The 438,436-nt window shown below is 42.2% G+C and overlaps 6 protein-coding genes, 1 long non-coding RNA gene and 1 other non-coding gene across 17 annotated transcripts in view; 3 read left to right on the top strand and 5 right to left on the bottom strand.

Annotated features, from left to right (window-relative positions):
- Window positions 1-17,135: 17,135 nt before the first annotated feature.
- Window positions 17,136-75,489, bottom strand: tubgcp4 (tubulin gamma complex component 4). 2 transcript variants are annotated; one of them, XM_059946674.1, is made up of 18 exons: window positions 75,274-75,489; window positions 67,018-67,143; window positions 63,701-63,823; window positions 62,383-62,436; window positions 59,605-59,661; window positions 58,007-58,086; window positions 55,960-56,164; window positions 49,939-50,104; window positions 48,933-49,057; window positions 45,569-45,619; window positions 41,906-42,011; window positions 40,225-40,332; window positions 37,902-38,031; window positions 36,603-36,780; window positions 27,082-27,216; window positions 24,593-24,709; window positions 19,870-20,009; window positions 17,136-18,749 (listed from the first exon to the last, which is right to left on the bottom strand). In XM_059946674.1, exons 1-18 carry the CDS (start codon window positions 75,349-75,351, stop codon window positions 18,737-18,739), a joined length of 1,992 nt encoding a protein of 663 aa, XP_059802657.1. In that variant the 5' UTR covers window positions 75,352-75,489; the 3' UTR covers window positions 17,136-18,736. The 2 variants fall into 2 exon arrangements, with proteins under 2 accessions (XP_059802657.1, XP_059802658.1); XM_059946675.1 differs by having other exon boundaries at window positions 75,131-75,393.
- A 360-nt stretch (window positions 75,490-75,849) lies between these two features.
- ttc23 (tetratricopeptide repeat domain 23) lies at window positions 75,850-266,806 on the top strand. 6 transcript variants are annotated; one of them, XM_059946676.1, is made up of 13 exons: window positions 75,850-76,017; window positions 86,558-86,638; window positions 210,884-211,061; window positions 212,864-212,987; window positions 216,471-216,627; window positions 219,711-219,836; window positions 236,638-236,815; window positions 241,477-241,582; window positions 245,287-245,414; window positions 252,125-252,274; window positions 259,920-260,002; window positions 264,724-264,824; window positions 266,260-266,806. In XM_059946676.1, the coding sequence occupies exons 1-13, from the start codon at window positions 75,998-76,000 to the stop codon at window positions 266,370-266,372; spliced, it is 1,545 nt and encodes a 514-aa protein (XP_059802659.1). In that variant the 5' UTR covers window positions 75,850-75,997; the 3' UTR covers window positions 266,373-266,806. The 6 variants fall into 6 exon arrangements, with proteins under 6 accessions (XP_059802659.1, XP_059802662.1, XP_059802663.1 ...); XM_059946679.1 differs by lacking the exon at window positions 264,724-264,824; XM_059946680.1 differs by lacking the exons at window positions 75,850-76,017; window positions 86,558-86,638 and adding an exon at window positions 199,788-199,806.
- LOC132379207 (calicin-like) lies at window positions 76,728-78,545 on the bottom strand. The gene has a single exon (XM_059946881.1). The coding sequence runs from the start codon at window positions 78,492-78,494 to the stop codon at window positions 76,728-76,730; it is 1,767 nt and encodes a 588-aa protein (XP_059802864.1). The 5' UTR covers window positions 78,495-78,545.
- Window positions 84,699-98,486, bottom strand: LOC132379108 (cocaine- and amphetamine-regulated transcript protein-like). Its single transcript, XM_059946683.1, has 3 exons — window positions 98,343-98,486; window positions 97,620-97,703; window positions 84,699-84,851 (listed from the first exon to the last, which is right to left on the bottom strand). The coding sequence occupies exons 1-3, from the start codon at window positions 98,484-98,486 to the stop codon at window positions 84,747-84,749; spliced, it is 333 nt and encodes a 110-aa protein (XP_059802666.1). The 3' UTR covers window positions 84,699-84,746.
- A 144-nt stretch (window positions 266,807-266,950) lies between the features above and the next one.
- Window positions 266,951-307,501, bottom strand: synm (synemin, intermediate filament protein). Of its 3 annotated transcripts, XM_059946671.1 has the most exons (7): window positions 304,918-305,116; window positions 303,429-303,594; window positions 298,978-299,119; window positions 284,822-285,789; window positions 277,808-277,932; window positions 273,480-273,547; window positions 266,951-271,788 (listed from the first exon to the last, which is right to left on the bottom strand). In XM_059946671.1, exons 4-7 carry the CDS (start codon window positions 285,605-285,607, stop codon window positions 269,150-269,152), a joined length of 3,618 nt encoding a protein of 1,205 aa, XP_059802654.1. In that variant the 5' UTR covers window positions 285,608-285,789; window positions 298,978-299,119; window positions 303,429-303,594; window positions 304,918-305,116; the 3' UTR covers window positions 266,951-269,149. The 3 variants fall into 3 exon arrangements, with proteins under 3 accessions (XP_059802654.1, XP_059802655.1, XP_059802656.1); XM_059946672.1 differs by lacking the exon at window positions 298,978-299,119; XM_059946673.1 differs by lacking the exons at window positions 298,978-299,119; window positions 303,429-303,594; window positions 304,918-305,116 and adding an exon at window positions 307,163-307,501.
- Window positions 307,189-307,261, bottom strand: trnav-cac (transfer RNA valine (anticodon CAC)). Its single transcript has one exon. It is a non-coding gene; the product is annotated as a tRNA-Val (tRNA).
- A 29,832-nt stretch (window positions 307,502-337,333) lies between the features above and the next one.
- Window positions 337,334-402,028, top strand: LOC132379262 (uncharacterized). 2 transcript variants are annotated; one of them, XR_009507346.1, is made up of 4 exons: window positions 337,334-337,451; window positions 338,303-338,500; window positions 378,074-378,542; window positions 401,909-402,028. It is a non-coding gene; the product is annotated as an uncharacterized LOC132379262 (long non-coding RNA). The 2 variants fall into 2 exon arrangements; XR_009507345.1 differs by lacking the exon at window positions 401,909-402,028 and adding an exon at window positions 350,809-350,874 and having other exon boundaries at window positions 378,074-378,370.
- A 33,207-nt stretch (window positions 402,029-435,235) lies between these two features.
- The window catches only part of igf1ra (insulin-like growth factor 1a receptor), a 333,731-nt gene continuing 330,530 nt past the window's right edge, over window positions 435,236-438,436 (top strand). The window contains exon 1 of the mRNA XM_059946664.1: window positions 435,236-436,687. Coding sequence (XP_059802647.1) covers window positions 436,588-436,687 — 100 coding nt within the window. The 5' untranslated portion in view covers window positions 435,236-436,587. The remainder of the gene's footprint in view (window positions 436,688-438,436) is intronic.

Below are 438,436 nucleotides of genomic sequence, written 5' to 3'. Positions count from 1 at the left end.
TATATATGTGTTAATACATGGTAACATAGCAGTTAGATTAACACTTTACATTGCCAGTGATCAGAAGATCAAGGTTCAATTGTTCCTTTCCAAAGATGTACAGGTTAGTATGCTGACCAAGATCAGCATCTCCCTGCATTCTTAGCACAGTGTCATGTTATCTTTATTGTTTCTAGTGAAGGTTGTGTACTGTACCCGCTGAACATGTGCAACGCAATAGCACTAAACTGTAGATTCTGTGGATGCTGGAAATCTAGAGCAACACACAGGAAATGCTGGAGGGACTTAGCAGTTAACATTAACAGTTAATGTTTCAGGCCAAGACCCTTCATCAGGACTCCTTTCTAGTTAGCTAGCAGCATCCCATTTTTGTCATAATTTTATTCTATATTCCTAGTCTGTTTTAAACCAATCTGCATTATACATTTCTCCAGCATCTAGAGTAACCTGACCACTCCATTTCTAGTTCTGGGTATAATTATTTCATATTTATTTAATCAAAATGTGCAACTGACCATGTGCATTATTTTTGTTTAACAAGACGCTACCGTCCTCTTTGTCCATCCTTCAAGGTTTTCAAGCTTTTAATTAATGAAAGATTCATCAATTTGATCGTAGTGTGCTGGTTAACTATGGAACGATGGAGTATATCCATCTACTGCATATTAATATACTTAAGCACAACTATCAACATTTAACACATTGTCTGTAACTAAGAAATGCCATGTAAATTACTTCCCCGATACTCTAAAATGAACTAGATTATTTGGTTACTGATTTCCACAGGGAACAACTTTAATGGTGCAAGAATTTCAACTGAAATGAAAACATGAACAGGACTCCCAGAGGGAGGAAATTGAAAGGACAATTGTATCTTGCCCCTTGGAGAAGCCAGAAAGCCCTTAAAACATCAAGTGTCTTTAGCACGTGTCACAGTTTTGGATACGGTTTGGCGTCTGTACTGACCTGGTCTCTGCTAGTACTGCTTTAGCTATTTCAAGTTTCATGCAGTTAAGTGCAAGTGCTGTGCTCTATCACTGTCAAAGGGATTCTATACCCTACTCCTCAAAAGTCCCGACATCTTTTATTGAACTCTCATTCATGCCACATCCTAATCAGACACCTGGATTTCTGTTTGAAGGACTGTGTGACAGCACAGGAACTGGAGCTGCAGCTCGATGGCCTTCGGCTTGTTAGGGAAAGTTAGGCAGTGATAGACAGAAGCTAGAGAGAGGTAGTCACCCCAAGGCTACAGGAGACAGATAACAGGGTAACTGTCAGGAGAAGGAAGGGGGGAAACATCAGATAGTAGAGAGCACCTCTGTGCCTGTCCTCCTCAACAATAAGTACTCCATTTTGAGTACTGTTGGTGGTGGGGTGGGGGATGACCCACCTGGTGAAGCAAAAGCGGCTGTCTCTCTGACACTGAGTCTGGCCGTGTAACTCATAGGGTAGGGAACTGAAGAACATAGCAGCAGTTATAAGGGACTCTATATTCAGGGGGCCAGATAGGTGATTCTGTGCACGCAAAAAGGAAACACGGATGCTCATTTGCATACCAGGTTCCAGGGTCCGAGATATTTCTGGACGCGTCCGCAATATCCTGATAAGGGAGGGTGAGTAGCCAGAAGTCGTGCTATATGTCGGTATCAATGACAAAGGAAGAAAAAGGGACAAGGTCCTGAGAAAAAAAAGACAGGGAGTTAGGAAGGAAGCTGAGAAGCAGGACCTCAAGGGTGGTAATCTCAGGATTACTGCCTGAGCACGTGACAGTGAGGACAGGAATAGAGTGAGGTGGCAGATAAATGCGTGGCTGAAGAATTAGAGTGAGGGTGGGGGGCAGGGATTCAGATTTCTAGATAATTGGGACATTTTCTGGGGCAGTTGGGATCTGTACAAAAGTGACGGGTTGCACTTGAATCCGAGCAGGACCAATATTCAGAGAATTTTGAATCTTTGTAGGCGGAGTTAAGAAATTGCAAGGGTGAAAAAAATTATGGGAATTATATATAGGTTTCCAAATAGTAGCCAAAATGTGGTGTTGAGATTGCAAGGGGAGCTGGAAAAGTCATGTAATAAGGGTAATGACACAATTGCAATGGGGGACTTCAATATGCCAGGGGATTGGGAACATCAGGTTGGTGTTGGATTGCAAGAGAAGGAATTTGTTGAATGCCTTTGAGATGGTTCTTTAGAGCAGCTTGTGCTTGAACCTGCTCAGGGAGAGGCCATCTGAGATTGTTTATTTTTAATAACTCAGATCTTATTAGGGATCATAACGTAAAGGAACCCTTAGCAGGCAGTGATCATAATATGATTGAATTCATAGTGCAATTTAAGAGGGAGAAGCCTAATTTACATGTATCAGTATCCTACTGGGATAAAGGGAATTACAGTGGCATGAGGGAGGAGCTTCCCAGGTGGATTGGAGAAGGATACTGACAGGGATGACAGCAGAGCAGAGATGGTTTAAGTTTGTGGCTGCATTGACTAGTGATGTTCCTCAGGGGTCAGTATTGGGACTACTGCTTTTCATATTGTTTGTCAATGATTTAGAAAATGGAATTGATGGCTTTGTGGCGAAGTCTGTGGATGATACAAAGATAGGTGGAGGGGTAGGTAGTGTTGAGGAAGCAATGCAATTGCAGCAGGACTTAAACAAATTGGAAGAATGGGCAAAAAAGTGGCAGATGGAATACAATGTTGGAAAATGTACGATAATGCATTTTGGTAAAATGAACAATAGCATGGACTATTTTCTAACTGGGGAGAAGGTTCAAATATCAGAGGTGCAGAGGGACTTAGGAATCCTGGTGTAAGACTCCCAGAAGGTTAATTTACAGGTAGAGTCTGTAATAAAGAAGGCAAATGCAATGTTGCCATTTGTTTCAAGTGGAATAGAATATAAGTGCAAAGAAATAATACCAAGCCTTTATAAGACACTAGTCAGACCGCACAGAGTATTGTCAACTGTTTTGGGCCCCATATCTCAAAAAGGATGTATTGTCATTGGAGAAAGTCCAGAGGAGGTTCACGATGATGATTATTGAAACGTATAAAATCTAAAGGGATTGGACAGGCTAGATGCAGGAAGATTGTTCCCGATGTTGGGTAAGTCCAGAATGAGGGGCCACAGTTTAAGGATAAAGGGGAAGCTTTTTAGGACTGAAATGAGGAAAAACTTCTTCACACAGAGAGTGGTGAATCTGTGGAATTCTCTGCCACAGGAAACAGTTGAGGCCGGTTCATTGGCTATATTTAAGAGGAAGTTAGATATGGCCCTTGTGGCTAAAGGGATCAGGGGGTATGGAGAGAAAGCAGGTACAGGGTTCTGAGTTGGATGATCAGCAATGATCATACTGAATGGCGGTGCAGGCTCGAAGGGCAGAATGGCCTACTCCTGCACCTATTTTCTATGTTTCTGGGAATGAAGGGGTTAATATATGAGAAGCTTTTGGCCTGTACTCACTGGAATTTAGAAGAATATGGCGGGCAGGGGGATCTTATTGACACCTACTGAATGTTGAAAGGACTAGATAGTGTGGATGTGGAGAGGATGTTTCCCATGGTGGGTGTATCCAGAACTAGAGGGCACAGCTTCTAAATTGAGGGGTGACCCTATAGAACAGAGGTAAGGAGGAATCTTATTTAACCAAAGCGTAGTGAATCTGTGGAATGCTCTGACACAGACTGCAGTGAAGGCCAAGTCAGTGGGTATATTTAAGGTGGAAGTTGATCGTTTCCTGATCGGTCAGGGCATCAAAGGATATGGCATATGTCTGAGGTTGATGAGATCTGGGATCAGCCATAATGGACTCAATGGGCTGAATGGCCTAATTCTGCTCCTATGTCTTATGGACTACGCTGCATGCCATTTATGGTATTTCACACCTTAAAACTCTGAAAATAATTCAAACATTTAAATGCACTTTTCAACACACTCATTTTCCTATTAACACTTGTATGCCAACTCCACCCCTGGTAACCTTTCATGTTCACCTTCAAATTACTCAAAGATCCTATTTCCACCGTCCGTTGATGAAAAGGGTCCCACATACTAACTGTATTTATATACCACCTTTTATACGTTAAGATCCAGGTTCAAAGTGATTTACATAGATTGTAAAGATAAATCAATATAGTCATATGAGACAAAATTAAAAGTCGTAAAGACAAACATTATATAGAATAAAATGTAATTAATATAGCAAATTATACAATTACAGCATAATCAATATCAGCAAGCATCAAGTAATCTTAGAAGTAGGCCAAATTAAAAAGTAGATTTTTAGAAGTGTTTTGAAATGTTCCACAGTACTAGCCTGGCATATCTCAGTCCGTAGAGTATTCAAGATTTTTGGTGCATAAAAGCAAAAGGTCATGTTACAGGTTCTTATATTCTTTGCTCTAGGAAAACTGAACAAACCAGTATGAAAAGAGTGCATTATAATAGACTAATCAGCTATAACATCCATTTTTCTGCATCCTGGGATGTTAAAAGAAAATCAAACTCTAGCAATGTTCCTTAAAAGAGCTCAGAGTTAATAAAAATGCAATAATGCCTATATTCCTCACGCCAGGTTTAATTTGTAAGGCCAGATGATCAAGTTTATTTTGAAGATTGCTACCAATAACCAAAGTTTCTGTTTTTTCCTTACTTAGTTCAAGGAACTTTGAACTCATCCATTCTGTAATGCTAATAAGACATTGGACCAGAGGGTTCAGAGCCTCAGGGTCCTCTGATGTAATAGATATCTGCATAGCTGTGATAATTCACCTTGTGGTTTGAAATTGGTTGATCTAATAGGAGCACGTACAGTGAGAACAACAATGGGCCAAGAATTGACCCTTGCAACACACCTAACACAATATCATGGATTTTGGACACACAATTACCAAGCTAACAAAGAATTTTCATCCATGTATACAAGATCGAAACCAGCTTAAGGCAGTACCAGACAGACAAAGGTGGTTTATAAGAATGCTGTGATCTATGATATCAAATGCTGCACTCAGATCTAAGAGAATGAGAACTGATATGTTATCTGCATTGGCATTATGCCCTAAGTCATTAACTACTTTAAATAATAGTTTCTGCATCATGATTGAATCTAAAACCTGTCTGACAGATATTAAGAATAGAGTTCTTATTCAAGTAATCACTTAATTGTCAAAAAATTACTTCTTCTAAAATTTTACTTAGAAGAGGAAGGTTGCTTCTTACAGAAACATCTGCATGATGCTAAGCTAGGGCACATCATCAGTAATGTTACCTGGGGTCGTCAGGTGTTTCAAGTCTTTCAACATCATACACCCTTGCCCAGGCGACCCAACCGGGGTTGATCAGACCCCAGCCTGTGCCTAGCAGCAACCCACGGATCTGCCCTCTTTATCCAGAACCATTTAGACACTTCCTCTGCTGCATCTGTGGTGGTAGAAAAGGCTCTCCTTCTTCTCCCTCCCATGATTCCAAGTGCAGTGTATACTTTGCAGAGCAACTAGCCTGCAAAGCCACGACACCCGACCTCCACAGGCCAACACTGTTCTTCAGATCCTCATACTTGGCTCTTTTCCGCTCGTAGGCCTCCTCCATGCGTTCTTCCCATGGCACGGTAAGCTCAAGCATAAGAACATGCTTTGATGAGTCGGACCACAATGCAATGTCGGGACGCAATGTAGTCTCTGTGATGTGGGGAGGGTACTGCAGCTGTTTTCCCAGGTCTGCTTTTAGCTTCCAGTCCTGCACAGTGAAGAGCAACCTGGTTGCTTTCTGGTGTTCTGCTGGTCTTTCCCCTCTTTGACTGGCTGATGTTCTTGGAGTTTTCTTCCTTTGGAATCCAAACTCCGTTTGCATACTTCCATTGCTGGGGAACTTTGCCTCTCTTCTAGATGTTACACCTGCAGCCCCCTCCTTTGTGAGAATCGCAAGATCACTATTGATTTGGGTCAGGAGACCCAGGAAATGAGAGAGAGACGTGCGAAATGTCTCGTTCCCTGGTGATATAAAGCTACGGGACACGGCCATTGTCTCTTGAAGCCAAACTTGTGTATTGCCATACTGTGCTATGTGGAAGCCCTCAGGCAAAGTGGGCTGGTTGAGGGAGGGATTGCATCAACCCCAACCTGATTGACATCTGAGACCCTGTGAGTCAGGATAAAAGAGGGTCTGTGGCAACAGCCCCTCAGATGCACCAGAAGAAACACTAGCGATCCTGTAATAGCGGAAGCCGGTGGGGAGGCCACGTGCGTTTGGTTCCATTTGCCCCCGGAACCGGTGGCTTTTACCATGGAAGAATGGCTTTTAGCTGACAACGGGGAAACCAACTCCCAACAACTCTCGAAGGAGTGACATCATAAAAGGACTGGGGCAAGTTTTAACCCGTCTTTCTCTCAAACCAAAGCGCTGCAGCTTGAACGGACCAACAGTGTGTATCTTTATCAATAAATACTGTTAAAAATAGTACCATCAGATTTCAACGGACCTCTCTATCTTTGCTGGTAAGTGACCCAGTTACGGGGTTTGTAACAACTTGGTGTTTCTCGTCTCCGGATTTGACACCAAATTGGGGGGGGGGGCCAGTGAATCGGGCATGTAAGTCCAAACTTGGATCTGGTTACGCGGGTAGCCAGACGGGAAACCAGCAAAGATGGATGTGGGTGAATTTATAGAAAACCCGACTCAGGAGGCGCTAGAGGCGGCCACAAAATCAGACTTGATAAATTTGGTGAAGGGGTTAAACCTCGCAGAGGTGAGGTTGTCGATGAAAAAGCGGGAGGTGTGAAGGGCAATAACTCAGTATTATATTGGGAAGAATGTGTTTGCAGCTGAGGTATTGGAAAATATTCCTGAAAAGGTACCAGCTAGTGGGACGGCTCAGTTAGAGTTGGAGAAATTAAGGTTGGAACATGCAATTAAGGTAAAGCAGCTGGAAGCAGCTGAGAAGGAGAATGAAAGAGCCGAGAGAGAGAGGGAGCATGTGCTCCAGCTAAAGGAGTTAGAGGTGAAACGGGAGCAGGAAAGAGCTGAGAAACAAAGAGAGCATGAAATTCAGTTAAAACAGCTGGAAGCAGCTGAGAAAGAGAGAGAGAGAGAGAGCCGAGAAGGAAAGAGAGTATGGGGAGGCAAAGAAACAAAGGAAACATGACTTGGAGATGGAGAAGTTAAGGCAAGGGTGAAGAGATCAAGGGTCAGACCGAGAGGAGCGGTTTAATGTTAGTCGAGAGTTGAGGTTAGTACCTCCGTTCAAGGAGACAGATGTTGATAGTTATTTCTTGCTTTTTGAAAAGGTGGCAGTGAATCAGAAGTGGCCCAGAGATCAGTGGGTGGCGCTATTACAAAGTATGTTAAAAGGTAAGACACAGTGAGCATATACGGCGTTAGCCATGGAGGAGGAAGAGCAGGAGAGTTATGACAAAGTAAAGGCGGCCATTCTCCGGAGTTATGAGCTAGTACCTGAAGCGTAGAGACAAAAGCTCAGAACTTTAAAGAAAGGGTGGAATCAGACATATACCAAGTTTGCCTATGAGAAGGGTGTGCTCTTGGACTGTTGGTGCACAGCAGAGATAGTGGAGGAGGATTATTGGCATCTCAGGGAGTTAATTCTGATTGAGGAATTTAAGGGTTGTGTTTCGGAGGATATCCGGATGTATTTGAATGAGAAGCCAAATAAGTCCATCTCAGAATTTGCTAGGTTCGCAGATGAATATGCCCTAACCCACAAGTCAAAGTTTTCCTCGAATAAAAGTTCCCAGAGAGACTGTGGGAACGATCGAGAAAGCCCGCCGGCTGAGGCAGAGGTCCCACCAGGAGCAAGTGGTAAGGTTGAGGGGGAAAGGCCAGACGGCCAGAGATTTCCAGGCTTGGCCTGTTTTAATTGTGGAGGGGGGGGGGGCATATTGCATCTAGGTGCTTTGCTCCGAGGAAAGAGACAGGAATAGGGAAAGCAGCAGTCCCTATGGTAATCAGTTTGAGATTATGGTAATTGTTTCCCATGGTAATCAGTAAATCGACAAGAGAGCCCCGGGTAGACAAAGTACGAGAAGGGTCTGAGACTTGTATGTCGAATGGAACCATGTCTGTGAGGGAGGGAGACACACCAGTTCCAGTACGGATCTGGAGAGACACGGGGACTGAGCTGTCGTTGATCAGCAGTAAGGTACTAGATTTTGGTCGCAAGACGGGAATGGTAGCTGTGAAAGGAATAAGCAAAGGGACAGAAATGGTGCCCTTACATAGGGTCATTATGGATTGTGAGCTGGTGTCTGGACCAGTTGAAATAGGGGTGCGATCAGAATTCCCAAGAACTGACGCGGACATCCTTCTCGGTAACAATTTAGCATGTGGTAAGGTTTGGGCAGCAATGATGATGACAAGCCGGCCGGTGAGTGTTGCGGCCCCGCCCCTAAATTCCAAGATCTATCCCGCATGCGCGATCACTCGCAGCCTGTCGAGAGAGGCAGCTGAGAAAGGGAGCAGTTTAAATCCGGCCAGTTCCGATTTGGCCGAGACGTTTTTACCGACCCCGTACCTTGAGGGTTTAGAGGGTGGTAAAACGAAGAGTAGTAAAGTGAAAGAGGGTAAGGGAGAGGAGGTAGACCTGCCCTTAGCGAGGAGAAAAGTTCGAGAGGCAGAAAATAAAGATGAGGAACCGATAGAGTGGTTAAGAGGTCCAGAGTTGGGCAGGGATGATCTGTCTGGTTTGGCAGAACTGTTTGAAGAAGTTGAAAATTCTAAAGGTGTTCCCGATAATGAAATGAGGGCAGTCCTAGATGAAAAGGGTGCCCTTACCTTGAAGAAGTCTGCCGGGTTGGCAGATGAGGTTGTTTCAGCCCGCGGGGTTGAGTTTACTCCGGAAGGGAGTTGCCCAGAGAGTAGCTGGGAGAATCGGGAATTTAGAATTTGGACCGGGTACGGGTATTGAAAGCCTGAAAGAGGCAAATGTCCCGTTTGAGTGTGTCCAAGATGTGGATGCACATGATACTGAACCTAGTAATGGAGCTCAGAAAAAGTCTGAGGTATTTGATTCAGCTGAAAAGGAAGACCGTCCTTGTGGGTCAGATAGACTTGGTTCAGTGAAGAAAGGGTTAACCTTGGTAATAGTGGGAAGTGAGAGTTCCCAGGTGTTTGTGCTCGAAGGTGTGTTAAAAGTTAATGTGGATATCAAAAGTGGGGAGATAAATATTATTGTTGAAGGAAACTGTAAATATGTAGTTCCCAAATCGAATGAAAAAAATTTAAAGCCTGTGGATCGCTTACAGGTTGAGTTGGAAGATGACGGGGGGGGGGGGGGCATGCTATTGTTATTCCAGAGTGTGGTGTGAAAAGGCAGAATTTGAAATGCTGCTTGAACAAAGAGTTTGATCTGAAAACTAAGAGCCTGAAGGGTCCTGAAGAGAGAGCTAGCAACCTGGGTAAAATTAAAGAATTGGGTGGAAATTCAGAAGATGGTCTAAGTTTGGGACACGGTGTTGATAAAATAACTCCTATGAAAGAAGCAGGCGCGAGCCTATTTCACCAGAGTACCCAAGCTCCCCATGTGGGAACTAACCGGAAAAGAGGCGATGGTTAATGGGGTCACCATTTTTAAATAGCAAAAGCCGGTTTTACGGGATTTCGACAAAGCATGTGAATAATAAAGACAACCCCATGGAAGCCTGCCTGTTAAGTTTGAAAGCAACAGAAAGACTAGTCTTTGCATGAACTTTTGTAGTATACACATAAGCTAAGATCACAACTCTTTAGTTTTTGTTTGCTGAAGGAAAGAAATAAAAATAGGTGGTTATTAAATTGAAGTCTGATGCTACAAGACTTTAGCAAAGTACAAGATGTTCAGATATTAAAGGAAGTGACACTGTAATCGTTAATTGTTTTGATGCTGAATTGAATATATAACTGTATTACTCTGTAATGAAAAGGAAGAGCTTTTGTATTGGGTTAGATTCTAAAATCCTGTAAGACTCTGTACTACTTCGTTTTAACCGCTGGTGAAAACGCGTTGAAGAAAGGGGGTGTTACGCCTGCAGCCCCCTCCTTTGTGAGAATCACAAGATCACTATTGATTTGGGTCAGGAGACCCAGGAAATGAGAGAGAGAGAGACGTGCTAAATGTCTTGTTCCCCTCCCCCCCCCCCCCCCCCCGGCGATATAAAGCTACTGGAAACGGCCATTGTCTCTTGGAGACAAACTTGTGTATTGCAATTCTGTGCTATGTGGAAGCCTTCAGGCAAAGTGGGCTGGTTGAGGGAGGGATTGCATCAACCTGATTGACATCTGAGACCCTGTGAGTCAGGATAAAAGAGGGTCTGTGGCAACAGCCCCTCAGACGCACCAGAAGAAACACTAGTGATCCTGTAATAGCGGAAGCCGGTGGGGAGGCCACGTGTGTTTGGTTCCATTTGCCCCCGGAACCGGTGGCTTTTACCACGGAAGAACGGCTTTTAGCTAACAACGGGGAAACCAACTCCCAACAACTCTCGAAGGAGTGACATCATAAAAGGACTGGGGCAAGTTTTAACCCGTCTTTCTCTCAAATCAAAACGCTGCAGCTTGAATGGACCAACAGTGACATTTATATTTTCATCGGACAATACATTATCCCCTAGACAACGATAGAGCTATTTCTTATTGATTATTATTATACCCGCGCTTTTAGATTTAGTATTGATGACGTATATTATCTGTATGTTTGCATTGATCTTATTTTTGTGTATCTTTATCAATAAATACTGTTAAAAATAGTACCATCAGACTTCAACGGACCTCTCTATCTTTGCTGGTAAGTGACCCAGTTACGGGGTTCGTAACACAGACGACCTTGAGGATTCTCCACAGCCGCCGGAGAATCTGAGGGCAGCGTTTGTAGGTGGTGCCACTCGGACCAGGCGCTGAGCCAGCTCTGGCTTTCTTGACTACTTGCCAAAAACCTCCTTGAAGAGAGGCTCTCGAAGGTCGAAAGCCTCTGTTGGTTCCACGGGGGTGATGAGGGCATCACAGTCTCCCATTTCAACTTCTCTGTCTGGGTTACTGAAGGTGCTTCGAAGATGGTGGTCCATCTGTTCCTTTGTGTAGGACAGCTTTCTGCTTCTCTTCTGACACAGCAGCTGTTTGGTGAACTGAAATGGGTTAATGATAAATGCAGATCCTTTCTGTGCTCTTTCTCTCCTCTGCCTCTGATGTTACTCCCCTCTTCTCAGAGTTATGAGCCTTTTCTTCAGCATCACACGCAGTTCTTCCAGTGGTGCCCTTTCCCCATGGTTTGCCAATTTATGTTGCTGCTTGAGCTCCTTGAGTTCTTTCCGGATGTTGTGGATTTTGTTGGCTCTGTGGTTTCTAACATATGGCTGTTTGGCCCGCTTCTCTTCCTCGGTACCAAAACTTTCTGCTGCCAGAGTTATGATCACTGTTGCCATTATCTGTAATCTCCTCTCCACACCACCTTTGGCCACTGTACCCAACACAAGATCTACGTCCTCATCAAATCTTTGCCACTGCTATCTGGCAGGCTTTGGGCTGTCTGATCCACACAGTCTGAGATGTGATGTTGGGTCTACAATTGTCCAAGACAGAAGTAGGTTATTTTTCTGAAGCAGGTGTTTGCAAATAAAGCTAAGCTTTATCTTCATAAATGTATCCAATGTCAGTGAGCTGTCCTGTTTTGTTTTGATTTGATTTCAGGACAGCGAGGAGCTGGTACCCAAAATTCAGCAGCAGTAGAATAATATCTTACTGCCCCAGGCTACTGGCCCCCTGACCATGGGAGACGTGGCCAACATCATCTCCTTCTTGAAAGTCTCCAGTTTGTTGTGCATCTCTAGCGGAGTGAGCAGCAGCATTATGTTGGTGCACAGCAGCGGTGTGAGGCTCAGGATGCTTGCAGCACATGAGCAGGAACAGCACATGGGCAAAATTTCAAGTGCCGACCCCCAGGAATTTGTCGTGCGTGTGGGCAGAGGCTCGCAGAAACTGAGATGGGAGCCAGTTTTTCTCAGCATGAGAATCCATGTGTCAATGGTGGGCTCTGGGCATCCCCCATCATTCATCCCCTTCCTTCCACTCTCAGAGCTACCACACCAAACTTCTGCACATGTGCTTCATCAATACCTGATCAATATCCAAGCAAGGCTGCAGGCCCGGATGGTGTCAGCCCCAGCCTGTGCCCCCCGGCTATGTGGAGTACTTCACCATGTCTTCAACCTGAACCTGAGTCTTCAGAGGGTTCCTATGCTGTGGAAGATGTCCTGCCTCGTCCCTGTACCGAAGACGCCACGCCCCAGTGGCTTCAATGACTACAGACCGGTGGCATTGACCTCCCGCACAATGAAGACCCTGGAAAGACTTGTTCTAGAGCAGGTCCGGCCTATGGTTAGGCCACACTTAGACCCCCTCCAGTTCGCCTACCAGCCCGGACTAGGAGTTGAGGATGTCATTGTCTACCTGCTGAACCGTGTCTACGTCCACCTGGACAAGCCAGCGAGCACTGTGAGGGTCATGTTTTTTTACTTCTCCAGTGCATTCAACACCTGCTCTGCTGGGTGAGAAGCTGACAGTGATGCAGGTGGATGCTTCCCTGGTGTCATGGATTATTGATCACCTGACTGGCAGACCACAGCACGTACACTCGCAACACTGTGTGTCAGACAGAGTGGTCAGCAGCACTGGGGCTCCACAGGGGACTGTCCTGTCTCCCTTTCTCTTCACCATCTACACCTCAGACTTCAACTACTGCACAGAGTCCTGCCATCTTCAGAAGCTTTCTGATGACTCTGCCATAGTTGGACGTATCAGCAGGGGAGATGAGGCTGAGTACAGGGCTATGGTGGGAAACTTTGTCACATGGTGTGAGCAGAATCATCTGCAGCTTAATGTGAAAAAGACTAAGGAGCTGGTGGTGGACCTGAGCAGGGCTAAGGCACCGGTGACCCGTTTCCATCCAAGGGGTCAGTGTGGACATGGTGGAGGATTACAAGTACCTGGGGATACGAATTGACAATAAACTGGACTGGTCAAAGAACACTGAGGCTGTCTACAAGAAGTATCAGAGCCATCTCTATTTCCTGAGGAGACTGGGGTCCTTTAACATCTGCCGGACGTTGCTGAGGATGTTCTACAAGGCTGTGGTGGCCAGTGCTATCATGTTTGCTGTTGTGTGCTGGGGCAGCAGACTGAGGGTAGCGGACACCAACAGAATCAACAACCTTATTCGTAAGGCCACTGATGTTGTGGGGGTGGAACTGGACTCTCTGACGGTGGTGTCTGAAAAGAGGATGCTGTCCAAGTTGCATGCCATCTTGGACAATGTCTCCCATCCACTCCATAACGTACTGGTTAGGCACAGGAGTACATTCAGCCAGACTCATTCCACTGAGATGCAACACTGAGCATCATAGGAAGTCATTCCTGCCTGTGGCCATCAAACTTTACAACTCCTCCCTCGGAGTGTCAGACACCCTGAGCCAATAGGCTGGTCCTGGACTAATTTCCACTTGGCATTATTTACTTATTATTATTTAATTATTTATGGTTTTATATTGCTATATTTCTACACTATTCTTGGTTGGTGTGACTGTAACGAAACCCAATTTCCCTCGGGATCAATAAAGTATGTCTGTCTGTCTGATACTTGGACAGCTTGGGTCAGGCACAGAGTAAAGCTCCCTCCACACCATTCCATCATATGCTCCCAGGGTCAGACAGAGTGAAACTCCTTCTACACTGTCCCATCACAGTCATTGAGTGAAACTCCCTCCACACCATTACAGCCCTGGCAGAGACTGACAGCTTGTCTCTTAAACACTTCCAGTCTTGTTTGTTCTCAGGTCCCAGCAGATCCAGTGGGAAATAAGTGTATTTTGAATTCAATTATATCAGAATTTACTGTAGACATTTTGATATTGTTTGGAAAGGCAAATCTTTGTGTGTTTACTGTTAATCCCCCTCCATAGATACCATCTGAGCTGCAGATGTCCACCAGCAGTTTGTGTGTGTTGCCCTAGATTTGAAGGACAGGATGGGGATATTGGATACCCCAGCACCAGCAGATGGAGAGCAAGTGGGCAGACCAGGGCCAGGGACAGGCATCACTGGGTCTCACCATCATGCACGTGGGCACACAAACTGCAACTGGCATCGACAGCCTGTAACTTCATTCACTGGGGCTGTTACTGCAGTTAAGATTCTGGTGGAAACAGACAGCTCATCTCCTAAACTCTCCCTGTCTTGGTTGCCCTCAGGTCCCAGAAGGTCCAGTGGGAAATAAGCGTGTTTTGGCTGTTGGAGTCAACCGTCTCCAAGATCTTCACCTTCCTGGATACAAGACATTGACACAGGAGAGTCCCTCAGAGTAAACCAGGGAGATGATGCACTCTGTACGCCATCAGTGGAAGGAGGATGTCTCCAGCGACATATCCCCAGAGCAGGAGCAGTACACCTACATTGCCATCCAGCTGACAAGGCGGTGGCACTGTCACCACCATGCTTGGGCCCCACTGAGGTCAACCCCCTGCAGAACCCATCCACTCCTGACCCAAGCTGCCTCACTCCCAGGGCAGCAGCCTTGCAGTTTCTCATGGTGGCCAAGTCATTGTCCAATATCAACTCTTACTTGGGCACCATTACCCGTGAGCTGGAGGACAGCTGGTACGAGAGAATCTTTGATGCCAGCTACAAGTGTGAGGTGACTCGCAAGAACATCCTGCCGTGTGATGCCATTCCTGAAGTGAAAGTCCTGTCCAACACACATTGTGAACACCAGGTAGGAGGCACCTGGGAAGCTTAGATGTGTTCGAGAAGCATGTTCTACCATATGAAGCAGGGAGCAAATGAATGGGACCCCAATGTCAGTGGGCTGTCTTGTTTTGTTTTTTTTTCTGGAAAGTCAGGAGTACAAGAACAAGATCTCCCTGTCCAGGTTACTGGCTCTCTGACCTCAGAAACCTGGCCAACATCAGTTCTTTCTTCTTGAAAGCCTTTATCAGAGTGGCTGTGGGTGCAGGATGGTCGCAGCACGGGGGTGGGGGCAAAATGGGAGTGTTCAACTCCTGGTAATTCTTCATGCCTATGGGTAGCAAGCTTATGTGGGGGCCACTTTACTGAGTGACAGGGTTCACGGGTTGGTGGTAGGCTGTGGGCTGTCCCTGTCATTCATCCTACCTCCCTCCCTCGGTCTCAGATCTACTGTTCTGAACTACCTCAGCTGTGTTTCATCAACACCTGGTGTTTGGACAGCTCAAGCCAGACATATAGTGAATCTCCCTCCATACGGTTCCATCACATGCTGCTGGAGTCAGACACAGAGTGAAGTTCCCTCTACACTGTCCCATCACACTCCTGGGGTCAGATGTTGAGTGAATCTGCTTCCTCACCATTACAGTCCTGGAGGAGACTGACAGCTTGTCTCGTAAACTCTTCTTTTCTTGTTTTCTCTCAGGTCCCAGCACGACTGGTGGGAAATGAATGTATTTTGACTGTTGGAGTTGACTACCTGCAGGTTCTTCACCTACCTGGATATCAGACAACTGCACAGGAGAGTCTCTAAGAGTTAATGAGGTGGTAAACCAGAGAGACGATCCTCATTGTACACCATCAGTAAGGTGACAACATCTCCAGCAGTGCACCCACATCGCCATGTGGGCCCTGCCAACAAGGCGGCAGTCCCTTGACTACCCTGCTCGAGCTCCACCGAGATCAATCCCTGCAGAACTTGTGCTTTGTTGATTCCCTACCCAGGGCAGCAGCTTCACAGTTCTACTCAGGTGGCCAAGTGGCCATAGAATGTCTAACACTACTTAGGAACCATCACCCGCGACTTGGGCCAGGACAATCTGATCTTTGATGACAGCTGTGAGTGTCAGGTACATGCTGCTGTGTGACCCCTCACCTCTATGGAGACAGAGGTGATTTTCCTTTCCGACACACACTGTGTCCCCCTCCCCATCACATCTGGCTGGAGGCTCCCAAGAAGCCCCAGAAGAATGCCCTATCACATGAAGCAGGGAGAAGACGAACTACACACCAGATCGCTTCAGTCAGGTACCAAGGCTGTCTTACAGAGTAACGTAAGGGGTGGAAGCATGGGTAATTCACAACTGCTGATATTGAGTTGGGGTTCACTTTAAGATGCTGTGCTGTCATGATGACGTAATGACATGAAGTTTGTCACCATGTTTTAGGTTCTGTGTTTGGTTCACAATAAAGTGAGTTGTTACAGTTTCCCTTAAACTTAAAACACTTCTGCCATCCTATTTACAAAAACCTACATTTGTCACCCCGATGCTCTAGGATGATTCCAATGTTATTGAATTTATCAGCTAATGCAGTCACTGTGAAACTGAGTTTTTGAAGCAAAATGCCATCACTTGGTTTGTAGAAGCCAAAGCTTAATTCATGCTGCAAGAAATCTCTGTGGACGACACCAGATACTACTACATAGTAGCGTTGCTCAGTAGTGGGGTGGGACGAATGGACAAGAAAATAATGGAGGAATAATCCCTGCAGAAAGTATAGAGTGAGGGAGGTAAGAATAGATTTGGTGGTTGGATCCGTTTGTAGATGGTGAAAGTTGAGTAGAATAATGTATTGGATGCAGAAGCTCATGTTTAAGGTCAAGAGGAACTCAACACTCTTAAGGTGGCTAGAAGATGGGATGAGTGTGAATGCTCAGGAAATGGAGGGGATGAAGATGAGGGCAGCATCAATCGTGCAGGAAGGGAAATCCCATTCATTGATGTCATGTCCAATCAAGAACTTAACAATCTCTGCCTTACAGCTGGCCTCCACAGCTGCACGTGGCAACAAATTCCTGGAATCATCCTTGTGAACCTCCTCTGGACCCTCTCCAATGCCAGCACATCTTTTCTAAGATGAGGGGTCCAAAACTGTTCACAATACTCAAGGTGAGGCCTCACCAGGGCCTTATAAAACCTCAGTTATCACATCCTTGCTCTTGTATTCTAGACCTCTTGAAATGAATGTTAACATGGCATTTACCTTGCTCACCATTGACTCAACCTGCAAGTTAACCTTCAGGGTGTTCTGCAGCAGGAACTCAGCACGGCAGTGCCTCTACTTCCTTAGAAGTCTGTGGAGATTCAGCATAACAGCTAAAACTTAAGACAAAGTTCTATAGATGTGTAATGGAGAGCATAATGCCTTTGAATGGATAAACTTTACAAAAGGTGATGGAATTGGCTTAGTACAACCTTCCCAAACATTGAACACATTTACATGAAATACTGTCGTAAGGTAGAATCCATCATCAGAGATCTCCATCACCCAGTTCATGTTCTCTTCTTGCCACTGCCAGCAGGTAGAAGGCACAAGAGCCTCAGGACTCACACCACCAGGTTCAAGAACAGTTACTGCCCCTCAAACATTAGGCTTTTGAATGAAAGGGGATAACTACACTCACTTGCCCTATCATTGAAATGTTCCTACAACCAAAGATCTCACTTTAAGGACTTTTTATCTCATGTTCTTGTTATTTATTGCTATTTATTTATCTTTGCATTTGCACAGATTGTTGTCTTCTGCAGTCCGGCTGATCTTTAATTGATCCGGTAACTATAACCGTAACTATTCTATAGATTTCCTGAACGTGCCCACAAGCAAATGAATTCTAGGGTTTGGATATGATGACAAATATGCATTTTGATAATAAAATTAAATTTACTTTGAAGTTTGTTGATTCATAAGATGAGCTTCCAGAAAATACAACAAAACAGGATTTCTGCCTGTAACTCTTTCTTCTGTGGAAGTGTTCAGAGCTTGGCAGAGGAAATGAGGGAGGGGAAAGAGAGAGACAGATGGAGAAGGGAGATGGAGGTCCTGAACTATACAAGGCTCTTCCCTTACAGTAATTGAAATGAGATTAGTCTGTACCAGTGATAAAAACAGACTGTTTGTGTACTGACCTGTTTAACAAAGACATACACAGAGCAGCATGGGTTTCATTTTATTGAGTTCCACTAATAATATTGGGATGAGGGGTAAAAGAATGAAAAACAGTTTCATTCTTTTAGTACGCACAGAGGATTTAATACTGATTGGAATCTAGAGGATCAATGTTTCATTTAGCTATAAACATGTGCACTGTTGAAAGAGAATTGAACTTAAACTTGAGACTACTTGAAGCACCACAAGGTACTGACATTGCTAAACCTAGACCTAAGGCAGGGAAGGACATCCCCAGTTAATTGTGGCTTTTGGACTAGTTTTGGGAAAAGCACCTGAACTTTAAAAAGCAATTTTTTCTTGGAACCTCTGCCTATAGCAGGTCTTAAAGGAGTCCATCACTCTGGTATGAATTGATCTTTGTCATTGTTCTAATCACCCTGAACCTTTCATATCCCACCAGTCAGTGCCCCTCCTTTGAGGTTTGGCGGTCAGATGATAGTAGGAGCCAGGGCAGGGAACAGAGAGTGTTCAGACTGTGCCGGGAGTTTGTAGAACTTCAGGGAACCATAACTCTTACCCTGAATTAATTTAATGTGTCAAGGAGGGTGGAATCAGGTGACAGGTCAACAAATCATTCATGAAACTCTTCCCTGGTAGACTGAAAATAAGCCCAGACTGCAGTGCGATCCCAAGCTCTCTGCGAAGGCTTCATACAGTTGCTTTCCCAAGGATGGATGCAGGAGGTACGGATATAGCTGGCGGGATCACACATGCAACCTTGAACTGCAGATGGGTCAACAACACCAGAGTCCAGTGAAGGTGAGCAACCAGTGGACCCAAGACAGGTCAGATGCTAAAACTGAAAAAGAAATAAAAGCTTTGTTAAAAGGTTAAATACAAGAGATTCTGCAGATGTTAGAAATCTTTAAATGTTGGAGGAACTCAGCAGATCAACATCTATGGAGGGGAATAAATTGACAACATTTTGGCAGAGACCTTTATTCAGGACTGGAAAGGAAAATAGTAGAAACCAGAATAAGAAGGGGAAACTGCTGTAAATTCCTGCTTCTGGTTACTTTGACAGTGACTCACAGGACCCATTTCATAAATTGATAGTAGTTACATGAGCACAGTGAGACATGTTGCACAAGGTAATACTTACATTTTTATAGACACAAGAGATTCTACAGATGCTGAAAATTTTGAGCAATACACACTAAGTGCCGGCTGAACTCGACAGGTCATGCTGCATCTACAGATGGGAAGTCGGCATTTCGGGACAAGACCCTTCATCAGGACTAGAAAGGAAGGGGGAAGAATGGGAAGGAGTACAAACGGACAGGTAATAGGTGTGATCAAGTGAGGAGGAAGGTGGGTTTTATCAGGATTCAGTGTTTAGTTCTAAGTCTATCCAAAAGTCCATATTTCATTCTAAGGATATCTTAGAATAATGCTCTACTAATATCAATTATCTAGCAAGGATCAATATGTAACAGGCAGTGTTATTTTATCTGCTCACTCTTGATAAAAGCTCAAGTGTGTATGCACATCCATGCAGTTCCTACATCAGGCATTTAGACTATTTTTCCTTGCAGGGTCTAAGCTTGCTCCCTTCCTCCCCTGGCGGGCTGTGTGGAATCAGCTGACTCTGCGTTTCACCAGGGACTGCAGATGCTGGAACTTGCAGCAAAAACAACAACGGACTGATGAAAGAACTCAACAGGTTGACCAGCAACTGTGGAGGTTAAGTGATTGTTGACATATCAGCTGAGGCCCTACATCAGGCCATTTTTTCATACATATAGTTCCAGAGCAGGCTCCACTAGATGGCGCAGTTATCAGCATGTCTCATGAGTAAAGGCTGAGCAATCTAGGGCTTTTCTCTTTGGAGCAGGGGGTGATGAGATGTGACTTGATAGAGGTGTACAATGTGATAAGAAGCATAGTTAGACTTAACACTTGCCACTGCCCATTCTTACCTTCCTAACGTGCCTCCAGAATGTGTGTAGTACTTGTTGTAGTCCAGTCGTAGGAGCAGCTGGGCCAGGTCAGAGTTGATCTGATGATTGCGAACGCTTGACAGGATCTTGAAGAGGAGGGACGACTGCCGACTGAAACCCTAAAAAGCATCCAAAACAATGAGAAAATCAGCCTTGGTCAACAGATGGATCATTGTGCCCGGGAATAGAAGGCCTGTCTGTTAGTGAAAGCTAACAATGAGTTGCAGAGGTGACAGACGGTGGCTCAGTTCACGAGCTGCTGCCTCCCAATAGCAGTGACCCCACTTCAATGCTGACTTTGGAGTTTGTATGTCCTCCCTGTCACTGCATGGGCCTCCCCCAGGTACTCTAGATCCCTCCCACATTGCATAGATGTATAGGTTTATAAACTCAGCGGTGATTTTATTAGGTGTCCCTGTACACCTGCTTGGTAATGCACGTATCTAATCAGTCAATCATGTGGCAGCAACTCAATACATAAAAGCACGCGGACATGGTCAAGAGGTTCAGTTGTTGTTCTGTCCAAGCATCAGTAAGGGGAAGAAATGACATCTAAGTGACATTGACAATGGAATGGTTGTTGGTGCCAGACAGGGTGGTTTGAGTACCTCAGAAACTGCTGATCTCCTGGGATTTTTCTCACACACACACACACACACACACACACACGTCTCTATAGTTTAAAGAGAATGCTTCATAAACTAACAGGAGAATCTTAAAATCAATTCTGAGCCATACTGGCAGCCAGTAGAGGCAGGCCAGGATAGAAGTAATATGGTACCTCTTCTGGGCACCTGTCAGGAGCCTGGCTGCGGCATTCTGGACCAGTTGCAGACGGGACAGGGATGACTGACTAATCCCAGTATACAGGGAGTTGGAGTAGTCCAAGCGGGAGGATATAAGAGTGTGGATGACTTTCTCGAGGTAACTGGCTTTTACTACTGTATATACTTGCTTGTCAATGGGGTTTGACAAGGATGACAGGTTACCAAGACTGTTGGTAATCACTTTGATGGAGTCCGGGGGGGCCAAATAGGACAACTTCAGATAATATATATAGAGAGAGAGAGAGAGAGGGAGGGAGAGAGAGAGAGAGAGAGAAAGAAAGAAAGAAAGAAAGAAAGAAAGAAAGAAAGAAAGAAAGAAAGAAAGAAAGAAAGAAAGAAAGAAAGAAAGAAAGAAAGAAAGAAAAAGAAAGAAAGAAAGAAAGAAAGAAAGAAAGAAGGAAAGAAAGAAAGAAAGAAAGAAAGAAAGAAAGAAAGAAAGAAAGAAAAAGAATGGGACCTAGGATGGAACCCCGCAGGAGAGACTAGCTGGGGAAGAGGAAAATTTGCCTAAGTTGACAGAGAAGCTTCTATTTTTGAGGTAGGATATATACCAGTTCAAGGCAGTGCCATCAACACCAACCCCGTATTGGAGACAGTCTATTAAAATGGTGTGATCCACAGTATCGAACACTGCGCTGAGGTCAAGAAGAATTAGAATGGCAGAGTCACCGGAATCGATAGCGAGGAGCAGGTCATTGTACACTCTCAGCAGGGCAGACTCTGTGCTATGATAAGCCTTAAAATCTGATTTATCATAGGAAGAGTTATGAAGAATTAATAATGAAAAATGAGATTGATAGAGGAATAATGTAAATAGGTGGATTCAACAGGTCAAAGGGCCATTTCTATGCTATATACCTTAATGACTCTAGATCTTAAAGTGTTATTCAATAATCTAGCTGTAATTCTGTTAACCTCCTTGAGAGACTGATGGAAAGCGAGCATGCAAAGCAGAATGAAAAATGAATGAAAGTAAAGATTGTTTTTACTTTAACTAAAGGGTCATAGAATCAAATAATACTGGAGGATCTTTGGATCACATCTCTTCAAAGGCTGGGATGAAGCTAAGCAAACCTTTAAGAGGCAACCATAGTTCTTCATTTTATAGAAACAAAGTAATGAATGTAAAAATTCATAAGCAATACCAAAAATGTAGTTACTTGGTCAGTCCACCCTGGAGATAGTTTTACATTGTTGGCATCTAATTACACTGGACAGTAAAGGTTTTGCTTTCTGAATATATTTGGGTGTATCTTAAGGATTTTGGGCAGCTGATTATGAAAATCACCATGAAATTTCCTTATCACACACCATTTTTCAAAAAAATTGCCTCAATTTGTTATTTCAATTCATAGTTCAAGTCCGAATAACTGATGCCAAGATTAAGGAGGCATCTCTGTTGGTCCACAAATCAAACAGGTCATCAATGACAGGCAATTCAAAGAACTTCCAGACGGGACCAGAGAAAATTGCACAGAAGCCATTCAATATGTTGTTGAAAGTTTTCTTGGCAACTACAGAGCACCAAACTCCTTGCAGTTGGTTGACAACATGCTTCAAGCACACAAAATCATGAAGTGCAACATGTCACTAAAAATTAATTTTCTGCATTCCCATTTAGACCTCTTCCCTGCAAATCTTGGTGCTGTCAGTAACAAGCACGGTGAAAAGTTTCACCAGGGCAATGCGGTTCTGAAGCAAAGGTATCAGGGCAAATGGAATCCATTAATGAAGAAGAAGAAGAAGAAGAAGAAGAAAGCCCTTAAGTCCGAGTGGAGTCATCAGAATGCCGTCGTGACAGCGTTTTTTTAGCAGGCCTTCTTGTTTTACAAGGCTAAGTGCTAGCTCGATGCTCACGGATGGAAAGCATGCAAGGGAGCCAGCTGGATTTGAACTCGGGAGCCTTCACTTCGAAGTCCGGCGCTGATGCCACTACACCACCAGCCAGCCGAGAATCCAGTAATGCTAGCTTTTTATTGTTCTAAATTTAATTGAAAAGCCTCAGACACTGAGTACAAACAAAAATCATTAAGCAGCAGCACAATTATGCAATTAAACACACTATATTCAATTAAAGTTAATTTCTTGTTTCACTAAACTCCTACATGATATAAGTAGTCTTAAATTATTTTTCTGTTCAACTTCAAGTGGTCTATCAAAAACAAAACAAAATTCTGAGGAAGCAATACTTTTGAAAAATCTGTTGTCCAGTGATACTGAAAGCATTAAAGCAGTGAAGAAATGCTGCATAACTTCTTTGTATGTCACCAGGGAATAAAGAGTAATCGAAAACTAGAGAGTTGAGATGAACTTCATGCTGTCAAATAACTACCTAGATTCTAACTTGCTGGTGCCAGGAGATTTTTAAAAAAGTAAGTTTTACAGTACTGTGTAAAGGTCTCAGGTACCCTGGATCTTTTATATGGTTTCAGATGGTATGACTTCCATCTCAGAGTCCTGATCTCAATATCATTAAGGCCATCTGGGATTACCTGGAGAAACAGAAGCAAGCAAGACAGCCAAAGTCTGCAGAAGAACTGTGGAAAGTTCTCCAAGATGCTTCGAACAACTGACTAGTGAAATTTCTTATAAAACTGCATGACGGTGTACACAAGGCAATTGATGCATTTCAAAGGCAAAGGATGGTCACACTAAATATTGATTTAATTTGATTTTTACTGTTTAGTGCTCTTTATAGTAAATATTTTGATATTTAGAAACTTTTCATTTCATTATATTTGAAGGCATTTTCGCTTTACAGAATTATTTTACATATATCTAAGACCCTTGCACGGTTCTGCTGTTCTTTTTTTGTAATGACACTTATGTGCTGGACCCACGACAGATCCTCTGAAATAAACACCAAGGAATTTACAGTTCCTGACCCTCACCATCTCTGATCCCCCAATGAGGACTCCATTTTCCTCCTCCTGAAGCCCTTGGTCTTGCTGACATTGAGTGAAAAGTTATTGTTGTGGCACCACTCAGCCAGATTTTCAGTCTCCCTCCTATATGCTGATTCATCACCACCTTTGATTCAGCCAAAGACAAAGGTGTTGTCAGGAATTTTGAACGTATCATTGGAGCTGTGCTTAGCCACACAGTCATAAATATATAGCAAGTAGAGCAGGGAGCTAAGCACACAGACTCGTGGTGCACCTGTGCTGATGGAGATGGTCGAGGAGATATTGTTGCCAATCCAAACTGACTGGGGTCTGCAAGTGAGGAAATTGAGGATCCAGTTTCACAAAGAGGTATGAGGCCATGTCTTGAAGCTTATTGATTAGTTTTGAGAGCCTTTTCAGATTCATCTTCATTTATCACATGTACATTGAGAACGTACAGTGAAATGTCTTGTTTGCAATTAGAACCAACACAATTTAAGGATATGCTGGGGGAAAACCGCCAAGTGTCACCACCCACTCTGATGTCAAAATAGCATGGTCACCACCTTCTACAGAACAACAAAACAGCAATAGCCAAACAAGCCCCTTTCTCACCCTCCCACTCACAGATAGGATTGTCTTTTGCCCCAAGATGTCCATGCTGACCAAGCCACCCATCCAAGTTAGTCACATTTGATCCACGTTTGGCCCAATCTCATGCACTATGCAGCTGGTAATTACTTTTAAGATGGTCAGTGTAATTATTTATGTGCGTCTACTTTTGCAATTTAGAGAATGTTTGCCCCTGTTAAAATGAAGTCAAAGGAATCATACTATCCACACTACTAAGAAAGAGGAGGTACTTTAACCTCTGTCTCATATGGTACCAAAACTTTAGCCTAGATCCCTTATACAGCTTCTGGAGTTGGGCTCAAATTCCCATCAGTTTCCAGTCTCAGGGGTGGAGAGGGCAGGATTGTCAGAACTTACCGTTACCAAGAGGTCTAGTTGTGGCGCACCCCTGTCATCCAGCGGTCCTGGATTCTGACTAACCAGAGAGCAGAAGTTATGGCACAATTCCAGGATCTCATTCAGACAATGGAACACCTACAGAGAGTGGGAATGAACTCATCAAATGTTGCTGCCCCATTGAAAAGCTACGTTTGTGAAATATTAATATTGACCCATCAGTTCCTTGCTGACTCTTCGGAGCACACCCATTGCTCCCATTCCCCCTCCCTTTCCTTCCAGTACTTCTCTCACATATGACCACCGACCCCCAAGGATAGATTAACTTTATTTGTCACATGCACATCAAAACAAATAGTGAAATCCTCCTGTAACGTTCTCCTTCGCGTATCACGAACGCCGAATTTAACGTCGAGATAAACCAGTTAATAAGAACCAGATTGCAGTAAGATTAACCATTTACTGTTCACTCTTCACATTAACATATGGTGAAAACTGTTGATAAAACAATACAAGATTGATACAGTATTTGTTCCTTCCTTAATATCACATTTCAAGTGTAAATACTTGCAAAGGTGACTATAACTACATTACACTAAGGTGCAGTATACAGGGAGAGTTTACCTGCTCCATTGACTACTTTAAATACACTTCCATGCAAACTATCCGCGACTCTTTAACTAACGAAAGCATAAACATTATCTACCGTCGTTACTTCTAACAGGATCGGCATTAACATCTTAGTTCAATATATCGATTATCTATTAACTTACAGCGTTGCTCTCACTGTGATTTCTCATGCCTGCAAAACAACTTCTGCTCAGGTGAGCCTCGTGGTAAGCCCCCACCCTCGCGCTAATTTCAAACCGGTACTTTCCCACAAGACGCGGCGAAACCGGATGTGACGTCATCGCATGCCGATATATTTTACACGCAATGAATATACTTTAAACACTTCTAATTCTAACTAGAAAATACTATTGAATGAATTACTAAGCGAAAATATTATAAACTAAATAACTGTCGTAAAGACAGCACACCTCCCATCCCATGATCCTTTCTCTTCTCCAGCTCTGTATCACTTTCACCAATCACCTTTCCAGCTCTTAGTTTCATCCCACCCCCTCTGGTCTTCTCCTATCATTTCTCATTTCCCTCTCCCCCCACTACTTTAAAATCTCTTACTATCTTTCCTTTCAGTTACTGACGAAGGGTCTCGGCTCGAAATGTCAACGATGCTTCTCCTTATAGATGCTGCCTGGCCTGCTGTGTTCCACCAGCATTTTGTGTGTGTTGAGTGAAATACTTTGTTTGTGTCAATACCCAACACAGTCAGAGGATGTGGGGATAGTTCACAAGCGTCACTACATTTCTGGCACCAACATAGCATGCCCATAACTTACTAATCCTTACTAACAGATACTTCTATGGAGTATCTGAGGAAAATGGAGCACTTGGAGAAACCCACATGATCACAGGGTAAAAGTACAGAGTTAAACCCTGATTGCCAGAGCTTTAAAGCTTTACCCTACCATGGTACCTATTTTGATTACTTTCCCCTTTGACTAGTTTTGCCATTATCCTCCACTTAGCTTACTTGGCTGCTGCAAATTATCCTCTTGTGTTTAGAGTCAGAGTCTACAGCTTGAAAAAAGGCCCTTTGACCCAACTTCTCCATGCAGACTATGTTGCCCAGAGCACGACTCTGGGTTCAAGCAACATCCTTGTAAATCTTTTCCTCAGTCTTCCTAGTTCAATAACATCCTTCCTTTATACAATACTCCCAAGTGCGGTTACATCAATGTCTTATATAACTGCAACGCAACTTCCCAACTGTTATATCAGTGTCCTGACTGACAAAGGCCAGACAAACAACTCCACACAGACAGCACCAGAGGTCAGGATCAAACATGGGTCTGTGGAGCTTGGAGCAGAAACAGCACATCCTCACGCCATTGCAGTTTTCAACACACCATGATCCAGTACATACCGCTATTTCATCTAAATCAGATTTTGGGTTGTTATCACTGACATACATTGTGAAATTTGATTGTTTGGTGGTAGCAGTACAGTGCAATACATAAATTTAACTATAAATTACAACGATATATAAAATAAGAAAGTAAGTAGTGCAAAAAGACAGTAAACTAGTGAGGTAGTGTTCATGGACTATCCAAAAACCTGATGGTAGAGGGGAAGATGCTGTTCTTAAAACACTGAGAGTGTATGTTCAGGCTCCTGTACCTCCTCCCTGATGGTAGTAATGAGAGGAGGGCATGTCCTGGATGATGAGGGGCATACCCTCCTCATGATAGATGCAGCCTTCTTGAAAGGTTGCCCTTCAGAGCTGCACACAAAGAGTCACACTCTTTGGCACCATCTTGTCACATCTGGCCAAAATTCCTTGATGCTATCCAAGTTCCTGGCATCCAGTTCAAAACTGAACAGCTGAGACTTCACCTGCACCATGTAATCATGACTTTCTTGCCATTAAAGGGAAATATACTCACTGGTTTGAGCAGGATGAACGACTGGGCCAGTAGGTTACTCAGGAAGTGATCATGAGCCAGTCGGATGCTTTCAAAATCTCGTATAGAATTTATTTGCTGCAGGAGTTGTGAAAACTGAGACTCGAGGACATCCACCTGCAAAGGGACAAAGTAGCATTAAGCATCTTTCTTTCTTTTTCAATCTTTTTATTAATATCAACATGATAAGATTAATACATAGTTATTGGAATTACAAAATTACAAAATTAAAATGAACATAAAAGGATACACAAGCAATAAGTACAAGATAGTTAAGTCTTCCCAAATCATGAACGATACAACTATCATATAAACGAAACAACAACAAAAAACTAGGTATATCATGTTGAGAGAAAAAAGAAAAAAGAAAAAGAGAAAAAAGAATTATTGCCCTAAGAAAAACTAATCTAACCACTAACTAATAAAGAGAAAAAAAAGGAAGAAAGGGAATAAGTAAATAAATAAATAGATAGATAGATAGATGGGCTGTTTATAGTATCTATAAAAAGACAAAGAATCATCAGTGTCCCCAACTCCGATCCTCTCAACAAACATATAATCAAAACCAGAAAAACAAATAAGATTGGAATAGGGTTGAATTACATCATGAGAAAATATTGAATAAATGGCCTCCAAGTCTTTTCAAATTTAATAGAAGGGTCATATATGACACTTCTAATTTTTTCCAAATTTAGACATAACATAGTTTGAGAAAACCAATGAAATATGGCAAGAGGATTAATTTCTTTCCAATTCAACCAAATAGATCTTCTAGCCATTAATGTAAGGAATGCAATCATCCGACAAGCAGAAGAAGATAAATGAGTTGACCCTATCATTGGTAAACCAAAGATTACAGTAATAGGATGAGGCTGTAAATCAATGTTCAATACCGTGGAAATAATATTGAAAATGTCTTTCCAATATTTTTTCAAAAGCGGACATGACCAAAACATACGAGTTAAAAAAGCTATCTCAGAATGACATCTGTCACATATAGGATTTATATGGGAATAAAAACGAGCCAATTTATCCTTGGACATATGAGCCCTGTGCACTACTTTAACCTGTATCAATGAATGTTTAGCACATATAGAGGATAAATTAATTAATTGAAGAATTTTATCCCAATTCTCAATAGGGATAGTAAGGTTAAGTTCTCTTTCCCAATCATTTTTAATCTTATAAAAGACCTCTGAACGTATTTTCATAATTATATTGTAAACATTTGATATTACACCTTTCTGAAAAGGATTTAGTTCTAACGATTTCTCCAAAATACCCGAAGAAACAAGATTTGGAAAGGTAGGAAGTACAGTGTTTAAAAAATTCCTAATCTGTAAATATCTAAAAAAAATGAGATCTAGGCAAATTATATTTATTAGATAATTATATTATATAAATATAAATTATATAATATAAATTATATTTATTAGATAAAAAGACATAAAATAATTATCCAAAAATAAATCAGAAAATCGTAATATACCTTCAGTCTTCCAAGCTGAATAAGCTTGGTCCATAATAGAGGGATGAAAAAAGAAATTGGATACAATAGGAATTGTTAAAACAAACTGATTCAACCCAAAAAATTTCCGAAATTGAAACCATATACGTAAGGTGTACTTAACTATTGGATTGTCAATTCGTTTATGCAATTTAGAAAGAGCAAAGGGAAGAGAAGTCCCTAAAATAGAACCCAATGAAAATCCTTGTACAGATTTAGTTTCCAGATTTACCCAATGAGGGCTAGGAGATAAATCCAAATCCCTTAACCAACATTTCAAATATCGAATATTAATTGCCCAATAATAAAATCTAAAATTAGGCAATGCCAATCCACCTTCCTTCCTTGCCTTCTGTAAATATTTTTTTACCTAATCTAGGATTTTTATTCTGCCATATATATGAGGAAATTTTTGAATCAACATTGTCAAAAAAGGATTTTGGAATAAAAACTGGTACCGCTTGAAATATATGTAAGAACTTGGGTAAAATAACCATCTTAATAGCATGAATCCGACCTATCAGAGATAAAGACAATGGTGATCATTTAGTAAACAAACATTTAATCTGATCAATTAAGGGTAAAAAATTAACCTTGAATAACTCCTTATGATTTCTTGTAATTTTAATCCCTAAGTATATAAAAAAGTCATTAACTAATTTAAAAGGTAAATTTCCATAAATTGGAACCTGTCTATTTAAGGGAAACAATTCACTCTTATTAAGATTCAATTTATACCCCGAAAAATTACTAAACCGAGCCAATAATAATATAACTGCAAGAATGGATTTCTCAGGATCAGAAATGTATAATAACAGATCATCTGCATATAATGATAACTTATGTATATCTATCCCTCAAGTAATGCCAAAAATGTTAGGTGATTCTCTAATAGCAATTGCCAAAGGTTCCAGAGCAATATCAAATAATAATGGACTAAGAGGACAGCCTTGCCTGGTACCCCGAAATAAACAAAAAAAGGGAGATCTTGGATTATTAGTAAAAACCGAGGCTACTGGAGTATGAAATATCAATTTAATCCAGGATATAAATGTTGGACTAAAATTAAACTTCTCAAGCACAGTAAATAAGTATGGCCATTCAACTCTATCAAATGCTTTCTCCGCATCTAATGAAATGACACATTCTGAGGTACTGCGTGAAGGAATATAAACAGTATTCAATAATCTCCTAATATTGAAAAAAGAATAACGATTTTTAATAAAACCAGTTTGATCCTCCGAGATAATTTGAGGTAATACCTTCTCCAGCCTGGTCGCCAATAACTTGGAAAAGATCTTGGAATCTACATTCAATAGAGATATTGGTCTATAGGATGCACAGTCAGTAGGGTCTTTATCTTTTTTCAATATTAAAGAAATGGAAGCTCTATAAAAAGATTGTGGTCGTTTACCAAGTCTAATTGCTTCTTCAAAAACCCTGCATAACCAAGGAGAAAGAGTAGAGGAAAAAAACTTTAAAAATTCCACTGTATACCCATCTAGACCTGGTGCTTTCCCAGAATTCGTAGAGGAAATAACTCCTTTAATTTCTGCATCCGTAATAGGAGTTTCTAATATTAAAAGTTCTTCTGATGAAAATTTTGGAAAATTCAATTACCCTAAAAAATCATGCACAGTATTATGATCATGAGGAAATTCAGAATGATACAGGGAGGTATAAAAATCTTGAAAAGATTTATTTATCTCATCATGATTAACTGTCAGTTCACCATTCTGTTGGCGAATCTTAATAATTTGACATTTAACCGAAGCATTCTTCAATTGGTTAGCTAACAGTTTACCCAATTTATCACTATGTATATAAAAATCACTTCTGGTTTTCATTAATTGATTTTCAATCGAAGATGTAAGTAATAAACTGTGTTCCATTTGAAGCTCAACCCTTTGTTTGTAAAGCTCCTTATTAGGAGCAATCGAATATTTCTTGTCAATTTCTTTAATCTTATCAACCAATAAGAGAGTTTTCTTCTTAATACATTTTCTCAAATCAACAGAATAGGAGATAATCTGTCCACGTATATATGCCTTAAAAGTGACCCAAAGTGTTCCACAGGAGATTTCATCTTTGGAATTAGTTGAAAAGAAGAAATCAATCTGTTCCTTTATAAATTTAATGAAATCCGGATCTTGTAGTAAGGTAGAATCAAATCGCCATTGCTTAGTACTAGGAGCTGTGTCCATTAATTTAACAGAAAGTTTCAATGGAGCATGCTCAGAGATGGCTATAATGTCATAATTACAACCAATTACAGATGGAATAAAACGAGAGTCAATGAAAAAGTAGTCAATTCTCAAGTAAGAATGATAGACATATGAGAAAAATGAAAACTCTTTGTCTTCAGGATGTAGAAATCTCCAAATATCGAAAATTCCAGTATCAGTCAAAAAAGAATTGATATAAGTGGCCGACTTATTTGGTAAAGTCTGAATAGATATAGATCTATCCAGCAAAGGATTTAAACAACAATTGAAGTCACCACCCATTATTCACATATATTCATTTAGATTAGGTAGAGACGTAAATAAAGACTTAAAGAAATCAGGATAATCCACGTTTGGAGCGTAAACATTAACCATAGCAAACTTCTTATTAAAAAGTAACCCAGTAATTAACAAAAATCTACCATTTGGATCCGAAATAATATCGTGTTGAACAAATGTAATAGAGGACTCAATAAAAATTGAAACTCCTTTTACTTTGGCATTCAAATTCGAATGGTACTGTTGACCCTCCCAAAACCTAAAAAAACATTGATTGCCCTCTTTCCTCACGAGTTTCTTGTGCAAAAATAATATGCGCTTTCAGTCTTTAGAACACTTTAAAAATCTTTTTCCGTTTAATCGGATGGTTTAAGCCATTAGTATTCCAAGAGACAAAATTAATGGTCTGAGCCATACTTCTAAAATCAACCCTTTGGTATATAAAGAGTTAACCAAAGTATAAACTCATGCACCCGGAAGAGACACAAAAATAAGTGGAAGAACCGGAAATGACGACACATCGGACATTTTAGTAGTTTGAAATCAGCCCAAATGAAAAAACTAGAAAAACTAATAAAAAGACCAATAGAATTAGAAAGAAACCCCCCACCCACCAGCCACGAAAAAGAGATCCTCCTGAGCCTAAAGGAGGCCAGGAAAAAAAGCGTGACACTAAATCTACCCCCATGTCTCCAGAAGGCAACTCCAAATATATAAAGGAGAAAAAAAAAATCCACCCAAAATCCTAAAAAGTAATTAACACTATGCTAAAACAGACTTCTTAATATAATTGCTAGTAAAAAGAAAACAAAAAGAATATGAACACTGGTAACTTATAAATCTGGTTAAAACCCGAACAAGTTAAAGTTAGCATGTGATAAGAAAGGCATTATGGGAAGAAGACGACCAAAAAAAATGACGAAATCAAAAAAAAGCAAGTATTTTAAAAAAGAAACCATCTTAGTTACACAAAAATTGAAAAATATATATATCAAAACGTAAAAAAAATTCACCTTCAGAGAATCAATAATAATGACCAAAAAATAAAATACAATGGTTAAAGTAAGTAAATTAAAAAGATTAGTACGTGGATAAAGAAAAGCTTTAATAGGAATATAAAATGTAAAATAAACCTACACCAATAACCAGAAACAAAATCTGGGTTTGGAAACAAAAATTATCTTGTAACGATCAAAACATTTATTAGAGACGAGAAACCGAAGCAGTAGGATAATTCTCATCCAGAAAGCTTCGAGCACCCGATGTGGAGAGAAAAACACATTGTGCTGCATTCGAAGGCGAGATTCTAAGTTTCGCAGGGTATAAAAGCGCCGGTTTTAGGTTTTTCTCGTAACATTCAGACATCGAAGGTTTAAAAGTGAGCCGCGCTTTCATCACTTCTGGGCTAAAATACTCCACAAGCCGGAATTGGAATTCTCGCAATTTAACCATCCCTAAACAACGAGCCAAATGAATAAGGTGCTCTTTAACATGCACATAGTGAAATCGAACAATTACAACAGGCGGTTTAGATGAAGAACTTGGTGATCGGTGCATAATTCTATGGGCACGATCAAGTAACAGAGGACTATCTGGGAAAACAGAAGGGAACACATCCTTAAAAAGTTGAGCGAGATACTTCGAGGGGTCTCCTTGTTCAATACCTTCCGGGAGACCAAGTATGCGTAAGTTCTGTCTTCTAGATCGATTTTCAAAATCAACACTCTTGGCTTTAAGTATTTCCAACTGTTTAATCGTCAAAGATAATTTCTGCTCCAGATTCTCGATTTTCAAGTCTCGCTTCCGAGCGTCCTCTTGCAGAGTTGCGATTAAAGTTTGATGCTGTTTAACTTCATGACCAATCTTATCCAGAGAATCCTGGAAAGCCTTTAAATCTTCTTTGAAAGTTTGTCGTTGTTCTTCAAATTTTTTATTTAAGAGCCCCAATAACATATCATAAGTCAATTCAGTACGTTTAGGATCAGTCTTTTTTTTCTTTCCATTGCCGTTAGAATCTTTGCCAGGGTCTCGCCCTTTAGATCTTAAAGCCATTTCAGTACTCATTTCTTCAAAATTCACAGTACACTCTTAAAGATAAGTCCAAGAAAGTAACAAGAATCTTCTGGTGTAGGTAAAGATAAGTTAAATAAGGGTGATCATAGGTTAAAAAAGTAAAGGTTATGGAGCGAATCTAAAATAGTGCTCACTCCATGAGCGTCTCCTGGTGACCTCCAGCATTAAGCATCAAAGGGGAAAGACACTGCAACACAATGCATGGAGGGATTTGGATTCCGCCAGCTTTGTGTCAATGTTTCTGTTCTGTCGGTGGAGACAGCTTTGCAAGGTTGTCATCTGAGCAAACACAAAGCCAGCGCAGAGATACAGCTTGGTTCAGCATCCTCAGACCACAATTACAAGACATGTTTTGCTGGAACAGGTACTTTATCCTGCACCTAGTATTTTGAGCTGTAAATTGCTGAAAACTGAAGCCAGATATAGCACAGTGGGAGTCAATGAATCAAAATCAGAATCAGGTTTATTGTTAACTGACATATGTCACGAAATTGTTTTGCAGCAGAGTACAGTGCAATACATTAAAAAATACTGTCAATTACATTACAAAATATAGTGGATTCCGATTAAATGGGACACATTGGGACCAGCACATTTTCACCCAGTTAAGCACCTGCCCCAATTAGCCAAAGTTTAAATATGGAAATTGTTAAAAAGGTATAAAAAAGACAAACTACAGTTTAACTGAGTAACAAATTATGTAATTAAATGAAATACAGAATTAGAACACTACTAATACTACAACAGTAGTATAAAACTGTGTATTATGTCCTAATAGTTATCGACGGAGGAATTCATCCAGTGTACAATGCCATGTTCTATTAATTGTAAATAAACAAAACCAGAGCAGATAATATGGACTACTTTCATACAATGTTTTCAATGACTGCATCCTCCAACCCCTCATTTTCATTGTAACAATCAAGATGACTGTTGATACCTTTAAATTCTTTGTAGTTCCTAACTTGCTGTAGTGAAAACACTTCACTTACTCTCCCAGGCTTTCTGGCATCTCCAGCCTAATGCTTGAAACCGCAGTGAGCAAAACAGTTCTGAATCATCTTACTTCTTATTTCTTGCCAACTATCAGTGACAAAAAAAATCACTGCTTTTGAATATAAATACACATAACTGATATGATTCAGTATCATTTCACTCTAAGCACAGTATACTGTCTAATGGCCGCACAAGTCCACTTGAGTGATGCGAGTTAGAAACTGCTTGGCAATAGCCTTCTGTCCCAATTAAGTGGCATAGTGTCCCAAATAAACAAAGGGAATCCAGCTGTTTTCTTGATTGTACTTAACAGTGGTCCCAATAAGCAGCTATCACGATTAACCAATGGCCCAATTAATGTATAATTTTTAAATCCATGTATAATTTTTAACATTTTGAAAAGTAGTGCAAAAAGGGAGCAAAAATAGTGAGGTAATGTTCATGGGTTTATTATACATTCAGAAAACTGTTGGCAGAGGGGAAGAAGCTGTTCCTAATACATTGAGTGAGATGGGCAGTATAGCTGTGGGACAAGAATGAACGGTGAATTTCACCTAACCAGTGAGGTTTAAGAGTTGAGGAAGAAACAGAAGAAAGATGAGGGTGCTGGATGAAAGGGTCAGATCTATAAAGCTGAACAAAGAGGGAGAGAACAATATGATTGGGCAACATCGAAAGGAAGAAAAAGGTGAAACATCAGGTTTCTGTGAATGGGGTCTGGAACCCGGGGACCAAAGTGGTGAAAGGGAGTAAACAATCATCCATTAGGGATAACACAAGGAAATCTGCAGATGCTGGAAATTCAAACAACAACACACACAAGATGCTGGTGGAACGCAGAAGGCCAGGCAGCATCTATAGGAGAAGTACTGTCGACGTTTCGGGCCGAGACCCTTCGTCAGGACTAACCGAAAGGGAAGATAGTAAGATCCATTAGGGATACGTCAGTCTTGATGTAAGGTTTTGACACAAAGTTGACTATTCCTATATCCTGCACCTTCCCCCGCCCCCCCCCCCCCCCACCACCACCACCACCAGGTGCTGATCGACCTACTGAGTTTTTCCCACATTTTGAACAAACAATCTGTTGAATGATACAATGCTTCTCTCAAGTGATGTTATGCCTTAGTTTGGATAAAATCAGAGGTCAAACTTTCGATCCTCGATTTGATTTTGAGAAAAGGTGGGGTTCATTCGTCCGCTACTATCATTTGATTTGAGTTAATTAATATGGTTTCTTTCCAATTTTTTTTAAGTGGACTTGAGTTGACGGATTGATATTTCTCTTCTATGGTAGCTTGTATGATGTATAGCTCCGGGGTTGTGCTCCCAATGGGTTTTTTTGTTTGTTTTTTTTAGTTTGTAGGGGTTCTTTTTTTCCCCTTCTTTTTCTTTCAAAAAAATATTCTTAACACTTTATTTTCTCTTATTATTATTGATATATTGCTTAGCTTTGTTAATCAGTTATTTGCTAATTTGATTCTTTATTGTATATAATGACATATTGACTTAATGTATCTTTTTTGTTCATCTTCAATAATAATTAATAAAAAGATTTTTAAAATGAAAGATTAGCTTTTCTTGTCACAGGAACATCGAAACATACAGTAATTACATTGTCTGTGTCAACAAACAAAACAGTGCAAGGAGGTGCTGGGGCAGCATGCAAAATTGATTACAAAGGATCACTGGGGACCCGAGTCACCCCAACCACAATCTATTCCAGCTGCTAACATCCAGGAAACAGTATGACAGCACAGGAGCCAGGACCAACAGGTTCTGGAACAGCTTCTTCCACCAGGTCAGGTCCACCTGATTAACTCACCCTGACTTGAGTGTATTTCTATGTTACATTGCCTGTTCTATTTACTATAAATTACTTTGATTCAACATTTAGATGGAGATGTAACGTAAATTTTTTTACTCCTTACGTATGTGAAGGACATAAGAAATAAAGTCAATTCAAATAGTAACCAATATGGAAGCCAAGGACTAGATAGAGTAATATACAGAGGGTGTTTCCAGCAGTGGGAGGGCTTAGGACCGGAGGACAGAGACTCCAAAGAGAACAACATCCCTTTAAAACAGAGATGAGGAGGAATTTCTTTAGCCAGAGGGTGGTGAACCTGTGGAATTCATTGCCACAATCAGTGTGGAGGCCAAGTCATTGGTAGAGGTTGATAGGTTCTTAATTAGTAAAGATATCATAGGTAATGGGGAAAAGGTAGGAAGGAGAATGAGGTTGAGCGTAAATCAGCCATGATGGAACGCCGGAGCAGACTCAAAGAGCTGATTGGCCTAATTCTGCTCTTGTGTCTTATGGTCTCTTCGTATTTCTCCACCAGTCCTTTGCTTTGACATTCCAGAGTTACAAACCCAGTAGCTGGTCCTTATAATCTAGCCCCTGCTTTGGTCTTGATTACCTGTAGGTAGTATTGTAGGTTGTCCACAAGGAAAGCCATGTGGTTCCTCAGTCTCCACTTGACTGCATCCGTCTTGTTGGACTTGAGGTGCTTCCGCTGCATTTGCACTGCCCAGCAGTGTTGCAGTTCTGCCTGCACTCTCCGTACACTCAGCAAGTACTTGAATACAATGTTATACCTGAGGAAGAGAATACCAGATGGGGCAAGGAGCACGTAACTTGGAACGTAGCCTGAGCTACAAATCTGCCCCGCGTCATACACTCAGTGGCCACTTTATTGGGTACACCTGCTTGTCAATGCCAACATCTAATCAACCAATCATGTGGCAGAAACTCAATTCGTAAAAGCATACAGACATGGTCAAGAAATGTTGTTCAGACCAAACATCAGAAAGGGGAAGAAATGTGATCTACGTCACTTTGACCATGGAATGATTGTTTGTGTTAGACAGGGTGGTTTGAGTATCTCAGAAACTGCCTAATTTCCTAGGATTTTCACACACACCTGTCTCTAGGGTTTACAGAGAATGGTGCAAAAAAAAATCCAGTGAGCGGCAGTTCTGAAGGTGAAAAGATCTCATTAATGAGAGTGGTTAGAGGAGAATGGTCAGACTTGTTCAAACTGACAGGAAGGTGAAAGTAGCTGAAATAATCACACGTTAAAATAGTGGTGTGCAAAACAGCATTTCTGAACGCACAACACGTCAACCCTTGAAGTGGATGGGCTGCAGCAGCAGAAGATCACAAACATTTGCTCAATGATCATGCTATTAGGTACTGGCGGTAGGTACTGAGTGTAAGAATTACCTTTCAGATGAGGTATCAAATCAAAAAAAAAATTCAGAATCTGTAAGTAAAAACAGATAGATACATAGCCCCCAAATCGAATTCTGCAGCTTTCGGTAACTCATTTTGTTTTGTATCAGCACTTAAGCTAGGAACAGTGCAGACGAGATTTATGAGCATGCTGTTGGGACTTGACAGACTGAGTTACAGAGGGTTTGAGCAGGTTAGGACTGTGTTCACTGGACTGTATCAGAATGGGGGATGATCTTATCAAGTTGAATGAAATCATGAGGGGCATAGATAAGGTCAACATGCACACAGTCTTTTTCCCCAGGGTTGGGGAATCAAGAACCAGGGACCCAAGTTTAAGGTGAGAGGGGAGAAATTTAATAGGAACCCAAAGGACAACTTTTTTCTCCCAGAGGGTGGTTAGTATATGGATTGACAGGCCAGGCAAAATGATTGTGAAGAAAGGAGCAAAAATAAGGAAGACCAATTCACAAATTAAACTTACTTTTCCAGCACAGCGGGGGTAAACAGGATGTGCAGAGGCCATTGCACTTTATACGACAGTCCCAGGGCAGACCAGCCAGAAGTAGGGGCTTCACGAGGGGAAGATGATGCATCACGGCTCTGTGTTATATCTATGTGTGCACAGGGAGATAGGGAAACATACAGAAACATAAGGCAAAGCTGATAATGGAGAACAATACTTAGCAACAATTAACACTTGGGAATGAAAGCACAATAGTTAAATGTTTGAAGCATTAGCTGAGGCTACATCCACACTAGACCGGATAATTTTGAGAACGCCGGTTTCACGTAAAAACGATAGGCATCCACACTATGCGTCTTTGAAAATATTTATCCACACTGAAATGGATATTTCAGCGAATCTCCTCCTGCTGCGCATGCGCAGGACACATCTACCGAAAACAAGCGACCTGTTTGGTGTCGAATCTCGGTGTGAAAGTGCGCATTTGTGTAGTTACAGATTAGAAAAACTTAAAATGACGGACTGCTGTTGGCTCTTGCGCAGGAGAACTTAAAACTAAAGAAAAAATACTGGAGCGTACGGCAGCAACCGACAGGGAGTTCATGGACAGACTGACCCGGCTGACGACAAACATTGAAAAACTGACTAACTCTGTTGCATTAATAAAGCTCCTTGTTAAATGTATAAAACATGTCTGCATCAGTGTTATCTTGTATTTCCATACAATGCTACATTAGGCTGTTACACATCTATTGTCAGAGAAGTACTTGCATAAATAGTTAAACCACTTTCATACGAGCAAGGACAGAAAACAGGGCAAAGTGAGTATACTTATTTATTCAGTAAGTTATGGGTCAAAGCATTTGATGAGTCATTTCTAACTCTTCTGGCTTCAGTCTCGCTGCCGTCTGTTCTGAAATTGTTAGGTTGCATTCAAGAAAACAATGAAATAGCGCGCTGCCACTTGATAGCGTTTTCAGATTTCTCTGGTTACCCCGTCCACACTGATCTGCCCAAGCAGCGTTTTCAAAAATATCCATCTTGGAAAGCGTTTTTGTAAAGCTCCGGTTTCAGGAGACGAAAACGCCGTTTTAGTGTGGACGGAGGGTAAAAACAAAGAGAAAAAGCTTCAGTTGTGGATTTTTCCGGCGTAGTGTGGATGTAGCCTGAGGCAAGCACTAATCAATCAGTTGCTGTGAAAGTCTTTCGGGATCACTGAAGTACTGACTACAGCTGCCCTGCTTTATATGTACAATCACAGACCTTATAAAACCATATAGATCAGCAAAGTTCAAAGTAAGTTTATTAACAAATTTCAGCACATGCACGTCATCATGTACTACACTGAGATCCAGTTTCTTGCTGACATTCACAGTAGATCAAAAAATATGATCAAATCAATGAAAAATCACACACACAGACTGACAAGCAACCAATGTGCAAAAGACAAACTATGCACATACAGAAATACATATTTTTTTTATATCAGGGATCAGCATCTCGGGGGTATATTGCGACATATACATACTTTGATAATAAATTTACGTTGAAATCTGCTGATCTATAACACCTACGATCGCACATGTACGGCAGAACATTTATAGTCAGCACTTACCTAAAGGACAATAATCACCTAGAAGAGTTTTCACAGCAATCTGTTAATTTGTGTTGATTCAGCAGATATATATTGTCTCATAAAGCCCAGAACAGAACAGCAAATCAACACAGGCAGTTATGAACAGATATTAACATCTAGATTGCAACATGTCCATGTCTCATGAGATAACATTAATATTCCTAAACAATCTCAAATAATCATTGAATTTAGTTGGAAATGGCTTCTGGGCCGAGGCAAGAAACAAATATTGAAAGCAGTGCCCTGATACTTGAGGGCAATACTCACAGACTGCCCCACTGAATAATTATCAACAGCTACAGAAATGCATACCCACCTCTGGGATGTATAAATCTCAGACTACATCGGTAAGATGCCACTGGGCCAAAAAGACAAGAATGCAAAGGCACAAAAGATTGTGCAGATCCTGGAAATGTTGAGCAACACACACAAAATGTCGGAGGAACTCAGCAGGCCAGGCAGCATCTATTCAAGGAATACTTCCATCTTCCCTGCTCTGATGCAGCTTAATTAACTTTCTCTGGGACAGGCAGACTTCATTTCTGGCACTCAAACGGTCTGTGCTGGTGCTCTGGATGGTGCTTAGGGCATTACAGGGGACAAAGTTGGCAATAACTGGGAATCACTACCAGTGACACTGCCCCTTAGTTCTCTACTATTCTTTAAATAATAGAAAGATTGGAAAGGACGTGTGCATTCACCTACCTTTGGGGTCTTTCCCATGATATTCCACAGTCAGGTGCAGGAGTGGGAGAAGATTGTCATCATCCAATAATACCCTGTGTGCTGATTTCTGGAACGTTACATTGACATCTGTAACACAAGAGATAACGAAGGTGCTGGAAATCAGAGTAACACACACAAAATGCTGGTGGAACTCAGCAGGTCAGGCAGCTTTTAGGGGGAAGGAATAAACAGACAAAGTTTCAGACTGAGACCTGTCCTGATGAAGTTCCCAAGAAGGGACTCAGCCCAAAAAGTCAGCTGTTTATTCCTCTTCATCGATCCATTGTCATCTGTAGACATTCATAGATCAGCAAGTGGGAAAGATCAGAAAGAGGAAACAAGTTAAATGAGTTTTTTTACAACTAGTTTTCTGCTATAATTATTTAAACACAATTAGATTATGTATTTTAAGAATATAAAAAACACATTAACATTAGAATCAGAAATTAGGAGCAAACTATAGTGTCTCTTGAACCTGCATCACCATTTTGCTGCTCCTGTACTCCCCCCCCCCACCCCCACTCCCACCAATTCCCAATCTCCACACTACGCTTCCTTAATGCTTGGTGCTGGAATATGGGTATTTCTTAATGCTTGGTGCTGGAATATGGGTATTTCTATCTAGGAGTTTATTTAAAGACTGTAACCAAGGCATAAGAGCTAATCCACAAATTACAGATGGGATAAAAAGTACCAATTTGGATTAAAAAACCCGCAGTCTTTCCAAAATTCTAGATTTGGGTTTAAAAACTCTTAATAACAATAGAAAGCAGCCAACTTCACCAGATAAAGAGATATGTGTGGTAAATGGCAGGTACCTGCTGGTAAAGAATTTTCAGGAGGTTGTAGTGCTTATAATCATTTATATTCAGCAATCCATTCCATCACGGGTTCAACTCTCCTCACTATCAAGGATATCTTCAGAATGGTGGCATCCACCATAAAGGATCCTCACCATCCAGGACATGCCCTCTTCTCATTAATACCATCGGTGAAGGAGCCTAAAGACCCACACTCAGTGATTTGGAACAACTTCGTCTCCTCTGCTACTAGATTTTTGAATGGTCCATGAACCCATGAACACAACTTCTTTATTCCCTTTCTTTGCACTATTTATTTTTGTAATGTGTAGAATTTTATGCCTTTGCACTGTATTGCTGCTGCAATACTACAAATATATCAGACATCATTGATACTAAATCTGACTCTGATAATTCGTGGCCCTCATGCCCACAGAGGTCAAAGTTTTGCAAACTGAAATCCTTGATTGACTTAAATAAAATTTAAACCATGAACATATTAACAGAGTGGCTAATAATGACAAATAAGACAAATCTATCTTTAAACTTGTCAAGTCATTCTGCAGTTTACCAAAAATGAGCATATAGCCTACTGCTGATAAAGCCTTCATGGCAGCATAATTTAGACCACTTACCACATGAACACTGACAAAGATTTTTTGATGAGGACTCTCATTTTAAAGTGCACCATTCTTCAAAACAAGTTCAGGAAGATTTACTCTGGTCAGAATTTCTATTGATATTACCATACCACAGCCACAGGAATCAGAGCATTATTGCTATTCAGAAATTTAATTAACACCCTCCCTACTCTATTCCTAAAAAAGCAGCTCCCCCCTCTGGTCATTCGCCTTATTTACCGTGCTCAGTGACTGCCGTTGGTGGAGTCTTTAATAAATGCTGTGCACTGTCAATGAAAGCCTGAAACAGTTCGCCTCGACCCAGTAGGTAGAAATCTTTGATTATCTGTAAAACAGCCCAAGATAAATCTGACAACACTTAATGCTAAACCACAATTTCCGACAGCGTGTCTTTTACTAACATTTTCAAAAAAAATAGGTATGGTTGAAAGGTACAGGTTGATTAGGTATAGTTAAACAAGACATTCTGAGATGCTGGGAAACTTGAGCAACATGCGCGTGCATACACACACACACACACACACACACACACACACACACACACACACACACACAAAATACTGGAGAAACTCAGCAGATCAGCAGCATCTATAGAAGGGAATCCAGTCTAGATGAAGGTTCCCAGTCTGAAATGTCGATTATTTATAGATACTACCTGACCTGCTGAGTTCCTCCAGCATTTTGTGTGCATTGTTATAGTTAAACAAAATACTTTGATTTGAGTTTAGCCCTGCTAAAACAGCAAGTCATACACTTCTTTGCAAGAAACTCAAATGAAGAGCTGAAACCCAGAGTAAATAACAGCACTAATATTGAAGAGGAGAGTAGCGTAACTGTTGATCAGGATGAGGTAGTCACTTCACACCACACTGGAGTACTAAATTAAGATAGACTCCAGATAGTCATAAAATATTGAAAATCCATGGAAGTCACTGAAGCTCCCCTCTCACATGAAAAACAAAAAGAAACGCAAACCCCAAACCTCTCCCTCACACAGAAACTAACAGATCGCCCACCCGGACACAACAGCTAAAACATCAAACCCCCTAAACCCCCAAACCTCTCCCTCACACAGAAACTAGCAGACTGCCCACCCGGACACAGCAGCTAAAACATCAAACCCCTAATCCCCCATCTACTCCCACGCAAAAAAAATGACAATAACATCAAACACCCAACCCCTCCCTCATCTAAAAAAGTAACATATTGCCCAACCATTAATTGGCAACACAGAAAAACTGAAAGAGACTAATAAAAACTACAGTCCACACTGATAATCACATGCGTCTTGGAATTTCAAAAGCACCCTCAGTCAGCATCAAGAATAAGAAATGTAGAGGACTTAAACCATCTTTTGTTTCTATCATCACAGAAGACAATAAAACCCACAGAAATACTGAAATATTGAAGAACCAATTGTCTAATTCAAATGAATAAACTAAATATTATAAAATAACTATTGTTAATAAGCCTGAGAAGTGAAATATCTCAAGGATTTGATAATCTGCTCCTCAAAAGTTTGAAAAAGACAGCTACATAGATAATGGACACTCTGGTTACCTAAACTAAAACAAAATACTTGTAGTAAAGTGAATGTAGTAAACATTAACCAGACTAATTCTTGAAAAGGTCAGTCTGTCATGGGGAGAGTTTGAATAAATTAGGCCTCTACTCTCTGCACTTTGATAAATGAATAAAAATGACTCAACAGGATAGATGTAGGAAGGACATTTCCCAAGGATGAGAAGTCTTGTGGTCAGTCTCAAAATAGTGAGCAGGCCATTAGGACCTAAATGAAGGAAAATTTTCTCAACCCAGGGTGTGGTGGACTCTTGAAATTCTTCAGCCCAGATGAATGTGGAGGCCTAGTCAATGTGTTCAAAAGAGAAATCGATAGTTTTCCGGATATTAAAGGGATAGGGGAATAATACAGGAAAATTAAGTTTAGGGTTAGATCATCCACAATCCTGTTGTACAGAAAAAGGGTCAAATGGTCCAGCCCTGCTCCTTTCTCTTATGTAAATTATAACTACTACATTAACAATTGATAGTTCTGAAGGGAAAACACTTTCTCACATGACTTTTAGCTGAAGTTTTAACTCATGTTTAGAATATAATTATATCTGCTTGGTTGTTGTGATCTAAGCAGCAATCTGGAACTCCAGGAGAAACAGAAATGATCTGGAGCTTTACCTAGGTTCTGATCACTGATACACATCTGCCTAACCCTGGAATCACTATGTTCTGACACAAGGCTTTGACTTGAAACATTTCAATTCTTCCCCACCACTGCCACCAGCAACTCCCCCCCCCCCCACCGCTGACCCCTGCCACCACTGTTTGACCTGCCATTTTCCTCCTGTTGGCCTAATAGCTGCTTCACCACTGATAAGTATCACTTTAATTCTAATATATTCTAAAGCATATTAACATTGTGGGCAAAAAAATTGTAACAATATTCATTAAGTTGAATCACTGACTCCATTTTGACTCCCACATGAGATCAAATCTTACAGTGAGTAATTGACTACTTTTTAAAATCAAAAAAGAACAGATTTTACTGTAGGCGTTGAGTGTGCAAGCTCTTTTTGTAAGGTACCTGAATAAATCAGGAATCAGCAGTGAGTCACATTTATATAACCCTTAAGGTTTGGCAACAAGAGAGTGTTGAATAAATATCATACAGGTTACAACAGATGCCTGCAGCCCCGCAGCAGCTGGCAAATACATCCGCCTATGTCTCCCAAGCTCTTGATCGTATGCACATTAGTAAGCTTTGGAGGACCTACATTCAGTGTAGGGACAGTGAAAGCTTTTCATGCTTTCATGCTTATAGTAATAAACATGTACCATTACTGAAAGCAGCTCTTATACCATGTGCAACTTATTTGATCAATTAATGGAAAAAGCTAAATCTCCACACTTGGAATACTGTGTTCAGTTCTGGTCACCTCATTATGGGAAGGCTGTAGAAGGTTTAGAGGGGGTGCACAGGAGATTTGCCAGGATGCTGCCTGCACTGCAGGACATGTCTTATGAAGATGGGCTGAGCGAGCTATGGCTTTTCTCTGGAGCAAAGTAGGATGATAGAGGTGTACAAGGTGATAAGAGTATAACTAAGAATGGACAGCTGGAGATTTTTTTCTCCAAGGAGAAATAGCTAATAGAAGGAGGCAGAATTTTAAGGTGACTGGAGGAAAATATATGGGGTGGGGGGGGATGTCGGAGGAAATTTATTTATACAGAGAGTGGAATGCCCTGTGAAGGGCAGTGGTAGAGGCAGATATGTTATGGGCACTTAAGAAATTCTTGGATATCCACAGAGATGATAGAAAAATGGAGCATTATGTGGAAGGGAGTAGTTAACTTATCTTAGAATAGGTTAAAAGGTTGGCACAACGTCATGGGACCTCACTGTGCTGTAATGTTCTATGTTCTACTTTTATAAATAAAAGTTTTTTTTAAAAATTGTCTTTTCTCCCAATTCTAACGCTTTAGGTATCCTTTTAAGTTTACTTAAATTTGGTTCATCAGATAACAAAACTTAGTGCTGGAAACTGAAGCTGTAGATTCACAACTCGAAACATCCAATGACTCAACATCAAGAACTCCAGGATCAATTCTAGTGGACAATTAGTCCAGGATAAAGCCCCATTTTCTCTGCACTATCAAATACCTCAGCTTTTACTTCAGATTTACTGTAACTGTATGTCTCCATTCCTCCTCCAGCCAACTTTTATTATCTTCATGGGGATGCCAATTCAGTACTCACAGAAGAGCCACACCAACTTGAAATAATGTATATCACCATGCCTTCAGTGTCCCTAGTTCAAAGATAGAATACTCCACAAAATCCAATATCTAAACACTATTCAGTCTCACCTTAAGTTGTCCCAGAAGTCCTGCCTCTTCCACCACCAACTTCCATAGATGCTGGTTAAAAATTAAGAGAAAAACAGACTTATTCAAAGACCTCATCAAAATTTGAACATAGGGACACTTGAACATAGGTACCTCAGTAACACAGACACAGCTCATGGGTGTGCTATGAATGACGCTTCACCTGAACTATTTGCCTAAACATTCTTACCATCACATTTCAAATGGCTCTGGTCCCTCTTGCACCAGCACCCTTAAGTGCTATCAAAAAAAATACTCAACATGAGAGATTCTGCAGATGCTGGAAATCCACAGTAACGCACACAAAATGCTGGAAGAACTCAGCAGTCAGGCAGCATCTATGGTGGAGAATAAAAATTTGATGTTTCGGGCTGAGACCTTCCCTCAGAAAATCCACCATCAGTTACAAGCAATCATTCTTCAAAATTGATCTGACATGGAAGCCATGCTACAGAGCACAATTCCTCTCCCATTTAGACCGCATGAAAAAATACCTTGTGGTGCATAGTTCTTTAGATTGGAATGAGAAGAACATAATTTTATACTGCTCTGGCCAAGCCAGAATTCAGCTAGGGCCAATTGATTGCACTGTTGTGAACGGTGAGGAGGTGAAAGACCAGTTAATCAAACAGCTCAGCAAAGTAACAACAGAAAAATACCAAATCCTCAGCAACTAAACTTACAGAGCTAAAAGTGCAAAACAAACAGGTGAGAGAGAGACGAGTTTATTGTCACATGCTCAAGAACAGTGAAGTACAGGTACAATGAAAAGCTTGCTTGCAAAGTCATCACGTCACATAGATTCAGAAAGCAACACACAGAATACAAGTTATACAGAAGTTACACATAAATTATCCACGCATTTTTTTTATATATAGGGAGGATGAAGAGAAGATTTAGCAGGATGCTGCCTAGATTAGAGAATGCGTCTTATAAAGATAGGTTAAATTGGCCAGGACTTTTCCCTTCGGAGTGAAGGAGGGTGAGAGGCAACTTGACAGAGGTATACAAGATGATAAGAGATATAAATCGAGTGGATAGCCAGAGACATTTTCCCAAGGCAGAAATGGCTAATGCCAGATAGTACTATTTTATGGTGATTTGAGGAAAGTATAGGGGGATGTCAGAAGTGAGTTTTCTTTACACAGAGAATGCTTAGTGCATGGAACAACCTACCAATGGTGGTGGTAGAGGCAGATACATTAGAGACATTTTATGAAATTCTTAATTGGCAAGTGCTTGATAGAAAAAGGGAAGGTTAAGATTGATTTTATAGGATAAAAAGTGGGCCAAAGGGCCTGTACTGTAGTGTTCTATGTTCTAAAATTTACAAGACAGCAAACAAGCTAAAACTGGAGTAATAAAAATAGAGACAAGCTTTATCATGAGTATCATCTAAACTTCACTTTTAAGTAACTATTTTATAACTATAATAAATTATTCTTTATTTATCATTAAATACTATGGTTATTATGTCATTTATTCAATTAATAAAAAACCTGTTTCTCCGTCTATGCCAGGGGTTCCCAACCTGGGGTCCACAGACTCCTTGCTTAATGATATCGATCAATGGCATAAAAATGGTTAGGAACCCCTGCTCACAGAATCATAGGAACATGACAGAAATGAAAATCTGGTGAGTAACTATTGTTCCGCCATTCAAGAAGGGAATTGAGGATAATCCTGGAAACTATAGATGGGTGAATCTCACATTTGTGGTTGGGAAGTTACTAGAGAGAATTTTTTGGGACAAGATTTGGAAAAACCATAGATAATAGAAAGCCATCATGGTTTTGTGCAGGGCAAATTGTGTCTTACTAACTTGACTGAGTTTTTTGATGAGGTGATGAGAATTTTTGATGAAGGTAGAGCTGTGGATATTATCTACATAATATACATAAAGTGTTTGACAAGATCCATCATGGGAGGCTCATCCAGAAGATTAAGATGCATGGGATCCATGATGAATTGGCTGTTAGGTTTCAGAACAGGCTTGCTCATAGAAGACAGATGGTGGTGGCTGAAGAGACTTATCCTAATTGGAGGTCTTTGATTAGTGGTGTTCCGCAGGGATCTGTACTAGGACCTCTGCTGTTTGTGATATATATAAATGACCTGGATGAAAACATAAGTGGGTGGGTTGGTAAGTTTGTGGATAATACAAAGATGGGTGGTGTCGTAGGTAGCATAGAAGATTGATGGAGAAGACAACAGGATAAAAATCCATTGCAGATATGAGCGGAGAAATGGCAAATATTTAACTAGTGAAGCGTCACACTTTCTGGAAGATCAAATGTAAGGAGACAGTACACTTGTTAAGGGCAAGAACCTTAATAGTGATAGGGTGGTTAAGAAGGCATATGGCATGCTTGCCTTTATTTGTTGAGGCACTGAGTTCGAAGATCAGGAAGTTATTTTACAACTTTATAAAACCCTAGTTAGACTGTATCTAGAATATTGCATACAGTTCTGGTTGTGCCATTATAGGGAGAATGTTGAGGTTTTCAATAGGATGCGGAAAAGGTTTACCAGGATGTTGCTTGGATTAGAGGGCATGTACTATACTGAGGCTGGACAAACCTGGGTTGTTTTCTCTGGAGTGGCGAAAACTGAGGGGAAATCAAAGGTTCATTATATTATGAGAGGCATAGATAAAGTAGACAGACAGTATCTTTTTCCCAGGCTTGAAATGTCTAATACCAGAGGGCGAGAGAGGCAATTTCAAAGGATGTGCAGGGGCAAGTTTGTTTTTCCCCACACAGAGAGTGCGTGCCTGGAATGCACTACCGAGGGAACATTAGGGACTTTTAAGAGACGTTTAGATAGACCCATGAATGTGAGGAAAATGGAAGGACATGAACATTGCGTAAGCAGAAAAGATTAGTTCAGTTAGCCATTTAAATAGTTCTGCACAACATTTTGGGCCAAAGGGCCTGCTCCTGAGCTGTACTATGTTCTATGTTCTAAAATGTCCCCTTGAGTCTGCTCCACCATTCAACAAGATCTTTTACTTCAAACACTACTTTTCTGCCCTGTTTCCAATGAAAAAAATTTGCAATACCTTGAGGGCAGAGCTAAAATTTACTCGGTCCACACACTCCCCTCCTGTCTTCGTCCCCCCCACTCATCCACTTCACCTCCACCCCCTGTCCTGTGTCCTCCAGCTGAATACTTCCAGCAGGTGCTTCTCTATATTAGATCAAGGCTATGTTCCATCATTAAGGCATCAAGGCATGTTGAGTTCAGCAGTCTCAATGTTCGTTAGTAAAAGTCACAGAAAAAAAGCTGTAATAGCAATCACAAATAAACTATTTTCATATACCCTGGTGATTATACTCTTTCTTACCTCAGCCACTGTACTTCTGATCCTATCAATTAGGTTTTCAAAATCCACAAGATTGAAAAGGGGCTGTTGTTTGAGCATGTGCAGTTCTGCAGCAAAGGCATCTTCCTGGTTCTTTAAAATGGACCCTGCAGCAACACATAGAAAGTACACCACTGAGTGGCTTGGCACACAAGAACAAACACAAGCAGTGGTTCTAATAGCAGTTTAGCTAAAATAGTTCAAGCTCCTTTTGGAAAACACTTCTAAATTGTGGTTTTCATGGCAAAAAAAAGGCTCACGATGAAAAGTCACAGCATATTTTCAGCATTTTTTAAAAAAAATTTTAAAGTAAGGCATGTTGCATTAGACAGCATGCCTTATTAGGAAAGGCTGAGCAAGCCAGGGCTTTTCTCTTTGGAGAAAAGGAGGTTGAGAGAAGGCTTGATAGAGGAATATAAGATAGAAACACAGGTACAGAGGACGACAAGACTTTTCCCTGGGCAGAAATGGGTAAAACAAGGGGGTGTCATTTTAAAGTGAAAGTATGGGGGGGGGGGGGGGGGATGTCAGAGGTAAGTTGTTTGCTTTTGTTTACGTTTACACAATAAATGGTAAGTGCATGGAACGCACTACAAGGGATGGAGGTAGAGTCAGATACATTTGGAATATTTCAGACTTTTGGAGTGGGATGGAAGGATTGCATTGAGCTTGGAGTATCAAAAGCTTAGAATAAAACTGAGAGCTGAACAGCCTATATTGTGCTGTGCTGTATATTCTAATAGGGAACTGCTGCCAAATTCCTTCCACTACTTTTCCCAAAACTACCCTTTTACGTAAAGGTTCTTGGTAGTTACGGCCAAAAACACTTATCAGATGCTCTGAAAAGGTGATGTTAGGAGAACTTATTTCTACAATGCCTCTCATTAAGATCAAGGATCAAAACAGTGCCTGATGCAGTTTTAGAAACACCCTGGTCTCTGAGATGAACCACAGAGGGATCAGACAAACTCCAAATGCTGAGGCCCACCTGCACGAGTGTGATTCACATTTTGATTCTCGAACATCTGCACAGATTCACCCACAAACAGAATCTTCTCTGCCACTCTCACTGGAATGTATGAGGGCAGCAACTCAGCTCGTAATGAAAACTGCTTCACAGACATGGCCAACATGTTCTCCTCTTCAATTAATCGCTATCAGAAAGAAACAAAATTCATCAGCATCAAGGTATCAATGCATTACCCAAGTATTTTTAGTATATACAATTCATAATCAGGTTTATTATTGACATAATTTGTTTTGTGGCAACAGTATAATACAATAAACAAAAATTAATGTAAGCTACATAAAAGAAACATTTAATAAATAAACAAAGCAAAATAGTGAGGTAGTGTTCATAGATCCATGATCCATTCAGAAATCTGATAGTGCAAGGGAAGAAGCTGGTCCTAAAATGCTGAGTTCATGCCTTCAGACTCCTGTATCTCCTCTCTGTTAGTAGTAATGACAAGAGGGCATGCCCTGGATAGTGAGGATCTTTAATAATGGATGCCGCCTTCTTGAGGCATCACCCCTTGAAGATGTCCTCAATGGTGGGGAGGCTAGTACCCATGACAGAGCTGACTGAGTTTAACATCCTATAAGACCATAAGACATAGGAGCAGAATTAGACCATTCAGCTCATCAAGTCTGCTCCGCCATTCCATCTTGACTGATCCCAGATCCCACTCAACCCCGTACACCTGCCTCTCACCATATCCTTTGATGCCCTGACTGATCAGGAAACAATTAACTTCCGCCTTATATATATGCACGTACTTGGCCTCCACTGCAGTCTGGGGCAGTGCATCTCACAGATTTACTAAACACAAAGTACACTGCAGATGCTGGGGTCAAAGCAACACGTACAACAAGCTGGAAGAACTCAGCAGGTTGGGAAGCATCTGTGGAAATGAGCAGTCAACTTTTCAGCCCGAGACCCTTCGTCAGGCAAGATTTCCCTTTACAGAAACCATGCTGACTTTTGATTTGTTTTATAAATAGTCTCCAAGTACCCCAAAACCTCATCCTTAATAATATACTCCAACTCTTTACCAACACTGAGGTTAGGCTAACTGGCCTATAATTTCCTTTATTATGTCTTCCTCCCTTCTTAAAGAATGGACTGACACTTACGATTGTAAAGGGGGTTTCTTTTTTCTCTTTGTTACTGTTGGGAAAGGGTTTCCTTTTGTTAACTAGCAGGAATGCTAATTTACTGATAACGAGAATGGTATTCCTTTGTAAACCAAATGGGGATTAATGTTCTTTCTTCTGAGTCTGTAAGCTTTTGTTGACGGGCTTTTGGGCAGATCGGCGCGAGGGGGTCGAGAGAGAGGATGCAATGCTCTAAGCTGGGCGAGCATCGGACCCCAGAGGGGGGTCCGAGGCCGGGAGATTCTCCGAGGAGGGGGGGGGGATGAAGCTAGATGTGCTTGGTTGACCACTCGGAGGGTCCTGAGCTGTTTGGAGAGTCGAGGAGTTCGGAGGGTCCTGAGCTGCGAGTCGAGGAGTTCGGAGGGGATCGAATGGTGGCCAGAAGACTTCAGTAATTGAGCTCCAACGGCTGTGCACGAAGTGGTTTGGACTTTGATAAGTTTGGCGCCTTTTCTTTAATTTTCTCTTCATATATACTGTATTGTTATTAATCACTTGGTTATAGTAACCTTTATAAATTGTACTCATTTAATCGCATATGGTGTACTGTCTGGCTTTGGGCGAGGCGGGGACATCACACAGCATCCACACCAGCTGATTACCCAGTTTGGCAGGGCCGAAGGCTGCTCCCCCTAGACGAAACGAGCTGAGCCAGCCTGAGGCGACCCAGGGGGTTACACGATCTCCAGGACAATGCCAGAATCAAGTGATTCTTTTAAGATCACAAACAATGCATCCGTTATCTCTTCAGCAGCCTCTCTCAGGACTCTGGGATGTAGTCCATCTGGTCCAAGTGACTTAAGAACTTTAACTTTGCTCGAAGGCGCTCACTCCTGCTCTCTGACATTCACCGACCTCTGGCACACTGCTAGTTTCTTGCACAGCGGGGACAGGTGCAAAGTACCCATTAAGTTAATCTGCCATTTCTTTGTCCCCCCATTACTACCTCACCAGCATAATTTTCAAGTGGTCCAATATCAACTCTCACCTCCCTTTTACTCTTTATATAACTGAAAAATCTTTTGGTATCCTGCTCTATATTATTCACTAGTCTGCCCTCATATTTCATCTTTTCCCTTCTTATAGCTTTTTAGGTGCCCTCTGTTGGATTTTAAAAGCTTCCCATCATCCAACTTCCCACTCACTTTTGCTACCTTATATGCCCTTTCCTTGGCTCATGCAATCTTTAACTTCCTTTGTCAGTTTGCTATTTGAGAACTTCTTCCTCTGTGGGACATATCTATCCTGCGCCTGTGAACCATTCCCAGAAACTTCAGCCATCTCTGCTCTGCCATCATTCCCACCAATATCATCCTCCAATCCACCTGGGCAAGCTCCTCTCTCATGCCTCTGTAACTCTCTTTATTCCATTGAGATACTGATACATGTGAGTTATGTTTCTTCCTCTCAAATTGCAGTATGAATTCAATCATATTTTGATCACTGCCTCATAAGGGTTCCTTTACATTAAGCCCCCTAATAAGATCTGGGTTATTACACAACACCCTATCTAAATGGCCTTTCCCTGAGTAGGCTCAAACACAAGCTGCTCTAAAAAACCATCTCATAGGCACTCAATAAATTTCCTCTGACACCAACCCGATATTCCCAATCACCTTGCATATTGAAGACCCCATTACAATTGTGTCATTACCCTTAATATATGCCTTTTCCAACTCCCTTTGCAATCTCAACCCCACATCTTGGCTACTATTTGGAGGCCTATATATGATTCCCATAATGGTTTTTTCGCCCTTGCAATTTAACTCCACCCACAAAGATTCATCATTCTCTTACCCTACGTCACCTCTTTCTAAAGATTCCATCTCCTACCAACAGAGCCACACCACTGCCTATGTCTTCCTGCCTGTTCTTTCAATACAAAGTATATCCTTTGACGTTAAGCTCCCAACTATGGTCTTCTTTCAGCCATGACTCAGTGATGCCCACAATGTCATACCGACTAATCTCTAATTGTGCCACGAGTTCATCCACCTTAATCCAAATGCTACATGCATTTAAATACAGCACCTTAGTCCTGCATTCTTCACCCTTTTGAATTTTGCCTCTGTGGTACAATTTAACTCTTTGCTCTGTCTGCATTTGTACCCAATCATTTGCTTGTCCTTCCTTACATTCATGTTACACTCAACATCTACTTGTAAACCTGCTGGCACAACATCAGCTCTGCATGACTGGTTCCCATCCCCCCATCATATTAGTTTAAACCATTCCCAACAGCTCTAGTAAATCTGACCGCAAGAAGATTGGTCCACCTCAGATTCAAGTACAACCTTTCGCTTTTGTACAAGTCCCACCTGCCCCAGAAGTGGTGCCAATTGTCCAGAAATCTGAATCCCTGCCCCGCTCCAATTCTTCAGCCACACATTTATCTCCCACCTCATTCTATTCCTATCCTAACTGTTGCGTGGCACAGGCAGCAATCCCGAGATTACTGCCTTTGAGGTCCCGCTTCTCAGCTTCCTTCCTAACTCCCTGTAGTCTGTTTTTTAGGCTTCCTCCCTTTTCAAGATACCGTGGATGTGTCCAGAAACGTCTTGGACCCTGGCACCTGGGAGGCAAACACCATCCGTTTCCTTTTTGTGTCCTCAGAATTGCTTATCTGCCCCACTGACTATAGAGGCCCTTATTACTGCTGCCATCCTCTTCAGTTCCCTACCCTTCTGAGCCACAGGGCGAGACTCAGTGGCAGTGCCGCCGCCACTGTGCTTCCACCAGTAGGTTATTCCACCTCTCTCAACAGTACTCAAAATGGAGTACTTATTGTTGAGAGGGACGGCCACAGGGGTGCTCTCCATTAACTGGTATCCCCCCTTCCCTCTCCTGCCAATCACCCATTTATCTGTCTCCTGTAGCCTTGGGGTGACTATCTCCTTTTAGTTCCTGTCTATCACTGTTTCACTTTCCCTATCAAGCCGAAGGTCATCGAGCTGCAGCTCCAGCTCCTTTAGACAGTCTCTGAGCTGCACTTCGTTGCACTAGCGCAAATGTGGCCATCAGGGAGGCTAGAAGTCTTCATAAAATCCCATGTCTGACACCCAGAACAGAACACCGGCTCAAGAGTCATACCCCCTATTCTCTCTAGAGTTGAATAAGAAATAAGAAGTGAACTTACCTAGCTTACATGTTCTTGCTGAAGCCTTACTACTCTGATTCAAGACTACTCCGACGACAACTACTCCCACGATGACCACTCCTCAAGGTGGCACCTTTCTTTTATGAAGTCTAGGTTTTTAAAAAGCTCTTTATCCAACCTGCACAGAAACACTCCTATTGCATCTGTGCAGAACTCTAATCAAGAAGAATGAGGGGTAGTGGTATATCAGTGAAACTTACCTAATATTGAAAGGCCAAGATAGAATGGATGTGGAGAGGATGTTTCACCAACAGTGAGAGTGTGTTGGACCAGAGGGCACAGTTCCTTCGGAACAGAGATGAAGAAGAATTTCTTTAGCCATAGAATGGTGAATCTATGGAATTCGTTGCCACAGATAGCCTTGGAGGCCAAGTTGGGTATACTTGAATTGGAGGTTGATAGGTTCTTGATTAGTAAGGGTGTTAAAGATTATGGGAGAGGCAGTAGGATGGGGTTGAGAGGGAAAATAAATCAGCCATAACTGAATGGCAGATCAGTCAACGGGCCAAATGGTCTAATTCTGTTCCTATGAATTATAGTCTAATATCATTAAAAGTAGATAATCTAATTTTTGTGCATTAACTGGTTTACAGAGCTAATCCATTATAAACATAAGCCGTGGGTGGGGAGCTTGGTGGCAGTGGGAGTCAGGTAGGCTACATGAAAGGCACACCAAGTTCAAGTGAGATACAGATACAATCAAAAATTGTAGCAACATCACAGGCCATAGGTACTGACATCTTAAGACACTGCCAATTAAGAAACCCTTTTAATCAAAGACAAAGTGAGATTTCACAACTCTCAAGGTCACTTGAAACTCACTTCATGGTGCCACCTTCAAAACCTACAGAAGGGACTGACTTTCCATCCCAATGAGTCTGTGCTGCATTCTACCATAGCTCCAAGAACTGATAGAATGCTGATGCAAGGGCAACTGGCTCAAAGGAGTCCAGCTAACTGAACATCAAACGTGACACAGCTATTAACCCAGAGCAATTCATCCAAATCAATTAATTCAGTTCTTTCATACTGTCAGGTCGAATAACTCTACCAGATCAGTGTTCCTGACAAACTCAGTTTACAAATCACAGACATTCCACCAGGAAGGCAGGATGAAGGAAGAAAGTTGAAATGAATAAGTGAATAGTTTTAAACTATTTTGATTGTGACAACAGTTGTGTGTGAATTCAACCACTTTGTCCAGTCACATACAGACACAATAATATACACAGGAAGAACAGTAATTAAAATTAAAAAAGACTATGGATATTGGCCTTATTCTCCTACTTCAATGCTTTGCAAGACACCATGTGAAAAAGAGGTTTTAACAACAATAGTATGCTGAATGCAACTAATAATGACAGTCCTTTAACATACAATTCTGATTTGGAATTATCACTTGCTAGATTGCATGTTTACGTGTTACAAGCAGCTATGTTTCTACTTTACAAATTGGTTCTTTTCTTTTAAACACAAGAGATTCTGCAGATGTTGGAAATCCAAAGCAACACACACAAAATGCTGGAGGGACAGGCAGCATCTATGGAAGGGAATAAACATTTTGGGCTGAACCATGATGAAGGGTCTCAGGCTGAAGTGTCGATTGTCTATTCCTCTCCATAGATGCTGCCTGACCTGCTGAGTTCCTCCAGCATTTTGTGTGTGCTGTTCATCTCTTCTTTTCTTTGCTCTTACCAGATCCTGAAGTTCCTTGAGCTGCTTCCCAGTCAATCCTCGGATTCCCAGATCCTCTTCTTCTTCCTCCTCAGGCTGAGTGCCCACATTGCCAGAGGAAGGCCCTTGCTTAATAAAGAACTCCTCATACTTGTCTAGTAACAGCCCATGTAGCATCCACGCAGACAGCTGCTTGTACATCACACCGTGACATACTGCCAGGATCCTGAAATAACATAGCAAAATAATCAAAATTTGCTGACCAACAACTCTTACATTTATGTTTTATTGACATTAATATAGAATTTTTTCCTTCCAGTTTACCTGTCTTAACCCTCTCAGGCACCTAGTATTAGAATTTGTGTGCCCTTCCACACCTGCCTTTAATTGCATTGTTCATCAGGACCAACTTACACTTATTCTTACCAACAGCTGTGGCTGAACATCAGTGGAACTTCATTGGATACAGATATATTTTGGGACAGCTTGATGCAGAATAAATGCATTTACATTACTTATTTATTTAGAGATACAGCACGGTAACAGGCTTTTTCAGCCCAATGAGCCTGCGCTGCCCAATTACACCCATGTGACCAATTGACCTACTAACTCATAAGCTTTGGAATGCAGGAGGAAACCGACTGGGTCACCGGGAGAATGTGCAAACTCCTTACAGATAGTGGTAAAACTTGAACTCGGTTCACTGGTACTATAATAGTGTTGTGCTACCGTGCTGCCCCCACTTTCAAATTCACCTAATGCCCATTGGACTGACATTTTTCAAAAGACTTGTAGTTCAAGCTCAACTATGCCTTATTACTTTTCTTCTGTTCATACTTTATCCTTCCTATAGTCCTGCAAAGGTAGTTGCAGTATTTTGTCCTTCACCCATACCTACACAGAAGGAAGTTCCAGAAACGTTCACAGCAGTACATAAAACACAGAGAAATTGTCTCCTGGGTCCTCCATTATGGTAACATCAACTGGTACAAAGATCAGCACAACACTGGGCTGAATGGCCTTTCCATTGCTGTACTGTTCTACGTTCTAATAATAACCTGGATAAATAGGTGCTGTATTAGAAACCTAGATGACAGTAATTTCCCTGTCAGTTTATCTGGGGATTTGGGGATAGCAGAATTTAAGCAGGCTCTATGTACACTTCCTTGCTGACAGTCATAAACTGAAGTCCAAGGGAGATCCTGGCACAATTCTATGGAAATACTTAGTAAGCCAAGAAAGTTCTTCAACTTATGAAAATAGATACTTTCATAATGAAATCGTCAGTGGAACATATACAACCAGTTGAGACTAACCACTCAAGCTGAATCCACATGATTGCATGAAGTAGCAGCAGCATCACAGGTTGTAAGTACAGACATTATTAGCATCGCCAATTAAGAAACTTCTTTTTCCAAAGTGAAATTTCACAACTCACAAGGTCACTCAAAACTCATTTCATGGTGACTCCTTCACAAACTGCAGAAGGGACTGATGTTCCATCCTAATGAGTCTGTGCTGCATCCTACCAGAGCTCCCAGAAATGAAAGGATGCTAACCCAAGGATAAATGGTTGAAAGGATTACATGCAGTAGAATGGAGGGCTGTACTGCTAGCATTAAAGGGGATAGATCAGTGCTCAAGTGCAAAATAAATACTGACAGGATCTGCTTTCTGGGATGCATATTCTGTGTAATTTTATGCAAGACATGAGTGAGGGGGGGACTTGAATTCCTAGAAAATAGGCAAATATCCAATTTTCCAAAAGTGATGCTTTATCACTTGTATTTGTGTCAACAAACTCAAAAAATTTATATAAATTGTATTGATTTACTTCATCTCACCACCCCCTATAAGTTTAAGAAAAATAAACTTTACTCAACATCACAAATGTTGGATCATCATTTGTGCGTTTGATAAGGATAGATTTCTCTAACCTGAATGGGCATGATGCAGGGGTCGTTGGCACTGCTTTCTTGCTATTTCTAGATTATGCTCAGAACCAAAGGTTGCAGACAGTAACAGGAAATCTGTGGTACATAGCATGCATAAATTGCTTGTCCCTTACTTCTCCAGTGCACTGCGAACTGGTGGAAGTCCTCCACAGCTGTGTTTATGGACAGTCTCCAGGAGTTGGCAACCATGGATCTAACAGGACGAAAGAAAGTAAGCAAAATGAGAGCCAACCGACCTGTTAAACCTGTCTTATTGCTCAAAATTCAATATTACAATTAAAATATTCACTGTCATTTGAAGAGGCCTAATTTTGATGTATCTCTTCATGAAAATTACTGTGGTATGGTTTCACAGACGTTAGAAAAATAGAAAACCTGCAGCACCATTCAGGCCCTTCAGCTCACAATGCTGTGCTGAACATGTACTTACTTTAGAAATTACCCAGGTTTATCCATAGCCCTCTATTTTTCTAAGCTCCATGTATCTATGCTCTTAAAAGACTCTATCGTATCTGCCTTCACCACCGTCGACAGCAGCTCATCCCAAGCATTCACCACTCTCTGCGTATAAAAACTTCTCCCTGACATCTCCTCTGTACCTACTTCCAAGCACCTTAAAACTGTGCCCCTCTCATGTTAGCCATTTCAGCCCTGGGAAAAAGCCTCTGACTATCCACACGATCAATGCCTCTCATCATCCTGTACACCTCTATCAGGTCACCTTTTATCCTCCTTCACTCCAAGAAGAAAAGGCTGAGTTCACTCAACCTATTCTTATAAGGCATGCTCCCCAATCCAGGCAACATTCTTGTAAATCTCCTCTGCACCCTTTCTATAGTTTCCACATCCTTCCTGTCGCGAGGTGACCAGAACTGAGCACAGTACTCCAAGTGGGGTCTGACCAGGGTCCTATGTAGCTGTCTCATTACCCTCTCGGCACTTAAACTCAATCCCACGGTTGATGAAGGCCAATGGACCGTATGCCTTCTTAACCACACAGTCAGCCTGCACAGCAGCTTTTGAATGTCCTATGGACTCGGACCCCAAGATCCCTCTGATGCTCCACTCTGCCAAGAGTCTTACCATTAATACTATATTCGGTCATCATATTTGACCCAACAAAATGAACCACCTCACACTTATCTGGGTTGAACTCCATCTGCAACATGGAATAGGCCCCCCTGGCCCTTCAAGCCTTGCCGCCACCAACCCGATTTAACCCTGGACTAATCATGGGACAATTTACAATGACCAAACAACCTGCTAACCAGTATGTCTTTACACTGTGGGAGGAAACTGGAGCACCTGGAGGAAACCCACACATTCCACAGGGGATTGTGTACAACCCCCTTATGTTGGGACCCAACGCCGAATTTCAACATCTGGAGCTATAACAGCGTCACGCTAAACACTATGCTACTGTGGCACCCAATGCGCTTTGAAATGTCCTGAAGGAGTTAAATATAAAGGGGCATAAGAAACGTAATTCATTTCTTTCTGGAAAATAGAGAACTTTAGGCTTACCTTTGAGAAATATTTCAGATCATTATATGGAGTGATAGGTTAGTCTTATTAGGTTAAACCTCTACTTGCAGGGACTATAAATATATATCAGCCACCAATAAATTATTCTCAAGCTATAAGATAGAGTGCTTGGACCCACATAAGTGCCACTCTATAAAGGAAGGCAGTCAACGTTGAATCAACTTACCTTTTGAGACTTGATTTGTTCAACCACCACCATAACAGACGGGAACAGCAGCTGAAACTGAGAACAATGGTAATATGAAGGGAAGTTAGTACCAGAGGTAGGCTACCTGAATTGAGCACAAAGGGACGTATTAGGTTTACGATGGGTCAGGTGCATATGTTGCATTACATATTCAGGACTGAATTGGGGTGACCAGCTCAATAGCTTATATAAGTATATGCACTTTTAATACATTTGGAAGGATTGAATTTAAGAGCAGGGAGGTTATGCTGTAACTCTATAGGGTACTGGTGAGGCCACACCTAGAATACTGCAGGCAGTTCTGGTCTCCTTACTTAAGGAAGGATAGACTGGCTTTGGAGGCAGTGCAGAGGAGGTTCACCAGGTTGATTCCAGAGATGACAATGTTATGCAATGAGGAGAGATTGAGTTGCCTAGCATTGTACTTGCTGGAACTCAGAAGAACGAGAGATCTTATAGAAACATTCAAAATTCTGAAAGGAATAGATAAGATAGAGGCAGGAAAGTTGTTTCCACTAGTATGTGAGTCTAGAGTTAGGGCACAAAGCCTCAAGATTCAGGGGAGTAGATTTAGAATGCAGATAAGGAGGAACTGCTTTTCTCAGACAGTGGTGAATCTGTGGAATTCTATGCCCAATGAAGGAGTGGAAGCTACCTCAGTAAATATATTTAAGATAAGGTTGGATAGATTTTTGCATAGTAAGGGAATTAAGGGTTATGGGGAAAAGGCAGGTTGGTGGAGATGAGTCCATGGCCAGATCAGCCGTGATCTTATTGAACAGCGGAGCAGGCTTGACAGGCCAGATAGCCTACTCTTGCTCCTATTTCTTATGTTATGTTCCTTTTTAGAATGTCTCCTTTTTTCTCGAGTTTGCAAAATATTTCCAACTTCATTAGAATTGGAATTGGTTTATTATCACATGTACAGAGGTACAGTGAAAAGCTTGACTTGCATACAAATCAAGACAGTGCATTGTGGTAGTATGAGGTAAAGCAATATGCAGAATAAAGTGCAAGCCACAGAGAAAGGCAGACAATAAGGCACAAGACCATAACGGGGTTGACTACGAGGCCATTCAATAGTCCCGGGTTTGGGGGGGAGGGGTGTGAAAAGAGGGTATAAGCTGTCCTTGAGCCTGGTGGCACTTGCTTTCAAGCTTTTGTATCTTCTGCCTGATGGAAGAAGGAAGAAGAGAGAATTTGTGGAATGGGTGAAGTCTTTGATTATGCTGACTGATTCAGTGACACAGTAAAACTGACTGAACTTCCTGGTTTAGACAACTGAGAGTTGAAGACATTGGAACACAGGATCTGAGGGGAATTGAAAGGGTAGATGCTGAGGGTCTGTTTCTGCCTTGTACAAGGGGCCATTGAGAAACTATGGATATAAATCTTTACAGTTGTCATCACCACTGTGTTGTAGGTGCTGTCTAGCACAAGATTGATAATGTGTTGGATAGTAAAGAGATTGGGTATGATGGTGCCACAAAGTGGATGTCCGGTGTATGGTCTTATTGAACAGTAGAGCAGACCTCAGGCGCTCAGTTATCTACTTCTGCTTCTGTTCTTTTATTCTTACAAAATCAAATTTTGTCCAAAAACAACTCCTGAATTCCTTCCTGCAGCTTCACATACAGTACAAATGACTAAATATTTTTACAAAGATTAGATGAGAGGTATTGATCATGTGGATAGTCAGAGGCTTTTTACCAGGGCTGAAATGGCAAACACGAGAGGGCACTGTTTTAAGGTGCTTGGAAGCAGGTACAGAGGAGATGTCAGGGGTAAGTTTTTTTATGCAGAGAATGGTGAGGGTGTGGAATGGGCTGCTGGCAATGGTGGTGGAGGTGGTTACAATAGGGTCTTTAAAGAGACTCCTGGATAGGTACATGGAGCTTAGAAAATGGAAGGCCATGGTTAACCCTAGGTAATTTCTAAAGTAAGTACATGTTTGGCACAACATTGTGGGCCGAAGGGCCTGTATTGTGGTGTAGGTTTAGACAACTGAGTTGAAGTAAGAAGTATTAACAGAATCCATGGAAGGAAAGCTGGTGTCTATGTGCTGAGCTCTGTCCACTCTCTGCAGATTGTTGTGGTCATTAGCAGAGCAGTTGCCATACCAAGTATTACTCCAAGAGAGGAAAGTGATGCTATGATCAGGTTCTAGAGAGAAAAAGGAGACTTGGAACTCAAGATAGGGACAGTTCAGGTAAGGTTTTAATTTTATGTCCAAGCTGGGAGCCAGCCATAATTGTATCAGAACCTAATTGTTCAGCAAGTCAGCTCAGAATGGTAGAGTCAAGTAAACTTTTCGGCATGTGAAAGTGTCCTAAAAGCAATGGAGCAGAATGTTCCCAATCCAGTCTCTTGTCAAATGCTTACAATGAAAAACTTTACATTTGGAGTATTTTGAAAAATAGGAGAGGGAATAAGTAAAAACAAAAGAATTGTGATAAATTGTTCTATGTTAGCATGTTTAAACTTACTAAGAGATTATAGAAAACTAATTTTTTGAGATGATCCTAGTAAGGTGCCAAATGGTGGCTCTAGACCAAGTTCAATCCACTGATGATGCACCCAAAACTCCTCGACTACATGCTTCACTGACTGGTGGGCAGACGTGCCAAGATATTTAGTTTTGACATTGAACGCCAGAAGTGATTCAGCAAATTTGAAAGTCACTTTTCAAAGATGGGCACTCATCCAATCAGCTAATGAATCTGGAATAGCTTCAATGTACTTGTGACATATGCTCACCTGATCCAAGGAGTAGTTGACGTGAGAGACAGAGAGGTGCGGGTCTGCCAAGAACTGGAAGAAAACATACAGGCAATATATCATTTCGTTGGAGCCAGAAGAGTGTATTAAGATCCATTAGAAAAATGCATGCATTTGACAATTTTTAATCCCTTAACCAACATCACTGTAATAGAAAATGCAGTAATTTATCTCAATGCTTCTCTGCAGAACAAGCTGCATGCAAATTAGCTGTAAAAGTGATGAAACTTCAAAAACAGTTAACTGGCTATAAGGTAGATTGGAATGTCTGAAGACAGTACACTTATGCAAGACATTACATATATATAAATCCTTTCTTTATTAGGTTCAAGAACAGCTACTTCCCTTCAACCATTCAGTTCTTGAGCTAACCTGCACAGTCTTATCAGTAGAGTTTAGCAACACTATGACCATTTTGCTCTAAAATGGATTTTGCTTTTCTTTGATCCTGTGTTCTCTCTTGTAAAAAGTGTTCTTGTGATTTTCTAGTGTACACTGTCTATATGATGCCATGTGCCTATGATGCTGTTACAAGTAATGCTTGTTATTGCACCTGTGCAAACACATATGACAAGAAATTCAATTTTAACTTTGAACTCCTACGATACATGTATTGTAGGTGCAAAAAGAAGTAATGTTACACAGTGACTTGAGAACTTGGATAATATTTGAAGAGAGAAAATAAACTCATATTTTGTAGACAAAAGAAATTCAGCAGAAGTTGGAAATCTTGAGTAATGCACAAAATGCTAGAGGAAATCAGCAGGTAAGACTGCATTAATGGAGGGACATAAACAGTCAATGTTTCAGGCTGAGACCCTTCATTAGGACTCACACTTGTGTCCTCTGAATTCACCAGAAGCTTTTTGGCTCCCTCACATGATTACAAAGTAACTGGTAGTTGAAATTCCTCAAACACACAACAACTGAATATGACAGATAAGTTAAACTAGCTGGCCTTTCTCACACTTGCATTTATACATGTAAAGGTAATTTACATGATTTAATGAGAGAAGCGCTATTGCATAGACAGAAGTAGGAATGTTGTCCAAGGTACCTGAAGACCTCCCTGCTTTTTGAGATGGTATCACAGGATCTTTAACAATCACCTGAAGCTTTCGAAAGTGCAGACCAAACTTCAGATTAAGGACAGGTGGAACTGTATAGCTGACACTTTGCTCAGAGAACAATGCCTGATTACTGAAAATATATCAATAGCAACTCATTCAAATGATAATAGAACAGTTTTTGCAGCTCCATCTTCCTGCAATGTTATAGTAAAGGTGAAGACAATTACCTCCTGCTCCAGGTCAAGGAGTGCCTGCCTGTAGGGCTGCAGCACCGAGTCTAGTCCTGTACAAAAGGCACGAAGGTAAATCCCGTGTAGTCCTGTCTGGCCCTGCTGGGAAGGGTGGCACTCCTGTAACACAAGACTAACTGTTACTGGTTCATTTAAGAAAGATCAGATGAATGGAAAAAGAAAATAAGGAGGATAGATATTAACAGAACCACGATCTTTATGGTGACCATCATTTACTGTTTGGGCAAAAGGCCTGCTTTGGAGCTTCTTTGTATTTTGTATGAAAACAGGGTCAGGAGTTCCATTGTATTCATCATTCTAACCAGAATATTCCCACCATATATAGAAGCATTTTGAAAAATTCAGTCATAACAATATTCTGACAGAAGAACCAGGTTAACAATATAGCAATGAGGAACATAACAATGAGGAAAACAGCAAGACAGACAAATGGGCACAGAACTTAAAAGTCATGAGCTAACACCGTTTCCACCAAAATACGAGCATCAGCGGGTACTGATGAGGACTATACAGTTATTGCCTTAAAGGAAATTTCAAAGACAACAATGAAGAATGACATGAAGTTGAGAAACTTGATGGCAGTATAAACATTAACATAATCTGCCTAGGCCAAGTGCTAAGGTTCCATGTGCTTCTCTGTTACGGCCTTTAAAGTTATTGGGAATTTCTTCACAGGAAAAGAAAATATTAAAACCAGATCTGAAAGAAATTTTCAGAATTGACTTTTGAGGATAAATAAACAGGAATTGTTCATTTGTTCATAATATATATTATTGCCACTAGGATAACAAAGGGAGAAGTTAAATTGAGTGTTCGTTCAATGATCAATGAGGTTATTCAATGATCAAAGTAAATTTGTTATCAAAATACAATATACTGTATGTCACCATATACAACCTTGTGGGCATACTCAAAAAATCTATAGAATAATAACCATAAATGAATCACTGAAAGACTACACGAACCTGAAATTCAACTGGTATTCAAAAGAAAACAAACTGTGCAATTAAAAAACAATTAATAATAATAATAAATAAGCAATAAATATCAAGAACATAAGATGAAGAGTCCTTGAAACTGAGTCCACAGCTTGTGGGAACATTTCAATGATGGGCAAGTGAAGCTGATTGAGGTTATCCCCTTTGGTTCAGAAACCTGATAGCTGAGAGGTAATAACTGTTCCTGAAGCTGGTGATATGTGTTCGGAGGCTCCTGTACCTTCTTCCTGATGGCAGCAGTGAGAAGAGAGCATGTCTTGGGTGGTATGGGTCCTTGATGACGGATGCTGTTTTCCTGTGAAAATGTTTTGTGCAGATATTCTCAATGGCTATTCAAGTACACATGACAATATACAGGTTGACTTTCACTAATCCAACTACCTGTAATCCAGTTCCTTCGATAATCCGGCACTGATTTCAAATTTTTCGCGCAACTATAATTTCAAATTTCCCAGGTCACCGTACCAATCTGCTGTGCATTGTTTTGGTTGTGCTAGATCCGTTCACATGTTGGAGCGATCCTTGCTTGTTTTCCTGCATTTATTAATATCATTTGTGTGAGGCGTGGCCACCCGGCACCCACCAGTGGGGGGGGGGGGGGGAAGCTGGCGCACACTGGGAGGGTCCGCCTTCTTGCCCGCCTGCCGGCAGTCACGCACTGCCCTCCTTGTTAATGAGAGAGGTTGGTTCAAGCTGACAGGAAGGCGACAGTTACTCAAGTAACCACGTGTTACAACAGTGTTGTGCAGAAGAAAACACTTTGAATGCTCAACAAGTGGAACCTTGAAATGGATGGGCTACTGAATGTAAGTGCATGCTAACATCAGAACAGTACTGCAAAATGCTTGTATTTGTTGATATTTACCAGTCCAGGGGCAAAATCCACTGACTGGATCGCAACCATCTGCAAATCAGCAATCACACTGTTCACTGGAGTTCAAGCCGTAAGTCCCATCTGGACATGGCTGAATGCCTAGAAAGTTTCCTGACACCTCTACTTTCTGAGGAGGCTGAAGAGAGCTAAAACATCACGTCCTGCTACATAGGTGAAGTAGAGAGCAGACTAACAAGTTGCATCACTGCATGGTGTGGAATCTGCACTACGGCGGACAGGAAGGCTTTACAACAGGTAGTCAAAACTGACCAACACATCACCAGCACCAGATTACCCACCATCAACAATATACATACAGAGAGGTTCTGGAAAAAGGCCAGTAACATCATGAGGTATTCTGTTTGTGGACTGTTTGTCTCACTTCCATCAGAGAGGAGGCTAAGTAGCATCCATGCAGGGCCACCAGACTCAAAAGGAGTTACTTTTCCCCAACAGTAAGACTGATCAATACCTCCACCCACTAATTCACCCTACAGCCACTTTATCATTTCCTGTTAGAGTCATCTGATATAGATACTTCTGTGCTAGTGTCACTTTATGGACATAAAATCACACTACGTATCGTGTTCTTTATCTTATTGTTTGTTTTGTAGTGCATCAGATCCAGAGTAATAATTATTTCATTCTCTTTTACACTTGTATACTGGAAATGACATTAAAACAATCTTGAATCTTAAGAGGAGAAATGGAGCAGAGTTTGTTGCCTTCTACTGTTGTATAGCATAGACCATCACAGCACAGCACAGTACAGGCTTTTTGGCCCACGATGTTGTGCCAACCTTTTAGCCTACCCCAAGATCAATACTTTACGATCCTACTCTAAGATCATGCTCTGATCAACAGACCACAGCAAAACCCTAATACATGTAAATGTATATGACAAATAAGGTTGATCCTTAATCAATCTAAACCTTCCCTCCTTTATAGCCCTCTATTTTTCTAAAATACACGTGCCTAACCAAGTCTATTAAATGTCCCTAATATAACTGTCTCTGTCACCACCCCTGGCTGTGCGTTCCATGCACCCACCACTTTCCATATCAAAAACCTACCTTTATCATCCCCCTCTCCTATCACTTTAAAATTATTAGCCAATTTCCCCCGGGAAAAAGTCTCTGGCTGTACATTTGATCTTATCACCTCTATGAAATCGCCTCGCATCGACCTTCACTCCAAACAGTAAAGTCCTAGCTCATTCAATCGATCCTCATAAGACATATTCTCTAATCCAGGCACGATAGCCTGGTGACTATTTTGAGTGATCTATGAAAACTCACATTTGTGGAGGTTATCTGAAAAGCATCACTTCAAAAGTGCTTTAAAAGTCAGAAGCATTGAGCCGGAAGCAATACAGAGGTGTATACAAAACCTCAGCATAGATCAGTGGCCACAGAACCTACCTGCTGCACATGTCCGGTATACTGCTCCACAAACTCAGTAAAGCGAATGTAGTCAGTGCCTAACTTGCACAATCGATTTAAGACACTGGTCTCACTTGGATGAAGAAAAGGCAGATCCTGAGATACCTAGGTGCAATTATATATAACTGTTATCTTGGGGCATGGGGTAGCATGCAGTAATATATGTACTTTGCATTTGATTAGTGGCTGCAGTGTCAAATGTTCTAAGCACTTAAGTCATTCATCTGTCAAATACACCAATATACATCTTATACACAACAGATTCTGCAGATGCCAGAAATCCAGAGTACACACAAAATGCTGGAGGAACTCAGCAAATCAAGGACCATCTATGGATGCAATGCTCCTCCATTGCATCATGGCTGATTTATTACAGTATACATCTTAACCTCAACCTCCTGCCTTCTTCCCATATCCTTTGACACCCTTATTAATCAAGAACCTACTAACCTCCGCTTTAAGTACACTCAATGACGGCCTCCACAGCTGTCCATGGCAATGAATTCCATAAAGTCACCATCTTCTAGCTAAAGAAGTTCCTCCTCATCTCTGTTCTTCAGGGACATTCTTGTACTTTGAGGCCGTGCCGTCTGGTCTAAAGACTCTACCACAAGAGGAAATATCTTCTCACATTTTGTGTGTTGCTCTGAATTAGAACTGCGCGTAGATATTACTGACATCCTAAACTATCCCTTGGTTTGTTCAGCACCATCAGCTTTGGAATGCCTAGAAAATACAGAGTTTTGCACTAATACGTTTATAACAATGACGACGGAAGGATTTGGTCCGTCCAATTTAATGAGCCATGCAAATATTGTCTCCCATTGCAGTACAATCCCCTACTAAATGATTCTGGAGCATTACCTTAATTTATATAGGAGCATGAAAAATCGAATCAGGCTGTACAACACCATAGTGAGGAGGCAACCTTCTTTAACTTCATCATTTTCTGCCCTATCTCTGACAAAAGGTAGTGGATTCGACCCACTACATCAGGGGGGAAGCCCTTCCAACCATTGAGCGTATCTACATAAAATGCCTTCATAGGAAAGCAGCATCCATCATCACATACCCCACGCTCTTTTCTCACTGCTGCTCTCAGGTAGAAAGTACAGGAACCTCAGGGCTCGCACCACCAGGTTCAAGAACAGTTACTACCCCACGACCATCAACCTCTTGAACGAAAGTGGATAACGACACTCACTTACCTATCTATTGGGATGTTCCCACCACCAATTATCTCACCTTAAGGACTCTATCTAATTATCTCACATTCTCTTTATTTATTGCTATTTATTTATATTTGCATTTATAGTTTGTTGTCTTCTGCACTCTGGTTGATTATTTCATTGATCCTGTTAAAGTTACTATTCTATAGATTTGCTGATTATGCCCACAGGAAAATGAATCTTAGGGGTGTATATGGTGACAAGTAAAATTTATTATCAGAGTACATACATGTCACCATGTACAACCCTGAGATTCTTTTTCCTGCAGGCATACTCAGCATATCTATAGTATAGTAACTGTAAGCAGGATCAATGAAAGAGCAAGAGCATTGAAGACAACAAACTGTTGAAATGCAACTACAAATAAATAGCAATAAATAACAAGAGCATGAAATAATAAGATCAGGAGTCCTTAAAGTGAGATCATTGCTTGTGGGAACAGAGGAGTGTAATTATCCTGTTCTTGAACCTGGTGCGAATCCTGAGGCACTTGCATGGTCTGTCTGACGACAGCAGTGAGAAAAGAGCAAGGCCGGGGGGGGGGGGGGGGTGAGAATCTTTGATGACAAATGTTGCTTTTCTAAAACAGCGTTTCATGTAGATGTGCTCAATTTTCAATCTCCCTCCTGTATGCTGATTTATCACCACTTTTGATAAGGCCCACAACAGTAGTGCATCAACAAACTTAAATATGGTGTTGGAGCTGTACTGAGCAATAGAGTCATAGGTATACTTTAACAATAAATTTACTTTGAACTTTGAATATACTTAACTTAAAAAACCTCAAGCTCATTGATTTTACTTGGTATGAATTCATCTTGAATTTTCCCTTTCCAGGTGTCCCCTAGATTTCACTTAGTCTGTTCATTCTAGGCCAGTTTTATAAAAATTTACTTTGATCAGATCACGTGACATTTACAGACAGCCTATCGTTTGATGTTAAGAGTCCATGTATCAGGTCCACAGGGCAAAATGGGGATGTATACAAGTGCTCTGACAGTGGTGAGAGGCAGACCATGAAACATTTTTAGATCAGTCAAACCCAGCTTGCAAACTTTGACAGTGCCATCAATGGAAGGATCTATGACTTGATGAGCACAAGTTATCAACAATTGTAAGGGTCATAAAAGCAGCTATATTAATCAGTTTTTCTTTCAAATGTCAAATATTGCAGATGAACATCTGGTTCAGATCAGGATACACCTTGAGAACAGTGTATAATCCTGGTTGCTAGGAAAGAATTTGGACGTCTAAATTCTAGGCACAATTCATGTCACTGCATTAATTCTTGTGATATCTTGTGTAACAGCTATTCCTCTAACAACGATGATGTATTACCAAACACCTTATTGACCCTATTTTGTGTTAGTGTTTTATGTGAGATTTTAGATGCACATAATCTATAGATCTACGGATGCACAGTGGAGAGTAGCCTGACTGGCTGTATCATAGGCTGTATGGAAACACCAATGCCCAAGAACAGAAAGACCTGTAAAGAGTAGCGGATACAGCCCCTTCCATCACAGAAAAAGCTCTCCACACCATCTGCAAGAGGTACTGAACAAAAAAGCAGCATCTACCAACAAAGACCTCCACCAATCCAGGCCAAGCACTATTCTCAGTTCTGTCATCAGGAAGGTGGAGCTTTAGGTCCCACACCACCAGGTTCAGGAACAGTTATTACCCTTCAACCATCAAGCTCCTGAAGCAGCATGGATTACATCACTCACAATAACACTGAACTTATTCCACAATCTACAGATTCACCTTCAAGGACCCTACAACTCATGTTTTTAGTATTATTTATTTAATATTATTATTGTTTTGTATTTGCCCAGTTTATGCTCTTTTGCACATTGGTTGTTTTTCAGTTTTTGTGTGTTGTTCCTATTGTATTTGTTTGATCTATTGTAAGTGTCTGCAAGAAAATCAATCTCAATGTAGTTCCACAAACCTGCCTGTCCAGGTAGACCCATTATGTCAGCTTGCTCCTGCTCCACCCAACTCATTTCTGCATACCTTAACACTGTTTTATCCCCCCTTGTTCAATCCCTTCCCACCTATGTTCATGACACTGCTCACGCTTTGAATTTTTTCAATGATTTTAAGTTCCCTGGCCCCCAATGCCTATTTTCACCATGGACGTCCAGTCCCTATATACCCCCATCCCCCACCAGGAAGGTCTCAAAGCTCTCCACTTCTTTTTGGATTCCAGACCTAACCAGTTCCGTTTTATCACCACTCTCCACCATCTCGTGGAATTAGTCTTTACTCTCGATAATTTCTCCTTTGGCTCCCGCATGGGTCCCAGTCATGCCTGCCTTTTTGTTGGCTTTGTGGAACAGTCCATGTTCGAAGCCTATACGGGTATCCGTCCCCCTCTTTTCCTTCGCTACATCGACCACTGCATTGGCGCTGCCTCCTGCACGCATGCTGAGCTCGTTGACTTCATTAACTTTGCCTCCAACTTTCACCCTGCCCTCAAATTTACCTGGTCTATTTCTGACACCTCCCTCCCCTTTCTTGATCTTTCTGTCTCCATCTCTGGAGACAGCCTATCTACTGATATCTACTATAAGCCTACAGACTCTCACAGCTACCTGGACTATTCCTCTTCTCACCCTGTCTCTTGCAAAAATGCTATTCCCTTCTCACAATTCCTCCATCTCTGCCACATCTGCTCTCAGGATGAGGCTTTTCATTCTAGGACGAAGGAGATGTCTTCCTTTTTTAAACAAAGGGGCTTCCCTTCTTCCACCATCAACTCTGCTCTCAAACACATCTCCCCCATTTCACACACATCTACTCTCACCCCATCTGCCCGCCACCCCACTCGGGATAGGGTTCCCCTTGTTCTCACCTACCACCACACCAGCCTCCGGATCCAACATATAATTCTCTATAACTTCCGCCACCTCCAATGGGATCCCAATTTTTTCTAGTCCTGACGAAGGGTCTCGGCCCGAAACATCAACTGTACTTTTTCCTATAGATGCTGCCTGGCCTGCTGTGTTCCATCAACAGTTTGTGTGTGTTGGTTCAATGTAGTATATGGTGACTTTATCAAACTATTACCATTTGTTGCTATTTATTTATTATCTGAATTTGCACAATTTACAGTTCTTGATGTTTACAGTTTACAGATCCTGTTTACAGTTACTCTTCTACAGATCTGTTAAATATGCTCACAGAAAAAGAATCTCAGGATTGTAAGCGATGACATGTATGTACTCTAGATAATAAATTTTACTTTAAACTTTATTTCAATTAAAAAAACACCTTCTTGCTAAAGTTCTCCCACAACAATCTATACCACATATATCTTTCTCATTTGTTTGGTTGTAGGTTACAAGAATATAATTAAATCTAGTTTCCTTTTGCATATTAAATTGTGGTGCTTGTTTGGTTCCACAGGCTTCTGAGAATCCACTGCCTAAGTGCAATTTTTGATTACTTATCAACACTAGAGAGGTTTTGTCCCTCATCGGAATTCTGATACAGTAGATTAGTTATTTTAATAAGTTTTATTTATACAGCGCTTTTCATAGCCTCGGTATACATCAAAATGTGTTGCATTCAATTACTACTTCTGAAGGATGTGTTACCTCAGAAATCTCATTAATGGTGATTGATTGCATATGGGCTTTAGTAAGCAAGAAAACAACCCACTCTCTTGTTAGCAAGATGGTGCACACAAAAAACAGAAATAAGCCTTTCAGCTCTGTGACTGTTCCAGCCTCCAACAAGGCTATGCTGACTTTTATTTTGTCCACTTATCCCCATTATTCCTTTAATATCGCAAAAAAATCTGTCAATCTCAGTCCTAAAAACAGTGACTAAGCCTCTGCAGCTCTCTTGGGTTGTGAATTTAAAAACTTTACCACCATCCAGATAAAGAAAGTTCTTCCCATCTGTCCTGCATTGTTGACCCCTTGAGACTGACCTCAAATTCTAGATACCTCAGAATCTCCATGTTAAGCTCTGCAATGATTTCTGTATGTAAGAGACACCATTGAGGAAATGACATAGGCAAATCGAAAGTATTTATAAATTCATAACAAGTGGGAGTTATTTACAATCCATCCTCAGTTGACTTTGGCGGTGTGCCTTCTGAAACTGCTCATATAAGAAATGGAATTCCTTCAAATCTGAAAGGTTGAAATAGAGGGGACATAGCACTCTGATTAACACTAAGCATCAATCAAGAAATATATTACCATCTGCAACTGCACCTTAAGCAGCCTCCCCTACTATACACTGCTTTTTCTTCCCTTAAAATGATTAGTTTAAAGTGGAAGTTGATACGCTCTTTATTAGTAGGGGCATCAAAGGTTATGGAGAAAAGGTAGGAGTTCAGAGGGAAAAATAAATCAGCCATGGTCAAATGGTGGAGCAGACTTGATGGGCCAAGTTGTCTAATTCTGCTCCTAAGTCTTATCGTCCTAATGACCAAGGGATTGGACATTGATGTGGATATTTTCTTCAGTATTTTGCGTTCTAATTTTCAATAATGTCATCAGCCTATCATATCCATACCAGACTATCAGTTCCTATCCATATCAGTCCTGTTATCATCCACTCATCAAAATACCATGTAAATGTTGCTTAAAGCTCTTGGGCTATGCATACTCCAGATTTCAACCATCCATTGTGTGAAAAAAGTTCTTCAATTAATCTGACCTTTACCTTAAACGTGACCTCTGCTTATAGGCAACTCATTTAAGAGAAAATATTTTTATCTTTGCCTTACAAAGTTTTTAAAATTTTATTTACAGCACAGTAGCAAACTAATGAGCCAATCTGCCCAATGAGCCCACGCTGCACAATTACACTCAATTGACCAATTAAACAACTAACTCATACTTTGTTTGGAATAAGGGAAGAAACCAGAGCACCTGGAGGAAACCCATGTGGTAACGGGGAGAACATTCAAACTCCTTACAGGTAGCAGTGGAATTGAATCTGGGTCGCTGGTGCTGTAATAGTGTTACACTAACAACTACACCTTCATGCAAACCTTAGTCAGATACCTCAACCTGCCCCAGTCGAAAGAAAACCTTCTTTTTCATTCTCTTGTAGCTAAAATGCTCCATCCCATGCAACATCCCTCGCGATAGACTGACGTCCTATCCGGGGGATGGGGCGGTAGTGTCGTACTCTCAGTTGCTTCATGCCACAGGAACCAGCATAAGCACCGGTCTGATGAGCCTATAAGGCTCGGGACAGACTTTAACTTTAACCATGCAACATCACAGTGAATCTCCTTTACACCCTTTGCAGTTCAAACACATCTTTTCTGCAGTGCAATGAACAAAATTGTACAGAATAATCCAGATTCTTTATATGAACTCCCTGTTCTACTATTCAATGCTCCAGCAAAGAAAGGCTATTATCTCAATTGCTTCTTTATCCACTGGAGATATTTATCAGAGTGCTGCATATGTAGGGCCTTCAGCTTTGTCAAAGATCTCTCCCATCTGTACAACAAACTCTTTGACCCCCTACCATCAGGCAGGAGGTACAGTAGCATTAGGACAAGAACTGTCCGGGTGGAAACAGCATCTCTTTCCTGGCTGTTAAGACTACTGCCACCACCCAGATCTCATCACGTATGAAGTGCCGGTAGCATTATACTGTTTACTTTTTAAAACTTGCATCAGAAATGCACCTTACTGATTAACTAGTGGTAATACTACTTGTGTGTTATGTGTATGATTAATATGCACTGTGTTGTGCAGCTTGGACTGGTGGAACATTGTTTTGATTACGGTTGCATGACAATAAGCTGAACTTGAACTGCCTCATCTACTTGTCCTCTGCCAAGATCTCTCTGTTCCTCAGTACTCTGGGAGTTCCTACCATACACTGTGTTTGGTCAAAAATGCATCAAGATTAAATTCCATTTGCCATAGCTCTGTCCATCAAAACATTCTACAACCAAAGACTATTCACAGTCAATATCATCACAATTTTCCATAATATCTGCAAATATACTAATCATAACTTTCCCATTCACATCCAGATCATTCAAGTATCTAACAAACAGTAAGGGCCTCAACAGTGTTCAACAACAACACTTGCTGTTGGCTCTCCATTACAAAATCCTTTCACCATCACTCTCTGCTTCAACACACTAAACCATAATTGCATTCTCCATCTCCACACTCCCCATCACGGAGACACACACCCATGCTTGTAACTCTCGGCTTTGGCAAAACCCCATGAGCGTCCTTCCCCTCAGACTTGCAAAATCAACTCCTGCAATGCCACCCCACCCTTGCAATCCAGACCTGTGACACCCCCCCCCCACCTCTGCCATCAAACACCTCACACGTACCAAAAGAGAACAATCCATCATCCTGTGTCATATTAGTTACTTCCTGTGATCCCACATCCCCTTCTGAAATTCTGTCCCACCCTTCCCACTCCAATTCCTCACGCCTTGACTATACATAAGCTCTTCAACCGAACCTGGCACGACATCCTTGCCTTCCTCTCTTGTCACCCTCCTCCTTCTCGCATCCCCTATTGCTTGCACTGTCTCTCTCTCTCTCTCTCTTGCTTTCCCCCACTTTCCTCCCCCTCCTCTGTCTCTTGCCTACGTCCTTCCCCTAAATTGCATAAACAAGTGAAAATCTCCAGATGTTAGAAATAAAGCAACACACACAAAATGCTGAAGGAACTCAGCAGGTCAGGCAGCATCTATGGAAAAGAGTACAGTCGGGCCGAGACCCTGTACTCTTTTCCATTGATGCTGCCTGGCCTGCTGAGTTCCTCCAGCATTTTGTGTCCCTATCTTGCATACTCTCTTTTGCCTCCCTTCCCGCCTCCGGTTGCCATGGTGCTCGGAGATCCGCCTTCACCTGCAGGCCGCTGCGTTTATTCCAGCTGAAGATGCTGCCTGGCCTGCTGAGTTCCTCCAGCATTTTGTGTCCCTATCTTGCATACTCTCTTTTGCCTCCCTTCCCGCCTCCGGTTGCCATGGTGCTCGGAGATCCGCCTTCACCTGCAGGCCGCTGCGTTTATTCCAGCTGAAGATGCTGCCTGGGTATCCACTAAGGGCCAGAAGCAGTTCGTGGATCATGGCACCGGCCTGGTCACCAACACCCAGTCGTCGCCGTCCCCCAGGAACAGAAACAAAATCGATGTGCCCGGTTTAACACAGAAAACAACTACCGCCAGATCTGCGCGCCGACATCTTTGTGACTGGCAAGAAATCAACCAAAATGGCGTTGCGCGCGATTGCCATGATTCATCCTGGCGACTGGAAGCTCTAAGACTGGACGTCCGCATTATTTAGTACTGGCAGTTTCCAAGTCACAATACGGATTGTTGGCATCTTTACTGTTGGGGAGTGGGGAGAGACCAGCAGACAGCGCTGGAGATTGAGAAGGACTCCCTTCCATTCCTTTTCTGTGGGTTTTGAGGTAGTTCATGAAGCCAATGTGGGGTCTATAGAGTTTTCCACAAAAGGGAAAAAGTGACCCTCAGGGTGAGTGAGTGGATAGTTTGTGAGATGCTGCACTCTTTCTGCCACGTACATTGGGCTCTGGGCGTTCATCATTCCTAGATTTGAGGTTCTTAATGCACCTTCCCCTTGTGAAGGGGTATGGTCTAGAGCTCCCAAAGGGTGTTGAGCACATACTTGAATCTCTTTCCCTGTCCACTAATCTCTTTACATGATAAAGCTCACTTGAGTCAGGAATGTGAACTATATTGGACTGCCCGGTATGGCCAAGTTGGATATCAGGTAAGGATAATAACCTCTTCCAATGAATTTGGAGGATTTTCAATATTCTGGGTAGATTTAGATTGTGAATAGCAGGGGTCCAAACATAATCCTCGTGACGTCCAACTAGTTACAGACTGCCAACTTGTGAAAGACCCTTTTATAATCACAGGAGATTCTACAAAAGCTGAAAATCCAGGGAAACGCTTTTTACCAGAGTGTAATTGGCTAATATGAAGGGGCATGATTTTAAGGAAGAAGGTACAGTATAGGAGGTACAAAAAAGCTGGATGAACTCAGCAGGTCGGGCAGCATCCATTGTATAGGAGGGATGTCAGAGATATGTTTTTTTACACAGAGAGTGGTAGGTGCATGGAATATGTTGCCAGAGTGATGGTAGAGGCAGACACGCTAGGGACATTTATGAAATGATAGGCACTTGGATTATAGAAACATGGAGTGTTATGTTGGAGAGAATGGTTAGATTGATCTTGGATTAAAAGATCAACAAATCATGAGCTGAGGGGTCTATCAATATTATTGTACTGTAATATTCTGTGTTAGTGGTGTATTTGATGACTAGCACATGGATCAAGTGGCGTCCATCTGCTTCATATGTATAATTAATTTTCCCACAACAGGCTTGATTTTGACACTTTTATTTTCACAATAGGAAATAAAATATTAATTTTGGATATTTATCTAATATCTTCTACTGTCCTAGCTAATTTTTAGGGCAATTTTTCAGGCTTTTGGATAAATTTGCATTGCAGTTTAGCTTTGCAACAGGCAGAACTTTCCAATGCTTCAGAAGGTCTCGCCACTTCTTCCCATACTCCCAGTTTGGTCTCTAGTAGGAAAGCACTTTTGTTCACAGCATACTCCTTGGTGTTGCCTTCTTCAATGGCAGAGGTACCTCCGCATACAAAAACCAAGTTCCGAATGGCGGCCATGGCATGACACACCTCCAGTTTAGTGCCATTGGGGAGCAAGGGGATACGGTTGACCACCTTGTTGGCTTTGAACTTCTGCAAGTTTACTTCGATGGTGTGCTTGTGACTTTGCACGGAGAGAGCTGTGTCATCTTGGAAGGCAACTACTGGCCTGTGTTTGAACTCAATGGGGAAAGTCAGGCTTTGCTTAACTTCGCCTGTTATTGTGTCAAAACAGTCCACAACTCCCACCCTGGAGATCCTGTCATTGATCATACATCTGCCAGTTGCTATGTAGATGTATCTGTCCCCTTGGGTCACAACCTCGGCACAGTCCATGGGGACAGTCATCCTTCCAACAGTGGTCCACTTCTCCTTTTTCTCATCATACCGGTAAATAGTGGGGATGTACTTCCTGGGGGCTATGCTGCCCCCAACGGTGTATACTAACCCGTTGCACGCTATCATTGAATGGAAGACCAACCCAAGTGGGAGGTCTGGCAACTTGTTCCAAATGCTTTTGTCCAGATTGTACCTCCATGCTGACTTTAGGCTGGCATTTTGCTCATTGGTTCCTCCTGTCACATATAGGTAATTCCTCGTGCAAACAGCCCCCAAAGCAGCAGCTCGATAAGGCATGTGCGCAACCTTAATCCACTTGTTCTCATCAACAATATATGCATAGATGGCATTCCGAAAACCACCATCACTGCTTTGCCCCCCCAACACTAGAACCACATCCACCAGGGCTCCTTTCCTCTGGAACTGTAAGATACTGTCGGTGTTCTCCTGTTTGCGGTGACTAAGCACATCCACTATGGCACACACGCAGGTCGTGTTGTTCTTGACCAACGCCTCTTCATTGCTGACTTTTGAGAGCAGCTGGTCAGTGACTCCATTCAGATAAATACTGGAAAACAACTTCTGAAAATTATCCATCCTGTTCTCCAAGCTGTGGTTCGTCCATCTTAGTACGGTTGAGAGGACTTGGTCTTCATTAGTGGTGTGGAGGTTTTCATCCTTGACTAGCCTCAGTAATATATGGTATGGGCACTCCACAAATTCCTTTGTCTCACTCAAGTGGAAGAATTCATCTTTCATGTAGGAGTACACAGTGGCTACCAGTTCAGGTAAGTCATAGGTCTCAGCCAACATAAGCGTATACATGTAATTTTGTTTGTCAAGGACGAGCTCTAGGTATTCCACGCAATGGAACTTGAGTCGGTTTATCATGAAATACTTGGCTCCTTTGAGCAGATCCTCCACATTTTTGTCAGCAATGATGATCTTACCTGTGTAGAAATAGTCCAGCAGTTGTTCCACCGAAACTGGGCTCATGTAATCGATGTCAATGGTGACGGACAGCTCATCAGATGGTTGGATATTGCAACTGCAGATTAAGTCCTTGACGTAGGGACTGACCGCAGTGAGAATGTTCTGGTGGGCTGAAAATGAATGGGAACCCACATTGATGACAACATCACAGCATTCCTTGTTCTGTCTTTGAGTATTGAGAGCTTGCAAAATGAAGGTACTGTGCTTATGGTCATCAAATTCCAGCTTCATCTTGCAATGGGCAAGACAGTTCTGAAGTTTGCAGCAGAGCCTCTTAAGATAGAAGTCTATCGTAACCAGGAAGTGATGCAATAAGCCTTGATCTCACAATACTTCTAATCCATCACTTGAATGTTTGTGACTATACATCAGGAAAATGTATAAAACAGGAGCTTGGATTGGCCAGTCCCTATTTGTCAGCCCCTTGGAAGATTGACCAATTGTCCTGTTTCACAAGGGTCAGCTGTGCTTGTTTAGCAGGTTCCCAGCAGTTGAAATTTTTGAAGAGCTCACATGGAAGGTCAATAAGAAAAGGGCATTAGATGCATACAAAGACCTTAACAAGTCCCTTGACAAGGTCCCACATGGCAAATGATCCAGAAGTAGGACAGCTCATGGGATCGAAGGAATAGTGGCTGAATAGATCCAAAAGAGATATGGCTGATGTCTGTTCTTGTGTCTATAAAGCTGCTACCAATGAGGTGCACAGAACTCGGTATTCAGTTCCTAGCATTTTGATTTAGGCCTAAATAAAGGGTGCATCTTTAAAGAGTTTACAGATGTGACTGGCAGTGAAGAGGAAAGAAATACACTGTTCTGTTGTGTAGATGGTCTAGTCAGATGGAAAAAAATTAAAATTCACCGTGAAGAAGTTGATGTTTTTGAGAAGTGGATCAGAGCAAGGAATTTAAAAGTGAGAAGGTACCAAAAGGTGTGTGGGAACAGAGGGACAATGGAGTCTATGCCCATATGTCTATAAAGGTATCACAACATGTCAGTAATGTGGCATAAAAGGTATATTATTTATTATGCAAAGCATAGAATATAAGAGCAAGTGGTTTTGCTGGAAATGTATATAACCACAGCTTGAGCACCGTGTACACTTGTTGTCACTGCATTACAGGAAAGATGTGATTGCACTGGACAGGACAGGGAGAGTTGATAAAACTGTTGTTGGAACTGCAAGATCTGGAACTAAAGCATGGAAATTTTTATTTATTTATTTAGAGATATGGCACAGTAACAGGCCTTTCTAGCCCAGCCAGCCTGTGCCATCCAGTTATACCATCTGTTTTCAAAATGTGGGAGGAAACCAGAGCACCCAGAGGTAACCCATGTGATTAAGGGAAGAACTCTCAAAGTTCTTACAGATAGTGTCAGGAAATGTAAAGCAATACACTAATGTGCCACCCTTATTGAATAAGCTCAGGTAGTTTTCTTTGAAAATTAGGATTGTATAATATTACGAGGGGCCAAAAGGAAGGAAGTAGAAGCTAAATCCCTTAACAGAGCGATGAGAAATCAGAAGGAATGATATAAAGTAATTAGTGCAAGGATTAGAGTGAAGTGATAAAGGGCAACACACACAAATACTGGAGGAACTCAGCAGGTCAGGCAGCATCTATGGAGAGGAAAACATAGTCGATGTTTTAGGCTGAGACCCTTTGTCAGGACAGAAAGGAAGAGGGAAGATACTAGAATAAAAAGGTAGAGAAGGAGGCAGGAGGACAAGCTAGAAGGTGATAGGTGAAGCCAGGTGGGTGGGGGAGGAAGGGATAAAGTAAGAAGCTGGGAAGTAATAGGAGGAAACGACAAAGGGCTCCACTACATGTAACAACAATAAACCAATTCCAATTCCAAAAATTCTGAATGGGTAACGGTTACGAGATGTCTTGCTACAACTCAGCAGTAGTTAAATGGATGCTTAACAAACTGACCTGTGAACTTGTTGCTGGAAGTGAAGTGTGAGCTGTATAGACACAATGGGCTGAATGGCCTCCTACAATGTTGTAGTTTTCAGTGATTCTATGATGGTAGAATAGACACCCAGGTTCAACTGGCTTCCCATTGCTTGTTTCTTATACTTCATAATGGAGCACCAAGAGGCAGGAAGATGGAGGGTGGGAATTCCAGAGCCTAAGACCCAGGGAACTACAGACATGACAGGCAGCAGGAGTGATTAAAATCTAGGATGAGCAAGTGATCAGCAGTTACTGAAAGTGGAGAAATTGGAGGACCTAGCTGAACAAAAACAACCCATGCAGCTTTCCTGTGGGTGGATTTGTGGATCTGATAAAGAAATGTCACAAACTCAGTTGATCCCAATTGCTCACCTGTTCAAAGATTTGTCATTGTAATGAGTAACCACCATTGAGAAAAATCATCTTGTCTCGGTTGCCCTTAACACCGGAAAAAAAGACATGAAGGTGTCTCATAGCAATTATAGCCTACCTCTGCCTTTTTTTATTTATTTAGAGATCTAGCACAGTATAGGACTTTCCAGCCCTTCAAGCCACACTGCCAGCAACACACCAGTTTAACCCTAGCTTGATCACAGGACAATTTACAGTGTCCAATTACCTACTAACCAGTACTTTGGACAGTGGGAGGGAACTGCAGCACCTGGAAGAAGCCCACACATTCATGGGCAGGACGTACAAACTCCTTATAGATGATGCCAGAACTGAACTCTGACCTCCAACCTCCAGAGCTGTAGTAGCTTTGCATTAGCCGTTATGCTTCTGTGGAGTCTTCTAGGGCCATCTGCATGATTTGGAACATATATAGCAGCTCAATAATTAAAAGACTATGAAAGAATAAAGTAAAATAAAGAGAGAGAAAGAGATCACCCTTGACTCCTAGAACTTGCTGGGAATAACCTGCCTGAATTAGTAAATCCTGGACACTTAGTCCGTTATCAATGTTATTTTCTTTTTCATCAAACATCCGTACTTCCTATCCTTTCTTGAGGGAGTAGATGCTGGCAGACCTTTACTATAGTTGCATTTGTTAGTTGCTGGTTTAAGTAACCATTGTCTTCAAGCCAGCATCAAGTCTGCTTTGCCATTTGATCAAGGCTGATTTATTTTCCCTCTCAATTCCACAGCCATCTGTGGCACAGAAATTCCATCTCATCTCTTTTCTAAAGGGACATCACACAGTGAGTGTCAGCATGTCACTCGATCATTGCAGGCTACAGTTCCTCTGTGGCTTGCCTGCTAATGGTACATGTATACATGCTCCTGGATAGGGATCAAGAGCAAACTTAGGTTTAGTCAGGTACAAAATCATTGGTGGTGTTCATGCAGAATTGGCACAAAGATAGTATTTATTCATTGAGGGATAAGGGCCTTTCAGACAAGATTACGATTATTCAGATTACGATTATTGAGAAATTAATATCACATTACCAATGTTACTGTTAATTCTGATCAACAATGCCATTGTTAATATTATTGTACTTCCTGTAGCTAATTAAATGGCCACTGAGTGTATGTTTGTGGTCGTCTGCTTCTGAAGCCCATCCTCTTCTAAGTTCAAATTGCTGTGTGTTCAGAAATGTTCTTCTGCACACCACTGTTGTTAAGTGTGGTTATTCGAGTTACAGTCTCTTCTTGTCATTTTGAATTACAGGCCATTCTCCTCTTACCTCTCTCATTAAGAAAGCATTTTCACCCACAGAACTGCTGCTCACTGCATGTTATTTTTTGTTTTTCACACCATTCTCTATAAACACTAGAGACTGTTGTGTGTGAAAATCCCAGGAGATGAGCAGATTCAGAGATATTCAATCCACCCCTTTAGGCATCCACAATCACTCCATGGTAAAGTCACTTAGATCATATTTCTTTCCCATTCTAATGTTTAGTCAGAACAGCAAATGAACCTCTTGACCATGTCTGCATGCTTTTATGCATAAGTTGCTGCTAATTGATTTATTAAATGTATGAATTAATGAGCAGATGTACAGATGTATCCAATAATGTGGCCATTGATTTTAAATTATCTCTACTATTGTCTATTATTTGCTCCAAAACAGCAAAAAAATCATATAACACCAATTTTATTGGTAATCAACCAAGTTCTAATACAGAATAGATTTCCGATATAGAAAATAAATCAACCTCATAATGAATGAAACTCAGCTTCCACCTACTCTGTATATTAAGTTGATGACAATGAGGGAAACTGTTCCCAGAACCAGTAGGACTGAAGATAAAATTGCTGGAAAAGAAGGGGAGTCCAACAAGCAAAAAAAAACAAAAGTTAGAGGAACTCAACAGGTCAGGCAGCATCTGTAAAGGCAGGGGCATAGTCAGCATTTCACATTGAGACTCTGCATCTGGACAACAGATCAAGATTGTCATTTCCTGTACACAATTGTAAGGAGAACTGAATAATTGCTTCTCCAGATCTGATGCAGCACACCAAAAAAACACAAAAGATAAAAGAACACAGGAATATGAATTAAAAAAAACATACAATAAATATAAATACATAAGATAGTTATCAAATGTATGTTCATAAAGTGATGTCAGGCTGTACATAAGTTGACTTACGGGAAATAACAAAGTAGTGATGGAGTTAGGTGCAAGTGGTGATCAGCCTTATTTTTGGGGAAAGTAATTGTTTTTGAGTCTGATGGTTTTGGCATGGATGCTACATAGCCTCTTCCCTGATGAGAGTGGGACAAATGGTCCATAAACAGGTGGGTGGGATCCTTCATGTTGTTACTGGCCCTTTGCCAGCACCTTCCTGTATATTAGCACAAGCATCTAAAATCAGCAAATGGCTGAGGAAAGGACAAATGTATTGATCTCATTTCACAGAACATTGCTGGTTTATGCTGAGCTTAATTGTCAATTTTAGAAAAGTCAGGTCACCTCTCTCCTTTTGTCATAGATAAATTACTAGAGTAGGTATACCTTATGGTCCAATATCCTAAATATCTATTTGAAACTCACCTCCAACATTACTTGAACAACCTACTTAATTATAGGGGTAAGCACCACTGAAATGATTCTTTCAACCACCAGGCCAATGGTGACTGTCCAATATTCATTTACACTAAACCTGTTTTATTTTTCCCATATTTAGATCAATTCCACCCCAGATGTTGGGACTCACTTACACCATAAGACCATAAAATATAGAAGCAGAATTAGGCCAATCATGGCTGATTCATTTTTCCTCTCAACCCCATTCTCCTGCCTTCTCCACATAACTTTTGAGGTCCTTACCAATTAAGAACATAAATCCCACTTTAAATATACAGAATGACTTGGCCTCTACAGATGTCCATGGCAATGAATTGCACAAATTCACCACCCCCTGGCTAAAGAAATTCCTCTTCATTTCTTTTCTGAGAATGTAGACAACATGGTGTCCAATTAACCTACTGATCAAAACTGCTCGGGATGTAGGAAGAGACTATAACACCCAGGGGAAACGTAGCACACTCACATGGACAACATACATATTCCACTCAAACCACACTGGATGTCAGGATTGAACTTGAGTCTGTGGTGTTGTGAGACACTATATCTGTTGGATCTGACTGTTTAACTTTTATTTTATATAATTATATAGAAGTAACTGTTTACTATGCTTCCTAGTGGCCACAGTATGTTCAGTGTGTTTCCCTAGCGGTTACTTCTGGAAGCTTCTCTTAGTTCTACATTATTTGGATAAGAGCTTTCTCATTAGTTGACTCTTACCTACAAATTTGAATGGAATTTTCTTATCTAGGATATAAAAACATCTTAATCTCTTTGTTTTTGTCTCTCTTTTCACTTAGTAGACCTCTAGACCTGTTCATTTCAATTTCTTTGCCCTTTTTATGCTGAATAAAACTATCATGAAGGAAGAAATTTTTGTGCCTCTTTCCTGACTTCTGAAAGCACTTTGGACTGATACATCAGAATCCAAGACCTCCTCACCATAAAATGAGGTTGAAACCAAAGCTTGGCCATGACTGTCTTTTGGGTGAATTAACAAACCTCTGAGTTGCAATAAGTTATTTAAGGAAGGCCACCTCATTTCAGTCTCATTGTGTTTGCCATATCTTGTAAATAATTTATTCCTAAATTAATCCCTCACTTTGTAAATGAATTGTGATGCCTAAAGATTTAAACAACATTGCAGATATACTCATGTAAAAACATTTCCTACGTTTGGTCAAAACAAAAATTGTATTGAAACCTGTAACACTCTGGCCTGTACCAAGATGCCTAGTTCAATACCAAAACATTGAAATCTTGACACACTACACAAAGTGCTTTAGAAGAAATAGGATAGCAGATTTAATAATAGCTTGTATCTTTTCAAATGACACTGAAACATACATACAGAACAGAGCAAATTGTACAGGAACAGTTTTATGTAGTGGGATAGTAACATTTTTATTTATAATATGTCCAACATATCTCTTAATTTTCTTCACTTAGCCATTGAAAATAGAAATGATTTTATTTTTTCAGATCTCTACACACATTTGAAGAGGAAGTAGTTACATTTAGAGTTCTGGCAGTTACAGGTTCTCCAAATCCTGGGTCCTTTTCTCACTGCGCACACATCCCCAATATAACACTGGAAACAGACAAAACACAGGAAGAGTCAGTTTGATATTTGTCCTGTATGCAGAATCTTTTACATTTTCACTTCTCAGGACATGAAGTTGCCAAGGCCAGCTTTGGTTGCTCAAACCTAAGAGAAAAGATCTCTTATTATAAATAGAATATTTGGCCAGGCAAGAATAAATAATCATCATCATCGTCATTTTGTGCCATGCTGTATGACATGGGTAATCATGGTCTTCCATCTGTATGACTATGATTGTTCTTGTAAATTTTTTCTACAGAAGTGGTTGCCATTGCCTTCTTCCAGGCAATGTCTTTACAAGCCATTATCAATACTCTTCAGAGATTTCTGCCAGCATTAATGGTCGCAAAACCAGGATTTATGATATGTATCAACTGGTTGTATAATCATCTACCACCTGCTCCCATGATCCCAGGGCTAAGCAGGTGCTACACCTTGCTCAAGGGTGACCTGCAGGCAGCAAATGGAGGGAGTGTCTTACAACCTCTTTTGGTACAGTCATATCTCCAACCCGCTTCCCCAGAAATATAATGTAAATATAATATAAAGGTCGATCCATAGTGTACAGACATCAACATTTAAGAGGCATTTAGATGCACACATGGACAGGCAAACAACAGAGGGGGAAAGACCAGATGCAGTCTAAACATTCAGAATCAGGTTTGGTATCATTGATGGAGATGGCCTGTATTAAGGTTGAAGGATTTTCTGTATATGTCAGTGGGTGGGAGGGAGGAATGAGGCTTGTTTTTATGCTATTGATGTAGTTGTGTTGTTCTGCTAAACATTGTGGGGATGTAACATTGGCGTGGAATGTGTGGTCACACTTTCAAGCCGCCCACAGCACATCCTTGGGTTGTATTGGTTGTTAAGGCAAACAACACATTTCACTGTGTGTTTCGATGTACATGTGTAAGTAAATGAATCTGAATTTGAATCTGACATATGCATTTTATTTATTGTTTTGTAGCAGCAGTATAGCAAATATATAAAAACTCTTGGTTACAATAAGAAATATAAACATAAGTAATACAAAAAGTTCAAGTTTATTGTCATCCGACTGTACATGTATGCAACCAAATGAAATAACATTCCTCTGGACCATGGTGCATCCACAAAACATATATCACACACAGGATATTAACCAAAATATTACCTTAAATAAGTTAATAAAATATAATTCAAAATGCACGTAGTGGGCAGCACAGACAAACACTAAACAGTTTGCTGTCCCAGTGGCGCGACCTTGGTGTTGGCAGAGTATTCATTAGTCTCACAGCCTGAGGGAAGAAGCTGTTAATCCAGTCTGGAAATCCTCATTCTGATTCTCCTTTACCTCCTTCCTGACAGTAGAAGGTCGAGGGGATTGTGGGATGGGTGGTAGGGATCATTAACAATGCCTCAAGCCCTTTGTCTGCAGTGCTCCTGGTAAACATCACAAATAGAAGGGAGCGAGACCCCAGTGATCTTCTCAGTGGTTTTTGCTATCCTCTGTTCTTGCAGCTTCTATACCACACAATGACGCAGCCAGACTGAACACTGTGGAAAGTTGTAAGAATGAGGGTAGGGAACCTTGCATGCCTCAATCTGCTCAGAAGGGATAGATTAGTGAGGAGGTGCTAGTGGATCCAGGTTAGATCATTTGTTATATGCACACCAAGGAACTTACTTAATCTTCACTCTCTCCTCCACAGAGCCTTTGATGTGCAATGGAGAATGGGTGATCTGTGCCTTCCTGAAGTCCACAATCATCTCTTGTCCGCGTTGAGAGTCAGGTTGGTGTTCTCACATCTTCTGACAAGCCTCTCAAACTCTGTTTGAGACTCATCGCAGTTGCTGATGGGGTCAGTCACTGTAGTATCTTTAGCGAACTTGATGTGGTTTGAGCTGGATATGGCAGTGCAGTTGTGAGTCAGCAACATGAAGAGTAGCAGGCTGAGCACACAGCTCTGGGGAGCACTAGTGCTCTGTGTATTGGAACTTGAGATCTTGCTGCCAATTCAGAGTGACTGGGGTCTTTCCATGAAGAAGTCCAAGATCCAGTTATAGAGAGGGGTATTGAGTACCAATGTGGACATTTCCCCACCAGCCTCTGTGTTAAACACTGAACAACATCCTGGTGTATGAGGCCCCATTTTCTAAGTGGGACAGGTCAGGCTGGAGGGCCAAGGTTATAGTGTAATCAGTGAACCGGTTTCAGTGGTCAATAAACTGGAAAGGGGCAATGTAACTGGAAGTTGGGATTTTATACAATCCATTACAAGCTGCTCAAAGCACTTCATGATGGTTGAAGTCAGTGTCCTGGACAGTAATTATTTAGGCCAGTTACTGTCACTGTCTTGGTCACCACTGGAATGATGGTAGCTACTTTGAAACCTGCAGGGGCAGTGTCGCCATAGAGCTCATGCAGTGCTTCCCCACCACTGGCACAGGGGAGGGAGGGAATGTAAACAGCAATAATCACAATGGCAGTGAACTCTCTTGGTAAGTAGAAGTGCCTGCACTTCATTAAAAAGCTTATCTGTGGTGAGCCAGAGGTCTTATTGATGTAGACACAAAGACCTTCTTGGATGGTCTTAAGTGCATTCACAGCATTTCAGTGCATCCAAAAGGAGATTAGGCCTTGATTGAAGATTGAGGGGGGATCTTATTGAAACGTATAAAATTCTAAAGGGACTGGCAGGCTAGATGCAGGAAGATTGTTTCCGATGTTGGGGAAGTCCAGAATGAGGGGTCACAGTTTAAGGATAAAGGGGAAGCCTTTTAGGACCGAGATGAGGAAAAACTTCTTCACACAGAGAGTGGTGAATCTGTGGAATTCTCTGCCAAAGGAAACAGTTGAGGCCAGTTCATTGGCTATATTTAAGAGGAAGTTAGATATGGCCCTTGTGGCTAAAGGGATCGGGGGAATGGAGAGAAAGCAGGTACAGGGTTTTGAGTTGGATGATCAGCCATGATCATACTGAATGGCGTTGCAGGCTCGAAGGGCCAATGGCCTACTCCTGTACCTATTTTCTATGTTTCTATGTTCAGTCCATGGCCTCCTCTACTGCCATAATGAGGCCACTGTCAGGTAGGAGAAGCTGTACCTCATATTCTATCTGGGTAGCCTCCAACCTGATGGTGTGAACATAACTTCCTCTAACTTCCAGTAATTTCTCTCCCCCTTGCCTTTCTCTATTTTTTGAAACTCCATTCTGGCTCCTCTCTTACCCTTTCTCTTCTACCCACCTGTCCATCACTTCTCTCTGGTGCCCCTCCTGCTACCCTTTCTCCCAAGGTCTACTTTCTCCACACTTATCAGATTTCTTTACCTCTTCCACCTATTAGCTCCCAGCTTCTCTGTTTATCCCATCTTCCCCTCTCCCTGGTTTCACTTATCACCTGCCATCTTGTAATTCCACCCCACCCCCAAATTTCTTAATCTGGCTTCTTCCCTTCTTTTCCAGTACTGATGGAAAATAGTCTTGGTCCGACTGTTTATTCAATTCTTAAGTAAAGAGAAGAAGAGAAAGATTTGCCAAGTAGGAAGTAAAATTAGGAACTGGAATATTCTGCATCCTTTAAATCTCCAACAACAATCACAACATGTGAGTGTGATAGGACAGTACGGTACAGCCCAGTACAGACCCTTCACCCCACAATATTGTGGTGACCTTTTAACCTCTTCCTAGATCAATCTAAACTTTTCCCTCCATTTTTCTTTCATCCATATGCCTATCTCTTAAATGGCTCTAATGCATTGGCCTCTACACCACCCTGGCAGTGTGTTCCATGCACTTACCACTATGTTAAAAAAATCTACCTTTGACATTCTCCTGTACTTTCCTCCTATCATATTAAAATTATGCACTCTCGTATTAGACATTGCTGCCCTGGGAAAAATGGTGGTGGTTTTCCACTCTACAAGTGGTTCGTTTCATCAAATGCACCTCTGTTATCTCATCTTTCATCCTCCTATGCTCCAAAGAGAAAAACCTTAGTTTGCTAAAAGTTTTTTTCATAAGAGATGCCCTCTAATCTAGACAGCATGCTAGTAAATCTCTTGCACCCTTTGATTCCACACTTGCGATTGTCCACTTTCTGCAGAGTTGAATTGCAGTCACTATATCATTTCATCAAAATCTGTACCTGTACCATTAATTATATGATGTAGGGAATATAATGTCCTAATAAGGTAAATATATACAAAACTATGAAGGTCCCAAGAGGTTGCATTTGAGATGCCCTTTTCAGAAGGGTAGGAGTAGAGCGGTGTAAACTGTCCAGCGATATGATGTGCAGGGTATTTCTCTGCCACAAGTAATTGACTGATGTGTACGCTTTTCCTGTTAAAAGAACTTGTGTTTGATGCCTGCACAAATTGCCTGCACATTGCAGAAAGCAGGTTGTCTGTTTAAATAGTCATACATTCTGTGGCCACTTCAGTGGGTACAATTGCTTATTAATGCAAATATCTGATCAGGTGGTGGCAACTGCAAGCATAAAAGCATTCAGACATGGTCAAGAGATTGAGTTATCCAGACCAAACATCAGAATGGGGAAAAAATATAATCTAAGTGACCTTAACTGTGGGGTGGTTATTAGTGCTAGACAGGGTAATTTGGGTATTTCACAAACTGTTGATCTCCTGGGATTTTCACTCACAACAGTCTTTACAGTTTACAGAGAAAGGTGTGAAAAATAAAAACAATCCAGTTAGTGAGAGCCCTGTGGGCAAAATTGCCTTGTTAATGAGAGAAGTCAGAGGAGAATGGCCAGGCTGGTTCAAGGTGACAGTAAATCAAATAACAATGCATTACAACAGTGGTGTGCAGAAGGGCATTTCCAAATCAACAACACATCAAACCTTGAAATGGGTGGGCTACAGGAGCAGAAGGTCACATACACCCAGTGGGCACTTTATTAGCTACAGGAGGTGTCTAATAAAGTGGCCACTGAGTGTAGAACAGAGCAGAATTATAATGAAAATTGAGAAATTAGCCATGATACTGGATATTATAAAAGGTAGATTAATGTCAATTTAATTGACAAATCTGCTGTCTGAGGGAGTGACAGGTAATTCCTTATCCATACTTATTTCCACTTGTTCACAGGTACAGTACATCACTGGCAAGACCAATACACCGTATTGAGTAACCTGCTGACTACTTCAGAGGGCAGTTATGGCACAGTCACAGTGGTAGAGTCACACATGGTCCAGATCAAGTAAACAAGACAATTTTCTTTCCCTACAGAATATTAATGAATTAAATGGATTTATTATGCCAGTCTGGTAACTCCATTGTTCCTATTACTGGCACTATAATTTTTTATTTTTAAACTTGATTACCTAATTACTTGAATTTAAGTTCCCTTGTTGCTGTGTTGGAATTTGAGCTGATGTCTCCAGATCAATAACTCAGTCCCTGGTTAGTTATTATGGTGAGAATCAATAACATGCCTCAATTCTACTTTACATAATCTCTTTGTGAAAAATGAGTGTTTAGGCTTGAGTTCAGCTGTGATCAATAATTCTACAGTTAAATCATCTTTTTTCCCCTCAATCTAATGAGAACCAGGAAGAATGTACCATTTTCACTTTATTTTGTTATGCAACATAAGATTACAAATTTTAAAGCCACAATAAGATCATAAGACATAGGAGCTGAATTGGGCCATTTGGCCCAGTAATTCTGCTCCACCACTCCAGCATGACTGATTTATTATCCCTCGCAACCCCATTCTCCTCCAAGAGGAACTCAACCTTGTCATTAGGTTTGGAGGCTTGCATGCCTCAATGACCCGGAGAGCTATTTGGCTCGAGTCAAGGTTTCTATGATTTGGCTTAGTAGAGTCACACATTCCAAAGAGATCAAAGGGTAGAATCCAGACCAGGAGTGGTCCGGTCCTGCAGGTTTGGGGGTTCACCTTATGGCTAACCACCCTGACTGGTAAAACAAAATTTGTTATAGAAACAGCAATGAGGAATCCTTCTACATCTGAGTGTGATGGTATTCCTGAGTCTCTACTTGGGACCTGCGTGACTGATGATAGTGAAAACCAAGCTATTGAAGTGATGAAGGAAGCCCTGACTGCCACCAGAGAAGGAAGACCTTCATTGCTGCCCTAAATGCCAGTGGTGTAACGGACTTCAATCAATCAATCAACCCCATTCACCTGCCTTGATCTGAATCTCTTGCCAGCTTGCAGAATGTTGACACAAATAGTATGGAGTTCTTCCGTCTGCAAAACGATGTTAACCTGTTCAAGTTAGTCAGGTCAGTTGACAGTTTCTCCAGATCTTTTAACAAGCATGTGAATCAATACCTAGGAATAAATTAAACCTCCAGTATATAAAATAAAATTCTCGTCCTAACCAAGATAAAGCATCATGCAATTCTTCTCACAATAGATCCCCGGTCACCTTGTGTACTTGTGACTTACGTCAGTAAATTCCTAGAACTTCTGTTATGTCTGGGAAAGTGAGCTTACAAATTAGATTTCAGTAGCAGAGAATAAGGGCAGTGGTGGGCATAACAAAGGGAATATCAAAGGGTGAGACCAAATAACTTAGAGCAGCAGTTAGAAGCTATTATGTTAATTTGTCTGTGTTATACTCAGCGACCATTTTATTAGGTACACCAGCTTATTAGTGCAAATATCTAATCAGCCAATCATGTGGCAGCAACTCAATGCATAAAAACATGTAGACATGGTCAAGATATTTAGACCAAACATCATAAGAGAGAAGATCAAAGGGACTTTCGCCATGGAATGATTGTTGAAGCTAGAGGGGGTGGTTTGAGTATTTCAGAAACTACTGAATTCCTGGATTTTCACACAAGAAGGTGACAGTAACTCAAATAATCATGTGTCACACAGCGATGTAAAGAAGAGCATCTGAATTACAAATACCTGGGGATGCAAATTGACAATAAACCGGACTGGTCAAAGAACACTGAGGCCGTCTACAAGAAGGGTCAGAGCCGTCTCTATTTCCTGAGGAGACTGAGGTCCTTTAACATCTGCCGGACGATGCTGAGGATGTTCTACGAGGCTGTGGTGGCCAATGCTATCATGTTTGCTGTTGTGTGCTGGGGCAGCAGGCTGAGAGTAGAAGACACCAACAGAATCAACAAACTCATTTGTAAGGCCACTGATGTTGTGGGGATGGAACAGGACTCTCTGACGGTGGTGTCTGAAAAGAGGATGCTGTCCAAGTTGCATGCCATCTTGGACAATGACTCCCATCCACTCCATAATGTACTGGTTAGGCACAGGAGTACATTCAGCCAGAGACTCATTCCACCGAGATGTAACACGGAGCGTCGTAGGAAGTCATTCCTACCTGTGGCCATCAAACTTTACAACTCCTCCCTTGGAGTGTCAGACACCCTGAGCCAATAGGCTGGTCCTGGACTTATTTCCACTTGGCATGATTAACTTATTATTATTTAATTATTTATGATTTTATATTGCTATATTTCTTCACTATTCTTGGTTGGTGCGGCTGTAATGAAACCCAGTTTCCCTCGGGATCAATAAAATATGTCTGTCTGTCTGTCTGAATGCACAACATTTCAAAACTTGAAGTTGAAGGGCTACAGCAGCAAAAGACCACAGCGGTGTTCTACCTCCTGTACCTAATAAAGTGGCCACTGAGTGTGATGCTAATAGCATGGCTGTGGTATATGATTAGACTAACAGAAAAAGACTATATAAAAATAGATTGGTCACAATTAAATATCATATTTTACCACATCAGAGAGCAGATTTGTTACCTCTTTGATTTGTTTATGATATACATAAATGATTTGGATGAAAATGTAGATGGATTGATTAGTAAATTTGCACACAACACAAATATTGCCAAGAGTATGGATCCTAACTGTTGGAAATCCAAAACATCACACACAAGTGCTGGAGGAACTCAGCAGCTCAGACAGCACCTGTGGATAGGATTAAACAATCAACGTTTCAGGCTGAAACTCTTCATCAGGACAGTTGTTGATAGTGAGGAGAGGTCTCAAAGGATTCAATAGGACAAGGGCCTACTGGAGATATGAGCAGAGAAATGGCAGATGGTGTTTAATCTGGATGATTGCGAGGTGCAGCACTATGGGAAGTCAAATACAAAGCAGTATGTAGTAAATGACAGGACTCTCAGGATCATTGATATGTATAGAAATCTCAGGATTCAAGTCCATAGTCATAGTTCTCTAAGAATGGCTATACAAATACATAGGGTGATAAAGCAGGCGTGCAGCAAACTTGCCACTATCAGTCAGGGCATTGAATATAAAAGTCATGAAGTCATGTTGCAGCTGAGTAGAATGTTCTTCTTAAGCCCATCACCGCTACTGGGGCATAGGCTGTCAATGGCAGCATGCCAGAGCCAGTCTTTTAGGAAAATCCTTCTGCTCCCAGGGGCTTCTATGGCGCTGTGTTTTTACGGATGGTGTTACTAGCCCCAAGCCCAATGCTCCTTAATTCACAGCCAGGCTTAGGACAACCCATGGCAGAGTTGAATAGAACCTTATTTGGCCATATTTGGAGTAGTATGTGCATTTCTGGTTGCTGCATTACATGAAGGATGTGGAGGATGGAACAGAGTTTCACTGGGATGTTGCCTAGATTAGAGAGTAACAGCAATAAGGAGGTGTTGGACAAACTTGGGTTGTTTTCTCTGGAACATGAGAGGACTAGGGAGACCTAACAGAAGAATATAAAATTATGAGAGGCATTGATAGGGTATGTAGTCCCAGAGCATAACATGGTAGCATAGTGGTTAGTACAATGCTTTATAGTACCAGCAGCCAAGGTTCAATTCCTGCTGCTGCCTGTTCTTCTGTGACTGTGTGGGTTTCCTCCAGGTGCTGTGGTTTCCTTCCACAGTCCATTGTGTATCGGTTGTTAGGCTAATTGGCCATTGTAAATTGTCCTGTGATTAAGCTAGGATTAAATAGGGGGATTGCGCAGCTCAAAGGACCAGAAAGGCCTATTCCACACTATCTCAATAGGTGAATAGATAGATAGATAAATAAATAAAACTTTAAGGTGATAGGTGGAAAGTTTAAAAGTTTTTACACAGAGAGTGGTAGGTGCTTGGAAAGCACTATCAGAACTGGTGAAAGCAGATATGTTTATGAATGATGTTTATGAATGTTTATGATGTTTATGAATCATTTAGAAGGACACATGAACAGGCATAGAGTGGAGGGAGATGTGATCATGAGCAGACAGATAGGATTAGTTTAATATGACATCATGGTCAGCACAGATGTAGGACTGAAGGGCATGAACCCCTGCTGTACCTTGGGTGCTGTCTGTGTGGAGTTTCTATTCTGTGCAAAAATGACAGAATCAACAGTGGAATGGCTAAACCTGTGGGAATATGTACTTGGAGCAGTGAAGCAAAATTAACCTGAAAAGCTCTTTTCATCACCTGTATGTTCTTGGTGGACTGAGCAACCTCCCTCTATACCATAATTTGCTTTGATTCCCTGTAAATATCAGAGTTTGATTCTACCAAAAAGATAACCATGCAAAGAATCTCATTCATGGAAACAAGTTTTTAGATGGGAGACAAGTTCATTAATACAGCATAGTTAATCTCCTGTTATTTATTGATTTGTTCTTCACTGTTGAGGGCAGGGTTTGCATTCCTTTCTCTCATTGACTTTCCTTAAATCCTCATCAAGATCTGAGAATTAAGGAACCAGATCAGGTTCAATGGGAAAACTCTTTTTTGCAGAAAATCTTAGTTCTGTACAAGAAGCACTTTATAAGACAATATAGACTTGGATTTTTTTTTCTTTGTAGGACCTTCTATATTAATATAAAGTGATAAAATGCACTGTGTTGAAATCCCCAGTATTTAATCACAAATGTATTTTGAGTGACATTTGTCATTCAGCACAGAAACAGGCCCTTTGGCCCAACTGGTCCAAGCTAACCAAAATTCCCATCTAAGCTTCTCCCATTTGAGATCCAGGTTCAATTTCCACCAGGGTCTGTTAGGAGTTTGTTCTCCCTGTAATTGTGTGGGTTTCCTCCAAATGATCTCGTTTCCTCCCACAGTCCAAAGACTTACAGGTTAGTAGGTTAATTGGCCACATACATGTAATTAGGCAGCGTGGGCTCATTGGGCCAGTAGGATCTGTTACTGTGCTGTACTTCTAAATAAAAAGAACAGGGCATTGCAAACATCCTGACAGGGCTTTCTGCTAAGTGTGTATAAATTTGTCCTAAATCTACACTATCACCTAAACTGGGGATAGATTGATGAGGAATTAAGGATATAGAACAATAATATTTTGCAGTCCTGGGATGCAGGGGCTAATTGCAATACTCCAACCAGGAGTTGTTTTTCAAGAGAAAGAGCGGTGTTGTTGTAAATTTACAAGGAAGAGTAGAATCTACCTCTTTTAGCAGCTAGGTTTGCATCTAATGTTAAGGATTAAAGATTAGCTTTGTTTGTCACATGTATCTCGAAGCATCGAAATATGCAGTGTTTTCAATGTTATTTAGGGTTGTTTGTGTGAACAACCAACAGAATCTGAGGATGTGCTGGGGACAGCTTGCATGTGTTGCCATGCTTCCAGCATGCCCACAGCTTACTAACACTCACTTTTGGGAGGAAACCAAAAGTTCAAAGTAAATTTATTATCAAAGTACATTTATGTCACCATATACAACCCTGAGGTTCATTTCCTTACAGGCATTCTCAATAAGTCCACAATTGAATAATCACTGTAATAGAACCAATGAAAGACCACACCAACTTGGGCATTCAACCAGTGTGCAAAAGACAAAAAAAAACTCTACAAATGCAAAAATAAAGAAATAAGAATAATAAATAAATGTTAAAAACATGAGATGAAGAATCCTTGAAAGTGAGGCCATAGGAGTGGGAACAGTTCAGTGATGGGGCAGGTGAGTGGAGTTCAAGAACCCTTTGGTTCAAGAGCCTAATGTCTGAGGAATAGTAACTTTTCCTGAACCTAGTGGTGTGAGTCCTGAGGCTCCTGTACCATCTTCCTGATGGCAGCAGCGAGAAAGAGAGCACTGGGTGGTGGTGGTCCCTGATCATGGATGCTGCTTTCGTGCGACGTTTTGTGTAAATGTGTTCAATGCTTCAATCGAAGCATCCAGAAGAAACGCATGGGGTCACGGGGAGACATTCAAATTCCTTACAGACAGCGGCGGGAATTGAATCCCAATCTTACAGTGCTGCATTAATGGCTGCGCTACTGTGCAATATTGAAACTGTTCCATTTTGCAATATGATATATTTTGTGGGCATAGTTTTAAGATAATAGGCTGCAAAAATAGACAGGGAGTTGAGAGGGGAGTGGGAGGGGATCAGGAAAATATTGCCGGGGGTCTGCAATTCGCTTTCAACGAGTAGGAACCAGAAAGTGCGGGGAGGTCTGAGGCAGAGGACAGAACGTGGGGAGACCCATGCGCTATAAATCATCACGACATTCTGAAACCACCATGCCACACAGTTGCGTTGTATCCTTGATACTCAGAAAAGGGGAGAATTAATCGATTTTAACGCGGAACTTTAAACACATCTCATTTTAACCCAGCAGTTGGGTAAATCAGTAGTAACGCAGTGGACAACACTAACTCAAAAGGTACAGTACTAGTAATCCGTCCATGGAACCAGTTTCCAGTACGGTGAAAGCGATCTCAGACTGGACGACCTTTTACCCTTTAATGTCAGAGAGATGGGCAAATGTTATCCGGAATACTTGGTCCTCTCTCAGTGCCTCCCCTCCAGACGTGTGCAATGAGGAGATGGGATGCAGACTGCAAACTCATTTCCTGGGGAATGGATGCTATTTAACCCCCCTCCCACCTTTCTCTCACTCAATTCAGCGAGCATTTTGGATCGACGTTCTCGATCTGATGTTGAGCCAGAACTCAAGTGGATTCGTCAGTTGCTCCATTCGTTGACAAGGCTTAGAGTTAACTTTGTATCAGACTCGAAGCTGTTTCACCTTCCCAACACCATAAGGCTATAAACCGTAAGACAAAGGAGCAGAATTGGGCCATTCGGCCCGTTGAATCTACTCCGCCATTTCAACGTAGCTGATCCCATTCTCTTCCCTTCTCCCCGTCGCCCTGACTAATCAAGACCACCGCCCCGGCTATCTCTGTAAGCCAAACCTCACTTCTCCATGCAAACAAATGGGTATTACTTGAGATCTCGGATTATTAACACTTCTCCCGCTCAACCCTTGGTAATAACGGTAACGGAAATCGAGTACCCAAAAACTAAAAGACACAAGAAGCATGAATCAAAGTTCTGGTCGCAGAGGCAGACTGCTGAAAGAGAAATTAATTCATATTGCATGGCGGAGGAAAGTGGCCAGTCCAAAACATTGACGGTACTTCACGTACAGCCAGATGAAAAAATGGAGAAAACACAGACCTTTCCCGGGTCATGATTGCCAGTCTATGGACACTTTCTACATATAAACGAGCTCTCATGGTATTACTCAATTCAAAAGTCGACGTACATACTGTACATACGAACGGCAGAACTGGTTCTCTTTATTTTCAGTATTTTTTCTTTATTATCAGTCTTTTACGCTTTGATACTCTTCATTATTGTACCGAGAAGGTCTGGTTTCCATATCAAGTATTTTTTGTGGATTTTCACACAAACGGACAGAACTGACTTTTTGATATCTGTAAAAACGGAACCCGTTGGTAACTCGGGAGGGGGTGGGGTTTCTGAACAACAAAATAAGTCGACTCTACCTGTGGCCCTTGTCCATATTTCTTCTCCCAGGTTGGAAGCCGTTTGGTCTGTAGTTTCTTCAGCACCTCGTGCAGGGCTCCGAGCTGTCGTCCAGGAGAGGGGGTGCGGTGGATGGTTTAGAATTAAAGAGGTTTGGTGAAATTCTTCGTACTATATAGTCCTCCAAACAAATATTATAAATGATTATAATTAAGTCACTACTTTCCCTGAAGGTTTGTACTTGGGGCATCTGTAATAAGCTACAACATTTCCGTTATCTTAAATACCACTGCACGGCAAGAAAATATTGGGTTTAAAGGAAATGTCCTTAAAAAGTCAAAAGAGGAGATTTAGTTTAATTCAGCATCGCGGGCCGAGGGCCTGTTCCTGTCCTGTACTATTATATGTTAAATACGATGTCATAACTTCAACACACACAAAATGCTGGTGCCACCAGCATTTTGTGTGTGTTGTTTGAATTTCCAGCATCTGCAGATTTCCTCGTGTTTGCGTTATAACTTCAACCTCAGTTTTATTTCCACACACCCGTGCACCTGGTACTGTTCGTTTAAACTAATTTAAATGTTTTAACTTTTAATACTTTACCAAAATCGCAAAAATCAAATTCACACTCCAGTAACTTCAAACTGTGTTGAGAGAACGCACATTTAACTAATCAAGAACATCAAGCTGTCCCCTACAAGGCTACCCCATTGCCAGTAATAAAACAACGACAAACCAACCAGTTCCTTTTCGCTGGAAGGATAAGAATTTTTGGAGTAGAAATCTCGCAGGGCTCTTGTCTCCACATCCGAGTTCTCGGTGCCAATAGCCGTGGTGAGTAAGGTGGAAAAGTAGACGGCAAGCAGAAGCCGGTCGCTGATCATGGTGCTGAATGAATTTCCGCCCCGGCTGACGTACGGAAACGGGTCTGGGAGCTTGTAGTGTTTAACTCTTTGTCCCAGCGCCTGACTTTTATACAGTGGGACTATCGGTCTGAAAACACGCAGTGACTCCTCCCAGGTTAGGGGTGGGCTCAAAGGCTTTGCCGATTGCTGCCAAGTCTTTATCAGGAGAAGCTGTCGAAATTGTCCGCTCCCATATAATTACCAACCTGCCAGTTCCAGTCTCAAAGAGCGATCTGGGATTTAAAATCTTTTGCTATATTAGTAGGTTTGATATCTCATGATAGGGATTTCAATCCTATCGTTATTTGACACCCCCACCTTTCTCCACACAAAGTGGAAACATTTGCTTTAAAAATAATCTATCAGTCTGGATGCAGGGTCTTGGCTCCAACCGTCCACTGTCCACTTCCCTCCACAGATGCTGCCTGACCTACTGAGTTCCTCCAGAATCTTGTGCGCTGCTCCAGATTTCAGCATCAGCAAGTTCTTGCTTCTCAGACCGATTAATTAACTTGAATTCAGCATCAGTCGGGCGGGGGGGGGGGGTGTGAGAGAGAGAAAGGCAGATAGAAGGGAAGAGGCAGGGGAAGCAGGGAAGAGAGACATAGAAAGGGAAAAGAGAGAAATATAGTTTGGGGAATCAAGATAGAGAGAGAAGGAAAGAGACAGAGTGAGGGAAAAGATTCAGAGAAAGAGAAAGATTGGGGAAGAGATTGGAGAGAGAGGGATGGGGAGAGTGGGGATGAAACAGAGAGAATAAAGCTTACTGGCATTGCTTTAAGACAAAGGATAGGACCAGTGGGCCAAATAGCTCCCTATTCTGCTATTCAAATGAGCAATCCTGTAATCACTGAAAAAGATCAATGAAATGAAACAATAACTGAAATTCTTTATTTTTCCACTGTATTCTGTAACATAACTGCAGAAAATACATTAGCAATTTATTTAAAATATAACATTGAATCCCGACAAAGAGCCGGTGACCATGTGAGCCCAACAACATTAGATTGTTTCAGGCAGTGTTAATAGTATTCTTGTCAATAGTGCAGCGGTTACTGTTTGTCATCTAATTGTGTTTCTGCACAATTTGCGTTATCACCCAGAGAACATAGTTTAATGAATATAAGCCATCACTTAGATTTTCATTTAAGAAAAAAGAGTAACGCACACAAAATGTTGGATGAACTCAGCAGGTCAGATAGCAGCTATGGAGAGGAATAAAACAGTTGATGTTTTCAGACAAGATGTGGAAAGAACTCTGCCCCCTTCCTTTCTAGTCTTGAAGAAGAGTCTCAACCCAAAACATCAACTGTTTGTTCATTTCAATGGATACTGTCTGACCTGCTGATTTCCTCCAGCATTTTGTGTATTTTCTTAGAAGGTCACATGGATGAAAGAAAAATGCTGGTCTATGAGGGAGGAAAGGCTTAGATTGATCTTGGAGTCGGTTATAAGGTCAGAACAATATTGTGGATTGAGGTTTCTGTACTGTGCTGTACATCCTACCTAGGTATATTCCATTTAATAAGTGTGCTTGTTCGTGAATGGGACTTGTTCTGCTGTTGTTGTTTTGTTATGTTGTTGCTTGTATGGTTCTGCTGAACATTGTAGGCACATGTGGTGGCAATTGTGAGCTGCCCCCTGCACATCCTTAGGTTGTTAATGCGAATGATGCATTTTTCTGTATGTTTCAATTTGCATGTGGTATACTGTATATAAACTAACCTAAATCTGCTTGCATAAGTGATGGTTCATTTTGCTTCAATCTTTATAGACTGGTCAGCTGTTTAGGGATTGGGTTCACAGTCTCAGGATAAGGGGTCTGGCATTTAAGACTAGGATAAGGGTTGCAGATCTTTGAAATTCACTCCCGCAGTGAGCTGTGGCTGATCAGCCACTAGGTATTAAACACAAAGTGCACTGCAGATGCTGTGGTCAAATCAAGACATACAAAAAAGCTGGATGAACTCAGCAGGTTGGGCAGCATCCATTGAAAGAAGCAGTCAACGGATGCTGCCCGACCTGCTGAGTTCATCCAGCTTTTTTATACGTCTTGACAGCCACTGGGTATATCTGTGAAGCAGCTCAGTATATTTTTGACATTAGGGAAATCAATGGAAATGGGTCTGTTGATGAAAGTGGATAAGATTGAAGTCAACCCTTTACTTAAATGGACAATCAACAGGCTTGAGAAATTTCTTGACATACTCTTGCTTTTGTTTGTAATGTCAATGAACAAGAGGACCATTGCAACCAAATGTAATTCTATCTTCTCCCTACATATCAGATTCAGAATCATTTATTATCACTGACATATGTCATGAAATTTGATGTTTTGCAGTACAGTGCAACGCCTGAAATATTGTTATAGAGTATTTTACAATAAGAAATATATTTTAAAAAGTGCAAAAAGAGAGCAAAGTAGTGAGGTAGTGTTCAATCAATTCCTTGGTCTTACTGACATTGGGTGCAAGCTTGTTGTTGTGACACCATTCTACCAGCTGATCTATCCCACTGCTGTTCACTTCCTCATCACCATCCAAGATTTTACAAACAACAGCGTACAGTATGCGCGCGCGCGCGCGCACACACACACACACACACACACACACACACACACACACACACACACACACAGAGTAGAGAGCACCTGTGATCTTGTGCAGGAATCCCAGCTAATTTAATCTCATGAAGACCAGACGCCACTTGAAAAATATCTTCAGAAGAAGGTCTAGAGGAGATTAAGGAGAATAATCCCAGGAATAAAAGGGTTAACATGTGAGGAGTTTTGATGGGTCTGGGTATGTACTCACTGGAGTTTAAAAAAATGGTGGGGCATTGCATTGAAACCCACAGAATATATGTGTGTGTGTGTGTGTGTATGTATGTATATATATATACACACACACAGAGACACAATAGTGGGAGAGTGTAGGACCAGAAGGCACAGCTCAGAATAGAAGGATGTCCCTTTAGACAGAGATGTGGAAGAATTTCTTCAGGTGTAGGGTGGAGAACCTATGGATTTTATTGCCACAGGTGGCTGTGGAGACCAAGTCATTAGGTACTGTAATTTAAGGTGGGGGTTGATAGGTCATTGCTTAGTAAAGGTGTTAAATGTTATGAGGATAAGGCAGGAGAATTGGGTTACAAGGGAAAAAAACTCAGCCATGACTGAATATCAGAGCAGGCTCGATGGGCTTAATGGCCTAATGTGCTATCTCTTATGGTTTTTAGTGCATAGAATGACATCCCAACCTTAATTGTTTATGACCATGCTAATGTTGATGCTGCACCATAGCTGTCTTCTGCATGATAAGAAGTTCAATGAAACTGAAGGCTAAAATGGCTTCTGACTTTGGAGACCTTAGGATCTATTTGCTGTCTTGGTCCTTGACTGTCAGAGCAATGGTTAATGGGGAAATTGCAGACATTTTCAGTAATTTCCATCCATTCATTCAGAAAGTTGTCTCAACCTCCTCCGCAGTCAACTGAATGAACTATTGCATTCAAAGATCTTGACAAACACATCACATTTCTTTATATTATTAAATCATGAGTCAGATCATTTAATTAGAATGCTCCCTATGCAACCTACTGGATATTAATTTCAAAGGCTGCTCTCCTATATAAGGTGATATGTATCCGGTGTTAATCCTAGTATTTGCTATGTCAATATCACTTGCTTATTTGAATGAATTTACATATGAAAACAAATATTATTTACTTAACATTTTGCTCTAGTTTCAAATCTTTCTTTATTTCCATATTTTAATATAGTACAGAATTTTAATTTAAAGAGCACAATAAAACATTCCACAAATTTCCTTATGAAGCTATTAGAAAGTGCTATCTAATCACTGTTTTCACTTGAGGAAAATGTGGTTGCCTTCTAGAAAATATGAGCAAATAACACACAGAATATTAATCATCAAACTGCAGAATCTCAGAAATAGCCTAGAAATGTTCAGTTTAGTTCAGTTCAGTTCAATTTAGTGCTGCATCGTTCATTGACTGCAGGCTGCAGAGCCAATCCATTTTGAAATGCCAGATCTTTCAACCATGCTGCATTCCCTCAGAGACAGCAAAAGCGCCAGATTGCTTAGTCGGCCCAAAAGCACATTATCAAGATATAAATTATAGGCTTCAATTGTTGTAGTAGAAGAATACTTAAAAAAAAGGAGAAGAATGTGTTCCTTGAACTGTCTGCAGGACATCACTGTTGGTCGCTGGTGCCATCTTGCCAAATTCAAACAACCACAATTAGTATTTATCTTAGTTGCATCCAATTAATTGGGTGAAATAATCCCTGACTATCATCCCTGAATCTTGTACCAACTCCTGTGAGTGTCTTCAGATTGGGAATTGACTCTATTGGCTCAATAAAAGGGAACGTCAGAAATAAAAGGTAATGTCAGAGACAGGGAAGATTAGTTCAAGGGGAACAAAATTCCAATCAGAAACACAGATTTATTTTTTTTTAAATCAATATGGCTTAAATCCAAAACACATAGAATTGCTAAGCCTTTCATTTAGAGGAAAATGTATATTTTCCTGGTGCTTTTTGCAACACCAGCTCCCACATCAAAGGCACTCCCACAGCCCACGTTGAAGGATCGGTGTCAGGAATATAATATCTACTTACGGTGCTCACAGCAGGCTCTGCCAGCAGTAATATTATTATACCACTAATTCTGAAGAGGTGTATTTTGTTATTTTCAAATGCACCTGATAAACAAAGTTACCGTGGTATTCTGAGCCTGCCAGGCCTAATAACAGTCATTAAAGGTTATTCTTTCCTGTGCGTTAAACCAGAGGGGGAAGATGTACCTCTCACCTGCTGGGCTGTAACAAACTAAGGTCCAGGTGCAAGTTTAAGTGCTTAAGCTACAATACTGTTACAGGCACACCTCAGCAAAGAGTGGCTTATTTCTCTATAGATTCTAGAAGAAATAAGAAACATAGAAACATAGAAAATAGGTGCAGGAGTAGGCCATTCGGCCCTTCGAGCCTGCACCGCCATTCAGTATGATCATGGCTGATCATCCAACTCAGAACCCTGTATCTGCTTTCTCTCCATACCCCTGATCCCTTTAGTCACAAGGGCTATATCTAACTTCCTCTTAAATATAGCCAATGAACCGGCCTCAACTGTTTCCTATGGCAGAGAGTTCCATAGGAATTCTAGGAATTCACCACTCTCTGTGTGAAGAAGTTTTTCCTCATTTCGGTCCTAAAAAGCTTCCCCTTTATCCTTAAACTGTGACCCCTCGTTCTGGACTTCCCCAACATCGGAAACAATCGTCCTGCATCTAGCCTGTCCAATCCCTTTAGAATTTTATACGTTTCAATAAGATCCCCCCTCAATCTTCTAAATTCCAGTGAGTATAAGCCTAGTCGATCCAGTCTTTCTTCATATGAAAGTCCTGCCATCCCAGGAATCAATCTGGTGAACCTTCTCTGTACTCCCTCTATGGCAAGAATGTCTTACCTCAGATTAGGGGACCAAAACTGCACACAATATTCTAGATGCGGTCTCATCAAGGCCTTGTACAACTGCAGTAGAACCTCCCTGCTCCTGTACTCAAATCCTTTTGCTATGAATGCCAACATACCATTTGCCTTTTTCACCGCCTGCTGTACCTGCATGTCCACCTTCAATGACTGGTGTACAATGACACCCAGGTCTCGTTGCATCTCCCCTTTTCCTAATCAGCCACCATTCAGATAATAATCTGTTTTCCTGTTCTTGCAACCAAAGTGGATAACTTCACATTTATCCACATTAAATTGCATCTGCCATGAATTTGCCCACTCACCTAACCTATCCAAGTCACCCTGCATCCTCTTATCATCCTCCTCACAGTTAACACCGCCACCCAGCTTCGTGTCATCCGCAAACTTGGAGATGCTGCATTTAATTCCCTCATCTAAATCATTAATATATATTGTAAACAACTGGGGTCCCAGCACTGAGCCTTGCGGTACCCCACTAGTCACTGCCTGCCGTTCTGAAAAGGTCCCGTTTACTCCCACTCTTTGCTTCCTGCCTGCCAACCAATTCTCTATCCACATCAATACCATACCCCCAATACCGTGTGCTTTAAGTTTGTACACTAATCTCCTGTGTGGGACCTTGTCAAAAGCCTTTAGAAAATCTAAATATACCACATCCACTGGCTCTCCCCTATCCACTCTACTAGTTACATCTTCAAAAAATTCTATAAGATTCGTCAGACATGATTTTCCTTTCACAAATCCATACTGACTTTGTCCAATGATTTCACCTCTTTCCAAATGTGCTGTTATCACATCTTTGATAACCGACTCTAGCATTTTCCCCACCACCGATGTCAGACTAACCGGTCTATAATTCCCCGGTTTCTCTCTCCCTCCTTTTTTAAAAAGTCGGGTTACATTAACCACTCTCCAATCCTCAGGAACTAATCCAGGATCTAAGGAGTTTTGAAAAATTATCACTAATACATCCACTATTTCTTGGGCTACTTCCTTAAGCACTCTGGGATGCAGACCATCTGCCCTGGGGATTTATCTGCCTTTAATCCCTTCAATTTACCTAACACCATTTCCCTACTAACATGTATTTCCCTTAGTTCCTCCATCTCACTAGACCCTCGGTCCCTTACTATTTCCAGAAGATTATTTATGTCCTCCTTAGTGAAGACAGAACCAAAGTAGTTATTCAATTGGTCTGCCATGTCTTTGTTCCCTATGATCAATTCACCTGTTTCTGACTGTAAAGGACCTACACTTGTCTTGACCAATCTTTTTCTTTTCACGTATCTATAAAAGCTTTTACAGTCAGTTTTTATGTTCCCTGCCAGCTTTCTCTCATAATCTTATTTCCCTTTCCTAATTAAGCCCTTTGTCCTCCCCTGCTGGTCTCTGAATTTCTCCCAGTCCTCAGGTGTACTGCTTTTTTTTGCTAATTTATATGTTTCTTCTTTGGACTTGATACTGTCCCTAATTTCCCTTGTCAGCCATGGGTGCACTACCTTCCCAAGTTTATTCTTTTGCCAAACTGGGATGAACAATTGTTGTAGTTCATCCATGTGATCTTTAAATGCTTGCCATTGCATATCCACTGTCAACCCTTTAAGTATCATTTGCCAGTCTATCTTAGCTAATTCACATCTCATACCTTCAAAATTACCCTTCTTTAAGTTCAGAACCTTTGTTTCTGAATTAACTATGTCACTCTCCATCTTAATGAAGGATTCCACCATATTATGGTCACTCTTACCCAAGGGGCCTCACACGACAAGATTGCTAACTAACCCTTCGTCATTGCTCAATACCCAATCTAGAATGGCCTGCTCTCTAGTTGGTTCCTCGACATTTTGGTTCAGAAAACCATCCCGCATACATTCCAAGAAATCCTCTTCGTCAGCACCCTTACCAATTTGGTTCACCCAATCTATATGTAGATTGAAGTCACCCATTATAACTGCTGTTCCTTTATTGCATGCATTTCTAATTTCCTGTTTAATGCCATCCCCAACCTCACTACTATTGTTAGGTGGTCTGTACACAACTCCCACCAGCGTTTTCTGCCCCTTAGTATTATGCAGCTCTACCCATATCGATTCCACATCCTCCAAGCTAATGTCCTTCCTTTCTATTGCGTTAATCTCCTCTCTAACCAGCAATGCTACCCCACCTCCTTTTCTTTCGTGTCTATCCCTCGAAGAATGGAGGGATATTCTATTTCCTGTCTATCTAAGAATAGTGATTAAGAAAGTATAAAGATTAATTTATTATCCAAAACCTAGAAAATGTAAGAATTTGGCCTGGGCTCAAGTGTCATGTCGTGTTCTGGTTGCCACAGCACAGGTAAGGTGTGAAGTGAAGGTGTGTTGGTAACAGAGAAGGTATAGAGGATATCTACAAAGATGTTACCAAAGCTGGAGGATTGTAAGAGAGATTGACAAGGCTGCATTTTGTTTCCTTGGGGAAATTTAATCAAGATGAATAAAATTGTAAGATTAACAAGAATGAGAAGGTTGGAACTGTTCTTTTAGCAGTGAGATCAATAGCCTTCCTGCTTCTATTGGACAGAAGTTACCTAACCATAATGCTATACTAGCACCAGTGACCCAATTTCAATTCTGTTGCACCCTATAAGGAGTTTGACCGCTCTCCCCGTGAATAGATGGGTTTCATCTGGGTGCTCCGGTTTCCTCCCACAGTCCAAAGACGTACAGGTTAGTAGGTAAATTGGTCACAAAGTCTTAGACCACTATAGTGCAGAAACAGGCCCTTTCGCCCATCTAATCCTTGTCAAACTATTACTCTGTCTAGTCCCATTGACATGCACCTGGACCATAGCTCTCCAAACCTCACCCATCCATGCACTTATCCCAACTTCTCTTAAATGTTAAAATCAAACCCGCATCCACCACTTCCACTGGCAGCTTGTTCCACACTCTCACCATCCACTGGATGAAGAAATTATCCCTTCATGTTCCCCTTAAACATTTCCCCTTTCACCTTTAACCCATGATCTCCAGTTGTAGTCTCACACAACCTAAGTGGATAAAGCCAGCTCTCATTTACCCTGTCTATACCACTCATAATTTCATATTCCTCTATCAGATCACCTCTCACTCTCCTGTGCTCCAGGGAATCATGACTTGTGGAGTTGGTTGATGGAATCTAGCCATCAGGGCAGTTCAAAGCTCTTATCATTGCTGCAGGATGCTCAGCATCCATCTGAACCATTAGAACAGGCACATTGTCTTTGTTAAAATTACTTCCCAGATTTTTTCTATCCTTTCCTGCCTCTTTCCTTCAGACTGCCTACATCAGTGTGACAGGCTGTATGTGCCCTTTGTCACTTTGGTGACTCTCATTGGACTGGAAAGGCCTGTTACCACACAGTATCTTTAATTATATTAATAGCTTGAGGACATGAACCACCAGGCTCATCACACTGATGAGCTTCTATCCCACTGATATAAGTCTCCTGAACCCATCTCTTATGCAATAAAGATGAACTCATGATCTCTCATGTCTACCTTGTCACGATCCTTACACATTACTTGTCTACATGTACTGTACCTTCTCAGTAACTATAACAATAACATCTACATTCTGTTTATTTTGCCTTTGAATTACTATAATGTACTTACAGTATGCATCAATGATCTGATTGGATGGCACACAAAAAAAATGCTTTTCACTGTATCTCAGTACAGATGACAACAATGAACCAATGAACAACTCCCAACCCGGGGGCAGAGATTTACTGCAGACGACTTGGGAAGAAGAATATTTGGGATTAGAGGTAGTCATCTTTTTTTTTCATCCAGCCGATGATGGGGTTCTGGATTGCTGATGGAGGCAGAAAGCCCATCATAATTCAAGTATACCTGGGTGACTATGTTCCACGAGGCAATCGAACAAGAGCTGGCAAATGGAATCAGTAAATTTTTGTCTCTGAGGAGAAGAGTTTGTTATGTGCCATGTCTTTCCATGACCATGATTGTTCTTGTTAAATTTTTTGACAGAAGTGGATGTCATTGCCTTCTTCTAGGTACATCTTTACAAAACAGGTGACCCCAGCCATTATCAATACTCTTCACAGATTGTCTGCCTGACATCAATAGTTGCATAACCAGGACTTGCCAATCTATATAAACCTGTCCAATGGTCAATCTAACCCTTCCCTTCTACATACCACATAACCTTCTATTTTTCTTTCATCCATGTCCCTAATGTATCTGCTTCTATCACCACTCCTGCCAGTGTGTCCCAGACAGCCATCACTCTCCTCAGGAAGCAGAGACGCTGTTGTATTTTCTTGACCAAAGAGATGGTGTTGAGGGACCAGGTGAGATTGTCTGTTATGTGCACTCCCAGAAACTTGGTGCTCCAAACTCTGTCCGTGCAGGAGCTCTGTATGTGCAGTGAGGAGTGGTCAGCTTGCACCTTTCTAAAGTCCACAGTCAACTCTTTGTCTTGTCCATGTTGAGACCCAAGTTGTTGTGCTTACACCATTCTGCCAACCACTCTACTTCCTCTCTATACAGTGCCTCAGTGTTGTAGATGAGGCCAGCCACTGTTGTGAAATCAGCAAACTTGATTATTTGATTTGAACTAGATGTAGCAGTGCAGTCATGCATCAGCAGCGTAAACGTCAACGCTGAGCACACTTCCCTCAGGGAGCATCGGTGCTCAGTATGATGGAGCTAGAGGTGCTTCTGTCTACATGGACTGACTGTGGCCTTTCTGTCAGGAAGTCCAGGATCCAATTACCAATACTCCAGTTACAACTACTGTCCCCTCCTATCAAATTCCAACTTCTTCAACACTTTACCTCTTCCAACTCTCCTCTCTCAGCCTTTTACTTCATCTCCTCCCTTCCCCACAAAACCACCTTCCTCCTCACCCATCACCTGCCAGCTTGTACTCCTTCCCCTCCCCTCTCCTTTTCATTCTGGCTTTGCCCCCTTCCTTTCCAATCTTGCTTAAGGGTCTTGACCTGAAATGCAATCTGTTTATTCTCCATAGATGCCGTCTGTCTTGATGAGTTCCTCCAACATTTTGTATGTGTTGCTATACAGAAATATCCTTTTCTTCTGAAGGATGGTTGACTTGAGATTGCTTCCACAAACCTTCTTGCTGAAGACAGCAGATGAAACTTCGCAATTGAATTTAGCACAAAGATTGTAGCAGGCAAAACAGGGCAAAGTATTTCAAATTCAGACAACTTGTGAGCAAATAAAAGCAACACCTTAAGGCTGAAATTGGAAGTGATCATGACAATCCCAGTATTGTGTATAGAGAGTAATTGAAAAGATTTCTTTTGCTTTTTTGGAATTGCTGATCTCAGCCAGAAAGAAAGCACATGCATCAATGATGATGTGATTTGTGATGGAAAAATAATGAGGTTTGTTCAGTAAAAACCTGACTTTATTGTGAAATCTTCTCAATGGAAGTAAACGCTATTACGCACTGTACCGTACATATACCAATTATAGAAAATGAAATAACTTTATTTTTGGTACAAAATCAACATCAGTGGAAAACTCAGGTGTCTAGGGGAGAGGAGGAGGCTAATGGTTTACAAAGATGCTGGGATGGGGCAGAAGAATCAGAATCAGGTTTATTATCAATGGCATACTGATTATCACGATTTTTTTGTTTCATGACAAAATTAAAATGCAATACACAAGTTACAATAAGAAATATGTACAAAATCTGAAGTAGGTAGTGCAAAAAGAGAGCAAAAAATTGTGAGGTGGTGTTCATGGATTCAATCTTCATTCAGAAATCTGATAGCAGAGTGGAAGAGGCTGGAATGGCACAATAAGAATGGTAAATTTAATGCAGTTGTTCCCAAACTTTTTTTTATGCCATGGACCAATACCATTAAGCAATGGATCCACGGACCCCAGGTTGGGAACCCCTGACTTAAAGGAAGGGTATAGAAAAAAATTAAGAATTCATCAACAGGGTGTCTTGGAGGGACAGAACAGGTTCAATATGTAGGGTGCAGGTAGCAGAAGAAGGGAGAGGCAGTACATGGGTCCTAAGTGAGAGGGGAGAGATGAGAGAGAAGAGAGGAACAGTAGGGGCTCTGGGTTAGGTCCTTCCAGTCACCTCTTAGAGAAGCCTCTTCCACTCTACCGTCAAATTTCTGAATGAACATTGATCCCATGAATATTACTTCCCAATGTTTTGCTCTGTTTTGCATTATTTACTTAATTTATATATATATATATATCTTATTGTAAAATGGCTATATTTGTGTATGGGAAGAAAGGTGAATATACAAAATCTGAGTGAAGGCAAGAAGAGAAAGTGAATATATGAGGGTGTTGGGGGTGAACGCAGGAAAGAGGAGATGGATAGAGTGAAGGAGGGAGTGCTGGTAATGCAGGGAGCAGGATGACCATGTGTTTATTATTCAGCCATACAGTTGCGTCATCATCCCTGAAAACTGCCAACTTAGCTGGTCACAAAATAAGCAATGTACTGGGAATCTGAGTTTTGGTTCATTTTATGGGATGTGGGCATTTCTAACAAGGCCAGTATCTTATTGTCCATCCACATTTGCTCTTAAGAAGGTGAGATTGAGCCATGGTCCTTTCAATGAAGGAGTTCCTACAGTGTTGTTGGAGAGGGAGTTCCAGGGTCTAGAGCAAGCAAACATAAAGAGATGGCAGTGTACTTACAAGTCAGAATGGAGTACAAAAAGGAGGGAAATCCGAAAGTGGTGGCGTTTCCATGCAGCTGCCTCCTTTGTTCTTCCTCGTGGTAGAGATGTTGGGTTTGGGAGGTTCTGTCAATGCAGTCTGAGTTAATAAGTACAGTGCATTTGTAGAATGGTACGTGCAGCAGTCATTGTGCACTGCTGAGCATATTCTGTTAGATATGTAATCCTGGTGACATATCTTATCTCCTTCCATCCAGAAGTTATAAGGACCTCTTATACATTAAACGTGAACTCTTAACCTCATAATCTACCTTGTCATAACCTTTGCACCTTGCTGTCCACCTGCATTGAACTTCCTCTGTAACTGCATCCTGCATCCTTTTATTATTTCTCCTTTCTAATACCTCAATGTACTATATCTTGAAATGACCTGTATGGATGGTTTGTCAATCAGAGTTTTTTTTTACCATATTCCCATACATGTGACAATAATAACCCATCTACTATTACAACTCTATTAAATCAATGGACCTCAGTTTTGAAGTATAAACCTGAATGACAAAAATATGAGATAAATACAAAGATAAGTTGAGCGATCTAGGGCTTTTCTCTTTTGTATGAAGGGGGATGAGAGGTGGCTTGATAGAGGTGTTTAAGATGATAAGCAGCTTTGATAGAGTGGACAGCCAGCAGGGCAGAAATGGCTAATACAAGGTGACACAATTTAAAGTGATTGGAGGAAAGTACAGGAGGGATTTTGCAGGGAGAGTGGTGAGTGTGTGGAGCACACTGCCAGGAGTAGTGGAAGAGGCTGATACATTAGGGGCATTTAAGAAACTCTGAGATGGATGAATGGAGGGAAAATGGGGGGAGGCACTTTGGAGGGAAAGACTAGATTGCATGTGCAGTAGGTCAGAAGGTTGGCGCAACATCGCGTGTCGAAGAATCTGTACTGTGCAGTAATGTTATACACTCTAAAAGCTAGGATACTGTATTTATACTCATAGTCAAAATGTCTGAAACCCAAAGGTCAGGAGTAACCCACAGGTAAGGGATCATTTTAGAAGTATCTGAGGAATGTCTTTTTTTCCACCAAGAAAGTAGAACCTGAGGGTATGATGCAGGAAGAGGCTCGCACAACATTTAAGAATTCAAACTTCAAAGTACATTTATTATCAAAATATTTATACTATATATAATTTTGAGATTCATCTTCTTGGCAGGCAGTCACAAAAAAAGCACAATATAATTCATGAAAAGCTCCACACCACAAAGACAGTCAAACATTCAACATGTGAAAAAAGAGGAATAAATCATGCAAACAATAAAAAAACAAACAATTCACAGACCATGAAGCACAGAGTAGCTGAAAGTAGGACATCAGCTATGGAGCCAGTTCAACACTGCTGATGGTCCAGAAGCCCGATGACTGCAGGCTACAGCCACGGAGCCAGATCAGCAATGAGGGTGATGCGAATTATGTGGACAAGCATTTGAACTGCCGAAGTGTAGAAAGCTGCAGAGTAATAGCTGGTAGATGGGATTTAGTGTACAGTAGTTATATACTTGGTGCTCATGGTATGCCAGTCTCTGTACTGTATGACTCCATGACTCATCCGTTCTGACCAGCTACACCTTTGTTTCCCACACCCAGAGTATGATCTGTGCACCTCCGAATCTTCCTGCTTCTTGCAAGTGTTGTTCAGAGAGAAAGACACACAAATTCATCACCTGAGGTACTACAACCCATGGCAATCAAGAGAAAGTTTCTTTGCTCATGTTTGACCCAATGTTGTGCATCTTTATGGAATGCCATAAGTTGTAGAGAGCATTCATTAAATTGTAACATTAACACTCTGATTCAGACACATAAAAAAGCAATATGAAGGCAAAATAAGGTTGCTAAAGTGTTTTTAATGAGGCTGCTATAGTGAAGCTTCTTTCTAATAACCACTTCTAGCGGATTTAACTAGACACATTCCATCTTTCAAATATGTAACCTATTAAAATGCCACTTGCTTCCATTCAGCTACTTACATAATGTGTAAAGACACACTCTTAATAATCTTCTGAAAAAGTATATAATTTCTAACCTTGTAAATCCTTCCTGAATTTCTGTATGATGTACTTTTTTTCTCATTTCATTTGACTTTGCTGTCTCTTATGAGCCCACTGTTCCAGAAACACAAACAGTCATATCACACTCTTTCTCGACCTTCAACATCTTGGCAGAGAATGTGTCAATGAAATTCATCCCAGTTAAGTCCAATCTCCCACCGCAAAGTTTACATGATGGAGTCACTGGGTGGAGAGGACAATGAAACCCTGGTTGATTTCTTCTCAGTGTATGCTCATGGCCTTCTGCTGCTGTAGCCCATTCACTTCAAGGTTTGTGCGTTCGCAGATGCTTTTCTGTACACCACTGTTACAATATATGGTTATTTGAATCATTGTTGCTTTCCTGTCAGCTTGAATCAGTCTGGCCATTCTCCACTGACTTCTCTCATTAAAAAGACATTTTTGTCCACAGAACTGTCACTCACCGGATTTTTTTTTTGTTTATTTGTATCATTCTCTGTAAACACTAAAGACTGTTGTACATGAAAATCCCAGGAGGTTATATGTCTGAGGTACTCAAGCCACCCCATCTGGCACCAAAGTTCATTCAAAGTCACTTAGATCACATATCTTCCCCATTCTGATATTTGGTCTATACAACAACTGAACCTCTTGAGCACGTCTGCATGTTTTTAGCATTGAGTTTCTGCCACATGATTGGCTGATTTGCATTTACAAGCAGGGTACAGGTGCACTAAAATGGCCGCTGAATGTATGTGAGGTGAACTGTCTTGTCAATGCTCACTATAGCAGCAGACATCCAGACCCCACCTATTTAGACAAGGTAAAAGTTTAATTACAACTATTGACTTTATTTGTCACATGTACATCAAAACGTGCAGTGAAATGCATTATTTGTGTCAATGACCAAGACACTCTGAGAATGTGCTGGGAGCAGCCTGCAAGTATTATGATGTTTCAGGTGCCAACATAGCATGCCCACACTTACTAACCGTGACCTGTATGTCTTTGGACTATGGGAGGAACTGGAGCACACAGAGGCAACCCCACAGTCATAGGGAGAACGTACAAACTGCTTACAGACAGCAGTGGGAATTGAACCGTGATCTTACAGCTTGTATCGTAAAGCATTACACTAACCCCTACATTACCATCTCTTAACCTGGAGAGAGGAGGCTGAGAGATGTGGTGGGGGGGATGTAGGTGGTGAAGAGGTGGCACTTGACAGCAAAAGAGCAAAGAAAAGATAAAGATACAAAGAAAAAGATTCTAACAACTTCAATATCACTCTGATCATAATAGTAAGTGCTCCCTCATGTGGGCGTCTATTAAATCAAATAACATTTACTGTTTGAACTTTATTCATTTTAATAATGCGGGAAAGATTTAATTCCTTTTATTGAAAGTTAAACCAAGCACTGGTTCAAGCAAATATTGGCAAGCTCCAGGGTGAAATTCACATTATTTATTAACCCACTAGGTGAATTGGTAACTTAGTAGGTGAGTCCAGAGAGCTATTTGCATGTGACCATGTGATAATGCACTGGAAGTTCAACTAATGTGAGCTATAGACTGTAACATAGGAACCGTGCTTCTCTGAGGATTGAGTCATCACCACGTAAGTACTATCTTCTTCCATCTTTGAAGATGCCCCAGGTCCTCTACTGTCCAGCTCACACCTGCAATACTTAACCACAGTTGGATACTACTGTTTAATTCTTAGATTAGATTGTTTAATTGATATTTTCTTTGAGTTTAACAATTAATTTTCTGCTTGTATTTTAAGCAGTTCTTACAGTGCCTATAAAAAGTATTCACTCCTCCTTGGAAGTTTTCATGGTTTATTGTTTTACAACATTCAATCACAGTCGATTTAATTTGGATTTTTTGACATTAATCAACAGAAGAAGACACTATAGTGTCAAAGTGAAAACAGATCTCTACAAAGTGACCTGAATTAATTGTAAATAGAAAACACAAAATAATTGATTGCATAAGTAGTCACCCCTTTTAATATGACACACCAAATCATCATTGGTGCAACTAATTGTTTTCAAAAGTAACGTAATTAGTTAAATGGAGATCCGTTTTTGGAGACCTATGTGCAGTCAAGGTGTTTCAATTGATTGTAGAAAAAGTACACCTGTATCTGGAAAGTCCAACTGCTGGTGAGTCAGTATCCTGGCAAAAACTACACCGTGAACACAAAAGAACACTCCAAGCAACTCTGCGAAAAGGTTATTGAAAAGCACGAGCCAGGAGATGGATACAAGAAAATTTCCAAGTCACTGAATATCTCTTGGAGTACAGTTAATTCAAACATCAAGAAATGGAAAGAATATGATACAACCGTAAATCTGCCTAAAGCAGACCATCCTCAACACCTGAGTGACCATGCAAGAAGGGGACTGGTGAGGGAGGCCACCAAGAGACCTATGACAGCTCTGGAGGAGTTACAAGTTACAGTGGCTGAGATGGGAGAGACTGCACATACAGCTGTTGCCCGGGTGCTGAACCAGCCATAGCTTTATGGGAGAGTGGCAAGGAGAAAGCCACCATTGAAAAAACACACATGAAATCTCAGCTGGAGTGGCTGCATCATGATGCGGGGATACTTCACTTGACCGGAAGGCTTGTGAAGGTAGAGTGTAAAATGAATGCAGCAAAATACAGGGAAATGCTAGAGGAAACCCCAATGCAGTTTGCAAGAGAACTGCAATTTGGGAGAAGATTTGTTTTCCAACAAGACAATGACTTCGAGCATAAAGCCAAAGCTACACAGGAATGGCTTAAAAACAACAAAATTAATGTCCTGGAGTGGCCAAGTCAGTCCAGGCCTCAATCCAATTGAGAATTTGTGGCTGGGTTTGAAAAGGGCTGTTCACTCACAATCCCCATGCAATCTGACAGAGCTTGAGCAGTTTTATAAAGAAGAATGGAGAAAAATTGCAGTGTCCAGATGTGCAAAGCTGATAGAGACCAATCCACACAGACTCGAGGCTGTAATCGCTGCCAAAGGTGCATCTACTAAATACTGACTTGAAGCGGGGTGACTACTTAAGCAATCAATTATTTTGTCTTTTATGTTTGTAGTTCATTTAGATCACTTTGTAGAGATCTGTTTTCTCTTTGGCATGAAAGAGTCTTTTGCTGTTGATCACTGTGAAAAAAAGCCAAATTAAATCCACTGTGATTCAATGATGTAAAATGATAAAACATGAAAGTTAGATATGTTAAAATGATAAAACATAAGTTAGATATGGCCCTTGTGGCTAAAGGGATCGGGGGTATGGAGAGAAAGCAGGTACAGGATTCTGAGTTGGATGATCAGCCATGATCATACTGAATGGCGGTGCAGGCTCAAAGGGCCGAATGGCCTACTCCTGCACCTATTTTCTATGTTGTATGTTTCTATGAACATTTCCAAGGGGGTGGGGAAGGTGAATACTTTTTATAGGCTCTGTATATGCATGTAACAGTTTATTATGCTTCCTAGTGGCCATAATGTATATATACAAGATCAGCATGTTCTCGTGGTTATATTGGTATGATGCTGGAAGCTTCTCTTGGCTGCATTATTTGAATGAGCTATCTCAATGGCTACTTTTATCTTCAAATCTGAATGGAATTTTCCTGACATAAGGGTATTTCAGAACTGACCACAAGGTCAGTGCCATCTTAGATTTTTTAGATCTCTCTTTTCACTTAGTAGACCTCTATCACTGTTCGTTTCAATTTCTCTTTGTTCCATTGACACTTAATAAAACAGTCATGAAGCAAGAAGTTTTGTGCCTCTTTCCTGACTTCCGAAAGAAACTTGGATTAAAACATCAGAATCCAACACCACTTCTCTGTTACATCCGGAGGCCATGTCAATCTATTCCCTATTCCAAAGCAACCTCTCTTTCCAGTCATATCCAAAAACTCTGCCTCAGATTCCTGCCTCACACTGGATTCTGTTCATTTTGCTCACGGATCTGGGTTTCCTCAGGCAATGCAACAATTCAGTTTTAAAACCCTTGCCACATTTTCAAGCTCCCTCCATTTCTCATTCCTCAGCTCTCTCTCTTAAACTAAAACTTCCTGCAGTGATCAGTGATTTCTGTGCTACCCAAATTTGCAGGTGCATTGACTCCACCATCAGTTGCCAGTTCCTTCAGCTACTGTCACACTAAGCTCTGCAATTCCTTCCTAAATTACTTCTTTTCTTCTCCCTCCCCGCTTATGATATGTACCTTTACCCCCAGACCCCTTGCCATCTACTTCTCAAGTGGTCTGCTGCCAATCATTTGATCAATACCCTGAATTTGGTTTTAATATGCAAATCTAATTCAAGGTTCAATATTCAAGTTTATTTATCATATGTACACCAAAACATGCAGTGAAATGTCTCATTTGCATTCGCAACCAACACACCCGAGGATGTGCTGGGGGCAGCCTGTAAGCATTATCACACATTCTGGTGCCAATATAGCATGCCCACAAAGCTCATCAGAACAACGCAGAACACAACAAGCAACAAAACAACAACAGCACAAGCCCCCATTCCTTCAAAGCAACACAGACAAAATGCTTGAAGAACTCAGCAGGTCAGGCAGCAGCTAGGGAAATGAATAGATAGTCAACATTTTGGACCGAGACCCTTCCTCAGGACTGAGAAGGAGGGGGGAAGGTGCCAGAATAAAAAGGTGGGGAGAGGAGTAGGAGGTTAGCTGGAAGCTGATAGGTGAAGTCAGGTGTGTTGGAGAGATCAAGGGCTGAAGAAGAAGGAATCTGATAGGAGAGGAAAGTGGATCAGAGGAGAAAGGGAAAGAGGAAGGGACATGGTGGAAATAATAGGCAGGTGAGAAGAGGAAAATGGTCAGAATATGGTATAGAGGAAGGGGAGGGGGATGGAATATGTCTACCTGAAGGTAAATTGATATTCATGCCACCAGGTTGGAGGCTACCAGACAGAATATAAGCTGCTGTTCTTCCACCTTGAGGGTGGTCTCATCTTGGCACAAGAGGAGGCAATGAACTGACATGTTGGAAATGGGAATGGGAATCAGAATTAAAGTGACTGGCCACCAGGAAGTCCTGCTTGTGGTGGATGGTGCAGGGGGTGCTCAATGAAGCTGTCCCCCATTTACGATGGGTCTCACCACATTGGAAGCACCAGACACAATGGATGACCCCAGTAGATTCACAGGTGAGGTGTTGCATTAGCTGGAAGGACTACCTGAGACCCTGAATGGAGGTGGGGTAGGAGGTGTAGGGCAGGTGCTCCTCCATCCCACTTATGCACATACACAGTCCTCTAACTCCAAGGCAGTCCATACTCCAGTGGATCCAGATTCAGACTTGAATTTAGTCATGGTCACACAGATATTGGGCCTTTGACTACCCAAGCAGACTCCCAGAGATTCACACACCTGGGGCACCCACCAATGGGCCTGGATTCCCAAGGCTCCGGCCTTGATTCTCTGCCTTTGTTACTCTTCCATTTCTCTGACTCCCCCTGCTCGTTGATGCCCTGTGCCCCATACACATGTCTGCTGTTAGATGAGCAAAACATTGTTGATGAATCTCTGTCCTTGAACTCACTAAATTGGGAGCAGTCTTTAATAACTTCCCCATTGTGAACGTATTTTTAGCAAGAAAATAATAAAACATTTCATTGAAATTACTTCTCATTCTTGATGCCAACTCAGAATATTAAATCTGGAGCTGTTAATCCACCTTATGAGAACAAATAACCATCTGAAGCTGATGTTTGGCTAACTTCAAAACATAGCAATTATACATCCAGGGAAAATAAAATTGTGCTTCAATCAAAGTGCTGTGCCAATAAAATAACTTTGAAGGCTAGATGTTCGGTTCTGGTCACCTCATTATAGGAAGGATGTGGAAGCTTCAGAGAGGGGAGAGGACCTTTACCGGGATGCTGCTTGAACCAGTCAGCATGTCTTATGAAGATAGATTGAGTGAGCTAGGGTTTTTCTCTGAGGAGCAAAGGAGGATGAGAGGTGACCTGATAGAGATGTACACAATCTTTAGAGGCATAGATTGAATGATAGCCTACAGATTTTTCCCCCAGGAAGTGGCTAACACAAGGGGGACATAATTTTAAGGTGATTGGAAGAAAGTATAGTGGAATGTCAGAGCTAAGGTCTTTACACATTGACTGGTGGATGCATGGAACACCCTGCCGGGGATGGTGATAAAGGTAGCTACAATAGAGGCATTTAAGAGACTCTTAGACAGACACGTTTATTTATTTATTTATTTGGAGGTACAAATCAGTAACAGGCCCTTCCGGTCCAATGAACCTCAACCATTTTTACACCCTCATGACAAATTCACCTACAAACCTGAACATCTTTGGAATGTGGGAGGAAACCAGAGCACCAGAGCAATACCTCATATTCTGTCTGGGTAGTCTCCAACCTAATGGCACCATCATCAATTTCTCTTCCCTATAAAAATTTCCCTCCTCCCTTCCTTCATCTCTTCCCCACTTTGGCCTCTTCTCCTCACCTGCCTATCACCTATCCCTGCTACTCCTCCTTCTTTCCTTTCTCACATGGTCCACTCTTGTCTCATATCAGATTCCTTCTTCTCCAGCCTTTACCTGGCTTCACCTACTATCTTCTAGCTTGGCCCCCTTCCCCTCCCCCAACATTTTTATTCTGGCAGCTTCCCCCTTACTTTCCAGACCTGAAGAAGGGTCTCGGCCCAAAACATCGAGTGTGTATTCATTTCCATAGATGGTCTGACCATCTGATTTCTTCCAACATTGTGTGTGTGTGTGTGTGTGTGTGTGCTTTGAATCTCTAACATCGGGATAACCTCTTGTGTTTATAACCACCCTCTGACTATCACCACTAACCTATTTGACTTGGCAGATCAGGATCAGAATCAGACTGGTTAACATTGACTTACGTGATGTGAAATTTGTCATTTTGCAGCACCCGTACAGTGCAAAGACATAACATTGCTATAAATTACAAAATAAATCAATAGTGCAAAAAAAGTGACAGGGAGAATGTACTAGCATCGTACAAATAGCGGCAGAAATTGAACCCGCGTCGCTGGTGCTGTGAAGTGTTACATTAACTACCACATGCATGACAGAAAAATGGAGGACTATATAGGAGGGAAGGGTTAAACTGATTTTAGCGCAGGTTAGCACAACATTGTAAGCTGAAGGCCCAGAATAGTGCTGTAAAACTCTATGCTCTACGTGCTACTTAAGATGCTGGTGGAATTCAGTGGGTCAGGCAGCGCCTGTAGAGGGAAATTGTCAAATGTCATTAGACCATAAGACATAGAACCAGAATTAGGCCATTTAGTTCATTGAGTCTGCTCTGCCATTCCATCATGGCTGATCCCAGATCCCACTCAACCCCATACACCGCCTTCTGGCCATCAGGAAACTATCAAATTCCGCTTTAAAAATACGCACGGACATGGCCTCCACCACAGTCTGTGGCAGAGCATTCCACAGATTCACTACTCTCTGGCTAAAAAAATCAGTCCTTACCTCTGTTCTAAAGGGTTGCCCCTTAATTTTGAGGCTGTGCCCTCTAGTTCAAGATACCCCCATCATTGGAAGCATCCTTCCACATCCACCTTATCTAGTCCTTTCAACATTCGGTAGGTTTCAATGAGATTCCCACACATTCTTCTAAGTTCAAGTGAGTACAGGCCCAAAGCTGCCAAATGCTCCTCATATGTTAACCCCTTCATTCCTGGAATCATCCTTGTGAACTTCCTCTGGACTCTCTAGAATGACAATGCATCCTTTCTGAGATATGGAGACTAAAACTGTTGACAATACTCCAAGTGAAGCCTGACTAGTGTCTTATAAAACCTCAGCAATATCTCCTTGCTTTTACATTCTATTACCCTTGAAATAAATACCAACATTGTATTTTCCTTCTTTACCACATGCTCAACCTGTAAATTAATCTACTGGGAGTCTTGCATGAGGACTTCTGCACCTCTGATGTTTGAAGTCCTTCTGCACCTCTGATGTTTGAATTTTCTCCCCATTTAGCTAATAGTCTGCACTATTATTACTTTCATCAAAATGCATTAATATATATTTCCCAGCACTGTATTCCATGTCACTTTGTCCTTTATTCCAATTTGTCTATGTTCTGCTGCAATCATATGACATCCTCAGCACCACCTACCCCACCACCTTTCTTCATATCATTCACAAACTATGCAACAAAGCCATCAACTCCATTATCCAAATCGTTGACAAACAATGTGAAAAGTAGCGATCCCAATACTCACCCCACTAGTCACTGGCAGCCAACCAGAAAGGGCTCCCTTTATTCCCACTCGCTGCCTACTGCCTGTCAACCATTCCTCTATCCATGCCAGGATCTTCCCTGTAGCACTGTAGAATTTTAACATGTTATGCAGCCTTATGTGTGGTGCCTTATCAAAAGCCTTCTGAAAATTCAAGTAAATGACATCCATTGACTCTCCTTTGTCCACCCTGCTTGTTATTGCACTTTTTCCTTTGTAATACCAATGGCATTCACCCTTGCTCCCTGAAACTCATGGATCTCTGCACACTGCTAGTGTCTTCCACAGTGAAGACTGATGCGAAGTACCTAGTAAGTTCATCTGCCTTTTCTTTGTCCCCCATTACTACCACACCAGCAGCATTTTCCAGTGGTTTAGTATCAACTCTCACCTTCCTTTTATTCTTTTTATAACTGAAAAAAACATTAGTATCCTGTTTTATATTACGGGCTAGTTTGGCCTCATCTTCCACCTTTTCCCTTCTTATAACTTTTTTAGTTGCCTTTTGTTGAATTTTAAAAGCTTCCCAATCATCCAACTTTCCAGTCACTTTTGCTACTCTATGTGCCCTTTCTTTGGCTTTTATGCAGATCTTAACTTCCCTTGTCAACCATGGTTGCCGACCCCAAACATTTGACAACATCTTCTGTGGGACTCATGACTGTATCGCCACCCACAGCTCCAATCTGCTAATTAAATTTGCTGACAATACTACATTGATTGGCCTAATCTCAAATAATAGTGAGGCAGCCTACAGAGAAGAAGTCATCACCCTGACACAGTGGTGTCAAGGAAACAACCTCTCCCTCAATGTTGCAAAAACAAAGTAGCTGGTTGTGGACTACAGGAGGAATGGAGACAGGCTTCAATTGACTTCAATGGATCTGGGGTTGAGAAGGTGAACAACTTTAAGTTCCTTGGCCTACACATCACTGAGGATCTCACGTGGTCTGTGCATACTGGATGTGTAGTGAAAATAGCACAACAGTGCCTCTTTCACCTCTGACGGTTCCAGAAGGATTGGTAAGGGCCCCCAAATTCTAAGAAACTTCCACAGGGACACAATTGGGAGCATCCTGACTGGCTGCATCACTGTCTGGTATGGCAGGACTCTGCAGAGAGTGGTGCAGACAGATGTGAACTTCCCACTGTTCAGGACATTTACAAAGACAGGTGTGTGAAAAGGGTCCGAAGGACTATTGGAGACCTAAATCAACCCAACCACAAACTGTTCCAGCTGCTACCATCTGGGAAACAGTATTGCAGCATAAAAGCCAGGATCACCAGGCTTCAGGACATCTTCTTCCACCAGGCCATCAAACTGATTAATTCATGCTGATACAATTGTATTTCTATGTTATATTGGCTGTCCTGTTGTACATACTGTTTATTATAAATTACTATAAATTGCGCATTCCACATTTAGATGGAGATGTAACACAAATATTTTTACTCCTCATGTATATAAAGGATGTAAGTAATAAAGTCAATTCAGTTCTATTCTGTGCTTGTGAACTATTCCCAGAAACTTCAGCTCTGCCATCATCCCCACTCTAATCCACCTGGGCAAGCTCCTCTCTCATGCCTCTGTAATTCCCTTGTGATACTGATACACGTGAGTTATGCTTCTTCCTGCAGTATGGATGTAATCAGTAATATTATGATCACTGCCTCCTAAGGGTTCCTTTACATTAAGCTCCCTAATAAGATCTGGGTTATTACACAACATCCAATCTGAAATGGCCTTTCCTCGAGTAGGCTCAAGCACAATCTGCTCTAAAAAGCCATCTCATAGGCATTCAACAAATTCCCTCTCTTGTGATCCAACGCCAACCTGATATTCCCAGTCCCCTTGCATATTGAAGTCCTCTATTACAATTGTGCCTTTTCCACCTGCCTTTGCAATCTCAACCCCATATATTGGCTACTATTTGGAGGCCTATATATGATTACCATAATGGTTTTTTTACCCTTGCAATTTCTTTACTCCACCCACAAAGATACAACATTCTCTGATCCTGTGTCTCCTCTTTCTAAAGCTGTAATTCCATCTCTTACCAACAGAGCCACACCACTGCCTATGCCTTCCTGCCTGTCCTTTTGATACAAAGTATATCCTTTGATGTTAAGCTCTCAACTATGGCCTTCTTTCAGCCTCAACTCAGTGACGCCCACATCGTCATACCTGATTCTGACTTCACATTGATTGTCAATCTTTGTTTATGCATAATTTTTCATCAATTCCATTATATTTCTTTATTTTCATGTAAGTTGATGAGATTTGTGATGGCATGGGAAACAGTGACCTGATGACTGTCAGTGGGGTCAAAATTCCATTTGTCCATTTACCCCCATAGGCGCTGCCTGACCCACTGAGTTCCTCCAACATCTTGTTTAGTACATAGAACATAACAGTACATTTCAGGCCCTTTGGCCCACAATGTTGTGCTGACCTTTTAACCTACTGTAAAGTCAATCTAATTCTTCCTTCTCCATGTTTCTATCCTCAATATGGTGGTTAGCATAATGCTTTACAGTTCCAGTGACCTGGGTTCAATTCCTGCCACTGTCTGTGAGGTGTTTGTACGTTCTCCCCATGACCATGTGGGTTTCCTCAAGTAAACTTTGCAAAGTTGTCCACACGTTCTTTATTCTGAGGAAAATGATTGAATTGCTGGGCTGTTAAGACTACTTTATTTCTTTCTCTAAACTGGACATTTATGCAGACTGAATGCTTTCCTGGAGCACACATAAAAATAACACACACATAATAACAACAAATGTCAACAGCCGTAGGATTGTGCCACGGAGCAGTGGGCTTTCTGTAGCCCAGTGGTGCGAACCAAGAAGCAATGAGTTCTGACAGACCTAGTTATTCACTGCCTACCCAGGGGCCACTGCGAGCACCTAACAGGTAGTAGGAGCTTATCCCCACTGCCACCCTCCTACATCAGCTATAACAACCTTCAGGAACTGAATAGACTCTTAACAACCTAGTCCAATTCCTGGCCTTCACGTATGGTTTAGATACTAATCCCAGCAGAACCATTTCTACTTACAGGTTAATGGCACCGATGCCTCAGACTGATGGGGCTCATCAGCCGTGGTTGGCAGCTCATCTGGGAAAAATCAAGTTGGAGTCCCTAAGTCAAGTTCAACACTAACTGGCAACTCCACTGATGCCTCTGGTACCAAACAGTATCAGTCTCTGTCGTTGCTTTGGATTCATCAGCTGTGGGGTGAGGAGGGACAGTACAATATAGGTTGTTCTCCATATTGTACTGCCCTGGTTTGCAAACAGGCTTGAGTACGACAGCTAGGGCATAACACCTTGTTTGCCCTCGAACAATGAAGGGCCCTAATCCTGGGGCAAATCTGAAACAACCCTGTGGGAGAATTGAATTGACTTTATTTCTTGCATCCTTCACATACGTGAGGAGTAAAAAATCTTTATGTTACGTCTCCATCTAAATGTGCAATGTGCAATCTTAGTAATTTATAATAAATAGAACAGTCAATGTAATACAGAGTACACTCAAGTCAGCGTGAGTTCATCAAACTGATGGCCGGATGGTAGCAGCTGGAATAGACTGTGGTTGGGGGTGACTTCCGTCCTCAATGATCCTACGGGCCCTTTTTACACACCTGTCCTTTTAAACATCCTGAATCATGGGTGGTTCACAACTACAGATGCGCTGGCCGTCTGCACCACTCTCTGCAGAGTCCTGCAATTAAGGGAGGTACAGTTCCCATACCAGGCAGTGATGCAGCCAGTCAGGATGCTCTCAATTGTGCCCCTGCAGAAAGTTCTTAGGATTTGGAGGTCTGTACCAAACTTTCTCAACCATCTGAGGTGAAAGAGGCACTGTTGTGCCTTTTTCACCACACAACTGGTGTGTACAGACCACTTGAGGTCCTCGGTGATGTGGATGCTGAGGAACTTAAAGCTGTTTACCCTCTCAGTCCCAGATCCATTGATGTCAATAGAGGTTAGCCTGTCTCCATTCCTCCTGTAGTCCACAACCAGTTCCTTTGTTTTTTTGACATTGAGGGACAGGTTGTTTTCTTGACACCGCTGTGTCTTCCCTGTAGACCACCTCGTTCTTGTTTGAGAGTAGGTGAGGTGTGCATCAGAATGAACTCCTCTGATTGACCTGACCTGCAAAGGGGAAAGCGTCAGTTTACCTTGGGAAGATTTTTATGGAAACTAAAAGTGATTTAATAATTCCTAAGTCCCTTTGAATGACAAACATAATTGGTACATGGTAAAGCAGGTATTGTAACCTACAAAATGCAAGTGCTTATTCCCAGCAGTTCTCATTCCCTCAGTTCCTCATCTCCTCACCCTACCAACTCCCCATGGAATGCAAGGGTTTCCTCCGGGCGTTCCAGTTTCATCCCACAGTACAAAGACATACCAGTTAGTAGGTTATTTGGTAATTGTAAGTTGTACTGTAATTCGGCTAGGATTAAATCAGGAGTGGGGTTGCTGGCAACACAGCTCAAAGGGATGGAAGGACCTATTCCACGCTGTATCTCAATAAATAAATAAAACTCTTTCATTTATATAGCACCACTACCACTCAGAAACAAGCCGAGATGCTTCCTTAAACAAAATTGGGGTGGCTGAGACCACACAGTTTCTTCCTGACAACTGGGTGAGAAGGTTAAAATTAGGGGTTTCTTGCTGCCATTTGTTTGTAAGTTCTCCCAGAGACAGCATGTGTTTCCTCCAGGTACTCCGGTGAGACCAAAGTTCAAAGTACATTTATTATCGAAGTATGCATACATTACACAACTTGATAATCATCTCCTTACAGGCAGCCATGAAACAAAGAAACCCAACATAACCCATAAAAATGAAGACCATCTAACACCCGAGAGAGTAAAAAACTCGTGCAAACAATAAAAGTAAGCAAGTAGTATAAAAGTGAGTCCACAGATATGAACAAACACGAGGAAACCTGCAGATGTTGGAAATTCAAACGACACACACAAGATGCTGGTGGAACACAGCAGGCCAGGCAGCATCTATAGGGAGAAGCACTAACGAAGGGTCTTGGCCCGAAACATCAACAGTGCTTCTCCTTATAGATGCTGCTTGGCCTGTTGTGTTCCACCAGCATTTTGTGTGTGTTGCCACAGATATGAAGCCTGGTGCAGCCAGAGCAAGCCACATGCTCAGCCTTATTTTGGCACAAAGCCGAGTAAACATCACAGAGCAGCCAGCAGAATTGACCCACCCCTCACCTCTTGTCTTGACACCTGCCGTTTCAATCCATCTGGTCCAGTCCTTAAATTGTCCAACCAACAGGTCATTCATCATGTGATAACTTGGGTATGATAATGACTGAGTAGTTTAAAATTAGGGGATGCCCATCACTGGTGGAAGGCATTTGTGCCCTCTCCCTGTGACCGCAGGTGTTTCCTTCGGGTGCTCCACTTTCCTCCCAATTTCCAAAAACATACAGTTAGGTACAATACATTAAGTTGCAGACATCCTTTGTTGGCTCTATAAGCATGCCAACTCTTGCGGGCAGCCCAGCTCATCCTCATTCTGTGACACAAAACAATGCTTTTCACTGTATGTTTCAATATTTTGATGTACATGTTCCAAATAAAACTAATCTTTAATCTTTGCCCAACCTGGAACCAGTATCAAGGTGGTGGGTGCTAGAACAGCAAGAACAAGGATAAAGACAAGAGATTACTCAGACGCTGGAGATCCAGAACAATGCTGGAGGAACTCAGCAGGTCAGGCAGCATCTATGGAAAATACAAAACGACTGACCTTTCGAGCTGAGATCCCTTACCGGAACTGGAAAGGAAGAGGGAAGATGCCAGAATAAGAAACTGGTGGCGGGGGGTGGGAGGTAGGAGGACAAGTTAGAAGGTGATAGTTCAGGGGAAGGGTGGGTGGCCGTGGGTGGAAAAGGAAAAGTGCTGGAGAAGAAGAAATCTGATTGGAAAAGAGAGTGGACCATGGGAGAAGGGGAAGGAGCAGGGACACCTGGGGAAGGTGATAGGCTGATAAAGAGAAGAGGAAGAGACCAGAGTTGGGAATTGAAGAAAAGGAAAGGAAAAGGGGAAAAAATACCAGAAGTTGGAGAAATCAATGTTAAAGTATATAGGACACCTGCAGCAGGCTTGTGGTGTCTACAAATTTAAGAAGTGAAGGATGAGAGAAGCTGCCTTCCCCTTGTTATTTTTTTCTCATTTTCCTCCTCTCTCCTGCTTGATTGTCATTCGCCTCTCTACATTAACCTCCTCCTGACATAAACCTACACAACTTTGACCAGACTTTTGTCCGAATCTCCTGAAGCTAAATTTTAGATTTTGCTTGAGAATATATTATGACGTGAACATAAATTCAATTTGTTATTGTTTGTAAGTCAGTAACAAGTGTTCTAAATTAATTATGTTGCCATAGTGATCTCTAATCATTGTGTGGTTTTAAATGTCATATTGTATAAATTCAAGTATTATTAGTTCTCATAAATTGAAATTAGCAAACTGCTTTTATCTTTCATCCATGATTGGAAAATAAATAGAACAATAGTCAATAATTGTCAGTTTTTGAATTGACCGAAAAATGGTACCCCTCCTTCTGGTATTCTGCGGAAGGGAGGGAGTTGTCAGGTTAACAACAACAAGTCAAATTTACTTCGTATCTTCAAAGTAGCAAAACAGTGCAGGTTTTTGGAAATTGACAGCGAGGCACATCAGGACAGATAACAGAGGATTGCTCCTACCCTGATGTGAGCGAAGAACAGCCTTTGCAAATCAACAGGTTGCACTCAAAGGGTCCATAAACTTCTCTTGGCTTTTTATTATCAGAGAGGTTTAACTCATGCACCACAGGATGGCAACTGGGTTAGTATTGATGTTGGTATAGATATTGGGTATAGGTTTATTGCGATACAGGTACCAAGCTTGTCTTGCCTATTGTTTATACATAGAGTCATAGAAAAGTACAGCACAGAATCATACTCTTCAGCTCATCTACTCCATGCCAAGCCACTTGAACTGCCTGCTCCCATCAACCTGCAATAGAACTGTAGCCCTCCAAATCCCTACCACCCATGTACCTACCCAAACTCTTCTTAACCATTGAAATCGAGCTCGCATGCACCACTTGTGCTGGCAGCACATTCCACACTCTCATAACCATCTGAGTTTCCCCTCATGTTCCCCTAAAACTTTTCACCTTTCACCCTTAATCCATGAACTCTGGTTGTATCCGACACAACTTCAGTGGGAAAAGCCTGCTTGCATTTACCCTATCTGTATCCCTTTTGTATACCTCTATCAAATCTCCTCACAATCTTCATTCTAAATATCAAATTGTTATATAGTGTATTGAGGTAGGAAAACCAAAACAGCAATGCAGAATAAAGTGTACCAGCTGCAGAGGAAGTGCAATGCAGGTAGACAATAAGGTGCAAAATCAAAACAAGGTAGGTTTTGAGGCCAGGAGTCCATTTTATCATGTGAGAGGTCCTTATCAGAGTCTGATAACAATGGGATGGAAGTTATCCTTGAGTCTGGTGGTCGTGCTTTCAGGATTTTGTATCTTTTGCCCAATGGGAGAGGAGAGAAGAGAGGTTATCTGGTTGGGGTTCCTAGAAGGTGATGTGAGGATAGAGTAAAAGGTTTTAGCTTTAAGACCCGACAAATATATTAGCACAAAGAGCAGCCCATTCTGAGGCGGCAATGGAGGGGAAGCCATTGGCATATTCACCACGATGCTCCAAAAATTTAAGGTGCATGCCTATTGTCTCATACTGAGGGCACTCCTGGGGCTTGGAGTTCAGAGTCATGGTCATCAGCTAGTCAGGGGTTTAGTACTGAAGATCAAACTCCAAAGGGCAGTCAGAAGTCTGGAAGTTGACATCCGGGAGGCCTGTCCTGGGATTGGAGAACTGTCCGTGTGCTGGGGGGACGACAACTTGTTTTTCTGTTGCTTGTTCCTCAATTCCTCAAGTTAACCACCTTCTGGCTAAAGAAATTTCTCCACATCTCTGTTTTAAATAGATGCCCCTCTATCCTGAGGTTGTGCACTCTTGTCCTAGACTCCCCGACACCATGGAAAACATCCCTTCCACATCTACTCTGTCTAGACCATTCAGCATTCGAAAGGTTTCACTGAGATTCCCCTCATCCTTCTAAATTCCAGAGAGTACAGACCCAGAGCCATCAAACGTTCCTCATATGATAAACCTTTCATTCCAGGAATGAAAGGGTTATCATACGCCTCTGGACTGCCTTTGGACCTCTCCAATGCCAGCGCATCTTTTCTTAGATGAGGAGCAGAAAACTGTTCTCAGTACTCAAGGTGAGCCCTCACCAGTGCCTTAAAAATCCTCAGCATCACATCCCTGCTCTTGTATTCAAGAACTCTTGAAATGAAAGCTAACATTCATCACCACCGACTCAACCTGCAAGTTAACCTTTAGGGTGTCCTGCACAAGGACTCCCAAGTCCCTTTGCATCTCAGATTTTTGAATTTTCTCCCAGTTTAGAAAATAGTCTGCACATTTATTTCTACTACCAAAGTGAATGACCATGAATTTTCCAACATTGTATTTTATTTGCCACTTTCTTGCCCATTTTCTACAACCAATGCTACCTCTGGAGCCCATTACTATCAAAAAATATGAAACATAGCAGCAAACTCCTATATATCATAACCTTGCACTCAACGTCAGAAAGACCAAGGAATTGATTATGGAGTTCAGGAAGGGGAAGTTGAGGGAACACACACTAGTCCTCATTGAGAGATCAGCAGTTTCAAGTTCCTATCTGTCAACATCTCTAAAGTTCTACCCTGGGCCCAACATATTGATGTAATTACAAAGAAGGTGTTGGGAGAGGGCAGGAACGGAGTACTGATTGTGTATGATCAGCCACGATCGCAGTGAGTGGCAGTGCTGGCTAGAAGGGCCGAATGGCCTACTCCTGCCCCTACTGTCTATTGTCTATTATTGTCTATAACAGCGACTATATTTCATCAGAAGTTTGAGGAGAACTCGTATGTTGGAAGAATGTCTCATATTTCTACAGAAGAGAATTGTACTGTGAAGAGAATTCCAGTTGGTTGTATTACCATCTAGTATGGAGGGGATCAGAAAGAACTGCAGAAAACTGCTTGTAAATTCAGCCAGCTCCATCCTGGGTACTAGCCTCCCCAGCATCCAGGACATCTTTAAAAGGTGATGCCTCCATCATTAAGGACCCCTATCGCCCAGGACCTGGTCATTTCTCATTGCTACAATCAAGAAGGAAGTACAGGAGCCAGAAGACACACACTCAACATTTCAGGGATAGCTTCTTCCTCTCCACCATCAGACTTCTGAATGGATAATGAACCCATGACCACGACCTCACTATATTTTCTCCTTTTGTACTGCTTACTTAATTTAATTTATATTTCTATATTTCTTATTGTAATTTATAGTTTGTTTTTGCAATGTTCTGCTGCTACGAATTTCACAACATATGCCAGTGATATTAAACCTGATCCTGATTCTGGAAATAACACATACTTAGATGTTTTCTTTAGTTGAAGAAGAAATATTGGTCCCAGCACATTAAAGGCAACTCACCTGATGCGCTTAAAAATTATTTCATAGGATTTTTTAAAAATGTATCTGTTTGAAATATCAGCAAGAGTTTTACCAAAGCTGCCTCCTCTTACAGGTCACCTGCTGAGATTCTCAACTCAAGTCCCACAGCCGGAGATGGGATTGTTAAACCCCTTCAGGTCATCATCATGGAGCTCTGTGACAGTGATCTCCCTGTACAGACACTCTGGGAGGCAGGGGAGTTTGGCTCTGTGTGTCAGATGAAGCTCATATCCCTTTCATCTGCTGACTCAGATGCACCACCGCATAGAGCTTTGGAACTCATGGGATTGCTTCACCTACAAGAACAGGCATCCTCATGAAAAGGAGTTCTGAAAGTTGAGAGCAAGATGGAAATCTAGGATGATAAACATAGAGATTCTGCAGGTACTTTAAATCCTGGGCAACACACAGAAAATTCTGGAGGAACACAGCACGTCAGGTATCATCCATAAAGAGGAATAAACAGTTGATGTTTTGGGCTGGGACTTTTTAATCAGGATTTGGCTGGAAACATCGAAGATGAGACCATGAGACATGAGAATTAGACCTTTCAACTCATTGAATCTGCTCCGCCATTCTTTCGTGGCTGATTTATTATCCCTCTCAACCCCATTCTCCTGCCTTCTCCCCCATAACCTTTGATGCCCTGATTAATTAAGAACCTAACAACCTCCACTTTAAATGTACCCAATAATTTGGCCTCCTTTGCCATCTGTAGCAACAAACTCCATAGGTTCACCACTCTCTGGTTCAACATATTTTGCATCATCACTGTTCTAAACCCACATCCTTTTATTCTAAGACTGTGCCCCTGATCCCACTATAAGAAACCCCTCTCAACATACACTCCAACTAGGACTTTCATTGGTTTTAGTGAGATCCCCCCTCATTCTTCTCAACTGTTTATTCCTCTCCATTCCTGTCTGACCTGCTGAGTTCCTCCACCAATTTGTGTGGGTTACCAGGATGGTAAAACTTCCACTTGTTGCTTCTTAAGCCCGTTATCCCTACTGGGGCATAGGCCATCGACAGCAGCTTGCCAGAGTTCCCTATCTTGGTCCAGTCTTTCAAGTTGTCCTCAGGTGTAGCCCATTTTGAAGATCCTTTCTCGCCCAGGGATAAGGTCTTTGGGGTTTTGGTTAGCGTTTCAGTAGCTCTGGGATTTTACAAGATGGGATTGCTAACCCAATTCCTTTCACAGCCAGGCTAAGACCATCCATGTTGGAGTTATGGTAAAGTTGGCATAAACATAATGAACTTAACAGGAAGAGCAGACGGTCCATCAGATCATTCTCTGATGTGATGGTAAAATCATAACCATGCATCTGTTCCCATCTTCGCTCCAACACAGCTTACTAATAAACTGGAATCCAGTATGCTATAATTACCTTTGTTTCAAAAATTGACACACAGGGATCATCAGGGCTAAGAAATAATGAGATAAACTTAAGCTGGCCTGTAGCCTCGTCAGTCACAGAACCTCCCTCTGATCCACAGCACCACTCTGAGATGCTTCTTAATAAGCTGAATGGAGCCAGATACACAAGGCTTGACTCAGACTTCAGTCTGTTGCCATGGTTACCCTCAGACCAGGCTTTCAGTGTGGAATTATGAAATATTTCTCAAATATCAGTTTGAGCAAATTATTATCACTTCTAAACACAAGAGGTTGTGCAGGTGCAGGAAATCCAGAGGAACAAACACAAAATGCTGGAAGGACTCAGCAGGTCGGAGAACGAAATGAACAGTCGACTTTTCTGGCCCTCCATCAGGACTGGAAAGGAAAGAAGAAGAAGTCAGAGTAAAGGGAAGGGGAGGAGAAGGAGTACAAGCTGGCATGTGATAGGGGAGACCAGTTGAGAGAGAAGATACATTGGAGGTGATAGGTGGGAAAGGTAAAGGGCTGGAGAAGAAGAAATCTGATAGAAGAACAGAGTGGACCATGGGAGAATGGGAAGAAAGAGGGGCAGCAGAGGGAAGTGATGGGCAGATGAGGAGAGGAAGTAAGGAGGGAACCAGAAGGGGGGGGGTGGGGAACAAATTACTGGAAGACAAATCATTATTCATAAGATCATAAGATATAGGAGCAGAATTGGGCCATTTGGCCCATCAAACCTGCTCTGCCATTTCATGATGGCTGATCCATTTTTTCTCTCAGCTCCAATCTCCTGCCTTCTCCTGTGTCCCTTCATGCCCTGACCTATGAAGAATCTATTGACCTCTGCCTTAAATATACCCAATGACTTGGCCTCCACAGCTGCCTGTGGCAACAGATTCCACCAATTTACCACTCTCTGGCTAGAGTCATCTAATCTGAGGCTACGTCCTCTGGTCTTAGACTCTCCCATCCTCTCCACATCCACTCTATCAAGGCCTTTCACCATTCTTTAGGTTTCAATTAGGTCACCTCTCATTTTTATGAATTCTAGTGAATACATGCTCTGGACCTTCAAACACTCTTCATTTGACATGCTGTTCAATCCTGGAATTGTTTTCGTAAACCCTCTTCACTGTCAACACATCCTCTTTAAGATTCGTCATCAGTAGGCCACATCTGGGATTTCCAGTTGGCAGACGATTTCCCTCCAGCGCATTGGGAAATCATGTACATGGCAAGTTACAACAGTGGGTTACCTTTGCCTTCTGCTGGGTGAGTTTTTTTAAAGAAATCACCAGCTCTTAATCCAGCATGGAGGGAGAGCATGCAGGGGAGCTGGCTGGATTCAAACTTAGGAGCTCTCACCCCAAAGTCCAGCGCTGATGCCACTACGCCACCAGCCGGGTTTAAGATTAGGGGCCCAAAACTGCACATGATATTCCAAATGAGGCCTTGCCACTGCTTTATAAAGTCTCAACATTACAGCCTTGATTTTATATTCTAGTCATCTTGAAATGAATGCTATCATTGCATTTGCCTTCTTCACCACAGACTCAACCTCCAAACTAACCTTTACAGAATCCTGCACAAGGACTCCCAAGTCCCTGCACACTCATATTTTCAATTTTCTTTCCATTTAGAAAATAGTCAACCCTTTTACTTCTTCTATCAAAGTGTACAACCATACACTTCCCAACACTATATTCCATCTACCACTTCTTTGCCCATTCTCCTAATTTGTCTAAGTCCTTCTGTGGCTTCTCCACTTCCTCAAAACTATCTGCCCCTCCACCTATCTTCATATCATCAACAAACCTTGCAACAAAGCCATCAATTCCATCATCCAAGTCATTGACATACTGTGTAACATAAAAAGAAGCAGTTCTGTCACAGAGCCCTGTGGAACACCACTAGTCACTAGCAGCCAGCCTGAAAAAGGCTCCTTTTATTCCCACTCTTTGCCTCTTTTCAATCAGCCACTGCTTTATCCATGCTGGTATCTATCCTGTAATACCATGGGCTCTTAATTTGTTAAGCAGCCTCAGGTGTGGCTCCTTGTCAAAGGCCTTCTGAAAATTGAAGTACACAACAGCAACCAATTCTCCTTTGTCTATCCTGTTTTTTATTCCTTCAAAGAGTTCCAACAGATTCGTCAGGCAAGATTTTCCCTTGAGGAAACTGCAGCCTATTTTATCATGTGCCTCCAAGTACTCTGAAGTACTCCTTAATCATTGACTCCAATATCTTCTGAACCACTGAGGTCAGATTAACTGGCCTATAATTTCCTTCTTAAAGAGTGGAGTAACATTGCAATTTGAATTTTATTCAAAAATAATTACTAATGCCTCCACAACCTGTTCAGCCACCTCTTTCAGAACTCTGGGTGTACACCATCTGGTCCAGGTGAAGGCTGTGAAGTACCTTCTCCCTAGTAACAGTAACTTTTCACACATCTGACCCTTGACACTCTGGAACTTCCACCATACTGCTAGTGTATTCTCCAGTAAAGACTGATGCAAGATGGCAGATGGAATTTAATGCAGACAAGTTTGAGGTGTTGCATCGAGGTAGGACATACACAGTAAATGGTAGGGCACTGAGGAGTGCGGAGGAACAAAGGGATCTGGGAGTTCAGATACATAATTCCCTGAAAGTGGCATCACAGGTAGACAGTGTTGTAAAGAAGGCTTTTGGCATCCTGGCATTCATAAATCAAAGTAGTGAGTACAGGAGTTGGGATGTTATGGTGAGGTTGTATAAAACAAAGGTGAGGACAAATCTGGAGTATTGTGTGCAGTAATGGTCACCTAACTATAGGAAGGATATCAGTAAGATTGAAAGAGTGCAGTGAAGATGTTGCCAGGTCTTCAGGAGTTGAGTTACAGGGAAAGTTTGAACAGGTTAGGACTTTATTCCTTGGAGAGTAGAAGAATGAAAGCGGACTTGATAGAGGTTTACAAAACTTTGAGGGGTATAGACAGCGTAAGTGCGAGTCGGCTCTTTCTACTTATATTAGGAGAGATAAATACGAGAGGACATGGCTTTAGGGTGAAAGAGGAAAGGGTTAGAGGGAACATTAGGGGGAACTTCTTCACTCAGAGAGTGGTGGGAGTGTGGGACGAGCTGCCATCTGACATGGTAAATGTGGGCTTTTAAGAATAAATTGGATAGCTACATGGATGGGAGAGGGCTGGAGGGTTATGGACTGGGTGCAGGTCAATGGGACTAGTGGAATAAAGTCTCAGCACAGACTAGAAGGGCAGAATGGCCTGTTTTCTGTGCAGTAGTGTTCTATGATTCTATGGTTCTAATTTACTGAATCAGTTCATTGGCCATTTCCTTGTCCCCCATTACTACCTCACCAGCATTGTTTTCCAGTGGTCTGATATCCACTCTCCCCTCTCATATAAGGAACCTTTTGTTTCTCCTTTAATATTATTAGCTAGCTGTATTCCATCTTTTCCTTCTTAATGACTTTTTTAGCTCTGTTCTGTTGGTTTTTTAAAAGCTTTGCAATCCTCTAATTTCCCCCTAATTTTTGCTGTCAGGTTGGAGGTTGGAGGAAGTTATAATAACTTCTGCTTTATGAAGCTTGGATTAACTGCTGGTAATTGTTAAAGAAGACTTCTGCAAGTGGCTTTTTGTAATTTAAAATAACTAGAGAGCACAGGTTTAAGGTGAGTGGGGAGAGATTTAATGTTATCCTGAGGAATAATCTTTTCACCCTGAGAGTGGTCAGTATATGGAATGTATATGGAGTAAGTGTTTGAGGTAAGTACGTTAACAGTTAACAATAAACAGTTCATGTTTCAGACCAAGCCAGTTTATTGGGATCGGAAGAGAAAAGGGCAGAAGCCAGAATAAAAAGGTGGTGGTGGGGGGGAGGAGTAAAAGCTGGCTGGTGACAGGTGAAACCAGCTGAGGGGGAAGGTGGGTGTGTGGGGGAGAGGTGAACTAAGATTCAGCATGGGGATAGCTCCTGATGAAGGATCTCAGACAGAAACATTGACTGATCATGCGTATCCCTAAATACTGCCTGACTTGCTGAGTTCCTCCAACAGCTTTAGTGCGTCACTCTTTGTCCTGTCAGGTTAACCAACTCAGAACCCACGAAACCAAATTGGAAGTAAGTCACCCTCGATCCCAAGGAACTATTTAAGAAAGAGAATTTTTAACAACTTATGCCAGATTTTTTGCATACTCCAGTTTTAACAGTAGCATTTGAATTCTTGCTTTTAAATCAATAGCCCGGGACTCTGGATTTTTAGTCTAGAACTGTAACCACAAACTATGCTTCCTAACATGGCTGAGTGGCAATTGTAGTCTGGTAGAATTCATTTATTTTGCCTCATTGAAGGTGCTATGTAAATGCAAGTTCTTGTGCTGCTGCTATGAAAGTCATCTCATAACATAACAGAAATCATCTTCAGAATGAGCACACTACATCTGTGGGAGACAGCCTGCAGTATAGATGTGACACAACATGTCTCGAAAATGCTTTAATGAAAAAAAAATTATGCATCAAAGTTTTATAAAATAGTCAGAGGGTGCATGCTTATTTGCCGAGATCCCTCCCGGCACTTTCTTCCTGCTGTGTCTCCCATTTAGCTGTGCTGTGAACAGTTCTCTGCCTCTGCTGATGATGTCAGTACTATCTGCCTGTAGCTGTCTCATAGGATTCCAGATGAACTAAATGTTCCTCATTTCCACAGAATGTGAAATAGCAAGGGGGAGGGGACAATCAAAAACATCATTGTATTCTGTAGATTACTATCACTGGAGTCATAAAATTATATTGGCATGGAACTGTTCGGCCCATTGACTCCATGCTAGCAAACCTGTCTGTCATTTAACTTGCTCCATTTCATTAGGAATAAATAGCTGTACTTCATTAGGAGTTTGAGGAGATTTGGTATGTCACCAAAGACTTTCTACAGATATACAGTGCAGAGCATTCCAACTTATTGCACCACCATCTGTGTGGAGAGGCCACTGCACAGGATCAAAAATAGCCACAAAGGGTTGCAGACTCTGTCAGCTAAATTCATTGTTGAGGACATGTTCAAAAAGTGATGTCCATTAAGGACCCTCACCACCCAGAACATGCCCTCTTCTCATTGCTACCATCAGGGAGGAGTACAGGAGCCTGAAGACACACACTCAGTGTTTTAGGAACAGCTTTTTCCCCTCCACCAACAGATTTCTGAATGGACAATGAACTCATGAATGCTACCTCACTTTTTGCTCTCTTTATTTTTCTTATTGTAAGTTATAGTAATTTTTTTGTATACTATACTGCACTCCTGCTGCAAAACGACAAATTTCACAATGATGTCTGTGATAATAAACCTGATTCAGATTTTTCCCATTACCCCTGCAAACAGCAATTTCCATCCACTTCTGGTTTGTCTCTGGCTGTCTCTATCTTCATCATCCTTAAGAGCAGTGAAATATGGATCATCACTGCTCTGTGTATAAAAGAAATTCTTCCTATCCCGTTTGAATCTTATATTCAACATGTAAAATCCAGTCTTTGGACAGCCCTGCATTTACCCTGTCTAAATCCACAAGGACCTCAAAACTTCTATCAATCTTAACTTCTACTCAGTGGCCATTTTATTAATTACCTCCTGTTCCTAATAAAGTGGTCACTAAGTGTATGTTCATGGTCTTGTACTGCTGTAGCCCATCCATTTCATGATACAATGCGTTGTGCGTTCAGAGATGCTCTTCTGCACGCCACTGTTGTAAACGTATGGTTATTTAAGTTACTGTCAGCTTGAATCAATCTGGTCATTCCCTATGACATTTATCATTAACAAGACATTTTCACCCACAAAACTGCCTCTCATTGTATATTTTTGTTTGCTTGTTGTTGCACCATTCTCTGTAAACTTTAGAGACTGTTGTGCGTAAAAATCCCAGAAGGTTAGCAGTTTTTGAGATACTCAAATCACCCCATCTCACACCAACTATCAAAATCACTTAGATCACATTTCCTGCCCATTACGATGCTTGATCTAAACAAGGAATAAGCCTCTTGACTGCATGCTATTATGCATCAACTAGTTTTCACAGGATTGGCTGATTAGATACATGCCGAGGAGGTGTACCTCCTAAAGAGGCAATTGAGTATATATTTAAAATGGGAAAGACCTGCATCTCTGTAGCACTGTGGGCATTTTAATCGAACTTGAGATGTCTACCTATCCCTTGCAGAGCAGCAAGATATACAAGTTTTTAAAAAGTGCTGCAAGACATTTGAGGTTTAAAAAAGCACAGCAAGAAATGGTTGGGTTAAAAAAAAGCACAGCATATGTTTCTTTAAAAAAGGAGATGTTTGAGCTAAAAAAAAAAGGCAGAAAATGCACAGATTCACAGGTTCATAAACAAATGGAATGGTCAATGAGAAACAAGTACCAGTTTTGCTGAGTGCATTGGGTGGAAAAGTCAATTGCTGCAGTCAAAGCAGACGGAATGAGCTTTGCTGATATGCAGGAACATGTGGAACCAAAGCTATTGTTGATTTCATAAGAAGAATCTAAAGGAAGGGGAGTCCATTTCAGCATATGTAGCTGAATGAAGAGACTGGGCATTGTAAGTTCATTGATGGGCTTAATAATAGACTGAGAGATCATTTAGCTTGTGAAATCGTGCAAGAAAGCATTCAAAAACTACCCCTAACTGAAGCACAACTCTAATTGAAAAAATGCGGTTGAAGCAGCTGTATCAATGGAAACAGCAGGCAGAGACACAATTGATTTCAGTCAGGAATGGAGGTGAGCGTGAACAAAATTGCAATATCTAAACAGAAATCAGCCTGGCCAAATGAATTGTGTACACCAGACCTATACAGATTTAAAGGCAACATTTGCAGAAGATGCAACAAAGTAGGATACATATTAAGAGCACACCAGGCAAAATAAAATAAATGAACTGCACAGGAAAGAGAAAAAGAGAAAGAGTCAAGATGCATTTTCAAAAAGAACACTGATCTGAATACTGTTGATGAAAACTCTGATAATGATGAGAGTGATGCAGGACTGTGTAGCTTTGAGATTTACGATGTGAAACTAATAATATACAAGCAATATAACTTATGCCAGAAGTGAACAGAAAATTAATTAAAATGGAATTGGTCACTGGCTCAGCTGTTTCAGTCATTCCACAGAATGAGTTTGAACAGCATTACAAAGATACTGAAGTAAAGCCTGCAGATATTCAACTAAGAACTTACAGTATACTGGAGAAAAGATAACTCCTGTGGGAATGATATTTGTAGTAGAGAAATACAACAATCAACTGACCACATTGGGCTTGTATGTGGTAACAACAGTAGGGCCCACATTGTAGGGCCCTGATTGGTTGAGACAACTACAACATGATTGGAGATCTGGCCATCATTTGCATGCCACATCCCCTGCAATGGAGTCAGGGGGTGAGCATGGAAGTCAGATGCGGGTGAGGGCAGACTCAATGGACATCTTTGGTGTCCTGGAAAGGAAAGCCTCATCCTGGGAGCAGATGCAGCAGAGACAAAGGAGCAGAGAAAAGGTACAGGAGCCACAGGAACCATACCACTAAGTTCAGGAGGTGGATAACTTCACTGAGCTTTGCTCATCCCAACAATGAACTGTTCCCACAACCTATGGACTCACTTTCAAGGGCTCTTCATCTCATGCTCTGGACATTTATTATTTATTTATTATTATTACTTTGAGGTTTTTTATATATTTCCACATTTTGTAGCCTTTTGCACATTGTCTGTGTTGTGGTCTGTGTGTTTTCATTGATTCTATGGGGTTTCTTTGTGTTTACTATGAATGCCTGCAAGAAAACAAATCTCAGATTTGTTCGTGGTGTCATATATGTACTTTAATGATAAGTTTACTTGAACTTTGAGTTGCTGCCATATTATTGAATGATTAGATTTTTGCATTAAAGAGCAGGTGTACTTAGCAAAGTGGCCACTGGGGGTAACAGCCCACAGGGAAAGCTGAAGAGCAGATAAACCTCTATGATTACCAACTCCAGGAAAAAAAATGATTTTTCTGGGGGAATTAATGGGGTGACCATGCTTCTTAGTGTTGTGTATCTCTAATAGCAGAAATGGTATGGGCGAGAGAGAGAGAGAGAGAGAGAGAGAGAGAGAGCGAGAGAGAGAGAGGGGGGGGAGGGAGGGAGGGAGGGAGAGAGAGAGAGAGAGAGAGAACGAACGAACATTTGGCCACTTTTATACAGATAGAAAAACCATGTTACACAGAGTTGGAGGAGTTGATATTGAGTCCTGAACAGACAGGCAGACATACTTTATTGATCCCGAGGGAAATTGGGTTTCGTTACGGCCACGCCAACTAAGAATAGTGTAGAAATATAGCAATATAAAACTATAAATAAATAATAATAAGTTAATCATGCCAAGTGGAAATAAGTCCAGGACCAGCCTATTGGCTCAGGGTGTCTGACACCCTGTGATTATTTTTTAGAAACACAATAGATTGTTCACATTGTGGAACGAGATTCCAGTAGAAGTGGTAGAGGCAGGTTCGGTATTGTAATTTAAAGTAAAATTGGATACGTATATGGACAGGAAAGGAATGGAGGGTTATGGGCTGAGAATAGGCCATTGGGACTAGGTGAGAGTAAGCATTCAGTGCGAACTAGAAGGGCCAAGATGGCCTGTTTCCATGCTGTACTTGTTATATGGTTATATGGTTCACGTGCTGCAAATCTGAAACAAATCACACAAAAAGCAAGTCAACTGAACTCAACAGGTCACGCAGCATCTATGGAGGGAAATGAATAGTCAAAAATTCAGATTGAGACCCTTCAGAATGGGTTTGAGACCGTTCTTTGAAACATGCTTCTGTCAGGGCATATTCTGGAGTTATGGTATATAGCAAATATTAATTTCAACAGCAGCCAGTCTTCAGACCTGAACATGGATTATCGATTGGATTTAAAATGTTCTTGGAGCTGCAGACTGGGGTCAATTGCAAACAAAGAAACATTCCACTTGACCTCAGCTGCCTGTATTTGCATGAATGCAGCCCAGAGCCAGTGGGGATTAACACTAATTTTGGATATCTGGAGTGTTAGTGTGAAAATGGAAATGTTTGAAAATTATATGTAATTCAAAGGAAGCATTGTAACTTCGAAGAGTCCTGCTGTTGCCTTTGATCTTTAGCATATAAAGATGTCATGTAATACCAGGCCAGGCAGGCCCCTTCTTCCAAGAGTGTCTCCAGTAAGATTCCTGTTTCCCTCTCACCTGGTCCCTCAACACCAGCTCCATAGAAAAGAAAGCCCAGCAGCATCTCTACTTTCTGCGAAGGCTGAGGAAAGTCCATCTCCCACCCCCCATCCTCATCACATTCTACAGGGGTTGTATTGAGAGCATCCTGAGCAGCTGCATCACTGCCTGGTTTGGAAATTCCACCATCTCGGATCACAAGACCCTGCAGTGGATAGTGAGGTCAGGGTCTCATCAGGGTCTCTCTCCCCGCCATTATGGACGTTTACACTACACGCTGCATCCGTAAAGCAAACAGCATTATGAAGGACCCCACACACCCCTCATACAAACTCTTCTCCCTCCTGCCATCTGGAAAAAGTCACCGAAGCATTTGGGCTCTCACGACCAGACTGTGTAATAGTTTCTTCCCCCTAGCCATCAGACTCCTCAATACCCAGAGCCTGGACTGACACCAATTTACTGCCCTCTACTGTGCCTATTGTCTTGTTTATTATTTATTGTAATGCTTACACTGTTTTTGTGCACTTTATGCGGTCCTGGGTAGGTCTGTAGTGTAGTTTTTGTCTGTGTTGTTTTTACGTAGTTCAGTGTAGTTTTTGTACTGTTTCATGTAGCACCATTGTCCTGAAAAACGTTGTCTCATTTTTACTGTGTACTGTACCAGCAGTTATGGTTGAAATGACAATAAAAAGGGACTTGACTATTTGGCTGAATAAAGACTTCAATATCTATCAGTTTCGGCATCTCTCTGGTGACTTTGTTCATTGTCACACTTCATTGGCGGTGAAGTACTTTGTGACATTCTGAAAGGGATGTAAAATTTTGCTATAGAAATATGTTTTTATTATTGAGATATGGCATGGAATAGGCTCTTTGAGTCATGCTGCCCAGCAAGCCCCCTAATTTACATAAAATAGTACAGCACAGAAATAAGCCTTTTGGATCACCACGTCTCTGCCAACCACAATGCTATTCCAACTACTCCCATCTGCCTGCACATAGCTTGTATCACTCTACACCCTGACTGTTCATGATTCACACTTTATTTCCATGAACATTTCCAAGGAGGTTTCGCTTTCCACTTTTTAAAATGACTTATATCATTAGCATAGCTTTGGAGCATGTGGAAAAAGTTGACTGAGGCTCGTGCAACAGCGTGCTCTGTACACTGCTTCCACTGAGGCATTTCCTTTAAATCTAAAGCCTGGGATTAAAGAATAATAAATTCAAGAGATCCTGCAGATGCTGGAAATTCTAAGCAACACACACAAAATATTGGAGGAACTCAGCAGATCAGGCAGCATCTATGGAAAGGAATAAGAAGTCAAATGTTTTGGGCTGAGACATCCTTTCCATAGATGCTGCCTGACCTGCTGATTAAAGAGTAATTTCTGTTAGGGATCATTCTAAAACTATGACATTATAGATAACATAACTCCAGATAAACTAAAATAAGAACCGGTCTTCTGAAAATACAGCCTGCCTTTGTGGCTAGTGAAAGCAATCATTGGGCATGGGACGTCTGATTCTGTCCCATTGAAACTACAGTACAAGGAGAGAACAATAAGTGAATAAGATCATAAGATAGACTGCAGGAAGAGAATTAAACCATTCAGCCATTGAGTCTGCTCTGCCTTTCCATTGTGGCTGATTTATTATCTTTCCCATCCTCATTCTCCTGCCTTCTCCCCATAACCATTGATGCCCTTACTAATTAAGCACCTATCAACTTACACTTTAAATACACCCAATAACTTGGCGTCCACAGCCGTTTGCAGCAATGAATTCCACAGTTTTACATATTCAGAATATTTCTGCTATTAGCACATTGTTAAAGATGTATCCCTACCTCTTAAGGGACAAGCTCTGTTTTGTCACCTATCCTTTGATAGTTACATATCCTTCTATCCAGTCTTGTTCTCAATGGTACTTTTGATGATGATTCCATAACGTTCAGTTAAATTCGTAACTCCTTAGAAGTCCAAGTTTAATTGTCATTCAACCATTCACATGTATACAGCTAAGTGAAACAGTGTTCTTCTGGGGCAAAGGTGAAAATCACAGCACATACAGCGCACAGCATAGATTGTCACAATAGCACATACAGTCACAAAATAATATTAGCACAAGTCCCTGAGTGGCATAACTTGCAGATTTATGGTGCATAGGATGTTGTCTTGGAGCCAAGTTTCTGTAAGAACAAGCATGCAGCAGTTTCTCATATCGTGCTGGGTCAGCCACAGGCGAAGGCATTCCAGCTTGACTCCCTGGGAATGAACACTGGAGAGAAGCACCGACAGGAAATCTGGCCCACAGGGTCCAGCCCCCAACCCAGCAAGGATTCCAGTACACCCGCCATGCCTCTGTTCTATCCCACACTGCCTTCAACATTTCCTTCCCTGAGTGGATACAAGCTGTAGTATGAGAGGCTAGTCCACAGAACAACCAAGGTGATGCAGCTCAGTCTCACCAATGAACTAATGGACCCGATTTGCAGTATTTTATGTTACCAATATTCAACTATGTCTTGTGATCACAAGAACAACGTTTAAGGCAAACATTTACACCAGTTGTTGGACCTGGAGAGGTTTCTGCAAACAGACACATAACCATTCTATGGGAAGGTGAAAGGATCCATATTTGCACATGATGATATATAGACATATCCTGGTAGGTGGCATTGCCAAAAGCTTACCTGCACACTCATCATATCCTTCCCCTTGTTTTCCAGTCCTGATGAAGGGTCTCGGCTGAAATGTCAAATGTTTATTCCCCTCCATAGATTCTACCTGACGTGCTGAGTTCCTCCTGCATTTTGTGTGTGTTGCTCAAGATTTCAAGCAGTGTCTCTTGTCTTCTGTACATTACAGCCTCTTTCATTATTTCAAGATCTATACCTTCCAGCCTCAAGTCTTCGCATTACAGAAGGTGCGTACAACTTCTCAGTTCTGATGTCATCATATTAAAGTTCAAGATTCAAAATAAATTTATTATCAAAGTGTGGTTGTGTTACTGTATACTACCCTGAGATTCATGTCCTTGCAGCCATTCACAGTGAGGCCCTCCACTGGTTGGGGGTGGACCTTGGATGTTGAGTCCTAGCTGTCTATGTGATATGCACATCAGGGCAGTACGATATGGAGAGCATGCTGCTGCCCCAAATCCAAAGGAACAGCAGAAACTGATAAAGTTTGGCACCAGCAGCATCACAGGGGTTTCCAGTCAGTGTTGAACTCGACGTAGGACTGCCTTAGGGACTCTAGCTCTAGATTTTTCCTTGGGGTTTAGTCCTGAAGCCTTCCCCAAGAGTTGGTATGTCCGCAAGGCAGCAGAGGTGTGAGATCGGAGTTTTCCTTTTCCTAGGAGAGCTGCCAACCATGGCTGTCAAGCCCCGTCTGCCTGAAATAACCATTTAAGGTGCCAGTAATCCGTGTTTGCCCCCTCTGTCAGTAGAAAAAGTTCAGCTGGGCTTAGTAGTTATGCAACACATGAAGGCCAGGAGCTGGACTTGTTTGACAAAGACTATTTGAGATGCACACCATTAGGATCATTTAATAGGTAGTGAGAACTAATCCCCACTACCTCCCCCAACTATGACAACATAGAGGAACTAGGGCATTCACAGTAAAACAAAGTAGTACCATAGAATCAATGAAAAATTACATATAACTGCTGACAAGCAATCAATGTGCAGAAGAGACAATCTGTGCAATTATGAATTAAATAACTAACTAGAGAAAGAGAAATAAATAAATGATACTGAGATCATGAATTGTAGAGTCCTTGAAAGTGAGTCCATAGGTTGTGGAATCAGTTCAGAGTTGAGGTGAGTGAAGTTATCCACACTGGTTCAGGAGCCTGATGGGTGAAGGTAATAACTGTTCTGAAGCTGGTGGTGTGAGTCCTAAGGCTCCTGCGCCTCCTTCATAATGGCAGCAGCGAGAAGACAGCATGGCCAGGATGGTGGTGGTCCTTGATGATGGATGCTGCTTTCTTGAGGCAGTGCTCCTTGTAGATGTGCTCAGTGGTGGGGAGAGCTTTATCTGTGATGGGCTGGGCTGTATCAACCACTTTTTGTAGGTTTTTATATTCTTGTGCTTTGTTATTTCCATACAAGAGCACAATACAGCCAGCCAGGATACTCTCCACAGTGCATTTATAGAAGTTTGTTGTGGTTTAGATGGCATGTCGAATACACACAAGATTCTTAGCTTTGTTATTCCTTGTTCAGTGTCCTTTCAAATACATGGCAAAAACAGAACCTCTCCCAGTTATCCAAGTGCAGTCTTACCCAAATTTGGTTGATTAGTTGATTTGGATTTGAAGTTTTCACATTTGAAGCACCTGGAGGGAAGCAGTTTTTAATGTATGGCCCTGGGTACTATCTCAAGTCTGTGGTAATTTTGGAATTACTAGCCAGGGAAAAGTTCAGCAATGCCAAACCACCTGTCCATACTAATTGGGTTGCCTTGTATAAATAAAGAAATTATTCAACAGGCTGAATTTCAGTTTCAATTTCAGAATTGGCTTCAGAACAAAGTTGAGGCATGATTAATCATAGTACATCCAACAATTCCTGGCATTTGAAATAATGAATGATGAAAGATTGTTTTCCGGTTGCTGTGAAATCAATGGTCAATACATCTGCTTAATTAGAAAACGATGTACTTCTGTGACAGTATCTACTGCATTATTGGAAGCTATTTTAGCAGGAGTATAAATAGAACTGAAAAACCATAGCAAAGATCTCAAATCAGTTTTGGGAAACTTGTCAACATCCCATCAGATTTCATCTCCTCGCCTAAATCATTATTTAGGATTGCAGGACAGAAGATAGCAGAGATGCTCCGTGGGGCCTGTAGAAAACAGAGCCAGTGTTCCCAGCCAGCTAGGCTTCATTAGAACTGGAGAACATCAGAGGCATGAAGATGTGGAGGAAGTGAGGAAGGGGCGAAGGGAACAGAAGGGATGGTGGGTGATAGGGCGGTAGGTGGGAAGTCTGGACATGTTGAAGAAGTAACACACTGATGAAGGAAAAAGAATTTAGAGCTTTTCCTGATGATCACTATTAGAATCTGCACCTTGGCATAGCCCTCCATCTCTGTTACAAGCATACAGAACCCCCATCAGTAGGTCCTGGGATAGATAGAGTATTTCTTTGGCAGTTTTCCTAATTATTCAGTCAAGGTCTTTTAGAATATTTTGTGAGACTTCATTTAAAATTAAGCAGTAGTAAATTCTTGGACTGTCAAAGACCATTCTTCAGGGAATGGTGCAGGGGGAAAGAAAGAAGGGCAGACAGAGGAAGAAATGGATAGACAGCATTGCAGAGTAGCTCTGCCACAACCCAGGCACTCACCCACAACCGTGAGAGATGAAGGCAATTGGTACGGTATTTACCTGTACAGTGCCCCTATGACCAAGAGGGGTTGTGAGATCCATTATCGTAACCATAAATTCCTGAGACTATGTATGTCCTCAGGAGCTCGATGTAGGGTCTCGGCCCAAATCATCAGCTCTTTGTTCCTCTCCATAGATGCTGCCTGACCTGCTGAGTTCCTCCAGCATTTTGAATGTATTTCTGCAGAATTTCTTACGAAGATGCTGAAAGACACATGTTTGGAGAAGGCTGCAGCTGAGCTGCCAGATATGATGTGAGGGTGACTTCGCCACCACATCATTTGACTGCATTTGGCCTCAATGAGCCCGGGTAAAATTAAAGGCGGTGAGCTTCAGAGAATAAGCATTGTAGTGGTTGGAGTCCTACCTCACACAAAAGTGGTTTTGATTGTGTGAGGTCTTCTCAGCCTCAGGACATCACCGAAGGAGTGCCTTTCAGTCATCTTCATGTCCTTCATAATCACATTCCTTCTCCATTCTGTCCCAAGTTTACCCTTGGCTGTGCGTTGTTTAATGCTATTCACAACTCCTCAGCAAGTGAAGCATGCCTGCATTGCAGAAAGATCATAGACACAATTCAGGTATGAGTTTATAACAGCCATTAACATTCCTACTAATAAACAGGCAATGACCATTTCCAACATGAGAAAAGGTAACCACCTAACCTGGAAGTCCAATGGAATTTCCATTGCCCAGTCTTCCTTATTCAACACCTTGTAGATGACCATCTCCAACATGAGAAAGAGTAACCACCTAACCTGGAGGTTCAATGGAATCTCCATTGCCAAGTCTCCCACCTTCAACATCTTGTGGATAACCATCACCAACATGAGATAGTGTAATCATCAAACCATGAGGTTCAATTGCACTTTCATTGCCAAGTCTCCCACCATCAACCAACAGCTCAGGTTAATCAGCATATAGGCTCTGTGGCTACAATAATGGTCAGAAGTTGGGTGTCCTGTGCGAGTGATTGATCCATTGACATGGGTGTTACCCTTGATTCAGATTTGAGTTTTAAATCCCTTATAAAGAAAGTGACGAGCCGCATTTATACACTTAAGAAATATTGCAAAAGTATGTCTGTTTCTGTCACTTAATGATGCTGAAAGACTAATTCACACCTTTATATCGAATAGACGAGATGACTGCATTTGCTTTTTACTGGCCTTCCAAAGCAATCTGTTGGCAAACTCCAACTCATTCAGAACACCACTGCTCGACTTCTAACTGAAATCAGAATGAGAGTGTGTCATTCTTGTCACAGCTGTTCTGCATTGGTTTCCTTTTACAGATGATTTTAAAGTCATCTTACTTGCTTTTAAAGCTCGAGCTCAGATCAAACATCAATTAGAAGAAGAAATGTCATCTAATCTTTTTTTGATGTATAATATTATTATTTGGCATTGGGTAGGTCAAGGTCCTGTTTCTAGTGAAGTTGATTGAGAATTCATTTCCTGAATGACTAAAGGTTTCAATATGAGATGGGTACATTGACAATAACTTAAAGATTAAACAAAATAAATCCTACTTCTACATGAGACTAAATAAGTAAGTTATTACTTTCTTTACTTCCTCATTTGTCTCACATTTTCATTTTTTACATGGCTCTACTTTGCTGGTTGGCTCAGCTTATCAACTTTGTGTTGGCTGGCCTTACTCTGGGTCACTGGGGGAAAAAATAACGAGTAGTTCCTGGAAGTTCCCGCTGGATAGGAACTACAGAGATAAATTTCAAATCATTCGGCTGTAAGCTCCACTCCAGTGAGTGACTCATGGATGAATATGGTTTAGCATCATCCACTTGGCTCTTGCCAACTTTACGATCCTTGTGGGGCAACTTAGAGCCCTGGTGTCATAGAGCACTACAGCACAGAAACAGGCCCTTTGGCCCATCTGCTCCATGCTGAGCTATGATATTGCCTAGACCCATTGACCCGCACCTGGACCATAACCAGAACGAGGGGTCACAGTTAAAGGATATCCAGAACGAGGGGTCACAAGTTAAGGATATCCAGAATGAGGGGTCACAGTTTAAGGATAAAGGGGAAGCCTTTTAGGACCAAGATGAGGAAAAACTTCTTCACACAGAGTGGTGAATCTGTGGAATTCTCTGCCACAGGAAACAGTTGAGGCCGGTTCATTGGCTATATTTAAGAGGAAGTTAGATATGGCCCTTGTGGCTAAAGGGATCGGGGGTCTAGAGAGAAAGCAGGTACAGGGTTCTGAGTTGGATGATCATCCATGATCATACTGAATGGTGGTGCAAGCTCGAAGGGCTGAATGGCCTGCTCCTGCACCTATTTTCTATGTTTCAAATGTTTCTAACCCTCCTTACTCCTGCCATAAATGGGTTTATCAAAATTTCTCTTAAATGCTGAAATTGAACCTGAATCTACCATTTCCACTGGCAGCTGGTTCCCCCCTCAGATTCAAATTAAATACACCCACGAACTCTAGTTGTAGTCTCACCCAACCTCAGTGGAAGAAGTCTGATTGCAGTTATCTTATCTATACCCTTCATGGTTTTGACATCTCTATCAAATCTCCAGTGCCCCCGGGAATAAAGTCCCTTTTCAACCCTTCCCTATAACTCAGGTTCTCAAGTCCTAGCAACGTCCTTGTAAATTTTCTCTGCACTCTTTCAATCTTGCTGATATCTTTCCAGTAGGGAGGTGACCTGAACTCAGAATCAGATTCAGCTTTATTATCACCAGCATATACCTTTATGGCTGCATACAATGCAATACATAATAATGGAGGAAAAATTGTGAATTACATGTATTGAATGGTTAAATTAAACAAGTGGTGCAAAAATAAAAGTAGTAATGTAGTGTTCATGGGTTCAATGTCCATTTAGGAATCAGATGGCAGAGGGGAAGAAACAGCACATAATCTCCCTGTTTGAGAAAATTCAAAAGGAAGTTTCCCATATGGATCTCATATCAGGGATTCAGCTTCCCAATTGCATGCAGAGTGCCCTATCCAATTGCCTTCACTATGTTTATCAATGTATAAATTTTCTATGACTAAATATTTACACCCATTCAGCTGAACTGACAGAAACCACTATCTCCCCCATCCATGTGGTCATTTGTTCCTTGTCCTCCTGCCTATACGTCCAGCTTTTAATAAAACAAATCTCAATAATTTTCCCAGTGGGAGAGTAGTCCACATTCTCACCATTCTTTGGAAAAGAAGAGTGTCCTTAATTCCCTTTTGGACTTATTAGTGACTTTGCAGATGAATGGCTGCTTTTTCTAGTCTTGGCTGAAACATTGCTTCCATCACGATCCTGTTTTCAAGAGTTCTATCACGTTGTCCTGTTTTCTACAAAAGAGACCTTTCCTAACAGACTGAAGGTGGCCAGTCAAGTAAATTTTTCCTGCACTTTCTCCTCTGCCACACTTGTACACGTCAAGATTCAAGACTCAAGATTGTTTATTGTCATTCTCCAGAACACGAATGTAAAGGAGAACAAAATGATTCTTACTCTGGATCCAATGCAATGTATAAAAACACAGTAAGCATAAAAACACAATAAATATAAAAGCAATCCTACAAAACACAATCTACAAGTAACTGTTTGAGTGTGGCTGTATATACTTAAGATTAGCTTGTATGTACATAACATACAGGTACAGGAGTATCCATATCTAAGGTGATTCTGATAGGAAATGGTGAAGAGCCAAAGTGACTCTTGGCAAGAGGAAGTCTTCTAGGTAGCAGCAGGACATATGAAAACACAGCGGGACAGTGACTGTAGGTATGAGATGAAGTGTGTGGGGGAATGAAGGGTACTGAGGGACTGTGGAGAGGAATGGCTGATGTGAATGTCATGGTGGGCTTTTAGTTATTCTGGGATATTGTTGTTGTAAGACTTTAAGATATAGGACCAGAATTAGGTCTTTAGGCCCAGCAAGTCTGCTCCGCCATTCTATTATGGCTAATTTATTATCCCGCTCAAACCCATTCTTCTGCCTTCCCCCCTTAACCTTTGATGTCCTGATGAATTAAAAATCTATCAACCTCCACTTTAAATGACATGGCCTCCACTGCCGTCTATAACAATGAATTCCGCAGGCTCATCACTCTCTGGAACAAGAAGTTCCTCTTCATCTCTGCCCTAAAGGGACATTCTTCTATTTTGAGACTGTACCCTCTAGTCCTAGACTCCCCCACTGTAAGAAACATCTACAGCACCAATCATGACTCCAGCATGTACCACAGCAAGTGAAATTATCAATCACAGTCACTATTGCAACGTATCAAACACTCCAGTCAATGGACACAAAGCAGGACTGCAGAACATCAGGTAATCTTCATGGTTACCTGGAGTAAAGTACAATTTTACACTGCACATCTGCATTAACTTTCTTAACTTTTTTGAAGGCTGCTTTCTGGTGTTCCTGCACTAACTTGATCCTTCCAAAGAGACAACACATCTTCTCCACCCTCGGCCCTGAAATCCCCAAAGGTAGTGAGTTTGTCAGGGAGGGATTCCTGAAGCAATGTTGAAGTGCCAACATTCATCGTTTATTTGAGTTGCTGTAAGAAGTTGATGAGAAGTCTTTGAACTACGCAGCAGCCTCTCAGGTGAGTCATGCAATTTGTTGAGCTTCAAAAGCAAGGGAAAATCTGCAGTTGCTGGAAATCAAAGTAATATACACAAAATGCTGGAGAAACTCAGCAGGCCAGGCAGCATCGTGGAAAAGAGTACAGTCGAAGTTTCAAGCTGAGACCCTTCACCAGGACTGGAAAAAAAGGATGAGAAGTCAGAATAAAAAGGTGGGGAAGGGGCAAGGAAGAAGTACCAGGTTGTAGGTGATAGGTGAAACCGGGAGAGAAGGAGGGGTAAAGTCAAGAGCTGGAAAGTTGATTCCTGAAGGAGATAAAGGCCTGGAGAAGGGGGAATCTGATAGGAGAGAACAGGAGGCCATGGAAGAAAAGGAACTGGGGAATTTAGAAGCATAGAAACAAAGAAAATCTGCAGCACAATACAGGCCCTTCAGCTCACAATGCTGTGCCGAACATGTACTTACTTTAGAAATTACCTAGGTTTACCCATACCCATCTATTTGTCTAAGCTCCATGTACCTAACCAAGAGTCTCTTAAAAGACCCTATTGTATTCACCTGTCACTGGCAGCCCATTCCACGCATTCAACACTCTTTGCATAAAAAACTTACCTTTGACATCTCCTCTGTATAGCTCCCAATGGAGTCTGACCGGGGTCCTATATAGCTGTAACATTACCTCTTGGCTCTCAAACTCAATCCCATGGTTGATGAAGCCAATACACAGTATGGATTCTTAACCACAGAGTCAACCTGTGCAGCAGCTTTGACTGTCCTTTGGACTCGGACCCCAAGATCCCTCTGATCCTCCACACTGCCAAGAATCTTACCATTCATACTATATTTTGCCATCATGTTTGACCTACCAAAATGAACCACTTCACACTTATCTGGGTTGAACTCCATCTGCCACTCTCAGGCCAGTTTTGCATCCTATCAATGTCCCGCTGTAACTTCTGACAGCCCTCCACACTATCCACAAACCCCCAAATTTGTGTCATCAACAAATTTACTAACCCATCCCTCCTCATCCAGGTCATTTATAAAAATCATGAAGAGAAGGGGTCTCAGAACAGATCCCTGGGGCACACCACTGGTCACCAAACTCCATGAACTATCTACAACCACTCTATGTTTTCTGTGGGCAAGCCAGGGCTGGATCCACAAAGCAAGATCCCCTTGGATCCCATGCCTCCTTAATTTCTCAATAAGCCTTGCATGGGGTACCTTATCAAATGCCTTGCTGAAATCCATATACACTACATCTACTGCCCTACCTTCATTAATGTGTTTAGTCACATCCTCAAAAATTCAATCAGGCTCATAAGGCAAGACCTGCCTTTGACAAAGCCATGCTGACTACTCCTAATCATATTCTGCCTCTCCAAATGTTCATAAATCCTGCCTCTCAGGATCTTCTCCATCAACTTACCAACCACTGAAGTAAGACTCACTGGACTATAATTTCCTGGGCTATCTCTACTCCCTTTCTTGAATAAGGGAACAACATCTGCAACCCTCCAGTCCTCCAAAACCTCTTCTGTCCCCATTGATGATGCAAGGATCATTGCCAGAGGCTCAGCAATCTCCTCCCTCACCTCCCACAATAGCCTGGGGTATATATCATCCGGTCCCAGTGACTTATCCAATTTGGTGCTTTCCAAAAGCACCAGCACATCCTCTTCCTTAATTTCTATCTGCTCAAGCTTTTCAGTCCGCTGTTAATCATCCCTACAATTGCCAATGTCCTTTTCCGTAGTGAATACTGAAGCAAAGTATTCATTAATTACCTCTGATACTTCCTCCGGTTCCATATACACTTTTCCACTGTCACACTTGATTGGTCCCATTCTCTCATGTCTTGTCCTCTTGCCCTTCACATACTTGTAGAATGCCGTAGGGTTTTCCTTAATCCTGCTCACCAAGACCTTCTTATGGCCACTTCTACCTCTCCTTATTTCAGTCTTAAGCTCCTTCCTGCTAGCCTTATGATTTTTCAGATCCCTATGGTCACCTAGTTTTTTGAACTTTTCGTGAGCTTTCCTTAAGTCTGCTGAACAGATCCCGACCCGGATCAGGGCCGTACTTTCCAAATATCTGGACCTGACTTGCACTACCTTACTTTCCCTTTTCTATTTTCTAATTATGATTTATAATTTAAATTTTTATCATATTTACTTCAACTTGTACTTCAGGGAGCGCGAAGCGCAGAAACAAATATCACTGTGGTAATTGTACTTTCTAGTATCAATTGTTTGGTGACAATAAAGTAATAATTGTAATTGTAATTTTCTTCTTGACTAGCCTTTGTGCACCATGGTTCCTGTACCCTAACATCCTTTCCCTGTCTCATTGGAACATACCTATGCAGAACTCCAAGCAAATATCCCTTGAACATTTGCCACATTTCCCTGAGAACATCTGCTCCCAATTTATGCTTCCAAGTTCCTGCCTGATAGCTTCATATTTCCCCTTACTCCAATTAAATATTTTCCTGACTTGTCTGTTCCTATCCCTCTCCAATGTTATGGTAAAGGAGATAGAGTTGTGATCACCATTTCCAAAATGCTCTCCCACTGAGAGACCTGACCCTGACCAGGTTTATTTCCCAATACCAGATCAAGTACAAACTCTGCTCTTGCAGGCTTATCTACATATTGTGTGAGAAAACCTTCCTGAACACACCTAACAAACTCCACCCCATCTAAACCCCTTGTTCTAGGGAGATGCCAATCAGTATTGGGGAAATTAAAATCTCCCATCATGACAACCCTATTATTATTGCACCGTTCCAGAATCTGTCTCCCTATCTGCTCTTCAATGTCCCTGTTACTTTTAGGTGGTCTATAAAAAACACCCAGTAGAGTTATTGACCTCCTCCTGTTTCTAACTTCCACCCACAGAGACTCAGTAGACTTCCTTCTTTTCTGCAGCCTTGACACTATCTCTGATCAGCAGTGCTATGCCCCCACCTCTTTTACTTCCCTCCCTCTCCTTTCTGAATCATCTAAAACCTGCCATTCTAAGTAGCCATTCCTGCCCCTGAGCCATCCAAGTCTTTGTATGGCCATAACATCATAGCTGCAAGTACTGATCCACGCTCTTAAGCTCATCTGCTTTGTGCATGACACTCCTTTCATTAAAATAGACACATCTCAAACCATCAGTCTGAGCTCATCCTTTCTCTAACACCCGCCTATCCTCCTACTCACACCATCTACAAGCTTTCTCCATTTGTGAGCCAACCACCCCTTCTTCTGTCTCTTCAGTTGAGTTCTCATCCCCCAGCAATTCTAGTTTAAATTCTCCCCAGTAGCCTTAGCAAACCTCTCTGCCAGGATATTGGTCCCCCTCAGATTCAAGTGCAACCCATTGTACAGGTCATGCGATGCCCCAAAAGAGGTCCCAATGATCCAGAAGTCTGAATCCCTGCCCCCTGCTCCAAATGCTCAGCTACGCATTTATCCTCCACCTCACTCTATTCCTCTACTCACTGTTGCATAGCACAGGCAGTAATTCCAAGATTATAACCCTTTTGGTCCTGCTTCTCAGGACATCTTCCCTTTTCCTGCCTGTGTCATTGGTACCAATACATACCACGACCTCTGGCTGTTCACCTTTCCACTTCAGGATATCTTGGACGCGATTAGAAGCATCCCGGACTCTATCACCAGGGAGGCAAACTACCATCCATGTTTCTTCCCTGCATCCACAGCATCGCCTGTCTGATCCCCTAACTATAGAATCCCTTATCACTGCTGCCATCCTCTTCATTTCCCTGCCCTTCTGAGCCACAGGGCCAGACTCTGTGCCAGAGGCACGGCCACTGTTGCTTCCTCCAGGTAGGTCATCCCCCCCCCAAATGTACTCAAACAGTACTTATTGTTAAGGGGGGTCAGCCACAAGGGTAATAGACAATAGGTGCAGAAGTAGACCATTTGGCCCTTCGAGCCTGCACCACCATTTTGAGATCATGGCTGATCATTCACTATCAATACCCAGTCCCTGCCTTGTCCCCATATCCCTTGATTCCCCTATCCATAAGATACCTATCTAGCTCCTTCTTGAAAGCATCCAGATTTATTTTTGGACAATTGTTTTATGTCTTTTGAGCAATTATCCGACAAATATAACTTGACTAGATTTCATTTTTTTTAGATATTTACAGATTAGACATTTTTTTAAGTTCTGTACTCCCTACATTTCCAAATTTTGTGCCTTCAGATATTTTGGAGAGTTTATTTGAATTAGACCCTTTTCAAAAAGGGCTTATTTCAAAACTTTATAATATAATTATGAAGATACGTTCAGACCCCCTTTATAAAACCAAAAAGGATTGGGAAAGAGAGCTTAACCTTATTATTTCTAGTGAGAATTGGGATAGAATTCTTCAATTAGTTAATACATCATCGATATGTGCCAAACATTCATTAATACAATTTAAGGTCGTACATAGGATATGTCCAAGGATAAATTAGCTCTTTTTTACTCTCATTAGTCCTATTTGTGATAGATGTCAATCTGAAATTGCATCTTTAACTCATATGTTTTGGTCTTGTTCATTTTTGGAAAAATATTGGAAAGATATTTTTGATATTATTTCTGTGGTTTTGAATATTGATCTACAACCTCATCCTATTACCGCAATTTTTGGTTTACCAATGTTAGACTCACTGCATTTATCTTCTTCTGCCCGTAGAATGATTGCATTTCTAACTGATGGCTAGAAGATCTATATTGTTGAATTGGAAGGAAATTAATCCTCCCACTGTATTATTTAATTGGTTCTCTCAAACTATGTTATGTTTAAATTTAGAAAAAATTAGAAGTGGTGTTTTTGAGACTTCTATTAAATTTGAAAAGTTATGGAGACCATTTATTCAACATTTTCATATGATGTAATATGACCCTGTTCCAAGTTCATTTGATTTCCCAGCTTTTAGCTTATGTATGTTGAGAGGATCGGAAGTGACGGCATTGATGAATATTTATTCTTGTGAGATATTATAAACAGCCCCCTTTTTTGTCTCTCTTTTTTTTGCTTCTTTTTCCTTCTATATTAGTTATTAGATTAGTAGATTAGCTAGTTTTGCATTATATATATATATATATTTGTTTTTTTTTCTTTCTTTTTTCTGTTTTTTTTATATCATATATTATGAAATATTTAGACTTACCATGTTCATACATATATTGTATGGCTTATGTTTTGGTAAACTCATTTATATTGTAACTATTGTTTATGTTTTTTTTTCATATGTAATGGAATTTGTATGTTTGTAATTTCTTTATCAATATATCATTTGTATTCTGTCCATATTACTAATAATAATATTTAGAATAATAATAAGATTTAGAAAGAAAAGAAAGAAAGAAAGCATCCAGAGAATTGGCCTCCACTACCTTCCAAGGCAGTGCATTCCAGACCCCCACAACTCTCTGGGAGAAGAAGTTCTTCCTTTAATCTGTCCTAAATGACCTACCCCTTATTCTCAAACCATGCCCTCTGGTACTGGACTCTCCCAGCATCTGGAATATATTTCCTGCCTCTATCTTGTCCAAACCCTTAATAATCTTATATGTTTCAATCAGATCCCCTCTCAATCTCCTTAATTCCAGCGTGTACAAGCCCAGTCTCTCTAACCTCTCTGCGTAAGACAGTCCAGACATCCCAGGAATTAACCTCGTGAATCTACGCTGCACTTCCTCTATAGCCAGGATGTCCTTCCTTAACCCTGGAGACCAAAACTGTACACAATACTCCAGGTGTGGTCTCACCAGGGCTCTGTACAAATGCAAGAGGATTTCCTTGCTCTTGTACTCAATTCCCTTTGTAATAAAGGCCAACATTCCATTAGCCTTCTTCACTGCCTGCTGCACTTGCTCATTCACCTTCAGTGATTGATGAACAAGGACTCCTAGATCTCTTTGTATTTCTCCCTTACCTAACTCTACACTGTTCAGATAATAATCAGCCTTCCTGTTCTTACTCCCAAAGTGGATAACCTCACACTTATTCACATTAAATGCCATCTGCCAAGTATCTACCCACTCACCCAGCCTATCCAAGTCACCCTGAATTCTCCTAACATCTTCATCACATGTCACCCTGCCACCCAGCTTAGTATCATCAGCAAATTTGCTGATGTTATTTTCAATGCCTTCATCCAAATCGTTGACGTAATTTGTAAACAGCTGTGGTCCCAATACTGAGCCCTGTGGCACCCCACTAGTCACCACCTGCCATTCCAAGAAACACCCATTCACCGCTACCCTTTGCTTTCTATCTGCCATCCAGTTTTCTATCCAAGTCAATGTCTTCCCCCCGATGCCCTGAGCTTTGATTTTACCCATCAATCTCCTATGTGGGACCTTATCAAATGCTTTCTGAAAATCGAGGTACACTACATCCACTGGATCTCCCCCATCTAACTTCCTGGTTACATCCTCGAAAAACTCCAACAGATTAGTCAAGCATGATTTACCCTTGGTAAATCCATGCAGGCTCGGCCCAATCCTATCACTGCTATCTAGATATGCCACTATTTCATCCTTAATAATGGACTCTAGCATCTTCCCCACCACCGATGTCAGGCTGACAGGTCGGTAGTTCTCTGTTTTCTCCCTCCCTCCTTTCTTGAAAAGTGGGATAACATTAGCCATTCTCCAATCCTCAGGAACTGATCCTGAATCTAAGGAACATTGGAAAATGATTACCAATGCATCCGCGATTTCCAGAGCCACCTCCTTTAGTACCCTAGGATGCAGACCATCCTGACCCGGGGATTTGTCAGCCTTCAGTCCCATCAGTTTTCTCATCACCGTTTCCTTCCTAATGCCAATCTGTTTCATTTCCTCTGTTACCCTATGTCCTTGGCCCATCCGTACACCTGGGAGATTGCTTGTGTCTTCCTTAGTGAAAACAGTTCTAAAGTACTCATTAAATTCTTCTGCCATTTCTCTGTTTCCCATAACAATTTCACCCAATTCATTCTTCAAGGGCCCAACATTGTTCTTAACTATCTTCTTTCTCTTCTCATACTTAAAAAAGCTTTTGCTATCTTCCTTTATATTCCTGGCTAGCTTGCATTCGTACCTCATTTTTTCTCCCCATATTGCCTTTTTAGTTAAGTTCTGTTGTTCCTTAAAAACTTCCCAATCATCTGTCCTCCCACTCACCTTAGCTCTGTCATACTTCCTTTTTTTTAATGCTATGCAATCTCTGACTTCCTTTGTCAACCACTGTGGCCCCTTTCCCCCCTTTGAATCCTTCCTTCTCTGGGGGATGAACTGATTTTGCACCTTGTGCATTATTCCCAAGAATACCTGCCAGTGCTGTTCCACTGTCTTTTCTGCTAGGCTATCCGTCCAGTCAACTTTGGCCGGCTCCTCCCTCATGGCTCCATAGTTTCCCCTGTTCAACTGCAACACTGACACCTCCAAGCTGCCCTTATCCTTCTCAAATTGCAGATAAAAACTTCTCATATTGTGAGCACTACCTCCTAATGGCTCCTTTACTGCGAAATCGCTTATCAGATCCTGTTCATTACATAACACTAAATCCAGAATAGTCTTGACCCTGGTCAGCTCTCATACAAGCTGTTCCAAGAATGCATCCCGTAGGCATTCTACAAACACCCTATCCTGTGGTCCAGCACCAACCTGATTCTCCCAGTTCACCTGCATGTTGAAATCCCCCATAACTACTGCGACATTACCTTTGCCACATGCCAGTGTTAACTCCCTATTCAACTTGCACCCAATATCCATGCTACTGTTTGGTGGCCAGTAGACAACACCCATTTGGGTCCTTTTGCCCTTACTGTTCCTCAGTTCTATCCACACAGACTCTACTTCTCCTGACCCTATGTCCCCCCCTTGCAAAGAACTGAATCTCATTCCTCACCAACAGGGCCACCCCACCCCCAATGCCCACATTTCTGTCCCTACGACAGCACGTATACCCTTGTACATTCATTTCCCAGGTCTGATCTCCATGCAGCCATGTCTCCGTTATCCCAACAACATCATAGTTACCCATTCACACCTGGGCTTCAAGCTCATCCGCCTTATTTCTGACACTTTGTGCATTCAGATATAGAATTTTTAGCCCATTTCTCCTCTCTCTGTTTGAATCGCTGCCTATTCTGCTTAACCCAGCTCCCTGAACTCCCATCGGGCTATATGCCCCTAGAATTTTGCTGTCCTTCTTAAATTTACTTATTCTTTCTGCACATTTAACTCCATGTTCCGTCAGACCATCCCTCTGTACATGTGTCCTCCTTATCACTTGTTCCGCCTCACCTTTCTCTACTACACACTTAATATTCCGGAACCGTGTAGTCCCCACCTGTCCTTTATTCTTCCTCTCGCTATCCTCTCTCACATTCTGGATCCCCGCCCCCTGCAAATTTAGTTTAAACCCCCCTCCCCCCAAGAAGCACTAGCAAACTTCCCTGCAAGAATGTTAGAACCGCTCCAGTTAAGGTGTAAACCGTCCTTTCGGAATAGATCCCACCTTCCCTGGAACAAAGCCCAATTATCTACAAACCTGAAGCCCTCCCTCCTGCACCATCCTTTCAGCCACGTATTAATCTGTATAATATTTCTGTTCCTTGCCTCACTCGCACGTGGCACAGGTAGCAATCCTGAGATTGTTACCCTGGAGGTCCTGCTCTTCAGCTTCGCACCTAACTCCCTGAACTCCCTACACAGGACCCCCTCACTCATCCTACCCACGTCATTGGTCCCTACGTGGACCACAACATCTGGATTCTTCCCCTCCCTCTTGAGAATAACCTGCACCCGATCTGAGATGTCTCGGACCCCGGCACCAGGGAAGCAACATACCATCCGAGACTCCCGATCTTCCCCACAAAATCTCCTATCCGCCCCCCTGACTATAGAATCCCCTATCAATACCGCTCTCTTCTCTTCCCTCCTCCCCTTCCTAGTCGAGGGTCCAACCTCAGTGCCAGAGTCAGGACCACTGCAGCTTGTTCCTGATAGGTCATCCCCACCAACAGTATCCAAAACTCTCTAATATCTGACTCTTACCCTTCCCTCTCCTGACTGTTACCTACTTAATTGTTGAGCTTCTTCAAAGAGCAATGAAAAGAAGTGTAGTTAAACCTCTGGAAGGCAGAAAGTTGGTCTTTGACATTTGAGGAGATGGCAAAGCTAACCCTGATCTGTTACTGGTTTCGGTTACACATTACAGTGATGTTTGGTTGGCACTTGTTAGCTGCAAGTTATTTCAGATTTGAGCCTGGAAATGGCATTTTACTGTCATGCCTGAAAGCAGCTTAAAAGGTCATGTTTTTCCCCACATTGCACAAATCAAATACGATTACTTGGAAGAAAACTTGAATATTTTCAGCTACAACAAAGACTCATCGAAATGCAGAAAGCTAAAATCAGTTCTATGCAGGTCAGTTTGGTTTAGTTTTTAGATCTGTACATAATTGGTTTCAAATTCAGAAACTCATGCAGTGATAGCACATTTGTACTATCACAGATTAGGAATTTCACACCAATTTATTACTGGCTCATTATTAACGTCACATGAAAATTTCAATCCAACTTTTAAATCAAAGTTGGATTCTGCCTTGAGAAAGCAAAGAATAATAAGATTTCAATTGTTTTATGACCTCAAAGTGCTTTACAGACGCTGATGTTCAATGGTTCAATTTAATATCAGAAAATATATACAGTTTACAATCTAAAATTCTTATTCTTCACAAACATCCAGAAAACAGAAAGAAAAAAACCCGAAGAATAAATGACAGAAAATGTTAGAACCCCAAAGCCCCCTCTCCACCTCCCCCTTCCCACACACAAGCAGCAACAAATGCATCAGTCCACCCTCTTCCCCCCATTTGCTCCTGCAAAAGCACCTACCACCCCCTCCCCCATCACTCACCATGCAATCAATAGCAAAACCTCCAAAGAGTCCTTCAATATACTACTGTCCATCCCAACACTTTGAGATCTCATACAGGCTCTCTCACACTAGAGAGGGAGACAGAGGTATCACTCCTGCTACAAGAAGAAGGGAGACCAGCAGCTCGCTGTTTCGATGTCACAATCTGCCATGTCACTTTTCAGAGTCCCCCTGACTCGAGGACCAATGGACTCTCACTCACCATCGTGAGAGAGAGATCACTCAAGCGCAGGGGCCTTCCGACAGTGGAGCACATTACCTGCTGTCTCAGTGTTTCAGACTCCCATGTTGTTTCAGTGAGCGACATCGGTGAGGAATGGGTCATCCATCGGTTGCACCCCAAAGGTACATATCTTCCAGGCTACATTTGGAGATATCAAATTGCTAGGCCACATGGTGGATCCAAGAGTGAGAACCTACCGCCTGTGGAGAACCAGACACCTAAAATGGAAGTTGTGTATTTAACATTTCAGTAATATTTTAAATAAATTGTTGAATTAAACATTCTTTGTTATTTTATATAATTCATTACAGGTTATATGTAAAAGTACATGAATGGCATACGTCATTACACCAACGCATCATAAGTGTGCACCTCACTGAAGTAGAAATGAAACTAAGAATACACACGTTTATCCCTGGGCTCCCTGGCTTTTTCTTTCAATTCGTTTTGGAGTTAAAGAACATAACAGAATCATGACTAGAATGTCAGCCATGAGCATTCAAATTGTGCTCAGCAAGCCCCCAAAGGCATCAGCTCAATCATGACCAGATAATGTTTGCAGTAATCTTAGCTGAGGAGTGAACATCGGGCAGGACAAATGAGGCAGCCCTTGTGTTATTTCTTGAGAGAGTGTATGAAGTGCTTCATGTTCATCTGAAGGGTGAAAGAGGGAAGATGATGCATCCAACAATGCAGCAATCTCCTCCGTACCACATCAGTAATATCATCACCGAGCAGAAAGCAAACTGCTGGACAGGCAGCATCTATGGAGGTTAGTGAGGAGCAGATGTTTCAGTGTGACACTCTGCATGTAGCACCTTGATCCAAAATATCGACTGTTCCTTTGCCTCCACAGATGTTGCTTGACCCACTGAGATCCTCCAATAGTTTGCTCTTTTGCTCCAGATTCCAACCTCTGTGTCTCAATGTTGACCCCAATTATGGACTTCAGCAATTGTTAGTAATCATTCGAGAAAGATGGGCGACTTTAACAAAACACTAAGCTGGTCCAATTTTAAGCAGATTCCATTATACTCAACCGAATGTAATCCCGGTCTGGCCAATGACTGGATCTTGAGCTCCAGATTCAAACCCTAGTTGTACCAACTGAACAGCCTCATGTTTCCCACTCATATGGACTCCTGGTCGCTGGACTTCAAACACAGAAAGTGGAGCAAAAGCCTGACCTCTAACTCCTCCGCATCTCACTCCCTGTATCCTAGCCTGATCTCTCACTCCCTTCTCTGTCCCCAAAGCAATGCTTTTGAACTTTAAAAACGACAGTCAGAGCCACAATCTTGATGGAGACTGCAGCTTGCTGCCATCTTGAATTGCTGATTGAGATTATTGCATTGCTTGACCTTCCATCCTTGCACTGTCTGCAGTGCCAGCTGGATGTAGAAGACTATTGCATCGTCCAAGGATGAGCAAGGGAGTTATTCCTGATAGTCAATCTTCTATACCTCAACCAACATCACCAACAGTAGGCTTGGACTGTCAGGCTGAATTGATTTCAATAATTTTCCTAAATAAGTAGGCCTGAACAATTGGCCTGTTCTGCCTCACTAAGGAAGATTCCTCCAATCCTGAGAGTACCCACTGGGAGCATCACTCCAAAGTAAGTTTCAGCTAATTCCAAGGATTATCCTTTCACTATTTGTAGGACCGTTCTGGGCACAAAAGCCTGTTTTGTTTCCTTCAAAAAGTATCCCATTTACTTCAAAGCACTTTGGAGCACCCTGAAAGGGATATTCAGGGTGCTTTAGAGATGCAACTTTGCCTGCACCCAGTAACAGTGCCTTCTAAATGGGAGAAGTGGGAGACTGGAAAATCTTCCATCTTGCTTAGCTTGTACATCTCCCCTCTGAATATGATAATGTACAAATCAATTAGACACAAATCCCAAGCAAGCAGAAAAATTTTGAGTTTAATTTTGTCTGTGCAAGTTCTGCCACATTTTATTTCTGTTTTGGCACCAATCCTCTGAAAGGTGAACTTAATTAGATAGAATTTTTCAAAGATGCCTGTCCATTCTATGAATATAATTCAGTGCCACACTCCCAAGTGGCGTGAAGTAAAACGCAAGTCATCTTATCACTCTGGTAAATAGGTCACGAGTTGCCCCTGGAGAACGAATAAGACTGTACGACATCGAAGCAGAATTAGTCTATTTGGCCCATCAAGTCTACTCTGTCGTTCCATCTTGGCTGATTTATTATCCCTCTCAACCTCATCCTGCTGCCTTCTCCCTGTAACTTTTGACACCCTTACAGTTCTGGAGCAGATCTCTTACAATTCTGAGGCAGACTGCCAGAACTATAACAGGAACACTTAAGATTAGAGTTGACTCAAAACTAACCAACTTTTTTGCTGAAATTCAGATTTTTCAAGGTGATAATTTTACCTTCTTGTGTGGAAAAGTGTGAGTATTTAATACTGAAACAATACTTCATTGAAATGATTTTCAAGGAGGAGAGGAAAGATTTTCAACTAGTAGGAGGTGTGATCTGGAAAGGAATGCCTGAAGTCATTTTCTGAGACTTTTCCAAAGGAAATCACTCTTCTTCCTAGCAGGGAAGTACTTTGGGGTTATGGAGTACAGCAGGAGAGGGAGAGGGAGGATGAAGGAATAAATTAGTAAACTATTTGGTTTGTTATTGTCACATCTCCCAAGATACAGTGGAAAACTTTGTTCTGGCACAAAACTCATCATTCACCAGGCCTTCTCCAGATCTCTGGACATGGGGCCCCTCAGCCCATCGAGTCTCTGCCAGCAGCTTGTGAAACTTTGCAGCTCAAGTTTATTGTCATATGCACAGGTATGGTGAATTACAGGTGTAATGAAAGACCTGCATGCAGCATTACAGCCATGGAGGTACGGACAACACACAGAACTTACATTATACATAAACTATGGGAGACAGTGAAGTAAGAACAGCAAGACACAATCAGGGACAAGTCCCTGAGAGTGCAAGAGGTGGTCTGTAGTGATCCATTGTTGAGGTAGGATTAGTGTTGTGCAGGTCAGTTCAAGAACCTGGTGGTTGTTCCTGAACCTGGTGGTGTGGGAGTTCTGGTTTCTGAAACTCATTTGATGGTGACAGTGAGAAGATGTCCCAGATGGTGGTAACCCTTAATGATAGATTTCTCCTTCGTTAGGCAGTGCTTTCTGTTGATGCTTTCAATGGATTTCCCATCACTGGGTCCCGCTCTTCCCCCATTTCCCTATGTCCCAGTTATATATTCTATCTCCAGAACACATCTAATTTGCAAAGAACTGTCTACCTGATCATAAAAATTCCAGATCATGTCTTCTATCTGTGAAAACATCTTTTTACTTATATCCCCTCATACAATGTGGCCAGCACTTTAAACCTATACTCCCTGGTCTTTAAGGCTTTCAGTGATGGAGAGGATTTCCCTCTGTTGATGTAGATGACACAGTCCCCTGTGATGGAATGACACAAGATCTTCTCAATGCCCTGGATAATATTTATTCCCCAGCCATCGTCAGTGATGAGTTTCTCATTTCAGTTTGGGGGAGGGAGCTTGCTGCGCCCAAATTGGCTGTTGTGTTTACTATATTGCGAGAGCAGTCACACTTCAATGCACATTTAGTGCAAGCACAACGTTTCCCCGCTGCCTACTGTGTCGAGCTAAACTAATATTCAGGTCCCCAGATTTATATTTGTGAAAACAATCTTTATTAACTCAGTCATGGCTGAGTTCCAGTCACGAGCAATGGTTACCCTGCTTCCCTTGCTGCTGGCTGTTTTCTAAAGGACAGGCAGAGAGTGTCCCCTGAAATCTTCCCCAGCTAAAGTTCAGTGATCACAGTAAATTTATTGTCATACGAGTACATATATGTCACCATATACTACCTTGAGATTCTTTTTGCAGGCACTTAACAGGAAAAATAAATAAATACAATAGAATTGATGAAAAACTATACAGCCAATGTGCAAAGGAAGAAAAATTGTCCAAATAGATAATACTGAAATGTTATTATTTTTAGTGAGATACAGCATGGATAAGGACCTTCTGGCCCTCTGAGCCGAGCTGCCCAGCAATCCCCCAGTTTGATCCTTGCCTAATCACAAGACAATTTACAATGACCAATTGACCTATGAACTGTAATGTCTTTAGACTGTGGGAGGAAACAGGGAGAACATACAAACTCCTTACAAGCAACAGCTGGAATTGAACCCTGGTCGTTGGTACTGCAAAGCATTGTGCTAACCACTATGCTACCGTGCTGCCCAGCCAATGTTGCAGAGTTCTTGAAAGTGAGTCCAGAGTTTGTTTGAAGTGAGTGAAGTTATCCACACTGATTTAGGAGCCTGATGGTTGTAGGATAATAGTTACAATCTTTCTGAGGGTAGAAAAAAAATATTAATCCATAGTGTTTAAACCTCTGCAATATTTTATTTGTTGACAGGAAGATTATAACTGCTTCTATGGTCACATTATTGATTAAGGTTTGGAATAAATGATAGGATTAACTTAACTTGTCTTTACACAACTGTAGTGGGGATGAGTGTGCAATTGCTCCAGTCTGGCCATTCTCCTCTGACCTCTCTGATTAACAAATCATTTTTGCCCATAGAACTGTCACTCACTGGCTGCTTTTTGATTTTTTTGCACCATTTTCTAACCTTAGAGATGGTTGATGGTTGTGCGTCAAAATCCCAGGAGATTGACAGTTTCTAAGATGTTCAGACCACCCCAACTGGCACCAACAAAGTTGCAATTTTCATTCTGACCTTGCATAATTTTACTTCTAAATGAGAAATGGCTTGATAGAGTGGACAACCAGTACTTTTAACCAGGGCAGAAATAGCTAATACATGATGTCATAATTTTAAGGTGAAAGGAGGAAAGAATAGGAAGGGATGTCAGAGGCACAATTCTTACACAGAGTGTTGGGTCTGTGGTACACCCTGGTGGTGGATGTGTGTGAACCAGGGAGAATTAAGACATTCTTAGATAGTTCTTAGATAGGCACATGGACTGAAAGAAAAATGGAGGGCTGTGTTGGAAGGAAGGATTATATTGATCTTGCTGTAGGTTAAAAGGTCAGTCCAACATCGTGGGCCGAAGGGCCTGTTATGCTGCACTGTTCTATATTGTACAGTCAGTGGCCACTTTATTAGCTACGCCTGTATACCTGCTCATTAATTCTAATCAGCAAATCATTTGACAACAACTCAATGCATAAAAGCATGCAGACATGATCAAGAGGTTCAGTTGTTGTTCAGACCAAACATAAGAATGGGGTCGAAATGTGATCTGAGTGACTTTGACGGTGGAATGATTATTGGTGCCTGATGGGGTGGTTCGAGTATCACAAAAACTGATGATCTCCTGGGATTTTCACACGTAACAGTCTCTAGAGTTTACAGAGAATGGTGCAAAAGACCTAAGAGCATCCAGGGAGTGACAGTTCTGTGGGTAAAAATGGCATGTAATGAGGTGCCTTAAATACATCTAATGACCAGGCCTCCGCAGATTCACCACTTTCTGGCTAAAGTAATTCCCACTCACGTCCATTCTAAATGGATGTCCCTCTATTCTGAGGTTGTGCCCTCTAGCCCTAGAGTCCCGCATTATAGGAAACATCTTCTCTGCATCCACTCTATCTAGGTTTTTCGACGTTCAATAGGTTTCAATCAGATTCCCTCTCATTCTTCTAAATTCAGTGAGTAGACCCAGAGCCATCAAACGCTCCTCATATGATAATCTTTTCATTCCCAGAATCATTTTTGATAACCTCCTTTGAACCCTCTCCAAAGTCAACACATCCTTTCTTAGATAAGGGGCCCCAAAATGCTCATGATGCACAGGCCTTATAAAGCCTTAGCTTTTTATATTCTGATCTTCTCAAAATGAATGCAAGCATTGTATTCGCCTTCCTCAACAAAGATTCAATCTGCATGAGGCCTCCCAAGTCCCTTTGCACCTTGAATGTAAAATTTTATCCGTTTCATAAATAGTCTACACTTTTATTCCTTCTGCCAAAGTATGTGATCATACACTTTCCAACTCTGTATTTCATCTACCTCTTCTTTGCCTATTCTCCTCATCTGTCCAAGTCCTTCTGCAGCCTTCCTGCTTCCTCATCACTATCTGTCCCTCCACCCATCTTCATATCGTCCACAAAATTGGCCACAAAGTCATCAATTCCATCATCCAAATCATTGGCATAAAATATAAAAAGAAGCAGTCCCAGCACCAACCTCTGCAGAACCTCTTGCAGTTTCTTAACTCTACCCAGAAATACTGTACATCTTCCAATCCTTTGTCACCTCTTTCTAAGGATTTTATTTCACTTTTTACCAACAGAGACACATCAACCATCTGACTACCTGCCTCTCCTTTCAATACAATGTGCGTCCTTGGATGTTAAGCTCCTAACTATAATCTTCTTTCAGCCATGACTTGGCGAAGCCCCAAACAATCTAGTGGCAAAGAAATCATAAGAAAACAATCCTACCATCAATTAACCTAACTTTTGTCACCATGTGTTCTAAACTTTATTCATTAGAAAACAGTGATAGGACATTGTCTTCACTCACTGTACCAAGCATATAATTACACTGGTAAATGATGTATTATTGTCACATGTACCAAGATACAGTGAAAAGCTTTTGCTTGCGTACCATCCTAGCAGATTATTCCATAGGTAAGTACTTCAAGTTACTTCAAAAGGAAAAAGCAATAACAGAATGTGGAATATAGTGTCACAGTTGTATGTGGGTAGACAAATGAAGTTCAAGGGCTACAACAAGGTAGACTGGGAGATCAAGAAATCATCTTTGGCAAGTGAGAATTCTGTTCAAGTATCTGCCGACAGTGGGACAGAAGCTATCCTCGAGTCTGGCAGGATGCAGTCTCAAACTTTGGTATCTTCTGTGCCACAGGAGAGGGAAAAGAGTGAATCACTGGGTTGGGGTTTGTCCTTAATTATGTTAGCTGTCTTCCCAATGCAGCACTATTTTAGATGGAGTCATCAAAGGAGGGTTAGTTTCCATGAATAATTGGACTGTATTCACATATTTGCAATTTCTTGGGGTCTTGGGCAGAGCAATATTTACATGGTCAAAACAGGTCTTAGCTCCTCACTATGCATTGACTGAAGGACCCTATGCTATGGCCTTTCCCCATAGCATAGGGCAAGGGTTCCTTGCTTAATGTTATTGGTCAATGGCATAAAAAAGGGTTGAGAATCGCAGCTCTAGAATTTAGGGAGTGCTGCAAAACAAAACAAAAAGAAACATCCAGTGAGGAGAATGGTTCAAGCTGACAGGAAGGCGACAGTGACTGAAATAACTGTGTGTATTACAACGGTGGTGTGTGGAAGAGCATCTCTGAATGCACAACACATCAAATCTTGAAGGGAGTGGGCAGCACCAGCAGAAGACCATGAACGTACACTCAGTGGCCACTTTATTAGGTATAGGGGGTACATACTCAGTGGAACTCCAGGTTTAGAGATTGCACTAAGCTTTAACATGTCCCTCTGCACATGGTCCTGTGCCCTGGAAAGTTCCAGTCCTTGCAGTGGAAGATTAACATGTTTCAAAAACATAACAAAAATACATTACAAGTGATTATTTTTAATTTTAAAATATAGTTTATTCATAAAATACACCATAAATCCAATCCAGGACAGGTTTTTCCCAAGGAACACAAGAGACTTGAGCTGCTGGATTGTGGATCAACAAACTGCTGGAAGACTCAGCAGGGCAGGCAGCACTTTTGGTAGTTCTCAACCCAAAACATTGACTGTCCGTTTTCAAACAACAAAGGCGAAGGAGAAGATGGCGGCGTGATGCAGCACGCGCAGCCTCTCTGGAGAATGGATATCCGTTACGTGTTAAGTAGGGATCCGTGCACAATCCTGATTTGATGGAGGCAGACGTGAGAGCGTGGAGGAACGAAACTTCTGAAATGCCCACTTCGCTGCCGCTGCTACTGAGAGGTCCGGAATCTCCGGAGGAGAAGGCCGCCAAGACCTCGGCTTTGCTTGTTTCGGCGGCCGGGACGAGGTCAAAGGCACTCGGGAGGCTGTATCGGAGGGGCTGGTCGGAGGCTCGAAGTTTTCGGACGGACTCAGAGTATGCTGTCGTCAGGTGCTTCCGAGGCATTGTCAGTGCCTGGAAGTTTATGGCAGGGAGAGTTCTCCTGCTTGCTGCCTGATAGCGGGACAATTGGAGTCGATCGGGACTTGAGACTTTTTAAACTGCGTCCATGGTCTGCGTTCATCGAATTACAGTATTGTTTTGCACTGCTGTAACTATATGCTATAATTATGTGGTTTTGTCAGTGAGTCTTGGTTTGTCCTTTTTTTTTATTTTGTGATATCACTCCGGAGGAACATTGTATCATTTCTTAATGCATGCATGCATTTCTAAATGACAATAAACAAGGACTGAGTGTCCTCATATTCTAAAACCTAAAAAGTCAAAATCAAGGTAAATTTATTATTGAAGTATGTTTATGCTACCATATATCATTGTGAATCATTTTCTTGCAGACATTTAAAGAAAAATAAAGAAAACAATAGAATTTGTGATAAACTATACATAATCAAAGACTAATAACGTCAGGGCACTGGAGCAGGGATCCAATCACAGACCCGGTACTGTGCACACAGTGATATTAATTGAGTAACAAATCCCAAGGTGCAAACAAAGTCAGCATCAAAGTTCAGGCAGAGATCAGAACATCCAGAGAAATCCAAAACCCAGAATTAGGAAAGTCAATATTCAGACAGACAGAGTGCAGATACAAATGCTGGAAAGGCTCAGGAAAATTCATTGGCACAATCTGGCAACAAACAGGTGAAAACACAGGACTGAAATACACTGAGCAATAAACAGAGAGGCAGATGACAGGTGGAGCACAATGAGACACAGGTGGCAGCAATACAGGTAATAATGAGAAACAGATGAGAGACGGAGTACTCGGCGATACAGGGGCCGGAGTAGAGTAGGAGCGGGGACAGGAGCACGTGGTAATACAAAACCACAGACTGACAGCTAGAGGGAAACAAAAAGACAAGAGTTCAACTGGAGTTACTGACAAACAAGTAACCAGGATCAGCAACTTTAAATTCCTCGGTGTTATCAGTATAAAGGATCTGTCCTGGGCCCAGCACATAAGCGCAATTACAAAGAAAGCACGGCACTCCTTTACTTCCTTAAAAGTTTCAGAATATTTGGCATGACATCTAAAACTTTGACAAATTTCTATAGATGTGTGGTGGAGAGTATATTGACTGGTTGCATCACAGCCTGATATGGAAACACCAATGCTCCTGAATGGATAGCCTACGAAAGGGAGCGCAAAGTGCAGAAACAAATATCACTGTGTTGATTGTACACTCTAGTATCAATTGTTTGGTGACAATAAAGTAAAGATAGTGGATCCAGCCCAGTCCATCATAGGTAAAGCCCTCCCCACCACTGAGCACATTTGCACAGATCGCAGTCACAGGAAAGCAGAATCCACCATCGAGGTCTGCCACCATTCAGGCCATGGTGTCTTGTCACTGCTGTCATCAGAAAGAAGGTACAGGAGCCTCAATACCCACATCACTACGTTCAAGAATAATTACTACCCGTCAACCATCAGGCTCTTGAACCAGAGGGGATAATTTCACTTAACTTCACCTGCCCCATCACTGAACTGTTCCCACAACCTATGGACTCACTTTCAAGGACTCTTCAGTTTATGTTCTCAATATTTACTGTTTGCTTATTTATTACATTTATTTATTTTCTCTTTCATTTGTATTTACACAGTTTGTTGTCTTCTGCACTGTGGGGTGTGGTCTTTCATCGATTGTATCGTGTTTGTTATATTTACTGTGAATGCCCACAAGAAAATGAATCTCGGTGTTGTATATGGCGAATATATGTACTTTGATAATAAATTTACTCTGAACTTTGATAGTGCGCAAATTTAAAAAAATACATAATACTGAGAAATGAGTTGTAGAGTCATTGAAAGTGAGTCTAAAGGTTGTGGAATTAATTCGGAGTTTGGTGAGTTAAGTTATCCACGGGGGTTCAGGAGCCTGATGGTTTAAGGATAATATTTGCTCCTGAACTGGTTGGTGTGGGACCTAAGTCTCATGTACCTTGTACCTGATGGTAGAAGTGAGAAGAGAGTATGGACTGGATACTGAATCCGTGATGGATTCTGATCTTTTGTGGCAGCCTTCTCATAATGAGCTCAATGGTGAGGAGGACTTTGTGGTGGACTGGGCTGCAGCTACTACTTTTTGTGTATTTTCTGTTCTTGGGCATTGGTGCCTCCATTCATCCTGTTTGCATCCAGGCCGTGGTGCATATGGATTTTCCTCCACGGATCTGCCTGACCTACTGAGTTCCTCCAGCAGTTTGGATTCACTCCTATCTTTCTCTACATCACAGTGGCATTGATGCAAAACAATCTGCTGGCATCCCTTGAGTCTCCTCAAATAATACATGCACTATTTGAGATGCTGTTGCAGAGGCAAATGGCAGAGGGCTTCATCCACTTGTCACCTTGATCTTGTTCCCAAGCAGGTGTACTGAGCAGGGAGGCAAGTACCAACCAGAACTTAAGACTGTCCCAATTGTATGCTTTATGGCCACAATAACGTAACAGTTAGCACAAGGCTATTACAACTCAGGGTGTCGGAGTTCAGAGTTCAATCCTGGCAACCTCTAGAAGGAGTTCGTATGCCTTCCCTATGGAATGTGGGATCCCAGTTCCCAATTCAGCACATTGTGGCCACAGTAGCAGAGTGGTTAGCGCAATCCTATTACAGCTCAAGGCTTCAGAATTTCAAATTCAATCGCAGTGTCTTCTGTAAGGAGTTTGTATGTCTTCCTCATGGAATGTATGTGGGTTTCCTCTGGGTTCTCCAGTTTCCTCTCACAGCCCAAAGATGTATTGGTAAGGAGGGTAATTGGTTATTATAAATTGTCCCATGATTAGGTTAGGGTTAAGTCAGGGACAGTCTCCAACTATGATACTGTGTTTTGATTAGAAGGTTACAGTGCACTGTATTTGTATTTTACTTACTTTCAGATTTTATGTAAGGTATAAAAGCAATCAGCATTGTAGAATTGCTCTGGTATTAGATTTTCATCAGCGATGCTTTAAAAATTTAATGCAATTATGTAAGGTATAAAAAAAATCAGCATCATAAACTTGTTTGAGTGCTAGATTTTCATAATCAGTAGACGCTTTCAAAATTTAATGCCGTGCCTTTTCTTAAATTTCTGCAACCAGCCTGCTGAATATCCACAATTCCCTTCAATTTTCAGTTCATCATGATAGATCTTTGCTTGTTTCATGATCAGCATACCATTTAGTGGCATATGTTCACTCTGATGCTGACAATACACGATCAAGATCTTCATTTTTCGCTTTATGCATTGTTCTACTTTTCATTAATCTCTGTTCATTTCATATGTGAGGTCACTTCTCAGAACTGTGTGCGGTGTGCAAAGACCTGTACATCACCTGGAAACCTTCCCAACATCTTGTGGAATAGTCCATTTGTTATGTCATGTAAGTGCTCAAAAAAGTTCGGATTTCGGAGATTTTCGGATCTTGGAATTTACAATAAGGGGTTTTGGGTTTTGGTTTTGAAATTTTGGATAACCTGCACCAAGCCAGATCACCCTGGCCTGAAACAGCCAGTGAACCAGGCATAGTCAAATTCTTTGTCTTCCCAAAACTAGTTGGTCTGCAGAACATCAAGATGTCCATGGAGGAATGCTGAACACTAGTACATTCCAGGCTGCAGAAGTAGGTGCCGTGGGATGCATTGAAGCTCGGTGCAGCCACTGCAAGGGCTTGAAAGGAAAAGACTACAGTGTCGGATCTTTCTGCTACTGGACAGGGAGGGGCTGGGTTGGAAGAAGATGCCCTTCAATCATTGTAGTAGCATACCACGCCAGGGGGCCACGTGAGCGCCAACAGCCCTATTGGTTTTAAAGGACTGTAATAGAACACTACTGAAAGCTCTTGGCAATTTACTTGTAAACGTTTTGTCATCCTACGAGGAGACGTCATAGTTCCTCCACCATTTTGTTTCTTGCTCTAGATTTCAGCAGCTTCAAAATCTCTTGTGCCTCTGCCTAAACCAGTTTACTAGACAGCAGAAGGGAGACAACCAGCTAAGATCTTTAAATGTGAAATATTCTAACTGTGTGGGTGTGAAGGAACAGTTTAATCTTCCCTCAGGCCAGTGTCTGATTAGAAATTTGGGCATCTCTCTTTCTGCAGCGTGATGATCATCCATTTCACTCAAGGCCCAATTAGTACTTAGACAACAGAGATTACACATCCATCTCCCTTGACATCACTGTCCAGCCAAGATTCTTCAAGTCAGCTGTTCTTACTTCCAGTCTTGTTTACTTGATTTTATTTAGAGATATAGAATGGAACAGACCCTTCTGGCCCAACGGACCGCAACACCCAGTAACCCACCTATTTAATGCCAGCCTAATCACAGGACAATTTACATCTAACCTAGTATCCAATGGGAGGAAACCAAAACACCCAGAGGAAACCCATGTGTGCATGGGGAGGACGTACAAACTCCTTACAGATGACACTGGAATTAGACTCTGAATTCCGATACCCTGAGCTGTAATAGCATTGCACTACATTTCTGCAGCATCCTAAATTGAAACACATTAAAAAGATGTCCTGATGACAAGACTTGGCCCAAAATGCTGACTGTTCATTCATTTCCGTAGATTGTGTCTGACCTGTTGAATTTTTCCAGCATTTTGCATGTGTTTCTCTGGATTTTGAGCAGCCGCATAATGTCTTGTGTTTACACACTTATTAGAACCAGAATTATAGAAAGCTTAGACTTTCAAGTTGTCCTCTTTTTACAAAAAAATTAGTCTTGTTCAATGCAATGCACACAAAATGCTGGAGAAACTCAACAGGTCAGGCTGCATCTATGGAAAGGAACAAGGAGTCAACATTTCGAGCTGAGACCCTTTATTGGGACTGGAAAGAGAGGGGGTTAAATCCAGAATAGGAAGGTAGGAGGAGGGGAAGGAGTACAAATTAGAAGGTGATAGGCGAATTGAGAAGCTGAGGGGTGATCGCTGGAAAAGGTAAAGGTAAAAGCAAAGGAGGAAGAGGAATCTGAATGGAGAAGAGAGTGGACCATGGGGGAAAGGGAAGGAGGAGGGTCACCAGAGGGAGGTGATAGGCAGATGAGGTAAAAGGGGAGTCATAATGGGAAATGGAAAAAGAGAGAAGAGAGAGAGGGGGATAAACTAAATGAAGCTAGAGATAATGATGTTCATACCGTTAGGTTGGAGACTTCCCAGACAGAATATGAGGTATTGCTCCTCCATCGTGGAAGTGGCCTCATCATGACAGTGTAGAGGAGGCTATGGACTGACGTGTCAGAATGGGAAAAGGAATGGGGAGTGGAATTGAAATAGCTGACCACTGGAAAATCCTGCTTGCTGAGGTCAGAGCGAAGATGTTCCACAAAGCCGTCACCCAATCTACGTCAGGTCTTACTGGTGTTGAGGAGCCTGCACCTGGAGCACCAGATATAGTAGATTATCCCGACAGACTCACAAGTGACGTGTTACCTCAGCGGGAAGGACTGTTTGTGGCCCTGAATGGAGCAGAGGGAGGAGGTGAATGGGCAGGTGTAGCACCTCTGTTTGCAGGGATTAGAGCCAGGAGGGAGATCAGCGGGGAGGGACAAATGGACAGAGGAGGCTTGGAGGGAGTGATCACAGCAGAACGTGGAGAGTCAGGGTGAAGTCTTGTTCAATTCTGGCCTAATTATGATTCTCAAGGTGAACGGCTTCTCCATTGCTGGTTGGGTTTTCAGCTGCTTGGATACACAAGACTGAAACCCTCCTTTGGTGCTCACAATCAAACAATAGTGTAGTGGTTAGCATTATGCTTTACAGTGCCAGCGATCAGGGTTGAATTCCTGACACTGTCCGAGGAGTTTGTACATTCTCCTTGTAACCATGTGGGTTTCCTCTGGGTGCTCCAGTTTCCTCCCACAGGACACCGAGAGCAATGAAAAGGCAGGAAGTGAATCTACATTCTGAACCCCCAGTGGGGCTGATTAAAAGAGAAAAAAAATACAGGAAGAATTTGGCAGCTATGGAAACCAAGTCAGCCCCCCTTCAGAGGTTAACAACCCCTCTAACAACTCCCCTTCAGAACAGAAGGAAAGGCATCAGAAAGTATTCCTAGTTCGAAGTCTCACAGATGCTCCGTGAATTGTGATTTTTATTAATGACTTGGATGTGGAAGTGGAAGGGTGGGTTGGTAAGTTTGCAGTTGACACAAAGGAGTTGGTGGAGTTGGGGATAGTGTAGAAGATTGTCGTGGGTTACAACAGGTCACTGATAGGATGCAGGGCTGGGTTGAGAAGTGGCCGACAGAGTTCAATCTGGAAAAGTGTGAAGGGATTCACTTTGGAAGGTCGAATTTGAAGGCAGAGTACTGGATCAATGGCAGGATTCTTAGCAGTGTGGAGGAACAGGGAGATCTTGGGGGTCCATGTCCATTGATCCCTCAGAGTTGAAAGGTTGTTTAAGAAAGCGTAAGGTGTGTTGGGCTTCATTAGTCAGGGGTTTCAGTTCAAGAACTGTGAGACAATGTTGCAGCTCTATAAAACTCTGGTTAGACCATACTTAGAGTATTGTGTTCTGTTCTGGTCACCTCAAATGTGGAAACTTCAGAGAGAGTGCTAAGGAGGTATACCAGGACCCTTCCTGGATTAGAGAGCATGTCTTATGAGGACAAGCTAAGCAAGCTAGGGCTTTTCTCTTTGGAGTGAAGGAAGATGAAGGTGACTTGACAGAGGTGTATATGATAATAAGGGGGCATAGATGGAGTAGACCACCTGAGACATTTTCCTGAGGCAGAAATGACTAATACAAAAGGCCATAACCTTAAGTGTAGAGGAATGCCAGAGGTTGGTTTTTACACTGGAAGTGACGGGTGCATGGAATGCACAGCTAGGGGTGGTGGTAGAGGTAGGTGCCTTAGGGACATTTAAGAGACTCTTAGATAGGGCGCACAGAAAAATAGAGGGCTATGTGGGAAGGAAGGGTTAGATTGATCTTATAGGTTAAAGGGTCAGCACAATATCGCGGGCTGAAAGGTCTGCACTGTGCTGTACCATTCTACGTTCTCAGAGTTCTAACCATGATTCAGTTTCTGTTTCAGGTTCCTGCATCTGTTGCTTTGGTGAATGAGTTTGATTAAAGTATCACCCCACCCCCCCCCCCACCCCCGATCACCACATCCCCAGGGAACAGAACCACAGTAAAAACCCATGAGGGTTCTGGAGTTAGCGTTGCCTGCTCAGTCAGATGTTGAATAGTCTATTTTAGGGAAATCAAACTCTGTCCTTTGTGATTTAATTTGATGTTGTTAGACATGCACAAAAACCAAAGTTTGCCTTGAAGAAAATGCCTTTGAAGAGGATTTTCTATCTGCAGTTCAACTGCTTGGGGATTGGTTTGCTCATAAATAATTTAATCATCTCTTGAAGGTAGAAAGAGAGAGGCAGTGACTTAGCAATGATTGGATGTGACTGGGGTCCTGTCAACGAACAGAGAGAGATTTTCTGATGTTCAGCCCCTAAAGCAGGACTTCTCTCAAAAGCAGAAAGAATTGAAAGTGCGACACTTGAAACAGGATCATTCATGCCAAGGTGCTGTACAGCCAGAGAGGCATCATTGGAGTGCAATCGATGGGGTCACCTGACAGATGCACAGGAAGATCCCACGAAGAAAAGTATAATGAGACATGAGAGGGAAGGAGCTGGGGCAAGAGAAGTAGACTTAGGATGAGAGGGAAGAGATTTAATAGGAACTTGAGAATCAATTTTTTTATACAAAGTTTGGTATCTACATGTGTAAAGTTGTTGTGACAGACACAATGAACTGTGGAGAGCACTCTAACTGGCTGCATCACCGTCTGGTATGGGGTGGGGGGCTACTACACAGGATCAATGTAAGCTGCAGAGTGTTGTAATCAACTCCATCATGGGCACTAGCCTCCATAGAATCCAGGATGTCTTCAAGGGTTGATGCCTCTAAAAGGCAGCGTCCATCATTAAGGATGTCCATCGCTCAGAATGTGCCCTCTTCTCATTGTTACCACCAGGAAGGAGAAACAGAAGCCTAAAGTCACACTCAGCGATTCAGGAACAGCTTCTTCCCCTCTGCCATCTGATTTCTGAATGGACATTGAACCCATGAACACTACCTCACTAGTTTTTTTTTTATTTGTTGCACTACTTATTTACTTTAACTATTTAATAGTATTATATATTCATACTGTAATTCACAGTTTTTTCTCTATTATTATGTATTGCATTGTACTGCTGCCACAAAGTTAACAAATTTCACAACATGCCAGTCATACTAAACCAGATTCTGAATAACAGCTTATAAAAGACGGTTGGGAAAGTGAGTGGATTGGAAAGGTTTGGAAGGTTATGGGCCAAACACTGAGAAAAGGAACTAATTTGGATAGGGTATCTTGGTCATCGTAGACCAGTTGGACCGAAAGGTTTGTTTCCATGATGTATATCTGTATGATCCTCTGAATCTTAAGAGCTGGCAGGTGATAGTTGGATCCAAATGTAGAACGACAATAGGCAAATGGGGGTTGAAAGGTGGAAGTAGCAACAGAGGCTGACAGGTGATAGGTGGAGGCAAGAAAAGTCTGAAGATGCCAGAATCTGATAGGAAAACAAGGTGGAACATGGAACTAAATAAGGGAGATTGGTAGGGTAAAGTGGAACAGTGGTGAGGAGGTCCCAGTGAGGGGTGTGTGTGGGTGATGGTCAGAAAGAAAGGGTGAAGGAGAGAAAAGAAACATTGTGGTGGGGGCACTCAGGGAGGGGAAGCTGGATTGGGTGTAGGAGGAATTGGGTAGATCAGGAGGAGTGTAAAAAAGTTACATTAAATTGGAGAATTCAGTGTTCGTGTTCTCAGGATAGAGACTGCCCAGGCAGAATATGAGGTAGTAATCCTCGGGTTTGTGTTTAGCCTCAGTCTGGCAGTAGAGAGGGCCAAGAACAGGTGGGTTGGTGTGGAATGTGGTGGGCAATAAAATAGCTTGCAACCAGGCCAGACATTCTCAGTCCCAATATCACCCTCTAAGTATGTCAGAATGACCTCAAGCTGTTTTTGTTCATAGACATGAGAGGTTCTGCAGGTGCTAGAAATCTCGCGCAACACACACAAAATGCTGGGGTAACTCGGCAGGTCAGGATTTATGAAGAGGAATAAACAGTTGATGTTTTGGGCAGACCCTTCATGGAATGGAAGGAGGTAGACAAAAGAGGCAGAAATCCGGCTGGAGAAGCAGTCAGTGGTATTAGTAGGTACCTGGCCCAAACTGAGATGTCTGGAAACAGACCTGAAAGCCACATATCACAAGGTGGCATATTTCTGCCACCCTTTCCCACTTACTTTCCAGTCCTGATGAGAGATCTTGCCCCAAATCATCACATGCTTACTTCTCTCCAAAGATGCAGCCTGATCTGCTGAATTCCTCCAGCATTTTGCTGTTCTTGAGTTCCTCTGAAGGAGATGGCGTTGGTCTTGTCCATACAGAGCTTCTTGACAATTGGAGTTTGCTTGGAACTGAGCAATCTGACTTCACATGGGAACCTTAAAACCAGCGGAAGGGAGAGAGGCAATAGTCATCCTAACAATCTGGTCCGGGTCCAAAATGAATATCCAGAAATACTTCCCACAAATGGTACATGAACAGTAGGGGTACGGAGGGCTGTGGCCCAGGTGCAGGTCAATGGGAGTAGGCAGTTTAAATGGTTTGACATGGACCCTATGCGATGCCAGCAAGCGTATTTTGATAAAATCTGTTCTTGGGATAATACACTCAGTGACCACTTTATTAGGTACACCTGTGCACCTGCTCGTTCATGCAAATATTTGATCAGCCAATCATGTGGCAGCAACTTTATGCATAAAAACATGCAGACATGGTCAAAAGCTTCAGTTGTTGTTCAGAACAAACATCAGAATGGGGAAAAATATGATCAAAGTGACTTTGACCATGAGATGATTGTTCGTGCCAGGTGGGGTGTTTGGGTATCTCAGACACTGTTGACTTCTTCTTTACAACATCTCTAGGGTTTACAGAGAATTGTGTGATAAATGAAAACACCCAGTGAGTGGCAGTTCTGTGGGCAAAAATGTTAATGTGAGAGGTCAGAGGAGAATAGCAGACTGGTCAAGGAAGGTGATAGCAACTCAATAACCATGCGGTACAACGGCAATGAGCACCTCTGAACACACAACACATTGAAGTGGATGGGCTACAGCAGCAAAAACACCACCACGATACATTCAGAGGCCACTTTAATACAGGAGTTACCTAATAAAGTTGCCACTGACTGTATAGCAGTCCATGACTGGCAGAATAAAAAAGTAGGCAACAGTCAGATGTGGGGAGAGCTCTTCCTGCCTCCTTTCCAGTCCCGATGAAGGGTCTCATCCCGAAACATCGGCTCTTTGTTCCACTCCATAGATACTGTCTGACCTGCTGAATTCCTCCAGCAGTTTGTGTGTGCTACTATGAATTTCCCCTCCAAGAGGACCACAATCTTGCCGTAGGGTTTGGAGACCTGTGTGCCTCAATGACCCAGAGAGCTATGTTGGCTGGAGTCAGAGCTTTATGCTTTGTCTCTTGGTAGGGTCTTCCATGCCAAACAGGTCAAAGGGTCGAGGCCAGACTAAGAGTGATCCAGCAGTCCTCCAGGTTTGGAGGTTCAGCTCAGGGCTAACAGCAATGACTGATGAATCAAAATTGTTACGGAAACAGCAATGAAGAAACCTTCTACATCTGAGTGCGACGGTATTCCGGAGTCTCCGCCTGGGACCTGCATGACTGACAGTAGTGAAAACCGAAAGGAAGCTACGGACACGATGAAGGAAGCCCTGAACACTGCCAGAGATGGAAGACCTTCACTGTTCAAAGTTCAATTGTGTTCAATTCTGGTCACCTCACTATAGGAAGGATGTGGAAGCTATGGAGAGGGTGCAGAGGAGATTTACCAGGATGTTGTCTGGTTTGGAGAACAAGTCACATGAAGCAGGGTTAGCAGACCTGGGACTTTTCTCTTTGGAGCATAGAAGAATAAGAGAGGACTTGATAGAGGTCTACTAGATTATGAGAGGCATAGACAGGGTGGATAGTCAGTACCTGTTTCCCAGGGCACCAATAGCAAACACCAGAGGGCATATGTACTAAATTAAGGGAGGCAAGTTTAGGGGAGACATCAGGGGTAAGTTTTTTTTTACACAATGGGTTGCGAGCACCTGGAATGACTTGCCAGGGATGGTGGTGGAGGCTAAAACATTAGGGGTATTTAAGATCCTCTTGGATAGGCACATGGATGAAAGAAAAATGGAGGGTTATGGGCTAGTGTGGGTTTAGTACTTTTTTTAAGGATTATATGGGTCGGCACAACATGGAGGGCTGAAGGGTCTGTACTGTGCTGTAGTGTTCTATGGTCTATGATTCAATGTTCAAAGTAAGGTTTATTATCAGAGTACATGTATGTCACCACATACAACCCTGAGATTCATTTTCCTGTCGGCAAACTCAGCAAATCTATAAAATAGTATCTATAATAAGATCAAAGAAAAATCATTCAGAACACAGAAGACAACAAACTGCAAATGCAAAAATAAATAAATACCAATATATAAAGAGAACATGAAATAACAAGGTAAAAGTTCTTAAAGTGAGATCATTGGCTTTGGAAAATCTCAATGGATGGGCAAGTGAGTGTAGGAATTCTCTTTTGTTCGAGAGCCTGATGGTTAAGGGGTAGTAACTGTTCTTGAATCTGGTGGTGTGAGTTCTGAGGCTCTTGTGTCTTCTATCTGATGGCAGCAAAGAGAAAAGAGCATGGCCTTCGAGGTGAGAATCTCTGATGATGGATGACAGTGTTTAATGCAGATGGTTGGGAACGCTATACCCGTGATGTACTGGGCTGAACCCAGTATCTATTGTAGGATTTTCCATTCAAAGACATTGGTGTTTCCATGCCAGTACGCTCCCCACTGCACATCTATAGACGCTTGTCAATGGTTTTGATCTTATGCTGAATCTCCGTAGACTCCTAAGAAAGTGGAGGCACTGCTGTGTTTTCTTCGCAATTGCAGTTACATGCTGGCTTCAGGACAGGTCCTCTGAAGTACCCAGCAGCATAACAGGAAGTAGAGAGTAGAAGGTCTATGGATTTCCAGCATCTACTGAATCTCTTGTGTTTATTCAGTGACAAGTAACATTTGCAGTTAGTTTTTAATATCTTAAGGATTCACTTCTGGTGCCAGTTACCTCCAAGAAAACACAAGTAGATTATACTTCCAACATTTGTAGAGTTGCTTTTACCAGTGTTCAGTAGCCCTATGGACCCACTGAATTATCACATGGCATGCCAAAGTAAACATTAATATTACCAAAGGAACAGGATGAAGATGTCAGCAGTAACCTTATCTCAAGTCAAATGCACATTTAAACACACATTAAAAATTGACCTTAACATGAAGAAAAGCGTATTGAAGAAGATGAGAAGACAAAGTTGTGGGTGGCTTGAGTGGATCTGACATTTCGCTCCGTCCTATTTAGTTGAACTGGTGACACGCCGATAATTACGGCTGTTTCCCAGACACAACTGCTATTGCATCATAGAGAAGTTGAGAAGGTAGCCGTGAAGAACCTGTTATTCAGGAGCAAGAACACACAGGAACGAACCCAGTCTTCATTCCCTCTACAGCTCTGGATGCATTAAGTTGATAAGTTAAATGTCAAAGAAATGTATACAATATGAATCCTGAAATGAAAAACATCCTGGATGTTTTTTCCACAAACATCCACGAAAACAGAGAAGTGCCCCAAAGAATGAATGACAGTTAAACGTTAGAACCCCAGTTCCTCTCCCTCCCGCGTGTGAACCCAGTGAGCAACAAATCCCCTCATCCCACCGGCAAAAAAAAGCATCGGCACCACTACTGAACACTCAAGCATGAGCAAAGACACAGACTTGCAGTCACCTCGCGTTTCATCCGGCATTCAACGTTCCACAGGTTTTCTCTCTCTCCCTAATAATGGAGAAGGAGGTGCCACCATTTTCCCAGCGAGCAGGGAGACATAAAGAGCAACTGGCTAGTTTACGATGTTAAAAGTCCATTATGTTGGTTTTTTTCAAGCTCTGTGCCTGATCAGCAGTAGATTTTCTAACTCTCCTGATAGCACACGGGTCTCCTGCTGTGACACCGACCCTCAATCCATCCGTCTCCAGAGCCCCGAGATCTTAAGTTTCCAAGTCCAAGCCAGACTCTCAGGCCAAACCCTCAGCATGCCGCACAACGGCCAGTCCCGAAACCCTGAGAACAGGTCCCATTCCCACAAAGAACCAAAGTCAGCATGAAACTCCAGGTTGGGGTCTTCAAAAGAACCCTAAAAAGGAAAAATAAAGATATAAAAGATGAATATAGAGCAGTTCTCGAAGATACAAGCAAAGGAGTCGCCATTTAGTGTCATATTAACTTTGTTCAATAAACATTCATTGTTCATTCATTATTATTATTGTTGTTGTTCTTTCAGCTCAAGCTGGTAAATCCTGAAATGCAGATATTGATTATTAAGGGCATGAATAGTCAGAGGGAGAAGGCAGAGAGTGAGGTTGAGAGGGAAAATAAATCAGCCTTGATGGAATGGAGGAATGAACTCAATGGGCCAAATGACCTAATTCTGCTCCTATGTCTTATGATCTCATATTAAAATCATCATCATTCAGGGAATCTCTTTTCTTTACCTTCTTCACCCTGGCAACCCCTTGCAATTGGTGACAACCTCTCTCAACCCCTTCCATCCCAACAGTCCTCCAGTTCCCTCATGTCCCAAAGACATGCAGGTTTGCAAGCTAATTGGCGGCTGTAATGTGGCCCTGGTGTGCAGGTGAGCTGTGTATCTCTGGGGACCAGTCAATGGCAGTGCTGAGAGAATAAAAATCAGGATTAAGTAGGATTAGGTGGGTGGTGTAGTGGCATCGGCACTAGCCTTCAAGGCGGATGGCCCTGAGTTCGAATCCCGCCAGGTCCCAACCTGGGGAGCACTAGTATCTATGCGGAAGATCTGTCTGTACCTATCTGTATCCTGCCATGAAAACTATGGACAGCTACACTATCCATTCTGCTGTCCATATGTCCATGAGTCAATGGCACTCAACAACAACAGGATTAATTATAATAAGTGAATGATGGTCTTCAAACCCCTCACCCCTCAGTGTCTTTGGAGTCATCCACTCATTGAGTGGACCTCTTTCACATCCGGCAGGAATGGAAATTGTGTACATTTAAAGTGGAAGTTGATAGGTTCTTGATTAGTAAGGGCATCAAATGTTACAGGGAGAAAGCAGGGGAATGGGGTTGCGAGGGATAATAAATCAACCATGATAGATAGATAGATACTTTATTGATCCCAAAGGAAAATACAGTGTCACGGTAGCATTTCGAGTGCACAGATATAGTATTAGAGGAGCAGTAGAAAGAATAAAAGTAAGTTACCACAAACAGTCTAAAAGGAGAGGGTCATCACTGCCCTGGCTATAAATTGATTCATTATAGAGCCTAATGGCCAAGGATAAGAATGACTTCATATAGCAGTCTTTGGAGCAGCGTAGCTGTCTTAATAGAAGATATCTGATGGAAAGGTGGAGCAGATGCAATGGGCTGAATGGCCTAATTCTCCTCTTATGTTTTATGGTCTTATAATAATAATAAAAGTATAATTTAATATTATATAGTAATTAAATGTACTATCATTGCATAATAATAATAACAATAAACCAATAATTACCCCCTCAGATCTTCTCCACTATGTTGTATCCACCCTCCACACTGTACGTTGCTGTGTGAGATCACAAGACAGAAGCACTAAATATTTCCTGTGTCCTCAACACTAAAAAAAGAAGCCGATCTTAGCATACAGTTCATGCTCTGTCTTTGATCTTTTGCCTTTGATTTTGGAATAATTTTTAATCGGATATTTATGTCACCTTTTTCAAACAGATTTTTAATTTCTCTGAAACCAGAACGAAATAAAATTAGTCTGACAGGAATATTAAAACCAGATTGCTACCTCAGGAGAAACAGTTGAATTTTTTATCTGCATACAAACTTATAACCTTCTTTGCCTCTGGATACTTGACATTTCCCACAGTTTCCAATCATTTCTTGCATTACTTTAACACTTATCTTTTTCATTCATTGCTTCTACCATCAGCCCCAAGAGCTTGTGGTGTGTACCGTTGACAAAACATCACGCTTTATGTACCAGCGACCGGGGTTCAATTCGCACCGCTGCCTGTAAGGAGTTTGTATGTTCTCCCATGACTCTGTAGGGTTCCTCCAGATGCTCTGGATTCCTTTCACAGTCCAAAGACCTATTGGCTGGCAGGTTTATTGGTCATTGTAAATTGTCCTGTGATTAAGCTAGGATCATATCAGGGGATTGATTGCTGGGTGCGCAGCTAAAGGGCATATCCCATGCCATGTCTCAATAAATAATCAATAAGCTGTGATTCTCGAACATCATCAACATCCCTGATCAAGGGGCAAGGGGGACACCACCACTTGCACTTTCTCTGTAAGCTACACACCATACATCAGGATCAGATTTATTATCACTGACTTACATGATATGAAAGTTGTTGATTCTGGCAACAGTAGTAGCAGTACGATCGCTTGAGTTGTGTGCGATGTTCACTGAAGGGATCATTCCCTTAACAGAGAACACCCGTGCGCGACTTTGTTTAACGTGGGGAGGCTGATGCACTGTCATCCATCACACAGTCCTTGACAGGTCAGGCTCAGGGTCCAGTGGCATGGAAGGTAAGATGACTGCTGCAGCTTTCCTCCCCGTTCAGCGCCATTGTGATCTTCCGCCAACTCCTGCAATGAGGTCTTGGTTAGATCACTCTTTATCTGGAGCTTCCCTCTTGACATTACTGCCATGAGTGACCCTACCAGGAGCTACACATCAAATGGTTAAACTTCAGGCAGCATCCTTCTCAGGAACTCATGAGCCTCTCCGCCATGAGAAGGTTATGATCCGTGACAGCAACATAGACCAAAGGCTTAAAAATTACTATATACATATCACAAAAAAGTGCAAAATTAAAAGAGTAACAAGGAAGTGTTCATGGGTTCATGGACTGTTCAGAAATCCGCTGGTGGAGGCGAACTAATTATCTGAACCAAATGGACTACACCCCAGAGTTCTGACAGAGGTGGTTGAAGAGATTATGGAGGCATTAGTAATGATCTTTCAAAAATCATTACATTCCGGAATAACTCTGGAGGACTGAAAAATTGCAAATGTCACTCCACTCTTCGAGAAGGGAGGGAAGCTGAAGAAAAGAAATTATAAGCCATTTAGCCTGACTTCAGTGGTTGGGAAGATGTTAGAGTCAACCGTTAGGGATGTGGTTTTGTGGTTAATTGCTGCACATGGTAAAATAGGCCAAAATTAGCATGGCTTCATTAAAGGAAATCTCGTCTGACAAATCTGTTGGAATTTTTTGACAGACAAAGCAAAATCTGTGAATGTTGTGTACTTGGATTTTCTGAAGACTTTGACAAGGTGCCATACATGAGGCTGCTTAACAAGACGAGAGTTTATGATATCACAGAAAGGTTATTAGCATGGATAGAAGATTGGCTGACTGGCAGGAGGCAAAGAGTGAGAACAAAGGGGATCTTTTTCTGGTCAGAATCAGAATCAGGTTTATTATCACCAGCATGTGACGTGAAATTTGTTAACTTAGTAGCAGCAGTTCAATGCAATAAATAATATAGAAGAGAAAAAATAATAATAAATAAGCAGATCTTATTCAGTATATGTATATTGAATAGATTAAAAATCATCCAAAAAACAGAAATACTGTATAGTTAAAAAAGGTGAGATATTGTCCAAGGGTTCAATGTCCATTTAGGAATCAGATGGCAGAGGGGAAGAAGCTGTTCCTGAATCGCTGACTGTGTGCCTTCAGGCTTCTATATCTCCTACCTGATGGTAACAGTGAGAAAAGGGCAAGCCTTGGGCACTGGAGGTCCTTAATAATGGACACTGCCTTTCTGAGACACCACTCCTTGAAGATGTCCTGGGTACTTTGTAGGCTAGTACCCAAGATGGAGCTGAATAAATTTACAGCCCTCTGCAGCTTCTTTCAGTCCTGTGCAGTAGCCCTGTCTCCCCCAACCCCGTATCAGATAGTGATACAGTCTGCCAGAAGGCTCTCCACGGTACATTTATAGAAGTCTTTGTGTATATTTGATGACATACCAAATCTCTTCAAACTCCTAATAAAGTATAGCCTCTCTCTTGTCTTCTTTATGACTACATCGATATGTTGGGACCAGGTTAGATCCTCAGAGACTTTGACACCCAGGAACTTGAAGCTGCTCACTCTCTCCACTTCTGTTCCCTCTCTGAGGATTGGTATGTGTTCCTTCATCTTACCCTTCTTGAAGTCCACAACCAGCTCTTTCATTTTAATGACATTGAGTGCCAGGTTGTTACTATGACAACACTCGACTAGTTGGCATATCTCACTAGTTGGCACCCTCTCATCACCACCTGAGATTCTACCAACAATAGTTGTATCGCCAGCAAATTTATAGATGGTATTTGAGCTATGCCTAGCCACACAGTTATGGGTTGGCTACCAGTTAATAGTTGTGTTCTGCAGGGGTCAGTTTTGGGACTGCTTCTTTTCATGTGCTATTTCTATCGCTTGCATGACAAAATGGATGGCCTTGTGGCCAAATTTGCAGATGGTACAAAGGTAGGTAGAGGAGCAGGTAGCATTGAGGAAGCAGATAATCTGCAGAAGAATTTAGACAGATTGGGAGAATGGGCGATGAAGTGGCAGATGGAATATGGAGTAGGGATGTGTTTGGTCATGCACTTTGGTAGAAGGCATAGACTATTTTCTAAACAGGAAGAAAATTCAAAAATCAGAGGTGCAAAAGGAGTTGGGAGTCTTTGTGCAGGATTCCCTAAAGGTTAACTTGCAGGTTGATTCAGTGGTAAGGAAGGCAAGTGCAATGTTCGCATTCATTTCAGGAGGACTAGAATGTAGAGCAAGAATTCAATGCTGAGGTTTTATAAGGCATTGGTCAGACTGGACTTGGAATATTGCAAGCAGTTTTGGGCCTCTTGTCTAAGAAAAAATGTTCTTGCATTGGAGAGAGGCCACGAGAATGATTCCAGGAATGAATTGAATTGAGTTGAGTTTACTTCTTAATTCCTTCACATACATGAGGAGTAAAAATCTTTATGTTACGTCTCCAAAAGAGTTAACGTATGATGAATGCTTGACGGCTCTGAGTCTATATGACGGAGTAAACTTGATGGGCTGAATGGCCTAAATCTGTTCCCATGCCTTATGGGAAGAAGCTGTTCCTAGCTTATTGAGCATCAGTCTTCAGGTTTATGAGAATGATCCCAAGAATGAAAAGTATGAGGAGTGTTTGATGGCACTGGGCTGGAGTTTAGAAAAATAAAGGGGGGATCTCATTGAAAACTATCGAATATTGAAAGGCCTAGTAGAGTGGATGTTGTTACAAGATGCTCCTAGCTGCTCCAGCTTCCAGGACTTAGACGCTCAAACTTCCTGGAGCATGGATAGCTGACCCAGCCTCTTTAAGCTCACCTTCTTCCCTGAAGGACATCAGTGACCTTCCCTTTTCCCTCCTATCCTACGTAATGGCACAGTTCCAATGAGTCAGTTTCGATCCTTACCTCGGGCACTGTCTGTGAGGAGTCTGCACGTTCTCCCTGTGAAAATGCATGTTTCCCTAAGTGCTCTGGCATCCTCCAGCAGCCCAAAGACATACAGTTTGGTAAGTAAATCGGCTGCTAAAAATTGCTCTCGGTCTTTAGGTGAGTGGCAAGTGGTAGGGGGAAGTTGCTGGGATCATGGAGAGAATAAAATGGATGGGTGTAAACCAGTGTTCCATGTAAGTCTCGCCATAGAACATGGATAGAATCTGATGAGTCCTTACTCCCTCTGCTGGATCTGGATGGAACTACAGTCAGGAACTGTAGCAATGGACAACATTAAATGTGCTGAGTGACACCAGTCAAAGAATAAATCAAAGGACTCGATAGGATTCAGGGAATGTGGGGTTGGCCAAAACCCCGTCCACCTGGGTCAGTCTCTCTTCTCCCCTCTCCAGAAGATACAAAAGCATGAAAGCATGTACCATCAGGGTCAAGGACAGATTAAAGATAAAAACAAGCTTTATTTGTCACATGTATGTTGAAACAAACAGTGAAATTCTGTACATTGTAAGTTTTACAACCAGCATAGTCTGAGGATGTGTTGGAGACAGCCCACAAGTATTGCCTCACTTCTGGCAATAACACAGCATGCCCCCAACTCACTAATCCTAATCCATACATCCCTGGACAAAGAAACCAGAGTACACGGAGTCATGGGGAGAATGTTCAAACTCATTAGGGAATTGGACTCTGGTGATCGATTGTGCTGTAAAGTCATTGTACTAACTGCTATGCTACCTTCTACTTTGTTATGGCCTTGCACCTTATTGTCAGCCCGCACTGCACGTTCTCTGCCATGTAACCTTTATTCTGCATTCTGTTATTGCTTGACCTTGTACTAAAACAATGCACTGTGTAATGAGTTGTAAGAAAAGAATCCAAGACAAGCTTTTCACTGTTTCTCAGTACGAGTGGCAATAATACATCCCAACTTGAACCCAGTGCAGGGGATGTTGTGAATGCTGGGTGCTACAGTCAAACCCTCAGACAGAGAATGGTGAATCTGTAGAATTCATTGCCACAGACAGTTGTAGAGACCAAGTTATTACAGATATTTTTGGCAGGAATTGATAGGCTTTTTATTTGGTAAGCGGGTTAAGGGTTACAGTGAGATGGCAGGAAAACCAAGATGAAAAAATCACTACAGTTGACATGCAGATCAGACTTGGAGGGCTGAATGGCCTAATTCTTCTCCTGTTTCTTATGGGGTCATCCAATGTGATCTTTCATCTCTAATGACAACGTTCTGCCCTCAGACTAACACCAACCATGGCAGCATAGCAGGCAGCTTGAAGCTATCACAGCACCAGCAACCTGAGTTTAATTCTGCTTCTGACTGTAAGGAGTTTGTATGTTCTCCCCATGACCGCATAGGTTTCTTCTGGGCACTCCGGTTTCCACCCATGTTTCAAAGACATGGGTTATAGGTTAATCGGTTATATGGAGGTAACTGGGCGGCACAGACTCATTGTTACCATGCTAAATAAAAATAAATAAATAAATAAACAATCAAACCACAGGTGCTGGTAATCTGAAACAAAATCAGGAAGTGAGGGAAACACTCTGATGGTCAGGCGGCATCATTGGAGAAAGAAACAGTTAACATTTCAGGTCCAAGAATTTGGAAAAGGGGGAGACAAGTTGCTGTGAGGGTGGAGGGTGGATAGAGAGGGGAGAGGGATATTCATTTAACTCTCTTTCTCCACAGGAACAGATTCTTTCCCTCTGCCATCTGATTTCAAAATGGTCCATGAATCCATGAACACTGGGGTAAAGGGTCTCAAAGGGTATATAAAGGGGCAATTTCTTAATTTCTTTGTGCACGTGGGAATCTCCTCATAAGTCACAATGAGTACTAAAAGTTGGAGATAGAGACAAGGACATTGAGAAGGGGAGAGGGACTGAAATTGTTAGAGCGATTTTTGGGTTTAGGTCATTTACATTTAGCAAATGGCTTTGGCTACCAGTCTTCTGTTCCTTGAAAATGTATTGTGGATTCAGCTTGGGACAATGGATTTCTAGAAGCTGTGAATCCCAGTCCAGACGCTGCTGGTGTCTGTGGGATGTATGCGAATCAGAAGAAGTGAAGTTTGTATGTAGCTTAAAAGAAAGCATTGACTATACTTTGTAAATATGGAATTGTCATTTGTGTTTAGCAAATAAATGTGGAGCCCCACATTGGGCCAGCAGACCTTTTCACCGAAAGCATCTCCATATGTTGCCTGCTGTACCTTGTTTTGTTGAATAAAGAAGCTGCTTTGGATCTACCAGTAACTCTCTGTGATGATTTCATTCACACAACAACAGAAACCTCACTATTTTTGCTCTCTTTCTGCAAGCGTGCACACACACACACACACACGCACGCACGCACGCACGCACGCACACACACACACACACACACACACACACACACACACACACGCACGCACACACACACACACACACAGAGTAATTTATAGTATTTTTATGTATTTCCCTATACTCTGCCACAAGACAACAAAGTTCATGATGTATGCCAGTGATAATAAATCTGATTCTGTTTCTTATTCCTAACCTGAGGAGTGCTTCCAGTGTTTTTACGTAAAACACCTCCATCCAAAGTCTTCACCAGACTTAAGAGATTTTTCTCAATGTTTCTTTTCTCAGGCAACAGGGAATAATTTTCCACAGCGAGAAAACAAAATTGAAGCAGCCGTCTGCTCACCTGATTTATAACCTGAGTCATTAACAACAAAATTACTTATTAAACTGTCGCAGTGCTGAGGATGGGAATATAATAAATACATCACCAGTTAGGATGGGCTCAGAATGCATCCAGTTTCAGATGTTTGTTGGGTTGCAACCACCAGATGTCAGTGCCTGCCAGCATTTGCTTTCCTGTCCAGGTAAACCATTGACTATAAGAGATAGGAGCAAAATTAGGCCATTTTTCAGCCCATCAATTTAGCTCTGCTACTTCATCATGGCTGATATATTTTTCCTCTTGAACACATTCTCCTGCCTTCTCCTCATAACATTTCATGCCCTTTCTAATCAAGAACCTACCAGTCTCCAGCTTAAATACATCCAATGATCTAGCCTCCATGCTGCTCTTGGCAATGAATTCCACAAATTCACCACCATCTGGCAAAAGAAATTCCTCCTAATCTCCATTCTAAATGCACTGAACTCTATTTTGAGGCTGTGCCCTCTAGTCCTAGACTCCCCCACTAACGGAAATACCTTCTCCACATGCAGTCTATCTAGGCCTTTCAACATGTGATATGTTTCAAAAGGATTCCCCCTCATTCTTCTAAATTCCAGGCAAGTACAGGTGCAGGGCCATCAAACACTCCATATGTGATAATCCTTTCATTCCAGAATCATTCTTCCCTTCTTCCCTTTTCCTACCTATGTCAATGGTGCCAATGTATACCAAGGCATCCACAGAATCTGCTCCTCTGTCTGTGGTATTTCCTATCACTACTGCTGCCCTTGTCTCCCGCCTTCCCACAGTGCCAGACTCAGTGCCAGAGACTCAGTTGCTGTGCACCCCCCACCCCCCCCCCCCCCCACAGTAGGTCATCGCCCTCAACAGTATCCAAAACAAGGCACTTGTACCTTCTACCTGATGGCAGCAGCAAGAAAAGAATACGGCTTGTGTGGTGAGTGTTTCTGATGATGGATGCTGGTTTCCTACAATAGCATTTAATGGTGATGTGCTCAATGATTGGGAGGGCTTTACCCATGATGTACTGGGCCAAATCCGCTGCCTTATGTAGGATTTTCCATTCAATGACATTGGTGTTTGTGGTGAACTACATACACCTGTCTGGACACGCGCCCCCCCCCCCCCCCCCACTGCTGACTGCTCCTGTGGCTCCTCCCACAGACCCCGGTATAAAGGCGATTGGGGCCTGAGCCCGGCCCTCAGTCCTCCAGGATGTAGCATGGTGGTCAATTGCTGCTTGTTCTTTCTTCCAGTCAATAAAAGCCGGTATCATGCCTCATGTCTCAGAGAGTTATTGATGGTGCATCAATGTTTCCATTGTGATTCAGCCAGTCAGTACACTTTCCACTACACATCTATAGAAGTCTGTTAAAGTTTTCGATGTCATGCCAAACCTCAGCACACATTTAAGGAAGTAGAGGCACTCCTGTGCTTTCTTCACAATGCTGGGTCCAGGATAGATCCTTTGAAAAAGCAACTCCCAGGAATTTAACGTTGCTAGATCATGATGCTAATCCAGAACTAATCCTACCTGTCTACACATGTGCTCTCCTTTCTATTCACTTGTCTGTCTAAATCCTTCCTATCATTGTATCTGCTGTTACCACCCTGGCAATGCAGTCCAGGCACCTGTCAATCTCTGTGTAAAAAAAAATCTTACCTTGCAAATCCCCTTTAAACTTTCCCCCTCTCACCTTAAACCTATGCCTTCTGCTATTTGACATTTCTACCCTGGGATAAAGGTTCTATCTACATTAACAAGGCTTCTCATAACTTGGTACACTTCCTGCAGCTTCATCTCTCTGCACTCACTAATAAGGGTACAATTGCAAATAAAACCATATTTTTACATCTCATGATCTGTGGAAAAAGCCATTTTGCTGTATGTTTTGATGTACAAGTAAAAATAAACTTGAGCCTGTCCCCCCGATCTAATCAAAGTTCTGAATGCAGGTTTTCAATGTAATATATAAAACAACAAAGCATAATTCTGAGAAGCTGGCAAGATCTTTGCTCTCTGGAGAACTGATGGAAATCAATTCCCCCACATTACAGATAAAAACCTGTTGCATTAACAATGTGTTTCAGGTGGTAAACAGTGGAATTGAATATACTGTAAATGGAAACCATCGTTGTAACAGTGCTAGTCCATTTCCCATTGAACACCAGTTACACAGATCAAAACTCCCCTCAAGTCACCAGCAATTATCAGCAGTTGGAATTGACATCAGTAAATCGAAGTCACGTGGCAAATGTTGCATGGCCATGTTTGTGTCACAACCTGGGATCGGTTGCAAAAATAAGACAAAAATAATTCAGAAAGTGGACTATTTTTTCCTCTATTTCACCTCGTGGGTATGTGTTGTCCTCGGACTGTTTACCGTTTATGCCTATTTGTTTGCCTTTGCACCAGGTCTGGCCTTTCACTTTGTTTTGCATGTATTTTGTTTAGAATCATGGGGATTGTCAAACTCTTTGTTCTTGTATTCAATTCGGGTTAATTTAATTAGCACCATAATATCAATGTCTGGAATTCCTACATTCCGGAGTGTACTTCAGGGGGGACATGCCAACCCGTCTTTGTTGTGTCACTGTGGTTCCTTGTCGGATGAAACTCAGACCGAGTTCTTCTGTGTATTGTCAGTGATTTCTGTTCATCGAGATTCTGTACCGCTAGCCTGAGCTCTTTCTTGTTAGTTTCTCTAGTTAATTTATGTAATAAATCTTCAATTTTGTTAGAATTGCCGAAGTCTCTGTGATTCCTGCACTTGAGTTGAGTAATCATTGCTTGATTCTTTGATCTTGTTTACTTCTCACTGCCCAGACCTATTGATTTGTCATGGGGCGCTCAGTAAAGCTACCTGCCACAACCTTAGCTTCAAGGGGCCGGTGGAATGCCTTCAGGGTTTGGAATGGAGACAACAGGTTAGGGTTTGATGGTGACCTGGTTTTGGCAGCAATAAATTCTTAGGGGATCTCCATTCTTTGGAACAATACCCTCGTGCATTTGAGGAGGAGTGCCAAATGGTTGTGGGGGGAAGAAGTTGCACAGGGACGTGTGAAAAATGTAGCATACCCCTAGAAATCCTGCAGCAAGCTTCGAACATCCATATTATTTATATTCCACTAATCCGCCAACACACACTTGACATTTTAGGAACAGTTTCTTCCCTTCTGCCTGGACAAAGAGCCAACATGTGAACACATTTTGCTCTATTTTTGCTCCCTTTTTGCACCATTATTCAATATACTTTACACGCCTAAGACTTTTGCACAGTACAGTGTGTGTTACTTACTGTAATTTATAGATCTTTGTGTATTGCACTTTAGCAAAGCAACAAATTTCATGGCATACGTCAATGATTTGAAACCTGATTCTGATTCTGAATCTGCTGTTGCTAAACATCATCTGACTCACTCGGTATTCTGGAGTAGCAGATATGTACAGCCAAGATCTGACTTGGGAACAGCAGCAGTCAGAAACGTGAGTAGACGCCCCAGTAGAACAGAGAGGGAGAAGAATATCCATAGAGTGGTGAAATGGTGGAATGCATTATCACAGATGGCTGTGGAGACTAAGTCATTGGGTATTTTTAAAGCAGAGGTTGATAGGGTCTTCATTATAAGTGAGTCAAAGGTTATGGGGAGAAGGCAGAAGAATGGGGTTGAGAGGAAAAATAAATCTGCCATGACTGAGCAGTGGAGCACACTCAATGAGCCTCATAGCCCAATTCTATCCTTATGTCTAATGGTCTTAGATTTGCAGCCAGGATTGTATTTTTTAGTATTTCTAAAATACGTTTTATTTATACAAAAGAAGGAACTATGCAAATCTCTTACATTCCCGGCCTTTACGTTCAGTAGAGTTAACTTCTTTTAAACCATAGCACCATTACCACTCACGAACACCATTTTCAACTTTTGAAGGGCTTCCCCACTGACTCATCCTCTTTCCGTGCCGTAGTGGAAAACCCAGACTGTGGTCCTTCCCTGAACGTTTCTTTCCATTGGCTGCACCGGCCCTCAGTGCATCCCTCAGCATGTGCTCCTGCAGCTTGGAGAGTGCCAGGCAGCAGCAGTCCCGTACAGACATGTCGCTCTGGTGGAAGACCAGGCTTTGGGCAGAGCAAAGGGCATTTTTCACCGCGGTGATAACCTTCTTGTAGTGCTTGTTACCTGTCTCTATGTGCATCCCTGGCAACAGCCCCGTAGGTCAGAAGGTTCTCTGTTACACCAGCTGCTGGGGATGAACCAAAAGAAGGACCCGTGAATTTATCTCCAGACAGCTGTGTTCGATTGAGGGAGAGGGCAGAGAACACCCTTACTTTTAGTAATAGGCTAAGACTTCTGGGCTGCTCTGAAGAGCCCTATAAGAGGTCATTTTTACCCTCGGCCATTAGGCTCTATAATGAGTCAACCTATAGCCGGGGAAGTGATGACTCCCTTCTGTTAGACTGTTTGAGGCAACTTATTTTTTTATTCTTATTCACTTCTCTTCTAATATTTGTATATCTGTGCACTTGTAACGCTACTGCGACACTGTAATTTCCTTTTGGATCAATAAAGTATCTATCTTCATCATCATTTGTACATCCTAGCAGCATTTAGCTGCATTGTTTTGAGATAAATAATGGATCAATATCATTCAGAATCTTCCCCTCTGCCAGCACATTTCTGAACAGTTCACAAACGCATGAACACTACCTTGCTTTCCCTCTTTTGCACAATTTCTTTCTTTCTTCTATTGTACTTTATAGTGACTTGTTACGCCTGCACTGTAGTGCTGCCACAGTCATGACTAGATTAAGCCATGCTCTGCTCTGATTTAAAAATTCTCATTCTTATTTTCAAACCTCTCACCATGTTATCTCGTTATCTATACAATCCTGCAAAATATCTTTGCCTTACCCACTCTGATCTTTTGATTCTAATCCTTCCTCAACGAGGTTCAGTAGCTTACTTGTTAGCACAGGGCTGTACGGTACCAGCAACACGGGTTCAATTCCTGCTGCGATCTGTAAGGAGTTTGTACGTTCTCTCCATGACCGCATGGGCTTCCTCCGGGTGCTCCGGTTTTCTGCCACATCCCAAAGACATACCAGTTGGTAGGGTAATTGGCCATTGTAAATTGTCCCATGATTAGGCTAGGTTTAAATCAGGAGATTGTTGGGTGGTGTGGCTCAAAGGGACTGAAGGACCTATTCCATGCTATACCTCAATCAATCAATCAATCAATCAATCAATCAATAAATAAATAGATAGATAGATATAAACTCGTTTGAACTGAAACATAAGAGATTCTGTAGATGCTGGAAATGTTAAGCAGCTCAGTATGTGGAGGAACTCAGCAGGTCAGGCAGCATCAGTGGAGGGTATAAAGAGTTGATGTTTCAGACCGAGAGCCTTCATCGGGACTGGAAAGGAAAGGGGGAAGAGGCCAAATTAATAAAGCGAGGGGAGAGAAAGGAGAACAAACTGGCATTGATAGGTAAGACCACTTGAGAGGGAAGGTGTGTGGGTGGAGATGGGGAAATGATGTGAGAAGCTGGGATCAGAGAGGTGGAAGAGAAAAAGGTGAAGAAGAAGAAGGAATCTGCTAGGAGAGGGCAGTGGACCATGGAATAAAGGGAAGGAGGTGGTGATGGTGAGCAGGCTATGAGGGTGGGAGAGGAGAATAGAAGGTGTGAGAATGGAGGATAAGGGGTGTGAAGGGAAACAGAGTGGACTGGTCACCGTAAGTTAGAAATATCAATGTTCATACCATCAGGTTGGAGGCTGCCCAGACAAATATGAAGGAGGCCATGGACCAACGTGTCGATGTGGAATCGGGAAATAGAATAGAAAACCTACAGCACAATTCAGGCCCTTCATCCCACAATGCTGTGCTGAACATGTACTTACTTCAGAAATTACCTAGAGTTACCCATAGCCCTCTATTTTACTAAGCTCCATGTACCAGTCCAGGAATCTCTTAAAAGACCCTATTGTATCTGTCTCCACCACCGGCACTGGCAGCCCATTCCACGCACTCACCACTCTCTGCGTAAAAATCTTACCCCTGATATCTCCTCTGTACCTCCTTCTAAGTACATTATACTATAGAGACATACAGAACAGAAACAGGCCACTCGGGCTCCGTGCTCTCACTGACCGGTGGGTATCCATTCCTATGCTACAGAGATGTACAACATAGAAACAGGCCACTCGGGCTCCGTGCTCTCACTGACCGGTGGGTATCCATTCCTATGCTACAGAGATGTACAACATAGAAACAGGCCACTCGGGCTCCGTGCTCTCACTGACCGGTGGGTATCCATCCCTATGCTACAGAGATGTACAACATAGAAACAGGCCACTTGGGCCATCATGCCTCACCCATCCCTATTGATCCCATCAATGGAAATAGGTGGCTGCTTGTAGATTCCTTGCACCCTATTCTGATGAGGGAAAGGAGAGGTGGTGAAGGAGTGGAGGGGAGTGATCATTGGAATGGTTAAACGGAACACTCCCTCCACCCACTGTGCAGTGACTCCAGTTCCACTGACCTCCCAGCCTGTCCCGCAGGGCCTATAATTTGCCTCAGAACTTAAAAGAAAGTTTGCTGCCCTTGTGCATTCAGCATGAAAGTGTATGGTTGTGAGAGAGGGGGAGAAAGAGATTTTGTGTGTGTATGTATGTGTGAATGTGTGTGAGAGAGAGAAACGTGTGTGTGTGTGTGTGTGTGTGTGTGTGTGTGTGTGTGTGTGTGTGTGTGTGTGTGTGAGAGAGAGAGAGAAACTTTGTGTCTGTATCAGTGTTTGTGTGTCTTACATTTGACTGAGTGAGAGAGACGGAGAAGGATTGTGTCTGTGAGACAGAGAGAGATTATATGTGTATGAGAGAGACTGTGTGAGGTGTGTGTTAGTGTGTGTGTGAACATGTCATAGAGGAAGAGGAAGGTGAAAGAGAGAGGCCCTCTATGTGTTTAAGTTAAATTCATGATGGAGTTTATTCCAAATCAGTTGCAGTTAGGATCCTCGCTTTCATCTGTGTGGCAATGTGGCCCTCAGTGGAGAACATAAAAAGCAGTATCTACCCATTTGTAGACAACATATGTGCACCTGCGAATTTCCAGGATCTGACTTAGTGCCTCTGGTAACCCACTAATCAACTCCAGGCCAGTGCCGATTCACATTTACACTTCCAATCCCAATCCTTCACACATATTCTTGAACTCTGGGCTGCGGGTGTCCCTGGCCTGTGTCTGCAGTTCTCAATGTAACTTAATGATTTCTGTTCCCAGCTCTTTTCATAGAGTGAACAGACAGGATAGGAATAGGCCCTTCAGCCCAATCCAGACTAGTCATATCTGCTAATCCTTGGTGCCGTAATCTTCTAAATCTTTCCAAAAATTGGGAATTGTGAATGGAACTAGTGGACATTTCAACCAGGAGCCAGCACAGTCTCAATGGGCCAAGTGGCTTATTTCTGTTCATGAAGACATTAAGAATTCATTGAGTCTGAATGAATAGCTATATGCCAAATGACAATTTACCCTGTATCAAGTATGGGGTATCTTATTACTAGCTCTCTAAGCTTTTGGTTTGATTCCCAAATGCATTATATGTTAGCTATGTATACTGAGGTATTCCTTGCAAACTATGATTTAACTGACAGGTTCTGCTGAAAGACTTGCAATGATAAAGTACCAATCATGACCTTGGGGAGTCCCAGAGCAACCAATTAAATCTTATGATGATTTGGGGTAAATATCAGCCAGGCTACTGAGCAGAACTCTCCAGCTCTTCTGTGAATAATGCCACAGGATATTTTGTGGCCTTCAAAGAGGGCAGATTGGATCTCAGTTTACAGTTTATATGAAAGATACTAACTCCGGCAATGTGGTAGTCCCTAACACAGCACCTCTGATAGTGCAATTGTCCCACCAGCAGCGCTCTTTCCCCTTCACCATCACATTTCTAACAGGCCGTAAACCCATGAACCTTACCTCACTATTCCATTTTTGCTCTATTTATATGTTATCTATTTATTGTAATTTATAGTAACTTGTAGTATTTTTTATGTCTTGCACTGTACTCCAGCAAAACAACAATTTTGTGACAAATATTAGTGATAATAAACACAAGAGATTCGTCAGATGCTGGAAATCCAGAGCAACATAGCCAAAATGCTGGAGGAACTCAGCAGGTCAGGCAACATGTATGGAAAGGAATGAACAATCAATGTTTCAGGCCAAGGCACTTCATCAGGACTGGGCAGGAAGGTGGAAGAAGCCAGAATAAGAAGGTGGAGGGAGGAGGGGGACTGCAAGCTGGCAGGTCAGAGATAATAAACCTGATTCTGAGGATTGGAGATTTTCCTTAGCAAAGGCTATTTAAGGGCCATTCCTCTGCCAACATTGTACTCCCTCAGCCCGGTCCCTTACAAGTTATGGTGTACTCTTAATACTTTCCCTCTGAGTGCAGCATTGCCTCAGATTTGTCTCACCAACTGTGAGGTGCTGCCTTACCATTGATTCTCTGACAATGCACTACCTCAACCAGGCTCCAAAGCTAATTTTCATAGTGTTTATACCTTGTGTACATAAGCCTATGACAACAATAAACTCGAACATTAAGTGTCTTTTTTCTCTTTACATGTAGATGTAATCCTTACATGTAGATCTGCACTATGAACAATAGCATCCTCTTTTTTACACTGAATCCTATACAGGTGAGGAAATGACTTAATATGATACTTTCTGTAGTTGAATTGCCTATTAACTTTCATGGTTGTGATAAATTAAATGAGATTTGGATTCATTTCAGTAAAATATTTCGAGAGCTCATTCAAAAGGAAGCAGTTGATAGTTCTGTACGAATTATATCGATGTTATTTAAGTTACGAAACGTAATTAATCCCTTATTACTGTTTTGAATTCTTGCAATGATTGGTTGGTTCTGCATTGCTGTCCCGCCCTCCCTGTGTTATTATTTGTTAGCTCAGGTCTTGATTGACAGTGGATGTACGTTGCTCGGCAATCAAGGCCTAGAGCGTTGCTATGCGCAAGTGAAGCGTATGTGGAGTAGTTGCAGCAGTTTAATTTCTTGTAAAGTGTTAATCCCTCCGTTCAACAAGATTATGGCCCCAAAAATGTGCACTAAATAAACACGCAATTTTAATTAAGTTAAAGAGAGGGTGATTTTAAAAAAATTCCATTATGAGCAGCCCAGAGGAGGATTTGAACAGTGAAGTTACATCTAGAATAAATTCGCCAGGAGCAGAAACACAGTGAGTCCGGATCATTGAGTTATTTTTAAAAATCATTGTGACTGCATATTTTAAGATGGAATTAATTTACACCGTATTGATCATACTTTTGATGCTTTGGTATATTGCAGAATACCTATTTAGCAAAACTGTTTTGGATACAAAAACTGCATTCCCCTAACACTATAGGATGTCATTTTTCATTTTGGAGTTATGATTTGAAATGTTTTGCATGGTTAGTTCAATATGATCATATTGTCTCTTTTCAGTATCTTGGACAAAGGATTGGGATTAATATAGATAGTGGGCACGGGCATGATGGGCTGAAGGGTCAGTTTTGTGTTGTATGGTCTGACCTGGATAGCCCTGTAATAGTGGCTGTGGGATACTTTACATCACTGAGACAGCAGTCAGTACTCAATTTTAACATGTCAGCTGAAGAACAGCACTGGAGACAATGTATATGACATGGTGAATTCCACAGATGAATTGCCTACTACCACTTTGCTGTACTTATGACCAATTTCTTGAGTCCTGAGCTAACTAGATAAAAGATTTCAAAGCGGAAACAAACTCTTAAGAACATCAGAATCAAGTTTAATATTACCAGCATATGTCGTGAAACTTCGTCTTTGCAGCACCAGGAAATTGCAATACGGTACAGAATAACAATATAACAATTACAGCATGGTAACAGGCCATCTCGGCCCTTCTAGTCTGTGCTGAATGCTTACCCTCACCTTGTCCCACTGACCCGCACTCAGCCAATAACCCTCCATTCCTTTCCTGTCCATATACCTATCCAATTTTTTTTTTAAATGATATTAAATGAATAACAGAGAAAAGCTGAATTACATTAAATATATATATAATAGCTAAATTAATTATGTAGTGCAAAAATAGAAATAAAATATAAAGTAGTGAGATAGCGTTCATGGGTTCAATGTCCATTCATAAATCATATGGCAGAGGGGAAGAAGCTGATCCTGAAAGGTGTGTACCTTCAGGCTCCTGTACCTCCTTCCTGACAGTAGCAATGAGAACAGCTATGTCCTGGGTGATGGGGGTCCTTTATGATGGAAGCTGCCTTTTTGAGGCATTGCACCTTGAAGATGACCTGGATACTATGGAAGCTAGTGAATGGACACTTTTTTTTAAAACTATGTTGTGAAAATATATGACCATAAGACATAGGAGCAGAATTAGGCCATTTGGCACATGGAGTCTGCTCTGCCATTTCATCATAGCTGATCAAATTTTCCTCTCAGCCAATATCTCCTGCCTTCATCCCATATCCCTTCATGCCTTGACCAATCAAGAATCAATCAATCTCTGCCTTAAATATACATAAAGACTTGGCCTCCACAGCAGCCTGTGGCTCCACAGATTCACCACTCTCTGGCTAAAGAAATTCCTCCTCATCTCTGCTCTAAAAGGACGCCCCTCTATTCTGAGGCCTTAGGTCTTAGGTCTTAGACTCTCCCATCATAGGAAACATCCTCTCCACTTCCACTCTGTCAAGGCCTTTCACCATTCAATAGGTTTCAATGAGGTCACCACTCCTTCTTCTGAATTCCGGGGAATACAGGCCCAGAGCCATCAAATGTTCTTCATATGACAATTCAATCCTGGAATCATTTTTGTGAACCTCCTTTGAACCCTCTCCAGTTTCAGCACATCTTTTCTAAGATAAAAGACCGAAACCTGCACACAGTACTTCAAGTGATGCCTCACCAGTGCTTTATAAAATCTCAGCATTACATCCTTGCTTTTATATTCCAGTCCTTTTGAAACGAATGCTAACATCACATTTGCCTTCCTCACCACAGACTCAACCCCCAAATTAATTTGTGGGGAGTCCTGAACCAGTACTCCCAATCCCCTTTATGCCTCCGTTTTTTTTTTGTATTTTCTCTCCATTTAGAAAATAGTCAACCCTTTCATTTCTTCTACCAAAGTGCAAGACCATACATTTCCTGACACTGTATTCCACTTCTTTGCCCATTTTCCTAATCTGTCTTAAATTCTTCTGTAGCTTCTCTACTTCCTCAAAACTACCTGCCCTTCCACCTTTCTTCATATTGTCTGCAAACTTTACAACAAAGCCATCAATTCCATCATCCAAATCATTGACATATAACGTAAAAAGAATCGGTCCCAACACAGACCCCTTTGGAACACCACTAGTCACCGGCAGACAACCAGAAAAGGCTCCTTTAATTCTACTCTTTGCCTCCTGCCAATCAGCCACTGCTTTATCCTTGCTAGAATCTTCCCTGTAATACCATGTGTCCTGCATATATTTCATTGTTATCAAATATAAATATAGCAAACCAACAACCTACTGTCATACACTCTGATGTAACCCACAGGCTCTTATCTTTGATTATCTCCACTTAGTGTGATTTTTAAAAATATATGTATTTATATAATTTTATAGATATTACCTTAAAGTTCAAAGCACATTTATTATCAAAGTATGCATACATTATACAACCTTGAAATTTGTCTCCTTACAGGCAACCGTAAGTCACTTGAAAAGCTTGGTAAATGTATGAATTAGTGGATAATGGCCATTGATAGTGCTTTTTGAGTGGAATTGCTGAAGGATCTGATGGTTTTCTCATTGTCTGGACAATGCAGTGCAGTGCATCATAAAGACCAGGGACTCCCATTTCCCTGGACAACATTCATCTTTTGAATATGTAGTCAGAAATAAATGATCTGAGCTCAGATTCAGATTTATTATCGCTGACATATGAAATGAGGTTTGTTGGTTCGTGGCATCATTATGGTACAAGATATAAACTTACAATGAATTACAAAAATAACTTCAATAAATAAGGAGCTCGTATCTCTTTGCAATATGTTTGCCCAACAGCTTGGCTGATGCTCCTGGTACACTGAGGAGTGCTACACGGCTCACCTTTAGGATGAGACAGTGGTGGCCTTGTCTGTACTCTCAGTTGAAAGTAAAAGACCCCATGTTTTTATCGAAGGGGGAGTGTTCACTGTGTTTTTCCCATCACTATTGATGCTAGCTTGCTGTGTGGAACTAGCTGCCGCATTTCCCACAATACAACTGTTGACCGTTTCAAAACAAAGTGTTTTTAAAAACAAAGAAAATGCTAGAAATCTGAAGTAAAGAAGATAGAAATTGAAAGAATTGCTCATATGCCAGTTGACATCTGTGGAAAGAGAAAGAGTTAATGGTTCAGATTGAGACCTTTGTGCCCTGTTGTGGAGTTTCTAATGAAAGTTCATTGACACCATTCCACTTTCCGTGGTGGCTGCTTGACCTGCTAAGTATTTCCAGTGTTCCCACTATTTCATTTATAGCTTCTCTGTGGATTCCCTGTGGTTGAGAAAAAAAGATATTTTTATGTGAAACCAAAGTACAAGCAAATGCAATGTTAGCACTCTTTTAATATAGAAGCAAGGATGTAATGCGGAGGCTTCATAAGGCACTGGTCAGACCACGCGTGGAGTATTGTGAGCAGTTTGGGGCCTAGTACCAAAGGAAAGATGTGTTGGCAGTGGACGGTGTCCTGTGGAGGTTCATGAGAATGTTTCCAGGATTGAAATGGTTAATGTACGAGGAGTGTTTGATGGCTCTGGGCCTCTACTTACTGGAGTTTAGAAGAATGAAGAGGGATCTCACTAACCTGTCGATTATTGAAAGGCCTAGATGGAGTGGATGTGGAGAGGATGTTTCCTATGGTGGGGGAGTCTAAGACTGGAGGGCACAACCTCATTTTAGAGCAGCCTTTCTCAACCTTTTTGCCCTGGAAGAACCCTTGAAATAATTTTCAGATCTCTGGGAGCCCCTGAATAAAAATTATTATATCTACAGCTCATGGTACATTATCATGATCTGTAATTTGTAGATATAATAATCCAAAAAATTGTCAATGCTCTTTTGAGTAGAGAATTAATTTTTAACCAACCTTTCTTGAAAAAATATCAGATAATTAAGCTTAGCTTGCCTTTCTTGAATTAATCTCTTTACATTTCATAAATTTTAAACATTCATAAGGCAAACATAATATATTTCTCGATTCTGGGTTGAACTTGAGATAAGTACAGACTGATTTCACCTTCAACTGAAATGAGACGATTTCTATCTTTGCTCTTGATATTTGTTATACATGAAAAAGCTTGCTCACACATGAAGAAGTTGAAAACTACAGCAATATGTTCATTGTTTTCCTATGGATTACAGAAATCCAGAACTTGTCCTGGGGCAGGTCAGTAAATCTCATCTTGAGTGCATGATCAGAGTGCAGCTCACAAGGTTCTTCCTCTTCTCTCAAAGTCAAGTTTTCAGGCTGAGCAGAAGATTCAGAAAAAGGGTCCTGATGCACCATCAATAACTCACACTGAGACGTAGGCGAGATATCGGCTTTTATTGACTGGAAGAAGGAACCAGGAGTGAGTGTCTATCATACAAGGTCCTGGAGACTGAGGCCGATCTTCAGGCCGCAGGTCTCCTTTATACAGGGGCCTCACAGGAGCAGTCAGCAGGGGCGTGTCCCGACAGGCACATAGTTCACCACATTCACCCCCCCTTCGTTTGAAAAAGTCCTCATGTAGCGAAGGTTCTTACAAGTCAAGCCGATCAGGCAGTCGAATCTGTCGCTGCGATCTACGTAGCACCGGCTGTGACCGCATAGGTGCCGGCAACATTGGCGATTGCACAGGGGACGGGGGTTGCGCGTGTTCTTGCCCACTAGGCGCCGGTGATCCCTCATGCATGTGCGAGGCGCCTGGTATAAATGCGTACGAAACGCCCGGTATACAAGTGTCGTGAGGAGTCTGTGTAGGGCCTGGTGAGTACGGTGTCACCTCTGATGCAGGGTTCACAGTTACCGGAGAGCCTTCAGGGTAGTGGTCTGCTGCACCTGCGGGTGCCAGGTCGCGGATGGAGACCGTGTCCTCCCGCCCATCAGGCAAGACCACGTAAGCATACTGGGGGTTCGCATGGAGAAGGTGAACCCTCTCCACCAGCGGGGAGTATTTATTGCTCCTCACATGTTTCCGGAGCAGCACTGGCCCCGGGGACGTCAGCCAAACTGGTAGGGTGGTCCCAGTGACAGACTTCCTGGGAAAAGAGAATAGGCGTTCGTGAGGGGTGGCATTGGTGGACGTACATAACAGAGAGCGGATAGAGTGCAGTGCCTCAGGGAGGACCTCCTGCCATCGAGAGACCGGCAACCCTTTGGACTTAAGGGCTAAAAGTGTGGCCTTCCACACTGTGGCATTCTCCCGCTCTACCTGGCCATTACCCCGGGGATTATAACTCGTGGTCCGACTGGTAGCAATGCCCCTAGCTAGCAAGTACTGGCGCAGCTCCTCACTCATAAAGGAGGACCCTCTATCACTGTGGATATAGCAGGGATACCCGAACAGAGTGAAGAGCTGGCGCAGGGCTTTTATGACGGACGTGGCAGTGGTGTCGGGGCAGGGGATGGCAAAGGGGAACCGTGAGAACTCGTCAATAACACTGAGAAAATAGACATTGCGGTCAGTGGAGGGAAGGGGGCCCTTAAAGTCAACACTCAGGCGTTCAAAAGGGCGGGTGGCCTTGACAAGTTGTGCCGTGTCAGGACAGTAGAAGTGCGGTTTGCACTCGGCACAAATTTGGCAGTCCCTGGTCATCGTCCTGATGTCCTCCAGGGAGTACGGCAGGTTCCGAGCTTTCACAAAATGGTAAAATCGGGTGACCCCCGGATGGCAAAGTTGTGCATGAAGGGCGTACAGCTGGTCGAGCTGTGTGCTAGCACATGTTCCCCGGGATAGGGCATCAGGGGGCTCATTGAGTCTGCCAGGCCGGTACAGGATATCATAGGTGTAGGTGGAGAGTTCTATCCTCCACCGCAAAATCTTATCATTTTTGATCTTGCCCCGCTGTTGGTTGCTGAACAGGAACGCAACCGAGCGCTGGTCGGTCAGCACAGTGAATCTTTTGCCAGCAAGGTAGTGCCTCCAGTGCCTAACAGCCTCCACTATGGCCTGGGCTTCTTTCTCCACCGCGGAGTGCCGAATTTCAGAGCCTTGGAGGGTGCGAGAAAAGAATGCTACTGGTCTGCCTTCCTGATTGAGGGTAGCAGCCAGAGCGAAATCGGAGGCATCACACTCCACTTGGAAGGGAGCGGTCTCGTCCACTGCATGCATCGTAGCTTTGGCAATGTCCGCTTTAATGCAGTTGAAGGCCGCGCAGGCCTCAGCAGAGAGGGGAAACGAGGTAGACTTGACCAGGGGGCGAGCCTTGTCTGCGTAATGGGGGACCCATTGGGCGTAATAGGAAAAAACCCCAGGCACCGTCTGAGGGCCTTGAGAGTGGTGGGAAGAGGGAGCTCTAACAGGGGGCGCATACGTTCGGGATCAGGCCCAATAACCCCGTTTTCCACGACATACCCAAGTATAGCAAGGCGGGTGGTACCAAAAACACACTTGTCCCTGTTATAAGTAAGGTTCAGAGCTGCGGCCACTTGGAGAAACCGTTGGAGGTTGGCGTCGTGATCTGGCCTGTCATGACCACAGATGGTGATGTTATCCAGATAGGGAAATGTGGCCTGCAGTTGGTACTGGTCCACCATCCGGTCCATTTCCCTCTGGAAGACAGAGACACCATTCGTGACACCGAAAGGGACGCGCAGGAAGTGATAGAGCCGGCCGCCCGCCTCGAAGGCGGTGTAGGGGCGGTCCTCTGGGCAGATGGGGAGCTGGTGATAAGCGGATTTCAGATCTATTGTCGAGTACACCTTATACTGAGCAATCTGGTTGACCATATCCGCGATGCGGGGTAGGGGGTATGCGTCAAGCTGCGTAAACCTATTGATGGTTTGACTATAGTCCACCACCATCCTATTTTTCTGCCCAGTCCGAACAACAACCACCTGGGCCCTCCAAGGGCTTGTACTCGGCTCAATGATCCCCTCCCTGAGCAGCCGCTGCACCTCCGACTGAATGAAGGCCCGGTCCCCCGCGCTGTACCTCCTGCTTTTGGTTGCCACAGGTTTACAGTCGGGGGTCAGGTTGGCGAACAGCGGTGGGGGAGGGATCTTGAGAGTGGAGAGGCTGCAAGTGTCGGTAGCGCAGCTGTTGGCCTGGTTCTGGATGGATGTGTGTGTCCGTGTGTGTGTGTGGTCAGTAGCGGGGTATGTGAAGAAGTCCCACAAAACTGAGGATTCTTGACAGTGAGTGGTGGGAGGGGCCCGTCGTATACCATAGTCACACTTTCGAGATGGCTCTGGAAGTCCAGCCCCAATAGCACAGGTGCACACAGATTAGGCATGACCAGCAGTTCAAAGTCCCGATATACTGTGCCTTGCACCACCAAAGTCGCTACACAACCCGCCCGGATGTCTGCGGACTGCGACCCAGAGGCCAAATGGAACCTCCGACTGACCGGCCGCGTTGCAAGTCCGCAGCGTTGCACTGTGTCCGGGTGAATAAAACTCCCAGTGCTGCCCGTGTCAAACAGGCATCCAGTCCAATGCCCCTCCACCTGGATGTCCATCATGGATCTTGCAAGCTGGTGTGGGGCGCTTTGGTCGAGAGTCACAGTGGCCAGAGTTGGATCGCCGTCGGGGTACCCGGTCAGCATCGGAGGGTCGGGGGCGGGGCATGCTGACGCCGACAAAGATGGCCGCTCACATCCGGGGTACCCGGTCAGCATCCGAGGATCGGGGGCGGGGCGTGCTGACGTCGACAAAGATGGCCGCCCACATCCCGGCATGCAAGATGGCGGCCCCCACGTTTCACCCGCAGCGCTGCACTCCGCTCGAGGTTGAGACTTACAGACCTTGGCGAAGTGGCCCCGCTTTCCGCAGCTGGAGCAGGTCGCTTCTCGCGCTGGACAGCGTTGTCGAGGATGTTTCTTTTGGCCACAGAAATAACAAAGCACGAGTTTCTTACGGGCCACAGCCGTGGTCTGGGTCGGGGAGCTCGTGGAATCGCAACTGGCGGCGGCGTTGGCGAATTCGCTCCCGGGAGCCGGCGGTGGCGGGGTCTGAGGCGTCCACGAAACCGGCGGGGAATCGCGCGACTGGACAGCGTCGGCGTTATGCCGCGCAGCTTCTAGAGCGTTGGCCTTCTCTATCGCCGAGCTTAAGGTAAGATCCGAGTTCTCCAGCAGCCGCTGGCGCATGTACACTGACCTCAGTCCCGTCACAAAGGCGTCTCGCACCAGCAGCTCCGCATGCTGTTCTGCCGTGAGCGTCTTGCAGTCACAAGCTCGGACGAGTGTCTGTAGTGCTCGGAGAAACTCAGCGCACGATTCGCCAGGCCGCTGTTGCCGGGTAGCTAAGCGATGTCTTGCGTAGACGGTGTTCACCGGCCGCAGGTACTGTCGTTTAAGGGCGTCCAGTGCCCCTTCGTAGGTCGGCAGGTCCCGGATAAAGGAGTAAACTTTGGAGGAGACCCTCGAGAGTAGGATTCTGTGCATAACGGCGGGTTCAGTCGCACGAAGCTCCGCCAAGTACGATTGGAAGCATGCAAGCCAGTGTTCAAAAGCGAGAGCTGCGTCAGGGTCTTGAGGGTCCAAATCCAACCGGTCCGGACGCAAAACGGGTTCCATGTTTTAAAACTTCCAGTCAATAAAATTGATGCACCATCAATAACTCACACTGAGACGTAGGCGAGATATCGGCTTTTATTGACTGGAAGAAGGAACCAGGAGTGAGTGTCTATCATACAAGGTCCTGGAGACTGAGGCCGATCTTCAGGCCGCAGGTCTCCTTTATACAGGGGCCTGTGGGAGGAGCCACAGGAGCAGTCAGCAGGGGCGTGTCCCGACAGGCACATAGTTCACCACAGGTCCCTCACCCAGTCATACACTTGTGTTGAAAGGGGCAAAAAATACTCTTAATTTTTTTTTTTGCAGTTTCATTAAGACTCGAGACATTGTGATATCCTTCCTCACTCTCAAGCCAAACAGCAGTGGAAACATTCAAGATTTCCTTTTGCAACATAATTTTTTTCAAAGATTCAGTTTCCTTTTAAATCCAAGAATCTTGTCATGTGAAGTCAAAACATTTTCTCCATTGCCTTGCAGAGACTTGTTCAATTGGTTCATATGATGAAAAGTGTCTGCTAAGTAGGCTAGTTTCTGCAACCATTATTCATCTTCAAAGCACTCAGCAAAATCTTGAAAGTACTCCTGCAATTCACCTTTCAGCTCAAACAACCTGTTGAGAACTGTTCCTCTGCTAAGCCACCAGATTTCTGTATGGAACTGGAAATTGGTGTGCTCTTTCTCCAGTATTTTAAACATTCTCAAATGAACTGGTCTTAAAGCTACTAAATAACTTGCTTCCTGGGTCCTTTTACTGACTGTGACTTTATTTTCAAAATATTTAATCTGTTTGGTTTGCGATTCCAATAGTCATTTAAAATAATCAGCACTATTACGTGTCATATGGCTGTGATTTGTAGTTCAGAGTCTTTTCAATTTTACAGGAGCCACTGCTGCATTTGTAGGTTCTTTGCCACAGACTAGGCACAGTGGAATAGGACAACTTCAGTCACCAATCCATGTAAAACACATTGATAAGCAGCTTTGAATATAAAGACGGATTCTTTGTGTTTGACTCAGAAGATTGTAATGCTTCATGATTAACCTTATCAGAATTGTCCGTAGGCCTAGAAACCTCCTCTTCCATCTCACACCTCCTCTTCAAAAATTGCCACACTGGACCGTCTTTAGAATGAAAATTTCCCTCCAATTTTCTACTACACTGGTAGTTCACTCTCATAAGTCGGCGGTGCGTAAGGGGAAGTTGAGGGAGGTAATTCAGGAAGGGAGAGGCTGACTTCACAGCCCAAGTTGTGTGGGTCCCTTCAATGCTTGGAAAATGCACTTCAAGTTTAACAGCCTACTGTCCTCCCCTCCAGCAATTCAGTGCTCAGCTATTATCAATGGCCTCCCTATCTTGAGTCAAAAACTGAGAATGGACTCAACCAAATAAACGCAGTCCAACTGTGCACTGGCATACTGGGCTGAGATTGCTAATGCAGCTGCTCAGTCATAGCCCATCACTACAAGCGCTAGCATCATGTGTTGACTGAAGTTCGAAAACTATGCTTTTTTTATCATGATCTCTCGCAGTCTCCCTGGTGACCAGTCACGGAACCCTAGTTGAGAAACCCTGGAATAGAGGAATATCTCTTTAGAAAAGAGATGAGGAGGAATTTGTTTAGCCAGAGAGCAGTGAATCTGTGGAATTCATTGCCATAGACGGCTGTGGAGGTCAGGTCATTGGGTATATTTAAAGCAGAAGTTCATGGGTTCTTGATTAGTAAGGGCATAAAAGGTTTAGAGACAAGCTTGAAGAATGGGGTTGAGAGGGATAATATATCAGTCATGATGTATTGGCAGAATAGATTTGATGGGCTGAATGGCATAAATCTGCTCTGTCTTGTGGTCTAGATAACTGAGGCAAAAAGTAAGTATAGAGGGACGTTGCAATTTTAAAACGATGTGTTGTGCTGTATCAATGAAGGACAGTCATAGTCAGAGTCTCTTCCTGTCATCCAGATACAGTGACACCGGAACAAGTTCGGGAGGCCCTGAGACACCTAGCACCCCGAGTGAAAGTGCCCAGGTCAGGCGGAAGCAGAGAAATGCCTTGAAGGAAGTGGCCATCATGATCTTGCCAGAGGAAAAGCTGGCACAGGCTGAACAGAGGGCACGGATGCACACTGCCAATGGGGAGGTAGGATGTACCTTTCAATGTATACCACTTCCACGTTATAAATAGGGTAAGGAGGCACTTGAGAAGGTGTGAAAGTGATTTACAAGGCAAGTTCACCAGAACTGTTAGCAGTTGGAGTAGGCTGCAGTTGTTTTCTATAGAGCTCAAGGTTAAGGGGAATTCTAACTAAGCTCTGTAAAATTTTGAAGGGGCTAGACAGAGGAAAAAATAGGAAAGACCTATTTCTCTTAGGAAGAGTCCAGTGAGCTAGATTTAAAGCAATTGGTAAGAGGAATGCTGCCAACTAGCACGTTCCAGGCTGCAGGAGGACATGTTAACGGATGCACTGAAGCTTGGTGCAGCCATCACAAGGGCTCGGTGGGGAACAACCCCAGTGTAGGGTTCTTTCACTACTGGACAGGGAGGGGCTTGGTTTAAGGAAACCCCTGAATCACCTCAATGAGCCACAATAGTCTTGTTGATTTAAAAGAAATGTAATGAAACACTACTTAAAACATTGACTGAATGTAGAATGAAAAGGCATTGCATGGTTTATTCTTTAAATATTTTTAAATTATGATTAAAGTTTATTTTGATATGCTAAAAAAATTGTTAAGAGAATTTGGAGAATCAGAAACTCTCATTACATTTAATCAGTTCTGGAAAGTGTATGAAGCCTACAGGCAAACCAACATAGTGCTCAAAAGGAGGGATTTAGGCTGGATAATTTTTACTTCAACTAACACAGACATAATGAGCTATAATGGCTTTATCCTGTGCCATACATTTTGTTATGATTCTGCAAGCTGAGAGGACACATGGTGCATCAAGGATGAATAAAGACGTTGGAGACTTCAGTGAACTACCTGATGAAATCTATACAATGTTGATCAGGTAGAACTGCAAGTGGATTCTTCTGTGAGGGAGACCAAGATATAAACCAAGGAAAAAAAATGTGCTGCAGATATGAGGTGAAAAATATTCAGCAGGCCAGACAGCATCTGTGGAGAGAAACAATTAACTTTTCAGATCAATGGGCTTCCATCAGAATTGAGAAAATTGGAGATAAAATGAGATGGGGGGGGGGGGGGGGGAGAGAGAGAGAGGTTATTCTACTGAGGCAGAGGAGACCTGGATATATTGTCACAGATTGTGTGGACTGTGATTAATTTTGTATGATATTTGATTTTATGTTCTAGTGTGCTTTTTCTTCCTTGTTAGGCCTCAGTCCAGGAGACATTCCTTGCTGCACTGCAGCCAGAGTTTCTGCCCACCACCAGGTGATTACAATGGGAACATCGGTTCAGCCAGGCAGATTTGCTCTGTTTCACTGGGTTGCACCATCCTGATGTTGAATGGGAATGTGTCATTCTGCAAGAGCAGATCTGCCCATTAATCCCTGTGCATTCCAGAGTTGCTTCGGTTGGATGCCCCAGAGAGTTTGCTTATTTATTAAAATACAGGAGGCTACTGAGCCCATGGGAGCTCTTAACAAAGCAATCCCATTGGTCCAGTTTACCCCTCCTTATTTCCCTGTTGCTCCTCAGCTAAGTTCTTTGCATATGTTCACCACCTTCCCTTAATTCTTCTTCTCACTGACCTACAATTAAGGGTAGGTTGAGTAACCTCCCAACCTGCGTGCCTTTGGAATGTGGGCGGAAACCAGAGCACACTGAGGAAGTTCACACAGTCATGGGGAGGGCAAGCAAATCCCACACAGGTTCAGCATCGAACTCCTGTCCCTGGAGCCGCGAGGGAGCACCACTAACTACTCTTCTTGTGTAATTTTGATGTCCTGAGCATTTAGCTTTCTTTTGCTTTAGGAGGTGCTTGCAGTGCAAGAATTGATGCGATGTGTGGCTCTGGCAAGGATCAGTTTTGGGGACTTCCACTGGCGGATGGCACAGGCCCATATCAGCCTAGCAGAAGGCTACCTGGAGCTTAAAGGCAAGTGGAAACTTCTATAAGTAAACACAAAGTATACTGCAGGTGCTGTGGTCAAATCTACTGTCATGATGAGGCCAAACTCAGGTTGGAGGAGCAACACCTCATATACCGTCTGGGTAGTCTCCAGCCCCTTGGTATGAACATCGAATTCTCCAACTTCCGGTAATTCCCTCCCCCTCCCTTCCCCAATCCTACTTTCACTCTGTTTCCTCTTCTAGCTGCCTATCACCTCTGTCATGATTCTGCCTTCTTCTACTACCCACAGTGCTTTCCCCTTAGATTCCTTCTTCACCTCTCCTGCCTATTCCCTCCCTGCTTCCCCTCCCCCACCCCTTGATCTTTCCTCTGATTGGTTTTCCACCCTCCCCCCACCTTCTTTATAGGGTCCCTGCCCCCTTCTTCTTCAGTCCCGACGAAGGGTCTTGGCCCAAAATGTTGACTGCTCATTTCAATGGATGCTGCCCGACCTGCTGAGTTCATCCAGCTTGTTTGTATGTGTTGGAAACTTCTGTCCTCTTCTTCCTCAATAACTTTTTCTTTAATGTATCATCCACCTCCATCTCTGCCTCATCTCCCTCTAAAATACCATTCAAAGTTTTTTGTCTCTGGAACTGCTTGTTCCAGCATCTTCTGACTAGTCTCATCCTAATCTCTGGAACCTAATCCAAATCTCTCCTACCCTTGTCCTAATTAACAATAATTCCTGTCCACCCATCACCACCATGCTTCCTGAATATACTGGTGAAGTTCCAGCAATAACATAACTTCAGAGTTTTCTCCATTGTGTTTGAATCCTTCATGTTCTTATTCCCCTTCCTCTCCTTCAACTTCTCCATCTCTGCATCCTGTCCACTGTAATTTCTCTATCATTGCTGCCTTGAACTAATTTATGGAATGCCACCTGTGCCCACCTTCCATTTCTGTCTCTCTTTCTCTCCTCCTTTAAGATGTTGCTTAAAAGTTACCTCAGATTGAGCTCTTAGTGCTTTCTGAATGTGTACCCTTGTTTCAGGTTTTGTGATAACACTGCAGTAAGATATATGGGGATGTTCTACCAATGTGGTCATTACATAGGCTGTTTATGGTACACTTCAGAATGCCCCAAATGCCTTGCAGCCAATTAAATAACTCTGAGGAGTCCAGGAGGTTGTGGAAGGTACTATATAAATGCAATCCTCTTTTGATTTCCATTCCTCATGTTATCAAGTTTAGGTTCAAACTTATTGCCATTCAGCCGTAGTGGATCAGACTTGATGGGCCAAATGGCCTAATTTGCTCATCTGTCTTGTGGTGTATGGTCACATGTTTCATTTAGCTGTATACCTGTCTCTGGGGCCAAGGGGTAAAACACAGTACATATAGTCACACACAGCAAATGTAGTTATGATCCAGCACATACAGTCACAAATTAACTTTTAATTAGCTTATTGCTAATTTACCAGAAATGTACTTGGATAATGTTGGAAACAGTGATGTGGTGACTTTGCACATTCCCTTGAACAGCCTCCTTCCACCCACATGTCCTGTAATGTGTCACGTTTTGTCTCTAAGTAAGCAAAGGGAATGAATTTCGCTAAGTTTTCTTCTTGTGTTTGCTTCTGAACTGGGTGCATTCGGAAAAAAAACTCATTGTATTACTGTCCTGAGGTAGAATCGTCAAGAACACAAAAGATTCTGCAAATGCTGGAAATCCAGAGTAACACACACAAAATGCTAGAGAAACTCAGCATGGCAGGGAGTATTTATGGAGAGGAATAAACAGCCAACATTTTCAGGCTGAGATCCTTCATCATTTTGTGTGTGTTACTCTAAAACAATCAAAGTTTGAATATCGGCTACGGGTAAAATCTCAGATAACTGAATGCTGCTGTGCAATGATACATAATATAGCAGTTAAAATGTTACCGTTACAAAAAAGTATACTCCATTAATGAATCTGATACCTTTATATCTTGCTTCATCCACTTACTCCTGTCCTGCAGTAAATTATTGCATCCAATTCCCGACACTAACTGATCTGCTCTCTAAATATAAAGTGTGACAGCGAGAATATCTGGAGGAGAGTGTTAAGAGCTCTTACCCGCCTCCTGGTGAATGGGCACTCCAGCTGCTGCTGACACATCACCCTTCATCCAGCCTAGCCTGACGGCTTCCTCGTAGAATGATGCATCGCGAGGTGAAGACATTCAGCCCACAATCACTATGCTTGCTCTTTAAGTAAAATCATCCAGTTAATCCCACTCACCTTGAAGACCCTGCAGTTTATTAGCCTTTAAGATAATGTTACAATCAAGTGTTTATAGATAAAGTCATCGTAGCAGCTCACTGCATTTATATAAAGGAAATAGTTCCTTGTGATGTTTTGTTTATCTCCTCAGCTGGTGAGACCAGCATTAGACTTGCACATGCAAAATGCTGGAGAAACTCAGTAGGTTAGGCAGCATCTATGGAGAGGAATAAACAGTCAAAGTTTCAGGTCGCGATCACAGAGAATGGATAAGTTAACCCTTTGCATCCACACCTTCAAGTATTCCAGTGTGGCAAATAGAGGGATGAATGGGTGTAAATGGTTTACCTTTTTCCATTTTATGGCCATTTCTCCCTCTGAGGTGGATCACCCAGTGCAGGATAGTGTATTGTACTCATATTAAATCAGCTATGGTTACAATGTGTTGGTCAGGTGCTTTAAGAATTAGTGAACTGCTGGTGGAGCTCACCAATGATGTTGAGTAAACCAACTCGGTCTGTTGGCTTCATGAAATAAGACCATAAGACATGGGAGCAGAATTAGGCCATTCGACCCATTGAGTTTGTCTTGCCATTCCATCATGGCTGATTTATTATCCCTCTCAACCCCATTCTCCTGCCTTCTTCCTGTAATCTTTGATGCTCTTATTAATCAAGAACTTACCAATCTCCGCTTCAAATGTAGCCAGTGACTTGGCCTCTAAAGCTGTCTGTGGTAATGAATTCCATCCAGGTCATGTTCTCTTCACCACTCTCTGGCCAAAGAAATTCCTACTCATCCCCGTTCTGAAGGGACGTCCTTCTGTACTGAGGCTGTGCCCTTTGGTTCTAGACTCCCGACCACTATAGGAAACATCCTCTCCATGTCCACTCTATCTAGGCCTATCAATATTGGAAAGTTAATATATACGTAATAATAAATAGGCATCATGCTGTTTGTTGTTTCTCTGCAACCTGACCTACTGTTTTTCCCTTATGCCTCAGAATAGGCTCTTGGTGTTTAAAATTGGATGATGTTTCAATGGCCTCACTGCCTGAGAAATACTAAAATCTCTACTGCAGCCGTACTTGAAACTGAGTGGGAGATAGTTAAATGGGTGCAGAGAAGAGATGGTGGAGGGGGGAAAATGAAGGTCTGATCACTTTAAAATGTTTGAGGTCAAACAGGCTGTATGGTGAATAGGGCTAATTGAAAGTTGCAAATAATTTATTTGACATATGGTACTGTTCTCACAGGTCAGGCTCTGCAAGCTAAGCAGCACTGTGTAAAGGCCAAAGACATCATGTACGCCAACACTCAGCTTCCGGCATCTGAGGAGGAGAGAAGGGAGATCCTGCACTGTTTGATCACCATGTTCCTCACGCTGGGTAAAGCCCAGCTGCGACTTGAGTAATATCCTTTCACTCAGGTGATTGAACATCACAGGTTAATGCACCCAGGGTGCTCTGGCAAGATCTTAAATCTAATGCTACTCTCAGGATCTGTGTTAGAAGTTGCTTAGAATCATAGCTATGCCATGAGGAATCCATATTGCCCATCGTTTTTATGCCAGTTATGAAAGAGCTACCCAGCCTAACCCCACCTACCAGCACTGGAGTTGGATCCCCACAGGTCACCGCTCTTCATTAATGTGTAATGACGGTTTTTACCACACGAATGTCCAAGAATGGAAAAGCCTACAAAAAGTAGTGGATACAGCCCAGTCCATCACAGGAAAAGGCCTCACCACCATTGTGCACATCTACAAGGAGTGCTGCCACAAGAAAGCAGCATTCATCATCAAGGACCCCCACCATCCAGGTCATGCTCGGTCCTTGCTACTGCAATCGGGAAGGAGGTGCAGAAGCCTTAAGTCCTACACCACCAGGTTCAGAAACAGTTATTACCCTTCAACTATCATGCTCCTGAACTCACTAAAACTTATGTACAGAATGAAGTGTCAGGATGAGACACAAATAAAACCTTTTCACTACATCCTGGTCCATGTGGACAATAGTAAGCTAATTCCAATTACCTTAAATCTCTTCTCCTTGGCTTTAGACACAACTGCTATGGTCCTTTCCTTTTTATGTTTTCGTGCTTCATTTTTTACACCTCAATTAAACTTCTCCAGTGCCTCCTCAGTTGCAAAGAAAGCAAACCCAGATCATACAATCTCTCCATGTGGCTAAATTTTTCCCAGTGCTAGCAACGTTACTTGTAAATGCCCACTACACATTCTTCAATGCAGTCACATTTTACTTAGAACGTGATTGAAACAATACACAGTATTTGAGCTGTGCCTTCACTGGCATTTTTATTCTATTTCCCTGCATTATGTTTAGCTGGTACTGTTGGGCAGTTCCATGGAAATGTTCTACTGCTCCTTTTGCCATCTCTCCCAGTTCACTGGACAAAAAAAAAAGACATAATTAGGCTTGAAGGTTTGCTTCTTATTGGTAAATGTCCATTTCATTTTTCCCAAGTGAGTGAAATAAAAATTCACATCTTTAATTGGAGTTCATTAAAATATGCAGGATGTATGCTAGCATTTAAAGATAAAAATGATAAAGACTAACTTTATTTGTCACATGCACATTGAAACGTAGAGTGAAACCTGTTGTTTGCATTGACAACAAACACAGTCTGACTGTGCTGGGGACAGCCTGCAAGCGTTGCCATGCTTTCAGAGCCAACATAGCACGCCTGTGACTTACTAACCCTAATCCTAACTCATACATCTTTGGAATGTGGGAGAACCCAGCAGAAACCCACATGGTCATGAAGAGAATGTACAAGGTCCTCACAGACAGAGGCAGGAGTTGAACCCAATTTGCTGGTGCTGTAAAGTGTTACAGTAACTGCCACTACTATCCCACTGATATTACATCCCTGACGTACTGTAAGTCCAAAGTGTGAATAATTGATTCTGTGTAAAGAATGTTGGAAATACTCAGTAAGTCAGGCAGCAGTTGTGGAGAAAAAAACTCAAAATTATTGTTTCAAGTCACCAATAGGAACATTGTCTTTCTTCAGATGCACAGTCTTGTTTGCTGAGCAGTTTCTACATTGATATAGCTTCAGTTATTAACACTGAAGTACCCAGACCCTTGTTTGGCCTTCATCATTCTATCCCCTGTAATTATACAGTCATCTAAACTTATGCTTCTTGATATCCCCATTGCATCATATCTGTTCAACAAGCATGACTCTGCCATTCCCTTACATTAATTTCCAGTTAATCATTGTGTGATAAACTCTCACCTTTGCAATCTCTTCCAGCCCACAATATTCCAGATAGTATGTAATCCTTCAATTCTAGCCTCTTAAGTATTTCCAGAATTAATTCCTTAACACTAACAGTCGTGCTTTCGACTGCTGAGTCCATGCTTGAGATTTCTTTCCATTAATCATTCCCCTCTCTATCTCTCACTTCCTTAAGATCCTCTACAAAGCCTTGCTCTCTGTCTGTGTGTCTATTCTCAGCATATGTTTAAAAAAAAGTAAACTAATAGAGGAACTCAGTGGATCAGGTAGCATCTATGAAGGGAAATGGACAATTAACATTCCGAATCAAGGATCTTCATCTAGACTTGAAACATCAGCTATTCATTTCCTTCCACAGAGGTTGCTTAATGCATTGAGTCCCCTAGCTGTTCCTTTTTTCCCTCTCTAGATTCTAGCCTTTCCAGTCTCATGTCTGTTCTCAGTATTTACTTGTCTGAAGCCACTGTAGTGATATATCTTGGGACATCTTGCCATGTTGAATGTACAATAGAAATGGTAAGTCCTGTTGAGTCCTTTTGGAAGTTACAACGAAGCTTTGAAGTTTAAGCCCAGTGTTTTCCAGAGATGGATTTGCTAAAGGTATGGTTTTGACTTTGAGAGTAATCAGTAGGGCAGGCGCTGCAGTGGATTTAAGGCAGCAAAGTCAAGGAGCTAGCAAACTGGAGACACAGGAGAAACTGCAGATGCCAGAAATCTTGAGCAATGCCACGAAACACTGGAGGAACTCAGCCAGTCAGGCAGCATTTGTGGAGGGAAATGAACAGTCAATGTATCGGGCTAAGACCCCTCATAAGGATTGAAATAGAGGGGGCGGGGGTAGAAACCCAGAATAAAAGGGGAGGGGAAGGAGCACAAGCAGGCAGGTAACAGGTGAGATCGACCCTTTGCCTCTTCATCTTTTAGCTTCACACATGATTCCTTTTTGTCTATCCTCCTACTTTTTTCCCCTTCCACCTGGACTCACCTATCACCTGCCCACTTGTGTCCTCCCCCAAACTTTTTTCTTCTTCCTTTCCTTTCCAGGGCTGATAAAGGGTCTTGGCCTAAAATGTTAATTGTTCATTTTCCTCCATCAATGCTGCCTGACTGGCTGAGCGTCAGCATTTGTGTGTTACACAAGGAGCCCCATAGCCTACTCCTACCAATGTTCATGTCCTGTAACAGCATTATGCCTCTGTCCAGAGACTGCCTTTCCTTAATCCCCGTACTTTAAAAGAGGCCGAACAGAGTTTGCTGAAGTCGGAGAAGGTGGCGGATGAGCTTCGCCAAGCAGAGGAGGTGACACAGGAAGAGATGAGACAAGTGGACATCAAAATTAATTTGGCCTTGGGAAGGTAAGTGCCACCTTTTGGAAATACCTTTGCTAATCTGCTTTATTGTAGACAGTTCTGACTCATAGGCTATGTTTTGTGCCCTTCAGGCTGTTATTTATGCACTGAGGTATTTTCCAATTAACTTTTCATCACTACTAGTACTAGACACTTCACAGTTCGTAGAACGGGTCCATGTTTAGCAGAGGTCATGATAGTAGTATTGCATCTGGCCTCAATGCACCTATTTCAAGGATTTTGACATTGCTAATGCTGTTCAGTGACTTACGATGTTAATATTAAACAAAGCTATTGGAATCAAGTCGTGTATGTGCCCAGAGCAAGGAAGGAAATCTCCATCTCTTACAAGGACACAACCGAACCAGCTTGCGTTTCTTTTATTATGTTCCAACTGCTTTTTTATTCCTAGCCTTCATTGGATGCCCTAACCCAAGCTGTTCTAGGACAGATGAAGGGGTTGCTTTCTCTGGGTGCTCTGGAAGTAGTGCGCCAGTGTGGTTGGAAGCAACAATCTAGGCCTGTTGACGTTGGATTTACCTCACTGACTCATTTGCTTCATTTGTCATATTTACATCAAAATATACAGTGAAATATGTCATCTGCATCATCTCTTTTTGCATTGTGCTGGACAGCCTGTAGATGCTGCCATGGTTCCAGTGCCAACATAACATTCCCATAACTCACTAACCCTAAACATACATCTTTTTGGGGAGAAGGTACAAAATTCTGACAGCAGTCAGAATTGGTGATCACTGGTGCTCTAGAGAAATTGTGCTAAAGCTCAGCTGTCAGTGATGATGCGTCTGGAGATGCTATCCCTACACTCTTCAGAATCAACAACAGTCATGGGGAGGAATCTGGGCTTAAAAATGCATGAACTGTAGTTTATTTTAAAAAAAACTTTCTCTGTGGCCTCTCCATTCCCAACAAAGTGAACTTCATGATTGAGCAACTTTGTTTTGTTGGACTCAAAACCAAGCAACAAGTGAGTGACCTTTAAATTGGTCTAAAGACATTAGATACAGTAACCGATATCACCATAAACACAGCAAGTAATGATAGACTGGTGTTAGCCCAAGTCCAAATTGCTTAGTTCAAAGATAACAACTCAACTTTAATTTTAGTCCTGCCTTCTGCACTGGGAAAAGTTCATTAAGTGTTGGGAAAATAGAATGTTATTTTTAAAACAGCAGGTGGGGGTGGGGGGAATCTCACACTTTAATACTGCTGATGCATGAAATGGCACCTTCACAAAATACTGATTTGCAATTAAGTTAAAAGGTTGAGGAAAGAATTTTCAGATATGTTCAAAACAAGAAAATATTGGAAAGATTAGGCTGGCAAGTGCTTGCTGACCGAAGGGAAAATGCACTCAGTGGCCACTTTATTAGTTACACCTGCTCATTAGTGCAAATATCTGATCAGCCAATCACGTGGCAGCAACTCAATGCATAAAAGCATGCAGACATGGTCAAGAGGTTCAGTTGTTTCTTTCAGAATGAGGAAGAAATGTGATTTTAAGTGACTTAAACCATAGAACGATGTTGGTGTCAGACAGAGTGGTTTGAGTATCTCAAAAACTGCTGATCTCTTGGAATTTTCATGCACAATAATCTCTGGAGTTTATAGAGAATGGTGCGAAAAACAAAAAAACTTCATATGTGCAGAAGTTCTGTGGGCAAAAATGCCTTGTTAATGAGAGAGGTCAGAGGAGAATGGGCTGACAGGAAGGCCACAGTAACTCAAATAACCATGTGTTACAACAATGATGTGAAGAAGAGTAACTCTGAACACAACATGTCAAGCCTCGAAGTGGATGGGCTACAGCAGCAAAAGACCACAAATACAAAGTACACTTAGTGGCCACTTTTTTAGCTATAGGAAGTACCTAATAAAGTGGACATTGATTGTAATTGGTTAAACAAATGTTCTTTTCTCCTCCCAGTAGATTTTGTGATCTAGAAAACACTGAAAAGTTGCTTCAGCCAGGTTCAGTTGCAGACTTTGAAAGGGAACTAAATAAATCTTCAGAAAAGGTAAACTTATAGGATAGTGGGGAAAGAGTGGGATCTAATGGGGGAGCACTTTCAAAGAGCTGACTCAGGCATAGTAGGCTGAATGGACTGTGTGGAGTGCATTCTACTCGAGGTGCTAATACTAGGAGCTAAAATTAGCATGCAAGTATCAAACAGTTTTAGAAAAGTTCCTTGGTGACTAGGTGAAATTTGGCCAAGGGATCGAAAAGGTTCTGTGTTTGATTCCATGTCGGTGTTGAACAACATGATTGCATTACAGGAGAGGGTTGTGTGGACCTTCTGATGTGGGAAAGTGAAGGACCGGCCCTTGTCACCAAGCTTTCATTCCATGTCTTTATTCACTGTATGATGGCTCTTGCCCGAAATGTGGACTCTTTATTCCTCCTTAGATGAAGCCTGACCTGCTGAATTCCTCCAGTATTTTGTGTCTGTTGTTCTGGATTTCCAGCATCTGCAGAATCTCTAAATGTGTGATGTGCTTCAATATTCCCATAATATACACAGCACATCCTCTGATACACTGTTAAAATTCTGCACAAGTTCACCTTGTCAGTACCTATATAAACTACTTCTTTGTCAGTGTCAGCACTGTCCTACTCTTTGAAGATTAACCTTAAAATAGTAACCTTTTTTCTATGTTGATCAAATTAGAGTACTTCCCTGCACAGTGTATGTGATGTAGTAAGGTATAATCGTCATGCGAGCCTTTAGAAGGAGCAGTGTTCAACTCCTTGTAAGATAAGTAAATGCGTATCATGTTTGGTTTCCTAGCAACTGCAAACGCCAATGTTCATCACATGGAAATTACATTTATCATAAAATTAGAATTAGGTTGACAAAAGTAAGCACCTGAATCTTCAGTTTACTTTCACCAACAATAGCTGAATATATAGGGCCATGCAGCTTAAATGATCAGTTTACCTAGAGTATAATTGTGGGCATGCTGTGGTGGCACCTGAATATGTGGCGAAACCTGCAAGCTGCTCTCAAGTGTGTCGTTAACACATATTACGTATTTTACTGTACAGTAGGGTCAAATGGTTTAATTTAATATCAGAGAATGTATACAACCTGAAAGAATTCTTACTCTTCACAGACATCTGTGAAACAAGAACATGTACATTTGATAAATAAATCTGAATCTTAAAATCTAATGAGAAGCTGCCATTCTACATTTCCACTCAGCAGGTACAGAATGAAAATCAGTATGTAAGAGAATTCTTCTCAAATAGTTTACTTGGTACCATTTCACAGAAATTTTCTAGTGCTCAGCTGTGGGGCAGAAGGTTTTGGGGTTCAAGCCCAACAATCTAGGTCAACCTTTCTCAACCATTTTGCCCTGGTGGAACCCCTGAAATAATTTTCAGGTCTCGGAACCCCTACATAAAAATTATTATGTCTACAGCTGACAGTACAATAGCGTGATCAGTAAGTCGTAGATATAATAATCCAAAAGTAATTGTCAATGCTCTTTTGAGTAGAGAATAAATTTGTAGCCAACCTTTCTTGAAAAAAAACAGGTAGATTCAGAGAAAGGGTCCCTCACCCAATCATACACTTGTGTTGAAAAATACTTTAAATTTTTTTTCCTGAAGTTCTTCCAGTTGGTTTTCAATAAGACTCAAGACTTTCTGATATCCTTCCTCGCTCTCAAGCCCAAGCAGTGATGGAAACATTTCAAGATTTCCTTTTGCAACATGATTTTTCCAAAGATTCAGTTTCCTTTTAAATCCAAGAATCTTGTCACTTGAGGCCAAAACATTTTCTCCATTGCCTTGCAGAGAGACTTATTCAACTGGTTCATATGATGAAAAGTGTCTGCTAAGTAGGCTAGTTTCTGCAGTCATTCTTCATCTTCAAAGCAATCAGCAAAATCTGGCCGACTATTTTCTTGAAATTACTCCTGCTAATCACCTTTCAGCTCAGATACCCTTTTGAGAACTCTTCCTCTGCTAAGCCACCAGATTTCTGTATGTAGCAGGAGATTGATGTGCTCTTTCTCCAGATTTTCTCACAGTTTTTTAAACATTCTCGAGTGTACTGGTTTTTGTTTAATAACGTTAACCTTATTTGTAGTGTCATCCAGAGCTTTTTTCACTTCATCTCTAAAAATTTTTCACATCAGCACCTCTCTGTGAAGAAAGCAGTGTGTTGTGACAACATAAGGATATTCTTTTTTCACAAGAGAAACAAAACCTTTCATGGAGTCATCCGTGGAGCACCATCGGTACAGATACTAACACATTTCCACCAGCCAGACCTTTTGTTCAGATATGAAGACAAAACTTTAAATATATCTTGGCCGTTGCTTGTTTTGGGCAGCTCTTTGCAACAGAAAATGTTTTCTTGAATTTCACTGTCAGTTACAAATTTTATAGTAGCTACAACATGACATTTATTGGTGAAATCTGTTGATACAACAACCTGAATAGAGAAGCAAACACGAGGAGATCTGCAGGTGCTGGAAATTCAAACAACACACACAAAATGCTGGTGGAACACAGCAGGCCAGGCAGCATCTATAAGGAGAAGCACTACGAAGGGTCTTGGCCCGAAACGTCGACAGTGCTTCTTCTGGCCTGCTGTGTTCCACCACCATTTTGTGTGTGCTGAATAGAGAAGCTGTTGTTTTTCAGTTTATTACACAAAACCTCTTCAGCATCATGTGACATTTCAACACTACATTGACTTATTGTACTGCTTGAGAATGAAACCTTTTCAATTTCTTGTACAGCATCCTGTCCTAGAATTTTACCCACTATAATCTTACATGCTAGCATTATTAGGTTCTCACCAACTGTGAGTTTTCCTTTTCTGGGTAATACGTTCTGCTGCTAAATAACTTTCTTCCTGGGTCCTTTTACTAACTGTGACTTTATTAACGAAAGCTTTACTCTGTGTTGAGATTCCAATAACTGTTTTAAATAATTAACACTTCTCCGTGATCAATTATGCTGGAGCCACTGCTGCATTTGTAAGTTGTTTGCCACAGACTAGGCACAGTGGAATAGGACAACTTCATTCACCAGTCCATGTAAAACCCATTGCAAAGTAGCTTTCATTATAAAGACGGATGTTTTTGTCTCCATTGTTGCACTACTGCAGTGAAATGACTTGATTGTAATTCTTCATCATTGCCATTATCAGAATTGTCCAGAGTCCAAGGCCTAGAATCCTTCTCTTCCATCTCACACTTCCTCTTCAAAAGTCACCATACTAGACTGTCTTTAGAATGAAAATTTCCCTCCAATTTTCTACTGCACTGGTAGAGTTTGTTTGCTCCCATAAGTCAGTTGGTGGCATGTACAGAGAAGTTGGGGGAGGTATTTCAGGAGGGAGAGGCTGACTTCACAGCCCAAGTTGGGCAAGTCCATTCAGTGCTCGGAAAACACACTTCATGCTCCTAATCGGCCTCCCATCCTCCCTTCTGTGCAGTTATTAGCAGCCTTCCTAATCTCAGTATCAAAAACTGGGAATGGACTTAACCAAATAAACACAGCTGTACTGTGCACCGCAATACTGGGCTGAGAGACCTCCAACAAGATTGCTAACGGGGCTGCTTGGTCATTGCCCGCCACTGTGAGCAGTAACCCCTAGCAACCTCCAGAATCCCGGGTGTGAAACCCAGGTCTAGGTTGATGCTATCAGTGTGGCACTGAGGGGGTGCTGCATGTTATTTTGGTGAGACACTAAATTCTGCTGTTTCAGGTGCTGTAACAGATGCATGGCACTAATTTTGAAGACAAGGCATCCTGGGCAGTGTTTGTACTTCAACTGTAATAGGTTATTTGTCCATTAACACATTGGTGTTTGTGGGATCTTACTGAGAGCAAACACATTGCTGTGTTTCTGACATTACAGCAATGACCATAGAACAGTACAGAATAGGAACTGGCCCTCGAGCCCACACTGTTGTGCTGAACTGATTAAGCTAATGATACATAATTAAACTAATCCTTTTAATGGAATGATATGCACAAGGTCTATATACCTCAATCCTCTACCTGTGCCTATCTAAGAGCCTCTTAAGCACCTCTTTCATATCTGAACGCAAGAGGTTCTATAGATGCTGGAAAACCAGAGCAATGCACACAAAATACTGGAGGAACTGAGCAGGTCAGGCAGCATCTATGGAGGGAAATAATCAGTTGACGTTTTGGGCTGAGACCCTTCATCATGGTCCTTCAATATCTTCCTTAGTGGTGTGTTCAAGGCACCCACCACTCTCTGCATAAAAGGAATCTTGTCCTGCACATCTCCTTTGTAGTCTTCCCCCCCCCCACCCCCTTACAAATGCTTGTTCTTTACTATTAGACATTTCACCCCTGGGTGGGTTGGAGGGGAATCCCTTCAGCCTCTGCCCCTCTGCTGCTCCAGAGAAAATAACATTTATATTACATGCCCTCTAATCTAGGCAGTGTCCTGGCAAGTCTCTTTCAAAAGTGGTGTAGTTTCTGGTTGACCACTTTAAGGTATATTTAATTATGGTTATGTTCTGAGGTTCCTTTTGCTTTAGAGGTGGGATGTCGCTCCATTGGCTGTTAACCTTGGTACATTCTAAAATATGAAAGACTATATCTGTAAATGGGAGCCTGTACTGCTTTGTACTTTGGGGAATTGTTTTGACATTGTAGTGTTGTCTAACCTGCTGTCACTCTCAGTTCTCAGACAGTCTTCAGCTTTCTCTCACTGAGGCCTGGTGGGATTCACGAGCTCCCAACAGGCTATGTGAATCGGGACATCCGTGAGGAATGAAATCAAACAGAACTATACTTTGTATCAGTGATGACTGTGAGAACATGAATATTTGTTCAGCAATTTACAGCATGCACCCCTCCCCCCCTCCCCTGGGAGCTGGTGGACTGCAAATTCCTTCATTATGTGATAGTGGAAAAGGAGGCTGCCAAAGCAAATGTCGATAAGGGCGTCAGTAAGTGATAGTGAACTTGTTTAGTGGCCTGTTTAATAAGAATGTTCACTTCCCGATAACTAAAGATTTCTGCCTTAACCCATTCTGTGCTGCTGAGCTGTAACGGATGTGTGTACTTTAGAGCTTAGAAGAATGAGAAGTGGTCTTACTGAAACATACACCATCTTGAGGATTTTGAGAGGTATTGAGATGGTTCCACAAGTCATATCACAAATGAGGGGTATATGGTTTCAAGATTAGCTAGTGCTCATTTGTCTCCAAAGTGTGCAGCAGCTTTTCACAGAAAGGGGTGAATTTTTAAAATTTTCTATCTCAAATGTTATAAAAGTGAGATCGCTGGGAGTGCTTAAGGAGGAAGTAGATAAATTCTGTAAGATTGGTGATTTGAGAGCCAGGGAAAGCTGACGCAGGCTGGATCGGTCATGATCCTGGTCATCATGGACAAGCTGGGCTGAAGGGCCTGTTTCCATGCTGTGTAACTCATTGAATGGCAGGCCATGCTGGAGGGTGCCAAGTAGCTTAGCCCTGCTGCTGTTTCCTTTTGTTCTTATGTGATGCTGTCTGAATTGAGAACAGAATGTTGATTATCTCAGTGTACCAGAGACTCAGAGACTAGGATAACTGATTTAGAAATATCAAATCCCAACACTGCAGCTGTTAATTAATCCTGTAACAAAAGACTGATTTACCCGAAAAATCAGTTTGGTCCACTGCCGTCCTTGACCAGTCTGACGTGTGCATGTGCGAGCTTGTGTGTGTGTGAATGAGAGACTCAAAACCACAGTAATATGATTAACCTGTAACTGAAATGGCACAGTTGGATGCACAGTTGTGAAGGTACTGTTGCAATGTAGGGACTGCAGCAGCCAAATGTGCAGCAAGATCCCACAGGCAGGAGATTGAAATAACTGATTGTTCTCCTTTCACACCCCCCCCCCATGCCAATTTAACTGTGATGCGGAAGTTCAGCAGTCAACTTAACACTTTACAGCAAAAGATGCAAAATCAGGGTTCAATTCCCAACACTGTCTGTAAGGAGATTGTACGTTCTTCTCATGACCACATGGATTTCCTCTGGGTACTCCAGTTTCTCCCACATTCGAAAGGTGTCAGTACGTTGTGGGCATGCTGTATTTGGTGCTGGAAGCATGGCAACACTTGTCTGCCTCCAGTAGAATCCTCGGACTGTGTTCATCATTGAAGCATACGATGCATTTCATTGTATGTTTCAATGTACATGTAACAAATAAAGCTTATCTTTTAACCAGTGTATAATTGTTATCAAGCCACTTGGCCTACACAGAGTTAATTTGACTTGGTTCTGTGTTTAGTTTCGCCCATCTCCAAGGGAATGTACATACATGATACAGTTTTTCATTTATTACTCATGATGAGGTCATTCGGCATCAGGCAGCTCATTTGCTGCTGACTTTCACTGGTGCTATAAACAAAAGAATCATTCATTGGGTTTCTTTGCTGTGCAGACCACACTTCCCCACAGAAGAAAACTGTCACCACCAAACCTGCAGTTTGTTTTCAGAGCTTCTCTCGTTGGCACTTAATTATTTTTGAAAGGGAAAGCTGGCGTGGGATTTTGGAGGAATAGACGACTTGCTGCTTTTAAACAAATGCTTTCTAATACTCCCACTACAGAGAGATTTTTAAATTTTACTTTGCTTTTTCATTAACTGTTAAAATCGTTGGATAGTCCTCCTATGGAAATAGACCTGAAGTCTTTACCTGATGAAGGACCAGGGATGTGTTGGATGGAAGGGTCACTGGTGGAAAGGAAAGAGGCAGGGGTGAGGGAGAGGAGGAGGAGGAGATACTGGGGAGTGGGAATAGAGACAGAAAGGGAAGGAAGGAGTGGGTGAAAGACAAGACATTGGAACAGAATTAGGCAATTCAGCTATTTTAAATTGCTCTGCCATTCAGTCATAGCCGATTTATTTTCCCCCTCAACCCCATTCTTCTGCCTGCTAGCCATAATCTTTAATACCCATTCTAATCAAGAAAACTTTCCAACCTGTGCTTTAAATACCCCTATGACTTGCCTGCACAGCTGACATGGGGAGGGGTAACACAATATTGGGTGAGATTTTTGAATTGGATTGGATTTGTCAGGATGGATGTGCATATAGTTCCAAATATTACAGCAACTTCTGGTTTCTCTTGGCTTCCTGAGCTGGGAAATCTAGTTAATAGCTAGTAACAGAAACAAAATAGCTGGAAGTAATCATAACCTCTGACTCTTCCCCATTGAGTGGGCTTGGTAATTTATAATGGAGGAGAGTTCTGTTTCTGTAGCTTCTCTCACATCCTAAGCATTCTACAGCCAACGATGAGCTTAAATAAAACAGAGTCCAGGCCTTATCTCCTCTTATGTGAAGTGCTTTGGAAATGTTGTCACTTTATAATCACAGACTAACACAAAGCAGAGGCAGGCTCTTTAGCCCATTGAGACACCAATAATTCCACATTCCCCATCGGGTCCCCTCACAGTGGCCAGTTCACCTCCATCCTTAGCAAACTGGAGCAGTCCAGGTGAAATCCATGCAGTCACAGGAAGAGCATGCAAGCTTCACACAAGCAGCACTGGGGGTAAGAATTGAGTGTGGGGGGGGGGTAGATGGAAGAGGTAAAGGGCTGAAAAAGAAGAAATCTGATCGGAGAGGTCAGTGGACAATGGAAGAAAGGGGAGGAGGGAGCCAGAGGGAGGTGATGGGTGGATGATGAGAAGAGAAGGGTTAAGAGGGTAACTACAATGTGTTGGCCCTTTACCTCCTCTACTATCACCTCTCAGCTTCGTACTTTATCCACTCACCCATCACCGATCTTCCCCCTATCTGGTCATACTAATGTCCTGCCAGGTTGTAGTCCTTCCCCTACCCCCCCTCCCCACATACACACACTTTCTTATTCTGCCTTCCACCTCTTTCCAGTACTGATGAAGGGTCTTGGCACAAGAAGTTGACTGTTTATTCCACACCATAGACACAGCCTGATTTACTGAGTTCACCCTGCATTTCATGTGTGTTGCTGTAACCCCAAGCACGAATGGAGACAAAGTGTTGAACCCAACTAGCAGATGCTGGTTGGATGCACGGGCTTTACCTAATCTCTGTGCTTGATCTTAACGTCCAGCACCGTGGGACATCAACCTCGTAAGTTATAATTCTACGTACAATTTCTGTTAGTCAGTAGAATGTTGCTGGTAGCTGTGGGTTCGGAAGTCCAAAGCACTTCTTTACTCTTCTGGAATAAAGTCATCAGTACTGGATTTCCACATGGATCAAATGAAATAAACGCAGCTGTTGCAGCTGGAATTTCACCCGGCTCCTTTCAGGAACCTAAGATAGTTAATGAAGCTTTCTTGGGGCAAGTCCTACTTCTTAACTTTTCTTAGCACTACAGCTGCAAAGTTCAAAGTAAATTTATTATCAAAGTGCATGTACATCACCATATACAACCCTGAGATTATTTTTTCATGCAGACATCAGTATCTCCAATAACCTTAATAGAATCAATGAAAGACTGCACCCAACTGGGCCAACTACCAATGTGCAAAAGACGATACATTGTGCAAGTACAAAAGAGAAAAAAAAATACAGTAAATATTGAATATAAGATGAAGAATACTTGAAAGTGAGTCCATAGGTTGTGGGAACAATTCAGTGACGGGGAGAGTAAAGTTGAATGAAGATATCTCCACTGGTTCAAGAGCCTAATGGTGGAGGAGCAAGATATTTAAGAACCATTAAGTAACCTGTACAAATGCCAACTTGTGGCCCACTGTGTGGACTGGACTGAAAAGTAACCATTGCCAGAGTACAGACAAGATTATAAAAATGCTTCCAAGCGATTATGGACATACTAAGTAAATGGTTAAGAGTTTGGCAAATGGAATATAATGTGGGGAAATTTAGTTATCTACTTTGAGGAAGTCGGGGTCCAGTCTATGCGAATCCATAAGTCTGCTGGAGGCTGAAGAGGACCTATCCTGCAGTTAGAGGACTATGTATGTGCATGGATGGGTCATTGGGAGGGTGAGAGGAATGGGGCTTGTTGCTTGGTATGTTCTGTGTAGTTCTGCTATATTGGGACTGAATGTATGACGACACCTGGGCTGCCCCCATCACGTCCTCAGGTGTTGTGATTGTTAACACGAACAACATATTTCACTGTATGTTTTGATGTACATGCGATAAAACAAATTCTAAATATGAATCATCACACAAAAGCAGAATATTTGTTAAATGATGAGAGACTGGATCATACTGATATTCACAGGAACCATAGTGAGGTTCCTTCACCATGGTGAAGTACCTTCTGTGGATGGCCGCAAAAAAAGAATCTCAGGGTTATGTATGGTGACATAAATGAACTTTGAACTTTTTGAACTTTGATTTACACTGACCCCATTGTAAAAAATTCCTCTCACACTGTCATGAACTTTCCCAGATTCTACCACTCACCCGCACACTAGGGACAATTTACAATGGCCAGATATCTTAATAACTTGCACGTCTTTGGAACGTGGGAGGAAACTGGAGCACCGGATGGGGTGAGGGGAACACATGCGGTTGTAATGGGAACATGCAAATTCCATTCAGGAAAGCACCCAAGTTCAGGATTGAAACCAGGTCATTAGACTACAAGTTAGTGTGTCTACCAGCTGCGATACATTGCAATCCAGTCTTGGGGTAAGGAGACTCAAGTTGCTTCGCAGGTTCAATGCTCAGCTCAGCTTCCTCCTTTGTGGAGTTCTACCCATGAGTGCACGAGTTCCCTACATGTGAACTGGATTCTGACAACACCCCACAATACTCCAGGTCCTGTCTCAAGAAAGTACTACACAACTGCAATAAGTTTTCCTTACTCCTCTATCGAAACCCCTCTCAAAATAAAGGGTTGCTCTCTTAAGTCTTGGCCACATCTGTGATGGTGAATAACCTCACCCTGGTTCCTGTGAACATCAGTATGATCCAGTCTCTCATCATTTAACAAATATTCTGCTTTTGTGTAATGATTCATATTCAGAATTTGTTTTATCACATGTACTTCAAAACATACAGTGAAATATGTTGTTTGTGTTAACAATCACAAAACCTGGGGATGTGATGGGGGCAGAATCACTGAAAAATGGCACACAAGACGCACGAACAACCCCTGTGCAAAAGACAGCAAACTGGAAATACAATAAATAAATAAGCAGTAAATATCAAAAACATAAGATGTCAAGTCCATAGGTGTAGGAACAGTTTAGTGTTGGGGTGAGTGAAGTTATCCCCACTGGTTCAAGAGCCTGATAGTTGAGGGCTAATAACTGTTCCTGAACCTGGTGGTGTGGATCCTGAAGGTCCTGATGCAGCAACAAAAAGAGTGCATGGCCTTGATGGTGCGGTCCTTGATGATGGATGCTGCTTTCCTGTGACAGTGATTTCCTATGTAGATGTGCTCACTGATGGGGAGGGCTTTACCTGTGATGGATTGGGCTGTTTCCATTACTTTTTGTAGGTTTTTCCATTTAAGGGCATTGGTGTTTCCAAACCAGGCCATGATGCAACCAGTTAGTATACTCTCCACCACATGTCTATTAAAGTTTGTTTGTGTATTAGATGACATGCTGTATCTTCACAAACTTCTAATAAAGTAGAGGTGCTACTGTGCTTTCTTTGTAATGGCACTTACATGCTGGACCCAGGACAGATCCTCTGAAACGTTAACACTGAGACACGAACTCCATCAGTCTAAAGACCTAAATTTGCATGATAAACTCTATAATAACCTCCTCTATCAGGATGTGTTCACTAGACTGCTTCTAGAAATAGCAAGTCGGAATAGAGAAAGTTTGATTGGACAGGGATTGTAGAGTTTAGAAGAAAGAGGAGGAATTGATTGAAACTTACATTATACTGCAGATTCAGATTTATTTTGTCAGGTATGTGGAAACATACAATTAAATGTATTGTTTGCGTTAACAAATAACACAACCTAGGAATATGCTGGAGGCAGCCCGCGGTATAGTATATATAGTATTCTGGCATCAACATAGCATGCCCACAATGCTCAGCAGAACAACGCAGAACACAACAAAACAGAAGGCAAGCAACAAAAACAACCAAAGCTAAACTAGCCCCTTTCCACACAGACGGGCAGTCCTTCAACTGCAGGGAGGAGGTTTTCTCTGGCTGAGGAGTATAGAAAGTACAAACGTTTGTAAGATGTGAGATGAGGAGAAATTTCTTTATTCAGAATGATTCAAGATTGTTTAATGTCACTTCCAGTATACAAGTGTAAAAGAGAACAAAATAATTATTACTCTGGATCCGATGCAGCACAAAAAAAAGAACACAATAAAAAATTACATATAAATTCATAAGATAGTTTATATACATTGATTTATGTACATAAAGCGACGCTTGGCAAAGGAGTGATTGTAAAAGTATGATTTTTTTTCCAGTTTTCATTCTAAGTACTCATAGTATACATATTACAAAAAAATTTAATGTTTTCTTTGCAGTTTTCAGTCCGTGTGAAAAGTTCCTGCTCAGGGCAATGATTGGTCCACGCAACTGTAAAAGAAAAAATAAATTAGAGCGAATATTGGTGGAGGTATTGATTAGCCTTAATGCTTGGAGAAAGTAACTATTTTTGGATCTGGTGGAACACAGACAAAATGCTGGAGGAGCTCAGCAGGCGCAGCATCCATGGAAAAATGTACAGCCAATGTTTCGGACTGAAACCGTCCTGCAGGACTGGTGGTCTGGTGATCCTGGTTGATGCTACATAGTCTTCTCTTTGATAGGACTGGGACAAACAGTCCATGAAGAGGATGGGTGAGATCCATTATGATATTGCTAGCCTTCTTCCAGCACCTTTCCCTAATATATATCCTTGATAGTGGGCAGTTTTGACTACCCATTGTGGAGCCTTCCAATCCACTGCAGTGAAGTTTCTGTATTGTTCAGTGATGCAGCATGTTAGGATGCTCTCTACTGTGCATCTGTAGTCAGTTGTGAGTATTGACGTGCATAGTGTAGCTTTCTTCAGCCTCCTTGGAAAGTAGTGGTGTCGGTGAGCTTTCTTGATTGTGTAGGATTTGTCCTAGGACAATGAAAGATTGTCTTGCTGACATTGAGAAGGAGGTTATTTGCCTCTGAGCCTTTGGAATTTTCCAACCAAAGGGCTGTGAGTGCTCAGTTGTTGCATTCAAGAACACAGACCAATGGATTTCTGGACATTTATGGAATCGGGATAGTTCTGAGGTGAAGGTTTCACTGTGATCTTGATGAATGATAGGGTAGGCTTAAGGAGTCGAATGGCCTACTCTTTCTCCTATTTCATTTGTCTCTTATTTGATTTTTGGGATATAAATGTTGATGGCTGTGCTAGCATTTATAGCTCATCCCACATTTCCATGAGTAACAATTGAGTGTGGTAAATTTACATTCAAGATTCAAAATTGTTTAATGTCACTTCCTGTTCTGACCAACTTAAAACTGTATAGGTAAAACCAGAAAAAATTACATCCTTGTATTGCTTCTGAGGATGAATCAAAGCTAATGGAATAATTTGCTTTTTATAAAATCCATTTAGAATTAAGTGTCTGTGAAACATGGATCATCTCTCATGTAATAATTCAGCAAAGAAACTCACAGAGGTTTCTATTAGAAACTGTACTGATTAGTATTTTGGTGTTTTGGGTGTGTTACTGTTCCTGATTCAAATACTTCAAACTTTTCCGTGAATCAGACTGATAGTTTAACCCACTGGTGATTTTTGATAGACTTGGCAAGATGCAGAGAGGATCATAGCAGAATCCAGAACAAAAATGATATGTAAAGAGCAGGGAATTTATAAAGCCAGCATTAAATTTCACTAGCATCAGGTTACTGTGTTGGTTACTTCAACTGAGTGAACACCTGTTTATCTTGTTTGGAGATGATAGGGACAGGCAGCATGCATCCCTTTTTATCCTCTCGTCTTCTCACCCCAAGTTCCACAGGCACCAAATAATCTTATTTCACTTGAGGGATTAGTGAATTTAGTAAAATTAGTTTAGTTCTCTGTTTCTGTAATGAGGCGTATGCACTACTGAAAAATGTAAATTTTCTTTCTCTCTCTGTCTCTCTCTGTCTTTGTCTGTCTTTCTCTCTCTCTCTCTCTCTCTGCCTTTTTCTCTTTACATATCACATTTTACTGCAGTAGGAAGAAATCCAGCTTGCTTCATGGGAAATTTGTTCAAAACAAAAGCATTTACAGGATTACTGTACAGATGACCAAAACCAGGGTCACTTGTGTGACCCAGTGAGTTTCTCCAGCAAATTGTCTGTTGCTTCTGTAGGTTCCACAGCATGTCTAAATTCAGATTCATTTATTTATCACATGTACATCAAAACGTACGGTGAGATGCGTTCCACAAACTTGAGAATGTCTGCAGGTGCTGGAAATCCAAAGCAACGCACTCAGAATGCTGGAGGAGGTCCGCAGATCAAGCAGCATCTATGGAAAAGAGAATGAAATGTGTAGTTTGCGTTAACAACCAGCAGAACCTAAGGATGTGCTGCTACAAGTGTTGCCACACATTCTGGCACAAACATAGCATTCCCACAGATTCAGTGAGGTTTGGGAAGGCAATTTCGGCGTTTAATTCCCAGCCCTTGAAGTGGAGAGGTGGAGCTGGGAGAAGTGCAGAGATTCTGGGGGAAACGTAAAACTGGAGTAGATTACGGAAATAGGAAGGGGAAAGGCTGTGTAATGTTGGAATGTGTGTGCCTAGCAGAACGTTTTGCACTCTGAATAGATATATTGGATTTATTACAACAGTTGTTGTGTATATTGCAAGGTGGCAACATACTAGATTCTCAGCAGATTTAAATTTAAAATGAAGGGGTCATTTGAAATCATTTATGCTGTACGAAGGTGTAAAATAGTTGAGCTAATATTACAGCTCTTTCCACTCCCATTTCCATCACACTTTTAATTTGTCCTGTTTAAAATGGCGCTGATGAACCTCAGCATCTTCTGACTGGTGGCTTATGAAAAAGGGAAAACGACTAAATACTTTGTTAAACACCCTTTTTGGGCAACAATCATCGCAAATAATAGGCTGTATCGTCCTTTGGACTTGGAAGCAACTGGATATGGCAGAACCAAGGCAAGGTGAGACGCCGGGCCTGTGGTGAGAGCAAGGAAGACCCAAGGCTTGATTGATTTAGGTGCCATGCCGAAGGCCAAATTGAGGCGGCAAGGTCTGAGCACCAGAGCAAACCAAAGTGACTGAATTCAATGTTTGGGCGGGAGACTTAAGTTCAGGGCTGAATCGGGAAGGTTGGTTACAGGCCATATTGAAGTGGCGGGGTCCTGACCCCAGAGCATATCAAGGTGATTGAAGCCGATATTTGGTTGTTGATTTAGGCACCAGACCAGATTGAAAAGGTCGGAGTGTTGGGGCCCAGCTGAGGGACGGGCCAGTTCAGATCGCTGCCCCACGACTTTGCTCTGCGCTGAATTATTGTATTCTCTTTGTGGACTTCAGTTCAGTTCAGAACACTATCTGCTTGTGGTTATTGTTTGCATGATGTGTTTTTTTCCTCTCTGCACAAAGGTGTTCAATGGTCTTTTTTTTAAATTTCTTTTGGGATTCTTTGTTTCATGGCTGCCTGTTAGGGGACAAATCTCATGGTTATGTAATGTATACATACTTTGGTAATAAATGTACTTTGAACCTTGAACTTGTCCTCACAGCCCTCCCTCTGTCACAGATTTTGCTCACTGTACTGGAACAGAACTGAAATGTTCATGCAACTAATTGGGTTTCACTGCGTTTTTTCAGGCTCCTCTTGAAGGAGAGCAGGTGGGACAAGGCTGTGGCATCTTACCAGAAAGCACTTCAACTGGTGCAACTTGACAAGGGTGAAAAGAGCATGGCATGTGTCCCCATCTATCAGGACTTGGCAGCTGCAGAGTTGGCCAGAGGCAGTCATGACTTGAGGGTGGAGTACCTCCTGCAGGTAGGTGGCATAATGAGACTGGTGAGGATTCTCGGAGCCCACAACTGTCCCTGAAGCAGGAGGTGAAATCTGATCAAACTGATGCTGAAATGGTGGAAAAACTCAGCGAGGCAGGCAGTATCTGTGGAAAGAGAAATGGTCAGAGTTGTGGGTCTGCTGCCCTGAACTGGTGTTCCCCACTCTTATGTCGGGTCTGCTTGTGATAGAGCAGTAAACCACTGATGGAAAGGTCAAAGAGGGATGGAGAACTTAAGTGACAGGCAATAGAAGCTTGGGGTCTGCCCTGTAGACTGGACACAGGAAATTCACAATACAGTCACACACTCTGTGTTTGGTTTTCTGATGAAGAATTGTGTGTGCTACACTGGGTAGGAAGAAATGCAAGTAGATTGAAGTAGAAATTCTAGCCTAGAAATACTATTTGGGCCTTTGGTGAGAAGAAAGTCGAAGTAAGTAAATGTTACCATATACCACCTTGAGATTCATTTTCTTGCAGGCATTTATTGTGAAGAAACACAATAGAATTTATGAAGAAAAACTCCACATAAACCAAAAATTGACAAGCAACCAGTGTGCAAAAGAAGACAAGTTGTGCAAATAAAAAAAATATAATAACTGAGAACACAAGTTGTAAACAGTCCTTGAAAGTGAGTCTGTAGGTTGTGGAATCAGTTCAGAGTTGTGGTGAGTGAAGTTATCCAAGCTGGTTCAGGAACTTGATGGTCAAGGGTAATAACTGTTCCTGAATTTGGAGGTATGAGACCTAAGACTCCTGTACTTCCTCCCCATGGGGTCCTTGATGATGCTGCTTTCTTGTAGCAGCGTTCCATTTAAGTGTACTCAATGGTGGGGAGAGCAATTCCTGTGATGTAGCAAATGGATCTCCTTATTTAACTAAAAGACCTATACTTCTATAATCCTTTTTAAATCCTCACGACATCTCTTCCAACTAATGAAGTCATGTTGCAGAATGCAAGTCCAGAAGGGATACTGGAGGCAATGAAAATTTGGTCAAGAGGTGTTGGTGGATAATGAAAAGTTACAACACCATTGGGCTGTATCCACCAGTGCCTAGTCCTATCTGTTCCTGGGCATTGGTGTTTATCACTTGGCCAGGCCATACCAAAGGAGAGGTTAAAGGACAGGTGTTACAACTTCTCATTGTCCACCAACACCTAGTGGCCAATTTTCCATTGCCTCCAGTCCCTGTTCTGGACTCGGATTCTGCAACGTGACTTCATTAGTTGGAAGAGATGTCTTGAGGGTTTAAACAGGATTAAAGAAGTGTAGGTGTTTTGACTAACTGATGGGATCATTTGCTGCAAACCATGATGCTGGATTTCAGTAACCAGTCCTGCAGGAAAGCCACAATAATTACAAAGACTTATCCAGCTTCTGGTTTTATTTTTCACACATTGCCTACACTCTCAATTTGCTAGAGGAACACAGCAGGTCAAGCAGCATCTTTGGAGGGCAAAAAGCAGTCAACATTTTGGGCTGACAACCTTCATCAGGGCTGGAAAGGAAGAGGGCAGAAGGCAGAATGAAAAGGAGGAGAGAGAAGAGTACAAGTTGGCAGGTAATTGAGGAGTTAAACTCTTTGCCTCCTGGCTTCTTGCATCGTTCCCCTTCATCCCTCCTGCCCCACTCACCTACCTTTTCCCTCTCACCTGGACTCACCTATCACCTGTCTACTTGTATCTTTCCCTCTTTTTTGTTTTCCTTTCCTGTCTAGTCCTGATGAATGGTCTCAGTACGAAACATCAGCTGTTTATTCCCCTCCATTGATGCTGCCTGACCTGCTGAGCTCCCCCAGCACTTTGCGTGTATTGCTCAAGATCTCCAGCATCTGCAGAATCTATTGTATTTACGACTTGTACTCTCAGTTTTCTTCCTTACATAGGCAAGGCAGCACTATTGGCCACTTCCTTGAATAAATGAAAACATTGCAAATTTATTACATCCTCTGCTGTTGAGCCCTGGATATATATGGACAAGTTAGAGATCAGCTGTAGGAAATTAGTATTTGGCATACAAGTTGTGTAATTACTGTACTGCTTGAGGAACATATTGGAACTTTAATCTCAAATAAAGATGAATAGAGACCTACCCTTCTAAGCTTGATTAGTCTTGTACCTTTTATTTATGAATTCTCCATTTAATTAGATTACAGTAAATATTCCCTTTCTCTTCTGCTAAATTAGTCCCACCCACCTACATCAGTTTGAAGGTTGGAATTTTGGAACAGTCTCATCTGAATGTATTCCCAGAGCCCTTTGAACACAATTGGGGGGAGTTCCAAGCTATTATTATATATTTGATTTTCCTTTTGTGGCTTGTGTAATTTATAATGAAACATATTCTGTCCTCCTCCTGAATAGGGGAATCTAGGGCTCTACTTTCAAATGTTCAAAGTTTGTGAGGTGGAGGAATTTAGCGTCCTGTTCTGTTCCAGATCAAATAAATGGGATTTGGCAACGTTGCAAAGATCAAAGGCAAAAAAATCTGTAGATTATGGAAATCTTTTAAAAAAAGTGGAAATAGCAGATGAGGAGTCAGAGACTTGAAGCATTAAATCTGTTTTTTTATTTCTCTGTGTACTTCCGTCATTTTATTTATTTTTTATTTAGCAATTCGGCAGAATAACAGGCCCTTCCAACCCAATGAGCCTACACTGCTCAAATATACCCATGTTGTAATATTATCCCTGCTTTATTTAGTTCCACTTTTCCTTTCTTACCAGATTCCATAATCTGTTATCCTTTGCCATGTCCATTTATCACCTCCCAGCCCCTATTGTTATTTCCATCCTGCACTTCCCCATTTGACTGTATCCGCCAATCATCTCTTCCTCACCTGGTTCCACCAATCACTTGTCAGCTCTTGCTCCACTTTCACTCCTCACCTACATTGGATATCTCCCTTCTATGCTTCCAATCCAGATGTAGAGTTTCAGATTGAAGCTTTTATTGGTGGTGGCATCTGTCAGTCTTGAGAGACCATGGATCTGTGCCTGGAGTTTCCAGGGCGCAGGCCTGGGCAGGGTTGTATGAGAGACCAGCAGTTGCCCAAGCTGGGGGCCTTCCCCTCTCCACACCACCGATGTTGTCCAAGGGAAGGGCACTAGGATCCATGCAGCTTGGCACCGGTGACGTCGCAGAGCAATGTGTTGTTAAGTGCCTTGCTCAAGGACACACACACGCTGCCTCAGCTGAGGCTCGAACCAGTGACCTTCAGGTTACTAGTCTGATGCCTTGCCCACTAGGCCATGCGCCAACACTATTATATTTTATTATTTAGAGATACAGCATGGTAACAAGCTCTACCAGCCAATGAGCACGTGGAGCCCAATTATACCCATGTGACCAATTTTCCTACTAACCCATACGTCTTTGGAACATGCGTGGAAACCGGAGTACCCAGAGGAATGCCATGCAGTCAAAAGGAGAGCATACAAACTCCTTACAGAAAGTAGTAGGAATTGAAACCAGGTCACAATCCTGATGCATTCTTGTGTTTTCCCTGTGTAAAGCTACTAGTCCAGATCATTACCATGTTGATAGAACCAGTCAATCCTTGTAGGCACAGCCACATGATGTATAAAATTCACCTGTATCTCTTGGGGAGTGGGAAGCAGGATTTTGCTATCCCTCTGTCCATGATGTGAAGCCTGTCGTAACTCACTCTAGGCTCTCAAAGGAACAGCAGGTGCAGTGGCATACTTGCAAAGGACAACCAGTGCTTGCATGGACCTGTACCAGTACCTCTGAGAGTGTTGGAGGCATCCTTGGAAATTAATTCAGTTCAGTAGGAATCTAATCTAAGAAACCTGTTCTGCCTTTCAGAAACCCTTGAAAAGCCAGTGTTTCAGCTGATTATTTGCTAATTGTAACACACATAAAACAGAAGGCAGTCCATCAGCTCATAATATCTGATCAGAGCTTGATGCCATGCTAAACTAAATCACTTTTGCTATGATCTCTATCCCTCCCATCCCTGTGTATTCATGAGCCTGTCTAAAAGCTTAATGAATATCATGTTTGTATCTGCTTCTGTCACCATGCCGGGCACCCACCTTTCTATGTAAACAGACTTGTTCCTTATATTCCCTTTAAATTTTCTGCCTCTCACATTAAAGCTGCGTCCTCTAGTATTCAGCATTTTGCCCTAGGAAACTGTTCTGACTGTCTACCCTATCTATGATTCTCATAAGTTTACAAACTTTTATCAGCCTCTGGTGTATCAGAGTAAACAATGTAAGTTTGTCCAATCTCTCCTTATAGCTCATACCCTCTAATCCAGACAACGTACAGGTAAGCATCATCTGAACTCATTCCACATCCTTCCTGTATTAGAATGGCCAGAAGTGAGCACAGTACTCCAAGGTTGGCCTAGCCACAGCTAACGTTTTGGTATAAATTTTAAGTTAGTGAACTATTTCTGCACTCTGCTCCTGATGAAGTAGAACAGATGCAATGCTTTATTTGGATATTGGGACATTGTGCATTTTTAAGTCCCTGTTTTTGGATATATGTTGTAGAATTATTCCTGTCTCCTAATATGATCTGTTTCTACTATCTACTGCTGCAGTATTACATTAAGAAGCTGTCAGTTCTGACCTTCTGACTGATTTAAACCAGGGACTCTTTGTTTTTTTACAGGCTCATTCCATTGTGCTGACTAATGCTCCTTCTGGAGTGGAAGAGGGGAAAATAAATCTTGCTCTAGCAGAAGCCTACACTTCGACTGGAAGAGCCGAAGATCACGGTGACTCTTTTAAAGGGCACTTGCACTCGTAGATTTGTCCCAGCACATGTTGAGGCTGTTTGACCCATTGGGTCTGTGCTAGTTAGCAGGAAAGTATTCCCGTCAGCATCACTCCCTTACTCTTTCCCAAAGCCTTGCAAATTATTCACACAACAGTGTCAAATTCCCTTCCAGAAAGCCCAGATTACTACTATTCTGAGTGAGAGTGAATTCCAGGTAATAAGAGTCGTACAGCTCTTTGGCCAGACTCGTCTATGATGCTCATTTGTTGCATTTCAAAATTCAAAGTAAATTTATTGTCAAAGTACATTTAAGTCACCATATTCTACCCTAAGATTCATTTTCTTGCAGGCATTTAGAGTCAAGCACAGAAAAACAATAGAAAAAATACACGCAAACTAAGATTGACAAGCAACCAATGTGCAAAAGAAGACAACCTGTGCAAATACCGATAAATAAATACGGGGAACATGAGCTATAGAGTAGTTTTGCCCATATCCCTCTAAACCGTTCCTATCCACGTTCCTGCCCTAATGTACTAAATGCTGTTGTTGTGCTGGCCACTATCACTTCCCCCAGCTGCTCATTCCATATACGCACTACCCTCTGTGTGGAAAAATTTGCCCCTCAGGAACCCTAATATCTACTCTTTGCCGCTGAGATAGTGTTTTCCCATATCTCAACCAAATTATTAAATAGTGCCCCAGCTCTTGAACCATCCGCAAGGGGAGCAGGGTGCCTCTGTTTGCCATCACTAGGATCTTATAGACTTCAATGAAGTCTCTTTTGATGGAGCCCAGTTTCTTCAGTCTTCATTAGACAGTGGGAGAGCATCACAATCGAGACCATTAACTTCAACTACTCTGTTCCCCTGCATGTACCATCTCCCCCTTCCTCAAAGTACTTTGACTTTGTGATTTGCTACACATACAACTAGGATCCTTAACTAATTATCTTATGTTTGTCCTCTTCAAATACTATCAAACTCTCACTGCTATTATTAATCACATTAACTTTCAAGTTACTTAAACGATTCTGATCCCTAGCTTAGTAAGTAGCTGCTAAAGTTTAGCTTTCAGAGAAGTGGAGATAAAGATTCAGTACATCTGTGGCACTAAACCTTTGGCGCTAATCGCTACAAATCAGATAGGACATAACATCCTTTCCCAAGGTGGACTGATTAGATTGATAACTCCTTTGACGACTGACTACTGACCCTTGGGATTCAGACATTAATGGCGGACTCACTGTTAATTATCTGACCCTTAGTAAGCCATGTGGTTTACTAGGCTATTTCAGAGTCAATCTTTTGCAGTGGGTCTGGGAACATGTATAGCCCAGATTGGGTAAGAACGGCTGACTTATTGCCCTGAAGGATATTAGTGAAGGAGATCAGAACTTTGTGTACAGGCTGGGTAGGGTGTGTATTTGCATCGGTTAAGGCAGGACGTACTTGTCAATCTTGGTTCATTCTCCTGATCTGGGTGATACCTTTTTTACAAGATATCCAAAAGTTTATTCACTCACAAGAACACATACAACAATCAGGAGTTCACAAACCTATTTACAATTTCAAACTAAAATATGATAACTGATCTACAAAATACTGTGCTCACCATTCTCAGAACATGCCACTGTGCCTATAGAAACCACATGCTCCTTCTCCAAGAACACCTATTCTTGATCAATATTTGGTGGTTCATCTTCGACCACAGATCAATAGTGTGTTTGGGATTATAAAACCATACGACATGGGAGCAGAATTGGGCCATTCAGCCCAACGGGTCCACTCTGCCATTTCATCTTGGCTGATCCCTTATCCCATTCAATCCCATACACCCGCCCTCTCACCATATCCCTTGATGCCCTGACCAATCAGGAATCTATCAACTTCCACAGACTTGGCCTCCACTGCTGTCTGTGGCAGAGTATTCCACAGATTCACCACTCTCTGGCTGAAAAAAATTTTCCTTTGTTCTGTTCTAAAAGTTGCTCCTTGATTTTGAGCCTATGCCCTCTAATTCTGGATACCCCACCGGAGGAAGCATCGTCTCCGCGTCCACCGTATCTAGTCCTTTCAACATTTCGTAGGTTTCAGTGAGATCCCCAAGCATTCTTCTAAATTCCAGTGAATACAGGCCCAAAGCTGCCAAATGCTCCTCATATGTTAACCCCTTTGTTCACAGAATCATCCTGGTGAACCTCCTTTGAATTCTCTCCAAGGACAGTGCATCCTTTCTGAGATAAGAGGCCCAAAATTGTTGACAGTACTCCAAGTGCAGTCTGATTAGTCTCTTGTAAAGCTTCAGCATTATCTCCTTGTTTTTTATATTCTATTCCCCTTCAAATATATGACAACATTGCATTTGTCTTTACCACAGACTCAATCTGTGAATTAACCTCTGGGAGTCTTGCACAGGGAGTCCTAAGTCCTAAGTCCCTTTACACCTCTGATGTTTGAATTTTCTCTCCATTTAGATAATAGTCTGCACTACTGTTCCTTTTACCAAAATGTATATACATATATTTCCTAACACTATATTCCATCTGCCACTTTTTGCCCATTATTCCAATTTGTCTAAGTCCTGCTGCAATCACATTGCTTCCACAGCACTACGGATTGCCTCACAGTCCAAGGGACCCAGATCTGAGAAGAATTTACACGTTTTCCCAGTGACTGCGTGGGGTTCCTCCAACTTCTCTGGTTTCCTCCCATATTCCACAGGTCTGCTAGATGGTGGATTAATTGACTGTTGTACAATGGCTAATTGGCAAAAGATTTTAAAAAAGAGATGAATAAATGTGAGAGAAAGAACAAATTGCAAGAAAATGGGGGACTGATGGGATTTGCCCTTCTATTGAACATTCTCCTACTAAGTTGTAGCTAGTTTCTATTGTTGCTCTATTTAGGTAAGGTTTGTAAAAATGTTCTAAGACTTGGGCTATGTTAGCATTGACCATGATGGTATTGGGCTTTAATTTTCCCCTCCAAATCAGATGAATTCACTAATGGTCACCTTATCAATTCATGCATTTGGTAGCATTTGTGATTAAATTTGGAGTACCCAGTTTCTGAGGTGAGATTCAACTTCATCTCCGCTATTCAACAAGTCAATTTATCAAATACTATAACTTTAACTACTCCAGTACTGCACTTAAACCTTTGTTCTCCCTCCAGTTTTTGTGACAGTTTGATAGAGCAGGAGTACTGTGTAGTTATATTACCACAATATATTTTTATTATATTCTCAACAGATTTACAGAAATCTTCTTTAATATTCAAGTTCATATTTATTGTCAGCATATACTATATACACAGGGTATATATTTTTCATTTTATTTAGAGATGTAGCACGGTAATGAGCCCTTCTAGCCCAATTACACTTGTGACCAATTAACTCATTAACTCATACATCTTTGGACTGTGAAAGGAAACCTATGTGATCACAGAGACAATGTACATACTCCATACTGACAGCGAAAGGAGTTAAACCCAGGTCACTCATGTAATAGCATCACACTAACCACTAAGCTACCGTCCTACCCATGAAAGTAGCTTTCTGCAGCAGAAGCACAGTACATTACAGACATAACGATATAAATTAACATAAACTTAAGTTAATGTGGCTTTATAGTTGGAAATGAAGTGTATTAAAACTTTGTGGTTGCTGTTACTAGTTAATGTTCCCTGTATCTTTCTACAGATATAGCAGAGCAGTACTACCAACAGAGCCTGCAGTGTTATCAGGCACACATGGGACCGGAACACCCTTTGTCACTCTCTGTCCTGGACAGTTACGGTCGCTTTCTGATACTGATCAAAAACTATGTGGTAAGAATAAGTATTTTTATTCAGTGAGGATTGTTGACCTCACAATCTACCTCATTTTGAGTTTTGTGCCTTAGAGTTCACCTGCACGGTATTTTCTCTGTAGCTATTTACACTTTATTCTGCACTCTGTTACTGTTTTGCCTTGTGCTACCTCAGTGCACCGTGTAATAAATTGTTCTGTATAAGAAGCACACATGGCAATTTTTTCAGTGAATGTGAAAATAAACATTAAAGATGTTTTGAAGATAAGCTTTATTTGTCATGTACGTTGAAGCATACAGTGAAATGAATCATTTGCGTCAAATCAGCGAGTATTGTGCTGATTGAAATACATAACATGCCCTCAACATACTAACCCAGTCTCTTACAGTACATCTTTGAAATGTGGAAGGAAACCCCCATGGTCACAGAAAGGAGGTACAAACGCCTTACAGACAGTGGTGGTAACCGAACGTTGATCAGTGCTCACTGGTGTTGTAAGGTGATTGCGCTGACCACTATGCTACTGTGTCACCCTGAATTCCAGATCCAGTTTTGTTAAACTGCACTTGAATTTTCTGACTGAAGATGTCCAATTCATTAGCCATGATCTATGAGCAGTTGTCTGCAAGATAGGATGGGACAAACTTCATGACACACATAAATATCAACCCATACCAGTATGAGTCTGCCCTTTCTTCTCATGGCTTAAACATGCATATTAGGACAAGGATTTATGATGGACTCTAAACTTGGGAGGAATCTAATATAATGATTAAATTACCAGACAATCATCAAGAGGCCTGGTCTGTGCTTCTGGAGTTGAGAATTCAAATCCTACCAGTGGGGAATTTAAATGAAGGAATTAAATGTTAATATCATTAGTGGCGACCATGAAGCTGCCAGATTGTTGTAAAATCTTTCCAGTTCAGTCATGTTCTTCAGGGAGGAAGGCTGCAGTTTGTAGACCTGTAAGTGTCTCCACAACCACCATGTGGTTGACTCTTAATTGCACTCTGAAATAGTCCACAATTAAATAACAGATTATTCAGATTTTGTTGTAACAGTAAAGGGAAACCTGCATTACAATAGAGCTTGTCACATTCCTTCCTCAATGTCTATTATCTCTCTTAAAACATCTTAAACATTTCTCTTCAACATAGCGATTTTTACCCAATTCCACCATCTCCTCTGGTGGCAGTAAGTTCTAGTTATTAACCATATTCTGTGCTTTTTTTTAAAAAAAGATGCATCTCGCCTTAAACATATGCTGCCTTGTTTTGGTACCTCCGAGGTGGAATAAAAATTCTGTCTTGCCTATTGTTACCTCTTATAATTCTGTATACTTTTATCAGGCCACCTATCAGCCTCCTTTGATCCTCCTACAACTATATCATGCTGTAGCCTTAGATGACTTTCCTTGCTACTTTCCACAACGCCACTAACTTGCTAACCAGCATCGAACATTCACTTCCAGGTTATCAATACATATAAGAAACAGCAAAGGTCATAGCACTGATCTCTGTGGACCCCACTGGTTGCAAACATACAATCAAAGTTCAAAGAAAATTTATTAGTAAAGTACATACGTTCACCGGTATTGTTCACTGTGGTCAGAGGTGAAGACCTGCGCAAGGAAGATAAGATAACGGGGTGCGCCATCCCCAGTAGCACTATCTTCACCATGGTGAGGTAAATCCCAGTAGCAAGGGTGATCCCAGGACAACTGGTCCCACATCTTGGCTGCAGCAGGCTGCTGGGTCCTTGGTCTGTTAAGGCCCGCCTATTGCGTGCCGCCAGCACATTGCTTTTCTGTCAGGGTGTGCTCCCATAGCCTTGTCTCAACAGACTTACCACAAGGCAGTGCGGCTATTTACCCATAGCTGGGACAATGGTTGACAGGCGCCAGGGCATGTCCATACAGTGGTGGGCCTGCATACCACGTTTCTGGGGCCCACTGCTGCTCCGAGATCCCCTGTAGTTAGGCTGTGTCTGTAAGATACCCACTTTCCATGTGTGGCCCCGAGAAGGCACTGCAGGAGTCTCGGTGGTGGAGAGGCTCTGTACTGGCAGGAGGAGGCTTACAAACTCGGCTCCTCTTTTCACCCTTTGTTGAGAAGGCTAGCCTGCGGCAATAGCTGTAAGCAGAGAGTAGCAAGCAGAGAGCACTATGTGGCATACAGCATGCAACATGCACTCACTACAAGCACCACTACACTACTGCAGTAGACGCTTCACGCACATCCTGTGAGCAAATTCTCCCACCCACACACAAGGTGCATATATGTCACCATATACTACCTTGATTGATTCTATTATGGTTATTATTCTATTATGGATTTATTGAGTATGCCCACAAGAAAATGAATCTCAGGGTTGTGGTGACACTTTGAACTTTGAGATTCATTATCTTGGAGGTTTTCACAGTAGATGCAAAGAAGCACCATAGAATCAATGAAAAACTGCACACAAGATGGGCAAACTCATGCAAAAGACAACAAACTGCAAATACAAAAATATAATAATAATAAATAAGCACTCAGTGAGTCCGTAGATTGTGGGAACCGTGCAGCACTGGGGTGAGTGAAGTTATCCCCTCTGGTTCAGTAGCCTGATAGGTAAGGGTTAATAACTGTTCCTGAATCTGGTGGTGTGGATCCTGAGGCTCCTGTACCTCCTTCCTAATGGTAGCAGAGAGAGGAGAACATAGCCTGGATGGTAGGGGTCCTTGATGATGGTGTTGTCAGCAAACTTAAATATGGCATTAGAGCTGTATTTTGCCTTGCCTTCATAAGAATAACAGAGTAGAGCAAGGGGCGAAGAACACAACCTTGTGGTGCCTCTGCACTGATGGTGATTGTGGCAGTATTGTTGTTTTATATTCAAATTTGCTGGGGTTAGAAAAGCATCCTTCAACCACTACTCTGTGCCTCCTATCATCAAACCAGTTTTGGATCCAGTTTGCTCGTGCATCTTCAATCCCATGTGCCTTGCCTTCTGAACCAGCCCACAATGTGTGACTGCAGTCGAAATAGACAAATATACCTGAATCCTATCCTTCAGAATTTTTTGCAGTAATTTCCCAACCTCCAACATAAGATGACCAAGTCTATCTTCTTAAATAAAGGAATAACATTATCTGTCCTCCAGTCTTTTTGCACTTCTTTTGTGGTTAATAAAATTACAAATATCTTTCAACAGAGGACCACAATCTCTTCCATTTCCATAGCCTTCTGGAGTAGTAGTAACCGTGCAATCACTCGATTTGAGTATGATGCTCTCCAAAGGGTTTGGCTATCGGTGGGCCCTTGGTAACTGTAGAGGCTGATCCAGGATCTACAAAAATCTGGATTGTGTTCCTTGGGGAGGCTGATGCATGGACAGTCACCACATGGTCCCTGACAGGTCAGGCTGAGGGTGAGGTGAAAAACAATTTGCCTCACGCATCTCCTTTAAACATCACCTTAAGTGTATGTTTTTATACAAGTAGCTGGCCAAACCCAAGTGGACAGCAAATTGAACAGCCGCGCATAGAGGCTACATTTTTTTAAATAGGAATACAATGTCATGGCAAATATAAGACAAAACCTTGTGTTTAAACCACATGTAGGACTGAAAAAGCAGTATTGTAATATTATGCCTTTCCCAGTCAACGTCAGACAACTGATGTGTATCCTATTTAGGCATAAAACAGATGTTTCCCTAGTTATTGTTACTGGTGAAAGAATGTTGCGCAGGAAGAATGCAGTTCCATTCTTCTGCTTTTTACCACAGTTGTTCCTGTTCAAGTGTCCGTTTTCTATTTGAAACCAACCCCTGTTCAATCTGCTTCTACACTCTTTCAGGCAGACATTCCACAACACAGCATTTTTTTTCCTGTGAAATAATTGCAGGTCTTTAACTAATTATCTTAATTTTGTACTAAGATGGTATACTACAGATGTTCAAGCAATGGAGGGGGTGGAGAGATAGGAGCCTAGAGTCAATGATTGGAGGTAGTCTACAAAGTGTTTGCCAATCTCCATTTGATAACCCCATTGTGGAGGAGGCACAGAATGAATGCCTCATACCAAATTTGGAGAAGTCCAAATCATTTCTTTGCCTGGAAGAGCGCTTGAGGCCCTGGGTGGATAGGCAGGAGTTTAAGGGAAGGTACAATACCTCCTGTAGTAATTCAGCAAGTGGGGATAAGACTGGGTTCTGGTGCATACAGAAAAGTGAATCAATGAGTCAAAAATCCTTCAGAACTCTGAAAGGAGAAGAGAGATAGAATCTATAAAATAGAATCTGACCTGTGATAGAATCTATTGAACATTGAACAGCATCTGTAGATTCATACTTTTTGCACTACCTGTGTAGGTGGGAGTGTGGAAGGTGAGGATAGGGGAACCATGTTTTGGGTGAGATGAAAGGGGTTGTGAACAGGAGTGTAGAAAATTGACTGAAAGATGCATATCCTGAGTGAGCTCTGGAGGAACATCCACCATTGAGGAAATAGTTATCTCAAAGTGCTTTGGAATTGGTTTATTATTGTCCCATGTACTGAGGTACAATGAAAAGCTTGGCTTGCATGCTCTTCATACAGATCAAATCATTACAGAGTGCAGAGAAATATTTCACATATCACACAGAGACATACATAGCTTGCTTATTGTCTCATTGCAAAATCTTACACCCTGTACTTTCCTCATTTACAACTCCTCTAGATTGACCTCTTGTTCCCTATGTATCCCAATCTTCCAGAACGCAACAGAAGTGCTGTGTTTGCAGAGCCCTCAGCATTGTCAAGGAACCCTCCTATCCATCCCGCAATCTCTTTGACCTCCTACTATAAGGCAGAAAGTACTTTCTGCAGAAAGCAGAAAGTAAGAGCAAAAATCTAGGTCACAGCTTCTTCCCCCAGGCTGAGCGACTTCTGAACACCCAGCTACACCTCATACACCTTACTTATGACAGCACCTGTAGCAGTAATACAGTTGTATTTTAACTATATTTCATATATGCACTTTATGTCAACTTGTACATCTATAGAATACTTTTTTTATCTGTTAATATTATTTTATGTGCTCAATGTTATATATGTACTCTGTTTTGCATCTTGGTCCCTGGTTGTTTAGCTGTATACCTGTGTATGGTTGAATAGCAATAAGCTTGAATTTTCATCTTTTGTCTTTTATCATAGTTCACATCCCCGCTTTCTGTTCACCTTAAAACCTGTGTGTCTCTAATTTTCACACTTCTAGTGAGCGCAGAATTTTCTCTTCCCAAAGATGCTGCCTGACTCACTGAGTATCTTCAACACTCAAAATTTGTGTCCTTCACTTAGCAACATTCCTACCTGTAGGAGTGATTTACCATTATTTATTGAAACCAGCTCTAATGTTGAACACTTCTCTTTTGAATCCCTCCACCCCAGTTAACCCCAGCTGCTCCAATGGGACAATCCCAGCCTCAGGAACAACTGACACTTTTCCTGTTTACCGCTTCCAACAAATTTCCTTTGGACTCTTCCAGGGATCCTGATGTTCCTCCTGAAGCGCGTTACCCAGTATTAGATGCAAAAATGTAACTGAGACTTAGTTCATGATTTATCATGGTTTAGGACAGCCTCTTTGGTGTTGCTGTCGACTTGTCTGATTTGTATTGTGGGTGTTTGTTCTTGCAGCCCCTTTAAAAACTCTGCTGAGCAATGTTCTGGCATGTCCATCAGCAACAGGCGAGCCATGATAGGCATGTGGCTTAATGGGGTGTGATCCCTCTGTTAATGCTCACCACATGGATTACACTGTCAGGTCATATAACAGAGCTCCGACACTGGAGTGCTGCCAGATGTTTGGGTAGCTGTTGTGCTACTTTTCAGTTCCTAGATTCATTTGCCACCTTAAGCAACTTCCTTTCATGTGTACCTACTAAAGCGTAGTGAATCTCAGGTATTCTCTGCCCTGCGGGATTGTGGAAGTTCAATCATTGGGGATATTTAAAAAGAAACTAAATATATCTCTGAAGGGCTTTGGGGTACTGCAACTGAAGAGGATCTGAGGCCTGGGGCAGAACAGCTGAAATTTAATTAAATGGTGGGGCAAGTTTGAGGGGCTGAGTGGCTTATCTGTTATGAATGTGTGGAGCAAGTACAATGGATTAGTAGGGTAGATTTTTTTTTTACTAAGTCTTGTCAGCCATGGTACACACTGCGCAGCTTACAATGCGGGAGTGACGAACAGAACCAGTTGGGACAAAAACATCCTCTTGAAAATGCGCGCGAAAGAGAGAGCCTTCCATGCGTAGGAGGCCCAGTCGATTCACTGTGTGATGAATCGGTCACATGCACATGCCGCATTCTCACAATCGATTTGATGTGGTTCATATTCCTATTTCCTCTTAGTACAGACAGCTCAAAGAACTGTGACATTCAGAATTTGACATTAAGCTGCATGAGGTAACAGAACTGTAGATAATAAAGTTGCAGATTCTAATAAACCTTTTAAAGTTGGGGTGATAGGTTGGAAAGAGTGAATTTCAGAGTTTAGAGCTTGGCTGGCTGATGACACAGCAGCTGACGGGGAGGACACAATCCCAAACTGGAAGAACACAGATACTCCAATGGATATAAGGTTTTGGAAATGAGAGTGGGTTAGGAAGTGGAAACAGGGCTGAGAATTTGGAACTGGAGGCAGCCCTGGGGTATTTTTGTGCAAATTCAGGATGACATTGATGATTTTGCCTCCCTACAGGGTGCTTCGAAGTTGCTTCAGGAATCCCTTCCAGCCAAGCTCTCTACCTTCGGAAATTTCAGCACAGAGGTGGAGGAGACGTATTGCCTGTTTGGAGGAATTGAGTTAGCGCAGGGACACCAAAAAGCAGCCTTCAAAAAGTTCAAGAAAGTGAGTGCAGATGTGTGGTGTAAAATTCCACATTACTTCATGTAACCATGAAGAATATCTGACGTTTTGCAATCCTGCTTTGTGTCCATTAGCGGTAGTGTTTGATACGTTGCAATAATGACTGTGCTTGATAAAAGTATCTCACTTGCTGTGGTACACATGGAGTCAGGATTGGTGCTGAGCCCTTTAGAACGGAGATATGGAATTTCTTTAGCCAAAGGGTGGTGAACCTGTGGAATTCATTGCCACAGATGGCTATGGAGGGCATGCCATTGGGTGTACTTAAAGTGGAAGTTGATAGGTTCTTCTCTTAATGAAATGTTTCTTTAACAGCTTGGAAAATTATGATCTGCCCAGTGCCAGTTTCGGTTTAATTTGCTGAATGCCAGCTGATGTAATGTTGACAACAAATACTTTGGAAAAAAGTATAGTCAGCATTTCGGGCTGAGACCCCAATCCTGCAGAGGGACTGTACTTTTTCCCATAGATGCTGCCTGGCCTGCTGAGTTCCTCTAGTATTTTGTGTATGTTGCTTTGGATTTCCAGCATCTGCAGATTTTCTCTTGTTTGTGAATAAATACTCGATTTTGCTTAGTTGTCTGTGTGCCCTATACTCAATTTTTTTTGCCCAGTCTCATACTAAGCATTGCCATAGTGTTCACAAACTGAAGGACATTACTACCTTAGCCCCATTCCGGTCCCATTTGTTGTGGAGAACCAGAATTACCCTTGAAATCAGAGCCATGATAATAAATAGAGAGAATAGCAATACCATGGTAGACTTAATTCCTTGTGTCACTCTAATTGGCTATTCCATGCCCACTCTTTTTCTTTTTAGGCCCATCACCCATACTGGGGCATAGACTACCAACAGCAACTCACCAGAGTCCTCAGTCCTGTGCCGAAGGTTGATTAACCCCATGGTTTCCGCTTTCACCACACAACGTCATATGTCTTCCAGCCAAAGATCCTTCCTCTTTCTGGAGTGGGGCCTGTGGAGCTTTAGTTGGCATTTCTGTAGCTCTGTTTTTTTTTACAGGAGAGGATTGCTAACCCCATGACCAGCTCTCCTCCTTTTGCAGCTGGGCTTGGGACCATCTATGGTAGAGTTATGCCCACATGAATCCCTCTCATTTTAACCTCCTAAGCTGTTCCAGTGGAGCTCACTGTAGAGCAACACCTCAGTTTCCATTGCTGCCTTCAGGATATCATGGAAGTTGGCAGCATCAGCCATTCTGTCACATCTCCAGCATTCAGTTTCATGTTCTCCCTTGGATGTGGAAACTTTAGAGAGGGTGCAGAGGAGATTTACTAGGATACTGCCTGGATTAGAGAGCATGTCCTATAAGGATGGGTTGCATGAGTCAGGGTTTTTCTACTTGGAGTGAAGGAGGATGAAAGATGACTTGATAGAGGTGTACAACATGTTAAGAGGCATAGATCAGGATCGAGTGGATAGCCAGGGACTTTTTCCCCAGGGCAGAAATGGCTAATATGAGGGGGCATAATTTAAAGGGGATTGGAGGAAAGTATAGAGGGAATGTCAGAGGTATCTTTTTTTCACACAGAGAGTAGTGGGTGCATAGAATGCCCTGCTTAGGGGTAGTGGTAGAGGCAGATACATTAGGAATATTTAAGAAACGCTTTAGGTAGGCATATGGATAATGGAAAAATGGAGGGCTATGTAGGAAGAAGGGTTACATTGATCTTAGAATGGTTTCTAAGACTGGCACTATATTGTGGGTCTAAGGGCCTGTATTGTGCTATAGAGCTCTGTGTTCCTCCCTGGTACACCTCATTTGCCATTATGAAATGGTGAGTACAGAACTATTAGGTTTACTGATGTCCAATAGGAAAGAAACACCACTGTCCTGTATGTGACTCCAGATGCGTAACAATATGACTGACCTTCTGAAATGGCCTTGGCAATAAAGTCCACATCTGGTGAATGAATAAATAAAAGATTACATCCCAATGATCAAACCAATCTCTCATAGAATGTTCGTCATTTATAAACTACCCCACTCTCTTAACCTCTCTCCACTCCAAACTAATTAGAAAACTAACTCACTACTGTACCCTGGGAATCTGCTGTTCTACCCTGTTTTTTTCCTGTGTGTGCCTCTGCCCCCATCAGTCTGGTTGACTCTTACAGCACTGGTCTGAGGAGCCAGTTTGGGGATGGACAGCCAAGCTAACCTTGTCTTGTGAACAAATAAGTAAAATAAAGTTTAAATAGATGCAACATGTTTCTGTTGGTTGGCGCAACAGAAACAGATCTAGTCATCTGCCCACCATATCCCTAACCTCTGATTCATAATGCCTGCTTAATTACAATGCTAACTGTGTAATAATTGCCTCTTATCTCTATTACTGTTTGAGGAACATTGTTGTGTGCATAAGTACAGTCGTATTTAACTTGCAATAATAGTGGTGGCCACACTTCAAAGCAGAAACTTCTGAGGTCTTTGGGATATCCTGAGGTTAAGACATTAACTATGTGGTATTTGTATCATCTTCCTACACAAGTGGTCAGATTGTCTGAGAGGATTATTTTCAAACCCACATAAATGTAACTCTGTTGCAGAACAGTAATGGAATTGAAGCTGTCTTGCGCTTTGAGCTTTGATTTGATTAGGGTGCATGTGGAGAGAACGTTTCCTATAGTAGGGGGAGTGTAGGACCAGAGAGCATAGCCTCAGAATCGGTTTAGAAAATAGTCTGCACATTTATTTCTACTACTAAAGCGCATGACCATGCATTTTCCAACATTGTATTTCATTTCCCACTCTCTTGCCTATTCTCCTAATCTGTCTAAGTCGTTCTGTAGCCTAGCTGTTTCCTCAACACTGCCTGCCCCTCCACCAATCTTTGTATCATCTGCAAACAAAGCCATCTATTCCATTATCTAAAACATTGATATGCAGCATAAAAAGAAGTGGTCCCAATACTGACCCCTGTGGAACACCATTAGCAACTGGCAGCCAACCGGAAAAGGATCCTTTTATTCCCACTTGCTGCCTCCTACCAATCAGCCAATGCTCTAACCATGCCAGTAACTTTCCTGTAATGCCCTGGTCTCTTAACTTGGTAAGCAGCCCTCATGTGTGGCACCTTGTCAAAAGTCTTCTGAAAGTCCAAATGCACAACATCGACTGCATCCCCTTCATCTATCCTATGTGTAATCTTCTCAAAGAATTTCAACAGGTTTGTCAGGCAGGACTTTCCCTTAAGGAAACAATGCTGACTTTGTCCTGTTGTCCTGCGTATCCAAGTACTCCATAAACTCATCCTTAACAATTGACTCCCAACATCTTCCCACTCACTGAGGTCAGTTGGATGAAATACTTTCATTCAAAACTAAAGTCAAGCTGCGAACGCAGCCTCTCACATACATTGATCAACATTAACTCAGGACACCTCTCACCTTCCTCACTGCCCTGTGTTTTGATGTTACTCCATTGACCTGTTCACCAGTGATGAACGTTGTTCTGATGCCACATATGTTGTGTGGTTGAATGAGAAATGAAATGGCCGGCCTGCTCCAGTCCAGGTTGTACTGAAGATGAGCTGGAGCCAGAAACACTGATAGTCAATATCCCATTCCTCTGCTTCCTATTTTGTTGCTTTCCAAAACAGCAGCTGTGGACAGGGCAGTATTTACCTCTTTGTAACCACAGAAGCTTCTAAAATTAAATACATTCAATCTGGATTTGTGCACTTGGAAATTTGTCCTCAGCTGGCACTATTTGCATTGGGATTCAATTTCAGATTGAATACAGTACTTGGTCAGTTCTGTATTCTCCATTAATGCAGCTAACCTTGGCCAAATCACCAGCCAGTAAATTTCAATGTTATTCTCTAACATTAGCACCTAAATTGGTATATTTGATAAACTGGCTTTCATTTCTATAGCATTGTCTGAAGCCATTTAAGTTCCTTTGAGTTATGGTCATGGTTGTAATAAAGGAACGCACTGGTCAGACTGCATTTGGTCTTACTGAGAAAAGAATATGCTGGCATTGGAGAGAATCGAGAGCAGGTTTACAACAATTATCCCAGAAATGAAAGAGCTAATACATCAATAGAGTTTGATGGTTCTGTGCCTGTACTCACTGGAGTTTAGAAGAATGTGGGGGCGGGGGAATATAATTGAAACCTACTGAATATAGAATGGACGTGGAGAGGATGTTTCCAATAGTAGGAGGGTCTCAGACCAAAGAGCACAACCTCAGGACGTCCCTTTAGAACAGATGAGGAGGAATTTCTTTAGCCCCAGGGTGGTGAATCAGTGGAATTCTTTGTCAGAGATGGCTATTCAGGCCAAGACTCTGGGTATATTTACAGCAAAGTTTGATAGGTACTTAATTATTAAGGGAATCAAAGGTTATGGACAGAATGAGAGGGAAAATAAATCAGCCATGATCAAATGGTGGAGCAGACACGATGGGCTGTATGACCTAATTCTGCTCTTATGTCTATGATCTTATGGTACGGAAACTGACTGGCAATTTGTGCACAGCACGGTCCCACAAACAGCAACATAATGACCCAGATAATCTGCTTTGTGTGATGTTGACTGACTGCAGATCCAAGCATTCCTAGCCACTCTCTAAATCAGTGCAGTGAGATAGGTTCATCCACTTGAGAGGGAAAGGGCAGCCTTTCCTAACCCTTTGGGATGTGGGTGCAAACCGGAGCATCCAGAGGGAACCCATATGGTCACAAGGAAAACGTACAAAGTCCTTGCAAACAGCAGTGGAATTGATCCATTTACTGGCACTGTACAGTGTTACATTAATGGATGCACTACCATATTAAGTATTCATGCATTCCTCAAAGGCCATAGGATTATAACTAAGGGCTGAGCTAAGGATTTTTACTTAAATTTAAAAACAAATTACGGGTAAAGTCCTTTTGAAGGAATCAAGAATTCTCTCTTTCAGGGAAGGATTTGTAAACTGGACACAGGTTAGAGTCCCATAGCAAACTCCACTATACAGCATGTGTCCCTCAGATAGATTGTAAATTAATTCTTATTTGATTGTAAATCTGATTCATGGGTGTTTTGTTAGTTGCTGGGAATCTGTGGTTGGATTTTAAACCATTGTTCATGTTCTAATTGTACATTTAGCTGATGTTTACTTTGTAAGATTCTGTAGAAGCAACTGAGACATGGGGTCATAAGCAGCAATGTGAGAATGTTGTGCAAAGCACAAAGGAAGATCTTTCTTTCTTCCTCCATCCTGTGCATCACAAAGGAAGAGAAGGAACAGTAAGATAGCATCCAGGGACAGGAATACTCCGTCGACTTTTCATAAGGAAAGGAAGGGAGAGGAAGGAGTACAAGTTGGCAGGTGATAGGTGAGGGGTAAAGTTGGTGGGTGGGGGAGGGGGTTTGAAGTGAGAAGCTGGGAAGTGATAGTTGGAGGAGGTAAAGGGCTAGAGAAGAAGGAATCTGATAGGAGAGAAGAATGGACCATTGGAGAAAGGAAAGGAGGAAGGGCATTGGGGAGAGGTGAGGAGAAAGGAGCCAGAATGGGGATTGGAAAAAGAATCAGTAGCTAGAGTGGCAAGTTGGTTCACTCAGCCATACTCTACCATTCAGCAGTATTGTGTTTGTCTTGGCCTCAACACTACTTTCTCACCCCCCACCCCCATCCCCTCAACTCCCTTTCCAGTTAAATGCCTGTCTCCACCTTCACTGCCTCTGCCTCCACAACTCACTGAAATAGTGGATACTCATGATTCATTGCCCTCCTCATCTTCTTCTGCAATGGGCGACTCCTTATTCTAAAGTTATGCTGCAGGATTTAGGAGGCAACATCCCCTCAGCATCCACCACAGATCTGTATCTGTTTCAGTCCTGTTGGGTAGAAGATACAGAAGACCAAATACACGTACCATCAGGCTTAAGGATAGTCTTTATAAGACTATTGAATGGTTCCCACATATGGTAAGATGGAGCCCTGACCTCATAATCTACCTCGTTATAACGCTCCACCTGCACTGGACTTTCTCTGTAACACTTCATTCTGGGTTCTGTTATTGCTTTCCTTTATACTGATGTGAAGAAATGATCTGTATGGATTGCATGCAAAGTTTTTCACCACGTCTTGGTACATGTGACAATAAAGTAATTTACCTCACATTCTTCTAAGCTCCAAGTGTAGGCACAACCTGCTCACCCTTTCTTTGTGTGAAAAACTGCTTCATTCCAGGAACTGACCCAGTGAACCCTCTCTGTACTACCTCTAAAGGAACCACATCCTTCCTTAAGCGTGAAGACCAACCCTGTGCACATTACTTCAGGTGTCATCTCACCAGCGTCCTAGAAATTCGGATCAAGCCTTCCCTCCTGCATGCCCTTTGCAATATTCCATGAAATGCCCCAATTATTTGCTGAAACAACATGATAACTTCCTGCTGTTATAATGATTTTCCTACCACTATTCACTCTAATTTTACATACAACTCACATTAATAGAGCATCTATAACATATAAAACATCGCAGCAGTATTACCAGATTGATTCCCTAGTACAATAAGGTGGACTCTTGACTCAATCTACCTTCTTGTGATTGTTTACCTGCTTGCACTTTCTCCATAGGTGTTACACTTTATTCTGTATTCAATGACTTGTTTAAAGAATAGATTTGTATAATCAGTATGCAAGATAAGCATTTCACTGTATCTCTGTATGTGGCAATTATAAACCAATTCCAACTCTAGTTCCTCTCTCATACTTTAAAACATCTCTCAAAACGTACCAAATTTTTGGTTGCCTGCATTAATAGCACTGTGAGTTGGTGCCAAATCAATCGGGTAATGCTGCTGTGATGTTTTATATGTTATAGGTGTTATATTAATGTGAATTGTATGTAAAATTAGAGTGGATGGTGGTAGGAAAATCATCAAGCATAGTCATACAGCACACAAACGGGCCCCTCAGCCCACAAAGTCTATGCTAACCATCAAACAACCTGATCCCATTTCCCAGCATTTGATCAATACCCGATGTTTAATGATTCAAATGCTCGATGTGAGTATCTCAATCGACTCCACCACCCATTCAGGCAGTGTGTATCTGGTTTCTACCACCCTTCAATCGTGGAGAGATGCTATTCAATTCAGGGGTCCTCCATTTCATTGAGGCCCCCGCATATCAGATTTGAGGTATTACCCCGAATTTTGAGGGCTAAGTATCCTCTTGACCATCATTACTTACTCAAAGAACACAATAGCAACTGTATAGTACCTTTGAATTTGTCAAGTGTCCCAAGGTCTGTCAAGGAGCTAAATTTGACACTGAGTCAGGTTAGAGCTTGGGGATCTGAAGGCACAACAGTCAGTGTTGGAGCAATAGATCTTGTCTTGGGGCAGAAATAGAGGACTGGGGAGTCTCAGTGGGCCCAAATGGAGTGATGGAGCAATAGGGTAGTGGAGTGGGGGGTGGGGTGTGGAGGTCTGTAGTTAGCACCTCTAGGAGAAAAGGACAAGAGACTGGAGAGGTAGAGGCTCATGAGCAGTTTTAATAAATGTTCTGCTGTGTTGTTGGATTGCAATGCGCTGACCCTGCACAACTGCCACTGATTAGCTGAATGCAGAACTTCTAATTAAATACTTTAATCTCTCTCTTTGGCAGTGCCTGGAAATTCAGACCTTTCTGTATGGTTCACAGCACAAAAAGACCAGAGCGACTCAGCAAACAGTCCAACTCCTTGCCAAGTGAGTGATGCCTCGCTGCCCATCAGCTCAGTGACATGAGCTGCATGAAGCCATTAACAACTTTCGAGAAAACTGCCGCTTTAACCATTGCATTGCCACAAGATCAGTAAGAGTTGCAACAGTAATTGTAGTGGTCTTCTTACTTGGTTAGTTTGGTCCAAGTTCTGAGACACAAACACAAGTTTGATTTCAGAACTGGAGTGAATTTCTTGGAAGGTTTTGTGCTCTAAGGGTGCCATACAAATGCAAGTTGTTGGTTTTGAGGTCAACAAGATATTTTGAGTTAGAGAGAAGTACAGCACGGAAACAGGCCTGTTAGCCCATCTCATCTGCACAGACGTGTTTTTCTGTTTAGGCCCATCTACTACATCTGCACCATAGCCCTCTAGATTCTTCTCATTCATGTGCCCATCCAAACTCCTCTTAAATGCTGTAGTTAAACCTGCGTCCACTACCTTTGCTGGCAGCTCATTCTGCACTCACACCATCCTCTGAGTGAAGAAGTTCCCCTTGGGCTCCCCTTAGATGTTTCACCTTTCACACTAAAACTATGAACGCTAGTTCTAGTCTCACCCAACCTCAGTGGAAAAGCCTGCATGAATTTATCCTATTTATACCCCTCATGATTTTGCGTACTCTTTCAGATCTCCCTTCATTCTCCTATGCTCCAGGAAATAAAATGCTAACCTATTCAACCTTTGCTTATAACTCAGGTCCTCAAAACCCTCCAACCTCCCCCCCCTTCCGTGTGTCTATCTAAATGCCTCTTAAATGTTGCAGTTATGCAACTGTACCCACCTCAACCACTTCTGCTGACACTTCATTCCAGGTACTCAATACCCTCTGTGTAATCTCTCAGGTCTCCTGTAAATGTCTCCCATCTTGTATCCATGTCCTCTAGTTTCAGATTCCTCAAGCTTGGGGAAAAATTATGACCATCCACCTTATCTATACCCCTCATGATTTTATAAATTTTTATGAGATGACCTCTCATTTGACACATGAATATTAAGGGAATAGAGGGGTATGGATGATACACAGGAAGAGGACCCTTCATATAAATTAGCATCAAGGTCATCACAATATTGTGGGCCAAATGGCCTGTCCAGTGCTGCACATATGTTCTATGACATACACACCTCAATTAAATTTCTCCGGGGTTGTAGAAGGGTTGCTCAAGCTATGTAGCCTAGAAGGGAAGACAGGGCCTTAACTTACTATTTCAGGCAAAAGACCATACTCCCTCAATGGTATCTTGGAGTGCCAGTTTTAATATTATATCTAAATTTCTGGGGTTAATGTAGGAACTGCTCTGAGCTCCTGTTTTCCAAGGCTCTGGCACTTTTTTTATACTGCTTTTGATCAGAAATTTTCCGGGAGATTCAGACATGAGCAAATTTTTCCAAGCTCTTTCCTGGTTACCTCGGTTCCTGTGAGAAATTAACTCCTTGTTTTGGCCCAGTATCTCCTGACATTGTTCACTGTTCTATAGTTAGCAATGATGGACTGAGAAGAATGGGACAGGCTGCAAATGTGAGGTTGTTCAGGTAGTAAAGTCATTCTTTACACAGAGAGTGGTGAATCTATGGAATTCTCTGCCACAGGTAAAGTCACTCTTCACACAGAGAGTGGTGAATCTGTGGAATTCTCTGCCACAGGAAACAGTTGAGGCCGGTTCATTAGCTATATTTAAGAGGAAGTTAGATATGGCCCTTGTAGCTAAAGGGATCAGGGGGTATGGAGAGAAAGCAGGAACAGGGTTCTGAGTTGGATGATCAGCCATGATCATACTGAATGGCGGTGCAGGCTCGAAGGGCCGAATGGCCTACTCCTGCACCTATTTTCTATGTTTCTATGGTTCTTTGTTACAGCAGTGATTCATACAGTCATAACACAGGTCTCTGAGCTCTGTGTTGTACTTGACAGGTGTAATAAAACTGGGTTTAAGTAGAGTCTTAGAGTCATACAACACAGAAATAGGCCCTTCAGCTTGTCAGCTGTGTGTCAAACAAGATGCCCTTCCAAGCTAGTTCCATTTTTAGATTGATCTATCTCATGTACCTTGAAACATCAAAACATATAGTGAAATGCATCGTTTGCGTCTATCAAATCAGTGAGGATTGTGCAGGGGCAACCTGCAAGTGTCAAAGTTCAAACTAAATTTATTGTCAAAGTACATATGTGTCACGATATACAACTGTGAGATTAGTTTTATTGCTGTCGTACTCAGAAAATCCATGAACCATAATATAATCAGTGAAAGACTATACCCAACAGGGCGGACAGTCAACCAATGTGCAAAACAGAACAAACTGTGCAAATACAAAAGAGAATAATAATAAAAAATAAGCAATAAATATCAAGAATATGAGGTGAAGAATCAGTGATGGTCCAAATGAAGTTGAATGATATTATCCCCACTGGTTGAACAGCCTGATGTTTGAGAGGTGATAACTGTTCCTGAATCTGGTTGTGTAAGTTCTGAGGCTCCTGTATATTCTTCCTGATGCCAGCAGAGAGAAAAAAGCATGGCCTGGGTGTTGGGGGTTCCTGATGATGGATGCTGCTTTCCTGCGACAGCGTTCCACTTAGATGTGCTCAGTGGAGGGGAGGGCTTTACCTATGGTGCACTGGCCCATATCCACTACTTTTTGAAAGTTTTTCCACTCAAGTGCATTGATGTTTCCATAACAGGCTATGATACAACCAGTCAATATACTGTCCACCACACGTCTATAGAAATTTATCAAAATATTAGATGTAATGGCAAATCTCAACAAATTTCTAAGGAAGTAGAGGTGCTGCCGAGCTTTCTTTGTAATTGCACTTACTTGCTGGGCCCGGGACAGGTCCTCCGAAATGATAACATCAAGGAATTTAAAGTTGCTGATCCTCTCCACCTTTAATCCCCTGATGAGGACTGGCTCAAGGACCACCGATTTCCTTCTCCTGAGGTTAATAATCAGCTCTTTGGTTTGGCTGATGTTTAGTGAGAGATTGTTGGTGTGACGCTTCTCAGCTAGATTTTCATTATCCCTCCTATGTGCTGATTCATCACCGCCTTTGATTTAGTCATAGACAGTGGTGTTGTCAGTAAACTTGAATATGGCATTGGAATTGTACTTAGCCACATAGTCATGAATGTTAAGTGAGTAGAGCAGGGGGCTAAGCATACGGCCTTGTGGTGCACTGTGCTGATGAAGATTGTACAGGACATGCTTTTGCTAATCTGAACTGACTGGGGTCTGCATGTGAGGAAATCAAGGATCCAGTTGCACAAAGAGGTATTGAGGCCTTGAAGCTTTTTGATTAGTTTTGAGGGGATAATAGTATTGAATGCCAAAATATAGTCAATAAGAAGCACCCTGAAGTATGTATCTTTGCTGTCCAAATGTTCCAGGGTTGAGTGAAGAGCTAATGACATGGCATGTACTATAGAAATTGGAATGGAACCAAATTGCTTTTCAGGCAGGAGTTGGCACCAGAAGTTTTGCTACACTTCTGGTGCAATCACAGCATCACAGAACATACATAGCATACAGACAGCAGCCTGCCACTGTTTGGCCCATTAAGACTCTAAACTTTTCTTATTTGTATACCTGTCCAAGTACTTTTTAACATTGTTAATGTGCCTGCCTTAGCCTCTTCCTCTGCCAGTTTATTCCACATACTTACCACCATTCATGTAAAAAAAAGTTGTCTCTCGAGTTTCTATTAAATCTCTCTCCTCTTACCTTAAGCCTTGCCCTCTAATTCTTAATTTTTGAACCCTGGGGAAAAGACTGAGTGCATTCACCTTACCTATGCCCCTCATGAGTTTATTCACCTCTAGAGGTCATGGCTAAGGAAACCTACTATAGGATTATTTAAGGGATATAGTGGAGACAGAGAGTGTTCATCCAGAACAGACCATGCTGGCATTTGTGCTCCACTCTACCCTCCTCCATTCTTTCCTCCTGGACATTTGGCAGCATAGCTCGCCAATTCAGATTTAGATTTATTTATCGTGTGTACATTGAAACATACAGTGAAATGCATCATTTGCATTAACAACTAATACTCCCAAAGATGTGCTGGGAGCAGCTCACAAGTGTTGCCACACATTCCATTACCAACATAACATGCCTTCAATGATCAGCAGAACATACCAAACGGCAAAGCAACAGCAGCAAAACAAGCCACACTCCTCCCTCACCCACCCACCCACATTCACAGTCCTCTAACCCCAGAATAGGCCGTCCTCTTCGACCTCCAGAAGACTCATTGATTCACAGGCATTCTGCCTTCAACTTCCCCATTCCCTGCTCCCTTGTATGCCCATCCACCCTTCCCTTAAACATGGCTAAACTATTTGCCTCAAACAATCCCTGTGGACCAGATTCCACATTCTCACCACTCTCTGGATAAAAAAAATCCGTGCCTGTTTTCTCCGGTGATTCCCAGTTAACCAGGGTCCTTGCTCTCAGTTATTTCTTCAGAAAGAGGACATTCATGCTCATTGATGTTTGATGTCTCCTCCTCAAAAGGAATAGCCTGCTAGCAGCTTCTCATATCTACTGGGAAGCTGAAGACACCTGGGTACTAAATGTCAGAACTGGTCAGCACCTGCATACAAATAGTGCACAGAGAAAAAAAATAACTGTTTTGGAACATCTTGACCTTTTCTTTTGGCCCACACTGAGAAGGTTTCAGTAAGTGCTTGTTGTTGCTATTCTCAACAGGTCTCCAGAACTGACATTGGCTGAAGGACAGACCAGAGCAAATCACACAAAGCAGAGATCTCCTTTTTGTGCTGGGAAACCAAAGCATGGTTTATCAGGAGGTAGCAAAAGAAATGTCTATCCCTGACTGATGCATTACACTCTCTTCACCCAGTGTATTGGCCAGATCTAAGGCTCTGCACCTCAATTTCTCAATGCAAACACCATGTATTGGTACTTGAACAAATCATGCAAGTCTTCCTCGGATAATTTATGCACCGTTGGTTCATCACTTTGACTGCGTGTTCATTAGAATGTGGAACTTGAAATAGTACAGCCCTTAGACCCACTGTACTGTGCTGATCTTTTAATCTGTACCAAGATCAATCTAAACCTTTTCCTCCATTTTTCCTTCATTCATGTGCCTATCTAAAAGTCTCTTAAATATCCCTAATGTATGTATCTGCCTCTATCACCACCCCAGCAGGGCATTCCAAGAACCACCACTCTTTGTAAGAATAAAACCAATACAGAGTTAGTCCTCGAACCATCTGTAATAGGAAAATACTATTTTTATATACTCTGTTACCTGTTATCTTGTGCATGTTTTAAATTTTACTATCTTAATCTTACAATTTTAAGGCTTTTTAGTGTTTCTTTTTTATTGTATGTTTGAGCTCAGCATAAAACTGGAAGATTTGCACTGAAATAAATTATAAACTGGGATCTGACAAGATTCATGTCAGGTGTATATACTCAGTATTATACAGTGCAAAAACAGGCTCTTCGGCCTGTGAACTCTTGATGACTGAGACTGTGAGGTACCTAATTATACCAATCTTATACTACTCTAATTCAACACTTGCATTCAAGTAGGGTTGAGCTGTACTGTACCAGACCAGCTCAGTACATATCCAGATCAGGAAGTTCTTTGCCACTGACAAACTCTGTACAGTGTGACGAGATTTTTGTTCCTCTTTACTGCAAGTGCCTCCAGGTTGGGTGAGTATCAAGCATCAAGCTTGGAACAGATTATAATTATATATGCAAGTAGAATTCTGACAAGAAGCACATTTCATATAATCAGATTCTGTTATTTTATACAGGAGGTCCCAAGATGGATTTCAGATACATAGATTCTAGTAAACTGTAGGGACTATGGCAATGATTAAGTGTTATCAGACCATTATCAACTGTTCTGTTTGTACACATTACTGATGTTATATCGTCCTGTTTTTCATTTCAAAATGTGATCCTGAAGAATACTCACAACCTGGTGAATTAATCTTCTGTTTTTAACGTTCTGTCAATCCATGTCTGTTCACTAGCTTAACTTTTCACCTGGGTGTAGTTGGGAATTGTTTAGAATTCTAAACCTCTTGCCAAGTTTGATATTAATTTGACCACTTTTATATTTGTATTGTCCAGTTTAATAAAGTATAAGTTACGAATATTGTACATGTGGCTAAGACCTACATATTGCACCTTAGTCTGTGACTGTTCAGTTGAAAATATATATTGTGGTGTGGGTTATTAAATACTCTGTTGCATTTTCAGCCATCATAACATTGCTGCAAGTTCAGGAGAGCAGCATTGAATGCGTGCCCCAGTGTAGCTACAGTGGGAAATTTCAAGGATGGGTGCTAACAGCATCTGGGGCGCTTTGCTGAAGATCTGCCACATTTTGAAGCCAGAGTTTCCTAGCAACATAACATTGTACTGGAGTGTGACTTGGGATGAAAGAATTATTTTTGTAATCTTTCAAGCAGGCTTATTTTTCTACTTCAACCCTTTTTTTTAAAAGGAGTGCTAAAGGAACTTTAGCCTGTTTGTTCCACTCTAAAGCTTTTCTTTCATCAGCTGAAAACTGACGGATGGAACGCATTGGATTTTGAACAGAATGGTTTCTATGCTCAATGGCTGGAAGCTGAGAGAAGCACCCTGAACATACTTATCTAAAGTGAAACTGCTCTAGCTGTAACTTATTAAGCTGTCTTCCTTCTACTAAATGAGAGACTACTTGCAGCACCAGTTAACATTTATCCCATTCCTTCAGTGAGAGCGCCACTTTACAGCATTAATGGAAGCATAATTAAGATAATTTTCAGAGCTTTGCACTGGGAAGAAACACTCATTGCATCAGGCTTGGACATGTTGGGACTATTCAGAGTGTTTAATCTCTTAGCTGGTTCCAATATAAAGGTTTCTAATGCAGTAACCTGAATTGAAGAAAAACAGGATTCTGAAATTTGAAGAAGCATTTTACTGCTAAATTGAAACATTTTAGAAAAGAATACAGGAAGCAGTTTCAAAGTGGTATATGTTTAGCCATAGTATAACATGTAACTCAACCATTACTAGTCCTTACCTCTGCATTATTTAACTTTATCTTGGACTATAGTATCCCCAGAACTGTAAGCGTCAATGCAAACTTCAGTACACCGCATTTATTCCACGCACCTACCAACCTGTAGTCCACTTTCCGTGATGTCAGGTATAAATGACTCTAATGTAACCAATACAACAAACAACACTGCCATGTTCTGGGTAAGGGGGACAGATAGGAAGCTGATGGAAGTTTTTCATTCTGATCAGCACATGAACCAATATATCAAATTAAATACATCATTAATATTGATGGCAACCTTTATTCAGTAGGGTTTAATTTGTCATTTTTCTCATTTCTCCCTCCCTCAAAGGTTGTGCCTTATGCAGAATAGCCCCTCCCCCGCACCATTTGTTATGAGAACATTGGCTGCTATCTTCCAGCAGTAACTGCACCTCAATACGTACTGTATGGCTGTGAACCCCACCAGTGGTTGTCACTGAATCTACAGGTCTTTCCTTCATCTACACATGTTCAATTCACAGATTTTCACTGTTACCATTGACTGCTTTAGATGTCCACAATGGGAAAATCTATTTTTTGCTGTAACAACTAACATGCCACTCCCTGCCCACGGGAATATATTGTAGTATAATACCAAATATGCATTCAGTTTGAAAAGCCTTTTCAAATGCTGATATTTTGTCTAACAGATTGCTTTTTGGAATGCACCCCTTTTGTCAGTCAAGGAACAGCAGTACAGAAATGCTAATTTGTTCACTTCAACCATAAAGGTCATTTCATGAAATATCTCCTACCCTTTCCTTATGCTACATGACATAAACATTCAGTCCAAATTGTATACATGCCCACTCTGACTATTCTGTGACTGTATTACTAATTAAAAAATATAATTGTCTCAACACTAATTGATGTTCATACTAATTTACTCAAACTAGTAATAGTTGTTTTATATTTGATAGAATGCATGCAGATGCAGCTGACACACTTCCAGGTTTGAAGAAAGAGGAAATCAGGAAATTAAAATCATACATTTGTTCAGTTGTTTCACATGTTTCACATGTCTAAGCAGAATGATTCATCAAGGGCCACATTCATTATACCTTTTTGAAATGTACAGGAAAGGAGGCATGTGAAATCTAAGTTTCCCTCCATCCACCATATTTCTGGGATGTTCTAACCAAGCGACATGGCCTAAATATTAATTAACAGAAAAGGGAAACAGCTCAAAGTACTTTTTCTGAATGGATTAATGTTAATTGCCTGTTACATTAACAGTGCTGGCATCCCTTTACTGTTTCTCTAACAGTAATATTTGTGCTGGAAATTTTTTTTGACTAAGAGCTGCCAGAGGAATCTAAAATTCAGCTTAAACTGCACAATGCCATAATTTAACATAGCTGTTTAACTGCAGCAATTTTCTACACTCTGAAGCTTATTAATTGAAACTGCCCGTATGCAGTCAGTTCTATGGAAAATTCAGGTAAGTGACTGCAATGTCAATGCCTCAGTCAGTCATTTTCCCAGGGGTTGTGGTCATTACTTCTTAGCCTCTGACATCACTTTTGAAAAGTTAGTAAATCACTCTAGCAAAGTTATTACTAACTAATTATTTTCCCATTAGAAATTATTTCTATGACATTAAGGTCTCAGTTAATCAGATTTAAAATAAATGTGTATACTATAGTTATATAATTCTGCCATGGATGGTCCCAAGCCCACTTAGAAAAGAAGAAGGGTTGGGCATTGGGCTAGCAACCCCATCCTGTAAAACCCAGAATGACAGAGATGCCAAAAGCAGCTCTGGGAGAGGAAGGATCTCTGCTAAAGATGGGCTACATGTGGGGCCAACTTGAAAGACTGGCCAGAGGATTCTGGCAAGCTGCTGTTGGTGCCCAATGCTCTATGCTGCATTAGGGGTGATGGGCTTAAGACAAAGAAGATGGTTATATGCTTGATAAATAACTTCCAAGCTGTGTATTATCAAAGCAAAACAATATACTATTGCATTGAGATTGAATAATGTCTGCTCTGTGGCACTGATCCCCAATTTAACTAAACTCTAGATAAAAGAACATAAACTGTTTTCTCATAAGCATTTTAAGGTTCATCAGTCTGAGAAAAGGTAACCTGCTGATTCTCATCAAGGTATGCAACACCGTTGTCTTGTTCACCATGAACCACTTGTGAGATGCTTTCGGACACGACAACCCTATGCTTAGTCAGGACTTTAGGAGAAGAAGAGTAGTGCAATAGTTCTGAATCAGAAGTCTGTTGGTCTTTCTCTTCAGTTTCACCAATAACAGCCAGTTCACCTCTGCTCCCAGATTCCCATTCTTCATAACAATATAAATTGTTATCCAGTTTGCTTCTAACTGTTCCTTCAGCATGTTGCTCCTGCGCTATGAAAGACATACTTCCCTCATTCCCATCTCCACTGGTGTGCATTGATATAATTCTGTTTACGTTCATGTGAAGACTTACTGATGAATCAACAGGGTCAGAGATTTTGTGAACAAACGCTTCTCCATAATCTTTATCCATGTCCTTTTGTGACCAGTGAGTCACATCATCTTCCATTTCACTTGACCCAATCATTTCAGAAGTGATCTGATAACCTGTGTGGCCTTGAGTAGATGAATATTCTTCCACATCTTCTGCATTAGGTTCAAAATATATCTGTTCTTCTTTAAAAATCTGAGGATTTGCTCTAATTCTGCCTTCATCATTTAAACATTCAACCATTTGAAGACCTTTCCCATTCAATAACCTCTGTAGTTCCTGCTGGCTGTTGAGAAATGTTAGTCCAGACCCTATTTCACCTACATCCTCTTCGGTGCACTTTTCCATTGAAAAAAAGTCTTCTGGATCAAGGCTTTGTGACATATTTACTTGGGCTTCTATAGTGACAACACCACTCTGAGAAGATTGCTGGACATTCTTGATGCTGACAGACACGTCAGATCTCTCTTCCATTTCTCCAGTGAGTAGCGAGAGCTCATCTCTCAGATTATCAGGTACAGCCTCTTTCAGTTGTTCCAAAGCTCCCTTTAGTTTAAGTTTTGGATCCTCAGTTTCCTCCGTCAGTAGTTCTACAATGGATGCCTGAACATCTTGTGGAACCTTAATCGATTCTTCTATTATGCGCGGTGATTGCAGTTCTTTTGCAAAGGAATCCTGAAATGTGAATTTAGCCTGGTCGATGTTCTCTGTATATTCATCACCATAAAGGTTCTCCAAGCTCTCATGTTGTTCAGTTATTCCATACAATTCTGCTTCATCCTTCCCCTCTTCTGTGTTTTCATCCAAAGGAAAACTAGTTGGCCTTTCCTGGAATTTCTGAGACTCTGGTTCAGAAGGCAACAGCATTGTTTTCCTGAAATCTGCAGCAGACATTGTGACATTTAAGACTTCTTCATATTTGCCGTTTGTTCCTTCAAGATCACCCTCCCCTGCTCGGGCATAAAATGGGGTGGCATCTGCTGGAGCAGGCAAGTCATCAGTTTCCGACATCATCTGCTCCTTTATCTCAACATTTACGGATACTTTCCCCGGAGTTTCTCTTTTAATATCTAGGTTTAGCAGTCCATCTATGAAACATTCTGTCTCTGACCCTGTTAAATGTTCCAAAGCCCCTTTCAGTTGTATCTCTGGACCTTTGGTGTCTATATTTAGCATTTCTTGAAGAACGTCCTCATCTGCCACATCAACAGTTGCCTCACTTTTTGACTGTATGATGATATCTTGCTTTGTTGTCCCATCTTCCAGCACTTCCTTCTCCTCAATGTGATAAGTGACAGTTTCTGAAGAGAGCATTTCTCCCAGTTCAGTGGGTTTTATGACAGCTTCAATGACATCCCTGATTCTGTCATCATCTGTCATGATACCATCCTCAAAGAGGGTTATTCTTTTGTAGTGACCTAACTCCTCTGGTGAATTTCTTGGCTGTGTCGCTTCCTCTGATTCTGGTGTAAGTTCCTCCTCATTCTTTTCTATAATATTATCAGAGATGAAAGGCTGAGGGGCTTTTTCTGCATTTGCCTCATGCATGGCAGCAGGTACATCTCTGTCAGGACTAATAAATGATCCCACATCATTTAAGTCTGCTTTGCATTCCAGCTGCTTTGCATCACGTTCAAAGGTTATCACATTCTTTGAATATTGCCTTTTGTACTCTTCCTCTTCTGCAGGTTGACTGGACCTCAAATTACCATCACAATGTTCCATCTCACTGAAAGATGTTAGCTGGTCACTTGAATATGGAGCTGTGGTTCTATTCTCTGATACACCAGTTTCACTCTTACTGTCTGACTCGGTGCCATGTATCCTGGATTTGTGGGTGACCTCTTCCCTCACATTCTTTTGCCCGGATAAAACCACTTGACTCTTGTTCTCTTGTGGGAGCATTTTGTACTGAGCCAGAGGCTTCTTCATTGAGCTGAACGAGTCACAACGCGCTGACGTAGACCCTGCCACTCCTTTGTATGTATTCTTTGACCTTGTTGAAGAATCTACAGATGAAGATTTCTCATTGTAAAGGAGATCTTTATCCAAGAAAGAACTGTTAATCTTCCTCGTAGATGTTCGATATGGAATGGACATTGACGTTATTCCAATGTTGCTTTTCGCAGCATCTCTCCAGAAGGTTGAGGGGACATCTTTTCCACGTGACTTCACATCCAAAGTGTCAAGCATTGGACCTGGCATAACATTATATCTATATAATCTTGTGTCCATACCTGTTGAAGCAATTAACATATCATTTAAAGCAGGAGCTGATTTCTATATTCAAAAGTATCCCAGAAGAACTCTTCATTTCAGTGCTTGTGAAAAAGCATTTCAACAAAAGTTATATTAATGTGGCACTTCTCATGTAAAGGTGCTCTTATAGAGGTGTATAAAATCATGAGGGACACTGATAAGGTGGGATGGTCAGTCTTCTTTAGAGTAGGGAAGTATAAAACCAGAGAGGATTGGTTTAAAGTGAGAGGGGAAAGTTTTAAGGGGGCCTGAGGAACAACTTTGTCACCACACAGAGTATGGTGGGTATCTGGAAAGACCTGCCAGAGGAAGTAGTAGATGTGTTACAATTGCAATCTTTAAAAGGTATTTGCACAGGATCATAGATGGAAAGGATTAGAGGGATCTGGGCCGAATGCAGGCAAATGGGATTAGGTCAGGCGGGTACCTTGGTCAGCAGGGATGTTGGGCTGAAGGGCCCGTTTCTGTGCAGTATGTTTCTACAGTTTATAATGGATGACACAGTGGTCCATCTAGTAGATATGTGGCATGCTCTTGTGTCTCCAGTGAACCAGATACGATCTGATTCCAGGTTCTTCCCATGTGGAATTTGCACATTTTCCATGTAGCCATGAGGGTTTCCACGCACAGACCAAAAACATGATGTGGGGAGTGGGCTGTTAAGTTAATTGGCCACATTAAATTGCTCCTTGTGTGTAGGTAAATGGACAAATCTGGAAATTGATGGAAATGTGAAGAAAATAAAATGGTTTAAGATATGACCAGTGTAATAATGGGCATTAGATTGTTCACTCAGACTTACAGGGCTGAAGGGTCGTTTCTGTACTTTATCTCTCCATGACAATGACTCCATAAAATATGTCAAAGAACTTCACACACAATCAAATATAAATGTCAGTTAAACCACAGGGAAGGATGGAAGAGATGGACAAAGCTTTGGAGATGAACTTCTGACCATCAAAGAATGGCTCTCAACAGAGGAGTAATCAGATGGAGGGATGATTGATAGGGACAATTTGGAGCAAACCACCTTCCAATGGATCTTGTATGACTGGAGGAGAATACAGGGATCACAAGGGGAGAGGCCATACAAGAATTCAAAAATAAATTAAAGCTTCACCTGAGTGGGAGCCAAAGCAGAACTTGGGAATGAGTAAAGTTTTAGGTGAATTCAAAGTTAACAAGAGCTTTGAATGGTCAGGTTTTGCTTTCTAGGAGACTGAAGAAGAGCCTTTGTAGATTATATGGAGGGGGGAGCAAAGCCACTGGCCTACAGCACACTAAACTGTATAGATCAGCAGGTCACGGTCAATTCACAAGCTCTGGGAGAGAGTTAGTTGATGTCAAACAAATTTGATGTCAGTCAAGTTTCTCCATGATCATTCAATATTTCACATCCCTCCCTAGACTCAAGGTGCTATAAACTAATTGTGCTGTATTACAGATAACTCAAAGCAGATTAAGATGCAAACCCAATACCATTCTCACTTAAACTGAATGAGCAAGTCGCCTAAAGTGGTGAGAAATTAGTGACGAACTACAGAATAAACTGAAATTTGTTACTGGTAGTAATCTGAAAAATACACTTTAGGAATTTCCACCATACTTAGCTAAAAAGCAGAGTTTGAACAATCAGATTAAATAAATCCTTTCAACAAAACAGTTTTACCTTTTTTGGACTTCCAAAGTTGCTCGCCTATCTCCTGCTGTTTCCTTTGTTCTGCTTCTAGTAAGGCCCTGTAAAAACAAGTAGTCACAGGGTGAAGGTGTATATATTTATACATTCAGTCAAAGTAGAGTTACTGGGAGATGTTGCGCCTGGGCATGGAATAAGACCAAGGGTCTGACAATATTGGGGGTTCCTAATGTAGAAAGGATCCAGGCAAGTAAGCTGCTCTCAGCAGAAATATAAGCAGTTCTTTTTATTTATTTAGAGATACGGTCTGATATAGGTTCTTCTCGTCCTTTGAACCCGCCACCAGCACTCACCAATTTAAACCCAATCTAATCATGGGACAATTTACAATGACCAATTAACCTACTAACAACCGGTACATCTTTGAACTGTGAGAGGAAACCTATGTCCACGTAAGAATGAACTTACAAACTTATTTACAGAGGATGCTGAAATTGAACTCCGAACTCCTAGATCCCGAGCTATGATAATATCATGCTAACTGCTATGTGGCTACCGTGGCACCCCAACTGCAGTTCCTGTGCTCCAGGTCAGGAAGGAATTAATATGAAGGATTATGTTCCCTTGCCCTAACTTAATCATTTTTAATTAACTTGTTTTGTAAAAATTAATTATTAAAATTAAATCCTTATTTAATAAGGTTTAGAGGGATATGGGCAGACGGAACTATCTCAGTTAAGCAATTTTGTCAGCACTAATGAGTTGGGCTGAAGGGCCTGTTACTGTGCTGATAGCTCTGTGACTACGATCCCATCACCAGTGTTATCGTCACCATCCATAACACCATGTCATCACCAGTAGCACACCATTACTACTCCAGACCCTGAATCTTCTTGTTCTACAAAGACTTAATCCAGCTCTATGCATGATACTAAACTATCATTTAACTCCACACAGTAATTTGTAATGAATCTACAACATTAAGAGAAGACTTGTTGAGGTTATGTTTGGATATTACGTTATTCCCTTCAAAGGAAATCTTTCTCCTACGAACTGCCTTCAGTCAGCACACCGATGATTTTTGGGTTGGAGAATGTCAGATTACACAAAGATTCCTGGAACCCATAGCTGTATTGTAAAGCCAAGTAAATTTGGCTGGTGTGACTGGCTCAATGGGTATTTCAAAGCAATCAGTGTGTCAAAAGGGTTGGAACTGGAGTTACATTCTCCGAAACAATAACGGGTTGTTATTGGTGCAGGACTCAGTGGAAGAGTTTGCTAAGAGCTGGCACATCTCAGTTCAGCAGTTGATCTATCTGCTGCAGGGGAGGATGAAATCACCAGAAACAGTAGCCAAGAGAAAGTTCTGATGTATTTAGCAGTATGATGGAGCACTGGTATTGTTAGTTATAAATACAAGTGATTCTGCAGATGCTGGAAATCTTGAGCAACACACACAAAACTCTGGTGGAATTCAGGTCAAGCAGCATCTATGGAGAAGATTAAGACCGAAGATTAAGATGAAGACCGAGAGCCTTCATCAGGACTGGAAAGGAAGGAGAGAAAAGCCAGGAATAAGGTCCCAAAGACACACAAGCGTGTTATCTGGCTGCTGCAAATTGTCCCACAGTGTAACTTGGTGCCAAAGGATCAAAGAGTATTTGATGAGCATGTGAGAGTGAGTAAAATGCAGGGTTACACCAAGTTGGATAGATGGAAATGTTCTGCTGGGTGTAGGCATGAATGAGATGGGCTGAATGACCTTGTGTCTTTTAATAAGGACAACGTTCAGCTGGCAGAATTTTTGTTTAATGTGTAGCTAACTCATTAGTGGAGCTAATGTTATAAATTTAAATAACATTAGTAGAGCTGCAATATTTTCCTCTATTGGTAGTGAGATAACAAAACCATCCATTCCTTCCTGCTGTGAACACTCTCAGATCTGGCACAGAATACAACAAATGGAATGGCCCTTTCTTTATATATTTGCCCCAGCAACTTCTCCTTAACTAAATAAAACTCACCTGATTTGCACTTAAAGTGCAGCCCTCTGCCGCACCTCCCAGTAAGACTGTGAGTTTGATGACTGGTTACAAGCTGTTCTGCTGTTTGGACTCTTGCCCAGCAGGACTGAGGCAGCTAAGCTGCATTTCAAATAAAATTTCTGCAGCCAACAAATTGAAGAGACATTGTTCCAGTGAGTCTGGAGTGATTAACAAGTCAAGTCCCCAAAGGAAAATGCCAGATTTGAAAGCCTGCTGCACCGAGCAGGCCGTTAATGGGCAACAACTGGCAGAGACGATTTCTAACATCTCAGAGGGAATTTCCCATATTAAGGAAAAACTTTATCACTCAGTATTCAATCTATACCAAATGAACCCTGCATCTGTAGTGGTCAGATATGGAAGTAGCCAATTATGGAGTTACCTCAGTGGACCATTTCAGGGCTAAACTCTATTCCAGTCATCTCTCGCACCAGTAATCTCTGTGTTCTGTTACAGAGTTTATTCACTAATAAAGCACTGTTTATGTGTTGGTTTCCCACAAATAAAATATGATATTTGAGCAGCAAGCCAATTATCTTTGCAATTGACTGGTTTCTAATATCGTTTCTTGTAGAGAGATGATGTCAGTGTTGTAGTTTTCGTTTCAGATGTTCCCCCAGTTCATTAGTTTCCTTTCCATTTCTCCTGCTCAATATTCAAGATTGTTTATTGTCATTCTTCAGTGCACAAGTAAACAACAAAGTGATTATTACTTCAGATTTGATGCAGCATAAAAACACAATAAGCATAAAAAACACAATAAAAACAAAATAAATCAATAAATATAAACCAATCCTATAAAACACAATTTACAAGTTACTGTTCCATACATAGACTAATTGTACATATGACAAAAAAGCAGAATTGGGCCATTCAGTCCATCGAGTCTACTCCACCATTCCATCATGGCTGATTTATTATCCCTCTCAATCCAATTCTCTGAGCTTCTCCCTGTAAACCTTTGATGCCCAAGAACCAGTCAACTTCTGCTTTAAATATGTCCAATGACTTAGCCTTCACAGGCAAGTCTGTGGCAATGAATTTCACAGATTCACCACCCTTTGGCTAAAGAAATTCTTCCTCATCTATTCTAAAGGGACAACCTCGTATTTTGAGGCTGTGCCCTCTGCTCCTATAGTTTGTCCGTGATAGGAAACATTCTGTCCATGTCCATTCTATCTAAGCCTTTCAATATTCGATAGGTTTTGATAAGAACCTCCCCCCCCCCCCCCTCGACCCCAGTCTTCTAAACTCCAGCGAGTACAGGCCTAGAGCCACCAAACGCTCCTCATACATTAACCCCTTCATTCCCAGAATCATTCTCATGTACTTACAATACTTTCTCAGATGTGGGTTCCATCTTACATAAGGTGATGATAGATTTTGGTGGGTGTGGAAATGGGGGGGCTTAAGTTAATGGATGGAGGTGTTGATGGGCCCGAAAGCTTAGGGGAAGTAACTGTAAGTAACTGTTTAATGTTACTGTTTAATGCTCTAACGCAATCTCATTTTGAATCACCATGTTTCTGTTAGCCTTCAATAAATCTAAAATCAATCCAAGAATTCAATAATATTTTCCCCAAATGAGATTCTTACTGCACATCAATTCTTTATAAATAGAGGAAGATGTGCATTTCTGCAGAAGCTTGAGAATATATATCGCCAGGGTCAAGGACAGCTCCTATCCCACTTTTTAAGCCTCTTAAGTGGACTTCATATGCTAATCCTAACATTATATGCTCAACATAACAGACCTCTTCTATGCTGAATATAAACAATATAACTGTAGTTGGGCTGAATGGTCTGTATCTGAGCTGGAGAGTTGCTGTAACGCCTTCCTCTAAAGCTTAGAGCATGATGTCACTTGATTTCATGGCCTGACTTGACTCCTCCTCTCTTTTTCCACACTGTTGGTTTTGATACTCTTCTCTATTCGTAGGGAGCTTCCATTAGCATCCATGATCATAGAAAGCCATTAAATCTCTACTCGGTTCCTCCATTCAGTGAGATCAGGCTGGTCTGTCACTTGGCTCTATACAGCTCCTTTCATCCTTCATCTCTCAACAACTTTGGTTAACAAAAATCTACCTCAGATTTAAATTTGACCCTTGATGTATCTGTTTGCAGGAGAAATTTCCCAACATCTAGCCATTGAAGTAGTTCCTAATTTTGCTCCTAAAAGGGCTGGTGATCTAATGCTTTTTGATATTTGTGCATTTGGCCATCGTTGCTTTTGGTTTGGTTTAGTTTAAAGTGAGCTCGCTGCAGTCAGCCAGGCTTCATGCAGTGTCAAACAGTGTAAGATGGAAACAGTACCTGTAGGTGGCAAGCTCGAGATTCAGTCCCATTTGCACCTGCATCAACTTCTGCTGCTCCTTGAGATTCACTGCGATGGCTGACGTGAGATGTTGCTTCTCATCCTCCAGTGCCTCAACTTCCCTCTGCGTGCCAACAACCAAAGTAATTCAGTCAAATAGTCAGACACACAGAGCAGTTCATAATTACAGAGGCTCAGTAGTGTAGCAGTTGGCACTTTAAAATGCCAGCTGTAAGATTGGGGTTCAATTCCCGCTGCTGCCTATAGGAGCTTATATTCCCTCCCTATGACCATGTAGGTTTCCCGGATTTCCTCTCATATTCCAAAGCCATATGGATTAGGGTTAGTGAGTTGTAAATCTGCTACATTGCACCAGAAGCAATGGGCTGCCCTCACTGATTTGATTTGTTGTAAACGACACATTTCACTGTGTTTTGAAGTACATGCAACAAAAAAAATGTGACCTTAATTATCTCTCTAATCCAGCAGCAGATGTAGGGACAAGGCAAAAAATCGTGGGATTGCATTAACAGCAATGTTGGTCAAGGCCGTAAAGAAATGGGAGGAGGCCATTTGGCCCCCTGTGTCTGCACTGCTGTTTAGTAGGATCATGGCTGATCCACATTCCCTCAAGTGGGCTTCTTGCCCTTTCTCTTCTTTTTTTTAACTGATTGAAAATCTATTTATCCAGCTCAGATATTAATATACGAAGTCCGTGTCATCCACTGATGTAAGAGATTGGGGGTCAGGAATGCCAGGAAACTGAGAATGTGGATAGGTCTGTGGCTGGAGCCAGAGCTGTGATTGAGATTGGGATCAGGAACATTTGAGTTTATGTACAAGATGAAACAAACTTAAAGCTGAAACTTACATAGAAATTGTTATATGCAAGGAGGGAATGATTACTGAATGCCATTTAGCCTCTCTGTCCTACCAATGGCTTTAGTGATATCTATGAGCCAGCTGAATGAACTTTGTTTAATTCGGCATCATGTTTATGTGCAGAAGAGCCTGAACTATTCTGTGTTCTAAATGGCAAATGTGTTTCTCTCTCCACAGATGCCTCTTGACCTGATAGCAGTTTCCAACATTCACTGCTGGGTGGGAAAGGTGGAAGGCTGGAGAAGAAGGAATCTGATAGGAGAGGATAGTGAACCATGGGAGAAAAGGAAGAAGAAGGGGTACCAGAGGGAGGTGATAGGCAGGTGAGGACAAGAGGTAAGGGGCCAGAAAGGGAAAGAGGAAAAAAATTACCGGAAGGAGAAATCAATGTTCATGCCATCATGTTGGAGTCTACCTAGATGGAATATGAGGTGTTGCTTCTCCACCCTGAGAGTGGTCTCATCATGGCAAACGAGGAGGCCATGAACCAACATGTTTTAATAGGAATGGGGATAGGAATTAAAATGGTTGGCCACTGGGAAGTTCCACTTTTGGTGAATAGAGTGGAGGTGCTCAACAAAGCGGTTCTCCAGTTTATGTTGGGTCTCACCGGTGTAGAGAAGGCTGCACTGGGAGCACCAGATACAGCAGATGACCCTAATAGATTCACAGGTGAAGTGTTGCCTCACCTGAAGGGATGGTTTGGGGCCCTGAATGGAGAAGTTGAATGGGCTGGTGTAGCCTCCATCCACATGCAGAGATAAGTGCCAGGAGGGAGATTCATGGGGAGGGACAGTTGGACAAGGGAATCACAGAGGGAGCAACCCCAGTGGAAAGCAAAGGCTGGAACGGGGATTCAGGGAGGGAAGGTAAAGATATGTTTGGTGGTGGAGTCCCGTTGAAGATGGTGGAAGTTGCAGAGAATGATGTGTTGGATGCAAATGCCCATGAGGTGATAGGAGAGGACAAGAGGAACTCTATCGTTGTTAAGGCAGAGGGATGATGTGGTGAGCACAGATGTCCAGAAAATGGAGGAGATCCAGGTGAGAGCAGCATTATTGGTGGAGGAAGTGAAATCCCACTTTTTTGAAAAAGGACATAGTTCTAGGAGGTAAAGATCTTTCCTCTCCCTAGGATGAGGTCTTTGGAACTTCTGTTGCCATTTCTGTAGCTCTGGGTTTTTATGGGATGGGGTAATTAGTCCTATGCCCAATCCTTCTCTGTAAGCCGCCGGGCCTGGGACCATATATGGTGGAGTTACACTCAGGAGTAACAGATCATTAACACAAGAGATTCTGCAGAGTAACACACACAAAATGCTGAAGGAACTCAGGTCCTGGTGAAGGGTCTCATCCCAAAACGTCGATTCTTTATTCCTTTATAGAGACGAGCAACAAACAATCCACTGGAGGAGCTCAGTGGCTTGAACAGCTTGGTGAAAGTGACCTCATTCCACACCATCCGACAAATGACTTGAATTTACACAGCAAATTTAAGATTATAAGACACAGGAGCAGAATTAGGCTATTTGACCCATTGAGTCTGCTTTGCCATTTAATCATGGCAGATCCATTTCCCTGTCAACCCCATTCTCCTGCCATCATACCCTGACGATAAGTCTTGATAAATCTGTCAGCCTGTGCCTTAAATACACCCAATGACCTTGCTGCCATAGCTGGCAATGATTTCTACAGATTCACCACCCTCTGGCTAAAGAAATTCCTCCTCATCTCTGTTCTAATGGAGATCCCTCCATCCTGAAGTTGTGCCCTCTGGTCCTAGACTCCCCCACTATAGGAAACATTCTCTCCAATTCCACTCTAATTGAATTGAATTGAATGATCTTTATTTTCATTTTCCATAGGTACAATGAAACTGTCTGGCTTCCTCTCAGGCCTTTCTAACGAGGCCTTTCAACAATCTATATGTTTCAATAAGATCCCCCTCCCCCATTCTTCTAAATTCCAACAAGTTCAGGCCCAAGTCATCAAACTCTCCTCATAAGATAGGCCTTATGATAACATGGAAGATTCTCTGTCTGTGTTCAACACAGATAGGATAGTTAGTCAGGTTCTTGTTCTGAGGGCAGGTGGATCTGGAAATAGAAATTGGTCCAATTCTCCACTGAGTAGCAACTGTTGAGTACATTGACTGGCCACAACACGGCCTGCTATAGAAACACCAATGCCCTTGTATGGAAAAGCGTACAAAATAGTAGTGGATAAGATCCAGTCCATCACAGGTAAAGTCACATGTATATGGAGTACTGTCGCTGGAAAGCAGCATCCGTCATCAACTCCACCATCCAGGCCATGCTCTCTGCTGCCATCAGGAAGAAGGTACAAGAGCCTCGGGAAATGCAGCATCGGGTTCAGGAGCAGTTATTATCCTTCAAGCTCTTGAACAGAGGGGTTAACTTCACTCACCCCATCATTGAACAGTTACCACAATCAATGGACTCACCTTCAAGGACTCTTCATCTCATGTTCTCAATATTTTTAGATATTTATTTAGTATTATTATTTCTTGTTCTCTTTGTTGAATCTCATTGAATTCAACAATGAATCTCATTGTTGTATATGGTGGCATATATGTACTTTGATAATAAATTCACTTTAGACTTGAAAGACATTAGCTGGGAATGGTTTCTCTGCCAGTCTCCCGATCAATACTTATACCTTTCAGCAAGTTTAACATAATGTCACACTAGAGATAAGAGAAAGACTGACACTTTTTCACCTGGAGATATATTAGGGCAAATGAACAATAACTCAGCCATTCAGGAACAGCTTCTTCCCCTCTGCCATCCAATTCCTAAATGGACACTGAAGCTTTGAACACTCCCTCAGTTTTTTTTAAGTATTCAGTATTTCTGTTTCTGCTCATTTAAAAAAATCTATTCAATACACATAATTGATTTACTTGTTTATTTATTATTATGCTTTATTTCATTTATTTTTTTCTCTCTCTCTGCTAGATTATGTATTGCATAGAACTGCTGCTGCTGCTAAGTTAACAAATTTCACATCAAATGCCAGTGATAATAAACCTGATTCTGATTTCAAACTTAGTTGAAGAGGAGGAAAGGTGGAGAAGTATTCCATAAATTGGAGAGTGGTCAGCAGAAGGCACAGGCTGCAGGAGTGGAGTGATTAAACTCAGGCATGGTCAGGAGGTCAGAATTGGAGGAAGTTAGAGGAATTTCAGGGATAAGAGGGAAGAAACCATGAAAGTGAAGAGGAGGAGGATTTTAATGCTTAATCAGGAGTTATGAGCTAGTTGACATAAGGGTGATGGGTGGATGGGACTTTATGAGTTAGGACATGGACAGCAGAGTTTTAGATGACCAAACCTGGTTAAGCAGTGGGCCAAGAGTGGGTTGGATAGCCAAGCTCTCAGGCAGCAAAAGAAAGCTGAGGGGTTTAGCAGCAAGTGGATCAAGGTAGGACAGAGTCAGGCATCACTTTTGGAAGCACAAAGAGGTAGACTTAGTGTTGTGACCTAAAGCCCACAGACGCCTGCGCTTGGATGTGTAAATGTGATATTGATGTTACTAACAGTCTGATAAATCTCAGTTGCCCAGAAGGAGGACAGGGCTGATGGCCAGGGAACTACCACACACTCTCTCTCTCCTTGCTGACATGATGGCAGTTAGCAGTACGCCTTACAACACCAGTGATCGGGATTCAATTCCTGCCACTTTATGTAAGAAGTTTGTACGTTCTGCCCATGACCATGTGAGCTTCCTCTAGGCCCTCCCACATTCCAAAGACAGTTGGTTAGAGTTAGAAAGTTGTCGGTATGCTATGCTGCCACAAGATGCATGGAGATACCAGCAGGCTGACCCCAGAATATCCTCTGACTTCATTGGTCATTGACACAAACAATGAATTTCACAGTATGTTTCGATGAATCAGTGTACATACGACAGATATAGTCAGTCTCTCTCACTCTCCCCCTTCCTCTCACCTTGTTTCCCCCCCCTACTCTCATCCTCTTTCAACTGCCTCCCCTCATGTTTTAGCCACACCACCTGCCAGAAACCAGTGTCTGTGCTCAGACGCCAAGCCTGGGCCTGAGGGCAGCTGGCAGGGAGGAGCTGGGGAAATGTATCCAGGCAGGAGTCAGCATTTTCAGGTACGAGGCAGGAAATGAAGAAACAGACTTTGCGGCCACTCTACTCCCCTGGAAGACGTGTTGACTGCTAAGTGGTCACCGAGTTGCAAACATCAGTGAACACTGGCACTAAGTTTGGGTCTGCAGGGCACAACTTCAACACTGCACAACACTGCACAAACAATTTTCAAGAACACCTCTCTGCTTTCCCTTAGCAGGATACTGGTGCCAACAGCAAAAGAATAGAAATTCTGGATGAAAGCAGGAGTAGTTTGATTTCAGGTCCCTGGTGTGTTTGCTGACGTGTGCTGCAGAGGCGGGGCAGAAATGACTCATCTCCAGGAAAGGAGGATGTTGAAAATGTAGGGAAGATAACAAATGGGATTAGTGTAAATGGGTGGATGATGGTCATGGAGACTCCCTATGAAAATTCCAGATGTGAAACCAGTTCTGAGCCAGAGGGTTGTGTCACGCCTCATAACCTAGGCTAGCACTTGTGGGCAGTGCTGAAGAAGTACTGAACTCCCATAGGTCCTGGCTTTAACAATGGTTTTAAACTATTACACCATCTGCTCTTTAGAATCAGGTTTATTGTCATGACATAGGTCCTGAAATTTGTGGTTTTGCAGAGCAGTATAGTGCAATACATTAAAAAATCTATAAATTACAATAAGAAATATATATTGAAAATTAAATTAGTGCAAAACTAGTGAAGTGGTGTTCATGGGTTGGTTCATTGTCCATTCAGAAATCTTATGATGGAGGGAAAGAAGCAGTTCCGAAAATGTTTAATATGTGTCTTCAGGCTCCTGTAGCTCCTCTCTGATGATAGTAACACAAAGAGAGCCTGTCCTGGGTGATGTACGCTGCCTTTATGAGGCATCGCTTTTTGAAGATTTGTTTGACGCTTTGGAGGCTACTGCCCATGATGGAGCTGGCGGAGTTTGAAATTCTCTGCAGCTTACAGGCAAATATAAAAGACGCCATGGCCACATTCAGAAACAAAATTACCCCTGGTTCTCTAGTTGATATTTATCTTTATCAGTAACAGATCAGATTGTGTTATTGCTGTTCGTGGGAGCTTGCTGTGCACGGAACAGCTGCAACACTTCTCTCATCACTGCTGGGGCCATGCTTCGGAAGTGACTTCCTGAGATTGTGAAAAGCAGGTGTACCAGAAGTGTACAGGAATGACTGCAGCATCACACAGCTCCACCCTCCTCTATTCTTAGCAGTATGGAGGAAAGGAAGGATCTTGGAGTCCACATTCAATCGACTCCTCAAAGTTGCAGTGCAAGTTGATAGGGTGTTTAAGAAGGCATGTGGTGTGTTGAGCTTCATTAGTCGATGGAATTAGTTCAAGAGCTACAAGGTAATGTTGTAGCTCGATGTTTCAAAGTACATGTGACAAATAAAGCTCATCTTTAACCAATAAAATTTTGGTTAGACCACACTTGGAGCATTATGTTCATTTCTAGTTGCCTCATTATAGGAAGGACATAGAAGCTTTAGAGAGGGTACAGAGGAGATTTACCAGCATGCTGCCTGGAATGGAGAGCATTCTTTGTGAGCATATGCTGAGTGAGTTGGGGCTTTTCTATTTGGAGCAAAGGAGGATGAGAGATAACTTGACAGAGGTGTTCAAAATGATGAGGCATAGGTAGAGTGGAAAGCCTTGCATTTTTCCCAGAGCAGAAATGGCTAATTCAAGGGGTCATAACTTCAAGGTGATTGGAGGAAAGTATAGAGGGGATGTCAGAAGTAAGGTTTTTAAATCAGAGAATGGTTTTTAAATCAGAAATGCCCCACTAGGAGTGTGGTAGAGACAGGTACGTTAGGGATATTTAAGGGAATCATAGATAGGTACATGGATGAAAGAAAAAACGGAGGGCTATATGGAAGGGAAGCATTAGACTCATCTTGGAGTAGTTTTAAGAGACACACAACTTTGTGGGCTGAAGGTCCTGTACTGTTTTCTTTGCCGTGCAAAAAACAATTCTCCCGATCATACTCACCTGATAGTCCTCCATCTCCATGCCATGACTCTGCTGAACTGTTGAGAAGTCCTGTTCCAGCTGACTTTGCAGAATAAACTGGTCTTCAAGGTCTTTCTTCAGTGCTTCTATCTCCCTAATCAAGAGCAAATTCTCTCTGCTTAAATCTTCACTTCTCCCTTTATCTTCCTGTACTGCAGCTTCAAGCTCCTCAATTTTATTCCTGTACACTTCAAAGTTTTCCTGCCAGATTTCTGCAAAGGCAAGGGAATGGTTTTCAAAGTCCACGTGAGTGGTGGGGTAGCTCTGGGTAACCAGGATTTTTCTGGTTCTCCTCATCTCCTCTGCTGCTTCCCACTTTGCCTGTTCGTGTTGAGCTTCCAGTGCTTGATATTCTGCCTGCAGCTGGAAGATAATGCCCTCTAGAGAAGTGTTGGTTCCTTCAATCTGCTGAAGACTTCTCTGATGTGCCTCCACCTCTTGCCTTGTGTTTTTGTGAAGGGTTTGCTCCACAGCGTAGTAGTTTCTTAGCTCCTCGATCTCTTGCTGCAGATTACGCCGCTGCATTTCAGCTCTTGCCTTCTCCACCACCAGCTCTTCTAGTTGCCACCGCATCTTGTGGATCTCACCCACAGAGGGGTGACTCTCCTCCGTCCTCCCCGCCTGCCTCAAGCGCCGGATCTCGGCAGCAATCATTTCATTTTCTTTCTCCAGCTCTCGGACCCCGACGATGTACGACTCCAGTCGGGAGTTCAGTTCGTGGAGCTGAGACTTTTCCTGAAGAATCGTGGATTTGAAAGGGAACATTTTGCCAGCTTATGCTAGTCCTGGCCCCTTGGTATCAATCCCTTACTCAGGCTGGAGGCACCTCTGTGTGTTGTGAAAGCTCCTTATCCAGTCATGGAGAGGGAGGCAGGCTTCCCTCTTTGTGAGTGAGTCAGTGCGTCTGTCTCTCTCTTATCCCTTCCAGTGTTGACGGGTGGTCTCAGCTATAAAGGGGGCGGTACAGACAATGAGTCATTGGAACTCTTTAACTCACTAAGAACTCAGACAGGCTCCACTGCAGTCCTGACCTCTTGTGGACAGATAGCGATTTTAACCCCATCAGCAGAATGGAAATATGCCGGAATTGCCCAAATGAAATTTCATTGCTGGGGATCTGCCTGAATTATATGCCCAAGTGAATCTTGCACCCACAGAACGCAGGATTAATTTTTTTTATATATATATACACAGACTTTCCAGCAGAGTGTCAGAACAGATTTAAGGAGAATTGTGCCCCTCATTCAGCAATCCCTGTTTGGAGATGGAAATATAAAAGTCCATACTGACTCTTTGAAGTGTGGTGCACAGTGCATAGCTATGCATGTTTCCCAGGGTGGAAATAGCTAACATAAGAGGGCGTAATTTTAAGGTGATTGGAAGAATGTATAGAGGGGATATCAGAGGCAAGTTTTTTTTTCTTCCCTCTGATAATGGTGTACACAGCCATGCTTATCACTCAGTCACCATTAATGGCAGATCAGGACGAAAAATTGGTCACAGCATTTACCACATGCTGGAACAAATTCAAGCTTTGGTCATTACATTAAAGTATTTTCTATGCTTAATATGTGTATTTTTAGTGAAAATCTGTTTTTAATAAAAATATTATTAAACTGTGGTTAAAAATTCTTTAGAGTCATAGAGTAATACAGCCAGAAAAACGGCCCTTCAGCTCATCTCATCCATGGCGACCATGGGCCCAGCAAGCTAATCCCATTTGCACAGGTTTGACCCATTTCCATCTAAGGGTTACACATACCTGGGGATACAAATTGACAATAAACTGGACTGGTCAAAGAACACTGAGGCTGTCTACAAGAAGGGTCAGAGCCATCTCTATTTCCTGAGGAGACTGAGGTCCTTTAACATCTGCCGGACGATGCTGAGGATGTTCTACAAGTCTGTGGTGGCCAGTGCTATCATGTTTGCTGTTGTGTGCTGGGGCAGCAGGCTGAGGGTAGCAGACACCAACAGAATCAACAAACTCACTCGTAAGGCCAGTGATGTTGTGGGGGTGGAACTGGACTCTCTGACAGTGGTGTCTGAAAAGAGGATGCTGTCCAAGTTGCAACCCATCTTGGACAATGTCTCCCATCCACTCCATTATGTACTGGTTAGGCACAGGAGTACATTCAGCCAGAGACTCATTCCACCAAGATGTAACACTGAGCGTCATAGGAAGTCATTCCTGCCTGTGGCCATCAAACCTTACAACTCCTCCCTCGGAGTGTCAGACACCCTGAGCCAATAGGCTGGTCCTGGACTTAATTTCACTGGACAAGATTAACTTATTACTATTTAATTATTTATGGTTTTATATTGCTATATTTCTTCACTATTCTTGGTTGGTGCGGCTGTAACAAAACCCAATTTCCCTCAGGATCAATAAAGTATGTCTGTCTGTCTAAACCTTTCCTATCCATGTACATATCCAAATGTCTTTTGAATGTTGGTATTGTACCCACCTCAACTACGTCCTCTGGCAGCTCGGTCCATATACTCACCACCGTCTGTGTTTGTAAGTTGCTCCTCAATTCCTTTCTAAATCTTTCACCTCCCATGCCCTCTAGTTTATTGTTCCCCTCCCATGAAAACATTGTAATTTTCATTCACCTGCTTAACTATGAATTGAAAATTATTAGTATTAAAAAATTTCTTTCATATTCTTTTAATTTAAAATATACTAATGACAATTGGAAAGGGCCTACTCTCTACATCTTACTGAAACAAATGTAAAGGGGGTTTCTTCTTTTTTTCTTGGTTACTGTGTATGTAATCAAAATGGCTTCTTTGTTTTGTTAAAAGCAGGAATGCTTCTTTGTTGTGAGAGAGTGCTGGAAGCTTGTTTGGGTTAAAATTTACTGATAACGAGAATTGTATTCCTTTGTAAACCAATTGGGATTAACGTTGTTCTTTCTTCTGAGTCTGTAAGCTTTTGTTGGCGGGCTTTTGGGGAGATCGGCGCGAGGGGTTGAGAGAGAGAGGACACGATGCTGTAAGCTGGGCAAGGAACGGACCCCAAGCGGGGGTCCAAGGCCAGGAGGTACTCCGAGGAGAGGAGATGAAGCTAGATGTGCTTGGTTGACCACTTCGGATAGTCCTAAGCTGCGAGTCGAGGAGTTTAGAGGGGATCGAATGGTGGCCAGAAGACTTCAGTAATTGAGCTCCAACGGTTGTGCACGAAGTGGTTTGGACTTTGATAAGTTTGGCGCCTTTTCTTTATTTTTTTTCATATATACTGTATCGTTATTAATCACTTAGTTATAGTAACCTTTATAAATTGTACTCATTTAATCGCATATGATGTACTGAATTTTTATGGGCGAGGCGGGGACATCACGCAGCATCCACACCAGCTGATTACCCAGTTTGGCGGGGCCGAAGGCTGCTCCCCCTAGACGAGAACGAGCTGAGCGAGCCTGAGGTGACCCAGGGGGTTACATTGTAGGGGCTCATCCGGGATTGATTTCTGTGGAAGCTGTGTGATCACCCTCTTTAAATTACGTCTGCGGCGAAGAGCTGGTGTGCCTTTGTGGGTGTGCGATTGCTGGGTATCACTGCGTGTGTGTTGGGTGGGGTGGCTGCTGTTGGTAGCCCAGAGGTTGTTGTTCGAGTTCCGACTAGCGCTGATGAAATGGTGATGGGACCATGGGCTGTCCATACTGTTTGGAGAGTGAGGAGTGACAGGTTGGGATGTTTCAGCAGTGGTGAGCTCCGCCCGGTTGTTGGAATAATGTCCAGACCTAAAGGGGCGGAGGCGTGGGCGGAGCAGACCTCTCAGTTGTTGGGTGAGTGGCAGTGCTTGGCTGAGGGAAAGCGACAGGGACTGGTTGAAAGCTTGAGTAGGCGGGCTGGTGACATTGTTAGAACTGTCGGGCGCAATTACCTCGAAGTGACAGCTGCCAGTTCTGGGAAAGTGTGGGAAAATGCGTGTGGTTCAACTGGAAGTCAAATGCCGCAGCTGGGGGGCTTATCATATCCATGGCAGGAGATTAGTGGAAAGTTTTTAGGGTATCCCTTTTGGCTAGGGGGGGCAGATAAATTGCTTGCAGTGCCAAGGGGATCTGTCAAGGGGATCAGTTGTTCCGTTGATTCGAGAGGTGTCGGGAAACTTAGAGGAGGCCCAGTGGGGGAATGGCTTGGGGTCTCTGGGGGAGCACGTTCCCAGCAATGTACCAAGGAACTCTCAAAAGGAGCAGACTCTATTCCTGAAGGCTTAGAGGGACCACGTGCACAGGTGTTGTTACGGATGGATGGAAGTCAAGTTAAAGCCATCCTCGGCACCGGGGTGCCAGTTAAGTTGCTGTACAGTTTGTTTTATAACCATTATTGGAAGCATTTACCGTTGACGACATTGGGGACACTGGAGATTTGGGGTACCAGTGCCAGTGATTATCCAGATGACGGTTGTTGGTCAGTGAAATTAGAGTTCTTAGAGGTAAATGTGGAGGTGACTGAGGTTCGTGAATCGTTAATGCTGATGTGTCCGGACACTGTTGAGATGGACAGCGTTTCGGTTCTGGAGAGAACCAAAATCCTGCTGGTGCGCTTGGGAGCCTGCCCGGAGGAGGCGGGTGAGCGCTGTTTGGAGGCATTGTCGATGCACCCAGAGTTTCGAGCTGCTTGTGTGGACGTGTGTAGCAGCATTGGGCCGATACCGAATTCAAACAAGAGCCGGTGGTGGTACGGCCTGGGGGAAGTATCTGAGGGTGAGACCCTCTTCGTGGACGCTGCGAAATACCACAAGGGAGGGGAGTTGACTGCTGAAGACACCTCAGAGAGAGAGGTTGCGGCGACTGGCCCCTGAAGCCGTGGAAGACGTAGGCAGCGTGTGTGTGGATTATATTGCGCTGAAGAGGCGCACTGTCAGTGACCAGAATATGGCCCTGAGGGCCGAAGAGGTGATGGCCTGTCTGAGTGGTGTGAAGTGGTTTAAGGTGCTGGATCTGAGGAGTGGATGTTGCCAGATCCCAATGAGTGGGGCCGACAAGGAGAAGACGGACGTTATAAATTCCCTAGGAGTCTTCGGGTCCGAAAAGATGCCACAGGGCATATCTGGAGCCCTTGCAACCTTCCTGCGGGGCAGGTGGAAGACCATGGGGGATGTGGAGGCGTTTGGAGTTTTGGCGTATGTGGATGATCTCTTGGTATTTGGATTTTCCTCAGGAGAATATGAAGTGAGCTCGTTGCAGGAGCGGCTGAGAACTACAGAGTTAAAGTGTTTTCTGGACACCTGCCAGGGCTGGCAAAGGTCGCAGCTCGTGAGTGACTGTCTCTACAGAATCAAGTTTGAAATGAAGACGGAGAGACTGGAGAAAGTTGATCTGGAAGAAGTCATGAGGAAGAAAAAGCTGGAGAGAAGTGCCATGAATACTGAACAGGAGGCTGAAGAGACTGCAGGAGCAGTGCAGGCCACGTGTTTCCGTTTGGAGAAGATCAAACAGCAGCTACCGATCGCAGAAATGAGGAAGAATACAGATTCGATGGATAATGTGCTGGATGTGTGGTACATGCTGCCTTTTGCTGACTTTCCCTCGATTGAGGGAGAGACCTTTGGCCCTTCTCCCACTGAGTCAGGTGTAGTGGGGAGGTCATATGATGTAGGTGTAGAATTAGGCTATTTGGCCCTTCGTGCCTTCTCTGCCATTTCATCATGGCTGATCCAATTTTCCTCTCAGCTCCAATCTCCTGCCTTCTCCTTGTTTCCCTTCATGCCATAGAATATATCAACCTCTGCCTTAAATATACATAAAGACTTGACTTCCACATCTGCATGTGACAAAGAATTCCACAGATTCTCCATTCTAGCTAAAGAAATTTCTCCTCATCTCCATTCTAAAAGGACACCCCTCTGTTCTGAGGTTGTGTCCTCTGGTCTTAGACTCTCCCACCATAGGAAACATCCTCTCCACATCCACTCTATCAAATCCTTTCAAGGAGAAAGGGCCAAGTTCATGCAACCTATTCTCATAAGGCATGCTCCCCAATCCAGGCAACATCCTCGTAAATCCCGTCTGCACTTTCTATGGCTTCCACATCCTTCCTGTAGTGAGGCAACCAGAACTGAGCAAGTAGGGTCTGACCAGGGCCCTATATAGCTGCAACATTACCTCTCGGCTCCTAAATTACAGAATATGACCCGTCTACAACCACTCTTTGCCTTCCATGGGCAAGCCAGTTCTGGATCCACAAAGCAATGTCCCCTTGGATCCCATGCCTCCTTACTTTCTCAGTAAGCCTTGCATGGGGTACCTTATCAAATGCCTTGCTGAAATCCATATACACTACATCTACTGCCCTTCCTTCAATGTGTTTAGTCATATCCTCAAAAAATTCAATCAGGCTCGTAAGGCACGACCTGCCCTTTACAAAGCCATGCTAACTACTCCTAATCATATTATACCTCCACAAATGTTCATAAATCCTGCCTCTTGGGATCTTCTCCATCAACTTACCAACCACTGAAGTAAGACTCACTGGACTATAACTTCCTGGGCTATCTCTACTCCCTTTCTTGAATAAGAGAACAACATCTGCAACCCTGCAGTCCTCCAAAACCTCTTCTGTCCCCATTGATCATTGTCAGAGGCTCAGCAATCTCCTCCCTCGCCTTCCACAATAGCCTGGGTTTCAATTTGTTCAGTCACAGCAACTTATCCAACTGATACTTTCCAAAAGCTCCAGCACATCCTCTTTCTTAATAGCTGCATGCTTAAGCTTTTCAGTCTGCTGCAAGTCATCACTACAATCACTAAGATCCTTTTCCATAGTGAATACTGAAGTAAAGTATTCATTAAGCACCTCTGCTATTTCCTCCAGCTCCATACACACTTCCCCACTGTCACACTTGATAGGTCCTATTCTTTCACTTCTTATCCTCTTGTTCTTCACATACTTGTAGAATGCTTTGGGGGTTTTCCTTAATTCTGCCCGCCAAGGCCTTCTCATTGCCCCTTCTGGCTCTCCTAATTTCCTTCTTAAGCTTCTTCCTAATAGCCTTATAATCTTCTAGAAGCATAGAAACCCCACAGCACAACACAGGCCCTTTGGCCCACAAAGTTGTGCCGAACATGTCCCTACCTTAAAAATTACTAGGCTTACCCATAGCCCTCTATTTTCCTAAGCTCCATGTACCTATCCAAAAGACCCTATTGTATCCACCTCCACCACCATTACCAACACCATTCCACATACTCACCACTCTCTGTATAAAACTTACCCCTAACATCTCCTCTGTACCTACTCCCCAGCACCTTAAACTTGTGTCTTCTTGTAGCAACCATTTCAGCCATGGGAAAAAGACTTTGACTATCTTATAACCATAACAGCAAAAAAACAAGCCATCTTGGCCCTTCTAGTCGGTGCTGAATGCTTACCCTCACCTTGTCCCACTGACCCGTACTCAGCCAATAACCCTCCATTCCTTTCCTGTCCATATACCTATCCAATTTTACTTTAAATGACAATACCGAACCTGCCTTTACCATTTCTACTGGAAGCTCATTCCACACAGCTACCACCCTCTGAGTAAAGAAATTCACCCTTGTGTTACCTCTAAACTTTTGCCCCCTAAGTCTCAACTCATGTCCTCTTGTATGAATCTCCCCTACTCTCAATGAGAAAAGCCTATCCACGTCAACTCTATCTATCCCCCTCATAATTTTAAATATCTCTATCAAGACGCCCCTCAACCTTCTACGCGCCAAAGAATAAAGACCTAACTTGTTCAACCTTTCCCTATAACTTAGGTGCTGAAACCCAGGTAAAATTCTAGTAAATCTTCTCTGTACTCTCTCTATTTTGTTGACACCCTTCCTATAACTCGGTGACCAGAACTGTACACAATACTCCAAATTCAGCCCTACCAATTCGGCCTTCTAGATCTCTAACATTACCTAGCTCTCTGAACCTTTTGTAAATTTTTCTTTTCTTCTTGACTAGATTTATTACAGCCTTTGTACACCATAACTTCCCTATCTCACTGGAACATACCTACACAGAACTCTACACAAATATCCCCTGAATATCTCTTCAGCCTCCCAAATGATCCAGAGTTCATCCGGTTCCAGTTCCAACTCAATGCAGTTTGTTAGAACTGCAGCTGGATGCACTTCTTGCAGTTGTAGTTGTCAAGGATATTAGAAGTATTTCCATATCCCGCCAAAGGAGCATCACACTATCCTGCCTGACAACTCTATTGTCCTGGCTGAGAAGATAGAAAGAAGAGAAGGAAAAACACTTTTTCCCATTATTATGTATTGCATTGTGCTGCTGCCAGAAAGACAACAATTTCACAATATATGCAGGTGAACCCAATTCTGAGTTCTATTTTATTGGGGTTCGCTTTGGGCATGCTGGCAGTCACATTCTCTACAACTGGACTGGCTGGAAAAATGGAGGATGAAATTTAATGCAGACAAGTGTGGGGTGTTGCACTTTGGGAGGAAAAATCAGGGTAGTTCTTATACAGTGAGCAGTAGGGGACTGAGGAGTGCGATAGAATAAAAAATATGGGAATACAGATCCATTATTCTTTTTTTTAAAAGTGTCACACGTAGACAGGGCCATAAAGAGAGCTTTTGGTACACTGGCCTTCATAAATCAAGCATTCGATGGCTCTGGGCCTGTACTCAGTGGAACTTAGAAGAATAAGAGGGGATCTCATTGAATCCTACTGATAAGGTAGTATAAGATAAAACTTTATTTATCCAGAAGGAAATTATCGTTGCAAGGTTGCTCAATCAGAAACATATACTTTAAAATACAAAATGTAAACACTGAGGTATGAAAAAATATAAAATAGGCATTAAAAAGTAATAATGCAAATTACAGATGTGCAATAAGAGCATATACTTATATATTTAAGGAGGGGAGTTGTGGAGTCATATTGCCACAGGAAGAAAGGATCAGTGGTGCATCTCAGTGGAATGAGTCTGTAATTCAAGGTATTCCTCTGTTTGTCCAGTATGTCGTGGAGGCGGTGAGAGAGATTGTCCGTAACGATCCATACCTGCTGCAGCATCCTCCTCTCAGACACAACCACCAGGGAATCCAGTTCCACCCCCAGAACAGAACCAGCCTTCCTGACGAGCTTATCTATCTTCTTGGTATCAGCTGCTCTCACCCTGCTGCTCCAGCAAACTACAGCGTAGAACAGAAAGCTGGTCACCACTGAGTCGTGGAACATCTGCAGCATAGTACTGCAGGCGTTGAATGATCAGAGCCTCCTCAGGAAATACATTCGGCTCCGTCCCTTCTTGTACAGAGCCTCCGTATTTTTAGTCCAGGTGAGCTCCCTGGTGTTTATAGTCCCGGACTACTTCCACATCCATTCCCTTACTGAAAGGCCTAGATAGAGTGTACATGGAGAGGATTTTTCCTATAGTAGGGGAGGCCACAGCCTCAGAATACAAGGACATCCCTTTAAAACAGAGATGAGGAGGAATTTCTTTAGCCAGTGAGTGTGAATCTGTGGAATTCATTACCACAGACAGACGTGGAGGCCATGTTATTGGATGTATTTAAAGCAGAGGTTGATAGGTTCTTGATTAGTAAGGGTAAAGGTTGCATGGAGAAGATAGGTTAATGGGGTTAAGATGAATAATACATCAGTCATGATGGAGCAGACTCAATGGGCTGAATGGCCTGATACTATTCCTATGTTTTATGACCTTATTGGGCACGGGAGTTGGGATGATATGTTGACGTTAAGATGTTGGTGAGGCTAAATTTGGAGTTGTGTGTACATTTCTGGTCACTTACTTACAAGAAAGATATCAACATGATTGAAAGAGTAAAGAGAACATTTGCAAAGGTGTTGCTGGTACTTGAGGACCTGAGTTATAGGGAAAGGTTCAATATGTTAAAATTTTATTCTCTGGAGCAATAAGGAGAATGAGGGGAGATTCTCCAAAGTTATGAGGTATATAGATGTGTATAGGTGTATAGATAGCAGATTTTCTCCACTGATACTGAATAAGACTAGAACCACAAGTTGTAAGTTATCACTAAAAACTGAAACATTTAAGGGGTACATCTCTGCTCAGTGGTTGATGTGAGTGTGGAACGAGCTGCCAGTGGAAGTGGTGGATGCAGGTTCGATTGCAATATTTAAAGAGAAGTTCGGATACATACATAGATGGGAGGGGTATGCGTTTTGACGAGACTAGACGGAATAACAGTTCAGCACAGACTAAATGGGCTGAAGAGCCTATTTCTGTGCTATAGTGCTCTAAAATTCTGTGACTCTATTTCTGTAGTGACTACTTCGTTGGCTGTAATGTGTTTTAGAGTGATGTGACAGGCCTAAAAAAAGACACTATAGAATGAATTTTAGTTCAGCAAAGAAGACACACAGAGTCTTTGGCCCCAGACAGACTTACATACCAAGCAGATAAATCATCCCTAAAACTTCCCAACAGTGTAGCTTCAGCATTTAACTTGAGACTAGATCCACCCACTGCTTGGATTCTCAGCTTACATCTCAATGGAGAGCAGCACTGACAGCAAGGCTGAGGGATTGGCAATGAAGGGAAAAATATCACCTCATCTATTTCTTTCTCCACCTCCAGCCAGCTTTATGATTTTGATGAAGAATGCACAGGTGTTTATGTACCAGAAATACTAGCGGGCAATGAATTTCAGAATTTCAGCCCTTTTTTATGCCTATACTTACCAGTTTAGAAGGAGGAGGTGATTCCATTGAAATGTACAAAGTTGTAATGGGATCAGCCAGGCGAACCACCACTCTGGTGTCCGCCCCGCATACAGGAGTGTCTAGAACCAGGGATCAGTCCCAAAATAAGGAGTCAGCTATTCGTGACAGTGGAGATTTTTTTCCTATACAGAGAGTGCTAAATCTCTATCCATAAGGCCAAATGGGATTCTTTTCCTAGGTCGTTCTAGATCTATATTGATAATTTTATTTGGTACAAGGGGATTAAGAGTCACTTGATTTGAACAGGAAGGTGGCGCTGAGGTTGAAGATTTCCCATGATCTTATTGAACCCGGGGCCAATGGCCCATTCCTGTCATTATTTTATTTGTTCTCCTGAAGAGCCCTGACCTCAGGGCTACAAACCTGCTGAAGGTAGGGGCAAATTAGGGTGGTCAACAGGTTTCCAACTGGCCCTGGATCAACAGAACTCTGCCAAGGATGGTCCCAAGCCCAGCTGCAAAAGGAGGAGGGTTGGACACGGGGCAAGCAACCTCGTCCTGTAAAATGTCAGAGCTCTAGAAATGGCAACAGAAGCTCCAAATACCTCATCTCCGAGAGAAGAAGAACCTTCGCCTAGAAGACGTATGGAGTTGTGTGGTGAAAGCAGACGGCACAGGGCCTATCAACCTTTGGCCCAGAACAGAGCAATCTGGTAAGCTGCTGTTGGCGGCCTTTACCCCAGTAGGGGTGATGGGCTTAAGAAGAAGAACCAGATCAACAGAGCAAAAAACAAAATGCCTGAGGAACTCCAGTAGGTCAGATTGAATCCCTTTCTTTCCACAGATGCTGCGCGACCTGCTGAGTGTCTCCTGCAGATTGTGTGCTGCTCCTGATTCCAGTATCCACAGGCTAATTTTATGTCATTAAGCTTATAATATTTTAGTGTCAAATTAAAATTTTTTTTTGATACTACATTAGCAATGAGTTCTCTCTTTTGATCTTATCTCCTTGTAAAACAGCAGACTGTCTCTACCAAATATTGAAATGCCTACATAGATTGGATGTGGAGAGGAGGTTTCCAATATCGGGAGGGTCTAGGACCAACATAAAAGAAGGATGCCCCTTTACAGCAGAGATGAGGGAGAATTTTTTTTTCAGCCAAAGGGTGGTGAATCTGTGAAATTTATTGCCACAAACGGCTGGGGTTGCCAAGTCATTGGGTATATTTAAAGCAGAAGTTGATAGATTCTCGATTAGTCAGGACATCAAAGGTTACAGGAGAAGGCAGGAGAATAGGGTTCAAAGTGAAAATAAATCAACCATGATCGAATGGTGGAGCTGACTCAATGGGCCAAATGGCCTAACTCTCCTGAACCTTAAGATCATTTTACAAGCATTGCAGCATTTAAAATTTAAATAGATCTAAAACAAATTTTGCAAATTATTCTAATTAAATAACAATATTGAGTTTAAGCTTTACAGTAACTATTAATATTCTACCTCAAAATTTAATATAAAGGATTTCATTCCTGTAACCTCACATTATCAGCTTAAAATCACTGATTCACCAGATGACCAACAGTAACCTCTGTGGAGACACTATAGACTGCAGATGCTGTTATCTAGAAAACATGCAATCTTCTCCAGGAACTCAGCAAGTCAAGCAGCATCAGTAGGAAGATAGAAAGAAATCCAGCATCTTCTGTGAATTCTATTTTCCCACTCCTACGCAGTCGTACACTGCCACCTAGTGCCCTACCCCTGAATTGTTTTTTTCCTTGATGAAGATAGAGGAGTGGATTGTTTATAGCAGGAACCAAGTCAAGTCACTTTTTATTGTCATTTCGACCATAACTGCTGGTACAGTACACAGTAAAAACGAGACAACATTTTTCAGGACCATGATGATATATGAAACAGTACAAAAACTACACTGAACTATGTAAAAACAACACAGAAAAAAAACCACACGACCACAGACCTACCCAGGATTGCAGGAGTGCAATGCACAACCCTAGCTCTATAACGAGTACCTGGATGAGTACCATGCACAAGGCTACAGGCCAAGGGCTGGGATGTGGAGTTCGCATGATAAGGTGACAAAAGGGCGTACAGGACTGAGGTATACCAGTTATTTGAATGGTGTCGCAACATCCTTGCACTCAATGTCAGCGAAACCAAAAAGCGGATTGTGGACTTCAGAAAGGGTAAGACAAGGGAATACAAACCTATGCTCTTAGTAGGATCAGAAGTGGGAAGAGTGTGCAATTTCAAGTTTCTAGTTGTCAATATCTCTGAGGACCTAACCTGGACACAACAGATTGATGCTGCTGTAAGGAAGGCAAAACAACAGCTATATTCCATTCAGAGTTTGAGGAGATTTGGTTTGTCATCTAAAATACTCAAAAACTTCTTCAAATGTACCGTAGAGAGTGTCCCGAATGGCTGCATCACCACCTGGTATGGGCACGGAGGGGTTGGCAACTGCGCAAGATCAAAGTTGCAGAAGCTTCTGTAGTATCCAAGACATCAAGAGAAAATGGCGACGGCAGCGTATGCGGCCGCTCCAGGAATGAATATCTGTTATCTGTAAGTAGGGGCCATGCACAATCCAGATTTGATGGGGACAGAAGTGAGAAGCACAGAGGAACATCTGGTAAAATTTCTGACATGCCTGTTTCGTTGCCACTGCTATTGTGCGATCCAGAAATCTCTGGAGAGGAAGGCCCCAAACCCTCAGCTTTGCCTGTTGCTTGGCGGCCAGGGCCGGGGTCGAAGCACTCGGCAGAGATGGTGTTCAGTGTCGGAGGCTCAAAATTTTTCGGAATGACTCAGAGTTGGCTGTGGTCGGATGCTTCCAGAGGCTGCATCGGGAAGCTTTGCGGCGCTGGAGGTTCATGGCAGGAAGCGTTTTTCTTCCTTCTACCGTCTGCGTGAGATGATGGGCTATCAAGGACTTTGAAACTTTCTTTTACCGTGTCCATGATCTGCCCTTATCAAATTACGGCATTGCTTTGCACAGTTGTAACTATATGTTATAATTATGTGGTTTTTGTAAGTTAGTCTTGTGTTTTTGTGATATCATACTGGAGGAAATTTGTATCGTTTCTTAATGCATGCATTACTAAATGACAATAAACGAGGACTGAGTGTCCTCACAATCTAATCTAATCTTCAAGGAGCAGTGCCCTAGGAAGGTGGGATCTGTCATTAAGGAAACCCCACCCCCACCCCCACCCCCCCCCCATCCCTCAGGACATGCCCTCCTCTCATTGTTACCATCAGGAAGACAGTACAGAAGCCTGAAGGCACACACTCAGTGATTCAGGAACAGCTTCTTTGCCTCTGTCATCCGATTTCTGAATGGACATTGAACCATGAACACTACCTCACTACTTTTTTTAAAATTTCTGTTCTTTTGCTCTAGTGTACTTATTTTAACTTAACTATTTAATAGATATGTGTATATACTTACTGTAATTCAGTATTTTCCTTTATTTATCATGTGTTTCATTGTACTTCTTCTGTAGGGTAAACGAATTTCACGACATATGCTGGTGATATTAAACCTGATTCTGATTTTGAAGATCTCCTTCAGCCGGAATGGATTCTGTGATCTCGGTGACAGAATAAAGTATTCTAGTGTTATGTGAATATAGCAGATATTAATTCAAACAAGAAACAGTCTTCAATTGGACTGTGTCATTGGGTATATTTAATGCAGAGATTGATGAGACTCTTGATTCATCAAGGCACGAAGGGATACGGGGAGCAATCAGAAGATTGGGGCTGAGAGAGAAAATAGATCAGCCATGATAAAATGGTGGAGCAAAATCGATGGGCCAAACAGCTTAATTCTGCTCCTATATCTTATGGTTTTATGTTCTTAATTTGTATTGTAAATTGCAGGCAGTAAATTGAAGTTAAAAGTACACATTTGCAAATAAGCAAGCTGGCCCACAGACTAAGAGATACAGTTTGCAAAATGGTGATCATGAGATGTTTGCATATGCGTCAGCCAAACATTAAGACAATGTGGTTGGGTTATTTGCTTGTAGCAATCCTGGCAATTATAGATTTAAATAATTTGCACCATTGTAAACAGATTCAAGGAAGCTTGCAATTAGCAAAGGGGTTTGAACAATCAGAGGTGACTCCCACTGTAGACGTATAATTCAAAGGAACCACTTGTCAACCCAAAGTATTGAAGTAAACAATGTCATTGTAACTACTGAAATTATATTGAATCACCTACTTTCATCTTTGATTAAACCTAAGGGTAGAAAAATGTGATGTATCTTTGGGGTTGCGGGCCTCTACTGAGAGTATCTCCAGAATGATACCTACTTGTATAAAGACTTCTGTCATCAGCTTTCGTGTCTCTCCAGTGACTTCAATCAGTCACAACACTCATGACTAAATCCTCTGGAGGGAACTGAAGACTCACTTCCCTCTGGATGAAGAAATTTCTTTGCACTCAAGTCATGAATGGATGTTCCCTTGTTTTGTGACTGAGATCTCTGCATCTGTACAGTCCAGAAGGCAGGAAACATCATCCCTGTATTCAACACATCAAATGCTGGTAAGAACTTCCAGCTGACGCACATTGGTTCAGGTAAATGGTACTCTCCAGGTGGAAGAGTAGACAGGAGGGCCACAGCAGCTGAACCTTTGTGACATCCTGTGGTCTGCTCAGTCCCAATTTGGGTCTCAGCATATAGACTGAGAGTGAGAAGTTTAGATTGACATTTCTTCACCTAATCATTTATATTATTCTCATGCAAGAGTTCCCAACCTAGGGTACACAGACCACTGGTTAATAGTAGGGGTCTATTGCATTTAAAAGGTTAGGGGTCCCTGTTCTAATGGGAACCCAGCCAATAATGTCACTATTTCCTACTCAGTCAACTCAGTACTTACTAGAAGACCCGTATGTTTCATTCCTCAACTCATGTCTCACACACACACACACACACACACACACACAATGCCAGAGGAACTAGGCCAAGACCCTTCATTGGGACTGGAAAAAGGAGGAAGGAGCCAGAATAAGAAGGTGGTAGAGGGGAAGGAGTATAAGCTGGCAGGTGACAGGTGGAAGCATTGTCCTCTGTCCTCTCCTATAAGATTTTTTCTTCTTCAGCCCCTTACCTCTTCCACTATCACCTCCCAGCTTCTTACTTTAATTCTCCTCCAAAGATGTTTCCTGATCTACTGAGTTCCTCCAGCATTTTGGGTGTGTTGATCTAGATTTCCAGCATCTGAAGATCTCCAGTGTTTACAATAAATGGGAGTTTGAGATCTACAGCTAGAATTGCTGATCCTGACAATTATCCAGCAAACTGCTCCTGAAATTCCACTCCCCAAACTAGATAAGAATAAATTACTGTTCAGAGTCGTCATTGAAGAATGCTGCTTGGACATCAGAACGACAGGCTGAAAGAAGCTCAGCTCTGACGTGAGTCACTACCTCCAAGAGATAAGGAGAAATAATTTGGAAGGAAAAAGTGAAATCAAATACTCCGGCGTCAGATCTCACTCATACACTTCAGTAATTCAAAGTCAAAATTGAACTTGTCCAATGCTCCCTTAAGATATATTAATCATTTGCACTGGTTATATTTGGATCTCTGTTTTTACAGATGGTGTTTGACTCATGTGTTTGAGGTGTAGCATTTATAATAAACCATACAAGCAGGATTGAACTTTTTTGGACCACACTGTGGTATGTTTAAGCTAGTAACCAGAACCCACTGATAGAAAGCACCAGTCTGTGTGGGTACTGGCATTACGTGGAGGTGGTGGGTGCAAGGTTCTTTGTAGGGGATGGATGTGGCGTCCGGTTTCTGTCCCCCTTTGTGGAATAACTACTCTGTAGCCTGAATGGGTTGGCAGAGGTGAATTAGAATGAGAGTTATTATCACATATTTACATGATGAGAAATGTGTTCCTTTGCAGCAGTATGGAACAAATATATAAAGTTACTATAAATTACAAACATAAATAGTATAAAGAAATAACGAGGTAGCATTCCTGGACTTAAGAAATCTAATGGTGGAGGGGAAGAAGCTGTTCCTGAATTGTTGAGTGTTGGTCTTCTGGCTTCTATATCTCCTCCCTATGGTAGTAACAAGAAGAGTGCATGCCTCAGAAGATGAGGGTTCTTAGTGATGGATGCTCTCCACCATACATCCATAGAAATCTGTAGGAATCTTTGGTGACATAGGAAACCTCTTCAAACTCCTAACAAATCGGGGTGATGACAGAGTATAATGTGTGGACGTCTGAACTCATTTACCTTGTTAAGAAGATCAGAATCCTGGAGAGAGACTGCAGATGTACAGAGCAATCTAAGTGTTTGTGCACATACAGCAGAGGATGTTAACATGAAGTTCCAATTCTTTAACAAAACAGGAGAAAGTTGTAATTGTATCTCACTGGGAAAAAATGTCAAAGTTTGTGCCAATGCATCTTATAATGTCCCAACTTGGAAAAAAATGGCCAAAGGAGCACTCTTTATGGAAGTACTGCAAGCTCCCTCTAGACCAATCACTTCTTTTGTTATATTGATCAAGGGATAAATAATCAGGACACCAGGTGAAATCTCATATTTCTTAAAAATAGTTTTGAAGTTATTTAGCATCCACCAAACTGGCATTCATTTCAGTATCTGGTTCAGGACAACACTCCCTTTGCTCCTAACCAGAGCACTAGCCTTATTCTAATGGAACAGGACAAATCCGGGATCAGTAAGTGAGTATGTGGTCATTGGAAGAGAAGCTGGCTGGGGAAAGAGAGAGGCTTCCACAACTATGGAGAGTGCCATGGTACCTTGCTGGATGTTATCTGGTCTTCAGACCAAGAGGAGGTTCTGCAAGGTTGTCTAGATGAGAAATCAAAGAAGTGCTGAAAAGATTCAGCAGGTCAGGCAGTGTGGGCACCTGAATTATTAATTCTGTTTCTCTTTGCACAGATACTGACTTGCAGAGTGTCTCCAATATTTTCAGCTTTTATTTCAGATTTCCATCTTCTGCAGTATTTTAATTTTCTGTTGTCTGGATCTGTGTTTGAACCCCTGAATAATCAGATACATGAGCACTAACCATGTGGACAGCTTGGTTCAGTCAGGAACAGGTTAGAACAGGTTTGGTGCAAACAGGCATAGGTAAAGGATGCCCAACCAGAGATGGCTGGCCCAATATTCATGTCTCATGATGTCAACCCCTGCCCCATGAACCTTGCTCATTGATATACAAGCACTAACTGAACGCTAGTCTCCCTGTGTGCGTGTTCACCAGCTTAATTGCTTTAACCACTTAGGGATGGGGAACTGGGTGTGAGAAAAAGAAAAGAAAAAGCCACAAAGGATGACAGTACAAACTGTTCCTGGAATTACTGAGTCATGTATGATTCACCGTGTCAGGTGAGTCAATAACTCTGAAATGGATGTGCTGGAATTGGTCTGAGGAGGAACTGCCCTCTCCCCATGGACCTGGAAGATATTCATGCATCAGAAGGTAAACTAACACCTCCTTGGCTACAAGAGAAAGCTTGTTGTCTTGTAAACTTGTCACTGGCTATCTGTATGCCTTCCCCCACATGAAGAACTGCCAATGAGAGCAGCTTTTGTTGCACTGGTTCTAATGAGAGTAAACTCAATGAGCTAAGAAACATTGTGCGGAGTGGATTTGTGAAATACAACCCAAGCTTGCAACAGGCCCATTGGAATGCAGGAGCAAAGCACGGGTTGTTTAAATATTGAAGGTACAGTGGAATAATGTTAACAGACACTTAATCCAAAGTCTGGGATTAATGATCCAAATCCTGCCAGTCAGCCAGGAAATTTAAACCTAATTAATTGAATTAATCTAGAAAGAAATCATTGGTGATAAAGACCAATATAAAACTGGATTTGCTTCTCACTACCTTCTTATCCCGGCTTCTGCCCTCTTCATTTCCAGTCCTGATGAAGGGTCTCAGCCTGAAACATCAACTGTTTATTCTTCTTCATAGATGCCACCTGACTTGCTGAGTTCCTCCAGTATTTTGTGTGTGTTCCTCAAAATTTCCAGCATCTATAGAATCTCTTGTGCTTAAAATAAAAATGACCATTTGGTCAAGCGTTTTGGCCAAGGAGATTTGCCACCCTCGTCCTGCTAGCCCTGCCTATAGCTCTACTGCAGTTAACCCTCAGCTGCCTTGGTCCATCTCGGACACTTCTCTCCCCTTTCTTGATCTCTCGGTCTCTATCTCTGGAGACAGACTATCCACTGAAATCTTCTACAAACCCACTGACTCCCAAAACTATCTTGACTACCTCTTCCCACCCTGCCCAATGCAAAAATGCCATTCCCTATTCCCAGTTCCTCTGACCCCGCCGTATCTACTCCCAGGATGAGGCTTTCCGTTCCAGGACTTCTCAAATGTCCTCTTTCTTTCAGGATCGTGGTTTCCCCTCTGGCGTCATCAAAGATGCCCTCACCCGCATCTCCTCCACTTCCCACACTTCAGCCCTCAACCCATCCTCCCGTCACCACAATAGGGACAGGGTTCCCCTTGTCCTGACCTACCACCCCACCAGCCTCCAGATCCAACACAATATCCTCCGCAACTTCCGCCACCTTCAACAGTACCCACCACCAAGCACATCTTTCCCTCCCTACCCCTCTCAGCTTTTCGCAGGGATCGTTCCCTCCGCGACTACCTGGTCCACACGTCCCTCCCCAGAGAACTCCCACCTGGCACTTATCCCTGCAAATGCAAATGCTACATCTGTCCCCACACCTCCCCCCTTACCACTATTCTGGGCCCCAGACAGTCCTTCCAGGTGAGGCAACACTTCACCTGCGAGTCTGCTGGAGTTGTCTATTGCATCCGGTGCTCCTGGTGCGGCCTCCTCTACATCGGCGAGACCCGACGCAGATTGGGGGACCGCTTCGTCGAGCACCCACGCTCCATCCGTCACAATAGACAGGACCTCCCGGTTGCCACCCACTTCAACTCTGCCTCTCATTCCCATCTAGATATGTCCATACATGGCCTCCTCTACTGCCATGATGAGGCCAAACTCAGGTTGGAGGAGCAACACCTCATCTACCATCTGGGTAGCCTCCAGCCTGGTGGTATGAATATTGAATTCTCCAATTTCCGGTAATTCCCTCCCCCTCCCCCTTTCCCTATACCAGGTCCCTCTCTGCCTCTCTCCCCTTTCAACTTTCTGCTTTTTTATCTATCCAGTTCTTTCATGCTTATCCCCTCCCCCTCCCCCCCTTTATCTTTCCTCTGGCGCCTCTAGGCCCTACCCCCTCCCCTATCTCTATTACTGGGCTTCGGTCCTCTCTTCCCCCCCCCCATTCCTGATAAAGGGCCTTGGCCCGAAACGTTGGCTACTCTTTTCTCACGGATGCTGACTGACCTGCTGAGTTCTTCCAGCGTTGTGTACATATTCTTTGATCCACAGCATCTCAGTTGTATTTTTGTGTCCTGAATCACTGAGTGTGTGCCTTCAGGCTTCTGTACCTCCTTCCTGACAAGAGAAGAGAGCATATCCTAGGCAACGGGGGTCCTTAATGCTGGACACTGTCTTTCTGAAGCACCACTACTTCAAGATGCTTTGGCTTTTATGGAGGCTAGTACCCAAGATGGAGCTGACTAATTTTATGATTTTCTACAACTTCTTTCGATCTGGTGCAGTAACAACCCCCACCCCCATACCAGATGTTGATGTAGCCAGTCAGAAAGCTCTCTGCGGTACTTCTATAGAAGTTTTCAAGCGTTTTAGGTGACAAACCAAATCTCACACTCCTAATGAAACATGGTCTTGGCCTGAAGTGTCAACTGTTTACTCTTTTCCATAGATGCTGCCTGGCCTGCTGAGTTCCTCCAGCATTTTGTGTGTTGTATGGCCACTGTTGCCTTCTTTATAGCTGCATCAATATGATTCACTTAGATAAACAGACTTAAATAAAAAAATCTTGATAAGACCCAAAATGAATACCCTTATAGTATAAATAGGGCCTTGTCCACTCTCCTCTCCTATCAGAGTCTTTCTTCTCCAGCCCTTAACCTTTCCCACCCACCTGGCATCACCTATCATCCTTCCAGCTTGCCTCCTTCCCCTCCCCTACCTTTTAATTCAAGCATCTTCCCCTTCCCTGTCAGTCCTGAAGAAGGGTCTTGGCCTGAAATGTCAACTGTTTACTCTTTTCCATAGATCCTGCCTGACCTGATGAGTGCCTCTATTTTGTGGATGTTGCTTTGTCTTTGGAGAGACTAGGATTGCTATGGTCAGCTTTGGCAATTGGACATGTTTAAACAAAACTGTTAAGAGAATCTGAAAGTTTAAAGGGGAGTTAAAGGCTTCTCTTCACCCCCCCCCCCACCCTACACAGCCCATGAGTTGGGCCTCTGGGACACAATACCAGAAAAGATGTATGATGCAGAATTCTTCACCGTATCTTAAACACCTAAGCAACACACATAAAATGCTAGAGAAACTCTGCAGGTCCGTGCTTTCTCTCCATAACCTCTGACGCCCTTACTATTCAAGAATCTATCAACTTCCACTTTAAATATACACAATGACTTGGCATCCACAGCCGTCTGTGGCAATGAATTCCACAGATTCACCATCGTCTGGCTAAAGAAATTCCTTCTCATCTCTGATCTAAAGGACATCTTTGATTTGGAGGTTCTGCCCTCTAGTTCTAGACTCCCACACTATAGAAAACATCCTCTCCACATCCACTCTGTCTAGGTTTGTAGGCCCACAGCTCAAGGTTCAACAGTTTGTTCTTCCCCATGTTGAAATATCCATGAATTGATTGGAAACCCCAAACACTTAACACAGACTATACTTCCTTTATCGCTCTCTGAACTTGCACCAGTGTCATTGATTATTTTGTTGTTATGTATAATTTATGTTGATTTTAGTTCGTGTAATGCCTGTCACTATTTGTATGTAGGGTGTTGCTGTTGCAAAAAGTTAAAGCATTTATAGCCATTAACAATAAACTTGAAGTTGAGAACAAGGTGTCATCTACTTAGAGACGAGAAAGAATATTTTTGGAGTTCTCTGCACTAGAGGACTGTGGAGCAGCGTCACAACATGTAGTCAAGGCTGAGTTCCCATTACATTTACGCTATCAAGGAAGTTAAGGGGGAAAGCAAAGAGACCATGATCAGATCGGACAACATATTATGAATTGTGGAGCAAATTTGAAGTTTAGATACGTTCTTATTCAAGGTGACTCAATAGATATAGACTGGTGTCTCTAGCAGTTACTAAAAAAAATCCTCCACGTCTACATAAAGTGGTAAATGCAAATTAAAATATTCGGTTTTTAAAACGATCGTATTGCCTATTAAAAATAATAACATCTGTGGCATTATTTTCATATTCTATTTTACAAATATTTGGAATTTTTATCAAACGCACATTCTAATATCGAGGTAGAAGAAATGTAAGTAATCTGTTTATTAATAATTATTTGTACCAAAATATTAAACTTTAGAAGCTATAAACTATTTCTGTAATTTTCATTTGTAGAAGATAGAATCCTGATAACGTGTTAGTAAACTAGTTTTAAGAATTAAAAGTGCAAATTGAAAATGTTTAATGCGACAATTATTAGTTTTACTAGTTGAATAAGTAAAAGTACCTTTTAAAGTAGAAGTGATAAAATAGTGTTTCCGCCCGGGGTCGAACCGGGGACCTTTCGCGTGTGAGGCGAACGTGATAACCACTACACTACGGAAACCCATAGCTTATATGGCCGAAATTAGACCCTATCAAGCAACCTATTATGCTGTTTACGGTCGGTGCTCCACTTTAAGCGCACAACTGAAGAGAGTCTGCGAACGACTGATAAACTATTTCAGCAAGCTGATAGAACTTTCTAGGTGGAGCGAATTTTCCATTTTGGGGCGTTTAGAACAATTTCCACTGACGCTGTCGCTTAGTTTAATGGCTGGATTTAACATTAGCTAATATATTCTACTGGTGCACAAAATTGCATTTAGCATAAGAGCAAATTAATCATATCCGTAAACATAATCTCCACTACAGCGTCTAGTTCTTTGGGCCACAAGACTCACCCATCAGGAAGTTCAGTAAACCAATGAGCAAAGGTATTTGCGATGGGCAGCTCTGCTGACCAGTGGGGAGAGGGCGTTGCCTGTAGGGCGGGAGTCTGCCGGCGGTTGGGGTTTGAATCGGCGCGTTCGCGAGATGGTGCCTCGGGCTGCACGATTCATCCCCCGGTCTGCAAATGAGCCCGCAACCTTTTCGACACATTGGCGACTTGTGGTTTAGAATGTCACACATACAATAAAAACAAGAGGGTAACTAGGGTAGGACCACTCAAGCACAAAGGAGAAACCTGAAGCTTGGAGCCAGAGTAAGAGGCCAAAATATAAACCCGTATTTCCAAACCAGGTGAAGGGCCACAACCCTTAACGTTGGCTGTCCACATGTGCCTGGTTGACGAGTTTCTACAGCTATTTGTTTTTTAAAAATTTGCTCGTGATTCTATCATCTGCAGACTTCACCTGACACTGGTATTCACCACTGAAACCAACATGGATGATGGTGAGATCAGTGAGGGGTATTGGGGAGCATGTCAATATGAAGAGGGAGGAGGTATTGACTTCTGAAGGCCGAGAAGTCTCCAAGTCATTAAGAGAGGAAATTGCTGGGATATTGATGAAGGTAGCAATGATTTTCCTTTGTTTCAGATAGGCAAGAGGCATAATCCAACAAGTTATGGGGCTGTGCGCTTAACATATGTGATGGGGAAGTTAGGGAAATATTTCTTCAAGATTGGATTTACACAACCATAAAAGCATGGATTTGTTACAGTGGAGCAGTAGTAGAGCTAATAGGACTTGATGTTTCAATCCCTATGATAAGTCAGCACTCTGCATTGGGCTTGGAGTGGTGACAAGGAGAGTAGGTACTTCATTGGGGTCATCAGGTGGGCACCCGCCTTTGACGTTTCGTTGATAAGCCCACAACATCTCCAAAGGGCTCAACAGTGCTACCTGGAGTCTCACACCAGATACACACCCCACCTCAATTCCATACCCTCCTGTCATCATCTTGCAGCCCAATTGTTGTCTTTTCTTTAATCCAAATCCAATTACTGCTTTCTTCTGCTGCATTTGACAAAGACTTGATTGCTTGTTGGAGTGAGTAACTCCAACAAGATAGCATGGCTTTGGGTAAAGAGGTTATGTTTTATAAATACTGTATGATTGAGATGGAAGTACAACTGGAGAAAAGGCAGTTGCAGGTTAATCTGGGCACCTGTAAGGCATTGCATTTTGAAGGTCAATGTAAAAGAAACTATAGTATATGCAAAGGCCCTTAGGAACATTGATGTACAAAAGGATCTTGGGATCCAAGAACATAGTTCCCTGAAACAAGTAGATATGGTGATGATGAAAATGTACTACCTACTTCCCTGAGTATAAAAGTCAGGAAGTCATGTTGCAGCTATTTAAAACTTTGGTTGCATTACATTTGGAGTATTGGGTGCAATTCTGGTCACTGCATTTCAAGAAGGATGTGGAAGCATTAGCGAAGCTGCAAGCAAGCTTCACCAGGATGTTGCCTGGGTTGGACAGTATGAGCTATAAAGAGAGGATGAACAAGATTACGTTGTTTTCTGTGGAATTTTGAAGCCTGACAAGCAACTTGATATGACTATATAAAATAGAGAGAGAGAGAGAGAGGGAGAAAGAGACATGGAAAATAATCAGAGCCTTATTATATTTTGCTACAATCAAAGCCTTAATATATCTTTCCTTTATTTCCACAGTTTCTGGAAGGATCACCAGGATCCTGAAGTAATATCGGATTATTACCATCCACAAACGTATAGGAAGCTCAAGTCACAGCTTTTGCAGGTCAAAGATGACCTGGAACTTAGGTCAGCTGGCATTTACAAGGTTCCTTGTGAATGCGGAGCAGCATGCATCAGCCAGACGGGACGCATGGTGGAAAACCACATTAAGGAGCACAGGAGGTGCATCCGTTTCAGTTGCCCGGGGAAATCAGTGGTAGCAGAACACTGCATTCACAATGGCCATAGGATTGACTTTGATGGCACAAAACTACTGGCTGCGACAATGGCTTTTGGGACTGCCTGGCAAAATAAGTCATTGAAATAAAACTAGAGGAAAATAATTTTAACAAGGACTAAGTTCTCGCTCTAAGTAAGAACTGGAATTCGATGATAAACAAGGTGGGAAAGCAGAAACTTGATTGGATGATGACTAACCAATCAGGAGGAACGTACTGCAGGCTATAAATACCACTGAACTAGATTTACTGAGAAGAAGGTGGCAGAGTTTGTAATCAAAACATGGTTTATAATCCATATCTGTACCCGGCTGGAAGCCCGAGAAGGATTTATTCATCATATATGCCAGGAAAACACTAGATACATTTTCAATCAGAGCCTTTTTCCCAGTTTGGAAATGTTAAATGTTAAAGAACGTATTTTTAAGTGGCTCTTAATTCTAGACTCTCTCACAAAGAGAAAGCCTTCGTAATCTTTATTGAGATAACCTCTTGTTCTAAATTCTAGAAAATATAGGTCTAAATATAAGTAAATATAGGTCTATTCTCAATTTTTCATTGTAAAACAACCCTTTCACTGTAGGAATCAACCCAGCATGCCTTCAAAGTGTGAGCTGTAAGAGAAATATCACCTTCCTTAAATAAGGGAATAACTGTACTGACAGAACATGTATGGTCTCACCAAAGATCTGTGTTGTTATAAAAAGCAAAGTTTCTTTTTATACATCCTCCTATTTATATTGCAGAAAGTCACAAATCAGTTCTCAGAAATTATATCAAATAGGTTTTACTTCTATATCTCCTAATGACAAAGAGTGAGACAATTTCGACTTTTGGAGAATATGCCTGCTAGCAGAGCAGTCCCATTCCTGATTAATTTTCCCTGCAGCCTATTCATCCCAAGTTCCCATTGACTACCTTCAATGGGACCTAAACAGTAAAGCAATTTGCAGTAGCCAATTAACCCACCAATGTATACGACTTTTGAGATGAGGAAGGAAACTGGGTGCTGAGCCACAAATGTCCTTTGCCAAAATTTGATCTAGGAATGTGTTTGCATAATATCTTTCTGATAAAGCATTTCAAGGCATTCTGCATGTGTGTTATCAAGATATTTGTTACATGCATACTGTTTGACTTTGCATTTACCAAATTTAAAAAAAACTAATCTCTAGACAGTGACAGTGCATTCTTTATTTCCCTTCCATTGGTTTCCCTTATAAGGGCTCTAATATTCTCCTGCGATTTCTACCAGGTTTTGTATTCATGATTATGTCTTAGACATTTCATGGTATTAGAAAGCATAACCAACTCCCTTGCAACTGACCAGAAGTTGGAGCAGTTATTTTTGGAGGAAGTGGATACAGTCAAAAATTTAACCTACTGTTGGAAAACAGTTTTCTTTAATATTTCTTTTTATAAGATTTGTACTTTTTAACAAATCTGTGTATTTTTCACACACTGGCAGAAAGCAGTATAGCGGCTAAACTAATGGTTTATCACCTTTCTTATTTTTCATTGGAGATGTATTAGAATATCACCCACGTAATGTAATTGCTTTAATTATGTAGCCTAATAAATATCTAAGGAATTTCTTACCGATAAAAGTGATAGATTTTTCAGAAGTGCCATGTTTATTCTTTTGTCTTACACCCCTTAGCATTGTTACCCCTCTCTATATTTAGTTTGCTTATTATTTGTGTTTGTTTGTATTCTAAAACAAACTGGAATCTTGGAATTAAGACTGCTCACCATTTTTGACTCCCAGAAGAACCTTAAGGATTAGAAATTAAACAGAGATCCAACACTACCCAAAATATTACATGATGGCTATGTTTGACTGGATAAATTCCAAAATGCATAGTCTCAGTATCAAGGATATTCTAATTAGTAGGAACTTCTACCAGTTAATGTCTGGGTTAGGCACCAATGGGACATTAATGAAGTGTCATTTGTCCTTTGAATACTTAGAGCTAAAAGGCACCATCCCTTGTGTTGTATAACCACAGTCACATAGCATTCGCTTCTTTGTCCATTTGAAGAGGTTTGGCTGCACATCCCATGTGAAGTCCTGATGTGGTTCTGTCTAATTAATCTAATTAATTCTTGCTGTTAAGGTGTTGAAACCTAATGATTTCCTAGTGATTGAAATCAATTACAAAGTGTTTGTTCCTAGCTCCAAGAGGCCCTTCTTGTTCTCAGAGTCAGAGTTGGATATGAAGGTCTTGACCTGCTTTGGGGGGGGGGAGGTTTCTTTTCACCTTCAGTGACTGACAGTTTCTTAAGTTATTAACCATTCCAACACGGACCTCTAAGCAAAGGTAAAATCCCTGGGATTTGGACAAAACAAAGACAACCACCGACCACAAAACATGTTCACATCTTATCCCAGACTAGTCTTACAGTAAAACAAAAGTCTACAAAAAAGGTCCAGAAAAGCCTATAAAGAAGTAATGGATACAGCCCAGTTGATCACTGTTATGAGACAGTGCTCCAACCATGCCAGCTTTCAGGATTTAAATGCTCTAACTCTCCAGAGTATGGCTAACTGTCGCAGCCTCTTTAAGGGTTCAGAACGGTCCTACTAATTGGCAATAATGTTTTGGGCACTAATAATTGTGCATTTAAAGAGCACCCGAACTGTGATTCGGTGCTCAATCGTAAGCCTATTGGTGATATGGTCTAGCGTTTGATTTGTGCTCAGTTCCCGATACAGTTTGATACCATGTCTTGATCTTTGCTTTGGGTACTGCAGCATTTGGGTCCAAACCATCCTAGTCAAGGACTCTTGTCACAGTAGGATTGAGCCAACATGGATCCAGCAGGGTATCAGAGTTTCTCGGCTGCTGTGGCCAGCCACAGTGAGAGGATTTTCAGACAGAACCTGGAGATGCACGACCTCCAGGTCACTGTATACCAGCGATCGCAAGGAGGATGCCAGAGTCGCTCTGGTGAAGCTGTCTGTCACTCCGTGGAGCCAGTATATCTTCCGACCCCAGAGAGAATTGACAGACACCTTGTTCTTGCCTTGGCTTCCTCACTCAGTGCTCATTGGTGTTTGAACTCCAGCTGTCCCCGTTCCCTTTGGAGCACAGAAATGTGGCCTTCATGATCTCTCTCCTAACTGGGAGAGCCCTCGCCTGGGCTACTGCATACTGGGAATGAAGGTTAGAGATCTGCACTGACTTGGAGGAATTCATGGCCAACGCGAGAAAGGTATTTTAGCATTCTGCCAGTGCAAACAGAGCCTTGGAAATTCTGAAGAAGCTGCATCAGGGAAATGGGTCAGTGGCCGACTGTCTATTGAGTTCCAAGCTTTGGCACAAGAGAGTCATTAGTACAGGGAAGCCTTGACCTGCCATGAATTAAAGGTTGCCCTCAACTTGGGAGAACAACAGGGGACTCAGAAGTCCTCATCGACTAGTACATCCACCTTGACAATTGTTTGGTAGAGCATAAGAGGACTACATTATGAGGCCAAAGAGGGCTAGCCCGAGCTCAGCCTCAATCCATTGCTGTTCCACCTCCCGAACTCAAACCACGACCAGCCCACCTCCTGCTTGGGATTCTGTCAAGTCCAAGCAGATCGGTTATACGAGGCCCTCCACCAATGAGGTCCCGGTGTTGGAATCAAAACTGCTGTTTTTACTACAGGGAAGCAGGTCATCTGTCCAAAGGTGCAGACACCTGAAGAACTGCTAATACCATCCAGTGTCAGGATTACTGGGACAGTAGCAGCCACTACTCCCAGTCCCGTGGATTCTGGTTTTGAGGTGAACTGGAGTTCACCTGGGGTAAGAACTTGAGACAGATGAAGGTTTTTGTGGACTCTGGGGCAGTGGCTAATTTTCTGGACTTGGGAACCGCCTGTCAGCTTGACATACTGCTGCAAGAGTTAAGCCAGTCCATGCCCACAACTGTCTTGGGCAGCCACCCACTAGGTTCTGGGCAGATCCAGCAACAGACTATGGTTTTGCAGATGAGGATAGGGGATATGTGGAAGACATTAGTTTCTACGTCATTGACTCACCACTCATGCCCCTGATTCTCAAGTACACTTGGCTGTTTTAGCATAACCAATCTATGGACTGGAGGGAGAGGAGAGTCATTGTTTAGTCCAGTTATTGTTAGAGGGTATGTTTGTGGAATGGTGTTCCAAACCCCAGAGTCTCCTGAAACCAACAATCAGCAAGGAGATAGACTTTGGTACAACGTAACCCAAAGCCCAAGGGATCCAGCCAAAAGGTCCTGACTAAAGGGAGGACTCCTAATTGCAGACCCTTGGAACCTGTTCCCAAGGGCATAAGGACCATCTTCATTGCCGTCAACTGAGGATACAAGGGAGTCTAGCGAAACTAGGGAGGAGACGCAGAGGTCAGTCGAACCATCTCTGCCTCATAAGAAGCCTCAGTGATCAATCTTGAAGGAGGGTTCAGAAGAACTTGCAACACTCATGCCATTCAAAGTTCCTTCTATATAGAAGGACTTGGAAGAGGTCTTCAGCAAGGGAAAGACCTCAACTCTTCCACAACACCAAACCTACAACTGTGCTATAGATCTTCATCCATGGTACTTGTCCTCTGCATGGTCAATTATACGCGCTCTAGATCCAGAGAGAAGCACAATGAAAGAACATATGAAAGAAGCTCTTGCTATGGGATTCATTCAGACCTTCACCTCACCAGATGGCGCAAAAAAAAGGACGGGAGCCTGCGGCTATGTTTTGACTACAGAGGATTAAACCGCATAACAGTCAAGAATTGTTACTCCCTTCCACTCATGAATATTGCCTTTGAGATTCTCCAAGGAGCATGAAGCTATATCAATGAAATATGTACAGTCTGGTGAATTCCAGGCAAGCCAGGTGGTCTTTGTTCTTTAATTCCATCCTGCCCTATTGACTAGGGTTAAAGAACCAGAAACCAGATGCTTTGTCCTGCCAGTTTGACGAACCGGAATGAAAGAAGCGCCCTACCACCATTTTGCCTCAAGCCAAGGTGGTAGCGCCAATTCACTGGGGAATCAGCGCTCTTGTTCACAAGGCCCAAGCACAAGAGGAGATTTCTAAGAACGGCCCTCTGGATCGGGTGTTCGTCCCAGGTTCCTTCTGGTCCCAGGTACTCCAATGAGGACAATGGGAGAGTCCAGAACCAGAGGCCACAGTTTAAGAATAAGGGGTAGGCCATTTAGAATGGAGTTCAGGGAAAACTTTTTCACCCAGAGAGTTGTGAATCTATGGAATGCTCTGCCTCAGAAGGCCAATTCTCTGGATGCTTTCAAGAAAGAGTTAGATAGAGCTCTGAAAGATAGCAGAGTCAAGGGATATGGGGAGAAGGCAGGAACGGGGTACGGATTGTGGATGATCAGCCATGATCACATTGAATGGCGGTGCTGGCTCAAAGGGCCGAATGGCCTATTTCTGCACCTATTGTCTATTGATCAAGCTCACCTAGGGATTGTCAATACCCTTGAGTATGTCAAAAGAAAGTATAGGTGGCCCGGAATGACGAAAGCAAGATTTAGAATGTACCTAAGATGCCTGGCCTCAAAAAGAGTGGTGTGACCATTTGATGTGGACAGAGATCACTCACAAAACCTTACAGCATTCAGCATAGGGAGGTCACCGTTCGAGTGCCAGTTTGGTTATTCTCTGTCTCTCTTTCCAGAACAGGAGGCCAAGGTTAGGGTCCCTGCAGATGAAGATCTCATCCAACGTTGCAAGCAAAAATGGAGTAGGACAAGAGAGAATTTGTGGCCTCTACCTGGAGGGCAGAAACCAAGGCGAACCGAAGGAGAAGACAGGAACCCACTTTTCAGTCTGGGCAACAGGTCTGGCTGTCCATTCACGATTTGCCTCTCTGGGTGAAGTTTAGATAGCTGGTGCCCAAGTTCAATGAACCCCTTGAAAGTCCTGAGGAAAGTAAACCCAGGGGCATACACCTTGCAGCTCCCCAAGATCCTAAAGATCAATCCCACCTTCCACATCTCTAGATTAAAACCTGTCTGCATCAGCCCCAATGCCAGGTTTATCAATGGGGAAACAGGTCTTCACGGCGAGACTTTTGGACACATATACTGCTCGGGATGTTTGGCAATACCTTGTGGATAGGAAGGATTTGGACCTGAGAAGAGGTGCTGGGTGCCTAAAAGAGACATCTTGGACCTGGCTGTCATCCATCACCACCTCTCCAACAACCAGGGTTGTCAAGAGTTGGCTGTTGGGGAGGGGTCCTGTTACAAGATACTCCCAATTGCACCAGCTTCCAGAATTTAGATGCTCAAACTCCCCAGAGTACGGATAGCTGGCACGGCCCCTTTACGGGTTCCAGATGGTTCTGCTAATTGGCAATCATGTTTTGGGGGCAAAGAATTGTGTATTTAAAGACCACCTGAACTGAGGTTTGGTGCTCAATCGTAAGCCTACTAGTGATATCGTCTAGCATTTGTTTTGTGCTCAATTCCCTATCCAGTTTAATACAGATCCTTGCTTTGGGTACTCCAGCATTTGGGTCCAAACCATCCTCATCAAGGACTCTTGTCACAATCACAGGTACAACCTTCCCCACCACTGAACAAATCTACACAGAGCAATGTCACAGGAGAGCAGCCTCCATCATCAAGGACTCCCACCACCCATGCCAAGCTCTCTACTCACTGCTGCCATCAGAAAGGAGGTACAGGAGCCTCTGGGCCTACCCACCAGGTTTAGGAACTGTTATTACCCCCCCCCCCCCCTCAACCATCAGCCTCTTGAACCAGAGGGGATAACTTCACTCACTTCCACATTGAACTGTTCCCACAATCTATGGACTCACTTTCAAGGACTCTTCATCTCATGTTCTCGATATTCATTGCTTATTTATTTATTTTATTTCTTTTGTCGTTCAACTTAGATCTGAAATCAACAGTGAAACTTAGAAAGGTAGTTTTAATTAGGGAAAGTACAGCCAGAGAATAGATACATTTCTCTGTTGCAAGGATTGAGAGTCCCAAAGACGATGTTGTCTGCTGGTGCCTCGGTTTGGGACATCTCATCAGTCCCACAGAGGAATTTGGAGTGGGAGGAGTTGTCATGGTTCATGTGGGTACCAACACCATAGGAAGAACTGTTCTGTTCTTTTGAAGGAATTTGAGAGCTAGGGACTAAATTAAACAGAAAAGATAATAATCTCTGGCACAGGTTTACTAAGATCAAAGGGCTATACAGTATATTTGGCTCAAAGATTGGTGCAGAGAAGTGGGATATTGGCACCAGTATTGCAGAAGGAGGCAGATGTACTGATGGGATAGACTCCACCAGAACCATGCTGGAATCAGGGTCCTGGTGAATTGCATAATTAGGCCTTTAAGCTAAATAGTGGTGGGATGGGGGATGTGATTCAACAGCTTGGAAAAGTATGGACAAGGTAAATGGAAAGGAGAGTGCAGGAAAGATAATTGTAGTCTCCGGAATAAATAATAAAGCAAACAGTTTAGAAAGGGATAGCATTTAACTTCAGGCAACATGCAGGCAACATTGAAAAATGGTGGAGCAGACTTGTTGGGCCAAATGGCCTAATTCTGCTCCTATATTTTATGGTTTTATGGGTGGTGAATAGAACATTGGAGGTGTTATATTTGAATGCATGCAGTATAGAAAAAGAGCTAGATGATATTGTAGCACAGTTGGAAATCAGCAGGTATGTTATGGGCATCACAGAAGAAAAGTCAGTAGACAAAGCTGGTCAGGTGGTTTTCTTAGTAAAAATTAAAATCCTTAGAAAGAAGTGATAGAGGATCAGAAGATGTAAAATCCTTGTGGATAGAGTTGATATGCTGATGGGAGAGTAACCAGGAGGTGGGGTACAAATTACAACTGGAGATAAAAAAGGCACATAAAAAGGGCAATGTTACAAAAGACTGGCATTTCTTTTGATAAATGCCACCAACTAACATCAGACAGAGCTTTGAAGAGGAGTTGTGCAGTTGCTGTACAAATAGCTATGAATATATATCAAGCAGTAGTAAATCATGGCAACTGGATTTGCTGTGTTGTCTAGAAGACGTTTCACTACTCATCCCAGAGGATTCTTCAGTTCTGATCCATGGTGTGGAGTTTTCCAGTTTATAAGCTCTGCGAGTTGTTTAAAAGTTTAAATCACATGAGGGTCGTTAAGAGCCGTAGTAGTAATGAGAGGATGACTAGTCTTATCTTTGCATGAATGGAGGTGTGATCTGTTGTGGAGATGCTGGGGTAGAGATGTTCAGACTGCATTCTAAGTACCTGATAGGTGGTGTCGTACCCAACGCGCCCCCCCCCCCCCCAGTTCAGGGATAGATATTCCAGTTTGACAAAGATAGCTTCTTTAATCCCTCTTTCAAACCACCTGTCCAAAATGTGCACATTGTATCATGGCTTAACAACCCTCATGTGATTTCTATACCTTTAAACAGCTCACAGAGTTTATAAACTGGAAAGCTACCCACCATGGATCAGAACTGAAGAAGTCTCTCGGATGAGTGCTGAAATGTCTTCCAGACGACACAGCAAGTCCAGTTGCTTTGATTTACTACTGCTTGATATACAATGACCTGGATGACTGAGAAGCTTCATAGACTGCTATGAATATCCTTTGACCTCAGCTTCAATAATGTGTTTGTAATGTTGACAATACCAGCATGATTGCCTTATCAATTATCATTGTTATGGATTTGGTTTGGTAAAAGTACACATACCTGATGAAGTAGTGGTACTGCCCAGACTAGCCACTGCTGCCAGAGATGGGTAGACTGCCAAAAAAGAGGTGAGATTTCATTTAGAACTTTTTTTCACTTTTTTAAGTTCAGGAGGGTTCTTGTTTGAAATCACTCTTGCTATTTTCAACTTGTGACATCCGAACAAGGGCCAAGCTGTACAAATTTACCTTTCGGATGGCTTGACATGACAAGGCCATTTGGCCCATCAAATCCACGCCAAGAGTACATATAATGTTTATGGAATCATAGAATAGCTATGACACACCAGAGGCCATTTGGCCCATTATATCCATGCTAAGTTCTTATGGAGTATCCTGTAAGTTCAGTTCCCTTACTCTACCTCCCGTCCTGCAAGTTAACTTTCCTTCAGCCATTATTGACAATGTTTCTAGTAAGTGAGTCTGGTCTGTCATTCCACCATGGCTGATCCCAGATCCCACTCAACCCCATACATCTGACTTCTTGCCATATCCTTTGATGCCCTAACCAATCAGTAAACTGTCAATTTCTGCCTTAAGTATACCCACTGACTTGGCCTCCACCACAGTCTGTGTGGCAGAGCATTCCACAGATTCGCCACTCTCTAGCTAAAAAAATTGCTCCTCTTTACTTCAATCTAAAAGGTTGCCCCTTGATTTTGAGGCTAGATACCCGAGCAAGGAAACATCCTCTCCACATCCAGTCCTTTCAACCTACAGTATATTTCAATGTGATCCCCCAACATTCTTCTAAATTCCAGTGAGTACAGACCTAAAGCCACCAAACATCCCTCATACGTTAATGCCTTCATTCCCAGAATCATCCTTGTGAACCTCCTCCAGACTCTCTCCAATGACTGTTCTTTTTGAGATATCGAGCCCAAAACTGTTGCTAATACTCCAGGTGCAGTCTGACTAGTGCATTATCTCCTTGCTTTTATATTCTACTCCCCTTGAAATAAATGCCAAAATTGCATTTGCCGCATTTACCACAGACTCAACCTGCAAATTAATCCTCTGGGTGTCTTGCATGAAGACTCCGAAATCCCTCTGCACCTCTGATGTTTGAACCTTCTCCCCATTTAGATAATAGTCAGCACTATTGTTCCTTTTACCGAAATGCTTTATCATACATTTCCCAACACTGTATTCCATCCGCCACTATTTTGCCCATGCTTCCAATTTGTCTATGTCCTGCTGTAATTGCATTGCTTCCTCAGCACTACCTAACCCTCTACCTAGCTTCATATCATCCGCAAACTTTGCCACAAAGCCATCAATTCCGACATCCAAATCGCTGACAAACAATGTGAAAGTAGTGGTCCCAATACTGATCCCTGAGGAACACCACTAGTCACTGGCAGCCAACCAGAAAAGGTCCCATTTATTCCCACTTACTATTCCACCTGTCAGCCATTTCACTGTCCTTGCCAGTATTTTTCCTGTAACACCATAGGATTTTATCTTGTTATGCAGCCTCATGTGTGGAACCTTATCAAACACTTCCTGAAAATCTCAGTAAATGATATCTACTACCCCTCCTTTGTCCACCCTGCTTGTTACTTCCTCAAAGAACAGATTAGTCAGGCAAGATTTCCCTTTACAGAAACCATGCTGGCTTTGACTTACTTTATCATTAGTCTCCAAGTACCCCAAAACCTCATCCTTAATAATAGACTCCAACACTTTCCCAACACTGAGCTTAGGCTAACTGACCTATAATTTCCTTTCTTTTGCCTTCCTCCCTTCTTAAAGAATGGAGTGACATTTACAATCTTCCAGTCCTCCAGGACCATGTCAGAATCAAATGGTTCTTCAAATATCATGACCAATGCATCCATTATCTCTTCCACAACCTCTCTCAGGACTCTGGGATGTAGTCCTTCTGGCCCAGGTGACTTGTCCGTCTTAAGCCCTTTGAGTTTGCCAAGAACTTTTTCCTTTGTAATAGCAATGGCGCTCATTCTTGCTCTCTTATGCTCAATGACCTCTGGATCACTGCTAGTGTCTTCCACATTGAAGATTGGTGCAAAGTACCCACTCAGTTCATCTGTCATTTCTTTGTACCACTACTACCTCACAGCATCATTTTCCAGTGGTCCAATGTCAACTCTCACCTCCCTTTTACTCTTTATATAACTGAAAATAGTTCTAGTATCCTGCTTTATAATACTGGCTAATTTGCCCTCATATTTCATGTTTTCCTTTTTTCTAGCTTTTTTAGTTGTCTTTTGTTGGGGTTTAAATGCTTCCCAATCATCGAACTTCCCATTCACTTTTGCTACCTTATATGCTCTTACCTCATCTTCCCCTGTCAGCCATGGTTGTGTACGCCTGCCAGTTGAGAACCTCTTCTGTGGGACATATCTATCCTGCACCTTGTGAATTATTCCCAGAAACTTCAGCAATCTCTGCTCTGCTATCATCCCTGCCAGTATTCTCCTCCAATGCACCTGAGCAAGCTTCTCTCTCATACCTCTGTAATTCCCTTTATTCCATTGCAATATTGATACTGATTTAGGCTTCTCCCTCTCAAATTGCACTATGAATTCAATCATATTATGATCACTGCCTCCTAAGGGTTCCTTTACATTAAGCTCCCTATTAAGATCTGGGTTACTTCACAACACCCAATCTAAGTGTAAAGGGGGGGTTTCTTTTTCTTTGTTTTGTTAAAAGTAGGAATGCTTCTTTGTTGCGAGAGAGTGCTGGAAGCTTGTTTGGGTTAAAATTTACTGATAGCGAGAATTGTATTCCTTTGTAAAATAATTGGGATTAATGTTGTTTCTTCTGAGTCTGTAAGCTATTGTTGGAGGGCTTTTGGGGAGACCAGCGTGAGGGGTTGAGAGAGAGAGGACGAGATGCTGTAAACTGGGCGAGGAACGGACCCCAAGCGGGGGTCTGAGGCCAGGAGGTACCCCGAGGAGAGGAGACGAAGATAGATGTACTTGGTTGACCAATTCGGGTGGTCCTGAGCTGCTAGTCGAGGAGTTCGGAGGGGATCGAATGGTGGCCAGAAGACTTCAGTAATTGAGCTCCAACGGTTGTGCACGAAGTGGTTTGGACTTTGATAAGTTTGGCACCTTTTCTTTATTTTCCTTCATATATACTGGATCGCTATTAATCACTTAGTTATAGTAATCTTTATTAAATGTAATCATTTAATCACATATGGTGTACTGTCTGTTTTTGGGCAAGGCAGGGACATCACACAGCATCCACACAAGCTGATTACCCAGTTTGGCGGGGCCAGAGGCTGCTCCCCCTAGACGAGAATGAGCTGAGCGAGCCTGAGGCAACCCAGGGGGTTACATAAGATAGCCTTTCCTCGAGTAGGCTCACGCACAATCTGCTCTAAAAAGCCATCTCTTAGGCATTCAACAAATTCTCTCTCTTGCAATCTGACACCAACCTGATTCTCCCAATCCCCTTGCATATTGAAGTCCCCCATTACATTGTGTCATTAACCTTAATACATGCCTTTTCCAGCTCCCTTTGCAATCTCAACCCCACATCTTGGCTACTATTTGGAGGCCTATATATAATTTCTATAATGGTTTTTTGACTCTTGCAGTTTCCTAACTCCACCCACAAAAATTCAACTTTCTCTGACCCTATGTCACCTCCTTCTACAGATGTAATTCCATCTCTTACCAATGGAATCACACCACTGCCTATGCCTTCCTGCCTGTCCTTTTGATACAATGTATATCCTTTGACGTTAAGCTCCCAACTATGGCCTTCTTTCAGCCACGACTCAGTGATATCCACAATGTCACACTGACCAATCTCTAATTGTGCCTTGAGTTCGTCCACTTCAACAAAATAGGTCTTCAGTCAATATTTTGCTTGAAGTATGGCACAATCAACAGCATTGCACTTCTTTATGTACTCAAGTCACTGGAGTGAGTGACCACTCCCGCCCCTACCTCACACCAACTTCTTACTTTGTGTTCTTTCCTCTTCCTTTCTATTCATTACAAGGATTACAAGGAAGCATTTACAAGGATGTTGCTGGATATGAAGGACCTGAGTTATAAGAAAAGATTGAATAGGTTTGATTAAGAAAAGATTGAATAGAGCTAACAAAAAAAATTGATGAGGGTAGGGCAGTGGATGTGGTCTACATGGACTTCAGCAAAGCATTTGACAAGGTCCCTCATGAGAGACTCATCCAGAAAGTCATGAGGCATGGGATAAGTGGAACCTTGGCTGTTTGGATAAAAAATTGGCTTAAAGGAAGAAAGCAGAGGGTAGTTGTGGAAGGGAAGTATTCTGCCTGGAGGTCAGTGACTAGTGGAATGCTGCAGGGATCTGTCCTGGGACCCCTGCTATTTGTGATTTTTATAAATGACCTGGATGTAGAGGTGAAAGGATGGGTGAGTAAGTTTGCGGATGACACGAAGATTGGAGGAGTTGTGGATGGAGCTATAGGTGGTCGAAGGATACAGGAGGATATAGACAGGCTGTAGAGTTGGGCAGAAAAATGGCAGATGGAGTTCAATCCGGACAAGTGTGAGGTGATGCACTTTGGAAGGACAAACCAGAAGGCTGAGTCCAGGGTTAATGGTCAGTTACTTAAGAGTGTGGATGAACAAAAGGACCTTGGGGTTCAAATCCATACATCCCTCAAGGTCACTGCACAGGTTGATAGGGTAGTTAAGAAGGCCTATGGGATACTAGGCTTCATTAACAGGGGAATTGAGTTCAAGATTAGAGAGGTCATGTTGCAACTCTACAAATCTCTGGTGAGACCGCACTTAGAGTACTGTGTTCAGTTCTGGTCACCTCATTATAGGAAGGATGTGGAAGCTATGGAGAGGGTGCAGAGGAGATTTACCAGGATGTTGCCTGGATTGGAGAACAAGTCATATGAAGCAAGGTTAGCAGAGCTGGGACTTTTCTCTTTGGAGCGTAGAAGAATGAGAGGGGACTTGATAGAGGTCTACAAGATTATGAGAGGCATAGATAAAGTGGATAGTCAGTACCTGTTTCCCAGGGCACCAATAGCAAACACCAGAGGGCATATATACAAAATTAAAGGAGGGAAGTTTAGGGGAGACATCAGGGGTAAGTTTTTTACAAAGAGGGTTGTGAGTGCCTGGAATGACTTGCCAAGGATGGTGGTGGAAGCTAAAACATTAGGGGTATTTAAGAGCCTCTTGGACAAGCACATGGATGAAAGAAAAATGGAGGGTTATTGGGTAGTGTGGGTTTAGTACTTCTTCTTTTAAGAATTATATGAGTCAGCACAACATGGAGGGCTGAAGGGCCTGTACTGTGCTGTAGTGTTCTATGGTTTAGACTTTATTATTTGAAATGTATAAGATTAAGAGGAGATTTGATAGAGATATACAAAATTATGAGGGGTATAAATAGGGTAAATGCAAGCAGGTTTTTTCCACTGAGGTTCGGTGGGTCTACAACCAGAGGTCATGGGTTAAAGGTAAAATATGAAAAGGTTAAGGGAAATATGAGGGAAAACTTCTTCACTCAGAGAGTGGTGAGAGTGTGGAATGAAGTGCCAGCGTAACCGGTGTATCAAGCTTTATTTCAATGTTCAAGAGAAGTTTGGATAGGTACATCAATGGTAGGGGTTACAAGGGCAATGTCCCAGTGCAGATCAACAGGAGTAGGCAGTTTAAATGGTTCTGCACAGACTAGATTGGCCGTAGGACCTGTTTCTGTGCTGTACTTTTCTATGACTATAGTCCTGATGAAGGATATCAGCTCGAAACTGGAATGCTCTGCCACAGATTGTGGTGGAGGCCAAGTATTGCATATCTTTAAGGCAAAAGTTGATCATTTCCTGATCAGTCAGGGCATCAAAGGAAATGGTGAGAAGGCAAATGTATAGGGTTGAGTGGGTTCTGGGATCAGTCATGATGGAATGGTGGAGCAGACTCGATGGACTGAATGGCCTAATTCTGCCCCTATGTCTTATGGTCTTTTGATCTTATGGAAACGTCAGGTGTTGGTTCCTCTCTATTATTGCTGTCTGACCTGTTGTGTTCGTCCAGCAATTTGTTTGTGTTACTCTGGATTTCCAGCATCCGCAGAATCCCCAGCATTTAACTCAGAACCAGCTCATTCAGATGAAATGTTTCCCACTGAGCCTTGGTGAAGAAATGATATTTTGTGAAACTGTGGACTCCTTCAGGAGACAAGGATAGAAAACAAGAAGTGGAGTTTGTTTGGAAAATAAATAAATCTGCTTAACTCCCTTTGGGATATGTTCAATGGTGGACATTAAGTGAAGGGGGGCATCTAATTTAGCTCTGATAGCTCCACAGAGAATTATCAACTGGCACTCAGTGAATCAGGCCACACATGAAGAAACCACCTTAGGTGACATCTGGAACACCAGCCAGGAACTGTGAGACAGATCCTAATAGTAGCCATTGTCTTCATGTGGTTAACTTGATGGTGAAATAGGTAAAAGTAATAAAGATTTCCTGTGGGATTTTAAGATAGCTAGTTTTTATCCAATTAAAACATATCTGAATAAAATATTCCAGTTATACCTGAAAGCCTATTTGCGATACTTTCTTGCCTGTTGGCTGCTTATGGAACCAAGTCTAGCAGTACAGAAAACATCTGAATGTATCCCAAATCATAAGGATGCACTATCTTTACTTTAAGACACCCCTGTCACTTTCACAGACTCCAATCTCCATTATTTTCACACTGATTTTTTTTTTCCTTTCCTGTCCGGAAGGCTTTCTTTCATTTTGTATCAGGAACTAATCCCTAATCTTCAAGTAAGTGGTGATTCTTTGTATGTGAGAATGGACGGAGTGTCTGCAGGAACACTCACTGCAGTCAATCCAAATCCAAAACTAACCTGTTTTCCAGTAAGGGTCACAAGATAGTAATCAGGAACAGGAAATCTGTGTTCCAAACCTGGACATACAGATGCCAATTCAATCAGTCACTTCATCGTAGATAAGCATCATTCATGTAATCCTCCAGGCATGGCTCATCACTAGGTAAGTTCAATGAACCATTAGAACAGTCGTCTATAATGAAGACTAATCCTTTGTTTAAGATTTATTTTTGCTAAGTGGTTGCAGTGGAAATCCCTTGAGGTAAAGCCTTGTTGAACAGCAAGTTGATCAGACGGTACCTTAGCCAGGCAGACAATTCTTGTAGTTGTTGGTTACTATTCAAACCATTTGGACAGCATGCTTCCTTAAAAGTAAATGAGTGCTGATGGAATATGGTAGGGTTCTGTTGATACAGAGTTCTGAAAGAGCATATAATATCTTTTGCTTATTGATTGTTCTCTGTTTATGATTCTACTTAAATTCCCCTAGTACCTGAGTTGGTTAAATGGGGTGCTGAGCAATAAAGACCATGTTTGTTTCTCAATCGTTGAAGAATTAGCAAATCTAAGCCAAGGCCTTCCTACTTGACTTTGAATTATGTAGGATGTAATCAGCCAGGTTCCCACTCTTAATGGCTGTCCAGCAAACTGCTGAATAACATGTGCATTTCTGAAGTTCGTCTGTCATTCAATGCCATTTGAGAAGTTCCTTCGGGTTAGGTATTGTGGAAGCTAAAGTGATTGTCTTTGGTTCCTGTAACACATTCTGTTCTCTGGCCTCTAACAGTATCCTTTTGCTTAATATTGAACCAGATTGTTTATAACCTTGTCACATCCAATCCCAACATAACTTTCATCGGTGACCTTCACATGATAATAGGTGACCAAAGCTATCTATTGTCATCTCCATAACATCAGCTGTACATTCTTGCTTTAGCTTATCTGCTGGTGAAATCTAGAGTTGATTCTTATTACGCTGTCTTTGCTGCCACATCTAAGTGTCACCTCATCCCAAACTTCTGCAAGCCATTCTAATTTATCCTTTCTATTCCCTCATTAATAAATCTGACCTCAGCCTCCTTAACTGTGAGGCCAAACACAAACTAGAAGAATGACCACTCATGTGCTACCTGGGTATTCTACAACCCAATGGCATGGACACAGAGTTCTCCAATTTCAGGTTGCCCAGTCCCCCTCCAACCCTTTTCCCTCTTCTGTTCTACCCAGGATTTTTATCACATCCCCTTCTTTCCAACTATCCTCATACCCAGCCCCCTGTCTCCCAGTTTCTTTGCCTCCCTCACCTTCATCTACCAATCATCCATACACTCTTCCCACAAGGTCCCCTATCACCTTCTTCAACTGTTCTCATCTCCCCATCATCCCTTTCTTATTTAGTTCCACTTTTCCTTTCTTACCAGATTCCGTAGTCTGCTGCTCTTTACCATCACCTCCCAGCCCCTTTTGTTATTTCCATCCTTCGCTTCCCCATTTTATTCTATCCGCCAATCAACCCATCCTCACCTGGTTCCACCAATCAGTTGTCAGCTCTTGCTCCATGTGTACCCCTCACCTCTTTATATTGGATATCTCCCTTCTACTCTTTCAGTCCAGGCGTTGAGTTTTGAATTGAAACATTTACATCCATTTCCTTCCTCAGATGCAGCCTGAACCACTGAGTCGTTTTTATTATATTTTATTATTTAGAGATACAACACAGTAACAAACTCTACTGTCCAATAAACCCATGCCACCCAATTATTCCCATGTGACCAATACTAATTCATAAGACTTTGGAATGTGGGTGGAAACCAGAGCACGCAGAGGAAACCCACATGGTCATGGGAAGAACATACAAATTCCTTACGGACAACAGCAGGAACTGAACCCAGGTCGCTGGTACTGTAATAGTGTTACATTAACTGCTACACTACCGTGCCGCTCCATCAGTTCATTTTTTTTTTGCTCCTGATTGCAGCATCTACAGTCTCTTGTGTCTCTGTAATTAGTCAGTTGTCACTTTGGAAAATGTGAACTTCACATTAACACATTTCTTATGCCTGCATGATCATCAGTACTAAAGTAGAGAAAATTAGAAGATGTTTTTATAGTCTGTTTGAAAATTGAGTAGGTCGAATAGATGGATTTTTACAAACTTGTTTTGCAACTTGACTTGGTGGCACACCCAGGCCAGGCACCATTTGTGGTCACCTAGTAAGAATTGAGTCAGAAGGCTGTAGAATCAAATTCCCACTTCAAAGATGAGCACAAAACTCCAGGCTGATGGTTTACTAAGGCGTGGAGGGTGTTGCCAGAGGCGTTAACGAAAATCTAAAAGATCCAAATCATTATTTTGAAGAGTACTAGAGCTATCCCTGGTGTATTGCCAATAATTATCTCCCAGACGGAATCACTAATACAGATTCATAATCAGGTTTAATATCACTGGCATATGTTGTGAAATATGATGCTTTCTAGCATCAAATCATTGCAATACATAATAACAAATATACTATAAATCGCAATAAGAAATATATTTTAAAAAATTAAATTAACTAAGCAGTGCAAAAAGTGAGCAAAAAATATTGAGGTAAATGTACCTGGATTTAGTGTCCTTTCAGAAATCTGAGAGGAGAGGGGAAGGAGCTATTCTTAAAACATTGAATGTGTGTCTTCAGGCTCCTGGTCCTCTTCCTTGATGGTAGCAGTTAGAAGAGGGCATGTCCTGAGTGGGGTCCTTAGCAACGGCATCACCTTTTGAAGATGTCCTCAGTGCTGGGTAGGCTAGTGGCCGTGATGGAGTTTGTTGAGTTTGCAACTTTCTGCAGCTTTGCTGATCCTGTGCAGTGGCCCCTCCATACTAGATGGTGATGCAACCTGTTAGAATGCTCTGCACAGTGCATCTGTAGAAATTCGCTAGAGTCTTTGGTGTCATACCAGGTCTCTTCAAACTCCTCATGAAATATAGCCTCTGTGGTGCCTTCTTTGTAATTGCATCAATATGTTAGGCCTTCAAAGATGTTGACACATACAAACTTCAAACTGCTCACCCTTTCCACTGCTGATCCCTCGGTGAGGACTGGTGTGTATGCAAGGGTGTTGTGTGACACCACTCAACCAGCTGATATGCCTGAATGCCTCCTTGTCACCATCTGAAATTCTGTCAACAATAGTTCTGCCATTGGTACATTCATAAATAACGTTTGAGCTGTGCCTAGCCAAGTAGATGTGGGTATAGAGACAGTAGAGCAGTGGGTAAGCATACATCCTTGAGCTGTGTCAGTGATGCACCATCAATAACTCTCTCTGAGACGTGAAGGCGAGATATCGCCTTTTATTGACTGGAAGAAAGAACAAGCAGTGAGTGACCACCATACTACATCCTGGAGACTGAGGGCCGGGCTCAGGCCTCAATCACCTTCATACTGGGGTCTGTGGGAGGAGCCACAGTCAGTGGGAGGGGCCACAGGAGCAGTCAGCCGGGGGGGGGGGGGGTGGGGGGGGCGTGTCCAGACAGGTATATGTAGTTCACCACAGTCAGTGCTGATTGTCAGACAGGAGGTGATATTATTTCCAATCTCCAGTGATTGTGCAGGTTATCTGATCATTATAAGACTGTCATTTACAAGAGTTTGCTGTGTGTAAATTGAGTGCAATGTTGCCAAAAGTACAACTTTGACTATATTTAAGAAATATTCAATTGGTTCTAACATACTTTGAAAAATTGAGAAAGATGTTGTGCATCTATCCTTTCCTTCCTTTCCCCATGTTCATTCTCCTGAATCATTGAAAACTGTATTTAACATTTTTTTATTTCTACACAGTAGATGGTGCTACATATTGCCTTTACAGTAACTTTACACAAAGAGATGCATTCATTTCCAAGTTTTTGTTGTCAAATTTGCAAGCCAAAGATTCCTGACTTAACCAAAACACCTACTCAGGTTTTACTAATGGCAATAGACCATGAACGTCTTTCAGCGATGATACTTTTAAAATGCTTTTAAACAGATACCTCACACAAACGTTTTTGAAATAGTAACAGTTTCACCTTGTGTGCAAAACAGCACAAGATGTTGGTGGCTTAGTGCTAAAAAAAAGGGGGACATTGACATAGCTGGTGAGGGAAGGAAAGGTAATTCAGAAAAGAGAGTATCTTGAATGGGCCTTATGAGGAATATTTTTGAACCCACAAAAGGGAAACTGAAAAAAACCATTCACATTGTTATGCCAATGAATGCTCGTAGAAATATGATCCTTAATTGTCACAACCTCTGATTGTTTTGATCCCAGTTTCACATAAGTAGTCCTACAGTAGTGAAGAACCATGATTTTCACATTAAGGACCTTTTTTCACATTTTCACAGTTTCAACTGGGCAGCAATATGGTAATCTGTTAAACAATGGGAAACCATACTCTGAAACACTATGGGTCTTGCTTTAAATGTTTAAAGTTTGTTTTTAATCTCTCTAGATGACTGGTAAATCCCAAAACACATAAGACTTAACTGAAAGAATTTTGAGTTCTCTTCTATTTCAATGAGTATTCTACCTGCTATTCACTTCGGGAATTCTAACTAAGAAATCTCCTTCTCCTTTTCTACACATGAAAGCACTTTGCCGTGAGTCTCAGGAATGGTCTGAAAAAATTCCTTTAAATAAACTCATGCCTCTATAGCTCTTCACCAAGGCTCCCACATGAAAATTATCAGAAGAGACAATCTGCTACAGATGTGTACTGTCACATATATCCTTATCATGGGGAAAAAATCATTGTTGACCTAATGCAGAACAGACTTGGGTTGTTGCATTGTAAACATTGGTACCTCACTTCAGAATATTGAAAACCACTTTGTTTGTTCTCATTTTGTCAGTAGTAACTTTGATTAAAGCCAACATCCACCAGGATTGTGAATCTTCCAGTAACTGAAAGCCCTAAGGCATTTTACACCATCATGGACAGACCCAAGCCCGGCTATGAAAATAGGAGGTTTAGGTATGGGGCTAGCAATCTCTCCCATAAAAACTCAAAGCTGCAGAAGATGAGCTACACCTAGGGACAACTAGAAAGACTGGCTCAGGACAGAGGACTCTGGTGAGCTGTTGTCAGCAGCCTATGCCCCAGTAGGAGTGATAGGCTTAAGAAGAAGACCAAGTGATTTGTAATCATGGGTTGGTCTTCTTCTCCTTCTGCCAGCAGCACTTCAACTCAGCATTGAAGCTTTGGGACTCAAAATGTAATGTGCTGAAGTGGATGTGGTGGTGCCACACAAAATGGTGAGCAGCTTACTCCACTATGACATTGGTGTTGATATTTCTGTGCTCAAGAGTTGCCTTGAGTGTGCCTTTGTACTGATTGTTTTGAGAGAAGGGAGCTTGGCTCAGTTAACTGGAACAATGGCTTATCCACCACTGCATATTCCTCAAGGGAGTCTTGGATGCTGATGGTCACTAATTTATGAGGCATGCTCACATTTGTACAGAGGACCTCCCAGGAGTTGATGCAAGCACTGCTGATGAAAGGACTTAATGTAGGTAGCATTAGAGAAAGGTAGTCAGCACAGTAGTCCAAGAAATCAGGACTTTCGTTGACATGCAAAGGCCTCTGTCTTCAAATGACGCTTTTTGCTGCTTGAAGAAACGCTGGTGCAGTTGATCTGGTAGACCCAATGCTGGCCCATTGCTGATATATGAAAAGTGAAAGCCATCTTGCAGCTGGCCTGAGGGAGGCTGGTGGAGTAACCTTCGTTTGGTAACATTCCAGTACAGGACAAGTCTCCTATATAAAACATTGAAAAGATCTTGTATCACTGTAAATCTTATGTAGAGTGAGCCATCATGCAGCAGTCAAAGGCCTTGGAGGTCTCCTGTAAACTTAGGCAGTGCTTGACAGCAAGTCTTTTAATATTTCATCATCAGTTAACCCACTACTAACCAAACCTACTTGCAATTTTACCTACAATAGTGATCTGGAATATGAGCATTCTTGATTTATTCTTGACCAACCAGTAGATTCTGAGACAACCACCTCAACCCATAAAATCCTGCCTTAGTTCATTCCAAGAATCTCACTTTGAATTCAACCACCATGTTGACTTAATAAACTCCCCACTAATGTCGCTATATAACAATAAGTTATGGACATGCTTAGTCCAACTCCAAATGGGTAATAGTCAACAATGCTCATGCCTCATAATATAGAACAATTTTATAAATACTCTTTATTCATCCTTATACATTTTATATAAACTTATATGGTGTTATGACCTTAGAAATGAGAAAACTAAAAAGTTATAGAAATATTCTAAGCCACTTTCAACTTTCAGATTTATTGTCATGGGCATATAGAACATCCCAGGGTTTAAATGCCATGAAAGTTAGTTTTCTGCAGCAGTAGCACAGAACATTTCAAACATGACAACATAGGTCACATGAATTGAAATTAACATAAATTATGCATAATTTATATGGTGAACTAAACAAAAGTAAACATAACCACATTAGTGCAAGTTTTATTTTATTTAGCAGTATAGTGCAGAGGAGGCCCTTCTGGCCCTTCAGGCCATGCTGCCCCAGCCTGCCCACAAACCCAATTAATCTTAAGCCAATCGTGGGACAACTTACAATGATCAATTAACCTACCCAATATGTCTCTGTACTGTGGGAGAAAAACTGGAGCACACAAGTGGAAACCCACACATTCCACTGGGAAGGTGAACAGAGACTCCAGACAGAATATCACCAGAATTGAACTCCAAAGTCAAGAATTCAACTATTGTTGAACTGTGTGGATCTTCAGGCCCCCATACTTCCTCTGGATGAACATAGCCTGATGGTGTATGTTGCCATCCTGAGAAATCACCTCTTGTTGATGTCCCCCATCGTGTGGAGGACTGTACCTGTGATTGAACTGGTTTTGCCCATCACTCTCTAGCCTCTTGCATTCTTGTGCATTGGAGTCCCAATATCATGCTATGATAATACCAGTCAGAAAGCTTTATACTGCACATGTGTAAAAAGTCTGTCAGAGTGTTTGGACATGTACAAATCTCCTTAAATTTCTAATCATGTAAGCTTTCGAGAGTAAGTAGTGAGAAAGGGACTCCATTGGCAGGAAGCTTGGGACCCAGAAGCTATGTATTTTCAGGTAGTTGTCATAAGACTCAGCAGCAAATGAGATGTGTGTTGTGATCACTGTAAGGAGGGCCATTGGGAGTACACTGAATAGAAATCAGGTCAATTTTTAAAGATGAAAAAATCTGTATAATTGATAGGACTGATTGGATAGCTCTTTCAAAGAGCCTACATGAACCAAATACATGCTAAACAGATAAATTCCAGAGTATAACTCTCCGTGCTATCAACTGAGAAGTTGATAAAGTACGGCATTAAAGAAGTTAAAGTCAATGGCACTGAGGGAAAGCACACCAATGGTTGGAATGTGATTGTATGTGTTAGTGTCAGGTATTTCAGCCTGACAACAGTATCTCCTTCTGGCATCTTCATATGCCCCAGCAATGCTACTTCATTGCTTCAGCTACTTCAACCATGATCTCCTTCTATTGTAAGGTTTGAAGTTGAAAGTTCTGCAGGTGATTGCATATCGTCTAATTACGTTATCAGTCCTCATAAAGTGAAGCAAGCAGTGCATAGTTACACGTTGCTAGATGAGATGACTAGTGGAAAATAGCATTTAAACCACAGAAGAGCCAGGAGGTGAGCACTGCAAACAAGAGAGACCTACACTGGTATTTTTGTTAAATACCCTACCATCTGCATCTTGGGAACAACCACTGACTAGAAATTCATTTGGACCAACTTAATGATTACCATGACAACAACAGCAGGTTTCAAGTGACTCACCCAAAACTCAAGCCTTGCCACCATCTTCCTTCCCTCTGCCTGTGCCTTGGGAGTGAAGATAACTTCATTACTCTGTAGTTAGTGGATTCTGAGGTGGCTGTTCAAGAAAGAGAATTAAAGTTTGCTGTCATGAAAAATAGACATTACTCTTCTCAAAAAAAGCTTATCACTTTGAATAACTAAAATAAATCCCATGTCTTTCTAAACATATGAATGAGGTATGCTGTCTTGAATTAGTTCAGCCCCTGAGCATTGAACTTAATTAGTGTGTATATGCATAACTGTCTTCATATGCACAACTGAAACAGATGACATTCACTTAAATTCCTCTGTAATGAAAGATTTTGGAGATCATTCAAAGTGCAACCAACTGTAAAGAGAACTGCACACTACTATTATATACAGAAAATTGAAAATTGATCAGTACAGTATTTACTAAAAACTACCTGTTGATTTTGATGTAACTAGCCATTGGATAGTGGGTTAAAAATAATGTTTCCAATTTTGTAACATAATTTTTCCCTCCTCCTAAAGATTTGGGACATTGGTACGTAATGTTCCACAAACAATGGAGTTGCTTCAGCAGTACTTCCTGGGGATGATTCTTTACATCTGATCCAAAAACCGTTTCTCCAAAAGTTATTGTCAAGTCCAGCAGGATCCTGCAACTCACTCATTCACACACGCACACTCTCTCTCTCTCACACACACACACACTCTCTCTCTCTCTCTCTCTCTCTCTCTCTCACACACACACTCTCTCTCTCTCTCTCACTCACACACACACCATATAACCATAAGAAATCACTGTTTGTTTTCTGCTGAAAGTCTGTTTCAAGACATTATTATATCAATAAATTGGTTGGGATTTAATCCAATGCAGTCTCACATCCATATAGCTCTCTACATTGAGTAGCTCATTCCATGGTTAATTCACTGCTCCTGGTTGGAATGGAGCATAGAGCAATACAGGCCCTTCAGCCCACAATGTTGTGCTGACCATTTAACATACTTCACAATCAATACAATCTTTCGCTCCTACATAGATCATAACCTTCCAGCTTTCTTTCATTCATGTGCCTATTTAAGTTTCTTAAAGGCCCCCAATGTATCTGCCTCTACCCCAGCAGTGCATTCCCTGCACCCTCCGCTCTTTGTAAAAAACCTATCTCTGACATCTCCTTTAAACCTTCCTCCACTCACCTTAAGAGGATGAACTTTGGTATTTTCCATTACCGCCCAGGGAAAAAGACTCTGGCTGTCCACTCTATATCTCTTATAATCTCATATACCTCTATTGAGTTGCCTCTCATTCTCCTTTGCTCAAATGTATGATTTTGCATGACCTAACTTTACTGGCTGCCTTTCTGAAGTGTGAGGTTATCCCTTTATACCTGAGTGATTACTGACCTGCTGTAAATTTAGGATTACCTACAGAAGGCTTCTTAAGCCAAAATTTCACCAGCACCTCTATCTTGCACAAGTCAGCGGTTTGATGGAATAATAGCCTTTTGTCTGAATGAGTGTAACTCCACTGGATCTTGAGGCTCAAAATCAACTCAGGATAATGAATTCCCCTTGATTGGTGTCGATCATAACTCTATATATTCATGCTCTCCACACTATGGCCACAAAGTTTGCCGCCTGAATAAAACCCTGCCATTAGTCATCTGTGCCACTCCAACAGCAGCAAACAAAATCCACAACCTCTACCCACATCATTTTTAAATAAAGGTCAAATTCTGTCTGCTGTAAATTATTAACTTTACATCCATAAACCCTGATGCATATTAGTGAGACCTGCTGTAAATTGTGGGACTGCTTTGTCGAACACCTCCGTTCCATCCACCAAAATCGGGACTTCCTAGTAGCCCAACATTTTAATTTTGATTCCCATTCCCGTTCTGGCATGTTGAATTATGATCTCTTGTGTAACAATGAGGCCACCATCAGGGTGGAAGAACAACACATTAAATTCTGTCTGGGCAGCCTCCTATGATGGCATGAATATTGATTTCTCCTTCCTATAAAAATATTCCTTTCCCTCTTCTTCTTTTCCCCACTATGGCCTCTTATCTCTGCTCACCTGCCTATCACCTCCCCCTGGTTCCACTCCTCCTTCCCTTTCTCCTACAGTCAACTCTCCTCTCCAATCAGATTCCTTTATTACCAGCACTTTACCTTTCCCACTCACCTGGCTTCACCTATCACCTTCTAGCTATCCTTTTTCTGTTACCCCCACCTTTTTATTCTGGTGTCTTCTCTCTTCCTTTCTATTCCTGAAGAAGGGATTTGGTCCAAAACGTCAACTATTTATTCATTTCCACAGATGCTGCCTGACCTGCTGAGTTCTTCCAGCATTTTGTTTGTGTTGCTTTGGATTTCCAGCATAGATTATGCTTACTTGTGATCCTGTGCAAACAAAATAAGTAAACTTTAAGTCTTAACCAGCCTTCTTAAAATTTCATACCACTGAGTAGTGCAGCTTTTATTTCCTGTTGCTGAGATTAGTGTAACTTTATTTATGAACAAATTGTAATTTTATTCCATTTTTCTTCCTGTATACAAAAAAAGGCCCTCAAAAGAGTTGGTACAGGGCAACAAAATAGCTCCATGTAATAAACAATGTCTTTCAGTCTATCGTGTCACAGGTGTTAATGCAAAACAGGGAGGATCAAAAGAACCAAAAGCAATTTTTATGCATTCATGAATTTTCTAGACTCAATCCTGTAATTTACTGGCAATAACAAACTGAAACACATGCAGCTTGCTGAGTTTAAACATGTCCTTGATCACTTATGGAACCAGAATTTGACTCCTGCTGTATACTCAGTGGGTTGACTTCAGTTGGGGCAGTGGTTAGAGTTTCACAATAAGGCTCCTGGACTAGGGAAACTCAGTCAGGGTTCCAGCACCTGTTCATTGTCCTGTTGTTACTGTTACACAAGTGTGTGTACATGGGCAATCCTGAAAGTCCTTAACTTCAAAGCCTCCTGATATACTTTACCTAGGAACATATCTGAAAAAGTAACTTAGTGTGCTATATGTTTGGGTGTCTTTGAATGAGGCAGAAAATTAAAAGTGAGGGGTGAGAATCAGAACTAGATTTTGATATCACCGGGATATGCTGCAAAATTTATTGACTTTGCAACAGCAGTACAATGCAATACATAATAATGCAGAAAAAAATCCTGTGAATTACAGCAAGTATATTATATATATATGTATAACAGAAAAAAAAGAAAATAGTGAGGTGGTGTTCATGGGTTCAATATCCATTCAGAAATTAGATGGCAGAGGGGAAGAAGCTGTTCCTGAATCATTGAATGTGTGCCTTTATGCTTCTGTACCTCCTTCCTGATGGTAGCAATGAGAAAAAGACATGATCTGGATGATGGATGTCCTTAATGATTGACGTCGCCTTTTTGAGGCATCGCTCCTTCAAGATGTCCTGGATGCTATGGAGGCTAGTGCCCACGATGGAGCTGATTGAATTTACAACTCTGTAGTTACTTCGATCCTATGCAATAGCCCCCACCAAAACACACACACACACACACACACACACACACACACACACACACACACACACACCTCGTTACCTCGTTACCTCGTTGCAGCCAGTTAGAATGCTCTCCATGATACATCTGTTGAAATTTGTGCATATTTCTGGTGACATACCAAACTTCCTCAAACTCCTAATGAAATAAAGCCACTGCTGTGCCTTCTTTTTAGTGGCTTTGATATGTTGGGTCCAGGTTAGATCCTCAGAAAAGCTAATTCTGCTAAAACGTGGTGTTCCTGAGCTCTGGGAAGAATGTTTTTTCTAGTGATGTTTTCAATGTGTGATTTACTGTAGCAAACTGAGTAGGAAATGCATAACCCTTTCGCTTCACAAGGCACCGTTATCACAATCGTATGGTCTAAATCAACCTCATGTGTTTGCAGTATTTTGTACACACAACACTGGGATGTTGTAATTATACCCAATGGAAAATCTTAATTAAAAAAGGCACCAGTAAAAAAACAACACTAATTATTCCTCATTGCTTAATTTCTCATCTGACTGTTTCTACCTCTACATCCCTCCTCGTTGACAGACGTCCTGTTGTAAAAGTCGCTGGACTTTGGATTCTGAGTTAATCATGTTCTGCTTTATTATGTGTCAGTTATTAATAACGTGGTTTTGGCTCACAAAGGTTGAAGGCTGTATTAATTATTAATAGTTTGGAAACATATATTACTGTCCTTGACATCTTATTTAGTAAATACATTGCTTATTGTGGGAGGAATTCCATCTGCAGTTTCTACCTTTGGCACATTCCAGATTATCATCACTCCCCCACTGGCAGTCTTGCCTTCAAGTACAGAGGCCCTAAATTCCAGAATTTCCCACTCTAGCGTCTTCTTGACTCTACTTCTCTCTTGTACTTTAAATTGCTCTTTGAAAATAGCTTGTTGAGGTAACTTCTGACTTACTCCACTTTCTCTTTACCAGTGTCTCAACTTTGTCAGCGCACGCTTTGTCATTTGTACCTCATTGTAGTGCAGCATGGTAGCATGGTAATACTTTCGGCTGGGTCACAGTATGAAGACTTTCCTTCCTCAGTTGCCAACAGTGGAAGACATGACAAGCCATCAGCATTGTTGTGTTGTTTGGTACCCTTGAATTCTATGTAATGTGACTGGGCTCCTAGAAACAGTGCCCGACGTTGTAATCGGGTAGCAGTCATACTGGAATTCCTTTCCAAGGATTGAAAATGGACACAAGGTGCTGGTGATCTGTAACTCGTGTAAACTTTGACCGTAGAGGTAGTGGTGGAGCTTCTTTATTCCCCATACCAGACTTAAGACCTCTCAGCTGAACTGGGCATAATTGCGTTCTGTGCTTGTTAGTAATCTTGAAACAAACACAATTGGGTATTCAGATACACCTTTCATAATGTGCAACAAAACAGCTCCATCACATGCCAATCTGCTGGGCAGGGTCATAATGGATGACCAGTTCATCAGAAGTTATCAGTCTCTTTGTTTCCTTGAATGCTTTTTCACATCTTTCTGACCATTCCCACTTTGCTCCTGTCTGTTACAGTGCATTCAATGGGTGTAGCACTGCAGCAATGTTTGGGAGAAATCTGTAGTAGTATTTTACAAGGCCTAAGTATGACCAGAGTTGTGACACATTTTCTGGTTTGGGTGACTGTAGCATTGCTTCAGTCTTTTGTGACTTATGTAAGCCATGTTGGTCAATGACATGCCCACAATATGAGATTTCATTCTTGAAAAACTCACATTTCTCTCTCTTTGCACACAGACCAAACTCACTGAGCCTGGTAAGCACTTTACCGAGGTTCTGGAGGTGCTCGTCATCATTTTTGTCAGTCACGATGATGTCATCAAGGTAGCATTGTGTTCCTGGGATACCTTGGAGCACTTGGCCCATTGCTCTTTGCCAAACTGCTGGAGCTGATGCGATGCCAAAGACGAAGCAATTATCCTGGAAGAGTCCATTGTGAGTAACTTCTTGCTTGACTTCTCAATCTCCATTTGCAGATAGACTTGGGACAAGTCAGCCTTTGAAAACCTTGCACCCCCTGCCAAAGACCCAAAAATGTCTTCTATTCATGGCAGGAGATAGTGCAGAGTACACAGCACTGGGTTGATGCTCACTTTGAAATGTCCACGTATGTGAACGGCTCCAGCTTTCCCTTTCTTGATCACCGAGACAATGGGCATGGCCCAATCACTCCACTCAACCTTGGAGAAAATTCCAGATACCTCCAAGTTCTGAAGTTCAACAACCACTTTAGGACATAGTGTGTTAGGTACTGGATGCACCCTATGGAACCTTGGTGTTGCTGCTTCATTCAATTCAATTCTGACCTTCATGCCTTTGAGTTTACCAATCTCCTTCTCACACACCTTCTCATTAATATTAAGCAGCTGTGCCAGTCTCTGGTTAATGCCACCATTTGGGCTGCCATAGTCTGTTGATGCCACATTGAGAGTTTTGATTGAGTGCCAGTCTAGTTGGATTTTTCTCAATCATTCACATCCAAAAAGTGTTGGCCCTCTACTTTTCAATATATAAAGCTCTAACTGTTATCTTTGGCCTCCATACATTACCTTCGCTTTCACTTTGCCTTTGGGGACATTTTTTCGCTTGTGTAGGCCTTTAGCATCACTGAGGTCTTCTGTAATGATATCTTAGAAAACAATCTGTTACAGTCAGCCTCTGGAATTAGAGAGAAAGCTGACCCTGTATCCAGCTCCATTTTCAGTTTTATACCAGATATATCTATTGTGATCTGCTTCAGACAGACAGACATACTTTATTGATCCCAAGGGAAATTGGGTTTCGTTACAACCTCAGTTATACTATGCAGCTCAGGTATGACAGTGCACCTTTGTCAGACTCTGTGTTGTCTGATTCTGTCTCACATTTGGTAACTTTATGCGTTTGCTTAGTTTTGTGTTTGAGACTTTTCACTCAGTTGTACTTTTTGTCTGCCTTGCACACTCTCTCTGTGTGAATTGGTATGTGACACTTTCTGCAGACTTTTTCTTTGAGCCAACAGTCATTTACATCATGGGAACATTTGCCATGTCAATAACATTTTTGGCTTTTTGCAACATTCATGGACATTTTGTGCATTTCACATTCTAACCTCCTTTCCTGTAGTTCTGCTGCATCCTTTGCAGTCTCTAAAAATATTGCAATCGTCAGTGAATGCCCATTCTATGGTTAGATCTCTTTTGGATAGTTGCCTCTTTTGAGTGCTTTGATTACACATGCCACATACAAGGCTGTCCCTTAATGCATCATAAAGTCCATCTCTAAAGTCACAGTACTGGGAAGGTTTGCACAGTTTTGAAATGTATTCAGAAATGCTTTCATCTTTTGACTGGTTCCTTTTGAAAAAATCTCTATCTCTCAGCTAATGCCAGCAGCTTAGGGCTCAATGATTTTGTAAAATTGTAACGATTTCGTTGAGCATTGTGCTTGCTGGTTTTGCAGGGGTTACTAGGTTTCATAAGAGATTGTACATCCTTGGACCCACTAAGCTAAGAAATGTATGGGCTTTCCTTTGCTCCTCCACGTTCCACCCTCTAGATATACAAATCCTAGCCTTCATTAGCGCTATCAAATTAATCAACTTTCCCAAATGAAGCCATTGCCTCATTAACTTGACTTTAAATTCAGTGTGTCTTTCACTGTTACTCACAGGTCCTTCGGTTTTCTCGTGCTATTTAACTCTTGCTATCTTGTCCCGTAATCATACCATAACTGTTGGTGTGGCTTGTGATATTTTCTGACATTTAGTTTTGTATCTGTCGCCAGCTTGTTGTGTCTATGTACAACTACGTATCAATTTTTTAAAAGCATGCATGTGGGAGATGGCTTTAACTGGTGTATTCACGTTACAGTGACAGAGAGCAAAATTCATGGGTAGACAACAGATCAACATATAGTGCTAAGCGGGGCAGGGAGGTGCTCATTGCTCTAAAGGAAATAGATCCGTACATTACATTTCAATATTTCGATGTATGTGTAATAAATAAAGCTTTTACTTAAATCACAAACACAAGATATTCTGCAGAGCTGGAAATCCACAATAATACATAATTAATGCTGGAGGAACTCAGCACATCAGGCAGCATCGAAAGTTGATGTTCTAGCCAAGACCATTTATTCGCCTCCATTGATACTACCGGACCTGCTGAGTTCCTCTAACATTTGTGTGTTGATGTTTTATCTAAATGTCAGGTGAGAGAGAGATGAAGGTATTAGTTGGGGTCAGGTGAGGTACGAATGCTGCTGAGGGCCTGAGTGCTAAACCCATAAAACAAGGTACACTTCCTCTCACAGTAGAGGCTTGCAGAACATTATGTAAATGGCTGTTCATCTTCTGTCATTCCAGTGAGGAATTTGACAAGTTGTCATTACCACAGAAATATCACAGTTGAACTTGACTGAATTTGGGCCAAATGCATGAGCACTTTTACTGTTTAGCAAGAGTGACCAGGTGGTAGTTGGTGCCAGTCCTATGCAGATGCTCTCCCTTTCCTATTCTTGAGACACAGAAACCAATAGAATTGTCTTCTTGAAGCCCTAACTAAATTCACCAATCTCAACACAGACAGGAATAAACTCTAGAGCCCTCATGACTGTATTGTGCATCAATACCACATCTGTTGAATTTTCATGAAGACGGCGCTGTGCTGTGGTCTCTGTCAAGGTCAGGGCTCAGACAGTTGCTCTTTTAGTTATTTTTTAAGTTCATAAAGATGGTTTCAACTTTGCCATGAACAACCCCAAGCCTAACTGTGAAAGGAGGATGGTTACCTAGCAACCCCATCCCATAAAAACCCAGTGCTACAGAAACGCCAACAGATGCTCCAAAGACTTCATTGTTGGGAGAGGAAAGGGGCACCAAAAAGATGAGCTACAACATTAAAGACTGGCCCAGGACAGAGAACTCTGATAAGCTTCTGTTGGCAGCCTATGCCCTAGTAGGGGCAATGGGCTTAAGTAAGCAAGAGATGGTTTTGAGGAAAGAAGGGAAGTTAGTGGTCATGTTAGATTTTAGGGACAGGGATGTGGGAGAATTAAAGGTCAGACTGGAGTCTAGGCCTCTGCTCCATACTCAAAGGCCAGCAATGTGACGTGGGACATCCATTGTCAGATGTTGGGCCAGCAGACCCAGCAGGTCATCTGCGGGTTCCGGGATTGGAATTCCGTGCAGGCAAGAGACACGAGGGCCAGCGACCCCCCCCCCCCCCAAGGTGCATGAGTTGGCAAGAATGGAGTTCTAAGCTTAGTGTTTGATGTCCCGTCATTGGCAAGTGTGGAGTTCGAAGTCTCATCCAAGAGTCCTCATCCAAGTTCCTCATTCATCATAATCAGTGAGTTCTGAGAGTGATACAGAAGATTGAAGCCTGACGGTCAATCAGAAGTTTGCAGGAGCCTAGGTCTGCAAGTATCTGCAGTTCCACTGTGGAAGTCAATTCCCACTGCCTGTGAATCCATGAGTCCTCCAGAGGCCAGAGATGGCCAGTCTTGTGGTTGGAGGACTGTGTATGTAGGAGGGTGGGAAGGAGAAATGCAGTGTGTTTTGCTGTTGTTGTTTTACTGCTTCCTGTGTTCTGTTTTGAATCATGGGCTTGTTATTTTGGTGCTGGAATGTGTGTGACACTTGTGGGCTGCCAGCAACACACCATTGAGATGTGTTGGGTGTTAGTACAAATGACGCATTTCACTGTATGTTTCAATGTACATGCGATATATTTCTTGATTCGTTAGGGCATGAAGGGATACGGGAAAAAGGCAGGAGATTGGAACTGAGAGAGAAATAGATCAGCCATGATGAAATAGTGGAGCAGACTCAATGGGCCAAATGGCCTAATTCTGCTCCTTTATCTAATAAGTGAATCTGAACCTGATGCTGTATTTCGTTCCCATAGTACCAAAATCAATTGACCTCAGCCTTGACTACTTTTGATTGTTGAGCATCTGCAGCACTCCACAAAAGTGAATTTCAAAAGCCTGCAACTTCTGAGTGAAGAATTTTATCCTTGTCTCAGTCTATCCTTTAGGTTAAAGCAATACCTGCTGGTAATAGGTACCCCACCTGTAAGGCATCTGCCTTTCTAAGTTGCACTGAGTAGAGCCAAACCTCACTCAATAAAATCCGTATTACACTGAGTGCTAACTACTCAATCAACCAACACGAAGAGTCCAATTTTATTTAGCTGTATTTGCTCCATGAATCTGTTTCTTTGGTTCCGTGTGGTCTTTGCTGAGTTTTTATTGACCTCAGTCTGGATAAAAATGTCACTGCTATAACGGGGCTTGGTTATTTGAGATAGAGTGATGAAAATCAACTGTGTTTTCCACATGGATTACAGCTTAGTGGCCTGCAAGAGAGTGCATGTGTGTAAGAGTCAGTTAAAAATGAATGCAGGCCAGATGTGTTGTCTATGCCCGGAATTGTGAATCAAAATCAGAATCAGGTTTAATATCACTGGCATGCATCATGAAAGTTGTTGTTTTGCAGCAGCAGTACATCACAATACATAATAAAATAACTATAAATTACAACAAGAAGTGTACAGTATATATAAAAAATAAATTAAAGAAGTAGTGCAAAATGAGAGCAAAAGATAGCATGCATGGGTTCATTGTCCATTCAGAGATCTGATTGCAGAGGGGAAGCTGTTCCTGAAACATTAAGTGTGTGTCTTCAAGCTCCTCTACCTCTTCCTTGATGGCCGCAATGAGAAGCGGCCCTGGTGTAACTCACCAGGACAATTAACGTCTGCTCCCACACAGCCCTGCTAGGGAACTGCTCTGTGAAGTACTCTTAGCTGAAGTAACAACACTATAGGAGAAGAGAAAACTTCAAGAAAGAACATAGAACATAGAAATCTACAGCACATTACAGGCCCTTTGGCCCACAATGTTGTGCCGACCATGTAACCTACTCTAGAAACTGCCTAGAATTTCCCTAGTGCACAGCCCTCTGTTTTTCTAAGCTCCATGTACCTGTCTAAGAGGCTCTTAAAAGACCCTATTGTACCCACTTCCACCTCTGTTGCTGGCAGTGCATTCCACGCACTTACCACCCTCTGTGTGAAAAACTTACCCCTGACATCCCCTCAGTACCTACTTCCAAACACCTTAAAACTATGCCCCCCTCATGTTAGCCATTTCAGCCCTGAGAAAAAGCCTCTGACTATCCACACAATCAATGCCCCTCATCATCTTATATACCTCTATCAGGTCACCTCATCCTCTGTCGCTCCAAGGAGAAAAGGCCGAGTTCACTCAACCTATTCTCATAAGGTACACCCACCAATCCAGGCAGCATCCTTGTAAACCTCCTCTGCACTCTCTCTATAGTATCACTCTATAGAAGAGGAGAAAAATCTTAAGACCATTAGACCATGAACCATAGGAATGGAAAGCCATTTGGCCAATTGAGTCTGCCCTGTCATTCTATCATGGCTGCTTTATTATCCCTCTCAACCCCATTCTCCTGCCTTCTCCCTGTAACCTGTGACACCTTTAAGAGAAACTGTACAAGGAGTTAACTGCTGCTGGTATTATAACCCATCTGGAATATTCAGTCCAGAAAGCTTTTGAGCTTGTTTGCTGACAGAAGCAAAAGGCTGCCTATAATGGGCAACAATAGTGTTACTGTCTCTTGCTCTAATAAGTCATCTACAATGATTTCATAGCTTTATTTAGCGGCAGAAAGAACAGAGATAAACATCAGGTCAGTGAATAATCAGACAAATCAATTTTGGCAAACATGATAAAACCCAAACAAGAACTCATTTATAGTGCGCTTTCACTGATCGTAAACAAATTTATTTACAGCTGAGTGCTACTAAAGAAAAGCTCACAGATTCGCCACAGCCTAGGTGGTCTGAGCCTGTGCATCACTGTAAATGTCAACAGACTGGCATAATTTTGCTCTGTATTCCAAAATATATCCATATTATTCTGCAAAATGTTTCGAGAGCTGTGTTGATGACCTGATTCGTTTTCCCACTCTTTGCTGTGTTGCTCTCATCCAGAATAACAGTTGATGTAGGGGAGAGAGAGAGCAGGCAGAAGGTAAAAGGGGGGAACCAACTAATTTTCACTGCATTAGAGTGAAAAATAAAGAGGCAAGCTTCCAAGCCCTGAGTTCCGGTGACCTTCTGGGAAGAGCAGTTATGCAGTTATTGAGAGAATGTGCCATCATTATTAAATGTGATGCCAGCCAGCATAATTAAGCTGCCTTTTGGCACTCAACATGTGGCCACCCACATAATGCTGGCCAGAGGGACAACATGGTGATCAGAAACTTTGTTATGGTGAAGTGCATCTCATCTAACTGCTGACAATGTTCTGTAGTTGCTGCATAGTGATCAGAAGGCTTTTCCTAGCCCAGGGGGCTGAAGTCATTCAAACCAACTCTGTGGCTTCAGAAACAAGAGAAAATCTGCAGATGCTGCAAATCCAAGCAACCCACACAAAATGCTGGAGGAACTCAGCAAGCCAGGCAGCATCTATGGAAAAGAGTACAGTCAATGTTTCAGACAGTCTGAAATGTCGACTACTACAGTATACTCTTTTCCATAGATACTGCCTGGCCTGCTGAGTTCCTCCAGCGTTTTGTTTGTGTTGTTCTATTGCTTCAGGTTGGCTAACTCATCAGGTGGCAACCTCATCTCAGAGGCCAGCAATGAAACTCAGTTATAAGACCACAAGATATAGGAGCAGAGTTAGGCCATTTGGTCCATCAAGTCTGCTCCATCATTTCATCATGGCTGATCCATTTTCCCAGTCTCCATGTCAATCCCAATCTCCTACCTACTTCCTGTATCCCTTCATGCTCTGACCAATCAAGAATCTATCAACCTCTGCCTTAAATATACATACAGACTTGGCCTCCACAGCTACCTGTGGCAATGAATTCCACAGATTCACCACACTCTAGCTAAAGAAAATCCTCCTCATATCCATTTTAAAACAATGCTTGAATTCAGCAGCATGAGAGGAGATCTTATAGAAATATATAAAATTATGAAAGGGATAGATAAGATAGAGGCAGGAAATTGATAGGTGACGCTAGATCTAGGGACATAGCCTCAAGATTCGGGGGAGCAGATTTAGGACAGAGATGAGGAGGAATTGCTTTTCCCAGAGAGTGGTGAATCTGTGGAATTCTCTGCCCAATGAAGCAGTGGAGGCTACCTCAGTAAATATATTTAAGACAAGGTTGGATAGATTTTTGCATAGTAGGGGAATTAATGGTTATGGGGGAAAGGCAGGTAGGTGGAGATGAGTCCATTGCCAGATCAGCCATGATCTTATTGAATGGCAGAGCAGTCTGTATAGGCCTGATGGCCGACTCCTGTTCCTATTTTTTATGTTCTTATGCTCCTGTATTCTGAGGCTATGTCCTCTGGACCTAGACTCTCCCATCATAGGGGCATAGACTAAGAGCTCTCTATTAAATCCACACAGAAACATGCCACACACTCAAGTATCCATGTCAACCATCTAGCTCCCATATGTACTAATCTTATTTACCAGCACTTGATAGCCTTCTATGTCTTAAAGATTTCAGTGTTCATCTAATACTGTTTAAATGTTGTGAGATTCTCTGTTTCCATTACCCCTTAAGCAGTGCGTTCGAGGTTCCAGCCATTATCTTGGTGGAAAAAAATCTTCCTCAGATTTCTCTCTAAGTTTCTATAGCCTCTGTTTTAGATTATAGAGAGAAGTTTCTTCCCATCTGTCTTATCTGTGTCCTCCTTAACTTACTAATCACTCAGTCATATCCTCTCTCAGCCTCCAACATCAATAGTACATACAACCTGTTGTGTTGAATTGGAAGTTTATATTATTTATTAGTAAAGTTAAGTCAAGTTTATTGTCATTTAACCATATTCATGTGTCCCGTCAAATGAGACAATGTTTCTCCAGGCCAGAATGTAAAACACAGTAGTGCACACATATAACACACACAATAACTTTGAAAAGTAAGGATTAAATCTAAAATGAATTATGCATAGATAAACATGGTAAATGCATAAATTAAATATCGTAGGGTACAGTACAAATTATTTGAATACAATGCAGCCAGTTCCGAAGCCTGATGGCCTGAGAGAAGAACCCGTTTCACATCCTGACCATTCTTGTCTTTTTGTATCAGAGTTTCCTGCCCGATGGTAGAATGTCAAAGAGGAGGCTGGATGGATGGGTGGGATCCTAGATAATACTAACGGCCCTGTGTACACAGTGCTCCTGATAAATGTTCCAGATGGATGGTAGGGAGACCCCTATGATCTTCATGCCTTTCCCACAGTTCTTTATGGGGACATTCCAGATGGAGATACAGCTTGTCAGAATACTCTCAGATGTAAAATTCAGTTAAGATAGAGGAAGGGAATGAGAGATTCATTTTAATTATTACTTCTGGAAATGGATTGTTTCTGTTTTCTGTGTAATAATATTTTTTGTCTACTGGGTATAACCAGCTAATACATAATCTCTCATCAATCAAAATTATTTGGTCAGACACCCAGGACATGCATGCAAGTTTAGCAATAGCACAAGAGATCTAGAGCTATTAACTATAATTATTTGGTTCATTAGGGTTGTACTGTTAGTCAGATACTCAGTTTAGCTTTGGTGTGAAAATGAATCTGTGCCTTGGGGCCAGTACTCAAGTAGGCTCTTTGATACTTGTATAAGAACAAAATTGAATTTATTGTCATATACACAAGTATGGTGTGATTCAGGTACAATGAAAAACTTGCTTGCAGCAGCATCACGGGCAGGTAGATTCAGACAACAACACACATAACATAAATTATGCATGTATTGCAGATAAATTAAAGACAAGGAGGGAGAAGACTGTGCAAAACTAGACATTAGTGCAGAATCATCAGTAGAAACAGGTCTAACATGGTTTGTCGTGCTCAATTGTTGAGGTAGGGGTAGGATTGTGCAGCTTCAAGAAGCTGATGGTTGTAGGGAAGTAGCTGTTCCTGAACTGGGTGGAGTGGGACTTGAGTCTCCTGCACCTCCTGCCTGATTGTAACTGTGAGACAAGGGCATGGCCCAGATCTATTTGAAAATGCATGGGAGTGTTTACCATGGATCAACTTTTCCCACTGCTTTAATTTCAAGGAGGGCTAGAACCAAATATGTGCCCCAAATTTTTAAAATTTCAATATTTTTTATATTCTTCCAGGAAAACAACAAACTGGAGTCAGCAGAACATCTTATGAAATTCACATCTCATATGTAATCCTTGTACAGAGTCAAAGAGTAATTCAGCACGGTAACAGACTCTTTGGCTGAACAGGTCTATGCATTCCAAGAAATCCCATCCTGGCTAGTCCCATTGGCCAGAAATTGGTCCATAATCTTCTAAACCTTTCCATTCCATGTACCTGTCCAACTGTCTTTTCAAAGATTTTATTATACCTACCTCAACCACTTCCTCTAGCAGCTCATTCCATATGGATATCACACTTTGTGTATAAAATGTTGCCCCTCAAGTTCCTCTTAAGTCTTTCTCCTCTCACATAAATCTAGACCCTCTAGTTCTTAATACCCCAACTCTGGGAAAAAGGCAAGTGATTTTGTCTGATCTAATGTATTCTCCTCTATAAAATCATTGGCATTGGTTAAGTAACACAGTAAAGAATGATCAGAATTTTGAAACTGTCTGTGCTGATCAACTGGCCGGAGTGTTCACTGAAATGTTTAACCTCTTGGTTCAGCAGTCTGAGATACCCTACTACTTCAGGCAGGCTTATACCAGTGCCTAAGAAGAATATGGTGACCAGCTTCAAAGTCCAGTAGTACTTACAACCATAGTGATGAAGTGTTTTGAGAAGTTGTTGCTGAGAAGCTATATCAACTCCTGCTGAGAAGCAACTTGGATCCATTCCAATTTGTCTACCAGAGCAACAGGTCCACAGCAGATGCCATCTCATTGGCTCCTTACTCAACCTTGGAACTACTGGACAGTGGAAGTGCATACATCAGGATGTTCTTTATCGACTGCAGCTCAATGCTCAATACCATCAACCCTCAAAACTAAGCTGCAAGACCTTGGCCTCAATACCTCCTTGTGCAGTTGGATCCTCAATTTCTTCACTTGTGGATCCCAGTCAGTTCAGCAACATCTCCTCCATCAGCACAGGTGTACCACAAGGCTGTGTGCTCAGCCCACTGCTCTACTCGCTTTACACTCATGACTTTGTGGCTAAGCACGGCTCCAATTCCATATTCAAGTTTGCTGATGACACCACTGTCGTAGGCCAGGTCAAAGGTGGTGATGAATCAGCATATTGGAGGGAGATTGAAAGTCTGGCTGAGTGGTGCCACAACAACAACCTCTTACTCAATGTCAGTAAGACCAAGGAGTTGATTATTGACTTGAGGAAATGGAACCAATGGTCCAGGAGCCAGTCCTCATAGAAGGAAGGATCAGTAACTTTAAAACTCTTAAATTCCTTAAAATTCCATTAAAAAGGAGCTCCCACACAGTCAAGGGGAGAACTTACAAACTCCTTAAAGAATATGGCAGGAATTGAACCCAGGTTGCTGTTATTGTAAAGTGTTGTGCTAACCACTATGCTACTGTGCCACCCCATGGTATTCCATATGGTTATTATTCTGTGGGTTTAATGAGAATGCCTGCAAGAAAATGAATCTCAGGGTTGTATATAGTGACACTGATAATAAGTTTACCTTGAAGTTCGAACTTTGTCTGCGAATGTGTTTGGCGTAAGTTTAAAGTCTGTCATGTTTGCTCCATCTCAGTGTATATAATAAATGTGACATGTAGTTTGTAGTCTGAGATAGATACATCATTCACTGAGGGGACATGGGGAGCACAATTTGTTTTGTGCTGTCGCCAATGAATTTGTTGACAGTATATAGAGATTATTGTTTATCCTTTGCATGTTACATTATCGAGTATTTTGTGCTTTGGTTCACTAGAAATCAACATGTGCTTATAACATCTGTAATGAGTCAACAAAAGTATGCTGGATTCAGTACTTGTCCGGAGGCAATTTCTATGATATTCTCATCTTATCATTGGAACCTAAATGCAAACCTGTTTCAAAACTTCGGTTTTTTATTATTTTCTATGTTTTGATTCCTGGTCTCAACACCTTCACCAACCTTCTCTTTTGTTCACTCCCTACTTTTGTTTCTACCTATTTCCCGGTTAACTTGCTCAATATTTTCAAATGTTTCCATTTTAATTTTATATGTCCAGCATTTGCAGCTTTTCGTTTTAGAATCCAGGTAGTGAATGTCCTATTGGATTCAAGGCAAGTAACTTTGTCTGAATACAGAGACCAAAACCCCATATAATCCCAGCATGACCTCCTTATTTTTGTACTCTAACCCTCAATTTGCCTTCCTAATTGCCTGTTCTACCTATGTATTTAGTCTCTGCACATAAGTACACCATGGTCCCTCTTTACAACAATATTTACTAGTTTTTCATCATTTAAAAATATTCTGTTTATTATTCATACCCAGATGCATAAGCTCACATTATACCAGATTATACACCCACCAGCCACCTTCTTCCTTTCCACTTAATGCATCCCAAGCCTGCGTAAACTTTGTATGTTCTTCTTCTGGATCCTTTCCCAACTAACTTTGTTTCTCAGTAAACTTTTCATCCAAGCCATTAATTTTAACTGTGATGAGCTGACAACTCAATATTCATTCCTGTGACACCCCAAAATTACTGTCATCCAATGAAAAGATCCATTTATTTCTTTGACCAACCTACCCATGCCAATATATGTTACCCCCTAACTCTGTGACCTCTTATGTTTTGCAACAAATTTTGTGTGGTCATAGATTAACTACATTTTGAATATCCAGTAACACCAGATTTCCCCCTGAACCAACCTGCTAGTTACATTCACTAAAAACTCTACAGCCCCTTTCCATGATACCATGTTGTCTCTGCCCTTTTGAATGCCCCCATCATCACATACCCTCAGTTGCTACTTTATTAGAAACCTTCTGTGCCTAATAAAGTGGCCACAGAGTTCATGTTCGTGGTCTTCTGCTGCTGTAGCCCATCCACTTCAGGGTTCAGTTTGTATAAAATACAATATGTATTTTGTAATTTTAATAAAGCATATCAGATCCTGAGAGAGTTTGACAAGATTGGTGTCAAGATGTGTTTGCTGGTGGGAGACATGGGGGACATGGTTGCAAGATTAAACGGCAGTCTTTTAAATCAGAGTTGTAAAGGAATTTTTTTCTTGCAGGGAGAGGAGTATCTCTGAAATTCACTACCCCAGAGCATTATGAGGGTCAGACCATTCAAAGTGGAGGTAAATAAAGTTTTGAAAGATCAGAGAATTGAAGAGTATGGGAAACTGGCGCTGAATGGGAGTTGACAAATCGGTAAATTGGTTTACTATATTAGGTACCTCCTGTATTTGAGTTACCATCACCTTCCTGTCAGCTTGAACAACTTTGGCCATTCTTCTTATTAACAAAATATTTTCACCCACAGAACTAACTGAATTTTTTTTGTTTTTCGCACCATTCCCTATAAACTCTGGAGACTGTTGTAAATGAAAATCCCAGGAGATCAGCAGTTTCTGAGATACTCAAACCACCCCCCTCTGGCACCAACAATCATTCCACGGTTAAAGTCACTTAGATCACATTTTGTCCCCATTCTGACGTTTGGTCTGAACAACAACTAAACCACTTAACCATGTCTACATGCTTTTATGCATGCAGTTGCTGCTGCATAACAGGCTTATAGGATATTTGCATGAACAAGCTGATGTACCTAATAATGTGGCCACAGAGTGTACAATGGGTCCCAATGTCTGGTGTAATGTTAACCCATTTCTCATTTTCTACTTTTCCTCTACCTCTCTAAATAATTCTGCTGAGTGTCCAAGAATTTTGACAAATCAATACTAATACATGAACTATCTTTACAGCCACTTCTTTTAGAGCCCTGGCATGGAGCTATCAAGTCCATTAAAATTCATTGGCTTTACTACACCCTTCATATTTTCAGCTGCTGGTGGTGTAGTGGCATCTGCACCAGACTTCAGAGCAACAGGTCCCAGCTTCAGCTTAACTCTACTCACACAGGATTGGGTGTTAAGCTAGCAACTCAGCCTCGTAAAACAGACAAACACTAAAGAAACAGCGAGGTTGTCAACCAATGTGCCAAATTGGCACGGAGAGGAACTTTAGTACTTTCTCCTTACAGATATTAACTTCCTCACTATCATTAGGTCACTGGTTACTCTCAATTGCTGACACATTTATTACATGTCCTACAGTATAAAATAGGTATGATATATTAGTTTACTGTCTGAGCTATTCCATATTCTCCATTATAATTTTTTGCCATTGTTAATATGGAACCCACAATTATTTTATCAATCTTTCTCTTCATACATAGTTTTAGAAAATACTTGATTTCACATTTCTTGCTAATTGTCACTTGTAGTATATCTTCTCACCATTATTTTTTGGTTAACTCCTTACTGTTTCCAAAAATTCTCTCAGCCCTCAGACTGACTGCCTTACTTGGCAATGTTTCAAGTTTCTTCTTTTAATCTAATATTATCCTTAATCCACTTAGTTAGCCAAAGAATGGATCATTTTTCTTGTGGAGTTCTTATTTCTTAAAAGAATGTACATTTGCAGAGAATTTTCAAATATCTCCTTAAATGTCTGTCATTGTTTATATACTGGTAAAATATTTAATCTAATTTCCCAACTTGTCTAAGCTAATGCATGTCTCATCTGTATAAGTGTCTTTATTTAAGTTCAGGATTCCAATTTCTGACTGACTTATGTCTCTTTTGAACAGCAGAAAAATAGTCTGTCCTTTTGTTACCACTTTTCCCTAGTGGATCTTTTTACTATGAGATTACTAATTGATTATGTCTCTTTACACAAGTTAATGTCTGTAATGGCTAGTTTCTCAGTTGGTTCCAAGACTTATTCTAAATGCCTTTTATGAACTAATACTTCAAACTACTTTTGGCACTTCACTTTGCATAATTTATGTGATCAAAGTCTTTACCTAATTATTGTACTTCTTTTGCTTTTTCTTGGTTAATTCTGTCTTGAATTATAATATTAGGGGTCCTGCAATCTACTCTGAACTATTCCTATTTCTTTTGTTATCTATTATCTCCATTCATTTCTATTTGTCTTTTTTGGATCAAGATTATCGTTTTATATCTCATTGTAAATATGCCCACTAACCACTTCTTTATTTTATCTTTTCCCTCCAAACATTAATCACCCTGGAATATTTCATTTCCAGCTCTGGTGGCAATGAAACCATATCTGTACAATGATAATAATATCAAACCCTTTGTTTCTGTTTGTGAATTAATTGTTGCCTATTCTTCATGCATTCAGAACTACAACTTTTATTTCTTAAGATATCATTATTTCCTTGAATGAATTTTGCTTCTTAATGCATTTTTACTCTCTATCTCTGTCTTTTATGTTCTGCTTTCTCTGACTTCTACTTTGCTGTTCGCCTCTAGTTGTACTATTCATCAGCACGTGACTCTGTCTGGTTTCAGGGCACCAATCCATCCAGAGAGTTTCCCTTTTCCTCTAGTCCTATTGCCATGTCTCATGAATCCAACCAACGTTCCTCTAATTTGTAATGACCAGTGAGCGCAAAAACCTTCTGCGGTGCAACCTTTTGCCCAATGACAACATTGTGCACTGAATAATTTCTTCAATAAAAACAATATAAATAAGTCATTTCTAAAATCTGCAGAGAAATCATCACAAGCTCCATATTATCAATACTGTCCACACCTGAAACTGGAAAAGGAAATGTGACTGTGTATGATCATGAAATATACTTAACATGCCAACGAACTAGAATTGGCAACCTTCTGTGCACATTTTAAATTCCTTTGTACGCTCATAGCAAAAGATGTGTGCACGCAAACATCTTACAGGAAACATCGAATCCAATCCTTTTTCTATAATACAACTTACTGAACCACATTTTCAAACACATAGTCAACTCTTGGATCCAATTAACCTATGCAATTTGAAAATGCCTCAATTAGTTAGAATCAGATATGGGAAAATGACTGAACAATTGAAAGATATCCTTTGCTTGATCCTGTAGGTACATTAAAAGTAAATAATGCAGGAGAAAACTGCTTGGACACAACAGTCTCAGATACTTTCTATGCTGTTATCCTGATAGTTCGGTAATAAAGGTTTTTCTACTTCTCCAGACCTCTTGATTTTATTTTACCTCTGATTGGTGATGGAAGAATTAGGTGGACATGTACTGTTCTCAGCAGCTGCCATCAGGAATCCTGAATACAGCATTTCCTACTCCATGCCAATGGAAGGAATGAGATGGTCCATGTAGGATACAGCATGAGCAGATATCATAACTAGATTCTATAGAGTAGGGGTTCCCTACCTTTTTTTATGTCGTGGGCCAATACTATTAAATAAGGGGTCAATAGGCCCCAGGCTGGGAACCCCTGATGTAGAAGGACAACAAGCTGAAATGCAGATTGTTACCGGAAGCTTGTAGGGATTGGCATAAATCTGAAGTATTAATACAGAGATACTGCCTCACCTACTGAAATCTCCAGCATTTTTTATTTGTTTAAATTATATCCAGAGGGTGTTGAATTAGTTAAGAATGGAATTGTGGTGAACTACATAGACCTGTCTGGACACCCCCCCCCCCCCCCCACCGACTGCTCCTGTGGCTCCTCCCACGGACCCCGGTATAAAGGTGTTTGGAGGCACAGACCCTTCCTCAGTCTCCAGGATGTCGTGTGGTGGTCACTTGCTGCTTGTGCTTTCTTCCAGCCAATAAAAGCCTACCTTAACCCACGTCTCAGAGTTATTGATGGTGCATCAGGAATTGACAGAGGCATAAATAAGGCTACAGAGCTAAATCTGGAAAATGAGGTTCAGCTATGCCTCAGCCATGATATAACACTAATGGGTTTGGCTTGAAGGCCTGAATCATTTCTTCCTGGTCCCATTCCACTTATTGGCCTTTGACCCACATCCATTGACCATTTAACCTAAAGGAGAATCCATCAGTCTCACTATTGAAAATTTTAGTTTAATCGTTTTCCACAGCATTCTAGATTTTCACACACTGTACAAGGTATTCTTTATTTCAATCCTGATTGGAGCATCAAAACAAAAACCACAAGGCTACTAAACAGCTTCTTCCCACAGGCAGTCAGACTGCTAAATAGCTGCTCTACCTGACTCTGTTTTGGACACTTTTAACTTGCACTGGACACTTATAACTTGTTTTTAAATGACATGTGGCTGTTGTGTTTTACTATTTACTGTTGTGTTTATTATTTAGTGTTGCATTTGTTATGTTATGATTGCACTTGCCCCTGGGAAACGCTGTCTCATTCTGCCCTGCAGAGCTGATGTACGGTTAGAATGACAATAAAGTTTTGAATCTTTGAATTTATTTAGACAGATAATGAGGATTCAGTGGAATTGCAGTGTTGGGCATATGTCACTGTATGGATGAAAACTGGCCCCATCTATCTGGATAATATTACCAATGTATACCCTTTTCAAGAGGGAGGTCTCCAGAGGATCTAACCTCAGCCCCCTCTTTATCCATGTGCGAGCCTTAAATAGTTCCCCTGTGGAAAACTAAACAACTGACAATGGATCAAATTTGAACCATGGCTAGTCAGATGCACTTTCCAAGCTTGACAGCAGTCTATTTGTGTTGAACACGATGGTTTGATTCAGCTGGTAGTAGAACACCTTATTTATTTTTTTAAGTGTATTTATGTCCTTGGAGGTGTTTGTGCCTTTCCATTAGGTTTCTGACAGAACATAAATAATTTCAGTGTCTGCAGTACATAATTCTTCCAATGTTATTTCCAGCTGCCTCAAGCAACAGGTTTCCTTTGTCAATGTTATTCCAGTTTGCATCAGCCTCCTATCTCCTCTGAGCACACCCTAGTACAATACAGAGTGGGCCAAATTGGACTCTGTGGTAATGTCTGTCAGTCCGCCCGCCACAACGGACAGGATCTCCCGGTTGCCACCCACTTCAACCCTGCTTCACATTCCCATTTGGATATGTCCATACATTTCCTCCTCTACTGCCATGATGAGGCCAAACTCAGGTTGGAGGAGCAACACCTCATATACCATCTGGGTAGTCTCCAGCCCCTTGGTATGAACACTGAATTCTCCAACTTCAGTGAGAATTCCCTCCTCCTCCCTTCCCCCATCTCAGTTTCAATCTGCCTCCTCCTCCAGCTGCCTATCACCTCCCTCATGATTCTGCCTTCTTCTACTACCCATAGTGCTTTCCCCTTACATTTCTTCTTCACCTTTCCAGCCTATCCCCTCCCTGATTCTCCTTACCTACCCCCTTGATCTTTCCTCTTATTGGTTTTTCACCTGGCAACTACCAGCCTTCTCTTTCCCACCCTCCCTCCACCTTCTTTATAGGGCCCCTGCCCCTCCCTCTTCAGTCCTGACGAAGGGTCTCAGCCCGAAACGTTGACTGCTCATTTCTACGGATGCTGCCCGACCTGCTGAGTTCCTCCAGTGTGTTGTACGTGTTGCTTTGACCACAGCATCTGCAGTGTACTTTGTGTCTGTCACTAAACACTTACTGATGTTCACTTCTTCACTAAATAGATGATGAATTGTAATGGGTTAGGCTTATAATACCACCTTCGTTCTCAAGACGCCAGCTCTGCAAAGGCTGGAATCTGTTGCCTATCTGCATTCACCCTGACATGATGATTGCATCCCTTATTCTTTGACTGCATCAAGTAGTTTGTCACAAGTCTGGAAAGTTTATTATGTTGGTGTGTTACATGTTAGAAAAAATACATTTGTGTCTTAATAGGGAGTAACATCCAATAGTCTGGCAAATCTCGTTGTCCAGCACCTCCAAAGTCCCAAGGGTGTCAGTTCAAAGTTCAAAGTAAATTTTCTTATACACGTCACCACATATAACCCTGAGATTCATTGTTTTGTGGGCATACTCAGTAAATCTATAGAATAGTAACTATAACAGGATCGACGAAAGATCAACCAGAGTGCACCAGACAATAAACTGTGCAAATGCAAATATAAATAAATAGCAATAAGTAACAAGAACATGAAATAACAAGATAAAGAGTTCTTAAAGTGAGATCATTTGTTGTCTGAACATCTCAGTGGATGGGCAAGTGAGTGTAGTCTTCCCCTTTTGTTCAAGAGCCTAAAGGTTGTCGGTGATCTTGAACCTGGTGTGCAAGTCCTGAGGCTCTTGTACCATCTACCTGATAGCAGCAACGAGGAAAGAGCACGGCCTGGGTAGTGGGGATCTGTGATGATTGATGCTGTTTTCCTGTAATGGTATTTCATGTAGATGTGCTCAATGGTTGGGAGGGAAGATTATTGTAGTTGTATCATGTTGGCAGGAGGGGGGAAGATAGCAGATTTCATTACCTAACCATGTTAATGAGATGAAGAAGCTGAAGAGTATTGAGAAGTCTTATGTTTATGGAATAAGCAATGCCAAGTAAATTCAACTTGTCCAATTCACAGGTACTGAGGACAATTGTAATGCTCATCCTACTGTCCCAGCAAAGGTCATCTAATTTAGTCCTGATTGGGAATGAAACCTGGGACATTTGGGACTGTGGGGCTCAGTACTATAACACATATTCTTTTGAATTCTATCACTCAATACTTATGTATAAAAGAGGTATAACAGAATAGCAACACATTTAAATTGTTAATGTAGAGTAAAGATATTCACAGAAGCTGAATACAGGGTCACTGAAAGGTGTGCATGTTCTGTCTTTTAGTAATTAGTTACTGCCTATTCCACTATTGGCATTTAGGGCAGCAATGAAAATCCTCCAACTCGGTCTGTCCTTGCTTATCTTCTCTGTTGTGCCCCAAGTATGGGTCAGGGTCCAGGTTTTGATCTTGGCAGGTTTCAGGGCTTCCTTCATTGTGCCAGTAGCTTCCTCTTGGTTCTCACTACTGTCAGTCATGTAAATCCCAGGTGGAAGCTCAGGAATACATTCATACACAAATATATGATTCTCCATTGCTGTTTCCATAACATTTTATTTTACCTGTCAGGGTTGTTAGCCCTGAGCTGAACCCCCCGAAACTAGAGGACTGGTGGGCCACTCTTAGTCTGGCCTCCAACCTGTTTGGCATGGGTCACCCTACCAAGAGTCAAAGCACAAGGCTCTGACTCCAGCCAACATAATTCTCCAGGTCACTGAGGCATGCAAGCCTTCAAACCTTATGACAAGGTTGTGGTCCTCTTGGAGGATTTTTCCTTAAGATCATGGTTAATCTTTTATCTCAGTGCCACGTTCCTGCATTGACTTGATATCTGTTCATTCATTTAACATCCAAATATCTATTGGAGGAGAAGGAGGAACTCAGAAAACATATCATCACCAAGGAGGTGTTACACCAGATGCTGGTGGTGAGGCTAACAAGACTCCAGGTCCTGCTGGTTTCCAAACTGACTTCATAGAAGTGGCTGGTGAAATAATTGATGTGTTTATTTTCAACAATTCCTTAGACACAGGAGAGGTTCTGTCTGATTAGAAAGTAGCAAAGGTAGCTCATTTATTCAAAATGAGAGACGGAAAGCTAAAGCCAGTTCACTATCTGACACAGAAGAAACATTAGAAGCTGTTATTAAAGACATGGTAGCAGGACACTTGGAGAACTTCAAGATAACCAGGCAAACTCAATTGTGGTTTTAAAGAAATTTGGTTAATTTATTGGAGTTCTTTGAAGAAAGAACACCTACTGGAGATAAGCAGGAACCAGGGGATCTATGTTACTTAAATTCCCAGAAGGAATTTGATAAAGCTACTATGGAAAAACAAAGTTCATGGCTTAGGAGGTAGCATGCTAGCTGAATAGAAGACTGGCTGGATAACAGAACAGCGAGTTGGCATTCACGATTATCTTCTGATTGGCAAGATGTTACAAGTGGTGGGCAACAGTGGTAAGCCCTCAGAGTTTACCATTTTACAATTTCTAATATTGACGGATGAAAGATATGACTGGAAAATTTGCAGATGACACAAAGATAGATAGGAGTGCATCAGCCTTCCCCTTCACTTTTTGTACTATCTTCTTTTCTCCCCTTTCTCTGTTGTGATGCAGGGTCTTGACCTAAAATGTTGACAATTCTTTACCCCCAAAAAATGCTGTTCATCCCACCGGCTTCCTCCAGCAGTTTGTTTTTTTTTGCTCCAGATTCCAGCATCTGCAGTCTCCTGCGTCCCCTACATGGAATGTAGGTTATGAAGGGAACAAGAGGGTATTGATGGGTTAAGTGAGTGGCAAAGATCTGGCAAAAGGAATATTGGCAATTTTGGCAGGGAAAATTATACAAACAGAGTATGTGAATGATGAGAGACTGCAGAACTTTGAGGTGCATATGGATCTACATTCCCCAGTGCACTGCTCGCAACAGACCAGCTTACAAGTACAGCAAGTAATCAAGTAGGTCTTGGAATGTTATTGTGTGCCAAGGGAATTGAATACAAATGAGGGCATTAGTGAGACCATTTCTGAGTACTATGTATGGTAAATTGATTTATTATTATCACATGTACCAAGCTACAGTGAAAATCTTGATTTAGATCAATTCGTATAATGGTGCAGGTAGAAGAATAAAGAGTGCTGAATGAAGTGTTAAAAGTTACAGAGAAAGTGACGTGCAGGTAGGCAAGGTGCAAGGTATGTAGCATGTGAGGTCAAGAGTCCTTGAGGACCACTGAAGAATCTAATAGCAGTGAGATAGAAGCTGTCCTTGAGCCTTGTGGCATGTTCTTTCAGACTCAGGAGAGGGGAGAAGAGTGGGTGGGATCTGGCTGCTTTACCAAGGGTTCTTTCTAAGGTGTATTGATAGAAGTTGGTGAGCGTCACAGGGGTCAGGCTGAGTTTCTTTAGCCTTCTGAGGAAGTAGAGGCACTGGTGAGCTTTCTTGGTCTTAGCATCAGTGTGGTTGAACAAAGACAGTCTATTGGTGATGCTCACTCCTAGGAACTTGAAGCTCTCAACCCCCTTGACCTTAGCACCATTGATGTAAACAGGAACCTATGCATTTCCCCCATTCCTGAAGTCAATAACCAGATATTGTGTTTTGCTGGCGTGGAGGGAAAGGTCGAGGGAACGGGTGTTGTTACTACACCATGTCACTAGGTTCTCTGTCCTGACCAATTGTGGTCTGTTGGTCAGGAAGTGGAATATCCATTTGCAAAGGGGAGGGGTATTGGTAGTGGTCTTCTTATTTAATGAAGAATGTAAATACAATGACAGCCATTCAGGGAAGGTTTATCACAAATAATTGGAAAGGACAGGTTGTCCTGTGAGGATAAGTTGGATAAACTAGCTGTATTGGGGTTTAGGAGAGTGAGAGGGAACTTCATCGAAGCAAATAAGATCCTGAAAGATCTTGAAAGGTGGATGTGGAGAGGATGTTTTCTGCGGTGGGTGAATCTAGAACTAGGGGTTACTGATTAAAAATAATGACTTGTCTACTTAAGACAGGATGGAGGCATTCTTTTTTCTTCCTCAAATAATGCTGGAGGAGTCTTTAAGGCAGAGATACAGATTCTTGATAAGGTCAGGGAAGGTTACCTAGGACAGACAAAGATCAGGTTACTGTCATTATCTTACAGTGTAGGCTTGATGGGCTGAGTGGTCTGTTGTTGTCCCTAGTCTGTGTGTTCACATAAATGTTCTTATTGATCTTGACCTTGAATATATTGAGTAACCAAGCCTCCATAACTCATTTGAGTATAGGATTCAGAGGATTCATCCATCAGGGTGAAAAATCTCTTCTCACCTATGTCCTGAAGGGCCAAGCCTCTTGTTTTGAGACTGTGACTCCTGGTTCTAGCCATTCTAACCAGAGGAAACACTGTGCCTGTATCTACTTTCCTGAATTCCATAACATCAACAATATCATATCCTATTCTATCAAATTCAAGAGAGTGTAAGGCCAGTCTGCCTAATCTCTCCTCATAAAACAATTCACTGTTCCTAGTCCCCAATCCCAGGAAGCAAACTGTGGGTTATAACAACCCATGGCTGTGTTTAAAGAATTTCATACAATTCCCATGGTGGCATGGTCATCATTCCACACCAACAATCATAAGGAAACGCCTACCAGCTAGTCATTCACTGCTCGAGGAGATTGAGGACCTGAGGGCAAGATTGCTGTATTGGAGGGAAATGAGAAATTACTGCATTCTCGTTTTTACAGATACTTGGCTCACTTGGGACACACTGGATACGTCAGTAAGGACTGGACTGCTGGTTCAGAGAATGCAAGGGTTGGGGGTCTGTGTTTCATGATAAACCCTTTGTGGTCCTTGGATGCAGCGGTCTTGTAACATTCTTATTCCCCCAACCTGGAACAACTAACGATTAAGTGCTGACCATTCCACTTACCAAGAGAGTTCTCCTCCATGATCCTGACTGCAGTTTACATACTGCTGAAAGCCGACATTAATCAGGCATTCAAGATATTGAATGCTGCCATCCCCAAACAAGATACAGCTAATCCTGATGCCTTTAAAATAATAGTCGAGCTGGTTTAAAGAAATCTCTGCCCAATTATCATCATCATATAATCTGCAGCACCAAGGTCCCAAAACACTCAACCACTGCTGTGCTATGATTAGGAATGCCTACCATTCCATGCCTAGACAACATTTCGGGAATTCTGATCACTTGGCTATCCTTCTCCGACCTGCATAAAGGTAGAGGTTAAAGAGCAAGAGTCCAGAGATTAGGACAACAAAGAGGCAGAGGAGTAGATACAAGATTGCATCAAATCAGTGGACTGGGCCATATTCAAGGACTCATCAGGGCATCTGAATGAATACACGAGTTATCAAGGAGTTTATAAAAGTAGTCATAGGCAAGTGTATCCTCACAAAATCATTCAGAGTTTTCCCCAAACAGATGAACCATGAGATCTGCAATCTGCTGAGGGCCAGGTCAGTGGCATTCAGGCCTGGCAAGCAAGTAAGATACAAGAGGTCCAGGTGCGATCTCCAGAAAGACATCTCATGTGCCAAGTGGCAATTCTGGACCAAGCATGAATCACTGAAAGCTGCTTGACAGCTGTGGCAGGGCTTGAATGCTATTAACACTTACAAGGTGAAACCAAGTGACATATAAGGCTTCGCTCCCAGATGACTAAATACTCACTATGCTCACTTTGATTGTCAAAGCATAGAGGAACCTTCACAATCTATCACAGCCCCCAATGACTCTGTGATTTCAGTCTTTGTGAGAGCATTCTTCAGAAATCTTCTAGCCTAGATGAGGTGCCTGGCCAAGTACTAAAGACTGATCAACTGGCTGGGCTGTTCACTGAAATATTTAATCTCTCACTTTGGCAGTCTGAGGTACCCACCTGCTTCAAGCAAACTTCAATTATAACTGTGCCTAAGGAGAATGAGGCTACTATCTCAATGCCTATCACCCAGTAGCACTTACTGTGAAGAAGTGCTGAGAGGTTGGTGATGAAACATATCAACTCCTGCCTGAGAAACAACTTGGATCTGCTCCAATTTGCCTCCCGGCACAACAGGTCCACAGAAGATGCCATTTCATTAGCTCTTCATTCAACCCTGGATCATCTGAATAGCAATGATATGTCTATCAGTATGGTCTTTATCGAATACAGTTCAGCATTCAATACTATGATCTCTTCCAAAACTAATCAGTAAGCTTCAAGACCTTGGCTGCAAAACCTTATGCAAATGGATCCTCTATTTCCTCAATTGCAGATCCCCGTCAGTTCAATTTGGCAAAAGCATCTCCTTCACAATCTCCATCAGCACAGGTGTACCTCAAGGCTGTGTGCTTAGTCCTCTGCTCTGCTCACTTTTTACTTATGAGGCTAAGCACAACTCCAATGTCATATTTAAGTTTGCTGATGACCCCACTGCTGCTGGCTGAATCTTAGGTGGTGGCAATCAGCATATAGAAGGGAGATTGAAAATCTGACTGAGTGGTGCCACAACAACAGCTCTCTCACTCAATGTGAGCAAGATCAAGGAGCTGATTACTGATTTCAGGTGGAGGAGACCAGAGGACCTTGAGCCAGTCCTCATTGGGAGATCAAAGGTAGAGAGGGTAAGCAACTTTAAAATTCTCAGTGTTATCATTTCAGAGGATCTGTCCTGGGCCCAGCATGTAAGTGCCATTATGAAGAAAACACAACAGCGCCTCTACTTCCTTAGAAGTTTGCGAAGATTCAACATGACATCTAAAACTTTGACAGACTTCTATAGATGTGTGGTGAAGGGTATATTGACTGGTTGCTTCCCAGCCTGGTATCGAAACACCAATGCCCTTGAATGGAACATCCTACAAAATGTAGTGGATGCAGTCCAATCCATCACAATAAAGCCCTCCTCACCATTGAGCCCATCTACACAGAACAGTGTTGCAGGAAAGCAGCATCCATCACCAAGAACTCCCACCATCCAAGTCATGCTTTCTTCTCGCTGCTGCCATCAGGAAGAAGGTACAGGAGCCTCAGGACCCACACCACCAGATTCAGGAATAGCTATTGCCTGTCAGCCATCAGGCTCTTGAACCAGAGGGGATAACTTCACTCAACTTCACTTGCCCCATCACTGAACAGTTCGCACAACCTACGGACTCACCTTCAAGGGCTCTTCATCTCATGCTCTTGATATTTATTGCTTTGTTTTACTTTTATATTTGTACAATTTGTTGACTTTTAGACATTGGTTGTATATTTGCCCTGCTGGTTGTGGTCCTTCATTGATTCTATTGTATTTCTTGGATTTACTCCGTATGCTTGCAAGAAAATGAATCTCAGGGCTCTACATGCTGACATATATGTACTTTGATAGTAAATTTACTTTGAACTTTGAACTAATTATATGGGGGATTTAGCTGAGAGTTACACTCCCTAAAATAACAGGAATTCCAAGTAATTCACTCTAAACTATGGAGTCAGAAACTTCTTTGAGAAACTGGTGAAGATGTTACATATATGGAAGTCAGTTTTGTTTCCTCTTCTGTCATTTGTCACTTAGGCTTGTGCTAGCCCTAGTTCTTCCAGCATTAATTTCAGCAGTTTCAGACTGCATAATTTATGGGGGATTACGGGGCAATGCTGTTACTTTAGCAAACATGATAATCGTGCTAACTCTGAATTTGCAGGTCTGTGAGCCAGTGGCACAATGTGGCAGTGGGTAGAGCCACTGCAGGCTGCACTAATCCAGTGACACAAGTTCAATCCTACAGGTGTACCATGGAGAGAATTCTAACTGGCTGCATCACCGTCTGGTATGGGGTTGGGAGTGGGGAAAGTGGGGAGAAACCGTACAGGATTGCAATAAGCTACAAAAAGTTGTAAACTTAGTCAGCTCCATCTTGGGCACTAGCCTGCATAGTATCCAGGACATCTTCAAGAAGCGATGCCTCAAAAAGGCAGTGTCCTTTATTAAGGACCCTCATCAACAAGGTCACGACCTGTTCTCATTGCGACCATGAGGAAGGAGCTACAGGAGCCTGAAGGCACACAATCAGCGGTTCAGGAACTGCTTCTTCCCCTTGGCCATCTGATTTCTGAATGGATATTGAACCTATGAACACTACCTCACTACTTTTTTAATTTCTATTTTTGCACTACTATTAACTCTTTAATATATATATATATATATATATATTTACTGTAATTCACAAAGTTTCTTTCTATTATTATGTATTGCACTGTGCTGCTACTGCAAAGTCAACAAATTTCACAACATATGCTGGCAATATTAAACCTGATCCTGACCTCTGGCGCTGTCCGTGTGAAGTTTGTACTGTACTTGCACCATGGTTGCTCCAGTTTCCTCCAACATCCCAAAAGTGGGTTAATTGGTCTGTAAATTGCCTTTGATATGCAGGTGGCTGTGTGGTTCTGGTGGAGGGGAGGGAAAAGAGCTGATAAAAATGTGGGGAGAATAAAATGGGATTGGTATAGGAGAAGTGTAAATGGTGCCTCATGGTTAGCGTGGACACAGTTGGCTGATGGGCCTGTGTCTATGCTGTAGGATTTGTTGATGTAGAAGTTGACCACAAAATAAGGCTACTGTCTGTGCTCTCAAATGGATGTAAAGCTTCTTATAACACCATTTCAAAGCAGAACAATGAATAGGAAGGATTTAGAGAGATACGGCCTAAATGTGATTAAACAACACTAACTTAGATGGATACCTTATTCACAATGAATGAGTTGGACCAAAGTGACTGTTTCCATTCTCTATAACTCTATGAATGCAATGCTCTTACCTTGGCAAATTATTCCGTGATTAAACAAATGGTCTGGTTTAAACACATTCCTGGCTGTGAGTCCTAAAGAAGGGTCTCAGCCTGATGTGTCGACTGTTTACTCTTTTTCATAGATGCTTCCTGATCTGCTGAGTTCCTTCAGCGTTTTGTGTGTGTGGTGCTCTGGTTGTGGGAGCTTGCTGTGTGCAAACTGGCAGCCCTGTTTCCACATTACAATGGCGGCTACACTTCAAAGTGTTTACTTGGCTGTAAATTGCTTTGGGACATGTTCTATAAATTAAAGTTTTCCTTTTCCTTTTAATTGAAATTGACATTTATATATTACTATCATTGAACTTTCCCCATTTGAAAGCAAAAGCACAAAATTCACAGCTCATGGAAGCTAAAAGTAATGGCAGGAATTATTTATAGAGTAAACCCTTGTTTGATCTTGACATATAATTCAGCTTTGTTAAGTACTGGATATAAACAAAAAGATTATTTTAAAAGAGCTAAGGGACAGCCTAAGACTACATATTGGCAAAATTCCTTTAGTGTGTCGTCCTAATGTTTTATTAAAATAGAAGGAAGTATTAGGGTGCTGGTTCACTCGGCGGGTTTACTCAATAGCCCACAGAGTCACGGTTCAGTCTGAGTTAGCTGTTCTCACAGGGCAGCATGAGCAAGTGTTACAGTTGGCTGAAGAGAGCTGGAGAGACTGCTTCGATAGTATTCCTGACCTGTGAAAACACTGCTGAAAACAGTTCAAGGACCCCTGCTGGAAACGTTTGGGGGTTCAGCTGTAATGCTCCCCTTGTTGAACAACCTAGCAACACTCACTTCAAGGGCAAGGGTTGAGCCATTCTGCCCAGCAAATAATTATTGCTCTTTTCATTGTGTGGCTCCTCAGAACACCTAATTCAGCAGCTGACTAAAGCCACCATTGACTTAGAAACTGAAGCTGAAAAATTTGATCTAACTAAGACTCTGAAGCCATAAGTGCAGCTAAACAGGTAATATTTCCTCTGCCCCCTTTTTGTTTGTGTCATATGCCTCATAGATAATCTGAAGGAAAAGGGAGGTGTTTCAGCCTCAGAGGTGTCAAAAAGAAGGGTATTTCTTTGCATCTTCATGGCATCAAGGCACAGTAAAGCTGTTGTGGTCTTAACACACATTAAGTCAAGTCAAGTTTATTGTCATTTATGTCAAGTTTATTTATTTATTTTATCAAGTTTGTTTGTTTATTTATTTATTGTCAAGTTTATGTACATGTATAGTAGTAGTCCGAGGAAGATGAATGTGTTGCGCAGTCAACGTCTGTGGGCACGCATATGACTTCTGAGGCCGAAGTCCAAAGCGCAGATACGGTCGCAGATGGGGCAAGGAGCACCGCCTGTTGGGGCAGGAGCGGATGCCTTCCTGTGTCTTTCTTGACTCGCCTTGAGGCGCTGCCTGCGCCAGTTGGCTTGGAAGTTGTTTGCTGCCTTGGAGCATAGATTGCGCCACTCGGACTGATCAGCAGCAGTGTGTTCGAGATCGCAGGGCTGGAGTTTGGCCCACTTAAGGTTTGACTTGAGGTTGCCCTTGTACCTCTTCCTTGGATGACCATGGGCACGGTTGCCCGGCTCCAGTTCTCCGTAGAACAACTGACGCGGCATTCTGGACTCATCCGTGCAGATCACATGGCCGGTCCATCTGAGCTGCTGAGATATATAAACATATATTGAGGACAAACTAGCCAGTAATGTAAAGCAAGGATACTAAACGTTTTTTTCAGTTACTGTAGATAAAGAATAAAAGGGAGTTGAGAGTTGATATTGGACTGCTGGAGAATGATGCTGGTGAGGTAGTAATGGGGGACAAAGAAATGGCAAATGAACTTAAGACACCAGCTGTATGCCAGAGGTCCATGAGTGTCAGGGAGCAGGAGGAGTGAGCTATTACAAAGGGAAAAGTGATGTATTGTCAGCAGTTTTGGGCCCATTATTTCAGAAAAGATGTATTATCATTGGAGAGAGTCCAGAGGAGGTTCACAAGGATTATTCTAGGAATGAAGAGATTAATATATGAAGAGTGTTTCACAGCTTTGGGTCTGTACTCACTGAAATTGAGAAGAATGCGTGAGGATCTCATTGGAACCTACCGAATGTTGAAAGGACTAGATAGGGTGGGTGTGGAGATGTTTCTTATGGTGAGGGCATCCAGAACTAGAGGGAGGGCACTGCCTCAAAATTGAGGGGCGACCCTTTAGAACAGAAGTAAGGAGGATTTTTTTCTAGCAAGACAGTAGTGAATCAGCGGAATGCTCACCCGCAGTCTGCAGTGGAGGCCAAATCCATGGGTACATTTAAAGCAGAAGTTGATAGATTGCTGATTGGTCGAGGCATCAAGGGATATGGTGAGAGAGCAGCTGTATGTGGTTGAATGGGATCTGGAATTGGTCATGACAATATTGTGGGCTGAATGGCCTAATTCTGCTCCTATGTCTTATGCTCTTATATAATTCTGACAAGGAATAACAATATACTTCTATGTTAGGATTGTATATAACTTGGAGGATAACATAAAGGTGGGTGGTGACTTGTATGTTTTACATTTTATACATGTTACGCACTGTCCTTGTTGTGGAGATGAACATGCACAATGGAGTATTGTTTGCCAATAGTTTCTTCATTTTGTTTCTTCATTTTGATTTCTTTGATTCTGTGAGGGGTGATTCATAAGTTCGTGGCCTAAGGTAGGAGTCAATTTTAGAAAACCTAGCACATTTATTTTTCAACATAGTCCCCTCCTACATTTACACACTTAGTCCAGCGGTCATGGAGCATACGGATCTTGGACCTCCAGAAAGTGTCCAGAGCATGGGTGATTGGTAAGTTAGAAGGAGATGAGTTAATTTCAGACTTTCTACATAAGCACTCAGAGAGTTGAACTGCATGTGCATGTAATGAGAGCTGTATAACTCATCCCCTATCTTAGGCCACAAACTTATCAATCACCCGTCTGTGGACACTTTCTAGTCCAAGATCCATATGCTCCATGACCGCTGGACTAAGTGTGTAAATGTAGGAGGGGACTATGTTGAAAAATAAAGTGCTAGGTTTTCTAAAACTAACTCCTTCTACCTTAGGCCACAAACTTATCAATTACCCCATCCAATATGTCTATTGGATTCATTGAGTATGCCCACAGGAAAATGAACCTCAGGGTTTTATATGGTGACGTATATGTACTCTGATAATAGATTTATTTTGAACTTAGTTTTTTGGATTTGTTGAATGATAATGAAACTGCAGTTCAGGCAAGTTAGGGGTATTAATCTACATTCCTGACTTGTGCTTTGTTAATACTGGAAAGATATTTTGGGCAGTGGGTGGGTATGATTCAAGAGAATGAGTCACTTACCACAAAATGCCCAGACTCTTGATTTCTCCTGGAAAGCACAATATTTATATGGTTGCTTCAGTTAAGTTTTTGGTGTACGGCAACCTTAGGATGTTGATGGTGGGAGACTTGTGGATATATTGGACACCAATGGCAGATGGTTGTGTTTGTTCTGTTGGACGTGATCATTGCCTGTGGCTTGAGAGTTGCTTGCAACTTTCCTGGCCACATCTGAGTATTTCCAGGTCGCGTTGAATGGATCTCATGAGCTGTGAGTGGAAGAGTGTATTACACCAGCATCTACAAATGTCCCCACTTTTGATGGAAGGAATGCTTTGCTGAAGATGTTGAGCAGATTTGGATTTTGTACTTGAGTCTGCTGACCATGAAGGACTTGGCTTCCTACTCGTCTTGTACCAATTTGCAGCAAAAATTGCTGCGGGTGTTAAGTCTGCTTTCAAATTCTTATTGAAAATTTTAAAAATAATTTCTTGAATTTATTTTGAGGAGTTATTCTACTAGTCTCTCTGTTAGAGAGGGCATTATCTTTTATGTGTGTTGTCATTAGTTATCATATGCTCTCCCAATGATTGTGTTGTTTTCCACGGAATCCTCTACATTCAACTCTCTCATCATAAAGGTGTGTTGGTTGGTACTTTGATGACTGTTTTAAGTTGCTCAAAGTGTGGTGGCATGTGAGAGAAGGAAAGTAGAGTCATTGAATTGGTTACAGGGAAACAGGTTAGAGATTGAGACTGTTGGGAATGCTGCAGGAGTAGGCATTGACTTAAGAAAAGCTTATCAAAGGGGAAGGAATTTGAAATGATGTCACAAACTTTAAGGTGCTTGGAAGCAGGTACAGAGGAGATGTCAGGGATAAGTTTTTTTACACAGAGAGTGGTGAGTGTGTGGAATGGGCTGCCGGTGATGGTGGTGGAGGCAGATACAATAGGGTCTTTTAAGAGATTCTTGGATAGGTACACGGAGCTTAGAAAAATAGAGGGCTATAGGTAACCCTGGGTAATTTCTAAAGTAAGTACATGTTTGGCACAGCATTGTGGACTGAAGAGCCTGTATTGTGCTGTAGGTTTTCTATGTTTCAATATATTGTATATAGAAATGAGACACCATTTCTCCAAACCAGGGTGTAAAGTACATTAGTACACACGATAACTTATGAAGATAAGGATAAAATCTACAGAGGAATCATGCATAAATAACAAACTAAAGTCCATAAATTAAATATTGTAAGCTGTGGAACAGATTAAACAGTGATACTTCAAATGCGATGTGACAGGAAGTTCAGAAGCCTAATGGTATATAATTAATTCATTGGATGTTGCAGTGATTCCCCTCCCACCCTTCCCTCTTTGATAAACTACCTCCTTTTTCTCTAAAAGATTATCTTTATTTGTCATGTGTACCTCAAACATACAGCAAAATGTGTTATTTGCGTCAGTCAGATGAAATCGGAGAGGATTGTGGCGGGCAGCCTACATGTATTGTCACATCCCCAGTGCCAATGTAGCATCCCTACAACTTACTAACCATAACCTGTAGGTCTGTTGGAATGTGGGAGGAAACCAGAGCACCTGGAGGAAAGCCATGCATTCAGTCCACTCGTGATTGTTGGTTGTTCCGTAGTCAATATCGCAAATAAAATCAGAAAGTGAAATATAAGAAAATGTTCTCACCATCCCATAAATATGGTGCAGTAGCTATTTACTGTTTAAATAGGTCTTTTTATAGTTACATATCGAGGTTACAGGGCTGAGGGGGGTTTGAAAGAAAACTTGTAAGTTGCTGCAGTTCATTCTGTAGGTAATACACTCTGCAGCCACACTGTGGTGCTGTCGGAGAGAGTGAATTGTAATTTCAGTGCCTGGAATAACGCTCAAATGAACAACTTTGTTTAGGTGGTCTCCCACTCTTGAGTTGTTTTCAACAAATAAATGCTTGGTGCCAAACAGAAAAGTAGTGATGAAAAGCTGTATTTAATTAACAGCCATTGATGGATGATAAAATTTTAAATATTTATTTAAATATTTCACTGGATTTTACATTATATGTCACCACATAATTGTACTGTACCCTACCATATTTGATTTGTACACTTTACTTTGTTTATCAATGTGTAATTTATTTGTAGATTTAATTCTTATTTTCCTAATTTATTGTGTGCTATATGTGTGTGTTAAGTATATTACTGTGCTTTAAGCACTGGTCCAGAGAAACATTGTCTCATTTGACAGTATACACATATATAGTTAAATGACAATAAACCTGACTTGACTTGACTTGACTTGACTGAATATTGGAACACTATAGTAACCAGGTAATACAAAATTCAGAAAAATCTATTTGAAAGCTTTCAAAACGGTTTAACATTGTCAACTAGGATAGCAAAAACTTTTGAAAAACTAATCAATTAATTTGGATCTCATTACAGTCCAATAGCCATTTTTGATTTCCATTCATATATTTAAAATGTCCCTGCAGAAGCATAAATAAAATCTATCACAGACACCAGTTGTGACATGTGTGTGTGTGTGTGAGAGAGACAGAGAGTGTGTGTGTGTGTGTGAGAGAGAGTGTGTGTGTGTGTGTGTGAGAGAGAGACAGAGAGTGTGTGTGTATGTGTGTGTGTGTGTGAGAGAGAGTGTGAGTGTGTGTGTGTGAGAGAAAGAGAGAGTGTGTGTGTGTGTGTGTGTGTACCAGCTAACGGGTTGTGGTTTTTCGTACAACTGTCGAGACCAAAGGACAAGGGAAAAATGGAGCAGGCATCAGTTTAAAAACCACTATATACTGTACATCCCAATTTAATGAAAAATTTATAATCATCTGTTTTGGATCAGGTGTAAAGTAATTTAATGGATCTCCAAAATACATTCTTTTGACTGAATAGTGATCAACAAGGAGGTTGACCATTTATTCTGTGGTTTTAGAATTCTTGGAAACACTGCATATTGTGCACTTGACTAGTTTGCTTTGCATTTTAAGGGCTTGTTTTTTCTACAAAGGACATCCTGTATTTATAGTGCTTTAAGTAGTTAGAACAAAGAAATCGTGTTGATGTTTGTACAAGAGTCTCAATCATTGAATGATGTTATTTTATGTAACATAATCTTAAATAAAATCATGTTTTAATAGTCTTACCATTCTAACCAATTTTTATACTGGAACAAAAAAATTCCATAAAGAGTTGCAACCAAAATATTTGTGGGGCTTTGATTGAACGAATTATTTAAGAATTTCAAGTCAGCAAAATTTAATCTTAATTGAAGTGAAATGATTATATGGTATATGAAGAATATATGAGTCACCATTTTCTCCGGTACTGTTTAGATTTTGTTAACGTTTGGGGTGATCTCATAATGTTAGCATCAGATCCCTTAAGCAAAATGATTTAATCTGAAAAGTGTTTCCAGCCCTTTCCCAACCACCAAACCCCAAACAGAAGAAAGGGGATTCACCACAATTGCTGTCACAGCCTTGCTGAATGCAGTCCTATCCACATGTATGCAAATATAAAGGAAGAAAATGTTTACTCAGCCTTAACGTTTACTGACAAGCCCCACTTGAGTAGCAAATCCTGTTGTATGTAAATTGAATTATACTTGGTAAATGGAAGGATATTTCCCTGAAAAGACTGAAGTTCTTAATAATTTTTGTATTTTGAACCTCAAAGCAAAATGGTCCATTCACTGCACAACAGCCAGCCAATATTCTCCACTATTATCTTCCTTTCATTCATTCAACAAGCTTCACAGGTGCTGACAAAACCCAAACATGGGTTGATGGAGAATTTAGAATGACCTCACATTACCATCTTAGTTTTCTATTCTGTACCGATGAAGGGTCTCAGTCCTTATACCTTTCTAAAAATGCAGCCTGACTTACTGAGTTCCTCCAGCATTGTGTGTGTCAAGATTTCCAGCATCTGCAGAATCTCTTATGTTTAGACTATTGGTCTTAAACGTGTTCTGGAATGCATTTCAGACCACTTTATATGAAGTACAAATGGTGAAGGGAATGGGTAAAAATCAAACGAGAAAAATGCTTTTAAATATTTAAGTTTATTTTTTATTGTTGAGAGGGAATACCTACCTTTAATAGAATTTACTTTCCCTTTAAGTCCTTTATCTTTGTCATCGTATTTATTGTATGAGTAAATCCACACAGAACAAAGATATTTTACAAACTAACATCAAAAGTTTTAAGTTTGAGATGCATACATAATAGTGTACTCGATTGTACGAAGATTTTCTGATTATTCTTTAAAAAAATACACAGAACGACCAGCCCCATCACCCATGGTCTGAAATTTCCTCCAATATTTTCCTGTAAAATATCAGCAGCAACATATTGTTCCAGAAAAGCCAATTTCAACTGTTAATAGCATACATCGATTTATTTATCGCACGGTCTTGAGAAACGTGTTCGGCAACGAACAAACGTTTAACGCCTCTTTTGCAGAGAATGTTTCATTGTTGAATAAAACCTTTACCGTCAAGAGACAAGATGTAGAATTTTTACAGAAAGCTTTGCCTCTGCTCAGTTTTCAGGAGAGAGATCAAAAGAATTGCGTGAAATGGACCAATGAAAAGGATGCACGTTTCCCTCGGGGGTGCAAGCTGATGGCGATTTCATAAGAATTTAAAATCCTTTCGTAAACATCGTGCGAAACATTATTTTTTTACGAAACTTATCGACATTTTTTCGATGCAGTTTCGTAGGTAACAATTGCAACGTGCAATAACGGTGCGTTCCAACTGCAAATTAAAAACCGATTAATTTATACGATTTTTTTTAATGTTCAAGGCACATGGAACCTGCAAACGCCTGTTTTTGTGTGCTGCTTCGCTCCACGTCCAGACTAGCTTCAAACGCCGTCGCGGGTTTTCCAGATCGTCGATTGCGACCATTCGTCATAAGCAAACTATGCGCAGATTGAAAATATGGACTGGAATCCAGCGGCGAAGGATCCGGAATCATTGAGGAAGGAATTTTTTTAAGTGCAGTTAAACTCTATAGCATGTGACTGTGGTCACCGAACCGGCTATGAACCATATAACAATTTATTAACTTAACAGAAGGAAAGGAGAGGTAACAAATTTTGCTGTAAATTCTGTCTCAGTTAAATTTACATTTTCTGTGTAGCTAATCTACAACCACGTTAGTCTTATGAAAGATGTGAGATCCCTCTTAATTATTTTTCTTAGTGGTTATGCTTCAAGCACAGTAGCGAGGATCAACAGCAGTTCAACTGTGGAAAGCAGCTCTGCTCATTTTCCAAGTTCATACAGACTCACCAGGCATATGAAACTGCCAACGCTGGATTCTGGAACAACAAACAAAATGCTGGAGGGACTCAGCAGGTCAGGCAGCACCTGTGGAGGGAAATAGACAGCCGTCATTTTAGGCCGTCCAGATGAAAGGTCCTGACTGTCCATTTTCCTTAGCAGATTCTGCCTGACCCTCTGAATTCCTCTGGTGTCTTGCTTATTGGTTTATACAGGCACGCATTTCCAGCAGGAGTCGCTAGATAGTGTTAAAGAGTGGGGAGTGGGGTTCTAACTCCTCACTAGACCCTTCCCATCCCATCTTTGAGCTCAGTATGGATCTTGGAGATAACAAGGTCTCTTTACCAAATCCATATGCACTCTACTCCAGGCTTCAGAGTGTTTGGTGTCAGCTGGTGAAGGTGCTTCTTGTTACTGCCTTCCATAAGCTTGTTGCAGCAAGCGTTCATGTAGAAATCCTGCAAGTCGGCAGTTACTCTCCTGTGGTGTCTGTTGCTAAACTTGCCGCACTGTATTAACGGTAGAGAATTAAGAACTTGGGGGACCTGATCCCCAATCCCAATAGGAAAGATACGGACAAAAGTGACCTGGGGAACATCTCAACTCTGGTTAGAGCTGAAAATCGAATAAGGGATGAGGTATCTTCAACTTGAAATATTAGTACTATTTATTTTTCTACATTTGTATTGTATTCAATAGTTTCATTTAATATCAGAGAATGCATACAATATACAACCTGAAATTCTTGTTCTTCACAGATATCCTTGAAAACAGAAGGGTACCCCAAAGAATGAGCGACATTTAAAATGTTAGAACCCCAAAGCAACAGCCCTCCCCCTCCTCACTTACTTAAAAAAAATGCATCTGCACCCTCCACCCACAGAGCAAGCAATAGCAAGTGTCCCGAGACAGACCCATGATTCTTGCACCCATAACTTACAAATTTTCTCCTGTTCCCTTAAGGATAGTGATTTAACTTCCTATTTTACTGATTTTGCTTTAACCTCTGCTCCTCTAAACTTCCATTTATCTGTGGTCTGAAACCAGCATTCACAGCATTGTCTCCTAGTTTGAATGACTTGGCATTCTTGCGTCATAAGAATACTGTTGGTAATCTATAAAAAATCCTGGAAAGGTCTGTAGTCTAGTGTAGTTTTTTTTTCTGTGTTGGTTTTTACATAGTTCAGTCTAGTTTTTGTACTGTGTCATGTAACACCATGGTCCTGAAAAAATGTCTCATTTTTACTGTGTACTGTACCAGCAGTTATGGTTGAAATGACAATAAAAAGTGACTTGACTTAAAAGATCCGGTCTATCATTGGCAACACTTGGAGGTATCTGGCTATGGCAGTGGCTAATGCTTTCTCATCAACTGTTGGCATGTGCATTTGTTCAGTTTCTCAGAAGGTTGTTGAATGGGAAAGTAAGTATAATAGGGAGAGTTCAGTCCAGGAGGCAGTCTAAATACTACATATTCTAAACTGGAATTGCAATGCAACTGCATCTATCCTTTCCTAAGACATCAAACTGGAGCTTGTGACTTGACCATTTTTTTGTGGCTAACAATGACAGAAAAACATGAACATGAGAAACGGTGCAGATGCTGGAAATCCAAAGCAACACACAATACGCTGGAGGAACTCAGCGGGCCAGGCCTCATCAATGGAAATTAATAAATAGTCAACGTTTCAGGCATCTTCCCGCTTCCTTCTCAGTCCTGAAGAAGGGTCTCGGCCCAAAATATTGACCATCTATTCAGTTCCATAAATGCAGTCTGACCTGTTGAATTCATCCAGTATTTTGTGCGTGATTAAAAAAAAATTAGCAATACTCTTAAACCGTGGCTGCTTAATTGATTTCAGGGAGACCCTCTCTCACTGCTGTTCAGAATCGCTTATGCTTATTAATTGACTTAAATTAACCACTGCTCAAGATTCAAGATTGTTCAACATACATTTCCAGTACACAAGTGCGAAGGAGAACAGAGTAATTGTTATTCTAGATCCAATGCCACAGCAAAAACCAAAAGTTAGAGAAACAGTAAAGCAAATTTTAAAAAACACAATAAATAAATGATGAGGGACACCCTCAGGGTGGAGGAGCAAACCTTACGTTCCATCTGGGTACCCTCCAACCTTTTGGCATGAATATTGATTTCTCTGTCTGGTGAAAAAACCTTTCTCTCTCCTTACTTCCTCTATTCCCCACTCTGACCTTTCACTTCTTCTCACCTACCTATTACTTCTCCCGGGTCACCTCCTTTTTCCCTTTCTCCTACTGTCCACTCTCCTCTCCTATCAGATTCTTTCTTCTCCAGGATTCACCTTATCACCTTCCAGCTGGCCTCTTCCCCCATCTTTTTATTTTGGCATCTTCCCCCCTCCGCTCTCAGTCCTGATGAAGGGTCTCGGCCTGAAACATTGACTGTTTATTCTTTTCCATTGATGTTGCCTGACCTGCTGAGTTCCTCCAGCATTTTGTGTGTGTGTTGCTTTGAATCTCCAGCATCTGCAGACTTTCTCATGTTTAAGAAAAGTAATTAGTTGTCTAGATAAGCAAGCATTAAGGGGATATGGGAAGAGAATGGGAATGTGGCATCAAAATAGAAGATTGTATTAAATATTGGAACGGACTTGAAGGGTCAAATAGTCTGCTCCTATTTGTGCTTCTGTGTAATAAGTATATCACATAGAAGGTTATTTGCCCCATTATGACTTTGCAGACTGTTTGTAATTTGCAACTGTTTCCAATTGGTCCGCTCCCCTGTTCAAATAACACACCCAGTAAGCAGGTATTGGTCACGTGGTAACACGTACATATCTCTCCCACTGACGTCAGCTCAAGTAGAACGTGTTTTGGAAAAGAAAGGACGAGTTTGCTATATAACCCTGCTGTACCTGTACCCGGCTGTGAGTCAGCATCTGGGAGAATGGAGAAAGTTGGAGAATTCTCCCTCAGATGTGAAGCCAGGATGTTCTAATGTTGCACAGCAATGTAACTGCAGATTCCTTTGCTGTCTGCTGAAATCCCGGCATGTTAACATCACATTGCTCAGTGCTTGTAGGCAAGTGACATATCGGAGCTGTGACCTTCTGGTCTTCTGTTGAATAATCTAATTTATCCCCACTGTGTCTGTTGTACAGAGAGCCAGTCTGGATCAATACCAGGCTGTAACCTGCATGAACCATGACTGGTGCTGTCTTGGATATTTGTGCACATGGACTTAAGTTTTTTTATTGAACACATCTGATTCCTGCCCGAGTGTTCAATGTTTTCTTCTAAGCAAATTATTTGTTTTGAACCCTGATGCCATACTGTTGGTATACCAGAATTAGTTCAAGCATCATGCACTACAGCTGAACATCTTGGCTTTGTCTTCTCTCTTCTGGAGTCACTGATTGATGGATTTGCTTAAATTGTGACCATTTCAATAAGATCGAGGCAGCGGTCAGAGCTCCAGCCAGCCATTCTTTCCAAATTTCCTGCAAGATAATTTCCACAGTTCCTTCGAGATAATTATTGGGGGTGGAAATGCTGCCTGGTGGATTTCCTCAGCCGGCTGACATCCAAGCAGTCTGAACCTTGTCCCTTCCATGATGCAGAACCAGTTTAGCTTTCTTAGTGGCAATCTTTGCAGGACAATGAGCAGAGTTTCCACTTACAGTTAATTGATTTTCTGGATATGGTTGTTGCTGGCAAACATAGAACTTAGAACAGTACAGCATCTGAACAGGTCCTCTGCCCCATGACGACTGTGATGAACATGATGCACAGTACAAGCGCTTTGGCCCACAATGTTGTGCCAGCCTTTTTACCTACTCTACTATCAATCTAACCCTTCCCTCCAACAGAACCCTCCATTTTTCTGTCACCCTTCTGCCCAAGAGTTTCTTAAATGTATCTAATGTATCTGCCTCTACCACCACCTCTGGCAGTGCATTCCATGCCCGCACCATTCTGTGTAAAAAGTTTAGCTCTCACATCTCCCCCCCCCCCCATAATTTCCTCCAATAACCATAAAATTATGCCCCCTTCTATCAGCAATTTCCACTCCTGAAAAAGATCTCTGGCTATCCAGTCCAAAGAGATTAAATAAATTAAATCTCTTCCACCTGCACATAATCCATCTAGAATCCCTCCATTCTATTCACATATATCATTTTTTAAAAAATTAAACACCACTACAGTTTCTTCTTTCAACACCATCCCTGGCAGCCCAAGTCAATCATTCACCGCTTTCTATACAAAATAAAACTTGCCCTTCACATCTCATTTAAACTTTACAGCCCTCCCCCACCCTAAATACATGTCTTTGAATATTTTTGCCCTTGAAGGTAATGGTGAGCCACTGCCTTGAACTGTTGGAAGGTACCTTCATCAATCAGGTGGGCCAAACCAAAATGTATTTCCATCAGGGTGCTCTCTTTTTTACGAAACATCAAATCTGTTTCTCTTTTCACCGATGTTGTCTCATCTACTGAGTGTTTCCAAACATTTTCTCATTGTATTTCAGATGCGATACGGACACTCCACTGGAGTGCCAGGGGTGGCTTAGTGCAAATTACAGGCTGGAGGTGGTGCTGCCCTCCTGTGTTCGCTTGGCAGAAGACAAGATGTGTTGAGTTTGAATGCAGACTGCTGCAACCTTCATGGATCAGGGACTTGGACTACATTTTTTTGTGTGGCTGGATTTTACTGCTGTCTTATATGTGTGACTTGTGCACTGTACTTTGCACTTTGGTCTTGGAGTTATGCTGTTTTGTTTAGCTGTATTCATGTATGGCTGAATGACAATTAAATTTGAACTTGATATGGATTGTTAAGCTTGTTGCACTGGGAGACAGATTGGTGAATGGAGGGAGAACTGGTCAAGGCGGGACATGGAAGGATAACAGAAGCAGAAACTGCTGGAGCTCGGACAGCATTTACTGCTCCAAGTCGAGGACTATCACAATGACAATGTTTAAAAGACATTTCGACAGGTACATAGAGAGGACATTTTAGAGGGATCTTGGCCAAATGAAAACTAATGGGACTCGCTCAGTGTTGGCAACTTGGTTAGCATGTCCAGTTGTGCTGTAAAACTCTATGACTCCTTAACAGAACAGGGAAAGATGGGGAAAGGAGAGTAACGCACACAAAATGCTGGAGGAACTCGCCAGGTCTGGCAGCATCTGTGGAGGGGAATAAACAGTCGAGGTTTCAGTCTGAGAGCGTGTGAAAAGTTGACTGTTTATATCCCTGCTACCTGACCCGCTGAGTTCCTCCAGCACTGTGCATGTTGCTTAAGATTTACAGCATCTCTGGAATCTTGTGTTTAAGAAGGGAAAAAAATCGAAGTTTATTTTTACTTATTTAGAGATACACTGTGGTAACAGCCCAATGAGCCTGTGCTTCCCTATTACATCCATGCGACCAATTAACCTACTTACCTATCCGTCTGGAAACTGAGGAGAAACTGGCACATCCAGAAGAAAGCCTGCGCAGTCACAGGGAGTGCGTACAAACTCCTTATGGACAGTAGCTGGAATTGAACCAGTCACTGGCACTGTAAAGCCTTACAGTAGCCACTAGGCTACCATGCCACCCGTTTTTGCAGAGGATGTGGGGAAGGGAGGGAGGGAGGGAAGCATCTTCTTTTTCTCAACAATATTTTTATTGTTTTTTTAAATAAAGAGAGCATAGTATAAAGGAGATTTGTGTAGAGCATATCAACTGTATCAAATGTCCAATTCACATCTATGAAAGAGATGCACCCATAGTACAATCATGCTTTGGTTGCCTCCTTACCCTGACCCACCCCACCCAATCCCCATCTCCAAGCCATCACTGCATTAGCAAAAAGAGTTCAACAGAACCTTTGTCCCTACAGAGCTGCATTGGTATAGAAAGGTGTAACTTCCTAATACATAGACTGGTGTATGTTTACAAATCTGAGTCCGTAGAATTTTGCTGGAAAATGCTGGAGGTCAGGGCTTTATGTGCGGAGGAAAGGAAGAAAGGGTGGACCTTTAGTTTGGCTGGGAATTCTGAAAATATTCAAGAAAGGGTTCCCACACCTTTTGGAACTTTATGTCCGAGTTGAGAATTGAATAATGGATCTTCTCAAGGCGTAGACTGGACTTGATGTCCCTGAGCCACTGAGCGTGGGTGGGCGGGGCAGCATCCCTCCAACAGCGCGCCTGGCCAAAAGAGAGGCAAAAGTCAGTGTGCAACGTTTGGTCAGACTTAGGTGCGTGTCCCCCTCTCCGGAGGTGCCGAAAAGAGCAATCAAATTGTAATTTACTTGGGATAGAGTTTGGAAAACATCTTTCCAGTATTTTTCCAAGTTAGGGCATGTCCAGTACATGTGAATAAGGGAAGCCTCCCCCCTTTTGCATTTGTCACAGCAGGGATTAACACCTGGGTAAATGTGAGATAATTTAGTTTTAGACATATGGGCCCTGTGTACGACCTTGAACTGTAACAGGCAGTAGCGGGCACTCAAAGAGGTTGAGTTAACTAACTTGAGAACTGAATCTCATACATCGTCTGACAGTGAGAGATTTAAATCTTGCTCCCAGGCAGTTTTAATTTTGTCAAGGGGGGCTCACCTCAGAACTGCTAGCTTGTCGCAAATAGTAGATACTAGACCTTTGGATTCATGCAGGGAAACATATCAACGACGGGTGTTTGTGTAGGGTGCCTCAGGGAAGTTTGATATCAAAGGTCTGATAAAATGTCTAATTTGCAAATATCTGAAGAAATGAGTGTTGGGTAGATTAAACTTTGCAGACAGTTGTTCAAAAGATGCAAAGCAGTTGTCTATAAAAAGATCTCTAAAGCGCCTGATGCCCTTTCTGTACCAGTCTTGAAATGTTGGATCATGTATAGAAGGCTGGAAGAGGTGATTATATAGAATAGGACTTGAAAGAGAGAAGCCATGGAGACCACTATGCTTTCTGAACTGAGCCCATACTCTCAGGGTGTGCCTGATAATAGGATTAACAATTGGTTTAGGCATAAGAAAAGGGAGTGCAGATCCAAGAAGTGCGCAGATGGAGAAATTCTTAATAGAGTTCAGCTCCATTGCCACCCATTTTGGGCAGTCAGATTGGTTGTAAAATTGAGACTGAAAGATGAGACGATGTGTGTTAAGCTGCCCAGTAATATAAGCAGAAATTAGGCAGAGCCATGCCCCCAACACTTTTAGATTTTTGAAGATGGTCTGTATTCAGTCGGGAACGCTTGCTCATACATAAGTATGATGATATGACTGAGTCTAGCGAGTCAAAGAAGGCTTTAGGAATTAAAGTTGGTATGGATTGAAAAAGGTATAAGAATTTAGGAAGGACGTTCATTTTGACAACATTAATTCGGCCCATCAGGGACATGGACAGGGGTGACCACTGTGCTAGGCTCTGTTTTGTATGATTTAACAAATTAGTGAAATTTTCTCCAAAAAGATACTTATTTTTACTTGTTACTGCAACACCAAGGTAAGTAATTTGATTATTCACTACCTTTAAAGGGAGGTTATGGAACTCTGAAGCTTGTGCTAGAGAAGCATCTTTTATGGGTTGGGACCAGGGTTGGTGTGGGACGAGCTGTTAATGCAGCCCCTAGAGGGTGACAATAAAAATGTGATTGTTACAGTTAGCAGCTTGGTGTGTGCCATAGGAGAGGAGATAACCAAGCCAGTATCACAGATGTATGACGCGCTGCAAAATCAGCCAGTTCCGATATAGGCAGAGAAAACGCATCGTCAGGAACTGGAGAATTCAGTACTCTCCAGAAGGGGCCACCCCACAAATGGAAGATGGGGTCCTACTTCTCAGGATAGCATTGGACTTGGTTGTGACAGTGCAGGTCAGAATGAGATGACGAATTAAAGTAACAGGCAGTGTCACCCTCCCAGACTGAAAGCAAGTCTCTGTTGTGGAGAGCATATTGTGAACACATAAGCAGTACGTTGGATTGGGGGAAGTTCAGGTAAGTCGCTGCTTCACCTGGAAGGATGGTTTGGGTGGTGGGAAGGGGAAACGGGTGTTCTCTGGAAAGTGCCATAAAGCAGAAACAGACCTGATGATGGGTCTTGGCCGTAGATGGTGAGTGTTTATTCTCCTCCACAGATGCTGCCTGCCTTGCTGGATTCCTGTGGTAGGGAGTGGTGGGTGGATGGGGATGGAGGGGTGGACCAGGGAGTCAAGAGGGGAATGGATGCTTTGAAATGAAGAAAGGAGAGGGGAGATGAAGTCGTGTGTTTTTGGATCATTGTTGGAGCTGGCATCAATTGCTAAGGTTAATTTGTGGAGTTTAGTGAAGACCACAAAAACTCCAAACTTGTTCTTCTTACTTCGGTTTTTTCCCCCTTCCTTTCCAGTCCCGATAAATGGTCTTAGCCCAACACATTGACTATTTGTTCCCTTCTATAATGCTGCCTGACTTGCTGAGTTCTTCTAGCGTGTTATGTGTGTTAAGATTTCCAGCATTTGTGGAATCTCTTGTGTCTATCCTTGTTCTGCTCAGAGAGAGGGGAGAGGAAAAAAGAGCTTTGGGAAGTAGATGAGATTCAGTGAAAGGATCTGTGGAGTACAAAGCATGTTTCAGAGTCTTGTGGAATATCTTGTTGGAGCAGATCAGACCGAGACAGAGAAACTCAGACAATAGAACAGATCCCGACAGGTTGACAGCTGGGAGGAAATGTAGTCAAGATAGTTCTGGGAGTCTGTAGGCTCACATGGATGTTCGTGACCAGCTAGCCCTGTTACACGGGGGCAACAGAGGAGAACCCAAGTGCAGGGCACTGGCACATCGACTCAGTTGGGGAGGCTGGCGTAGACCTGAACGTAGAGCAGGAAACCAGAGGGATCTTGACAGGGAGACGGGATTCACAGGGACTCTCTGGAAACTAGAGCGGAACTTAGAACTACTGGTTCTAACCGGAACAGGGAATGAAGTATCACACAAGAATTGACCAACGAACTGGCAACCCGTGATAGAGTTACCATGGTATTTATTTCCCAGTCTCTGATGAAAGCCAGATGTATGGTAATTGGGTAACTAGCAGCAATTGACTGAAATTGGGGCATAATCAGGGAGAAAGAAGTGTTAAAGGAGATCGGCCAACCAGAACCATGACAAAACCCCTGCAAAAGACATGGAGAGATCCAGGATGAGAGGGGAAGAATCAGAGAGGGACCATGTGAAGATGAGAACAGAATGTATATTGGCAGTACGTGAAATTTTCAAGTTTTCTTTGGGTGGGGTGCAAGAAACAGTAGCAACGCATAGAGTCATTGCACACCACAGCGCAGGAACAGCCGTTTGGCCCATCTAGTCTGTGCAAACTGTTATTTTGCCTGGTCCCAATGACCTGCATCTGGACCATAGCCCTCCCTACCCCACCACATCCACGTACTTACTCAAGTTTCTTGTTAATGTTGAAATCGAACTGTATCCCCACTTCAGCTGGCTCCACACTCTCACCACCCCCTGAGTGAAAATGTTGCCCTTAAGCAATTCACTTTTCACACTTAACCCATGACCTTTAGTTCTAGTCTTAGCCAACCTCAGAAAAAGCCTGCTTGTATTTATCCTATCTATACCCCTGTGCACCATGGTAGTGTAGAAGAGGCTAGTGCAACACTTCTACAGCTTGAGGTGTTCCAGAGTTCAAAGTTTAATTCCAGTGCTGTCTGTAAGGTGTTTGTAAATTCCCCTTATGGCTGCATTGGTTTCCTCCGACAGTCCAAAAACCTATGGGTTAGCAGGTTAATTGGCCATTGGAAATTGTCTTGTGATTATGCTAGGTTTAAATCGGTGGGTCGCTGGGCAGTGTAGCTCGTTCAACCGGAAGGGCCTGTATCTCTAAATAAGTTTATTTATTAATTGATGCAGTTATTAATTCACCAGGAGAAGAGTTAAGGGATGGAGCATGAGAAAGACTGAAAGGAAGACCATTCCACGTAATCACAGAAGACCATCTCCCATGATTATAACTTTGGTTTGGGGAAAATGAGAAGGGTTGCAGATGAATATGTTCAATGGGAGGATGAACTGGAATGGTTGATGTTGAAAAAGTACATGGTGAAATTGAGTCTAGAGAGAACCAAAGCATAGATAATCATCAGTCACTCTGGTGTGGTGGTACAGTATTGGATAAAATTAGGGGATTGAAGCTTAATCAGATTAATTAGGCGTTGCATGATCTGCTTCACCCCAAACGAGTATCTCGGGTTGTGAATGGAGACAGTCAGAAGAAAGGGAATGTAACGGGGCTGAAGCTTTTTTAAATCTTACTAATGCTCTTTCAGAGAAAGTTATATTTGTTATTGACTTATTGTGACAGGCAAGGTGCTTAACAATAAATATACAACAATCTAGAGACATAAGAGTTGCCAGCCTTTTCAGTTTCCTCTCCATTGCCACGCAGAGTAGTGTTGTGGTTAGTGTAATGTAATTACCGCGCCAATGATCAAGCTTTCATTCCTTCCAATGTCTGTAAGGAGTTTGCTTGGGTTTCCTCTGGGTTCAAAAGTTCATTAATTATCAAAGTATACCACTCTGAAATTCTTCTCCAAACAGCCACAAAACCAAGAAAGCACAATCATCAACCACCAAATCCCTCCCCCACAACACAAAACAAAACAAACAAAAGCCAATTGGCATATCGACCCAGAAATCCCCCACCCCCGCACAGAGATAAAAAAACAAGAAAGACCGGGCAAAAAAGCACAGAACGTAAAAATCTGTAAGACTACAAAAAAAAAAGGCCTACAGTCTAAGTCCATAACTAAAACACAGAGAACTTGGGTAACGTTCTCTGGGTACAACGGCAGGCTGTCCCTTCTCAGGTTGCCGAGTGATCCCCAGCCGGTGCTTGCCTTCTGCATTCGCTTCGATGTTTCAAACTTGCTCATCGCTTTAATTGGTGAACAATGGAAGCTTTAATCAGTGAAATGGACACAAACATCAGCTCGTGCCCCATCCTGCAACCTGCTGCCATGAAGCCCGCGTCCTCTGCCACTGCCTTCCAGAGACTGCAGAGTACCGGAACACCCAAACGATCTCCAAACTGCAGATCCCAGGTTCCAGCAGTTCCAGAATCACATTCAAGGTGAAAAGCAAATGCAAAAGACATAAAGTTAAAAGTTAAAGTCTGTCCTGAGCCTTATAGGCTCATCGGGCCAGTGCTTATGCCAGTTTCCGTGCCATGAAGCGACTGAGAGTACAAGACTCCACCCACCCCATAGGATGCCAGTCTATCGCGAGGTTAACCCCCAGCAATTTTCAGCTGGGTGGACTGGAGCAGTGTGTGGTTAAGTGCCTTGCTCAAAGACACAACGTACTGCCTTAACTGGGGCTCGAATCACGACCTTCAGATTGCTAGTCCAACACCTTAACCACTTGGCCACACACCACACAAAAGGATATGGGAAGTGAAATATATGTTTTCATGATCTATCCAGAAGATGTCAACCAAAGGAGTATTGTACTCAGGTGCCATCTTGACCGAAGCCTCCTACATTTCAAAGATGTAGGGGTTAGTAAGTTGTGGACATGCTATGTTGGTACCAGAAGCATGACGGCACTTGTGAGCTTCACCAGTACATCCTCAGAATGTGTTGGTTGTTGACACAAACATCCCATTTCACTCTATGTTTTGATGTTTTAATGTACATGTGAGAATAAAACTAATCTAATCTCATTGACATATCTGTTATTGATCTCCTCCACGGCCAGTGAGCTAGAGGAACAGCACCTCATACTCCACCAGGGTCGTCTACAACCCAATGGCATGGATGTTACGTCCATCTTCAAGTAACCCGTTTCCCCCTCTGTCCCTTTTCCCTCTCCTCCTGATATTCTGAGTTCTTCCTGCATCCACCCAGGCCAACATCACACTATTTCTTGCCCCTCCTCCACCCATTAGATTACACAGGTTGTTTCAGACACCAGTGTACCCGTCTCACAATTTGGGCAAGCCAATTTCAATCCAGACTTCTGATGCTGTCTCTGTGGAGTTTGCATGTTCTCTTGCATTCCCCTCGGTGCTATCCCTTCTTCCAAAAAATGTTCCAAAAAATTTCTGAATTCCAAAAAAGTCTGAATTGGTAGTGCTACATTTTGCACCTTCAAATCATTAAACTAATTCAAAGAAACCCATGGGAATCTGAAAATAAGGCTGTGGTTTGAGTTTACTCAAAGCGAGGCACGCGTATATCACGTGCTAGCATGATGTATGCAATTAATGTAATTTCACATATAACGTAATTAATTATTTAAATGAACAAGAATGCTTAACCAAAGTACTTACTAGATTACTCAAATATTAGTGAAATATTAAAATTCACGACAGGTATGTTCATTGTTGGCTGTAAATTACCCCCATTATGGGTTGATTTACAAACATGTAAGAGAGAATAGGTATGGGGAAATAAGTGGGAGAATGGGAGTTATAGGATCGTTTTGGGAGCTGACAAAGAATCAATAGCTGAACAGCCTCCCTTTCAAAGTTCTGCCAATCTTCGTACACTGGAGCAGCCTCACCATGTTTCATCATTGTTAGAATAAGGAAAAACAAACTAGTTGAAAACCTTTTTTAGAGTCCCTTGGAAGTGTCCAATATTCTCGTGGGGGGAAAAAAAAGGTACTGTACACCTGTGCCACATGAAGACATCGCAAGAAAATTTTCCAAATTAATCCACACATTGCTCAGTAAATTTCCCAGCATTTCATGTATTAAAGTTTTAGATTTATTTATTAATCACATATACAGTGAAATATATTATCTGTGCTAACAACCACCACAAACTGAGGATATTCTAGGGGCATCCCACAAGTGTCCAAACACATTCTGGCTCCGATATAGTAGGTACACAGTGTTCAGTGGAACAACGGGCAGCCAACGTACAGCAAGCAACAAGAAACCCTCTCCCCCCGTAGCTCACACATTCAGTCAGACCTCCAACCCCCAATGAAGCTGCAGCATGAAAACCCCAAGTACAGGATTTAGCGAAAGTAAAACTATTAAAACATTGTGTTCTGTTGGGCTACTTGGCTAAGCGTGGTTCTGAGATCTTCCAATATTAAGCTGAATCAGTAGAGTGAGACCCACATTCATATGATGCAGCACCTTATGCACCAAGCACTGATTGTGGACTTCAGAAAGGGTAAGGCGAGGGAACACACATCAGTTCTCAGAGGGACTGGATGTGGAGAGAGTGAGCAGTTTCAGGTTCCTGAGGGTCAATGTCTATCCTGGCCCCAATATATCAGTGCAGCTACAAAGTCATGACAGCAGCTATATTTCATTAGGAGTTTGAGGAGATTTGGTACGTCACCAAAAGCACTTGAAACTTTCTACAGATGTACCGTGGAAAGCATTCTAACTGGCTACATCACTGTCTGGAATGGGGGGGGGGGGGGGGGCTACTGCACAGGACCGAAGTAAACAGCAGAGAGTTGCAACTCAGTCAGCTCAATCATGAGCACCAGTCTCCGTAGTATCCAGAACATCTTCAAGGAGCGATTCCTCAAAAAGGCAGTGTCCATCGCCCAGTTTTGCCTTGTTTTCATTGTTGTCATCAGGGAGGAGGTACAGAAGCCTGAAGGCGCAGACACTCAACAATTCAGGGACAGTGTCTTCCCCTCTGCCATCCAGTTTCTGAATGGATATTGAATCCATGAACACTACCTCACTCACTTTTTTTATTTGTATTTTTGCACCACTTATTTAACTATTTAATATATGCTTACTGTAATTCGGTCTTCTAATACATTGTACTGCTGCAACAATGTCAACAAATTTTACAACTTGTGCTGCTGATAGTAAACCTGATTGTGGGCTTCTCAGCCCTGAACTGTGGATGTTGTAGATGTACCTGGCCTATGGTTCAAACCCGCAACAATTTAACTCGTAGGAAGGTTCAGTCAAATAAGCCACTGATACTTCATGCGGTATTAAAAACTCTTTGCAGAGCAGGTTTTTGTTTGAATCAATGAAATGGTGCTTGACCTCTCCAGATAAGAATATTTTCAAACAGTAAACAGTATGAGACATTTCAAGTGGAAGGTAAATATTCATTTTGTGGTTTATTGCATTTTGTCTTTATTTTGAATCTACTTGTATGTTTTGGAGAAATATTTGTTTAACAAATGCTAGGCAAAATCTAAAGGCAATTGTAGGGTTCTATCATTACTAATGAATGGGCCGGTCGGTGTCTGTAAACAAGAACTGGAAATGCTCTATCGGGATCTGATTCCGCAGCCCTGTTTCACTCCTCACCCTGTCGAGTCACTGCACAGAAATAGGCCCTTCAGCCCATTTCGTCCATGCCAACCATCAAGTCTATCTGAGCTAGTCTCATCTGCCTGCATTGGGTCCACATCCCTTTGAGCATGTTCTACCCATGTACCCATTCAATCGTCTTTTAACCAGTCTAATTGCAATTCCTCTGGCAGCTTGTTCTATATAGCAATACAACAATGGCTATATTTCATTTGTAGCTAAGGAGGCTGATGCACCATCAATAACTCTCGGAGACATGAGGCGAGATATCGGCTTTAATTGGCTGGAAGAAAGAACAAGCAGTGAGTGACCACCATACTACATCCTGGAGACTGAGGAAGGGGCTGTGCCTCCAATCGCCTTTATACAGGGGTCTGTGGGAGAAGCCACTGGAGCAGTCAGCAGGGGGGCGTGTCCAGACAGGTATACGTAGTTCACCACAGAGACTTGGTATATCAAAGACTCTCAGAAATTTCTACAGATGTATCATTCTAACTGGATGTATCACCCTCTGGTATGGAGGGGCCACTGCACAGGACTGGGAAAAGCTGCAGAAGGTTGTAAACTCAGCCAGCTCCATCGTGGGCATCAGCTTCCCCAGCATCGAGGACATGTTCAAAAGGGAACACTTCAAAAAGGCACTAGCTTCCATAGTATCCAGGACATCTTCAAGGGTCTCAAAAAGGCAGAGTCCATCATTAAAGACCCCTGTCACCCAGGACATGCCCTCTTCTCAATGCCACCTTCAAGGAGGAGGTACAGGAGCCTGAAGACACAAACTCAATGTTTCAGGAAGAGCAAATTCCCCTCTGCCGTCAGATTTCTGAATGGACAGTGAAGTCATGAACATTAACTCACTATTTTTTGTTCTCAGAGCAAATACGAGGAAATCTGCAGATGCTGGAAATTTAAAAAAAACACACACACAAAACACTGGTGGAACACAGCAGGCCAGGCAGCATCTATAGGGAGAAGCACTGTCGACATTTCAGGCCAAGACCCTTTGTCAGGACTAACTGAAAGGAAAGATAGTAAGAGATTTGAAAGTAGTGGGGGGAGGGGGAAATGCAAAATGATAGAAGACCAGAGGGGGTGGGATGAAGCTAAGAGCTGGAAAGGTGATTGGCAAAAGTGATACCGAGCTGGAGAAGGGAAAGGATCATGGGACGGGAGGCCTCGGGAGAAAGAAAAGTGGGGGGAAGCACCAGAGGGAGATGGAGAACAGGCAAACAACTAAATATGTCAGGGATACCTACGCTCGGTCCGCCAGAGAAAGCAGAATCTTCCAGTGGCCACACATTTTAATTCCACGTCCCATTCCCATTCTGATATGTCTATCCATGGCCTCCTCTACTGTCAAAATGAAACCAGACTCAGGTTGCAGGAACAACACCTTATATACCAGCTGGGTAGCCTCCAACCTGATGGCATGAACATTGACTTCTCTAACTTCCGTTAATGCCTCTCCTCCCCTTCTTACCCCATCCCTGACATATTTAGTTGTTTGCCTGTTCTCCATCTCCCTCTGGTTCTTTCTCCCGAGGCCTCCTGTCCCATGATCCTTTCCCTTCTCCAGCTCGGTATCACTTTTGCCAATCACCTTTCCAGCTCTGAGCTTCATCCCACCCCCTCCGGTCTTCTCCTATCATTTTGCATTTCCCCCTCCCCCCACTACTTTCAAATCTCTTACTATCTTTCCTCTTGGTTAGTCCTGATGAAGGGTCTCAGCCTGAAACGTCAACAGCGCTTCTCCCTATAGATGCTGCCTGACCTGCTGCGTTCCACCAGCATTTTGTGTGTGTTGTTATTTTTTGTTCTCTTTTTGAACTATATAAACAAACAAACACACACACACACACACACACACACACACACACACACCTATTATAGTTTATAGTTGTATTGCAATTTGCTGTAGCCACAAAACAACAAATTTCACGACCTACTGTAAGCCAGCAATAACAAACCCCATTCCTATTCTGAGTAGCATGCTAGCAGCAGTCCCTACTTGAATAGTCAAAGAGATGCTGTTAAAAGTTTAACTCACATGCCATCATATAACTTTCTTTTAACTGTCCCTGCTGCAGGTTAGAATGTTTCTGCAGTTGATTGTTGTACGCTCTGTAACAGAACGAACAATACCATTGTGTGCTAATTCACTCATTGTACCAGATCAAACATTGCTTTTCACAAAGATATCTCTTTGCTGAGCCAAAGGAAAGAGAAACAGAAACACATAAAGCAAAGCTGAAAACAAGACTGGAGCAAGTCCACAAAGTGACTACATCTAAAGGGTTAAATCTTGAAGCTGATTTTCAGTGCCTGTCCATGGCGTTAAAGAGGAGTAATCAGAGAAGAAACTGTGGACACTCTGTAGCCACAGAGAAAGGATGACAGGTTATGTTTCTGATCCAAGAAGGATTCTCTCTTCCCCCTCTCCCTCTCCCCTTCACCCCCTGCCCCAAATCAAAGTAGCATCCAGGTGTCCTCTGTAAGGCGTCTATACATTCTCCCCGTGGATTTTCTCTGAGTGCTCTGGCTTCCACTCACAGTCCAAAGAAATACCAGTTAATAGGTTACATTAAGGTGCAAGGTGGTAACCAGGTAGATTTTGAGGTGAAGAGTCGATCTTTCCATGCTAGACAAACATTCTATACTCTTACTGTTAAGTTTTGAAACTCCAAAATACAAAACTAACTGGAAGGAGAACCAGGGAGTCAAGAATGTGAGTCTAACTTAGCTTTTATTTTTGAGAAGTGCACATACAACGTGGTGGTGTAATGATGCAAGCCATATACGTACTTTTACATATAACCTGTAATGCATAATGTAAACAATAAAGAATGCCTCATCAAACAATATATTTACAATGTTGCTGATATATTAAATACACAACACTTATAACAGCAGAATAGAAATTGCCCTTGAGCCTGGTGGAATGTGCTTTCAGGCTTTCAATGGAAGAAGGGCTTTCAATGGAAGAAGGTGGTGGCATCCATCAGTCTCGAGAGACCATGGATCTGTGCCTGGAGTTTCCAGGGCGCAGGCCTGGGCAGGGTTGTATGGGAGACCGGCAGTTGCCCAAGCTGCAGGCCTTCCCCTCTCCACACCACCGATGTTGTCCAAGGGAAGGGCACTAGGATCCATGCAGCTTGGCACCGGTGACGTCGCAGAGCAATGTGTTAAGTGCCTTGCTCAAGGACACAAACACGCTGCCTCAGCTGAGGCTCGAACCAGTGACCTTCAGGTTACTAGCCTGATGCCTTGCCCACTAGGCCACCTGCCAACACTAAGGGAAGAAGAGAGAAGAGGGAATATGCTGAGTGGGTGGGGGTCTTTGATTAGACTGGCCTGTTTACCAAGGTAGTGGAAAGTGTCTGTGGAGGGGAGGCTGGTTTCAGGGATGTGCTGAGCTGTGTCCACAACTCTGCAATCTCCTGTGGTCAAAGGAAGAGCGGTAGCCATTACTAAACCATAATGAATCTGGGCTGGACGCTTTCTATGGTGCATGAATAAAAATTTGCGAGGGTCAAAGGGGACGTGCTAAATTTCTGTAAGCTCCTGAGGAAGTAGAGGCACTGGTGAGCTTTATGACATCAAGATGGATGGACCAGGACAGATTGTTGTTGATGTTCATTCGCTCCTAGGAACTTGAAGCTCTTAACGTTAGCAATATGGATATAGACAGAAGCACGTGGACTGCCCTCGTTCCTGAAGTCAATGACGATTTGCAGACATTGAGAGAAAGGTTATTGTATGACATAATGTCACTAAATTCTCCATCTTCTTCTGACTCATTATTATTTGAGATACAGCTTGTTATGGTGGTGACACCTGCACACTTGTAGATTGAGTTAGAGTGGAATCTGGTCGCACAGTCATGAGTGTACAGAGAATAGAGTCAGGCACTGAGGACCTAATGGGGCACCAGTGTTGAGAATTTCGGGTTCCTGTGTGTCAGTATCTTCAAGGACCTAACCCAAAACCAACTTATTGATGTAGCTATAAAGAAGGCAAGACAGCAGCTATATTTCATTAGGAGGTTTGGTGTGTCAACTAAAATACTCAACGTTCTACAGATATACTATGGAGAGCATTCAAACTGGCTGCATCACGGTCTGCTATTGGGGGGTGGGGTTGCTACTGCATAGGATCGAAGTAAGCGGCAGAGAGTTGTAATCTCATTTGGATACACCATGGGCACTAGGCTCCATTGTATGCAGGACATCTTCAAGGAACGGTGCCTCAAAAAAGTGGTGTCCACCATTAAGGACCCTCACCACCCAAGACATGCCCTCTTCTCATTGCTACCATCAAGAAGGAGGTACAGAAACCTGAAGCCTGAGGAAATTCAGGAACAGGTTCCTCCCCACTGCCACACGATTCCTAAATGGATGTTGAACTAACTCACTACTATTTTTTTGTTTTTTTAAGCATCATTTATTTCACTAATTAATATCCCTTCTGTAATTCACAGCTTTTCTATATCATCATGTATTGCATTGTAATGCTGCCACAAATGTAATAAATTTCATGACATATGCCAGAGATATTAAACTTGATTCTGATTCTAAGTAATCATGGCAGAGATGTTGCTAACTGTCCATACTGATTGCAGTCTGTTGGTCAGGAAATCAAAAATCATATTTAATACGTAAAGTATAAAAGAGAGGCAAGATTGGAAATCGGTCCGCTGGAAAAAGATACCGGAAAAGTAGTACAGAGGACAGTCAAAAAGAGGACTAACTGAATAAATATTTGACATCAGTCTTCACTGTGGAACAAACTAGCAGTATGGTGGAAATTCCACAGGACATATACCTCCCAAAGAGGAAGAATGGAAAGATGACACAACCGTGGCTAACAAGAGAAGTAAAATCCAACATAAAAGCCAAAGAGAGGGCATAAAATAGAGCAAAAGTTAGTGGGAAGTTAGAGGACTAGGAAGCTTTTAAATAACAACAGAAATAACTAAAAGAAAGTCATTAAGAAGGAAAAGATTGAACACGAAAGTAAGCTAGTCAATAATATTCAAGAGGATACCAAAAGTTTCTTCAGATACATGCAGTGTAAAAGAGAGGCAAGAGTGGAGATTGGATCACTGGGAAATTATACTGCAGAGTTAGTAATGCAGGACAACGAAATAGTGGATGAACTGATGAAGTATTTTGCCTCAGTCTTCACTATGGAAAACACTAGCAGTTTGGTGGAGGTTCCAGGTGTCAGGGAGGGTGAAGCGTGTGAATTAACATTATTAGAGAGGAGGTTTTGGGGAAACTGAAAGGTCTGAAGGCACCTGGACCAGAGGTCTGAAAGAGGTGGCGGAAGAGATCATGGAGGCATTAGTAATGATCTTTCAAGAATCACTAGGTTCTGGAATGGTTCCGCAAGACTGGAAAATTGCAAATGTCACACCACGCTTCAAGAATGGAGAGAGGCAGAAGAAAGGAAACTATAGGCCAGGTCACCTGATCTCATTGTTTGGGAAGATGTTGGATTTGATTATTAAGAATGAGGTTTCGGGGTATGTTGAGACACATAATCAAATAGTTCATAGTCAGCATGGTTTTCTCAAGGGAAAATTTTGCTGACAAATCTGTTGGAATTTTTTGTAGAAGTAACAAGCAGGGTAGACAAAGGAGAATCGGTTGATGTTGTGTACTTGGTTTTCCAGAAGGCCTTAAACAAGTTGCCACACATGAAGCTGATTAACAAGCTATGAACCCATGGCATGACAGGAAAAATTCCAGCATGGAGAGAGCATTGGCTGACTGGCAGGGGGCAAAGAGGGAGAGTAAAGGGAGCCTCTTCCAACTGGCTGCCAGTGACTAGTACTGTTCCACAGGGTCTGTGTTGGGTCTTATTCTTTTTACAGAATCTGAATCAGGATTATTAACACCGGCATGTGTCGTGAAATTTGTTAACTTAGCAGCAGCAGTTTGATGCAGTACATAATGTACAAGAAAAATAAAATAATAACAATAAATAAAACAATTACAGGATGTGTATGTATATTGAATAGATTAAAGATTTTGCAAAAAAACTGAAACTGAGGTAGTGTTCACAGGTTCAATGTCCATTTAGGAATCAGATGGCAGAGGGGAAGAAGCTGTTCCTGAACCTTACCTGATGGTAACAGTGAGTAAAGGGCATGCCCTGGGTGCTGGAGGTCCTTAATAATGGATGCTGCCTTTCTGAGATGCCACTCCTTGAAGGTGTGCTGGGTACTTTGTAGGCTAGTACCCAAGTTGGAGCCAACTAAATTTACAACTCTCTTCAGCTTCTTTCAGTCCTGTGCAGTAGCCCCTTCCCCCCATACCAGACAGTGATGCAGCCTTCAGAATGCTCTCCACGGTACAACTATAGAAGTTTTTGAGTGTATTTGTCGACATGACAAATCTCTTCAAACTCCTATTGAGGTATAGTCACTGTCTTGCCTTCTTTATAACTGCATCAATATACTGGGACCAGGTTAGGCTCACTCTCTCCACTTCTGATCCTCTGTGGGGATTGGTATGTGTTCCTTCATCTTACCCTTCCTGAAGTCCACCATCAACTCTTTTATCTTACTGACGTTGAGTGTCACGTTGTTGCTATGACACCACTCCATTAGTTGACATATCTTGCTCCTGTATGCCCTTTCGTCACTTTCTGTATAGAGGATATCTGAGCTATGCCTAGTCACACAGTCATGGGTATAGACAGAGTAGAGTAGTGGGCTAAGCACACACTCCTGAGGTGCACCAGTATTGATTGTCAGTGAGGAGGAGATGTTATCACCAATTTGCGCAGATTGGGGTCTTCTGGTTAGGAAGTTGGGGATCCAATTGCAGAGGGAGGCACAGAGGCCCAGGTTCTGTAACTTCTCAGTCAGGATTGTGGGAATGATGGTATTTAAATGCTGATCTACAGTCAATGAACAGCATCCTGATGTAGGTGTTTGCGTTGTCCAAGTGGTCTAAAGCTCTGTGAAGAGCCATTGAAATTGCATCTGCCGTTGACCTATTGTTGTGATAGGCAAATTGCAGTGGATCCTTGCTGAGGCAGGAGTTCAGACTAATCGTGACCAACCTCTCAAAACGTATCATCACTGTAGATGTGACTGCTACTGGGTGATAGTCATTAAGGCAGCTGACATTCTTCTTGGGCACTGATATAATTGTTGCCTTTTTGAAGCAGGTAGGAACTTCTGTCTGTAGCAGTGAGAGACTGATGTTATATGTCAATGATTTGGCCTATGGAATTGATGGCTTTGTTGAAAAGTTTGTAGATGATATGAAGATAGGTGGGGGGGGCAGGTAGTTTTGAGTAAGTAGAGAGGCCACAGGATTTAGACAGATTAAGAAAATGGGCAAAGAAATGGCAGATGAAATACAGTGTCAAGAAGTGTATGGTCATGAGCTTTGGTAGAAGAAATGAAAGGGTTGACTATTTTCTAAATGGAGAGAGAACACAAAAAAAACCTGAGGTACTAAAGGACTTGGAAGTCTGTGCGAAGGACTCCCTAAAGGTTAATTTGCAGGTTGAGCCTGTGGTGAGGAAGGCAAACAAATGCAATGTTAGCATTCATTTCAAGAGTACTGGAATATAAAAGCAAGGATGTAATGTTGATATTTTATAAAGCACTGATGAGGCCTCACTTGAAGTATTGTGAGCAGTTTTGGACCCCTTATCTTAGAAAGGATGTGCTGAAACTGGAGAGGGTTCAAAGGAGATTCACGAAAATGATTTCAGGATTCAATGGCTTGTCGTATGAAGAGCTTTTGATGGCTCTGTGCCTGTATTTGTGAGAATGAGGGGTGACCTCGTTGAAGGCTATTGAATGGTGAAAAGCCTTGATAGAGAGAATGTGGAGAGGATGTTTCCTATTGTGGAAGAGACTAAGACCGGGGACACAGCCTCAGAATAGAGTAGTGTCCTTTTAGAACAGGGATGAGGAGGTATTTCTTTCGCCAGACGGTGGTGAATCTGTAGAATTCTTTGAACAAGCAGCTGTGTAGGCCAAGTCTTTATGTATATTTAAGACACAGTTCGTCAGATTCTTGATTGGTCAGGGCATGGAGGAATATGGGGAGTATTCAGGAAATTGGGGCTGACAGGAAAATTGGATCAGCCATGATGAAATGGCAAGACAGACTCAATGGGCAAAATGGCCTAATTCTGCTCCTATATCTTATGGTCTTAATCCAGTTGTAAAGTGTTGAGTAGCAGTTCTAGGAGTTTGGAGATGAGTTTACTTGGAATTATAGTATAGAAACAAAGCTATAGTCAATTAACAGTAGTTTATTGTTGATGTCTTTACTGTCCAGATGCTCCAAAGATGGGTATAGGGCCAGTGAGATGTAATTTATCTACTGCCAGAAGTCCATTGGCTCAAGGTTGACTAGGAGACTGGAGTTAATGGATGCTATGACCAGCCTCTGAAAGCACTTCCCCTGCTTGAATCGGGTGTTTGCCCTTACATTCATGTGGAACTCAGAGCCAAATGATACACATTGGATCCTTATTAGTTGGCAACCATTCAGAGCCACCCTCAATGGAAGGGAAGTGGTCAATCAAGGATTATTATGGGAAAATCTGGCCAGCACTCCACACTTTTTGATCCAGACTACCCTACACCCATCCACCCCCCATGCTTCACTGGTCAAAGATAGAAAAGACTTTATCCCAGGAGAGGCATCTCCAAGAGAACCCAGCTATGCATGCAATATACTCTCTCACTGCTCTCCAATCACTGCTCAGGTTCATTAAGTTCAAACAGCAAGCATGGGTCTGTCTCATTAGATTAGCTTTATTAGATTCACTCATTCATTATGTGTGATTTGGGCGATCATGGTTTTTCCATGACCATGATTGTCCTTGGTAAATTCTTTCTACAGAAGTGGTTTGCCATCGCCTTCTTCTGGGCAGTGTCTTTACAAGATGGGTGACCATAGCCATCATCAATACTCTTCAGAAATTATCTGCCTGGTGCCAGTGGTCAGATAACCAGGACTTGTGATATGCACCAGCTGCTCATACAACCATCAACTACCTGCTCCCATGGCTTAACATGGTACTGATCGCGGGGCTAAGCACCTTGCCCAAGGGTGACCTGCAGGCTAGAGGAGGGAAGGAGTGCCTTACACCTCCTTTGGTCAATTCGTATCTCCAATGCACCTACCCAGATTACTAGACTGGATTATGTGCATTGAAACGTTCAGTGAAATGCATCGTTGTGTCAACAACAACACAACCTGAAGATGTGCTGGGGGCAGCCTGCAACTGTTGCCATGCTTCCGGCGCCAACATAGTGTGCCCACAACTCATTGACCCTCACCCATATGTCTTTGGAACGTGGAAAGAAACTGGAGTGCTCGGAGGAATCCCCTGCGGTCCCATGGAGGATGTATAAAATCCTTACAGGGAGCAGCAGGGATAGACCTCTGTTCCCTGGCCCTTGTAGAGTGTTACACTAACCTTTCTGCTGCTGTGTCACCCCCATCACGACTCAGTACGATATCAGTCAGAGCACTTGCAAACTATTCCCAGGATGATTGTGCAGGTTACCTGATCAGTGATTCATCCACAAACCTGTGGAGAAATTAACTTTGTCACTACAGTCAGACGATGGAACAATCTGTAGTAGTTTGCCAAACATGCCACTTGAATGGAGTTAGGGTGAACATTTCTCCACTTAATGTTTGACCACAGGGTGAGGAGCAGTTCATAAATGCCATTTCATCATCCAACAGTCGTACTTTCCAGTATTAGGAGTGGGGAGAAGATCATCACTGGAACTCATCCAGCAGTGAAATGGTTTTAGTTTCCTTCCCTTAGCTGGGGAATAGGGAAAGGGGAACTGTTTATAGAAGAAATACCCACAACAAAGGAAAAAAAATCACAACTACACATCCAAGGTTGCTCCACAGAAGCAGCAAAATTCTCAGACCATGTCTGCACACACATCCTGACTTCTGACTCAGAGCAATGGGTACTGCCTTTCAACCACAGCTGACAGTATCCTCAATTGAGCAACAACCTTGCACTCAACGTCTGTAAGACCAAAGAGCTGATTGTGGACTGCAGACAGAGTAAGATGAGGGAACATACACCAGTCCGCAAAGAGGAATCAGAAGTGCAGAGGGTGAGCAGTTTCAAGTTCTTGAGTGTCAATATCTCTGAGGACCTTATCTGGACCCAACATATCGATGCAGTCATAAAGGCGGCAAGACGGTCTCCTATTTCATTAGGAGTTTGAGGAGATTTGGCATGTCATCAAAAACACTCACTAATTTTTTCAGATGTACTGTGGAGAGCGTTCTAACTGCACACGATGGAAGTAAGCTGCAGATAGTTGTAAACTTAGACAGTTCCATCCTGTAGTATCCAGGACATCTTCAAGGAGTGGGCCCTCAAAAGCACAATGTCCATCAGCCAGGACATGCTGTCTTTGCTGATGATACTAAATTGAGTGGAAAAGCAAATTGTGCTGAAGATATGGAGAATGGAGATATAGACAGGTTAAGTGAGTGGGCAAGGATCTGGCAGGTGGAGTACACTGTTGGTAAATGTGAAGTCATCCACTTTGGAAAGAAAAATGAAGGAGCTGATTGGTATGGTAAAAAAATTGCAGCATGCTGCTGTGCAGAGGGATTTGGGAGTGCTTGTGCATGTATCACAAAAGGTTGGTTTGCAGGTGCAGCAGGCTATCAAGAAGGCAAATGAAATGTTGGCCTTCATTGCTAGAGGGATTGAATTTAAGAGCAGGGAGGTTATGTTGCAACTGTACAGGGTACTGGTGAGGTCGCACCTGGAGTACTGCGTGCAGTTCTGGTTTCCTTACTTGAGGAATGATACACTGGCTTTGGAGGTGGTGCAGAGGAGGTTTACCAGGTTGATTCCAGAGATGAGGGGGTTAGACTATGAGGAGAGATTGAGTCACGTGGGACCGTACTCGTTGGAATTCAGAAGAATGAGAGGAGATCCTATAGAAACAAATAAAAATATGAAAGGCATAGACAAGATAGAGGCAGGAAAGTTGTTCCCACTGGTAGGTGAGACTAAAACTAGGGGACCTGGCATCAATATTTGGGGGTCTAGATTTAGGAAGGAGAGGAGGAGGAACTGCTTTTCCCAGAGAGTGGTGAATCTGTGGAATTCTCTGCCCAATGAAGCAGTGAAAGCTAGATCAGTAAATATATTTAAGACAAGGTTGGATAGATTTGTGCATAGTAGTGGAACTAAGGGTTATGGGGAAAAGGCAGGTAGACAGAGATGAGTCCATGGCCAGATCAGCCATGGTCTTATTGAATGGCAGAGCAGGCTGTACAGGCCAGATGGCCGACTCCTGCTCCTCTTTCTGATGTTCTTATGCATTGCCACCATCAGGGAGGAGGTACAGAAGACACACACTCAATGATTCAGGAACAGTTTCTTCCCCTCTGCCATTCAATTTCTGAATGGATAAAGAACCCATGAACACTACCTCACTACTTCTTTCAAAAAATTGTGTTCTTTTGCATTGCTTATTTAATTTAACTAATATATACAATGCCTATAAAAAAGTATTCACCCCCTTGGAAGTTTTCATATTTTATTGTTTTACTATATTGAATCACAGTGGATTTAATTTGGCTTTTTTGACACTGATCAACAGAAAAGACTCTTCCATGTCAAAGTGAAATATTGGTCTACATTTATTAAACTCAAAATAATTAATTGCATAGTTACTCACCCCTTCAAGTCAGAATTTAGTAGATGCACCTGTGTGTGGGTGGGTCTCCGTCACCTTTGTATATCTTCACTCTGCAATTTTTCCCCATTCTTCTTTACAAAACTGCTCAAGTTCTGTCAGATTGCATGGAGGTCATGAGCGTATTGCCCTTTCAAGTCCAGACACAAATTTTCATTTGGATTGAAGTCTGGACTCAGACTTGGCCACTCCAGGACATTAACTTTATTATTTTTAAGCCATTCATGAGTAGCTATGGCTTAATGCTTGAGGTCATTGTCTTGCTGGAAAACAAATCTCCTCAGTAGCAGTTCTCTTGTAGACTGCATCAGGTTTTCCTCCAGGATTTCCCTGTATTTTGCTGCATTCATTTTACCCTCTACCTTCACAAGCCTTCCAGGGCCTGGTGCAGTGAAGCATCCCCACAGCATGATGCAGCCACCACCATGCTTCCGGGATGATGTGTTTTTGATGATGTGCAATGTTTGGCTAATGCCAAACATATTGTTTATCCTGATAGCCAAAAAGGTCAATTTTGGTTTCATCAGACGATAGAACCTTCTTCCAGCTGACCTCAGAGTCTCGCACATTCCTCTGGCAAACTCTAGCCAGGATTTCATGAGAACTGTTTTTAACAGTGCCTTTCTCTTTGCTACTCTCCCATTAAGCTGCGACTGGTGAAGCACCCGGACAACAGTTGTTGTATGGGCAGTCTCTCCCATCTCAGCCACTGAAGCTTCTAACTCCCCCAGAGATGTCATAGGTCTCCTGGTGACCCTCCTCACTAGTCCCCTTCTTGCTCAAGCATTCAATGTTTGAGGACAGCCTGCTCTAGGCAGATTTACAGCTGTGCCATATTCTTTCCATTTCTTGATGATTAACTTAACTGTACTCCAAGGGATATTTAGTAACTTGGAAATTTTCTTCTATCCATCTCCTGACTTGCACTTTTCAATAATCTTTTGGTGGAGGTGCTTGAAATGTTCTTTTGTTTTCACAGTGTATTTTTTGCCAGTTTACTGACTCACCAGCAGCTGGGTCTTCCAGATACAGGTGTATTTTACTACACTCAATTAAAACACCTTGACTGCACACAGCCTTCCAAAAACAGATCTCCGTTTAACTAATTACGTGACTTCTAAAACCAATTATCTGCACCAGTGATGATTTGCAGAGTCATACTGAAGGGGGAGCATACTTATGCAAATAATTCCTTTGTGTTTTATATTTGTCATTAATTTAGATCACTTTGTAGAGATCTGTTTTCACTTTGACATGAAAGAGTTATTTTCTATTGATCAGTGTCAAAAAAGCCAAATTAAATCCACTGTGATTCAATGTTGTAAAAACAATAAAACATGAAAACTTCCGGGGGGGATGTGAATACTCATTTTAGGCATTGTATATTTGTGTGTATATATATATATATATATGTGTGTGTGTGTGTGTGTGTGTGTGTGTGTGTGTGTGTGTGTGTGTGTGTGTGTGTGTGTGTGTGTGTGTGTGTGTATACTGTACTTACTGTACTTTACATTATTTTCTCTCTATTATTACATATTGCACTGTACTGCTGCTGCAAAATTAACAAGTATCATGGCATAAGCTGGTGATATTAAACCTGTTTCTGAAGACAGATAGTGCAATGTTCTTGGGTCCATGCAGCATTGAGGCGGGGGTGGACAGGGAGCCAGAAGGGAAAGCCCTTAGAGGTTGGTGTCTCCCAGATCAGCCAGCAAATCCATTACCACAGTGCAATTCTGCACCAACCTTGGAGGCATTTGCCATCATCTCCACCCTGCGGAATGTCAACTTACCCCTTGCAACCTTAACTACTCTCCCCTTAAACGGTTCTGATTGTTTGATGCAAAACAATATGTCTGTTTCTTTTGTCAACATGTGACAGATTGGTCTTAGTAGCAGATGAGGGTTATATTTTCCAGCACGTACGTAACACAGTTTAGTGTGGCAACTGCTCTGCGCAAAGCTGCAGGGAAGTGCAGACTTACCACGGTCAGCTTAGTCCTTCATGAAAACCAGCTTCCCCTTGTTGTGCATTTAACATTTCAGTAACACTTGGGTAATATTATCAATATATTGTTTAATTAAGCATTCTTTGTTGTTTACATAATTCATTATGGGTAATATGTAAAAGAACGTGGATGACATATGTCATCATGCCACCATATCATACATGTGCATCTCGCTGAAACTAAAACTAAGAACGTGGCTCTGTGTTTTTCTGTTAGTTTTATGTTTTGGAGTCACATAACACCCCTCATAGACTCCCACTGCCTCAGAGAAGCAGCTAGGGTAATCAAAGACCTGTCTCATCTTGATATTCTCTCTTCTCCCCACTTCCAAAGGGCGGAAGAATAAACCAGACTCAAGGCCAGCTTCTATCCCACTGTTATAAGACTCTTGAATGGACCTCTTCCACATTGAAGATGAACTCCTGACTTCACAATCTGTCTCATCATCTCCATGCACCCTATTGTCTACCTGCACTGCACTTTCTCAGTAACTGAAGCTGCAGCAATCTATTCCACATTTTTGTAAATGCTTTTCACTTTGAAATACCTCAATGTGCTTGTGTTTTGGAATGATCTGTATGGATGGTATGCATAACAAAGTTTTTCACCGTATCTCAATACATGGACAATGATAGACCAATTACCAAATGGAAAATGCCAATACCAGAACAATTTCATACTGATGACAGAAACAGCCTGAAGGGTCTCAATACGAAATACCAAAAGCAGAACCACCAAGATGTGAGAAGTGATAACTTTCAACCTCAGTCTGCAAAGAATGGAATCAGACTTCATTACATACACGGCAACTAAAGGTATGTCTGTATTCAACTAAACTTGAATACATTAAACCAAACTAAAGGAGGGGGTTTTCAGGAAAGGGAAGTTAGGAGAACACACACCAGACCTCATCGAGGGATCAGCAGTGGAAAGGGTGAGCAGTTTCAAATTCTTGGATGTCAACATTTCTGAAGACCTACCCTGGGCCTAACATATTGATGCAATGATGAAGAAGGCATGCCAATAACTACATTTCATTAAGAGTTTAAGAAAATTTGATCTGTCATCAAAGACTCTAGCAAATTTCTGCAGATGTACCATGGAGAGCATTCTAACTGGTTGCTTTGCCATCTGGTATGGAGGGGCCAATGCACAAGATCGTAAAATGCTGTAGAGAGCTTTAACCTCAGCCAGCTCCATCATGGACTCTAGCTTTCCCACCATAGTCCTTCAAAGCACTATGCCCCAACAGTGCAGCATCCATTATTACTGACCTCCCACACCCAGGACATGTCCTCTTTTCATTACTACCATCAGGCAGGAAGGACAGGAGTCTGAAGGTACGCACTCAACCTTTGAGGAACAGTTTCTTCCCCTCCATCATCAGATTTCTGAAATGCTGTAATGTGAAGGGTTAGTTTACTTGTCAGTCAAAAGCTGCTTCTACCATGCTGGTAGCTCTTCCCGATTGGTTGCCTTGTGTGCCATGGCACTGGTGTCCAGTTTCAGGTACCTCAAGGGCTTTCCTTTGTCCCCAGGGTCTCATCTTCGTATTGAGGTCATGACCAGTGCTTAAGATCCATCGGGAAAGTATGCTGCAGATACAGGAGGGCCCACGTGCACACTTAGCCAAGTATATGCTTGTTGAATGTTTAGTTTTGTAGTTGTGTAACTTGGGGAGCTTAATGAGGTACCTGTTGAGTTTGAAGTATTACTGAAAATTTAGTGTCATAGTTCGTGCAACTCAGGGTGGTTTAGATATTTGGCAAATGTTTTGCTGTTTGTAAATAAGTGGTTAATGTACCTATTCATAATCTGTCTCTTCTGTCTCACTTAACAAACTTGTGAACCTGCTTCCTCATAACAAATGGACATTCATGAAGCTATGAACACTACCTCTGTTTTGCTCTCTTTTTGGACGACTTATTTTCTATATTTATTATTGCAGCTTATAGTATGTTTTTATTATTAAGTGTTATATTGTACTAATGCCACAAGACAACAGATTTCACAACATATTCCAGTGATAGTAAAACTGATTCTGATTGTTTTAAAATTAGCACCTTTGAGCAGGTGTAAAATGCCAATATCTGTGGAAATGTATGCGATGACTTTAAACTCCATAATATGTTGTTTGTTTGCCTCCTGCCCAGCCTTTAATCTGCCAATGATTAGACCGGGTGACTTCCTGACACCTCCTCCTTCTTCACTGTACAAACTTAGCAGAGGTCAGGGACCAAGTTCAGAGTCATCACTCTAAACTGCGCTCCAGATGACCTATGGTTTAATGAGGGTACACTTGCCCCTGAGCTAGAAGGTCATTGGTTCAAGACCCAATTGAGTTCAATATCCATACTAACACTCTGTTAAGGGAAGGAAGTGTGAAACCACTGCCCACCTTCTTGCTCAGGTAGATGTAATAGATCATTTCAAAGGCAATGTCCTGACTGATATCCACCCTTCAGTGAACTCCACCATAGATGATCTGATTATTGCCTTGCCGCCTTCGGGGGATCACAGTGTGCGAACTTACCACTACGTTATCTATTCTAAAGTGCCGAGCAGACTTGAGAAAATGTTCCATTGACTGCAAAGAGCTTTGAATGAAAGATTAACATTTATAGCATACCTCTCACAACCCCAGGAAGTTATAAACTTTCCTTGTTAGGGAGCACAACGGGCAATTTGTGCACGTTAAGTTTCCCATAAACAACAATATTTATTTACAGTGCCTATAAAAAGTACTCACCACCCACGGAAGTTTTCGTATTTTATTATTTTAGAACGCTGAATCACAGTGGATTTAATTTGGCTTTTTTGACTCCGATCAACAGAAGAAGACACTTCAGTGTCAATGTGAAAGCAGATCTCAACAAAGTGATCTAAATGAATTACAAATATGAAATGCAAAATAATTGATTACATAAGTATTCACCCCCTTCAATATGACTCACCAAATCATCACTGGTGCAGCCAACTGGTTTTGGAAGTCACATAATTAGTTAAATGGAGATCACCTGTGTGAGTCAGGTGTTTCAATTGTAGTAAAAATACACCTGTGTCTGGAAGGTCCAATTGTAGGTGAGTCAGTGTTCTGGCAAAATCTACACCATGAAGGTAAGAGAATATTAAAAGCAACTCTGTTAAAAGATTATTGAAAAGTGCAAGTCCGGAGATGGATAGAAAAATATTTCCAAGTCACTGAATATCCCTTGGAGTACAGTTAAATCAAGAAATGGAAAGAATATGGTACAACTGTAAATATGCCTTGAGCAGGCAATCCTCAAAGAAACATGCAAGAAGGGTACTAGTGAGTGAGGCCACCAAGAGACCTATGACAACTCGAGAGGTGTTACAAGCTTTAGCGGCTGAGTTGGGAGACTGCACGTACTGCAACTGGTGTCCGGGTGTTTCACTTGTTGCAGCTTTATGGAAGATTATCAATGAGAAAGACACTGTTGAAAAAAACTCACATGACATCTTGGCTAGAGTTTGCCAGAAGGTGTGTGGGAAACTCTGAAGCCAGCTGGAGAAGGTTCTAAGGTCTGATGAAACCAAAATTGAGCTTTTTGGCTGTCAGGCTAAATGCTATGTTTGACATAAGTCAAGCACCACACATCATCAAAAACACACCATCCCTACCGTGAAGCATGGTGGTGGCTGCATCATGCTGTGGGGATGCTTCACTGCAGCAGGCCCTGGAAGGCTTATGAAGGTAGAGGGTAAAATGAATGCAGAAAAAATTAGGGAAATCCTGGAGGAAAACCTGATGCAGTCTGCAAGAGAACTGCGACTTGGGAGATTTGTTTTCCAGCAAGACAGTGACACCAAGTATAAAGCCAAAGTTACACAGGAATGGCTTAAAAACAACAAAGTTATTGTCCTGGAAGAGCCAGGAGAGAGACCAGACCTCAATCCTATTGAGAATTTGTGTTTTGACTTGAAAGGGCTGTACACTCACAGTCCTCATGTAATCTGATAGAACTTGAGCAGCTTTGTAAAGAAGAATGGAGAAAAATTGCAGAGTGACTATATGCAAAGCTGATAGAGACCTATCCACACAGACTCAAGGCTGTAATTGCTGTCAAATGTACATCTATTAAAAACTGACTTGAAGGGGGTGAGTAAATACGCAATCAATTATTTTGTGTTTAATAAATGTAGTCCAATTTGTAAAAATTTGTTTTCACTTTGACATGATGGAGCCTTTTCTGTTGATCAGTGTCAAAGAAGCCAAATTAAATCCACTGTGATTCAATATTGTAAAACAATAAAGCATAAAGACTTCTAAGGGAGGGGTGAATACTTTTTATAGGCACCGTATTTATTTATTCATTCATTTTATTGGGATACAGCATGGAATAGGCCCTCTCAGTTCATCCAGCAATGCCCCAATTTAATCCTCACCTAATCATAGGACAATTTATAGTGACCAATACGTTTTTTAGATTGTGGGAGGAAACCGTCATGGGAAGAACATACAAACTTCTTACAGACAGTGGGGTGAATTACTGTAAAGCATTGAGCTAACCACTATGTCACTGTTCCTTATGACATAAAAGAGTCAATGCTAGATCACATATTATTCCTTCCTATGCTCCCCATATATGCACCATCGTTGTTCAGATCCTATTATTCAGCTACACGTGAAGGACAAATCACTAGACTTTATCAGGAGCAAGAGGGTAGCCAGAGGAAGAGTGGGTCCCCTTGGAAACCAAAAGGATGATCGAAGTGGGCCTGGCCCTAAATGAGTACTTCTCATTTGTACTCACCAAGCAGAGGGATTTAGAAGATAGTGAGTGCAGGGAGGAGCACGTGGATAACCTGGTGCAAGTCAGTGCTAAGGAGAAGGTGTTGGGTATCCTGGGTTACAATGGGGTGGATAAATCCCGAGGGCTGGATGTGATCTATTCTGGTTTCTATGGGAAGCAGGGGAATAGATAGCTGGAGCCCCGATGGAAATGCAGTGCATCTTCACTGGCCACAGCTGTGATAACCCAAAAATTCGAGGAAAATTAATATTGTCTCTTTATTAAAGAAAGGGAGCATGGGCAGGCCAGGTAACAACAAATTTCATGACATGGGCTAGTGATATTCAACCTATTTCTGATTCTGAATCTGAGCAGGCTGGTGAACCTTACATTAGTGGTAGGGAAGTTATTGGAGAAAATTTTATAGATGGGATTTATGTTAATTTTATTTAGAGATACAGGTTCGTAACAAGCCCTCATTGCCCTATTAGACCCGTGTGCCAATTAGCCTATACGATCCGTACAAGGGAGGAAACCGAAGCACCCAGAGGAATCGCAGATGGTCGTGAGGAGAACGTACAGTGGCAGAATTGAACCTGGGTTGCTGGCACTGTAACAGTGTCACATAAACCACTTCCTTACCATGTCACTCTCCAGTGTTTCATGTGGGTTGCTCAGTTCCTGCAGCAGTTTGATGAATGAGTTTGGTGAAATTCGGAAAGGCTTTGTAGCAGGGAAATCCCGCCTCACTAATTTCATTGAGTTTTTTTGAGGAGGTACCTTCAAAAAAACAGATTATTGGAAACGGGGTGATAGTTATTATCTAAACGGACTCAACAAGGGTTCCACATGGATGACTGGTCCATGGGATCCAAGGCCAGGCTTGCTAATTGGATCCAAAACAGGCTTTGTGGTAGGAGGCTGAGCCTAGAAAGGGAGGGATGCTTTGCTGATTGGAAAACTGTGTTCAGCGGTGGTACCGCAGGGAACTTTGTCATGCATGTTAGCAACTTGAATTGGTAAACCTGCAGATGATGAGGAGGTTGATGGTGCTGTGAATAGCAAGGAAGGTGTTCACGGCCACAGTGGAGTACAACTCAGATGGAAAGAGGGTGGAACATTGGCACATGGAATTTAATCCTGGCAACTCTATTGGAAGTGAAATAGGAGTAGAACATTATCACAACTTGATGAACAGAGGAAACTTGGAGTTGAAATCTATGAGACTATTCAATACCCTGTCCCACCAAGGTCTTGCCACTAGGACAGCAAGCAATTTACTGCGCTGTTTATATACGCTGCACTTTACCGCATGAATTTTGAATTGTGTATTGTCAACATGTTGTATAATATTTTGGTTTATGTGCCGTGTGTGATGTAATGTTGTGTTGGTCTGGAGGAACATTATTTCGTTTGGTCATACAAATGTACAGTCAGATGACAATGAACTTGAACACAGGCAGATAAAGTGGTGTAGGAGGCTTATGGCATGTCTGTCTTCCTGGGTCAGGGTACTGGATATATAAGGTGTGATGTTATGTTGCAATTTTGCAAAACTCTAGTTAGACGGCACTGAGGGTATTGTATGCGGTTATGGTCACCACACAAAAGGAAGGATGTGATTGCACTGGAGAGATTCACCGGGATGCTGTCTGGATTGGAGGGTGTTGGGTATGAAGAGATGTGGTGTGCAACACTATGACCATGACTGTATTAACTTTCACCCCTGAGGATACCCTAAATGGAAACAATGTGTGTTTACCACTCACATGCACACGAGAAGCAATGCACGGTGGCCAATTCACCAACCAATCCAGAAGACCAATCCAATTCAATTCTGTTGAAGTCTGTTAGGGGTTTATACATTTTCCCTGCGGCCAGGTGGGTTTCCTCTGAGTGCTCCAGTTTCCTCCCACCATCCAAAAACGTGCCAGTTAGTAGGTACTTAGAGATTCAACGTGAATAGGCCCCTCTTGCCCTTTGACCCATGCTGCCTACAGCCCACAAATTCAGACCTGGCCATGAGGATGTGAATAGCACTGTAGAATTGAAAGTTGCCCTGGGCTCTGTCATGGCAACCCCTGGTAGTACTCCTGCTTACCCTGGATAAACAGCTTGCTGATGCAGGTAATCTGCAGAAGGATCACAGCTAAGTCTCAGAACGTTACCTCAGAAAGGTGTGCAATCCTACAGAGGTGACAGCAAGGTAAAGAAAAATATTTGTCTTCTGGAATGCTTTCAGCTGCGTGATTTATGGGAAGGCTTCAAAGGGGATTTTACTGACTGAAGTGAGAGCACAATCAGCTTGCACCTTGTTTCCTCCACCTTGGTATTTATGGACTAAGTAATGCAATCAGTGAGATAGTTGTATAGATAATAGTGGACCTCTGGGAGTGATTATGAAGCACAAATCTAATTGAGGTGTTCTCATGACATAAACTCTGGGATTGAAGCTCAAGTGGATTATAAATTAGGAATTTAAAAATATACGTACATATATAAATTAATGTGATGTGTTTCATTCATTCATGCGATATGAAGAGCTGTTCGTGATTAAAATATGGTGGCGATAGCATAGCAGTCAGTGTGAAGCTATTACAGCTCGGGGTGTTGGAGTTCCAAGTTCAATTCCGACGGCGCCTGCTCGTTTTCCACCCATGACCCCATGTGCTTCCATCAAGTAGTCCACCTTCCTCTCACAGTCCAAAGACGTATCGGTTAGTAGGTTAATTGGTCACTGTAAATTTTCCTGCGATTAGGCTAGGATTAAATTGATGGGTTGCTGGAGGCTCGGCTCAAAGGGCCGAAAGGGCCTGTTCCACACTATGTATCTAAATAAAATAAAATGAATATGGGGTGGTTCTGTGTCTTACAGAGCAGTATTGGGCTGTATTGTTATCACCTGCCTGAAGGCTTTTGGCTGTGGAAGCCATCTTTAAATCCGTCCGTGTCCTCACTTCCTCACCTGACAACCTTGCCGGGCGGGAGTTTCCCAATAATGTGGCCTTGCAAATTGGATGGTTAATTACTGTTGTCACATGTACCAAGATGCAATGAAATGCCTTTGTTTTGTGCGCTGTCCAAACAGATTGTGCCATACGTAATTGTATTAAGATGATGAAAAGGAAGAAAAGTTGGAATTGGAATCAGGTTCGGCATCACTGGCACAAGTTGTGAAACCTGTGGCAACAGTACATTGCAAGGCATAGTAACAAACACTATAATTTACAACATGAAATGTATACCATCCTAAGTGGGAATATTTGATCACACAAAGAGTATAGTGCTGTAACTACAGAGAAAGTGCAGTGCAGGAAGACAAATAAAGATAAGGATTAACTTTATTTGTTACATATACATCAAAACATTCAAAATTCAAAGTATATTTATTATTAAGTGCATATGCAATATACAGCCTTGAAATTAGTTTCTCCTTTGTTTCGTGACTGTCTGTGTGGAAGACGAGGAACCAACCCGTCCAAAGAGAAACCTCAAACCTCCCCTCCCTATGTGGGGGAGAAAAAAATTGGGCAAACAGCCTCAAAAAAACGTAGAGTGAAACACATCATTTGCATCAATGACTAACAGTGTCTGAGTGTGTGCTGGGGGCAGCCCGCAAGTGCTGCCGTGATTATGGCATCAACGTAGCACGCCCACAACCTAACCTGCACCTCTATGAAATGTGGGAGCCAGACCGAACACCGGGAGGAAAGCTACGTGATGCAAGAGGCCCGACAAATTAGACTGAAAGATCAAGAGGCATATTTCTGTGTCTGTTCCAGAGTCTGAGAACGGCAGATTTTAGAAGCTGTCCTTTGACGGCTTGCTACAAATCTTGAAAATAAATAACTGAGCGACTCCCACAAAATGCTGGAGAAACTCAGCAGGTCGGGCAGCATCTATGCAAATGAGCAAACAGTTAACATTTTGGGTTCGTGGTCAGGACTGGAAAGGAAGGGGGACGATGTCAGAATAAGCAGGTGGAGGGAGGGGAAGGTGGACACGCTGGAAGGTGATGGGTGAAGCCAGATAGGTGAGGGAGGGGTGAAGCAAGAAGCTAGGAGGTGAGGAGAGGAAAAGACAAAGGGCAGGAGAAGGAGTCTGATAGGAAAGGAGAGGGGATCATGAGAAAAAGGGAAGGAAGAGGTGAACTGGGGGCATTGAGAGTTGGGAGTGGGGAAATTAATAAGGGAATGGGGGAAAAATATTACTGGAAGTTGGAGGAAGTGTTCACGCCATCAAATCAGTGGCTACCTATATGGAATATGAGGTGTCATTCCAATCTGAGAGTGGCCTCATCATGGTGGAAGAGGAAGCAATGGACCAGCATGTCTGAATGGCGATAGGAATTAAAATGTTTGGCCACTGGGAAATTGTGCTTGTTGTGGATGCAGCTGAGGTGCCAGACAAAGTGGTTCCCCAGTCGACGTCGGGTCTCACCAATATGGAGGAAACCGCATCTGGAGGATGACACCAACAGATTTGCAGGCGAAGTGTTGCCTCACCTGGAAGGAAGGATTGTTTGAGGCCCTGAAAGTAGTTATGGGAGGAGGTTAAAGGGCAAATGTGGCACTTCGGCCCACTTGCAAGGATATTAAATGAGATGGGTGTCCACCACTTGGGTTTCACAGGCAGGAACATGGTGAGGTAGCTGATTGAAAAGTTGTGCTTCAAATGGGCTTTTGCAGAGAGGGGGCATGGTGGTTGAAGCTCTTTTCCGAAGGTCAGCGCTTAACAACACAAAACCCCAGAGTCTGACACAGATGCCAGTGACTCTTTCAAACAACATGACCACCAAGAGGGCTTGTACACTTCCTCCAGTGGATCTAGTTTTGGATCCAAGATGCTAAAAGAGTAGGGAACATTTCCCCAGGGTCAGTGCCAATATTATTCTTCTTACTTATTACACCATGAACATCGAGTTCTCAAACTTCTGGTGTTGCCCCCCCAATCCCCCACTTCTCCATTTCCCTCTCTCACCTCATCTCCTTGCCCGCCCATCGCCTCCCTCTGGTGCTCCTTCCCCCTCTTTTCTTTCTTCCATGGCCTTCTGTCTCTTTCACCAAGCAACTTCCCAGCTCTTTACTTCATCCTTCCCCCTCCAGGTTTCACCTATCACCTGGCGTTTCTCTCTCCCCTCCTCCCACCTTTTAAATCTGCTCCTCAGCTTTATTTCTGCAGTCCTGCTGAAGGGTCTCGGCCAGAGTGTCAACTGTACTCCTGCTTGTCCCCTAGATGCTGCCTGGCCTACTGAGTTGCTCCAGCAGCTTGTGGGTTTTGCTCAGGTTTCCTCCTGTTTGCGACAGAGTGAGCACTGTCACCTTGCCCTGGTGAAGCCTGTGTTCCTGAGATCCTGAGAGCAATGCCATCAGGGGCTTAGCTCCTGGTAAAGTCAAAGGGAGGTTCCAGTAAAAGAGTGATCCCAACGGCAGACTGTTGGAAGATAATGACACCTGTGAAAGGCAGTGAAGGTGGAGGCGGGCTGCAGCAGTCCTCCTGCGTTCCATGCCACTGAAATCTGACCCCATCTGTCGAGGACTGTGTGTTGGCTGCCTCTGCATCAGCCTTCCCACATTAAACAAAATCATGTCCAGGCGTTTTCCATTAAGGGAATCCACACTAACATCCTGGAAACCCCTCAGGAGAAGATCATACTCGATATAAATGACTGCACTATTACAGCACGGTAAGCCGTTCAGCTCAGACAGTTTCCAGCAGTTCAACCCAGTCAGTCTTGTTCTACCCTCTACTTATTCCCCTCTGGCCCCACAACATATTATGCCTCATAACTTCCCCTTCTGATTTTCTCTTGTCACTTATCCAAGGAATAATCTTCTTTCTTTTTTCTTTTTCAATCTTTTTATTAAATTTCATATATAAAAAAAAAACAACACATAATAATGAATAGATTACAGATTCAATAAACTTGAGATTACATTAGTAATAGGATAATAATATCCTATTAAAACATCCATCAACAAAAGGTACATAAATCAATCAAGTCTATATAAATATATATGGAAAAAAAAACAAAAATAATCATCGAAAAAAGAAAAAAAAATTGAAATTATATATGAGAAAAAATATATATTGAAAAAAAATACTAAACTAAAACTAACATGGGCAATAATAGCACTTTATAAATATATGAAGGTGTCAAGAAAAGAACTCCGGAACTCCATACATGAACAAGGATAAGTAGAGAAAAGGATCTGAAATAGGCCAAATTAATTCATATGAAAGATAATCTTCATTAGTTAATTAGTCCCATCAGTATGTCTTTGGGTTGTTGGAGGAAACCAGAGCATCTGGGGGAAACCCGTGCAGAGATTTTGCAAATTATAAGCAGCCAGCGGCAGAGGTCGGGATTGAACCTGACTCTTTACAGCTATGAACGTTCCTGTTTTGTTCGTATCTTTCCATGCACCATCAGCGTCAAGGATAGCTTCAATCCCACTGTTGAGCACTTCAGACAAACCTCTGATAGTGCTAAAATATGAAATCTTGCTCTCGCATTCTATCTCAATGTGGCCCTTGTAAGTTATTTGTCTACCTGCATTGCACTCTCTCTGTAACTGTAACACTATATCCTACATTCTGTTTTTCTTTATACTACTGAGATATAATTAAATATGCAATGATTTGTCTGATTGGCATGCTAACAAAAGCTTTTTGCTTCATCTTGATCCACATGACAATAATATTCCAATTCCTTACTCATAATCACTTAAACAGTTCTCAGTTTGTTGTTTCTATGGAGCTTGAACTGTGCACATTGGCTCTTGAACTTCCGTAATTCCACATTGTTTCCATTTGGCCCATTGAGTCCATGCCAGCTCACAGAACAATGCCAGTCCCCCTATAATTTCTTCCCCGCCACCCCCCACCCCACATTTCCATCCCAACTCTGTTGGGGCAACTTGCAGCGGTCATTAACTTGCTGTCTACTTTCCCTTGGGTTGTGGGAGGAAACGGGAGCACCAGGTGGAAACACACGAGGTCACAGGGTGGATGGACAAACTCTGTGCAGAAAGTGCCCGAGGTCAGGATCATGCCCAGTCACTGGAACGGTGAGTCAGCGGTTCGGCCGCTGTACAATCTGAGCAGATGATTAACAGAGCTGGAGTTCCACAGCTCCAAAGATGAGATCTATGATTTGTCCTGGGCATTGTTAGTCCATTTCTCTGTCTGCACCTTCCAGCATCTGTCCCCAGCCCTCTCTCCCAATGCCAGTCCTCACCACCCCTACTTGACGATCTGCCCATCGTCCCTCAATCCCCTTGGTCCACCAGTCACCTCTGCTCCCCCTCTTCTCTTTATATACTGACTACCTCCCCTCTCTCCTCTCAGACCTGATGCTTGGTTTCAACACAATGTCAAAAATTCCTTTCCTCCAGCAGATTCAAATAATTAAAGATACAGTAGGGTAATTGGCCATTCTGCCCACTAAGTCAATTGCCTTACTAACTTGTATGGCTCTAGAATGTGGTGAGGAGACTGGAGCACTCTGTGAAACCTATGAGGTCACTGAGAGAGCGTGCAAACTCCTTACAGACAGCGGAATCGAACTCTGAACACTGACACTGTAATAACTGTTACACTACAGATTGCTTCTTCCTCGGGGTTATTAATCTGGTATCTTAACCACAGTTCTCCAGGGTAACCACAACCCTGCCATTGGATTTGAAGGCTTGTGTGCCTCAGTGACCGAGAGAGCTACGTTGCCTGGAGTTAGGACATTACGCTTTCGTTCTTGGTAGGATCACGCATGCCAAACAGATCAAAGGGTAGAGGCTGGACCTCCAGGTTTGGCGTTCACCTCAGGGCTAACAGCCCTAACTGGTAAAATGAAATTGTTACGGAAACACCAGTGAATAATCCTTCAACACCTGAAGGTGTCTAGCGTTTTCACCCAGGATTTGCATGACTGACGATGGTGAAAACCGAGAGGAATCTACTGACATGGTGAAGAACGCCCCAAATACCGCCAGAGATGGAGGACCTTAATTGCTGCCCTACACGCCGGTGGTGTAATGGGTGGCAAGTAAATTAACCACCATACCTTCAGTTTCCTGCATTACAAATGGGATTACCCCAATAGATATAACACAGACTTTGGCATATTTTGAAAAAAAACTTGAAAATACTTTCCCCTTTAATGCAAGCATCAAACAGAGAAATGGCACACATGTTTATCAGTGATAACGTCTGGGAGAAGCTTCCTCCCGGGGCCACAACATGTCTGCCAGGCTCATACTCCATTTACAACAGTTGACTCCACTTCAACACACCTCATCGCACTTTGGAATGTCTGAAGTGGAAAGATGCTTTATCAATACGAGTCTTTCTTTGCTTTTATTTTCCATTGCTTTAACAGCATTGGGAGGAATGCAAGGTATGCCTAGCGTACAAAATTACTAAACCAATAATGATGGGAAATTGTTTTCCGGCCATTATTCTTTAAGTTGAATGTCTCCACCCAGATGGGTCCACCCACAGCTGCTAGGACTTTCACTAAGTAATCCAGGCTGTGACTGTGGATGGCGATTAGCAGGTGGAACATTTCACCTCAGCTCCAGACTGTCAAATTGGACAGAAGTGATGCAAGGAAAAAAAACTCAGTGCTCACTAACTTAACACACAGTTTGCCATTTAGTGATGTGGCTGCCTAATAAGAGAGCAAATTACCCTAGAGAGGTTCAAAGTTCAAACTAAATTTAAAATCGAAGCATGTGTGTATCACAACATACTAACTTGAGATTTATTTTGCTGCGGGCTCCAATAGAGAAAGGAGAGATGCAATATAATTTTACAAAAAGCTATACATAAGCAGAGATTGATGAACAAGTAATGTGTGAAAGAAGACAAACTATGCAAATGAAAATTATACTGAGGGCATGTGATGTAAAGAGTCCTTGAAACTGAGTCCTTAGGCCATAGAATCAGTTCGGAGTTGTGGTGAGTGAAATCATCTGCCCCTGTACAGGAGCCTGGTGGTTGTAGGGCAATAACTGTTCCTGACCCTGGTCCTGTGAGAGCCAAGGGTTCTGCACCTCCTGCTAGATAATAGTGGCGAGAAGGAGGCATACCTGGATGGTGGGGGTCCTTGATGATGGATTCTACTTCCTTACTTCCTTGTAAATGTGCTCAGCGGTGGGGAGGGCTTTGGAGGAAAATAAAATCGAGAACAAATTTAAAGTGGAAAAGAGTCCAAAGCACAAGTGAGGGCAACACGGTGGCAGAGCTGGATTCGAGCTGGTATCTTACAGCTCCGCTGAAGTGGGTTCAGTCCTGGCCAGGTGCTATCTGTGTGGAGCTTGCATGCTATCTTCTGTGGCACTGCAGGTTAATTGTCCACTGTGACCCTGCAGGTTAATTGTCCACTGTGACCCTATAGAATGCACTCCACTGCAACTTTCAGCCTCTTGTTCCTCTGAGTATAGATGAAACTCCAATAATCTGCTACCCGGTGATTCTGAATCCCGATTCAGCTCACTGTATGTTTTCAGTGTGCACTCCCTTTGAACCCTCCAACCCCTTCCGCCTGCTGGGACCCTGGCCCCCGTGCTCCCTTTCAACACCTGGTTCACCAGAAAATTCGTAACATCATGAAGCATCAAAGAAGTAAATGGAAAGTGTGTTTAACACCCAACAATCCATAAAATCTGTTAGTCAGGCATGAAAGTCCTGAGCATGCTGGATGAGAGGACCTTTACTGGAAAACGGTCTCCGCCCTCAGTCAGTAACAGCAGGTGGAGCCTGTAGTTTGAACTACTGACCAAGTGGATAGAGTTTCTGTTGGTTGGGGGGGGGGTGCATAGTTTGAGTTGCTGAGGATGTCTTGACAATAGAGTAGAGTAGAATAAATGTAAATTGGACATTTGATCATCGGAGTTATCGGGCTGAGGGGCCTGTGTCCCTGGCATATGGCTGTATAATGCACCGTGAAGGAAAGGGGTCATCAAACAATGTATGATAAAGCAACACCAACTCCGATGGATAGGTCATGTCATCCGGGTGCCTAACTGGCATCTCCCCGAACAGGTCCTTTACTCCCATTTGAAGGCAGGTCAGTGAGCCTCTGGTGGGGAAAGGAAAGGTTTCGCAGATAACATCAAAATCAGCCAGAAGAAATTCAACATTGCATCTAAACAGTGGGAAGGGATCGCACTCAGTCAAAGCACCTGGAAGAAATCTGTTCAAGAGGGAGCTGCACTACATGAGAACGAAACTTTGCTGTGCCACAAAGGACAAGCGGCAGCCGGGAAAGGAGAGGCGGAACAACAATAACCCAGCCACGACTTCGACTTGTCCGCGTTGCACCAGAATATGTGGATCCTGGGTTGGCTTCTCCAGCCACTTGAGGACCCACCAACAGGCAACCTCTTGAATACTCCAGTGGGTACCAGACCAGTGGGGTGAGGAAGATATGGGGCCAACGCAGCTGAGCCAAGCGCCTGATAGCTTCGGTAATTTGAGATGGAGGGGGATTAATGGCAACTTGGATTTAATACCTTGCATGTGTCCTCAGGCTCCAGATAGTGCAGCCATGAGATCAAGAAAGACACAATGCTTGAGCATCCCTGACTTTAGTCCATTAATGGCATTATGAGCTCTGAAAATACAGATGCTTCATTGCAGCTGGTAAAAGGACACCAGGAAGCCGGGAATGACATTACAGCCACAGTTGGCCCTTTTGGAGTCGAGTGATGCGCAGTAACTGTGATTTATAATGTCATGTGTGCACACACAAGGATTGGATTACCTCTCCTGACTCACTGAAAGGTATCCCGTGCTTTCTCTGTCCTGATAACGCAGATAGTGACACCACCTGCCTAAACATGCCCTTTGTGTGCTGAAAGTCCCACCGCTTTTAAAATCTTTCTATCATTAATTTTGATAGTGGTGAATTCCATCTTGTACAGCCCCTTGACATCATCAAATGTTTGTCATATCTTCTAAAATGAAGCTTTTAAATTTATTTTTTTATTTTATTGAAATACACAACCCTTTGAACTGTACTGCCCAGCATTCCTTGATTTAATCCTAGCCTAATCACAGGACAATTTTTACAATGACCAATTAACCTATCAACTGGTCCATCTTTGGACTGTGGAAGGAAACCAGAACTCCTGGAGGAAACCCATACGGACACAGGGGGAACATACAAACTCCTCACAGGCACAGGCAGGAATTGAACCCAAGTCACCCGTACGGTAAAGTGTTGTGCGAGCCAGTACGCTACTGTGTCAGTCCCACAGTTCGGGTCTGTCTCCTGTTGTTGTATAGTTCATTGAAGTCTCACCTTTCCAGGACTTTATTCCCCTGTAGGCAGGAGTATCACTAGCATGCTGTGTGACTGCTGAAGGCTTCACTGTCTGACAAGGAGGCCCCACTGCACAGGATCGGAAAACACTGCAGAGGCTTGAATGCTCAGCTAAATTCATCATGGGCACCAGCCTCCTCACCATCATGGACATCTTCAAACTGAGATGCATCATAACGTGGCATGCACCCTTAAGAACCATCACCATCTCGGACTTGCCCTCTTCTCATTACTACCATCGGAGAGAATTTACTTATCTAACAAATAAAAAGGCTCACTGTGCCTTTCTGGCTCGTTAAGCTGGCTGCCCAGCAACCCCCCCCCCCCCCAATTGAATCCTACCCGTGTTTACAATGACCAACTAACCTGCCTTTGGACTGCAGGAGCAACTCCAAGGAAACCCACACCGTCACAAGGGGAATGTACAAACTCCTTAGAAGCAGCAGCGGGTACAGATGTACAGATCCTCAGCTAACCACTACACCACTGGGCCACCCGCAAGGTACAGGTGGCCAAAAGCACACATACAATACTTCAGGACCTGCTTCTTGCCCTCTGCTGTCAGATTTCTGAACGGACAATGAGCCCATAAACACTACCTCACTATTATGCTCTTTATTTGTTTTGAACCACTTTTTAAAATTTATTATAACACTGTAATTTTTAATGTGCTGCAACACACTGCTGCCACAAAAAAGCAGATTTCATGACGTGTCTCATCAGAATCTGACTCTGATTCAGTGCACGGGACGTTCGCCTGACGTCCTTTAGTTGGCAGGAATTGGTGATCGGTAGTCCGGGGAAGAAGACCTGCGCTGGCTGTTTTTAGCACCAAGTGCAAGTGCATCCCTGATATTGAGCTGAGTCGTTTGTTAAACCAGGCAGAAGTTCAGATGAGCTGGTGGGAGACTCACCGATGGTCAGGATCGACCATGGATATTGCGTCCAAGCTGTCTACACAACCCAGGACAGTACGATATGGAGAGCAAGCTGTTGCCCACGTGGCAGGCTCCCCCTCTCCATGCAGCTGCTGAATCCAAATGAACAGTGGAGACTGGTACAGTTTGGCACCAGTGGCATTGCAGGAGTTGCTGATCAATGTAGGACTACCTTAGGGGCTCCAGCTCTGGACTATTCCTCAGGGTTTACTCCTGAAGCCTTCCCCATGAGTGGGTATAGCCACAAGGCAGTGAGGTTTGAGATTAGAGTTTTCCTTCTCAGAGATGAGCTGTCAACCCGAGCCGATGAGCCCCATCTGCCTGAAGTGACTGGTTTTAAGGCACCAGAAACCTGCCTTTGCCACCTGCTCCTGTCAGTAGAAAAGGTTCTAACAGCCTTAGTAGCTAAGCCACATGTGAAGGCCAGGAGCTGGACTTGGTAGTCAGAGGCTATTTGAAGTGCACACCATTGGGAACTTTTAATAGGTAGTGAGAGTTAACAACCGCCCCCCATTCACCCCCAGCTATGACAACCTTAAGGAACCATGGAACATCTTGACTTTGTGCAGAAGTATTAATCAGTGATGCAGAGATAATTTTACACCTTCAAAGAAAATGAAAATTGGGCATCTTTTAAAGTTGTGGCTCATTCTCATCCATTTCACCTAATCATGCATCGATTTAAATTTAAATCTGATTCTTGTTGCCCAGTATGGGATGAGGCATCAACAAAAGGAGCAATAACCGAGCCTATTCCTCAATTCCGTATCATGCAGTTGAAGTTCTTCTCCCTTTCACACTCAACCATGTACCAAAGCACCCTCTCATTAACTGTGGAAGTTCTACCTCCATTGGATTTCCCAAAATGCATCACCTACTTGGGATTAATATAATTCTATCGTATTATGTAAGAATGTAGGTGAGGTCCTTTTCTGGAGGAGAGTCTTTGTTTCTTTTTCTGGAAACATTCCAGAGTTATTGATTTCTCCTTTTAAAGGTTTCCATGGTGGACTTTGTCTCCTCCTTTGTTTCTGCTTTCACCCCCTTATCATTGCAGGGCTGTGGCCCTTTAAGAATCTGAGAATGCGCTCCACTGCAACTTTTGGCCTCTTGTTCCTCCAGGTAGAGGGGAAACGCCGATAATCTGCCACCTGGCAATTCTGAATCCTGATTATTTGGCATCCAGATCACTGTGCTCCCACCAGGACCCTGGTTCCAGAAGCCCCTTCCACTCACTGGGACCCTGATTCCCTTTAAATGCCTGGGTCACTGGAGAATTTGTTATACTATTGTGAAACATCCAAACAAAAGTAAATGAAAAGTGTGCTGGGGTATTTTAATACAAGTAGCATTCTAGGCAGATGGTTCATCACAGCTCATAGAGGAGAAAAAAAGCTCTGACCTCAAATCTCCGTTGCCTGGTGGCTATACCCACTCATGGCTTCGGGAGTAAACCCTGAGGGGGAAAAACTTGGAGCTGGTGTCCCTGAGGAAGTCCTAAGTTGAGTTCAAGGCTGACTGGCAACTCTTGCAACACGGCTGGTGTCAAACTATCTCAATCTCTGCCTTTCCTTTGGATTCATCAGCTGCGTGGAGAAGGGGAGCCTGCTGCACAGGCAACAGCTTTCTCTCCATATCGTGCTGCCCTGGCTTCTGTACCGGTGCTGCATCAACAACGTAGACAGATAGGACCCTGATCCAACAATCCAGAAAATTTGCTAGCCAGGCACAGAATTAGAGGGCTTTCACTGTACTAAACTTTAAGTTTAGCTCATTGGAAACCAGTTTTCAACCTCAATCAGTGTGGCAGGTGGAGGCTGCAGTTTGAACTACTGGCCTCTGAAGCGGCTGGAGTGGGGTCTAGTTTCAGCTATTTGGAAAGGAATCCCCTGGAGCTAGTGCCCTTCTCCTTGTATTCAGTGATGCCATATACTCGCATCCACATGCTTTCATTGGCCCTCCTCCAAGGATGTCAGTTGGCAGCTTTTCAGATTGAGAATGCTTCCCCTGATATGGTTGGAGCGTTACTCAGTATGGAGCTGGTCCACTGAGATGAGAAAGGACCTAGATTTGAGCCCGGCGCTGTGAGTAGGTTAAATTCAGCCATGCTAGAATTTTTTTTAAAAATGTATCCTATTTAGGTCAAACGGAATATAAACAGCATCTCGTCAATACCAGTCACCTTTGCTGGGAGTGTGAATATAGCATTGGGTCAGGAGAGCCATTTAAAAATTATTGATATGCAGTGCAGAATAGACCCTTCTGGCCCTTCAAGTCATGCCGCCCAGCAACCCCCCCAATTTAATCCTAGCCTGATCATGGGAAAATCTGCAATGACCAATTAACCTTTTAACTGGTACATCATTGGACTGTGGGAGGAAACCAGAGCACCAGGAGGAAGCCCACGTAGTCACGGGGAGAACACACAAACTCCTTACAGGCAGTGGCGGGAATCGAACCTGGGTCTCTGGGTGCTGGGAAGTAGGTACAGAGGAGATGTCAGGGGTAAGTTTTTTTTTACACAGAGAGTGGTGAGTGCGTGGAATGGGGTGGCGGTGGCAGAGGTGGAAATGATAGGGTCTTTTAAGAGACTTCTGGATAGGTACATGGAGCTCAAGAAGAATAGAGGGCTATGGGTAAAGCCTAGGTAGTTCTAAGGTAGGGACACGTTTGGCACAGCTTTCTGGGCAGAAGGGCCTGTATTGTGCTGTAAGGTTTCCATCTTTCTATATCTCCTGTCCTGTAAAGCATTGTGCTAACCACTATGCTACTGCTCTGCCCCATTGAGGGACCATCACTATCCAGGACACACCCTCTTCTCAGTACTACCATCAGGGAGGAGGCATAGGAGCCTGAAAACATGAACTCAACATTTTAGGAACAGCTTCTTCCTCTCCACCATCAGATCTCCGAATGATCCATGAACACTGCCTTACTCTTTCTCTTTTGTGCTGTTTAATTTTGTTGTACTTTATAGTGATTAGTTATGCCTGCACTGTGCTGCTGCAATGAAACAAGTTTTACGATTCATGTCAATGACAGTAAACCTGATTCTGATTTTGAAATGAAGCAGAAAAGAACTATCTGCAGCCAAATTTTGCAACAGAAAACTGATTCAAATGTTTTAATTTAATATCAGTACAGAACCTGAAATTCTTACTCTTCTCATACATCCACAAAACTAGAAACCCTAAAGAATGAATGGTGGAGACAGCAGATCCCCAAAGCCCACCCTCCCCCACACACGAGCAGTATTGACCCCAACCTGTGCCTGCAGAAGCACTGACACCCCATCCCTGACGCCCCACACCATGCATGCAACTGCAAAATCTGCCAAAGAGACCTAGAACATCGGCATCTTAGACAGTCTCTCTCTCTCTCTTTCTCTCCGTCAATTACGATAGTGGGAACCAACAACTCGCAGTTCCAATGTTACAATCTTTTGTGTCGCTTGTTAGGGAATAATTGATCTGCATGGATTTCAAGTGGGATCAAGTTTAATATTGCTATCATATGTCATGAAATTTGTTGTTTTGTGGCAGCAGTACATTGCAATATATAATAATCTTTTAAAAGCTCCAAATTACAATAAACAATGTATGCAAAAATTAAATAAGTAGTGCAAAAATAGTGAGGCAGTGTTCATGGGTTCAATGTCCATTCAGAATTGGATTTATCACCGGCATGTGACATGAAATTTGTTAACTTGGCAGCAGCAGTTCAATGCAAAACATAAACTAGCAGAGAGAGAAATAATAATAATAATAATAATAATAATAATAAGTAAATCAATTATGTATATTAAATAGATTTTTTAAAAGGTGCACAAACAGAAACACTTTTTTTTTAAAAAAGTGAGGTAGTGTTCAAAGATTCAATGTTCATTTAGGAATTGGATGACAGAGGGAAAGAAGCTGTTCCTGAATCGCTGAGCGTGTGCCTTCAGGCTTCTATACCTCCTACCTGATGGTAACAGTGAGAAAAGGGCATGCCCTGGGTGCTGGAGGTCCTTAATAATGGACGCCGCCTTTCTGAGACGCTGCTTACTAAAGATAGCCTGGGTACTTTGTAGGCAAATACCCAAGATGGAGCTGACTAGATTTACAACCTTCTGCAGCTTCTTTCGGTCCTGTCCGTTAGCCCCTCCACACCAGACAGTGATGCAGCCTGTCAGAATTATATACAATATACAATTATATAAGTTTTTGAGTGTATTTATTGACATGCCAAATCGCTTCAAACTCGTAATAAAGTATAGCCGCTGTCTTGCTTTCTTTATAACTACATCAATATGTTGGGACCAGGTTAGATCCTCCGAGATCTTGACACCCAGGAACTTGAAGCTGCTCACTCTCTCCACTTCTGATCCCTCCATGAGGATTGGTATGTGTTCCTTCATCTTACCCTTTCTGAAATCCACAATCAGCTCTTTCGTCTTACTGACATTGAGTGCCAGGTTGTCGCTGTGACACCACTCCACTAGTTGGCATATCTCACTCCTGTATGCCCTCTCGTCACCATCTGAGATTCTACCAACAATGGTTGTATCGTCAGTACATTTATAGATGGTATTTGAGCTATGCCTAGCTACACAGTTATGTGTATACAGAGAGTAGAGCAGTGGGCTAAGCACATACCCCTGAGGTACGCCAGTGTTGATCGTCAGCAAGGAGGATGTGTTATCACCCATCTGCACAGAAGGTGTTCCTGAAACATTGAGTATGCTTTCAGGTTCCTGTACCCAATGGTAGAAATGAGAAGAGAGCCTGTCTGGGTCCTTAACGATGGATGCTGCAGATTTGAGGCATCACCTTTTGAAGGTGCCCTAGCTGCTAGGGAGGCTAGAGCCCACAATGGAGCTGGTTGAGTCTACAAACTTCTGCAGCTTTTTCTGATCCTGTACAGTGTCCCCTCCACAACGGATGATGATGCAATGAGTTAGACAGCTCTCCATGTAGACCTTTGTAGAAATTTGAGTCTTTGGTGACATATCAAGTCTCCTCAAACTCCTAATGAGATACAGCTACTGCGGTGCCTTCTTTGTAATTGCATCAATATATTGAACCCAGGATAGATCCTCAGAGATGTTGACTCCCAGGAACTTGAAACTGCTGATCCCTTGATGAGGACCGGTGTGTTTCCTGTTCTTTCTCTGTTTCATGGCTACCTGGAGAAGATGAGTCTCAGAGTTGTATGTGGATTCACACTTTGAAACTTTGGTGTTCATTCCCAACTTCCTCTTCCTGAAGTCCACAATCAGTTCCTTGCTCTTACTGATGTTGAGTAGAAGGTTGTTGTTGTGGCACCACCCAACCAGCTGATCTTTCTGTAATTATGCATCACGTCCTTCCACTCCTGGCTCACCTGCATGAGTATCTCATGAAAACCTTACCTAATTGTCCTAAGAGTCGAATCGTTTATTTTTCTGCCTGATTTTTGTTTTGCTCCTCTCTGCATGAAGGTGGATCAGATCAGATTCACATTGAAGCGTACAGTGAAAAGATTGTTTGTGTTAACAACCAATGCAAACAAAGGAGGTTCCGGGGACAGCCCACAAATGCCGTCACCGGTTCTGGCAGCAACGTAAAACATCCATAACGATTAGCAGAACAACGTAAGCAACTGGATACTTACAGTATGTTTTATGTTTTGCACTGTACTGCTGCCAAAAACAACAAATTTCATGACATATTTCACAGGCAATAAACCTGATTCTGATTCTGAACAACAGATGGAATAGCTTCTCAACAAAATCTTTCTCTTGGGCAGTCCCTTGAGACCACTGAAATCTTGCTTCCACTCTGGGTTTGTTGATTCTGAGGTGCAGGCTCTTCCACAGATGGGGCAGCTGATAGTCAGTGGCATGGGCAGGTGGTTAGAGTGCATGGGGGTTGGGAGTGTATTGATGTCGCCACTGACATCAATATGTACTATATGAAAGAGATGTGTACAGTATGGAGTGGGTTTACAACTAAGGATGTTTCCTATAGAGAAGGACTCTAGAAGCAGGAGCACAGCCACAGAATTGAAGGATATCCTTTAAAAAGAGGTGAGGAGGATTTTTTTTTTAGCCAGAGGGTGGTGAATCTGGAATTTATTGCCACAAATGACTGTGGAGGCCATGTCATTAGGTTTAATTAAAATAGAGGTTGATAGATTTTAAATTGGTAAGAATGTCAAACATTAAGAGGAGAAGGCAGGGAAATGGGGTTGAGAGAAATGCTGGGCAGACTCGATGGGCTGATTGGCCTAACTCTGCTCCTATATCTTATGTCTTGTACAGTATATAGTTTATGGTATACAAGTATATGGATTGGGAATATTGTTGATGGTTATTCCATCATCACCCAACAGCTGGTGCGAGCTCCACCTTCTGGCAGTTCAATCCATCAGCCGAGCAGACAGCCTGGCACTCGGCCCATGATTTAACATCGCCTCGCATCAAGCAGCACACTCACTCCTTGCGACACCAGTAGAATGAACTACAGAAAATCAACGTTGACTGCTTGAGCTATGCTCCTGCATTTTATGATATCCTCCAACTAAACACTGCAATATTACATAAAACTGCAATATTGTGTAGAATGGCTAATACAACGGGCATAACTTTAAGCTGATTGGAGGCAAGTACAGGGCAGGGGGTCCGAAGTAATTTTTTACGAGCTGAACCTGAGGGTTACATTTCTACATAGAGAGTGGTGGTTGAGGTACCTGTAATGGATGACAGAGGTGGTGGTTGAGGCAAATGCATTAGAGACATTTAAGAAACTCTTAAATAGACACATGGATGTTAGAAAAAATGGAGAGCTCTGTGCAAGGAAAGGGTTAGTTGATCTTAGAGTAGGTTAAAAAGTTGGCACATCATAGGCAGAAGGGCCTGTACTGTCTTCTAATGTTCTGTCTATGTACAGCACAGTAGAGGCCCATCGGCCCACAATGTTCTGCCACTTGAAATCACACCTGTAGCTCAAAGGGAAATATTCTGGCATGTATGGCCAGAAAATGAATGCCAGTTTTCCTTTAGTTCAATTCTTCTTCGGTTACAGCAGGCCGAGATTAATTATTTCTGGCGGTACTCAGTGGGAAAGATACAGGGCTGAACAGGCTCTTCTGGCCCAACGAGCTGCACCGCTCAGCCACCCTCTGAGCCTAATGACAGGGCAATTTACAATGAGCAGTTAGTCTACTAACCTTGCGCATTTAGACTATGGGAGGAAACCAGAGCACCCAGAGGAAACCTATGTACTCACGGAAATGATGTATAATCCTTTTACAGACAGTGTCAGAAATGAACTCTGAACTCTGTCCCGAGCTGTAATCACGTCGCGCTAACCGCTGCAGGTGTCTGACTTCAGGTGCTCACAGGAGGTTACTCTACATTTCTGTGTGTACCATGCGTCCCAGACGTTGGCACGTTCGCACCCCAAACTCAAATTTGCCCCACCATCCACAAACTCAACTCGCCCCACTGGAAACTTCACAACCACTGAAGTGTTTACAAAGTGGATCAGAATCAAGTTTAATATCATCGGCATATGTTGTGAAATTTGTTGTCTTTGCGGCAGCAGTACAATGCAATACGTAATAATAGAAAAAAGAATTACAGTAAGTATATATAAAAATCGTTAAATAAGTTGTGCAAAAACAGAAATTTTTAAAAAATGCCCATAATGGAGCTGAATGAGTTTACAACTCTCTGCATTTTATTTTGTTCCTGTGTAGTAGCACCCACACCCACCCCAATCCCAGATGGTGATGCAGCCAATCAGAATTCTCTCTCTCTCTCTCTCTCTCTCCCTCTCCCTCTCCCTCTCCCTCTCTCCCTCTCTCCCTCTCTCCCTCTCTCCCTCTCTCCCTCTCTCCCTCTCTCCCTCTCTCCCTCTCTCCCTCTCTCCCTCTCTCCCTCTCTCCCTCTCTCCCTCTCTCCCTCTCTCCCTCTCTCCCTCTCTCCCTCTCTCCCTCTCTCCCTCTCTCCCTCCCCCTCTCCTGTAACCTACCCACCCCCCATACCAGGCAGTGATGTAGCCAGTCAGAACACTCTTCATGATATATCTGTAGCAGCCCCCATCCACACCACTCAGAATGCCCCCCGTGGTACATCCATGTCATCTCATAGAAATAAGAATGTAAATCAAAAAGTAATGGTCAATTAACACCAATCTGGAGCTTTAAAATCCCATAATTTGTGGAGGTTTTCTGGAGGGAAAAATAACTGGATTTGGAGAGAGCAAGATAAGCATTTTAATTCCTGTTCCCATTCCCATGTGTCAGTCCATGGTCTCCTTTTATGCCAAGATAAGGCCACCTTCAGAGTGAAGGAGCAACATCTCGTATTCAGTCTGGGTAGCCTCCAACCTGAATGCATGAATATCAATTTCTCCTTCTGGTGAATAAAATTCCCCCCCCCCACCCCATTCCTCTTTTTCCCTCTAAGACTTTTTACTTCTTCTCACCTGCCTATTACTTCTCCCTGGGTCCCCTCCTCCTTACCTTTCTCCTGTGGACTACTCTCCTGTCCTATCAGATTCTATCCTCTCCAGTCCTTGACTTTTCCCACCCACCTGGCTTCACCCATCACCTTCCAGCTGACCTCTTCCCCTCCCTCTGCCTTTTTATGCAGGCATCTTCCCCCTTCCTTCTCAGTCCTGATGAAGAGCCTCAGCCTAAAATGTTGACTGTTTCCTCTTTCCCATAGGTGCTGCCTGATCTGGTGAGTTCCACCAGCGTTTTGTGTGTGTATTGTTTCAAGTTTTAATCCGGCTCAGTTAGCACTCAGGAGTCAGGAAGACTGTCTGGAACAAATATTTGCAAGAGAGAAAGAGTAAGTATTGATGGCTCAGAGAAGCTTTAACCATAGTAATCTTGATGAATTGTGGGAAACCAAGATAATGACAGAGGTGAGAGATCAAAGAGGAAGTATAGATTCTACATTTCTGTTCAATTGTCTTTGGAACTGGGTCCAGAAGCTCATAATTCTTGTATAGTGAACCAGCTGGGAAAATATTTCTAAAGGCATGATAAAAATACAGTAAGTTCAACTGTGGGTTAAAAAATAATATTCTTGCAGATAATTACAATAGTAGAGAAGCAATGGAGCTTGGATGTATCATAAAACTCTAGAAAAGTACTTGGGCCTAGTAGTATTGTTTACATAGTAACACTAAACTTGTCAGACAAGAATAGATTCATGTCCATCATATCCTCATCTCTTATCCTGGCAGTTGGATGACATAGAAATAATGGAGTCATTTATAGCCAAATGCTTCATCTATTTATGTAACAAAAATTATTGTGAGGGCTGTTATGACATAATGCAATAACAGTCGGAATGTCAGGAGGAAAAGCAACTGCACTGCTGACAATCATAACAGGAGCCTTCCGATTGTACCATATCTTTTCTAACATGGTGTCACACATGTGTGGCTCCTAGCAATGTTGGAGTTTAATAACTGTGACTCCCGTCTTGTTTTTTTCATTACCTAGGGTTCTCAAGGCAAATACTGGCAGCCTCCAATCACACCTATAATTCTCTAGTTGTCACCAATGTATCTGGCAAACTCATTGATCAAATGGGGCTTAGAGCAGGGGTTACTCTTGAGGCATTGGGTAGGTTACATTTCCAAACTCTGTCCTAAAGTTCAAGATTTACTTTGAGAATTTCTTTTAGCAGAATCCTCAGAATGTCAGGAAATGTAGAGGAGGCTTGACTTGAGAGCAGAGCAGCAGGGTCAATTTTAGCAGTAAACAATACTAATGAACAGCAAAATAACAAGCCGCAAAACAGGAGAGAATAGATATTGAACACGACAAGGCAACAAGGTAACTGAAAGCCAGGAGCAGCTGTTTGAGGCTGACTGGTTCAATGGATGAACAAAGGATGGTGACTAGGAGATGGGTTTAAATAGGCTGCAGGTGATGAGTTGGAAACAAGTGGCACGCCTGACACAGAAATAGTTTGTACTGTTTGCTTAACTGGCATATTTGACATAACATAGAGTTGGCTCTTAGTCAACATAGTATACAGCAGAATACAAGTCATTTCTATACAACGTTGTGCCAACCTTATAACCTAATCTAAGATTAACCTAACACTTACCTCCTATGTAGCCTCATCATCTATGAGATTCTTGTATGTCCCTAATCTATCTGCCTTTACCACTACCTTTGGCAGGGCATTCCATGCACCCACCACTCTGTAATTAAAACACAACAATAACCTGCCTCTGACATCTCCCTCCCCCATATTTTCTTCCAAGCACCTTAAAATTATGCCCACTCATATTAGCAAAATATGCCCTGGGAAAAACAGCTCGATCTGTCTACTTTATCTACTTGCCTCTTATCATTTTGTCCACCTCTATCAAGTCATGTCTCATCCACCTTTGGTCCAGAGAGAGAAGCCCTAGCTTACTCAAAATATCTTTTTTGTAGGACGTGCCCTCTAATCGAGGCAACATTCTAGTAAATCTCCTCTTCACCCTCTCTAAAGCTCCCATATCCTTCCTATAATGCAGCGAGCAGAACTGAATACAATTGTATTGAAAGCTAACAGTTTTTTTTAGGTTAGTTAGGATGTCGTTTGTAGGATGAATAGGATGCAGAACAACAGTGACCGGTGCCTTGGAGTAAATAAATGATGTAGAGAAAAAGGCAAAAGTCTGCAAAACACCCACTGATAACGTCATATTTAGTTCTGTTTTCCTGGAGTTAACATGCCTCAAAATGCACCCCCATCCCTTCTGCTTTTTTCCATTGCAAAATGAAAATTTAACCTGTTGAGCAGGTCAACGGTCTTGGAGGTTTCCCACTCTCCTACTTGCCTATCCATATTGTCATCTGATTTCAGCTGGAGTGCCAATAAAAAAAGATTTGTACTTCATAAAACCTTCAACTTCAAAGTATCTCAAATCACATCATCAGTAATGTAAAACTTGTGTAGTCAGTATTGAAGACCCAGTAGCTAATATGAGCACAGAAAGACTATAAGACATAGGAGCAGAATTAGATCATTTGTCTGCTTGCCATTCAATCATGGCTAATCCTTTTATTTCCCCTCCTCACCCTCACTCTCCGGTACTCCTCCCTTAATCTTTGCTTCCATGTCCAATCAAGAACCTATCAAGATCTGCCTTTAAATACACCCAATGACTTGGCCTCCACAGCTGCCTGTGGTAATAAGTTCCATAAATTCACCACCCTCTGGCAAAGGAAATTTCTCCACATCTCTTTATTAAAAGGATGCCCATCTATCCCGAGGCTGTGCCCTCTTGTCATAGACTCCACCACAACAGGAAACATCCTTTCCACATCTACTCTGTCTAGGCCTTTCAACATTCAAAAGGTTTCAATGTGATCCCCCCTCATCCTTCTAAATTCCAGCAATCAAATGTTCCTTGTATGATAGCCCTTTCATTCCCAGAATAATCCATGTGAACCTCCTCTGAACCCTCTTCAAATCCAGCACAACATTTCTTAAATGAGGGGTCCAAAACTGTTCACAATACTTAAGGTGAGGCCTCACTGGTGCCTTATAAAGCCTCAGCATCACATCCCTGCTCTTGTATTTTCGACCTCTTGAAATGAATGCTAATATTGCATTTGCCTTCCTCACCGCCAATTCCACCCGCAAGTTAACCGTTAGGGTGTTCAGCACAAGGACTCCCAAGTCCCTTTGCAACTCAGGTTTTTGGACTTTCTTCCTGTTTAGAAAATAATCTGCACATTTGTTTCTACTACTAAAATGTATGACCATGTATTTTCCAACATTGTATTTCATTTGCCATTTTCCTAATCTGTCTCAGTCCGTCTGCATCCTACCTGTTTCCTTGACACAAACTGCTCCTGCACCAATCTTCATATCATCTGCAAACTTGGCAACAAAGCCATCAATTCCATCATCATCAAAATCATTGATAAACAGCATAAAAAGAAGAGGACCCAACACTGACCCCTGCAGAACATCATGAGTTGCTGGCAGCCAACCAGAAAAGGATCATTTTATTCCCACTTGCTGCCTCCTACCAATCAGCCAATGCTCTAACCATGCCAGTAACTTTCCTGTAATGCCATGGGCTCTTAACTTGGTAAGCAGCCTCATATGAGGCATCTTGGCAAAGCCTTCTGAAAGCCCAAATATACAACATCCATTGCATCCCCATTATCTATCCTACTTGTAATCTCCTCAAAGAATTCCAACAGGTTCATCAAACAAGGTTTTCCCTTTAAGGAAACCATGCTGACTTTGTCCTATATTGCCCTGTGTCACTAAGTACTCCATAATCTCATCCTTATCAATTGATTCCAACATCTCCCAGGCACTGGGGTCAGGCTAGCTGGTCTATAATTTCAATCTGCTGCATTCCTCCTTTAAGAGTGGAGTGACATTTGTAATTCTCCAGTCCTCTTGCACCATGCCAGAGTCCAATGAGTTTTAAAAGATCTTTACTAATTCCTCCACAATCTCTAACGCTACCTCTTTCAGAACCCTAGGGTGCAGTTCATCTGGTCTGGGTGACCAATGCACCCTTAGCTCTTTCAGCTTTTTGAGCACCTACTCCCTTGTAATAGCAACTGCAACCACTTCTCTCCCCTCACACCCTTCAACATCTGGCACACTGCTCGTGTCTTCCACAGTGTAGATCAACACAAGTTACTCATTTAGTTCATCTGCCATCTCCTTGTCCCCCGTTACTATTTCTCCGGCCTCATTTTCTAGTGGTCCTATATCCACTCTCATCTCTCTTTTATTTTTTACCTACTTGGAAAAGCTTTTACTATTCACTTTGATATTGTTAGCTAGCTTGCTGTCATATTTTATCTTTTCCCTCCTAATGATTATTTTAGTTGCTTTCTGTTATAAAAACTTCCCATCCTCTGTCTTCCCACTAATTTTTGCTTTGATGTATGCCCTCTCTTTTGCTTTTCAATTAGCTTTGACTTCCCTTGTCAGCCATGGTTGTACAATTCTGCCATTTGAGTATAACTCCTCTCTCATACCACTGTAAATTCCTTCACTCTGCTGAAATACATCAGACTTTACTTTTTCCCTATCAAATTTAAAGTTTAACTCAATCATATTGTGATCATTGCCTCCTGAGGTTTCTTTTTCCTTGAGCTCCCTAATCACCTCTGGTTCATTACAATCACCCAATCCAGTATCGCTGATGCCCTGGCAGGCTCAACGACAAACTGCTCAAAAAGCCATCTTGTAGGCATTCAACAAGCTTGCTCTCTTGAGATCCATTTCCAACCTGATTTTCCCAATTGACCTGCATGTTGAAATCTCCCATGACTATCGTAACATTATCCTTTTGACACACCTTTTCTATTTCCTGTTGGAATCTGTGGTCCACGTCACAGCTACTGTTGGGAAGCCTGTATATAACTGCCATCAGGGTTCTTTTACTTTTGCAGTTTCTTAACTCAACCCAAAGGGTTCAACATCTTCTGATCCTATGTTACATATTTCTACTGATTTGATGCCATTCTATACCAGCAGAGCCACACCACCCCCTCTGCCTACCTTCCTATCCCTCCCATACAACCTGTAACCTTGGACATTCAGCTCCCAAACTACAACCATTCGGTGATGGCCACAACATCATACACGACAATCTGTAAAAGTGCGACAAGATCATCCACCTGTGCATTGCGATACGACACTTTGAGTACTGTATTTGCTATCCTTTTTTGATTCGCATCCCTAATGCACTGATACTCACCCTGCTGGCTGTAATTATGTCCTATCATCTGACTGCAAATTATCTTTGCTTTTTTACCATCTGTCCTATCCTGAGTCCCTTCACTCTGGTTCCTTCCCCTCCCCCCCGGCAAAATTAGTTTAACCCCTCCCCAACAGCTCTAACAAACCCACTTGTGTGAATATTGGTCCCCCTCGGATTCAGGTGCAAGCCATCATTTTTGTACAGGTTGTAGCTCCCCCAGAAGAGATCCCAATGATCCAAGAACATGAAACCCTGCCCCCTGCACCGGCTTCTCAGCCACACATTTATCTGCCAAATCACCCTCACTGGCGCATGGCGCAGTCAGTAATCTAGAAATTACTACCAGTGAGGACCTGCTGCTCAGCTTTCTACCTAGCACTTTGAATTCACTTTTCAGGACCTTTTTGCTTTTCCTTCCTATGCCATTGATATCAATATGTACCAAGACATCTGGCTGCTCTCCCTCCCCCTCCAAAATGCTGTGGACACAGTCTGAGATCTCCCTGACCCCAGCACCTGGGGGGCAACGTACTATCCGGTAGCTGCTGCACAAATGTAGTAACGACTGAAAAACCATTTAGTGAAGTTGATGATAACCAATGCAGAGAGATGTAAATAACCCATTACTTGCTACAAAGTTATACAATGGAGTCTTCTAAACCCAGGCTTACTTGGATCCCATTTCTTACTTGAGCATCTCCCACAGTCCAGCTGTCCTTTAATACTGTCAATTGGGATTCTGTGCTCAAGACTCAGGAATGAGTCTCAGATCCATGTCTCACCACTAAATTATGCTCAACATCCTTCGGTCATGATGGCACCGAGCAATTTTAAAACTAAACCCCGGCGTGATTCACCACCTCGACATCCAGCTCAGGAACAGCTACTTCCTTTCAGCCATTCAGATCATGAACCAACCAGAAAAGCTCTCATCACTACCCCAATATAGCAACAGTACGACCACTTCGATTACTTTGCATTACAATGGGATTTCAATTGTGTTTTATGCTCTAATTCTGTTCTTTCTTGTAAAAATCATGTACATCATGTTGACTGATTTTCTTGTGAATGGTGCTTCTCTGTTGCTATGTGCTTGTGATGATGCAAGCAATTTTTCACTGTGCCTATGCATACATGTACTTGTGAGTATCATACAGCTGACTTTGACTTTGCCCTTCTGGGTGGAAAATAGTAGAGGGAAAAGGATCCTGAAGAAGGGTCTTGGGCCAAAACATTGACTATCTATTCATTTCCATAGATGCTGCCTGACCTGCTGAGTTCCACCAGCATTTTGTGTGGGTTGCACCTGCAGAATTTCTGTGTTTAACAGTAGAGGGAATTGTATTTAGAGATACTTTTTAAAGAGTCATTGCCCACCCCCTTGTGTACAGTTAAAAATGTTTCCTGTACTTTCAGATATTTCTTGATGAAAGTAGAAACTGGTGGAAGTCCACAGCAGGATGTTTTAACTATTACAAAAGTGAGAGAAAGGTTTCTCTTCTAAATAATAAAAAGAATTATAGTATCTTGCCATACATAGTATCTTGCCAGTCAGCTCCATGATGGGTGCTAGCCTCCATAGCATCCAAGACATCTTCAAGGAGCGGTGCCTCAAAAAGGTGATGTCCATCATTAAGGATCTCCATCACCCAGGACATGCCCTCTCCTCATTTTTACCATCAGGAAGGAGGTACAGAGGTCTCAATGATTCAGGAACAGCTTCTTCCCCTCTGCCATCCAATATCTAAATGGACTTTGAACCCATGAACACTACCTCACTAATTTTTTTATTTCTGTGTTTGGCCTTCTTATTTAACTAATGTATATATACATATGCTGTAATTCAGTTTTTTCCCCAAAATATTTATCACGTGTTACATTGTACTGCTGCCACTAAGTTAACAAATTTCATGACATCTGCCAGTGACTTTAAACCTGATTCTGATTTTGAAATGGTCAAATGGGCAGATATACCATTACTGCTTACAGTAATATGGCCCAAGGCATTGGGTAAACTCCCAGCTCTTCTCTACATACCACCGTGGTATCATTTACCGTTTGCAAAAAGACAATGTACTTCTGTGTTGTGAGGAGTCAGTCTACACACTAAGAGAAACAAAACAATTCGTCAGGACAGGAAGCATAATTAAACCTGCATTTATATATCCTCTTATCAGCTTGAGACCCCACAAACCAGTCAACCACAGGACCAATCCTAATTCTATCAGTTCCCTCTCTTTATCCATGAGTTGGTAGGATACCAGTGTTAGTATTTGATACAGCGCAGAGTAGGCCTTTCCGGCCCAGCAATCCTCGGTTTACCCATCACAGGACAATTTACAGTGACTAATGAGCCTACCAGCCAAACTGTGGGAGGAAACTGGAGTACCCAGAGGAAACCCACGTGGTCATGGGAGAACATTCACTGCTGTGGGAATTGAACCTGGATTGCTGGTGCAGTAAAGCATTGTGCTAACCACTGTGCTATGGTGCTGTCCATTTCTATCCCATATCCGATATCTGTCCCATATCTATCTGTATCTGCTTGTGGTGTGAATCCTGCCGGTATTCCCCTAACATATTCATTCAAATCTCTGTACTTCTGTGATATCTCTACCTGTATCCCTGGCTTTCCCTGCCTCTGTGTGAAACTTGTATTCCTATGGGAACCCTATACCTCTGTGAGAAACCTGCCAGTATTAATAATCTATTTGTATTTCTTTGAAATCCTTCTCTTCCTGTTATTCCTTTGTGTGAGTTTCTGTGTGATTTCCATCTGTATTCCTGTGATACTTCAGTCAGTATTCAGATGGGATCCCTGCCAGTATTCCTGCTGTAGTACTCCTCCCACATCTATTGCTGTATTTATTTGAGATCACTGTCTAATGTGTTGTTTGCCTGATTTGATCCTGCCGTTTCTGTATTCCAGGGTGATGCCTGTCTGTCTATGTTTGAGGCGTGAACCTCGTCAGATTCCTGTCCCAGTATGTCGTGAGATCCCTGCATGTACTTAATGTGTGATCCGGTTTGCATTTACTGACGGATCCTGTCTGTCTCCTTGCATAATCCTGTCTGCATCCCTGTGTGATCTGTCTGAATTTTGCGTGATCCTGTCCGCTTGCAATCTGCGATCCTGCTGTTTGCAATCTGTGATCCTGCCTGCTTTTAAGGTGCGATCGGCCCCTGTTTTATTATGTCGATTCGCGTTGTCTCTGCCCCTGTGTGATCTGTCTGCGTTTTGCATGGTCCCTGTCTACATGCAATGTGTGCTCCCTGTCTGTATCCCGGTGTGACCCCAGTCCGCCGGGTTTGTCGAGCGAGCGCCTCCCCTTGCCTCCGCAGTCCGGCTCCGGCTCCGGCTCCAGGACGGGTTGCGTTGGATGCTCTGAGTCAGGCTGAGGCTCTTGTTTACCAGCGAGCTCGGAGCCTGAGTCAGAGACACGGCGGGCGGACCAGCAGCCTCCGAGAGAGAGACACACACACACACACGTTCAGAGGCAGGGAAGCCGCGGACCCCGCTCAACCTCCGCTGCCGGAGACCGAGGACGAGCCCAGGGACCGCAAGCCCAGCGGAGGGTCGCCGCCGAGAGCACCTTTCCTGGGGAGCGAAGGGTCCCTGTAGCACCCCCCTCTCTATCCTGGAAAAATCCCAACGCGCCACGCTTTGCCTTTTGCTTCCCTCCCCCCTCTGTCTCTCCTTCCCAGGCTCCAAACAAACAACAGGGGTAAAAAAAAAATCCAGCTTTTAATTAAGAAAAATTGGGAGAGGAGGGGAGAAAATGCATCTTTAAATCGCTTCACAGAGAGAGAGAGAAAAGGCAGGGGTTCAGTTCTGCAGTTTGTGCAGGAATTGTTTTCTCTTGCTTTGGGAATATATATATACTGTATATTTCTTTTTTTTTCTTCTTCTTGTTTTTTTTCTCTCAAAGGAATGGAGACTGAGGATGGGGAGTTCCAGAACAGCTTGTGTTTGCTAGATTTCACAATGAGACACAGACAAGGTTGAGGGGGAGAAAAAGCCAAGAAAAAAAAACAAAGGATACTGTAGCAGGGGGAAAAAAGGAAGAAAACAGTTTAAATTTGCAAGAGTTACTTTTTTTTCCTTCCTCCATCCCATTTTCTTAACATTAAAGCACCCCAGCCTAGTTAAAATTAGAGGTTCATTAAATCCAGAGTTACTCCTTTTTTGTTTTTGTCGTTGGGGGTTTTGTTTGACGATTGTTTTCATTCGGTGGCGGAGACGGTCGGTACTCTTTAGTGCGGTGCACAAATGGGAACCAAGTCTGGAACAAAGAGGGGCTCCGTGACCTTGTGTTGGGGTTTGGTCGCTCTCTGCGTCTCACTCGCTCTGGGACATACTCATATCGAAAGTAAGTACATTTTTTGTTACAGACTTTTAACGTTTACGGGTATTGTAGCCAGACACATTCACGAAATTAAATCGTGCACTTACTGTAGTCTTCGAGCTTTCTAATAATTGCCTTCGTAAACTATTTTTAAAATATTAAATTTTTGTAAAGGGTATCTTTCATATAATTTTCTGGATTATTTTATAAACGAATGATTTATCTTTTTGGTGTTTTAAACTAATAACTTCATGCAAATTGTTGAAATGTGTATCCTTATGATTTTTAAAGATTTCAGTACAATAGTTTTGCACCTTCAAATGCTGTTTTTCATGTGAAAGTTACAAGTTTGGCAGCATGTGCAAAGCTGTCAACGAAATGTGGCAAAAGTTTCCCCTGGCATCTTCTAATTCTTTCAGAAAACCGTCTCGTACTTTCAACAGTTGTTTCAGAGTTCAGCGAGAAATGTTGCTGGAATTTGTTTCTGACCAACAAACCAATATCCAGCAACAAATCGCATATTTTTAGTTTAATGTTGGTGGGGGGGGGGGGTCTCTGAATGTGTGTTTGAAGCCCACCTGTCTTTCCTATTCACCGGGGAGGGGGTGGAGGCATTGAGAATCAGGGCATTGAACAAATAAGTAAGAGCCTTGGTAAGTTAGAATTTAATTGTCTCACTTAGCGTGCTGTGGTTAGGATCCCTCTTCAAGGGGAAAGTTGTAGTTCCTATCCTCAGGCCACTCTACCTTCTTGATCAATCCCTCTTGACCATGTTATTTGTATTGTTTTTTCTTCAAGTGTACTTGTGTTCTTCCTCTTTTATCACTGCTAATTTCCTTTATCTATTTCTTCCAATCTGTTATCTTTCCAGTTGTTGCCCTCCCTCTCTGCTATCTTTCTGTATTTGCTTGTAGATGACCATTATCCTTTATCAGTTTTGTTTGTTGTCTCTGTTCAAGTGTTGATATTTCACCATTCTCACCTCTCACTCCATTCTTAGTCTATTGGTTCCTAACTTTTGTTTTCCTATGGATTGTTACTGTCTCCTGTTTCAATTTCCGTGCTATCAACGTTTATATCTTCTGTGCTTTTATTTCTACTTAATAATGCTTACATCTTTCATAACTTTTTAATCAATTTTTATCTATTGTTGACAGATTTATCTCTTGTTTGGTGGGAGGATTTTGTATTTTTCTTAATTCTAGTCTGATTGGTGCATGATGTTCCATTGTGCAGTCTATATCATAATTTCATTCCATACTTTATTGTAATTTATTGTGCAATTTTGTTTTCTCAGTTTACATTTAATAAGTTTTCCATTCTTTGGTTTCAAATTTAAGATTATTTTAAAGTTGAAGCGTATTTCCAGTACTTGCTATTTCTGCTCTCCAATCTGTTCTGCTTCGATTCAGTTTTGTTTATCCAGTTTCTTTATCTTCCATTCTTCCATGATTATATATTCCTGAAAATTTGTTTATTTTTATTTGTTTTTGGTGTCTGGTTCTGATTTCTATCATCAAAATAATCATGCTCTCCTATTCTGAACTGCCAGTGGAAGCCCATCTTTGTTTTACTGTCTGTAACACTGTTTTGTTAAGTTTTCGAGATTTCCATTCATCCTTTCCATAGGATTCTTCCTTCCTATCCTCAGCTTTCCACTGATTCTCCCCCTTCCCCACTCCGACTCTCTCTGTCTTCCTTCCCCACATCCTCTCTGTCTCCCCTTCCCCACATCCTCTCTCTTTCTCTCTGTCTCCCTTCCCCATATCGCTC

This window comes from Hypanus sabinus, chromosome 21 (genome assembly GCF_030144855.1).
Source record: "Hypanus sabinus isolate sHypSab1 chromosome 21, sHypSab1.hap1, whole genome shotgun sequence".
Taxonomy (NCBI): Eukaryota; Metazoa; Chordata; class Chondrichthyes; order Myliobatiformes; family Dasyatidae; genus Hypanus; species Hypanus sabinus.
The sequence above is the reverse complement of the archived record's forward strand: the minus strand, read 5'-3'. Positions and strand labels throughout refer to the sequence as shown.

Excerpts from the sequence above, each read along its gene's own strand:
- tubgcp4 (XM_059946674.1), bottom strand. The coding sequence starts at position 75,351 with ATGATCCACGAACTGCTTCTGGCCCTTAGTGGATACCCAGGCAGCATC. Across the intron at positions 45,620-48,932 it reads TCAGAAGTACAGTGGCTGAG|CATCTATGGAAGTTGGTGGT; the intron begins GTAAGAAAGAGT and ends ATTTTTAACCAG. Across the intron at positions 20,010-24,592 it reads AACTAGACCTCTTGGTAACG|GGTTTCAGTCGGCAGTCGTC; the intron begins GTAAGTTCTGAC and ends GATGCTTTTTAG.
- ttc23 (XM_059946676.1), top strand. The coding sequence starts at position 75,998 with ATGGCCAAGTTGGATATCAG. Across the intron at positions 212,988-216,470 it reads AGGCTACCTGGAGCTTAAAG|GTCAGGCTCTGCAAGCTAAG; the intron begins GCAAGTGGAAAC and ends CTGTTCTCACAG. Across the intron at positions 260,003-264,723 it reads ACAGTCCAACTCCTTGCCAA|GTCTCCAGAACTGACATTGG; the intron begins GTGAGTGATGCC and ends TATTCTCAACAG.
- LOC132379207 (XM_059946881.1), bottom strand. The coding sequence starts at position 78,494 with ATGAAGCTGGAATTTGATGACCATAAGCACAGTACCTTCATTTTGCAA.
- LOC132379108 (XM_059946683.1), bottom strand. The coding sequence starts at position 98,486 with ATGATCAGCGACCGGCTTCTGCTTGCCGTCTACTTTTCCACCTTACTC. Across the intron at positions 97,704-98,342 it reads CTTCCAGCGAAAAGGAACTG|CTCGGAGCCCTGCACGAGGT; the intron begins GTTGGTTTGTCG and ends CCTGGACGACAG. Across the intron at positions 84,852-97,619 it reads AATATGGACAAGGGCCACAG|TGTTATATTGGGGATGTGTG; the intron begins GTAGAGTCGACT and ends GTCTGTTTCCAG.
- synm (XM_059946673.1), bottom strand. The coding sequence starts at position 285,607 with ATGTTCCCTTTCAAATCCACGATTCTTCAGGAAAAGTCTCAGCTCCAC. Across the intron at positions 277,933-284,821 it reads TGGAGATGGAGGACTATCAG|AGGGAAGTTGAGGCACTGGA; the intron begins GTGAGTATGATC and ends GTTGGCACGCAG. Across the intron at positions 273,548-277,807 it reads CTCGAGCTTGCCACCTACAG|GGCCTTACTAGAAGCAGAAC; the intron begins GTACTGTTTCCA and ends TTGTTTTTACAG.